Source organism: Equus caballus, chromosome 8 (assembly GCF_041296265.1).
Source record: "Equus caballus isolate H_3958 breed thoroughbred chromosome 8, TB-T2T, whole genome shotgun sequence".
NCBI lineage: Eukaryota > Metazoa > Chordata > Mammalia > Perissodactyla > Equidae > Equus > Equus caballus.
This window is the reverse complement of record NC_091691.1, coordinates 43,642,315-44,219,030: the sequence shown is the minus strand read 5'-3', so window position 1 is coordinate 44,219,030 and position 576,716 is coordinate 43,642,315. Positions and strand designations below refer to the sequence as shown.

Below are 576,716 nucleotides of genomic sequence, written 5' to 3'. Positions count from 1 at the left end.
CAGGAGTGACATCATGTCTTCCAATACGTTAGAATAAACAATACAAAATGAAGATTTCTCTGTGGGCTGGTTCTTCACAGAGAAGCGGCGTCTCAAGGCTCTGACATGTTGCACGGCCGGTTTTCAGCAGCCACGAAATCTATTCTAAGTTTAATGTTCCTGTTTTCACACCCTACCTTGAGCAGGTTTAAAAGCCCTTTATAGATCATAAAGAAAGCTTTTTTTTTTTTAATTTAATGGCTGAACTTAGAGGAGACACTACTATTTTTTGTGTACCGTTGTTGAACACAAGCTTTTGTATTCAACTAACACAACCCAGGGCTCAGCACTGTGGTTAAGAAGTGGGCCTCCGGAGGCAGACTGCCGCAGTTGGACTCCCGGCACGTGGCCCGGTGCTCAGCCCCTCTGACCTCACCTTCCTCCCCTTCGACGTGAAGACAACAGAAGTCCTCACCCTGTGGAACTGTTGTCAGGCCTACATTTAATAAGGCATGTAGAAAGCCTAGATCAATGTTTGGCGCACTGTTAGGATGCAATAAATGTTAGCTATTGATGTATTATGGCTATTGGCATTACTAATATTGACCAGAAGCCTCAATTTTTCATATCCTCGTACCCTCTACTTAGTGTTAGGCCCATATCTCTAACTGGATACCTAGACATTATTATTTTCTTGTCACCTCAGCTCATCAAAAATTAACCTGTCTTTTTTTTTTTTGCACAAACTCCTCTCATTCTCCCATTTCTGTCAGACATAACAAATGTTTCCAGTATTGCAGGCTCACATTGTCAGAGTTATTCTCGACCCACTGTCTCCATGTGTTTCCTTCCCATGCTTCACTCTGTCTTCTCTGCTTCTTGATGCTAAAGCCTTCGGGGCGTCCTCATCTCCCCCGCCAGGGGCATCCTAAGGTCTTGCTACCTGCAGACTCTCTCGCTCCAATCTATTCTTATGAAATAACAAATTAACGCTTCTACTACACTACTTATGATTATCAAGTTTCATTTGAAGTGATAGAATTATTAATTGGCTTGGGCCCTCCAGTCCTTGTGTCTCTGCTGAATTCCAGACACACTTGCCTATTTGTCATTTCCATATGGATGTTTAATCATCACCTCATATTTAGCACAGTCAAATTTGAACTCTTGATCCCTTCCAGACCTGCCCCTCAAATTATTTCCCAACTCACTAAATGGCTCCCCTGGCACCCAGTAGCTCAAGCTCCAAATTTCGAAATCCACCCGCTTCCTCCTACTCCACACACACACCATTTCCAAGTCCACAGCAATTCTCGGCGTCTCGCTTTGCAATGCCCTTTCCCATTGCTCCAGGGCTGCGCTCTGGTCCGGGCCACAGCGTCTGTCAGTGAGAGGTGGAAACTGCCTGCTCAGCCACCTCCCTTCTGGCACTCCCAGTCTCCCGGACACCAGGGTTCACACATTATCCAAAATGATTCTTTTAAAACATAACTCAGATCTTATCACTCCTCTGTTCAAAACCCTCAGCGATTGACCATATCATGGAGAGAGAAATCCCCAGTCTTCACAACAGCCTTTGGGGACCCCCTGGATATGACGCCTGCCCACTTCTCTGACTTCTCTTCCTCTCACTCCCTGCTCCAGTCTTGCTGCCCTCTCTCTTGTTCCCAGGAGCTCTTGAGCCCACCCTTTTCCTCAAAGCCTTTGCTGTTTGTTCCCTCAGATTGAAAATCCCCTCCCCCAGATATGTCCCTGCCTCTCCTACTGGCTTCCCTTGAGTCTCTCTCAGGTGTCGCCTTAGGAGAGAAGCCTTCCAGGATGGCTGCAGGTGACAGTCATTGCCCTGCCCATCCTCCGCCCCTTCCTCTGCCACCCTCTTCTTCAGAGCGCCTTGCATCATCTGTTACACGTTAGGCTTTGAGCTCCTGAGACCAGAGACTTTATTTTATTCACTGCTCTATCCGTAGCAACTAGATTACAGGCTGGCAAATAGCGGGCGCTCTATAAATAGTCATGGAATGGTTGATGAATAGGCCACCCCAACAAGCAAGTGAGTCACTGATTTCAGAACCCAATGCACAAGTTTGTATCCCTTTTATAATAAGTGTTGCCAATTTCAAGTCGTTTGAAAGTAGCAAGGATGCATTCAGGAGACTTAGGACCATGACATATGATCAGAGAAGTGATTGTTTATTATAATTCCATCTTCCCTAAATTTTCTCTCCACCAACACTGTCTGCTGCCCATTCCTTCTTGGGATGGTGGCACAAGAGCGCTGGTCTTCTCGTGTCAGTTCACATAAGGAGTGGTTGTAACACGTGCTATGACAAAAGTCGTTTTATCTCTCCTTGCTCTTCCCAGTTTTGCTCCTGTCTAGTCCACCCATGAAAAACAATGCCTTTCCTTCTCAACAATACGCTTCCTATCTACTCAGCTGTTCAACGCAGCTGACTGGGTTCCCAAACTTCTGCTATTTTAAAAATGATTATTATTTTTTAAACTTACGTAGAATAAAATGTACTCTTTATTCTTATACAATTCTGAGTCTCAACATATGTATGGAGTTTTGTAACCACCACCACAATCAGGGTACAAAATATTTTTCTCACCCCAAGAAACACTCTCGTGCTGTGCCTTTGTAGTCAAATCCGCCCCCAGCCCCAGCCCCTAGCAATCCCACGTCTCCTTTCCCACAGTTTTGTCTTTTCCAGAATGTCGCATAAATGGAGTCACACAGTATGTAACCTTTTGAGTTTTTTTCACTTGCCATAATATCTTTGCGATTCATCCAAGTTCTTTTGTGTATGAAGTTGTATTCCATTATATAGATGTTCCACGGTGTATTTCCCCATTCACCCATTGAAGGATATTTGATTTTTTCCAGTTTTCAACATTTATGAGTAAAGCTACTACAAACATTTGGGTGCAGATCTTGAGAAAGTAATTGTTTATTTCTCTAGGGTAAATAACTAGAAGTGGGATTGCTAAGGTGTATGGTGACTGCATGTCCAACTGTGTAAGAAACTGCCAAGCAGGCTTCCGGAGCGGCTGCGCCATTTGCATTCCCACCAGCGATAGACGAGAGTTCCAGTCGCTTCACATTCTCCACAAGGCTTAGTATTGTCATTTTTTTAAAAAAAATCTTAGCTATTCTAATAGGTGGGTAGTGATACTTATAGATTAATTTCCATTTCCCTGGTGGCTAGTGATGTTTAACATGTTTTTATGTGCTTATTTGCCATTGGTATGTCATCTTTGGCATCTGTTCAAATCTTTTTCCTTTTTTATCAGGTTATTTATTTTCTTATTATTCAGTTTTCAGAATTCTTTGTCTATTCTGGATACAAGTTCTATGTTAGATACGCGATTTGCAAATATTTTCTCCCTGTCTATATTATCTCTTTTCATTCTCTTAGTGCCTTTTAAAGAGCAAAAATTTTTCATTTTAAGGAAGTCCAATTTATTGACTTTTTAATTTTATAGATCATGCTTTTGGTGTTAAATCTAAGAAATCAAGGTCAAATTGATTTTTCTCTGGGTTTTTTCTAAAAGTTGTATTGTTTTATGCTTTACACTTAGATATGTGAATCATTCTGAGTTAATTTTTATACAGGATGTAAGATTTAGGTAGAGGTGAATGATTTTGTGTGTGTGTGTGTGTGAGAAAGATTGGCCCTGAGCTAATATCTATTGCCAATCCTCCTCTTTTTGCTTGAGGAAGATTATCACTGGGCTAACATCTGTGCCCATCTTCCTCTATTTCTTGTGGACCGATGCCATAACATGGCTCAAAGAGCAGTGCTAGGTCCACACCCAGCATCCAAACCCATGATCCCCAGGCCCTGAAGCGGAGAGCACGACCTTAACCACTACGCCACGAGGCTGGCCCCTAGAGGTTAATGATTTTGCATATGGTTGTCCAGTTGTTGGAACACTATTTGTTGAAAACACTATTCTTACTTAGTTGAGTTGCCTTTGTACCTTTGTCAAAAACCAATTAGGGATATTTGGGTGGGTCTATTTCTGAGCTCCTTATTCTATTCCATTGACCTATGTGTCTAAACTTTCTCAAATACCGCACTGTCTTGATTGGTATGAATTTGCCTTGCCTTAAAATGGCAAGCATGAGTTCTCCAAATTTATTGGGTTTTTTCCTAAAATCATTTGGCTATTATAATTGCCTTTCATTTACAAATACATTTTAGGATCTCTTTATATTTTCAAAAACTCCTGTGGAGATTTTGATTGGAATTACATCAAACCTATAGATCAATTTGGGAAGAACTGACATCTTAACTACCTTTAGCCTTCCAATTCACGATGTGTCTCTTGGTTTATTTAGGTCACTGATTTTTTTCATCAGCATTGTGTAGTTTTTAGCGTACAGATCCTGAACATGTTTTGCCAGATGCATGCTGAAGTATTTTTTGAGAATTTTTGTGTGTGATTTTGTTTTTCAAATGTTGGCCTCCAGTTGTTTTTTACTATCATGTAAAAACACTATTGACTTCTCAAAGATGACCTTGTATCCTGTGGTCTTGTTAAATTCTCTTATTAGTTCAAGATTTTTTTGTAGATTCTTTGATATTTTTAGTGTAGACCACCAGTGTAGTCTCTGAACAATGCCAGTTTTCTTTTTTCCTTATCCATCTGTACACTTTCTATTTCTTGCTTCATTACATTGACTAGGACTTTAAGTACAACATTTAATAAAAGTAGTGAGATTAAAAAGACCTGCCTTCTAGAGCTGACCCAGTGGCGCAGTGGTTAAATTTGCATGTTCTGATTCAGGGGCCCTGGGTTCACCGGTTTGGATCCTGGGTGCGGACCTGGCACTGCTTGTCAAGCCGTGCTATGACAGGCATCCCACATACAAAGTAGAGGAAGATGGGCACAGATATTAGCTCAGGTCCATTCTTCCTCAGCAAAAAAAAAGAGTAGGGTTGGTGGCAGATGTTAGTTCAGAGCTAATCTTCCTCAAAAAAAAAAAAAAAAACACGCCTTCTTTCCCATTTTGGGGACAGGCATTCGTTATTTCACCATTAAGCTTATGTTAAATGTGGGTTTTTGTAGATACTTTTTATCAGGTTAAAGAAATTCTTTTCCATCACTGTTTTGCTGAGCATTTTTATCGTGAATAGATGTTGAATGTTTTCAAATGCCTTTTCTACTTTATTTAATATGATCTCATGGGTTTTTCTTCCCTAGACTGTTAATTTGATGAGTTACCCGTGGCTGATCTTGAGTATTGAACCAGGCTTGCATTCTTGGGGAAATTTCTACTTGACTATGGTGGATTATTCTTGTTATAAATTGATGTATTTGATTGGCCAGTATTTTTTGAGAATTTTTCTATGTTCATGAGGGATATAGGTCTGTGGTCTTTTTTACATGGAGTGTCCTTGTCTGGTTTTGGCATCAGGGTAATTTCAGGCTCATAAAATCTATAATATATAAAGAGTTCTGATTCTTTAAATATATGAACACCTAATATTAAAAGAGATGCATGTTAACATCCTTCTCACAGCATCTTTGTTGAGCATTTCAGTTGTTACGTTAAAATTATATGAACTCTAACATAAAGATAACCGGAAAATCTCCAAATACTTGGAAATTAAATAGCATCCTTCTAAAAAATTCGTGGGTCAAAGAGGAAATCTCAAGGGAAATTGGAAAACATTTAAACTGAAGAAAATGTTTTCTTTTTTTTCTGAAAGAAATTGGCACAGAATTGGTGTCGTTACTTCTTTAAATGTTTGAAAGTATTCCTGAAATGATGTCTGCGTAGAGATTTCTTTTTAATAAGGTTTTTAACTACAAATTTGATTTCTTTAATAGATATAGGACTATTCAGGTTACCTTTTTTATTTTGGGTGAGTTTTACTTTGTCGCTTTATACTTTTCTTACTTTCAAGGCGATGGCTCATTTTTTTAAGTTGTTTAATTCTTGTGTGTAGAGATGTTAGTCGTATGTCCTTATTTTTCTTATGTCTGTGCATTTGTATTGATACACCCCCTTTCATTCTTGATATTGGCAATGTGGATCCTCTCTCCTTTTTGTTTGTCAGTCTAGCTAGAAGTGTATCAATTTTAATCATCTTTTCAAGAATCATTGTTTGGTTTCATTGATTTTCTCTGTTTTTTTCCTGTTTTCAATTTCATTTATTTCTGCTCTTATTTATATCATTAAGTTATTTATATTAGTCTTTTCTTCTGCTTGTTTTGGGTTTGGGTTTTTTTTTAAATTATTTCTTGATTTGGAAGCTTAAAATGTTGATTTGAAATCTTTCTTCTTTACGAATGTAAGCACTGAATACTATAAATTTCCCTCTAAGCATTGTTTTAGCTGTATCACACAAGTTTTGATATATCCTATTTTCATTTTATTCCGTTTAAATATTTTCTAATTTCTCTTGAGACTTCCTCCTTGACCCATAGAGCTTCTTTTAGAAGGGTGTTGTAAATTTCCAAGTACTTAGAGATTTTCAGTTATCATTATTTTAGAGTTCGTATAATTTTAACATAACTACTGAAATTCTGAACAAAAACACTGTGGTAAAGTGTACTCATCTTTGTTCAGAACTTCAGTAGCGATGTTACAATTTTTTTAATGTCAGGTATTCAATTACTTAAAGAATTATAACCCTTCGTGCTTTTTGTATATTATTTCTGAACTCAGCCACCCTTGGTCCTTCAATTGCCTTCTGGATAAAGTTTAACTCCTTTACGGGTCACATAATTCCTTCCAGATTGTTCTATATGTCCCACTTCCAATTTATTTTATGCTCTTTCTTACACAAGGCTCTGCCCTATGTGAAGTGTTCATCTCTGTTCTTGGTTCTGCAAGCTCACTAGGCTGGACGTCTGGAGAGACTGTGCCTTTGCCATGCCTCTGCCTTGGCTCTTACACGTACGGACACTTTGGGTACCCTTCTTTATCACCCCTAGACTAAGTCCTACCATTTTTTCAGTTAATATAGTTAATATTTCGTCTTCTCTTTCAAGTCCCTTTGACCATTCAGGACTGTTCCTCAATAAAGCTTTTGGTATATTAAGCCCACAGGAAATTTCCAAACCAGATCACATAATCCTTGGATGCCCGAAGATAACAATCATATATTATACCTCTTGGTGTCAGAAAGCTGAGTTTACTGCAGACAGCAGGTTCTCAATAAAAAGTTTTGTCTGTTTTGCTCTTTTCTATTGTTGATTTGGTGAGTGCTGTCCAGAAAATCAATTCTAGATAATTCTTTAACCACAGAGTCTTTACTCAGTGACACAGGATAACATTTCTCCAAATGAGTGTATGGGGACATGAGACACTAATTCCAACTGGACAGACAAAAGAGTTCTATTTTCTAAAAGTGTAGGGAAACCTTGTATTCCAGTCGCCTCTCATTCACCCCAAAGTGAAGGAGGGGTTTCTCGCCCTGAGGAGGATGAGATGGCTGAACACACAACCGCCGGCGTTGGGCAGAAGAGCCTGACAGCAGTTTATTAGTAACATACACTCACAGCAGGGAGGACGGCACCACACAGCACACAGGGAAGCATGAGAGTTGCACACAAGAGCAGAGGGACCCAGAGGGGGCTTTTGGAGACAGGCTTTGTAGTAATAGGAGGTGGGGTACGCGATGGTTCCCATGGGAGGATGTGACTGTCTTGTTTGAGTAATTTTATGGCTGACAGAGAACTGAAACCCCCTAGAGTGAGGACTGGGTGGGGTGCAATTGACCCATCTGATAAGGAACGAGCCAGGCAGGGAGCCCTTCCTGCTGGATGGGGGCGCGTCTGGTGAGAGCAGGGGAACTCTCGGTTAGGCCTTTGGGGCCCTGTGAGGCTCAAAGATGCTAAGGCAGCCCTTGAAATTTTAGGTTTTACAATACACTGTGTGACAAACAATGCTAAGCAGGTTTATTTATTGCAAGGCTCCTCAGGGCCTTTAATACGCTAACCTAAATGCCATCCCGGGAGAGGACAACACGTGGTGGTCCTTAAACCTGTGGACGTGTAGTATATTTTTTGAAGAGAAGGATTTTGTGGATTAGTGTTTAAGGAACGTATTTCGAAAAATGCTGCTTTAGTACGTGGTGGCTAAAATAGTCATGAATAAAGTGATCATCCATTTAATTAATTTTAATCATAAGAAGTTGTAAGGGGAAATTAAATGCTGCTGGCTGCTTATTAACCAAAGAAAAATATTCCTTTGTGCGTTTGTTGTATTTGAATATTCCCATTCTTATTTTGTGCTCAGGCTGAATGTACGTTTTTAAAAATATGTCTTTTCTGTTAAAATAGTATTCATTACACAAGTATTTTATATACAGTTTTCTAAGATCATGTTTCATGTGTTTCAATTGGATACTATCTGCGAAGAGAACTATAAGCTTATTTAGAGGAACGATGACCCTGAACACAAAGCCTCATAGAAACTTTATGGATTTCCTTTGATACTTTCAGACCAACTGAGGAAAGCAAACTGTCCAACCACCATTCCAGCCGTCGGGTCCAGGATAAAGCAGGAAGTGGCTTCTCGATTCCAATCTCCCCTTACCTCGCTCTTTCTTAGCACACAAGCTGTGCCCCATCCCCACCCCTTCCTTTGTGGGCGGCGGGCAGCTTTATACTATAAAGAAATCTTGTTATAATCCTGAACAGATGGACTCCAAGAAGGGCAGAAACAGTGATTTTTGTCTAACATTGGGACACAGAGATGGTAAAATATTTAACACTACTGGAAAGTCTTCAGTGGCTCCTTTTGTGCAGCTGTGTGTCACCTTGCTTTTCCCATCTCTGTGCCTCAACTTCTCCGTATCGTACACCTTGGGGGACCTTGCTCCCCTTTGAAGAGTGTCTAAATCCTGGCCTTCTTTTTAAGGCATCAATTCATATTTCATTTTCTCCCATGACTTATTTTTTGACAGCTCAAGAACTGTCCTCGATAACACTTAATAGTATAATGATATGCATAGATTATTTGTTTATGCTGAGACCAAACTTTTTCGTATAGAAACCTATCTGTATGACTTAACGGTAGTTAATATTACAATATCCTTGAATACATAAATATTGTATAAATATTTTTGGTGACATTGTTTATGTGTTAAATAATGAGAACATGAGTGATTGGAATTTAAAGTCATTGATATGCTTTAAAATTCAGAAGAACATTTTAATTTATTATGTTTTTTCCGTCATAAGATTGTAGAATTGGCGAGCACTAAAATAAACTGAGACAGTATTCTACTTAAGAATAATGAAGAAACCAAAATTATTTTTCCTTTTTTAAAAAAATCATTTGGTTCCATAAATCCACAAGCAGTAAATTGTTTTATGACGTGTGACATTAGTCAGAACCTAACCTACATTTTAAAGAATTAGGTAGTGCACATCATGGCAAAACATGTAAAAACTACTGGGAGTATATGCATTAGAACCACTTTGTGAGAAATAAGGTCAGGATGGAAGTAACCCCTTGGGTGCTAAGGGACCACTGGGGGAGCAAAGGGCAGAGGAGTTGTGGGAGTAGCTCTGTCTAGTCTCTGGACCTTGGGAGACCCTCACGGTTTCCTGGGCTTTTCCCAGGCATTTGGCATTGAACTTGAAATTAGCCTATGGGAGTCGCCAGTCCCTGACCACAAGGCAGGATAGGACACACCATCCTGAGGAACAGGGCCTGAGGGAGAGCCAGTGATGAGCGCAGAAAAGACTGATGACCCCTCGGAACCTCTAGACACTCCTGTGCACGAAGCTCCACATGAGACGACAATGCAGAGTAAACACCACATTGTCTGGTGGAAACAGACATGAGAGGCAGCATAGGGTGCTGGGGACAGGGTCCAGCTGTGCCAGGCACCCCCTGGCAGAACCTGAGCAAGTGCTTAACCTCTCCGCTTCCCATGCCTCATCTTTAAAAGGGGATGATGCTGCCTGACGTAGATGTGGGAGTGATGTAGATGTAATTACCGGGCACATAGGAGGCATGACTCTCATACCCCTCACCGTATCACTTGGAGCTGCTTATTAACGCTCTGTCATATCTAACCGAAAATAAGCAGCTACTCAGGTTGTCAGATGAGAGGCAATGTCAGGATCAGGAACTGTGTTCATCTAGTTACCTGTTCATCCAGTTCTGGGTGTGTAGTTGGAGTTCAATAATTATTTGTTGAATGATTATAACTTTAGAGTTGGTGGTATCTACAAGTATCGGTGATTAGGACCTCAGTTTTGTGTCTTATCTGACTACACTTTGATATGTTACCCTTTCACTTTCGTATGTTTCAAGATATTTCTTGATTTCCTTTTTGATTTCTTTTTTGACCCACTGGTTGTTTGGGAGTATGTTGTTTAACCTCCACATATTTGTGAATTTTTTAGCTTTCCTCCTGTTATTGATTTCTAGTTTCATACCATTGTGGTCAGGAAAGATACTCGATATGATTTCAACCTTAAATTTGTTAAGACTTGTTTTGTGGCCTGAGAATGATCCATCCTGAAGAATGTTCCAAGTGTCCCTGAAAAGAAAATGTATTCTGCTGGTGATGGATGAAATGTTCTGTATATGTCAGTTAGGTCCACTTGGTCTATAGTATTGTTCAAATCTGATGTTTCCTTATTGAATTTCTATCTGGATGTTCTATCCATTGTTGAAAGTAGGGCATTGAAGTCCCCTAGGAATAACTTTATTGCTGTCTGTTTCTCCCATCAGGTCTGTTAATATTTGCTTTATATATTTAGGTGCTTTGATGTTGGGAGCATAAATATTTACAAACATTATGTCCTCTTGATGATTTGACCCCTTTTCATTATATAATGATCTTCTTTGTCTTTTGTAATAGTTTTTGGCTTAAAGTCTATTTTACCATATATGAGTAGAGTGAGTCTCTTATAGGGAGCATATAGTGTTAGATCTTGTTTTCTTGTTTCGTTTTTAATCAATTCAGACATTGGATGTCTTTTGATTTGAGAATTTAATCCATTCACATTTAAAGTAACTATTGAAGGTTAAGGACTTACTATTGCCATTTGGTTCATTGTTTTCTGGCTGGTTTGTAGATCCTTTGTTTCCTTCTTCCTCTCTGGTCTTTATTTGTGATTTGTTGATATTTTTGTAGTCACGTGCTATGATTCCTTTCTCTATCTTTTGTGTATATCCTACAAGGTTTTCCTTTGTGGTTACCATGAGGCTTACATAAAACATATTATAGTATAACAATCTACTTTAAGCTAATAACAACTTAACTTCAATCTTATACAAAACTCCATAATTTGCCTTCTCCTCCTCCCACGTTTGATGTTATCGTTGTGATAATTCACATCTTTTATATATTGTTTATCTGCTGGAAAATTATTGTAGCTATAGTTATTTTTAATACTTTTGTCTTTTAAATTTTTTACTACAATTAAAAGTGATTAAGTACCATTGCAGTATTAGAGTATTCTGAATTCTTACCTTTACAGTGAGATTTATAGTTTCATGTGTTTTCGTGATGTTAGTTAGCATACTTGCATTTTCTCTTTAGCACTTCTTGCAATGCAAGTCTAGTGGTGATGAAGTCTTATAGCTTTATTTGTCTGAGAAAGTTGTTACCTGTCCTTTATTTCTGAAGGACAGTCCTTCTGTGAACTACATTATGACATGGGGCTGGAGAGTTGAAATACGTCCAAAGTAGGACAGTGAAGGGGTGTTGCTGGCCTTGCCAGCTGAAAGAAAACTGTTTTTGGTGGACCTTATTGACAGGGATAGAGAAAAGAAATTTGCTAGATCAATAGCTGTATACCAGATACCAGAGGATGTATTAATTTGCTCAAACAATAAAAGCACATCTGGTACAGCAGCTGCAGTTGGAGTCACCACACAGTTAAATTTATGGTAATCCACTGTCATTCTCCAAGATCCATCTTTCTTCTGCATAGACCTGCTGCAGGAGATCATAGCAGCATTTTCCCTAGGCTTAAAGCCTAGCAAGAATGCTGCTAACCAAATAGACAAATTGAACGGGGATGTGGTGGGAATCACTACTCTGCATCTTTCAAGTTCTTGATGGTGGCACCCATCTATGCAATCCCTTCAAGAATGTGGTGTTGTTTGTGGTTTAATATTTTCCTAAGTAGAGGCAGTTCTAGCGGCTTCCACCAGACTTTCCCCACCATAATAGCCCTTGCTCCAACGGTTAGGAAGCCACTGTGAAGATTTGGCCAGCTTATAAGTATATCTATTTCAATTATTTATTCCGTAACTGGGGAAGTAACAACAGGACAGGTTTGGGCATTCACTGGGCCCACAGTGAGACTGACCCAAGCTAAAACTCCATTAATCATCTGACTTCCATAAGCCCCTGCTCTGACTGGTGGACTACATACAGTGATGTTTTGGGTCTCCTAGAGTTAATACCATTTTAGAATCAATGTCTAGTAGTCCCCAAAATGTCAGTTATTTCCTTTTCCCCGATGCACAGTTCCAGTGTTAAAAAGCTATATATCCTTTCGGGAAAGGCTGGGAGAAAGATTAATAGCATAAATTTTTGGCAGTGTACTGAGGTGCTTTCTCAAGGGTACCCAGCCTCTCTTTATTCAAGGAGTTCTGAGTCTGGGAATTGCTTGAGGGGTTGTGACTCTTTGTTTTTATAATTCAGGTTAGATTTTTGTTCACTTGATCTAGATCTTTTCTGCTTATATAGATCAAGTCAGAATTTAGTAGGCTTTCTATCTCTTTCACTCCTGGGAACTCCCTAGAACCAGCCAACACTGTAGGTCTGTGTAAGTCAGACTATTCTGACTACTGTTTTGACTCTGTTGTCCATAATGGGGACCACACCCTCTTTGCCTTTGGTAGTTTAGTGATGCTGAAACCGGGTGCCTGAGGGTTACTATAAATATTCAATAAGAACATGATTACCTTTTGACTTTGTTCCCAAAACACACACAGATGAAAAGAAGTTAATCTTGTTAATTTACTGTTTTCTTGTTTAACCTGAGGGGTGACTCAATGGTCACAAGGATTTGTGAGTTTGTTTTGCAGACGAAAAAGAGTTCTTTCAAGGAAGTTAACCAACCCCCAACTGCTGTTTGATGCCCAGAAGTCTGATTGCCCAAGGGCTTATCTAGAGTGAAACAAATAGGGATTTCCCATTTGTTTCTCCAAAATTCCTCCTTCCAAGCCCTTTACCTCTATAAAACCCCTTGCTTTCTTCTCTTGTTAAGGCGGATTTGAGAGAACCTATTCTCCTGCCTTCTCATTTTGGCCAATTCCAATAAACTTTTCTCTACCTCCAAGCACTGGTGTCTCAGTGATTGGCTTACTGCTCATCAGGCATAAAACTTGAGATTAAGAGGTTTGGTATCAATGCCAGTTGGCCTCTGCCACCCTGGGATCCAATTGCTCCCATTACCTTTGGTTTTCCTAATTCAGTGACCACAGCACCCACTGTAAGGTCTGGCCTACAGAGAAGAATGATCCCCAAGCTCTTCAAGGATTCTGGGGCTCCCCTCACAAATTTATTTCTCACAGTAGCAGTGAAAGGTATCTCTTCTGAACCCGTCCAGTGTGGGTGAGTGGGTCTTAAATGATAAATCCACTCCAACATTCCAATCTCCCTAAGCCTGAATCCCTTCCTCTACATTAAACCAAAGCAGGTCTGGCATTTCCAGTTCCCTTACTGTGGGTCACACTTTGGTCTGCGTTTCAGCCAATCAAGCAAACAATCTGTAAGAGCCCCTCCTAACTCCTCAAACTGAAATATTAAATGTGAATCTCTGGAGCCTATATCAATAAATCCAGCCTGATTCGACTTTGTATTCCTTCCACCATTATCTCATAATCTTAATATCCATTCCTGCACATGGTTCCTGGATTTTTGTCTGTATAAATTAGACAACTCAAGTCGCTGTCTTTTGAAGTGTAGCATATCTCATCACAAGCACCCTTTTTACCTCATCTTTCGGGCCCTGTGGAACTTGAGTCTAGTTACAGGTCTAGAAGCAAAGAGGGGTGGTGAGGTGGGTCCTAAGGAGAATCAGCATGGTCTTGCATGGCAATAGCTTCAGGGGAGGCCATTAGAGTTTCCTCAGGCAATGCAGGGTTAATCCCCTCAGATGGGAGCAGAGGGGCCCCTACCACTGGGGCTGGGGAGGCTCTCCCACTGGAGATAGAAAGGTAAAGAAGACTCAGAATTTAGGGCTTGATGTCTCCAGCTTTATCAGGGTCTTCTCTCAGGTCCCCATTCCAATTTATGAGATCCCATTCCTTCCCAATCAATGCCCTCACTTAAACAGCAGACACCCTGTGAGGCTGGGAGTTCAATTTGCTTTGTAATTCAGCCAGTCACAGGATGAGAGTCTGCATTTGATTTTCAGCAATCTAAGCGCTGCAGCTACAGAAGATAAGAGCTCCTTCAGGACATAAATAGAAGCTTTCAGGTCACTTATGCAGAGCTGGAGCTGGGAATTCAAATCCTGAGTTCATTCTTTTCTCCCACCACTTTGGCCAGCAACAATAGAAGCAACCAGCCAATCTCATTTCATTTGTTAGTTTTCCAAAAATATTGAAAAACATTATATACACAGTCACCCAACTCTTTGCCTCTTATAAGTAGTTGATTAAGAGTATTCAGTGCAGATATTTTGCACATTTATATTGCCAGATCACATCATGGACTATCAGTGTTCTCTTTACTTCTGGAAATAGTCATCTTTAGTCAAGGTTTACTGTGTTTAAGTCTAATCATATTAGAGACCAATTTCAGAAATCCCAGAGCCAATTTAGAAAACCCATCCTTAAAATTCTGTTCCTCTAGAATCACTGTTGATACCAAAATCTGTGTTGGCCAGGAATCTACAGAGAAAAAGAACTGAGAGAGAGAGAATTATAAGGAATTGGCTCCTACAATTGTGGAGGCTGAGAAGTCCCAAGATCTGAGTCTGGAAGCCTGAGGACCAGGGGAGCTGATGGTGGAAGCTCTAAGGGCTGGAGAAGACTGATGTCCCAGCTACTCAAAGACAGTCAGCCAGAGAGAACAAACTCTCCCTTATTCTGCCTTTTGTTCTATTCGGGTCTCAGTGAATTGGATAAAGCTCATCCACACTGGGAAGGACAATCTGCTCTAGTCAGTCTACCAATTGAAATGTTAATCTCACCAGAAAGCCCCTCACAGACACACCCAGAATAATGTTTAATCAAATACCTAGGCACCTACAATCCTGTCAAGTTGTCAGATAAAATCAACTATTGCACCAGCCCATATGTGTGGCATCTTCTCAGAGAGGGAAATCATGGCCAATTATGCTTGAATACGAAGAATTATATCCCAGTGTGTCTGTCTTCTCTTCACTGGTTTTCCTGAACTATGCCTTATTCAAGACTGCCTTTGCCTATTCAGATTTTTTCCCCCACGTTTTAATTATCTGTTTCTTTCTACTTGATTCCTTTATTACTTTTTCTTTTAATTTTTAGCAAATATAATCTATCAGTCCTGAACATAATTTGCTAAAACAATATGCTATGATAAGATTTTATTTATACCACCTAGTTTTGTCCTAATATACTGATGGAGACAGGATACTAGTGATACTAGCAGAGTCATACTAGTGATACTAGATAGTGATACTAGTGGAGGTAGTGAGCACACACACACATACACATACACATACACCCACCACCAATTCCTGGAAGAGACACATTCCACATATATAAACTCAGTTTTAGTCTTCCAGCGTCCACCTAACTTCTTTGCCCTCTAACTCTACTCTTTTCTTCCACAAGGTTTTGCTATGCCCTGATCTGGGGAAGAGGAAGATGTAGGAGTCCTCAGGCTGGCACGCAAGATCCCATGGCTACTCGCAATGTCAGAAAACCTCCTCTTGATCCAGCCTTCCAAAGCTGTTTCACAAAGAACGGTTTCCATTACAGCCTGAACCTGTAGGAAGCAGATCAAATATGCCAACCTCCCAAAAAGGATGAGTTATTGGTTTGCCTCTGCTTGAAGGGTCAAAGCTACATGATTGTCAGTGGATATGCTGTCTCTTATTGGGGTCATGGGATAAGAAGAATCGATGTAAACTAGTCCATTTTGCAAACTGTTGTGTAAATTATTTTTAAAAAATACTTTATCAGAGAAGTGTTAGGTTTACGGAGTGGTACAGAGAGTTTCCATATACTTCCTCTCTCTCCTTCCCGCTGTTTCTCCTACTATTAACATGTTGCATGAGTATGATACATTTGTTATAATTGATAAACAAATATTAATATATTACCATTAAATAAAGTCCATAGTTTACATTAGGGTTCACTCTGTATTACACAGCTCTAGGGTTTTGACAAATGTGTATGTGTCCATCTTTACACTATCACACAGGATGACTTCACTGCCCTAAAAATCCAGCTATTCATTCCTCCCTTCCTTCCCCAAATGCTGGCCACCACTGATATTTTTTATTGTCTCTATAGTTTTGCCTTTTCCAGGATGTCCTATAGTAGTGAACATATAGTTAGATCTTCTTTGACTTCTTTTGACCAGAGTTTTTGTAGTTTCCCTCATAGATTTTATATATATTTTATTAAATCTGTACCTATGTATTTCATTTTTTTTGGTGCTAATGTAAATAGTGTTGTGTTTTTTTTAATTTCAAATTCTAGCTAATCATTTCTGGTAGACAGGATAACAGGTGATTTTTGTATAGCACTTGGTCATTGTGTATAACCCTTTTAACATGCTGCTTAATTCAGTTTGCTAGTATTTTGTTGAGGATATTTGCGTCAATATTCATAAAGCATATTGATCTGTAATATTCTTTTCTCGTAATGTCTTTGGCTTTGGTATCAGGGCAGTACTGGCCTCATAGATTGTTAGGAAGTGTTCTCTCGTCTTCAATTTTTGGGGGAAATTTGAGAAAGATTGGTGTTAATTATCCTCTAAATATTTGGTTTAATTCTCCAGTAAAGACATCAGCTCATGGCCTTTTCTTTGCTGGGAGATCTTAATTACTCATTCAATCTCCTTACTAGTTATAGGTCTGTTCAGATGAGTTGTTTAATCTTGTATCCTGCAAACTTGCTATAATCACTTATGAGTTCCAGGCGTATTTTAGTTGATTCATTGAGATTTTCTACTTAGACAATAATGTCATTTGCAAACAGTGTACAGTACTTTTCAATATTTTGTTATACTTGTAGGTAACTGAGAAGCCAGCCCCACTCACCTAAGTGCTACAACTACCTACAATGCTAGCTACCATTGGTTTGGTGTGAGTGATCTGTTAACTTTTTCAGCCATTAACACATTTGGTTAACAGCAGTGAGCTAAGAAAAGATATTTCAGAAAAGGAGGGTTATTTCGAATGTGGTATAGAGTGTTTGTGTGTTTGTATGTGTGTGTGTGAGAGAGAGAGAGAGAGAGAGAAATTGTCATTTCCTGGAAGATGTGTTTAGTGTGAGGCTGGGACTGAGGAAGGGGAGGAAATTATGCCAAGAAAGGGATATAGGAAGAGTACAAGAAAGGCAAGATGAAAGATGATAGAGAGAAACTGTAATATTTCACAGTACCTGGATTTGTGAATAGTAAACTCTTGCATATAGTTTTACAAAATTCTGGATTTTTACTCTTCTTTCATAAAATTAAACTGAATTTCCACTATACCATAGTTCTTTAGTTTCTATGAGTTAAGTCATAAAAATTATCCAAAATTTGAAAATAACATTTTAAAAAGTGAGTGGCATGACTTTCAATGTCATATGCCATAAAAGCTACCCAAGGATTGTCTCCAGTAATGCACATAGTGCAACTCATTGTTTCTTATTGATTAAATGTCCCAGACTTAGTCAAGTGTCATGTTAACTTGCAGATTTTTTGATAAATATACAAATAATTTCTGTCCAGTGGAACACGAAACTCCAAGGTTTTATGGCCCTGTGGAAATTAAATAGTTTTGTATCCAACCAACCAAGCATTCTTGTCCTTCTATAAGCATCCTAGCTTCTAAAATGTTCCTTTAATGGGTCCTAGCATCTTACAGGTTTCCTCATGCCGTAGTCAGGTAGGGCTGCTACAACAAGCATACCAGAGACTGGGTAGTTTAAACAACAAGCATTTATTTCTAACAGTTCTGGAGGCTGGAAGTCTGAGATGAGGTACCAGCATGGTCAGGTTTTAGTGAGGACCCTCTTCCAGGTTTCCTCACCTGAGAGAGAGACAGAGAAAGCTCTCTTTTGTCTCTTTGTATGAGGGCACTAATTGCATCATGAAGACTCCACCCTCATGACCTAATCAACCCCCAAAGGCCCCACCTCCTAACACCATAACACTGGGAGTTAGGATGTCAACACATGAATTTTGGGAGGATGTAAACATTCACTCCAAAACGTCTCATTATTTAATGAGTTAAATAAAATCTTTGATATATATTTCTTATATATTTGCATGAAAGTCATGATTTTACTCTTTCAAAACTTTTTCAAAAACCTTTTGGAGGTCCACCAAGAGGCCCCGGTAGACTAATCCTGACTGACCCACCTAAACTGTGCCTGCAACTTAGGCCAAGTCTGGGAAATGAACCACGTGGCTTGTTTCTCGGCTTCCTGAGTGAATCCCAAGTGGCAACAGAGCTTCAGCTTCACTGGCACACTTTCCGTGAGTTTGGTTTTTACCTTCCTGATGACTTTGTTTTGTTCTTACATCTGGCTCATAGGTAGCTGATAAGTTATCCTCACTGGTGGTAGCAATGTTTGAGAATTCGGTGTTATGGCTTGACCATTTGATGATATCTGTTGGATGGATAATACAGATATACTCTCTGTTGGGCGAGAGATGATGAAAAATGCAGTTAGTCTTTTTTCTTTGTTTGTCTATTTGTGTACCCAAATCATTTAAGAATTTTGGGCTCCTTGGAACTAAGAGCAGCAATTTGAGATTTGCACTAGTGAATCTGGTGTTTCTGTATTTACTTTAGACTTGTGGCTGAAGGTGTAGAAGCAAAACTATAACCTTCCATGTGTCCATGTGTCTGCAATTGACGAAGGTCTTTGACTCTCATTGTGTGAGTGGGAAATATTTTCTTACCCTCAGTTTGTGTTAATACATTAGATTATGATTTTTTTAAGTTAAAGGATCTCTATTCTGATGGGTTTAGAGAGATCATCAAGCACTTACATAAACATAATATCCCCAAATATCACAGGAAATAGAGAAACAGAACTTCCAATCCCTTAATTGTGACATACTCTTAGGTTCATATATATTCTTGCAAAAACCACTAGTTTAGACATGTCTTAAACATCCAATTTTATATAATTAATATGAATATTTGGGGAGAAAAAGACTGGCTTAATTTTTGTTTAAGAAAGAAAAAACAGCTATGAGTCTTTTCCCTGATTTACGTTAAATATACAAATGTACAGTCTTTATAAGATTTAAGTTTGTTTCGTGTTGAATTTCTCAAACTTTTTATATTGGTTTACCGATCAGAAAGCAAGTATTGCCACTACGTCGTGTTTAAGATTATGGAAAAGGTAAACTTGTGTTCAAGTAAATCAAGTCATTATTCTGGCAAACTTTTTGTATCAACAACAATTATGTTTTATAGCACGTCAGCTTAAAGAGTCTAAGATCTTTGAATTACTTAAACACTTGATTTAATATCAAATCAATATACTTACTAAATAATCTGTGTATACCTGGATAGTTTCTAAGTAAAATTGAACACTGAGACCTCATTAAACACAAGTTAGAACTACGTACCTTTGCTTCTGATTTTCATATACTATAATGTCACGTTAATAAAATTGTTGATTTGACCACCTTGAAAAAGAGGAAGAGGATGTGTGTGGCTTTGGAATGTCCCGTTATGTGTATTTGTTAGCTTTGCTCATCTGCTAAAACACTTGCTCATAACAGATAGTTCTCCATTTTCCACTTCCCAGTTTTCTTTTGTAATAGAAGTTAGTTACTTTGATTAAAAATTGTAATAAATACAGGTAAGTGAGATTCTGTTATGAGCAATGGCAACGGAGAGATACCACTGAAAGTAAGGGATGTGCTGTTGCTTATCAAATTAAAAAGAGAGTAAAGGAGTTGCATCTTTGCGTGTCCAGTTGTTCCAGCACACGAGATATGATAGTGAGATATATCTGAACGGATACAGAAAGTTGTAGAAGGTTTGCAGAAAGGGAATTTTTATTTGCTTTGATTTACAATAGAAAGTCTGAAAGATGCAATAAAACGTATTAAAGTTTTGCCAAAGTTGGCTCATTTTGATGGATTTACTCATAAAGGGAAAAAACTTTGTGAAACTTTTATTAAAAATATTGTGCTATATTAAAGCTTGAACTTGTCTTTTTCTCTATTGAGATGATCAATTTATCTTATAAGTCTTAAGAGGTAAGAAAAGGTTACTTTTTACCTTTTCTATGACTTGCTTGAGAGGAGAAATTTTGTATTTCACTAGAGTAATTTTTGCTTTGTTCCTGGGCCTTTTGGGCATTAACCAGTTTTGTGTCTAAGCCAGCAATCTCGTCTCCTGTAAATACCTTCACCTCTAAGATGCTTTTGAACTGGCCATGATCTCTCATTGGTCCCCTCATCAGTTAATGAGTTAAAGAAAATCTTTGACATGTGCTCATTTTATATCTGCTTGAGAGCCATCATTTTACATTTCTGAAAATTATGCTTTAGCCTTTTATTACTAATAAGGAACTAATATATGGACACAGAATTAAATCCCTGATTTTCTATATTAGCAGTGGGTCTCAGACTGAGTCTGCGGTGGGCGTGTCCCGCTGTGGGCGGGGGCTGGTGGGCCTGGCCGCCCCCACCACTCCAGCAGCAGGCTCACTCTGCGGGTACTACAGTTGTCGACATGAGACAAAAGAGGGGAGGCCTGTGGGCTGGCGGCCTTGGCAGAGACATGGGTGCCCCATGGACAGCCATCCCCACAGCAGGTGAAGTCAATGAGGAAAGTCACTTGTCAAGTGAGATCTAAGAGAAGTGTGTGAAAGAACATGTCGCATGTTCCCGAGACTCCCAGACCAGCTGAGATGAATTGTATGGGGGCTGGACTCTTCCAGTTATTGAGGGAGCCCAGAGAAATGCTGTTTTATTGGTGGTGTTGTGACCCTATTTACACCCAGATTGATGTGGCCTGGAAAAGACTAAAGTTATTGATAAGATTTTGTAATCAATTCCTTGTCATGAATTAAAACAAACTCTACTGTAGTTCCTGTGAAGACCAGTGGTTTAAGAATCAGGACCTTGTTTTAGCTGTCCTCAGTGCTTGTAAAGCTTTAAGCAAGACTTCCTGAGACTCAGTTTCTCATCTGTGCAAAATGGAGCAAACTTCCCTGGCGGCATCATAGGATTGTTACAAGGCTTACACAAGTATGCATGTGTATGTTGCATATGTCACATGTGGCATGATGGCCAATATTTACATCTCACCATGAGCTCAGAACTATTCTAAGTGTTTGTATATGTAACTCATTTAATTCCCACAATAACCTTATGAGGATGTAATATTATTTAACAATAGACTCTTGACTACTTGTAGAGGCCTATGCAAATCCAGAAAGCAGTGTTTCTGCTGTTCCCCCTGTCCCCAAGGAACTCATCATTGAATCAGGGTGGTGGGGTGGGGGATACTGACAGCCAAGCAAATGACATCACAAAGAAAGTCAAACTGGCCAATCTTATGAAAATATTCTTGTCAAAGGTTTTAACTTTTATTTTCTGCCACTGGTTTTATGAGAAGAGGCTTTACAATTTTTTCCCAGTGTAAAGTTGCGTAATAATGAATGTGGTTTTTCAAAAGATGCATGCCCCATGGAGATTTTAATGAGCATCTTGAGGAAAGAACCAACTCACGCCTGAACTCATACAAAGAATCAGCCTTTTTAAGAAGTGCTGCTATGTAACTTCAGGCGTGGGCCAAGAAGAAAAGTAAGGAATAATGTGAAATATTTCAGATTAAATAACAGCTTTACATCTGTAAACACACAAGCCCGATTCTACCTATGTCTCTATGCACTAAAACTGGACGTCTTTTTAGAAAGTTAGAGAAATGGTATGCATGCACTTTTGCAAATGGCCCCCAGATGGGAATGTTGGCACTCAAGGACAGCCTTCACACTTTGCAGTAGAGCCATTTCTTTGTGGCTCCAGCAGTGATATTTGGCCAGCTCTTCATCTGGCATACATTTCAGCCCAGTGCCCTTGGAAGAGAGCCAGAAATGTGGAACGCTCCCGTTAGACTGCCACATGCATCGCTGGTAGCTGGCTAGAGACCCGAAAGAGATGAACTGAAAGGCCTTCAACAGTTTCACTGCCAAGAGTTTTGCTTTAAGAACCCTGTTTTATCTGAGGGCTTTTATTTTTACGATTTTAACTTTTTTTTTAGCCAATTTTCTACATCCAACTTTTGTTACACATAAATCATAACTCACTCTTTTTCTCCTTTAGCCAAGTTCAAAAGGCACTCCACGTCCCCTGCTTCTCTCATGAAGCTGGGACTCCTTGCTTTCACCTGCACTCTCAGCTATTCACAACTGTGTACTGGGGCTTTGGGAGGGGAAAAGCAAGAAGATTGGCAACAGATGTTAGCTTAGGATGCATCTTCCCCGAAAAAAAGAAAAAGAAAAAAAGAATTGTTCCTGACAAAAGAAGATCTAATCCCTGCCTCATATGATTGCATAAAGGAAGCTACCATTATTGAGCTTGGAACATTTTCAGCCTTTCATTCTGTTGTTTGGGCTGTAGATGAGGATTTCAGATCCCCTCTTATTGTCTTCCCAGGGCTCTGTTCCCCTAGGAACGCTTCGTGGATGAGGGTAAGACAAACACTGGGGCTCACTTTTCAGATTATATTACATTTTTCCACATGATAGATGTTGCTCTTTTCATGCTTCGTGGAAGCAGGAATATTTTATTCTAAATATTTGCCTTCACAGCGCTGCTGTACGGCAGACAACTCGCCACGTGCCTCCTGTGCCCCCATCCATTTTGAGCTGTGCTGCGGACGGTGAGAGCTGGACCAGAGAGCCGTAATGGCAAGCACAGCAAGTAACAGCCTGTGTGAAGATCAGAAACTCGTGCTTCTCTGTCGGAGGACATTTGGGAAGTGAATATTTTCTCCTGCTGTGCATTGCTGTATCTTTCTACCTCTTGATTTTCTACTTTATTTAAGTAAGATTGTATCCTTGGACAATTTTTAATATTGTCCTTTAGAAACGAGTATTAGTCTTATTTTCAAAAATGAAAATAACAGAAATATCTGAAGGAGAAAGTGAAGATCAACAAAAACCCCACATTCACAGATATTACTGCTCGTAGTTTGATATATATTGATTCAAGGTTTTTTTCTGTATATCCAATATTATATTTTTACATAAATGGCGTGATTCTATACATAACATTTTGTAAACCACCCTTTCACTTAACAATGCATCCTAGACATTTTTATATAGTGATCTATATCATTCCATTGTATAATATATGACATTTTTTTAAAATCACTCCTTTTCGTGGACTTCTATCTTGTATGGAGTTTTCACTTTTACAAGTAATGCTTCAATAAAAAATCTTCTCTATACATCTTTGTACATTTCATTTCTTCAATTATTTCTTTAGAATACAGTACAAGAAGTGAAATTTCTAGTAATTTAAACTTTCAACACCCATTCTAAGTTGCCCTCTGTATAGCTCATACCATTTTACTTAGCTCTGTTACCCATTTTGTTCTATTATTGGATATTATTCAACTTTTGGGATCTTTGCCAGTGTGGTAGGGAAATATATTTGTCTTATTTTTATTTACATTTATTTGACTATGGGAAAATGGGATTGATTTTTTCACATCTTTATTGCCCAGTTGAGTTTTCCTTCTGTCAGTAGCTATTGATCACACATTTGCCAGTGACTTGTTTCGCTCTTTCATTACTGCATTTGTAGAAATTATTTGTTAGGGATAGTAAGCCTTTATTGGTCATGCACGTTTTAAATATTTTCCATCGTTTTTGTTGACCTTTGTTTGTGGTATATTTTGCCTAAAAGAATTTTAGAAGATTTAGATAGTCAAATCTACCACTCATAATTTTTCTGGCTCTGGCTTTTCTGTCATATAAGAAAATCGCTCTCTATCCTAAATATTATGAAAACACTTATAGTGAATTTTTAAGAGTTTTATTGAAGTATAATTCACATAACACACAATTCACCCAATTGAGTGTGCAATCCAGTAGCTTCTGGTATGTTAGCAGAGCTGTGCAGCTATCACCACAGGCTCATTGTAGAACACGTTGATCACTTCAAAACTAAAGCCCAGACCGGCGGGCAGCAATGCCCATTCCTCCACCCTTTCAACCCTAGGCAACCACTAATTTACTTTCTTTCTCTGCAGATGCACTCATTCTGGACATTTAATATAAACGGAAACATACCATATATGATGTTCTGTGACTGACTTCTTCACTTGGTTTTACTTCACGTAGTGTTTTCCAGGTTCCTCCAAGTTGCTTCATGTATCGGTATTTCACTCTCTTTTATTGCCAAATAACTGCGCGTCAGGTGAACATACCACATTTTATGTATGCATTCATCAGCTGATGGACATTTGCTTGATCACTTTTTTTATTATTATGAGTAATGCTACTATGGACATTCATTTACAAGTTTTTATGTGAATATATGTTTTCATTTCTGTTGGGTATATACCTAGGAGTGTAATTGATGGATCATTTGGGTTTTTTTGTTTTTTTCCTTGAGGAAGATTAGCCCTGAGCTAACCGCTGCCAATCCTCCTCTTTTTGCTGAGGAAGACTGGCCCTGAGCTAACATCCATGCCCATCTTCCTCTACTTTATATGTGGGACGCCTACCACAGCATGGCTTGCCAAAGTGGTGCCATGTCCGCACCAGGGATCCGAACCAGCAAAACCTGGGCTGCCAAAGTGGAACATGTGAACTTAACCTCTGCACAACCAGGCTAGCCCCGATGGATCATTTGAAAACTCAATGTTTACCATTTTGAGGAATGGCCAAATTGTTTTCCAAAACAACTGTACCGATTTACATTCCCGACACCAATGTGTGAGGGTTCAAATTTCTCCTCACCGACATTGTTATTGATTATCTTTTTGATTAGTCATCCCAGTGGGTATGAAGTGGTATTTCATGGTTTTGATTTGCTTTTCCCTAATGGCTAATGGTGTTGAATATCTTTTCATGTACTTATTGGCCATTTGTATATCTTCTTTGAGGAAGTGTCTCTTCAGATTCTTTGTCCTTTTTCTGCTTTTATCAGAACGTTGTATAACTGGAATCAAACAGTATATAGCCTTTTCAGATTGGCTTCTGTCACTTTACAATATGCATTTAATGTTCGCCCATGTCTGTTTGTGGCTTGATGGTTCATTTCTTTTTATCACTGAGTAACATGTCGTTGCATGGATGCATCAGTTTGTTTATCCATTCACCTACTAAAAGATATCTTGGCTTCCAGTTTGGGGCAATTATGAATACAGATGCTATATACATTAGCATGCAGGTTTTTATGTGGATATAAATTTTCAATTCATTTGGATGAAGACCCTGCAGTGCAGTTGCTGGATCAGATTGTGCTGTAAGACTGCATTATGTTTGTAAGAAGCTGTTGGTCTGTCTTCCAAAGTAGCTGCACCATTTTGCATTCCTATCAGCAAACGAACAAGAGTTCCTGTTGCTCTGCATTCTCATCAGCATTTAGTGTTGTCAATCTTTTGTGTTTTAGCCTTTCTTAAATGTGTGTAGTAGTATGTAGTAGTATCGCATTTCTTTTTTTTTTTAATTTGCAATTCCCTAATAGCATTTGATGTTGAGCATCTTTTCATATGCTTATTTACCATAGCTATATCTTCTTTGGTGAGGTGTCTGGTCAGATCTTTTTCCATTTTTTAATTGGGTTGTTTGTTTTCTTATTGTTGAGTTTCAAGCATTGTTTGTGTGTTTTGGATACAAATCCTTTATCAGTTTTGTGATTTGCAAATATTTTTCCCAGTTTGTGGCTTGTGTTTTCATTCTCTTAATGGTGTCATTAGTAGAGCAGAAGTTTTTAATTTTAAGGATGTCCAACTTATCATTTTTTTATTTCTTGGATCATACCTTCAGTGTTGTATCTAAAATGTCGTCACCAAGTCCAACATCACCTGGATTTTCTCTTATGTTATCTTCTGGAATTTTTACAGTTTTGTATTTTACATTTAGGTCTCTGATCCATCTTTAGTTAATTTTTGTGAAGGTATAAAGTTGGTTCCTATATTCATTTTTTACATGGATTATCCAGTTGTTCTAGTGCCACTTGTTAAAAGGCGATCTTTTTCTCCCTTGTCTTGGCTTTGCTTCTTCGTTGAAAATCAGCTGACTATATCTGTGTGGGCCTATTTCTTGACTCTGTACTCTGTTCCACAGACATATGTGCGCATTCTTTGGCCAGTACCATGTTGTTGTTTTGATTACTGTAGCTGTGTAATAAATCTTGAAGTCAGGCAACATCATTCTTCTGACTTTGTTCTACTTCGGTATTATGGGGGCTTGTTATTCTTCCATTGACATAACCTTTAAATTCAGTTTATAAATCTCAACAAGATAGCTTGCTGAAATTTTGATTGAGATTGTGTGGAATCTACAGATTCCCTGGGACAGAACTGACACCTTAGCTATATTGAGTCTTCAAATCCATGAACATAGAATATATCTTTATTTAATCAGGTCTTTGATTTCTCTTATCAGAGTTTGTACTTTACTGCATGTAGACTCTGTACACATTTTGTTAGGTTTACACCTAAGTATTTCATTTTTTGAACAGTTGTAACTGGTATTGTGCTCTAATTTCAAATTGCAATTTTTCATTGCTGGTATATAGGAAAACAATTATAATCACTTACTTGTTCCAGGAGGTGTTTTTTCCAATTGTTTTCAATTTTCTACATCGATAATCATGTCATCATTGAACAAAATAGTTTTGTTTCTTCCTTTCCTATCTGTATACCTTTTAGTTCCTTTTCTTGTCATATTGCACTAGCTAGGTCTTCTAGTGTGATATTAAAAGGAATGATGAAAGGGGGAATTCTTGCTTTATTCCTTATCTTAGCAAGAAAACATATAGTTTCTCAACATTAAGTATGATTTTAGCTGTAGGGTTTCTGTAGGCCTTCTTTACCAAGTTGAGGAAGTCCTCTCTATCCCTAGTTTGCTGAGAATTTTTGTCATGAGTGGGTATTGGATTTTGTCAAATGCTTTTTCTGCATCAATTCATTTAATCATATGATTTTTCTTTTTTAGCTTATTGATGTGCTGGATTACATTAATTGACTTTTAAATGTTGAACCAAACTTGCACGCCTATAATAAATCCCACTTTACTGTGGTATGTACTTTTTAAAAATATATTTAATTTTCTAATATTTTATTGGAGATTTTTTCATCTATATTCATGAAAGATATTGTTCTCTAGTTTTCCTTTCTTGTAATGTCTCTATCTGGCTTTGGTATTGGGGTATTGCTGGTTGCCTACAGTGAGTTAAGGAGTATTTGTTCTGGTTCTATTTTCCTAGATAAATTGTAGAGGACTGGTGTTATTTCTTCCTTAAATATTTGGTAGAATTCACCAGTGAAAACATCTGACCCTGGTGCTTTGTTTTGTGGAAGGTAATCAATTATTGATTCCATATCTTTAATAGATATAGGCCTATTGAAATTATCTATTTCTCTTTGTGTGAGTTTTGAAGTTTGTCTCTTAAGGAATTGGTCCATTTTATCTAAGTTATCAAATTTGTGAGCACAGCGTTATTATCATATTTCTTTATTATTCTTTTAATGTGCACGGGATCAGCAGTGATGGTCTCTCATTTCTGATATTAGTAACTTACCTTCTTTAATTTTTCTTGGTTATCCTGGCTTTATCAATTTTATTGATCATTTCAAATAACTAGTTTTTGGTTTTGTTGGTTTTCTCTAATATTTTCAATGTTTTCAATATCTTTGATTTCTGCTCTACTTCTTTTTATTTCTTTTAATTGCTTTAGGTTTAAATTGCTCTTCTCTGTCTAGTTTCCTAAGTAAGAAGCTTAGGTTATTGACTTTAGATACTGCTTCTTTACTAGTATATGCATTTAAAACTGTAAATTTCCCTCTAAGGATTGCTTTCATTGCATCCCACGAATTTTGATGTTATATTTTAATTTTATTTATTCAATATATTTTAAAATTTCTCATTAGCCTTCTTCTTTGATCCATGCGTAAGTTAGAAGTATGTTGATTAATTGCCAATTTTTACATATTTTCCAGCTGTCTTTCTGTTGCTGACTGCTTGTTTAATTTCATTGTGCTCTAAGAAGATACTTTTTTATGATTTCTATTCTTTTAAATTTGTTAAGGGATATCTTACAGCCCAGAATGTGGTCTATCTGGGTGAATGTTCCATGTGAGCTTGAGCAACATGTCTATTCTATTGCTGTTGGATGAAATACTCTACAAATATCAATTAAATCCAGTTGATTGATGGCTGTTCAGTTTATTTATATCATTACTAATTTTCTACCGGATGAATCTGGCAATTTGTGAATGAGCGGTATTGAAGTCTGCAACTATAAGAGTGGATTTGTCTATTTCTCCTTTTGGCTCTATTAGCTTTCATGCTTTGTTGTTAGATGTATACATGTACAAGATTGTTGTGTCCTTTTGGAGAATTGGCCCCCTTATCATTGTATAATGCCCCTTGTTATCTCTGGTACTTTTCTCTGTTCTGAAGTTTATTTTATCAGAAACTAATATAGCTACTCCTTTGGTTAGTGTTAGCATGGTATATTGCTCCATCTTCTTATTTTTAACCCTTCTGGGTTTTTATAATTAACATTGATTTCTTGTAGACAACATATAGTTGGATCTTGTTTTTTTAATCCACTCTCTCTACCCATCTTTTAGTTGGTGTATTTAGAACATTCACCTTTAAAGTGGCTATTGATAAATACGTAATATTTGGAATAATATTTATTACATTTATAACTGTTTTGTACTTTTGTAACTGTTTTGTGACTCTTGTTCCTTGTTTCCCTTTTTTTAAAAAAGATTTTATTTTTTCCTTTTTCTCCCCAAAGCCCCCCAGTACATAGTTGTATATTCTTGTTGTGGGTCCTTCTAGTTGTGGCATATGGGACTCCGCCTCAGTGTGGTTTGACGAGCAGTGCCATGTCCGCGCCCAGGATTCGAACCAAGGAAACACTGGGCCGCCTGCAGCGGAGCGCGTGAACTTAACCACTCGGCCCCGGGGCCAGCCCCAGCTTTGTTTCCTTTTTTTAAAAAATCTTTTCCTGGGGGCTGGCCCCGTGGCCGAGTGGTTAAGTTCACGCGCTCCGCTGCAGGCCGCCCAGTGTTTCCTTGGTTCGAATCCTGGGCGCGGACATGGCACTGCTCATCAGACTATGCTGAGGCAGCGTCCCACATGCCACAACAAGAAGGACCCACAACAAAGAATATACAACTATGTACTGGGGGGCTTTGGGGAGAAAAAGGAAAAAATAAAATAATAAAAAAAATCTTTTCCTGTCTTCTCTGGTTTTAATCAAGCATTTTATATAATTCCCTTTTCTCTCCTCTGTTAGCATATCAATTATACTTATTTTTTTTATTTGTTGCCTTAGAGTTTACAATATACATTTGTAACTAATCTGAGTCCACCTTCAAATAACATTATACTGCTTCATGGAGAGTGCATGTATCTTATACCCCCAATTCCTCTCTGTTTTCCCTTATAATTCTGCTGTCATTCATTTCACTTATCTATACACTATAATCACTCAATATGTTGTTAACAATATATTGTTAGTACTATTACCTTGAACAGAGTTATATATTTGATTGAGAATAAGAAAAATAAAATATTTTACTTTTCTTAAATTAATTTTCCTTTGTGTACTTCTGATCTCCAGAATTTCCATCTTTTTCTTATAAGTTCTATCTCTTTATTGATATTCTCCATTTGATAAAATATAGCCATCACACCTTCCTTTAATTCTTTAAGGATGGTGTACTTTGTTCTGTATGTATCTTTATAATAGCAGTTTTGAAGTCTTTTTCTGCTAAGTCCAACATCTGGACCCTCTCCAAGGCAGTTTCACTAACACCTTTTATGCTAAAAGCACATAATTCCTCTAGCTTCTTCTTAAAAATACTCTCTTTAACGTAATGAGAGTTCTATATACTAGGAAGAAGGATTTAAAATGACTGAAACTACACATCTTCCCTGAAGCAAAAACAGTCAAATAAAGAAAAATGTTCAGTTAGTGTAAATTGGAGGCAGGGAAATTGGCAAGTAAGAGTTAAAAGGTGGCAGACAGGTAAAGTTGTTATTGGATTTGGGATGAAAAAGAAGGAAAAATGAAAATAGAAGGACATCTAAATAGTGCTGGAAAATAGGTAAGAAATTAACGGATGCACTAAATGCTGTTTTCTTAACATTGTGGCACTTTTTTCTTTTCTTTACTTTTTTTTAGTTCCACGCATCTGTCTATATAGGTAAATGGCTAAAATTCATATATTCTAGATTCCACTAGTGTTTATATAATTGTCACAAATCCTAATGCTCTTAATCACACATCCCCTGACGCTTACCTATTCACAGAAGAACAAAGCCCACGCCCCAAATCCCCCCTCCAGTTTAAGGGAATGTCTTATGTGGTGGTATCTCACATGAGCTCACAGAGAATCTCTTCCACTCGTTAGCAGAGTTTTGCCTTTGCCTGCTGCCTTTTGCCTTTGCCTGCTGCCTATGAAGCCACTTCAAGGAGCCTCTTGAGTGTACTCCAGATAGTGCTCCTCCGGAGGACACCAAAGCACATTCCAAAACTTTTTAGTTTTGTGTAATCATGCTCCCAAGCTCTCATTTTGGAATTGCAAGATCAGATTGGTTTCTTTGCAAAGACAGGAAAATGACGCTTTCCAAGACTCTGTCCCAAGTTCTTCCCCTAGATGCCAGAGTAGCTCCACTTGTGTTCAGTCTAAACAGTATCTTCTGGAAACAATTGATGGTCTTCATCTTAAAGGTTTACTGAGTCTGTGTGAGTAGGCAAGGAGGGGTGGCATGCTGTCCCTCCATCGTCCCCATGTCTCAGCTCTGCAAGGTCTCTGATTCTCATGTATGAGCAACACATAAAAATGAGATATTCACATCTCCAATGGGTTTCAAACACTGTGCAATCTCCGTCCTTCTTTAGAAAAAAAAATGTTATTTAAAGCACTATTACTCAGTCGTGTATCCAAAGGCTTATTCTCATGTTCCTAAATATTTGAATGAAAAGATTTTAATTTTTGTTTAAGCTTTGATTATTATCTAAACTCAATGATATAAACTTAATCTAGATGACCACTTTAATAATAAATACAGATATTTGATTTCAGGGTCTGGGTTAGAATTTATGTTGATTGTATATGATCAAATCAAGGTAAGTTGTACAGCAGAAGACTTTACAATATTCCATGAAAGAAAAAGAGTAACCAAAATTGGGTCATCACTGAGGTCACTAGCTTGTTAGTTTATTTAATGCAAAAGCTCTTCTGCTGTCGAGGTCAGCAAGCTAAGCACGTGGCCATGGTGGGAGTGTGTTGATTTGTTTCTTCTTGAATATCCACTTGAAGTTCATTCTCAGCAAGTGTAACTGTAATTATGTAATGAAGAATTTTTCTGTTCACAATTCTAGAAACAATTTAATGCAGAATTTAGTAATTCCATAATGTTATATTTTAAAAACAGCTTTATTGAGAACAAATTTACGTACCATATAATTCATCCAGTTAAGGTGTACAATTCATTGGTTTTTAGTATATTTCACAGATGTGTGCAGCTATCACTACTATTAATTTTAGAACATTTTTATCACCTCAAAATAAACTCTATACCTTTAGCTATCACTCTCCTAATCTACCCCTACCCCAACCCTAAGCAACCACTAATCTACTTTCTGTCTCTATAGATTTTCCTCTTTGGGATATTTCATATCAGTGGAATCATATAATGTATGGTATTTTATGACTGGTTTCTCTAGCTTAACACAATGTTGTCGAGGTTCATCCACGTTGTAGCATGTGTCAATACTTCATTCCTTTTAATGACCAAAAAATATTCCATTGTATGAATCTATCACAGTTTTTTAATTCATTCTTCACTTGATGGACATTTGGGTTGTTTCCACCTTTTCGCTATCATGAGTAATTCTTCTATAAACATCCATGTACTGGTTGTGTGTGTGTGTGTGTGTGTACATGCACCTGTGTTTTTCTTGGGTACATACCTAGGAGTGGAATTGCTGTGTCATATAGCAACTCTATGTTAAACTATTTGAGGAACTGCCAGACTATTTTCCAAAGTGGCTGCACTATTTTTCATTCCCACTAGTAGTGTATGAGGGTTCCAATTTCCCCACATCCTCATCAATACTTTTTATTATCTAATTTTTCATTCTAGTGATCCTAGCCTAGTGTAAAAATGGTGAAGGATCTGAACAGACATTTTTCCAAGGAAGATATACAAATGGCAGATAAGCACATGAAAAAGTGCTTGACATTATTAATCAGGGACATGCAAATCAAAACCACAATGAGCCTGTCTTTTTATTATTTAATTGTTTGACTTCTTTGTTTACTTGTATATGGTGTGAGGTAAGAGTCCAGCTTCATTCTTTTACACGTGGCTGTCCAGTTGTCCCAGCACCATTTGTTGAAAGACTATTCTTTCCTCACCGGATGGTCTTGGCACATAATGGTATCTTTGCCTTCAAGTGAATAAGATGGCTTTACATTATCAACTAAGTATACAGAGACCACATTAAAACTGACATTTAAAAATTGTTACATTTGGGGCCTGGCCTGGTGGCACAGCAGTTAAGTGTGCACGTCCTGCTTTGGTGGCCCGGGGTTTGCCAGTTTGGATCCCAGGTGTGGATGGGGCACTGCTTGGCGAGCCATGCTATGGTAGGCATCCCACATATAAAGAAGAGGAAGATGGGCACGATGTTAGCTCAGGGCGAGTCTTCCTCAGCAAAAAGAGGAGGATGGGCAGCAGATGTTTGCTCAGGGCTGATCTTCCTCAAAAAAATAAATAAAATAAAAAATAAAAATAAATAAAAATTGTTCCCTGAGTTTTAGTCAAGTATGAGAATTGATTATCTGAACTGGAAAGCCAAATCCTGAATTAATGGTCCCATTTCATACCATGTACTTATGCAAGTGGAATTTCTCTGTATTAGTATATTAAGGTCAAAGCATTAAAAAATGTAAATATACATCCAGTCCTGGGTCTACTGGCAAACCTGACATTAGCAATCCAGTTTTAGAAAAACAAAATTACCTGCCACATTAAACTAGCACCAAATAAACGGTAAACATATGGCAGTGGAGATGGTGATGGCTTAATTTTGGGAGAAGTATACGTATTTTATGTTTCATTTGTGTTTATCTTTATCCAGCCTAGATTCCATGGTCCATCAGTTTAGTAACACTCCTATTGATATCCTCAAATTTTTCACCTGCCTTTTCTTCGCTCCCATTGGGTAAAACCCTAGCTCTGGATACGTTTCTCTGTACCTGAACTTCAGCAATAATCTCTTGCTAAAAGATTACAACACAGAATATTGCTGTATGAATTCATGATCTCCAACCTCAAATGGGTCCTCGTACGTCTTGTCAGTCTCCCTGATCAGCTTGGTCTCCAACTCTCCAAAAAATCTATTAAAAGTTTTCTTCGAGCTTCTCAAATTTCCTAGTACTTTTCCCCTCTCATTCTCAGCTGATTTCGATTTTCTTCTACTTCTCAGATAAAATAGTGTTACCAAATGAGCATACCCTCAATCCCTCTACTCAAAACAATAAATCCATCTTCGCCAGATCCCCTCTAGTGTAGCCAGTCTCGGCGAATGACACCACTACCCGCCAGTTGCTCAAGCCAGAAATTTGGGAATCAGTCTTAACTCCTCCTGCCCTCTCATTCCCCATCCCAATCCCTCACCTGGTCAACTCATTTCTGGCATTTTTCCGGTTTTCTTCCCCTTCTCCCCCAACTCTATGATCACCACATATTCTAAGCTCTTATTTTCATTCCTCAAAGGAGTGTCCAAGTGGTCTATTTCTGGACGTCAGCCAGAGAGTCTTCAAAATGCAAATATGATTGTCAACATTCTCCTCTGCTCACAAGCCCCTCCATATAATCCCTTCAGCCTCCCACTTCTATACACATCAGAGACTTTTCATTTCTTTTAAAGTAAAACTTGACATTTTTATTCTGCTGTCCTAGGCCCCATGGTTGAGTCCATCCTACCTCTCCAGCCTCACCTCTCCCCAAGCTCCTCATCCGTCTTCCTTTCATCCACATAGCCCTCCTTTCAGTTCCCCGAACCTGCCATGCTCCCCCTTGCCACAGGCCTTCCATGGACTGTTTGCTTGGGAAGCTCTCATCCTTCTACTTTTATCTCATCAACTGCACTCATCCTTCAACATCACCCTCCACAGGAGCCTGCAGCGCCGCATCTGCCCGGTCACGCGCATGTTTACAGCCCTGCCTGTCTTCCTTTTAGCCCCTCCACAGGTGAAATTTTACATTCATTTGTGTGGCAAGGTGATTGAATTCTTTCTCTTCTCTCCACTGTAAGCATCGCAAGGGCAGAGACCATGATTGTTTCTGTCCTCGGAATCCAGTGTGTCTGTCACATTACAAGGAATCAATAAATACTGGTAAAATGACTCAGTGAATCAATTATAGGGTTTTACAGGGACCTAAGGTGCCCTGGTGCCTCTGCTGTTCCGTTTTTGGTGACTATAATTGGTCCCGTGATAGAGCTGTGGCGCATCTGGGCATCTTCTGCTATCCTGATGTGCCTACACCAGTTTTAAATATGCTTAAGTTAGCTCAGTCTTCCTTCACTCCTCATCAGAAGACGATGGTCATCGTTATAGCATCCTTCCTTTTATGGAATGTCCACTCTACGGCGGCTCCTGGGCTAAGTTCTTTGTATGTACCATTCATTTAATGCCTTTAGAAATACTATGGATTAAGCTCCATTTTTATCCCATTTTTTTCTGCTTAGGGAACTGAGGTGCAGAAAGATTCAATAGTTTTCCGAAGATCACACCATGGCAGAGCTGTGATTTGAAGTCTGTTTTGAGAGCCTGTACACTAGTGTATATATTTTCTTTAGAAAATGATAAGCAATACAAAGATTTTAAAAAAGTAGACTTTTGTGGGGAAAAAAAGAGAAAACACAGTGTGAATAATTTTAAAAATAGCTTTTTTCACAGCTGTATATTTGATAATACCAGGGATTTCCCCAACAATAAGAACTAATCTAAGTACAAATATTTCATTTGATTTTGGCAACAACTTATAAAGTTTTTTTCTCTGAATCAATGGATGAATAAACAGGAGAGTTGCACTCCACGGTCACTGGGAGCGAGGGATCAACGTTCCTAAACCGGCTTTGTCCAGCAAAACAAGTGCTTTCCACACCCCTCATGCTGCCTCCCTACCTTAACAGTAATGACTTATCTTTCACAATTTTCTAAGTATGTTCCCAGTTTTCTTTCATGTACTATTTGCATCAACTTTTACAAGAGATTCTCATGATATATATTTTTTGAATATAATCACTTGTGTTATTAGCCATGGTTTTCATGGCTCATGTCTTGCACTGTGTCTTTCAGCCTCTGCCAACATGAGATTCAGTTGAGAGAGGAGGTCACCCAACTGACCCTCCAGAGACGCAGCCTTTCCAAGACGTTTCTGCTCTGTTCCTTTGAGAAGCTATAAAACAGCACTGGGATGCCAAAGGGATTTTGGCTTCCTTCTCAGTACTTAATCACATGCAGGCTGCCCACCATTCCTTGACTCTTATCACCCCTTCCTGGGAAAGGCTCTGCTGTTTTGCTCACTGATGTGAGGCCATAATTTGGGAGAGGGTGGGAAACACAGTTAACGTATTCTAAAGAAATGTATAAGAATAAAGAATTTTGGTGAGATTTCCCCCATTGACATATATTTTTTTCTATAATACTGTGAACCAAATGGGAAATTTGGAAAGCTCACTCCTTGTTCCATGGATTTGGAAAAACAGTTCTTATTAATTCACATGTTAGCGTGGATTAGTTTTCCCTTGGACTGAACTATGCAGTCTGGTGATCACAAGATGAGCCTAAGGGCCTACCATGTGACTGCCAGGATGTCTGGGTAAGTCCCACAGCACAGAGCACAGGAACACATTCGGATCTGGCGGTGCTAGCCTGGCCAGGATGAGAGTGATGGGTGAAAAGTTGGTTCATGCTTGTTCGCATGCTAATGAACATATTGCGTATTGTATAACTCTGGGATTAATGAAGTGCATCTGGCCCCAGTGAGTCGCCCTTTGGCGTGTAGCCATGTGAGGCTAACCTGGGACGAAAGATGAAGGGGATTATGTCAAGTTTATCAATCAAAGACGTGAGAGGCAAGAGTGATATGGTGGACCTGACCTCAGAAGACCCCAATTCTAATTTAGACTCTGCCAATTATGAGCCATGGGTTATTAATAAAGTTACACAATTGCCCTCAGCCTCATTCTTAACCTGCTTCAAGATTGGGAGTAATAAATTAGATGAGAAATTTGAAAATACCTAATTACTTAAAAAGTATAAGAAAAAAAGATATGCGAGGCAGAAGGTAGAAGGTGCTACCAAGTAGCATTTAACAAATCAGAGTCATTCCATCTCTTCAGGTGCATGCCTAAGCACCAGAAAAAACTTATAACAAGCTTGTCTTTTCAAATTATTCATGATTTACTTACCAAGTACTATATGAACCTGATTATTCTGATATAAGATTTCAGCATTAAAGATCAGACCCAAGTCCCTTTTGACCCCTGCCTTAAATGCCATCCCTCTCCCCATTCACCAAAAATGACCATGGGATCCTGTCACACCTTTTTTCATTCTTTAACAAACAGAAGTGGGTTCCTGCTTTTACAAGCAGATACATGCCCCACAGAAAATATTTAACATTAATTTATAATTTTAACATTATTATTATCAAATTATAAGTTCTATCCTGCTACTTTCCTTTTTTATTCCATCAAATATCTATCTACAAAGGTCATAAAGATGCACCTCATTGTATTTATCTGCTCCGTGGCTTTCCATAACATATATATATCACAATTTATCTTGTATCTTATCAATGTTTTGATTTGATTATTTTGATTATTTTTTGATTTCTCATCCTTAAGAACACTCTTGCAATATATCCTTTATATATATCCTTTTGTAGGAGAATATCTCCAGGTCAGATATGGGCAAGAGGAATTTCTGAGTCAGAAGATGTGGATGTCTTAAATCTAAACAGAGACTGCCAAATCCACTCAAGGGGTGCCAGATTACACGCCCGTCAACAATGTATTAAAACTACCAATTTCTCCACATTCTTAATTACATCAAAGTAGTAAAGTCTTTAGTTTTTCTGATATGATAAGTGAAAAAGAAATTCTTGTTGCTTTGGTAAGTATTTCTCTGTTGACTTGTAAGTTCAACATATCCTGTTCCTTATTTATTTGTTTTCTTAAACTCCCTTCCTCTTCACATACACAGCCCATATTACTACAAGATTATTTATTTTTATTTTAAAGCAGAACTGTAGACGTCCCTTATGTATTTTGACACGAATCGTTGTCTGTTACCCATATTATTTTCACTACTACTCTGCACACTACTTCCTCATCGTGGTGGGCAGAAGTAAGGTTACTTCTTAGCAAAATTGTGAAGCAGGTACACTCATTAAGACCTGGGGCTTTTTTTGTTTAATCTCTTTTCTGGTTTAATAGGCAGAGTGCCTGAAAGGAGCACATGGTTGCCAGTGTACGGCGGTGGTGCTTTGTGGTTCAGACTTTTTCACCTCAAGTCTGTGGTGCGCTGGTACCATTTACCCAAGAGCGTGCAGAATGTGGGCCATGTGAACTTCTCTTCTTCCCTAAAATCTAGGAATGGAAATTGTAATACGTACTCTGTTCAAAACGATTTAAAGAATGTAGTTGAGCTTGACTTGTTTATGACATTTACAGCACACAAATTTCAATAATGTGGTTTTTAAAAGTGCTGAAGTCTTAGAAAAATGATAGGCCTTTAAATTGCTCTCATGTGCTCAATGTATTGAGAGAATGGATTCAGTGCAATGTACTAAATGAACTTTTGACATAAATATATTGAAAAATACAACCCGTATGTGGAGTTGGTAAGATAGAAGTCCCATGCTGCAGAGCTTTATCAATGGAAACTAGATCTGGGTGCTCATCAGCACTTTCTGCACATCGGAATCACACACGATGCTTTGAAAAACGCAGATTCTGTTGTCCGCTCTTGAACATTCTAATTTAGTGGCTCATGTTTGGGACACAGGCACCTACCTGCCTTTGTCAAAGGTGAACATCTATGACTCTAGTGAAGGATCCTCTCCCAACGTTCCAACCAGCTGCCTCTGACTATTACCATACGTCCATTCCATCGGTGAATGAAATCAGCCTCCTCACTTTCCCATCCAGACCTACCTCCTTTCCTATTAAAGGCCCTGTTTTCTTCTAGCCATCCAGACATGAAGTCTTCAGGATTTCTTCAGTTAGAATCACTCCTAACTCTCATGTATACCTTGCCCCCGTAATCACATCAGTTTCCAGGTCCCGCCCATAATACTTTCAATGATATCTGTTACATCTGCTCCTCTCTTTCCACTACTGCTATCATAATTCACATCCTCAAAATCTCGCCTTTAGATCCTCTAACATCAGTCATATTCACTGCAAGATTACTTCTTAAAAGCTCAGCTTCAATCATTTAACTTTTCTGCTCTAAAACTTCCATTGGTTTCACATAACCTACATCTGAACAACAAACTGCATACTCTTTGGTCTCATGCCTGAGGTTTACCGCATCACTCTCAGGCCTTGTATCCCACTACTCATTTATACCTGTTCTACAATTAGGGTGGATCGCGTGCTGTCCTCAAACACAGCCCACGTTCACCATCACTATGATTGTACTCATGCTGTCCTTTCCTCAGGTACTGTCTCAGTCCCATATTTCATGACCGCACCCTGCAATCCTGGAAGGCCCATCTCTCCCATGATCTCCTACGGGAACACGTCCTTCACTCCAGGTCAGACTGTGAGCTCAGCGAGAGCAGGTACTGTGTCTCTTCTCCTGAGCACTTACACAGGTGGACTTTCAGAAGGTGGAGACAAGAGGTTTTCATGCTTCTATCTTAGTCATATGGTTCTTTTACTCTCTTCACAACTGTAACGAAAATATTAATCACACTACTTTATTGTCATCCACCATAGCTCTCTACTCCAGCCCCTCAGAAGAGGAGAAATGGAAAGGCAAAGGGGAGCTCTAGTTTCCAGGGTGGTAGTGAGCATTGCAGTTAGTGTCTAAATCTATTCCACTCTTGCCCTTGTTGAACATTGGTAATGTGGTTTGAATGACACTTCAGCCAGATTGGTAATTCTCTTCTCTTCACCAGTGATTGCATGGGAATAAGCTTATTACCCAATTCTGGTCAATGAGATATGGTTTGATGGAGGCTTCTAGGAGAGGTCTCTCTAGACGCAAGCCAGGCTGCTGGTCCCATTCCACGTCTGGGGCTGTCTGTGAACAGGGAAGCATAAGAACCGATTTGCTATCTTATTGTATGGCCAGGAAAGAGGACAGATCTATGAGGCTGCCAGGCTATAGTTGACAGAGCAGAGGGACAGAAAGCACCTTGGTCCCAGATGTCATAACTGAACTAGTGTATCAACCAGCTCTGAAGTCCAGCTTGCCTCTGGACTTCCGAGTTCAATTTAAGGAAGTTGAAACTGAGTTTCCATCACCTGCTGGAAATGTCCTGTCTGAAACAAAGAGTGCAGATAGTCCTCTAACATTAAGGGTGGGGCAGTGACGGGGCTCTGTACAGTAGGGAAGGTGGACGTTGGACTCCATTCCAGAGACAGACATCTGTGACCCATCCTACAGATCTGTTCAAGCTGACTGCCCCACTTTGCTTGTGTTAACTACCTGTTTCTTATGAGCTGTTTAGAGAGGAGTTTAGGAGACTCACAAGCTGTGAACAGATGATAACGCCATTGCTAAGATGGTACGAATGGAACAAACAATTCAAATACATACTTTTATAACCAATGCAATTTTAATATTTGAAGTAATACCATCAGTTCGTACTTTAAATTGAAATATTGCAAACTCAGCCTCAACAGTTTTTACAACCTCTGTTTTATTTTCCCCCAAATTTGTTACTTGAACATTTTATAAATTTCATCCCGAGTGCATGTTTTCCGTCAGTCTCAGCCAATCCATAGTGATGCTATCAGCTACAAATGCCCCAAGTGCTCACCTGGGCTCAGTCTGCACGAGGCAGCCCCCAGACATTTCCAGGACCAGTACTGATATGGTGGGAGTGGCATTTGTGGTGCTTGTTATGATTGCAAGACGCACCTCAGCAACAGTCATCCGAACTTTGAGAAAGCAAGGCTTATTACTCACAGGTCCTGGAGGGTACACGGCACGCCCAGGCCCCACAGCGAGGTCGCAGGGGGAGAGAGGAGAGAGTGCGGACCTACGGCTCTGCCTTTATTGGGGTTGAGGGTGGGGTGCCTAAGGTGTCACAGGTTCACTCTTGATTGGCGAATTTAAAACATAAGAGCAAGAATTAGGGCATGAGAAGGGAAAAACAGTCACTCAAGTGGGTGGCCTAGGGTTTGCAGTTTCTGCTCCAGGGACACGAACGTAGCACCACTCGTCAGGCCAAGCTGTAGTGGCATCCCACATAAAGTGGAGGAGGACCGGCACAGACGTTAGCACAGCTACAATCTTCCTCAAGCAAGAAGAGAAAGTTTGGCAACAGATGTTAGCTCAGGGCCAATTTTCTTCAAAAAAAAATCTATTGTCAGGTACTTACACTACAGTACATACTGTGTCCAAGTCGATGTTCCCAATGCTGCTTCTCAACACTAACTGAATCTACAGCTTTAGCCCCCTGTCTTGGGGAAGCTCCTAAACATACGATGTCCACGTCTTAGCTCAGACTCTTGACTCAGCATCTCTGAAGGTCGATCTAGTTATCTACTTTTTTCAAAACTCCATGGGTGATTCTGAAGCCTGGATGGGTGAATGGATGAATACATGATTCTCCCCCAAATTCGTTCAACTACAATAGACTCATGTTTCTTAGAGCGCGTGGCTGATTATCCCCACACGGCCAGTTTTGTTGTTGTTGTTACTAATTTCTTTGTTAAATGTTAAAATTTAGAGATACAGTGTTGATCTTTGCAACTTTTACAGTGCCTTCCACACAGTAGGTAAAAAAAGGACATGCACATATACACAAGAACGTGGCACTTCTGCTTAGTATCATCCCAAAGTTTCTCGTCAGCTCAAAACAAAAGGTGCGGGTGGTGCCTCCTGTTCTTGTCTAGCCACCACTGACTCCTCCCATCTTAATGTAACATGTCCTGTCTTCCCAGCCACACACATGGGCATGTGTCCATGTGGCAGGCCAATGAGTGTCCCAACCTGCTAGCCACATGGTTGGGATCGAGAGGTGGATGAGATCTAAGCCACGACAACTGTGAGCTTCTCTGGACTATTTCTAACCAGCGCTGGTGGAGACGGGGAGCAGGGTTTCTCTCTTCCTGGGCCTGGATCAGTTAGCAGAATGTGAGTTTAGAGTTGCTTACGGTGCAGTGGCTGCTGTGTGGAGAAGATCCATCCTCTGCAGGAAGGAGAGGGAAGCGAACCCAGAGAGAGAGGCAGCAGTGGGCGCAGGAGAGACTCTGAGGTGGGCAGAGCACCTTGTGAAATTGTCCTTAAGGTCAGCTCCACCACAGGTATTCTATAGTTTTGTTAAATTTCCTTTTTTCTTAAGCTAGTTCTAACTTACCCACAATGCCTTTTGGCCTACAACACACGAAAGGAAAACAGGGGCCAGATGGCCTTCATCTCAGCTGAGATGTTTTTTTCTTCAAACAGAACACTGAAAGCATCCTGATCTTCCACTAAGGCGAAGGAAGGTGACTATGCTCCAAGCCGCCCAAGCAGGCTCGCTGTTTGACTGTGAATCCTTCATTGTAGCAGTTTTTAAGTCGGAAATCCACGTCAGTATTTGTCCTTTTCCCCGTGGTATCTACCTGGATTCAGGGGTGTAATTTTCACCACAAAATGCATCAAAAATGCGTAATCATATTCAGAAGTTTCTTACAATGGTGTAAACTGTTATATGACCTTTGATTAAGAACATTATTAGCTTATGGCCTATAAGATAAGTTAATATTTCTCTCTTGGTATCAGACTGAATTCAATGTAGATATATTGATGAACACCACCACTGCATCCTTTCCTCTTGGAGGGCCACAAGAATCTATCCCATTCCATGTGGCATGTGGTGGTGTTTTTTATTTACCATCTTGCTGCAGGTGGAAGCTGTTTCAGGGGCTTCAACTGCCAAGAAAGAAGGAAGGAAGGGAGAAAGGAAGAAAGAAAGAGAGAGAGAGAGGTAGAGAGAGAGAGAGAAAGAAAGAAAGAAAAGAAAGAATAGTAACATGGCAGAAGACAGCTATACAACACACATTCGCAGTCCTGCCCAGGGGTTATGTTAATTTTCCTGTTCACTAACATAATGTATCATCATCTGGATGTTTCATAGACCATCCCATTGGCTCACTATCTTGATGCCATCATGTTTATTGCAATGTACTGGAATGCACTGGTAAGATACATGCAGGCTAGAGAGTTGGAGATAAATTCTATAAGGTTTGAAGTAACTGTCACATCAATGAAGTCCAATGATCTGGGAAATGTTGGGACATTCCCTCCAAGAGAAAGAACAAGTTACTGCACCTTGCATCTCCTCCCACTAAGAGAGAAGCATAGTGCTTGGAAGACCTCTTTGGGTTTTGGAGCCAGCGTATATCACACTTTGGAATTTCGCTTCAATTTATATACCAAGTGACATGAAAGCCTGCTGGTTTTAAGAGAGAAGGTTCTATGGCAGATCCATGCTGCGATACAAATAGCCCTGTCCCTTGGACCATAAGACCTGGCAGATCCCACAGACACCAGAGAGATATCTATGGTATACAAAGATGCTTAGAGAGTCTCTGACAAGTCCCAATAGGAGAGTGACAGTGCAGTCCCCTAGGGTTCTGTAGCAAGACCATGCTTCTGCCGAAGAGAATCAGACACCAGTGGAAAGGAGTTCCTGGTGCATTATTGGGCTCTGGTGAAATGGAGCAGGTGACCATGAGTCCTCACCAAGTGACTAGCCCAAACGGCCCGTCATGAGTTGGGTGAACATATCCATCGTTGCCGAACATTTCCTCATGCTCCTTCAAAATCTTCTCACTTGTCCTTCTGCTCTTCAAGGGGCAAATACTGATCTGCTTTCTGTCACTCTAGGGTAATTTGCATTTCCTAGAATTTTATATAAATTGAATCATATAGTAGGACTGTTTTGTCTGGCTCTTAGATTCATCCATGTTGTTGTTGTATGAGGGATTCACTTTTTTTTTATTGCTGGGGTTTCTATTGTATGGAGATACCACAATGTGTTTATTCATTCGTCTGTTAATGGCATTCAGGTTGGTTCCATTGTTCAACCAATCCAAATAAAGCTACTATGAACATTTGTGTACCAGTCTTTGTACAGACTATGCTCTTCTTTTTCTTTTTTTTTTTTCTGGAGGAAGATTAGCCCTGAGCTAACATCTGTGCCAATCTTCTTCCACTTTATAGGTGGGTTGCCACCACAACATGGCTGGCGAGTGGTGTAGGATAGTGCCCAGGATCCAAACCCATGAACCCAGGCCACCAAAGTGAAGCATCTGGAACTTAACCACTATGCCATGAGGCCAAGCCCAGTGCTCTTATTTGGCTTGAACAAATATCTAGAATTGAACTGGCTGGATCATATGGAAAGTGTAGGCTTAACTATTCAAAAAACTGCCAGTTATTTTTCAAAAGCGTTTGCACCACTTTAAAGTTCCACCAGCAGTGCATGAGAATTCCAGTTTCCACATCCTCAGCAACACTCGGTATGGTCATAAGTTACAGCCATTCCAATAGGTGTGAGGTGCTATCTTATTGTGGTTTTAATTTGAATTTCCATAATGACTAACACTGTGGAGCATTTTTTACACGCTATTTGCCATCTTCTTTGGTGAAGTTTGTTCAGATATTTTGTGCATTTGTATTGGGTTGTTTCTTTGTTATTGACTTTAGAATTATTTACAATTCTGGACATAAATCTTTTATCATATACAGGACTTAAAAACATTTTCTTCCAGACTGTGGCTTGGTTTTTTTCTTTTGATAAAGTTGAATTCATCAACTCACTTTTTTATGGGTTATGTTGTGGTGTAATATCTAAGAAATCTTTGCCTAATCCAAGGTCACAATGTTTTTCTCCTGTTTTCTTTTGCATGTTTCATAGATTTAAGTTTTGCATTAAAATCTTAGATCCATTTTGAATTAATTTCAGTAAATGGCATGAGTTACGGATTGAACTTCACTTTTTATTTTTTCTGGGAAAGATTTGCCCTGAGCTAACATCTGTAGCCAATCTTCCTCTCTTCTCCTTCCTCCCGCCCTGAAAGCCCCATACATAGTTGTATATTCTACTTGTAAGTCCCCCTACTTCTTCTATGTGGCCCATTGCCAAAGCATGGCTACCGACAGAGGAGTGGCGTGGTTCTGTGCTCGGGAACCAAACCGAACCTGGGCTGCCAAAGCAGAGCGCACGGAACTTTAACCAGGAGGCCATCAGGGCTGGTTCTGAACTTCACACTTTTGCCTGTGGATGTCTAGTTATTCTGGCACTCTTTATTGAAAAGACTATTCTTTATCCATTAATTGCTTTTGCATCTTTGTCAAAAATCAGTTGTCTATGAACACGTGGGTCTATTTCTGGACTTTCTATTTACTTGATCAAATTGTCTATTGAGACAACAATGTCTCACTGTCTTCAGTACTGTAGCATATAATAAGCCTTGAAATCAGGTATGTTAGTACTCCAGTTTTGTTCTTCTTTGCCACTGTTTGAACTATTCTAAATGATTTGCAATTCTATATGAAATTTGGAATCAGGTTTTCAATTTTTTCAGAAATGCTTGTTGGGATTTTGACTGTGATTGAATTGAATCTAGATATCAATTTGGGAAGAAGTGCTGTCTTAGCAATATTAATTCAGTCTTCCGACCCAAGAACATGGTACATCTTTCCATTTATCAATTTATTTAGGGCTTTTTAAATTTCTATCAGCAATGTTTGGTAATGTAGAGTGCAAAGGTCTTGCACATCTTTTTATCCCTAAGTTTTATCAAATTCAGTGTCCAATTGTTCATTTATAATGCAGAGAAACACAATTAAATTTTATATATTGATCTTGTATTCTGGCACATTGTTAAACACATATATTAATTCCAGCGTATTTTTGTATATTTATCAGATTTTCTAGACAGATATTCATGTTGTCTGAAAATAGAGTTTTTGTACTTCCATCCCAGTCTGGATGCCTCTTATTTCTTTTCCTTAACCGATTGTACTGGCTAGAATCCCCAGTACAACGTTGAATAAAAGTGGTGAGAGCAGACATCCTTCGGGGGAAAGTATTCCGTTTTTCTACTAAGTATGTTGATAGTTCTAGGTTTTTCATGGATTTCTTTTATCAGGTTAAGGTAGTTACTTTCTATTTCTAGTTTGCTGAGAGCTTTTATCGGGAATGGATGTTAGAATTTGTCAAATGCTTTTTCTGTATATATTAAGCAAATAATATGGCTTGTCTTTTTAGTTTGTTAATATGGGCAATTGTATCGCTTAATTTTCAAACATTAGACCAGCCTTGCATTCCTGAGATAAACCGCATTTGGTTACAATGTATTATCATTTTATGTAGATTGGATTTGATTTGCTGGAATTTTGCTTAGAATGTTTACATCTATGCTCCTGAGCGATATTCATCAGTATTTCACTTTTTTGGTAATGTGTTTGTTTGGGTTTGGTATCAGAGCGATGCTGGCTTCATATGACAAGCCAGGGAGTATTCTCTCTTCAATGTTCCGTTTTTGCTTTTCCAACTTTAATTTTTCTTTTGTTGAGATATAAATTATCACCACAACAAGTCTAGTTAAGCTTCATCACCATACATAGTTACAAACTTTTTTCTTGTGGTGAGAACTTTCAAGAACTGCTCTCTTAGCAACTTTCAAAATATGCAATACAGTGTTATTAACCCTAGTCAGCATGCTGCACCTTACATCCCAGGACTTGTTTATCCTATAACTGGAAGTTTGTACCTTTTGACCCCCTTCACCCATTTTACTCACCCCACACTCCTCTACACCCCTCGCCCCCACCACCAATTTGCTCTCTGTATTTGTGAGTTTGGTTTGGGGGAGTTTTTTTTAGATTCTACAGATAAGTGAGATCATACGGTGTTTGTCCTTCTCTGTCTGACTTACTTTACTGAGCATAATGCCCTCAAGCTCCGTTGATGTTGTCACAAATGGCAATATTTGCTTCTGTTATGGTTGAATAATATTCCATTGTATATACAACGCATTTTCTTTATCCCTTCATCCAGTGATGGACACTTAGGTTGCTTCCATGTCTTCGCTATTGTAAATTATGCTGATATGAACATAGGGATGCAGATGTCTTTTTGAGATGGTGTTTTCATTTCCTTCAGATAAATCCCCAAAAGTGGAATTTCTGGATCATATGGTAGCTCTATTTCTACACTCTTCAATTTTCCAGAGTGTTTCTGTAGAATTGGATTATGAATTTTTTAAACAGTTGGTAGAATTTACTAGTGAATACATTTAACTCTACAGATCTCTTGGTGAGCATGTTTTCCATCCAATTTATTTATATACAGGGATCTTCACATTATCTATTTCTTCCTGAACAGGCTATCAGAAGATTGTGTCTTGCAAGGAGTTTTTCCATTTCATATAAATCTTCAAATTTATTGGCATAAACTTGTTTACAGTATTTCCTTACTATTCTTTTGATATCTACAGAATCTTTAGTGATGTCACCTATCTCATTCCAGATATTGGGAGTTTTTGTCTCCTCCTTTTTTTTCTGATTAGTGGGCTGGAGGTTTATCAATATTTTTATTTTCTCACAACATCAGCTTTTTGTTTTTTTGAGGAAGATTAGCCCTGAGCTAACATCTGCTTTCAATCCTCCTCTTTTTGCTGAGGAAGCCTGGCCCTGAGCTAACATCTGTGCCCATCTTCCTCTATTTTATATGTGGGATGCCTGCCACAGCATGGCTTGATGAGTGGTGTGTATGTCCGCACCCGGGATCTGAACCAGCAAGGCCCAGGCGGCCGAAGCAGAACGTGCGACCTTAACCACTGAACCACAGGGCCGGCCCCATCAGCTTTTGATTTCACTAATTTTCTCTATTGTTTTTCTATTTTCTATTTTACTTCTGCTTTGGTTTTTATCTGTATTACTTGTACCTGCCTTTACTGCTGCATAACAAATTACCACGCACTTAGCTTAAAACAACAAATTTCTCGTGTGAGAGTTTCCGTGGGTCAGGAGTCTGGCCGTGGGTAATAGGATGCTCTGCTCAAGGTCTCACAGGCTGCCATCAAGGGATAAGCCGGGGCTGCGGGCTTGTCTGAGGCTGGAGTCCCAGTCCAAGCTCATTCACGTTGTTGACAGAATTCAGTTCCTTGTGGTTGTCACCTCCATTTCCTGTCTAGCTGTTGGCCTAGGGTCACTCAGAAACTACATGCCATTTGTCTCCATAGGCAGTTTGCTTTCTTCTTTAAGGACAGAGAGATCATCTCTCTGATGCTTCATCTTCTTTTAAAAGTTCACCTAATTAGGTCAGGCCCACCCAGGATAATCTTCCCTTTCTTTAACTCACTGTCTGCTGATTAGTAGCCTAATAACACATGCAAAATTCCTTTGCCATATAAAGTAGCATAATCCTGGGACTGATATCTTAATTTATTCACAGATCCTGCCCATACTCAAAAGAACCGTATTATGCAGGAGGCACACACCAAGGGGAAGGAATGTTGGACCTGTCTCAAATTCCACCTATCACATTATCATTTCCTTTTTTTCCTTACTTTGGATTTGGTTGGATTTTCTTTTTCTAGTTCTTAAAATGAAACCTGAGATCATTAATATGAGACTGTGTTCTTTTCAAAACAGTGCTCTAAATATCTCCCGGGTACTGCTCTAACAGCATCCCACAAATCTTAATATCTTGTATTTTTGTTTTTATTCACTTCAAAATAATTGAAGTTATTTAGAAAACTTTCTAATTACTTTTTTACTTTCTTCTTTGATCCGTGGCTTATTTAGAAGTGTTACTTTGTTTCCAAATTTTTGGAGATTTTTCAGATATCTTTCTGTTGTGCATTTTTAATTCAGTTCCATTATGATCACAGATTATATTTTGTATGACTTGGATCTGTTTATTTTAATTTATTGAGACTTGTTTTATGATGCAAAATAATTTTTTTGGTGGTAAATGTTCTGGTGTTCTCTTGCACTTGAAAAGCATATATATTCAACTGTCATTAGATTGAGTGTTCTATAAATGCCCATGAGGTGAGACTGATTAATTCATGCACACCTCAGAGATATTACAGGTTCGGTTCAAGCCAGAACAATAAAACAAATATCCCAATAAAGCAAGTCACGTGAATTTTTTGGTTTCCAAGTGCATATAAAAGTTATGTTCACACTATAGTCTATTAAGTGTGAAGTAGCATTATGTCTAAAATAACAATGTACATACCTTAATTAATAAATGCTTTGTTGCTAAAAAATGCTAACCACCATCAGAACTGTTAGTGAGTCATAATCTTTTTGCCAGTAGAGAGTCATGCCTGGTGGCTTGTCTGGTGGACAGGTCAGCAGCTGTCACCACACTTCCTATGTCCTGAGATTTCCTCCAGCCCCACACCTGACCGCTCTGAAAGTAGGACATCCCAATCCTGGGAGTGCTCGTGCGCACCCTGGACTGTGCTGAGGCTGACGGTTCTGGAGCTCCTGCAGGGTCGTGGCTGCCTCCCCCTCACCCCACCCCATCCCCACCCAGATCATTTGCATTTTACAGAGGAAGGGACTGGGGATTCCAAAGGAATGAGCAGCTCCAGATCACACCCCCAAACTCGGGTCCTGCTCCTCTGGCCTCCAGGAGGCTGCTGTGTCTCAGGACCTGGGATAAGGGTGCGCCGGGTCTGAGCAGCTGAGCAGTGGAGGGTCCCAGCACTGGGACCACACAAGTGCACCCTGTGCCCTCTGACCTCTGCCCCTCAGACCCTGCCCAGTGCAGGAGACCTGGGGTCCCCAGTAGACAGGAAACGAGTGTGAAATGCTGCCTGTGTCTGTGGGAGGGCCGGCCCAGAGGTCCAGGTCCCACAATGCCCACCCCAGGGCACACCTTCACCAAATGTCACTCCTCACACTGCACCTCCTCCGGGTCCTGCCGTCTGACACCACATTTATCCCGTTAACACCAGCGTGAGCCACTTCCCCTCAGCTCCCAGTTACCTGGACTCCGCCACCCTCCCCACTGGCTCCTGAAACCAGCAGCCCTGGAAATGGCTCAGACAGCGTCCCAGTCCCCCTCAAGTTCACCTGCCCCCCAGACCCAGCTTCTGGATGACTCTCCTCCCTTTAGGCCGGGCTGCTATGAGCACGTGGGCCTCCAGCACTGCTCTGGGCCACAGCCCCAGGCTCTCCACCTCCACCTCGGCCTGAGCCTCAGGTGGCCCACTCATGGGGTCCTCACCTCACCTGAGCTCCAGCCACAGTCCCTGGAGCTGAGGGGCCCATCGCCCTGGAGGGCTGAGCCTGGAACCTTGGCTTCCTCCTCCCTCCCTGCCCCCAGCATCCAACTCATCACTATTCTCAGCTCTGCCTCTTGGAGGGGCCCCTCCCTCTGTGTCCACGGACACCCTCCTGTCTCCCTGATGCACCTGTGCCCACCTGTCTCCTACTCAGCCCGGTCTGTCCCTCCACCCCTGCCCCCAGAGCATGAGAGCAAATCCCATGTCTCTCCCCCATCCTGCAGGGCTTCATGGCCCTGAGCACGCAGCCCCCCACCCTGGCCCCCATCTCCAGTCCCTCCCCTGCTGTCCTCACCCCACCCACCTGCCCCAGTGTCAGGACCTGCAGCCCACGCCTCCAGCCTTTCCCCACCCCGGGTTCCCCCCACACATCTGCTCATCAAAGGCCCACAGCAGACAGGGGCCTGCTGGGGAGAAGCACCTGCTGCCAGGCGGGGCTGGAGCTTGGAGCCGTCCCATCGGGGTCCAAGCCCACGTCTGCCACAAACTGGCTGGAAGTTCTCGGCCAGAAGCGGTTGCGGCAGCAACACCCGGGTGCGGACCGGCTCTGCCTCCTTCCCAGCAGGAGGGCGCTCACCTCAGCGCGGCTTTGAGTTTCAGAGGAGTCACCACGTGCGAGAAGCGCTGACGGGACGGGCAGGCTGTGCTCAGTGTCGCCTCCATGTGGTTCCAGGCACCTTCTCAGAGCCGTGGGGACCCCTGCCCCCTCACGGCTCTGCTCTCAGGGTCAAATTAGACACTGGCCCTGTCGGGACCGGCCAGCTGGAGGATGACACAGCTCGTGTGGTGGTACAGTGACTCTGACTCCGGGCTGTACCTCACAACCACCCAGGACACTTCTGCATCTCAACAGTTATTTAAAACCCACAAATATCATGAAGCTTGCGCCACCTCACCCAAGCAGGGACCACATTCCACCCCAGCTCCCTTCTATGTCCTCCTGGGGTGGGCTGGGCGTCCGCGGACACACTCGCCCTCTGCTGAAGCTGGTTGCGGTGGTGGAAGTCTGCGAGGGCCCCCCCCCGCCCCGACACACACACACAGCTGAATGGGGGTCCTCTTTTGTCTGATTCCTGGTGCCACTTGCCCCTGCTGATGGGGAAGGCGGTAGGTGAGGAACGCCGCGGGGCGCGGGTCCATGAGGGGGTCACCAGGTGGGAGCACCGGGGACTTTCGGGACCCCAGGGGGGTGCGAAGATGCACCGAACATGAAGCTGGAGCGTAGGGTGTGGAGAGCGGAGAAGACTGGGAAGAGCAGGAGGGGCTGAAGCGGAAGCACCATCTCTTCCCCAACTAAGGCCTCCGGCAGGTGCCCAGGCTTTTACAACTGCCCCAGCGCGGCCCACTGTCTCCTCCTAAGCACATCCATGACCCCGCCCAATCGCCAGGTGGCTCTCACCTCAGTCTTGCATGTGCGTCCAGTCACCAGGCTGCTCTCACCATGGCCCTCCTGACATCACCACCCAAACGCTCTCCCCCATCCCCTACGCGTGGTCCCGTGCCCTCTCGAGTCTTTCCCTTTGCAGCATCGGGGCTCCCTCTCCCCCTGGCAGAGCCATCATTTCACAAGTAAAGCAACTGGGGGTAGGGTGTGAGCCAGCCACACAGAGCAGTCCCCCTGGTGTTCCTAGGACCCACTGGGATCTAAGAGGCGGCAGGGGGCCGGCTGTTCCTTAAGAGCTGTGGGTCCTCCCTGGAGCCCCGCCCACGCCAAAGCTCCACCCTGGGTTTCCATGGTGACACTAAGCCCACCTGGATCCTGACAGGGCAACTGCTCCCTTTGCGACCAGTTTCTCCCACCTGACAGCGGGTTCTGAGGACAGGACCTCCTGGAAAGTGAGATCGAGTGGAGGCTGGGGGCACTGCAGGTGGCCTGGGGCAACAGAGGATGTGAAGCTCCAAGAAGAGGAAGGATTCTCTCCAACTTGCACCCCGGGCCCAGGACAACGGAGGGAGTAGGCTGCCCATCTGAGAATGTGGAAGTACCTTCCTGGATGGCACCCATCACCCCTCCGATGCAGTTGTCTGCCCCTTCCCCATCGCTGTGGTCCTTAGCGAAGACTTTAGCCCTGCTCGCTGCTGGCACCACCACACCCCTGTCGTCATTTCGGTGACTTCTACATCCACAATGACAATCTATTATCTACACCTGGACGTTTGGTCCTTGACCTCCTTGCCTCCTGTTGCAAACATTATCTGTATTTTCCCCAGCAGTCGTTTCTTTCCTCTACACTGAATAACGGTAATACTAATAAATAAAATGTAAATCGTCTGTTCTCCTGATGCCATGGGCTCAGAGGGAGTGGCCCATTCCCAGGGAATGAATCTTGACTGGAGGGAATCAGTCACGGTCCTCCCCTTCCACTTTGCTAGGAGTGGCTGAGGGCAAAGAGGGCATTTGACCCAGGTCTGGCCAATAGGGCCCCAGAGGACGCCTCTGTAGGAGGCAGGTGGTGTTTGGGAAAGTTTTCTCTCTTTAACTAAAGAAAGGCAGATGGGAGGAATCGGTCATCGCTCTCTGCCTTTGACCTGGTAGGGTGAGTATGTGATGCTGTAGCAGCCACAGTGAGACCCTGAAGAAAGAGGTAGAGAGAATCCCAGAGGAGCTGATGCAAGGCTGCCCCTGATGCATTCATCAGCCCTGGGGCCTCCCGACCCTGGGCTCCTTGTTGGTGAGATCATAGCCACCTTGACTGAAGCCACTTTGGGCCAGAAATTCTGTGACATGAAGCTGAAGGCACCCGAGCTGATCCACTTCATCCCCAGAGTAATCTAAATATCTAAATATTTCTTGTGCTGATTCCACTAACTACCAAAATGTGTGTTTCTCCTGATGAGACATAGACTGCTGTAGGTCAAAGTCGTGTCTCATTCTGTTGTGTCCTCCAGGGTCCTAGCATCTTGCTTCCCTTGTAGTCAGTGCTAAACATGTGTAACGACTACAAGTGTGTAACGAATGGTTTACAGTCGGGGCCATCGACAGAGCACAGCCCTTCACCCAGATCAATATCTTTACTACTGTAAAACAAGACAAAACAAGCAATAAAACAGAGAGAGAGATGGAGAACCTGAACAGCCCAGTGGACTCCTTGGGTCTCTGCTGTGAAAGCAAGTCGGAGGACAAGTCTAGGCCTGGCCCAGAGGAGGGAGGACCCCGAGGATGAAGGGCCTGTGTCCCCCAATCCCTGCGGGAGGGAACCTGCCTCCTGCCCAGGAATTCGTCTTCGGACCATCAGATGAGCTTGTCGGGGACATGCCAGTAGGGGGTTGGCAGTTGTTCAGGCGGCTCCTGTCATCTCAACGCACATACCCTCTTCCTCTTCCTTATGGAGCCACGCACCCATCCCAAGAAGACCAGGCTCTTGGCTCCCTTGAGCCCTGGTGTGGCCACGTGACTAAGTTTTGAGCAGAAGGGCTGTGTGGGATTTCTGAGGAGGATCTGGAAGTGAGGCAGCAGCCCATTCGCTGCCACGTCTCCTTCCTCCTGCAGATATGGAGTGGGCACGTGATGGCTGGTCCCCGTCATGTGGCACCTCGGGGGTGGAAGCCACGGGAGGGTGATGGAGCAGAAAGTCGGAGACAGGGCCCTAATCTTGGCATGGAGAATCCAGACTTCTTTACATGAGAGAGAAGAACACGTTCTTTTTCCCAGTCATTGCTAGGTTGACATTTTGTTATATGCAGATGCGCTGATCCCTGACTATCCAGGGCTCCTCCCCACTCCACAGCTCCCAGGGAAGGGGTCTGCCAGGCCTGCGTCTCCCGATCGGCTGCTGAGGTCCCAGGAACGGGGCTCCTCACCTGCCCATGCCCACAACTCTAAAGACCCCTCCTCTTCGGCAGTTCCCAGAACTGGCCCATCTCCTTCACGCCGCTGGGCCTCTGCGGGTGCTCCTCCCTCACACTGGGTGTCAGCCACCTGGCTATGCCTGCCCATCATCAGCTCAGTCATCTCCTCGAGGGTGCCCTCCCGGCCCCCTGCTTGCTCAGACCCCCCTGGCTTCTTCACTGTCCTATCACCACTGTAATCACAAATGAGTTTGTGGGTCCGTCTGATTGCTGTTTCCCTTCCCCATGACACTAGACAACCTGAAAGCAGGCAGCCCCGTTTCGTTACCCCCTGTATCCCCAGTCCTGAGCACGGTCCTCGCACAACGAAGGTGCTCACACATGCTTAGTCTGAGTCGGGGCCTCATGAGCCTTCGTATTTCTGCTTTTGAGAGGTCACGATGCTCCTGTCAGCACAGGCAGGGCCAGCAAGGGTGTTGGCCTCAGACAGAAGGCCCTGGCATGGATTTTCTGCCCAATCTCTCTCTCACAGTACACTTTCAAGTAGGTGACTGCTGTGACCCTGAAAATGGGCGTGATGGGAGACCCAGCCTCCAGGACATGGGGAGAACCCCATGAAGAGCACATGAAAATGCGGGCTCCCTGCCTGCCACAGGCCACCTCCTGCCCAACACAGTCCCAAGGTGGATACACAAGCAACTCTGGATTCCCTTTACCCAGGTCCTTGCTAGCTTGAGGACACTCTTCCACTTTCCATCCTTGGAGGTGACTGATGAAAGAGGTGACATGGCAGTCCAACCAGCCTGTCTAGTGTCCAGCAATGGCTCAGGAGATGCACAGTGACTGCACCCCACCTTCCTGTCTGCTGGCTGGAGATGCACTTCCCCTCCTCCAGAAGACACAGGCTGGAGATCCTGTGGGGCTGGATGGCGGACAGATGAGGTTATCAGGGGAGGCTGCATGTGGGCCAATTCAGGAAGGTGCTCAGAGCCTGAGGTGGCAGAGATGACTGAAGGCCAACAGGGAAGATGGCATAGCATAGCAAGGAAGAAGTTCCTGAGTGGGACAGAGATGCAGACCCAGGGGCACCACGAGGGCTCTGAGCTCTGCCCCCATTGACTCCACCACAGCTAGGACATGGGTGGGGACACATCAGGGATTGGTAGGTGGTCTGTAGATGCTGCTGGTGTGGGTGGACCCTAGGAAAGAGACTGGGGGGGTCACTGGGCAGCTCTAGAGGGGTTGAGGTGAGGGTCTTGGGGGTCAGCTGGGACTGGCCAAAAGGCAGAAGAGAGGCAGCCTCGAGGGCCAATCACACTGGGGCGTGGGCGGGGCTCTCCTTGGTGTCACAGGCCTTTCTGTGTCTGGCTGGGTAGAGACTCCTGCCGATCTTTCCAGCCTCAGAGCAGACAGCACGCCCCTCTACTCTCCCAATCCTGCACATTCCAAGCAAGTCAATCGGTCCTATTTAGACCCCACCCAGGGCCCTGTAGGCTCAAGTCACCACATAACTCTCTACTACTGCCGCTCCTTGGCCGTGTGGGGAGAGGTGTGGTCATAACCTCCATTTTCCTTCAGCCCCCGTCGTCCTCCCACGCACCCAAGGGGAAAGCATCATAATCTCCATGGTCCACCAAACCTCCATGTGGCGGCGTTGTCATAACCTACATTTTCCATCAACCATTTCACCCTCCCAACCCCCACGGGTAAGAGTTTGTCAGGTTCTCCATTCTCCGTCAACCCACTTTACCCTTCCAACAACCCGTTAACAAGGCACTGTCAAATACATACTGTTGTTCAAATCATCTACATCCATACTGATTTTCTATCTGTTTCATCAATTACTGAAACAGAGATATAGAAATTGCCACTTGTAGTTCTGAATTTGTCTATTTCTCCTTGCAGATCTGAGTTATTTCTTCTTGCATTTTGAAGTTTCACAATTAGATATATAAACATTTAGGATTGTTAGGTCATCTTGATGAATTGGTCTTTTGGTTTTAATTGGTCTTTGGTTTTAATATTTGACATAAAACAGACCCTTTTGCCTCATGCCTCATAGCTTTCAAAGTTCCACCACATGGCTACTCTTTTATACAATTACAGCGGTCAGCGTGCTGGCATTGGTGTCAGCAGAATGAAAGCAGAAGGAACTACGAAGAGCAGAGATCTTGGATTCCAGGACGATCACAGGACGATCGCCCCTGAAAGATCCCCCGGGACATGAAAGCTTAGTGCTTCTGTCCCGTGTATGTAGGAAGACCAAAAATCGGCGTTTAGTAAGCACCCACTGTATTGTAGGAATAGCACTTCTACTATCACACCCCTCCTCCTAATAATAATAATAGTATCTATGATTTATTGATCTTCTTACTGTCTGCCAAGCCACTGTGCTAAGCACTTTGTCTTATTTAATCTTATAACAATTCTGAGAAATATGCCTTAATTAATTCCATTTTACAAAAAAGAAAAGTCAAGGCTCTTTGAATTTAATGCATTAGTCAAGCCCACTGAGTTTGTAAGTGGGAGTCACACCCACATGTGGCCAGCAGAATTCTAAAGATGTCCCTCCAAGCTTTCCTTGATCTTCGGTTGTCCCCTGTTCACTCCATCAAACACGGATCTAGTACCACTGCAAAGAGACCTTGCAGATCTAGTTAAGGTTACTAAATAGTTGACTTTAAGACGAACAATCATGCTGGACTGTCCAGGTGGGACCCATGGGTCACGGGCACCAATGGAATCTCATGATCCTTAAGCGCAGAAGAGCCTGTCAGAGAATGTGGCACGGGGAGGTCAGAGTCCTTCACAGCATGAGAAGAATTCCAACCGCCATTGCTGGCTTTACAGATGAAAGAAGGGGGCCGGGAGCCCAGGAGTTGGTCTCTAGAAGCTGAGAATGACCACTGATTGACAGCCAGCAGGGACCGGGGACCTCAGTCCTACAACAACAGGAACTGAACTGTCCACAACCTGCTGGGCTCAGAAGCAGATTCCTTCCCAGCATCCCTGGAGGGATGGCAGCCCTGCCGACACCTGGATTTGGGGCTGTGAACTGAGAGCAGAGAACCAGCTGAGCCACGCTGTGGCACACCTGACAGACAGACAGACGGTGAGATGATACGTGGGTGTTGTTTTCAGCCACCAAGGCTGTGGTGTCTGTTAGGGCAGCAATAGAAAAGGACTGTGCCATGTCTGCCTTACCCGAAAGTCCACGCTGCCCCAGAGATTCGAAACAATGAGAGTGTTGGAAAATTAATTTAGGTATTCAAGAACAAAACATATTTTAAGTCTGCCTTATAGATGTTAGAAAAGTCAATTCAGACAAGACTCTGTAGTATTTAAACAAATATCCGTATAAATTATAAAGGTGGGCTTTTAACCAACAACCCTAATTTCAAGAGAGCTTCAGTGCTCTTTATCCATTAATGTACAGAAAACAGCACGGGAAGTTTGTTATGCTTACTTTCTGTGGGAAAACTGGAGCCAGTGCAAGAACCCCAGTGTGATAAAGGGACATGTTTCTGTTTTTCAGCTCACTTCGTTTTTATCCCAATCAGTGCTTAGAAGCACGGTCGTAAGTAAAAATAGCCAGGTGAGCACAAACCATCCTCTTCCTTCTCATCTCCCAACGCACAATGCCAGGTGACCCACTCCACGTGCTCCGTCCACACGCTCACCACCACACATGCCGGGCTGAGGAGGCCACCGCAGCCACTACTGAGGATGTCAGAAGTTCACTTTAGAGACTATAAGAGGTCAGCCAGCCCATCAAGGCCTGGCCCTCAGCCCAGGCGCACGTGCCGCACTGCAGAGTGGAGAGGACGTGGGCTTTGGGGACGGAGCGGGTGGCGGGTTTGAATCTTAGCTCCACTTGCTATATAATTCTGAGAATTATTTTATCTCCTTTAGGTTCTATTTCCTAACCTATAAAAAGTATATAATAATAACAACAAAAGTTGTAAAAAGTTACTGTTGATCGCTAAATGCATGCAGTGCCTACTTTGGGCCAGGCACCCATTATATTCTGTGGTTATGCACTTAATGTAAATTCGCTCTTCCAAACTTTTAATTCGGGTCTTCCTGACTGAAGCCCGGGTTCTGACGGCTTTTCCCTGCTGAGAACTCGCGGCTTCGTGCAGAGCATGGGTCACGGAGCCCATCCAGGGCCCACATGCAGAGCCGGCGCTCAAAAAGCCTTGACTGGGCACTCAAAATTGCCAACAAGACTGGCAATTTTGAAAGGCCTGGCAACGCTTAGTGAATGAATACAAGCACTCTACCAGCTGCTGTTCTGACCTGCACGCTACAGAACCCACCTCGTCGTCAAAGCTGGAAGGGAGTTAGCACCTTCCAGGCTCTCTGGGACGGCCAGAGGGGTGGGCTTAGAAGCACCACAGCCAGGGACAGGCCAAACCGCCCCATGCAGATGCCCCGGCTGCTGCTGCCCAGCACAGAGTGCACGGTTCACACCACCCATATTGGGCAACTAAGCACCTCACCACTACAGCCCTCCAGCTCTGGCTGCCTCTGCCACCCCTTCCATCAGAAACGGACCCCGCAGGCTTCCTTGTTCTGCATCGGTGTGTTTAAATGGCAAGCCTGCACCAGGTTCTGCCCGGATCTGCGAGGGAGGCCAGAGGTGAATGTCTGGCTTTATCCTGGGGAGGTGGGACTTATAGGGTAAGAAATTCTTCAAAGATTAGATGGTCATTCCAAAAATACCAAGCAGCCTCAAAATGTGACAGACGTCTACAGTGACATAAACATCCTCATGGTGCATTTCACGCACTATGGAGCAGAGGCTGTCTCATTCCGATCATTTGTATCAGGCAGAAAAAGAGACTGCAAGGTGGTAGATTTCACCGAGCCCAGGGCCGTCTGTGCCGCTGAGGCTGGCCTCCGAGCACCCAAGCTGATTTCCTCGTGTTGGAGTGCCGTTTGCCAGCACGTCCAAAGCTGCATGTTTCCTCCTTGGCACAGACGAGCGACGATGGGCAGCTGGTGCTGGTAGAGTGTGAGGTAACAGTGACACCTTCGCCGTCCAGACAACCAGGCTTTAGTAGGACTAGGAATTTCAGAAATAGCTCTCAAAATATTAACTATAAGACCACATAATTTAAACAAAAATAAGACCAAAATTATTCTTCATGAATCTGCAACTGTATCTTCTATTTCACCTATTTTTTTTCTGTCTTTTCTCTTCACTGTTGGTGAAAGTCTATGTTTCCAGACTCAAGGCAGCTTGTTAGTGCATTAATAACAGTTCTAAGAGGATCTAGAAAAAATAATTTTACCTTCTATTGCTAATAAGAGTGCAAGAGTCATTGCGTTGCCTCTCTCTTCCCATCATCAGCTCTTTCCCTCTATTTCCCTCCAATCGGAAGGAGCAAAGAAAGAATGGTTGAGTTAGCCGTGTTAAACCTTGTGATGTTTTCTTCCACTTAGGAGATTTTCCTGTAGGAGGCCTGCGTCTCCTACCCATTTCTAGGAAACGAATGTTTGATATTTAAGCTGCAATTCATAGCAGTTATCATCACGTGTTTTCTACAAGCTTCCAGCTCTTGACAAACTTGTATATAACTTTTAAGGAAAGCAGAACTTTTTTCTTAAGAAAAATTATTTCAGATCCCTTTAAAATGGGCATGGACTTTTTTTTTAAATAGAGGTATATTATATATGGTGATTTCTCCGCAATTGTTTACATGTTGACTCAAATCAAGTATTAATAAAAATCTGTTTCTCGGGGACTCTCATAAAGCGTTGCTGACAGCACTCTGGAAGTGACGTGAGTGACTCTGGGAACAAGGTACCGTAGATCTTCCGTGCAGGACCTTCCACTCCAAGTTCATTAGCCTTTGCTTGTCTCCCACGTTTCATGATCTTCCTAGGTGACTAGCTAAGGATTTGGGTCTCCTCTTGGGTGTGAAGAGTAATATTCTGGTAATACATGACCTCTCCCAAGTAACATGAAACATGATATTTCATGGAACATCAGTATCTTAACCTAAAATAATAATCATTAAAAAAATCTCAGGGTCAATTATGAGCCCTCAAAATACTTTCAATCGGAAGATGCTAATGTATTGAGCCAGTTCTGTTCGTTGGCCCAAGGTTCCTTTTCTCAATCGAATGCAGACCATCTGGAAAGGGATAGCACTGCAAGCCCGACGGCCTAGCACAGTGAGTTCTGATGGGATGGCCAGGATTTTCCAGCAGGTCATAAACGAGGGGTGCTGGCACGAAAAAACAGCAATGAAAAGGTTAGCCTTCAAATGATTTATTATGTGTGTCTCCTTTGAAATAACTAAATACAATGGATATTCATGCAAATACATTTTCTCAATTGAACTTGTTATTGGTCAATAACTATAACAAGATAATTTCAAAGAAAATACATATCTTCCCTATTAAAAGATATTCCTGCCTTTCCACCCAACCAGACACGAGTGACATAAGACAACTTGAGATGTGGCGATAGTCAGTGGCTGGAAGTCAAATCTCTGGCAAGATGGTGTGTCTGAACATGAAAATTCAGCAGCAACACTAAGCTCCTGGTATGGATGTCTTTTGTTCAAATTTTTTTTATTTCTTTTGCCTCAAGATGAAAAGAAAGAAAACTCTGCCTAAGCCTGCCTTAGCTGGCTTTTGGCAATGAAGTGTCTAATTCTGAAAAAAATAATGCTTTTACCTCTTATAACTCTGCCCTAATGGAATGTAGAATGACATGAAAGCTAATAAGAAAAAGGTAGTAGACGTAAGTCTTGGCTGCAAAGAAAAATCGCATCTGTCTCCTTCGCCTCACACACTTCATAACTGTAGCAAGGAGCAGACATGAGATGTTTGGGATGGAGTGGGGACAAGGGCTGGGAGTCGGTTCTATTCAAAAGAGAATTGATTCAACCAATTGTTATAGAGCGTAATCATATTTAGTGTTCGTAAGTCAGTGACTCTCAGAGTGAGATTTCGAAGTTTGGACTGTTGGAATTTCTATGAAGTTTTCAAGGAATTCTTGAGGTTAAAATTATTTTCATAATAAAACTAAAATGTTATTTGTCTTTTCAACAATATTGACTTTTGTATTTAAAAGATGAGAAGAAATGTTAGCACCTTAGTTTGAATCAAGGCGGTGGCAAAAACTGGAAGTTGTCATTGTACTACTCACTGCCACACACTCACAGTTAGAAAGGAATGTCAGTTTCACTTAAGAACGGCATTGGTGAAACTGTATGATTTATTAATTGTATGAACTTTTGGCCCTGAGTCCGTCTTTTTAATACTTCATGTGGCGAAATGGGAAGTGCATCTGCTGCGCACTCAAGTAGGACGGGTTCCCTACAAGAAAGCACTCCTGCGACGACTACTTTGGGTGCAATCAACACAATTGTTATGGAAAGAACAACAGCCTTCAGTTTCTCAGACTTGAGTTTTGCCAAAAACGGAGTGAGTCTGTCACTTTAAAGAAAACAACAGACGAGACTGATGTTGCCAATAATAAAATTAAAAGTTTTGAGTGAAAATTAGAATACTTGAAAACTGATAATAGCCAATATGAACCTGACCTCTTCCCAATTTTAAAGGATATGTGATGAGATTTTTAATGAAAATAACAATGGTGATTTTTTTATATTGTGTGATGACATGTATCAACATTTATAAAACCCGCACAACTTTGAGTCAATATTTTCCAAATGGTGAATGTATGGCGTAACAAAATCATGTAAAGATAAATGATCCATTCCAGGCAAAAGATAGACTAATGAATTTTGATGTAATAAAAATATTTCATCAATATAATTACAGATTCCTCACTGCAATTAAACTTTAAGAAATTACCATTTGTCAAGTTTTGGTGTACTGTCAATGAAAAATAACCCTAATAGTCTGAAAAAACTATTAAAATAACCCTATACTTTCTAAATACATCATACATCTCTGTAAGGATGGATTTTTGTCATCCTAAACAACCTATTGCAGCATTTTGAATGTGGAAGCACATATGAGAATCCAGCTACTCTCTATTAAGCTAGGTGGCTGCATAAGGAAGGGGGAACCAGGGAGAGTTGGGTGGTCTTGTTGAGTGAAGAAGGGAAGCTATGAATCTGGGGCGGGCAGAGCAGCCAGACTTCACAGAGAGAGGATGCTGGGGAGAAAGAGCTTCACAGAGAAAGGGCTCTGGACATCTTTGCCCTTGAGTCTTCAGCTGAGTATGAATCACTGCATGCATGTAAGGCAAATGCCCAGCACTGAGGAAACACCCCACCCAAAATTAAGAGAGGAAATGAAGCTGGAGCTCACAGCAGGTGGGAATATTTCCTGTTCCTAGCAGCCAAAGTGGAACACCTCATAATTCATGGGGCATTGGGCAGAGTGCTCAGAAGTCCATGTGGAACACTTACCAAGACGGACCATATTCTTGGCCATGAAGCAAATCCCCAAAATTCAAAAGGCTCCAAGTCATACAAAGCATGTTCTTTGCCCACAATGAAAATAATTTAAAGGTCAATAACAGAAAAATATCTGGAAAATCCCCAAATACTTGAAAACTAAGTAGCATACCAAGTAGTTCATGGAAAAAAACCAGGGGGGATGGGGAATAAAAAGTACTTTGAATTTAATGAAAATGAAATTGACAATCATCTATTCAGACCAATAAGGAAAAAAGAGAGAATACAAAAATTACTAAAATCAGAAATGAGATAGGTGACATCACAATAGATCATACAGATATTGAAAGAATAATAAGAGAAACTCATAAACAACTTTATGACAAAAAAAAATCAATTATGTAGATGAAATGGACTATTCCTTGAAAGAGACAACCTAACAAAGCCTGCTCAAGAAGAAAGCGAGAAACTAAATTCCACTATACTTATTAATGTAGTTGAAAAGAAAACTTTAGGCCCAGATGTTTTTATTGGCAAATTCTACCAAGCATTTAAAGAGTAAATAATAGCAATTATAGACAAATTCTTCTAAAAAATTGAAAGAGGTTATTTCCCAATTCATTCTGAGACCAGTATTACTTTAATACTAAAAACAGACAACGATATTGAAGCAAATGAAAGCTACAGATAAATATCCTTCATAAACATAAATGCAAGAAAAATCAAACAAAAATGATAGCAAAATAGAATTCAACCATATATAAAATGATAGTGGATAGCATAAAAAAATGAGATACACAGGACTAAATCTGACAAAAGATGTGCAAGACTTTTACACTAAAAACTATAAGTCATTACTGAGAAAAAGTAAGGCCATAAATATGTGGCGAGATCTACCAGTTTGTAGATGAAGGTTCAATGTGGGTAAGATGTCAGTCTACCCATACCGATCTGTAGAATCAATGCAACCCTGATCAGAATGCCAGCATCCTTTTTTTTGTAGAAATCAAAAAGTTGACTCTAAGATTCATGTGGAGAGGCAAAAGGCCTAAGACAGCCAAACAACTAGGTAAAAGAAGGACAGAATTCAAGTACTTCTATTACCCAACTTGAAATCTTATTGTAAAGCTACAGTAACAAATTCAACACGCTATTGGCTAAAGATAGGAAAATAGATTAATGGAATAGAATACAGAGTGCAGAAACAGACCCACACAAATACGGCCAATTTACTTTTATGGAAGGTACAAAGGCAATTCGGTGAAGAAAGAATAACTTATTCAATAAATAGAGCTGGGATAATTTGATATCTATATGTAAAAAAATGTAATCTAAACTTCACACTTTATATAATTATTAACTTAGGATATAAAACCTGAAACTATAAAGCTTTTAGAAGAAAATGTAAGACTAAATCTTTGTGACACTAGGTTAAGCAGAGATTTGTGCGGACATATGTTGTTATTTTTCCTGGATATTTACCTAGGAGCAGAATTTCTAAGTCACATGGTATGTGTATATTTAATTTTTAAGCAATTACTAGATTATAGAATGCATACATAAATTATACATTTATGGAATTGGTTTATACTGTTGTACTGATAAGTGATTGATAACAACTTTGAGAGTGGCCTTTAATGATGTGCCACAGTACTCTGCTAGAGTCCTGGAGATCTACAAAGGGTCCACTTCAGGTCTTCTGTTCAGCACAATTAATGCATGCACGAGGGGAAACTTCCCTTGACTGAACTAGGACAATCCAAATGAATTAAAGGGCAAAATACATACCCAGAGCTCACAGAGGGTCAGAAATACTTTCTGTTCTGACCAGTCAGAGTGAAAAATTTGAGGAAGAACACGGGGATGGTTTTCCTGGGCTTTCTTTTTATTTCTCAGATATCCCAGACTAGGTGCTGGAGAGGCCTCCAACTCAGAATTACCAACAGGAATAGATTTTTTTTTTTAAAAAAAGCCCAAGTGAAGTATGGTCTCTCTGACCAAAGGACTGGAAATGGGGAAGCCCAGCAGAGACTGCCTTTCCTGGTCTTCCACTCAGCAGAAGAAGGATATCAAGGTTTGGCATCTCTTGTGATGCCAATGGCATAGGGTCACCAAGTTCTGGCTTTTTCCAACACATCACATCAAGCCCCAGTGGCAGGAAGCAGTTCAGATAAGTATTCTCCTCCCAGCAGCACTGGTGGAGACCAAGCAGGCAGCTCCCTGGAACCAAGTCACTTGAAGAACAGGCCTAGTGACCACCCCCTCCCTAGAGGCACTGGGCCTACCAGGGAGGCTTCTTCTGACCCTGAGGGTGGGGCATCAGCAGGGATTGAGCATGAACTCTGCCAGCACCTAGCAGGCTGGCGGGCTGGGAAGTTCTCTCTACTGGTACCTCACGTGTCCTTCCCAATAGCAACAGGCCAAGGGAAATGTATGCTCTTCCTGAAGATAGCACCAGCAGGGATCAAATGGGCACCCAGGTGGGGACAGGTGAATGAAGCAGAGCAGAATAGCATGGCAGGGGCTCTGAGAGCTACATTGTCATGGAATCATAGCCCACGACCCATAAAAGTCAGCCAGAACCTATACACCAAACCTAAACAGAAGATAATGCATGCTAAAACAGAAGAATTATAGGATCCAGACGTTCCTAAAATAATACCTGAAAATATCCAGGATACACTAAAAAAATATTGTCTTAGTAAGAATGAAGAAACTCTTGAGTGATCTAAAGAATAAAGTACTCATTTTTTTAAAAAAAGTCACATTACTATAATCAATCAGATGTTAGAATTATCCAATAAGGATTTTCAAGCGTCTGTCATAAAAAATGTTTCCAAAAGCAATTAGGAAACACAGAATATCAGCAAAAAAATAGTAGTTATAAAAAAGAACCAAATGGAAGTTATAGAAGTGAAAAATACAATAACCAAAATTGAAAACTCCCTGGATGGACTCAAAAGTAGATTGAAGATGAAAGAGGATAGAGTTAGTGAACTTGAGGACAGATCAGTATAATTTGCTCAGTCAAAAGAGAGAAAATAGACTGTAAGAAAGTAAAGATTTTCAGGTACCTGTGGACAATACAAGACCTATTTCAGATCATATGATCTGAAGTCCAAAAGCGGAATAGAAAGAGTGTGTGGCTGAAAAAATAGTCAAATAAATGACCATTGGAAACTTCTAAAAATTCAAAATTTAGCATAAGATATAAACCTACAGATTCAAGAAGTTGAATGAAACAAAATAGGATAAACCCAAAGAAATCTATGCCAAGATATATCATAATTAAACTTCTGAAAACTAAAGACCAAGAAAACGTCTTAAAAGAAGCCAGAGAGAAAGGATGTATTCCCTATATTGGAGCAACCAATGTGAGATAGAGTTGATAACTCATCTGAAACAACCATGGAGGCCAGAAAGAGTGGCAAAACATTTTCAAGTACTGGAATTACCGTCAATGGCAAATTCTAATTCCAGCAGAGCAATTCTTCACGGATGAAAGGAAAATAAAGACATCCACAGACAAAGGAAAAGTAAGGGAATTTTTCACTAGCAGACCTACATTTGAGGAATGCTTAAAAGAAGTTGTCCGTACAGAAAGGATATTATAACATAAAAAGGCTTGGAAACTTAGAAAGGAAAGAACAACAGATAGATAAAAATAGGGAGAAATTGAATAGAATGTAATCATCCTCATGATCTTCTTAAATCTTATTTGATGGCTGAAGCAGAAATTATAACATCATCTGATGGTGGGCTCAATGTTTCTGGAGGACATACTCGAGACAGTTATATTTTAAGAGTAGGGAGGGCAAAGGAATATAAAGGAAAGTAAGGTTTCAATAATTCACTCTCAGTTGTAAAACATCAATACATATATGCTGTGATAAGTTCTATATGTATATTGTAATATCTAGAGAAACCACTAAGAAATTATAAGAAGCAGTATGCTCAAAATCACTATAAACAAAACAAGATGAGTGGCCAGGTCCTTCTTAGTCTGTCTAGTCTGGAAGCGCCGCTGAAACCTGTCCAGCATGGGTGACTCTGCTGGTATTTGAAATACTGATGGCATAGCTTTCAGCATCACAGCAACACGGAGTCACCACAGTATGACAGCCATTAGATCAGTGCTGTGGTTGCCTGACCAGGAAATGAACCCCGGCCTCAGTGGTGAGAGTGCCAGATCTTAACCACTATACCTCCAGGGCTAGTAAAACAAGGTTACTTATTTTTAACACAATCCTCATTTGAAGTGTTTGTGTTTAGGGGGCTGTTACTAAATTAAATTGGGATATAGAATGAACTTTGGCAAAATGATGTTTTAAAAATCCAAATATCCTTTTACCCACCAAAAATCTTCATTATCTGTATATATTAATTATAAAAATATATTTAAAAGTAATCTATATGTAGAGAGATTTACCATGTACATATTCAATGTGGGGATTTCAGATCAATCATATCTACCTTAAAATTAAACTAGCACCGAAACTTACCTTATCTCTGGTGTTCCAGGCCTGATTAGATAAGCAGCCTACAGAAATTTATGGACAAACATTTTGGAGAGGCCAGGTACTGCCAAAGCCTGGGATGTCTACAGTTGCCACGAAATCTTCATTAAACAATTGAGAACACCTGCAATGCATTTTCTTTAGCGCCATGTGGACTTTACAACTGCTGACACAGCTCCAGTTTGGCCCTTCTAATGTGATTGAACTTTAGAGTTCCAGCACTAAAAACCTCTTTCTTTATTTTCTTAATTATCTTAGAACGTAATATTTTTTCTTTCCTAAGAAGATGAGGTATGACTTTCTTCTATAATTATCTTTTCCATGCAAACACTTTAGTAGTAGATGCTGCATAGAAAATAAATCTTCTGCCCATTTTCCTGAATATCCTAGGACTTTTTGCAGAGCCCACAATTATAGTGGTAAGGACGGTGGCTCCTCCCTCGGGTCTTCTCTTCCCTCCCACTGTGCCGGCATCTTGAGCCAGTGCTTTGGCTGCCTGGAGTCCTGTGACAAGAGCTCTGGAGGCCCTCAGACCTAACCCTCGCTGCCTGCACTGCCCAGTGACCTGCTAAGGGGTGTGCACATGGATGCTCAACCAGAGTTAACTCCCTTCTCCTTCTTTTTTTTTTTTTTTTGAGGAAGATTAGCCCTGAGCTAACTGCTGCCAATCCTCCTCTTTTTGCTGAGGAAGACTGGCCCTGAGCTAACATCTGTGTCCATCTTCCTCTCCTTTATATGTGGGATGCCTGCCACAGCATGGCTTTTGCCAAGCAGTGCCATGTCCGCACCCGGGATCCAAACTGGCGAACCCTGGGCCATGGAAGCAGAACTTGCGAACTTAAACCACGGCACCACTGGGCCGGCCCCTCCCTTCTCCTTTTTAATGCTGCCGGCACTGAGGGTCTTTCTCTATAACATATGGTACTTTTTCCAAAAGCAAATCTGAAGTCAGCCATCTTTTCCTTCCCTCTTGCTTGACTTTTTGGGTATCTAGAGCAATTGTGAGGTTTTGTGTATGTGTGTGTGTAAGTGTGTGTGACAGACATTTACGTGTAGAGTATACCGTATAGGTTAATTTCCAGGCGAGAATAGAATAGTAACTATCAAAAACACCTGGTTTTTTTCTTAGGAGGAATAATCCCTTTGAAAGATGAGACCCTGTTGCCTTAGCAAGAGGGAGTATACATTCCTGAAAACATGTTGTATAACCTCAGAGAATAATCGTTAATGTTTATTTTTGAGGAAAGCTCAAAACTTTTTGGTAGAACCTCCCCTCTGGCCCCCGTATAACCAAGATATTTTTTCTCGTTTAAAATACTTAATTGTCTACAGAACTTTGATTACAGCATCACTGCCTAGGGGGAAAAGAATCATCTCCACGGCATTGCCTCATTCCTGGCGTTTGATATGTCTGCCCACTTCATTTGAGTAGTTTATTAAGTGGGAAGGCACTCTTCTTCTTGCCATAGTCAAATCTCTATATTCTAAGACTAATTTACCAAAATATTTTTTTTTAATTTTAATGCTTAGTGCAAATGAATTTCCATTACGGTATTCTGATGTGACACATAGCCGTGCAGGATGAGAAAGAATTCTAACACATTCTTAAAAGATAACCTCTTGTGAAGATTTATGGTGCTTTAGGAAAAAAGATTAAACCCTTCCAGAGAATCTGCTAAAATTATGAATTTAGTGGATTTACTCACCAAATTCTTAAAATCATGACATTTAGCTATCACAAATTATTTTTGGAATAAAAGTTGATACAGATAAATATTGCTGTGTTGTGACATTTTAAGCTTAAAACTTTTTTTCACAAGTGAACTATGATGAAAGGCAGGAACTTGAGAAGCCAAAATTCTCTGTTATCATTGCTAGAACTGTGTAAGAGTAAAGTTAGTGGCTTCGCAATTTAACCTTTGGTGTGATATATGTGGCTTTTCTTCCACTCAATGGAGTCCTTTCCAATTAGAAACTGGGAAGGATTCTAACTACAGTATCTCTACTGTAATTTGAACATTATAATACTACGTAAACTCAGTGTACCTAATATATGTAAGACCTGTTTTTTCTGACACTATTTTCCTTTTCATTCCCAGGTAGCATTAAGGTAAAGTCTTGAAGGCTGCGATGAAATTTAGCAGTTGTCAGATTCATCGTTTGTTGTTTAGTAAAAATAGCCCCTCATAGGTGAACAGGGAACAGAGTCAGTCCATGGGTGACAGGACTGGATGCATCAGACACTGATTCTGGATGAGAGGATTCCAAGATGACAGCCCCGGCCTGTGTTTCTGATGCACATACTAGATTTTGTAGGCTCCAGTATTCAGTAAACTCCTCTCATCATGCCTGGCGTAGAATAAGCCCTTGGTAAATATTTGTTGAATATATCAATTGCTAATGATTGTCAGCTCTTTGAGAGCTTGGCATTATCTTTTTTTGATTGTTGCCATAACCCTGATACCTGAAAACAGTGCCTGTCACATAGTGCGTAGTCAATAAATATTTGTCGGTGGATGAAGTATTTGGTGAACGTAGGAGCCATTGGCCCAGCAGAATCGTGGAGTGGTTGAGAGGGTAGGGTCAATGTGCAGGTGTCAGGGTTCAAACCACAGCTCAGCCACTTAGCAAGTGTACGACCTGGGATGAAGGACGGCCAGTGAGCCTCGGTTTTCCTACAGATAAAGTGGGTATAATATTTATACCCACCTCTTAAGTTCGTTGGGGAGTTGATCATGTGTATGGGAAGGACACTGCAGTGTCTGATGCACAGCAAGGACTCGGCAAAGGTTAATATTATGAGTCTCGCATTCGAGCGTCAGAACGCCGCCCTGACTCTCTAGGTGCCCTGCCATCATCCGCAGTCTTCCTGGCATCTGAAGCCCCACTTTTTCCTCCGGCTCAATGGAAAACGCACGTGACTCTTCTGTTCCATATTTGGTCCTGCCGACTGAAAAGGCTTACCAGGTCTTGGTGTTTCCTGTTTTCAGAACCCTAAGGGCCCTAATGTAACCTGTTTGTTTGACAGATAATAGAACTGGATCTCACAGAGATTTTGTGACTTTTGCCTCTAGAAAGCAGACTTACTTCTTATTTAGCTTTTGATCACTGCTGTAACAAATTACCACAAATGTAGAGGTTTTAGACGACAAAAATGTACTATCCTAGAGCTCTGTCATTCAAAAGTTAACACTGGTCTCTCTGGGCTAGAGTCAAGCCGTCAGCAGGGCTGTTCCTCCTGCAGGCTCCAGGGAAGAATCCATCCGCTTCCTGTTCCGGCTGCTGGAGGCCGCCCGCATCCATCGGCTTGCGGCCCCGCCTCCACCTTCCAAGTCAGCAGTAGCGTCTCTCTTACCCTGCATCTCTCACCACATCTCTTTCTCAGGCTGTCTTCTCTGGCCTCCCTCCTCCACTTTTAAGGATCTTTGTGACTACATTGGGCCCACCCAGATAATCCAATAATCTCTCTCTTTTAAGGTTAGCTCATTAGAAACCCTAATTTCCCCTGTGCCATGTAACCTAACACATTCACCAGCTCTGGGGATTAGGGCCGGGAAGTCTTTGGGGACCATTCTTCTGCCCAGTAATCACGACTTAGGAGCCAAGTGTTCTGACTCTAAATTTAACGATTTTACTGCAGTATTATTTTCAACATAAATATTTGCTTAACAGAAATCAAACAATTGATTTTGAAACGGCCCACAGGTAACCATAGCACATCCACGTCGACTAACAATGAAACCGAAGTTCCAAATCAGACCAGCGCCGGAGAGAGAATAAAGAAGCGTTTCTCACTGGTTTTGGCTTTTGGCAAAACAGGTCTGGAGAAATTTGCAAGCACAGCAGTCCCAATTCTGGCCTCTTGTCCTTCTGTCTCTGCAATGTGGCTGCCTCTCTGTAGGATACTGGGAAAGAAAAACCGTCTTAGAAGATGGAGTTGCAAATGCACGCTCAAAGGCCCAGGCCATTCCACGTGGCCATGCGTTTTCAGCTGAAAGCCCAGCAGTCCCCAGAGTGCAGCGTGGCTGTGGCCCAGCACGTCTGGTTGGGGACAAACAGTTAAGATTTCGGTGCTTCACAAAATGAGGAATAAGCACGAAGAGAACGTGAGTAGGAAGAAAGAATAATTTGACATACTTGAATGTGCTCATCTTTACGTTTATAACTGTAAATTTTTCTCCCCTGATAAAGCTCACAATTCTTATGCTATTTAACTCAGGAGTTCTTATAAATCTCTCAATATAAAATAATTATGGGATTACAGTAATATTGTTTATTAGCACTTTTTTTGGCATAAAGAATGACTAAATATTTTAAGATTATTTTCATTAGGAAAAAACAAACAAGCAAAAAACAAAAAGCAGCCATGTAAAGAATTTCTTACCACGCATCCTTCTCTGTGCTTTCTGCTAAATAAACAAAAAATTTCTTAGATTACTGAAAGTTTAGGCTGTCACATTATCGTTATAATTCCCTTCACTTTCACCCCTAAAAGCAAATTGAAGGCTCCATAGATCTGAATTCCTTGTTGATTTGCTGACTTTGCAGAGGTCTGTGTAAAAAGTTGGCATGGGTTGAGAAAACATCCTTATTGAACAAAAGCAATATATTGTTATGTATTGACTTTTTCATGATTCAATTTGCAGTAAGTATGAGAGTAACCTTCATAAACTGCCCTGTGAACTTAAAAGCAAGTTTGCATTTTGTGGTTAACTTTTCTTTGACTGCATGACTTCCGGACTGATGACCCAGCTTCTCTGAGCCCTTGAAACCTTTTAGCTGAGTGATAGAAATGAATGATTTTCCAAATGCTGAGAGTTCTAATCTAAAAATTGGATAGAGACTTTGGGGAAGGCAAACCTTATTAATTTATAATTGCAATAATTACTTTAGATAAAAGAGAAATTATACTTTGCATAGGAAGGCAATGAATGTTTAACTTTAAATCTGTCATTCTAAATAAAGTCATAATCTCTGTAATGAGTAGATGTTTTTTATTTGAAAAGCCTGTATGAGTAATTCAGGTGTTTTACTTTTCTTTTTGCCTCTTTGGCAATGAGTGAAATTTTACACACTCAACAGATTATTAAGCTTTATTCAGATTGTGTTTTGTGTCTTTATTTCCTCTGTACTTAATCATGAATTATGTTGGGAATAACAAATACTGATTTTATGCTTTTAGTTCTATTATTTTCTTTATGTTTCATCAGTTCATTCTGGCCAATCACAGATTTATTGGGAAATTGTGGGACTTTCCCCATTGAAATTTGTTATTTTTATAGCTGATGAAGCTGGTCTTATTATACAATAGCAATTTCAGCCAAAATTAGACAAATACATCATATCTTATTACTGATTGATTAACTTCCTGATTATATGACACTTCTAAAAGTATTTCCTCATGAAAACAATGGTACATTTTTGCCAACTGCTGTCAAAAGAACTTTTGGTTTGGTAACTTTAAAATGAAAACATGTTCTTTCTACTTTCCATTCAAAATATTTCTGGGAAATTTTAGTATAGTGACTGAATAATTTGTGCTGCTGAAATGTTTTAGCTTTAGGCAGTTTTTAGTGAAAACCACGTCAACAGTATCCTCTCTCATTATTGTCCATATTTTTTATTGTCATTTTAAGACCAAAATTTCTGAAATGAAATCTTCAGGAGTTATTAATTAATTCCTAGTTTTTAAATACCTGTTTGTGCTTTGTTCTGTGGTTGGTGTTAAAGACTATGTATAGAGACCCTACCAATTCAGAATCAAGAGCTCTTTTTAGCTCGCTAACTCTAAAAGATGGAAAGTGTCAAGAAGTTTATTATGAGTATTACTGCTCTTAATTGGAAAGCATAAAGTGAATCTAATAGGTTCATTAGTGGAAATTCACATATCTGCCTCTGAAAATTGGTTTATCAACATTATTTGCCTGAGACTAGACTATGGCAAGAAGCTAAATTAAGCATTTGAGTCAGAGATTAGGAGACAAGACCGGAGTGTCTTCATAAATCCAGTTTACTTCTGGTTTTACATAATCTGAGCCTAAAAAGGCCTACCATGTATTGCATAATGTTTTTTGTCTTTTATTTTAAAGATTGGCATCTGAGCTAACTGTTGCCAATCTTCTTTTTTTTATCCTTGCTTTTTCTCGCCAAAGCCCCCCAGTACATAGTTGCACATTTTTTAGCTGTGGCTCCTTCTAGTTGTGGCATGTGGGACGCTGCCTGAGCACGGCCTGCGGAGCGGTGCCATGTCTGCGCCCAAGATTGGAACCGGTGAAACCCGGGGCTGCAGAAGCGGAGCGTGCGAACTTAACCACTTAGCCACGGGGCCGGCCCCATGCATAATGTATTTTTAAACATCCTTGCTCTTGGAGAAATTTTATAGCCATTCCTGAGGTGTCTGAAAGATACAGTTTTGTGAAGAGAATGGAAAGAAGTGGAGCATGAGTGCTTCTTTATTGCAGTGTGCCAATTTCAAGGAAAGGGAGCATGATGACGTTGAAGTAGAAAATTTCTGAGATCCCTCTAAGCTTTAACATTCAACGATTCACACTGAGGAATAATTTCATTGTTTTAATTATCACCCTTATGCAGTCCCATTTTACTTGTCCTTTTCAACATTCTAAGGCTCAGAGATCTTAGAAATATAAGTAATTGAAGTATATGTATCAAGTATTCTTCCAAATAACCTGATTCGATTATCTTCTATTTTATACGTTGGATTCCTAGCACGACAGGAAACTTACACATCATTCGCATTTCTAGAAGGCTCTACCGGAAAACAATGGAAAGCTAAATGCTTGCCCAAGTGCAAGGAGTCAGGTAGCACAATATTGGCTTGAATGGCACTTGAACAGAAAAATTGGCTGAACAATTTCCCATGATGCTCAGCGGGATTAAACAATGCAGGGAAAGACGTGGTAGTGATGATTACCGTGCATAATCATGAAATCAAGATAGAATAAGTCTGCTCATTAAAATAAACTTCTGAAGTGACCTTAGAAACAGGTTTTACTATCTTCTAAAAGTGTTTATTGAGCTAGAAGTCTGAACCCATGAATGGGTCACAACTAAAACAAAATTTAATGAAATAGAAGAGAATAGCAAATTGGCTACATCACACATGACAAGGATAAACAGTGTTCAGCAAAACTTTGCTCCTGGTTTTGCGTGTATGCCTATGTGGTCTGGAAGTAAGATGTGTTTCTTACAGTGGATTGTGGGTGAAGGGGTGAGTTCCTCTTGAACAGAGCTTCCCAACCATTTCAAAATTGGCCTGAGCTCTTGGTCCACGTACACGTGTGTGAACTCCACTTAGGTTTGTAGAGAGTTTCGTTTTGTCTTTTTAAACAATCTCCTCTGGATGATGCCACATCTTGAACATAACTTGAAGAGACTTCACTCTCCCCGGATTGTTTGGGGACCAGTGGCAGCTGGGGTGTGGGAGTAAGGAAGTGAATGTGCTCCTGGACAGCAGAGGTTTGTGGGGCTCATTCTCTGCAGGGTCCTGACTCTCCAGACCAGTGGTCTTCGGGGCGGGGATTAATCCAGGGGCCGATCCCTTTGGTTGAAACCAGGTGGCCTCCAAAGTGGACTCTCCTTTTGGAAACTCCTTTGTCTAAATGTGAGAACGTGGTTAGTGTAACGAGTTGGATCAAAGCCCAACCTTTGCTAACAAGAATTTGGCTACATCAATAAAAAGAGGAGATTTGGTAAACAGCAAAAGCAAGGTCCTCTGCTGGGCTCTGCCTTCAGAGAACTGCGACGTTTCCCACACAATCACTTTCAAGGAAGGTTATCTTTGAGGCGGGTGGAGGGAGGAAGAACCTGCAACCCAGTGCAGTCTGATACGGAGTAGATATTCCTGGATTCGACAGGTGTCTGGATGTGTGGGATCTTAAGTACACCCTTGGAATCTCCAGCCCTCTCAGCGTCACCCAGGGTTATGCACAGGACTGCTTTGGAGGTCCCTGAGATGTATATGGGAATCTTATTTAGGGATCGCTCCAAGCCTTTGCGAATTCTCTTATTCTTCACATACAATATGACAATAGGCCCTGAGGGTGATTTTTCTAATGCTGGAAGAAAATATATAACAATCAACTAACCCTTCAGAGCCTCCGTTGAGTCACTTCATTCACTCCTTTGATTCACTCCACTGATTCACCTACTTTTTTCATTTGTTTTATTAATACAAATGTGTTAGCACAGGCAAGGCTCTGTGCTGATGGCCAGCAAAGAATGAGACAGATGGGGGCCCTGACATCCTGGAGCTGAAAGTCTAGTGAGAAAAGAAGGCATTAGATAAGTAATTACAAATAATTCATTAACTACTCTGTGCAGTGAGGGGAAAGCACATGCACTTCTCATTTATGGATCAATCTTTCCACTAAATATTTATCAGGCTCCTGCCAGGAGGAGGATGAAGTGGAACAGGAGGAGAGATGCCTCTGCTCCTCAGCACCTCCCAGCCCCTGCTCAGCAACAAGCCCGACCCCCTGAGCCGGGGCTGGCCGCTGGGTCTCCCTTCCGCCGGGTGAGCGGAGTCAGCCCCAGAGGGACTCGGCTCCTGGCACAGATTTCACACCCAGGTTCTCATATACCAGGCGGGGAACTGGGAGGCATGGGGGTTCCTTTTTTCCCTGATATTCTGAATTGGAACCTGAAGCCATTTGCTACAGAATTGTTGTTTTAAATGGCGGTTAGATTTTGAAGTACTGTTATTTAGTGGTGTAATGGATTCAATTGTCCTGAATGAATTGGCTTCTTTATTGATATAATTGTAACCCACTTCCTCCTATCCTGGATTTAAAGCACAAATAACTGAAACTTTTCGAACACGTGTCATTTTGCTAATTCGCATTCTTCTCTTAGATGCTTGAGATGGATTATTCTCAAGAATGTTACTAGTGATGTAATTTGTTATGTGTTAGTAAAATGAGTGGATTTATTGTTGTGATGACACTTAGAATCGTTAAAGACTCTCGCCATCTTTTTTCTCTTCTAAAGCGAAGCATATATTATGAATGTACGTAAATGTAGCAATTTGTCTGTTAAATTACTCCTGCATTTTGAAATGAATTCTTCAATGAAATTGAGAAGGATCGTGACAAAGTCTTGAAAATGAGTTTGTTTTTCTAAAATTGAGTAAGTCTGAATAAAAAACGAGCCAAAAATCATCTTTAAAACATCTGATTTCCTTTCTTTTCTGAGTCAAATTTAAAGTAAACTCAAAAAGGAATGAGAGCTTAAGGGTCTATGGCTGCTGATAACTGCCGGCTCAGCAAAGGACTGTGCGCAGGGAGCGAGAGTGGTCCCCTCCCTGCAGCATTTGGTAGGGATGACTCCTGCGCTCTGAGCGGCTGCGCCCCAGACAAACCCGAAAACTGCTGAGAGTTTGACAGGCCCATAAATCATCGAGCAGGCTCGGTGTTGCCCCCTGTTGAGTCACCAGCCTGAGTTCCAGTATTGGGTTTTGTTGCCCGTTTGGTATGACTAAGCCCAAAATTCCTTCTTATGTTTAGCTGTGATTTTCTTTTCTTTTTTTTTTTGAGGAGGATTAGCCCTGAGCTAACTGCTGCCAATCCTCCTCTTTTTGCTGAGGAAGGCTGGCCTTGAGCTAACATCCACACCCATCTTCATCTACTTTATATGTGGGACGCCTGTCACAGCATGGTGCGCCAAGCAGTGCCAGGTCCCACCCAGGATCTGAACAGGCGAACCCTAGGCCTCCGAAGCAGAACGTGAGCACTTAACCGCTGCGCCACCTGGGCAGCCCCAGCTGTGACTTTCTTGTTCACAAAGCCTGAGGCCAACTCTTGCCTTCATGGTTCCCATCGTGGCTCGAGCGCTCTCTCTCTCATTTGTTCTTTAAGCCACAGGTGTTGTGACACGAAGATTTTATTCTACAGGTGATACAGCCCCTCTCTTCTTGTAACTATTAGCTACAAGGAGAAAAGTGAGGTTTTCAAATGAAAAAAATGCAGAATGGCAAAAAAGGAGCATCTTATCTTTAGCTTGCAGAGCTCTACCTGTTGTTGGTTATGCCCTGCCAGCACACAGTCCGCAAATGCTGGCCTGGATCGTGCACTCACCGGCACCTGCGATATCCTTGCATTCCACGCTCGCACTGCAGGTCTGCGGAGTGCCGGTGTAGGTGAGAGCAGCCATCTGCCTTCTCTGCCCACACCCAGCAGGGCGGGCAATGCTGGAGACATTCCCACCCCCATGTCAGCTGGCTCGACTCCAAAACCACATCTCCTGTCTCAGCTGGTACCTAACTGTGGGCATCACACTGTCGCTGATCCCAAAGGGGAGCTCTACATGCAAAGTGCTGGGGTTCCAGCGGGCTGGAGTGGGTTTTCTTGTGTGCCCTGGCTGACCTGTGCAGGCCCACATGCTGGGGCAGCGAGTCGGTTCTGAAAGGGGGCCAGGTTCTACAGGCACAGAAAAGGCAGCATTGAACCAAGTTTGTATTTTCTTTCCTCTGCTGAAGGCCAGTTTAGCCAAAGCTTGTCCATTTCCCCCATTCCAAAGTCCCAGATAAGCATTTCTATCACGTCCCTTAAATTTAAACCGTCTTCACCAAGACACATTCGGCTACCTCCCTTGCCTTCGCTGGCAAGGGCTGCTGGCCACCTTGCTGTGGTCCTCACTGAACCTAGATCCACATGCCACACGCTCTGCGCCAGGGAGAAACCCCGTGTCAGTTCCTCGTGTTCTCTGGTGACTTCTCCTGGTTAATTCAAGCCAACCGGAACTGTGACAGAATGACACAGTCAGAGGATCAGGAAGCAAGAACTATAGACCAGTTATTTCATCAGGGATTCTCTGCAGCAATGAATGAAATAGGCTGTGACATTGCCTCTTGGGGGCCTTTGACTAATATCTGTCAACAAATAAGGGTCATACACTGTAAGAGAATCAAAAATGCTTCATTCAGGTTTTAGGATTGCAATTCAGGAGACACAGATTTGAGTAGAAACTCAAATGTGCTCCGAGGAGCACAAAAGAGGCAAGGGTTTATCAAAACGAAAAGAGGTAAATTCCCGCAAAGTTACACAGGTTGTTTTGCAAGATTCGTGATGGGTGCTGGCAACAGCTGTCACTTCTTGGCCATAGCTGAGTGGTTACTAAGGCCATCTCTAAGGCAGAAAGTTCTTATCTATGCGAGTGAGCCTGTTTCTTGGAAGAAGGTCAGGATGATAGCGGTGAAGGACCCTTCAAAGGCTTGCACTCCACCTGGCTAGAGATGTGCGCAGGCGCCACCTCCCCAACGGCCTCCGGCTCCATTTTAGGTGCCCTCGGAGGCGTGACTCTTACCGAAATGAGAAGAGTCACAGAGTAAAAACTCAATACATAAGTTACTTCTTCAAAAATTTATTTGACCACATATGTTACTCTATTTACTCATCAAGCGTTTCGAGTCCTTTACGAACAAACTCACCACTTCTTTATGCAACCCTCGGGAATGTGGTAGTCCTTAATTCCTCTCTGCCCTCCACCCCTTGGATTCATCCATCTTTCTTCCCAGTTTTAACTGGAATCTTGTCCATATTGTGTTTCCAGGATCAACCCCACTCCACACTCATGCTAGGAAAATCTTTCTGACCCACGAATGGGATTAAGGGGGAGCATTCTGTGAGCCCTGTCGGCTCCTCCTTCCCGGAGAGAAGAGTCTGGGTCTCTCCCTTGACCTGTGAGGGCTTCCCTAGAAGGCAGCTGGTCTCCATCGACAGGAGTACACGTTTCCCCAGGCATGTAATTTATGTCCTTGCTGGTAATGAACCTGGCCAGAGTCTCTCTCCTTGTCTTTCATGATTTAGCTTAAACCCTTCTTCCCCGCTCTCCCTCCCTCCACGTACCTGTCAGCCTGAGGTCGAATCCCAGTGCAGAGTCATTAGGGGGCTTATCACAGAGCCTTCTTCCTGCTAATCGTCGGCTCCTTGAGGGTACACGATGGCTATGGCACTAGAGAGACTGATGTTCAAATCCTGATTCTTCTGTTGGCTGTGCATGACCTTGGCCATGTTACCTGACCTCTTCCCTCTTCCGTAATCCAGGGAAAATGGCACCTGGCTTGCAGAGCTGGCGTTACAACTAAATGAAACAGTGTAACACATTTCTGAACACACTGCCTCTAACACAGCAAGTGCTCTAAAATCACATTTCTAATGTTCATGTTCCAACAGAGTGCCTGAACATTCATTCCTTCAACCACTCTTCACTGAGCGCCTACTATGTGCCACACCCCCTACTACATTCTGGGCATACAGTGTTGAAGAAGACACAGCCCTTAACCGTTAAGGGGTTTAGATCCAAGTAGTGTGTGGACAGCAAGTAAAGAGGGACTGACCTTTGTGTGTGAAAAGTTACACGATGAAGCTCCTGGTGAGGGCACATTTAATTAATTGCCAGGCCAGGAGAGGGGAGCTGGAGGCTGTCTAGCCAGCAGGGGGTGCTCGGGAAATGTGTCCTGAACACCGTCATTCTCCCTGATGTTTTTAGTAAAGAGAGCAGGGCAGCACGAAGGAGGCATGCTGCTTGCGGCTTTGCAGAGTTGTAATGTGGTGCCCTTTTACTCCCTTCGGGGGCAGTCCAGGTTTCTGTTTTTCAGTCTGAGATGCCTGTTCGATGCTTCCAGGGGGACCTGCCTGACCTGGACACTGAAGAGGTTATTTCAGGACTGACGTTCCAAGGAAAATGTACTATCGCCTGATGGTTCTCTTGAGCTTTGTTCAACTCTGCGCTGACTGCTGATGGCTTTTGCAGGAGGTGTGTGTCCAGGGATGGTCTGAGTCATATGGAATCATTTCAGCTGGCAATCCTGAGAGACTCGTGGAGGGAGGAGGTGCATGGACTCTGCCAAAATATCATGGAATTTACCAAGTGGCATAGCCTGAGAAATACACACAATCCAAGAGACACTTAATATTAGCTCTCCTGGATTAGGGAGCACTTGCCAGGATGTGTCCGGGCCCTAGGTTACAAATCATAAGTTGCTATTACAGGTGTAAGATACTATGAAAAGAGAGTCTGTATTCCAACAGTTATACTCAAAGATTTCCAAAGCTCTACGCGATCGGAACTTAGGCATTGTTCTGGAGCCCTGTGTCTCTCCTTTGTTGCTAACATGAGTATAGTGCAATGTTTGCTTTGCATTTGATAAATTATGTGATTCTAAAGGCAAGAACAGTAACAATGGCAATTATGGGGTTTCCTTTACTTTGCAGATAACTTAAATCCTTTCCCTAAACCTAGTCAATTGACTTACGCACAACTGATCTTATAAAATATCATTTGAAGATAGGGTTAGTGCATCATAGATTTATTTTTGTATTTTGAATAGATTGAGTGTAGCTACATAGCAGGTAGGGCACCCTGAGGGAATTTTTCAGTTTCAAAGAATTCTTCACACCTCTCTTTCTCAGGCTGTCACTCACTATAACTTCTGAGTATATCTAAGGGCCTTCAGGGATGAAAGGAGGGCCAGAGCGCAGATGCACCCAAGAGTCTGATACCGGTGATGTAATATATGGCACATGTGGCTGTCACTGGGCTCATATGGGGCTGCGTATTGAACTGAAAGTGGCAGTGGGGCAGCAAAGGAGGGAAAGCAAGCCGGAGAGAAAAGAAGAGATGGAAATAGAGAAGTGAGAGGTAAGTGAGTGGAGCAAAGGAGTGCTCTCTACGTGAGAAGCAGAAGTGGTCCATGTGGCCAGGGAGACAATGGCAAACAGGCTGTGCTGTCTAGTTTCTGTGTCTCCTGAGCTTTGTCGGTCTTTGATCTCCCAGAAATATTCCCTTCTGTAATCTTTTCATGGAACAATCTCAGCCACTTTTGTCTGCCGCATCTCTGTTTTGGAAGATGCTCCAGAGAAACTGAGTTTGAACTTGACTTTGATAGTAAGAGCTGTGAATTGGGAAGAGGAAGGGAGAGAGAAAATGGGAAGAGGAAAAGAAAAAGTGTGATGGCGAATTCTGTGAACATTTTATAGCAGGGGAATTTCAAAGCTAGGAAAAGCTACTTTTCATATTCATTGAATTTGCAAATTTATGTTAATTTAATAAAATGGTTTTGCTGTTACAGTATTGTTTCTCTTTTCTTTGGGAAAAAGTGGGATGAAAAATGGTTTTCTACTTTTTCTCTTGGCTGCAGAATAGTATGATACACTTACGAAACTGTACAAATGTGACGTTACATACCATAGCCCTATAGCTGCCAAACCAAAATCCTGGTGCCTCCAAGCTACGCAGTCACAGAATCACTGCTCAGCTCTCAGAAACACCATAAAACTCTTAAAACAATTTTAATCTTTTTAACTTTTTAAAGTTTTGAAATTCAGAAGAAGCTTTCCTTTAGTTATAAATAAGACATATGAAAAGTCTTAAATGTTAAAGTCATTTTAAAATTATCCATATGTAAAAAGACCTAAGCTATTTGAAAATTAAAAGACATTTTGCTTTCACAACTTTGTCAGGTCTAAATATCTGTGGGATATATTTTTCTCAGAAAATCTAATTCTATAAGCAGTTTGTCACCTGCACACAACTAAAGTAAAAGGAAACATCCTGAAGTCAACAAAGCTCTGTGGAGCATCTTCTATGTGCTTGATGAAAAAGCATTGTTTCTGTATACATGGAGAGAGAGACAGAGAGATGGTTGTTGTTCTTGTTGCTGTTAACCATTTGAAAATAAATTGCAGATGTGATGAAACTTCACTCCTGAATAGTTCAGGCATCTCCTAAGAATAAGGCCCTTCTTCTACAATATCATTATTATGTATAGTAAGAATCCTATAATTTAAAAATATCACCCAATATCCAATCCATATTCAAATTTTCCCCAAAGCCCTAAAAATGGCTTTTAGAGCTTTTTTTGTTTGCTTTTTGGTTTTTGTGGGGTTTTTTTGCTGAGGAAGTTTCACCCTGAGCTGACGTCTGTGCGAATCTTCCTCTACATTGTATGTGAGTCACCACCACAGCATGGCCATGGATGAGTGGTATGGGTCTGCATCCGGGAACCATACCAGGCCGCCAAAGCAGAGCGTGCCAACACACTTAACCCAGGCCAGCTGCCTGGAGCTTTTTTTTGAACCAGCTTCTGATCAGGTTCATGTGTGGCATTTGATTGTTATCTCTTTCCCTTTGTCTTGTAAAATATCCCACCTATGTTTCTGATGTTCTAGGCTTTTTCTCTGATTGGCTCTTCATGGTGTCATTTAACTCATCCATGCTATTCCTTGAATTTCCTCTAAACTGGAAGTCTAGAGGCTTTTGACTTCAGTTCAAATACTTCACAGGTGATGTTGGGTCCTTCATATAGCATCACACCAAGAGGCACATGATGTCAGGCTATCCCATAGTGAAACTAAATTTGATGATTTGGTTAAAGCAACAACTGCCAGATCTTTCCATTCTCCTTTAGCAATGAGCAGATAATCCGCCTGGTGATATTTTGCAAAATATCCTGCTCTCCAACAACTTCCTTTCCTCCTCTCATCTAACGGCTTTAGATTCCATTAACAATTCTTGCCCGAGTCTGTGTATGTATGTGTGCATGCAAAACAGTGATTTTCAAATTCCATCATTTCTTCTATGTTTATTATATTTACATATAATTATAGATAAAGAAAAGCATTCTCTCTAGCCTTCCATTTTTTCCTTTTTTTATTATTAGTATGGACTCATGTTACTTATTTATTCAGTGTGTTAAAATCCATTATAGTGATTACTTTTACTAATGTTCAGAATTTCCAAAGCTGACCAGGCCAAATCCCTTCACACCATCTCCTGGATCATTTTGGCATGTCCCACCATTCTCTGAGCCTTTGCATTCTGGCACAAGATATCACAAGGTCACTCTGCACTTTACTTGCCTCAGATCTGGATTCAGCCATTTCTTCTCTGAGTCAGGATTCCTTCTAGTGGGAAATGGTTCTTAGAAAGCCAAAGATGGCAATAGTATGCTAAATGCTACTGGGACATCCTTGTTTCCTGAACTTTTCAGTGGACAAAGCTGCAAATATGAATTTTTTTTAAATCATGAGTTAATATTGATGTTTCCAATTCACATTTAGCATTATTATTTTTTCCTAAATCATTATTTTATATTTGAATCTCCTTTTTTCTTGCACTGAAACTCTTGATTCCTACCAACGTTAGTATTCATTCTTATTGTTTTATCCTACCATAAACGTAAAATAGTTTCAAGATTGTAGTACTAATATTGCTATTGACTGGTGGGAGAAATGTGCAGAAAGTATAGTTGGCATATTGTGTTCAAAGATTTCTTAAAATAATTATTTTCTCTCTGTAATTATCAACTTAATATAAAATTAAGTTCACTTGTGTTCAGTTTTAGGATACTCTTTTTATCTCTTTTTTATGTAATTTTACTTTTTTAAATAAAGAAAACATTTACGTGTTCCATTTACACATAAAAATTATCTAAAAATGTACAGAGAAGTCTCACTCCCATCCTCTGCTTTCAGTTTCTGGTTATCCTCCTTCTTTTTTTTTTTCACATAAATAAGCAAACTTAAATATACACACACGTACACAAACATGTACTTCCTCTTTTTTTCAAAAAAGATAGGGCACTAAATTAATTGTTCCACATCTTGTTTTTTTCACTTAACAGTATATATGTTGTCATCCATTGTTAAATTGAGCTATATTGTTTTAGAATTGTTTATTAAGATACAATCAAATATAATTTTAAAATACAAATTTTAACAATTTTTGTTTACTAAAGTTTACTCTATGTAATAAATTCATATAGTTCAAGAATCCAAACAATATGAAATTCACATGTGGAGAATTCTCATTCCCACCCCTGTTCTTTCCGTCTCACCTTGCCACCTCTACCCATTTACAGGCAACAGTTTTATTTGTTTCCTATGAGTCATTTTGGCTATTTTATTGTAAATATGATTATATGTTATTATTTGACCCACTTCTAGCCTCAAACAGGATCATTCTATATGTATATTCTGCCCTTTGTTTTCTCACTTAACTGTGAGTGAGATCTTTCCAGATCAGCATGTAGAAATCTTCCTTATTGTCTTTTCTTACAGCCCCATCGTATTCTTTCCTAATATGAATGGGTGATAACAAAATCAAGGAGCCTGGAGACTGAAAGGGATTGAGGATGCCCTGTTAGTGAAATCACAGGTGGCTTCTGCAGATGCACCACATTACCGTGAACGGGAGGATGAACAGAGTTGACAGGGCAGAGATGGGAACCATGGCAGTTACTCCCCTCTGGAAAGTTAGTCAGCACCAATGGTTTTTGTCTATGGGAGTTCCTCATGCAACCTAAGTAGACTTCTTGCTGTAGGGTACTACAAAGCATCCATTTTGAGTAGAGAAGCAGGCAATAAGTGAGTGTGAAATATCTTTCATCTATTGATGAAGGTACAAGAAACAAATTAATAAGATATCATACTTCATGTATATATGGCGTAGGAGACTCTGAGGAGCCCCTAAAGATGCTCTTTATCAACTGGTGCACCCATTGTCCAGTTGCTCCCCTCACTATTGCACTTCTTCTCCAGAAAATTGCCTTTTGCCCCTTTCCTTACATGAGTCACCTCATCGCCTTTTGCCCCAAAGGGAGACAACTCAGCAATGCAATTTATGTTCCATAGCTGCCTGCCCCAACGTGTATGTTGAATTTTGTAAAACACTTCTTCTGCATCTATTGAGATAAGCAAATGTATTTTTCCTATTTATTCTAATATGGTGAATTACACTAATAGATTTTCAAATTGTAAACCATGCCACAATCCTGAAATAAATTCTATTTGGCTATGAAGTATTATTCTCTTTACACATTTATGGATTTGGTTAAGCATTTTGCTAAAGATTTTTAACCTATGTTCCTTGGGGACACTGATTTGTAGTTTTCTTTCCTTGTAACGTCTTTGATTTTGGTGTCAGGGCCACATCGGCCTCATAAAAAGACTGGGGAAGTGTTCCTTCCTCCACTATTTTTAGGAAGTGATTGTGTAGAATTGATGTTATTTCTTCCTTTAAAGTTTGGTAGATTTTACCAATAATACTATCTGAAACTGAAGTTCTTTTGGTAGAGAGGTTTTAATTACAAATACAATTTCTTTACTATATATGCAGCAATGCAAGTTTTCTATTTCTTCCTGAGTTAGTTTGGACCGTCCCCCAACCCCTGGCAACCACTGACCTTTATACTATCTCTGCGGTTTTGCCTTTTCCAGAACGTCACATAGTCGGAATCATACAGCATGTAGCCTTTTCAGATTGGCTTCTTTCAATATGCATGTAAGTTCCCTCCCTGTCTCCATGGCTTGATAGCTCACTTCTTTTTAGAGCTGATTAATATTCTGCTGTCTGCACCACAGTTTATTTATCCACTCAGCTACTGAAGGACATCTTGGTGGGTTCCAAGTTTTGGCAATTATGAATAGAGCTGCTATAAAACAGCCATGTGCAGGTTTTTGCATAGACATAAATTTTCCGCTCCTTTGGGTAGATACCAAGGAGCATGATTGTTGGATCATATGGTACAAATATGTTTAGTTTTGTAGGAAACTGCCGAACTGTCTTCCAAAGTGGCTGTATCATCTTGCATTCTTACTAGCAATGAAGGAGAGTCCCCAATTCTCCACATCCTTGCCAGCATTTGGTGCTGTCAGTTATTCTGGATTTTGGCCATTCTAATAGGTGTGTAGTGGTATCTCATTGTTTTAATTAGCAATTTTCTGATGACATATAATGTGGAGCATCTTTCCATATATTTATTTGTCATCTGTATATCTTCTTTGGTGAGCTGTCTGTTAAGGTCTTTGGTCCTTTTCTTGATCAGGTTGTTTGTTTTCTTATTGTTGAATTTTAAAAGTTCTTTGTATATTTTGGATAAAGGTCCCTTACAAGATGTATCTTTTGCAAATATTTTCCCCCAGAAAGACACATAGATGGCAAATAAGTGATACTTTTTTTACATTTTTTAGATTGCCCTATAGTTTGCAATATACATTTAGAATTAATGTAAGTCTAGTTTAGAATAACACTATAACACTTCACAATTAGGGTGAGTACCTAATAATAACACAATAATCCTAATTCATTTCTTCTGTTCCTTGTATCATTGCTGTTATTCATTCCACTTATACACAGGCATATGTAAGTATATATATATATGATATATACATAAGCATACATAATTGAATACATTATGTCTATTATTATTTTGAACTATTATCTGTGAGATCAATTAAAAATAAGAAAAATGAAAGTTTTTATTTTATCTTCACTCATTCCTTCTTTGATGCTCTTCCTTTCTTTATGTAGACCCAAGGGTCTAACCTATATTATTTCCCTTCTCTCTCAAGAACTTCTTTCGACATTTCTTGCAAAGCAGGTCTACTGGCAACAAATTCCCTCAATGGTTTTTGTCTGAGGAAATCTTTATTTCTCCTTCACTTTTGAGGGATAATTTTGGAGGCTATAGAATTCTAAGTTGGTGGGGTTTTTCTCTCAACACTTTAAATATTTCCCTCCATTCTCTCTGCTTACATGGGTTCTGAGGGGTAGTTGGGTATGAATGTTATCTTTGTTTCTCTATAGGTAAGGTATTTTTTCCTCTCTGGTTTCCTTCAGGATTTTTTCTTTATCTTTGATTTTCTGTCATTTGAAAATAAACATATATCAAAACAACATAATGTTTTGATATAATATATGTTGTTAAGTGATTACCACAATCAAGCTAATTAACATACTCATCACCTCACATAGTTATCTTTTTCTGTGGCAAAAGCATTTGAGATTTGCACAATTAGCAAATTTCACATATGCAATACGGTATTATTACCTGTAGTCACCTGTACATTACATCCCCAGAGCTTACTGAGCTGGCGTGACTGAACATGTGTGCTCTTTGACCACATCTCCTCGTTCCCCTAACCTCTTCCTAGGCCCTGGCAAACACCATGCTACTCTTTGTTGTTATGCGTTTGACCCTTTTAGATTCCACATATAAGTAAGAATGTGCAGTATTTGTCTTTCCGTGCCTGGTTTATTTCACTTTGGATAATGTCCTCCAGCTTCATCCTCATTGTCATAAATGGCAGGATTTCCTTCTTTTTTAAGGCTGAATACTATTCCATTACATGTATATGATATATATATATATCCATATATATATATATATATATATATATATATATCTCACACATATTCTTTATCCATTCATCCATTGATGGACACTTAGGTTGATTACTTATCTTGGCTATTATGAATAATGCTGCAACGGATGTGGAAGTGTAGACGTCTCTTTGAGATACTTATTTCATTTCCTTTAGATACGTGGCTAGAAGTGGGATTGCTGGATCATATGGTAGTTCTATTTTTCATTCTTTGAGGACTCACCATACTGTTTTTCATGGTGGCTGCACCAATTTACATTCCCACCAACAGTGCACAAGGAGTCCCTTTTCTCCACAACTTCACCAATGCTTGTTATCTTTTGTCTTTTTGGCAATAGCCATCCTTACAGGTGTGAGGTGATATCTCATTGTGGTTTTGATTTGCTTTTACCTGATGATTAGTGATGTTGAACATTTTTTCATATACCTGTTGGCCATTTGTATGTCTTATTTGGAAAAATGCCTATTGAAGTCCTTTGCTCATTTTAAAATCAGGTTATTTATTTCCTTGGTATTGAATTTTTTGAGTTCCCTATATATTTTGGAAATTAACCCCTTCTCAGGTGTATAGTTTGCAAATATTTCTCCCATCCCATAGGTCGTCCCTTCTCTCTACTGATTGTTTCCTTTGCTGTGCAGAAACCTTTTAGTTGGATGCAATCCCACGAGCTAGTTCTTAATCTGCGAGTTTATCCAGGGCAGAGACTGACAGCCTATTGATCTTGGTAGTCTCAACCCCTATTGCAGTGCTGGTATACAGTAGGAACACATAACATGGAACTCTTTGGAGACTCAATTGGTTTAATTTGATCATTTGATTCCATGAAACATTTATTAAGCAATGCCACTAGTATGGCAGAAATGAAAAGATGGAGGAAACACCACCCTGCCTTCAATGCTGTTTTGGTGTAGTACAGGTAACCAGGTAACCATGCTGCAATCAACACCAACCCCTGAGCACAGAGACCAGAGGACTGAGAGCAGGGCTGGCAAACATTGTCTATATAGGGCCAGGTAGCTGTTAGGCTTTTCAGGCCATACAGTCACTGTTGAAACAAATACTCAACTCTGCCATTCTAACAAAAAGCAGCCATAGACAACATGTAAACAAACGAACATGGCTCTGTTCCAATAAAACTTTATTTATAAAAATGGGCAGTGCGCTAGACTCAGCCCACGGGTCTTCTTTTCTGATTCTGATCTGGAGACATGGCTTTTTCTTCTTTTTTTAATAAGGAAGAAAATTTTTAGAAGGAGCATAGAAGAGAAGGTGGAGTGGGGCGTTCTGCACATTAAGAAAGTATCTGAGACAAGGACAAGAGACAGGGGCGGTTTAGAGGGAAAAGGTCAAGAGGTGAGACACTGGAGCTGGAACAGAGACAAGGCCAAGCTTGTGTTTTCCCCAAAGCTCTTTTATTGACCTGTGTGCTGGTGACACTGCTTCAAGTTGCCTGAGGCTCATTCAGGTCTGTTTCCTCAGCTCAAGATAAACTAACTAGCCCCTCAGGTTCAGTGTCTCCCTCCAGGGAGAAAGATGGAATGGCTTTTGTTGTTTTTTTTTTTTTTAAAAAAAGGAGAAATAGAGATAAGAGAGCACCATCTCTCCAGGTGATCTCCCTTCTTCTAGATTAGTACTTGTGAGGGTCTCTGTTCGCCGATTTGCCTTCTCTCCAGGGAAGGCGGGATTGGATTACTCCCCTGCTGTCTGATCTCAGACACTTACGTTTATCACAGCAGTGGAGAGTAAGTGGCCCCTCGTCAAAGGAATTTCATTTAAATTTCACCAGTATTTTTAAAATCCACAGATACTGCCTCTCAAATGAAGAATCTTAACTTTGTTCATACAAAGGCTTTCCCGTACTAGGCCAGTGATTTTCATGATTGTAGTGTGGGCAAATTCTCACATTTTTCTGTTTCTTCCTATGGGCCTAGTTTGAGTTCCTAGATTATAAATATCTTGTGGGCAGGAATATTATTCCTTTTTGTCTCCACAGATGTCATTTCTCTGCGGATTTAAAAAATAAATTCCTCTCCCTTAATCTTTTCTTTTCCCATTTGCAAAGAATTGTTTTCCTTTGCGTCTGTGCCTATGAGGTCCTGTCTTAAGTGCGGTTTATGGTGACAGCAGTGACTATCCTCTTCCATGGAGAGCTCAGTGATGCAGGAGCTTGTCCCTCACCTGCTTTAGTGATTAGCAGCCTGTGTGGTGCCTGGAGTGGTGGCACAGGGACCTGCTTAGCAAAGGCCGGGTGAGTTTCCTGCCTCTGCTTCTCAGCTCCCTGCACTGCGGCCAGCAGGGGGAGCACTTAGGAAAATCCAGTTCGCTTCCCCCTGTCTCACCAGGACTTAACGGATAACCGAAAAGCAAGCAAAGCAAACTTGGAAAGCTTCAGGAAAAATACTCAATAGTGAGTCTGAAGAGCTTTCATTCTTCTGACTCGTTTGCCTCATGCAAATATAGCTGTTAGAATCACACAATTTCAAAGTGCTCTGCACATTTTGCTCTTGACCCTAGCCACAAACTTAGCTTACATTCATTAAGGGCTTAGCGTGCGGCAGGCTCTGACCTAAGCACTTAACGTGAAGTAGTCCATCTAACTAGCAGGATAACACAAACACACAGGTGCTATCAGTATCCTCGTCCCGTGATGAGGAAGCTAGTAAGTGGCAGGCCAGGAGCCACCCAGGCCATCTGACGGCAGGCCCGTGCTCTTGATCGCTGCACTGTACTGTCTCCTCAAATATGCAGCAAGCACGTTTTCTGGGCCAGGCACTCTGCTGGGAATTGGGTATGAAGGATGAAGAAAATGCACATTTGCAGTCCTCATGGGGCTTTCAGTGTAGAGCGAAAGACAGATGTGAATAAACACACGTGCACACACACACATACAATTTCAAATAGCGGGAAGTGTTACAAAGGAAAAGAACAGGGCGCTGAGAAACAGGATAATGGGAGATCAGGGAGAGGGCGCGCAGGTGGCCGATTAGGCGGTCAGGGAAAGATTGTCTCAGGGGGTGAGCTGAAGCCGACACTGAAGAATGAAAAGAAGACCATCACGAGAAGACAGGGAACATGAGCTTTCTGGAGAGAGAAACCAGATGTGTGAAGCCGTAAAAAAAGAACTTGGTCTTTTCATGTAGAAGGAAATCAAAACCATTTTCCAACTATATGTCCAAGGCATTCAGCCAATATCGATGCCCACTTCTAATCATTTTTAATCTGGAAAGTATATTATAAACAATACACGTTGTCCTGGCCTGGATTCATGACTACTCTGTCAAACCACATTTGGGCCACCTTGTGGGACAGGATTGGCCACAACACATTCAATCAGAATGGCCCAACTCCTGGCATCTGTCTGAATCTTGCAGAGCAGCAAAGTAGACCTAACTGGAGACTGTCCACCTGCTCAAGGAGAGAGCTGCCGTGAGGATTCTCAGGGAACGCACCAAGTCAAAGAAGAGAGAACACTGACTTTGTGACCCAACACTTTTTGTGCGGGGCCTGGAAGCAAGCCAGGTGAGGTGAGCTTTTAAAGGTTCACATTGGACTGGACATAGGGACAGAGACTCCATGGTTCACCACTGTGCGCCCAGAGCCAAGGACAGTGCCTGAAATATAGCAAATGCTCAAAAGATGTTGCATAAGTTGATGGATAGGACTTAGACTAGTGGAGAAAAGGAGGGAGAGTTGTTCAGCCATTGTGCTTTGAGAATAGTGGGAATTTTGTAGCTTTTATTGAATACCTTGTTTCCCATGACTGACTGATTTATTACCTTGTTTTCTGAGTTTGTTTATTGGTAGCCTCTTCTTATTAGAAGAGAAGGGAAGAAGTTCTGGTGAGGAAAGAACAAGCCCCCTGAAATGCACGTTCTGAGAGAGACCACCAGTGCCTTCGGTTGCAGGTCACTGGGCAGGGCAAAAGGCAGCACATGGGTGTTCCTGCCACCTCGCCTTTATCCCCTCTGCAGGTGTGCTGTGAATACTGGCTGTTAGTGGTTGCAGCTGCCCCTTCCCACAGCAGGGCCCTGGGCTGAATGAGGGCCACCTCGCCAGGGAGGTTATGATCCCACCACACACCCTGGACAATGCATGGCTGGTGACTGACAGACAAGAAGGTACAAGAGCAGCCCCCTTTCTTAAAGCAGGACCATCTCTGTGTTCTAATTTGCTTTTCTGAGTGCTCCCTGCGACCAGACTGATACTAGTCTCCACCAGAGTTGCCATCTTTCCTTAGCTTTTCTCCCCCGCCCACCTGCTTCCCTCACCCTCTTCTGGTAGCGCCCTTCAATCAAGCACTTGCACCGAAACCCCTGCTCAGGCTCTGCTTCTAGGGAACCTGACTAAGGCAGCCAGGGGTCATCATTCTTCTTGACAAGGCCTTGCTCTCTGCCTGGCCTGACTCCCCCAGCTGGAGGTCCGTCTCCCAAACTCTGTGAGTCTGGGCACCTCATCTTTACCACTTTATCCTTGTGCCAAAAACAGCTGTCAAGGGAAACATCACCTCTAGGAATGGTCTTGCTAATGCGACCAAATATTGGTGGTGTATTGATCAAGTCTCCTTTGCTATTGCAGAGTGTTCATTTTGTCAATGGAAAATATTGCTTCCCGTTCTCCATACTTCTCTATTCTTTTTAACTGGCATATACCCTCTTTAGATATATTAATCTCTGATGGGTAATCAGACCATGTTGTCTTGTGCCTTATTTTGTGTATTTAAGGTGTCTTTGCATATTTCTGACCTCATCAGTTTTGTGTTGATTGTATAGTCAGCTCTTGAAGGGCAATCAGACTCTAATAATTGCCATGTGTTGGGGGAGAAAGCTCACTTTTATGTATATTAAATATGTTATTAGGTTTGAATTTCACTGGTTTCCCATTTCACCTTTGGGAGCAAAACTCCATAAACACTTTCATTTATCAAGAAATCAACGGAGAAGACTTTTGTTACAGTAATGTACCTTCTGAAAGGTATGCGTTATTTTAAAGATAATAAGAACCTGCGAATTGATCCCCCCTGTGTATGATTGGTGTCCTAGTACAGGTACGCACAGAGAAGCTGCCCACTTGCACAGAGAGAATGTTTCAATCTTTGGCTTTTAGTAAGTGGTAAGCTAGAAACTTTCGTTTGGCTTCATTCCTACCTAACTCCCAGGAATGATTTGCAAAGTAATGAGATAATGTCTGAGAAGCACTCTGAGCTCTTAAGAGAAAGGACCCAGATAAATGCAAGGGCTCCTCATTATAGACCCTATATTCTGCCTAACTTTCTCACTTCTGGGAAAATAATTAAGCTGCTTCTTCCTTACCAGCAGTTTTTTTACCCAAGTGGCCAGATCCTGCTTTCTAGGCAGATTGTGAGTTTACTGCTCTCTCTGGCCACAATCCACCTTCATCATTTTAAGGGAAACCAAAATACAAAATTTAAGTAACCTATCCTAGGTCGTGCAGCTTCTAAGTGCACAAGCTAGGATTTGAACATAGATCTGTTTAAGCTCAAATCTCTTCCACCCTCCCCTCTTTTGTTTTTCTACTGTCAAGGATGAGAAATAGCTCCTCGGACTCCCCGAGTTCATTATGAGGAGAAACTGGAAGAAAGCTAATGAGGTTGAATAACACTGGGTAGCGATTCCAGCACGGCCAGCATATTCACCTGGTAGTGAGGGCTGGAGGCAGGGCGTTTCATCTCACAATGTGGGTTCAGTTCTTCTCAATGAATTCTTTAGTCCGTTTAAAGCTCTGTCTTCAAGAACTGCGGTATTTATGGTGATGCCGAGATGTATGCTGTGATGGATGCAAAGATGTATGCTCTGGGGGATTTGGAAACATATGCTGTGGGGGATCGCAAAGGTCAATCCGAGATCATGGGTGCTGAGGCTGGGGCGCACAGCCCATGGCCCCTACAGAATTCAGTCAGTGCCTGCTATCCCAGAGCCACTGTGGGGCAGTGGAAAGAACTCTGGTCCAGTCTGCCGAACTGGCTGCTGGTCCTAACTCTGCCCCATGCTAGTGAGGAAACCTTAAGTAAGTCACAAACCTCTGTGCAGCTCAGGTGCCACATAAGTTGGGAAGGAGGCGAAAGTACAGTTTGGAAGCAAGGGAAAAGAAGATGGAGTCACCACCTCTTAAGCTTTTTCCTCAAAACGCACCTGGAACACACAAAATACTCAGGGAATATTCAGCTTCCTTGTCACTATTCCCTTCTTCCAGCCTGGCAAGGAGACTGGGACCAGAGGTGGAGCTGCCATCTTGCACACATGAAAGTGACCAGGAAGAAGAAAATCAGTGGCTACGATGACAGGAGGGAAGGGCCAAGGTAACCTGAGGTGCTGAGACGCCGGCGCTGCCTTGCCAGCCCGGGACCCCCGTCTCAGGACACCTGGTTTGCAAGAAAATTAGCTCTTGTTTGGTTAAGCCACTCTTGTAGGGTTAAAAGCAATTATCATTTAATCAGATCGAACAAGAATTGGACAAAAACGTTCAACACTGTCGAGAAATGTTTGAATTATGTCTCATTAATGATGACCCTCTACATTTATAGTGTGCCTTGATTTATGAGGTAATAATAGAGATATCTGTATGTATATATATATATATATATACATACACATATTACACATATGCAAATATATATAACATATTACTAAATATAGATACCATATATAATGACTTACATATACTACTACATATAGTTAACACATATAATATTTATATATAATTTATAACTTACAAGTATTTAATTACTTATAGTTGAGGCATATGTACAAACATTTTTCTGATGAGTGTGTGTGATCCAAAAAGCATGGGGACCATTTTTCATAAAGTGTCTAAGCTCTGTGGTGCTAGTTACAGACAGCTTTGTGGTATATAGTGCATTCGACCTTCATAACAACTCTGAGAAATCAGGATTATTAATTGTATTGCTTAGTTTTTGTAGCTGCTGAAGCCCTAATTCAGAACGTTTCTGTGGCTTGTTCCGTGTTTCTTGGCAAGGAAGCTGTGAAGGCAGCCCCGCACCCAGACTTTCTGGGTTTCCAGCTCCGCTCCTGTCCGCTCGGCTGTGCTATTGTTCCATTCTGAATCAGAGCTTCTTCCTGACATTGCTAACAACGCTGAGCTGTCTTGGAGACGGGCTGAGGAAACATGTTGCTCACTGCACAGGGAAAAGAACACCCTAAAGGCTGCTCTTCCACATCTAACCTGGTTCCACCAGCTTGTCGAGTCCCGTAGGATTTGCTCTTCCAGTGCATGTAATAAATGAAATGAAGACTCATGCAGAAAAATATCTTTGATGCATCTTGTTTGTTGGAGAATTCTTCTCAAAGTGGTAACTTAAAGTAAACAACAATTATAGTAATGATGATAATGATATTACATATTGGTTTACATTCCATAGTTTGTAACTTATTAAGTATGTTCAAATGTGTTTCCTCGCTTTATTTTTACAACAACCTTGCATGTTAAGTTGGGCTTGCTTACGCCAAGTCACAAATCAGTGTCACCACATAATTCCTGAGAAAATCAAATGAGGTATCAACTTAATCACAATAAAAAAATTGTGATTGCCCAAGAAACACCACAGAATGTTGCTGCAAACCAAGATAAAGGGGGGAAATGCTACAGTCTGTCATTGAATGAATCAAACTGTGTTAATTTGTTCTGTTGTTTAGCACACTTCATTTTATACACTGAAATCATAGCTTAGCTGGGATTTTGAGTTTTCTAACATAACAGAAATGTCTTGCAACTGATTTTTTTATAATTAAAATATTTCAATACTATTCTATGAATAACCTATAAATGAAATTTATTAATCCATTTCCTTAATGATAGATAATCAGGTTATTTCCAGTCTTTCAACTATTATCAAAGAATACATATATTTTTTCCTTTGTGAGGAAGATTAGCCCAGAGCTAACATCTCCCATCAATCCTCTTTTTGCTGAAGAAGACTGGCTCTGAGCTAACATCTGTGCCCATCTGCCTCTGCTTTATATGTGGGATGCCTGCCACAGCATGGCTTGCCAAGCAGTGCATATGTCCACACCCAGGATCCAAACCAATGAACCCTGGGTTGCCGAAGTGGAACATGCAAACCTAACCACTGTGCCACGGGGCCAGCCCCAAAGAGTATTTTTTTTTATGCATTAAAAAAAATTTTTTTTATGCTTTTTGGTGAGGAAAATTGGCCTGAGCTAACATCTCTTGCTAATCTTCCTCTTCTTTTTTTTTTTTTTTGCTCTCCAAAGCCCCAGCACATAGTTGTATATCCTAGCTGTAAGTCATTTTGGTTCTTCTATGTGGGACGCCACCACAGCATGGCTTGATGAGCAATGTGTAGGTCCACACCCAGGATCCAGGAACCAGTGAACTCTGGGCCACCCAAGCAGAGTGCATGAACTTAACCACTTGGCCATGGGGCCAGCCTCTCAAACGATGTTTTAATGAATATTTTATAATGAAAATTTCTTCCTTGTTTTGGACTAGTCCTTTTGGATAAGTTTATGGGATTTATGTGGGTTATATATTCCCACATTCCTTTATAAAAAGAGTCTTCAAATTTACATTGGATTAAACAAGAAACAAACATTTCCGTTTCACCATAATTTTGCCAACACTGGTTACTACATTTTAAAGTTAATCATTTGTTTCATGGGTGAAAAGTTTTGCTTCGTTTTGGTTTTTATTTCTCTAATCTTAGTTTTAGTGAAGTTGAGTATCTTCCCATGTGTTAGTTTATTTTTCTCCTAGGTGAATTTTGTGAGTGATTGAAACAGTACGGAGAACAACTGCAACTCATTGTCATACACGTGGAGATTCTCCTGAGTCTGTTGTTTTCTTTCAGTTCATATTTTCATGAGGCTAATTCTTATTATATACTCATTTTTGTCATTGAATGGTTAAAGTCTAATAATATGGAAACACTTTGTGAGTAGGTTTCTGCAAGCCTAGCTTCTTGCTGGTGTATGTGGAGGGATAATGCAGAGACTGGAGCTCTTGGGTGAGAACTATGATGGGGAGAGCATTTCCTGGGCCCAGGCATGCTATCAGGGACCCGGTGAAACATACATCTTTATCTTGGCCGGTTCTTTAGAGCAGAACCTGGAACTACGTAGCTGAGCCCTAAGGGGAACAAGCAGGTGGACTCTGAGCAGTTTCCATCATATGAGTGGGTGGAAGTCTCCTTGGAATGGAGTGTGATGTCCAGGTGAACCAACAGCAAGGACCACACATGGGCACACAGCGGGGGAGGAGGAGCTGACTGAGGGGCCAGGGAAGGAGGGCGCCTCCTCACTCATCCAGGGCTGGCTGCATGGCTGTGCCACCTGACAGGTCACACGGCCACTCCCCATCATCCCCCAGGAGGGCCCAGTGCTTGGTTTAATGCTGTTTTTCCTGTCTCAAAATTTTAAATAATTTTATCTTTGAACTTGTGTTTTGTAAGCGACAATGGAGCATGACATGAGCAGAGGAGATACATACTATATGCATGTCCACTGTTCCTTGCCCCTGCATCCGCATTTGACATTCCTGATCCCTTAAGCACAGAACTCCAGTGGTCCCATGATGCGTGGGAGGCCAAGGGAGTATGATACAGATGACTGAGGAAGGCAGGAGCACTGGCAGCCCCCAGAGGCCACCCTTTCTGCTTGAACCAGAATCTGCAGTGGCAGATTGTGAGAACCACCACTGCCCATGAACCCTATGGATCCTGTCCTTGCTCACATCACTCCCGTGTCGGCTATCCACTTATGCTGACAGTGATGACAGAGGGAAGGAGGAAAAAGCCAGCCCCCGGTTCCTTCTCCTTCTAGTCCTTTCTCACTCATCAGCAAACAGAAAGTAGAGAGGGTTGGTAGCATGTGAGTGTACCAAGAAGTGAAATGAAAACAGTTGAGTTAGTTTTGTGCAGCCTGTCAACAGTTTGCTAAGAACAAAAATACGAAAGCATGTACAAGCTACAGAACATGAATTGTATGATTTCATTCGTTCTGCAGGTGAGTTACAAGCTCTTGTATTTGCACTTCAAACTGGCACTGCAGAATATAAAGATTTATGGTTAAATTCATACTGACAATTTAATATTTTAACTTTTCTTTGCATAGAATAACATTAAATGGCAAATAAAAGATGCTGCGGCAGTTTGAGAGAAAGATGCGGAAGAAAGGAAAAAGCTTTATATTTCAGTCCACTTAGCAGCCCTTCTTCCCTGCTTTTCGAACAAGGAGTCCACTTTTAATTCTGCACTTGGGCTCGCAAATTGTGTGGCTGGCTCTGGACTCATCTGAGGAGAGAGCAATTGTCTTGGGGCGTCTCAGAAGGCTGCATTGTTTTGAGATGCACAACATAAGAAACTCATATTTAGGAAAAGACACTTTATACCATTGGTGGTTCATTCATCTTTATTTTGTGGCATGTTTTGTTTTTAAAATGTCTACTTTTCTCAGCTTTTTAAACAGAATACAAAAAGAGGCATGCTCCCCCCACTGGAAAGGGCCGGCAAGTGAGCCCCAGAGCTGGCTGTGTGGCGGTGAGGTGACGGCCCTCTCCATGGAGGCTCTGCCTGGAGCTCTTGCTTCAGACGCGGGGAAAGGGGACTGCTTCTTACGTTTATGTTAGTAAGAGGGCTGTTTCCTCACATCCCAAAACAAATAAGCACAACACTTGTTTGAAGGACCTAAAAGAATCTTGGAAAAGCCCCTGATGTTTACCCCATCTCCAGGCAAGCGGGTGGAAGTGTCACACTGATCTGTGGAGAAAGCTCACAAGACTCTTCAGAGTCAGGACGCTCAGCAGCAGCGTCTGCTTGGCTGGTTTGGCCAGTGAGGTGAGGTATCGCTCAGAACCGCCAATGCCTCCCACCCACTGAAAAGTAAAGGGCAACGTGAATAAGTTGGACCCAAAGAGTAGCATCTCATAGGCTACAGTATTGCCACAGGCCCAGAGAACACATATAAATATGCTCTCTCTGCATAGAGATTTAAAGGAAAGTGGCTTAGACACACACAAACCGCAAAGTGGGGAAAACCCCACAAAATCCAGAAGGATCAACTGACTTATTTGGCATCGTTTCAGCAAGACATTGCTGGAGCCGCAGTGACCCGAGTCTGGAGACTTCCAGCATCGGTCTCTGGCTGAGTCAGGTCTGCGGTGAACAGGAGCAGTGCAGAGACGGGCCGACATGGACTGGTAACCTCCCCAGGTTTCCACGGCGACTGTCCCCATTCCCATAATGTACCTGGCTGTGTCCATTATTCTACTTGTGCCTAATAGGTGTTTATTACTGTTACAATTGAATTAAAAAGGAGATAGAAAGGATATGAAATGGAAACCATATGATCTAGAAAACTGCTTAAGCCACAGAGGACGCTTACTTGTTAGAATGCGGAAATTTACCGTGAGCGTCTCATAATTCCTCTGCCGCATCGTGCTCCCCTCTGCCTCCAGGGCGCCGGCTGTTCTTCCTGCCTCATGACGTTATTCCTTCTCCACTCACCTGGGGGACTCATGGAGCTCGCACTCTGGAGCCTCCATGGTCACCCTTCCAATCGCAATGAACACCACCTTCTGGAGGAATCTGTGCATCTGGGACTCCCCGGGAGTGAGTTAGGGTCACCGTTCACCCTCTCCCACAAGGCCTACTGCTTCTGTTTAGTCCTCTGCACGTGTTTATTGATAATTATTTGATTAACGTCTTTACTGGACGTTGACTTCATGAAGGCAGGCTGTGCTGTATTTCTGAGCCTATCAGCATGTCTTGGCTGCAGGAGGAGACATTTGTTGATTGCGCCTAATTGCTTGCTTTTTACTGTCTTTGTATTTTTTTCAACACACTTTCAGCCAAAAGGTGGCACTGCAGGAGAATAAGTGAAGGAAACTTCAAACTAGCTGACTCAACGGTCATTGGATGGGTCCACAAGCCCCAGTAATAGGCTAATGTTAAAAATCAGAAATAGCCAGTTCAAAACTTCTACACACCCACATGCATACACACATCTGAAATCTCTTAAGACCAATGAAGGAAAATCACTCAGGCTTACTAAGCATATTAAGATGTCCATGGCCATTGAAGAGCCCCTGATGGAGTTACAACAGACACAAGTGAAATCATTCTGAAATGTGCATTTATTAGCTAGTAAATAGCTATTAGGATACAGACAAGGAGGCTTTTCCTATTTTGGTAGCTAGACGTAAAGAAAAAAACTTGTAATTTTTTGCTTAGTAACTTGCTTTGAATTTCTACATTTCACTATTAAATTGTTCCCTCCTTAAAGCTCTTCCCAGAGTTTGATAAGCCTTTCTGGATGAAGTGATGTTAAAACCAGCAGCCTCTTCAAAGGCTCCCAGAGCAAACACACAGCTGTACAACCCCTGAGATAAAAGTCTGCTCATGGTGTTGGCTGTGAATAATGAATGGCGGTTTCCATATTTTAGTGTCAGCCATCTGGGTGCCTGTGCGCCCACGGCAAATCACCAATGTCAACAGCCTCCCGTAAGTTCATCATCTCTTCCTTTATGTGTCAACCTCACCACAAAACAAACAAAATGTGACATGCTGCTTTATTTCCATGTGAGATCTTTCTGTGGTGTAAACCTTATGTCCACCCAGCAGGAAGACTTCGTGGAAGGGCCAGACGTCAGAGACGGTGAGCGGGGCACACAAACAGGGTTTTGTGCCTCCACTGCGGATGACTGTGGAAGCAGGGCAGGGGGCGAACCTCCCTAGCAAGATATTGTCTCCTACAAATTATCAGGAGTCATCTAGATTTTTAGAATTTGGAGAACTAGAAAATATTTCTGCTGGAAACATTAAATTGACAGCTTAAAAAAAGTTGCAGCCACAATATATGAGCAAAAAGAAGAAAGGCTTCCATTCTGTTTCCGAGTTTTCTCAAGTATAAGACCCAAAAGTTATGTGGCTCCTAAGTAAGATAACTTCTAAACAACGATTGTGATTTATAGATGCACATAGAAATGTATATATCTAAACATGTCATTCAGCGCGTGTGTAAGGAGAGCACGTCCCCAAGGCTGGGGACATCCGCAAGCTGGCGAGAGACACCACCTTCTCCACAGGCTGGAGGGCGCCCGCGGGCTTGGCAGATTTCACTGGGAGAAGACACTGCCAGGTTGACAACGTCCATAATCCTCTGGGAAATACTGTTTGGTAAAGTTACCATTTGAGACGAGATCCACCCCTGAGATCTTCCAAAAGAAGCCAACCAAGTATTTGAGGAAATAATAATCGACATAGGACAAAACACGACATGGGACTGAAAAAGGTTATTAACTCTGTGTTTGCATATTAAGCATGGGAGAGAAAATGCACTGGGGACAGAGATGGTGTTTCCGAATGATTTTGTCCATCAGTGTAGCATTAAACCAAGTTCAGAAGAGGTACAAGCTAAACCAGTGGGATGAAGCCCACAGAAGGACAAAGTGACATATGCTTTAGGGCTGAACGCAAACACTTGGGAGAAGACCTATCGCTCGACTCTGCCACGGTTTCGAACAGGTTGCTAAGAGCCAGTGCTTCTTTCTCAGCATCGCAGCAGGCTGCTGTGTCTCAGCGTGACAGTTTCAGAAACGTGGGACCAGCCCTTGTTTTCCAGTAATGACAATAAAACAGTAGTGACAGTGGTAATAATGGCAGCTAATATTCACTGAGTGACGACCACGCACAGGCACTTGTCTAAGCACTCTATAAATTGCCTCTGTCTGCACAGCACTCCGCGTTAGGTCGTTTTATTACTCCCTCAACTCACAGATGAGGAATCCGACGCGCTAAAGTCCCAGTAACGATGGAAAGAAGCCGGCGATTGTCCGTGCAGGTGCAGAGAGGCCAGGGGTCGGGGGGGGGGGGGGGGGTGGGAGCGGGGTGGAGGGCTGGTGCTTAACTCATCACCTGCGCTAAACTTGTGGTCCTCTGCTTTAGGTACTCACCAAATATCGAAATAATATGTTTATGAGTGTTCTAGGTAGTTGATTTTCTCCCCAAAGCATTTTCTATCTCCTGCCAGGCTTTAGGCAAGATCATGCTCACATGGAGAATAAAGCTCTCTAGGCAAGCAGGGCTTCTGACCAATGGGATCAATAACCCGATGGGCTGGAGAGTCCTTAAAAACGAGCCCGTCTAGCTATCAGATACTGCTCCTCAGATTAGGAGAAGCTTAGGGTAAAACAGCCCCTGTAAAGACAAAGTCACTGGCTGCTGATACGCACACACACGTAACCCGGTGTTAAAACACAGCCCCAGAAAGGGGGATTTGTCTCGGCGGCCCTAGTTTTGAAAACTGACAGCACTTTTCCTGAGTTCTGCCATGTGAAGGAGGACAGTGGATCTCCACTGCGGCAGCACACCTGAGAATTCCCCGCGGGCTTTCACAGAACCACAGACATCGGGGTGGGGAGTGGATCATAATCTCTGCGTGTGCAGACCGAGCATTAGATGTTATGAAAGCTCCCCGGGGGTTGCAACATGCAGCCAGGCTGGACAGCACCTTAGAGCTGTAGTCTAGACGACTGAAACGCCTTGAGTGTGTGCTCGGAAGACTAAGAAGTGGGATCCAGGTCTTAAAATCTCTAAGACATGAACAGCCAAACGGGCAAACGATGTAGCAGAGAAAGCAAGAAGCGTACTTGGTAAGACCGCCTGTCTGCTGGGAGTCTTGTGTCTCCTGACTTAAGTGTCCAAGACGGTTATTCTGAAGAAATCTGGGCAGTTGTTAATATGGGCAGCCTACCAAGAACAGGACAAAATATTCATAGAAAACTGAGGCTTCCTGTGGTGACACAATATTATTTAAAATTCAGGAGGGCTTGTGGTCTCTCCAGTAGCTCCCAAGAACAAGTTGTACCAGAGAGAGAGAGAGAGAGGATGCCACCAAGGAATGTCCAAACGCTGGACTTGTAGGAAACGGGTACCGGTTTATGTCAGGCTTCTACAGACACAAAGCATCCCTTGGTAGCAGTCAATGATTTGCAGAAAATTTAAGTTCTGACGGTCTCCTCCACCCTCTAGCCCTACTGTTGGGCTGGTGACTATATTGGGGATTTAGATATCTAGGCTTCTTGAGGGCTCCAGAGCACACAGATGGTCTAAGTTTCAGGGTGTCTTCACACTATTTTGCTGCCTCCAGTTTTCACAAAAAAGCAATGATTCAGAGGCCACCAGTGGCACATATGGCTTAAGTTTGGTGCCCTCCACTTTGGGGCCCTGGGGTTGACGGGTTTGGATTCCTGGGGGGAACCTACACCCTTCATCCAGCCAAGCTGTGGTGGCAACCAGCACACAAAATAGAGGAAGATTACTGCAGATGTTAGCTCATGGCCAGTCTTCCAGACGTTAGCTCAGGGCCAATCTTCCTTACCAAAAAAAAGAAGAAGGAGAAGAAGAAGAAAGAATGGTTCTCAGTTAATTTTTCATTCTTAGAGAACTTGTGAAGGCATCAGAGCTCAAAACACAAACTTACTAACTTACTGTACCTTAAAAAAGGGAAGTTAACAAAGAGAATCAAGGGTTACATAATTTTCCTCAGTAGACTTTTCCGTCTCCAGCCAGTTCAAGCCCAGAATGCTGGTGCAGGATGGAAGGCGGTTCCTCCCTCTCTGTCCTCTTGATGGAAACGCCACTTCTGAATGGTCCTCCCCACAGATGGAAGATCATCTGCCTTCTGGTCAGCGTTCCAGCAGACCTCCCTCACACCTGGATAACCGTGAAATGAGAGACCCAGACACAAGGGCGTCTCCCAGCTAGCATCACATTTCTCTAGATCTTACCTAGAGAACAAGAAAAAAGGAGATTATTAGGAGAAAAGGGGAACAATATACTCTCTTTCCCAGGAGCCATGACAAGCAATAAACTGAAGTAAAAACAAGAGTTCTCCAGAATGCACAAAGTGGATGCATATCTGAAGGAAGATGCTCATTCTTGGAAAGAACCCGGGATTTCCCAGAGCCCATTCGGAGTTGAAACTTCTCACAAGGGTGAATACGGACAGGGTCACTGGTCTGGTTTAATTCCGGTTCTAGTCTTCCTGACCAATGGAAGCGGGTACCTGTGGACCTAGCACTAGTGACGACCCCACAAAGGTGGTCAAGCCCCTGACTCCTCTCATGCTGCGTCTGCGCAGTTTTCCTCGAACAGTAAACGATTCCCTGGGTTTGGGTAAGCTCAGGGGCACGCCATGTGCACAGGATGCCAGGAGGTGTGCATTCTGTGTCTGCGGAATGACAGGACCCAGCAGGGCTGCCGGTCTGCGAGAGCGAGCCGCGGTGGAGGGCGCAGAGCCGGGGCGAACTAATGCGTAAAGCGCACGGGGTTGGAGAGGCCCAGCTTCTCCCTGCGCGCGGGCGCCGCGGGTGGGGGCTCGCGCCCGCGCCGACCCGGAGCCGCCGTCCCATTGGCCCAGAGACACGCCCGTCCCCGAGTGGGGCTTCCAAAGTTTCATTGAAGGTGGAGGAGTGCGCGCCCGCCCGGGAGCCGGGGCTGCGCGCAGGGGCGAGGCTGCACCGCGGCGGGCGGGGGGCGCGCTGGCATCTGCACCGCGTTCGGTTTTCATTTTATTTTTTTAAATTGAGGCCGTGGAGGAGGGAGTTGGAGCCTGACGCACTGCTTGTGCGCTTTCCTCTCGATTTCTGCCCACGCTCGCACGGTTCCTCCTAGTGAGGGAGGGACTCGCAGCGCCACCCGCGGACCAAGAGCGCGAGCCCCGGGCTGTGGGGGATGGTTCTGCGCGCCTGGCCGCTCCCGCCCGGGTCCCTCCGGCCCGAAGCCGGGGGGTGCAGAAGCTGAGCTGCGCCGCCGCTCGGGGACCCGCCGCGGGGCCGCTCGGGGCGCGCGGGTGGCTGCGAGAGCCCGGGCCGAGGGCGGAGGGCCGGGCGGGCAGCCGAGGCACGTCGGCTTCAGAGGGGCTTCCGCGGAGGAAACTCCTTCAGCGCCCGGAGCGACGCCCCAGGAGCCAGGCGAGAGGACAGCACGCCCTTCTCGCCCCCGTTCCTCGCTGCGCCGCCCCGCAGGACCCTCCCGAGTGCCCCCTCCACGGCTCCCGCCCCGGCCGCCCGCGGAAGAAGCCTCCGCCGCGGGACTGGGGATTCTGCGCTGCATGGGCCGGCCGCGGCGGGTCGGGCGCCTGGCGAGGGGACTGCCGAGAGCTTGGTGAGGGGCTGCGGAGAGCTGGGTGAGCGTGCCCTCGGGGCGGACAGCGCGGCGGCCCTTGGCGAGGCGATGCCCCGGCGGCTGCGAGCCGCCGGCCGCAGGAGGCCCTAGGCGGGCATGGGCCTTGCGCCCCAGCCCTAACGACCCTCGAGCCTCGCCCCTCTGCTCGGACTTGTCGGACCGACGCGATGGCCTCGGAAGTGGTGTGCGGACTCATCTTCAGGCTGCTGCTCCCCATCTGCCTGGCAGTAGGTGAGTGTGGTCCTCTCCCCTAGGTTACTTGGGAATGGTGGAGGGGGCTCCTGGCGGGGGAGGGGGGGTCCGAGCAAACCAAAGTTAAGGGCTCTGGGATCGGTTCGGGAAGCCCGCGCCGCGGTCCGGGTGCCAGCGGCGTTAGACGCGCGCTGTCCCAAGCTCCACAGCCTGGCGATCTCACTTCCCGCGCTGGGGCGCACCATGGGGGCTCTCTTAGCCGTCTAGTGGCAGAGTCTGGGTGACCTGGGGGGGGGGGGGGGGGGCGGGGATCGGCATGTGCTGGAGGCTGTGATGAATTTGCTCACACGTGGATTTTCTTTCGTGGAGTATTGACTTGTGCACAATGGATGCAAATCTGCTGCAAGGCGGTTGTAGGTGCAGGGCAGGACCATACTAGAACCACCCCCCCCCTCCCTCGTCGGTCCCCAGACGCACAGCGCGCTGTGCATCCAGAAGGTACTGAAGCCCTCTCTCCCCCTCCCCCTATCCCAGCAAGTGTCATGGAAGAAGTGGGGGACTGGCCGCTGTAAAGAGTAGAGGAGGGAGAGGGTACTGGGAAACAGAGCTTTCAAGTTTGTTTGTTTCTTTCTTTCACCTCCACAAAAGCCCTGCAACCAAAGCGCCGCACGCTGAGGCTCTAGACCACCAAGACCGGTCCCGCCCTCCAGGCGCCGCCCTTCCAGATCTTTAAAGGGCTGGAGAGCGGGACTGGGGCTCCCTGGGACTGGCGAGAGTTAGGGGCGGGCCGGAAGGGAGCCTCTGACAGCTGCTCCAGGATCTCTATTTCTGCAGGGCTGGCAGAGCGGTAGAAGCAACTGGGTGTCAGGTCTGAAGACACTGGCAGCCGCTTGGAGGGAGGGAATTTCTGAGTTCCTCTCTTCAAAATAGGCGGTGCGAGTAGCATTGCATTTAGAAAGAGAGCGTGGTCTTCGAAGAAACCACCTTTTTGCATTTTGCCTGAGGTTGAGGACTCAAGATCACACTTAAGCGGAATGTTTTGAGGTGCGAGTGATCCAAAGGGGGCCCTGGACTGTTTCGTGAGGGTGGATCCCAGCTACCGGGAGGATTTTGTAGTCAGCATGAACACGCAAGAAACTTCCGCGGAAAACCCGAGAAAGCTCTCAGAATGGAAACAGTCTGTACGTCGCAGGGTCCTGGGGCAGCAGGAGGGGCCAGGGCGCGAGTGCTGGCCTCGTCCTCTACGTCACCGTTTGTCTTGAGGCAGGACCACTTTTGCAGGGATCTTTGTCCTTAATATCAGGTAGATGAGGAGCACAGCTTCCACGAAGCTGACGTGGATCTCTCTCCGCTTGTTTAAGTTTGAAAAGAAAAAAGGTTTCGGGAAAGCGATTTGGTTGAAACAGCGCCGGGCTACTTCTGGGGCGTTACCCTTAGGTCGTGTCACGGTCTGGGACCGTCTCAATGCCTGGAGCGCCTGGCATCCTGCCTGGCACATTGGCTATTTGCCGAATGGAAGCTAGTGCTTGCTTAACAAGGGGATTTCAGCGTGAGGACCTGTTTGTGGTTGGCAGTGCTGATGGCGGAGGAGGGCTAGGCAGTGGCACTGGGTCAGGAGGCACTGTTTCCTCTCCCGCAGCCCCTCCACGCCCCACGTCACCTGCCCCCGCAATCCCTTTCTCCCTCCACCTCCACCGCACTTCTTCCCCTCCCTCCCCTCTCCGCGGGGTGGCAGCCTGCGGTGACAGTCGGAAGTTCGGCAGGTGATCGCCTGTGCCAGCTCGGGCCACTCTGTGACTTGCACAGCTGACTGAGCGACAGGCTGACCGCCAGAGACCTCGCCCTGAGCTTCAGCTCTTGCAGGACCCAAGCCCACCTGGGGTTGGGGCCGTGTGGTGCCGACTGGTTAGGGTTGGCGGTGTGCTCCGCAACGCCCTTCCCTGGAGCTGTGGGGCTCTGCCCTGCTGACGGGCGGGACGGGGCTCCCGGACGCGCGATGGCTTCAGAGCGGCCGGGAGGCTCCCAGGGGCTCAGGGCGGGGCAGGGACCACTGTCCCGCGGATGGAGTCCGGACACAGCCTAGCCCCTCTCCCCCCGCCCCCTGCCCCCTGCCCCCTAGCTTCGTCCTCCAAGCCCCGCGGGCCCCATGCAGTGTTCCCCGCCTGCAGGCAGGGGCCCGGGGGTAGGCTCGCTCAGGGTCCAGGACGCGCCTGTCCGCGCCGCAGCCCCGACCTTCCTGGAAGGAGAGCTGCTTCCAGGGACTCAAAGATGTCTGCCCAGCCCGCCCGCCCGCCCGCTCGCGGTCCTGCTTCCTGGCTCCCGGGGCAGCCCGAGTTGGCCTAGAGGAACCTTGGCCGTTTTCCCTTTCCAGCTTATTCCCCTGGATTCCCACATGTCTTCTGGGTACAGGGAGGCCAACCTGGGTGTGAGTGTGAGTGTGTGTGAGTGCATGTGTTTGTGTGCTCGGGGTGGGGTGGTATCATCTGTGATCTGGCCAGAGGGCGGTGGAGGCCCCCAGTTGGGTCTAGAGCCTGTTGCTTCACCTACCCTTGTGGAAGGCTGACCTGGGGGAAGGGGAGGAACATGGCCTTGGACCTACCCCTGCCTGGAAGAGATCCAGAGCTCCTGGGAAGACCAGAGGTCCGACCGCTTAACGGAGCCCCTTACTTGTTGGCCGCTCCTTAGGAAAGGCCACCCGCTTCCAAGGGTTACCGTTGCCGTTGCCTTCTAATCATTGTGATTGTAGGGACAAGAGGGGGCTGAGTAGGTGTCCCTTGATTTGAGCATTCAATTCTCTTCTACAGGAAGTGGATATTTTCAAGGTTATTGGAGGGTTTTCAGATCCGCCTATTCCCAAAGTGCTACTATATCAAATATTAAGGTTTCCTTAACATCCTGGGCATGGGAGTCAATGATCTGGTTGCCATTAGAATCGATTTTTACATTTTAGCCATCTATTTTTATATCTGGGCGAGGCAGCCTTCAAGGCCAGGTCTTTGCAGAAGCTCGTGTGTTCTGTTTAAGCCCATTGCTCTAACATTGATGTGCACATTATTTTTCACAGAGATGCCCCAGCCTTTTCACCTAAAGATGGATGTTAAAAATTAACTGCCATTGTGTTTAATCTGATGCTTAAGGTTTTTCTTTTTCGCTGTAAAAGAAGTTCACAGAGAAGTGATAAGTGAAATCAAGCCTCTTATGTGCAGGTGTTCTGTGGCTCTTGTGTGTTAAAACAAAACCATAATATAATATATTGTTTGCTGTCCAAAGTGAACATCTAGTAACAGATATTCCCACATCAATAGAAACTGGAAATTTTAAGGATCTCCAAAATTGTCCCTGACCACTTGGGTAGTCATTCCGATTTTTTGTTTCATACAAATAATGTGTGAAAAAAGACAAAACCTTCCATAATATTATGCAGTCTTTAATGATTGATTATAAAAATATCTGATAATTGTTGAGCACATTAGAAATATTTGTATATTTATTTTCTTTTAGCATGATTCTACTGTATATAATACAGTATATGGATATGATTGACGTTTATGTTTTGAATTTACTCCTGGCTCGGCAATGGATTGGTGTATTTCTATTCACATGCTCCTGACCCATTCATTCCATCTTGCCTCATGTTGCTTGGAGTTCTAGAAGAGCTGACTTACCCATTTTTCAGGAGGAGAGGAGGGAGCCTGGTGTGGACAGACAGATTGTGGGAGTATCACCGGTTTCTGCTTCTCCCAATAAAGTGAGTGGGGCTTAGGAAAGAACAGAGCAGAACAGGAAGCTGTGTTGCACGCAAAAAGAATCAACCAACCAACTAATGCTCTGAGGGAAATCACCCTAGGGTAATAGTGCACATCCAAGAAGAATCTCTAAAATTCCCTGTAGAAATAGTTGGCTTAAAATCTGAGCAGAAATATGAAGTCACTTTTGAAATATGTTTGGTATCGCTATCTAAACATTATTTTCTATTACATAGTTTCTTTTCCGTGTGTAGCATATGTCATTTTGAAATCACACTTACACACACCCGAGAATTACAAATGAAGCCTAATCAGAGGTCAGAGGCTCCCAGCAGTGGGGCTTTCAGCTGCTGAAGAAGGCGTTGACAGCAGTCACTTCTGTTTCTGTCGCACCTTCTCAGGCTTGTATAGGTAGATCATATTTATCACTTTCAGAAAGGAAAAAAGTAATAGTGAAAAGCATTAGAAATTTAGAGTTTAATTCTAAAATAAAATAGTCTGTAAACACAGATGGGCTTGATCATTTTGTCCCCTGGGCTGTGGAAGCTGGAGTTGGGTGTGTACCCTGTGGGTGGTCAGCGGGCGTGTCACTTTGCAGGCACTGTGCACTTGTTAGTGGCCAGAGATAAGCCAGAGGTATTGGGTTCACCTCTGGGAGAGGAGGCTGATGTGACTTGGCAATTTAAGAGCCCTCCATTCACATCCTCTCTCTGCCCTTGACCGTGTGGTCCTAGTGGGTTCTCTGTGTGTGTGTTTGTGGGGGGGATTTGTTTTTTTGGATAGTTGTGAATAGTGTGCACTACACACCTTGTCACGCCTGCCACACTACAGGTGCTCAGAAAGGGAGGTCTTATTACTGCATTTATGAAGATGATGAGAAGAGCAGAGATGTTTGAGGAGTGTCTTAATAGAAATTAACAGACTAACAGGTAGTAACATGAGTCATAAGGAGACTGAGCAGGTACGTGGGATTCATATGAAAGCATTGTAGTACCTTCCTAGGGCCAAATTATGCAACTGAAATTTGGTATGTGTGTGTGGCAGAAGGATTTTTAATTATCAAGATTTTCCCACCAATTTTACTCAATATTCTATATATCTGCAGCTATATTCCAGTTAAATGATATGTTCTCCCTAGAACTATACTGACAGTGTTTACGTCTGTCTTTCTGACACTACACCATAATTTTCAGAGTCTTTATTAATGTGATTTTATTTATCTATTTTTATGCGGCATTTTCCTTTTAGATTCTATGCTACTTACAGTTAATTGTATATGAAGTTACATAGTATACTTTTTTCCATAAATGTTCAGGAGAACTTGCAATAGTGTAAGCACACCTGGATATTTAAGAGCAATTGATTAAGAACACTATGATGATACAATGTATATAATGTAAAACATTAAGTTTCGTAAGAATTGTAGGTTTAAACAGTTGTTTTGAGGACGTGGAATCCGGTAAACAAAATAAAGCAAATATCCCATTGAATTGAAGGTAAACACAAAGTTGTATTAGAAAAACATTTGAAAAATATTTGGCTGTAAGAGATAAGCCCGGATGAAGCCTATCCCATCCATCAGACCCTCCGAGTGGTCTTTCCGACCCGTTGGGGACATGGCGGCATCACGAAGGATGGGGAGACAGGAAGCCACATATGAAATAGCTGTGAAGAGAGCATCAGACATATAGTTTTTAACATCTTCATGAGTTCTGAAGTGACCAATAATTATCTAATGGGCTTAGAGGTTTTAGCTAAGTCATTTTTAAAATTTAAGAGTGATAAACAATTTTTAATTTTGTTTATTGGTGGGGTTTTTAAAAAAATCTATGTATAATAGCAATTAAAAAAATGTTTTTCCAGGATCCTGCAGAATATACGATTTTTGTTTGCCTTGTTTTATCAGATAGGATGGTGATGTTTTCTGATTAATAGCCTGCTATTTTTGAATTCTCCTTTCTTGCTGTATTGGTAGGCACAATTCTGTATTAAACTAGGATATTATGGATGGATGCATTTAAACTTTTTTGTATATGAACTTCAAATTTTAAATACATTTTATAAAAAAGCATGGATTTGGTGTATCTGTGTGGTTAGTTCTAGCTTTCTGTTGCAATTTCATTAGTCATCTGGGGGTGATGGTTTTGCTAAGACTATAGTTGCTCTCTTAGGGAGTTATTCATTCCATTGCCCAAACTCAAATGATTCTCCCATCAGTATTTTTCCCAACTCTGAGCTCTCCCCCCCCCACCCCCATTTAGACCTGACTCGGTCGACACCAAGCATTTTATCTTTCTCTGCAGCCCTCTCTGGTGTGCTCGGTGCTCCATATCAGTCCACCCCTCCTCTCCTTAACCCACACATGAACAACAATGTTGCCGCTGCCGCTCAGGTGCAGGTGCTGTGCAAATCGAGTGCCTGCTTTTAGATGTTTCTCTAGTTTTGTCTGTGCTTCTTCATCTTGGTCAACAGAAGTGTTGGCTTGGGCTCACATTCTGTGTGTCCTACAGTGCTGGAGAACCTCAAGCCTCCACCTTGGCATCTTGCCCCAGTTCCTCTTTCCCATGTGCTGAGCAGCATGTGCCTTCCACGGCTCAAAGGCCCCCAGAATCTGGTCTGCACTTCAGAGTACTTGGTGCATTTCTCATTCCAGCCTCCCCTCAGTCAGATCAGGCAAACCATCCTTGCCATCCCCACCTTCAGTACCGTGCTTGGCCGTCAGCACAGCACATTTGTATTACTGTCCTGGTAGCAAGTTAATTCTCTTCTCCAGGTGATAGATGGTCCTCTCAGTCAGTTCTAAGCAAAGATGCTTCTGTTCTTCACAAGTCCTCTTTTCAATATAGGTCAGGGTAATGATGCTTAGATACGAAAACTTTCTTTCTCTTACATGATAGTCAAGATGTAGGTGATCCAAAATTGGTATGCGAACTGTGCTCTGTGAGGTTGCCCAGGGATGCTGTCATTGCTCTGCTGTCTTGCATGTATTGCCTTCATCCCTGTGGTTCAACATTGCCTGTTCCCATGTCCCCATCAAGCTGAAGGATGGACGAAGCAAACACAGAAGGGGCACTCCTTCCTCACCCTCTAAAAACACAACCTGGAAGTTGCATGACTCATTTCTGCTCACATCCCATTAGTCTGAATTTAATAATATTATTCACTTACCTAAATGCAAGGGAAACTGGGAAATGTCATCTTTATTTTGGCTGGCTATGTGCTCAGCTAAAAATGGGGGGAGCGGTTCTGTTGCAGTGATAGAGAACAGATACTAGCATACAAATATCAGTCTAGGCCTCGTGTAGATGAAGGTAGCTTAATGTGCCTTGCAGAGACTCTTGACTTTTCTACCCCACGAGCCCCACTTTGCTTCTAGACCTATAACTAGGCTCAAGTCCCAGCAGGCTCCTAAGTATGAGGTACAAAGTGTGGTCCATGAGGAGGTGGGCTACACTTCAAAAGAACGGCTTGATTTTCTCAATTTATACAGAGGGAAATCTGAGAAATGTGTGGGAAGGGGTATTAAGGGTGTGGGATAATGGTGGAAGGAGCGTAAAGTTGGATCTGGCCAAATTTACTGATATGGAACCACTATGCAGAGATTCTGGAGTCAGTGTTGTTACTCCAGGGCTTAGAAAGGGCTCTAACTGGTTGGTTGGCTGGAGCATGGACCAAAAGGTGACCTACGCCAAATGAAGTTGAAGTGTCAGACCTACCTTGCTATACTGTAGAGGAAGGGATCCGAAAGTGGAGGGAGATTGGAATGGCGGAGTGGATTTATCAGGTAAGACCAGCTTGCCCACCTTGGGAGGGTCCACAGGACACACCCTTCTCCACAATCGTGAGATATTGATTTGGGAGGGGAGCCCCAACATCCTTGAAGAACTCTGTAGGTCAGAAATTACAGTGGGAACTCCTGCCACTAAACTGGGGATCCTTAAATATAATGAGGATATTTGGATCCCGTGCACCAAGTGGCCCACTTAATTGCCAAAGGCGAGGTGGGTATAATTACCATCATGGACAGCAGAGTCAAAGCAATACTCAGAATAGTCTGACTCGCAGAGACCTAGGGCATTGGCTTGTTGTTCATGGCGTTATGAGAAGTGAAATAGATCAGCAGTCTACTAAATTCTGACTTGATCTGTGTAAGTGGAAGAGTTCTACGTCAAGTGAACAAAAGTCTGATTTGAATCCCCAACACAGAGAGTCGTGCCCTCTCAATCAACTCCCAGACTTGCTCCAGTTTACAGACTTAGAACCCCTTGAGCGAACGGGAGACTAGGTCCTCCTGAGGAAGGACCTGCTACACTGCCGGTTACACTTTCATTTCACTTTTCCCTCCCCATTTCTGTGAGTAACAAATCTCTTCTTTTAAAGTGTAAATATTTGTGGAAGGGTGACTACCTGTCATCTGTATGCCAGTGTAAGTTAGTTCACATAGCTTATTTTCCTCCTATCACCTGGTTGAGATGGAATAGACATTTTAACTGGGTGGGGACAGAGAGTTGTTCAGTGGTGAATGCAAGTATGGTCTGGATCCCGGGGATATTTTTTAGGGACTCATAACATCACTGGGCATTTAAGGGCTTACCAAGAAGAGTTCCAATACCAAAAGTAACACATCTTTCCTAAGGCTAGCTCTGGACACAGGAAGAAGAACATACAAATTCTTTCTCTTCCTCCTTTTATTTATATTGGGGTGTGTGTGTATGACTTCTGACATCCAAGGGGACACATACTGTTTCAATTAAGAGCCCAAGCTCTAAAACCTGGTTGTTTAAGTACAGATCTTGGCCTGTCATACTAGCTGTGAGACCTCGATTAGGTTGTTTGACCTCTCTGTTCTTCAGTTATTTCACCTGTAAAATGAGTTGATAACAGTACCTAGGTAGGGTTGTCGCAAGGCTTAGATGGCAGTGCTTGTAACATGGTTGGCAAAGTGCCTGACACATGGTAAGTACTCAATAAATCTTAGGTTTAATTATTAATTCTAGACTCAGAATTTAGGCATTATTATTAGTCAAAGGTTAGTTTGAGCACCTGCTCGTCAGGAGCAACAGTTTCCACGGGTGGATAATTCGGAGTCCCAGTCAACTTCCAAGGAAGCTTTGGGACACAGCCTTTTGTTCTAAGTTGTGGACTGTCTGGTCCTTCCCAGCCCCGCCCCCACGCCATTGGCTGTGCTGGAAGGCCTGTGTGCTTTGTTCATTGTTACCTTTGAAACAGCGTGGCATCTTCTCACCTTCTTCATTCTCCTTCCCAGGCAGAATGAATGCTTTCCTCTGTTGTTCTAGGGCACTTGGTTCAGAGTATCACAGGGTTTTGTATTAGTTACATGATCACTCTCTTCCCTTTTATGCATCTGCAAGCTCAGGGACCCTGTGTAATCCCTTTTGATTTCCCCAGCACTAACTTACTGCCTAACATTTAGCAGATGCTTAAGTTATATATATATAGCTGTAGGTTTTCTAACTGCAAAGATTGTGTCCGATTGTTACACTTCAGCTGTCCAGCAAGGGCTATGACACAGTGAACACTGGAGAAGTATTTGCCCGTTGTTTAATTAGCGAATTCATGGACAAAATTTTTTCTCTTGAATAGCACAGAAGTCTGAAAATAGGGAAATAGAGTTAGGTCTAGCTCTTATAGCGATTGGTTTTTCTGTCTTTGAATGTGAAATTCCTAACAGTCTAATTTACGCACTGTGCAACCTTCAGAAATGTGAATTTTACAGTATGGTAATTAATGCCTTTACTTGCTTTGCAGTGAATAGAGAAGGAAAACCCATCTGATGATGGTAAAGCTTGACTGGAGCGTCGTCCTTGAAGTGCATATTATTTTTTAAAATGTTTTCAGCTCTCCTGGAACCACACAAATCGATCTGTTTTCTGTTGTGGTCAAATCTACTAGGTCAGCAGTTTTGCCTACAGGAGTAGAAAAGGAGGAAGAATGTAGAACCTTAAGAACCTGATAATTTTGAACCAAAGTTCCGTAGAAGTGAATTGTATATCTGTGCAGAACTGAGTCGTCCCTGCTTCTGCCATTTCTTCCCTCCTTCTGCGTTCCACAGACTGGACCTGCCTGCCCGCAGTGTTCTGCCTCAGCCTTGCCTCAGGAATATGCGCCCCTGCTAAGAATCTGGGCAGTGAATATTCTGGAAAGGGCCTTGGTCTGAAGGTCTAAGAAACGTCTTGATCCTGTTAATAATGAGCTGTGTGACTTTGCCACATCATGAAACTCTGTATTCCTCAGTTACATCATCTATGAGATGGGGTGTTCAAGGCTAAGAAATATTTTCATGATTCTCCAGGAATATTTCCACATGTACCTTTTTTTCAATATTAGAAGGTATTACTGTAAAGCACTGCGTTTTTGCCAACACACCAGAATTTTTATATCTAAATTGTTCTGGTCTCTTAATAACTATCGTATTTACATTGTTTGACATTTGACCTCAAAGAAATGTTAGCAACTGCTAAGGAAACTAATTTAGTATCACGTTTGGTATTTGACTGAGGATTTTCAGCCCAGTGGTATGAAGGAGAGACAATCTAGTTAGGTTTTATAATCCTCATATTTCGGTGATAATCCCTCACTTGCTCCAAACACAGAACCACACACACCACGCATCATCGGTGGTGATCATAACGAGAACAGCAAAATGCCTGGTCAAATTTCCCTTAGAATTGGCTGTATGTGGCTTTGCAGAAATAAAGGAATTTTACCACCCATAGTTTATGATCAGACATGCCTAAAAGGAAAAGCAAACCACTTAGAATTATTAATTGAAACTAAATGAAATTGTAGGGACATAGAAATATAAGCAAGATTTAATTCAGAAAAAGATGTTTTGAGTAAAATATTCATTTTTATCACAAGGTATAGCATTTCAATGACATTGTCAATCTGATCAGTTCTTAGCTAGACAATTCTATTATCCAGAAAGCGACTAGGAGGAGCACAAAATCTACAGGTGTGTAGGTCAGAGTCACAGCTGAGGGCAGGGGCCAGTTCCCACATGCAGGTGCCGCTGTCACCTGGCTTCAGAGATAGCTATGGGAGTGGGAGCTTCCTGCACTTCCTCGCCTCCACTCACTCCTCCTCCTCCTCCACCCCTTCCTCCTCCACCTCCTCCTCCTCCTCCTCCTCCTCCTCCTCTTCCTCCTCCTCCTTTTTCTTATTTAAACTAAAGACTAGAGCTTGCCCAGCCAGGCTAATCCTGACTCTTGTTGGCCCTGGGGCCTGAAGTCAGTGCAACTGGTAAGCAATGAAGGTTCTTAGCTAGAGCCAGGCCCCCCACCCCTGTGCCAGACAGAGTTGCTATGGTACACGGCCCCTGGTGGGTCATCTTCAGGCAGGAGAGAGGATTAAGGATCAGACAACAGGCTATGGGAAGAGGGATAGTCATAAAATGGGATTTGTTTCTGGGGAGCCAGTATTTTCAGAAACCTCCAGCTCCCTGGAGTTTTTCATGAACAACCACAAACTTCTTTAGCAGTAATTTTCAAAGCATCATCGTTTTTGCTCTTGCATTTCCTTAGAGTCACATTGCATTTTTGATCCATGTTGGCGTTGCCTAACAACTCTACCTCATTCGTGGGGCTCAGCTTATAATTACTTTGGGCTGTGTTCAAGCATTAAAACCACCTTCAACATGCAACAATTTCCCACCATCAAGGTTATTTAAAAGGGATGTGGCACAGGTCCCAAAGCATTTCTTAAATTGGGTATCAAAAAGTTTTGAGCAGGGGCTGGCCTGGTGGTGCAGTGGTTAAGTTCACATGTTCCACTTTGGCGGCCCGGGGTTCACCGGTTCAGATCCCGGGAGCAGACATTGCACCACTTGGCAAGCCATGCTGTGGTAGGCATCCCACATATAAAGTAGAGGAAGATGGACACCAATGTTAGTTCAGGGCCAGTCTTCCTCAGCAAAAAAAAGAGGAGGATTGGCAGCAGATGTTAGTTCAGGGCTAATCTTCCTAAAAAAAAAATTTAAGCAATTATCTTTAGAATAGAATACATCTTCCCACGGTTATTACCTAGAAGGAAACAACTCTCAGATATTATCTTGCCCTTATGACACTGTTGGGTTCCGATATTCCAATATATCCATACTTCAATTTGCATATTAGATCCACTCCTGGAAAGTATATTCTAATGTAGTTCTGGCCGTCAATGAGGGAGCAGAGTACTATGTCAGATAAAATCTGTTTAGAATATAAATTTGAATATGCACATAATGTATTTGCTTGAGAAGAACACATTTCAGGTGTAGTTTTAATTGTCCATTGGTGACTTTGTTTCTTTCAAACACTGTTTTTTTATTATCCTCTGATTTTGAGCAGCTTTTCTTGTTCCCACCCGCCATGAGATCCATATACATTTTCCAGAATTCACTAAAAGAATACTGTAACCCAAGACTGTTCCATAATGTGCCCAGCTTTTCCTATCTTAAAATAGCACTGACTTTTTGTTTACTCCAATGTCAAAGAAAACTCATGTCTGGTTTTTTGTTGATTCACATCTCTTTATCACTTTTGACATTATTGCTTTCTAGGTTTCTTTTTTGGCTATTGTCCAAGAGGAGTCTGACAGTTTTTAAAAATCTCATCTTGAAGTTCTCTATGATCATTTATATCTTCCCATCTGTGTATTTCTGGCTCAATTATTGGCTTTCATCTCCATCTCAATTCTCAATAAAAACATGAGAAGATTTTTTTGGTTACCTAATTTCTTCTGTCTCCTTAAAAATTAAGCAACACGGTGACAATGTCAAGGAGAGACTTAGAAGTTACTCGTGGTGTCTGAGCTCAGTGCTGGCCCCTGGGCACTGGTTTTCCTTGCTTCTTTCCTTACAAGATCACTCTGTACTCCGCACTGCGTGCCATGTGAGGGGTCTCAGCTCTTAGGATTCTTGTTTCCGCACTAACAATAAGCTATTAGATGTTTGTTAAAGGTCTTTGTCATTTATTCATTCATTCTCGTGTGTGTATTTCGAGCAAAAGTAATTCAATTGCATTGCTTCGTAAACACTCATCATTTAGCACCACAGTTCTTCTGTCTTCTTGATGTTGTTCCTTGAATGAGTCCAGAATGAACACGTGTTTTGGTTTGTTGTCAGCAGTTTTCTCTAGAGAGCGCCACAGATGTCTGTCTGATGTGTGGCTATGTAAATACGGGGAATGGCTGTCTTTTATCAGGTGGAGGTTAAGGTTTATAGACGCTCGACCCAGAGCCGATCCTGGGCACAGATGTGACATGCGCACACACAGTTCAGCACTATCCCACCACCCCTTCCTTGCCCTTCAGTAACAGCTGCTTCCCCAGCTCCTCTTTCCTTTCCCTTCCTCCGCAGGCTTCCAGGGCTTTTCCAGGGAGGTTGAGGGGTGAGGGGAAGAACCTAGGCTTTTGGGTTAAGCAGAGAGGGTTTCAAACCTTTTTAGACTGCTCATTAGTGATAAGATCAAGACAAGTTGAAGTTGTAGCTTTTCTGAGCCTCAGTTTCCCCATCTAAAAAATGGCAAAAATTGTATCTATCTCAAAAATAACAGTAAGGAGTAAATGAAATGATGTTCGTCAGGCGCCTAGCACAGTGCTGACAAATTAAGGGCTAACGGAATGTTCTATTGCTTCTCGTCCTTTCTCTTCTGCTGCCTGGGCCCCTCTACCCACCTGTCTTCTGGACACTGTACCCTGGCTGTAGCCTTGGCTCTCTGGTTTGGAGCCTTGGGGATTCATAAGGCAGCGAAGGAATGTGTTACTGGCTCCATATGTTTGCCTCCCAGGAGCACCTGGTGTTTAACAAGGCAACAAGTTGCTACCAGAAAGAGAGTGCTCCTGAGGATGGAGTTCAGTGACTGATGAGGACAAAGAAAGGCCAGTTCTGTTTCCATCCATGGTGGTAAAGTTTTCTGAGGTACTTTAATTCAGTTATAATTCTGTAAAGAGATTAGTTGGTAAAAATATACAAGGATGGGAACTAAGGTGGTTCTGTCTTAAATAGTGGTGGGCTGTGGATGAAGGTTATGGAACAGTATCTCAGGTTTGCTATGTTAGGTCAGTGGTAATACAATATGTAGTAAAGAAAACCTATTTTCATGGCTCATTAAATAACAGAGCTGTATATATAATGCTTGAGTTGTATTTCTTTTTTTTCTTTTAAAGATTGGCACCTGAGCTAACAACTGTTGCCAATCTTTTTTTTTTTTTTTCCTGTTTTTTCTCCGCAAAGCCCCCTAGTACGTAGTTGCATATTTTAGTTGTGGGTCCTTCTAGTTGTGGCATGTGGGACGCCGCCTCAGTGTGGCCAGACAAGCAGTGCCATGTCCTCACCTAGGATCCCAACGGGTGAAACCCTGGGCCGCCGAAGCGGAGTGCGTGAATTCAACCACTCGGCCACGGGGCTGACCCCCTGAGTTATATTTCTTGGTTGATTTTTTTTTTTTCTTATTTTATTTCAGACACTGAACTTAATAGTCATAAAATGTCTTATATTTTAAGTTTTAGAAATCTTATTTTTCCTACCTGATTGTAATTCTTCTGATATTTGAATTTAGTAAACATATTTCCAATTTGAGATTTAAATAACAATCAGGTAATTTCATTAAAAAACTGGGTGAAGTTGAATAGTTTTCTTTGCCTTTTGAACCTGGTTTAAACTGAGTATGTTAGGTGTCAGACTAGCTCCAAAGAGTATTTTTTACAATTCCTTTGAAGATGGCTTGTTTAGTTGGATAGATTTAATAATTATAGTTCTCTGATTTAAGCATTTTTAAAGAACTATTTAAGAATGAATGATTTTATAATAAAGTGAGCCAAATATTGAGAATTCTAAAACAGTATAAAAAACTATTATATTTTGCACAATTAAAAAAAAGGAAAACTTTGAAGACATGATACAAATTTGATTCTCTGTTTATCTATAAATATAAAAATTAATAATTTTGTAATAAGTGGAAAAACATTAAACAGAGTAAATAGTTTTCAGTGTTTAATTATTTAATCTTATTTTCTGAAGATATTTTAAATACTTTGGGGGTTCAAAAACTTTTTCCTCATAATAAGGTCAAAATTCCTGCAAAGAAGAACGTTTTCTGTTATGTGTCAGATTTCTAGTCCCTGTGGGCAGTGGGCTCTGCTTGTCCAGCTCCACTCCTCATACAGTTAGAATGAGCTGTGTAATCAAGACTCCTATGAAGTTCTAATACAGTAATTGCCCCCAAGTTTGAAGCTGCATTTGCAATTCCACTAGGTATCTCGTACAACCTTCTTGTGAATTCCATGGCGGAACCTGCAGGCACATTACAGATGTAGGATCCTGTGAATTTCCAGCAAGGGATGTTAAGGGGTCATAAGTCCCATCACAGATCTCCTGTGAGGTATTAAAATCAGTGGACAGACTCACTGAGTGCACAGGTTGTTCTGAATTTGTTTATTAACATTTGCATATGTAATAGTTATCTACCAGATATTAGCTAATTTCTCTATGTGGGAAAATAATGAGCAAATAAATGAAGCAGAACTTTGAATATTTAATCAGTGTGAACGAAAAGAATTTGTTAATTCAGACTTGATGCCTTAATTACAGTAATTGATTGACACAATCAGGAAATGCGAACATCCTTGCCAAAGTTACCTATTTTTATAAAATCATGGCTATTGATCTAGGTGGTTCCCGAATGGGTCACATCAAGGCAGACTTTGATTCTGCTTAAGAAAGAAAGTGACTCACCTGTGCTTCTCACACTCTACTGCACTATTTTTCTAATTTTTCCTCTTTATTGTCAATTTCATACAATGCCATGGAAAGTCACCACACAGAATTAAATAGTCACCATTTTAATGGCAGTAGAGCATCTGGTATGGGGCCAGCCTGCCTTGATCTGATCCCAGCTCTGCAGCATGGAATCTGTGTGATGTAGGGCGAGCCACTGTCCTCTCTGCAGGTCAGATTTCCCATATGTAAAATGGGGAAAATTATAGGACCTATCTGATAGGATTGTTAAGAGGATAAAACTTAGAAGTGCCTGGCATATTTTAAACCTAAATGTGTAAAATACCCACAATTTATTGTATGCTTATTCTGTGGAAAATTTGAAGAACCTGAAATAGGGAAATTGCTTGGAATAGTTGACTGATTTATTCAATCTTCTAAAAAATTTACTAAGTGACTGCTTTGTGCATATGACTGTGCTAGGACTGTGAGGAATGCCAAGGAAACAAGTGGGCTCAGGTAGAAACCGCCTGGCACACGCCAGGGGGTAACTGCAGTGGAAGGTGGCCACAGTAGTGTTTCCATGGGTTTTGTAGACCAGCTGGATTCCAGGCATCATCCTGTCACATACTAACTTTATGATCTTGGGCAAGTCTGGTCTTGAACTCGTAGCCAATAGAATATGGGGGTTTGGCTGTCGACCCCAACTCTAGTGGCCTGTGACTCAACTGTTCACACGGAGAGTGGGAAATGCCACCCTAGCCATTTCAGGGGTGACCTTGTGGCTCGGAGAGAAGGATGCTCATGAAATCATCTACTGTTTTTCCTTCCCCAAGGGGCTCTTTGAATTTTATGATGTGTTTCCTGTTGGGAAATATTTCCATTTTGCATAGACTTTTAATATTTTAATCCAGCATTTTATGGCAGTGAGATATTAAGAAAGAATTTTACGATTAGATATTTTTGAGAAATGCTGAGCTAAATAAATGTAAATGTTATTTGTGGCACGACTATACAGAGCTTAGTATTTAATGCAAATTGTGACTTTCTAAGAGTTTGGTATAACATGCAGTGTTTCCCAGACCTAGAGGACCCCTGCTTGCTTCCCTCGGCACTGGTGTTCTGGGGAGCGTACACTGGAAAATTCTGTAGGAATTTTGAACTAAGTGGTAGACCAGGGAAAGAGAGTACTTTGGGATAAGGGACCTTTCAGAAGACCCCAAATCTATTTTTAGGTGTGGACATGAAACCAGCCCTGACTGGTGGTCACTGTCAAACCTACTAGGGGATAGAATACACCTGATTATCCTCTTCTTCATATGTTTGCTGACTTATCTTTGTCCCATCATTTATTTTAAAAGCAAAGTGGTCAAAAGGAGAGAAGCTGTTTTAGAGACTAGATATTCCAGTGTTTGTTGAATACCTGCAAATTACAAGGCTATCAACATTTCCAGTCCAGCAGCAGCATAGTGAAACAGCAGTGAGGGCGTTAAGATGAGCAGGACCGCTCTTGCAGCATGCCCGGCGTCCTCTCTGGTCTGCCCACTGCAGCAGCCTCCGAGGGGCTTCCTGCTTCGGAGACCTCTGTGCGGTCCCTCCTCCACAAGCTGTCGCCTTGATATTTTTAACATTTATGTCAGAGGTCATCCCTCTGCTTTAAAACCTCCAGCGCTTTCTCATTGCATATGAAAAGCAGACACTAAATCGCTAAGGTGGCATAGAAGGCCCATGGTGCCTGCACCCTCTAACCACGCTCGAGTTATTCGGGTTCCTCAGAAACAACTATTTTTGCTTTAAGGCCTTTGCCCTTGCTGTTTGCTCTGATGTGCAGTCTTCCTTTAAATGTCACTCGTCAGGGACGTCTTTCCACACCACCTAAACATCCCCCCGCTCACTCACTGCCACATCACACTTGTGTAGTTGTCTCCACGGTGCTTATGACGGTCTGATTCCTTTCATGTGAGTGAGTTTGTTCATCATTATCTGCTTCCTACCCCTTCAGTTCCCTTCCATGCTCCCATTTCAGCATCTTGAACAGGCCCTGCCTGAAGTAAGAACACAGTTCAATACATTACACTGATGTTTACACAACAACCTGGGAAGTGGCGTCACCACCTTCATTCATTCCTTCATTTATGTCCCAGTTTCCTCTCTGTAAAATGGAGATAATAATGGGACCTACCTCAGAGGTGACTTGTAAATTAAAAAAATTAATGTATTTAAAGTGCTGTCAACACAGCATCTGATGTAGTAAAAATTTAATAATTATAAATAATTATTATGATGCTGATCTTTTATTGGTTCATTCAACAGTCATTTATTGGTCAACCAATTTGGCTAGATTCTGCACATACAGAAAATGTACAAGGAATGGTTTCTGTTCTTGAGATTCTCCTTAAACTTTAGGTAGTCCACATTCGCTGTGGTCCCCGGAATGGGAAATTGCTAATGGTGTCCATCTGATTGTGTAATGCCACTGAATATTTTGAATAATGGTGAGAGGTGACCAAGAAACTGAACCAAAGGCAGGAAAAGGAGTTCCTGGTGTGTGAACAGTGGCTCTTTCCTCAGCCTGGCGACACTAAGATGAAAAAGTCAGAGTACTTGCCAGTGGGAGCTCGTAGTCCGGTACGTGCACTGAGATGTGTCCTAGAGTGAGTTAGAGGACAAGGGGAACAGAGGATGGAGGGGAGTATGCTTGACTAATCACCACCAAGACCCACTTTCAGAAAATGATATAATATAATGATATAATAGAACTGTAACTAAAAAGACTTTGTGTTGACGCTTCTGGAAATTTTTACTTTAAAACAGGGGAGTAAAGACTTTAAGCCAGAGTCTCACTCTGGACTTTTACGTCCGGTTATTTTGATGTAGGCCTTCTGTGGGCAGGACAGAGAGGAGGAGGCAGGGTCTCCCAGCTGCTCCTGGTGTCGTAAGGGCTCGGCTGCCCAGCTGTTCCACTTGTAAGGCAGGTCCAGGGGTAAGTACAGACTGAAAGCTGGCATACTTGGGAAAATAACAGAGTTACACATACTTTGATTTGGGGTGAGGACAGCACTCCATGGATAAAACCATTGGCACTTCTTTCCTGTCCATCTTTTGGTAGGCTGTCTCTCTCTTCTAAAGTTGTACAGCAGACCTGCGCTGAGAGTCCCTGCGTTAGGGGATGTAAATTACTCTCTCTCTATTTCTCTTGGCTTATTTTATCTCAGACATGCTTAGCCACTTCATGCAATCAAGTTGATGAAGAGCCAGTGCTGGCAAGGACATCTAAACACTTCAGAAAAATTGGCACTGCTCAAAGAGAGAATCTGAAGTTGCTGTGAGCCAGGGCTAGAAGGTTGTCCTGTCTGGGGCTAGAGTCTCGCTCGCTCTCTCTTTTTTTTTTATTTTGGCATAGAGCTACTTGATACTGGCTTTGAAGTTTCTTTCTTTCTTTCCTTGTGGTTACAACAGGACTTCATAAAACCAGAAGGCTCTTCCCTGAAGGGTAATCTTTTATTTAGAATGAACTGTGTCTTGGTTTCCTCAGAAATGTTGCGGAAACGATGCAACAACTTAATGAAGTGTGCGGGTCTTTTAGCACTAAACACGAGTTTTGTCAACGAAATAGAGTGATGTAGTTGTATGTGTGGTAAGAATGACTTATTTACTTCCTCACGTATTTTAAGATAATGGCAAAAGTTGGATTTTAAAATTGTTGAAAGGCCTCATTCATTATTGCAAGTGCCATAACACTGCTGACGACTCAGTAACAACGTCTTTTACCTGCCGATACATTGCAGTTTATAAAACACGTGGGTGTACTATTTGCAGTATAAGCTCAAGGAGGACAGGGATTGTGGTTTTCCTGTTCATTCCAGTATCCATCCCATTGCCCAGTCTGGATGCCTGGCAGATACAGGGCTTTCTGTGTATGTGTGTGCGCCGAGGTATGTATGCCCAAATACTTAAAGATAGGGGTTCTTTCTCTCATTAAAACTTGCAAATGCTCTGTGAAATAGGTATTACCATCTTGAATTGACACACAAGGAAATAGAAGGAGGAAGTAGGTTTTACATGAGAAAATGAAATGTTTAGCCACAGAAAAAGTGATTCTCAAAAAGTACTGACTCTTGTAAGTGTTCCTAATCTGGATCTTTCCATCTCTCTTCTCCATTCTGCCAGAGTGGTCTGTGTAAGCGCACGTGCAGTCCGATGCATACCATGTCACATTAGCTTTTAGCCTGGCGTGCATGGTTCTTCTGAGGGGCAGGTAGAGGGGCCAGGGCTGCCTGCTGGATCTTTCCTTACTCCACCAACAGGAAGGGCAGTGCTGGTGTCTCTCTGAGGGTCTTTTCCTGGGGCTTGACCCTCCTAGAGTCAGGTTTCTGTCACCGCACTGGCCTTGTGCTGGCCGCTGTCTAGAGGGGCAGATGGTGTGAGGTCATGATACTCCCGCTTTAATAACTGTCAGCATTCAGAACCTTTGGCTTTAACTGCTAAGTTTAAGGTGTTCAGCATTCTGTGCATTTCTTCAGGGGACGTCTGTACACTAACTTGTGTCCTATAGGTGTTTTCAACTAGCATTTTTGGATTGTTTTTGTCTGTTGCACGTTGCTGTTATATTTCTATGGCCTAACACAATAAATGATTACTTGAGTATCACAGCAAAGGCTGGGAGGAACTAGGAGTTAATTTCATTAATTCATTGTCTTCATTCAACTTGGGTCCGTATATGGTAGCTGTTGTGATCCTAGAGGAGTAGAAAGTCGCAGAATGATCTCCTCTCACGTGGCTCAGTCTACTAGGCAAATATTGAGTAACTTTCCCATGTTCACCTGCAGTTAGCCTGAAATGAACCTTATTAGACTGTTGCTCATTCATTGATTCAACAAATACATGTTGAAGATATCTGTCTGCCAGGCACAGTACTGCTCTGCTAGATATATCTACGCTCTGATGGTTTTCCTTTACAGTGAATGAGACTGTGTGGATCTCTGCATTGTGTAGGCCTTAACTTAGATCTGTTTGTATGCTTGAAAATGAAAGGATTTGTTCCTAAGTATTCTGTGGTCAGGCTTTATGCTAATACTGAGTGGTCTCTATTAATTAACCTAATTTAGTGAAGTTTTACTTGTCTACAATATTAGCCAGCTTTAATTTTCAGGGAATTAAATGATTAAGACTTGTTAGCTTTAAAACCCCAATATCGAAGGATTTTATAGAATTAAACTGTCAGCATATTAGAGTGACCATTCTGGCTGATCTTGGATGGATCAAATTTTCTCCAAGTGTCTTGTAGAAAAAATCTTGTTGAATTTAGGGGCAAGGTCTCTGAGACTTTCCCTCCTCATTAATGTAACTAATAAGTTTCCCCTCGTTTTTATTAATAGAAAAATCTATTTGTGAATAATTATTTTAAAAGTTTTATTTCAGAAATTTGGCTTGTTTTCTATACAGTAAAGCTGCTAATTCCCATGATGTTAGAGCTCAGATACAAGGGCTGGCCATATGAGATGGAAGCTATGTGTGAATGTTTGCTCTTAGGCCAGCGTTTCAAGAAAGGAAAATTATGATTTTAGTTTTTCAGATGACATTTGTGAAGTAAAGTCATTAGTGAGGGCATTCATTGCCATTTGCGTCTACTGTAGGAGGCTACCAAGCGATTCTTGGCTAATTGTCTAAATCGAGACTTTTGGAAGGTAAATCTTGACAATATCTGTCAGTGCTACTGGAAAAGTTGAAAAGTTCTAAATGATATTGAAAGAAGTCTTATTAGATGAATGATTGTAGAGTGAAGTTTATACATTCATTTTACATTATAATTGAAATCGGTAATTGAACAGAACAATGAGAACATGTCTACAGATCAATGAGAGGTTCCTTACATCTATATTTTGGTTATGGGAATATGTATAAATATGTCTTCTCATTGCTGGATCTAATACTATAACAGAGATCATTTTCACTGCCTAACCACATTTGGTATCAGAGAAGGCCTTAACTTTTCAGACTGTAAAATCTTTTGGAATTCAAAGGAGAGACTTTCCAAGAGATATTTGAGTATGTTGGGGAGCATGAGCAATTATTGAGCAAGCTGAATTCCTGAGATGTGTGCGAATAACATAATACTCCATCAACTTTATTGATTAATGGAAAAAATAGAGTTGACATCATGTTTTGCTGAATTTTGTGTTTTTTTTGTGCTGAGGAAAATTAGCTCTGAGCTAACATCTGTTTCCAATCTTCCTCTTTTTTTTTTTGTTTGAGGAGGATTTCCCCTGAGCTAATAACTGTGCCAGTCTTCCTCTATTTTGTATGTTGGTCCCTGCCACAGCATGACTGACAGGTCGTGTAGGTCTGTGCCCAGGATCCAAACCCATGAACCTGGGCCACCAAAGCAGAGTGTGCTGAACTTAACCACTATCCAATGGGGCCAGCCCCTGAATTTTGTATTTTTAATATAACTGTATATTTCTTTATAAAGGTGAGTTGTTCAAATTAATATGTGCTTTAATTTGCATATATTCATCATTTTAAAAATATATAAATAAATTATGAACTGAAAAGATATATTTCCTCTCAGACCACAGGTCCCAAGACTATAGATACAGCAGAAATAGGAACGTCGTGGCCTTACAGAGTTAGGTATTTGATTCCTGTTTACATAAACATCCTCCAAGCCCTGTAGTTAGGATTATAGAGAAGTTTCCTTAGATTCAGATTTCATTTGGGTAACTACAGTTTCCATAAATTGCTGCCTCTTTTTTGAAGTCTTCTTTTTGTATTTTATCCTTTTCTGGGTTTGGAGTTACAGACTGCTTAGCAGTCTTCCAAGCCGCTGGCGGGTGGAGTCAGCAGCCTACTTTCCTACCTGGTGGCCTGCCTGGCCCCCTGGCCCCCTGGCCCTGAGCACTTACACGGTAGGTGTTCAGTACAACCTGTTGCATTGTTTTCTTTCTGCCAGGTTCCTAGTTGGGAACCAGAAAGCGGGCGAGCATTTGTCCTGTTAAATGCTGCGGTGCCTAACTCTCCTCAGGATGTGAAGAATGCACCCAAGAAAATTTAGCTAACAATGTCAAGCAACAAAGCATGTCTTTTTGAGGAGAAGCTATTTTGTGGTAAATATCCTTCATTAAAAAGATGCCCCTGAATGTTCGCCCGCTCGGGTCCCGGTGATGGGGTCTTGCTGGTGCTTTGGAAGAGATGTGAAGTTAACCACAAGGGACTTGGTGCGCTCTGGATTGCTAGTGACTGTGGCTGGTGGTCGTTTTCAGCACAGAAGGTCTGGAACACCGATGGGCAGCGGGACTGCAGCACGGCCGTGTGGATGGGAGGCTCGTGCCCCAGGCAGTCCTGACTGGTTCTCTTGGACGTAGTCTGACTGTCTTAAAATAATTACAAATTAGAATACGGAGCAAACCCCACCCCTAAACTCGCATGTTGATTATCAAAACCACCACAATTTTAAGAAATACCAACTCGTTAGTAATTCCAGGCTGTGCTTGATCTTTCCTTGCAGTCACATTCATGCAATTGTTTATTTACTGTAAGAAACTGATGGTTTAGTGTATTTTAAGCCGCAGAAAGGAAAGTTGTTTTGAAACAGTCCCTCCTACATTCATTCCCTGGCATGATCGTTCTCTGTGTTTGTATCAGGGAGCTAGACTCAGTGCCTGCAGGGGTCCGGATGCTGCATTTACGTCTGAGAACCACGCTTCTTTGCCTTCTCCCTACTCTGCAACTCTGCTACCTTCGTACTTCGTTGTTAATGTAAACCAGAGAGACCAAATTAGCTTTTAGCAGAGAAAGCCGCAAATACAGTTCTTTTAAAACATAATTAGGCAAAGAGTTATCAGTTATCAGTTGATGAGTTTTTAATTGAGCCATAATAACTTGGTTTTATTTGTAATCAAATGCTAGTGTTTGTTCTATTGCTTTTTCCCACATCCACCCAAAGAACTATTCTTTTTATATTTTCCATATTGTTATAATCCATGAGAGTGTGGATTGGACTGGCCTAGCTTCCTCTTCACTCCCAAATCATGGCACTTTAGAGGTTTTACAAGAAACTGCAGTTATGCCGGGCTGGCCCTGGTCGCCTAGTTTTTAAGTTCAGCGTGCTCTGCTTTGGTGGCCCAGGTTTGATTGCTGGGTGCGGACCTATACCACTCATCTGTCAGTGGCCATGCTGTCTGTAATGGAAGCTCACAAACAAAAAGAGGAAGATTGGCAGTGGATGTTAGCTCAGGGCAAATCTTCTTCAGCAAAAGAAAAAAAAAAGAAAAAGAAAAGGAAAGAAAGAAACTGGACTTATGTATATATGACTACATGACAGGATGCAAGTTTCCCTAGCCATAGATTTATGTGCTTCAGTTGTTCTCAAGGTGAAGAATTTAAAACTCTCCTGTGGATTAGTATTGATAAAATTTCTTGCTCTGAGTCTTACTCTTGTCTGTAATCACATCTAAGATGTTTACTTGAACTACAGATTCTTCTAACAGGGGTAGGTGCTTAAGTCTCTTTTTGGTATAACTAACCTCATCTGATGGATGAGTGATTTTTATTTGACTAGTTCTTTAAGTTGAAAACTCACTGTGAAACAGTATACCCAACCAGAATTTGTATCAGTGCTTTTTCCTTAGGAAACTATTTTAACATAAAATGAGAGCATGTAAGGCATTTCTCCTACTTCTCATTCCACTTCTTGGTGGTATTTTTTTCTTTTTATGTTATTTCTATTATGAAACATTCTGGCATTGTTTGGCGTTTGAATGAGATCCAAAGGTTAGGTGCAATCGATCGTGCCTGACTGCTTTGTCTAATGTTCTAACGCTGTTTGGAATAGTTTGTTCTCATCTTAGGCCAGTTGGAAATGAATGATGCTAACACAACTCGGAGTTCTCACTCCAGGCATCTCAACCAGTTGTGAAATGAAATAAAAAGGAAACAGATATGAAAGAGGACAAGCCTTGGACAGTACCTGTGGCCCAGAGCCCCTCCTGGGCACAACCTCAGAGTCGCATGGTGCAGTAGTTAGGATCATGCACTGTGAAAAGAGAGCACTCGAGTCACGTCTGGCTGTCGGTTGTGGGCACTTTGTCTGGCTGTGCCTCAGATGTGCCCATTTGTAGTGACTACAGTACCCCAGGAAATAATTTACACAAGTAGAATGAGTAGATGGTGTACTTAACAGGGGTAAAAGTAAATGTCAGTTCTGTGGAATGTGTCAAGAATTTTATGGGGATTGGAGGAAATATAAAAGCTGTTACATGTGTGCTGACAACATAAACTTTTAGCCATCCAACTAGTAAATAAACAGAGAGCTTAGTATTCTGGGTCAAAGGAAGCGAAGCAGAGGTGTACCTCTTCGGACTGTCCTTGAATGCAGCCTCTGTATCCACTGGCATTGGAGCGGCTGTCTTTGAGCAGGAAGATCCTTATGGAATTCAGTCTTGGAAGCAGAGGGCACTGACTTCATGTCCCTCTCTTGGTCCTGGTGATGCTCCTAGTGAAGACTGACACCTAAAGAAGAACCCCATTGATTCCACAGCCTCTTCCCACTCAATCTTTTTTTGAGGATTAATTGGGTCTTTCAAGTAGTTGCCACATTTTGATCTCATAGACAAACATCCAAGGTAAATTTTCTGTCTCAACTACAAATATTTAAATTCTTAGACTTTGGAAAAAATTTTAAGACTTACTAATGTAGGTGGAGAGTAAAATGTAGGGAAAACATTCTAAACAAACTTGCATTATTTGAGGGTTCTGAAAGACTAAAACATATGCTCGCCAACCAGTCAGACAAGTCCTTTGTGTTGGCTCTTTACAAATCAACTTGTGAAATCTGTATCCTGGAATAATTTTTTATAGTGTCCTTAGATGGTAATGTAAACATTTTTTTCTAAGTGCTCAATAAAATAATGTAACTTCAGCCATATCGAATCTTTCAATCCATTTAGCTTATCAGCATCTGTTTCTTCTTGAATTCTGAAGATTTTCAGGTTTGAAGACTTCCTTGGGATTTAACCAGAGCTCTCTTAACTCTGGGTATCATATTTTCTTCCACACAGGAAGTAATTTTCAACTCAGTACCATGGGGCAGGAAAATAAGTTTGCAAATTTTATTCATTCACACCCAAGGGACGAATCAACCAGCATTATGGGAGTGTATTTTCATGCCTTCTGGAAGCCACCTTCTCAAAGTTCCTGTGTACGTCTTCCATCAGTATCTCTGGGGCTCAGAGAAATTCTGCCCGTCTTGGGAGCCCCACACTCTTCGAAGTTTCCAGAGTCCAATCCCAAACAGGATATGTACGGCCAGATGTGGAAGCATCGGCACACTTTGAACATTGGTCATTTTTTCACTTTTATAATCTTTTAAAATCTGTTATGCTAAATGTTGGAAAATAGCAATTATTACAGCTACTGTATTTTTACAGGGTACTTTCTCAAGCTTATTCTTATGTTTATTATTCAGCTCTAAACATGGTGAAAATACTTTTTCTTTCAAGTCCTTATCCTTGTTCCTAAGATAACTCTGAGAAGATCTTCCCAAATGAATGACAAAGTAAAAATATCTATTGATATTTAAATTTTCTTTTCAAAATGTCCATAGATGTTTGTATTTCGTCATTTTGAGGAATAAAGCTTCTTTTTATAGGCTATGATGCTCTTCTTTACCCTTACCCTCTCCACTAGGACACAAACTGGTTTAAATATAGCACTTAAAATAATTAGATTGCTTGTAATTTAGTGCAAGCATTTTGTCTAGTATTAGAGCTGCCAAATAAAATACAAGATTCTCAATTAAATTTGAATTTCAGATAAGCAATGCGTATTTTTTTTAGTATAGTAGGCTCCTTGTTTTTCTCCATATTCGTATATTTTGTGCATATTTGTTACATTATATATATGTAAATTTTACATTCTTCTCTTAGTCTTATGTCATAATATTTCTATTTTGTTGCATAGTTTTTATAGTTAGTATTTGGATGGCTGTAAACTGTTAACCTGAGTGAAATCACATGCCTGTTTATCAGTTCCCTATTTTGGACAATTAGGATGTCTCAGCTGTTTTCACTTGGAGCAGTAATTGAAACTTTCTTGACCTCAAAGAGGTTTAAAAAGTGCGGCATGGGCAGGAATAAACACAAACATGGATTTTCATTCTTTTTTTGGTGACATTTTCTTAAGTTACTTTGTAGACTCTTTTAAACTTAACTATTCATAAAAGTTGCTTTTCAGTTACCAAGTGTGTGATAAGTGAACATACTTTTTAAAACAATCTCAAGCACTTAAAATATGAGCATTTCTTTCTGAGTTCTGTGTCTCCAAGAGCAGACATTTAACTGTCCGTAACGAAACCATCAGTCCTAAGAAGGCGAGTCTGTATGTACCCCAAAGTTCAGAACTCGTAAATGTTATGTAGAAAGCAATTGAGTAACCTGTAAGACATTATTTTTGGGGAAAGATAGAAGAGTAAAAGGAAAATAAAAGACCTTAGTAGTTATGAGTTTTTGTGTTTGCCCTTATCTATAGCTAGATTACGTGATATCAAATCTCCTGACCTGTTTAGTTCTGAGTCAAACTAATTGCTCCTCTGTTGTTGACTAAATAGCTAAATTGATCAAAGCTTTGACAGGTTTAGAAATGGTCTGTGAACTTCTTTGGGTTTCTTTGATTGCTTTGAAATCCACCAACCTTACTTGGTGATAATTTACGATAATTCATTACATTTTTCAAGTTCAGGAGGGAACAGGATAGCCTAGCTAGCGTTGGCTGCCAGCTGCCTCTTTCAGTTAAGTGGGGAAGAAAAAAACAACTCCGTCCAGACTGACATTTGACAAAAAACCTGACAAAGCCTTAAGTGGAATGGATGTTTACCTATTGTAAGCAACAGGAAATACCATGATGACTTGTAACAGGATTTTATCTTATATAATTATATTTATATAAAATATATGTTCCATACATATGTATGAGTATATACATAAATAAAATATAGATACATATATGTGCGCATATATATTCAGAATTTTGCTGAAGTATGTGTTTCAGAATTTTGCTGTCCATATATTAAAAAAAACTCCTGGAGTTTCCTGATATCTATGAAGACAGAGGGTCTCAACTTCTGAACCAGCAGCATCAGCATCACCTCAAATTAGATAGAAATGCAAATTCCCAGGCTCCACCCCGGACCCACTGACTCAGACACCTGAGAGTAGGGTCAGGTGCCTGTGTTTTGCCAGGTGCCCCAGGTGATTTGAGAAGCATTGCACTAAGGTAAGCTTTGCCAAATTTTTCTTATCTCAGTTGAGAACTTTTAGGACAAGAAAAACACTTTTTTTTTTAATTGAGGGATAACTGACATGGAACATTATATTAGTTTCAGGTGTACAACATAACGATTCAATGTTTCTATATATTGCAAAATGATCACCATAATAAGTCTAGTTAATATCCATCACCACACATAGTTACGATTTTTTTCTTGTGATGAGAACTATTAAGATCTACTCTTTTAGCAGCTTCCAAATATACAATACTGTATTGTTAACTACAGTCACCGTGCTGTCCATTCCATCCCAGGACTTATGTATTTTATACCTGGAAGGTTGTACCTTTTGACCCCCTTCACCCATTTTGCCTACCTCTCATCCCCGGCCTCTGGGCCACCAGTCTGTTCTCTGTTTCTGTGAGTTTGGTTTTTTTCTTTGTTTAGATTCCACATACAAGTGAGATCATACGAGGTTTGAGAAAAACGCTTCTAAACTCATTGTTACATCTTAGCTTTGCAGGATTTAATCCATGTCAGGGCGTTCAAACTGTTACTCAACTTTCCGACTAGAGGAGGAAGGAATTTGGGGGAGGAATTCGCGTAGCTGAGGTAGAATAACTTTAGGCAGGCACTTTTTGCCCCGAATTTAGGATTTGGGGCTGTAATTGGCACAAAAAGATACTGGAAGATGATTTAATATCTGCTCAGATACCTGTTTTTCATAATAGTACATCAAAAATTTGTTTCCTTTTCAGTAGACTTTAGTTTTTAGAGCAGTTTTAGGTTCACAGCAAAAGGGAGCAGAAAGTAGAGAGTTCCCGCATCCACCTCACCCTCACAGCTGCCAGCCCGGCTATCCACATCTCCACCAGATGGGACATTTGTTGCAGTTGATGACCCTACAATGACACATCGTTATCACCTAACTCGCCCACCACAGCGGGCCGTTTGTTACAATTGATGACTCTACATTGACACATTGTTATCACTTAAAGTCCACAGTTTACATTAGGTCAAATTTTAAGAAATTGTAAATAATATATTAACTATTAGAATGAATCTTTCTTTATTGTTACTGTATAATATGGTTTTTTATATAAACTATATGTATTTTCCCCTAGGGAAAACATTTAATCAAGTTTTTGTAAAATTATTTAGAAAGTAAATCTCCTGAGACCGTATAAAAGTTTGATAAATTTACCCTCCACAACTAGAGTTTTAAAACATCTTTATACCAGATAGAAAATTTTTAGGTCTGAAATATGACTCAGATTTCAATTTGTTAGGGAAGAATCTGAAGATTTGAAGTTGTCATGAATCAAGATTTAGATTTATTTGCCTAAACTTTATAAGCAAAAGGTTTGAGTTGTCTCTTATTCAGACGCATAAACTTTGTCTTAATTTGAAATGGTGTTCTGATATATTTTTGTGCCCTATATTTAGAAGGATTAAGTTCTTTGAAATACATTTCAACCATATATTAAATATTTTCTGTGCTTCTATGAAAATTAATTTTAACAATGAATTTTATAATGTCATCTTATTCCTAATTTAACTTAGTTCTTTCAATATTGAATGTCCTTTAGTCATTTCGTTTTCTTCTCATGGAATTTATGAAGAATAATTAGAACTGAGCCTTCATTCAACACAGGACATCATAACTTGATAGCATTTCATACTGTATGAGTGGGTAACTGCAAATTTACTAAAATGCTTTTTTCTTTCCAGAGTGTTGTTACAGCACGTTTCTCTCCATTCCAGAATTACTTCAACAGTACAAAATATTTCTATCGTGATGTGCTTTTTTCCCCAACAGCCTTCCCTTTGCATTAATTATACTAAAATGATTGATGAACATGTAGATCCGGCGGTGGTCTAGTGGTTAAGATTCGGCACTCTCCCCACCACAGCCCAGGTTCATTTCCTGGTCAGGGAACTACACCCCCATCTATCCGTTGTCATACTATGGTGGCTGCATGTAGCTGTGATGCTGAAAGCTATGCCACCGGTGTTTCAAATACCAGCAAGATCAGCCATGGTGGACAGGTTTCAGCAGAGCTTCCAGACTAAGACAGACTGGGAAGAAGGACACAGCCACCCACTTCTGAAATAATTGGCCATCAAAACCCTACGAATAGCATCAGAGTATTATCTGAGGTCGCACCAGAAAGTGAGAGAGTGGCAGAAAAAGATGAGGCAGGGTTCCACTTTGCTGCACACAGAGGCACTAGGTCGGAATCGACTCGACTGTGCTAATGACAACAAAACTACCTGCAGTGTTTTCTTCTTCATTTCTGGCCATTCTTGTATATAATGTTGAAAATATGCTCCTATATTGCTCCCTTGAATCTTTTCAGGAGAAAGGCAAGATGTATATAAAGAAGCAAGCAATTAAAAGATAGTTGGTGAAGTGAGAGAGCTCCATAACTGAAGGATGATACACACGAGGCGGCACCAGCTGGTGTCCACAGCGTGCCGCAGGGGTTGGGGAAGTCGCGGGGCTCGAGGCGGCAGAGAAGCAGACCCTGGCTCCTCTGGCATCGGGGCTGGGTTTAGGGGTGGAAAGCAAGGCAGGCACAGGAGGCAGGACTTCTCCCTGAATCCATCGTCTGTTCAGGAAGTTTCTCCCCGAGGTCAGTCTGTTTCAGGAGGCTGCTTGGCGAGGGCAGCTCTGCTCACGGTGAGTCAAGTCTAGGCCTGTGTGGGGAGGTCTGACTAAAGTTTGGTCAAGTAAATTAAGTAAGTGGGTGTTTTGCCTGGTTGGTTAATGGGGACAAACAGTTCAGCTAATAATTTATGAGGTAAAGAATGGGAATGTGGAGGGTCTGTGCCTGGCCTTGGCATAGGTAGGCGGGGGCCCTCCGTGAGTCTCGTCTAAGTTATAGGGAGAAGGGTCCTTCTTTCCAGTGAGCCGTTTCCTGGAACACAAAAGGGTGGGGGGAATTCTTCTTCTTTTGGATAATAAATCTATTTTAATAACAGCACTTTGACTACTATTTGTACATGTCTTTAAAGGTAGCTGGCTCCGTTTCCAATGAGGTATTGAAACGTCTTTGCCAAGGAGTGAGAAAAGCTGTTCGCATCAAACTTTGCAAATCCCACTGTCAGAGAAGGGCTGTTTTACAGTGTGTTGCGAAAAATAAGCATTTAAAATTTTCATTGTATACTTCTGCATTGGCATACATTGAATGGCTCAAATTAAATAAATACAGAGCGATTTCGTATATACAAAGATTATATCATGTATGGGTATATCATGTCTATTGTAAAAGGATAAAATTTTGAAGTTTGATTTTGCATGCATGACCCAAATTTTCATCTCACCCCGTTAATCCCAAAGTGTGAGTAGGCTCCCAGTGCCCTCCCGGATGGAGGGTTTCTTAACTGTTGCTGGTTTCCAGGAGCACAGGGCTCGGGTGAGGTGCAACACTGTCACTTTGTTTATACCACAGGTGTACTTCGGCATGTCATGGGTCAGCCAGTTCAAGCCAGCAGTTCTTGAGCGCCTCGACTGTGTGGGGGCACCGGGTAAGGTGCAAAAATGAGTAAACAAACCATGGTCTCTATGTCCAGTCTAAACCTGGAGACGAGACTGACTCTGAGGAGGCCCTGGGGAGGTGGTTGTAGGTGCATGGGCCCAGCATCTGAGATTGAGAGTCTCCAAGGATCAGGATACTTGAGCTCTGGGCAGCCTGGCCTGTTCCTCCTCCTCTGTCCTGCCCCTTTCTTCCTTTATAGGCTCTGTCTAAAGAAGACGAGACAGAGTCACATTTCCAGTCCAACCCTGGGCATGATGCATTTTCACAATAGATAGTAGAATACGATATGCCCTTTGCAAAATTCTCGGAAATTTGTTTAGGTTTTTTTCGGTACCTAATTTGGAAAATGTTGGCTTACGACTAAATGTGTAACCCATGTTCACAACCTTAGGAAGACCCTGACTGGTATGAAATATTTATGTGGTTTCAGTCGCCACGGCGAGGCTGAGCTGTGAGAACTTTGTCCATGGACAGTGGACTCTGATCGGTGGGTGATTTGGAGACTCGAATCCCAGTAATACCATGTAAATAAGTGATGGCGCTGGGGGCCTGTTTGGATCGTGACACGTAGATGCTGAGTTTGCAGGCCTCTTTCAGTCTCGTGGTGTTGAGGACTTGCCGTCAGTATCGACATGCTTGTGCCCTTAGTTGGGTGGACGGATCAGGAAGTCTCAAATCGCCCAAACCAGTCCTTTCAAATAACTGTTTTAACCTATTTTAAACTCAAAGGATCTTCCTGATACCAAAAAAAAAAAAAACCCGTTTATTTAGAGTTTAAAAAGTCAACTTTATCTTTACAAATATTCAAATATCTGATCCTGTAGATGCTAAGATCCTGTAGAACATAAATATAAATATGTACATAAATATGAATATCTGGATATTCATAGGAATTCATCATAATCCCAGAAATCCTATATCCAGAGTTGAATTCCTTTTAGTCTGTTTTAATCCTTTCGGTTGTGAAGAGCTCTGTATTCACACAGCTACTGCCAGGAGTGTAAAGCGTTCAGCCTGGCTTCTCAGACTCAGTGAACAGCTTCACCCTTCAGTGACAACCGCTGAGGGCAGCTTGTGAGGATCCATGAAGCGGCCAGCCTAAGATAAAAATTTCCCTCACATATGGTGTTTTATCCTAAAAGAAATATACTTTTAATTCTACTGTATAATTTATCCATAGTTGTTTTGATGTAAAAATATTCTTTTAAGTTACTTCTCATCAAGAATAATAAAATAGTCCAGAAGCCTCAGGCTTGGTGGCCACGCTTACCCTGTGGCTTTGAGTGCACAGTGGGACCCGGTTCAAGACGCTGTGTGAACTTCCAGTCTAAGTAGGGATTTGACGTCATCTGAGAACAGGAGCGAGGAAGTGGGGCTGGCAGAAGAACTGGATGAGGACTCTCAAGTTCAGGTGGCTGTAGGGACCAGGCAGGTGAAGGTGGTGCCGAACGTGGCCTCAGTGTCACAGATTTGGGGGATGCTGGCCCCTGGAGGATGGGTGCTTCTCCAAAAGGGCAAGTGCTGGAGACATGACTGCCATGTGGCATATGAGCCTAGTTCTGCCAGATGATATAATTAAAAAAAAAGAAATTGGAAAACTAAGTTTTTATAAGAAATCTTCTTATGTCAGCTCAGATTTGCCAGGAAAACAGAAGCCACTGTATCTGTTTAATTAAGAGAATTGCAGGTTTATACCACTTGGGAAGGATGTGAATGCAGGAAGTTCTCACAGACACGGCAGGTCTCTCTCTGTGGTACCAAGATGCAGCCAGGCATCCTCAGCTGATCTCAGAACCCTCTGGGCACCTCTGGGTTGGCAGCCCCAACACTTCATGAGCCTGAAGAAGCATTTGTAGGCCATCTCAATGCCTACAGCACTGAAGTGGTCATTCCCTGGGTCCCCAGGGTGGCTGCCAAGTCCTTCATGTTTGTCCTCTGACCTGTCTGCCCACGTATCTGTTTGCAGCTGCTCTGGAAGCATCTAAGCTTCTCCTCCCTTCCAAATTCGTGCAGGGCCTCTCATGGCAAACTCCAACAGGAAACCACATGGAGTGGAGGGTTCTGGGCAGAGCAGTCCTGGACTCACCTCGGTGGGCAGAGAGGGCCTTAGAAGGGGGTGGTACTGACGGCAACTGGACCACAGACAGTCCAGCCCACTCCCAGACTTTGTGTTTGGCAAATAGTTTGAATTTAAAACACTGTACTGGACAGCACTGTGTGTTCCAAAGAAAATGCATGTGTGGGCCAGAACTGCCTGTGGTCAGCTAGACAGGAGGAATGGCAGGAGCACAGGACCCAGGACCGGGCAAGAAGGCATTAGGAGGCAGGCCAGTTCAGAAGAGATGGCAAGGCTCCAAGTCAACTTGATTGATTTAGGACTGGGCCATGGGCTGTCCTTTTGAATCCATTTTGCTCCCCTCTCCCCAACTCCCAGTATCTCTGAGAAATTGTGGAGCAACTGTCATTTTTCCCACATCTGTGATTTGTTTTATTTGAAGAAAGGCCCAGACACTTAATAGGTCCAATGTGTGTTTTTTCCATCACCACCAAGCAATTAACTCAATTCTGACACTATCTACCTGGAGTAGTGTGCCAGAAACAGGAACAAAGACCAATATACATTTCTTATTATAAATCACAATATCACCATAGGGTAAGTGATTGGACTAAAGTCGCATGGGAAACCATTAAATTTGTGAGGATTCGAGTCTTCAGTGCCCATCAGAAAGGCCTCTCAACTAGAATGTGGCAAAAGGCAAGCTCTTAGCACAGAATGATGGCTTTCCTATTTTCTTCTTAAGTAAAATAATTTCTTTTGTAGAGGAAGAAACAGAATTGAGATTTACCTTTGAAGACATTTCATGTGTACATTTATTAGAAGAGTGGGGATGGAAGGCAGAAATTCTGGAGCTGTAGTCTCAGGAAAATGAGGAGCTTCCAGTGACTCCCACACTTGCTGTGCTCCACCCACGGCAGTGCCAATGCACGGAGAAGGAGCACAGTTTCAGGACTTACGTTGTAAAAGGGGTAATTTTCTCTCAATTCTAGCCATCTACTTTTCTTTCCAACTTCTGATTTTAAGAAAAAATTGCTTTGTTCCAATTTAGATGCCTATAAAGTCAAACCTAACTAGAAGTTTTAGCAAAAGAAATACAAGAAAGGAAGAATCTGTAAACCAAGATTTCAGCATCTCACTTGTATCAAGAATTGACAAATGCACACAACTTTTTACTTCTTGGCATTAAATTTGCTGTCTCTAGCTCCGTATTAAACTAGAGATAGCCTCCCTCCCTCATAAACCTGCCAAATAAATAGCCAAAGGAGCAAGGCCATTAAAATACATGCTGAGAACAGTGATTTTCATCTCACACAGACTTGCTAACACTGATTAATTCAGCAATACTGTTACCCTACCAGGTTCGTTTTTGCCTATCGCCCAGAAAGGCAAACACTGAGACAATGAGATTGCAGCAGAGGGAGGGTTTAATCACAAGGCAGCCATGTGAAGGAGCAAGAGCGTGAGTCTCAAGTCTGCTTCCCCGAAAACGGGCTCAGGGATGTTTATGGGATGGGGGCAAGGTGGTCTGAAATGTGGAGAGAGGTGATTGGAGGTGAGGAGAGGTGAGGTAATTGATGATCTGCATAAGCGCAGTCAGACTCCACGCCTCCTCATAGGACCCATGTTCACAAAATGGTGGAGCATGATCTGAGGGTGGAGCTTTCAGCCTCTTGACGTCAAAAGGTCACTTATCAGACATCTGCATGGGACCAGTTGATGAGTTGGGATCTCACCCAGCCTAAAGTGGACAAGGGGTTCTAATTCCTGAAAAACAGTTCAAACATCCACTACCATGATGACCCAGGCTCCAGAGAGATGTTGTCTATAGGAGTCTAGTGGGAGTCAGATAGCATATTGCCTGAACAGCACAGTTAACAATGGGGAGGGAACAACTAAAAGCTATGATCACTAATTGTAAAAAGGAAAAAGACCTTTAGTTCCTAGCTAGTTAGTCTTCAATGGTTGACTGTTTGCCAGTTTCAATCCCTCCTATTCTTTGGTATTCCTCATTCCTGAGTGATTCGGGCCAACAACTGATCTCGCTACTTCCTGCTGAGTTGGGGCATAGATCTGGGTTAGAGGAATGAAACTGTTTAGTACTCTTTTGGAAATATTCCCTTGTTCCCAGCTTCAGGTTGATATTTTGCATTATTAGAATTCTTGTCTCTTGCTCAACAGTTTTGGAACAACATCTAAAGGCACATTTTATAATCAAGTATTGGACTGGAAGGATAAGAATTTTATAGACAACCTGAATTTTAACAGTCCCTGAAAAATAGACCTAATCCCAGTGGGGCCTCCATCTGATCTCCAGGTGGGGGCAGACATCTGATCTTAGTTCCTGATGGTCTTCTATCGCACTGGATGTACATCAGAGACGGGAGTGATGCCCTATACCCTGATCTTTCATTTGTCATTGATGATGGCTATCAACATAGACTCTCTGCTTGGGGGTCATCACATTCCCAAGGAGCTCAAGAGAACAAAGTTATCAATTTATAGCAGCTGGGAACATCCATAAAATCTACAGAGCATGTCTGGGTTAATTAGAGTTCATTCAAAGTTACAGTATGGTTTCTTTTCTACAATATGGCTTCCCTTATGTCAACCTTGTGTTGAGCCGGTATCAATAGCTCTGGCCAAAGAAGACTTTGACCCTCCTTAAAGGATTGTGTGGACCATAAGATGCTAATGAAACCTCCAGCTGCTCTGGTGTGAGGTTGTTGCCTCAGTGGAGTGGGGAGAGGTGGTTTGTGAGCCCCGCAGACTGTTTATTCAGTGTCATTACTGTTCCCTTACATGATGTCACCTTTCCTAGAGTTCCTGGTGCCAGGATGCCTGTGGCAGCTGCAGATGTGGTGGGCTGGTGGGTCACCCCACATTGGTGCCGGCCATGCTCTGTCCAAGGGAGGGCACCTTGTTCTGTTGAAAATCTCTTGGAAAGAGTTCCTGTGCAGGATGAGATCCACATGACGCTGTAACACTTCTGCAGGTGGTATTTATCTTTTTGCCAATGTGTTGGAGGGCAGTGTGGTACAGTAGAGAGAGCTGGTCTTTAGCTGGTCTTCAGCTTCCTGGCCTTGTGTTGCACTGAGCCCCTGGGATGTGGACGTTAACCCTTGATGCCTGACAAACCTGCCTAAAACAGGACAGACAAGACCGACCCCACAGGGCTGTTGTGAGAATAAAATCAGGTGATATATATGAAAATATGTTATAAACTGTAAAACTAAATGTCACCTGTTACTCTCGCTGTTTTCGTTTAACGACTTTTCCTGGTCAGCACTTTGTACTGTGATGTTTTTCCCTTCTGAAATTCTGCGGGTAGAATCTGGCTATTTTTTAGAATCAAAATATCGTGATTTTTATTTGAGGCCACAGATCTTAATGTATATGTTGAATATGCAATATTCTGTTCTGTATTTCCCTTGAACAAATGCAGAGCATGCTGAAACAGTGGGCATGGAGTTTGAATGAGAACTTTACATAAGTAATTTCAGTGGCAGAGAAGTGGCCCCAAGTGTTTTATTAATAGTATAATAGAATAAATACCAGTAGATGTGAATACTTATGGCTTCTTTGTTTTTGTGGAACCCAGTTGACTTAGATTTTCTCCCAAATCTACTCTAATTGTAGGTTAAGACAGAGTAGGTAATGTAACAGATATAGTTTCAGTGATGTATTTTGTGTACTTGAAGCTACTGTCAGACGAAAGGTGTGTCTTCTGGATTTACACCATTTGAAGAAACTCAGAGGGAGAGGGGTTTGTTTTCTGTTGCTGCTGGCTTCAGTGTTAACTCTCATAATTAAACAACGCTTCTAGCTTCCCTCATCCAAACAAAAAATTACCTTATGATTTATCTAACTATAACATGAAATTGAAGGGACTTTGAGTGACGTCCTCAAAACTTAGGCAGGCCAAGCTTTCAGACTTACTAGTGTTTGGCGTCCGAGGTTTTGATTGCTCTCTAATGCCACAGTGCAGAAGGATGTCTGTGAAAAGACTCCACCAACTATTGCCCAGTAAACCACATACTATTGCACATAAAATTTTAGAGATTTCTAACTGGACAGCCACATGTAAAAGAATGAAAATCAACCATTCTTTTTCACCATTTATTAAAATAAACTCAAAATGGATCAAAGACCTAAAGATTAGGCCTGAAACAATAAGTCTTCTAGAAGAGAATATCGGCAGGACACTCTTTGACATCAGCTTCAAAAGAATCTTTTCGGACACCATAACCCCTCACATGAGGGAAACAATAGAAAGAAGAAACAAATGGGACTTCATCAGACTAAAGAGCTTCTTCAAGGCAAGGGAAAACAGGATTCAAACGAAAAAACAGCCCACTAATTGGGAAAAAATATTTACAAATTATTTATCCGACAAAGGGTTAATCTCCATAATATACAAAGAACTCACACAACTCAACAATAAAAAATCAAACAACCCAATTACAAAATGGCCAGGGGACATTAACAGACATTTCTCCAAAGAAGATATACAGATGGCCAAAAGACACATGAAAAGATGCTCATCATCACTAATCATCAGGGAAATGCAAATCAAAACTATACTAAGATATCACCTTACACCTGTTAGAATGGCAAAAATGTCCAAAACCAAGAGTGACAAATGTTGGAGAGGCTGTGGAGAAAAAGGAACCCTCATACACTGTTGGTGGGAATGCAAACTGGTGCAGCCACTATGGAAAACAGTATGGAGATTCCTCAAAAAGTTAAGAATAGAAATACCTTATGACCCAGCCATCCCACTACTGGGTATCTATCCTAAGAACCTGAAATCAGCAATTCCAAAAGTTCCATGCACCCCTATGTTCATCGCAGCATTATTCACAATAGCCAAGTCATGGAACCAACCTAAGTGCCCAGCAACTGATGATTGGATAAAGAAGATATGGTAGATATATACAATGGAATACTACTCAGCCATAAAAAAGGACAAAGTTGTCCCGTTCACAACAACATGGATAGACCTTGAGGGTATTATGTTGAGTGAAATAAGCCAGACAGAGAAAGACGAACTCTGTATGACTCCACTCATAGGTGGTAGTTAACATATGGACAAAGAGAACTGATCGGTGGTTGCCAGGGGAAAGGGGGGTGGGGAGAGGGCACTAGGGGTGAAGTGGTGTACCTACAACATGACTAATAATGATGTACAACTGTAATTTCACAAGGATGTTAACTATCATAACCTTAATAAAAAAAATTTAGAGATTTCTTTTGAAAAACTGACTCAACTGAGTTTTTGAATGTTTTACTTTGGAGAAACAGAAAAATCCTCTCTTACCCACTAGATTCTTATATATTATTTCATTCAAATACTTAAATTTTATGTTTATTTTCCATTGATTGTTCCCCCCCAGAATTCCTGATGGTTGATAATCTAATAAGGTTTCCTGGTGTAATTTCTCACACTTTGAGAACAAAGTAAGCTTCTAACGATATGTTGAAGTCTGATGATAGCAGACACCTCTGCTGTGCGTGTTGTGGGCTAGCTCTGTTCTAAGCCCTTCCATGCGCTTAAGCCTCACGACAGCCCATGGGGCGCATCCTATTGACGCACCTCTCCTCTCCCCTAGAAATGGGATCTATCTTTAAAATAATTCAGATGGCATTTTTATCCACCCCCTGCTCAAAAACAAAAAACGTGCACGGAGTTACAGCAGTTGAGTTCAGAGGCCAGTCCACTGGGAAGTCAGCCAAAAATGGTTTGTGCAGCTTTCCTTGGTTCCTAGACCGCTCCCCAGTGCCCCGTCTTTCAGAGTCCATTTCTGAGCAGCGTTGCGTGAACCATTCCCAGCCCCAGGACGCACAGCCAGCCCCGAACAGTGTGGAGAAGAGCCCACTCTGGAAGCTGTTTCTTCCCTGGCCTCTCGGGGAAGGCTGCTTTGACGTCACCTCCCAACCTACTTGTGAAGGCGTCCTCTGCGTGTCACCCCTCCTGACAGCTTACTTCCCAGAGACAGGAAGGCTGAGTGGGGCCCCCTGGTTGAAGGGTCATGAGGAGATGGCCTGTTGATAAAAACAGCTGCCACGTGAGTTTGGGTCTAAAGCGGCATTTTCAGATTTTAGGCATGATGACCAAAAGATATTTTTAACATTTATTCATGAATGATTTTTCCTCCTGCGTGTCAAAAAATGAAGCTTAGACTTTTCAAGTAAACAGAAGGGTTTGGTGCTGTTGAGAAGCCCTTGGGATGACCTCTTCAGTCCGATAAGCCTATAGCAGAGGCATAGACGTTCGGGAATGCGTGTGGTCCATTAGGCCGCTGATACTTCCGGGTGAGTCTTGCCCGGAGGGAAGATCAATCTAAATGTGTTGCTGGTTGTTGTCCAACATAATTTTGATTATATTTTATAGCACAATTTTTATGCAGTTGTGGAGCTTTTGTAGTCAAACCTCAAGAAGCACTGGCATTTGATGACATATTCCCCAGTTCGGGCTGTCGCAGGATGCTCAATGCTGTAATACTGTTTTGTGGCTGCTTTCAGACTTCTGTGGGAGCGTGTGAGTCAGATGCAAGCACTGTGCGAATGACTATGTCTATTTTGTTGAAGCTGCTCACCTAAGGCTTCCTAAGCTTATAAGAAGCTGAAGAAACTGTGATCAACCAGGCTAGAGCCACTTGCCGGGTGGTGGTTCTAAGTGTGGGGCACGTTGCGATGATGACATGAAGTGCGGGAATGAGTTTCTGAGTCAAGCTCTTTATTATCTATCTCTAGAAACACTTTACAAATGGGGCATAGTCTTATCAATTTAGAATAGCTTAGTCCCTGTCTGGTCCACAGGCTAGAGGAGGAAGTCTGGTTTGCAAGTTCCCTTCCACCTAGACACTGATTGTCAGACAGGGTATGTGAGTCTGTTTTGGTTTGCAATGTTTTGGCTCAGAACTATAGTTTTGGGTTGCGAGTTTCAGAAACAAACAAAATCTTGATTAAAGAAAGTGAGTGATTTATTGGCACTTCCTCAGTCATGGCAAGGCCTGGGGTCCGAATCTCTCTTCCTTTTCTCCATTTCTTGGCCTCGCTTTCTTCAGTATTGGTGTTATTCTTAGGCTGTTTCTTGCTGAATGATGGCAAGTGGCAGGTCTAACTCTAATAGACTTGGAACTGACGATTCCCATGAAAAGGAAGTATCTCTTTTCCACTAGCTCTAAAGAAAGTTCAGAGCTGATGCTTAATGGTCCTGCTGGGATCCCGGTATGGATCATTGTGTCCGGGTGGCCCTCCTCTCTCATACAGCTGGTTAAGCAGGTCACAAGGTCAAGCTTGGTGTCAGTGAAATGGGTCATGTGATCCTCCTGCAGTGGGACACTTTGTGGCTGCAGCTACGACTGTGAACAATAATACAGTCTACTAGAAAGGCCGTCAAAAACTGGCACCTAGAAGTGCCCAGACATCTGAGAGAAGCTCCCCAACACGCCCTGGGGTGATGGGCTGAATGGCACAGATATACAGCAGGCTCTGCTGCAGTGGACTCTCCTGCCACAGTCGGTCCTGAGGCCCACTCTTGAAGAGCTTGTAGACCAAGTGAGGTGCGGGGAGCCAGGAAGAGTGAGAGTACCTGGGGTCTTGTAAGGTAAGTTGTAGCCTCCGGAAGGGCATATCTAGCCATGGAAAAGACCGTGAGCATTGCTTCTCAACATCTGAAGGGCTCTCATAATGAGACGGAGTGGACGTGCCTTCTGAGACGTGTGGGTTAGAATTAGGACCAGGTGATTGGAAAGAGGCTCCAAAGGGATTTTGGCTCAATGCAAGGAGGAGCTTCTTACCATTTAAAGCTATTTGAGATGGACTGTTATCTGGGCAGATCTGAAGTTCCCTCTTCCTAGAGAAGTCTGGTAGAGGGGAAGGATCCAACCAGAGGCCAGGAAGTTAAGCTCGATGCATTTTTTTTTTTTAAAGATTTTATTTTTTTTCCTTTTTCTCCCCAAAGCCCCCAGGTACATAGTTGTATATTCTTCGTTGTGGGTCCTTCTAGTTGTGGCACGTGGGACGCTGCCTCAGCATGGCTTGATGAGCAGTACCATGTCCGCGCCCAGGATTCGAACCAACGAAACACTGGGCTGCCTGCAGCGGAGCTCGTGAACTTAACCACTCGGCCACGGGGCCAGCCCCAAAGCTGGATGCATTTTAGGGTCAGTTCCATACTGAGAACTTTGTTTCAGGTCCGTGGCGTTGGATTAGTTTTTAAACTTCATGCGTACTTGGCCAGTACTTTGAAAGGCTGAAAAAAGAATTTTTGTAACGCGTTTCAGGTACTGTGAAGGCTATCTCCTGTGACTTTGGCAACTTATCTCCCCAATGCGCTCACTTGCCTTTCCCCAAGACTGTTCTTCCTGAAGCTACTCTGCTGTGAGTCCCCAGAGCCTCCTGCCGTGGAAGGACAGGTGGGAGAAGGGAGGAAATGGCATTTTCTGTGTGGCGTTTCCCGGATTCAGAGCAGGTACATGGCTCCCTCTAAGTCACACAGCCAGCATGAATGTTTGGTTTACTTAGACTCTTCTTTTTAATATCCAGAACTCCTGTCAGTCATTGTTCTCAGAAAATGACTGTTTGAGGAAAGAGAATTCTCTAAATAGGTGTTGTGGGAGCTAAAAAGAACTGGCAGAATGGGAGATTGCCCATTCAGGTTTGCATATTATAGATGAGGACACAGAGGTTCTCAGAGGTGAGCAGGCCTGCAGAGTTCCTCCCAGCTGGCCAGTTCGGGGGTGAAACTGGATCCTTGGCTGACTGACATAGCTGTTGCTGTTCTAACCATCATCTGTGAGTAACCACTCAGAGATGTTAGGTCTGGATCTGGTGTGTGAGTGACCACATCAAGAGTGACCTCTTTTCACTGGTTGCTTTCATGAGTCTTAATTACTTTTATAGTTCAGTGGGAATGTTCTAGATGTCAATATAGTGGTGTGGTAACTAGACATAATTTGAACTCAATCCCGCCTTACTATTTAGAACAAGAAGAATGTGCAGTTCAGTTTTGCCACACAGAAGTCCATAAATCCTCTTGGTTCCAAGTCACAGCTGTATAACCCAGGCTACTTTAGACAAAGAGAAGAGAATTCTGGAATATGTGTGTGATTGCAGGGAGATCAGGAATACAGTTGGCATGGGGGAAATTGGGGCCAGGAATTCCACTGCCGCCAGGATTCTCCTTTTACTTTTTGCATCTCTCCTTCCCTCTCTGGGTAAACTCTGCTATCTCAGATTGTTTGTAAATCCAGAAACTTGGCTGATCCCGCCCCAGGGCACTGCACTTCCCAGTTTTTCCCCTGGAAAGGGATTGAACCTGTTTTCCCAGCGATAATTAAAAAGAGAAAAACCCAGGGAAAGACTCACTGGTGTTCTGTGGGTCAGGGCTCTGCCCCTGGACTAATCATCCTTGGCCAGAGCCAGAGTGTACGAGGATTGAGGCCAGCACTAGGAATAAATGTTTGGGGAGGGGTCTCAGGGGATGTGCCCCCAATAAAAGGTGCTGATTCTAGAAGATGAGAAGGGAGATGTAGAAGCAAACTATGGATTTCTACTACATGACGTCATGGGATTGTTCAACTCTGTGATTTTGGAAATAGAGGTTATATGTTCTGTAAGCTTTAAATTTAGTAATTGATGCTTAAATTAATTCAACATACAACCCATAAAATTCACTTACTTTTGATGGCTTTTTATATATGATTCATGCCCTTGAAAACAATTTTATTTTAATTATCAGAGAGGTTTTCATTTGTCAAGAGTGATGGAGACATGACTTGCAAGGTCCATTCACGCAGAATCCACCGAACAGGCTCAACCGTGGGCTTCTGCTGCTAAGCCGTTTAGAATGTGAAACTTTAAAAAGTCTGTTTTATAAAGAACATTGTTCTGGGTGAGCTAGGCCTAAACCAAATGGAGAATACATGCTGTAAAATGAAAAGCTTAACTCTTTTATGTTTATTCCTTTATAGCAACTGATAAAACTTCACTTTTTACTGAAAATTTCCAGTGTGACAATGATCAGGACAGGTCATAAGACAACCACAATCCCTCCCTCACTTTTGTGCCATGGGTCTAGAACACATACTGAACAGAAGTAAGGAAAGCAAAGGATGAGTGTCAAAGAATTGTAAAAAGATGTGGCTTTCATTGAAAAAGACAGGTGCTTGACATATGTTTTCCTCACTTTCAAAACATTGATGTATGGTTTTACATTTGATAGCCTATAATTAGGATACTAAGTATGAGAGTTTGTGTGTCCTAGAGAATTAGCTCTGGAGTACCAGAGGCCTTCTGTCCCATGGGTATCTGCATGGAGGGTTCCTCAGGGTAGTATCAATGTAGCATTTTTTACAGCGACCTAAGAGGAAAATGACCAACACAACTTACCTTAAATAATTTAGGAAATTCTTTGTGAGGATATGAACACTGAACATCGTCATCATTTTTTTTTTTTGGTGCCAAATTGACAGATGAGAAATATAATTTTGTGGGGAAAATATCACATATTTTTCGTTTAAAAGATTTCAACTCTAGTTATAATGTGTTTTTTAAATTATTGATATGTTAACATTTTTGGCAGCTTTTCTGTTTTCTTACTGGTACATAAAAATGATATTGTGCTTTACAGTTGATGGTTTCTTGTATAAAATGGTCTAAGAAAGTGAGAATTTGCTGAAGACAGGCATTTTTACATTTTCTTAGAATTTCAACAGAACCACTTCCATTTCTATTATCAGGGCCCTCTGAGAGAGGTCCTGGGGCCAGCAACGGGTGCATGGAGAGGTGCACGCCGCTGCTCCCAGAGCCACTGGATTGACTCGGTCAAGTCCCTGGACTCCAGAGGGGATTTAGAGGTCTCGAGGGATTTTTTTTGAGAATTAGGGAAGGTCAGTAGAGGGCTTGAGTTGGCTCAGTTGGGAGGAACCCAGTTGGGCTTGAGTAGGACAAAGCAAGAGTGGGGACTCCACTTGGCCTTGGGGAAGTTTGTGAAAAGTGTGAACCAAACCCAGACCCTAAAGAACTCCTAGACTCTTGGGGAGGCCACTATCATTAAATACTCTCTAAAGTGTGTCATAGGCCATCCCATCCCATCCCAAATAAACTCTTGAGTTCACCGTGGCCACTTGAAATTAAGTTGGTCCTCTCTGCCCACCTTCATATGACCCAGGATTCCCATGCCACTTGTTGGAGCATTACAAAAGTGAAAATGTGGCGAGCATGACCCCGGAAAGAATCAAAGGGGATGTTATATAGAGTATAAGGAAACACCTTTTGACACGATGCAAGTTGAAATTCTCAGTGGGCGGGACGGACTTTTAAAATGCTGTTGTCCTTGGCATTTATGATGGAAGCCAGCTAAGTTCCAGCCAGCTGATCATCTAAATCATCACTTTAGTTTCCATGACATTTGACTCTATTACATGAGTATTTGTGTGATAATTAATTCTATTTCTTTTTAAAAAGCATTCAAATGGGAGGAAAAATCAAAGGGAGCAATCATTTGAAATATCCGTTGTTTTAGCAAGACAATCAAGTGATTGTAGATTTAGGGCAATGGGTGTATTCAATTAAAAACCTCATTCTTTTTCAATAAATACGGAAATCTCTTTCAAGTCTAAACTTTTAAATCTTGCCTGCAGAGCAAGAAGCAAGTTAATACATAGATCAGTGAGGAAAAAAATTTTTGGTCCACGTATTGATGTTTCAACTTTCCATTTTATGTATCTCTATTGAAAGCCTTATTTACATTGATCCATTTTAAAATACCCTTAATTTTCTTAAAGTAAGAATAATAATTAAGCAGTTTTTTTAATAATGAAAGACCTCATAAAGAAAGTATAAAGGCAAATGATAAACTAGGAGAAAACATTTGTAATGTATATAATTACGAAGTTTGGCTGTCTATAATATATGAGAGGATGTAACAGTTTAGCTGGAATAAAACAAATAGCCTACAAAAAATGGAAAATGATATTTATCTACAACTTATGAAAGGAGTACAAATTATGAATGTCATACAAATATAAAATCAAACTCATAAATAATAAAAATGTATATTAAAATGATAAGATCTCACAGCTCACCTATTGAAAAAATAAATGGACTGATTTGGTATTTCTGAGGGTACGTTTAACAAGGACCTTCTATATGAACCATATGTTTTTCATCTGTTTTTGGAGGAAATTTTGGTATGATGTATTGAAATTTAAAATATGCCCATTTTATCTTCCAATAGTTTGTTAACCTACGGAAATACTGGCACAAATGAGCAGAAATAGGTTTCTAAGATTGTTGAATGCAGGACGGAAACCTAAAGTCTAGTCATAGGGGATTGATTCCATAAATCATGGGAACTGTGGAACTATGCAGTCTTAAAAAAGGAATACAGTACATATATATGTACTGACGTAGTAGATTGTTTATTTATAAAGGCAAGTTATAGAACATTGTTAATAATCTAGTCTTGCTTTTGTAAAAAAGAAATTGGTTTGGAACAATACACATTGAAAGTTAATAATGAGTTCTTGTGAGGAAAAGAATTCAAAATAGGCAGTGGGGAGCTTTCTTTTTATTTTACGAGCTTTTTAATGTTGGAAAATTTTATAAAGAGCACATTACTTTGTAAGAAAAACTAGAAAATAAGGAAACATAGGAAGAGAAAAAGATCACCCATAGTTTCACTACCTACATGTAACCATTATTAACGTTTGGAATAATAACTCTCATGTTTGCATTTCCACACATGTGTGTGCAAGTATCTTGTTTTCTAATTTTCCCATGGATCAATAGTTTTGGAAAATCATGTTTGATAGTGGTTTCATGATGTCCTCAAGAGCAATGTCATAATTAATTTAGTTATTCCACATTGTTGGATATTGACTTGTTTCTAATTTTTAAATTTTGCAAATAATACTAGAATTACCATCATGACACATAAATTTCTGCCTGCAGCTCTGATTATTTCCTTAAAATAAATTCCTGGAAGTAAGCCTACTGGATTAAACTATATGAGTGAGCATTTGTTTAATTACTAATTCATTTTATAATATAATTAGTGTATTTTAATTTTAAAAATCATAGAACAGAGGACTAGGAGGTGAAAAATAAAAGGCTCACATTTTTCCTCTGTTGCCAACATGTAGCATTTTAAATAAGGGCAAAACGGAGAAGTCCACAGATATCTTTAGAAAACAGCTGAGTGGACAGACTATTTCGGACCAAGAAGTATTCTTCTAATGTGCAACAGTATTTCCAAACATTTAATAACAAAATAATCTTTCTAATGGGTAGACAAAGCTGTTGAAAATAGAGCTAACACATTTATGTTTCAATGAGCTGAAGTGGACTTGGAATGAAAGTAACAGGCAGGGAGGAGAGGTCAGGCGAAGACCGACTTTGGTGGTGGGTGGGCTGTTTTCCTCTTGTATATCTCCTGCTCTCCTCAGACTGTAAAGCAGTTCTGGCTGAGCCTGTGTTTCCTTGTCAGAGGGCCCCCCAGCTCAGTGCTTGCTCTGTACTAAATTCTGGACTTGATCCCTCCACGTCTGGGATCGACACACCTTTTCTGTGAAGGGCTGGGCAGTAAATATTTCAGCTTTGCCCACCACACAGGCTCTATTGCAACCACTCTCTTCTGCCATCGTAGCAGAAAAGCTGCTGTGGGCAGTATTGAAAAGAATGAGCGTGGCTGTGTTGCCCTCAAGGTTTATTTATGGACGCTGAAATTTGAATTTCATATAATTTTCACATTTCATGAAATACTCTTCTTTTGACTTTTTTCCAATCATTAAAAAATATAAAAACCATTCTCCGCTCTCGGGGCGGGGTTTGGCCCCAGGGATGTAGTTTGCTGACACCTGTTTGCAGAAAATGAAGTGGAGCTGGAGCGGGAACCATTTCCAAGGAAGGGATGAAATTGCCTCATATACAGAAGAAATGTCCTGCCCTGTGACAGACTTAACTCATTAGCTATTTTTGTCTGACAGTTTCCTAGAGGAAAAATCTTGTTGACTTTAGATGTTAAATCTTTCTTAGACAAAAGCAAGTGAAAATCTGCCAGCAGCTCTCATCTCCAGGGCTGGGGATTGGAAGGAGGGCAGAAGCAAGTCTCCAGTTTTGCCGGCAATGGGCAGCCTGACACAGGAGAATGAACGCTCCTTATGTCACTTTGTTGTTCCTGAGATGTGTAGGTGACTGTCCTTGCTTCTCTTCTAATGTCTTCCTCTTCACTTTTCAGTCAGACTTTGTTGGAGTGACAAGAGGTAGCCGTGAGGGGATGCGGGTAAAGGGAAGGAAAGAAGGCGTCCATTTGAGAAGTTACCTGTAAAGATATTCTGCTTTCTGTTCTGCTTGGAAATCTTGCTGACGAGAACTGGAAATGACCACATGGATGCTTAGGAGAGCTTCTGCATTTTATCGATGAGGAAATGGAAACAGCGGGGTGTGTGTCTCAGGCTGCCCCTCTCTCTGGTGGCAGAAGCAGGGCTTGAACTCAGAATTCAGGCCCCTGCATTCCTGCTCTGCGCCTCCACCCCTTTGGACCGGGTTCAGCATTAAAAACCAAGCAAATATCACAGAAGCCAGTGAAATGGTGTTTGGTAGCAGACCTGGAACCTAGTGCCTGGAGCCCACAGGGGCTGTCTGGTGGACAGGCTTGGTTGGACAGAGGGCGCCGTGGCCCCTCTCCCGCGGCTGCTTCACTCAGGCCGTGCCCATGTCCAAGAAGGCCAGGAGCCTGGGGGCGCCTCAGCCGCTGAGCTGCTTCTCAGATCTGCCGCTGCCCGGGTACCTTGGGGATTCAAACAAGGGACCGAGCCGGCTTGCTGGCTCAGAGAATGCGAGCCATTTTAGGACAGCTCCACTTTTCCTGGCCTCTTCATGCCTGGAGTCAGTGGGGCGCTGGGTCAAAGCTCTGTTGCTCGCATGGTCTTCCATTCAGCGCAAAAACAAGAGAGGCTTTTCAGTGTTGCATTTGGAAGGACTGACATTTCTCCCTCATGGCATCTGAGTTTAATTTATAGTCTTCTACTTCAACTAACTACAAATAAACCAAAGGCCTTACCGAACAGCTGGACCAGAGTATTATTTTTGGAAGTCATGGGGACTAGTGAAAGGAAAAGGAGACCGATTCATTTCTCTCTCCCTAATCTGCTGCAGGGGATTTCAGGGCTATTTAGCCCAAATCTTCCAGATTGGTTGACGTCCTGATTTAGGATCCAGGAATCACATGAAAGGGGTTCATGTTGAGGTTATTAACTTTTTTTAACCACAAAACAGGATATGCCTATTCCTTTCCCACTCCCATTTGATTCTCGCTCGGTATGAATAAAATAATTTTCACTAGTGTTATATGAGTTTGTTATGTTTTCCGTATTGTTCAGAAATGTCTTTGACCACATACTGAATTTTTTAAAAATGGAAGGAGGCGCGCAGGGGTGGGTGGAGTCAGTGGGCGCTGGGTGATATTGACCTGGGTTCTGGTTTAGTTCTGACCTGGGGCAAGTCACTTCCCTCACTGCGCCTCAGTTTCCTCGCTTTTAAAGTGAAAGCCACCTCTTAGTTCAAAGACGCCTTGATTCCAAAGTGCAGAGTCAGGGCATTTTCCTTTGTAAGTAGCCTGTATCTTCTGTCATGGCAAGGAGGGAGAATATTGTTTTTTCCTCTTTGGGCCCCAGGAGAAAAGGGAAGGAGGCCAGCGTCTAGACTCCCGCTCCAAGGGCTGATTAGGTTTATATTTTTCCTATTGATCTACAGGTGGGAGAAGAATGGCTACTCGTCCATGAGTCTCTGCAGTTAACAGCCTTGTCAACTTACCACGTAGCAAACTTTGGAGTCTCTCTCCCAGTCTGAAGTCCCTTTGTGGAGGTGGGGGCATGGGCAGTGGCTGGGGAGTGGAGCAGTCTCCCCTGCAGCCCGAGTGTGAGGCCACACAGCTGCGTGTCCAGTTGGTCCAGGTGGGCCTTGGACTCCGTTTCAGTGGATGTTTTTCAGGTTGCTAGGAAGAGCTGATGAAGCCGATGAGAAAGCTTTCAGTCAAGCCATCCCTGTGACGATTCACTTGACATTTTATTAAGTGCTTCTAAATTTGCAGACTAACGTTTACAAAGGGACTTTTTATGAGAACTGGAAAAAGATCCCAAGCGATGTTTAAAGATATTTTATAATTTATGCATAATAATCAGCTCTTCCTCCCGTTCCTATTTTTCTTTCCTGTTTAGAATCTGTAGAGAAAAATTGAGAAGGAATGTCTTCACTTTATGAAGAGAAGCAAAGGACCAGCTGGAGTTAGGTAGGGGCGGGCTGGGGTGCCCGCGGCAGTGGCTGATTGTGTCTGTTTTGCGAAAGTGAACGGCAGGGCTCCCGAGCACCTGCAGAAGTTAATTGATTTTGGAGAGTTGCTGGAATGCTGCTGCTACCCCAGCACCTGTGGCTGTGCGGGGCTCCTGGGGTGGGGCTCTGGGTCTTTAAGAGAACGAAGTTGCTTTGCCGACTGAGGCAGCTGAAAATGGTGGAAAAGTCATCAGTTTGGAGTCAAAGGCCTGGGTTTGCCGCTTACTGACGCTACTTTTTCTTTGTGTGACTTTACAAAAGTCACTTGCCCACAGATTCCTCAGTTGTAAAATTTTAATGGTAAATGGATACGCTGGTGGTTTGGGAGGGTTAAATGTTACATGCCTGTGAACAGCTGAACACAAAAGATCTGATCAAATTATTAGAGTGGAAAAGTTGAATTATTTCAGCCATCCAATCCACTAAACAGCTGTACATTTAGCATTCCGTCACTTAATACCCATTTATTGAGTGTTTACAATGCACTAGGCTCTGTGCCAGGTGCTGAGTGTATGGGGGGGACAAAAAAGGTGTATTACATACCGTCATGGTACTTAGAGGCAGAGAGAAGCCTTTTATTTAGCCCACTAATGCTAAGGATTTAAAACTTTTTAAGTTTCTTTTAAGGTGGTTCAAGATGTTGAGTGAACAGATGTTATACCAAAGAGAAATCCATCTTTTGGCACCTACCCAGAATCTGTAAAGGGAGAATCTTGCAGAAGAGAATATCTGGTGCCCCAAAATTAAGTTGACTGTAGTCATCTGGTTACATCATCAGAACAAGCCTGTTTTCTTCTTGGTAAATTTGTATGAAGTCTTAGAAAGTTAAATATAAAAACAACCCATATTCAGTTATCATTTGTTTATTAAATTGTATACATTAAAATGAAGTGATTTTAGAACTGTTTCAGGATCTTCAAATTGGATTAACAGTGTTGCCATGGAGGGTGTTGGTTGAAAACCAGCTTGATTGGTGAGGTTGGGCCACTGTCACGAAATGGCAGCTCTGCTTAATTCAGGCTACATAGTACTTCTGGAGATGGCGTCTTCTTATAGACCAGAGAGAAAAGATGTTTTCCTCTAGGATACCTAACAATCTAGTCCATATTATTTTTTCTATCTATCACTAGTAAGCAAAGCTACTGAAGTTAGAATGTTTCCAGAAATCATTCTTTGATTTGCAATCTTCGGAACCAAATGGTCCTGACCTCAAACACATTCAATAACGTAAGCGCTTGGGCTTGTCAGGCCTTAGGGTAAATGAGAATGATGTGGGTTTAAAGAACACCTCAGACACATATTAAGCCAATTTTTCTGAGAACAAGTTTTGACAGGGAAAGGCAATAGAAAATGTGACATCTGCTACTTACTCCGAAGATAGGTATGGGGATATTGTGGGGTTGGAACAGGTGGGCCGAGGAGCTCTACACGTGTGATTTTCTCAGTTCCAACCTTGATGACGCAGGCTCAGCTGGTAAAAGGCAAAGACTGAACCTCATCCGTGAGTCTCTCTCCTGGTTTTACAAAACGCTTTTTGTTCAAATCTCTTCAAGATCCAAAGTTGAATCCCGATTGCCCTGCCCAGTCAAGTTTATTCTTGGTTGTATAAAAATTGTGTCTAGGATTTTTCCATTGGAATTAAAAAAACTTTAAAATTAATAACTTCTTGGTCACAAGAATAATCTATATTAATTCTAGAAAATGTAAAAACAGACTGAAATCTGTAAATACAGAATGCAAATCAATTGTGATTGTCCTACTGAGTGATGATGACCGCTGCTCTTCTTCATGTCCCCTCACCCCAGCTTTGATCAAGTGAATATTTAGATGTCGCTTCATATGATGTCTTCATAAAATTGAATCATATGCTGTATATTTTTGATAATTTGCTCTAATTATTTAACAGTCTCTTGGTAAATATTCACTGTCAACATGATTTCAAGTGGATGAGCAGTATTCCACAATATGACTTTCCTGAGTATTTTTAACCATTTTACTATTGTTAATTCCAGTTCTTTGCTTTTGTCAGTAGGGCTTGAGATGATGTGTTTTTGATCTTGGACCAGAATATATTCCATTAATCTTCATTCTCAAATCTCTTTCTCTAGTCAAGGTATCAGACAACCTCTTGGAAGCTGACTTTTTAGCCACCTCTCTGAGTGAAATTAAGCCTGTGTCAAAGACCGTATTTGCTACACACTCCAAAGGGTCCTTTATTGAAATAATGTTTCACTCATAGCATGGGGAAACCCACTGGTCTACCCTTTATAGAGCTGGACAGCAGAACACGCTCTGTTTTAGGAGGTTGTTCAAGTGGAAGAAGGACTTCTGACTCTGTCTGAGCAGTGACTGACGAGCGAGACCTGCTTTGTGTTTGAGTTGGGTCTGCTGCCATTGGGAGCTGCGTTCAGTTACTAATCCCTGATTCTGGGAGCTGAATCAAGGATTGGCAGTTAACAAATCTTTATCCCAGTGACCAGCTTGAGTGTTGGGAGGAGATTTCCAATAACAACCAGGGCATTATGAAAAAGAGCTAACACTTTCGTAGTGCTCACGGTGGGCCAGCCCTTTCTAGGCGTGCTCATGTCTTATTCAGCCCCTCCGTTGTCATCCATGAAATAGGGAGTCTTCTTATCCCAGTATTTTAGATGAGATAGCAGAACCAAAGGTTCATGCCACAAGAGCTGTTAGTTACTAAATTACTTGTTAGTTAAACCATGTTTGTCTTGGAATAAGTTTTCAGTAGGAGCATCCCTTATTAATGCCAGTGCTCCAAACCTGCCGTTCTTGTAATTTTTCTCCACTATACCTAAAAATTTATTAGGGGATATTTCTTGTTTAATTTTAACCAGAGGTTAGAAAGTTGACATTTCACGTACGCTAACACAGGGATCCCTCATGTTAACAAATTTAACTTAACAAATTTATCTTCTCCATGCAAGTGTACTGTCTTTTGAAGTGCTGTCTCTTGAAGAGAAATGTGCCCTGTGCAGACTCCTAAAGAAAGTAGGGGATGTGGTTGTGAAACTCTGATTGGAAAGATAAAATGATTGTGAGTCTATTTTTACCTTGTATTTATACTTTAAGCTTCTTGGGCAGTTTGCCTAGAGGTAATTGACTTCCCCTGCCCTCTCCCTCTGCTCTGACCTCCCCCCACACCCTTCAGGTCCAACGTAGGTTTCCACAGTGTTTGGTCCAGCCAGTCAGTGGATACTGTGACGCCATTAGACTGTGTCAGATTCGGTGCGTCCCTCATTGAGTGGTTTCACATTCACTTCCATTTCTAAGCTTAAAGCCATATATAAATGCTTATTTTTCAGTTTGTTTTTTGTAGGGCAGTTTGTGTTTCTCCCTCTCCTCTCTCTCTCTCTCTCCCTCATACCTCCCACTCTCTTCTTCCTTCCTTGCCATTTAATCTGGTAGGCCAAATTTGGCAGCCAGCTTATCAAAGGTCAGAGGGGACTTCTGCAGTCTGTTCCAGGAAAAGGGCACCGTTACAGATGCCCTGTAATGGAGAATCGATAGAACAGAAAAACCTTGGCAAGCTGAACTGAACACGAGGCACAACGGACAGAATCTCAGCATCAGGACTTCAGGTTTCCTGCTTGTCTTCCCATCCTTCTTCTCTCAGAAGAGCTCTGCCTGGCTGCTCAATACCTCGAGGCCCATCTTAGGACTTCAAACTACACTCTTTTGTACACTTCCCTTCCCTGTGATAAGAAGAGGAATTGGAGAATTTTTGTCACCTTTTGTCATGATTTTACGATTCCTTTTGAGACCCTAGCTCATGAGATCAGTAAGTTCTCTTCATAGGACTTGACATTGTCTGGGTTTCTATCAGAGCTTTCTTGGTGGCTGCAGTGAACAGCTAGGACAGGAAGTGCTCCTTGCACAGAGCTTGGAGAGATCCGTGTTTGGAACACTGCTCACCTCCTGAGGCCCTGTAGACATAGAAAGGAAAGTCTCCCCCTCCCATTGAGGACCTCTGTGGTCAGATCCCATGGTCAGATGGGCTATTTGAGGAGATAGATGTACCTTCCACCTGTCAATATTCATGTGCTGTCAGGTCAATAAACCATGTGCCAGTTAGAAAGTTCTGTGAGGAAGTTTATAGGGACTTGACAGGGCACCTAGGGCACAGCTGGTGTTCCAAAACACTAGATGTGGCTATTATTCCTTGGAAGAGGAATGGTTCTCCCACCCCCATCATTTGACCTGAAATTCGCTTACACAAGCTTGTCTCTTAAAAGGAATTTCAAGAGTTTAGGGAATCAAACTATTGTACATACATTCTTTCCTTCTTGTTTTCAGAGTCCTGGGATGAAGGCATTTTGTAGCTTTTAGAGACCATCAGTAGTTGCATACAGAGTCACCTGTCATCCCTGCTTTGGATTCTTATCTCTTGACGAAGTAATTGATTTCTTGAACTCAATTATGTCTTTTCTATTGAAAATACTCGATTACACGTTGTGTTCTCCTGTTTTTGCTCAATTCAACAACAGGTTTTAAGTCTTAGTAGGTAGGTCCTCAGTGTATCCTATTAAGCATTCTATTGTCAAGATAAGTTAAGATGAATTAAGCTCTGAGAGCTTAGAGGGGTGGTTATCAACCATTATGTGCATTTAAATTGCCTGGAATGCTTTGGAAAAATGTAGTTATTGAGGGACTACTCCTGAGGATTTGGACTCAGAGAGTATGGATGGGACTGCCCAGAAGATTCTGCCATGTAGCCAGTTGTAAGAACCACTGACCAGTGAAGAGGATACACACCTGTCATTAACACTAGACATACTGATAATTGCTATAATTGATTCATAAACAGTACACTAGGAAAGCAGTTTCTATGATAACTCAGTAAAACTAAATGTTATTTGTGTAGTCACCTGCTAATTCTCATGCACTGTGCATTTCTCTGCACTTGCTGGTCTCTGTGGAGATTAGTCACAGTGTTGGATGTTTTCCATTTGCTCCTCCAGACCAGTGGCCCCCTTATGTGCACTGGGAGGCTGCCCTGCATTAAGAAGCTTTTCTGCCCTTGCACTTCTGGATGATTTGGCCAGTGAGAGGTGCTGGCAAGAGATCGAAGGGCAGGAGGAGAGAGGTCAGGTGCAAGTGGCTCCCCACTGTTGATAGCCCTCTGGTTCTGTGCTATGCCTTCTTGTACCTTTGTGTAACCCAGACTATACCCTTGCATATAGTGCCTTCATTACACTCTCTTCAGTTACCTAGTTTGAGTGGACTACCTGCGTTCTGCTAGGACCCTGGTTGACATGGTTTTCTTTATCTGTAGCTAAGAAATGGTACATATGGTAAAGAAAGCAATTATTAAATTGATTATGCTAGGGCTCAAAGAAGATAAAAATCAGAACATGGCAAAACCTATCAATATAATTCACTCAGAGTCTGCCAGAACCTTGAAGGGTTCTCAGCTGAACATTCCTTATTTCTGCACTGTAGAAATGAAGAAGTGTTGGCTAATGTAGGAATCCAATAAATAGAAAGTCAAAGAATTTTCCGGACTTCTCATTTAAGGAAATGTGTTGTAGTACTTCCAGGTTTCCTCAACCAAGCAGTTATTAGCAGAATGTCAAGATGGGAGTTCGTTATTCTGACTGACATGGAATTCTGTTCTGTGTGTTCATTTCAGGACCTTCTCTGTGTTAAGTTCCTGGGGATGCAGGAATGAATAGGACACAGTTGATGCCTCCAGGCACTTACACTTTTGTGGGGGAAAAGACTTGTAACTAGAAAGTCCCAGTGTTGTGAATACACATAGAGGTCTGTACAGGGCCTGGTGGGAACACAGCCAAGGAAGTGCCTCACTCAGCATCAGGCGTTCAAGAGATGACTTCCTGAAGGCCGCTCTTGAGCCGATCACGGAGGAAACACAGGAAGCAGTATGTTCTAGTTCAAAGGCAAAGAGAACCAGAAAAGAAGCCACAGCAATGGGGGCTGCCAGCAGCAGTTGTGCCAGAGGTTCTGAGTGCGCTCAGAAGGCGGTTGGGTGGAGAGGCAGGAGGGACCAGCGCACAAGTCTCGGGGCTGCATGCGAAGCCCTCATACTGCCACATCTGCTTCAGACCCGGAGTAGCTCACCTCAGAGGAAGATGGAAGCTTGATGTAGGTGGCAGAAGCACAAATGAAAACCTGATGTGGGGTTTTATGTGCTCTTGATGAAAAGTTGTGGAAAGAGTGAGGAAGAGAAGGTGAGCATAGTATGATTAGGGGATATGAAGAGGTACATGGACAAAATGTGGAATAAAATTACCTGTGCCCATAGAAAGCACCAGAGCATAAAGCTGGTCTCTTCTCACTGTACATTGAGGTCATAAATTCCTTGAGCGGCAGCACCATGTTCTTATTAATTTGCAGAGGAAAAACACTTTTGTTATCTAGAGTCAGATAAATATGTTTAGATTAAAATGAAGAAAGAACAAGTGTATTGCTTGGGAGGGAGAGTGCTTGTGTCCTCAGGACTCTGCCCACGGAGAAGGTGGATTGGCCCTGTGCTAATGTAATCCCAACTCTGACGCTGCCCAGGGCTGAAAGTGACACTGAAGGTGGATTTGGCCAATGTCCTGACATGCCACAGACAGGAGTGGCCATCTTTATTCAAAACATACAAGACTTACTTTATTCCCTGAAAAAAACCTTGGGGTTTGAGGTACAATTTTAAATTAAAAATCTTATTTCGCTGAGATATGACATTTTCAGCTCTTTCACCTCTTCCCATTAAAAAAAAAAACTTGAATTATTTATTTGCCTCATTTTTTTGATTATAAGAAAGTTTGGCTGGAGAAGCAAGGATCCATTATCACCACATAATTGTGTTTTTTGTATCTATCACTTCCTTTAGAATAGTTACTGGCAAATTTGTAGATTTGTTCATATTGTTTGGATATCCTATAATAACATCATTTTCCTCCTATTTATTTTTTCCACTTACTTATTGGTCTCATTAACTTGTTATTAAGACTTCCGTGTTGAATTTTCGTATCATTAGAATAAGCAAGATGATGCTTTTAAAAGTCAGCTTCACATTAATTAGTTTTTATGGCAACTGATAATTTTAATATTTCCCACTATTGACATTTTATCAATTTTTAAAATCTGTGTATATCATAATGAATATTATTTTCTTGCGTGTGATGTCAGTCCAGTTCGGTACAACATACCTTTTTTGACACCTCCTTCCACGCCAGGACGATGTACTGGATGCTGGGAATGCACGGGGATACTTGATGGTCTCTGTCCGGGGTAGTTCACAGGGCTTCAGAGCACCACATACACCACTGGGGTTTTCATGATGGGAGGTATGCCTCTTCCTCCCTCCCTTTCTCCTTTCCTTTCTTCCTTCCTTCCCAAAACAGTATTTTTTGTGTGCCAGAAAGCATTAAAATTCAAGTAAGTTTTTAAAAAACATTTTCCTTTATTTTCATAGTGATATCTGCTGTTCCATATTTAGCCTCCTGTTAATGTCTAGGAAATTACAGCCTTAATAGAGACGGGAGGAGAGGACTCAGGAAGAAGGAGGGGTAAGAGATTCATTTCATAATTTATCAAGATAGGAGTACTGGCTCATAGTTTACGACCAATAAACAGTTTAAAAGCAAAACCTGCATGCACTAAGAGCCCCCAAGTCATGGGGGCAGGGGGGAAGTGGGAGGGAGGCTGGGCTGGAGAAGCTTAGTCAGCAAATGGGCTTGGAGCTGGACCCATTGAAGGGGCAGGATGAGGAGGGGCATTCCAGGAAATTGGACAGCACGTCAAAAGGAAAGGAAGAGTGAAAAGTCGTGGAGTATTTTGAGGAAGCAAGTGAGTGTCTGGAGTTTGTGGTGTGGTGAGGCCTGAGGCTGTGAGATGGGTTGTCCAGATTTTAAAGGGTGTGGAATGTGGATGAGAGTTGGTGTGAGGAAGTGGAAGGAGTCTGAAATTGAGAGCTTGATCTAGTTTGATTCTTGTCCTCTTGTCTTCCAGCTACTGACATGACTTAGGGCAAAATATTTATCCTTTCAGAGTCTCATTATGTTCATCTTCAAAATACAAATGACAATACCTCGTGAAGATGAAAAAATATTTTCATGTGTTAGTTCATTCTGTCTTCCACTCTTTTACTTAACAACTGCTATGTGGCAGCCTCATCTAGAGGAAGGAGATAAAGCAGATAAACTAAAGAGCCAGAAAATGTGAAGTCTCTAACATAAGGGCAACTAATAGATGATGCACTGTGTATGCTAATAATTTTGATTACTGTTACTGTCCCATAACTAGTTGAAGGCAAAGGAGAGACGTGATCACATTTGTATTCTAGAAAGATGATTCTGGGAGCATCTAATTCCATTCCACCTCAAACCTGAGTTCTTGAAACTCAGAATCGAGAAGCTTAAATTTGCCAGTGGCGTGATGTCTAGTGGAGTTTCCACCATCTCAGATTATTAGAATGGAATTCTTGGTAGAGAAAATAGCCAACAAAAGTAGAGTCAGATTTGCTAAGGGGAAGTAAAATTAAATCACTCGAAGACCAAAACTCAAGCCAACTATGTGCACTTAAGAGCAAGGGATGAGAAAGGAGGAAGCCAGCAGGACCAGGTCGCTGTGGTTGGGTCTCCATGGCAATGGGCAACCAGTGTGAGAGAAGGAAAGCTTCTGGAATCCAAGGTTTGAGTTCTGGCTTTCCATCCTAATCTTTGTATGATCCTGGGCCCTGTGAAAGGGGAGTGATGACAACTCCTACTTCACAGGACTGTAGCATATCAGTGAGATAAAGGCTCTGTAGCCTGAACAGTGCTAGCAAGTTATTTTTCCTAGCACCTGGCATGTGCTCTGTAAGATTTGATTGATTCAACAAAGGATTATGAAGAGAAAAGTAACTCTATCAGATATCAAATAAGGGTTCCCTTTCCAACCTCTCCTTTCTTCTCATTAAATTGACTTTTTAATCAAAATGGACTACATAGACTGCTTGTTTCGGTGTCAAACACATATACAATGGCTGTCCTACCGAGCTTTCCTCTTCCCCTCCCCTCAGTCCCAGTTGCACGGCCTGTGAGAGCCCAGAGCCCTCTAAGGATAATTTCTGTAAATTCCCCAAGTCTTCCTGCCTTGGAGCTTCCTACATCTGTGTCCAGCTTCGGTTCTGCCTCACATCACCTTGGACGCAAAGTGCAGCCCTTTCAGGCACTTGCACCAAACCTCCCATGAGTCCTGTGTGTCCCAGGAAGAGGCCTCGGCATGTCCTACGGGACCTGCACGTCTGAGTGGCTTCGCCTCCATGCTCAGTCTTCTCTGTTTCCTCTCCGCTTTGAAGCCCAGACAGCATTACCCTGTCTGGCAGAGCATTGCCCTTAGCTGGACTCCTCGGATCTCTCATTCTACCCCAAGAATTGATCATGGAAAATGTCCAAACAAATATAGTTCTCTTACTAAGAGAAATTCTGTTCCTCGCTACTAAATGAATCAAAATATTTCCATCTTGTAATAAAACACAACAAATCAGCTTTCTAGAGTAGCTGGACATGGAATAAAGTTAAACGTGTAAGTCATTCTGCCTTAGAGTCTTCATCTGTGGAGTGAACGTATTCACACTTACCTAAGTGAAAAGACTGACCTTATACCAGCTGCTGGTTCAGAATGAGAAGGAAGGAAAAAGATGATGTGGGCTCGATGTCAGACGGTGAATCTTGTGGGCTGGCAGGAGGAGTGGGCGACCGGGCCAACCCTGAGTGAATCTACAGAATAAAGGAGGTAATGGCCACTGAAGGTAACTTCTATGACAGACAGGGTCACCTCTGCTTCATAGGGAGCTACAGCTCGATTCAGTCCAGCGTGTTTGACATTCCTCCATCCTAGTACATGTGTTTCATAGAATTTTCTAGGACCACATTGTGGTCTTCTTTCCTTTGATGTGCCCTCCGTTATTGCAGCCTCAAAGAGGCCTGAGGGAGGAGCTTTGGGCCCCAAATGTATTTCTAAAGAAAAGGAGGAAGAAGAAGAAGAAGAAGCCTGGAGTTTGCTTTCCTTTACCCTCCGGGCTGTCTTTCTAGGCAATCTGCTACAAAAATTAACAGGTTCCAGATGATCGCTGAGAAAAAACAACTTTAGTTCTTTTTCTTAGAAAAAAAAAAGGCAATGAATTGTTTGCTCTTCAGGATTCATTTGTGCCAAGGAAGGGCATAGAAAACTACCTCAAGTGGTGTCCATCCAAATAGAAGATGATTTGTGATCTCTCTTTCCCTCCCTCGCCCTCAGGAATTCAGTTATTCCTGTGAAGTTTTAACTGGATTTACTTCATTAGTTCTTACTGGTGAAGGGGTTGGATGTTACCAGTGGATTGTTGGCCATTGTGTGATTTGCCCCCATCGTTTAAGTTTGGTTTGGAGAGGCTCCTCTCCATTTTCACCTGAAGGGGTCACCTCTGGCTCCCGGCACTCCCACTCCGGCCTTCCTCTCCTCAAGAGCAGTTCAACTCCAACCCTTAAGTTGGGCTCTGAGCCTCGCTCCTGGATCACCCCGGCTGGCACTGTCCCAGCTGGGAACTTAGTCCCGCCAGCAGAGAAGTGGTCCGAGGACGGCTCAGGGAGGTCTGTAAAGTCCTTGCAACTCATCTCATGTGTAATTTAAGCACTTCCGATTGAACTAGCCTCCAGTGGCATTAAAAAATTACTCCTGGCATAATTCCATTTTGCAAAGGGAAGTGGAGACTTGGAGTTTTCATGGCTTTGCTTCTCACAGCTCTCCTGGGCTGAATGTTTTGGTTTCCTCTTCTAATTGCCACAAATTAGGAGTCATACTGTGGCATTCAGTGTGCTCAAGATGGACAGTGGAAGACATATTTCCCCGCTTTCTTTGTGTAGCATGTAAGCTTAATAAATGTCGCATCACTCCTGAAAGCTGACCAAAGCCTTATAGAATCTCTTGTGATAAAGTAAAATTTTGCCTTGACTCCATTTATAAGAAAAAAGTGGTTAAGATTTGGAGTTTCACTTTATACACCTTTTTCTTCCAAGAGGAGCTCCCTGGAGCTTAACTTCTTTGTGACAGAAAAGGTTCATGATTCAAGAGGCTGTCTTGTTTCTTGTCTCTTCCTGGATGCCTAAGTGGAAATTATTACCCAAATATTACTTTTCCAACAGACTCTTTCATCTCATTCCTTTTTAATGTTGCTGTAGCCGTGTCATTGTGTTAGCCAGACGGAGTATTGCAGAATAATCTATTTGGTGAAAGTTATTGAACATTTACACCACTAGTCAGATATGAAAGCTTTCCTATGACTCTTCTGTTTTTAAGGGCAGTGGGAGTTCAACTTTCATTCCTTTATTCATTCTGCACAGTCATCACATGCTTCTGATGTGTGAGGTATTATACCGGGTTCCTGAAGACACAGCGATGGCAAAGCCCTACTCTTAAGGGGCTTATAGTCTAATCAAGACAGGAACATGTTTGCATGGTGAAATGCTACACAGCCATACGTTGTCAAGTCATAAGAATGATAAAGCCAAAATGTTATGGGTATTCAGAAATGGAAGAGACTACTTTTCCTTAGATTTAATTTTATTTTAAAATGCAAACTATACACATATACATTATGAGAAACTTTAACATTGTAAGATAAAAAGCCACTTTCTCCCTCCTTCAATACCTCTTCCCAAAGGTGACTGCTGTTAATAGTCTGATACATTCTTAAAGATGTTTCCTGTGTGCAGAAGAAGGTAGCAGAGGGGAGTGGTTAAGAGTAAGACTCTGGAGACAGCCTGACTGGGATCAAATTCCAGTTTCACCTTCACCTGGGACAGGTTTATCCTTTCTTTTTTTTTTTGAGGAAGATTAGCCCTGAGCTAACATCTGCCGCCCATCCTCTTCTTTTTGCTGAGGAAGACTGGCCCTGAGCTAACATCCATGCCCCTCTTCCTCTACTTTATATGAGGGATGCCTGGCACAGCATGGTTTGACAAGTGGTGTGTAGGTCAACACCCTGGATCCAAACTGACTAACCCCAGGCCACCAAAGCAGAACATGCAAACTTAACTACTGCGCCACTGGCCCGGCCCTCCAGGTTTATCCTTTCTGAACCTTAGTTTCCTGAAAATGTAGAATACTATCTCATAGACCTGTCATATACTATACAGTTTTTTAAACTAGTTTTTTTTTTTAACCTTTTGTATTGTGCATATCTGTCAGTGTTCATTCACATGTGCACCAGTCATTCTTTGTGGCTCTTGCATAGAGTTCCACGGTGTGGCAATCTTTATTGAATTATTCCCTTATTGCTAGACATATATGCTTCTTTATTCAGAAAAGATACTTTTTATGGAATGGTGAGGGCATTCTCTGGGAGGAGACGAACATTTGAGCCAGGTTGAAGGATGCTTAGGAATCTGGAATACACTGTTGGGCAGAGGGCATTACAGGTTGGCAAAGAAAGAGGCAGGAATTTATTTACTCTTTTAGTAAATATTTACTGAATGCTTACTATGTTTAGAAATAGAAACTAGAAATAGAGTGAGGAACAGGAAGAAGCCCCTGTTCCAGAGTGGCCTCGGCCTGGTGATACTCATGTTTGATGAACTGGCTAAGAGGAGAGTTTGGTTGGAATGGAGTGTATTTAAGGAAGTGCATTGTTGCTTGAACCTTTTCAGGGGATGGGCCAAGAGTGGCAGGCTTCTGCAACCTCCCTGTCCCCAACGAAAATTTACAATGTGACCTAGCAAGGACATTTGTGGAGGTAACCCAGCTGCTACAGAATTTTGATATGAACCATCCAGCTTAGCCTCATAAGCTTCATAAATCATATCTACTTTTTGGAGATAGACTAGGATGCCAAAACAGTCTCACTTTTGGGGAGTTTGGGGAAAGTTCTGACACATTAGGCATCATGTGGTAAATACAGGGTAGAGCAACAGGTCGGGAAAAGTGAAACATCAGCTATGCCTGGAAATCCAAGACTTCTTTATCTGTTCACCAAAAGTCAGATGCCCTCTCAGTCGAGGCCGTGAACTGATGAAAAAACCTATAGTAAGCTCAAACGTGTTCCTGGAGTTGTTACTCTAATGCTCCGAACAGAGCATCCCACCAGCAATTTTGAAACTTCCTTAATTTTATAAGGCAGGAGGATGTGGTATTGAAAAGAAGCGCAGTGAGAGGGCACAGAAGGCTGAGGCAGCCTGGGGAGGGCATGAGGTGGGTGCGCAAGCCTGAAAGCCTCTTTAGTTTGCTCACTGCGAGGATTCTTTTGTGCCTGCTCCATGCTAGTAACACAGACTCTGTGTGTGAGTAGCATTCGCAGTGGGGAGAAAAAGAGTGAACACAAGGTCGAAGACTGAGTAGTTAGAGACCAAGCAGAGAGATCTGCGGAAGAGCTAATTTGGGGGCATTAGTCCAATTCATTGCTATTTTGGATGCTGTTCTGGGAGCAAGGATTTCACACTGTGGTTGGAGGCTGTTCCTCATTAGTGTGGTATCATAAGCATAAACCCCAGACACAGTCGAGGGCTGAATTCATGCCATAAAAGGTGTGTCTACTTCTCTAGCAACTGAAATATTTGAAAGCAATAGGATAGCTCCATAGATGCTGGGGAGGAGGGTGTTCCCAGGAAGAAGCAGGCAGGATGTAAATTAATCAGGACCAAAAACATCATTTTTAATCAACCTTCAGCCGTGTTAGTTGTTAAACAAGATGCAGTGTTGGGCAGCATCGTGTGCTGAAGACAGAAGGTATATGCCCTCATCATAGTTAGCTGAACTGATTTCTTTTCATGCTAATGTGCGCATCAGTCCAGGGAGGATGTGCTGCCAAGAATAATGTAGAATATTCTAAAGCCTACAAAAAAAGTCTCATCTTACTAAGTTCTTGAAAGAAGGAAACTGTGGCAGGCGGTAAATTAATCCTGTTGTTAAAAAGCCACTGCCTCTACACAAAGCCCACAGACCTACCTGCATGCACATATATATTCCAGCCCTGCCGCCCCGCCTCCCCATAACTGCCTCAGCTGCTTAGGGATGAGGATGGGGGAGGCACTTGAACATCAGGGGATAGAACAGCATTGCAGCTGATTTCTCTCATTTCTGAAATGGAAGTGACGTTTATTCTCCACTTGTAACAGTCCTGTAAGCCAGTCCCAATTTATTTCAGGTTGAATCATATGGACTTGCTCATATTTAACCAGTTTGGCATATGAAGCTGTCAATTTCAATGGTCCAACCTAATACTTTAGAGATACTGATATCAACATGATGGAGGGTAACTTTCCAAATTTGAAATCTTGTTGAGTCTCTACATACTGTGGCCTTAACACATTTAAGGAAGCAGAAGTCCAGGAAGCAAATCTGCTGTATTACTGGGGTCTGAAGCACTTCTCTTAGGTTTCTCAGAAGACCAGTGATGTAAAAATCAAACCACAGTGAATGTGTAATATAGTAGAATTCATATATATTAAGAAGACAACCTCTGGGAAAATTACAGAAAAGTAACATTAATTAAAAATAAGATAGAGTTAATAAAGAAAGTTAAAAATAAAAAACTGGAATTAAAAAGTTAGTAGAAAATTAAATGTGAGTGATAATCAGCTCTGCTACTTTAAAAATAATGTTTTTACTGAGGAAAATGTTTTAAATTCTTAAAGATTAATAGCTCTTTACAGATTAAGGCTTAATTGTAATGAATAATTAAAGACCTAACAGATGACCTGCATTCTGCTAATAATAGACTACTAGCGAGTTTTGTAAGTTGTTGAATTATGTACAAGTGAGTGAAGACTGAGTTAAAGGTGCCTTCGTCACATGAGCATAAATGTGTGTATGAAGGATGACGCGCAATTTCTCAGTCAGTCAACACCGTGACACAAGCCCAAGGAGCCAGCGAGGTCTTAACTTTCAGTCTCCCAGTCTACAAATACTGACTTCCCTCTTCAGTGGATACAACAGCTCCTACTTTGGTGGGTGCATAGACGATTTTCCTGCTTGACTTTTCTCAGCATTCGCTCACCCTCCCTCATTGCTTCTTGATCTCAGTGGTGAGAGAGCAAGTTTCATGTTGGGCAGGCTTAGGAACTGTGGATTTCAATGCAGGGCTGTTCCTATTCGTAATGAAATAGATCTCATTTCTAATAGAATTTTTCGGATAGCTTAAGGAATTATCTGTTAGTATAAAAGCTTCATTTCCTCATTTGCAATCAGGAGAGAGAATCCGTGCTGTTATTCTCTCAGATCATGTAGCATGAGTGTGGTCAAGCTGGAGCAGAAGGATTTGCAGTTTTAATATGACAGCTTTGTATAGGCAAACTTGTAAAATGGTGAATACATATTAAAAGATTCTTTTTTTGAGGAAGATTAGCCCTAAGCTAACATCTGCCACCAATCCTCTTTTTGCTGAGGAAAGCTGGCCCTAAACTAACATCCCTGCCCATCTTTCTCTACTTTATATGTGGGACTCCTGCCACAGCATGGCATGCCAAGCGGTGCCATGTCCGCACCCGGGATCTGAACCAGCGAACCCAAGGCCGCTGAAGCCGAATGTGCATACTTAACTGCTGTGCCACCAGGCCGGCCCTTAAAAGATATTTTTAAAGGAGGAAAAAGTTAGCGCTGTATTCTTTCTTTAAAGTTTATTTTATGCAAACTGTACAATCAGTCAGGATAAGTTTAGAGGACTCAGTTAAACTTTTAATACTGTTAGTAGTATTCAATTTGATAGATATTAAATAAATTAAAATTAAAGGCAGAATCATACCTTTTTATAATAATTAAAAAGGCAATGAATTTTTAGAATCACAGGCCGAAAAATCGAACTAAGATTTTAGTGATCACCTGGGTCAACTCGTATTGTACAGACAACCCCCAGGTTGTTTGGGAAAAGTGGGAAACTCAGACCAAAGGCTTTTGTCCTTTATGATAAAGAGATGCTTTCACCCAATTTTTCCTTAGATTGGCTTAAAAGTTTTAGTAAACTGAGTGGTAGTTATGATTTTCTGCTAATATAATTTGATTCTAAGTCTTTTTAAGCTCTTACCCTGTAAAAGTCTTGTTTTCCTTGAGGCTTTACTCTAAAAGTACATTCTTTTAACCAACTTAATAAAATTAACATATTATATAATATTTCTCTTTCTTTTTTTCCCAGCTTTATTGAGATGTAGTTGACATACCATTGGGTAAGTTTAATGGGTACACATGTTGATTTGATACAATTACATGTTGCAAAATGAGCCCATTGTCATTAACACTCCATCACGTCACATAATTACCATTTCTTTTCTATGGTGAGATCTTTCTATGTCTTGAAGTGTGAGAAATACATGACTGATGGATTCAGTTTGTGTTGACAAACTTCCTGGAACCAAGTCGGCTTTCATACATCTCTGGATAAAAATGTAATGTTAAAATATAGGGACTGTCCCTAAATGTGTAGCATATTTTCTTTCGTGTCACAAATGTGTGGAATCCATGTGGGATGCATGAAGAATACAGTGCAGGTGCTACATGATAAGAGTAAGTGTGCAAGCTTGTGTCTTGCCTTTCTGAACTGTAGTGGGAGAGACTTTCTGGTATCATCTTTCTTGCAGAAATAATTACTGTAACTTTCTGAAGGAAGCACATGGCGCAAGACCTCAGGGGCATGTGGAGGTCAAAGGTAAAGGAAAAGGGAAGAGAGCACCTTTGTCTTGACTGTCAGCTGTTCTGAAGCACCACCACTTGAGACATTTATAGCTTTAACCGGATGTAAAACACAGGAGTATATAATGAGGGAAAGAATTCTACACAAATAGACAGTGAATCAGTGACATAGCAGCCTTTTTCCTGTCTCTCTCTTCTTTGATGGTTTTACTTCCTTAGGAAAAATCTGCGATTGTTTAATTTTTTTCTGCTCCATTGTACTTTGCAGCTTTTTATTTTGTTATTTTTTTTAATATAAAATAATCAGAATTTTGAGAGGGCATCCTTTCAAAAGCAGTTGATTGCTTCAGAGTACATAAGGAAAATATTAAAAGTAGAAACCAACCCAAAATTTCCAGAATCACTGAATAGACACAATCATTTTGTCACTTGGTATTGAAGTGGCTTACTTTGAATAATGTGTATCTACTGCTCTGGCAACTGTTAAAATAAACAAAGCTCCTTGAGGCTATAAAGAGCATTTAGAATGTACTTAGTTGAAATTTCTAAACATCTCGGGCACTGTCTCCCCGGCGATTAACAGCGAGATGTTGCTTGGCCTTGCTAAAGGGTAGGAAGGAAGTAGGAGGCCACATCTTGCTAAAAATTCAGCTCTAAAAGCACTTACCTTTAATAATATAATCTAAAATTATTACCTTCAACTAACATGGAAGGGTAAATTAAAGTGTGCATAAACCTCTCCATGATCGCCTTGTAGTAATAGGGAAATTTTTATACATGTATTGCAACTTAAGTATTCTTATAAATGTTATGTGGCCATCCTAACAATTTCATACTTGCAAAAGACTTTCTCCCTTTCTGTATTGATAAACTCTAAGCTGTCAAGGTCAAATCTTATCATTTTTCCTGCTTGGAGAGTTTTTCCAAAACTTCGTGCCAACTTTCATCTTTAGAAAATGAAATGCGTTAATGAAAAGAGTCCAATTGTTACAATTCAAATGGCAGTATTAATGTGTACAGACCTCTTCTCTTGATGACTTGTTATCTCAGAGTTTGTAATTGTGAGCTCTCTGGGCCTGGCAGGATCTTTTGTTTGGGAAATTCCTGTCAACTGTTGTCATCCTTTTGGGGAAATTACCATATAATTTTAGATGACTAAAACCAGGTAGGAATAGTGGAAACTACCGTGCATTCTTAGCTGAAGGAAAGAATCTTTTTCCTTTGAATACCTTGATCTGTATTTTGGAAACTGCTCTGTCAACAGCAAAGTTCTTGAGGCAGAGGACAGACAGCAGTCCAGGTTACTGATGGTCCGTGAGAGATGTGGGGTGTCAGGGGAACATGGTGCAGCCAGAGTGTGGCAACTCATAATGGAGAGTAGTGAGTGTGCTCTGAGTGTCTCCAGGTCCTGAGCACAGGCAATGCCACTCTTGACAAAGGAGCATTTGCAGTGTGCCTTCTGGGCTTTTCTAGCTTGAATGTGCCTTATTGATAAGTTCAAAGGCAGATTCTGCCCTAGATGGGGATAAATCACTTAGATATGGCTTTCAAAGTCCCCATAAGGTGGGTGATTCCTGGGTAGCAGCTTCACACATGTAAAGGAAAAGCAGAGAATTCAGCAATCTGGCTACTGTCATCAGTCAAGTGGGATAATTTCAGACAAAAATAAATGAAGTTGGATTTTTAGAGGTTGCTTGATGTTGTTTAAAGTTTGGGTATTACTCATGTGTTGCTGCATACAAATTACCCAAACATTTAGCAGCTTAAAGCAACAAACACTATCTCAGAGTTTCTGGGAGTCAGGAATCCAGGTGGCTCAGCGGGTGCCTCTGGCTCAGGCCCGCTCACAAGGCTGCAGTTGAGGAGTCATTCAGGGGATGCAGTCTTAGGAGGACCTGCTTCTGAGCTAACTCGTGTGGCTGTTGGCTGGTGAGGGCTGGCTGCTGGCTGCAGACCTCAGTTCCTTGCCACGTGGGTCTCTCCATGGGACAATTCACAGCCTGGCAGCTGGCTTCCTTCAGAGTGAGAGCGAGACAGGAGGCAGAGGGGCCCCCATGATGGAAGCCATCCGGTGGTATCCTGATACTTTTACTCTCTCTGTTCACTGGAAGAGAGTCACCACGTCCAGGCCACACTCAAGAGCAGTGGATTACACACGAGCGTGACAACCAGGAGGCAGCCTTTACTAGGGACCATTTAGAGGCTGCCTACCAACCCGGATTGTCCTTATCCTCCTCTTAAGCTCTTTGGACTTTACTATAAATAATGGTAACTCAAGGTTGTGATGTGGGAAACCGAGACCAGGCCCCTCTCTCCCTCCTCCAGAGTTCATCTTCGGGAATTTCCTCAGTGTATGCATTTCCGCTGTGCATTGTACAAAACCTTACAGAACAAGGTGATAAAAATGAAGCAGCCGAACATGTGCAGAGTGTTTCGCCACCCTGTGGAAGGAAGGCTCTGGTCCGCTAGCCCTTGGCAGTTAACTGGGGGGCAGGCAGACAGGTTAGGATGTGGAGCAGCGCTCAGGCCTCGGAGCTTCCTGGCAGCGGCACAGACTCAGGAACTGGAGTCCCAGCTCAAACCGCAGCAGAGCTACTTAGCTGTGCTTCCTGCTCGTGCCTGCTTTTTCATGGGTAGAAAGAAAATAATGACAGTATCTGTAGAAGGGGCTAGTAATAGTATGAGTTAATATGTGTGATGTGCATAGTCAGGGCCTGACACATAGTAAGCATACCAGTGTAAGCTATTACTGATGTAAATTAACAGTGGATAAGTACACTGTGGAGGCTCAGTAAAGTGATACAGTCATACAAATGAGCTCTGTTTTTCTCTTTACCCAGAAATATACAGAATTAGATAATTTTACTGCACAATACACATTAACGTTAAAAAAAAAAAAAAAAAAAAACCTAAGGCTGAAAACAAAGAAACATTCCAGGTTACTAAATGTTTATCTTGGACAGTGTCAATTGTGATGTTTCTGTGCTACCAGAAATGCTGTACACCTCTGAGACCCTGATTTCCTTTTCAGATGCCCTCACGTCTTGTTTGTTCCATTTCATTTGTTCACTCACGGTTCATTCCTTTTGTGAGCATGAACACCTCCTGTGCACTGGCCACTGGAGACAACAGAGATGGTCACAGACGCGTAAACAGATGCATGTGACATGAATGAGAAGTGCTCTGGAGGAGGCACCAGGAGTGAGTGCACCTCCATCTGTGGGAGGTCGTGGTCATGGACAGCTTCCCAGAGGAGGAAACGTGTAAACTGTGTGGGAATATGTCTGATGTAGAAAGTACAGGAGGGTGTTCTAGCCGGGGGAATGGTGCTTGTGAGGCTAGAGGCAGGAAGCAGAGAGCATGTGGAAGGTGCTGGCTGTTTAGTTGGGCGGCAGTGGCACAGAAGGCAGGGTGCATATTGGGAAATGGAGCTGCAAGCAAAGGCAGGAGCCAGGCCTGCAACCTTGATCCAGCTGTCGGTGACAGACCTCTCACAGTGAAATCCAAGTCCTCTGATCTCTTGCAAGGCCCCCATGATCCGGCCCCCTCCTGGACTCTGCTGGTGTGCTGGGCTCCCCGTGGGGTGGCCTGGGGCAGGTCAGACAGGCCCGGCCTGCTTCTGCTTCTGCTTCTGCTTTCGCGCCTCAGCATGAGCCACTGACCCGCTGGGACGCTCTTCCACGGGATGCCTGGGTCAGCTCGCTCACCTCCTGGCTCACATCTCCCCTTCTCTTTGAGGTCTACCTTCAGTGCTCTGCATGAATGCTGCAGCTGGCCTTCCCTGTCGCAGGGGCCCCTTTCCTGCTGACTTCTTGTTTATACAGCACTTACCTTCCAACATACCTTGTATTTGAGCTTCTACTACAGTTTGTTGTTCCTCGTACACCTCCCCACCAAAATGTATGCTCCCAGAGTCAAGAAGGGCTCTTTGTCAGTCCCAGCACATAGTACATGCTCAATAAATATTTATCGAATGGATGAATAAACAAATGCCTTTGGATTGTTTTTAAGGAACTTCAGTTCTGGATGAGAAATAAGAAGCAGAAGGAAAAATGTACTACAAAGACAATTTAAGCCTCTGTTCTTGTTCTTTGATATTGCCTCGTTCATATGTTTTCCTGCTGATCCAATTGATAGTGTGAAAGTTTCTTCCTGCTTTGGATCTTTCATAAAGGAGATTGGGAATGTTGGTGGTGTTGTAAAAAGCTACAATTATGTGTACAACCCTTTGGGATAAAGAAAGACTTTTTGTCAATTCCTTCCTCCCTACCACACCATCCTTACTTGCCCCATCTTACCTCTTTCACTGCTGGTTTCTGGAGTAAGCCACCGAAGCTGGGCACCCTGCGCTTGCATGTGCCATATGCCTGTTGTTCAAATTCTATCTAGGGATTAGCGCTTCTTGATCTGGTCTCCCTGTCTGGGTACCCTGTCTCTTATTCCTGATTGCGTCCCACACTGGACCATGCCCAGGTCCCAGACCCTCCACACTGTGCGACCAGGAGCAGCCAGGCTTTGCCCATGCCACGTCTTCCCTGCTCAGCCCTCTCCGTGGGCTCTGGACCCCTCGGAACCCCCTGGACTCTTGCTTCCTGCTCCTGGTTATGATAGCGCCTCCCTTCTGTTTCCATCCCTTGACTTCCATCCTTCCTCTGGGCTGAACCCTTGCCTTGAGGCCCTTGAGGACATCCTTACTGACAATGACAGACAAGTGCCGCTCTCTGTTATAGTGAACTTCTCTCATGAAAACTTTTCCTCTTGTGAAACTGCGCTTCCCTGCTTTTTCTCATGTGAGTACCTAAATTTTCAGCTGCCTTTTTCTTTCGTGCCTGCCAGCTTTTCCTCCCCACCCTACCCCCCCGCCTCATATGTGGGCAACAGCCAAGGCAGATGCTTCCATCTTTCTGCTTCTCTTTATTGCTCCTGCCTTTGGAGAGTTCATCCCTTGTTGTCCTCTCAGCTAACTCCTCTGCTCAGGACTCGTCTCCATTCCCTCTAGAGTCACGGAGCACAGGCACTGTCCTCACTCTCTACTCACTGTTTTCTCAGACCTGAGGCCCATGATTTGGTTCCATGAATGTGTCTAAACTTACCACTTTCTTCTTAAGTGTCTTTATTCCATCTACTTCTGTTTAAAGTTACCGTCATTAACGCGCCATCTCCAGTCCTCATTTATACCCCAACTACTCGGACATTTAAGCTTCACTTCCCGCCGGTCCAGCTCATGCACGAGCACCAGGTTCATCTTTCTGAGGTGTTTTCTCCTGATCAGAATTGTCAGTGACTAGTTATTTTTTAACATGTTGACTCCATATTCCCTGCCCTCCATTTTCTCTCCTACTAACTAACTTTTATTCTAGCCTTTCTCCATCCTGTGACATCCATCAAATTGATCTCCTCACCCAGCAAACTCATACTTACTCCCTCTCATCTTTGGTCTTTCTTTATTCATCCAGTGAATTTATTTTTAATAGCTGTATGTGCTCATTTTCTTTCTACGTGGAGTACTGCACACTTTCGCCTCCCTGTCTAAGAATGAGGATGCTTATGATAATTGCTATGTTTTTGAGGGCTTCCTGTGTATAAGGACTCTGAGCCAAGTGTTTTAAGCATATTATTACAGTTATTCCTCAAGTTAAGTCTATGAGGTAGAGCCAATTATTATACCCATTTCAGAGGAGGAGATGGGAACCTGGAGAGGTAAGGCATCTCTGGGTTCTGTGCTACCCATAAGATGCCTGATACAGAGGAAGGAACGTGGCCTTGGGAGCTGGCAGAATGAGTTCCACTCTGACTGGGTCAGATCCTAGCTGGGGGAATTCAGGAAGTGATTGAGTCTCTCTGAGCCTGAGTGTCCTTACTTATAAAATAAAGATTAAACGAGATGATTAGTGGAAAGCCCTGTCATAGAGCATTTAGCAAATATTTTTCTTCTCTTGACTTTCTCTTCAGTCTCATTTCTCCCACTGACTGCCTTACCTGACTATCTCAAACCTCTCCAGTCCCATTGCCCTTTGTATTTCTGTAGTAATTTTCATCTGCTCAGCTTAATTTAGGGCTAAATTATGGCCTGCCTTCATTCAGATATATTGGTGTTGCCTTCCTGGTTGGATTTTAAGAGGAGGAACCATGTGTTTTAACTCTCTGTTTCTCATCATGCTCAATATAGTGATGAACACAGAATAAGTGTTCAGTTTTTACTTTGTAAATTGCCATGTCTACTTAGGCAGTGATACCATTTGATCCAGCAATCCCTGATGCTGTCACCCACGCAGCCGTGTGCACCCTCCCAGTCAGCCTGCCATTATTAATGATTGTCCCTCTCTTCTCTCTTCCCAACCACAGCGTGTGCATTCCGATACAATGGGCTCTCCTTTGTCTACCTCATCTACCTCTTGCTCATCCCTCTGTTCTCAGAACCAACAAAAGCGACGATGCAAGGTAAGAGACGTTTACACTTCTGTACCAAGTCTGAATGCGTTTCGTTGGGCTCCCTGGATTTGTCTTTATCTGATAGGAGAGATGCTGTCTGTGCAGTATGCTGGTTGGTGGGGAGCGAGTGTCAAACATTGGAACAGCTGCATCAGGCAGAGCAGTGTGCAACCTGTTGGTGACTCGTGTTCTTGTCAGTTACACAGCTGTTCTCTTCATACAAGTTCCCGGTGGGTCATTCTCAGTGGGCTTGCCATGTCTCTGGAATGTTTTGGCTAGTTAAGATGAATCAGTGTGATTGCCAATGAAATAAGGCAGACGGTTGACAACATTGACAGCTGATCTGCATGTTGGATTTCTGGGGAGAACTTGGTGACAAGTGGTAACAATACAGAGCAGTGTCTTACATTTATTAGCCACATAGCAGGAGAACTAAGTCGGAAGCCGGGTCCCAGTCACGGCTTGTTCAAACATCAGTTGAGAAACCTTACATATGCCTTAATCAGGTCCTGAAAGAGAGGAGTCTGAGTGAGGGTGGTTGCTGCAGGGCATTACTGCAGAACTTGAGATCTTTTTCCCGTTGCTCTACAAGAAGCTGGGGGCCTAGAGAGGAATGGTGACTCCATTTTCTGAGGCTCTAATTAGGAAGCATGGTCTGGTTTGTTAATTTATCTACTTGACGTTCTCCTACAAGTATAAAAATTAAACCACACTGAGATAATTTAATAAATTCTTTTTCAAAACAGTACCATTACAAGAAATAAGCACCGTGCCAAATGTGTCAGGTGAGCGTGATGGCTGTATGTTTACACGAAGGGGGCAGGGAGCTGTGTTTGACGCAACCCAAGGAGAGATACGGGAAAGGCCGTTGGTGCATGCTGCCGACTCACGGTGGTGACTCTTCAGGAAAAGAAGTAAAGATCCAGTGTATACAGAGCAGCAAATAATGACTCTACCTTTCCCGTTCTCGGCCTCGACTACTAAATTCGTAGTGCGGTTATGATCATTCATCCTAAGGGTTGTGACTGCAGATGCCATGTTGGTTTTCCTCCCTCAGGAAGAATCCACATATAGCTCTTCTAAGTCTCTTAGATCTTTAACGTAACGTTAAGAAGGGTTAGAGAAATGTGAATTTATGCAAATCCTCATCAAACCAACAATAGGCCTTTTATGGGACCCCACCCACCCTATCCTCATTCCTAGAGTTCAACATGAACAAAACCATTTAAACAGAATAGCTTCTGGCCTCAGAACCAAGATCATAACATACAGGCAGCCCGTATTTCATAGCTCGGAGCTCATGTTTCACAGAAAGACCATTTCATGCACATTCAGAATAAAGTGCTTTGAAAGTGAGTACTTGTGTATATTCAATTAACTTATCTATTGCTTTTATATCAAAGTATCCTCTTATTGCTTTATCTGGAAATTAGGTAACTGGGATTTCCTTTTTCATACTCATGTGACAATGGCTGGCTTTGCCTTCTTCCGAGACTAACCAGCCCGGCTCTCTCTCAGGTTGCCTCAGTCCTGTATGGGTGGCACGTGCAGCTCTGTCAGAAGGGCATGCTAATGGGCCCATCATTTCGGCCCAGGTGCACCAGGGACCGACACCGTCAGGAAGCTCACTGGGGAAGCATAAAATCAAAAGCAAAGAACGTCTCCTCTCCATGTAAAGGAATATCCTGAATTAACAAAATGTGCAAGGTGAGAATGTGGGAAGCGCACAGATGCCTGCTGGTGCTGCTGCTGACGGGAGAGGACGGAAGGGGCCCACGGACGTCTTTCCGGTTACTCTCTGGAAGCAGCCTTGTGATTATGTGTCTTCCTCTTTCCTGCGTTTCAGTGCCAACAAGCGGGACTGACATTCAGCATAACTCATTTATTTGTTTATGGAAATGCAGAGGGACTCTAGGAAACAACGACCCACGTATTTTTTCTGAACGTGTAGGATTCACAGTCTAGGTGTTTCTAAAGTCTGCATTTTGAGATATCCTGTGTTACGCATTTCTGGCGGTGTGTGGTCCCGAGACGTGCCCCCCATGTTGGGTAGATGCACACGGGTCTGGAGGAGTGACTGCACGGGGCCGTTCAGGGACACTCAGGCTCAGACACACTTAGACTTTCAAATTTGTCTTCACACACGTTTCTCAGAAGTCAATGAGAAAGTACACTGGCAAACTGAAGGAAACTCAGCGCCCTCTGCACCTCCTGCTCACAGGCAGTCTCCCGAAACAGCACGTGAATCCGAATGGCCTCGGCACCAGTGAGGCCTCTGTGTGTGCTGCCGAGACCAGGTTATGGTGTGGACTCCCCCTGAACCGGGAGTGTGGTGCACACATCTGAGAGCTGCTCCACGACCCTCTGCCCTCCATTTGGTCTGTTGGATTTTCTTTTCTCGGTTGATTCTGTTTCCTAGGAGTGTACCTGTAGAGGGGCCCGGTACGTGGAGAATTTCGTGTCGTCACTTACAGGATGGTTCTGTGGTGTGGTTCTGGGATAGCGCTCAGTGTAAAATCCCACTGTCTCCACCGTACTTGTAGGACAAGGATAGCCACTTATTTTGGTCACAGTGCCATCAGCAGGACACAGAACATCTGGGTGTCATTGAGGCTTTCCCCCTGCCTGTGATAAACAAAACTGTGCTGTGAGGCCAGGAACGACTGTGTTGTAGAGGAAGGAAGATGGGCAGCAGTTAGTGATATGCTGAAACGTCATCAAGTTAAAAAGAAAGAGAATTAGAGGGAGGGCAATTGCTTGGGGGCTCAATGCACTTCACTTAGGTGTGGGGTCATCTGATGGCAGGAGTTGGAGGAGCTCTGGGAGTTATCTAGCATATTCCAGCAACCAGTGGTGGAGTCCCTTCTACAACGTCCATGTGGTCTCTTCTTAAGTACTAATGGTGCCGGGGAGCTCCCCATCTCTCCAGGAAGTCCTAGGCAGTTCTTTCCCAAATAGACTTGAAGTCCACCTCCCTGCAAACCCAAACCATTGTTTCCAACCCAGAGCGCTGACGGAAGATGAACAGAGACGAGAGGATTGCTTTACAATAATATCGTGGAGGGATTCATCAAAGATAGGGGACTTGACTAAATGACTTTGTAAGTCTTTTATAAGTCTAGGATTTTAGAATTCTCATTTTTTCTATTAAAGAACTTCAAATGTAGTAGGATTGTATCAATCAGGATCCAACCAGAAATCAAGAGCCACTCCAGGTGTTTTAAAAGGAGGAGATACAGTAGAGGGGATTGGTTACTAGAGGTGATGGAAGAGTTATGTTGAGGTGACCTCAATACCACCAAAGGAAGAAGGCTGGGGAGGAGCGGGAGGTGTCATGAGCAAAACTCAGAAACAAGGGCCATCTGTGAGTTTCTGGAACCACGGGAGGAAGTCAGGGAATGGATCTGTGCAGACAGGCATTGACTGGCACTCTTAACTGCTAGTTATGTCCACCAGTGACACAGTTTCACGTTCATTGTCCATAAACTACCCATTGCTTTTCAAATGTCAGTGGGGAGGAGGTGGTCATCTTTCCCTTCACGCTGTTTTTCACCAGATAGAACATCCCTACTTACTCAATGGTGTGATTTTTCAACGGTTGCATCCAGACAGACTTCCTCTGGAGGCACTTCAGTCTGTCAGAACGTCTTCTACAATGCTGTATGCAGGATGCTGAGGTGTAAATTTGGAATCTGCTTCCACGACTGAGGCTCCATTCCCCAGCTGTCAGGGGGCTTTGTCTGTGACAGCTTACAGCTGTATCCCCCCCCGACAGGAGCTCCCACACACAAACACACACACACACACACACACACTCTCTCTCTCTCTGGAGGAAGCTGGTACCCAGTGATTATTCAGCATGGGGTGCAGAGGCCTCCAGTCTGGAAAGTCTCTGCAGGGCCATGCAAACTCCAGAGCACCCATCGGCTGAGGCTCCCATTGTGAGCACGTCACAATTTTCTCTCTCCCTCCGAGGAGTTCTGCTGCCCTCACTCCCTGACAGGCGTTGCTGCTCAGAGCACTACCCACAGAACCTCCTGCTGGGCGTATCCACCTCAGCATCTGCTTCTAGGGAACCAGACCTGGAATGGTCCCTGAAAAACAGCTGGGACCACTGCCTCAGACGTCTGATCAGTTGGGAGAACATGTGTTTGTGGAAGGCTAGGAGCTCAGGAGGCGGAGGAGTTGAGCACGGGAGATGAGACTGCCATCCAGAAACAGAGTTCACACTCCTGTGTGAGGGTATGAATACCCTGCCCAGGGCCACTGCCAAGGCCAGTGTGGCTGCGAGTCCTAGCCTGCAACTAACTTGACCCGGATGTCACTTCTTTTGGCCAGGTTTCCTCTTTTACAAATGGGGACTCATCTTCTGCACAGTTCCTAGACCGAGTGGAAGTCACAGGAGCAGCTATGAGTTTTAAACACGACATAAGATTATTGCACAAGCAGTAGCTGTTATTGGTTGTAGAATTAACATAGTTTGAATTGGCATGTGTGTCCCTCCACGGTTCCCTCTGCCTGGAGTGCTCTCCCCAGATTTCGAATGCGTGGCCTTTCCTCAGAATTCAGATTTCTCTCAAATGGCACCTCTGTAGAGGCGACCTCCCCAACTAAAGCTGTCCTACCCCATTCCCACCTTATTTTTCATACTATGAACCAGTTTTGTTTTTCTCCATATTGATAGCTACCCGAAATTATGTGTGTAGCTAATGTGTAGCAAGACTCTGAGGTCCCAGCCGTGCAGCTCTCCTGTTTCTTCCGTGTGACATTCCTGCAATCTGCTTTGGGGGGCGGATCCTCCCCGCCCCTGGGTGAGATTCTGAGCAGGCCACAGAGCTCATCTGCTAACTCTTAGGTGGTAAATTGTCTTCTGTCACTCACGTGCCCCAGGCAGTCTTTGTTCAGTAATTATGTCCCCAGGCCAGTGTAAAATTAAAGCCATAAAACATTATATAAAATGTTATTGAAAACTCTGCCAGTGTGTGCCCACTGCCTGCAGAAGCCTGGAGAGGGAACAGGGGTCCTGGAGGCTCCTCTCTGGACCGCAGCTTGGGCCTCTGGCCCTCCCCACCGTGGCTGCCCCCCCCCCCCCCCCGAGCTGGGCTGAATCTCCCTGGCGTGTGCTCACCAGAAGGTCCCAGACAGGTGGGGCGCTCTCCCCACAGGTTCGGACTCCCTTGGGTCTCCTGGGTCTTGACCACTTTTTCCTTTCCCATTGTCCTTTGGGGACAAAGTGACTTTGAGTTGGCTCCAAGAGGGTCAATTCTCTGTGTCTCTCTCTTTCCTGTGTCTGTCTGCCTCTCTGTCTCTGTCTCTGTTTCTCTCTCTCTCACACACACACACTGGCGTGTGCACTCAGGGCATGGACCATAGGCACCTTTTACCTCCCATTTCTCAGTCTGCAATGACTTCTTCAGTGGGACCCTCACCTCAGCTGTTAGAGCCGCTTCGGCCAACCTCTCCTGTTCCTCCTTCAGTTTCCCAGGCCAGAGTCATATTTCAGTCTGGTATGTCCCCCAAGCTCACAGCGTGGTCTCATTGAAGCCTCTCTCACTAGGCTTGGATTCTCTCTACAATATCCAACTCTCTCAGCTTCTCCAACGTTCTCTTTCATATCCTCCATAGGGCAAGAAACCATGGGTTGAAAACAAACATCCTTTGCCACAGTGCTCACTGGAGAGTGAAGGAGTGTTTGGCACTAAGGTTTGGTCCCTCAGTCTCTTAGAGTCTCACCTCAAACTGACCCAGAGCCCCCTTTTTTTGCTGAGGAAGATTAGCCTTGAGCTAACATCTGTTGCCAATCCTCCTCTTTTTCTGTTTAAGGAAGATTAGCCCTTACCTACCATCTGTGCCAATCTTCCTCTGTTTTTTTGTACGTGGGACACCTCCACAGCATGGCTGGTGAGTGGAGTAGGTCCACAGCTGGGATCTGAACCCACAAACCTGGGCCACCAAAGTGGAGTGTGAGGAACTTTAACCATTCAGCCACAGGGCTGGGCCCCAGGGCCCCATTTTAATCCATTTATTTATTGAGTCTCTTTCTCTTCTGATATGTAAACTTCAGGATGGCAAGGATTTTGCTGTTTTGTTTACTGCTGTGTTTCCAAGACCCAGAACAATGTCTGGTGTATAGCAGGCATTCAGTAAATATTTATGGAATGAATGAATTAATGTATTTCCAGAGCCTGCAGTTCTAGAAGCATTTATGAACACGGCTTCAGTCCTGTGCTTACTGCGGTCTCCATAGCAGCGAACAGCATACGATAGTTTATTGCGTATGCCCGGCTTCTGGAGACAGAAGCTTGGGGTATAATAGGCCATGGGCTTTTGCTATTTTTGATTTAATTGGCAACAGAGGATCATGATTAATTGAAGAAATCAAAATGTCTTGTTCTTTTACTTACAATGATAGGCATTTTATTTCAGCATATAATTCTACAGGAAGAAAATAAATCTTTTCTTGCTGTTCGCTTAACAGTGTGCTTTGCAGTCTGGCCGAGACCGCACTCCGTTAAATTCATTAACTAATATATAATTAACTTTAGGTGGCCCAAATGTTCCCAAGTGATGAGAGAAGAGGGCCACATCCTCGGGTCCCTATACCTGATGGTGTACGGAGTACAGCACACTGCTCAATATGGTGGAAGACTTTGTATTTTGTTTGGATGGAATATAAGTAACAAAATGGATGTGATGTGGAGGAAAGCTGCACCAAGCGCTCAGGATATATTGGTTGATAATAATATTATTATTATTTGGAAGTACAGCGTTATTAGTTTGAAAACCGGAGTGAGCTAGATTTAGAAATCTCCGTCTCCTGTGTATGACCATAGCCAGCCTTCCCCTCAGGACTTTTCCTAGAGCTCTCTAAATATCAGCTCAGAATTATGTGGTTTCCAGGGTTTCTTGTTAAGTAATATTTAGGTTAAGTAACCTATTAATAGAGAGCCAGTGGCACTGCCTACTAAGTACATATTATTATTTACATGCATCAACATATATTAATTCTTACAATGACCTTTTGAGGGAGCTCCCATCATTATTAAAAACTATTATCAAAATCCTCATTTTCCAGTTGGAGACTGAGTTCCAGCTGGATTAAGAACACACCCTAGGATGCACATGTGGTGGTGCTGTGTGCGTGGGCCACATGCTTAGCTACTGTGTTGTTCTGACTCATGACGAGGACAGAACAAAGTTCTCTGGGGATTTGCTAGGGAGGAGAGAAACCTAGGCACTTGTTGGCTGATCGATTACCAGGCCCCCGGTCACAAGGGTCTGGAGAGAGAATTTGAGTATAAAGAAAAGAGATATTTTAATTTGCATTGGTGCAGATTGACGACATGTGTATGCTACGTGGAAAACACATCCTGTTAAGTGTGACTGGTTATTTCTTTCAACAAATATTAATTGAAAGACTACCCTTCGCAAAGCACTGTGTTTGGATTTGCGGAGAATAAAAAGGAGAAAACATAGTTCTTCACAGAAGGGCCTCTCAAATACGTCAATCTTACGTATCCCCTTGAGTGGTAAGCTCTCTCCAAGAGGTTGCCTTTTGGGAGCCACATGCTTATTCCAGCGATGCCGTCATTTCTCTGAACTGACCTCAGATTCCTCCTTTACGGTCACCTTAAGAGCTTGCCTTGAAGAGGCCCAGTGGTGGCAAATCATTATCCTTCTAAGGTGGGTCTGATTTGTGTAGAATCTGGAGTCAAACTCAATGAGGAAAAAAAACAACCTGGCGATGAAATTACTCGTATCAATTTTAGAAAAGAAAAAAGACAAAACCTAGAGTATTTAGTATAAGACAAAGTGTCTGAAGGTCACTCCTCACTATAAATGATGAGGTTTAAAGTTTGTTTGAGTGAGAACACCATAGTTGGCACACATGAATGACAAATACACATGGAACATCTTTCCATGGTGGAGATATATACACCCATATGGGTATAAGTGATCTAGGATGTTATGAAATGAAATACCCAGATGAGAGGGCAGCATCCTGAAGGAAGTATTGATTAACTAGATTTACCCTGGAGTCTTGACTATAATAGTCAGGCAGTGCCTACTTGACCCACCAGAGATCCAGATGTAATATCTGAAGGGGCTTGAGCTGAGGATGTTGATGATAATAAAAGTTGCCAGCTTTGATGTCCCATTTCCTGTTGGAAGCGCTCCCTCTGCACTAACTCATTTAATTAGAGGACAGAAAAAGGATTTATTGAAAAGACAGAACCTCCGTTCTGGAATGAAAAAAACCACATTTATTATAAAGTTAACTGGGTTATAAATCCATTTAATAAACTAGGAATACTCCATAGAGAGGTACTGATTTTCATGCTCTCTCCTCCTCTTAAGGAATTGGTGAGAAATCTATGTTAGTGAGACTTAGTTGCATTTTGGCCAGTCTGGACTCCCGTTCTCCTTTTGTCATCCCACTTCACCAGGCCTTTCCATGCGTCCATGGAGCTCCTTCCCCATAAAGCTGGGATAGACTGCCTCCTATCATGTACCTGATCGTAAATTCTTAGCTTTTGATTCTGTAATTGTTCAGAATCCAGTCTTTTTCAGTCGGTTTCAACAGAAAGTTTTACATCGTTCCATGTACTCCTGATAAATGATAGTTCTAATATTATCAGTAAAGTGCCCGTGGTTTGGGATGAGAGAGACACACATTTAGCTACAGTGTGAAATTTGCTATTTGCTGAAAATTGCTTCCGTCAGCTTGCTTGGTCCCGCCAGCAAATATCTTTGTTAATGTGTTCTCTTACAGGCTAGGGTGCATCAGAGGGTGTTATCCGTTCTTTTGTGGGTAGAGTCGTTTACTTATTGGGGGCTTCTTGAAAAGGAATTCTCCAAATTACAAGACTACAACACTTCCTGGCAACATTGGCCGTTGAACTATGCAAGAATATCTTAGAATCATCATCATCCAATCAGTTCACCTGTGAAGTGTTTATGTTACACGCACATGCTCAGGGATACAGAGAGAATTGTCAAAATGTGTGATTATTTCCAATGACAAAATTGTCTTCTTGTCCAAGGAGCCATACTCATTCTGAGAGCCTTCATTCCAAATGTTCTCTAAGATTGGACGACACTGTAGGGGATGAGAACAAGCTCCCAGTGGGAGAGGGGAAGGAAGGGCTTTGGGTGCCTGTGTGAGTCTTTCTGAAGTCTTCTCTTTGCGGTTATGACAGCAGCTCCTCCTAGAGTAGGGGAAACGCAGACGGCAGGCCAGTCAGATCGCCAAAGGAGTATCAGCAGAACCGCACACTGCCACTCCTTTCAGCCTTTGCCCTCAAAATATTTTTCAACACGTGGTTTTGTGGAGAAAATTTTCTCCTTCCTGTTATGAAAGGAGTGGGTCTCGGGAATATCTTCATTTTTTTCCTAATCAACTTCACTTTGATATTTTGAGCAAGGTAGAAATTCCTCCAATATGTTTGCTTGTGTTTACATTTTAAAGTTACTAAGAATTTATTTTTTCTGGCTATTGGGATTCTTGCAACATTTGAAGGGGTTTAGAATTAGAAAGGGGTAGTAAACGAGAGGCTTAATTGTGCTTCGGTGTCAATAGTGAGCAAGTGAAATTTTTGGCAGGCCAAGTTAACTTTGTGAATTGTTGTCAAAATTATTGTAAATGATAGGGATAAAAAAGATGCTTTACTCTCTCCAGCTCTGAACAAGGGTCCTAGTTTAAGAAGAAGTTGTACTTATGTAACCATAAGTAATCGTAGCGTGTGGTGTGTGTGTGCGAAATAATCACCAAAAGGGCCTTGTCCGGAGGTTGTGACCCGGGCTACCCTGTACCAGAATCACTGAAGGCACCCTGAGAAAAGCAAAAACGTGTTCAATTTGCTCCATCAAGAGGCAAGGAGGTCTGTAACTTGTAAAGGTGTGTTTAGACATCAGGGAGGAAATAGTAGCAGACGTTTAAAACTGCTTACATCTGGTTTTTGTTAAAAACACTGTTAGCTTTTATACCATTAAGCTTATTATTACTGTGTTTTATTATGTCATAATAAAGCAAAAAGCAAGAAAATATTTAATTGAGTAAATTATTAGGTAAGTGTTTTATTATCAATATCAGCTTACCACCAAAAGAAATGCTAGCGATAATAATTACATGCTTGTTTCCTGAACTTTTGAATAAATTAATTATAGGTCTTTTAGGTTATTTTATCTGTCCCTTTTTTGGGGTGGTACAGATGTAATGTTCTATTGTTTGAAATTTGGTAAACAGTATTCAGTCAGACAGAGGGGGTTTCAGGCAACATATATAATTCTCAGCTGAGGAAATATTGAGTCATATTGTATGACGAAGGAAAGGTTTTCAGAAGTCCTTAACTGTTTGCTTTATTTGGCTGTGATAAACCAAATCTTCAGTGTGACCTCACCTGTTATTTAAATGCTGCCTTGTCATTAGAGTGAGGTAGTGCACCTAAACTGATATTAGTTTGTTGATCTGCTCTTCAAATTACTATTCTTTTGTTTATTCATTTGACAAACATTTACGGTGCCTGCCCTGTCGGACATCCTGAGGTGAATGGGACAGGCTCTCTGTCCTCAGGATGGGAGCCCAGCTCTGCTGTTGATTGGCTGCACGGTCTTGGGCAAGTTCCTCAGATGCTCAGAGTCCTGGTTTCCTCATGTGTCAGTCCTTGGCCCTGGTCCTGGGCAGAGCATTAAGAAATCTGCGTGTGGGCGTCCATCACGGGTACCTCGTCGTGTGATACATGCTGAACAGATGGAGAAAGGGCTCCAGAGGAGATCACAGCTCCTCTCTTCCTTTCTGTATTCATTTTCCCTTTGAAAGTATTCGACTGACTTGTGCCTATGTGTGTATTTTGAGTCAATTTATTTCAGTTTTGAAACTGGCTTACTTCAAAGGCTGGACAAGACTAATTTCTAATCAATTCATTTGTTAGAGTCTGGGCTTTATTTCATGTGTGACTGTTTCTCTTAAATAGATCCATATGTATTTGTACAGATTCCTACAAAACAGCCTTTGAATGAAAACTTACATTCAACTTTCAAACAGTGTTAATTATTGATTATAAGAAAGGTAAGTAGGTAACACATACCTTGCTTGTGATATATATGCCAGCCCAATCTCTCAAGCCTTCTGCACGGTAACTCATTTAATCCTTACACCACCCCTTTGAGATAGCTATTACTATTATTTATGTTTCATAGATGAGGGAACTGAGAAACACACAGAGGTTAATGAATAATTCCTGAAACAAATAATTTTTAGAATTGATTCAACGAGTAAAAGCTTCTAATACAACTGATTCAGTTATTTACATAAACATTTCCCTCATTTGACTGTGTTTTATTATAAAATTAATATAGAGTGAAAATAAGTGTAGAAATTATGCATGTTGTCCAAGTGCCTTATGATCATAGAAGTAGACAATCATTGTACTTTCAACCACTTTTTAGTATATTTCTTCAGCTTGAAGAGGAAAGAGAAATAGTGAGTACACTGAGGATATTGACACGAAATTTGCATTCATTTTCTCCTGTTCACTGAATAAGCGTTGCTGAGTGGCTGAGGTACACCAGGCAATCCACTTGGTGCTACAAGTAACCATGACTTGTCCTCTCAGTCTTGGAGCCCACCATTTAGTCCTCCTTCCCTCCTCCCTCCCTCTCTCCTTCCTTCTTCCTTTCTATACTCATTCTGTTTATTTTTCTTAATTAATTCTGCGTTTCAACTTCTCAATACGATGTCCACTTAAGGACTATTTGGGGAAAGTCATTAACAGCCTCTTCAGGCAGCTGGGGCCAGAGGCACTGAGCTGTGAGAGGTGGCACATGATGCTGGTGATGTGGCCTCTGCAGTTGGCACAGGGTGGGCTGGCCTGGTGCCCCGTCCAGAGCCCCAGCCTGGCAGGAGGAAGGCCTGGAGTCTGTGGACATGTATGTGTCAAGGATTGCATATGTATGTTCTGAGTGGTTTCAAGTCATCAGGATAGCTTCTTTCTTCTTCCCCTGCAACCTGGCTAGCCATGATCTGCGTTAGAGGATCCCTTTGCATTTGGGTACAAAGGAATGTCACCCTCAGTATTAGCCCTTCATGATTATAGCACGTTCCTTTGGATTTAATGGAATCTGCAAAATGAAAATTTCTCTTTTAAAATGCAAGGAGGCCTGGCAAGGTAGTCCTCCAGTAGTCAGTGGGAAATGCCTTAACTCTCCTTGTAGTGGATCTGTAGTGCTCTGTGCAGATTCTGCACCCCCAAGCATACATACCTCTGTGGGACCAAGGCATTGATTCCCACTATTGACTGGTGTGGTGGTGGCCAAGGGCTCACAGCCATGTCTGTCCATCTCTGAGAACTGTCTTAAGCTGAAAGGATCTGATCCAAGGTTTGCCCCCTCCTGGTGGTGGGTGTGGCCCTGATTTCTGTGAGTGGTCATTGTTGGGGTGTAAAGGCCCTGCCCCCTTATCTTGCTCTTGGCAACTCTGCAGTGCTGTCTCAGCTCCAAAGCTTCCCATGGGGAGCCTGGAACCTGTGCTGTAACTGCATGGCACCCCGACGGGCCCTCTATCCACCCTGCCGCCTGCACTCCCTCACACCCCGCTCTTGAAGGCACTCCCGGGTGGAGTCTCCTCCAGTAACCTCTGACCCGTTTGTGTCGCCCACCCTCGGAGGCCAAGGATGGTAATCATGAGAGGCCCCACAGAGCATGGCGGAACCCCCAGATAGGCCTGCTGAGGGGACACGTGCTGGGAAATGGGGCAGCTCAGAGAGCTCCGACAGGCCACATTCCTCACGGGGCCCTGGCTGAGAGGGTACGTGAAGGCTAAATTCTGGCCTCTGTTTTGCTGACCCAGAAAACAATATTCCGGGGGGCCAGCCTGGTGGCATAGCAGTTAAGTTCATGCTCTCCACTTCGGCAGCCTGGGGTTCACCAGTTCGGATCCCAGGCATGGCCCTACATGCCCGCTCATCAAGCCATGCTGTGGTGGCATCCCACATACAAAATAGAGGAAGATTGGCACAGATGTTAGCTCAGGGCCAATCTTTTTCACCAAAAAAAAAAAAAAAAAAAAACCCAAAATATCACTCCAGCACAGAATCACATGCTTCCAGAGGAAGGAGGGAAGGAGTCCCCTGGGTGGTCTAGCAGTGGCCCTGCAGGAAAAAATAGCGGAGAGCACGCCAAGGACACATTTTGGAGCAATATACAATTTTCCTGAAGACGAGTAGTCCTATCTTACTCAAAATGACCCTGTGAATTCCCCTCCTAACTTCCTCAACATTCGTGAGAAATGCCATGCGTTCATTATAGGGCAGAACGTTGCGCAGCCATCAGTCAGTCTGTAAGATTCCTGCCTGAGGCTCCTTAGAGCGATCTTGCCACGCACAGCTAAATGGTTGAAATGACCCCTCCCTGCTTCTCACGTGTTGAGCGTTAAAAAGCAGTCAGGTTGTTAAGAGCATGACAGCGAGCAGAGGAGTGGCTAATGGTACAGCAAGGTCCTTGAGGAGCTGAGAAATGGCCACAAAGCTGCAGAGGAGGCCTTCCAGGTCATATGATGTGTTACGACCGTCCCCTCTTTCTTTGTTCCACAATTACTTGCTAGGGGACCCTGCCATAGATGAGGCTTAATTACCTGTTTACTTCCAGGATCATTCAACACGCAGGTTATAAAGGCCTGATCATGGACCCTGCTGGCTACTTTTTCATAAAAACGAATGTTTATCAAACACTTGTCTATCTGAGTGAGTTGACAGCTGTGACAAGGTGCTGACTGGGCTGCATCTGTCTTTGAATAGCAGTAACTGGTTCTATCGTTCAGCCACATGTTGCTCATCAAATATGCAGCACTGAGAGCTTTTACGAAGGCTTTTTGTGGGCTTGTGCACATGCTGCAGGGAAGAGGGAGACCCAGCTTCTGAAAGCTGTGTTTGGCTGGCTTTTTTGTTTGGAGATGGGACACAAGCTAGCTGAAAGGAAGGAGAAGACTGGGGAATTGTTACTTGGGAAATTTAAAAACATTTGTGGTCCAGAGTTTTGCAGATTTTGTCAATCTGGGTCTAACTCCCTAACAGAACCTGAATGAACAAGTCTCCTACATTTATTCATGGGACAACATATCATAAGAAGATGTAACTACTTTGAGTGACAGGACTGCCTGAAGTGTTGATTCATTCATTCATTCATTCATCTGAGAAATATGTATGAGGTATTTACTCTTGCAAATAATATGTTAAGAACTGATAATACAACAGTAAGCAAAATTAAACATAGCCCTACAATCCAGAAATTTACTAACTGGTTGGTAATACGAAAGTGTAAGTTTAATTCTTTAGAATACTTTCTAAAGTCAAGTCTAATTAAAGTAGGTCCTCATTATTTGCAGATTCTGCGTTTGTGAATTCACCTACCTGCTGAGATTTATTTGTAACTCCAAACTAATGCTCACGGTGCTTTCGGGGTCGTTTGCAAACACGTGCCGAGTGGCAAACGTTGGAGTTCCCAGTTGAGGAAGAACAAGATGACACCCTGCCTTCCTGTTTCAGCTCTCAGGCTGTAAACAAGTGTCCTTTCCACAGTCTCTTTAGTGCCACCTTCTCCACATTTTTGTTCTCTTTTTTGGTGATTTTGCTGTTTAAAATGGCCCCCAGTGTAGTGCGCCCTTCGGAGAAGACACACGTATCAGAGAAGTGTCGTCTGTGTGTGGTCACGGTGCTGTGGCCCTGACGTCTTTGTTAATGAATCAACAACACCTGTTGAATAAGGTGTCTAACAGACGTGCACATAAAACAAGCTTGAGTATTGATCTGTTGAAGAAAATATTGTAACCAGAGGCTCCCAGGAACCTAACCCTGTGTTCCTGTAGGAGCATCCGCAGGAGCAGCGGCTCCGTGTTCACTCATCTGTGTTCACAGCAATGTTACAGAACGTAACTGCCTCGAGGAACGAGAACTAACTGCCTACATTTCGCACTAGCCTGTGAGGGTTGGGATCACAGTGGCATGGAGCTTGAAGCGGGAGAGCGTGACTGTCGTCTTGTGTGGAAGGGACTCCTTCGACATTGCACTGAGCATTTTCTTTGAGGGGAGTTGTGTTGTGACAGTGGAGGAGAGCCTCTATGAAGTTGTTACAACTTTCTCTTTGGTGATGCCTTCTCCGTGTTTGCTTTGCAATTAGCAGTGTCTTTTCTGAATTGTTTTCTTACAGGCCTGGAATTTTAAGCTTGAGACAGAGATCTACCTCTGGGAGTGCCACGCGATGTTAGATGTGTGTCATCCTTACGGGTGTGGTGTACAGGGATGTGAAAGAAGCTTGCACTTTTAAAGTGTTCCATGTTTAAATTACCCATTAATTTAATAATGATGATATTTTCACATTTCACAAAGACTTTTTACTTTCATTATTTCTAACAGTACTCGCCACAATATCCTAAGAGATAGGCATTATTTTCCCACCTTACAAATCAGGAATAGGCTCAGTTTAACTTGCCAGATGTTTGTCAGATTTTGTTTGTATATATATGTAGATATAATTATATATTTAATATAAATATAATATATTAACATAATATAATATGTATAATTTTCTTCTAAATTTTGGTATCCCAGTTATGGATCTAATGTATCGTAATTATGAAGTGTGTGAAAGGAATTTTAGCAGAAATCTTGGATACTGTCAGTACTAACATATGGTAGTCCCCCCTTATCCGAGGTTTTGCTTTCTATGGTTTCAGGTACCCGGGGTCTAATGTAGTCCAAAAATATTACATGGAAAATTCCAGAAATAAACAATTCATAAGTTTTAAATTGCATGCGCCATTCTGAGTACCCGGGATGAAATCTCTCAGTATTCCACTCTGTCCTGCCTGGGACGTGACTCATCCCTCACTTCAGTGGATCCGCGTAGATGCCACTCGCCGTTAGTCGCTTAGTAGTTGCCTTGGTTACCAGACTGACTGTCAAGGTATCGCAGTGCTTGTGTTCAAGTCACGCTCATTTTACTTAATAATGGCCTCAAAGTGTAGGAGTAGTGATGCTGGCAATTCGGCTATGCCAAAGGAAACCCATAAAGTGCTTCCTTTAAGTGAAAAGGTAAAGTTCTCAACTTAAGAAGGAAAGAAAAACATCATATGCTGAGGTTGCTAAGATTCGTGGTAACTTTGATTACAATATATTGTTATAACTGTTCTATTGTATTATTAGTTATTGTTGTTAATCTCTTACCGTGCCTAATTTATAAATTAATCTTTATCACAGGTATGTATGTATAGGAAAAAACATAGTATATACAGGATTCGATACTGTCATGGTTTCAGGCATCCTCTGGGGGTCTTGGACTGGATCCCCCAGATAAGGGGGACTGCTGTATTGATGAGACAATTTTCTCTTCCATTAGTATTATTTTAAAAAGTGTCAGTAAGCTCTCTGTTTATTTCAGGAAGTATATACGGTTAGGGAGAAAATGGATACTTTTTTCCATGCATTTTGTGAATTTTTCTTATTCTCAGTTGTTCTTTAACCTATAGATTTCTTCTGTCTCCCACCCTCTCTTCCTCCTACACAGACACAGAATCTCCAAAAATAACACGCAAATTATATATAGTCTGTACATACATATGCATATATAATAATCATGATTACTAAATAAAATAGAATATACCCAGTTAAATTTGAATTTGAGATAAGCAACTAATAATTTTTTAGTATAATTTTGTCCAAAATTGCATGGAAACGTACTAAAAAATTAAATTGTTCATTTTTTATTTGAAATTCAAATTGAGCTGGATTTTGATTTGCTAAATTTATTCTGGAAACCCTAATGATACTTGTACATGCATGTGTGTGTGTGAAGGGAGGAGATATCCCCTCCTTTTTCACATCACCATTTGCTTGGCTCAGTGTGGGCTTCATAATCTCTGCTTTTCAATGTAATGTGAAAGGTGGATCTATTCTGTCAGCTCCTCATTTATACGGATTTAATATGTTAACAGCAAAACACATTGGAAATTTGATCAGGCTGAGGTTATAGTTACCTGATTAAACTTGTATCTGGAATACCACCCCCCTTTATCTGCCAAAAACAATTTTTTGGTTAGAGCCAGTTTACTGATAAAACTAAAAGTTATCAGCAGAAGGATGCTCGAAAGAAGTATTTTCTGTATCTCATTTGATTCTAAATTTGATTCAACTTAGAAGGTTGGTTAGGGTCCCTGTTGAGGTACCTACTGACTTTTTACAATGTACACCAATGCGGTGGGTTTTATTTCTGGCATTCCTTTTCCTGCCTCCTGCAGGTGTGTGACATCTGAGTGAAGCCTGCATCACACACACCTGTCCTGCTGATGGTGACAACTGGCTTCCTGATAGATAGCCTCCTCTCGGTTCTCAGAAGGTCCACATCTGCTGGACACAGGTCATTCCTGCCCCTACCCTCCAGACTTTTCTCTTAGTAAATCTCAGGCAGCTTTACCTCCAGGGCATCATTGTTTTGCCGGCAAGCCTCTGACTAACCGTTGGTGGTGTTTATTCACTCTCAGGCGAGTCTTGGAATGCTTTTATTGGTGAAGCAGCAGAACTTCCTTTTCCCACACTGGCTATCTGACACTTGGCCACACAAAGGTCAGCGGGGGCTGTGTGTACAAAGTGCACAAAGTCAGTCCCCCAGCCAGGATCCATGCGTGGTGCGTGAGTGGGATGCTGCCCCTGTGTGACTGAGCTGTGAAGGCTGCGAATCCTCCTGAGATTGGAGGGGATGATGGACAGCTGGGGCTGACACCCAGGGTCTGTCCTCTTGGAAATGGTCTCTACAGTACACATTTCTTAGCATCTTGCTTTCACAGGAACGGGTTTTTTCCAGATTGACCTGAATGAAAACACATGTTATAACTCTCAAGGGAGATGGTTACAGAACGCTCCGTATTGCCTTCCCTCAAAACACTGCCGAAGGACAGTATCTTTCTGAGAACATTTGGCTTTTAACAAGTAGTGTGAAATAGATGTAATGGATAGAAGATGCTAGCCAACCAGGAGCACAGATGAAATGGCCATCCAGACAGAGACAGGTAATGGGTGAACACGCACTCCTGCTTGGTTCCTCGCATAGTTTTTGATGTAGCTGGATTTTGCACTAAGTGGTAATAAAGATATTGAGAGAACTGACGTTACTCTGTTGGAAAATTAGAAGTAAAAAGTAGATTAGTTTCTTACAGCATTTTTTACTCAATTTTCCAAATTATATAGTGTTTACGTTTTTATAAGTTGTATTAAAGCAACAACAATTTGCAATGTTTTCTCACATCCAGAAGACCCATACATTTGACATAGCAGAAAAATGATGAACAAATTTAGTCTAAACACAAAAAGACCACAGATGTGGGAAGATAATATGGTAAAATAAACAATGACTAATATCATGATTTCCTCCAGTTCCAACTATTTAGTTTAAAACCCCCTGACCTTTAGAAACAATGAGAGTAGCTGTCTGGAACACAAGATGGATTCTATAATGCTGTTTTTGCTCTGAAATCTGTCTTTGTCCATTCATGCCCTAGGGCCAGGCTGCCCAGCCCCTTCCTCCTCCGATCTGCACAGACCTTTCACGGCTGCTGAGCTTGGTATTTACTTGTTCTTTGTCTTCACTCCTAGAGCTCTGTGATTAAGTTTGGGGAACTTGTGAGTCACGTCATACCATCTGCTTAGTGGCTGGGAACAGCTTCTCTGAACCCCGTGTGTGTCTATTTTTGCCTGCGCATCACTGTTCAGGGTGTCCCTGGCCAGTTACTCCAGAGGGGGGTGGCAGTGATTAGAGCAGTTTAATTGAAGGCAGACCATTTAATGATTCAGGTTTTAGAATTTTTTGTTTTCTCACCTGCCACGGAGTCTCAAAATGCCAACAGCACACTCTTCCTACTTGCTCTGAGATCTTCAGAAGACATCCCAATGTTCTAGGTTGTGGAACAAGTCCCTTCCAGAGCAACGGTTCTGTTTCCACCAGAGGGAGCCACTCCGTCCAAAATAGTTCACCAATTGTACTTGAAGGCCTTTCAGACAATTCCCACTAACCCCATTTAATTAGCCTCGTTCATACTTCTTTCTAGAAAAATAAACATAATTTTAAATAATGCGTTACTGTGAGTATTATTTGAATTTAAATTGTGAAAACACAAGAATATTTTTGGAAAGAGGACTAATGGACTCCAATTTCGTGAAAATGAAACTTACTGGAAAGTAAAATAGCGTTAATACAAAAACTGACTTAATGATAAACCAAAATATATGTTTTTTTCTTCCCACATTGAGGTTAATTATGGGGATGAGGATCAAAGGATGGAAGAAAAGATTTCAGAAAGGGAAGTACACTCCTATAAGTATAGAGTTAAAAGTAACCCTTGTATGTTGGTACATAGATAAGATTAGATCATGTATTTTCAATATGAAAGATATAATCCTGAACATTAGAGAGCATTCCAGACCAAATCCTTTATGCTGTCATTCAAGAGCAGCAGCAAAACACTCACTTATGTAACTAATTTTATTATATCACAGACATGTGACATGATTATTTTATCAATAGTGGCAATGACAGTTATGTGCTCATCAACATACCCATTACTTCTGGAGTCTTTATTGGAGATTTTCTAAGTTAAGACTTAGGAGACAAAGAAATATAAATAAACCAATGTCTTTAAACTCAAGGAATTCACAATCTAATTCTGAGCTTATACTTGGAAATAATGGTAAATAACTAAGTGCAACGTCATGTCGGTAATAGGAATAATAGCACGATAACTAAAGTTTGCCGTCATGTAACTAAAGAGGGTGGCCTGGTTCTGGACGGTGGGAGCATCTACAGAGGCTCTTGTGTTAGTCTGCCCTTGTTAGTGCTGAGCCCTCTTCCAGGTAGCGTTTTGCCGACAACAACTCTATGTGTTTTTGAGGCTTCTCCTGAGAAATGGAAGCAGGTCCACACCGTCTGTGTGGAGACGTACATATGACTTTCCAGCTGCAGTTTACCCAAAGACTGTTCCAGCTTGTCTAGCTCTCAGGTAAAAAGTGCGAGTCTGTTTGGGCGTCTCTCAAGGGGAGGGAGGATTGGGGAGGTTAATGCAGTTGTATTTCCTGTTCCTAATAAAGCCTCAGGAAGAGAAATCCTTGGGGGATCTTAATATATCAAGTGTTTTAGGTTGTTTTTGCTAATTTTTAATCCTGAAGGTGGTGCTGGAGAGAGGAAGAAAGTGTGTGTGTGAGTGTGTATGTGTGGGAGTATATATATAGATCCAACTTTAGAAGATGCTTATTTAGGTCAAGGGAATGAGAAGAAAGGGGAGAATGAGAAAGCTAAGAGAATTCAGAACAACTGCCTGAATATTTGGAAGGAGAGAAGTACTGTTCTGTAGTAAAAGCCAGAAAGTGGAGCATAGCCAATGTCCCCCAAAGCAGACTGGTTTTAGAAGAAATCTGTTAAAATAATGTCTCTAACATATTCTAGAACTTGGCACAGCTTTTTTTTCCTTCCTGCCTATAGAACGTTCCATTTGTCTGAAAAAAGTGTAGTCGGTGCGTGGGTGTTACTTTCTGCACAGAGCGTGCTACTGTCGCCTAATCATCGGTGGAGGATAGCGCTGCTCCTGGGCTCTCGGCGTGCAGACCATGCCGATGGATTTCCCTTCATTACTCTAAGCTCTAGACTCTCCTTGCTTCCTCCGCTTCCTTTCCTCTCCCTCCTCTCCTCCTTTCTTTTCATTCTCAGCATGGAATCTCACTGACAGCATGAGTTTTGTTAAGACTAATTCTGTAAGTTAGACATGCTTCTTATAAACAATGTCCCTCGGTCGCTTATTTGTGTAAGGACGCATCCAGCACCCGTCCACCTACTTCCAGTCAAGGCTGCAGTGGTTTCAAAGTCATGATCCTTCCTGTCTTCTCTGTTATCTTGAAGAAATGGAAAAGCTAAGCACAGCCTTTTATAGTTTTTAAAAGTTTCATATGGTATCTAATTTGTCCTTCACAACTATACTTATGGGTTGCATGGAGCTAATTTCATTTCATTTCTTTCCTTTTCGTTTGCATTTTACCAACAAAGAGATGGAAATGTAGAGAAGTTACATAATTTATCTAAAGCCACAAAGTAAGCAAGTGGTAGAACCAATATAGGAGCCCACATTTTTGAATTCTAATACAGTGCTCTTTCCTGACTACCGTGCTGCTTTGTAACTGCGATGTGGTACCTCTACCCCACAGGGCATCCAGTGTTCACGCAGGAGGTTTGCATAAGGAGCACTCTATCTCACGTCTCCACGCACGTTGAAAAACAGCGGGCGAGGAGGAAACTGAATTGGACCTAAAACTTTTGGAATGGATAGAGACTCTTAAATAAGAGCTTAAACTTACACTTGGCATGGAATGGTTACTTTTTAATTTCCTGACATTGAGAAAGTATGGATTAAAAATTAGAGAAACAAAATAGAACAGAATATTGCTCAGCTAAGTAGTTTGAAGGCTTGCGGCTTTTCCTTGCAAGTGATTTACATTATCCAAATATAGTATGATGAATTCTACGTGAATAGGTGGTATGATTTTTCTGGCTGTGTTAGTGTATAGTGATTCTGGTGCCTGGGATGTGGAGAAGAAGAGAAAAGTTATACAGATTCTAACATTGCAAAAGCACTGTTGAGGCGTGCTGAGCATCGTACAGTGTTTGAGCCAGTGAAAAACAAGTGTGATATTGTTCATCTTGTTTTATGTCTCACCCAATTTTATTTAATTTAGAAGTCCAGGTGTATGTGAATGTATGCGTGTGTGTGCTAAAGGGACATTCAGATTCTTATTAAGAGTCTTATTTGGATCAGAAGTGTTTTTATTTGGACAAAGTCAAACTTGGAAAGGAAATTAGTTTGCAAAAATTATTTAAATGTTTTACAAGCCTATTTGGATAGAAGAGTCAGAAAACTTTGCACGTTATATGGCCTTCGAGAAGGTGCTGATTACCCGGGTGTTCCCAAAGCCTCTGGTGCTTCAGCACAGAATTATAAACCCGGAAGTAACCCAAAACAGGTGATGAGGCTTTACTCACTTCTTCATCTTTCTTCAGGTAGGACACCAGGTGGAACAGAGTGCCGGAGGAACTGGCCTGTTGTCTGCCTGCATTTGTGAGCCATGAGGTCTGGAGGGAAGGGCTGGAAACACAGAGGGTCTTTTCAGAAACAGAAGAAAAGATGTTACCTTCTATGTGTGTGTGAAATTCCCTGTCCCCGATACACAATCAACTCTCTCTTCCGAACCCCTAAGGGACATAAAGTCCGACCCTCACAATTGAGGACTCCTAATCTGTCTCTAACTGTTCGGAATATTTTGATGAATGTAAATTGTGTCTCCAGCTAGACTATGTTTTCCCTTGATTCTAACCTCTTCCATAGGACGGAGTGAGAGCTCGGTGATTTTTTCCGTTTAGCTTGTTTGCAAACTGATAAGTTATCATTACAAGTTTTCATTTCTGCTTCCTAATCTCCCTTGTCATAGGTTTTCTAGGATACATTCTTTCAAGCTGAAATGATGAATTGTTGTGGTAAATATGTAACTTATCTCTGCTGAGTGTTACAAAAAGATTCTGTATTAGACTTTGCTGTTGTATAAGTTAGATATAGGCCAAGGATGTTTTTAAATGTTCCATCTGCAAACATGAAGTGCCTGGAGTTGAGTAAAGTCTCTATCTGCTGCAGGCTAATGCAGTATTTCGAGTCATCATTCTCATGGTAGGATGGAACAGTGATTAGTGAGTAACCTGGTCTGGTATGCAGATACCCACTGTTAGAATAATTCAGCATCAAGAAGATATCAACGTAACTAATTTTGTCATGATTTTAATGATACTTTCTCCCAATTTATCCCATAGGACAAACTTAATTGGACCATACTGGTTATACTGGTGGAACCAACCTTCAGTAATTCAGTGCCTTCAAGGCTGTCAAGAGTTTTGTATAAATCGCTTATATATTTCTTATCAAATGTAAATAATTGATTGTTTCTTTATATCTCAGTTTATTCCAAATAGGATGTAACATGGCTTACAAAAATATATATAGCATCATACGTAGTATGGGAAAAAGATTAATCCAGGGATAAAATTAATACCCAAAGTTCTACAGACTTTAGCAGAGGTGGGCTCATAGGAAACTCCAAGCATTTTAGCAGGCAAGTCACAGAGGGAAATAGTTATGTGAAGAATTCAGGGTCTCTAATGAAAACTCTTGGTTTCTCAGAAGTATAGCAATTCTTATTGCTCCGGCTTGGAGTCAATGCTGCTTCTTCCTCCTTAGGAAGGGGACACCCTGAGATGCTCTGAACCCCATGCTTACAATCTCTTCCGTAAATAAAATAACCACAGTTGTCTCCTTGCTTATCTTATGCATAAAATAAAACTAGTAATCTCCAAGGGAACAGAGGATTGCATTTGCTCAGGCTGAGATTCTCCATGCTGCAGTCACCTTAGACCCACCTGGGGAGCCTGTGCCTGGGCCTCGCATCAGACCCAGCGTCTGGGTGAGGGAGCCTGTGCCTGGGCCTCAGGTTAGACCCAGTGTCTGGATGGGGGAGCCTGTGCCTGGGCCTCCAGTTAGACCCAGTGTCTGGATTGGGGAGCCTGTGCCTGGGCCTCAGGTTAGACCCAGTGTCTGGATTGGGGAGCCTGTGCCTGGGCCTCAGGTTAGACCCAGAGTCTGGATTGGGGAGCCTGTGCCTGGGCCTCAGGTTAGACCCAGCATCTGGATGAGGGAGCAAGTACCTGGGCCTCCAGTTAGACCCAGTGTCTGGATGGGGGAGCTGGGTCTCCCAGGTCCAGAGCTCAGCTGGGCTGTGCCTTTGCCTGCAGGCCGACCCCCAGACATGGGCTCTAAGGGGCACTGGGAGGAAGCCACAGAGAAGGTGAGTTTCTGCCCTCTGACACGTATCTGGAGTACAGATAGTATTGCTGCTCGTAGGAGAGAACCCAATGGGCTTTCAGAGTCAGGGGCTCATGTTCTTTAGAAGTTAGCTTATTTATAAGTATGTGCTGCGTGTGTTCAGTACATCCTCCCACAGGTGAGTGGTTTTGTGAACTATTGATTTCCTCATTATTGCCTTACTTTCTAACCCTCCGTGGACATTTTTCAGGGGTAAAAATGACTTCCTACTCATATTGGAAGTCTTGGGTATTTTTTTCTGCTCCCTGATAATGACCCCGTACCTGCCCGCTCTGTGCACCTGCGGTGTATGGCCTCTGTGACCACTTCTAGCGGGACGGCTCGTCAGCAGCCTGGGCCTCATCCCCATCCATGCGCTCTCTAGTAGATGATTTGTTCTCTCAAATGGACTGGCTTGCTATGCACTTGAGAACAAGGGTCACTTCTGCTTTTGCTCCACAGGGTAAAGAAGGTCTTGAATTACCTCCTGACTCCTCAGCTCTCTTTTCTAGTGTTGGTGAAAAAGGGATCTACCTGGCAAGTCAGGACGTTGCAATTTGGTGAACACACTATACACGATTTCATAATGATTGTGCCTGCCAGATACTTGATACTGGCAGAGGTTTTTAAGCTCACAAACGCCTGTATGTTTGTTTCAGTTTCACTAACAGGTGGTGGTAAGACGATCGGTACAACCGAGTTGGGGCAATCCTAAAAAGATGGCATATTTAGTTTAATGAATAGACTTTACTCCTCCTCACTCCTTTTGTAATAGAGAAAATAATATTGCTCCTGTTTGAGTCAGAAGACAATAAAGTAAAACTTTGAGTCAGATATTTCAGGAGTGAGTTGCAGGACAATAACAACTTATGCAGAACTAAAAAGTGGGCATCAGCTCCAATGCCCTCGGAAATTTGCACGTACGCCCTGGGTGAGGAGAGGCCGCTGAGGAAGCCTGGTCAAAGTGTTGAGACTTATAAAAAAGCATCAAAATTAAATGTGTGAGTTTTTTTTTCTCCCTTCAATATCAATACAACACAATGTTAGGTTGTCTTTCAAGCATTGAGTTCTAACTCAACCCAGTAAAATCTGCAGATAATATTTTTGGTAGGATGTTGGGAAAAAATGTTACTTTGTTGGCTTTGCACATCTTAGCAGTCAGTGATTATGTGCCTAATTATGTTGAGCATCCCAAGCCTGGTCAGTTGTGTGCCAATTTTAAATCAAATTTTGAGTGCCTCTGAGAGCTTGTGTGAGCAATGCTTATTCTCTTGGTATGGCTGGTTCACATGACAGAAAGCGTTTCGTTTCTGGCATGCACTATACACGTCTGACTCTTGTTATGTTGTTTATATTTTGAGGCTGACTTTTTCAGTGAAATTCAGTTATTTTGACATTAGCCATCAGAGACAGTTTCCAGGAGTCAAACATTTGTGATGGAATGTGCTCCTCCAACATCTTGTAGGTAGTGCTGGCAAAAGCCATGGCGAAATATGCCTTTCTCTGAGTGAACATCATGCTAACTTTGACATTAATCACTGTAAATACAATGACGCGACAGATGGAACGCGTGCACAGAGCCAGTGTGCCCTGTCTGCGATGGATGGGCAGGAATGCGCAGAGGGCCTCCAGTGGGAGCCAGAGTAAGCCCTAAAATTGCTGGCAGTCTTGGTCTAGACTCAGGAGTTACATGGACTTAGAATCAAACCCTGCCTCCTGCACTGACTGGCCTTAGGGCTTTTGGTAAACCACTTTGTGCCGCCCCTAAACCTTAGTTTGCCCATTTGTGAAATGAAGGTAAGAACAGTGCCCACTCAGGGTGGTAGAGAGCATTCAGTGACAGAATGTCAGGCTCACAGTGGATGCTCACTAGGTGTTGGCTGTTATCATTCCCCACCTGTGCGTGTCTGACAGCTGGAAGAGGAGCAGCCAGGTGCCACTGGCCACTTGTCCCATTATTCCTTATGCTCCTTGACTGAGTTGAGCACTATCTTGGCCTGGAAGGGTCTCAGGCATTCTCCCCTCTCTCTAGTGAACCCCCTGAATAATCCATTCCCAAGGCCTGTTATGTGCTTAGGGTGGGTTCCTTAAAGAGGCAGGGTCTGAAAGAGTTCTTAGATATCTGACTTCAGAAGCATTTAGGGTGAGTGGTTTGGAAGAACATTCTTTCTCTAGATAACTCTAGGTCTGTGGGTGTGCATACACACTCACACACACAAGGGTATACACTGTGCTTCTGTGTACAGGAGCATTTTAAAAAAAGCATTTGCCTTGTTGCTTAGATCATACTGCCTTTTTGAATGAACATAAATCCATCCTGTATATTTTAAAATCATTTCAGCAGCATTGGTGTTTGCCCCTGGTGTTCTTAAGACCAGGGTAGCTGGAATTCGCAGAGTAGCTAAAGGATTTATGCTTGTTCTAGGGAAGTCCAAGAATAGCTCTCTATACTAAGAGATATGGGCTGGAATTCAGCAAGTCTTTATTCCCAGGTGAGGTAAGGATATAATGGGCAGATGCTGTTAACTTCTGTCTGCAGACACGGAAATGAATGACAAGTGGCAGTGTAAATATCGTTTATTCCTTTGCAGAAATCTGTGTGGCCTAGTTAAGACACCCCTGAGCTTCATTTGTTTCAAAGGCAGTCTTCTGTCCTTTACACCATGCTCGAGACTTGAAAATCAATGTTGGGACAGAAGTCTCTGCTGCTGCATTCATTTGGGTTTTAAATTCCTGCCATTCACAAAAGCTTTTCACTTCATAGGTTTGTTGCTCAAGTTAAATAACATGATTAATGTCAAGTATGCCTCGCACATGACAGGTCCTCAGAAATGTTAGTTCTCTTTATTATTGGTAGTGTTATTGTCATCATCTTTAGAATCAGCTATAAATATCTACATGGGAGAGACACAGAGAGAGAGTTTTGTCTTATGTCTTGGATGTATGATGGTGAAAATAAAGGGTTGGGTTGATATTAGCTGGCATACACCTGTGCAGCCAAATGGACGATAGAATACTCAAATATGCCCAATAGGTCAATCAAGAGACACTTCCCTGAGCTTGCCGGCCCCCATTCCTCTCTGCCTTAATGTCCCAGCCCCCGTCTCTTCCCTGAGGACTACAGGATCACCTTACGATACAGCAACTAGAGGGTTACACCTGACTTATGTGGAGGCCTCCAGGACCTACCCCAGTGGTCAGCTAGCATTAGTTCTGAGCAGTTGGTACCTGAAAGTCAGACTGATGATTCAATAGTTTGAATATTATTCCTGGAAAGATTATAAAAATAAATAGTACAGTTTGAATATCACCTCTGTGAAGACTATTAAAATGTCAAAATAGTAGAAATCCTAGAGTTGTAAATTTCAGTTGTTTTTGAAAGAAATGACTGGGACAATTAAAAAATTCTAGTATTTTTGAATTGGTATTTAGAATTGATGTTCACTAATTTTTTTTTCCTCATGTAAAATCTAAGAATTAAGAGTGGAATATAGGGGCCAGCCCGGTGGAGCAGCGGTTAAGTTCGCACATTCTGCTTCTTGGGTGCGGACATGGCACCGCTTGGCAAAAGCCATGCTGCGGTAGGGGTCCCACGTATAAAGTAGAGGAGGATGGGCATGGATGTTAGCTCAGGGCCAGTCTTCCTCAGCAAAAAGAGGAGGATTGGCAGTAGTTAGCTCAGGGCTAATCTTCCTCCAAAAATAAATTAAAAAGAGTGGAATATAATTTTAAAAGTCACCGTGTATGAAATCTATTGTTTTGTTTTTTTTTGCCGGGGAAGTTTTGTCCTAAGCTAACATCTTAACATCTGTTGCAATCTTCCTCCTTTTTTCTCCCTCCTCCTGCCCCCTCCCCCGCTCAGTCCCAGTACATAGTTTTATATTCTAGCTGTAGGTCCCTTTAGTTCTTCTGTGTGAGCCACAGCATGGCCACTGACACATGAGTGGTTTGGTTCCGCACCTGGGAACCGAACCCGGGCTGCCGAAGCGCGGTGCAGGGAACTTTAACCACTAGGCCATCAGAGCTGGCTTGAAAGGTGTTTTACTGGAGACAGAAAGGAAGCTTACTCAGGATCCTATGGGCCAAGTAAAAAAAATTACAGGAGTGAGATTTCATCAGAGTGAAGTGGTCTGTTTGAGATTTCTTCTCAGATCCTGCTAAACGAATAAATGCATTTTGCAGCGTGACTAGAGCTAAACCCAACTTAATAAAAAATGTGATTATTTGGTGAAATACCTTTTTTCTAGATGTGCATCTTTATGGGCCTACTTTATCATCTGGATCAATGAGTCATCTTGAATGTGCCCAGCCCTGGACTAGGTGTTGCCAGTAATCCTCGAGTGGACGGTGCCCCCCTGCCTGGGCAGCCTGGGTCCTCGCCCTGGACCCAGAGGAGACCAGGGTTTCTAACTCTTCAATGGGTGGGAGCCAAGCTGACATTGTGTTTGGCTTTTAGAAACCAGGACGGAAGTGAAACTTAACAGAGATGCTGGGTGAATAAATGCTAGAGCTTCCTAACTGGTATCAGGTCCTCCCAATAACCGTTGAAAGGTTGTCTGACCTCGGGCAAGCCACTTATTTGGGCCTCTGTTTTCTCATATTTGAAATGCAGCCCCAAAGCTTAAGGAGGTTTTATAGAGAATAATAAAACAAGTACTGTATTTTCTTGATTCCTGGATACTTTTTCCCTCATTTTGGAACTTTTGAAATTACAGAACATCTGATAATTGAGAATTAAATTGCCATGTGGTTCTCGTGTCCATCACACATGTGTACTTGGCCCTGGGCACTCAGCGTCTCTTCAGACGCTCGGCTCCTTGGCGGAATTTGTTTACGTTAGTAGCACTACCAGCGGTTGGTTTCTTGACTGAAGCTTCAATGGTAATTTGTCATTTAAAATTCCTCAGAAATATCATAGTATGAGAAGCATTGAAATTAAAAACTGTGTATGCAGAACACTTCCTTCTCATGCTACTTACAGGGAGTAAAAATTGCCAATTTTTCAGAAGAGATAAAAATATTTTCACGCTGGTTGAGGTTGTTCAGATCAATTCACAGAGCTTGCCACTTAATGAGGGAGACAGATGATAAACAAGGAGAGTGGCAAGGATATAATTACAAACTGGGCTAAGTGCTGTGAAGAAAATAAAGGTGCTGGAAGAGAGGAGACGGGTGACGGAGGCACCTGCCTTTCCTGGGGCGTCGGCTTAGGGCTCCCTGAAGAAGGAAGAAAAGCTAGCCTATGAAGAATGGGGCAGAGTGAGAGAAAGGGAATCCTCAAGGTGAGAGAGTTGTCAACGCCCTGCTGGCCTGTTGAGGAGCTGAAGGAGGGCAGAATGGCTGGAGCGGACAGAACGAGTGAGATCCTGAGAGTTGAGGTCTGAGGGGAAAGCAGTGTCTTGTAGTCCTGGCAAGGGGTTTCCCTTTTATTCTAAGTGCGGTGGAGAACCATAAGCGGTTTTAAGTGGGAGAATGGCATGCTCTTATCTGTTGTTTAAAAGCTCCGTCTGAGGCCAGAGTGGGAGGGGAGGGGAGCTGGGAGCCTGCTGAAATGAGATAGGGGCTGGGGCTGGTGGAGAGGAAGAGCATGCGTTCAAATCTGTTTTGGAGGAAAAATCAGCAAGACTTGCAGATGGATTTGATGTGGAAGGTGGGAGGGAGGGAGCGGGGAGGAATTCAAGAAAAGTCCTTGGTTTCAACCTGGTTTTTAAAAACTTGGTTTTCAGTAACTGGCTGGGTGGTGGTGCACATTTACTGAAATGGAGGGTAGAGCAGAGCTGATGGAGGAAAAACCGGAGTTCCCTTTAGGACGGGATGTGTTTGAGTTGGCAAGCAGTCCGCCAAACAGAGCTGTCACGTGAGCCAAATTCAGATATATTTTCAAATTGAATATGAAGAAGGCCTAGATTAAATTTTAACCGTGATTGTGAAAGTTTAATGTAACATCTTGGTAATCTTACACTGTTGTAAGTTAGCAAACTGTTACAGCTCACATGATGTTCCCCCACTTATTGTTAAGTCATTGGTGGTGCAGCTGGCAATTGGTGGTGCTTTAGATGCGAGGTAAAATGTTCTACTCCGGCATAGCTACAAGTTTTGTAAAGTTTTTCCCTATGACTCTGAACATGGCCTTTGGCACGGAGGTGCTCGATGAATATTTGCTGAAGAAATGAAGTGATGGATGTGCTGACAATGTGCCAAGCCCATGAGAGACCAGCACTGATCGTCTTCTCAGCCCTGCGGCCAGCTCCAAGTGGCCACGTGTTAGTCAGAACTGATTAGACTGTCGGTTCTTCTCCCTCCAGACTCTGTGAGGACCCACCCAAGGAAACGCGTATCCCTAAAACTGCAGACTGTCAGTGTGTGCACTGCACTTTGTCACACACTCACAGGAAACGTGGAGGCAACCCTCAAGGGCAGTGTCAGTGACTGTGCGATCAGACGTGCCTGATGCTCCTTCCGTCCATGACATGCCCAAATGCAGCAAAGCCTAATTTCTTTACTGGCATTTGGTTCTGGAAGCAGAATACCGACTAGAGTTTCTCAGACTTACAGCTCATGGCACCCCTGCACGTAAATATGAACATGAGCATGGGGTCTGTGAACGTAACTCACTCCTGCTCGTCCTTCTGTGACAGCGCATGTGTAACCACAGGGACCCAGCGGGTCACCCTGAACTAATCATGACTATCAGGTCTCCCTGTTCTGTGGTGGCCTTCTCAGGTACAGTTTCTGAAGAATTTATCAAAAAAGACCTTACTTTAGGGGCTGGCCTCGTGGCCTAGTGGTTAAGTTCACATGCTCTGCTTCAGTGGCCCGGGGTTTGCTGGTTCGGATCCTGGGTACAGACCTATGAACCCTTCATTAAGGCACACTGTGGCAGGCATCCCACGTATAAAATAGAGAAAGATGGGCACAGATGTTAGCCCAGGGCCAGTCTTCCTCAGCAAAAAGGGAAGATTGGTGGCGGATGTTAGCTCAGGGCCAATCTTCTTCAGCAAAAAGAGGAGGATTGGCAGTAGATGTTAGCTCAGGGCTAATCTTCCTAAAGAAAAAAAACCCTTACTTTAGTAAAACTCTTTTAGTCTACTTAACAGTTATATTTGTCTATTCTCCTCGTAATAAAAGAAAATCTTTCAAATGGAAAAACCACTTACTAAGTCACAAATTGAAATTTCAGTATTGAACTGAAACTCTAAATGATATATCAAGATCATGGTCAGTCCTGGAGTTACAGTGAATGGCTATTTTCAGTTAATGTTAATGATTTTTACATTTATTTGTACAGCATAATTGTGAAAGAATACCCCAGAGGGAACTTGAACCCCACTGAACTCCCATCTGTCCATCAACCAGTTACCTGAGACAGATGTTTAAATTAAATTTTCTCTAGTAAAAAAAAACAAACAAAAAAAGACAACAACAATGGTTTCTGAAAAAAACCATACAAATAAAATGTGAAGTTGAAGATTATTTTAGATGACTTGTAGGTATAGCTCTCGTGCAAAGCCTGTATTATCTTGAAAATTAAATTTTAAATGAGATTTCCTGTTTCACTGTCAACTTGATGCCCCCTTTTTTTCTACCTCTTGAGCCTTCTTACCAGAGCTCCCAGTGTGGGCGTTTGCCCTGGCCCCGTGGTCGCTGCGCCGTCTGACTGGTTGCCTGTTGGCACAGGTCTTTCCTGTGTTCCTACCACACTCAGCAGAGCTCAGGGTTCAGTTTGCTCCTTCTGTTCCTCAGTCTCAAATGTTGTTTGCTTCCATCTCTCCAAGTTTTACCTACACTTTGAAGCCTGTTCAGATTCCATCCCCACCGCCCGTGAATTCTGGCACCCTCTTCAGTTTGTCTGAATCTCTCTCTATGATTAAAGTGCGCTGGAGCTCACACTCCTTCTCACACAGCTGAGCAGTTGGCTGCTCTGCGAAGTTTCATGTTGTTGGTCTTGTGTCACCAAACGGTTTGTGAAATAGTCTCTGGCAGAGTCAAGTTTCATAACCGTGAATCCTGTGCAGAGCTTGGAGGGGCTCGCCTCAGCTCAAGCGCTGCCGTAGACACTTACGGCTGGTCGTTTCCAGGGCAGAGGTCTTTCCTTTCTCTGTTCTATCCTCGTGCATGATTCAGTTCCACATGCATTCACCAAATGCCTCTTTTCCCCTCATCCTGTCTGAGAGCGGAAAATACGGAGCTGAATGTGATGTGGTCCATGTTCTAAGCCACTTAGGAGCTAGTTGGGGAGACAGACACACTAACAGATAATTTAATGCATAAGTAAAGCAATAGAATTTTGGAGATGGTGTTGGGGAAACAGCAGTTGGGCATTGAGCCTTTGGGAATTTGGGGACACGATGAGCAGGGTTGAGCAGGTAAGGGGCAGCACAAGGTTGTTCCAGGCAGAGGAACAGCCTGCGAGGCCGAGCAGTAGTTTGGTGTACAGAGGTCAGCCCACATCGAGCGCAGGCCAGTGAGCTGAGAACAAAATGTGTACGTGTCAGCGCCTGGCCCTTGGTTCGCTTTTGCCATTTGCTCATGGATGCAAGACAAGGAGTCCTGAAAGATGGAGCTGTTGGGAGATCAGGTCGTTCTCTCAGAAACACCTAGACCACATGGATCGCCAGCTGTCTGATACCTTTGTTGAAGGGAAAAGAAAATATTTTCTCCAGAGTAGAGGAGACGAGGAAATGAGGCCTGAGAGCCTCACACTGCCATTGCTCTGTGAAAAGCCAGTTTGAACTCTTTGAGGGGGGCGGTTAGCCATCGCCTTGACACCTGCGACCAGCACCTTTCAGTTAGGCTGGGACTTTTGAGCTGGTGGAGATGATTAGAGTTTCCTTTATTATGAACTGGAAGGTAGTCATAGACCACTGGAGGGGTTTGGATTTGTCACCTACCCCAGACACGCTGTTTCCTAAGGTGTAGCCACACGTGTCGGTGCTTCTCTGCTAAGCAAGTATTTCCACTCCAGGTAATGAAATAGTTTTTAACCCCCATCTGCTTTCTTACCTTTTCACCTCCTGTACTTCTTTGATTTTTTTAGCATTTATGTTTGTTTCTTTTGTTTTTCAGTTTGAAAGATAACAAGAAATCACTTGAAGTGTAAGATAGAATACAGCAGCAGGATAGTAACTTTATTATAAAACAATGAATTTCATGTATTCTTTTTTTTTTTCCTGAGGAAGATTAGCCCCGAGCTAACATGTGCTGCCAATCTTCCTTTTTTCTTGCTGAGGAAGCCTGGCCCTGAGCTAACATCCGTGCCCATCTTCCTCTACTTTATGTGTGGGACGCCTACCATAGCATGGCTTGCCAAGAGGTGCCACATCCACACCCAGGATCCTAACTGGCGAACCCCGGGCTGCCAAAGCGGAACGAGCGCACTTAACCGCTGCGCCGCTGGGCCGGCCCCAAATTTCATGTATTCTTAAAGCTTCCTGCCAGGCCTCAGTCTTCAAGAAAGGATTCTATTAGTGAGACCAGTTAATTGTTTAAGAAGAGCGAGCTCACTTCGTAAAATATAAGGTATCGTTTGTCCCTTCTTCCTAACTTCTACTTAGTGGTTGGCAAACTGCTGGAGAGCTGTGATTCTAATATTTTCAAAACACCACTCTGCAATTATGGGGCAGTGTGGACAACGGTTGTCTGCCACGAGCTTGTCCACAATCCCAAGAGTTGTGAGAGTTTATTTTTCTAGAAAAATACAGTAATTCCTCAGTGCCAGGCATAGACAGGAAAACAACTGGTCTGCAAATGTGCAAATCAGAAAGACCCAATTTTGCATTTTGACTTGAACTAATGATGGGAAATAATTGTACCCCAAGTGCCAGTTCAGTTCAAGTCAAGCAGAAATGTTATTGCAGGAAGCTGTTTGGTGAAGACTGTTGAATCATTAGGAGCCCTGGAGCCTTTGCGCTCTGATGGCGATTCCAAGATGTGAATGGAGCCCGCCAGATGAGAAGGACTGGGGTCAAGTGTTACAAACTATGGCGTTGCATAAAACACAATTAAGAGTCACAGCTGATCTTTTTAAAAGTGATCTCTTCTGTGTTGTTGCAGAATTGTTTCTTTTTTATCTTAAACCAGTCCCTAAATCTGAAACTAGGAAACTGAAGTTGAAGTTTCTAATATGCTTCATAGACAGCATTCTTTAAAAAGAGTGCATATTGGGTCAGATGAAGACTAGCTTAGATCAGCCCCCACAGGAGTTCCTGCCTCTATCACACAAGCCCCTCTCGTGCTCACTCCAGGCTCGGGGTTAGGTCCTGAGATATGGTGCTGAGATGCTCCTGTCTTCATGGAATTACTCTCTAGTGAGAGCTACCACATGAGGAGAGAATCAAGTAAATAATTCCATTACAAATTGCAATTAGTGCTGTGAAAAAGTAAACAGGGAGGTGAGATAGAAAGTGTATCAGTCACCTTTTGCTGCATAACAACCAATCATAATACCTCAGTGACATACAGAAATCAGCATTTCTTGCTCACTCATGTGCCTGGGGGTGGGGACATCAGTGCACCTCCCATCGTGAGGCACAGCAAGGATATTGATATCAAACACTGCCACGAGGGAGCCAAGAATGGGACAGTTCAAGACCATGAGAGAAACTAGAAAAAGGTTTTAAATGATGTGATCTTGGAAGGCCTCTCTGAGGAGGAGACATTTAAACTGACACTTGAGGGAGGAAAAACAGCCAGTCATGCTGAGAATCGGGATGAATTTACCACCCAGGAAGTGCGACAGCTCTCGGGGGTAAAAAGGCGTACCTGTTCCAGCAGTGTGAAAGGCAGCCCGTGGCGGGTATGACAGCAAGTCGGGAAGGTCAGCACTGGGGGCCTCAGGGCCTTGGGGCCTTGGTAAGGAGTTTTAATTTCATTCTTAGTGCTGTGCGAAGCCTTGAAGGGTTCTAATTAGGAGAGTATATGAGAAGATCTGGGTCTTTAAAAGATCTCTAGGGGAAATGCCTGGTGAGGGAGCAGAAGGGGCAACAGGGAGAGGCTCAGAAGGCTGCGTTCGGCGGGCCGGCCGAGCGGTGCGGGCTCGGCTGGCTGTCGGTGGACGTGGGGAGGACATGGATTCCCGTGCGGCGTGGAGGGCAGTCAGCAGGTTTTGCTGATGGATTAGATGTGGACTGTGGAGGGCCAAGAACAATCACAGATTTCTCCTGAGTTTTTGCCTTGATCAACTGAATGGACTGTGGCGACATTTACTGAAATGGAGAAAAATGGGTAAGTGTTTTGGGATAGAATTAAGAGGCTCATTTTAGATATGTTATGCTTAAGATTCCTGTTACAGGTTGAACTGTGTCTCTGAAAGAGATATGTTGAAATTCTAGCCCTGGGTACCTCAGAATGTGACCCTATTTGGAAGTCAAGTCATTGCATATGTGATTAGTTCAGATGAGGTCATACTGGAGTAGGGTGGCCCTAACCCAATATGACTGGTGTCCTCACAAGAAGAGAGAAGAGACATGGAGACACAGACACGTACACATAGGGAGAGCAGGGTGAATGGTTGAGGCAGAGACCGCAGTGATGCAGGTGTAAGCCCGGGAACACCGGCCAGCCCCAGGAGCTGGAAGAGGCCAGGAATGATTCCACCCTCGAGCCTCCAGGGGGAGCACCGCCTGCTGACAGCCTGGTTCTGGACTTCCAGCGTCCAGAACTGTGAGGCAAGACGTTTCTGTTGTTTTAAGCCAGCCGGTTTGTAATGCTTTGTTATGGCACCACAAGAAACGAATACAACGCCTAGAGAGGGGGTTTGACATGAGTCTCTCTGCACTCAGAGAAGGAAGTCTAAGTCTGAGGATGAAAAGAATCCATCAGTGCAGAGACCCGAGGGGAGAGTGTTCCAGGCAGAGGGAAGAGACTCCTGTTTGTAGCATGATGCTATCTCATTTATACTTGAGTCATTCTGCAATGCAACTTGCATAAACACTGAGAAAACAAATAGGTATGAAATCTTATAGCATGCTTTCCATCCCTGGAATGATCAAAATAGATATTATATGATTATATTATATTACATTATGTTATACATACCCAGTGAATGTAAGTGAAAAGCATTCATGGGGCCCACCCTGTGGCCAAGTGGTTAAGTCTGCGTGCTCCGCTCCGGCAGCCCAGGGTTTCGCCGGTTCGGATCCTGGGCGCGGACATGGCATCACTCATCAGGCCACGTTGAGGCAATGTCCCACGTACTACAACTAGAAGGACCCACAACTAAAATATATACAACTGTATATTGGGGGGATTTGGGGAGAAAAAGCAGAAAGAAAAAAAAGATTGGCAACAGTTGTTATCTGCCAATCTTTGAAAAAAAAAGAAAAAAGCATTCATACTTTACTAATGATTGTGCTCGCATGTAATGAAATGTGTTATGGTGAGAGTCATCTGCGCTTGTTCAGAGTATTAAAAATACCGTACATTTTCAGAATTGTAAGGGACGTCAGAGGTTATCTCTAGAAGACCTCTCTTAATGCTTAAGTTTCCGACATGACCAAGAACACATCATGCAGTTCCTGCGTAGACACGTCCAGTAAGATAAGGAACTCACTGACTTCCAGGGCAGCCCATCCACTTGACATTTAGAAATTTTGACCCTACACAGCAGAAAACCGTTTCTCAGTGACTTGAGCAACTTCCCTGAGTGACATTCCCTGAGAAATCTCAAATTCCATGCGTCATCGCCTTGAAAGGTGTTCAGATGCGTGGGTGCTGTCGGCCGCTTTCTGGTGAGCCATTTCTCTGGACTTCCATCTGAGATTGTTTGTAGCTCCTACCAACTCGGTGGTGTCCCCTGGCCCTCCCTTCTCCTTGCCCCTGTCTCTCCCAGCTCCATATTTAAACATCAGCTGGTCAGAGTGTCCACGTTAACAATCAATAACGAGGGGAGAAGGAAATGACAAAAGGCTTTGGGCATGAAAAGATGAACATCTCCCAACTATACATTAAGAAGAAAAAGCGAAATGAAGATATAAAATCTGCATGCATGTGGACTAAACCTGGACAGGAATATGTTCCAGTGAAAACACAGGACATTCTTTGATGTTGTTTTGAGAAGTAAAAGTGAGTTCTTCAGTCCCATGCATCTGTTTTCTGTGCTTCTGTGTCCCTTTCCTCTTCACCAGATCACGTGTCAGCATAGATGCCTTGTGCCCTCTGTTTGAGGACTGACTGCATTCCTCTGGCTCTCCTCTGTGCAAAGCGCTCTGGCCCCCAAGTTCTTGCAGAGGCCCCAGCATTCATTTTCTCTCCTGGCCTTGAATCATCTGGGCTTTGGTTGGTTTGTTCATTTAATACCCCCAGTCTACTTTGTGCATCTGGATCTCGTCCTTTATCTGTCTGTGCCTATTTCTTTGTTCTTACTTCCTACAGCTTCACCATTCACATCTATCCTGTTACTATGATGCTATCCACTGCCATTCTGTCCAGCCTCTCGGCCACTCTCCCTCTGTTTCTTTCCCATGTGAGTACAGCTCCCTGAAGAGTCATCCACGGCTCATTCCCTTCCTCTTGCCATGGCACTCGTTATATTTGCCACACTGATGCATAAACATAAGCTAATAGAAAGTTTCTGTTGTCCTCGTTGCTTTTGGTATGCAAGAGTGATGGGGAAAGAGGGAAAGGTACTGAAGGAGGCAGGGTGGAAAGGAAGAGCAGGGCAAGGAGAAGAGGGGGACTCGCCAGGATCGCCCCACGCATGGCTGTGTCTCACTCGTGCGGAGTCGGCTTTCAGTTACTGAAGTTGTATCACAAGATAGTTGGAAAGGTTTCCGTTTTCAAAATAATATGTAAAACATGAAGTTTAACATGCATGCTCCTGTGATCAGTTGTGATTTAAACTGTTTGTCTTCAAGGGTTTGTGTGTGGGTGTGTGTCTGGGTTTTAATTTTCTGTAAGAAATTCGAGTCTGCCGTAGAGGGCCATGCACATAGACAGAAATGAAGTATACTTCCCAGGGCTGTAAGCTTTTTCTCTTCTGTAGCTCAGGGCACATAGGAATTGTGCCCACTTCCCCTCGGGGTCACACAACCAAGTGAATAAGGGAGGAAGCTGGGACATCTTTATTGCTGGAGAATATTCTTTTTGGATTTCTCAGTGAAATCAGGAAGGTGTGGTGATGCTTGGCCTCTGAGGTATGAGGAGGGGCCCAGATTTCTGTCACTTGGATTTACAGCAGCACCTAGAGCAGGTGATGGTGCCTCTGGGCTGCTAATGCCAGCAGATGCTGTGATTTCATTAGGAACTGTAAGTAGATGGTCTCTGTATTCATAACTCAGTAAACCGTCGTCTGCCTTTTTGTGCCTCTGGGTTTCTCAGCCCACTTACAACATTCTTAAAGTCACATTAGCTCTCTTGTATCACTTCTAATTGTAATTGATAGTAATTGATGTAATTGATGATCTGTGCAAGCGTAATCATGCCTCTTCATAGGACGTGTGTTCACAAAATGGCTGTGTTAGCATGATCTGAGGGTGGAGTTTTTAGCCTCTTGAGGTCAAAAGGTTGCCTATTGAGGCTGGCCCCATGGCACAACAGTTAAGTTCACATGTTCTGCTTCAGCAGCCTGGGATTCACCGGTTCAGATCCTGGGTGCGGACGTACACATCACTTGGCAAGCCATGCTGTGGTAGGCGTCCCACATATAAAGTAGAGGAAGATGAGCACGGATGTTAGCTCAGGACCAGTCTTCCTCAGCAAAAAAGAAGAGGATTGGCAGCAGATGTTAGCTCAGGGCTAATCTTCCTCAAAAGAAAAAGGTCACCTATCTGACATCTGTATGGGCCCAGTTGATGAGTTGGTGGTCTCAACCAGCCTGGAGTAGACAAGGGGTTCTAATTCCCAAAGAACAGCTCACACACCCATTACCATGGTGACCCAGGCTCCAGGGAGATGTTGTCTATAGAAGCCTAGTGGGAGTCAGATAGCATGTTGCCTGAACAGCACAGTTCACGATGGGTGGGTTAAACAGCTAAAAGCTATAATCAATAATTGCAAAAAGGAAAAAAACCTTTAGTTCCTATCTACTTAATCACCAATGACTGACTCTCTGCTGCTTTCAATCCTTCCTATTCTTTGGTAGTCTTCATTCTTGAGGGTTTCACGGTGATGACCGATCTAGCTACTTCCTGCTGAGTTGGGGCGTAGATCTGGGTTAAAGGAATGAAACTGTTTAGCTCTCATTTGGAAATATTCTCTTGTTCCCGGCTTCATGTTGACATTTTTGTATTATTAGGATTTTGTATCTTGATCAATATTTTTGGAACATTTAAAGCACATTTTATAATCAAATGTCCAACCAGAAGGATAAGAAGTATGGACAACCCAAATTTTAACAGTCCCTGAAAAATAGAACTCATCCCAGTGGGTCCTCCATCTGATCTCCAGGTGGGGGCAGACATCTGGTCTCAGTTCCTGACAGTCTTTTTGTTTTACTGGATATGCAGAGACCAGAGCAATGCCCTATACCTTGATCTTTCAGTTGTCATTGATGATGGCCATCAGCACAGACTCTCTGCCTGGAGGTCATCACATTCCTAAGGAACTCAGAAGAACAAAATTATCAATTTATAGCAGCTGGGATCATCCATAAAATCTACAGAGCATGTCTGGGTTAGTTAATCAGAAGTCATTCAAAGTTACAATATGGTTTTTTTTTCTACAATATGGCTTCCCTTATGTCAACCTTGTGTTGACTGGTATCGTAGTCTTGGGCACCATTCAGCTGTTCGAAGCCTCTTTGACATGTTCTATCTTAGTATTGGGTTTCCCATACCACCACTTTAAAAGGATCATTTAGTTTCTGATTTGGTCCCACATCAGACCACCCACATGGACTGTAACATTCTTGATGAATCAGAATGTTGCATCCCTCTGTTTACTCTTAGGTGATTAGCTCTGGAAAATAGGTAGGGGCAGCCACTAGTCCATCTGCTCTATTCACAACCTCCAAAATTGCTTAAAAATGCAGATTTTTTGGTATGTGGATGACCTTGAATTAGTGACTAAAGTGCAATAGAATGGTAAAATCAGTATCAACTGTTGATGAATCTTTACATATTAATTTCCTATTGCTGCTATAACAAATTACCACAAATTTGTCTTAAAACAACACAGATGTATTATCTTATGGCTCTGAATGTCAGAAGTCTGAAATGGGCTAAAATCAAGGGCTGTAGTCCTTACTGGAGGCTTGGGGGAGAATCCATTTTCTTGTCATTTCTAGCTTCTAGAGGCTTCCGGGACATTCCTTGCCTCATGGCCCCTTCCATCTTCAAAGCCAGCAATGGCTACTCCAGTCTTCTCACAATGCCATTTCTTTCCTGCTCCCATCTGCCCCTTGTACGGACCCTTGTGATGACATTGGGCCCACTCGCATAATCCAAGATCGGCTCCCTGTCTCAAGATCCTTAATTAAATCACATCTGCAAAGTTCTTTTTGCCACGTAAGGAAACGTATTCTCAGATTCTGGGGATTAGGGCGTGGACATCTTTGGGAGCCATTATTTTGGTAAATAACCTTACAAATGGATAATGAAAAAATAAAATATTTAATCAGAAAATTTTATAATATATGAGTAACAATGTTTTGAAAGAATGTATTGATAATCAGTTCCAGTGTAGGGTAAAATCAAATAATACACTGGTTTGTAGGCTAATGGATAGAAAAGGATGGTTGCCTATATTCTGGATTAAAGATGTTTTTATTTGCATAGTGTTGTATAATGAGGAATGGAAAACATCAACCTAAATCACCACCTAAGTGGGCATCCTAGAGTGCACAGCGAACATCAGAAATTTACATTTAAATTGCCCACACAAGTGTCTACATCTATTTAATTATTAAATAGAAATTAAGCTTAGGTAAAAGTTATAAGAATCTAGAGCAGTATAATAGGCTTTTCACAGTGTCTCTGGAGATTAGATATGTGATCAACAAGGACTGAACGGCCGTCAGTGTCCTGGGTGCTAGGAATACAGACGATTCCTGGACCTTTAGTTTATAGACGTGCTGCACTTGAGAACAGCTTGCTCATTAAACAGTGTGGGGAAGTGCTTCAGCTGACATTTAGATGGTTTAATGGAGCTCTTAAAGAAGTTAAAGAGGATGCTGAAATGGTCTTCCAAAGCTATAAGTAACAACCATTCAGTTTATGCACCCTTGAAAATATTTTACATTCAAGAATAGAGTACAACCTACTAAATTCTTCCCTAAAGCTTCTTTTTTTCCTTTTGCAAAGAGACAAGAGCAATAAACCCCATTGATGATGTACCTGTATTCAATTATATGCATGTTTATATTTAATTATTTTAGTAAACCTACATGTATCAAGGATTGTGGATTTAATTTCCCTTGGAAATTAAGTCAGAGAGCAGCTACCTGCTTTTTTGGTGGTTGTTTCTCCTAAGGCAATGGCATGGGCTGTCTGGGCTGTGAATCTTTCTTAGGAAGTTATAGCAGTTGAGTGATAGAAAATGTGTGATAGACAAGAAATATGAATGCCCATTGCAAAGTTTTATATTTTATTTAAAATAGAATTCTATTATATGAGTATTAAAGTAAAATTACCTAGCATATCTTAAAATATAAACATTGTCCTAATATATGCAGTAATACGGTCTTTCTTAGGTATGGGAAGGAAATACTTAAATGTATTTAGGTTTAAATATACTACAAAAGGAAAAGGATTAGCATGCATTCATGCTCCAACTTACATGAGAAAAGAAAGTCGAACTCTGGTGTTGTAGATTCCAACCGCCAGGAGAGACTGGTGTGATACTGGTATTTACAACCTTAACCCCGTTACATTTTTCAGTTGTTGGTAACATAATTGAATTAAGATTCTTTTAAAGTATGGTTTTAGGAAAAAGGATCAAATGTAAACAAATCCTTGTCAAATAGATGAATGAATAAAGAAATAAAAGATTTAATTTGAAAATTAAATGTCAAAGAGAGACAAAAATGTGTTTTGAAAGTTCCATGTCCTGCGTCCTTGCAGTACGCAGGAAGCTCCTTGCAAGTTATGACTGAAGGACTGAATGTGACAGCTTGTGGGCAGGGGCCGTGCCTTCTCTGTTTGTTCACACTACGTGGCATAGTGTCTTGTCTTTTATAAATGTACAACGAATACATGTTGCGTGAACAAAGAAATTCAGTGCATTTAAAAACGAATCTAACGTTTCAGCTCATTGTTGATTCAATTAGAAAGACGTTCATAAATACTTATTCTTTAAAAAAATATTGACTAGGTTTCCCCTTTGGGCCAAGTACTTCTTTAGACCAAGTATGTAGATACACAGAAAACCAGACATGAGCCCCACCCTCACGGAAGTTACCATGAAGGCAAAATAATGGTCAGTATACTCAGATTCTTATATTGTTTAATGACCCACAGACGTCCATTTACAGTTTTGTTTTTCCCCGTTTTTTCAGAGCCACCCATTCCAAGTTGGTGAGTTCTTCAGAGAAAACAGAGTTAGAAAATAAATGAGGGTTAGTGAGTAGAGACCCTTTGACTCTTGACTTGATTCAGGTGCCCTTTGAGTGAAGGTGCGGTTCGTTGGTGTGCTTCTGTTCCCAGAGGTTTTGGGGATGTGTGGGAAGTGTGTGGAGCCGGGTTCTGGCTTCCAGAGGATTGCATGATAAGGTGTCTGACATTCCTGGTTTTTGTACAGTGGGTTATCCTGTTCAGAGCATTTTATGAGCATTAAATTACAATTAAATTAATTAAATCAATTAATTGAATTAAGCGCAATTGCAAGGACCCTGGCAAGCAGACAGGCAGCATTTTGAATGGCTCGATTTTACTACTTTGTAAACCAAAGCATAGAGGAAGGATCTCTTTAAGGGCCTTTATTTCCCTCTGGTTTATATGTTGCTCAAAGCAGGTGTTATCCATAGCACTGACACAGCGCTGACACCTGGGAAGTATTCTGTACCTATTTATTGAAATAAAGCTACACAGCACTTTGAAATGTGTCCTTTGGTTAGAGATCTACTGATCAAGAAAATCTTGAAGTTCCTTCATAATCTTTCTTTTCTGCTCACGCAGGGCCCACCTGTGTCCATTTGCTAGGGCTGCCCTAACAGAGTCCCACAGAGTAGGGGGCTTAAACAGCAGGAATTTGTTTCCCCAGTTCTTGCACTGTTCCCTGTCACGTCCGAATGGCCCCTGTCAAGTGAAGCAGTTAGAGCCAGCGGGGCAGGGCAGTGGACTCGTCTATCTCCTCATATATTTACCGTTTCTGTATTCTTCATTCCTTCCTGCAGGTCTGAGTTGCCATTTAGTGTGATTTTCCTTACCTGAAGAGCTTCTCTGAGCATTTCTTATCGCGCAGGCCTCTTGGTTGTGAATCCTCTTGGTTTTTGCCCAAAAATGTCTTTATGTTTGCCCTCTTTTTTGATATAGAATTTTTGGTTGGAAAATTTGTGTCTCTGTTTCAGTACTCTGAATATGTCCTTCCAGTATCTTCTGGCTTCTGTCGTTTTGATGGTGTTAGTCATCAGTCTTGTCACTGTTGACCTTTACTTAATGTGTTATTTTTCTCTGGCTCCTTAAAATGTTTTCTTTTTATCTTAGACTTAGTTTGACTGTGATGGATCACAAAGTGATTTCTCTTCGAGCTTGTTATGCTTGGGGTTTGTTGAGTCTCTTAAATCTCTAGAAGGAGTGAGAATTGACTGGAAAGGAGCATGGAGAACATTCTGGGTGAGGTAGCTGTTCCAGATCTTGTCATGGTGCTTTCACAGATGCAAACATTTGCCAAAACTCATTGAATTTTATACTTAATATCTATGTGTTTAATTTTATTCAGCCTAGACAAGTGACTTAAAGCTTTATTATATGAAGAAAAAGTGTTCCCTATGGAAGTAGATGTATTAATTTTCTCTAATAATAAGTCTGTTATGACTAAGTCTGGGAATCAGTTTGCCATTTTGTTTCTGAGGACACTTTTTAAATCTCTGCGCATATTTTTGTCTTCTAAATGATATAAGTCCTGGTTAAAAAATGAAAAAGGACCCATAGGTAATGTAATAAAAAAGGAAGATACTTTAAGATCATTTTTAGACCATTACAGAAGGCTATTCATACTAAGAATACACTCAAGCATCAATAATAGATAAAACTGAAAGAGAAGCATCTCAAGATATGTGTGTGTGAGAGAGAGAGTGAGAGAGCATGGGGAAAAGGAAGGGAGGAAGGAAGGGAGGACGAGAGGAAGGGAGGGAGGAAGAGAGTAAAGGAGGGAGGAAGGGAGAGAGGGAGGGAGGAATGAACCTGAAGGTGCTGGGAAGGTGGGATTTTTGAGTTTGGCCGCTCTGTGTCATAGCAGCTGTAGGAGTGTGAAGGCAAAGCTAATAGGCTAACAGTAGGTGAATTTCTGAGCTCAGTGAACTTAACTCTGAGGAGACGAGTGCAGTGTATTCCCTTCCGTGCCTTACACTAATGCCCTGCTTCCCTCAACCTTTTGCCCTGGTGAAAGTTAAAGATTTTACATCGTGTAGCCCAAGATTGTAATCCACATGGCTGTGTTAACAGGTGTAAATTAACATATGACTTATTAGTTCGCCTGTTACATTTCATTCGTTTGTTCATTCATTCACCAATATTTCTTGTGTGCTAACTATCTGCTAAGCACGTTTCTGTGCATTGGTAATATAGTGGTAACTAAGCAGGACAAATGGGAGCCTTGTTCTTTGTGAACCTTACATTTGAGAGAGAGAGAGAGAGAGACAGGCAATAAAAAAAAAGAAATGCATCAAATAAGGTAATTACAAGCAGGGAGGTGTGTACAGCAGGGTGGTGTGGTAAGGAGCACCTGGTGGCCCATTTTAGCTTGTGTCCATTTGGGACAGTGTCTGTTGTAGCTTGAATGACCAGAGAGGGTCTGAGAAGTTAATATCTGATCTGAGACCTGAGCAGAAGGAAGGAGGTAGGTATATATAATCTAAAAAGGGAAATTGCATTGTCTTCTTGCCAGTTTCATAGATAAATGAAAATATACCATTATAGCAATGAAGAAAAATTGATTAAATGTTGGTGTTTGAAAATGTGCTAGGCTTTTGCTGGGGAGAGAAGTTGAGGATAATATATGCCTGTTCCTGGAGACCCTCTTTGCAGATGAGTCACTCCCGTGTTGCTTGTGAGGGCAAACAGCAAACAAAAGGCTGTGCTGGCTGACAGCCTCCCGGCCTGGCTCACACAACATGGGAGGGAAGCTCGGGGTTAGAATAAACACTGCAGGTCACGAGGAAGTTAGTCACAGTAACCTGGTACGTGTTCCCTGTGGGAAAAACAAGAAGATAACGGCACAAAACATCTCTCCTGATGAGCCAGCCAGGACAGAAAGACTCCCGGCCAACTGAGTTGGGCATCTCAAGCCAATAAAAAAGCAGATGTGAGAAAAGCTTGCTGCAGGCGATGAGCACCGGAAAGCAGGTTGCCAGTCACTAATCTACACCTGCCTCTGTTGTGGTGATGCTCCCCACACTCCTGAGGTTCTGAATCTCCCTCAGTGTGAAGCTGGAGGCGCTAACTCCTCCTCTGTGCAGTATTCACACCTGAGGCTCAGTACCTGTGGAACTAAACTAGAGTTCTTGAAAAGAGAAGTGAAAGAAAAAGAAGACAAAGGCAAAATTAGATGAGGCATAAGAGAATGGAGTGTAGCAGGGCACACTTTTTCTCAGAGTCAAATTCATTGTTTTCCTAAAGGAATTGCAGGATAGTTCCTTACAGGAGACGTGAGAGCTAATTGCTGGAAGAATGCTCCACAGGGAATAAGCCTCCGTGGAGGGGATGGACTCAATAACCTGATTGTTTTGCCCCATTCGTTGCCATTTCTAGGTCCCTTGGTACAGAGTTTGGCAAACTGGCCTAATAAAATAACAAGTCTGAAGACTCTTGTTGGCTTGATGCGAAGTTTTCTTGCCAACGTATACTGAGACCAGTCCACAAGGACCACCTTTTCTCATTTATGTGATTTTCATTCTTACGTCCTTTCAGTACCCATTTAACGGGGTCTCTTATGTGCAGAGTGCTGTGCCAGACACTTGGGAGTGTCTAGAAAGGTGTAATGTTTGGCTCCTACCTTCAAGAAGCCTACAGTCTGGTCAACATTGGGAAATGCAGGGTCAGTGACCTGGAGCGTGTGTGGGAGTGGACTTCTCCTCTGACCCAGCTGCGCCGCGTTGAAGGCAGCGAGAGCTCAGGGAAGGGCACATTTTAGAAGGGCACTTTTTCTTCCCTTGAATGACGAGTTATTAAGATAACTGAAGTTTTCAGAAATGAGACCCATTAACCTCCAAATTTCTTCAAAAAAGATTCTCTCTTCTGATTTTGACAGTTTGATCAGCAGAGCAGATTTTTCTTTGTGTTCTTGATTCTGTATTTTCTCCTTTCCATATCCTTTGTAACTCAGCTCCCTAAGGCAACTAGGCTGAAAATAAATGTATAGACATCAAACCATACTTCTCATATTTTGAATCGTCTAAAAACTGACCAAGGCTTTTTATTCCCAAATGGCTACTTCCTGATCCAGATGAGTTGCTGTGCAGTCTCTTTGGGAGTAAATGTGAGGGGCGACTCAGTCTGAGAAATCTCCAAAATCCCAGAACCAGAGGAGGACTGGGGCAGTGTCTCCAGTCAGGACATTTCAAAGCTGTACCTGGTAAACATCTAAGTTGCTCTCTTTTCGCTTCCCTCTGAAGTTGGCAGGATTTCCATCTAGAGGGAACCAGGGAGCAGTATGGCTGTCCCCCGCCCCAGTCCCCCAGCACTCAAGGCTGTGACTGCTGACAGCTCCTCGCCCTGTGCCCAGTGCAGATGCCTGGGAACTTGCAGGGGTGCGGGTGGGCGGGCGCGTCTGCAGTCAGGGAGTTTCTGCACTGGGCAGGCCCACACTCCCACCCTGCTCCTCTCAGGCCTTGGCAGAAAAACATGGAAACCATCGGTTGATTAGGGTCAGAGTTGCAGAAGTCATAACATGGTTTAAAAAAAAAAGTAAAAGCAACAAAAAATAGTGACTAACTCTCTTCCCTTAGTTCTATAGTTTGTTTACTGAATTGGCAAAAAGCCCCAATTCAGAGGTTTCACTTTACATGAAAACTTTTCTCAATGTTCTGGTAAATACCATCCACAGTCTCCAACCTCACTGTATCGTTCAGCCTCCAAGTGCCCAGCTGCCCTCCAGAAGGAAGACCTGGAAGAAGGACAGGGCTCGTGGCGGTGCTGGCTCTGCAGAGGCTGAGCAACTTGCCGTCTCCGGGGCTTGGGTCTTTGCTTAAGCCTGCCCTTGACCTCACGCAAAGCACTGGCCCTTCAGCGAGGAAGCCTCCGTGCTCACTGTGCTTGGAAATGCCTCCCTCTGGCTGAGTGGGCCTGGTTAATCAATCGACCCTGCTCAGGAACGTTCTTCATATCCACATTGGATGTTTGTATTGGCCTGTTCTCTGCCAAACCCACCCACGGAGAGCCATGAGAATGTGCAACGAAAGCCATTTTATTTGGGTGCTTGAACTTGAGTTATTCAGTTCAGTCTCCTTTCCATAGTTTAGCTTTTCAGACTTTAGCAGGGAATTTTAAGTGTGCTTATGCAAGGTTCTGGGTGTATTCATACATTTCTACCTGAACATCTTTTTTTCCCCACAATAAAACATCACAACAGAACAATACCTCATGATATTAAGAATTAAGCATAACTTTGCAACTTGAGTTCTGATTTTTGGCTGATTTCCTTTTGGAAATGGTGAAATCAGAGAAAGTGAAAGTGTGTGTGGGGTCTTCTCCAGGGAACTGAGCCACGTGAATGCAAACAGTGAGCGCCAGTGTTTGTGAGCTGGTGCGGAGGCGTCAACACCTGCCCGTTTATTCCCCATGGATGGGGAATGACTCTCAGACATCATGCAATGCCTACTAGGAGATTTCTTAAAAACCGAAACACAGTCCTTTTCGTTTCTCTGTTCTTAGGAACATTTTGCTTTCAAGTGTGCTTTCCTCAACTAAGGCAGGAGTCAGCCAGCTGCAGCCCAGAGGCCAAGTCTGCCTCTGCCCACCACTGTTTCTGTATGGCCCGGGAGCTCATTTAAATGGTTGAAAAAAAATATTTTATGACATATGAAAATTACCTAAAATTCAAAGTTCAGTGTCCATAAATAAAGTTTTACTGGAACACAGCCATTGCTAACTTGTTCATGCATTGTCGGTGACTGCTTTTTACTACAAAGGTAGAATTGTGTCCTCGCCTAAAATATTTATTCTCTGGTTCTTGGGGCTAGAGGACCTAAAATTTCCAGTTCTGCTGAAAGCTTTGGCTCCTTCTAGCCTTTCCATGCTTATGTGCATGTCTATTTTACACATATTGTTTCTAAATAATTTAAATAAAAATTTCGCTTCCAATTTCTTTCTAATTTTTACCACCTTTATGATGCATCTAGCATTTTCTCTGCTTCTCAATAGGACGCATGATCTCAGGAGAACGATCTGTTCTTGTTTTGTGCTTGAGACTGTGAAGTCTTTACTAAGATGTCTCTCACATAGTAGCTGTGAAGCAAGTGTTTGCTTCATGAATAAATTAAATAAATGAACAGAAGACAATGCATCAAGTATTTCTTCCACCATTTATGCTCCTCTTCTGGAATTCCTAATGATATGTATTGAATTCTTTCAGTCTCTCCTCCGTGTCTCCCAGCCACTGTTTTGTATCTTCTTTGTTCCTTGGTGCTGAGTTCTGGGTGAACTCCTCAGTACTGTCACTAAATTTATCTTTGTCTCTATCCAATCTAGGGTTTACCTTATCTATTGGTTTACTTAATTAATTAAATGACTATATTTTTAATTTCTAAGACATATAGTTGCTTTTTTTGAGTGTCATCTGTTTTACTTCATTTCTGTCTATTTTTAAAAACTATTTTTGGGTCACTTTTCAAGACTTCATTTATTTATCATTTTGAGGATCCCAGGCAACTTAGTTTAAAGTCGTTTTTAGTATGTTTCAAAATTTTTCGTTTTACCTTCAGTGAATTCATATGCTCATTGTTTTTTCTAGCTTTATGTTTCTCCCTGCGTTTTGAATTATAGTTGTTTTATTCATATTGAACAGGAGATTGTCCTTTGTCTCAGTCTCTCCCTCTCGCTCTCTGTCTCCACGTCCCTGCGCCCATCTCGCTTCCTAAGGCATTGTCAGTTCTTTCCACCTGACCCATGGGACCCCCCTTGGATATTAGAGATATGTCCTTTGATGATGTTGGGCATTTGGACTTGCTCTGTCTGACATATCTGTGTTCTCCCCCTCCCTTAGCACACAGCTCCTTGTAAACCATGAATCATAATGTGGTCAGGAGCAGATTCTTTTCTAGCATCCTTTCAAAATCTGTAACCCAAACCCTTGTTCTAATCAGTGTTCCTAATGATGGCTTTCTTATGTACCCTGAGCATGTGATTAAGTGCTCACCAGGAAACCAACTTCCGTTGTCGTTGCCTGCTTCAAGGCCAACCTGCACACAGCTTTGCATCTCACGTTTATTTCTGGCCCTTAGAGATGTTTATCTCATGCTATTAACTGGTTGTGTCTTTTGGGTGATCTGCTTCACATTTTACCTATTATTTCCATGTGTTTAGAGCAAAAGAGGTACCTCAAACCAAGAACTACACTCTTACCTGGAAGTCCCAGGTCCCCAGTGTATTCTGGATGTGGAAGGCCTTGCTGTGTCACGCCCTCAGACCTGCTTCTTGCCCCACAGATATCTCCACAGGATCTACTGAGGGTCACCTGCAACTGCGTCGCAGTCCAGCTTCATCCTGGGCTCGGTCTTGCGTCCCTGAGTCCCCTGTCAGTATTGTTGCCAAGAGCCGCCCCCAATAACTTCCTGCACACCAGTCTCAATCTCAGAGTCTGTTTGCTGCTAACCCAACCTAGGACAGCAACTAACATTATAAGATGTATATTTCCCAAGAGTCAGATACACATTATGCGACGTAGGAGTCAGAAAGAGGTCCCTTTGGGTCAGAGTGGTAAGGGAAGATGTTGTAGAAGCAGTGAGACCTGGTCGTGAACGATCAGTTGAGAAGGAAGGATGCAGTGGACACTTGTGATGCTGGCATCTTCAAGTCCTCTTCCCTTGTTCCTCAGCTGCCATTCCCCTCCATGCCCAGAGCACCATTTTTCTCTCTCATTATATCAACTGCATTGTGGGGAACCTTTTAGAAGAAATTACAACACTTTAAAAGTTATTAAATAATAGCACATAAAGCCAAGGTAATAAATGATAGATCCAAATGGGAAGGGAGAGGGAAAAAAAAAAACACCGAACTGTTTTTTTTTTTTTGGCTCCAATCATATACAGCAATAAAAAAATTGGAAGTAAAAAGTTGAGCTTTTGCAAGGGAGGGTTACGAGGTGGGTCCTGGTGGAGAATCGCACATCCCACTGGAGACGTGCACAGGAAGCTTTACTCCAGTTTGGGAATGTGGGAGGAGCTGTGGGAGATCATCTGTCATTTATTCTTCCACGAGCCTTTGTCGTGTTCCCAGAAAGGCTCTCTGTGATTCATTCTTTTTCGCAAAAAAGGGTTTTGAGAAGTGCTGAATGATAACCTCAATTTGATTTCAATAGAATATATAGTAGATGTGTATCTTTTCTCTCCATTTGTATTAGTTTAATATTAATAAAATGGCCATTCCTGTAAGTCAAAATGGTTAGTAATAGCAGCTTCATATACTCATCCTAAAAGCTTGATCACTTGGTTGATTCTGAAGTCTCCATGTACTCTTTCCAACAAATAGGTGTCTATATTTGACCTCATTTTGAATTGAAAAGAAAACTCCCAGTTTTATACCAACTTGGTTTTCATTTTTTCCATCTGGAGATTAAAATTGTAGGAAATGCTTTAAATATAAATACTTGCTTTCCCAGGTATTTTTTTCTAAATGCCACATTCATTGGCTACATGTTTCTTCCACTAGATCTTTCTAATCAAGTTTTAAATAAGTAATAAAACTATCTTGGAGGTAGGCAGAAGGAAACTTTGAAACATAGGTAAAACTCTTCTTTATAGAGAATTTGCATTTGATTCATTAACTTATCTATAAACAAGTATCAATGAAACTTTTTGTGGTTTCATTTCCAACAAAAAGAAGATTACCACAAGGCTCAGAGCTCTCCTTTAAGAATTGATTAGATTTTAGAATGGATTGCTTCTTAAGTGGCAAAGTTCAGAATTAGCTTACAAATATTGGTACAATCGTGAGAACCATGGATCTTCCACATTTGCATGTCACATTTAAAATCGCTTGACAGCTAGAGAATTAGAAATGTTGGCTAAATTAGTAGGCTCTGAATTACTTTCAAAAGTATAATAAATGAAGAGTTAGATTTATACCTATGTTGAAATCCCAATTCCTGGATGGAATCTATGAAGCAGCAGTGGTCTTTTTTTTTTAAAGCTCTACTTAAGGAAGTATATTAGAAATAAAATTGATCAATAAAATCCAAGTTAAAATTCATTTTAAAAATTCTACTTCTTTTTCTTATTTATTCCTTCTGTTAATATTGATTTTCTTCTGCTTTGGCATTCTAACAATCAGAGAAAAATAGTTTATTAATATACGGTTTGGTACCATGTCCTTCTGTCCATAAATGACCTATATTGTGAATCTGCTATCTAGGTTACTTTTGGAAATCATCTTGAAGCTATCATATGTATTTTTTATCCTTTTTAATATATGCCCCATTTTCTTATGTTTCTAATTACGAGTGATATTTATTAGGTGACATATCTTTGGGTAATTCATATTTCTTGTATAAATAAGAGTGACTATTCAAAACACATGGGCACCATAATACCCTCAATTATTTCTCTACACACACACACAATACTTCCAAAACCAGAAAAACACAGATCATTTCTAGAAATGCCATGAATCAAGTGGAGCATGGCTGTAATTAGGGGTGTGTATGTGTGTGTGTTGGAGTTTGTGTGTGAAAACAAATATCTTTTTATCCATTTCTGTCACTCTCCTTTATGACTGAAGTTTCAAGTTTTCCTTTGGTACCATTTTCCTTGAGCCTGAAGAACCTACTTTTAGGGGTAATCTGCTGGTGACAAATACTCTTCGTATTCTACCATCTGAGAATGTCTTCTTTTTGCCTTTTTTCCTGAAGGATATTTTCACAGGACATAGAATTCTGGGTTCATAGTTCTTTTCTTGCATAACTTTAAAGATGTTGTTCCACTGTATTCTGTCTTCGTGATTTGTGATGAAAAATATGTGAGCATTCAAATAGTTGTCCCTCTGTATGTAATGTGGCATTTTTCTCTTGCTGTTTTCAGGAATATTTCTCTACCTTAGATTTCCAGCAGGCTGGTTATTAAGTGTCTCAGAGTGGTTTCTTTGAGTTCCTCCTATTTTGGGTTTGCTGAGCTTATTGAATGTGTAAATTATGTCTTCACCAAATTTGGGGAATTTTTAGTTATTTCCCAGTTTTTTCTACATCAGTCTTTTCTTCCTCTCCTTTGATAACTCTAATGACAAAAGTAACACAAACAATAGACCTTTGATCCTCAGATCCTAGAGGGCCCATTAATTTTTCCAGTCTTTTGTTCTCTCTTATTCATATTGGATAATTTCAATTAATCTCTTTGAGTTTACTGACTCATTCCTTTGTCATCTCCATTCTACTATTGAGCCAATTAAGTGAATTTTAAATTTTAGATATTGTATTTTTTCAGTTCTAAAATTTTTGGGTTTTTTTTTTTTTTGGTACTTTCTATTTCTCTGCTGACAACTTTGATCTTTTAATTCAAGATTGTTTCACTTTGCCTCATGGAGTGTGGTTGTAATGGATATTTTAAAATCATTTTCTAATAATTCCAACATCTAGGAAGTTTTAAGATTGTCTTTTTTTCTGGAGAATTGGTCAAATTTTCCTGGTGCTTTGTATGTCAAGTAATTTGTGAGTGTATCCTGGTCACTTTGCATATTATGTTATGAGACACTGAAGCATGTTAAAATCCTCTGGAGAATGTTGGGTCTTTGTTCTTTGTTTTCGCAAGCAGTCAGTCTGGTTGGTTTTAGGTCACAAACTTTGTCCCACTTTCTGTGGTTCCAATGTCAGTTCAGTTCTCGAAACCTTTGCTTTTTTATTTAGGTCTGCCCTGCGTGTGCACCACTCAGGGATCAGTCTGGGACTTGAGTGGTTCTTTATATCATAGTTCAGTTCTCAAAGCTCTTTGGGTCTGTTCCACACATGTGTCGTCTGAGGGTGAGACCAGGACTTGTGTTGGTTTATAGCATAATTAGAGGACCCCCCCAGCTCTCTTCTTGCCAGGATTTCCCCTTTAATCTTTAGCTCTTGGGATCCCTTTCCCCGGTTCCTCTGATCAAAGAGGTAGAATTGGGGGGGCAGGGACTTTAGATGCCTTCAAGGCAGCAGCAGCAATGCAGCCTTGCAGCTGGGACAATCTTTGGAGCAGGATCAGAAGAAATAAAAGGTTTTGAAAGAGTGTATATATTTGATGATGTTACATTTAATTAATTCAATCTTCTTATTGATTAGCAGAAAGTTATGGGAATGGGGTAAGACATTACTGATGGCCTTTGGTGTTATTACTTAAGTTGGATTTAGTTTTTGTGTTTCGTTTTATTTAGTTAAATACATAATCATCTCCTATTCAATTAGTTTAAATGAATATATACACACACAATAAATGAAAACCAGAAGTTGGAATAAAAAATGCTTTGAAACCAAACGAGGACATCAGTGAAAATGGCAGAGTAGGTAGCTCCAATGGCCTCCCCTCCATAGAAACATCTAAAAATCAAGCAAAAACAGAATAAATTTTTCAGAACTCTAGAAAACAGTCACAGATTTACAACAACAGAAGAAATGCTGAATCAAGAAAGAGGAAGCTTAATAATGGCAGGATAGTGTTTGGCCATTTTTATTTGCCTTTTCTCCACGCCCATATCCATCATGTTGGTGATCTTGAAGACAGCAGCCAGCATTTCCAGTGTGAGACCCTAGTTCCTGGTTCCAGAGGGAAGAAAGCAGACTTTATTCTCAAAGAATTGTGTTTGTCTATTCTACCATGTCTGGGGACTGCCTGAAAGGTTGATACAAGGCACTTGACTTGTTTCACCTGAATGGGAACTTACTCAGGGCAGATAGGGGCAGACATTCCTTAGAAACATTGTAAGGAAAATTAACAACTCATAGCTGCCTGTTACAAAAGATTACAGTTAAGGTAAAAGGTAGAGTACTGAAAGCCTTAGAGAGTTTGTTTGGGAAATTATGGCATCCCAAAGTGCCCATGTATACTGGGGAATTTACAAAGTCATATAAGGATGCATACTCTGAAAAGACCTGAGAAGACTCCAAGCTTTCATCTCTATATGATCTCTAGGCTCAGTGCAAGTAGGAAGTGCAGGCTAAGGCAGAGTTGTAAACAGCCTGCTCTCTCTCTCTGTCAGCCCCTGGCATTCAAAGAAATCTCTAATGGACTTCAGAGACCACACGTGAAAAAAGATATAGATTTCCTAAGAATAGTTTAGAAAAGTCACTAAACAAACAAACAGCTACAGCCTACAGAAATGCACAAAAACAAATTTTGAGGGGGCAGAATCTGATTTTGAGAGCTACCATATGATAATATGCAAAATGTCTAGTTTTAAGCATAAAATGCAAAGAAACAAGAAAACATGGGGGCTGGCCCCATGGGGTAGTGGTTAATTTGGCATCTTCCACTTTGGTGGCCCGAGTTCACAGGTTTAGATTCCAGGTGCCGACCCACACCACTCATCAGCCCTGCTGTGGCAGCAACCCACATATAAAATGGAGGAAGACTGGCACAGATATTAGCTCAGGGCTAATATTCTGAACCAAAAAAATAAATAAATAAAAGGAAAAGAAAACACGGCCTGTTGAAGAAATTAACAGAAACTCTCCTTGAGGAAATACAGGCATTGAATTTATTAGACAAAGACTTTAAATTGCCCGTCCAGGCAGCTTAGAGTCTGCCTGACCTCAAAGAGCTAAAGAAAGCCATGGAAAAAGAGAAAAAGGAAATGAGAACAACATCTCAACAAATAGAGAAAGTCAATAAAGAGATGAAAATTATAAAAGACAACCAAACAGAAATTCTGGAACTGAAGAATATAATAACTTAAATGCAAGACTCACTGGAGGGTTTTAGTGGCAGATTTGAGCAGGCAGAAGAAGGAAGGAATGAACTTGAAGATAGGTTGATTGAAATTATCCAATCTGAGAACAAATAAAAAAGAAGGAAAATTGACAGAGCTTAAGAGAATTCTGGGATGCTGTCAACACACTTATAATGGGAGTCCAAGAAAGAGAGGAGAGAATGAAAGGTCTAGAAAGAATATTTAAAGAATTAGTGACCAAAACTGGATAAGTTTGAAAAAAGACATGAATCTACACATTTGAGAAGCTCAATGACTTCCAAGAGGGTAATACAAATAGATCCACAGTGAGACTCATTGTAATCAAATTGTCAAAAGACAAATACAAAGAGAAAATGTTGAAAACAACAAGAAAGAAATGACTCATCACAATTGAGGGATCTTCAACAACATTAGGAGCAGATTCTCAGGAGAAACCATGAAAACAAGAAGGGACTGAGATGATACTTCTAAAATGCTGACAGAAAAATTTTAAAAAAAAGAAACTGTTAACCAAGAATCTTGTATCAGGCAAATTTATCCTTCAAAAACAAAGGATAATTTCAGAAAATCCCAGATAAACAGAAGCTAATTGGTCACTAGTAGGCCTAAGGGGAAACCTTCAGGCTGAAATAAGTGGATGTTAGACAATAACTCAAAGACATTCAAAGAAATAAAGACCTCCCAAAAACATAACTGGAGGATAAATATAAAACTCAGTATTACTGTATCTTTGGTTCATTACTTCTCTTTTTATATCCTGTATAATTTAAAAGACAAATGCACAAAGCAATAATTATAAATCTGTACTAATGGACATGCAGTGTAAAAATATGGAAATTGTGATAATAACTACATAAAGAAGGGGGATGAAGCTGTATGGAAACAGAGTTTTTGTATGATATTGAAGCTAAGTTGTTATCAATTCAAACTAGATGGTTATAAATTTAGTATATTAGTTATAATCCCTATGGTAATTGCTAAGAAAATATCTAAAAAGTACATATGGGGCTGGCCTGGTGGTGTAGTGGTTAAGTTCACACACACCACTTTGGTGGCCCAGGGTTCGCTGGTTCAGATCCCAGGTCTGGACAAATGTACTGCTTATCAAGCCATGCTGTAACAGACATCTCACATATAAAGTAGAGGAAGATGGGCATGGATGTTAGCTCAGGGCAAATCTTCCTCAGCCAAAAGAGGAGGACTGGTGGTGAAGGTTAGCTCAGGGCTAATCTTCCTCAAAATAAATAAATAAAGTACATACAGAAGAAAATGAGCAGGAAATGAAAATGTACACTACAAAAAAATAAACGCAAAAGAAGGAAATAGCAGAAGAAACGAGGAACAATAAACGTATAAGACATATAGGGAAAAATAGGAAAATGACAGAAGTGTATCCTTATCAGTAATTATTTTGATATACATGGATTAAATTCTCCAATGAAAGACAAAGATCATAAAATGGATAAGAAAAGATAATCCAATTATATCTCGTCTACAGGAGACTCACTTAAAATCCAAAGACAAAGTTAGTTGAAAGTAAAAGAATGGAAAAATATTCTATGCAAATAACAACAAAAAAGTGCTGAGGAGGCTACATTAATTTTAGACAAAGTATACATTAAGTCAAAAACTGTTACAAAGAAGGACATTGTATATTGATAAAAGAGTAATTCATCAAGAAGATATAACAATTATAACATGTATTCACCAAACAACAGGGCCCCAAAATAGATGAATCAAACATTGGCAGACTTGAAGAGAGAAATTGATGAGTCTATAATAATAATTGAATACTTCAGTAGTCCATCGTTAATACTGCAAAGAACATCTAGAATGTAGATTAATAAGGAAAAAACTGACTTAAGCCAATACTATAAGCCAGCTAAACCTAAGAGATATATATGGAACACTCTACTCAACAATATCAGAATTCATATTCTTTTCAAGTTTATGTGGAATATGCTCCAGGATAGACCTTATGTTAGGCCATAAAAAATTCTTAAGCAGTTTTGGAAGATTTAAATCATAAAAAGGGTCTTCTCAAACTACAATGGAATGAAGCTAGAAATTAATAATGGAAAGAAAAGTGAAAAATTCATAGATAGATGGAAATTAAACAATGCATTCTTTTTTTTCTAGAAGGTGTATAGTTTTAGCTTTTATATTTAAGTATATTATCCACCTTACATTAATTTTTGAGTATGGTGTAATATAGTGATTGGTATTCTTTATTATATGTGGATAGCCAGTTGTTCTAACAATATGTGTGGGAAAGATTTTGAAATGAAAATCAATTGACTATGGAAGTGTTGACTTACTTCTAGATGATCTATTCAGTCCATTTATCCATTTATATTTCCTTATCTATGCCACATTGCCTTGGTAACTGTAGCTTTAAAGTAAGTCTTGAAGTCTGATAGATATATTTTCCAATTAAAACTATGCGTTCTTAAACACCAGTGGGTCAAAGAGATAATTACAAGAGAAGTTAGAGAATACAGATAGACAAATGGAAACAAAACACAACATATAAAACCTTATTGGATGCAGTGAAAGCAGTTCTCAAAGGGAAATTTATACCCGTAACAACTACATTAAAAAAGAAGAAGGATTTCAAAGCAATAAACTAGATTTACACCTTCAGGAATTAGAAAAAGAAGGCCAAACTAAACCCAAAGCTAAGCAGAAAAAGGAAGTTTTAAAGATCAGAGCAGGAGCTCCGGGTCAAGATGGTGGTGTAGGCGGACTCTGACCTCTCCTCCTCCCATGAACATAACCAAGATACAACTATTTTTGGAACAATGACCCCTAAGAGAGAACTGAAAACTTGATAAAAAGAACCCCTGTAACAAGGGACAGTCCTGACTGAGGAAGAAGAGGCAGAAATTCCAATCTGGAGAGAAAAAAGTTACCTTCACCTGCTGCAGAGCTTCACAGCTGGGTGGGAGCAATCTGATGGCTCACAGCCTTCCCTGGAAGAGTGGGGGACCTGAGCTGGGGAACATTACCATTATAAGCATCTTTTGAACTCAGCACAAATGGGATAAGTGTCTTAATATGTGGCTTTTCTGGCTACTAACAACAATGGGGAATACCCCCAGAAAAGCTATCAGACATATGCAGAAAAAAGCCAGCCCTTAAAGGGCCCATGCACAAACTCACCCATTTTGGAAAGCAACCTAAAATCACCAGAAAGAAAGGTGCACAGTCCTTTGGTGAAAAAAGATTCACCTGATAGGCTCTGGGTGCATCTTGGTGAGAGGTAACACCTCTTCAGGGACTGAGATATTGGTGGCAGGCATTATTGTGACCTAGTCCAGGCATGCTGACACAGATGCTGGCAGACGTCATTGGAGTTCTTCCCCTGGCCTGTTAACCTAGGGTCTGCCCCACACACTAGAGCACCAATTTGATTTAATCCAGCTCAGCCAGGGCAGAGAGCCCGCCCTAGAGATTGGCCCCACCCAACAGCAAGCCCTCGGGCAACTTTTCGGCCTGCATAGACTGTGTGCCTGGATCTTCTGCAGGTAGGTGAGTGGTTCTGTCTCTGAGGGACAGGGTGGGCATGAGGAATGGGTGGCATGTGTAGGGCATTGGTGGAGTGTGTGGGGGCCTATGCATTGGGGCAACTGGGTCTGATCTAGGAGGTCATGATTTGTGTGTGGGCTAGGACTGTGTTGATGGTGGGTGTGGACTTGTGGGCTATGGGGCTTATCAAAGGTAGAAGACCCATGTGCTTCTCAAACAGCCACATAGGGGATTGGCCCTACCTTCCAAAGCCTGAAGCAATTGGGCACTCCCAAGCCTGGGGCCAGCCCCACTCAGCTGCTGTAGCCAGAGGCCTACAGCAGTTGTAAGCCCCTGAGCCTAGCAACCAGCCATGCTGGGGGCCTACCCACTTAACAGAAAAACTACAACAGGAATGTGCTACTAGACCTTGTAGCCAACTGTACTAGGGCTCCCCACACCTGATAAAGTGACTGAAGGGTCCATAGCAGCCACACGCAGCTGAGAATTAGAACCAGCCAGCAAGGGGGACAGCCTAGCCTCCCCAGGCACCTGCAGCTAAAGCAACCCTGCCATAACGTAGAAGGACACACGTAGCCTACACAGGGGTCACTCCTGGAACATTTGGAACTGGTGACAAGAGGGAAGCACACTGCTAGGCCTCAAAAATTATCTCCTATATATGGCCACTTCTCCAAGATCAGGAGATGTAGCTGACCCACCTAATATGTAGGTATAAGCATGGAGAAAGAGGCAGAATGAGGAGGCAAAGGAATACATTCCAAGCAAGGTAACAGGACAAAACTCCAGAAAAAAACTAAGTGAAACAGAAATAAATAATCTATCTGACAGAGTTCCAACAAAAAGTAGTAAGGATGCTCACTGATCTTGGGGGAAGTATGGATGAACACAGTGAGAATGTCAACAAAGAACTGGAAACTATAAAAATGAAGCAATCAGAAATGAAGAATACAATACTGGAAAGGAAAACTCACTAAAGGGACTCAATAGCAGAGTAGATGATACAGAAGAACGGATGAGCAAACTGGACGAAAGGCTAGAGGAAATCACCCAAGCTGAACAAATCAAAGAAAAAAGAATTAAAAAGAACGAGAACAGTGCAAGGGACCTCTGGGACAACATCAAGTGCAGTAACATTTAGATTATAGGTGTCCCAGAAGGAGAACAGAGAGAGAAAGGGGCAGAGAATCTATTTGAAGAAACAATAGCTGAAAACTTTCTTAACATAATGAAGGAAACAGATATCCAACTACAGGAAGCACAGAGAGCATCAAACAAGATATACTCTAAAAGGCTCACACCAAGACACATTATAATTAAAATTTCCAAAATTAAATATAAAGAGAGAATTCTAAAAGCGACAAGAGACAGGCAAGGGAAATATAAAGAAAACCCCATAAGGCTATCAGCTGACTTCTTAGCTGAAACCTTAAAGGCTGGAAGGAAGTGGCATGATATATTTAAAGTACCAAAAGGAAAAAACCTACAGCCAAAAATACTCTACCCGGCAAGGTTATCTTTCAGAATGAAAGGAGAGATAGAGTTTCCAAGATAAGGAAAAATTAAATTTTATCACCAAGAAACCAGTTTTACAGGACATGCTAAAGGGACTTATTTAATTGGGAAAGAGAAGACCACAAAGAGGAATAAGAAAACTATCAAAACAAAACAAAAAGGCAATAAAACCCCTGGTATAGGCAAAAATACAGCAAAGGTAGCAGATGAACCTCCTATGAAGATAATATGGAGGTAAAAAGACAAAAGTACTAAAATTAACTATTTCAATGATAAGGAAGTAATGGGTACACACACAAAATTAGAGGTTGGATATGATATCAAAAACATAAAGTGTGGGAGGAGGGGAGCAAAAAAGTAGAGCTTTTAGAAAGAAGTCAAACTAAAGGACCGTCAACTCAATATACATTGCTATACACGTAGATTATTATATATGAACCTCATGGTAATCACAAAACTGAAACCTATAATAAATACACAAATAATTAACAGAAAGGAACCCAAACATAATACTAAAGAAAGTCATCAAACCACAAGGGAAGAGAGGAAGAGAAGAAGAAAGGAACAGAGAAGAGCTACTAAAACGCCCAGAAAAAAAGTAACAAAATGGCAATATTTATCAATAGCTACTTTAAATGTCAGTGCACTATATGTTCCAATCAAAAGGCATAAGGTGGCCAATTGGATAAAAAAACAAAGCCTCATATATATGTTGTGTACCAGAGACACACTTCAGACCTAAAGACACTCACAAACTGGAAGCGAAAGGATGGAAAAAGATACTCCATGTAAATGGCAATTAAAAGAAAGCTGGGGTAGCAGTACTTATATCAGACAAAATAGACTTTAAAACAAAAGCTATAAAAGAGACAAGGGCACTATATAATGATAAAGGGGAGAATCCAGTAAGAGGATATAACACCTGTAAATATCTATGTACCCAACATAGGAGCACCTAAATATATAAAGCAATTATTAAGAGACGTAAAAGGAGAATAGACAGTAACACAGTAATAGTAGGGGACTTTAACCCTCTACTTACACCAATGGATAGGTCATCCAAACAGAAGATCAATAAGGAAACACTGGCCTTAAAAAATACATTAGACCAGAGGGACTTAGTGGATATATATAGAACATTCCATCCAAAAACTGCAGAGTACACGTTCTTTTCAAATGCACATGAAACATTCTGCAGGAGTGATCACATATTTGGCCACAACGTAAGTCTTAATAAACTTAAGAAGAGTGAAATAATACCAGCATCTTTTCTGACCAGAAAGGTATGAAACTAGAAGTCAACTATAGGGAGAAAATCAGAAAAGCCAAAAAAATGTGGGGATTAAACAAAATTCTACTGAACAACAGTTGGGTCAATGAAGAAATCAAAAGCAAAATCAAAAAATACCTGGAGACAAATGAAAACGAAAATACGACATGCCAGAATCTGTGTGATACAGGAAATGTGGTTCTAAGAGGGAAGTTTATAGCAATACAGGTCTACCTCAACAAACAAGACAAATCCCAAATAAACAATCTAACAGTGTGCCTAAAGGAACTGGAAAAAGAAGAACAGACAAAGCCCAAAATCGGTAGAAGGAAGGAAATAATAAAAATCAGAGCAGAAATAGATGAAATAGAGACTAAAAAAAAAAATAGAAAAAAATCAATGAAACCAAGAGCTGATTCTTTGAAAAGATAAACAAAATTGAAAAACCTTTACCTATACTCACCAAGAAAAGATATGGAAGACTCAAGTAAATAAAATCAGAAATGAAACAGGAGAAATTACAATAGACACCTCAGAAATACAAAAGATTATAGGAGAATACTATGAAAAGCTATATGCCAACAAATTGGATAATCTAGAAGAAATGGACAAATTCTTAGAATCATACAACCTTCCAAAACTGAACCAAGAAGAAATAGAGAATTTGAATAGACCAATCACCAGCAAGGAGATCGAAACGGTAATCAAAAACCTCCCCAAAAATAAAAGTCCAGGACCAGATAACTTCCCTGGTGAATTCTACCAAACCATTCAAAGAAGACTTAATACCTATCCTCAAACTCTCCCAAAATATTTAAGAGGAGGGGAAGCTTCCTAACTCATACTATGAAGTCAACATTACACTGATACCAAAACCAGACAAGGACAACACAAAAAAAGAAAATTACAGGCCAATATCACTGATGAACATCAATGTAAAAATCCTCAACAAAATACTAACAAATTGAACATAACAATACATTAAAAAGATCATACACCATGACCAAGTGGGATTTATTCCAGAGATGCAGGGATGGTTCAACATCCGCAAATCAATCAACGTGATACACCACATTAACAAAATGAAGAATAGAAATCACATGATCATCTCAATAGATGCAGAGAAAGCATTTGACAAGATACAGCATCCATATATGATAAAATCTCTGATTAAAATGGGTATAGAAAGAAAGCACCTCAACATAATAAAGGTCATATATGACAAACCCACAGCAAATATCATTCTCAATGGAGAAAAACTGAAAGCTATCCCTCTAAGAACAGGAACCAGACAAAGATGCCCACTTTCAACACTCTTATTTAACATAATATTGGAAGTCTTAGCCAGAGAAATTAGGCAAGAAAAAGGGATCCCAATTGGAAAGGAAGAAGTGAAACTGTCACTATTTGCAGATGACATTATTTTATATATAGAAAACCCTAAAGAACCCACTAAAATTACACTTTTAGTAATCATAAATGAATATGGTCAAGTTTCAGCATAGAAAATCAACATACAAAAATCAGTTGCTTTTCTATACACTAACAACGAAGTAGCAGGAAGAAATTAAGAATGCAATCTCATTTACAATTGCAGCAAAAAGAATAAAACACTTAGGAATAAACTTAACTAAAAAGGTGAATGATCTGTACACTGAAAGCTATAAAACATTGTTGAAAGAAATTGAAGAAGACACAGAGAATTGGAAAGATATTCTGTACTCCTGTATTGGAAGAATTAACATAGGTAAAATGTCCATACTTCCTAGAGCAATCCATAGATTCAGTGCAATCCCTATCAAAGTTCCAACATTTTTCACACAAATAGAACAGAGAATCCTAAAATTTATGTGGAACAACAAAAGACTCCTAATAGCCAAAGGACTCTTGAGAAAAAAGAACAGAGCTGGAAGTATCACACTTCCTGATTTCAAAATATACTACAAAGCTATCATAACCAAAACAGTATGGTACTGGCACAAAAACAGACACACAGATCAATGCAACAGAATCGAGATCCGAGAAATAAACCCACACCTCTATGGACAGCTAATTTTCCAGAAGGGAGGCAGGAACATACAATGGAGAAAGGAAAGTCTCTTCAATAAATGGTGTTGGGAAAACTGGACAGCCACATGCAAAAGAATGAAAGTAGACCACTATCTTACACCATACACGAAAATCAACTCAAAATGCATTAAAGACTTGAATGTAAGACCTGGAACCATTAAACGTCTAGAAGAAAATCTAGGTAGCACACTCTTCGACATCAGTTTATTTACAAGTACCACATCTGACCAGGCAAGGGAAACAACAGAAGAAATAAACAAATGGGACTACATCAAAGTAAAAATGTTCTGCACAGCAAAGGAAACCATCAACAAAACAAAAAGACAACCTACAAACTGGGAGAAGATATTTTCAAATCATATATCTGATAATGGGTTAATATCCAAAATATATAAAGAACTCATACATCTCAACATCAAAAAAACTTCACAACCCAATTAAAAAATGGGCAAAAGATCTGAACAGAGATTTCTCCAAAGAAGATATACAGATGGCCAACAGGTACATGAAAACATGTTCAACATCATTAACTATCAGGGAAATTTTTAATCAAAACTACAATGAGGTACCACCTCAGTCCTCTCAGAATGGCTGTAATTAACAAGATAGGAAACAACAAGTGTTGGAAAGGATGTGGAGAGACAGGAACCCTCATACACTGCTGGTGGGAGTGCCAACTGGTGCAGCCACTATGGAAAACAGTATGGAGATTTCTCGAAAAATTAAAAATAGATCTACCATATGATCCAGCTATTCCACTGCTGGGTATTTATCTGGAGAACTTGAAAACACAAATGCATAAAGATACATGCACCCCTATGTTCATTGCAGCATTAGTCACAATAACCAAGGCTTGGAAGCAACCGAGGTGCCCGTGAAGGGATGAATGGATAAAGAAGATGTGGTATATATACATAATGGAATACTACTCAGCCATAAGAAATGATGAAATCTGGCCATTTGTGAGAACATGGATGGACCTTGAGGGTATTATGCTAAGTGAAATAAGCCAGAAGGAGAAAGTCAGATACCTATGATCTCACTCATAAGTGGAAGATAAAAACAATGACGAACAAACGCATAGAAACAGAGATTGGATTGGTGGTTACCAGAGGGGAAGGTGGGAGGGAGGAGGGTGAAAGGGGAGTTTAAGCACATGTGTGTGGTGATGGATTGTAATTAGTCTTTGGGTAGTGAACATGACGTAATCTACACAGAAATTGAAATATATAATGATGTACACCTGAAATTTATATAATTTTATAAACAAATGTTACCACAATAAAAAAAAAGATCAGAGCAGAGCTAAATGAAACAGAGAATAGAAAGACAACAGAGAGAATCAGGGGCCAACCTGGTGGTGCAGTGGTTAAGTTTGCACGTTCCACTTCTCTGCGGCCCAGGGTTTGCCAATTTGGATCCCGGGTGTGGACATGGCACCACTTGGCACACCATGCTGTGGTAGGCCTCCCATGTATAAAGCAGAGAAAGATGGGCACGGATGTTAGCTCAGGGCCAGTCTTCCTCAGCAAAAAGAGGAGGATTGGCAGTAGTTAGCTCAGGGCTAATCTTCCTCAAAAAAAAAGAAAAAAAAGAGAGAGAATCAAAAAAACCAAAAGTTGGTTCTTTGAATAGATCAACAGAATTGACAGTACTTTAGTTAAACTCACAAATCAAAAAAGAGATGACATAAATGGTAAAATGGGAAATGAAAGTGGGGACAGTATTGCCAACATTACAGAATTAAAATAATTATATGCGAGTACTAGGAACAAGGATTCACCAACAAATTAGATAACCTAAATGAAATGAAGAGATTTCTAGAAACACACATTATCAAAATTGACACAAAAGTAATTAGAAAATATGAACAGATTTGTAAGAGTAAAGGATTGAATCAATAACCAAAAACCTTTCAACAAAGACAAGTCCTGTACCAGATAACTTCACTGACATAGTCTATCAAATAATTAAATAAAAGTTAATACCAATACTTCTCAAAGTTTTCAAAAAATAGAATGAGAAGAAACACTTCCTTAACTTCCTTATTCATTCTGTGAGACCAGTATTACCCTGATAACAAAGCCAAAGACAACACAAGAAAAAGTAAAACCAACTGCAGACCAGGATCCCTTATGAATATAGATGCAAAAGTTCTCAATGAAATACTAGCAAACCTAATCTAACAGCACATTAAAAGGATTAAACACTGTGACCAAGTGGGATTTTTCCTAGCATAAAAGGGTGGTTCAACATAAGAAAATCAATTAATGTAAACAAACCATCTGAATAGAACAAAAGGGAAAAAAAAACCATGATTGTCTCAATTGACCCAGAAATAGCATTTGATAAAATTCACCTTACTTTCTTGATAAAAGCACTCAGAAATCGAGGAAAAGAAGGAAACTTTCTCAACCTGATAAAAGCCACATATGGAAAACCCACAGCTAGCATCCTTCTCAATGGTGAGAGACTGAGAACTTTCTCCTACTATCGGGAGCAAGATTAGGATGTCTGCTGTTATGGGGTGAATTGTGGTCCCCCAAAATGCATATGTTGAAGCCTTAACCCTAAATGTCACAGAATGCATTTGTAGATAGAGCCTTTAAAGAAGTAATTAAGTTAAAATGAGGCCATTAGGGTAGGTACTAATCCAATCTGCCTGGTGTTATAAAAAGAGGATGTCCGGATGCACTCCAGGGATGCCCTCACAGAGAGAAAGGACCATGTGAGGACACAGCTAGAAGGCAGCCATCCCCAAGCCAGGGAGAGAGGCCTCAGAAGAAATCAGACGTGCTGACATCTTGATCTTGGATGTCTGGCCTCCGGAACTGTGAGGGAATAAATTTGTGTTGTTTCAACCACCTGGCTACGGTTGGTACTTGGTTACAGCAGCCCTGGCAAACTAATCAATCTGCCTTCACCACTGCCACTCAGTATTGCACAGCAAGTTCTGGCCAGAGAAATTAGGCAAGAAAACAAATAAAAGACCGCCAAATTGGAAAGGAAAAACTCTCTCTATTTGCAGATGGCATGTTTCTATATATAAGAAGCCCAGAGAATCCAGAGTATTGCTACTAGAGCTAATAAACAAATTCAGCAAAGTTGCAGGGTACCAGATTAACACAAGAAAATCTGTTGTGTTTCTGTACACAGGCAATGAAAAATCTGTAGCAGAAATTAGGAAGACAGTTCAATTTATACTAGCACTCAAAAGATAAAAATACCTAGGAATAAATTTAACCAGGGAACTGAGAGACTTGTGTGCTGAAAATATTAAACATGCTGACAGAAAGAAGATCTAAAAAAATGACAAGACACCGTGTGCTTATGGAATGGAAGATTTAATATTGTTAAGATGTCATTACTATTCAAAATGATTTATGGATGCAATGCAATCTCAATTAAAATTCCAATTGCCCTTTTTGCAGAAATAAAAAAGCTAATCTTCAAGTTTATATGAAATTGCAAGGGATCCCAAATAGCCAAAACAGTATTGAAAAACAAGAACAAAGTTGTAGCACTCACATTTCCTGGTTTTAATACCTACTACAAAGCTACAGTGATGAAAACATTGTGGTAGTTCCATGAGGATAGAAATATAGACCAATAAAATAGAGTTGAGCGTCATTTCCAAAGAAGATATGCTTATGGCCAAGAAGCATATGAAAAGATGCCCAATGCCGTTAGTCCTTGGGGAAATGCAAATCAAAACCACAAAGAGATACCCTTTGACATTCACTAGGATGACTATTATGATAATAAATAGTAATTTTAAAAAACGAAAAAGTAACAAGTGTTGGCAGAGATGTGGAGACATTAGAATCCTTGTACATAGATGATATGAATGTAAAATGGTACATCTGCTATGGGAAATAGTTTGCTCCTCAAAAGGCTAAACATATAATTACCATATGATCCAGCAATTCCATTCCTGGGTATGTACATAAAGTAATTGAAAAAAGGTACTCTAACAAATACATGTACGCACATGTTCAAACAGTACAATTTACAGTAGCCAAAAGGTGTGCACAACCTAAATCTCCATCAGCAAGTGAATAGATGAACACAGGTTAATGCATACAATGGAATAGTATTCAGTCATAAAAAGGAATGAAGTACTGACACGTGCTACAACATGGATGAACCTTGAGAACATTATGCTGAGTGAAAGGAAGTCAGACACTAAGGGTCACATATTGTATGATAACATTTATATGAAATTTCCATAGAGACAGAAAGCTGACATGGTTGCCAGGGGTGAGGAGGAGGAGGAATGGAGAATAACTGCTTAACTGGTGCTTTTGGAGTGAGGAAATGTTTCAAAAGTAGATAGAGGCAAGAGTCGTGCACCATTGTAAATGTACTAAATGACACTGAAATTTTCACTTTAAAACAGTTCATTTTATGTTATCTGAATTTTACTTCAATTAAATGTGTATATATATAAATACATATTAGAATATCTCCAATGTATATCCATCCTTTTGCAATCAGGAAATGTTACTGTAAGGGAATACTTGACAAGCAAAACCTAATTGTTTATACAGCATTATTATACATTATTTGACTATCTTGAAAAAATTTTATTTCTGTATGTTAATCCTTAGTTGTCCCCAATGGAAGCAATAAAAACTACGGTAGGATTGAGAACAAATCAACAGACTAATTCCCTTGCTTTCTGCTTCCATTTATTTTAAACTTTTCATTTTCTTAAAAGACTAATAAAGTTTAATTTCATTAAGCTATGTTTTTATTTAAGTAACTGACTACAAGCCAAAACTATATTATGTCAAAAGGTAGAAAAATATAAAGAAATGCATTTTAGAATGAAATATGCATTTTAATTATATTTTTCTTTCTGTTTATGACATTTTAGATCTCTAAGCTTCATTTTTTACGGCAATTACATGTTTTTCCTGAGAGCATTTTATGGGCTCCTCTGCTCTTGGTCCGTGTGAGCAGCGCTCACTGAAGCTTTTGAGTCAACATTAGAAACACAAAGATAAATATCCTGAGCTCAGAGCCTGGGGAGAGCCAGGGCAGCAGGAGCAATTACCATGGCGATAGACGAGCGTGGCTTACATCGTTGTCGAAAAGAATTAGAAATGAGCTGTGTGGTTCCTCGTGATACGGCACAGGTTGTAACGGAAACTCCCCTTGGGCTACTGAGAAATCACTCTCTCCAGCACGGGTTTGTTGAATGTACGCCCAAGAGACATTCAGCTTATGTTCTCTCAATATTTTGGGTGAAGTTTTCAGTTTTCTTTCCTGACATGAGATTAGTAATACAGTCATTCAGAGTATACAAAGCAGTTTTCTTACCCCTAAACTGGGATTTTATGTGGAAATGAGATAACGTAACTTCTGATTAGATCTTAAAGATCTATGGGTGTGTTTACACATGTATTTTAAATATAAAATTATATCTATATCATATGTGTATAGTTAGCTTATATGTTTATTATGTAAATATAAATATAAAATGTATTTATAAACATATAAATTCATAAGTATACCATATATTTATCATGTATATATTTGTCATATAAATAAATCTTATTTATATATAAAATTTTAGGGTTTCAAAGGCCTGGAGACTCTAATTAGGTCCCCAAAATTGCATGGCCAGTGGCAGACCAAGGACCAGAGTGTTGGTCATCTAGTCCAATATTTGTCTAGTCCTTTCCATCTCTGGGTGAAGAGAGTTGAAACAATTTAGTCTTCAATTCACAGAAGGGTTTTATTATAGGATCAGCCAAAGTGCTTCTCTTGCTTTATTGATTTACTCTTGTTCATATCATATTCGATTCTCATTCCTATTTTCTACCTTCCCATATGAAACTACTCAGATACGCTTGACACATATGTTGAATACACCAAAACATATTTGTGTGAAACATACATGTTATTTTATCCATGTCTGTGTTCATAATTTATCTGAATTATTTTGTGCTACGTGTCTCATCTTGTTTCTCGTTATTTTTAGCGAGTGTTTTTAAGACCCAGCTATGTTGTTCAATGTTCTTCTGCCTTAATGCACCTAATGGTGCAAATATTTCAGACACATTCACTGCATTGTTACATAGCCATCGCTTCAGTGGTGGAAAATTAGAATATCTCCGATTGCCTGCTACTACAGACAATGACATGAATGTCATTATTCGAGTCCCCATGTAGGCCTGTCGCAAACCTTCCTCTGGAGTGTGATGACTAAGTCACAGAATTTTGGCCTCCTTCAGAACTCACATCCAGAAAGGCTCCACCAGTTCTGGCCTACTGTGAAAACATCGTTTCCCTTCAGAAAAACTCAATATTTTGAATTTTTATAATTTTTGCTAATATGATGGGTCTAAAATGTTAGCTCATTTCTGTTTTCATGATAATTTCTCTGCTAACAGCTTTAGCTTTTCTGTGTAAACATATCACCCACCCGGGTTCCCTGTAATCTGCTTGTTTAGACATTCTGCCCCCTTCTCTCTCAGTTGACCTGCCTTCTTCTTGTTGATATGTAGTCATTCTTTATCTGTTCTAAATATTAATCTCATGTATATCTTAAATGTCCCAACTAATCATCTGTCTGTGAATTTTATTTATGGTGGCATTTGTTTAATCTTTGATTTTAATACAGTCAAATTCGTCTTTTTTTTTCCTTATAGCTTATGTTTTGGGGCCTAGTTTTAGAAGGCAAGCCTCCTAGCAAAGGCACAAGGTTGTTATCCCATATTTTCATGTGTTAACTTTAGAATTTTATCTTCCGCATTTAGGTCTTTATTCATCTAGAGGTCACCTTGGTGGCAGGAATCCAGGGTTATTTTTGTCTGTATTTATTGAGCCAGTTTTCTTCTGCTAGATAGCTTATCTTTTTCCTCCTGACTTGTGGGGTAAAATTTGACATTTATCAAGTTTATATAAATAAATTTGTTTCTTCTGAGCTCTGTATGATATTCCATTTGACTTTTTTTTTTTCCCTCTCCATAAGGAATCTAAGTTTCTGATTGTTTTGTCTTAACTTATGGGTGTATAGTATATCTTAATGTCTGCTAGGACAAACAACCACGCCCACTCTTGATCTAATTTCTCAAAACTTCAAAATTGACCTGGAAATTCATAGACTTCTTTCTTCCAAATATATTTCTAAAATAAGTTTCTTGAGTTCCTCAAAAAATCTTTTTGTATATATTTTGAAATATGTTTGTCAAAGGTCTAAAGTTTCTCCTGGTATTTTATTTGAAGTTACATTGAATTTGTAGACTAAATTTGGGGAAAATTGTCATTTTTATCATATTAAGTCATTTCATTCACCAGTGTGGCATATCTCTTCATTTATTCATGTCTTCTTGTTTTTCTATTGAATTTTATAATTTTGTCCATAAAGATCTTGCACATTCTTAGTTAAGGTTAGTTCATAGATACTGTAATCAGTCAGGGTTCAACCTGTAGGAGATTATATATATATTATATATTTGTCTATATACGATTTATTATAAAGAATTGGCTTATACTGTTGATTATGCAAGCTGGCTAAGAAAGCCAAAATCTGTAGGGTAGGCTGTCCAGAAGGGAAAGTCATGGTCATGGACAAGCCTAAATTCATAGGCACAGGCTGAAGCTAATGTCAACAGGGGACAGAATTTCCTCATTGTTTCTTTCTTCCTCCTGGTTTCCAGGCCTTCCAACTGATTGAATCAGGCCTGCCCAGATTATCACAGATAACATCCTTACTTAATGTCAGTTGATAATAGACTTTAGTCACTTCTATAAATTCACAAAAACATTTAGTTTAGTGTTTGATTGAATAATCAGGGACTGTAGCCTAGCCAAACTGACTAAAACCAAAGCACTAAAACACTGGCAAAACCATTACAATACAGTTTTGGTTGCTAATTTAAGTGATGTCTTGTTTTCTATTTGGTTATTGCTAATGCATAGGTGCTGTATTGACTTTCGTAAGATGATATTGTATCTGAATCATTTTCTTGTATTTGCTCTAATAGTTGGTCTGTGGTTTCAGTTTGACATTCTACATTGATAATATCATCTGTGAGTAATTCCATTTGATCATATTGTCTGCAAATAATTCTAGTTATTACAACTCTTTATTCTTTTTTCTTGTCTTATAACATTGGCCAGCACACCTATTGATATGTTAAGTGGCAAGAGTGTCAAGTGTCCTTGATCAATCTCTGACATTAATGGGACTATGTCTAAAATTCCACCATAAACAGATTGTTTGCTTTAGTTATGGTGTAAATCTGTTATCATCTTAAGAACATTTCCTTCTATTCCTAGTTTTCTGAGTGTTGTTTTCTTTGATGATAAATAGATTTTGAAGTTTATGAAATGCTTCTTCTGTATCTATTGAGAAAATCATACTATCAGCCCTCTAGGGTATGACTTACACTTATAGATTTATTAATGGTAAAAGACACTTGTTTTTCTGCAATAAACCCTAGCTTATTATATGTTATAATTTTACTATGCTATTTCAGTTGATTAGCAATTATATCTGTAAATAATTTGTGTCTGTGTTCATAAGTAAAATGGGCTTATAATTTCTTTTCCTCTTCTAGCCTTATTTAACTTTGAATTTAAAGTTACTCTAACTTCATGAAATGTTTTAGGCAACTTTCCTTCGTTTTTTACTCTCTGGAACTACTCTTATAAGATAGGGATTATCTGCCTTCAAAATTGGCAGAAGTCCCTTATAAAATTTTCTGGGCCAAGGACTTTTTGTGGTTTCATTTTGTGGTAACATGTCATATGATGAAGAGGGAAGCATCTTTCTTTTACATCGAGTTTTTAATCAATGTTATTTGTATAATTTTACAAAGGGAATAAGATAGCTTTTAGGTTTAGACTAGTAATTAAGAGAGTAATTGTTACGTGTCATATGCTTTGGAGTCAGTCTACAGAGTAGATTACATAGAAACATGTTCCATGTGGAACTGTAGGAAGATCAGAATGGGTGTGTTTCATCCTAAGTTCTCTCACAGTCTCTGTTCTTTTCTCCCCTAGGACATACGGGACGGTTGTTGAAGTCTCTGTGCTTCACCAGTCTGTCCTTCCTGTTGCTGCACGTCATCTTTCACATCACATTGGCCAGCCTGGAAGCTCAGCACCGTATCGCGCCTGGTTACAACTGTGAGTATTATGGTGGTTTTGTTTCATATTAGGTATGTTCATAATAAAGTTATGTGTCATAACACTCATAGAAATCTATGTAATAATTACATTGTAAAATTCATGGCAAGTTTTGGTCATTTGGCAATCCAGTATACTATAAATACATATCAAGGAAGTCTGCCATGGAGAATTGGGTAGTGCAAACAACTTAATGAATGAATTTTCAACATATATTAGATCTTAGGCCCCTATCTGTAGGTAGGACATTATCATTGGGCTTAATCTAAAATATCAAGATTTGTGTATAGTTCCTGGAGCTTACAGTACAGCTAGTGAGACAGGACGTGCACAATTTCTAATATGACAAATACGGGGACAAAAGTTGAATAACATTATATGACAGTGACTCAATCCTATTCTGAAGCATAAAGTAAGATTTCATATGTCTTTATGGGAAAAATGTAATGACACGTATATTTGTTTTTCAAATTGGGAGTTCTTTATTGCTATTTTTAAAGAAATATTATGTCTTATACATATTATATTTTGAAGTTTTAATCTGAAAAAGTCAACATGTGTGTGCTTTAGTATTAGCTTTCTAAATTAACCCGCCATCAGATAAATTCTACTTAAGTTTTTGTAGAACGTGCGATTGTCATTTGAAAAACAGAAGCATTTCAAACAGAGAGAATAAAATCCATGTTTTAAGTTAAACCTAAAGAAACCCTGAGATGCTTGAAATAGACCATAATAGCAGTTTTAAATTGTCAGTTTTTCTTTGAGGAATCCATTTGTGGTTTTCAAATTTCCTGATCGTTCATAAGTGCCAGTACAAGTAATAACCTACCCCTCCCTGTAAACTAAAAAGGAGATCAAAACTCTCCATGAATCAAAGAGTATTAACATTAATATAGTGAGAGATTCTTTGGTAAAATCCATACTCATAAATTATTCAGTATCCCTTGCTGCCTGACTTTTAGAGAGTTAAACTTTACAGAGCTCGACTTTGTATTCATTTTGGCCACTTAATTGAGTTCAGACGTCCTTGGACAATAATGCCTATCAAAATGATTTTTAATTTGAGATCTGTGATTTAAGATATTTGAGATATAATTTGTGTGCTATAACATGTGCCCGTTTAAGGAATACGATTCACTGGTTTTCGTGTTGTGCACCCCCCGCTGCCATCTAATTCCAGAACACTTTCATCGCCTCAATAAGAAACCCAGCACCCACGAAGATTACTCCCCGTCCCCTCACCACCCATCCCTAGGCAACCATTAATTTACTTTCTGCCTGTTCTGGAGATTTCATCTAAACAGAATCATACAGTATGTGGCCTTTTGTGTCTGGTTTCTTTCAGTTAATGTGTTTTCAAGGTCCATCCATGTTGTAGCATATATCAGTACTTCATTCCTTTTCATGGCTGAATAATATTCCATTGTTAAGATGTGGTTTTAATGTTTGGTAAAAGTCACTTTATTATTAAAAATTTGATAAAATATAGTGTTTAAATAATAGTGCTTTAGTTATGTTATAATGATAAAGAGGATTTACTACATTTGGCCAGGTTCAAATCTTTTTGGACTTAGAAATGTTAGCAGTGATATTTTATAGTGCTTCACAATAAAAAAATCCTTGGGTATTTCTTGAGAAGGCATTTCCAGGACCATAAGGAAGGATTTTTGAGCCGTAAGTGTTATCTGAATGAAAGGCTATTTCATGAATAATAAGTTCTCCATCACGGGAAATATTTAATCACAGGATATGTTACAACTCATCAAATTTTTAAAATTTGAGTTTATAAATTTCTGTCATGCCTGTTTCTACGGATAATTTAAGGTGCTGAGTGATACCGTAAAGAGGACTGTTCTGGAGGGTGTCTGGGTGAAGAAGTGAAATTCATCGTTTCTTCTGACCCAGAGAGTCTAGGCATCCCTATTTTTATTAAAAAATATGATTTTACACAGTTTTACAAAAGTCAAAATAAAAATGTAATATGAACTGTTAAAACAATATTCCCATTTCCACATTTATAAATATATTTACTCTATGTATAGTCTCCCCTATAAAGTATAGATAGAGATAGACAGACAGAAAGAGACACAAACTTAACATACACCCCCCCACACACACACGCACACGCCTGCACACAGGCACACACACATACACACATACAGAGGTTTGTTCTTGCTTTGTCTCCTCTTTCCCAGGCAAGGATCCAAATTGCCTAGATCCCTTGGATGGTCCTACATGAGTACCGTGAAGAAGCCTGTGCTTCTCAGTGGTGAAGGGTGGAGGCCATCTCAGGTGCAGGCGGAGCTGCCCTCCTGACCTGCCTCTTCCTGAGCATTCCTTGCAGCCCAACCTTGGGAGTTAGAACTGCCTCTCGTCGCCTCACAGCCTGGATAGTTGGGCGTCTCGATACCAAGATATTTCCGTGTCTGTCTCCGGGATATTTTCATTCATGCACAATTGCCCTCTACTGTTATTCTCCACTGCAGTATAACTGGAACATGTCCAAATCTGATGTCCCCATGTAAAAACTCTATTCTATTCCACAAAGAGCCAATCTAATAAAGTCATAATAGTAAATGTTATTTCTACTAAGTTGAATTCTACTTTGAAGTTTATTTCTGCAAAAGTTAACATTCCAATTTGAAGTTCCAATACTTTTGACGAAGTAACCAACAGAGAAGGGATATGCTGAAGACTGAGTTAGAAAAGAACTTTGAGCTCTTTGCTTCCAACCATAGGCGCCTTGAAAGTGAGTTTATAGAAATCATAAATTTTGTCTGAAAAATGAGTGATGCATGCAACAGGATTGGCTCATCAGGTGTTAGAGATTTGTTTGGTTCAGTTTCATGTGTAGCATTTAAAGTAATACATTCCTGAAAAGGGATAAAAGAGAAGGGCAAACAAACTTCAGAGCTTTGCAAACTGGTTTAGTCCAAGATTGACACAGACCAGGTTTTCAGCCTAGAGCATTTTTTAATGATCAAGTTATATAAACTCCTGCAAACACTGTTAGAGTGGGTAATGGAAACACTGACTTTTAATTTAGAGTTGGCTTCACCTCACTAATGTTATTGTTTCTGCAGCATTTGAAGTTTCAATTACACCGTCAGAGTTGTAAACACACTCAGCTCTTTTGATATCCCCTAGTGGAAGTTTAGGCGTTTTTGGTATCTACAGATGCTAAGTAGCAAAATTTCAAATAAAAAGACAAAAAGTATCTTCCTGTGCATTTTGAATGTTTTCCCCACGTTCAAGATATTGGTAAATTAGAGTGGAATAAGCCAGACAGGTGAGGTCTTGGCCATTGTCAGTGGTCTCGAGTCCAGGACCTCCAGGCGCTCCCTTCTGCGTGTTTGGCTTTGTTTCCCAGCTCCTCCTCTCCCCGTTTAAACTCCTGCTCCGCACCCTCATCATGGCAGAAGCTCCCAGTGCCCCTCAGGAACCTGAGACACGTGTCTGGGGGCAACAGTAGCATTTATAAATTGGAGTCACTGCGAGCTCTCGTTCCCCCAGAGCCCTGTGCTTATTAACTGCCAGTAGTAAAGGCTTTTCAAACCACCCTGTTTGGCTTTTGAGGAGCTGGCAGGTTTGTTAAAGGTGCCATTATGCAGAACTGAAACTCAACACCCCTCCCTCTTTCTCCCTCTCCTTTTTCATTTCCAAATGGCTCTCTTACAGGTAAGTGAGGAAGTCGGTGGGGCAGGGGGAACCTCTGTAAATTTTCCTCAAACATGTGTTGTGCCGCTTACTAAAATATTTTCATTCCATCAAAACTATACTATTTAAATAAATGTGAACCCGGTTTCAATTATGTCATTACAGATTCCATAGAAGTAGTCTGTTTGACTCGGTGGTGGATGTGTGGCAGTGTTAGTGAAATTTCAAGGCCAGTCTGGATTCTTGGGCTGTGCTAAAGCGTGCTATTGATTGAAAGGAACCTTTGAGTTCAAAACTCTGAAGGAAGGATTTGTGGTGATAATAGCTGCTAGTTATAGAGTGCCTACTAGCTATCGGACCCCAGGGGTCATCATATCCCTTTTCCAATTAATGACTCCCTTTTTCTTGTTGCAGATTGGCTCCATGATTCTTTAAGTAGAGGACTCCAGCCTCAGGGTCCCATCCCATTTCCTAAGCAAGTCTTTAGGGTGGGTCGGGCTGTGCAGACGGCTGGGCATGGCCTGCAGGAGTGGCCTGAGGGGGTGAGTGGGAGCTGTGCTCCAGCCGAGGCTCCGATCACCCGGCTAGACGCCCTCTGCTAGGCTGGATCCAGCTGGAGACGGGAATCATTTTATTCCTACAAAGAGGCTAGTCTACTGGCCAAACCTTGCCCCTCTAGGGCTGTGCCTTTTCATGATCTCTCTTCTCCAAGGAGGTGCCTTTCTTTTGTATAAATACAGCACCCAGTCTGCACGTCTTGTTGAGGTAGGGATGAGAGTGTGATGGAGGAGGTAGGGATGAGGGCTATGATGGAGGAGGTAGGGATGCGGGTTATGATGGAGGAGGTAGGGATAAGGATTATGATGGAGGAGGTAAGGATGAGGGCAGTGTTGAGGGTGATGATGGAGAAACAGGCTCTGGGAGAGCAAGTGAGTTGCACAAAGCCACCGTGTGTCTGAGCTGGGATCTGAGCACTCATCTGTCTGACTTTCCACTCTTTGTAGAAGTCCTTATTTGTCATCTGTTTAGGATTGTTTCTTCCATTACACTTTGTAGGGTTACCACACAAAACTGGGATTCTCTTGCCTGATGTGCATTAAAAAACCCTCAATTATTATGGCATCAGCTTTTGGGAAAAGAAATCAACTTTATTCTGTGAGATCAATCTGTGGGGGGTGGGGGGATGTGTGCCTTCAGACCTGGCTCCCCGATTCAGGATTTGGGGCAAAATTTAAGAGGTTAGGGAGAACAGGCTGGCACACGGAAACCTGGCAGGACAGTTTTGATGGGTGGGCTTTAAACGTTTATAGTAAGGTTCTAAACATTTATGGTAAGACGGGGAAGGAATTTTAACACTGGATCATCCTGAATGACAGAGGCCTCACTTCTGATAAGAGTCTAACTTCTAAGTTCCACTCACGTCTTGGTCCTTTGGTTCCATGGGGAGGAGAATCTTTCGTTCTGCAATCATTTCAGGTCAAGATTTCTTCTTTTGTGCACACTCCGGCTACGTGACTTTGCAAATTTTCTGAAAGACAATTCTAAATCAGTCTGTTGATAGGAGATGGGGTATCTAGAGTTCCAACTCCTCTCATTCTAAGAGTACGGGACACTCAGACCAGAAGTCCATTGACTGAAATGTTGTTCTAGGCCTTAATCCTTTATCCTGGTGCACTTCTGTCCTCCAAACAAATGAGGCTCACGATGCTGAGACTTAAGATTTGAAGCATCAGCACGTGACAAGAAGTCTAAGGGACAGCCATGAGCCTAGGCATTCAGCCCCCAGTCCCCATGTCCCCATGACTGTGGGCTGGACACCTGGAGTGAGCCACTCCTGTGGCTCTGCTTTCTGGGGCCATTGCTGACTTGTCCCTTGGCATGTAGCCAGAAACTTGGTCCCATGCTTTGCTTATCATGGATCGTGATAACTGGAGAGGAACCCCTAGATTTGCAGTCATGGCAGGTCCATCCTCATAAAAATAATTCCACAGCCTAAGAACATTTTTTATTTTTATTTTTTATATTTGACACAGTACTATGGAAGAAAGAATTAATATTTATGAAATGGGAGACAAAATATGTAAAAGGCAGCTAGCCCCATGCTTGCCTGAGGAGTCATTCCCAGGATCACTGTCTGCTGCCTGCTTTCTTAGGAAGGGTGGCCCCAAGGCTCCATGAGGCGGCGTCTGGGAGGGTCTTGATTCTTCTCATCCCTCTCTTCTGCTCTCCCCTGGGAGCCTCCTGGAAGCAGGTGCTGCTCCTCAGGGCAACAGTTAAAAATAAACCAACAAACAAACCTGGACCACCTTGTAATTCTTCTTCTGGCCATCTGTGCCAGGATGAGGACACCAGTCTCATTTTCTCTGAACTAAAATAGTCTAAAACCATCTGGATTGAATATACACCTTCTGATCACATTTATAATAAGAGAAATTAGCCTTAGGTGTTATTTCCCTCAGCCCCTGGTAAGTGAGGCAGATTGCTTTTCCCATCCACTGACACACTTAGGCACATGCCAGTCTGCGATGGAGCCTGATGTTTGGTGCTGTGGGCAAGGCTGTTCCAGTCTAAGATGAATTTATGATCAGTAGACTCTGGATGGAAAGCGTTGCTAAAAGAGAACTCTGGTAACCTGATATTTCATGGAGTTGACTTTCTTGGAATAATGAATACATTCAGTTTTTACCGCCAAAAGCTGGACACAGCCAAGAAGGAGGATTGAGAGGGTGGCACCCTGTGAAGAGAAACCCCATCAGGGTGAAAATCTCTTAGGCCGGTGCCTTGTTGATATCTCGACTTTGCTTAGAGTGATAGTCATACAGTGTTGTTCAGTTTACATAGCATTTTTCAAATAGAATATCTCATTTTATTGTGAGAAATAGTGTTCATGAGAATTGTTTATATTATGCAATATATGTGTAAATTTAGGATCTTACATGGCTGTGGGCAAATTACTCATCCCTGTGCTTCAGTTTCCTTAACTTTAAAATGTAGGTAATAACAGTCCACCATCTCAAAGCATTGTTGTGGGGGTTGCATTAATATAGTCCGCATACTTAGAACAATGCCAGACCCCTAGTAAGTGCTCAATAAGTACAAGCTATTATTATTGTTGTTGTTATTGTTATAATTATTATTATGAGAGGAGTCATATTTCTTGCCCAAGGTCACATACAACTACAAGGTAGCAAAAACAACTTGGAATCAAATCCCGTCTCCAAATTATACACAATCACGTGGGAAAAACTTGGAAATTATGAGACATATGAAACTTACATGGTACCAAATAATTCTCTATTACAGCCTTTATCTCAGTTTCTTATTAATTCTGTTATATTTGGGTTTATACCTACTCTATGCTGTGTGTTTGAAATGCTAGGTAACAGGGTGAAATGGTGCTGGCTGGAAGGTGGTGTCAGTGAATGGATCTTTAGTGACCCTCTACTCTCCTTCCAGTCCTTTTTTCTCTTCTTCAGCAACTTCCCCACCCGGGCACTCTCATCCCCCTGCTCCATGGCTGCAGTGTTGGGTCTGGCCTGGACTTGTGAATACATTATGGTCCTCTCCTCATTCCTTCATCTACCCCAAAGCTTGTTATCCATCCCATGCCCTCCAGCACAGAGGAATATATAATATATGTATGATTCACTATGTATTACCCTTTCTATATTATAGAATTTTAGAAGAAGGAGACAAAGGATGAAAATGTTAGGGAGAGGAGGAGCTAACATGTCTTTTGTAAAGTAAACTAATGGTTTGCTCTCATTATCTCCCTTTTCCTTACTATGTCTCTTAAAAAGGAGGGGCTCTCCCTACCATATTATTCACAGGGAAGTGAGGACCAGAGGCCATTAAGGGTCTTGACTTACATCATTCAATTGGGGGCAGAGCCAGGATTCAAATTGAGGTCTCCTGGACGCCATTGTCCATATTCTTTCCAGTACATCATACAGCCTTGTAAGTTTGCTGGGGAAAACTTTATGGAGAAATTGGGCTTTGGTTAATTAGATGTTGAGGAATAGGTAAGATTATGATATGCAAAATTTGAAGGATGTGTTGGGTGAGAGGATAATTAATCTGATTACTAACACTAGGTAAAGTGTTAATGGTTGATGAGGACTTAGTATGCTTTACTTGGTAAGTATTGATCTTTAAGAATATCTTCACCCCAAGGCAGTTCAAGATGGTGGAGTAGGAAGAACCTGAACTCACCTCCTCTCACAGACACAACAAATCTACAGCTCATACAGAACAATTCTCTCTGAAAAGAACCTGAGAACTAGCTGAACAGCTACTCCACAACACAGGACAAAAGGGCCACATCCAGACATGTAGCAGAGGCAGAAACACAGTCTCACAAAAAAACCCACCCCCAGTGTGACAACCCACAATCAGGAGGGATCTCAAAAGAACCACAGAGCGACTCCCTGAGAAGCAAGGCGTTTGTGCCTCACATCAGGTGCCCCAGCCTTTTGGAATCTGCATCAGAGCGATTAGCCTACAAAGCATCTGGTTTTAAAGATCAGCAAAGCGCACAGCCAGGACCCATAGGGCTGTAGGGAATGGAGGTTCTGCTCTTCAAGAGCTTGTGTGCACACTTGCTTGCCCCAAGACCCAGCTCAAAAGCAGCAGTTTGAAAAGAGCCTAGACCATAGGTGACCATAGGTGAAGGGGATTCATTTGCTAATCTTAAAGCATCTGCCAGAGGGGCAGAAGTCTGTTAGGACTCCTTCTGGGGATGGAGGCACTGGTGGGTGCCATTTTTGTGTTCTCCCTCTACCTTGCTAGTGCTGGCACTGGTGGGCACCATTGTTTCATTCTCACCCTAACCTGCTAGCTGAGGTGGTCAAGCAACCCTGAACCCCCAACACTGCTCCCAGGAGCAGCCGTACCTCCCCACACCACTTCTGTGAGCAGCCCCAACAGAGGTGTTGGGCAAGCATCTCTGCCCTCTCACACTGCTCCCATGAGTAGCACTGACAGACAGCAGGTGAGCAGGCTGGTCCACCCAATGCCGCTCCCATGAGCAGCCCTGACTGAGGCAGTGGACAAGCAGCCCCTCCCCACACTGCTTCTACGACCCCACCAAAGCCCTTGGGTGCATGCAGCCCACACAGGTTGTGCCCCTGGAGCACCAGGCTCTGGTGGCCAGATGGGATTGCATTTGAGGCTCCACAGATCTAAAACCATCAGAGAGACAGTTCAAGAGTCAATGAAGAACTAGGGCAAGGTTAAACAATTAGGTTCATCTCCTACACAGGGCCACTCCGTCACAACTGGGAAAGAGCTGTTTCATCTAACACACAGAAATAAATACAGAGTCAAGCAAAATGAAGAAACAAAGGAATATGTTCCAAATGAAAGAACAAGCTAAAACTCCAGAGGGAAAAAACACCTTGATGAAATGGAGATAAGTAATTTACCAGATAAAGAGTTCAAAGTAATGGTCATAAAGATGCTTACTGAACTCAGGAGAAGAATGGATGAACACAGAACTTCAACAAAGAGATGGAAAATATAAGTACCAAACAGAAGTCACAGAGCTGAAGAATACAGTAACTGAACTGAAAAATACACTAGAGGGGTTCAGTAGCAGACTAAATGAAGGAGAAGAAATAACTAATGAGCTGGAAGACAGGGCAATGGAACTATCCAATCAGAGCAGCAAAAAGCAAAAAGAATTTTAAAACGTAAAGGTAGCTTAAGAGACCTATTGGACAACATCAAGCAGAATAGCATTCACATTATAGGGGTCCCAGAAGGGGAAGAGAAGGAGAAAGGGGCAGAAAACTTATTTGAAGAAGTATTGGTTGAAAACTTCCCTAACCTGAGGAAGGAAGAAGACATCCAGTTCCAGGAATCCCAGCAAGTTCCAAACAAGATGAAGCCAAAGAGACCCACAGCAAGACACATTAGAAAATGTGAAAAGTTAGAGAGAAAGAAAGGTTCTTAAAAACAGGAAGAGAAAAACACTTTGTTACATATAAGGGAACTCCCATGAGACTATCAGCAGATTTCTCAGCAGAAACTTTGAAGGCCAGGAGAGGGTGGAAGGATATGTTCAAAGTGATGAAAGGAAAAAACTTCTAACCAAGAATACTCTACACAGTAAAGTTATCATTCAGAACTGAAGGAAAGATAAAGAGTTTTCCAGACAAGCAAAGGCTGAAGGAGTTCATCACCACTAAACCAGACTTACAAGAAAAGTTAAAGTGACTTCTTTAAGTTGAAAAGAAAGGGCACTAACTAGTAACAAGAAAGCATACGAAAGTAAAAATCTCACTAGTAAAGGTAAATATATAGTACAAGAAGTGGATTAATCATCTATAAAGCTAGTAGGAAGGTTAAAAGACAAAAGTAGTGAGAATAACTATAAATATAATAATTAGTTAAGGAATGCACAAAATAAAAAGATATGAAATGTAACATCAAAAACATAAAATGGTGGGCCAGCTCAGTGGCATAGTGAAGTGCGTGTGCTTTGCTTTGGCAGCCCGAGGTTCACAGGTTTGGATCTGGTTGTGGACATATACACCGCTCATGAAGCCATGCTGTGGCGGTGTCCCACACACAAAATAGAGGAAGATGGGCACAGATGTTAGCTCAGGGACAATCTTCCTCAAGCAAAAAGAGCAAGGTTGGCAATGGCTGTTAGCTCAGGGCCAATCTTCCTCACCAAAAAACCCAAAAAACATAAAATGGGGGAGGGAGTAAAAGTGCGGAGTTTTAGGATGCGTTAAAACATGACATGCTATCAACTAAAAATAGACTGTTATATATATAGACAGTTATACATGAGCATCATGGCAACCACAAAGCAAAACCCTATAATACATACACAAAAAATAGTGAGAAATGAATCTAAGCATAACATTACAGAAAGCCATGAAATCACAAGGGAAGAAACCGAGAGAAGAAGAAAGGAACAGAGAGGAACTACAAAAATCCGGAAAACAATTAACAAAGTAGCAATAAATACATACCTGTAAATAATTGGTTTAATTGTAAATGAACTAAATTCTCTAATCAAAAGACAGAGAGTTGCTGAATGGATAAAAAAAAACAAGACCCATCTATATGCTGCCTATAGGAGACTCGCCTCGGATATAAGGACACACACAGCCTGAAAGTGAGGGATGGAAAAAGATGTTTCCTGCAAATGGAAACCAAAAGAAAGCTGGAGTAGCTATACTTATATCAGACAAAATAAACTTTAAAAAAAAAGACTGTGATAATAGGCAAAGATGGACATTACATAATGACAAAGGGATAAATCCAACAAGGAGAGAAAACATTTGTAAATATTTATGCACCCAACATAGAATCACCTAAATATATAAAGCAAATATTAACAGATCTAAAGGGAGCAATTGACACCAACACATTAATAGTAGGGAACTTTAATACTCCACTTACATCAATGGATTGATCATACAGACAGAAAATAAGGAAACACTGGCCTTTAAAGACACGTTAGATCAGATGTACTTAATAGATATATACAGAACATTCTATCCAAAAGCAGCAGAATACACATTCTTCTCAAGTGCACATGAAACATTCTCCAGGATAGATCATATGCTAGGCACAAAACGTGTCTTAATAAATTTAAGAAGATTTAAATTATATCAAATGTCTTTTCTGACCACAATGGCATGAAAGTAGAAATCAACTACAACAAGAAAAGTTACAAAATCACAGATATATGGAGATTAAACAAGATGCCACTGAACAAACAGTGAGTCAATGAAGAAATAAAAAAATACCTTCAGACAAATGAAAATGGAAATATGACATACCAAGATCTATGGGCGCAGCAAAAGCTGTTCTAAGAAGGAAGTTTGTAGCAATACAGGCCTACCGCAAGAAAAAAGAAAAGCCTCAAATAAACAATCTAACTTTACACCTAAAGGAACTAGAAAAAGATCCAAAGAAGCCCAAAGTTAGTAGAAGGAAGGAAATAATAAAGATCAGAGCAGAATAAATGAAACAGAGACTAAAAAGACAACAGAAAATATCAATGAAACTAAGAGCTGGTTCTTTCAAAAGACGAATAAAATTGACAAACCTTTAGTTAGACTCACCAAGAAAAAAAAGCAGGGAGTTCAAATAAATAAAATCAGAAATGAAAGGAGAAATCACAACTGATACCAAAGAAATATAAAGGATTGTAAGAGACTACTATAAACAGTTATTCATCAACAAGTTGGACATCCTCAAAGAAATGGATAAATTCCTAGAAACATGCAATCTTCCAAGACTAAATGATGAAGAAAGAGAAAATCTGAATAGACCAATTACTAGTAAGGAGATTGAATCAATAATCAAAAAACTCTCAACAGGGTCTGGCCCAGTGGTGTGGTGGTTGGGTTTGCACACTCCACTTTGGTGGCCAGGAGCTCCTGGGTTTGGATCCCAGGTGTAGACATACACACTGCTCATCAAGCTCATCATGCTGTGGTGGCATCCCACGTACAAAACAGAGGAAAATTGGCACAGATGTTAGCTCAGGGACAATCTTCCTCACCAAAAACAAACAAACCTCCCAACAAGCAAAAGTCCAGGACCAGACAGCTGCTCTAGTGAATTCTACCAAGCATTCAAAAAGATTTAATATCTATCTTGCTCAAACTCTTCCAAAAAACTGAAGAGGAGGGAATGCTCCCAAACTCATTTTATGAGGCCAGCATTACCCTGATATCAAAAACAAAGATACCACAAAAAAGAAAATTATAGGTCAATATCCCTGATGAACACAGGTGCAAACATCCTCAACAAAATATTAGCAAACCAAATTCAACACACAATACATTAAAAGGATCATACTCCATGATTAAATGGGATTTATCCCAGGGATGCAAGGATCGTTGAACATCTGCAAATCAATCAACATGGTACATCACATTAGGAACATGAAGACTAAAAATCATATGATCATCTCAAGAGATGCAGAAAAAGCATTTGACAAAATTCAACATCCATTTAAGATAAAAATTCTCAACAAAGTGAGCACAGACAGAAGATATCTCACCATAATAAAGGCCTTACGTGACAAGCCCATAGCTAACAATCATATTCACTGGTGAAAAGCTGAGAGCTTTTCTCCTAAGATCAAGAACAAGAGAAAGATGCCCACTGTGCTGCTTTTATTGAACATAGTATTGGAAGGCCTAGCCAGAGCAATTAGGCAGGAAAAAGAAATAAAGCACATCCAAAGTGGAAAGAAAGAAGTAAAACTGTCACTATTTGCAGATAGCATGAGTTTATATATAGAAAACCCTAAAGACTCCACCAGAAAACTGTTAGAACTAATAATCAAATTGAGTAAAGTTGCAGGATACAAAATCAGTATACAAAAATCTGTTACATTTTTATACACTAACAGCAAACTTTCAGAAAGAGAAATTAAGAAAACAATCCCATTTACAACTGCATAAAAAAGAATACAATGCCTAGGAATAAATTTAACCAAGGAGGTGAAAGACACATATGCTGAAAACTATATGACTTTGATGAAAGAAATTAAGAAGGTGCAAATAAATGGAAAGCTATTCGGTGCTGAAGGATTGGAAGAATTAATGTTGTTAAAATGTCCATAGTACCCAAAGCGATCTACAGATTCAATGCAGTCCCTATTGTAAATCCAATGGCATTTTTCACAGAACTAGAACAAATAATTCTAAAATTTGTATGGAACCACAAAAGATCCGGAATAGTCAAAGCAGTCTTGAGGAAGAAGAACAAAGCTGGAGGTATCATGCTTTCTGATTTCAAACTATACTGCAAATCTATAGGCATAAGAAGAGTATGGTATTGGCATAAAAAGACACACAGATCAATGGAACAGAATAAAGAGCCCAGAACTAAAGCCACGCATATATGGGCAATTAATTTACAACACAGGAGCCAAGAATATACAAATGGGGAAAGGACAGTCTCTTCAGTAAATGGTGTGGGGAAACTGGACAGCCACATGCAAAAGAATGAAAGTAGACCAGTACCTTACACCATGCACAAAAACCAACTCAAAATGGATTAAAAAGTTGCGTGTAAGACCTGAAACCATAAAATTCCTAGAAGAAAACATCAGTGATAAGCTCCTTGACATTGATCTTAGCAATGTTTTTCTGGATCTGACTCCAAAGGCAAGGGAAACAAAAGCAAAAATAAACAAACGGGACTGCATCAAACTAAAAAGGTTTTGCACAGTGAAGGAAACCATCAACAAAAAGAAAAGACAATCTACTAAATGGGAGAAGATATTTGCAAATCATATATCTAATAAGGAGTTAATATCCAAGATGTATAAGGAACTCATACAACTCAACAACAAAAAGACAAACAACCCAATTAAAAAATGGTCAGAGGATATGAGCAGACGTTTTTCCAAAGAAGACATACAGATGGGCAATAGATGTTCAGGGCAGATGTTCAAAAGATGTTCAACATCACTAATTATTAGGGAAATGCAAATCAAAACCACAATGAGATATCACCTCACACCTGTCAGAATGGCTGTTATTAAAAACACAATAAATAAATGTTGGTGAAGATGTGAAGAAAAGGGAACCCTTGTGTGCTGTTGGTGGGAATGTAAATTGGTGCAGCCGCTGTTTCCATAGAAAACAATGTGGAGTTTCCTCAAAAAATTAAGAACAGAACTACCATATGATCCAGCATTTCCACTTCTGGGTATTTATCCAAAGAACATGAAAATGCAAATTCGAAAAAATATGTGTACCCCTATGTTTATTGTAGCATTATTCATAATAGCCAAGATATGGAAACAACCTAAGTGTCCATCAATGGCTGAATGGAGAAAGAAGATCTGGTGTATATAACAGTGGAATATTATTCAGCCATAAAAAGAGTGAGATCCTGCCATTTTTGACAACTTGGGTTGACCTAAGGACATTATGCTAAGTGAAATGGGTCAAATGGAGAAAGACAAATACTGGATGATCTCACTTATATGTGAAATCTAAAAACCAAAACAAATGAACAAAAAAAGAAGACAAACTCATAGAGAACAGATTAGTGGTTACCGGAGGGGAAGGGGCTTGGAGGGTGCGTGAACTAGGTGAGGGGGTCAGTTGTGTGGTGATGGATGGGAACTAGACTTATGCTGGTGATCACTTTGTAGTGTATACAAATATCAAATTACAGTATCATACACCTGAAACTAATAGAATGTTACATACCAATTCTACCTTAATAATAATGATAAAAAGAATGTCTTCACCTCTCAGAGTGAGCAATGTGGACACTGCAGGAGCTGCATGGCTGTGTGCATGGGTCCATATGTGTCGTTGGGGATGTGTATTTCCTAGTCCTGCCTGATCCCACTTCCCTCGCCTACCTCTCTTCAGGTGGGTCCATAGGCGCTGTGTCAACTTGATAACAACCAAGGCCTTCTGGTCTGTGAGTGATTTTAATCTGTATTTTAAAATCTGAGAAAATTGGAAACTTTCTTCTGAAGATGTGAGACAGTCAATAAACCAACAAGAATGTATGTGATGGCTTTTGGTGTGCTGAAGTCTACTTCCCTGAAATGTGAACCCCTGAGATCCGAGATCCTGAGGCCGTTTCCAAAACTACATGTACAGCATCTAATCCTTTCCCTACACAATAGTCTTTCAAATATTTGGAGACAGCTGTGATGTCACATCTAAGTGTTTTTTCGGATACATCTTGAGTTCCTGTCCTCTGCTATCTGCTCAGCCCATCAGTGTCTTATGTGGATAATCAGGTGAGAGTGTGTAAGTGTCTTATCAGGTGGGGTAGCTGTGGCCTCACTAATGCCCAAAGTCACGGGGCTGCAACTTTCCTTTTCTGGTAACTGTCTTTCTTCCCGTCAGCTAAAATTGTGGGTCTGTCACATATTGTATGTTTGTCATGTAGATTTGTTCTTACCTAAAATATCAGATTTGTTTCTGTGAGATCTTGCTTCTGATTCTCTCATCCTTGATTTGGGATTTTGATTCTCCCTATGCGTGGAGCCTCCTTCCTTACCACCTGTCATCTTAATCTCAGCCCTGAGTGCAGTGAACATTTTACAGCTCCTGGCACAGATCAAGCACTCTGCACGTCTTAGTTTCTGTCATTCTTGCTCCTGCCTCACCATGTCTCAGACTTAGCTTCTTCTTGGTTGTTTTTTTTATATATATAACACCTTTTTGGTTCTAAATTTTTCTCTAAGTCAGCAATGATAATAGCTTGAATGTGCAATTACCCATCACAGGCCAGGCACAGTTTAGTTATAATATCACAGTTCTGTAAGGTACTTGATGTTTTACTCACGTGCAGATAAAGAAACTGAGCAGCACCAGCGTTAAATTCTGCTTAGATAAAAAGTGAGAAAAGTGACAATAGCATGCAGCATCCCCAGGGTGGGTGATGGGTCCTTGCTGGCCCGGGTGCCTACAGGTCAGTGGGCCCATCTAGAGGGGAAAGAAGTGCAGAGAAGAGGGAAGACGACCTCCCAGCTTAATCTCTCTCCCTCCATGGCTGTTTTCACCTCCCCCTCCCAACCCCTCAGCCTTCCTATTCCCAGTCCGTACATTCGCCCTGGTTGTTCCCCTGGGAGAGTGTTTCACCCACACCCTGGTCTCTCGCTCCCTCATCACACCCATCCCTCAGTGCTGACCACCTCCTCCAGGAGCCCAGGGCTGGCTGGGTCAGGTGCCTTTGGGCTCTTCAAATACTCTAAGCATCCGTCATTGAACTTCTCATGCTGATTTATGATCACTGATTTTATGTATTCTCCCATTAGAATATGATCAGATTGAAGGTGGGACTGTCATGTCTTGTTTATTTTTATTACTGAACACCTACCACAGTGGCCCGCGTAGAGTATACCGCCCAATAATTGTTTGAAGAAAGAATAAGTGAATTAATAACAGTGAAAAAGGAAATGAAAGTGTGATGGAGATGAATTGGCTGTCTCTCTCGTTTTATGACCAGTTTTCAGTGGATCCTCACTCTCTGGTCTGTAGCTAAGCCTTGCTCTGCCCTCAAGTGCAAACTGAAACCTTACTCTGACAGTTGTCCCCATCCCCGTCTTCTCACTTCATGAGGAAATACGAGAATGACATGGTAACTGGAGGGCTTCTATTTCTCTTTCAAAAGTATATATCAAGTAAAGTGACTTGGTATTGATTTCCTTTGCCAAAAGAAACTTGGATTTCCATTTCGATTTGGGGAAATTAGGAGTGAACAAAGCTGGAAGCAGCAAGGAGGGAAGAGAGGGGCGCTGTGAGGGTAGCTGTGCTGCGTTGATAATCAGGGAGGGAGAGAAGCTCCAGTTGGAGAATGGTCATGCCGTTCTCCTCCAGCAGGTCTGCTCCCACCGCATGCCCACAGTCCTTGCTGTAGGAGAAATCACAGTGCAGGAAATTTAAAATGATTTGGGATCGATTGTGTTTGCTTAAGTAACAGTTTCCCTAACCTTGGTTTCAAGAGGCAGCATTTCTAGTGCTATTTACCGTAAAAGCACTAAGGCAAGTCCATGTGGTATAGGAGTAAACTTAACCTCAACATTATAGACGGGCAACACAAAGCTAGAACTCCAGGTTCGAATTCGTGGCATCATGGAAGGGTATTTCAAGGGCATAACGGAAGCAGCAAAGTTGGGCCAAGTATAGTCATGACATTCCAGGAAATATTAATTGTATGATACAAGTTTAGTTATTCTTCAGACTTGCAAAACTGGTGTATGTTTTAGGACTTAGGTATCTAGACTCATAAATGAAACCCATTTCTTCCTATAAATAGAAGTTTGGACTTAGAAAATTCCTTGTGATTTCATGTGTTATAATTATATTTCAGGGATATAGAAGATTGGCAAAAACATTGCTAATATAATTTATCTCTTACACTCATTTTTAGAAACATTTAAACATTTCCTGAGATTCCCATTGCAGGATATGTGTATATATAGGATATTAATATTAAAGATATTACTATAAAATATTATAATACATTTATAGACAAATGTTTTGCATATTGCTTTATCATTTATTTTCTGAAAAAGAAAAGTATTTGCTTTGCAAACTTGTGTGTCATGTTGATGATTATGGTTTCAAATACTTTTCTTCTACTACCTTGCATTGTTATTTAGTTTATGTTCTCAAGTTTTTAAATGAGTGATCATTCTTGAAGAGCCCAAGGCCATTGTTAAGAAGCAATGCAGTGGAATATGATCTGGTGGATGATTTCCAAAAGTTTTCATGTGGTGGGTGTATCTTCTCCATCGCAAATGGATAATAATAAAAACCAAGCATCCATGACACATAAGCCACATTACACTAATCAGGGTAGAGCACGCACAGATTTCCTTTTCTTTAGTTTTGCAGAATCAGGAGGATGATATTTTCACTACAATCTCATGTTTATTTTTGTATGTACTCCTCAAAAAATACTACCCTGAATTTCCTAAATTGAAAAATGTGAAAGAATGTTATATTTAGATTATAACAATGATAATTATGATATCTTGGATTGTTAATTTTGAAAATGTTTTTCCATAAAGCAGATATACAACCACCACAAAGGAAATTAGTTTTAAAGAATTCGGGTTACTTATAATCCCCTAGTCCTGTCATATATTAATTTATTTGATAACTAATTATTAAATGCCTGCTGTGTGCATTCACTCTGTTAGGTGCTTAACATGCTGTGGCCAACAGAGATCACAGGGCCTGCCCACAGGCTCTGCAGTCTACTGGTGGAAGGCTGAAGCAGACAAATAAATGCACAGCAATAATAGAGTCTGACATAGCGCCGTTACTGAGGATGCACAAAGAACGAGGGAATATCCATCACAGGTACCTACTCTGGTCTGGGGTAGAAGACCCCTGGAGGAAGTGATGTTGAAGCAGAAACTCAAAGGATGACTGTGTGTAACCTTGCCAAAGAGAGTGGGGAGACTATTCCCCACCGAAAGCAAAGCAAGTACAAAGACTCCGAAGCCAGAGAGATCGCAGCGCAGTTGAAGACTTGGGAGAAGTACAGCATGGCTGGGGCAGGGCAGTGACCAAAGATGCCGCGGAGACTTAAGGAGGAGCCACAGCCCAAAGGGCCGGATAAACCTGTGGGCTCTAACCTGATTGTGTACTAGTCTCACCTGCCACATTGCTTTTTAAATACCCACGCCTGGGCTTCACCCCAGATCAGTTCAAACTCAGTCTCTAGGATGGGGCCTGGGCATTAGCATCTTTTACAAGCTCCCTTGGTGATTTACTCTGCAGTCAATATTGAGGACTTCTAATGCAAACCATATTAAGAACTATGGGTTTTTCTTATGGGCAATGAGATGCTTTGGCAACTTTTAAGCAGGGGAGAGAATTGTTAGGGTTTATGCTTTAGAAAAATGCACACTGGCCGTTTAAGTGGAGAATGGGTTAAAAGTGGCAGAACAGAGGCGGGAAACCATTGTGTAGGCTGTAGCAGCAATCCATGCAGAAGACAGTGGTGGCTCCAGCTAGGGTGGTGATGATGGAGCAGAGAAGTGAAGATGGTGGAGGGATAGTGAGGAGGTGAAATCAACGATTTGGTGAATGAAGGGCTTAGGAGTGGTGTGTTAGGGAACAAGGAAGGGATCCCCAGGTTTCTGGCTTGGGGCACTGGAGAACAGGGAATAATGAATTCCAGTGGGAAGAACAGCATTTGGGTTGAATTCCAGATGTTGATGAGAGACCTGGTTGGATATTTTCATTTTTTCATGTTATTTTTCATGTGCCATTTACATTTTGATTTACATTCTGTATTTGTTGGTTCATTCCTTAACATCCATTCAGTAGAAGTTTATTGAGAACGTGCTATATACTAGGTGCTGTTTTAGATTTGGAACACTTTAGTGAGCAAATCAAAGATCCTGCCCTCATGGACCTTACGTTCCCTTAAATCGGTGTCCCTATGACTGGCGTCGGACCTGGGTCACCTGGATGAAAACCAGAACTCTTTATTGCTATATGTTATGATTCTCCATTTCAATACAGTCTTTATAAATACTTCATTTCTTGCATAATCTTCCTTCATGTTGATAGACAAGAATGTTTCACATTTTTCCTTAGGTGGTTTTAATTTTTGCTGTTCAGTATTGTTGTGAGCATTTAGACATGTGCATCTATTGTTTATTTCATCAGGATAAACTTCCAAGAGTGGATTTACTAGGGCAAAGAATTTGAATATTGTTTTCTCTCTTCCTCTACTGTACCATATTGCTCATCAACATGCTTGTACCTCTTGGAATGCCACCTGTAAAAATAAATGAATAGTTGATGGATGGATGGTAGGATAGATAGATGGATAGATGATAGATAAAGAGATAGATAGATAGATAGGCAGACAGGCAGACAAATGCACACAGATTTATAAAGTGTATCCTAGGCTCCAAAGCCTTGGGGCTCCTCTAGGCCTCAGAGAAATCTTCACTCACAGCCTCCTTCTAATATACAAATTGCCAATGAGCACATAAAAATGCTCAACCTCATTAGTCATTAGGGTCATGCAGGTCAAACCTGCACTGAGCCACCACCTCACGCTCACTAGAGTAGCTACAGTAAAAAGGAGACAATAACAAGTGTTGGGGAGCAAACGTAGAAATTGGAGCCCTCGTACTGCTGGTGGGAATGTGGAATGGAGGAGCTGCTCTGCAACACGGTCTGGGGGTTCTTCAACATATTAAACACAGAGCTACCACATGACCCAGCAATTCTGCTCCTAGGTATATACTCAAAAGAACTGAAAACAGGTGTCGTGACAGATACTTGCTCATGAATATTGATAGCAGTATTATTCACAGTAGCCTAAAGGTGGAAACAACCTAAATATCCAGAAAGGATGAATGGATAAACAAAAGGTGGTATAGACATACAATGGAGTATTAAGTCATAAGAAAGAATGAAGTTGTTGCAGGCTACAACATGGGTTAACCTCAAAAACATCGTGCTAAGTGAAAAAGCCAGACACAAAAGTCTGAATATTGTATGATTCCGTTTATATGAAGTATCCAGAATAGGCAAATCCATGGAGACAGAAAGCAGATTTGTGGTTGCCAGGGGTGTGAGAGGGGCAAATGGGGAGTGATTATTTAATGAGTGTGGGGTGTTCTTCCGGGGTGATGAAAATGTTTGGGAACTAGGTAGAGGTGGTGGTTGCATACCACTTTGATTACACTAACTGCGCTGAATTGCTCATTTGCACATGGTGAATCGGATGGTGTATGAATTTCATCTCAACAAAGGAAAAACAGAGTAAGAAAGTGTACCATAATCACTGAAATTTCATTGGCATTTGGATAGCAAAAAAACATTTTTGCCACTTGGGTACATGTTAAATAACCCAGTGCTTTTTCTAAACATAATTGTTAATGAAAACATTTTTCCATATGTTTGCTATTTACATTGATTTTTGTGGAAGACTTGCGCATATTATTGCTCATGTTATTCTCTGTAAATATATTTTGCAAGGTTGATTTTTAAAATTGACTTTCATTAATTTTTATTGCATTGAGTTTCATTTTTATTATTATATCCATCATTCCTTTTTTTCTTATTGCTTCAATGCTGTAAATTTACAAGTTGGATATGTATTTACTCTATTTTTTGCTTTTTTTAGTAATTTAAAATATGTGCGACTCTTTAATTCATCTGGAGTTTATTTTGCATAGAGACTTTGGAGAGTGGATTTTTTTTTTCCAAAATGGCTGCTAAGTTTTCCCATCACCAATGACTAAATAATCCTTCCTTTGGTACCAGTAGGTGAGCTTTTCTCGATTCCCTGAGGTCTGGCAGAAAGTTGGTTTCTTAGGTATCTTGTAGAGTCTGTTTCGTTACTATATATATTCCTCCCCCTTCTCTTTCTCCTGCTTTGTGCTCCCCCCTCCCAATTTTTTTCATTGTGAAATTGAGGTTCTATTTGGAGAAGATTCTGAATAGTCTGAAAAACTGAAATGCAAGTAGAAAATGTAGTTCTTGGAGGACTTCACGATGTAGATGGTGACAGCCCGAACCGGCATTATTGACACGCGCAGTCAGCTTCATTTCAGAGTAAGACAGAAACTGTGTGTGTCTCAATCCCAAACCATGAAATCGATAAATAGCTTCTGGTAAAGGTAATATTATATCATAGATTTTCAGACTCAGTTTACTGTTAATTTGTAGGTGTTTTTATCTATCATTCTTCCTTAAATTATGTCAGTACAAGCAAGTACTGCTGTCCATTTGGGGAACAGAAAATAAATGTAGGAAACCAATTAAATTTTTTCTTTCTTTTTTCCCCACTCTTTTTTTTTTTCAAGATTGGCACTTGAGCTAACTGTTGCCAATCTTTTTTTTTTTTCTCCCCAAATCCCCCCAGCACATAGTTGTATATTTTAGTTGTGGGTCCTTCTAGTTGTGGCATGTGGGATGCCACCTCAGCATGGCCTGACGAGCGGTGCCATGTCTGCACCAGGATCCAAACCATTGAAATCCTGGGCCGCTGAAGCAGAATGCATGAACTTAACCACTTGGCCATGAGGCCGGCCCCTTAAATTTTTTCTTCTTGTTATATCTAGTGTAACCGACTAACATGGACAGCGTCTTTGACTTTTTCCAGATGTTATGCATCTGGTCAATATCTTGACTTTGAATTTGATATGTATTTGGTGGAATTCTTCAATTAGACACTAGGTAGAGATACAGAAATGTTGCTTTTAGTCCATAGAGTAAATGCTCCTATTGTAAGGGCCGTCTAGTATCTCATAGTAAACTGATTCTAAGGATATTTCTATTTAATCTTTATTGGAGGAATGTTTCTGAGTATGTTTATAGCCGCAGAGCGAATTCTAATCTTTAGAGTTCATGAGATGATAGAGGTGTTTGCATTTCATGATAGAATGGAGTTTTCATGGTTGTTTCAACAGATATCTCTCACGTTATAGCTCAGTGGGAAAAGTAATCCCTTATATTTCTAAGATATGCTCATAGAATGTGATTGCTCGAGGGGCCCTTCCGTTTAAACAGGCTCAGTGACTGACGTAATTGGGGATGGAATTACTAGTCCAAAAATTGAGATGGTATTGCATCTCAGGTAACTGCTGGAAGTGCATCTATGGAGAAAGGACAGTAGAAGAAGGGCGGGAAATGTAGCACAGCTGAACGAAGCAGAAAAGTCTGGTTCCGGAACAACATAAAATAAGGTCACCTGAGCTGGTGGAAAGATTGACAGAGAAACCATCATAACTGCAGAAACTGGGTGAAAATTAACCATGAATCCTGAACCTAGGAGCAAGGGGTGAATCATGTGTGCAGCTCCTGGACTCCCAGTCTTTACGTTGCCCCGCTCACAGCGCGCTGTGGGAAAATTGGGAATGCATGGGAAGAAAACACCAGTCGTCAGTATGAAGCTGTGGGAGAAGGAAGGCAGTGAGTCCCAAGGAAAAGCTGTGGGCGAGCAGAGGGAAGACGCCAAACAGACGAGCAGGGGGCAGTGGTTGCCCGTTACCTACTGCAGGCAGCCTGGGATGCCGTTCTTTTAAGCCTATTGAGACTCTTTCATTGAACAGAGCATCTGGAAAGAATTCTAATTCAGTTGCAATTAGGGGGATCAGTATAGGCCCCTAACATAAAGAGTTTGTTGTCCTGTTAATGTTGTTGATTATAGTCTTTGGTTGTAGGTTCTTGGACAAAGTGTGGCTGTTGTGAGATTCAGGAGTGTGTTTCTGGAAGGCTTTGCACCTGGATTTGTGCACGTCCTCAGGGAAAGCCAGCACACTCCCAGGCAGGTGTTTCGTTGTGAGATGTTTTCAATAACAATCTCTAGGGAACGTCCTTATGTCTATTTCTTTGTTAGTTGTTTAAATTTATTTCCTCTCAGACATAACAGCCATCTAGCCATATTGACTTTCACATTTAAGGTTGGCTGAGCGTGGCCTTATATGACTCATGAAAAAATCCTTTTCTACTGAACTCAAATTCCATCTCTGGAGTTGGACCCCCAGCACATGAGTGCACAACTGCCGTATTCATTGTTAATTTAAGAGGATACTGGAAGCAGCATTCTAAACAGGAACCTCTTAGGAGTTATATTATATATACGCTGACTCGTTTTTAAATGTCTATACCCACTCAATCATGGGCTCTTCTACCAAATGGGATGTTAGCAGTCATCCAGTCCAACCTTTTCACTTCAGGGATAGACAAACGGAGACAGTAGTTGTGTGCCTTTCCCAAGGTCATTGAGAGAGCTGATTGCAAAGATTGCTCCAGGACGCCTAGCCCAATGCTCATCTAATAATATTTTTGAGAAAATCTAGAGTACAATTTTAAAATTAGGGTTAGATTTTTTTCTAGTCTGGGTCATCAACTCAGGAAAAAAATTAGTAACACACAGCTGATCCATAAAAATCTATCAAGTAAAAACAGATGCTCACCATGGAGTCAGAAAATTCATTTTCTATGGCCATGGCAGTGTAACTGCTATGATTTTATTGCTTCATGATGTTGCTGAAGGTCTTACCATATACTGTGTCTATAAATGAATTTTTTTTTTTTTTTAGTGAAGCAGATTGGCCCTGAGCTAACATCAGTTGCCAATCCTCCTCTTTTTGCTTAAGGATGATTGTCACTGAGCTAACATCTGTGCCAATCTTCTTCTATTTTGTATGTGGGACGCCACCAGAGCATGGCTTGATGAGTGGTGTGTAGGTCTGTGCCTGGGATCTGAACCCTTGAACCCTGGTCCACTGAAGCAGAGCATGCAAACTTAACAACTACACCAATGGGCCAGACCCTATAATTTTTTAGGGCTGAAAATGCCACTCTTTATGTTTTTAGTTACTTTTTAGAGTTTGAATAAGGATAACCAATAGTATAAAAACAATAGTATTTAGGCTAGAGAATTCCTACTTATAGAGTCTGGCTTTAGTGTTTCTTGAAAAGATCTTAAAAATTGGACATATAAGAAGTTTTGCTTCTTGCTATCATACAGCAAAATCTTTTAAATCTATATTTAACATATTTTAAATGAGTTCTAGAACATTTGGTTGAATAAAACAATGTTAATATTTAAAGTACATACTCTATTGGTTGGGCAGTTTTAGGATTTTCTAACTTCGATAAAAAGATAAAAAGCAGTAACCACATTTCTGTAAGATCAAGCTCAGAGTCTTATGATCTCGAATATTCCAAAGTTGCTAGAAAGCTTCATTTACTTCAATTTGATAATTTTTGGAGTTTTACAAATATTAAAAAGTATTTATTTATAAAATAAATTTAAGATTCTCTTAAACTAGAAATATGGTAGCTTTAACCATTATTCAGGAAACAACAGTATTTGTGACATGAGAGTCATCTCTTTATTTCTTTATTATTTCTACCTGAGATATAATAAAGACTTATTAATATAAAATACATTGTGATGAGATTAAAGTTTATGTTATTTACTTGACTTTATTGAAGATGTAACGAATGAATATTTTACTTAAAAGAAATGTAGATGCTTGTTATATTAGAGCTATAATTTAAAGCAGAGGCTCTTGTCTAAGTCTGAAAATCTTCTGACTCTCTGCCTTTGGATGAGTCACTGTCCCCAGCAGACTTTGTCATTTCATGAAATAAACAGGTGGCAGTGGAAGCATATGAACTGATTGGATTTCTCAAAGCAGGTGTTGGTACGCACAGGTGGTATTGAGAGGCGGACAGAGTGAGATGCAGAGTCTTAATAATAAATTTTAAGAATTAATTCTTTGTTTCTGCATGGATGTATCACAGGACGTCTCGTGTCAACCGTACCTGCAGTGGCTTACCTATGTGTGATCTTCTGACAGACTGGTAATGAACTTGTGTGTGACATTTCCCTCGATCCGAACAATTAATTAATCAAAAACTTAAATTACTATTTAAGAATCTGCCTTTAGATCATTGCAAGCTTAAAATGAAGACAGGAAGTCAAGTTTCTGGTGAAATCTCTATAAGGTGACTTACCTTTCCGTTACCTCAGATGCAGGTGAGCACACTCTTCTGTGAAGACTTTGAAAATAAAACAAAACAAATACATGTTCCATTTAAAACAGCTCTTTGGTGCATTACTTCATGCTTTAAAACTTGAATCAATAGGCTAGTGAAATGCAGCAGCAGGCATATCGCTAATAAAATTGAATACTTAACATATCTTTTTTGTTGACAAAATATAGTCAGTATCTTCTCTCTGTGCTTCAGTTATAGATAGAGCTTATTGTCAACAGTAACTGGCATTTATTTTACTCTAGGAATTATTTATTCTTGGGTTTGAGTCATAGCAGTAAACATTCTCAATAATGATGTAATTTTAAAATTTATTATGTTTCAGTAACTATACCAGTAAACTTTATACTCAGTAATAAACAATTCTCATAAGAGTTGGTATTTTTATTTATGTTTTAAAGTCAGAGTGACCAAATTTATGCCCTAGAATATGTCTACATTTTTATGGCCTTAACACTTATTTTAAATGATAGGCTGTCTGAAGTACATGAATGCACATTTGGGGAAAGTAGGCTTTTTGTTTTTATTATAGTGAAACCAAGGGATATTATTATAAGGATGCTGGGGTTGGTTGAGAATCATGCACCTGGATCCTGATAAAACTCATCAGTCAAAAACTCATTCTCAGGTAACTCAGTCACTCAAGGTCTATATATTAATCCTGTGAAATAATGATGGACTCTTAATAAACAGAGAGAGGATGCACCCCCCGCCCCAAGGATGTCAGAGAATCATGGAAAGCACAGCTCAAGTTCCTTCATTCATCCAAAACATATTTACCAGCCATCCACTGTGTGTCAGGCACTGTTCTAGATGCTGGGGATATATAGTAGCTTAAAAACAACAATGAAAACTTAAATCTTTGCTCTTGAGGAGCTGATGTTCTGGAATGTGGAAGGCATATAAATAAGTAAGCTTTATATTGTTCTAATGGTAATAATAGCTAAGAAAAAAATGAATCCAGGAAGGTAGGAATGAAATGTGGAAGTCAGCCATGCTTGAAATTTTAGGTAGGGAGGCTGTGGAAAAACAAAGAGGAAACATGAAAAACTGTGGCAGCAAAGTCTTCCTCATGGGTCTATTTTAGTTTGTTTCCAAAGTGCGCACTCTATGTAGTTGTTTATGGAGCCAAAGTGTTAAGTAGATTGAAGGAAAACACTAAAATACGAGCCCTTCTATTCCAGTGATTGGATTAGTGATTTTCCCTCTCACCTCAGGATCCCCAGATAACAGGTAACGGAGAGGAAAACTCAGACAGAATTAAACAACTTGCACCAGGCATCCCGGCAGGGGCCTGGGCTCCCTCCACCCTCTCCCCTCCTACTACAGCCCGCCTGGCTCTTCTCCTCCCCCAGGACCTTTTGTCTGTGAGGATTAAGGCTAATCTTGTTCTGAATGTAATTTGGACCGAACTGCTGGAAAATCGTTTCTGTTTAAACCTGCACGTTTCAGTTCTACCACGAAAGACAGTGTCAGGGGACGTGTCCTAGAGCTTTTGAAGTACAGCCAGCTCACGCCCCTGTCAGCTCTCCCTCTGCTCCTCTTTCCTCTTTTTGCGCTTCCTCCTCCTTTCTCTTTCTTTCTGTTCTTTGCTCCTTGTCCCTTCTCTCGTCTCTTTCCATCCTTCTTCTCTTCTGTTGAATAGTTACGATGTTTGAAGTCATATCTAACACACTAGGAGAACTTTAATGAACATAGCAAATATCCTTCTCGTGAAGTCTGCACTCCTCATGGAGATAAAGGAAAACGTCACTGACAGGGACTCATAAGGAAGGACAAAGGCAACAGCACCCTGAGGGTCTCTAATGTTAGGTATCGCTCCTTCTGTGTTGCTTCAGGTCCTCTCTGGGTCAGCCACAGCTATCACCATGGCAACGAGTTCTGAGTGGGCTGCTGGCGCAGTCGCTCTGGCTGGGACCGTGCTCTTCTGCCGGAAGGGGAAGGTTTTCTGTTGATGTTGAGGCACGAGATGCTGGGAAGCCTCTGGGAGATGAGGTGTGTCACCCACGAAGGGTGTGGGGATTGATACCTCAGGAGATGCACCTTCCATCGGGATAGTCAGGAGCTGGAGGGTAGATTTGTGCCCCTTGCTCAAAGGTGGCTGGTCCTGAGAAGCAGTAACTTGCATGACCTCTTGGAAGACAGTCCTGTGAGGTGGAGCAATTGGTGGCACCAGGAGGCGGCCAGTTGCTAGCGCATCCCCGTTTTCCTGCTTCACCTCCCTCCTGCTCACTCTTGCTCCTCGAGCTTGCACTTCCGAGTGAAGTCCCTCTGGGTCTGCTCTCTGGGGAATGCAGGCTGAGACAGCCATGCCCTAACTTGCTGTTCGTAGTTCTGAAGCTGCTGGTCATGACCTCTCTCCTGTATGTCCCCAGGTTCAAGCACTTACAGCCAAACATTTTTCTCAACAATCAATCTTATATATCCATTTATGGATGTAAGACATCTCTAGACATTCTATAGACAGCGTTCATGTTTGGTTACTTAAGTAAACCAAACAGAGATGTGTTTCTGCCAGCCTCCCTGTGCAGAGCATGGACTGGAAGGGTGAAACATAGCTTTCTGGACTATTTCATATCGCCCTGATTGCTCTGCCAGATAATCCACAGAGAAGGGGCTCTATTAGACGCTTTAGTAGCTCTCATGACTCACCCACCTGTTCTAGTTTGCTTCAGCTTTAGAGAAAAGCTAGTGTCACAAATTCTTGAAAGTTTTTGAAGATTTGGAAAACAGCCATAAATTATTTTTATTTCTTGACAATAAATAAGTAGAGAGTAAGATGAAAAGGTGCTTCTCCTTCTTCTTCTTGTTTAGTGACTGAGTCTCCGGAGGGAATTCTCTCTATAGATGGCTAGAGTCCTGGATTCCCCTCACCCCGTCAAGCACTAGGTACCTGCAGAGCAAGGTGTGGACCAGGATATGTGAGCAATTGGCTCAGCCTCCCTGGCATCTAATACGCGCTTCTAAACTGCCAGATGGGCTTTTGTCCAGGATGTGAGAAACGGAACCACTTGATTCCAGGCTGTTCCCGCTCTCTCACGGGCTTTTCAGTTGGCTCCAGTCTACCTGCTGTCATGCCTCAGTCGTCACTAGTCCCCAAGCTCTGAATACACCATAGGTGTGTATGGATGGGGCCAACAGGCCCAGCAGATTCCCATTCTCTCTACTGAAGACAGAACAAAACCTGACTTCAAGTAGCAGTTGGGGAACCTGATGAAACTCCTTCATGTCACTCTGTCACTGTTTTCCCACTGTTTGTTTTCGTTTTCTGATTAAGCAGCACCGTTGCTGTGCAGTACGTGGATAAATGCCTCTCATACCCGTGTAGACATGAACACAGTCAGGGTCCGCATCCGTAGACAATTCCAAAAAATGCAGGATACAAGGTCAACATACAAAAATCAGTTGTATTTCTACATGCTAGCAATCAACAATTGGAAAAAGAATTTTTTTTTAAAAAAAGTATTATTTACAATTGCACAAAAAAATGGGAAATACTTTAATGTAAATCTAACAAAATATATGCAAGATCTTTATGTTGCTGAAATAAACAAATGGAGAGGTATATTGTGTTCATAGACTGGAAAACTCACTATTGTTAAGATGTCATTTCTCTCCAAATTGGTCTATAGATTCAACACGATGCCAGTCAGAATCCCAGCAGAGCATTTTTGTAGAAATCAACCAGCTGATTCTAACATATATGTGGAAAACAAAGGAAGTAGAAAAGCCAAAATAGTTTTGAAAAAGGAAAATGAAAGTTTAGGGCTGGACCAGAGGCGTAGTGGTTGGGTTCGTGTGCTCTGCTTCAGCAGCCCAGGGTTCACAGGTTCAGCTCCCGGGCATGGACATACACCACTCACTATGCTGTGGCAGCATCCCACATGCAAGATAGAAGAAGATGGGCACAGACATTAGCTCAGGGCCACTCTTCCTCAAGCAAAAAGAGGAAGATTGGCAACAGGTGTTAGCTCAGGGCCAATCTTCCTCACTGCCCTCCACAAAAAAAAGAAAAATAAAAATGAAAGTTTGAACATTTACACTATATGATTTCAAGACTTACTTGGGTAGTGTAAGGCTTAAAATTTCATGTGCTGCCTTGACATCTCTGAGCCTCACAGGATCCCCCAAGGCCAAACTGTGAACCCCCCTGCTCTACCAGACACTCACCCACCAGCCAGAAGGGCTCCCCACCTGGATAGTTCTGTCAGCTGGACCAGCAGTCCACTTGTCTTCAACTTAACAGGCTTCATTCCATGCTAGCCTACAAAATCATTCAAACAAGCCAATCACACTTCCCGTGGTAACCAGGGCTGACATTATGCTCTTATGTTCCAAAGCCTGCCTCCCACGGCCCTGCTCATTCACTCTGCTCCTGAGTGCAGCCCTGTGTGGCCCTGCGTGGCGTGCAGTGTCCTCCTTCCTGGGGTTGTGATTGTGTGTGACTAAGAGACGGCTGCCAATCTGCCCTGCCTAGCGTCCTATGCTGTGTGTTCAGCAACCTTATACTATTTGGGGCAGGGCATCCCACCGTCAGCAGCGGGGTGAATAGGACATGCTCAGAACCCTATAAAACTACCATAATCAAGCCAGTTTGCTGTTGGTGAAAAGACAGACATATACATTAATGGAACAGAATAAGGGAGTCCAGAAATTGACCCACGTGTGCATGGTCAATTGATTTTCAGCAGAGATGCCAAAGCAGTTTTGTGGAGAAAGAAAAGACTTGTCAACAAATGGTGCTGGAACAGTTGGGTATCCATATCGAAAGAAAAAGGACTTCAATCCTTACGTTGTACCATATACAAAAATTAACTCTAAGTGGACCAGAGACCTAAATGTGAAAGTTAAAACCATACAACTCTTCAGAAATATAGGATCTTTGTGATTTTAGGTTAGACAAAGAAAAAGGTTTCTTAAATATGACACCAAAAGCATGATTCATATGAAGAAAATTGATAAATTGGACTTCATCATAATTAAGAACTTCTCCTCAAAATCCACTAAGACAATAAAAAGGCAAACCACAGTTTGGAAGACAATAATTGCAAATCACATATCTGATAAAGGACTTGTATCTAGAATATATGAAGAACTCTCAAAACTCAATACTAAGAAAACATACATCTCAATAAAAAAAGAAAATGGGCAAAAAATTTGAGCAGACGCTTCACCAAAGAAGATGTACAGATGGCAAATAAACAGATGAAAATATACTTAACATCATTAGTTATTGGAGAAATGCAAATTAAAAACACAGATTACCGTTATACCCTTTTAGAATGGCCAAAAAAAAAAAAAAAGAAATGGATAATTCTAAGTTCTGATGAAGGTGTGGAACAACTGGAATTCAAATACATCGCCATAGGGAATGCAAAATGTTACAGCCATTTTGAAAAACAGTTTGGCAATATATTAAACAATTAACCATATACTTCCTAGTCAACTCAGCAATCCCACTATTGGATATTTGCTCAAGTGAAACGAAAATTTAGATTCACACAAAAATCTTGAAGCAAATATTCATAGCACCTTTATTTGTAATTGTCCCAAACTGGAAAAAGACCAAATTATCTTTCAGCTGGTGAATAGATAGCACATGGTGGTCCCTGGACGGAATACTAGTCAGCAATAAAAGGTAACAAACTACTGATAGACACAATAACATTGTTGAATCTCAAATGCATTCTGCTCAGTAAAAGAAGCCAGTCTCAGAATGCTATGTACTATATGACTGCATAAGTGATGTTCTGGAAAAGGTCAAAGTCTAAGGACTGGAAATAAATCGGTGGTGACCAGTGTGGGAAATCAGGGCAGTGGTTGACTACAAAGGCCATGGGGATTTTGGAGGCTGATGGAACTGCTCTGTATCTTGACAGAGCATACCATATTTGTCAGAACTTGAAAAATTATACACAAAAAAGCAGTGAATTTTAATTTATGTAAATTATACCTTAATAAGAAAAATGTTTCTTAAAAAGTCAGTGACAATAGTTCGAACAAATTGAATTTTTATTTTTGGTGAGGAAGATTTGCCCTGAGCTAACACCTGTTGCCAATCTTCCTCTTTTTGCTTGAAGAAGAGTGGCCCTGAGCTAATGCCTGTGCCCGTCTTCTTCTATTTTGTATGTGGGGTGCTGCCACAGCATAGCTTGATGAGTAGTGTATGTCCATGCCTGGGTGCCAAACCTGTGAACACCAGGCTGCCCAGCAGAGCACGCTGAACTTAAGCACTGTGCCACTGGGCCGGCCCCAGTGGAATTCTTCCTCACTGTTTGTTTTGGGACTTTAATGAAGAGTGGAGGGATCAGAGCAGTGGATTCTGGTTCTAACTACAGGTTCTCAAGGTCATGATTACTTGTTTCAAGGGCTGTTGTGAAGACCAAATTAGATAATGTTTTTGAAACAGTTTTGTATCTTACATTTTCTTCATTCATTTATTCAACAAATACTTGTTGAATTTATGGGCGTACCGTGTCCCAAGAAGTGTGCCAGCCTCAGGGAATCACAGGTAAGTAGCTACAGCGCCCTGCCCTGGGGAGTTCCACATCTTAAGATAAGAGGCAGGCATATACATAAATAAATTTACATAAATAAATCCCTGCGGGAACATGTGATGAAGCTGTCCTGGAGATAATTGTGATTTAAAGTGGTCCTCAAAAGAATGAGTGAAGAACTCCTCCTGCATGGGGCCGTGGGAGTTCAGAATGTAGCCTATAGGTAGCGGGAACCACTGAGCGTTTTAAGGAATGGTAGAAACATGAGTAAGTAATGTTTTATATCATTCTGGCCACAAAACATTCGAATGAATGTTTTATATCATTCGAGTGGGTGTGTGTGTATGTGATGACAGATGGGGGCAATGGAAGCGGAAAGGTCAGTCGGGACTGTTGGGTGAAGTGATAAGGATCTGAACTAAGGGGATTGCAGAGGAATTTTAGAAGAAGAGATGCTTCAAGAATATGATTTATTGTCTAATTCAGTGTGGAGAAAAGAGAAAGAGAGGCTGAGCCAGTGGATAGAGGCACCATTTAAACACTGTGAGGACCGCTTGAGGAAGCTCAGATTGGATTTAGGGGAGGGAAGACGTGTGTCAGTTTAGTGTTTGAAACCCTGAGATCGATGTGTCTGTGGCATGATAAGTGGAAATGACCAATAGGTCATTGTGTAAATGGGTCTATGGTTCAGAAAATACATCTTCTTGGAAACAGAAGTGGTTGTTCTCAGGGTACTGGGAATAGATAAAGCCACATTTACAGTAACTTACATTTCCTGCTCCCTAGTTGAAAAAAATAGCTGAAGACATAAGCAATATTCAGTTGGCGATCAGAGATCTCAGCTGAAGTGACAAAATATCACAAGTTAGTTTTCAGTGTCTTTCATTCAGTCCTCCTTTTCCGTTCTATTGTTCAAGCACCTGTTTTATGTGTCTTTGTGTCTGCCTCTTCCATTAGGCTGAGAACTCCTTCAGAGCAGCTTACTTCTCTCTTACCTTCAGCTTTAAGCAAGGTGTCTGGCACACAGTAGACAAACTTTTTAAGTGACACAATGACGGGTATACTATCTATTAACCTTTCTTCAGTCTCATCATCTAGAGCACACTAATTTGCAGCAGAAAAAAAGTGGTTTTATCTGTGCTAACCCCCTGGCTGGGGTTACACTGTAACTCATCATTTATTCTCAATATTACCCTCATTAAAATATATAGGGCGAAGCCAACATTTTTAGAAACTCTTAACAGTATAAATTGAGTTCAATTCCTGGTTCCTCAATTTAAAAAATTAATGTTTGTTTTCCTAAGATTTAATGAAACCGTTACTCCTGCTTCAGTGTTACTCACCCAATATCTTTTTTGTGAAAGCTTTGAAAAGTCACCTCTGTCCTTCGAGAACACTGTTGGAAACCATTTGGTCCAGAGAAGCTGCCTCCTTCGGCTTCTGGGTTCCCTTATCATTCATTCATTTTGGAGGATGTAAGCACTTGACCACATCAGTCCCTCGGTCACCTGAATGATTTTCCCTTTCTGTTTTAAGTATGTGACGATGTCTTCTTTGGGTCCCTGGGGAGAGAAGCCCCTCTCTGCATGCCTCTTGGGTGCCCTGCGTGCACTGGCCTTGCTAGCCGCATGGAGGCGGGAATTCTCCTGCCAACTGTGGCTGCTCTCAGGGCCAGTTTCAGCACTTTCCTGGAATGTTTCTTCCAGACGGAATAGAAAAGCTTCATGCAGGGCTGGTGTGTGGGTCCTGGGGACTGGGATGGCCTCTTGTTCTCCCTGAAGCCCCCTGAACTCCTGCACGTGGGGGGTGTGAAGAGGGCCTCTTGGAGCTCTGCTCTCACCCCTGGGCTGGAGGAGATGGCCCTTGGACGGTCTCTAGGAGGAGTATTTGAGAAACGGGACATCTTTAGCCCCATACAGTTCTTGTTCTGCCTCCTTTCTTTAAACAGCATTTGAGCATATTCAGGTTGCTATTGATGTGATTTGTTTGATTTTTCTTATTCTTGGAGGGCTGCTTCTATCTCTTAAGTGAAGGGCAAATGTACATAGACTTTTCACTCATATCCTGCATTAGTATTGATTTAGGCTGCTACGAAGCAGCAGGAAATGAGAAAACAATGTTTCCTATTTCTCAGTCAAGAGCCAATTAAAAAATTCAAAGCTTAGGTTATTGCTTCCTGGGAAATTTTATCTTAAAATAGATATAACTACCATTTCTACTAACCAATAAATGATCATCTCTATGTTAATACTCAGTGTTCTGTTATGCAGCCTTCTTTCAAGGACTTTTGGCCTTGCATTGAGATGAGCTATTCCCTCTGTTTTCTGGGGCAGATAGTAGTAGGTACCTCCATAACATCAACATGGGTGCAAGAGCCTGGCTTTTACAACAGGCCATCACCCCTGCACGCATATCATCATGAGAGTGAGTGCTTGCATCCATGAGCATCTATACAGAACACACCGTTTAACTTATTTGTATACTTTGTATTTCTGTAACACACACACAAGCATGCTATGTGCAAACACTTATATGTTATAAAATAAAATCTAAGGTCAATTCTCTGTAAGTTAAAGTTGGCAGAGAGGATGACATCTTTGTGAATTACTATTATGAATTGAGACGACAGTTTGGAAAAAGAATTGACTGGGCTTTTTAAGCTGCTTCAGATATTTTCCCCCTTGGGAGTGTAAATCTTCATACAGTCCCACCACACCCTCGGTATTTCTGGTCTGCACCACACTGAGTCTTGTCATTTCTCACCCTCTCAGTACCCATTCCAATCAGGAAACAAAAAATGTATCAATCTTAAAACATCAATGCAACAATTTGAGAACCAGATCAGATCTTATTAGGATTATTTAATATTTGCTGGCATTCAAAGATTGCATTAATCAAAAATAATGCGTCATAGTATTTTTGACTACCTCTCATATAGAAAAATCTTCTAGTTTAATAAAATTAATTATATCTCATAAAGAATCTTTGATAAATAAAGAGCTACGGGTCAGAATATAAAAGTAGTTCAATTGTATATGCATGAATATTGTTACAGTAATTTTTAGTATGAGATTCTATGAACATTTCTATGTATATTTTAATTTTAATATATATTTAAATCATGTTTAAGATATAAAGATCAGCAATACAACTAAAACATTCCTGTATCTTGGAAGTCTCAAGCGGGCCCCCTCCGCAGGCTTGTGACCATTTACATTTAATGTGTTTATTGGTATATTTAAGCTTATGTCTGTCATCCACTATTTTTTTTCTATTTGTATTATCTCTTCTCTTCCTCCCTTTTTGTTTTCTACCTTCTTTTGGATTGAGGACTTTTGAAATTTTATGCCATTTTGACTTATTAGCTAAAATTCTGTTTCATTCTTTTAATGGTTTTCTTTTTCTCCCAGTTTTATTGAGATATTTTTGGCATGTAACATTGTATTCGTTTTAGGTGCACAGCATAATGATTTGATGTCTTTATACATTGCAAAATGATCATCACAATAAGTTTAGTTAACATCCATCACAACATAGCTAAAAATTTTTTTCTTGTGATGAGAACTTTTGAGATCTACCCTCTCAGCAACTGTCAAATATATAATACAGTATTGTTAACTATAGTTGCTTTGCTGTAAATTACATGTACACGGTTTTTTTGGGTTTATAATATTCACCCTTAACTTGTCACAGTCTACCTTCATGTGATGTTATACCATTTCACTTATTAGGAACTTGCTGTAGTATGCTAGAATTTATTTCCTCCTAGCATTTGTGCTGTTCTTGTCGTATATTTCACTGATATAGGTTATAAGGCCCACAATACATTGTTATTCCTTTTGTTTATACAGTCACTTTCAATGAAATATATATGCTACATAAAATGTCTTATATATGTACTCATGTTGTCACTATTTCCAGTGTTCTTCATCCTTGTGATAATCCACATTTTCACCTGATATTGTTTCCTTCCACCTGAAGGACTTCCTTTCATATTTACTATAGGGAAAGTCTGCTAGTGAATTTTAGCTTTTGCATGTCTGCAGAAGTTTATTTCACCTTCGTTTCTGGTTGACGTTTGCATGGCATATCTTTGTCCATCCTCATATTTTCAACCTCCCTGTGCTGTGTTTAAAGTGAGATTCTGTAGATAGTATGTTGTTGGATCATGTTTGCCTTTTTTAAAAATTTATTTATTCACTCTGCCAATCTCTTTTAATGAATGTCTTTCAATCATTTATATTTATGGTAATTACTGAGATACTAGGGCTTAAGTATGCCACCTTGTTACTTGTTTTCTGGGTTTTTTTTTCTTACCTTCCTGTGGGTTACTTGTGCATCTTGATTTATTTATATATATATATCACTTAATATAGTTTTCTTATTGGTTGCTCTAGGTATTACAATATACATATATAACATATCATAACCTACTGGTATTGATGTTTTAACATTTAAAATAAAGTGTAGAAAGATTCCTTCCATTTAGTTCTCTTAATTTCCTCATTTAAAAATATAATTGTCTTAATTACTTCCTTTACAATATATTGAGCACCATATCAAATGGTGTTATTGATTTTACTTCAGTCATCAAATATGATTTAAGAAACTCATTAGAAGGATAGTATATTCTATTTTAGCCCTATTTTTACCCATTCCATGTTCTTTTCTTTCTGAAGTTCCAAGCCTTCTTCTGTTAACATTTCATTTCTGTTTAAAGAATATTGTTTAGTCATTCTTCAAAGGTAGATTTGCTATAAATAAATTCTCTTAGTTTTCCTTCATCTGAGAATACCTTTATTTCCCCTTCATTCTTGGAATAAATTTTTGCCAGGCATAGAATTCACGATTGACAGTTTTTTTCTTTTAGTACTTGAAAGACTTTGTGCCACTTCCTTCTGGCCTCCATGGTTTCAGCTGAGAAATCTGTTCTAATTTGAATTGATCTTCCCCCACAGGTAACGCATCATTTCTCTCTGGCTGTTTTCAGAGTTTTTTCTTTATCTTTAGTTTTCAGAAGCTTAATCGTGGTGTGTTTTGGAGTGGATTTCTTTGGATTGAACCTACTGGGAATTTGCTCAGCTTCTGGAATCTATAGGGTTGTCTTTTGCCAGCTTTAGAAAGTTTTCATCCATTATTTCTTTGAATACTTTTTCAGGCTCACTTTCTCTCCTTTTCATTTGAGACTCCATGATATGAACGTTAGCTCTTTTGTTCTTGATCCAAAAATCCCTGAGATCTTATTATGCTTTTTTTAAATTCTATTTTCTCTCTTTTTCAGATTAGGTGAATTCTATGGATTCTTTTCCTCAAATTCATCATATTGGTTCTATACTCCAACATCTCCACTCTACTACTTAGCCCATCTGGAGAGTTTTTAAGTTTTGGGTTTGTATTTGGTTCTATAATTTCCATTTAGTTCTTCATTTCTATTTCTTTGTTGAGATTTTCTGTTTTTCATCTTTTTCAAAGTAATTCAGAATTTTTTATTAAAGCATATTTTTGATTGCTGATTTAAAATTCTTGCCAAATGATTCCAAAGTCTGATTCATCTTGGTATTATTCTGTGTCAATATATTTTTCTCATTTGAATTGCAGTTTTTCTGGTTCTGACTAGAATGATTGATTTTCAGTTGTATCTTGGACATGTTAGATATTATAGATGAGATTCTGGATTCTACTTAATCTTTTTGTTTCAGTTGTACCACAAGGGCCAGGTGAGTGTGTATGTTCATCTTCCCATCCAGCACTGCCAAAACCAACCCAGAAAAGTGGAATGCTGACTTGTTAGAGATGTGTGAGGTTGGAGATGATGATGCTAGAGAGATGTTAGAGAAGTTCAGCTCCCCGCTCACCCCACTGACACCTTCCTGGTGAAAATGGAAGATAGCCTTATACCACCTTATCACCTCGAGGTGTAAACTCAGCTGCACGTGCCAATGGAGGAGGGAATGGAGAAGCAGAGGCCTGACATGCACTGCTTTGTTGCTGCTGCGTGGGAGTGAAATCACAGTTCCTCACTAGGCATCCCCATAATTCTTGAAAGGTAATTTGCAGGGTATAAAATTATTAATTGATAGGGTTTTTTCCTCTAGTTCTTTAAATACACTACTGCCTTCTCACTTCATTGCCTCTGATAAGAAATCTTCTGTCCTTCTTATCTTTGTTTTTCTATCCGTAGCATGTCTTTTGTCTCTGGTTGCTTTTAAGATTTTCCTTTTTCATTGATTTTGAGCATTTAAATTATGATAGGTCATAGGGTGATTTTCTTCATCTCTCTTGTTCCTGGAGTTCATTGAGCTTCTTGAATCTATACATTTAGGATTTTCATCAAGTTTGGAAAATGTTTGCCATTATTTCAGGGTCCAGTTATATGTATACTATGCCACTTGAGGTTGCCCATAGCTCAATGATGCTCTTTTCATTTTTGTTGATAATTTTTCCTTTCTGTGTTTCATTTTGGTTAGTTTCTGATGCTGTATCCTCATGCTCATGAACTTTTTTTTTTTTGCAATGTCCAATCTGCTGTTAATCACATTCAGAGTATTTTTCATCTCAGACATTATCGTTTTCATCTCAAGAAGTACAATTTTTGTTTTTTTAATATCTTCTATGTATCTACTTAACTTTTTGAACATATAGAATGCAATCATAATAACTTTTAATTTTATTGTCTGCTAATTTGAACATCTGTGTCAGTTCTGGGAGGATTTTGATTGAATTTTTGGCTTGGTATGGGTCATATTTTTCTGCTTCTTTACATCCCTGGTAATTTTTGTTTGGATGCTTACCTTGTGGACTTTATCTTTTTGGGTGCTGGATTTTTTTGTATTCCTATAGATATTCTTAAGCTCTGTTCCAGAATGAAGTTAAGTTATTTGGAAACATCTTGATCCTGTTGGGTCTTGTTTTCAGTATTTGTTAGGCAGGACCACAACAGCATTCCGTTTCTGGCCAATTTTTCCCCACCACTAAGGCAAGACCCTTTTGATTATTCTACTCGGTGCTGGCTGGCAGGACCTGGCAGTATTGCTGGCCTTGTGAGAAAGGTGGGTACTGTCCCCTTTAATCCTTTCAGGTGGTTCTTCCTCAGGTTCAGGTAGTTTCCTCACATACATGTGCAGGCCACCCCTTGGCTGAGTACTCAGGTGGAACACTCTGCAGGTGTCCAGGCTCCTTCTTCTGTGCTGCTCTACACTTTCTGGGACTCTTCCCTGTGGACTGCAGCATCCTTGGACTCCCTGGACTCAGCTCTGTCTCCTCCACTTGGGGAGACCACTGGACTCCACCCGGCTCACCCTCCCCTCTCTGTGCCGCGTGTGGACACACTCTATGGCAGTAATCTGGGAGCAATTGTTGGGTTCACATAGTTTGTTTTCTTTTCCTCAAGCTTCACTGTCTATTGTTGCCTGAGATTCAATATCTTAAAAATTGTTGTTTCATAAATTTGCCTTTGGTATATTTTTTGTTTTGTTTCGTTTTTTGTTGTCTCAGACGGAAGAATAAATCTGGCTCCTGTAACTCCATCTTGGCTGGAAGCAGAAAATCTCATTACTTTGAAGATATTACTTCACCCACTCTTGCCTCTAATTGTTCCTCCTTTGTAGATAATCCTCCTTTGCTCTTAGGCTGATTTTAAGATACTGTCTTTGTCTTTGGTGATCTGTACTTTCATTAAGATGTTTATCTGTGTAAATTTCTTTTAAGTCATTCTGATTTGTGTTTCATTGGATTGTCATAACATGATTCAAGAACTGATATCTTCATTCAAATCTGGAAAATTTGTACACATTATCTCTTTGAATATTGTTTCTTTCTTGTTCCTTTTAGAACTCTGATTAGGTGGAACTTTGTCCTTTGTGTTGTATTTATGGGTAATTTTTTTTTTAATCTTTCATTCTTTGATCCCCTCTTCACTTGTGCCTAAACTGATGATTACCTCATCCATTGATTGTTTTTGATATTTATGTTTTCATTTCTTTTCTAGTTTTTGGTTCTTTTTTAAACCCTCTTGTTTTTATTTTAGTCTTTTCCTACCTACTTCATTTTCAACCTTTAGTTTGTTTATTTAAATATATTAAACAAATTTATTTTACATTCTGCGTCTTGTCTTATAATTCCAGTATTTCAACTCTCAATGGTTACTTTTGGTTTCAATCATCATGCTTTGGATTCTTGACTTTTCTATTATTTTTCTTTTCATCTCTTATTCATGGGAAATTTGTCTTAGAGGAATACCTAGGGGCTTAGGTTGAAAGTGTGTGCCTTTCCAAGAGAATTTGTTTGCTTCTACCAGGCACCTGGGGGCCCTACCTACCTGACATCACCTTAACATAATTCTCAGTTAGTAGCTTTGCAGACCACACAGGTCATATGAATGCAGGCAGCAAACCTATGTGTAGGCCAGTGTGTAGGAGTGAATTCTCAGGAAAAATGTTTTTCTCTTTCGCCTTAATAGAGACAGGCAAATTACCTTGCCATTTCCTTCTGTGTTGGGTTATTTCCAGTTAAAATTCACACCAAGGTGTAAGCATTTAGGGTCCAACTTTATTCAGAGATCTCCACTGGGCTCCCTAGAGTGGGTGGGACCTGGGGTTGAGAGCCTTTTCACAGTGCTCTCCATGATCGTCCAGTGTCACAGGGTAAGGCAGACACTTCTAGAATGCAGGCTGACTTTTCACTTATTTTTTGCCTTCCGAAGATTCTTTACTTTTTTTTCAGGTCAGTGATGTATTTAAATGTCCTTTAAAGTGTTTAACTCAATATTTTTTTTGTCTTTTTAATTTTTCAATTGGAAGAATTGTTTAGGGTACCAAGTTGGCCCTTATGCCAAAGATGAAAGTCTCTTAAGTTTAGAAATTTAAATTTTGAGACACTTGGTATTTTTAAGTCAGTGTGTCAATGTTGTAAATGGACCCAAGTAAATTTGGTCTTGCTTAACCATTAAGTTATTTTCAGTAAACAGCAGTAGCCCCTGATATTTAGAAAAAATTTAGGACCATTCTCTTTATACCCTTGCTACTAGGTTACAAGTACCCAGACTGAATCTTACAGTATCTTGGACGGAATTCTTTGAGAGATGTAAATGTTCATTATCAGCAGGCACAAAAGCAGTAATATCCTGTCCTGTCCCATTCTTCACAGAGTCCCAGTCCCTAGTCCTAGAAGGAACTTTGAGCACACCTTGCTTGAAGTGTTACTAGGGGAGAACGTGACAATATTCTCCAGGTAGGATTCAGTTATACTTGTTGCTGTAGACCCAGCACTGTGGCAAAATCAATTCTCCCAACTGAAACTGTCCTAGGCTGGGAGGAGGTCACGGGGAAGAGCTCCTAGGTTCGTATTACCCGTTCCTGCTGGGGCTCTGCCATGCGCTCGCCGGTCCGCAGAGCCTGACCCCACTGATTTCACCAGTGAACACTCCTTAACGTTTATTGTAAGAAATGACAAATCCCTGTGTTAATCAGAGATAAAGACGTCCAAAGAACCGGTAGCCTCCTCTGGAGAGTGGCTTGTTGTAGGAAATGCTGAGTAACGACCCCTAGAGATTGTGTCTCTGTCGAGGGCGGCTGACTGTCCCCAGGTATATAAATGAAAATAACCTCACACATGTACCTCACCCAGCTGACACCAAAGTATGTTTAGCATAAACTACAGAGCCCTTACCAGCTACACACTTTCTGTTAGTCACCGCTTTTGTGGTGTATGATGACTGTTCTGCCCGGATCCTCACTGGCAGTCCCAGCTCTTCCACTGGCATAAATGTGCATGCGTCCAAGACCTGAAAAGTGCCCGGGAATGAAATTTTCGGCACAATCTAAAATATGATATTCACTAAGACTCCCACTTTTTCAAGAGACTCCTCTTGAAATTATGTTGGAGTGTAAACCCACTTTTGAAATGTGAATAATTGTTACCTAGTTATCTTTTGTGTGTGTTGAGAATTTGCTTTTTGGAAAATCTTCGTTTATAAAATGCATTAAGCATTCTCTTTTCTACTGTCATGAAGAATCTTTGAGTATGTTTTTTGTCATCTATTAGAACAATATGTTTTATTCATGGCATGTGAAGCCTAAATAATTAATTTTTAGTATTTTTCTGGAGTTGTTCAATGCTAATTAAAGTGAAAGCTAAAAATGTTGAAATCTTTGCTGACTTCCTAAGGAGGCTGCTTAAGGAGACTGTTTTATTTATGGGCCTTTCCTCCTCCATCTGGCCCTGGATTTTTGGCACGAGTCAGAGCTTAAAATAGGTGTTTGCCTGTGGTCAGACTTTGCTGCTATTAATACCTATTAGATTCCCAGTATATTAACTTTTATTCAATATTTTGCATTTCTGTAGCACTGAGCTCTTTGCAAAGCGCCCTTGACACTATTTCAATTTAATGCTAAGAACCACATTAAGCAATGTTATTAACCCCATCTTACAGATGAGAATGCAGAGACCAATAGCCATAGACATGTAATTAGTCCATGGGTTGAATTAAGATTTGACCACGGGTCTTCTGATCCCAAGTTTGCTCTTTCTATTACTCCATAGATGCTGTACTTCCCATTTTTGTGAATTATAAAGTGGAATTAAATATAAAATGAGAACTTTACATGCCCTTTCAGATGGGCTAAGTTACTTGCATATTAAAAGCAAAACATGCCTTACATATATAAGGCTTATTTGACATTTATCTGCATGAATTCTTCTTGGAAGTCATTTCTTTCACCTCTGCTCTGCTCTCTGAAATGCACTATTTGTGTCACAACCAATTTAATTAAATCAGTTTTTTAACAGAACACTCTAATGTGACTTAATTTACCATATTCTTAGATAACCACCACCAAGGCAGAGCCTTTGAGAAAATGTCAGGGAAGGAGAAAAAGAGATGCACATCCTGAAGATGGTAAATCGCATTGGAAGTTTAGGTACTTGGAAGGAAATTCCCAAAATTTGGGAAGTAGAGCACTAGTAAAATGATAGGAATAAAGAAAAAACCCAATTTTGTGGAAATCTGAGTTTGACTCTAATATGGGGCTATTTTTAAATTGCTTTCATCTATCACGTGGAGCATAAAGACAACATTATAATGCACTAGCTCTGTACATAGGGGAGATAAGATATAGACATTTAGGGAAATCTGCCAGAATTCCCCAAATCTGCCCAGTGCCAGGCACAGGGTGGATAAAGGTTGACCTTTTCCTCCCTGTGTGAAACTTGCCTCCAGCCTTATAGGCTCAGGACATCTGGAGATGCTCGCAGGCACAAGCTGGTCCCAAGAGCATCTCTCCAAAAGGATGCCTCAGTTAAGATGCCAAACTCAAAGTGAGAAAGGAATTAATGAAACCTTCTTGCGTGTGTTACGAAAGAACGCTGAAGTCCGTAAAGTACTAAACAAATGGGAGATTGCCTTTCATTCATTCATGTAGTAGCTCCTGGCATTATTGGTTCCATTCAGCTATTTGGAGGAGCTGTGTTTAATTTTGTGCCATCTCCTGGCCATTACATGTAATTTTCTAGCAAATAGTTTATTCTTCATAAACTAAATATTCATTTCTCTTGATGACAGTAAGCTGGATTGTCTGTTTCAGGAGTTGTCATTGTGGAGAAACCAGAATAGACTAAAATGAACATTCCAAACATTTAAAAAACTGCCCATCTTGTATAAAGTAGAGGAAGATGGGCATGGATGTTAGCTCAGGGCCAGTCTTCCTCAGCAGAAAGAGGAGGATTGGCAGTAGTTAGCTCAGGGCTAATCTTCCTCAAAGAACAAAAAAACAAAAACACTGCCCAGCTCTCCAGGGGTGGAAAGGAGAAGACCTGGGGGCGTTTGCAAGAAGAGAGCTCTGAGTAGCCTGTGGCTCTCATGCTGTCACGCAAAGCTGGAGCAAAGCTGGAGGGGAGACCTTGTTCTTTACGGGATTTCCTGGCAGAGCAGCCGCACCACTTACAGGAGTGCTGTTGGCTGTGTCCACACAGCCCTCAGACAGAACCCAGTATAAGCCAGCTTGCAACGTTTTGTTTTTCTTATCTCTAGCAAAGGTATATTCAATCGGGTTAAGTTTTTGAATGCCTGGCCTGTAGCGATGACATCTGACTGTTTCCTTCCTACCTTCAGGGACTGACATTCTAGCCTCAGGTATTTTAGTCTTGGCAAAACTTCTACAATTTAGCTGTCAAGCCTTGAACGTGCGCTGGCAGCACAGCTAGCCTCCCAGCACGTCGGCAGAAATGAAGGGATGGCGGGGCAAGCTTCTTTGCTCCATGGCCCTGCGCCGAGGGCTTGCCACAGCCTGGTTGCTCAGGAAGCCTCCCTACCATGCTCCTAAGACTTTCTTCTTCTTTCTTTCTTTTTTGAGGAGTGTGTTAAAAAGAATCTCAATGAGGATAGACTCCAAGAGACATTCCAAAGCAAGCTCCAACTTTATAAATCCAATGAAGGTTTATGAGCCGGAAAGTTTGCATTACGTAAAAAAAAAAAGATTGAATGGAGACATTGCAATTTCAGAACTCTGATCTTAAAACTAGTCCAACAGAAAGTAAGGCAAGGCCTTAAGGAGGATTCATGCTTTAAGAAAGAAAGCATCATTTTTAGCTCAAGAAAATTACTGGGAAGGCAAATGCCAGCTTATAGCACTAAAAGTCACCTCAACAGAGCCTTGCTTCTCTTGCTCTGAAAAAGTAATTGGGATTTGGCCCCTGTGCAAAGACTTCCCTGGATGTCTCCAAAGATGCCACCTAGGGATGATGCGTAGAAGAGAAAGTTTTGAAGGGTACCGTTTTAAATGAATCACTTCCGATTAGGACACACTGCTAAATCTTTCCTCAAAAGTCATCAAAACAGGAGAGGACTGAGCGTGACACTCTCCTTCAAAGCAGACGTGGAGTGCAAGCCTCAGGATCCACGGGCACTGTTACCGTGGACTGCTGGGGGGGCCGGGAGGCTGGGGGGTGGGGCTGCGGCTGTAGGGTGATAGACAGTGGCTACAACTGTGTTGGAGGTGAGAGAAGGCTCAGTAAACAATGGGGGGTGCTTTACCAGCAACAGAATTAAGAGTCCTGGCTCTTGAATAATCAACCCGAGTTTCTTTTTTTTTTTTTCCTTTATTTTTTTGAGGAAGATTAACCCTGAGCTAACATTTGCCTCCAATCCTCCTCTTTTTGCTGAGGAAGACTGGCACTGAGCTGATGTCCGTGCCCATCTTCCTCTATTTTTTATATGTGGGATGCCGGCCACAGCATGGCTGGACAAGCAGTGTGTAGGTCCGCACCCAGGATCTGAACCGGTGAACCCTGGGTCCCCAGAGTGGAACGTGCAAACTTAGCTACTGAACCACCAGATTGCCCCCTCCCCTCCAGTTTCTCTTTTTGAACAAAGTTTGCTTTAATCGAAGCCAAGATTTGTTAGTAGTTCTAATTCAGCAGGTTTCTTTTATGTGTACTAAATCTCTTTTTCATAACATCATAGCTTCTGAAGACTTGAAGGAGTACTGTGCATTGTTCCCTCTACCCTTACCATGGATTTTTTCTCCATCACCATTAGCAGAGTCCTTTCTCAAATAACTGAGAACTGTTGTCCTATTAGAGGGAGCCAAATCAACCTCTGTTGTTTTCATCCACAACTTCTAATGCTGTCCTCTGGGTAGCACTCACCAGCCTAACTTCTCATCTGATAGCAGCATTGGAATATTTGAAAGCAGTTATCAAGCCTTCCATCCTTTGGGTCCACTACAGGCTAAAGAATCCAGGCTTCCTCCAGCCAAGCAAATATTCTTAGTCATAAGCATGAGCCATCACGGTGAACATTTTCTGAGAGTCCCACGATGAACTGTCTCAAAAAAAAAAAAAATACCCCGAGGGATTCTACCATGATATTCTCCTCAGTTATAAAAAAAAAAAAAAAAATGGCATACTTTTTCTTCATGAGAACAGCTATGTATAGCTTATTGGAACTGGGTAAGGACCAAAACATAAACTGCTTGATAAGGGAGGCAGCATCCTTGGATAGTGGTTAGGGCACAGACCCTTAGAGCCAGATGGCCTGCCTTGGAATCCTGGCTCTTCCACTTAAGGGCTGTGTGACCCAAGGCAAGTTAGTTACCCTCTCTGTGGCCTCAGTTCCCACATCTGTAAAATGTACATAATAATAGTCCCTAGCTCACAGAGTAGATATGAGGATTAAATAAAATGAGTTAATGTTTACAAGGCTTACAGTAATGCCTGGTACATGGTAAGTGCTATATAATTACTTATGCAATAAAAAGAAAGAAAGAAGGAAGGAAGTCATTTAAGAAGAAGGAGTTTTGTTTCTTTGGACGCTGATAGGTAACAGTTAAAGAATGGGCTCGTAAGACAGACGCAGGGTGAAATTGTCCTGTTACCTCAGGTCTCAGATGAGTGAAGAGTGGGCATGACGTTAAGCCCTTGGTTCTGGTGTTTGGGCTTAGGCACTTTGGCTCTGCCCGACAGACCTAACACATACTTAAAAAAATTCATCAGTGGAGGCATTGTATGTTTGCCAAAAGTAATACATGGTCTGTAAATATGTGTAATGCATATTCATATAGACTGACAGCTCCTATCACTGCTTATTTCTAATTCTTTTCATAAGACTGAAGCTTCCCCCTGAATCAGTCAGAGTTCCTTAGCTCATCAACAAATGCTTTCTGTAACTGAACAGCAGGAACTAAGGCGGATTTTCTGCCTGATTTGGGTGGAAGTGGGATCACAGAAGCCCCTTTTCTCACTGAAATACGTTCACCATGAGAGCTGCATGGAGTTTGCGTGCATGAGGGCCGCAGTGCTTGACTACTTTTGACCCGAGTCCGCTCCCTGGGGGCCAGCTCAGTGGGGGCTGAGCCTCTCCCCGTGACATGGAGACGTCAGTGCCGCGGTCCCTCACGCAGGTATTGGGAAATTACATCAGTTGATCCTGCTGGAGGACTTTGAACGTGACAGGCTTTCAGTGAACGCTCAATAGTTTTCTTTATGAAAACACTTTAATGGCACCTTGATGGCAGCGTATAACAGCTAATGAAGTCCTGAATGACCTGAATAGGCTGACTTTTTCAGACTTTGAAAAATACTTCTACTTTTCATGCCATCAGTTCACCTTAACGAGAATTCAGGAAAGGATCCTTATACGACATGTCTGCATGACGAATGGCGGTCAGCTGCAGGTTCTCAGGTTCCTCAGAAGGGTGTTCGGTGGATAGAGAGAAGTTAAAATTCCATCATCTCAAGTGAATGACAGGTGACATGTCCGATGTGGCTTGTTCCCCGACAGCAGGGATCTTTGTGGCATGTAGCACCATACTTTGCACAAGGTACGCACGAATTAGCTACATGTTGGAGGGCAGGTAACAAGTGGAGAAAAAAATTGCAACATAAATGAAAAATTGTTAATATTCTTAATATGTAATCTTAGAAATTAACAAGAAGATGATTACACCAATAGAAAAATGGAGAAAAGACAAACATAGGCAATTGAAAAGAATTTTAAATGGTTAAGGTAATGTAAAAAAAGTTCAGTATCATTAGGATTAAAAAAATGTGAGGTAAAGGAAAAATTAGATCTTGTTTTTTTTACCTATAAAATCAGTTAAGTTGTAAAAAGCGAATGGCCTCTCCTCTCTCCGACTTGTAGCCTGCAGCCTTGTGCCTGGAGTACCACGTCCCCCTACCTGTGTTCGGTGGGCTCTCACATGTGTTCATGAGCACCTTTGCCTCCAGGTCCTCTCCTGCCCTTTCCTCAGTCTGGAAGGTCTTTCCCCTACTTTTCGTCCTTTCTGCTTAAGCGCCCCTTCCCCTCCGGATTTAAAATGTTCCCCCTCTGTCTTCTCCTTATTAAAGCTTGCTGTAATTTTTAATCATATAAGTGTCTCTATTGCTTCTCTTCTCTACACTAAACTGCAAATGGGATGGTGTACACAAGGATTTATACGTAGGGCCCAGTAGGATGATGTTTAGCAGGCAGTGGCTGCTCCACTCGTGTCATCCAAATGAACAAGTAAATTAATGAAGTGGGGTTATTAAGACTCCTGGAAAAAAAGGTCATATTTATGGTATGTTGAGTCATATGAAATTATTTTCATAGGCAAAATTGGTCAACTATCACCAATTTCATAAGGTTCAACTTATAAATTAACATGATTTTCAGAGGACATTTTTAGTTACAAGTATTAAAAGACACAAACATATCCATACTCTTGCTACTTCTTTATCTAAGGATGTGTGTCCCCCTGAGGACGTGCAGAGGGGCAGCCACACCCACAGGCTTATCCATAATTTAGCAAGACAAAAAAGAAGGAAACAGTCTAAATGCCCAGTCCTGAATAATTAGCTAATTAAATTAGAATACATCCATGCACTAGAATGCTTCGTCACTGTTAAAAATTGTGCTTTTGAAGAATCTGTATTGAAAGAACACATTTTACCGCATGAAGTTGAGAGAAGTCCATTATGTAACAGTGTATATGATTTCCCTCTCTCTCTCTCTCTCCCTCTCACAAACACACACACACAACAAAAGGAAATCAGAAGGATATATACCAATGTATTAACAGTGGTTAATTTCTGGATGGTGGAATTACTCATTATTTAAATGAATATACATTATTTGTGTAATAAGGAAAAATCCTTTGAAAATATTCAGTTCTAGAGCCTATTACAATTGTAGATAGATATATGTTTAGATAGATGACAGATAAATAGGGAAGAGAGAGAATGATGATTCCATTGAGATCTACCCCTCAGACCAAATCACAAGCAACTTGTATGTCATCCAGTTACATAGCAGAGTCCCTAATTTTATAATTGAAATCTAAGGGAGTAACTGTGAAGTTCTACGATTTAAAGTGAGCTATTCTGTAGATATTTTAAACTAAACAGGCTAAGAAAAGTCACGTGAAGCGTGCTGACCCCTCCACCCGGTGCTTTGGGGCACACAGTGGAGCTGACCTGCAGGGACGTCTTGTCCCTCTTTCTCTGAACTGAAGGCCATTTGCTCTTTGTGACAGAATTATCAACCCCTTATCTTTAATAGCTCCCTGGACATTTGTTTTTGAAAAAGATATTTTAGAGTGATAATTTTATTCTCTTTAAAGTATAGAGAGAACCTGAAAAAGCAACTGTGATCAGACAGCACAGGTCCCCAGGTGGCAGCAGAATGGGGCTCCAGAAATGTCAGTGCCCTCCGTTGCCCCAGCTGGGAAACACCAGGCCCCCTGTAAAGGGAGCTTCCAGGGCCAGTGTATACACTCTAACATTCTGTCCATTTACCAAATTATCTCAAACTCCATTACACACTCTGGAAGAGTTTTAAAAACCTGTGGACCAGAACGGGAGCCTCTGTCGAAGGGCTGGCAGGGAATGCTCTCACAGCCTCGAGGATGGCGTTCTGCCCGCCCCTCAAAGGGGAGAATTATAGTTTACAGTAAGCAATTAGTAAGAGCTTTTTCTGCTTTTGTTCAACCTTCCAATCTTAACTTGAAGATAAAGGAAAAGGTGTAGAAAACCAATCAAACTAATTCAGAACTTCTTTGCCCCTGTGGCGATTCTGCACCATTCTGAATTACTTCAGTAAAGACAGCATGATGGGGGGCGTCCCCAGGTCCCCATTCACACCGCCCCGGGATGTCTTGGGGTCGCCCGTGAGCTGTGAGCCTGCGCAGTTCGCTCCACACCTTTCCCTGCTTTCCTTTTCAGAGCTCCAAACTTCAGCAGGGCGTCAGTTGAGGTGCTCCAGCTCCTCACATAAACAAGACCACTTTCTGTGGCTCTAATTGACGCTGCAGCTGCGGTTAATGCTGCGCGTGTTTACATAAAGACTGATGCATGGATACCTTTTCAACAGCAGCTGGGAGCCTGCACTCAGCCAAAACCTCAGCAAAGTACTGTAAATCTTTTTGAGTCAGCACTAAGACAAACCAGGAATCTTTTTTTCTCTTCCCGTTAATGCATCCGAATTAAAGCATTAAGCAGGGATGAAAGTGAAGTGCTGTTAAAGTTCCACACAAATAGGAAAGGGCAGTGTTTAGCTTTGAAACACTGTGACCAAACTTGTGTTACTCTGTGCCTTTCATCCCGAAAGCTTCCCAGGCTGTTTCCAAATGTTTCTCCACTTTGAGTTACAGCCTGGAAGAGACATTCGGCCAGAGAATGGGAGACAAATGGATGCGCTAAGAAAAGCGGCCACAAATCTCTTTAGGTCACTAATAAATAAGGGGAGCTTTTGGCTATTGTAATGCTGGCTCCAGAAGAACCTCCTGGTTTTGCTCTGTACCTGTGGACTAGAATGTGATGGCATTAGGGCCAAGGACTTGACTTGGGAAACCAGTTTTTCCTTGTTTATCACATTTATTCATTTACGATACCCCTTTTTCATATTTTTATTTAAAGCATGCATGTGCTGTTTAAGAACTGGGGATTAAATAAATAGAATAAAGCTCTGCCTCCTTCCTCTCCAAAGGGAGGTCAGGGGCACTTGTGGAGCAGCGAAATCACAGCGTAGGAAATCGAGCGGCGCAGTGATCGCCTCGTGCAAGTGCCCGCCGTGACTGTTGGGGCGGCCCCTCTGCGTGGAGGTGCTGCGCCTCTGTTCCTCTTTCCTTAAGACTGCTGTCTGCCGGGCTCGCTTTATGAGAAGCTTTCCTATGTTACACTGCACCCTGGATCAGAACTCACAGATCTTTGCGTTGAAGACTTTTGGGTTGACTTCATAGGCCCCTTTCCCTTCCTGTAACGTGGAAACATTGCCATTGGTCTCAAAGCCAAAGGCCTGGGAGGTTTCGTGCTCTCTCCTGCTGTCTGTGAGTCTGCCCTGTTACTTCCACGTGGCCTCACCTCAGAAAGGCTGCTGGAGGAACCGTGGGTCGCCCTGGGAAGGTCTGGTATTGCTATTAAGAAGTGAATGCTTATGAAATCTTGAATCCTCCCTAGACTAAAGACGTTAATCCACGTCTAAGTTCTTTGGGGTTTGGTCTCCTGCCCTCGTCATACACATTTTATCCCCCTAAAAATGCAGTTTTTGTATCTCCAGTTTGACCTGAGCATAGAGAGTGCACAAGAAAATAAAGGCAGCCTGCTGTAGTTATCAGCTCCCAGAAAAGCTTGTGTCTACAGCAGGGTCGTCTGGCTTGGCTTGAGCTGGGCTACTGGAAAACCACAAAGAGGGAGGGAAGTTCTGCAGTTTGTCCAAGAAAGCTTTACCCTTCGTTTTAGGTACTACTGAATACCTCAAATTTGAAAATACTGTATGTACATAAACTTTTAAAAAGTCAGATATTTGCTTCGTACTTTAAATGTGTATTGATTGCCTTTCAACTGGTTCAAATTTAAAACTCAGGGATTCTGCCCTGTGCCAAGAGATTAGTCAGACATTCTTATATGTGAATGTAATGTTCGCAATATTTATCAGTAAAAAGCATGATTCTGAAGAAAAGTCTTGGCCATTGCAGAGCAGTGTTACCTCAGCCGCTCTCCACAGCCTGGGGGGGGGGGGGGGGGGGGCCGAAGAGCCCTCCCCAATTTGTGGCCTGGAAACTCCCCATCTAACCAATTTCAAGTTTTGTGTGGAAAGCAAAGTCCCCCATGGATGCTTTTTTGGGCCAAGAACTCAAGCTCCAAAAGGGATCTCTGTCAAAAAAGTAAAGAAAAGAAAGGAAAATCCTGACGTCTGAGGGAGTTGAAAGGCGAAGCAGATAACAATGCTTGGAAAAGTGGCCTCGGTCTCTAGAGAGAGCAGAGATGCAGAGGAAGACATTCAGGAAGTGTGCAGCTTGCCTCCTTCTACTGGATGTGACCTCGAGGACAGACGCACAGCTGCCCCTTGTTCCTTGTGGCTGCTAAGTGAAACTAGCAATGAGTACAACATTTTCGTTCTTTGTTTCACAGAAGCAGATTGGATGAGGGCTGTGTATGTTTGGCTCTCGGACTGCATAGTTACTCAGTCATTTCCAATAAAACCTCAGGAAAAATGAGGACTAGTTCAGTAGGGGCTTCAGTTTGTGTTTTCTAGTCAACAGACGGTTAGCTTTGTAGATCCCTGCTGCCGCACATCTTTGTACGATGCCCTCACCTTCTTGCTCCAGCAACAACTTCTCAGAGTCTCGATGGCTGTTCATCTTTGCAGACCGGACCTGGAGAGAGGATGTGGTTATTTACTGAATGTGCAGAAGTAGCCTGGACACCGTCTTTTTCATTAAATCTTTCTTTCAGTTTGTTTCATTTTCAATTATTCCTTTTTCCCTAAAAGCAGAGAACTAGAGGGAAAAAAAAATGCCTAGCTTCCTATCAAATGAAAGTCTGATTACTGAAGCTTCTACCTAGTTGAGTTCACTGTAAACCTGCTTTTCTCTTTAGTTGATTTATTGGGTCCAGATTTTCAAAGCCTCCAATTTTAGCCTGTTTCATCTGCCTGATAGAGTTGAGCCTTTTCACTTGCTAAAACAGTCACTAGAAAATATATCCCACCCAGTGGTACACTGGGAAACAACCAGATAGTTAAAGGAAAACCTCCTGGTTTGTAGTATTTGCCAATTTCCGTGGCATGAATGCCCCGGCTGGGGTGGTTCCCGGCTGTCGATGTGATGCTACCGACCATGGAGTTGGGAAGACGTCTTGATCAGGTGCCTCCATCACACCCCTGCTCTCTAGGCTGTGGTCAGCCACAGATGCCCCTGAGGGTCCAACCCTCACCTTCTGCATCCTCCCTCGGCTGGCATTGGAAGCCACTCATCTTCTGTACCTTTCCCAGTACGGGTCTTCACCCCGGAACGCAAACTGAAGCAGAGGGGGAAGCCCAGGGAGGCACTTCCTAATATCTGAAATTTAAAAATTACTATTTCTCTAAGTGATGGCAGCCAGTTAAAGAGGGCGTGTTAGCTTCGGATGAGTGAAGGACGCCATGTAAGTCAAACCTCAGATTGTAGTTCACCACCCACCTTGAATGTGGCTCAAAAAAAACCCAAACAAACTTAAAAACTGAAAAAGTTTCACTTCATTTTAACTATCTCCCTCACCCCACTCTCTTCTTTGTTTTCTCCATAGTATGTATGTGTATGTATATATATAGCCTGATTGTTTTTGCTCCTTCTCTCCCGGTAAACTGTAAGATCCATGTGTACTGCTATATTCCCACTGCCTAGCATATATTAGGGCTTAATAAGTATTCATTGAAATAATATCTTACTTTTACCTGTTTTCATGGATGTTATTAAATTACAAGTCCATTTATTTTCACAATATTAACCCAAAGATAATATCTGACGTTTAAGTGCAAAGATAATTACAATAATTATAGAATTGAGTATTTAGACATATGTGGTATTTATTTCCAGGAATAAAGTAATCTTGAAATCAAAATTCTAAAATGTGTGACAGGTGGTGAGATGAGATTTTCCTACATACATTTAATATTTTATGATATGTCACAGTATATATTTTTCTCAATTATATTACAAATGAAGAATGACAAAGCACTGGGCCCTCTATGTAATAAAGAAGTATTGCAGCCTTTTGTCTGAACTTTATAGGTGACCCACATTCAGGGAAAACACAAACTAAGCTGCTATTGTAAGTTTAAACTAAATATGCTTCACGAGTTTTTCTTTTTCATAAAATTTCCGTCAATCAGAACGTCCGCCAGTGTTTCTTTATTTGATTTGTACAAGTGAGCATCACTATTTGGCACACACTTCTGGCAATGGGGAGTTTGTAGTTCATGTAAAGAGAGCCACAAACCGTATGAAGGGGCTGTAATGCCATAGAAGATGCACAGAGGAGCATGAGCGGGACCCTCATCCTGTGAAACAAAGCACCCTCCCCTGAATACCCGGCAGCGTTCTATAAATACTGGCAAATAGGAAAACGGAAGCTACGTTTTCTTCTTCCTCCTCTCAAAAGAATGTAAGTGCATTTTTATTGGAGAAAATGCAGTTGTTTTTTTAAGACAGCTTGCTGGTCATCTTTGCGCTGCATCACTCTGGCTCCTTTCTTGTGGTCCACACCTGGGACTGGCAGCGTAGGAGCTCTGCTCTTTTTGTTCCTGCAGAAATGACAGGATCCCTGATATGCAGTTCACGTTCTCATGTGTACTTTTAAGGGACAGCCTCATAAACACCAATCTGAATAATTTTATGAGCTTGGTAAGCTCTTTATGAAGGACTTAAGTTTAAATGAATGAAGTTATTTGTGGGTTTAACCTAACTACACACTCTATGCCTTTCCCGTAAGATAATTTTAGGAGTTTTGGCAAACACACAGTAAAAGCAAAAGTGTATATACAACATAGATTAACTGAAACAAACCACAAAACATAACGATGTGCCAAATTAGAAAGAGAAACGATGCCAAAGCTTATTCTCTATACATTTTAATGCATGCCTTTGTTGAAGTGTGTGTGAGTGAGTGTGAGAGAGTGTGTGTGTGTGTGTGTGGGGGGACAGGGGATGGAGAGGGAAATTGGGCTGTGGCTATTGTACGTAGTTAATGTTCTCAGGCCTCCCAGTACTGCCTACATGGCAGCATTATTCATTTCAAATGCTAGTTGAGAGCCTTATATTAGTAGCGGCTACCAGTTATCCACCACCTACTTCGTGCCACACGCTGCGTAAGGGCCTCAAATACGTGTCCGCACGGTATTTGTGTGAAGGTGCTGTTGATGCTCGTTTCAGAGATGCCTTGACCAGCTCAGAGACCTAGAGCGTGTGTCCGCCATCATAGCTAACGACAGCAAGGAGTGAGGAGCGGTGCAGGCCAAAGCTGTTCTGGTGCAAGAGCTGACTTATTGCCATCTGCCCTGCTGAAATTTCGGGTACTTTATTTTCGGTCTTGAGAGAAGCCTGACAGCCTGAAATAAAGGGAAACTAGCATCTTTGGTGTCATCTACTCAAAGTATATGAAATGGCAAGCTAGTTTAAGAAAGGATAAAAGCTGTGCACCATTAAGTGTAAAATTTTGTACGTGAGGCCTAGAAAATAAGTGGACATGAATTAAATATGACCTTATAGAGAAGTGGTGACATAGGGATCAAGATTTCCAGGCTCCTGGTGCCTCAGTGAGGGGATTCTCTAGCTTGGTCTCCTGCTAAAACTCAGGCCTTGCTTCTGACGGGCTGTTCATGGATCATCAGAATGTTGTATCCCCCTGTATTCCCAAAAGCTGAACACCACCAGAAGTGGATCCTAGACTGAATTTTAACAATTAGCACTTTCAGATGACTTTCCACTTGTTAAGTGATTTTCCTATAGGTCTTTATCTCATTAAATTTTTATCTCAAGCCATATCATGAAGTTCATATGAGAATGAGCAGGATGGGATCTTATGCGAGCATCTTAGAGTTTCAAGTAAACAGCATTGATGCATTATAGAAGTATAGCATTTTAAAAGTCTCAAGTTGAGTTTAAGCAGTTTTCTGGGCAAATGTAATAATTACGAGACTGCAGGAAACTCCCATTCATCTGGCTTCGAAACAGCTGAAATTACAGTTCCTGGAAATGGCTTCTGTAGTCAACTTTCTATGAGAAGGAGACAGAAAACAAATAAACAAATGGATATCAGAGGTTTATTTTTTAAAGTAGATTTCAGAGCACGTCATGGGGTCAATTCAGAGGCAGCCTAGCTTTCCAAACTTCTGCAATAAAAATTTATTCTTCCTAGTGAAGAACGTGGCCGGTATCCTTAAATACCTTCTAAACAGTCTAAAACAGATGGCTTTATTTTGCATAATTTTGTTGTGCTATATTTTATAATTTCTTGAAAGGAGTCATCTGTATCTAGATTGTGTAGTAACTGCATTTATCCAAATAGGCAATGAACCAGGATGCTTTTTCATGTACCCGTTGTTTACATTCCTCACTTTCCCTCCCTCTTGAAAGAGCACTGCTTGGACCAGCTGAGTGGTGTAGTGGTTAAGTTCACATGGTCCACTTGGGTGGCCTGGGTTCATGGATTTTGATCCCTAGTGCGGACCTACTCCACTCATCAAGCCACGCTGTGGTGGCATCCCACATATGAAATAGAGGAAGATTGGCATGGATGTTAGCTCAGGACCAATCTTCCTCACCAAAAAAAAAAGAGAGAGAGAGAAAGAGAACTGCTTGAAGTGCCCAACCCCTGCTGCAAATGTGGTTGCATGGCTTCCTCCCTGGTCTGTCTCCTCTGGTCTCAGAGTCCTCTGCCTGCTCCGTCTTCTCCTCTCTGAGCTACTAAGGAACCTTGGAGTATCCTTCCTCTTGTGTCTTCCGGCTCATGAAGACGCCTTGTGTCTCAGCCTGAAAGAGCCACAGTCCTCTTGGCTGGCCTTGTTTTCCAGCTCTCCTCTCAACCCGCACCTCCATCCACAGCCCTCCCTGTGTCAGTATGGCCTGGCTTTTACAAAGAGGAGTCTGCCTTGCTGTCTCCACTTCCCAACCTTCCGTTTAGTTCTCACCTCACTGCCCTTTCACACTGTGTTGTCTCTAATTCCACTGAAGCTTTGCTGACACACATTACCAGTCTTCCCCCCTCTTGTGGACATTGGCCTCTCTACTGTATTTGGCTCCCTCATTGCTAGAGTTCCTCCTTTCACATCGCTATGCTTTCTTTTTATTTCTTAACTGGAATCTTTCTTAACCTGCTCTTTAAATTTTGTTAGTTTTCCCTAGATTCTATTCTTGACCATCTTGTGTCTCTAAACATTCTTGCTGAAGAAACAGCAAAAATAATCTGGAGTCATGGAAACCTGGATTTTAATGAGTGTGACATCATGTCAACTATAACTTCAATTAAGTTATATAAAGGTTCCAAGTCTCTCAGTTATCTTATTACTTTTTATCAAAAATCTAACTTTATCGTGCATACTATCCCATTGTATTTTATCTAAATAGCGTATGTGTGTAATTACTGCATATTTAGGCTGTTTCCAGTGCTCAGGGTGGGGAGCTACCAGGCATTTTGAGAGCCTGACTAATCCTCTAACTGTTCACTGATGAGCACCATGTGTCCCCAAAACACGGGGCAGTGGGGAGTTGGTGCCCTTACCTCCTGCCCATCACTCTACACAAACATACACACAAATGTGCATACACAGAAGACACAAATACATGCACAAACACAAATATACACACGTGCAGAGGCAAACATAAATACATACACACACAAACTTTATTGTCAATTGTTTCTGAGTGTTGCACTAGATATGGAAAGATAACTGAAGGCAGGGAGGATAGGAGAGGGGAGGGTGATGATGATGATGATGATGATGGGAGCAAAGTCTGGCTTCCTCAGAAAGAGGCATCCTGTCCAGAGAAGGCACAATTGTCCACTTTCTGTTTAGTGTGGACCTTGTGTTTATGAACCAGGAGGCACACAGTGGGGACAGAATGAAACATACTCTTGTCTTCTTTAAGACTGGCTGGCTGTTTGCTTTCCATGGGAAACATAAGCACAAAACACTACGAGTTGAGTTTCATAATTCAGTTCAGTTGACCTCCTAGTGCAAGTTCCTCCCAGATTCTTGAAGATAGATTTACTGTGTGTGTGTTTCTCTTTTCCAGTGTGTCCACAGCTATCTTCATGGGAATTTGCTAGAACAAGCATCACAGACTGCCAATCAGATCCAATCTCAAAGCAGAAATTTTATAATCAAGGATTATCTTTAAAAATCCATTATTTGATGAAGAAATTAACTATTTTGGGTTTACATTTCATTTTAGAGTAATTTGAAAGTAATTTTCATAGGAAGATCTTTTAAAATGGTGTAGTATCCCCCACTCATGGACGAGTGTGGCATGTTTGTGAGCAGACTTGGTGATCTGTGAATAGCTCGTCTTGGTCTCTGCAAAGGGTGAATAGAGCTGATGGGTGTTTGCAGACTGACCAGTCAACTCAGAATGAGAGTAAAACATGCGTTATGCTCATTCAAGAACTCCTGGAGTTGAGATGTTTGGATATTAGGGGATTCATGAGAATCAAAGAAACCAGTGTAACATTTGTTCCCACCTGCTCGGGCAACAAACATATAAACCTGAAAACTGAAAATGATAGAAATTAATTTATAGTGTAAATATTCATCAGTTCTATTCAGGAAAATAAAATAATTAGATATTGAAATTTTGAACCTAGAAGACAAATGTATTTGCTGAAGACATGCCATATTTGAGATTAGTGACCCTGATATATAAAGCATTCTTAAAAATCAATAGGGTAAAAGACAAACCTCTAATAGACAAATGGACAATGAGTATGAAGAGGCAAGTCATGAAAGAAAATGTTAAAATTGCTTATATACCTAAGAAAACTTGTTCAACTTCATTACTATTTATGAAAATATGTTGAAATAAAATGTAAAAGATAAAAAGAATTCAGAAAAGTGAGTTCAATCAAATACATGTATTTGAATAAAATTTTGATAGTCAAATTTTTACATATACATATATAATGATGCAGTAATTCTACTTTTAGGAATTTATCCTAAAGTAATTGAACAAATGTTCGAAGATATATGTAAAATGTGTTCAACACATTGTTATGTATGATAGCAAGATGTAGATATAATTTATATATTAATGAATAAGGACTTGCATTTTGTTAAATTATGGAATACTGTATGGGCATTAAAATGATTATATGCCTATGTTTATTGACGTGGAAAGAGTTATATATTATTAAGTGATTAAAGCAGGTTTCAAAACAGGATGAGCCCTATTTTATATGTACAAGCATGGATGTGAGAGTCTTACTGTGTGGAGACATTTTTGCAAAAATAAAAGATTATAAGTATTCTTATGTTTTGTGATGATCTATATTATTTTACAAATAAGGAAAAACGTAAAAGTTGCTCATTTTGAAAAGCACACCGTGATCTGTATATTCTGCCATGTTGTTGGTGAGACTGGTGAATCTGACCTTCATCTTTTATGAAGTGATCAGCCTTAGATGATGGAAAATTAAGACATATTATGAAAAGAATTGACAAAGGATAAGTGGGATGAAATCCAAAGTGTGCAACTTAATGCCAATTATTATATACATAAATGGGTGTCATCTAGATGTTAATGATCAGAACAGGAGATAATTGACATTACAAAAGCAGAGGATTAGGTAGAGGTGAAATGATGCTTTTAAAAATATTTGGTCCTTTAATATGAAAATTATTAATTAAGGGATGGTAAAGAATGTTTTTTCTCTCTCTTTTACAGTTACTTTTGACCATTAATGACAAATCTCATCTTGGAATTATGCCACAACTTCCAAAATTTTGTAGATCTCACCATTTAAGCCAAAATGCTGAAATTGCTCATTGGCTGGGAAAATTACAGTACTTGGGTATATCTCATCCATTAGAGCAAGTATTTCTGGGGTTAAATGGATTTCAGCTATAATTTAACACAAGAGCATCTTAATTTTGCAAAATGTAACTATAAGTCAATTGAAAGGAATTTATTTTTCCCTTAGAATTTCACATTATGTTCCATGTTCAAGGCGAGGTAAAATCTTGACTCTTTGGGGGTTGGCCCCATGGCGGAGTGGTTGGGTTTGCACGCTCTGCTGCGGCGGCCCAGTGTTTCATCGGTTCGAATCCTGGGCGCAGACATGGCACCACTCATTGAGCTATGCTGAGGCGGTGTCCCACATGCCACAACTAGAAGAACCCACAACTAAGAATATACAACTATGTACTGGGGAGATTTGAGGAGAAAAAGGAAACAAATTGAATCTTTAAAAAAAAATCTTGAATCTTTGCTTGGATGTGGAAATCTGATCCTTTCAAGAGTTTGAAATAATGTAAAGGAACATCCACCAGAAAACTTATATGTGGTATAATTTCCTGATATTTGAGTGTTTCATCACCAATTTCTGTGCCAGTTTGCATGTTCAGCCACTTAGCAGCCCCTATGATATATGAAAAACTTCCATTTTTATGGGAATATACTGGCAAAAGTCCACCACTTCTCTGAATTATTAGTCCTTTTCTGCTAGTTATTTTGAAAAAAGCAGAGATGCAGGTCCAAGTTCAAGTGGCTCTCAATGTCTGAGACATACTTGGTGTAAAACTGTTGAGTTAGAAGAAAATCTACGCCTCATTTGACCACTCATTATGAAACCTATAGGAAAAACTGTTACTTTTTTTGTATTAGAAATTGAGCAACAAGTTGATTGAAAGAACGATTGTGTAGGGGAGGAAGAGATTTCCTCTACCCGCTCTGGGTCCTTCTGGCGGGATATGGAATTAAATTCACATGAGACAGAATAACAGGAGAAAATTAAACACAGCTTTATAACATGTATACATGGGAGAGGCTCAGGCAACCTGAGCAACTCACCAAAATGGCTGAAGCCACCACCTTAAATATCATCTTCAGCTAAAGACAAAGGAGGATGTTGGGGGTGGGGGGAGTCAGTTACGGGAGGTTACCAGGAAAGCACCGTAAACAAGAGTCAGGTTATTATGCAAACTTGAGTCCTTGCCTTCCACATTGATGAGAGTTTCTAGAGATAAGGTCATCCCCCCTTCTTCCTGGTACAGAGAGGGAGACGCATGTACAGATGGAGATTTCCTTTACAATGTAAATCTCTCTTAACAAAGGGTAAGTAAATTCTACTTTTCAGATTTTCTTTCCTGTCTGCAATTTTTAAAAGTAACCAGCCCAAAATAATCCTCCCTCATGGCAAAGAGACATATCTTGGGGTGGCCAATTCAAGTCCCCCACAATTGATAAAAGTAATCAGTGAGGAAACATGATAATAGAGCGAGTAACCAATTTACAACATAAAGATGGAGATTTTTGCATTTTCAGTAACATTTCTGAAAACATAGAATGACAAACTAAAAGGGACCTGACAAACACTTTTTAACATGATGCCAAGGAAAGAGAGCCCCATGAGCACCTTGTCTAAGGAAATATGATGACTAGAGGCAGAGCCATTAGAACTCAGATGTCTGCTTTCAAGCAACAGGCAAAGCTGTTGTTTTAAACCACTGCCACAGAAAGATGAGAAGACATAAGAAATAATCAACCCTGTTTTGTCATCTACAGGTTACATGTTGGCAATGGCCTTCTGTCTGCATGTATTTGTACACACTGAACCCCTGCCAAGAGTACTGAGTGTTGAACACAATTAATGCAGGAAAATTTGTAGGTCCTGGATGAAAGGTGGTGTGAGAAGCGCTGTCGTGACAGATAACCTCTGCTGTAGGCATGCCCATGCTTCTAAAAGTAATCATCAGACACACAAAACTTTGGGGAATTTAAAAGAATTTTGAATTCCATATAATAGTCAGATAGGGGCGAGAGGCAATTGATAAGAAGGAGAAGAATGAAAGGAGGACGGGAACATAGCCCCCTGTGTGACAGCGCGGTGAGGGAGGAAGTTGAGACCCTTGGCTCTGGAGTCCTGAATCTCTCCAGCCCTCACTTTTCTCACCTGAAATGGGGATATGATAATAGTACTGATTTGATGGAGTATTTGCGAGGATTAAATTAGCTAATACATAGAAAGTTAGGATCTGGTAAGGGTCTAAGTGTAAGCTGTTTTTATTGCTATGTTAAGTTGGGGGAGAACGTCCACTCTCTTGATTTAAAATATGGCAAAAAATGGCTAGAATTTATTTAACATGCTTTCATTCCCACCTAAAATTTGGATCCTCAAAGCATGGTTAAAATCTTATTTTCATTGTTCCTATTCGGTGCTCTTTGAGATGCAAATGTCAAAGTTAAAGCTAGAGGTAAGACTAGAGTAAACAACACAGATTATGTTTGCCCTCTTGTAACTGGAGTGGTGGGGGAGGCTAGGGCATCAGGAACAACTGCGCACAGAGACAGGGATGCCTTCAGGAGCCCTCTCTCTTTCTCCCGGCTTACCTCTGCTCCTGGATCCCTCTTTCCTCTCACACAGCCTTTCTCTGTGTGGCGGGACCATGGCCACAGAGTGAACATCATCAAGGCCGGGCTGGCATGATTCCTGGTTCTCTGACAGGCGAGCAGTATAGCCAGCCCAGGAAGGGTTCCATGTTGGCCTGACCTAGCTGGTCACGTGCCCGTCCTTATCACCTGTGGCGAGGGAGACAGGGTGCTGCGGGGACTGGCCACATCTCCCCGCCTCCCCAGCCAGGGAGGGAGAGGCAGTGAGACTGGAGCCCCAGCAGAACAACTCATTGGCCTGGGGAAAGCAGCTCCCAAAGAAAGGAAGAGCCCGTGACTTCTTTCTGTCATGGAAAGAGGAGGGAATGTGGAACCGGCAGAGGCTGATAGGTAGATGGGGTGTAAGAGGGAGGGTGATGAGAATGGACAGACAGAGCTTTGTGTATTTTGTAAAGGGGCAATTGTTGATTGATTTATCCCAGGAGGACGTGTCCTACACTTCCACGTGGTGGTTCCCCCTGGAGTCATGGGAGTGTCAGCGCTGAAGGATAGTAAAAGGTAGTTTGTCATAGGGGCTTATATCCTGAAACTTAACTCTGCAGACCAAATGACATTCAGAGGGTTTGTTTCCAGCCCCTGGTCTTTGGGATCCTTCACTCTAGATTTCAGTTCTGTTCTTAGGATGCCTGTGCTATAGGGCAATTTTTTAAAGTGAAGAATCACAATTCATTATTTCTAACTACTTCATCTAACGTTGGAAAGGAAAAATCTGTCTTATGAATTATGTCTGTTTCTCTATGCTGCGTATTTTTCTTTTTGTTGTTGCTGTTTGCTTTTTTCTGAAGAGTGTAACATGTTTTAGACTTGTCCATATTATAAATCTCATTTAAAAAGTGTTGAATCAAAGAAGTCTGCCAGCCACTTTTGTTTTCTCTGCTTTTCTCCACTTGTTGGACAGCCCTGGCAGAGGAGAATAGTATTACCTTACCGTGTAAAGCATGGTTAATGGCTTTAAAACAATTCCCCAGCAACTGAATAATGGGCTGCTGAAAATATCCTTGGTGCCAAAGGACCTGAATATGTCTGTTCCATTTATTGTGTGTTTCTCGTTTCATCATGACTAAGTGCTCACAAAAGACATAAAAACCCAAACCTCTAGGGTATGTGGTGTTTGAGGGCAGAAACCATATTTTAATCTAGTCAGTCCTCCACCTAACATTTCAGATGGTTAGTAGGGGATCAACAGCAAATACTGACGGATGCCTATGGTATGGAAGACATTCAGTTTATTAAGTTGATTTCTCGTGGCTAGAAGAAAGTCGTTGTTCCACCAGCTCTATTGTGCTTGGTTGGTTGGCTTAGTAATATTTATCTTAAGGAGTACTGGAAGTTCTGCACCAAAAAATTTTAACTTTTCCTGCCTGTTTGAATAAGCTTACTTTTCTCAGAAATAAGAAGATGGAACCTATTTCTTATTTCCTAATAAAAGCTCCATCTTCTAAAAGCTTTTCGGTGCAGTTTAGCAAAGTCGTTTATTTTAATTTTACCTTGATAATAAATTGAATCTATTAAAAAAGGGGGTTAATCTTAAAAATTTATATAAAAAATCAATTTAGGAATATACTGAGAAGATCTAGGGGAAAAAAGGTAGACAAATTTTAAAGATGCTTTATCACTGGAAGCAAGGGATGGCAAGAACAGTGGCATCTACACCCCCTCAGCACCCACCCCCACCTTCCCCAGACCCTGCCCACTTGGCCTGCCCCAGACTGTCTGGTTCTCGCTTGGCGGGGCACTCAGTCTCTCCACTTCTCACCTTGGGCCAGCAGTTGGCAGCTGTCCTTGAACACAGCGTGGTTTCTGACTCAGGTTGTGTATTCTTTGCCAGTGTCTTAATTACTAGGATCTCAGAGGCAGGATAATTGTCTTCAAAGAATTCCTGAGATGGAGATTCTCAATTGTTTCACATGTGACTCGCAGCACAGATGGAATTCATATGGGGCCCCCTCCCCTGGGCCAGGGGCCATGAGAAATTCCTGGGCTGTGACTGAAATTCCGTGTCTTTCACTCCTACTCAGCAAAGCATTTTGGAATTCACTTGGATCAGAAGTGACTTCATCAATGAGATAAGCCTGAATCTGCTTTAAATTTGTATGTGCATATATATGTGATTCATATCTGACATTTAGTCCTTGATTATTTATAAAAATTATTTAAAATGCTAGATCGTAGCCAAATAGTATGAACCCAAACCCTGTGGTCAAACACCATGCTTGTGCTCTCTTGAGACTGGTTCAGGCCTCTGAGGGGGCCCAGGAAGCTAGTCTTGTATAATCTCCTGCCTTTCCAGAAAGTCTGCCTAGTGTTGAGGAGACACTGAGTGGCCACCTAAAGATTAAGCATGTGAGGCAGAGTTCTCAAGAAGGCACCGTTAGCGCCATCCTGGTTTATCGTGACTTTAGGAAAAGAAGCTGGGTAGGTTTTTAGCTGCCTCTGGAGACCATTGCTGAATCCACTGCTTCCTGTTTGCAGAACTAAATTGCACAAAAAGGCAGTAATTATCTGCTGTGATTATCAAGCGACTCGTGCACAGCACAATTTAGGACTAGGTGGGTGTGTCTTGAAATAGTTAACTGACATCAAAATATTTTTGCCACTGACTGAGCATCAGGAAAACGTAAAACTATGGGTTAAACACAAACTTGTAAATGTGGAATTTTTATTAGAATGGTCTTTGATAAAAATTAGCACTTTTCTTTATATTGAGTACTCAGAATGTTATGATGTCTATAATGTAGGGAAGAATTATTGCATGGAAAAATGATAGAAAATCCTTTTTATACCCAGCTGTACTTTTGTGGATTGGGTCGACTACTCTTCAAATCCTGTCACTTGAAACAGAATTTCTGCCTTCAAGAGACTTCTGATTAAAATGTTTAGCTTTAAAAAAGGGGGAAATGTCCACCCTGTGCTTCCACCTTGGTGAGATAAAGACATGGTGTCTCAGTGAGTTGTAACTTCAGTGTGTCGTTTAGCTTTCCATGTGCTGCACAAAACTAAAAGTAGAATTTTAGAGAGTACAGCGTACAGTATGCCTTTTCATTATTTTTGACAGCAAAGTGTTGCTCCCCTTATTCTGAAACAGACACACTTGGCTTTTCGAGAGTGACTTAGTGGCCTACTGCTTTCCCAGAGGAACGTGGAGCACAGCTTTGTGGCCTTGCAGGAGCTATGCGCTTAAATCCTTATGTGGAATGTTCTCTAAAAGGCTGTTTGGGGGCTGGAGGTGAGGAGTAATCCATTTGAGGAAGAACAAAGTCTTCCACTTAAATGTAAAACCAAATACCTAGCAGGAGGTGCAAAATCAGGACAAAGCTACCTGGACAGTTGATGTGTGCTGACCATGTTTCTTCCTTCATTACAGGCTCGACGTGGGAAAAGACGCTTCGGCAGATTGGCTTTGAAAGGTAAGCAGGGGTTAGTGTGTTTCCACTTTTATCTACTAATGTCCTGTTTTATTCTAAGGAATTTATTGATGATAAATCAGTGATCTTGCTGCCACTACTTCAGGAATGTGTGCCCTTGAATAGGCCATCATTTTGCCCCCTGAGACTCAATTTCTTGGTAAAGTAGAGCTTTACTTTCTTTATGAAATGCTTGCCTGCACACAGAGTGGACAGAAGATTAAATGGAGCGATTTATTTGAAAGTGCTTCTTAAACTGTGTAACAGTATAAAAGGTAAGTTGTGTAAGGAGAGATTTACAGGAACTAGAGTTTACTCTCTCCTAGCTTACTCAGCTCATATGTTGTGTTCAGTTCTATAGTTTTAGTACAGAGACATTTATATTTATATTGATATCTTCTCAATTATTAAAATTATTAGGTCTTATTAGCTCTAAGTGAAAGGCTGAGATCGTGTTGCGCTTAGCTAAAAGCATTTCTATACCAGCATCTCCCCAAAAGAAAAGAAAATGGACTCATCATAACGTGAGAAAATGTGGAGGAAGGGTCAGTAAAGTTCCCAAGCTGTCTGCTCTTGGAACCGAATCGCAGCGTATCAGATCGATCTCTCCCAGTGGCATTTAGCATCTTATATTGAACTTGCAATGTAGATACAGCTATTGAAAGGGAGAAAGGTAATTTTAATTTTTTTTTCTTAGTCCAAAAGTAGACTTTGACTAGTTCTTTTCATCATATTGGAAATACGTTTTTATGTGCATTGATCAAGCTGGCAGACTGCTTAGAGCATGTAAAAGAAATAATAAAATACTTTAAGATGCATTATTTCTCCAATAGCAAGTGAGAATAGCTCATCACCAGGTGGACTGTGATAGCATTTCCTGTACCATTTTTTAATTGCTTCAAAGATTCATTTATTTCTCTGCATACATTTCCGGTCAGTACCATCTCTGTTAGGTCCCACAGTAAGTTCTCATACTTAGTTCTTAAAGTTACTGGCAGAGGCTGGCTTGGACAGGCAGATCCCACAGGCCAACTTAAAACAAGGCGTGCAAAATCAGGTGCAGCTTCACTTCACGTGAAAGAGAAAGAGCGTCTTTCGCTTGATTCTTCTTCCATATTATGAAAAATGTCAAAATACACAAACGGAGAGAGACCAGCAAATTGAACATTTCCCAGCTTCAGTAAGATTTTGCCATACTTGCTTTAGCTATTTTTTTTTTTTGGCTGAAATATTTCAAAGAAAATCTCATATATTATGTCATTTTGTCCCTACATAGGTCACTATACATCTCTGAAAAATATGGGTGTTTTCTTCCAGAATCATAATGCCACTATCATACCAAACACAAAAAGTCCTTAGCATCCTTTAATACCCAATTGGTGTTAAATTTCCTGATCATCTCAGAAATGTCTTTGCAGATACTGGTTTGAATCAGTATGCTACTAAAGCCCATACATTCCATCTTGATCTGTTTAGGCCTCTTTATTTAGATGGTTCCCCTCAATTCCCTCCCAGCTTCATTTCTCTTTCTTCACGTATTGATGTCTGAAGAAGCCAGGTCACTTGTCTTGTAGAAAGTCTTACATTCTGGATTTGTCTGTGGTATCATTTAACTTGTTATTCTGTCCTTCTATTCTGTGTGAACTCAGATTGCTCCCTTTGGGTCGTGGGGAGCACGTCATGTTGACTTCTTGTCTGTTTGACACAGGCACTGGTCTTTTATAGTTTCCATGTTTCTAGCACAACTCGATGTACCCCACCCATCCAGGATTCGGGCCTGGAGTCAGCCAGTCCTCCAGGGCGCCCGTCCTCCTTTGTGGAGAATGGTGTTTGGGAACCACAATCTATAAATCTGTAAATACTAGAGATGCTCATCAATTCTGGAGCGGAGTGGTTTCTGGGCTGAAACTTTTCAATAGATGGAGCTAGGAAATACTTTTTTTAAGAAAAATAAATCCTGAACTCATAAATATTTCCAATTCAAATATAACCTTATAGAATTTTTAACTTCTCTGATATTACATTTGTATCTCTTTTCTTTTTTACTGAAAATTTTGGTTCTTAACAGAACTTGTTTCACTTTAATATATTTATAATATTTTAAAAATAACAATAATACCAATGTTACCACTAATAATAAGACTACTGAAAGAAGTTTTAAAAATTTTCATGAAATTAAAAATTTTATATTCCATTAAGGACGTACAATCAAAAGACTGAAAACTAAAGTTGCTTGAAATTTTTTTTCTTTATGTGGCCATATCCTAAATTTTACATACAATTTGGCTCATTTGTTTCAGAATCCTTTTCATTTCAACAAATTTTTTTTCCTTTTGATTTCATTTCATTTTTGAATATATAACATTTATATGTCTCTAAGCACAAATTACATGACGAAGTTTTTTCAGAGAAATGTCACCTTCGTCCCTTTCCCTTGTGCTCGATTCCTTCTTTCTTCCACAGTTACCATGTTTATCAGCTTTTGGTTTAACCTTCTGATGTATATTTCTGCGTATGCAATCTACTACTTATGTATATCTACGGCCTTGCCCTGTTGTTGCATGAAGAGTTGCATATTATATACAGTATTCTGCACTTAGATTTTTCACTGAGAGTGTATCCTGGAGATGATTTCCATCAGTGTATGCAAATGTTTGTCACTTCTCTCACCTGCAGATGGCATCCTTTGTGTGGCTAAGCTAACACAAAGAATGAGATGAGTCAGATCCAAGGTATTGTCCAGTATGGAACTCTCTAATAATTTCAAGGATCCAAGAGACTGAGGGACACTGGTAACACAGGGAGAAATCCAGGCTATCCCATGTGGCTCCCCAGGTCCTTCTTTTTCACCCCAGATCCATGCTCTCTGGTCCAGTGATCGATGAGGTTTCTAATGAGGTTGGCAGCTTCCTCACATCGCAAGGAGCATTTAATTTTGCAGCATCTCCAGTTAATGCCTAAGAAAGTTGAATAGCTCCTGTGACACTGTCCAGGCAGTCGTGCCTCATAAATCTGTGGGTTGAAGATTTGTTTACCATAACATCTTAAACCAGGGATTTCCTGCTTGAAGCACTCCATTGATCAGGACTCTCTCCAGAGCAAAAACGCTCATTAATCTATTTGCCCTGTCATCTAGTCCACGTGTTTCCAAGGAGCGTAAACCAGGTCACCTACCTTCTTGCCCCACCCCAGTGTCTCCTTGGTAACTGGGGATGGATCGCAGGCTGCTCGCTCTAACACTTTCTCCCCCAGTACCCTACTGGTGGACACTGAGGCTCCTTCCAGTTTTTTGCTCTTACAGAAAAATACTGTAGTGAATAACCTTGTGCCCCTGTGTAGTTTTGCTGGCTGTCTTGGGGATAGACACCCAAGTACAGGCAAAGATTCACAAGTACAATTCATACGGAACTTTGCTAAATATTGCTAAGTTTCTCTCCCTAGAATTTCAGCAACTTGCACTCCCACTAACAATGCATGAGAGTAACCATTTCCCCAGAGCCACGCCAACAGAATATGCTGTCACCTGAAGCTTTGCCAGTCTGATAGCTGAGAAATGGTCTCTCGGTGTCCTTTGAATGGGCATTTATCCTGGGTCATTTTTCCGTAAAGAGCAGGTAGGGTCTTTGCTGTCCCCTAAGTGAAGCACCTTGGGGAAGAGTTTCTTCTAAGATGGTTAAGAATTCATCTGTCAACAGGATTTGGTGACTAAAACATTTTCTTCCTAGCTTACATGACCTTAACCTTCGCTGACTTGAATAATGATTTCATACAAACACTGACCATGTGCTGAGCACTGTGTTAAATAATTTCTAGTCCACATGACAACTCTATAGACCAAGGATTGGCACACTTTTCCTGTAAAGGACAGATAGTAAATATTTCAGGTTTTACAGGCCATGCAGTTTCTGTTGCAGCTTCTCAGTTTTGCCACTGTAACAGAAAGCAGCCATAGACAATGAGTATGTCTGCGTTCCAGTAAAACTTTATTTACAAAAATAGGCACCTAGCAGGCCTTGAGTACTGGCTATCATTTGTTGACTCCCACTGTAGACTGGTCGCCATCTCGCAGGTACAGAAATTCAGATCAAGTAGTCTGCCCACTCTAATTGACCTGTGTTCAGTTCCGGGTTTGCCTGGCTCCAAAGACTAAGATTTTTACACCAAAACACACTGAAGTCTTTAATTTTAGGCCTCTTTTGTTTTGTATTGTTTTATTTTTCCTATCCTTGTGGCTCTGGGGACATAGTCTCAGGTCACAAGTCTTTTTGACTGTTCTCATTTTATGAATATTTTGAATAAAGCTGGACATTATAAACTCCATATTACAATGCCTTGTTATGCTTCCAAGTAGATGTACACATAAAAATATTCTTAAGGGATATATCCAGTGATACGCTTTATTTTTGCACAGTGCTCTCAGTTTGGTGGTCAACCTGATTTTTAGAGGTCATCTTAAAATAATGTCATCCTGTGTTTTCCCATACCATCCCATGTTTTCTCATTTAAGGGCGGAGAATATTCTCTGCATTGCATCAAGTGTCTTAAATATAGAAGTTATTGATCTTTGAGTTTATGGTGCATTTACAGTTGCAAAGACTGTGTCAAGCAGAGCTGTTAAATATGGCTTTGCTTTTTATTCTTCTCAAGTTTACCTTCTTCTTTCTCCTAAAGGAAATTCCGATTATCTCTTAAATGAAGCTGTCTGGTTCTTTAGAGCAATTGTAAGGATATTGATCCTTTCAACACTCTGTCCTTTGAAGTTTGCCTGTCAGTCTGTTTGCTACCAGGTAATTTTTAAGTGGTCACATCTAAAGGAAAAGAAGCGACTGTGTCAGCTAAAGCTGCAAAGCTTTCTCCAAGAATAAGAAAGCAGAGATGTCCTCTGTTGTACATTTTGTAACTGAAAGGCCTAGGGGTTTCTTCTGCCGACCCCCCCTGCAGGAACACTTGCCATGAGATGATGTTCAGCCATTTCCTCTCTGGAAACTGTGATCGTATGCATTGTCTCAGAATAAATGCACATTGTCCCAGTTTATATGACTGAACTCCTGATGATATGGTATAGTCACCTCACAAACAATCCCATTGCCCTCGGTGGGGGATGTTAGGAGTTTGTTTTAGGACTTCACTCTAGGAGTGTGTTGTCACACAGGAAGGATCTAGGTTCATATATCTCGCCTGCCACCTCCAAGGCTCTCTTCCCACTCCTGGTTCTACAGTATTGCTATGTACAGAACACAAGAAGACTCAGTTGTGTTGTGTTGTTTTGTTTTGCTTTTGTTTTGATTATAGAGAAAAAATATTATGCCTCACATGTTTTCATTTCAATCAGAAAGCTCAACTTTCTGTGCAGATTTTTATGCTTATGACTGTAACTATTTTGAAGTCACAGTCATTCATTAATCCAGGTTGAGATGACGCAGGTGGGCGTGGCTGCATAAATTCATTGATCCTCTGCATGTTCTAAACAAGTGGATCAGCTAGGGAATGGCCCAAATTCTCATGCGCTTACTACAACAAAGGTTTCTTTCTCACTGGTGCAAAATCTGATGAGGAGGCAAAATCTACAGGGCACCTTGCCTCTACACGTTGTGTTACTGTCTGGCTTCAACCTGTGACACTTCTGTCTCAACATGGTGTGTCTGAGTTTGCTTAAACGTGGAAGGAGACCTTGGAGGAATGCACACTGGATCTTAAGTGTTTCCACTTGGAAGGAGCATTTGTCACTGCAGCTCACGATGCAGGGCCCAGAGGGAGTCGTCTTGTTAATTTGGGGGAAGGAGAGGTGTCACTCTGCAGTGTATGCAGGAAGGGGACAAAAAGTGGAAATATCAGAAAGCTCTAGTAATGTCTACCACAATCACCTCTGAGCTAGCTCTGAACGTGGCTTTCGCTTTCCAAAGCTACATTTTTCATCCGAGAAAAAATATTTCAGCAAGTAAATAGGCTCATGCATAGTAACCTGCCAACAGAAATAAAAGTTCCTGCTTTCTGGGAAATCTTACTGCTGCCTATTTAAAAATAACAATCCTTTACTGATCTCTCATCCCTTTTTACTCAAAAAGCAAAGAAGTTATTCTTAACAAATCTATATAATCAGCGCAGTACCTCAGATTACATTATTATTAACAAAATTGTACTTGATTTTATTTCATGCTCTACTTGGATCGTGGAATGAAATATCTTGCCCTTTCAAAGGATATTTTAAAATATAAGTCACCCAGAAAACAGTCTGCTGTGATGAAACACACATATTCCTAGGCTTTTTCCCTGTGTAGACATAATTCAGCCGGCACAACTTTGTCTCTGGGAGGCTCTGCAGCCCCCACTGCCTGGCTGTTGTCAGGCCCATTCCCCTGCATCTGTTCCATGGAGAGCTTCCCCCATCCTTCAAGTTTTAGACATAATGGCTTTTGTGAAACCTTTCTGGATGGATTACTCCCAGGACTCCCACCTCTTCTTGTAACACTTTTTACATTCTTCCATTATGGCTCTGGACATACTGTATTAAAAAACTTTCCCCCTGTGTTTCTCCTTTGGGATATGAAGGATGAGGCTGCCTTGATATTCTGGTGCCCAGGGCATGCTAGCTGATCAGGTGTTTGGTGAACGCTTGATTGAATCCTTGATGGGGAAGCGCGCGGGGGTCTGGTTGGAGAGTGCTTGTTAAAGTGTGGGCTCCTGAGAAAGTCAAGAGCCCAGACCCCCAACATCTTTTTGTCACTACATTGTGGCAGCTTGTAGGAGGGGAGGGATCTGCTGGCTCACCCGAGAATAGGGAGGAAGACGTGGCTTTCTTCTGTGTGCTGGTGTGAACAATTGCTTAATTCACTGACCTTCATTTCAACAATGGAATATTTCCAGATCTCAAGACTCAAGCTGCTGACTCTGATGTTCTGAGTTGGGCACTGGCTGCTCCCATGACAGGATCCCTGTATTGAGATGGAGAGCTCTGCCAGGGCAGGGGCCGTGTCTGTCTTGTTAACTGAGGCACCTTGCACCTAACCCGCTCAGGGAGCAAAGTGAAATGACTGGATAAAGGAAGACGTGAGTGAGGCTGAGCAAGTGTCTTCTTGCCGTGTTTCATGGCTGCCCCATTCCTGCCTATGGTTCCCTTCAGGACACGTCTGTTGTTCCAACCCCCACCTCCTTCCAGAACCACCACCCCTCTGGGTCCCTCTTCTGCCTTCCCATCACCTCCTATCTTCTTGTAGAATAAAGCCACTTGCTGTGGTCATATTCTTGTACGTACCTGGCAGTGTCTACACTAGACCTGTGCTTCCAAGGGCAGGACATATGTCTCCCATCTTACAACCTGTACTGCCGGCCCAGGTATTGGCAAATAATAGGCCTTTAATAAATGTTTGATAAATAATTGGCCTTTAAAATAAATATTATTGTGTCATCTCTCTGGGGGACCAGGCCCCACTTTCATGAAATCTGTGCTTGATAAATTCTAGTCTTTGTTGGCCTTTTCCTTTGGAGAATGAACAGATTCCATGGGACATTTAAGGCCAATTTTAAATTCTTTTTTATCCTCTAGCTTTATGTATAACTCACTAGCTGTGTACTTGAAATCAATGCTGTTTCTTTAGGTATTGTTGTGTAAAATGTTGAGAAATAATGAAAAGGTAGATTTCAACAATGGTTTTATGATGGGCTTCTCTATAAGAAAACTTACCTTCAAGAAATGAGATCGTTAAGTGAAATCAATTGTGATGGAAACAAAGACTTTAATTTCTGTAGTTACTGCTATATTTTTCTGAAGTTTTTAAGTTAAGGTCATAAGTCTATAGGATAAAATGGATAATTTGAATACCCATTCATTTGGATCAGACGAGCATTTCTTTATATTGCCTCTTTGAGAAGCATACAGAAAGGAAGAAACATTACATTCAAATCACACCGTCCCTCCAGGGCTGTGGACTGTGGAGTTAAACAAAGGAGGTCTCAGATGGGGCTTGGTGCTGTGTTGTCAATCTTGTAGTTGTAGCCGTAAGCCAGCAGGATTTTTGCACATAGAGCCACACAATGCATGTTTCTTAATTAAATGATTTAACCTGTTCTTTTGCTGGCTTCCTGAAAAATGAGCTTCTACATTCTTTAATTCTTTCCGACTGTATATAAATATTCCTGGAAACTTTAGAAAGCTATTTTGAAACAATGATATAAAATTTTTGTCAAAGTAATTTATATTCAGGAAATGGCTAGAGGAAAAGAATGCTTCTGTATTTTGGTGTTTAAAATTAAGCCCAACTTATTTGTTTATTTGAACATTTAAACACCTCCACTTTGTGCCCACTCTTGGGCTAGATTTGGGTTTTCACATGAATATGATGGGTGAAAGGAACTTAGATTTGCTAAAAACCTATCATGTGCTGGCCTCTCTGTTGAGCACTTTGCTCATCTGATTTATTGAATTTTCACAACATTCTAGAGTTGGATTCTGCTGACTTATGCTGGGCTAACTGACAGCCTCATATCTCAGCGACTTACAGGACCAGAGTTCTGTTTCCTCCTCATGTTAAATGAGAGCTGCAGAGGCTTTGGATCGACCACGGCTCTTCTCCAAATGCCTTCTTCATTTTGGGATCCAGGCTGAAACAGAGCCTTCATTTGGTATATGCCTTCCTTGTGGGTGGGGAAAAATTGCTGTGGCCAAGACAAGCAATGGCTCTTAAAGCATTTGCTCGGGTGGGACGGAACCTCTATCTGCTTACTTCCAGTTGCCTAAGCAGGTCACATGGCTGATCCCAAGTCCATGGTCAGAGAAGCACAGTCTTCCGATATGAGTGCACTGTAAGTCCCGTGGGAAGGGGCAGGGATGTATACTATTGTCACAGGGAAGGAAAGTGTCTAGTTAGCAGAAGTAATATAATCAACTACAGTATACCATGCTCATTTTACAAATGAGCAAAGTAAAATCAGAGTGGCCAAGTATTTTACTCAAGATCACACAGCTAGTGAATGCCAAAGACAAGATGTAAACTTAGTTTTATGTGACTCTACCTTGCATTCGTTCACAGTCCACCATACCAGCGTGTGTGATGCTTCATGTTGACAAGATTTGTTGAGCAAAAGTTATTATAACTATGCTGGGGGCTGGGGGTAGGGGGATGGTCTTATAGAAGATACCAATATGTAAACATAAAATAGAGTAAGCTATGTGCTACCATTTAGTGCAGTCATTTGAAAATGTTTCTTCAATAGCTACTATGTACCAGGTACCATTACAGTGATCTATGTAGTACAGAAGTGGAAGAAAGAAAGGCTGGGTGAGTGTGTGTGTGTGTTGGGCAGATTGAGATAAGGCCTGGCTGCCTGGCTGGAGGAGAGGGGGTTTGTTTGTGAAAGCTTGACTTCATGGGCTGCCTGGGCAGGGTTTTGAAAGATGGTTACATTGGAGTCCATCCATCTGATGTCAGACATGGAACATGAGGGTTCAAATTAGAATGGAAATGAAACAGAGAACAAGGTAAGGAAAACGTCAGCAAGTACCTTACAGACAATGCCAAGAAGTTTGGATCTTATCGGATAGTACTGAGGAGCCACTGAAGGTATAAACCCAAAACCAAAGATATTGTTAGATGTGCTTCTAGAAATGCCACAAGGGCAGCAGTATACACCAGAGAATGGCGTAGACAGGCAAGGAGACCAGCTGGAAAGCTATTGCAGTAGTTCAGGAGAATGACTACAAATGTCTGAATCGAGGCAGTGACAATTGATGGGTATGGTAGAGAGGATGTATTCCAAATGTGCTTTACGAAGTAAAATTTGAAGTTACACCTTGGTGAATAGTCGGATGTGGGTGTGTGGGAGAAGGATTCCGGAGTGGGCCACAGCCAGCTGGTTGATTCCACCCTGTAGCTGCTATCTCCTCATCTAGTGCCTGCAGCTCTTTCCCTCTCTGCCTAAGGGCTTCCTCCAGTGCTTTGGAAACTTGCTTCTCCCACTTGCAAGGCATCCTGGAAGGGCCTGAGATGAAAGCCCCAGATGCATCAGTGAGCAACAGAAGTAAGTGGAGAGCTGCTCCAGCCTCCCTGTTCAATCCCTTGGGCAATCCACGGCATGTTCTCTACGGGATTCTGCAAAGGCTTCCTAGGAAGCTCTTATAGCATTGACCCACTAACAATGCACCTTAGTGAGCCTCTCTCTCTGCTCCATCCCTTGCTGTCACATTCTCTGCTTGTACTTTCCGGGAAGGCTTCCCAAATAAACTACCTGCACCCAAGGCCTCTGCTCAGGGTCCACACTTTGGAGGACCTGGACTAAGACACCAGTACTAAACTATCTTAACTAGTAGTAAACCAAAGAGCTTGGATTCCAATTTTAGTTTTGTCATGGATTTATTTTATGAAAGTTCAAAGACATTATTAGTACTTATAATATTATTTTAATCAAAATTATGAACCTTTAGAAATCTTTGGTTCATAACCTTTTTCGGGGGCGTGGGTGTCATGTGGCAGATCCCTAGAGAATTTGATGAAAGTAATAAACTCACTTTCCAGAAAAATACACATATGCACATAAACAAAGCATTTTACCTGCAGTTTCAGAGGATTCAAAGACTTCAGAAACACAGCACAGTCCATGAACCTCAGTTCAAATGCCCTGTTTCAGACGAAGACACCCTTGTGTTTCTTTCTCAAATTATGACGTCTACAAATGTTTGTCTCCCTCCTTCAATTACCTGGGAGCAGATGGGAAAGAGGAGTTAAACTTGGGCCACCGAGTCATGTGATTTGAGAGCTCCAGAGACCCCAGAGAGAACCTCTCCCTTCTTTTGCATGTGGTTACGCCGAGGCACAGAGAAATTAAGCAGGAGAGCTGGAAATGGGAGTTTTTTAAATCAAGATTGGTTAAAATCCAGATCTGAATTTGCGTTTAGTAAATTCAATGAGATGGAATTTTATTACTAATGAATTTGTTTTGCCAACATTTAATAAGAATAATTATATCAATAATGACAATAATAATATTGAACTGAGAACTGTAGACAAGATTGTGCATGCCTCATCTCTATGAAGCTTCCCAGCCCTCTGAAGCGGCTGTAACGCCATACCAGTTTCCGGATATAGAAACCAAGGCTCAAAGCCCCTTCACCCAGTGATCACGAGGGTTACAAGTTGTAGACAACGGATTTCAACTCTGAACACCACCATTCAACCTGCTGTTTTGCCTTGATCAGAGTGACAGTTGTCAGAAATAACTCTGTTTTCCTTTACTCTTAATGCCCCCTGCTGTGTGTGTGTTTGTGTGTGTGCGCACATGCCTATATGTGTGTGTGTAAGCATGCATGTATTAACAAAAGTAGAGATTTACATTCCCTGCTCCACACCTTTCTGCAGCTCATTCACAGTACAGAGTCCTTGCTTATAACACCACTAGAAAGACCAGACAGAAGCCCGAGGGTCGGAGAGTGTCCTTCATGGTAGAAACAATTCTAGTGCTTTACTCCTTATAAAATAGAACCAGCACCGTCACTGCTACGTTGGCACAATGAGGCCAGCTTGGACACACAGCAGAGAGTCAGATGGGGTGATTGTTCCTGCATCCCACCATCGTTCTTTGGCATTTGCTGAGCTTTTATTAAAGTCACAGAATTTATTCTCTCAGACAAGGATAGGGTACATATATCAAATATTCTTTGGCACTTGTAGCCTTTTTTTTAATAAATCTTTTCTTCCTCTCCCTGTCCTCTTTCCTTTCAAAATTTCTCATTATATAAAGATCAAGCACAGTACTAAGCAGTAATATTGTTTTCCACAAGCATTTATCCAGGGAGCTCAGATTCATTGCTAGTGGCTGACTGGAATACTCAATTAAAAGGATTTTAGGCAAAAATGAATGCTGTGGTCAGGCAGGAGGGATCCTCATATCCTAGCCTAGCCTGGCAGCATGTCAGGGTTTGGGATCGAAATGTGTGCATCACAGATTTGCAAGGACATGGTGACTAGCTGTCCCCTTAGGCACCATTAGAGAAAACTACTGTGTTACAACTGAGAACAAAGTACTGGCTGCCGAAGCACACCTGTCAGATGACCAGAATTCTTCAGATTTAATTTAAACCCGCTGTCCTGAGAGTGGCATGTTTCATCATAAGAGAGTAGACAGAAGTCTCATTCCTTGTTGCTATAAGCACTTACTAAGTGCTGACTTAATCGTTCAGGCTACTATAACAGAATACCACAGACTGTGTGGCTTAAACAGCAAACATTTATTTCTCACAGTTCTGGAGGCTGGGAAGTCCAAGTTCAGCGTGCTGGCAGATTCAGTGTCTGGTGAGGAATTGCTTCCTGGTTCATGGATGGCCATATTTTCACTGTGTCCTCACATAGCAGAAAGAAAGCAGGAGAGCTCTCTGGGGTCTTTCTTATAAGGGCACTTATCCCATTTATGGGGGCTCCACCCTCCTGACCTAATCTCCTCCCAAAGGCCCCACCCCCAAAGCCGTTACAATAGGGGTTAAGATTTCAACATGTGAATTTTGAGGGGACACATTCAGTCCATAGCAAGAGCCTGTAACTCCCACCAAGCAGAAGAAAAGCTAGAAGATCTTACATCTGAGGCTCTTAGATCTATGTGGTGTCATTTAATCAGTCTCATTAAACTTTTCTAAGGAGGTGATTTACATTTCTTAGGGTGTTGAGAGCTTTACCTAAGGCTTTCACTTCCAACTTGAAAAGTACATAGCTTCACCTTTTTTCATTCAAGCATAGTGACATCATTCAAGAAGTATTTGGTGAACAGGTCCATTTTTCCTCTAGAAAAATAAAAGACGTAATCCTTCATTAATACTTCACTTTCTTTGAAGACATGGCTGGAAGAAAAGATTTTCTGATTTGTAATCTCCATCTTTGCTAAATCGAGTCATTATGACTAATATAAACAGTGATCGGGTTAATGAGCGATAAAGTCCCGGTCCTACAGAGAACATGCATGCTTGAACTGAAAACTGAATCCCTGGGGGCTACCTTGGCACTGTGTTCCATACACAGTCAGGGTACCAGCAGGAACGTTTAGATTTCATTAGTGACATGAACAAATGAACTGTATAATATGTCACTTAAAGATTTCAAGTCTTGGTGTAGACAGTGTGATGAATGATGGACAGGAAATTCATGCTGTTTGATGTGGAGGTAAAATTTGGATGTTGAGTCTATAAAATGGAATGTTTTGGAGAATTGTGCTAATAGTCAGATACAAGCATAGGTTTCAGATTTCTTATTTGTTCTGCATCTTACTTTTAAGTCTGAAATTAGGTCTCTCGTAGCTCTAACTGCAGTAAAATGTCTTTTCCATAGCTCAGCCACGTAAACACCTTAGCTAGGGAGCAAGACATTATTGCTTGGATAAAGTGACAGTTTATATTAGGCATATCTCAGGGACTGTTTGAGTGTCCCATTAGGATCCTTGGAAATGCATCATCCTAGATGAACACAGTGGAAGCAATTCCTCTGGCTCTTCTTTTTCCTGATCTATCTCTATGCATGCACACGGCCACACAAACCTCTTTAAATTTACACAAAATATTTGAAGTAGCACACATTTACAGTATTGCACCATTTTTGTAGGTAACATGTAATGAAGATTCAAAGAGGCTAAGTAACTTCTTTACACACAAGCGAGTGACAGTTAGGTCTTTCTGTTTGCAAAGCCTGTGCTCCTTCCCTTTGCTACCCTCTGTGGAGGTGGAGAAGGTCTTCTTAGTCGTCGGGTACCATCCTGATGCCTGAGTGGTGCTTCTGTGTAAATATCACTGGCTGTGTTCTCTCCTCCCTCCTTTTTTGGCGCAGTTTATTGCACCCCTGGTTGTTAAGGGGATTCAGGGAAACTTCAATCAGGCATGACTCCCAAGCTTCCTATGCCCATGTGCTCCTTCCTCTGGCCCTCCTCTTGGCTCACTCCCCTGCCACACTGATTTCCACATAGGGGAGAAACTCTTTACTTCCTCTGCAAGGCTCTGATGTCCACTTGCTCCTAGCTGCACACTTCTTACCATCTTCACTTAGGTTTAGACCCACCTTACTCTTCCCTGGGAATATGAACCTTCCACCTTATTTTACTGCCCTATTCCAATTTTTCCACAATCCCTTCCTGCTAGACTGGAAAACTAAGTTGTTTTTACTAAAACAGAGATATAATGAAATTATTCACTTGCCTACTGAATTAATTTCTAAGTCCCCAACCTAATTTTCAAAACTCTCCCGAATTAACCCCCCCACACACATTTCCAGTCAAATTGTCTCTCGTTAGTTCCTTCTACACACATCTTAAGTTTCCTGATGATTGAAGTCTGAATTCTTCCCAATCCTCTATTTCTGTCTAAAACACTCTTCTTTGCTTCCTGCCTTATTGTCATAATCTTGCCATCTTATAGGCATCCCCTTATATCACTTCACCCCTTTCTGACACCTCTCTGTCCTGATTTTCCATATTATACATAGTTTGCCTTAGGTAAAGCTTATACCTTTCAGATAGCATCCATGCCAAAACAGAGGATTATAGTCATGACTGAGCATTTAGCACAGTGCCTTAGGCAGAGCAGATACAAAATAATGTTGGTTGCACTAAATTTCATAGATGATTTGTAAGCTAGAACTTTATCTAGAAGGATTTCATCTACATGACTAAGAAGGGCTTGCAGAGTTTGCATCAAGCTACCTAAATATCCTTCTATAGCAGAGAAAGCTTTACAGATGGAATATTTTATGAAGACTGAGTAAGGAAGAGGAAGAGGACTTTAGAAATACATACAAGAGTTGTGGCCCTTGTTTCAGAAGGAGCATATAAAATAATTACAATTTGTTGGTAACAGATGGTATTTTCCTTTGACCCTAAGAGAACAATTGTAGAAGTCATCCATGTACATTGAACATGTCTTTAAAGTTGGTGGAAATGAAGAAAATTCATGAGTATTATTCAGGTAGCAAACACTTATCAGTAGGCATGGCCAGAGGAGAAAGCAATGGTATTTAGTATTCCTAGTTTTCCACAAGAGAATCTTGGGACTTGGGAATCTATGCGGCGTCCTTCCATTGCTGCAGTGAATTAGGAGTGGCTCACCTCATCCTGAGAGGCTGAGAGATTTTTTTCCTGCAGAAATTGTGTTGGAGACCATAGCAGAGAAGCAAATAATTCTGGACCCCATCCCACAACAAGTCTTGCGGCACAGTAGGTGGTGAGCAGAACAAACCACAGGAACCTGCTCTTCAGACCAGGTGGAGACAGGTGGTGACAACAGCCCCGGCAGAGCAGTGAACTAACATCTCATAGTTCTGTCCTCATCTCCTAACTTGTGAGCAATAAAAACCTGAGAGCATGTCATTCACAGAGCAAACAGAAAATGCCGATCAATTTACAAGTCAATAGCACAGGGAAGTATAAACATTAAGGAAAGAAGTCAGAGAAGCCACAGAGGTCGCTTCAGATGGCTTGTACCGGATGCCATTCATTGACCTGCTTGCCGTAAACAGAGAAAATTGTTTTCACTTGATCATCATGAGAAATGTTTGGGTTTGAAATCTTCTCTGCACTATGCTCTGACCGGCAAAATATATTTGCTTAGAAATCTACACAGATAATCGAATTCCATAGGGGAAGGAATGTAATTTCTGTGAATTTGCTTGTGTGTTGTATTAGAACACTAATGGATGTAGACCGCGTTGTGCAGGGGGTAAGGAGGGGCTTGTCCTTAGAAATCTGAAGCTGAATGCTTAGGCTTTGCCCCTAGCTGTCAGATGGTCATCAGCACTTTCCAGAAAACAGGTATTTAACTTTGTGAAGGAAAATGGTGGGAAGAAATGAATGTTGTTCTTTTTTTTTTTAAAGATTTTATTTCATTTTTTTTTTCCTTTTTCTCCCCAAAGCCCCCCAGTACATAGTTGTATATTCCTCATTGTGAGTCCTTCTAGTTGTGGCATGTGGGATGCTGCCTCAGTGTGGTTTGATGAGCAGTGCTGTGTCCACGCCCAGGATCCAAACCAACCAAACACTAGGCCGCCCGCAGCGGAGCACGCCAACTTAACCACTCGGCCACGGGGCCAGCCCCCCTTTTTTTTTCTTTTTTAAATTCCCCAGGCTGAAAGTGAAATCCTTCCTTTCTTTTTTAAAGATTGGCCCTGAGCTAACATCTGTTGCCAATCTTCTTTTTTAGTTTTCTTCTTCTTCTTCTCCCCAAATGCCCCCAATACATAGTTGTATATTTAGTTGTGGGTCCTTCTAGTTGTGCTGTGCGGGACGCTGCCTCAGCATGGCCTCATGAGTGGTGCCATGTCTGCGCCCAGGATCCGAACCCACGAAACCCTGGGCCGCTGAAGCAGAGTGCACGAACTTAACCACTTGGCCATGGGGCTGCTCCTGAATGTTGTTCTGTTTGACTCATTCAGTATTACTAGGATGCATCAGCTGAGTGGTTGGTGTTTGTCCCCAACTCCATCCCCCCAGGAATGCTGATACGTTTTACCAGTCTTCCATACATTGCCCTGAGTTACTTTTAGCTAATAACCCCCGCAAAACAAACAAACAAACCAAAACCCAAAAACCCACTCCATCTGCCACTGAGAGGCACTGGGTAGGGATTAAACCTAGGGGTCAGAGGAGTGGACCCCTTCCAGTGGCTAACACTGGGGTGGTTTCCTAATCTTCCTACCCTTGTTGTCTGAGTTAGGCACACCATAGTCACCAGTCCACTTGGGCCCTGACCCTGCACATGTATTTGACCAACCGCGCCATCCCCCCCGGCACCCTGTTCTGTCAGCAGCTCTGGCGTGGGAGCCAAGCAACCTCACAAGAGATTGGCTTTCTCTACCAAACAAGCGGGAGTAGCCCAGCTGGGGCTTGCAAGTGCCTGGAGGACACGTGACAATCTCTCTGGGCATACAAAAGCCAACTGAGGCTTCAAGGGGAGGAGAAACCAGGTAGAAGCATAGGCCAAACTCTTTTCTCTATTAGAGAATTTCCTCTCAGGAAGGAAGGGGAGGGACTGTGGAATCTACAGACATGCGACTTTAAAATACCCATGTCCCAGGAGGAAGCCCCAGAGCCGTGACAGGTGACAGTGCCTTGTACTTCCTGGGCACTCAAAGAATATTTAATTGAAGTGCTTGTTATAAATTGCATGGTAAGTTGAGAACTTCAGGACAGCATAAACAGCCATTATGGAACCTTCAGTCTCACCAGATTTATCAACTATGAAAAATGATGATTTCTTTACAATCCAATAAAGAGATATTTATTAAGTAAATAACTTATACCCAGCTTCAAGGTAGACAAGAAGAGGCTGAGAAAGAAGCATAAGAAATGATATCCTGAATTGCCCCCCTATTCTCAGATAGACACCTGAAAAGCTCAGTGTCAACATGGACAGCATTTGTGTTAGTGATCAAGGCACCCAAATCGAGACCATGGTTCTGGACTGGAAGGGAGAGACCTAATGTGGGAAGCTGGTTTCATCTTGGTGGATCAAAGGGAGAGGGGAGAGTTTGTGAGGGACAGTGACAGGAATAAGGATGCGAGTGAGTGTGCCCTGCGTGAGTATCTTTGAGAAATCCGGCCAGGCTAGAACAGAAGTTTCGTATCCTGAAAATAGGAGAGAAACACGCACTGTTCAAATCTGTAGGCATTCAAATCTCAATGGCCACAGCTCACTCTAGGAGTGTTTATTTTATTTGTTTATTTATAAAAGTAATGAATCTTTGTTTAGGAGTAAGTCTCCCAATAACTTAGCCATAATCCCATAAGTCAGTGATTTTGTAATAGGTCTTAAACTGTTAAAACATAATTTCCCAGAATTTCAAGCAGAGGGATTCACGACAGAAACTGTTTCCTCTGCATCCAGCAATGTTGATTTTGTCCTTGCCATAAATTTTTCTCTTAGGGAAATCCCCTGGTAAGAGAAGCCAGTGAGGCAGCTTCTGTGGAAATACCGCAGTGAAACGCTCAAGGACGTGCGGGACCATCTTTCTTTCTGAATGTTAAGAGTCACACGACAGTTTCTGCCGTTTGGTACACTTTCTGTGTTATTTTCAATAGTTGCGTATTTACAGATGCAGCTTGTTTACAGCATGACGTTTGTATCAGGTGATGGGTAGGTTTGGTTGCTGTTGTTTTTCATTTACGTTGTCTCAGATCTGGCTTCCCCTCTAGCCCTGCTCCATCACTCTAGACTGCCTTTGCCACTTCATGCTGGATTCCTCCAGAGGATGTGCTCTGTCTCTCTCTCTCTGTTTCATCGGGTTTATTGAGGTATAATTTACGTTCAGTAAAATTCTCCCCTTTCTAGCGCTGTAGTTCTTTGAGTCTGACAAACATATACAGCCGTGTAACCACCACCACAAGTAAGATATGGAATATTTCCGTCGTCACAGAAAGTCTCCTTCTGGCCCTTTGTAGTCAATCTCCCCTCTCTCTCAGGCCCAGGCAGCCGCTGGTCCAGTTTTCGTTTCTGAGGTTTTATCTTTTCCAGATTGTCATTTGAACAGAGCATGTGACCTTTTGTGCCTGGCTTCGTAGGCTTAGCATAATGCTTTTTAGGTTCATCCATAGAGTAGAAAGTATCTGTGCTTTAATGCCCCTTTATTGCTACTATGATTCAATTGTCTAGACCACCACAATTATCTATTGCCCACTTGGTGGATGTTTGGGTCATTTTACAGTTTTTGATGATGGTGACTAAAGCTGCTGTAAACATTTGCATACAGTTCTTTGTGTGGACATATATTTTTCTTTCTCTTACTCCAGGAGGCTCTTAATTGTCAGTTCTGCCTTCAGTCTGCCTGCCAGTCAAACAATCCTGTGTTACTCAAAATGCTTCCTGGACAAACTTTTGAAAATTAAATCACATTTTAACTGCTTGAGGAGGTATATTTAGAGATATTCTTTGGCAATTCTATTTGCAGTGTAGTCCATCACGTTATAATTTTTGCTTTACAGATTTGTATCTTCATTTCTTGGGTTTACTTAACATAGGGTACATCTTTTGACAGTTAAAAATTCAGAGATGCTTTCCACTCATGTGATTAATATTTCATTCCTGGGACAATTTTAATTTATTTTACCGCTTAGTACTTCTAATTTGTTATGATAAGCTTGCATACATATCCACTTCCTTCACCTTTCATCTCAAAATCGATAATGTCTGAAAACTGAACATTGAGCCTAATTTTTTGATGGCAGAACCTCTCCTGACCTGAACTCACCTGGTAGCTCAGGGAAGACCACGGCAGTTCGTGTGAACTGTCCCAGGCATGTGTACCTGGTGGGGGCACTGCCCTATGCCTGCTGCCCGTGTTACATCATATAGTAGAGGTACCTTTCTGAAATCTGGAAGAATAAGCATTTTGAAATGCATTGACTTTGAGAGATTTGGAGAAAGGGTTTGTGCTATCTTTGTCTGTGCCCTGCACAACTGCCCTGCCTGTTTGATAGAACAGAGTTGTGCTAGAGGATGATTTTCAGATTCTTTTCTGTGACCACACTAAGAAATCTATTTTATGTCATGATCCAGTATAGTGAAAATTTGTAAAATTTCAAAAAGCAATAGCTACTCTTACCACATGCAATGCACACCTATATTTTTCATTCCGTTTTGTTCCACTGCTTCATGTAAAAGAAAATGCTGGTTGATGGCCACTGAACTTATTTTATTTTGTTTATTTATTTTTGGTGAGGAAGATGTCCCTGAGCTAACATCTATACCAGTCTTTCTCTATTTTGTATGTGGGATACCACGACAGCATGGCTTATTGAGTGGTATGTAGGTCCACACCTGGAATCTGAACCCATGAACCCTGGGCCTCCAAATCTAACCATGATGCCACCAGGCTGGCCCCCTAAATTTATTTTGTAGTAAACGAGTAGTCATGACCTGCAGTGAGAAAACACTGGGCTGGAGAGTAATGTCCAACATGATATACGGTAAGCAGATATACTTGGAAGCAGATGAGAAGTTTCTTCCCGTTTTAGCTGCTTACTGTGAGCCATTCCCTGCAATGATGGCAAATGCTTATATTTCATGACATTTGCAGACTGTCCCATTGACAAATGATAACCACTCGGCCTCAGAAATATGTTGGGGGGTAAGATTCATAATCCTCACATTTCAGGTCAAGCACACGGAGACCCCAAGACTATGTATCTGCCAATAACCTGGCATAAATCACTCACCTCCAGAGTGTGGACTATAGTTTAGACAGAGTAGATTTTTCTTGCTTCCCAATTTGCAATAATTTACAAGAGCTTTGCAAGCCAATTAAAGAATTACAATCGGAGTGTGTCAGTCAGGGTTCTGTGGGGGAGCAGAGCCACGCTGTTATGAGATAAAGAATTTATTCTAGGAAGTAGATTGTACATGGTTGTGGGCAGTGCTGGGGAGGTGAAGGTCCAAGAGGAAAGTGGAGGTGAGCCAGTCCATCTGAGAAGTCAGGTGCGTCAGCAGGTGGAGGGGGTGCTGCTGGGGTGCTCGTGGACAGGTGCTCAGGGAGCTCTGTCCTCTGGGCAGCTATTGCTTCTCTGGATCTGCAACCCAGCATCAGGTGCTGGGCCGGGTCTGCTGGGCCTGGCAGCCAGCTCTTGGGAAGAAGGGCTGGGCATCAAGTGGAGGAGAAGCAGGACAAGCAGAACGTAGCCCATGCCTCTTTGTCAGCCCCTCACTGCTTCCAGCTCTGAAGAGATCAGAAAGAATGGTCCTCCTTCACCTGCACGTTCCAGATCATGCACAGGTGTCTCTGGCCATTTCTAATTCAGAACCATGCAGGGTCAAGATTCTGGAAACAGCCCTCACCTTAACCAAACTGATGCAGCATAAGCCAGCACCTCAGAGGTTACTGCAAACTGCACATTATTGTTCTGCGTACTTGTAACTGTTGCCTTCAAAAAATGTATTTTAACTGCACATGATTAATTTCTCTGGTTAGCAAAGACGTTATAGTCACATAAATAATTCATATCAAAACAAAAAGATTTCTCAATCTGAGCTCATCAAAATACTCTGAGTTCTGTCAAATAGGGTGTGGTTCAGATTAATTCGCTGCTATTTTCCTTAAACATTTGCTCAGTGGTATTTTATTCCCAAGACAAGTCACAGACAGAGGAAGAACAAACACTGAGAGTACTTGGGAGGAATGCAAAGCTGGATTTGGAACTTGGAACGTTGCAGGTGACAGAAGTACCTGTGCGCATATGGGCTGACTCGAGCGTGTTCTCGTCTTTCCTTACCATCTCCTCTTTTTAAATCTCCCTGCTATCAAGAATCAGTGAGGTCCTTTCCCATCTTCCCTTGCCTCTGCATTTTTCTTTCCTTCCCTTTCCAATTAAGCGTTTAGATATTGGTGTCCACAAACCACACAAGTTAGGAGACTCGGTGCCACCTTGAAGTCCCGGCCGCAGCTGCACACCAGGCGTCTGAGGAAGCAGGGTGATGGGTGGGGGCTGCAGGGAGATGTTGGTGAGAGCACCCCCAGTATGAGAAAGAGACCCTGTACCAGGGGTTGCAGAAGTGGCAGGTAGATGAGGTAGCTGGAATGATTTGGAAATCAGTTACATTAAACAAAAAATTGGGCGTATAACTAAATATATTAAGGATAACAGCAGCCAGGTTTCTCACTATCTGAGCAAAGATTTGTAAGTATGGCAAGCGGAGACAAGTAAGAATTGTGAGGTGTTAAATTGAAACAGGAAGTATCAGAATGAACTCATGGGTTTTTAAAATTTGTATGCGCAGAAAGACATAGACATAGTTATAAATGTATATTTGTGTGTAATAAAATAAACACAAATATCTATTTCTTACCTCTGTCAAGGGAGAGGGCCGAGAAGCAATGAGCATGCCAAGCGTCAGACCTCTGAGCGCCCAGTTCTGAATACCATCTCCACTACAAATGAACAGGGCTCTTTGGAGAAATGGAACCCAGAGGAGAGAAGGGCTGGGGGCAGAGGGAATAGACCATGGGCATGAAAAGCTTACTGTATCAGAGAGCAGGGGAACACCTCATTAGTGATAGGGGCATGTCACAGGGGCCAGCTTCCAGGGGCTCTTCCAACTCAAGAGCAATCTGAGCTTCAAAATAAATAATGGTTTCAAAGTACAACCCATCCAGTAAAACAGGACTTTATGAATCCACACCGATATTAGTTAGCTAAGAATTAATTAATTGAAGATAAGGGGAAGTGCTTGCTTGCAGTAGAACACCAATTAATAATGATGGACATAGCTAATCACCTTTGGCAGCTGTCCTAATGGTAGTTGGTCCAGGCAGGAGTTGTTGATGACGGCTAAGGGTGGTGGCTGGACATGGTCGAGGTGGGACACGTGGGGATCTTGTGCCCCTAGTTGGTGCACTGAGAAGAGCACAGCATCGTTTCTGTGGTACTTTGGCAAGAAGCATGAGCAAGGTTGAGGATCATCCTACGGAATGAAAGACTGCACTCACACAGACTGTCAAGGGCATGAAAGATGAAGAAAGAAAGACTGAGGAGCTGTCCCAGATGGAAGGAGACTGAGCAGCCATGACAGCCACATGCACTGCTGCTCCTGGGGGGCTCCAGGCCCAAAGGAGGACGAGACATTGTCAGCACATCTGGTGAAATAGGAGTGCGTCCGTTATTGGGTGGTAGCGTTGTGTCAACACTGGTTTCTTGATTGGGAAGAGTGCAGGGCATGGTGGTAATGCAGGAGAGGGTCCTTTTTGGGGCGAGTACACACTGGTGTTGAGAGAAGGGGTGAGAAGAGATGGAGATATCTTGTCTAGACTCTTTGTACACAAATGCACAAAACACATCAGCACATGCCTTCTGCACCTGGACTGAGCTCCCGCTCACTTGATTTAGCTCATTTGCAGAGTGTGTGTGCATGTGTGTGCACATTTGTGTGCTCGCATGTGCGCTCTGATCATTTTGTCAGTCTCTGGGCTGCCTGTTCTGTTTACCCTTCCCTCTTGCTTTGAGTTCTCTTCAGATCCTGCATTTGTTCTCCACTGGATTCCTTGGAGCTGACATTGTGAGTTTCTAAACTCACACACTTGAATAGGAACAAACACTGGTTCTTTTTTCATCCCAGCACACCCCACTGTCCTCTCCCAAGTCCAGCTTCTGCCACTCACTCAAAATTTGCCCAACAGCAGGGGGCGGGGGAGGGGCACAATAAACATCTCCATTTATTGTCACACCCTGATGGGGGAAGTAATATTTTCTTCTTTTTATAACTTAGGAAACTGAGACGTTAACTTGCCATTTGTTCAGATAAAAGCAAGTGGCTCATAAATATTGACCAATACCTCTCTGAATGCCTTGGCATTGACCTTTAAATGTTCAAATGACATTCAAAGTCCTCCTTGGCCTGGACCCTGGTACCTTTCAAACCTACCTCCTACCGTTTGTTCTCATCTTTTATATCACAGCAAAATCAATTTTCTTACAATTCCCTGGACACACCATGCTGTTTCAGACATCCTTCAAAACCTATCTCAGACTTCTCTGAGGTTACTGTCCCTATTATCCACTTGACAAATAGAGTTAATTATTCCCTCTTTTGTGCTGAGCCTTCAACACGCATGCAACGTTGCCTTCATCTGTCTGGGGAAATTGAGTTGCCCTGTATCATGCACTCCTACTATACAAAGACCTTGTTACGAATGGTCCCCGTGTCTCTCTCAGCACTGCCTGCCTAGGACCTGGCAAAATGCCTGTGATCTGATACTCATACATATTTGTTGAATTAAATTAGCAGAAATAGGGTTCAATTTGAGGTCTTTGAAGTCCAAAGTTCAGGCTATTTTCTTTACTCCATGCAATCTTCCAGTGGTGACACATAATGCCTCGCTTTTTTCTGGTCCAGTGTTTATGAAGAGGATAAATGTGCTACTCCATTGCAACCACCCATTGCATGTCTTGTTTTCTTTTTAACAAAATTAAATTTTATTCATTTTCCCCAAGCTATTCAACTCAGTAATTTAAGCAGGAAGGAACATCTGATATGACACGTTGTGTTTATTGCCAGTGTCGTTTAAGAATGGAAATTTCTGGTTGTTTTCAATGTTGTCCTTATAACCCCGCCACCAACAGAACCTGGTAGCTCACCAGCTGGACAGTGTGACCAATGCTTTGTTTTTGACTTGGAAGGCAGACCACTTCAGGATGCGCGCCGGGTGGGGCAACTGTTTTTATAAATGTTATGACAGAGTTTTCTCTTTTGTTATGAATAAATGACTTGGGGACTCCAAACAATGATCTATAGGAATTAGTGTGTTGAAGGAGGACAGAATATCCTTTGCAAACTCGGAGAAAGTAAGTAAGAAAAAGCCAAATGCAAGAGGCAGGGCATAAGCAGTTCCCCAGCATGGAGTAGAGGACAACCAGAGAAAGTCCTTGGGTCACCACATTTGCATTTTTATCATTATTTTTGACAAGCAATAAGAAAGCTTTTCTGAGGGGGTTTCACCAGAGCCTTTCCTTGGTGGTAGCCTTGTTGTGGCCGCAAAATAAGTAAAAGTGAAGCAAGTGAGGAGCTCTCAACTGCCTGCAGAAGTTGACAAGAGGTGAGACTGGCGGACAGAATGTATGACCTTTTACACGAATGTTACTATCAACAAGTTCAAAAGAGCACACGTGTTATTTTTTATTGGGACAGTGTGGAAGAGAAGGGTGAAAACTCAAAGTGATTGAAACTGCGTCTGTAAAGATCCAGAAGTTGGAAGGAATCTGTCACTGTCATAGGATGGGGAGGAGCCTGGAAGAAGGGGTACAAGTTTACAAGGAACAATAACTAAGGTTGAGGATGGGGAGCCTTGAACTCCAGGTGGAAGACTGTGGATTTGATGCTATCAGATTTAGGGTATTTTTTAGAATCTTTCCCAGGAGAGTCACGTGGCAGAGGGAGTGAGTTTTATTGTTACTGTTTTAGGGTTTTGTTTTATTTTGTTTTTTGTTTGTTTTGATATTTTGATAGCAACAGTGGTATGCTAGTACATGTTGAACAACCAGCTCTCTGGGGTGAAAGTACCTGATTTGCAACTTTTGCCAATTTCCAGGACATAAATACTCCCGATGTGGTCAATTTCAAGCTAGTAATATATTGTTCCTGAACACAGAGCTGGAACCCACCAGCTCCAGCACGCTTCTCAACAGCCGAGCGCAAGGGGGCGAAGACGAGACAGTCCCCTTAGCCCTCGCTTCCCTTCTCTTCTCTTCCCTTCTGGGAATGTCCTACCTCAAAGCCAGGACCTTCAGGCTCTCCAGACTGACCCTCTGCCTCATAAATTACAGAAGTGAAAAGCCTGCAACACACTGGTATGGGAATGAAGTGTGTGTGCTCCAAATGGAAAGTAGCAACTTTATATCACATTGAGATAAGTGGGTTAAAATATTCCAGCAGTGTCGGAGCTTTAAAGTACTTGACACAAATCCAGCCACTAATGTAAAAAAAGAAATTATCAAGAAAATCCTGCACCAACTCATGCCTTTAGATACTTAGAAATTGGCATTTAATTGCTATTTTAGAATTTCATCTAAATTCACAGAACTGAGTTAATTCTTTCACTTCTCTAATGCATCATCAACTGGGGAACCCCTTGATTTGAATACTGAAAGTAATTCTCTACAAATGTTGCCTTTCTTTCCAGAGTTTCTAATCTAAACCTTTTTCCATTTACATCAAACATATTAGTCTTGCTATACATAACTTGCTATATGAGGTAGATTTTAAATAAAAAGAAAGCCTTGGTATGTATTTTTAAGACATATGTGGGAAGCAGTTGAAATCAGAGTCCTATCTCTTTCATTGTTTTTGCTATTAGATACACATTCACTTTGTCTGCTCTTAAAGTGATTTATTAAATCTGAGTGACCAATGGACCTGAATTAGATAGAGTCATATTTAGGAAACTTAAGATAAACAAAAGTAAACTCCTAGTTCGTGAACTTCAGAGGCCGCCAGAGAACTAGGTACAACCATTTCAATAGTTCATATTCATTTACATAATGCTCATTTGATATTTTAATCATTTTATTGGAATTCAATTGAAATTTACCTTCCTACCAACTCTAAACCTAAGGACTTGCTCCCCAAAAGAGTGGCCTGAATGGAATTGTTTGTTTTGGGTTTTGTTTTAAAGATTGGCACCTGAGCTAACAACTTGCCAATCTTCTTTTTTTTTCTGCTTTTTTTCTCCCCAAATCTCCCCCATACATAGTTACATACTTTTTAGTTTTGGATCCTTCTAGTTGTGGCATGTAGGATGTAGGACGCCGCCTCAGCATGGCCTGATGAGCGGTGCCGTGTCTGCGCCCAGGATTCGAACCGGTGAAAACCTGGGCCACCGGAGTGGAACACGCGAACTTAACCACTTGGCCATGGGGCTGGCCCCTAGAATTGTTTGTTTTTGAACTTCTGAAGATGACTGTGGTTGTGTTCATACCTGGATACTCCTTGTTGGCAATACCTGAAATGCCTGTTTCTTCTTTCCTGGTCTCATCTCAATTTCACTGCCTCCTTATTTTGGATTTTTCTAGTCAAAATAAAATTTTAGAGTTGGGAAGACACTTAGAAGTCATTTTGTCAGTGAGAAACCAAAACTTAAGAAAAATAAAGTGGTTTTCCCATGAATATACACACCTGTCTCACTTCTTCTCTGGACTTTGACAGAAGGCTAGTAATTGAATTTGATCAATGAGTAAATCAGACCAAATATAATCATGGCCATTATGGCATCAGTTGGTCATTACCTTTCCCAGGCAAGGTAAGTGACTTAGTGTTTTTAACATATGTTCTACACGAGGAATTCCAAGCAGTATGACTGTTCCAGCTTTTAAAAATAGTATGAAACATTAAAGAGATACTTTTGTACCACTAATCAGCTTAAGAACTTGAACATTACCGACACAGGCGATTGCATCCCCCTCCCTGGGCCCGGAAGTAGGTATTTGTCATTTTCATGTAGTTCTTTGTGGACAAATTCCTAAGCAATCTATATTCTGCACATTTGCTACTTTTTTTCTTACTCAACATTGTAGGATATCCCATATTTATAGATGTAGATCTAGGTCACATGTATTCGCACTAATTTATTGATTCGTAGTATTTATTTTATTTTATGGATATATCCTAATTTAACCTATTCATTCTCCTCCTGATGGATGTATAGGTTATTCCCAATCTCTAGCTTCCTCAGCTCCCTTTCAAGAGGTGTAATCGCTCTGAACAAATAAGGTCAACGTGACTGTAACAAGATTGGAACAGGAATGTTTGTCTATTTAAGAGAACATGATGTGCTGAGCAGCTTAGCACATGCTTTTACATATGAGAAATGTAATTGTTACATGTCTCAAGAGCAGCACTATCTAGGATAACATTTTATGGGAAAATGTATACATCGATCTGATTAATTTATTAAAACAGGACTTCTACACAAAACCTGGTTAGCCTGATTCCAAATGCAGAATTTACTCCAAATAAAATTTAATTTATTGTTAAAAGCCCTTTAATGTATACTTATAATTAGTTTAGAGAGCCTTACACATATATTTACTCTATGCCATGCACTGTCCCTGGACAGTCTAATTTGCTGTATTGACTTTAGCCAACATATGTGAGAAGAAAGCTCTCCAATCTACCCCTTCAGCTGGGACTCCACTCCCAGACACAATCCAGTGTGGCTTCCAGCATGAACTATTACCTGTGCACCTAAATGTCCTAACCACACCTCACACTTAGCATGAAAGCACCACTTCCACACCTCACTTCACGAAACCAAATCACCATCTCTTCCTCAGTCCCAAGTTTCCTTCATGATTATGTTCCTCCTTTACTCCAAATCCCTTAGTTCTGGTTATATTAATTCTTTGCCAAAAGTTCAAGCCAAGTAGGACCTGACTGTAACCCATCTTTCTGCCTTTATCTCCCTTGCACACCTTTGTAACCAATGTTCAGTGCCCAGAGACAGTGCCTGGCACATAGTAGATGCTTAATAAATACTTTGTAAATGAATGAATAAAAAATTCTGCCAAATCAAGTGATTTAATCTTCAAAAGATACACTTCATATCTCTTGTTCTTGAAATGTTTTCTCCAATGTATATATTTAATAAAACTGAATATATATTTTTTAAATTATTTATAATTTCCCACTTTGACAATTAAATCTTCCTGTCCAAATAACTGAGATGTTACTCATGACTTCCCCCGATCTCCAGCCATTCACTGGACAACAGCAATGTGTCTTCCCATTTGTGTTTGCACTTGATCTTCCCTGAACTAAACTACAGGGCCCTTTGTAGCAGACATCTTGTCTGATTCTTCAACAGTACTTTACACAAACTAATGTCGTGAGAAACAAAGAGTAAATATTTGGAGATAGCATTCATTCCACCACCCTTTACTCAGAGCACACCCTGCTACACACACACACACACACACACACACACACACATATAGTGTATGTATATACATGCATACATAGTCCTCATGGATACAGAGAGGAAACAGACAGGAGGCTCTGTCAGGAAGATTTGTAAATAAGTGAGTGACGTAAAGTGCTCCACATTTTATGATCGAATGTGTGCAAATATGGCAGACATCTAAAGGAGGAAGTGGCCAATTCTGTTACAGGAAGGGTGGCGAAAGAGCTTCACAGTGGAGATGTGGGAGGTGAGTCTTGAGAGATGAGGAGAATGTAAAAATGTTGTGGGAGAAGGGCATCGTTAGCCAAGGGAAAAGATTGCACACTAGCCTGGAGGGAAAACACTTGCATATTCTGGGTATATGCATTCAGGATGGCTGGCCTTTGAGGTACACGGAAATCACAGCAACAGATAAGGCCAACAGGGCCTGGAACACAGAGGGCCTCGTAGGCTGTGCTCAGGAAAATGGACCTTGCCTGTAGGCGGTGCAGTTAACATGCTCAACCTTATGCTTCTAAAAATTAAACTCTTACAGTAATGTGGAAGCCTGATTGGCAGAAGGGACAATCTAAGACAAAATAATAAAGATGCTGTTGCAGTAATCCAGCAGCCAGAACTGAGCTGTAGAGATAAGAGGAGGCGAGGTAAGAGAAATGTTTTTCAGTAAGAGAATGGCAGGGTCAAGATTCTGTCTTTATTGCTAGATAGACATCAGCACCATTTTTCGAGGTTAGGAATACAGGAGGCAGATCAGATTTTGGAATAAAGGTAACATTTGGTTTTGAAAAGCTATGGAAAACTGAAGTGAAGACATCTGCTAATGTGTCTCGGGGACACAATGGACTGCGTATGTAAATCTGTAAGTCATCAGATAGATGCTGATTGGAGTCTGGGGGGTGGACATATCATTCAGGTTTCCATGTAGAGTTAGAAGAGAAATAAGTGGGGAGCAGAACCTTGCAGACTCATCAACATTTAAGGAGGAGGTGGGGAAGTGTCTGTTGGGTACAACACAGCCCAGCATTTCTTAGGGGAATTTCCTGGCAATGTGAGATTTCAGGGATACTCACAGGTAGGAAAAGAACCAGAAGACAGAGGTGAGAAAACCAAAGAGAGTAGATCTGAGAGCAGAAGCGATTGATCTTGCTTGCTAAATGCCGCACAGGGGTGGACCATGATGAGAACTAGCATGAGTTATTTGGGCCTTGCATCTGGGAGATCACTGGTAACCCCTAACAGTGCATTTTCTGAACAGTGTGGGTGAGGAAGCCTATTGCAGTAGGTAGGAGATGGACAAGGTGGGGACAGGTACAGTGAGTGCTGGCTATACTCAGAAGACAGCTCGGAGAAGAAGGTGCTCTCCCCCTAACTGTGCAGTTGAGCCAACCCTTTAACCTTTCTGCTGGTTGATTCATACAACCTGTGAGATGAGGAGATAGACTAGACTATTTCTGGTTCTCTTCCATCTCCGTAATTGCGATGAGTTACCGAGTGAATGTATGGATAGTCAGGTGATTGGATGAGGGAACGGAATGAGATGTCACTGACTTCTAAAATTGTTAAAGGCCTATTGAAAACCAAGTTTATAGGAATTGGCTACATATTAGTATAGTTTCCAAATTGTCCATTTATTTCCATCAAAAATCTAGACCAGTGAGCAGACTGTAATGCATCATTTCCTAAAACTGTGCTGTGAGCACTCGCTCAGCAGACTGTATTAGGCATTGGATAAAATGTTTAAGAATGGTTTGTGATCAAATAAATCTGGGAAACAGAAGCTTAAACAAACTCAAATTTATTGTTTTACTATAGAACTTCTCAAGTCCTTTACTGTAAGCAATATGCATTGTGGTTTTTCTAACACTTAGTTGACTAAGATCTTTTTCTTTTATTTTGTCTTGTTTTGTTTTAATTCACACCATTTCTGAAGACTAGTGTTCTGATTACTGTACTTTAGTAGACACTGGTCAAAACAATGAAGAAGGAAGCTTTATCGATAAGATGGTCCCTAAGTGACATATCAATTAGACTATGACGTGTTCATCATACATGCTCTTCATTATATTCTTCAAAGGTCTCCTTGTTTCTGCAAGGGCAGTATTATGAATACATTGCTTTGTTAACTCAGCAAGCCAAGAGTAGTGGTTATAGATTAGCACCTCTGTGGCTGAAGGATTCTATTCTAAATTGGATCGCAGCCCAATCCTGGATCCAGTAGCTGAATTCTATTGGGTGAAGTGATTGCTTTTGCAAACTGCATTCATTTACTCCCTTAATATAGGCATGCTGGGAAATGTCTCTTTGGGGACCAAGAAGCACAAAGCTGAGACTGTTGCCTCAAAGCGACTGTTTGCAAATCGGGAGCTTAATGGAGTCCGCAGGTTGGAGAGACTCTACTCTGGTTTCCTGAGTCTCTGTTGTGGTGCAAGAAGCTGCTGAGGCCACAGCTAGAGCTCTGGTGACCTTTCCTTTAAGAACTGTTTTCCCCTCTGCCCCGCTTGGTTGGTGCTTTTCATAAAATGCCACAGTCAGTTCGTTTTCTGTGAAAGAGCTCTAAGAGTCTATTCCCCGAAATCCACCCAAGGAGGACCAGCAGGCTTTCCTGACCTCAGCCCCACACAGGAAACACCCACCCACACCTGGCTTTTGTTTGCTGGTCTCCCTCCTTGATCCCCCTTTCCTTCTCATTCTCGTGACATCACTTCTCGTTTGCTCTGTGATCATGCTAGCCATGCTTAAAAAGCATGCAACGAACCTCAACATTCTTCCTGTGACCAAATCAATCATCAGATGTCCTTATTATAAATTTAGTTTGGATGAAGCTTTCTTGATTGAATTCTCTTACTCTTACCCCAAATGAAAGGAATTGTCCGTTTCTTAAAACCTTTCACACAACCATGTTTGTCTTATTTATGGAGGTAAGGGGATCTGTCATTACTTTCATGCTTCTCTGTTCAGAGAAGTTTAGAGCCGTTTGTAAAAACAGAGCTTGTGCAGGGCACGCACTGTTCCAGATCATCGTTTTAGAAAGCCAATTAGACTGGTCTGAGGAATTTTTCCTATAACATTCTAGATTAGAAGACTTTTTACTTGAGATTTAACTTTTATTTATATTATAGTAAGAAATAGATGGAAATATTCTAAGTGTACAGCAGTAGTGGACTAGTTAAATAAATACCGCTATCTGACCATGAGCATGCTGATGTCTAAACATCAGCAATAAGTTGTGGAAATTTTAGTGATATATTAAATGATCAAATCCGTTTCAAAACAATAGGTGAGGTATGAGCTTAGTTTTATTAACTCTAAATATGGGTGTCGATGCAGAAAGGGAGACTGAGGGGAAGGCCGTGTGGATGCAGCCATGAGAATGCCGTGGTTGACAGCATAAAATTTGGACTTAAAGGGAGCTGGAGGGTAATTCTGTTCTCACTCTGTCTGCGTGACTCTAGGGGAGTAAGTTTATATTTTGAAGCCTTGGCTTTCATATGTAAAAGGAGGATAAATATTAATGCCTAACTCTATGGTGGTTGGTTGGATTAAATAATGTATGCCAAGCTCTTAGCACACAGCAATTGCTCTGTAAGTGGTAGACATTACTAATAATTTTTTTAATTGACCAAAATGTTAACAATGATTATTTCTAGGTGATGGGGGTCTTGCTATTTATGATATTTTTATGTTTTTACTGAAATATATAATCTATACAGTATAAATGATTATAGTATGTATTTAATCACATAAAGTATATATAAAAAATATATCTTTATATGATATATATTCCTATCTTTTGCTTCCTGTCCCTAAACAAGTTTCATCTCTAATAAACAGTGACTCACTTTCATTTGACTCAAATGAGATGAAGAAGGCATAGTGTTATCTCTTTGGCACAGAGGAAGACCATGTGACCCTGAGAAGTCCTCCAGTGGAACTCAGCCAGGCAGTGTCATACTTGCCCTTGACCCCAAATCTAAGTTCATGGTTAATTCTCCAAGATTCAAGGAAGAAACGTACTAGATCTACCTTTCTTGAACAGTAGGGAAAACAATCAACCAAATACTTAAAATAATGACGAGTTCCTGGCATCAAAGATTACTTTAACGTCTCATTTTTCCCTTCCAGCTTTGATGTACATCGAAGGTAAAATATCTCCTAGCTGCTAGTAATGTCTAGTTTTTAACGGCTTTAGCTAGATTGCAGACACCTGTATCTGTACTCGACATGTGATTTATTTAATAACAATATAGTTCACTAGCCTATTTTAGGAGTGAGAATTGGTTTGGGATTCTTCATAATATTTCTGAAACTCCAGTGAAACCCTGGAACCCTCCTGAATCTTAGATTCCATGAGATTCTGAGGTCAATGCAAAGCTTTCTGGTACCATCGAGGCAGAAACTGACATCTCTTATTCTAAATATTAAGAAGATGCAAACGCATTTTAAGACAGTTTAACCACAGAAATGTAACAGCAACTAAATTTCCTCCGCCTTCCTTTTCCCTCCATAGCTTAAAGGGAGCCGACGCTGGCAATGGGATCAGAGTGTTTGTACCTGACATCGGGATGTTCATTGCTAGTCTGACCATCTGGCTCGTCTGTAGGAACATTGTTCAGAAACCGGTGACAGAAGAAGCCGCACAGTGTAACCCGGAGTTTCAAAATGAAGAAGTGGTAAATCAGACTTCATGTATCTTCTTTCTTTGAGTTCTGAGGGCCTTGACCCTTAGTAGCTTACAGAAGTGTAATGGTAATAATGAAGTGTGCATAGCGCTTTACGCTTTACCATGCTTGGCTCAAATGTTGGCACTTACTTCGCACAGCCCCCTCGTGTAGTCCTGATGGGCAGACATTCTCCTCCACACCTTGGCCACGAGGAGACAAGTCCAGGGAACGCGAGTGCTGCCCTCCTCCGGGGGGCCTTCATCCCGAGGGCCAGGACTTGACTCAGTGTTCTTTTCACTCTCCCAGATATCATCTAGTATCATCTCAGATGGTTAGCCTTTGAAATTCACAGTATTATGGTCCATTGGTCTAGATACCTTAGTTATTGCAAAATATTTAGAGAACAAGTAATACCAGGTAGTTTTAGGAGAGAAAAATTAATTCTACTTTGAAGGGAAGCTTTCCTCTGTGCACCTTGCTCTTCAGAGTACAGTGTGTTAACCCAGCGTGCTTTGATCAAGCTACTTTAAAGCGCTCCAGAGAAAAAAATTCATACACTTGGAGAAGTGTAAGATTTGGAAAAAGTAAAAATAATGAGTAAAATGTATGTTCATTTTTAGCTATGTTTTCTATTGGGAGGGTTTCAGAAGTAGCTGTTGGATCAGAGACTGAGTCAGACTTCACTCCTTGGTGTATGGGAGCATGTCAGACAACTCATCACCCTGTCCCCCAACCAGCCTCAGAACACTGCTTTGTTCTAATAACTGTACTTTCTTGTGTAAGTTTAGGTGATATTGATTTAAAAAGTAATTGATTTAGTAATTGAAGGATGACATTTACAAAGAAAACAGTTACTAAAAAGACTTACTTTGAATATTTGACACAAGACACAACTACCAAATGTTTTCATTCATAAGCTTTGGCAAGAAATTAAACTTTTAAAACTGGAGTTAATTGAAATTACTTATTTTAAGAATGGTAACCACGAAGGTGTCAAAGGAAGAAAATTCAGAGTTACGGCAAATGACTTGGGTGCTTCACATGTATACTTATTAAAAACAAAACAATAAAGAAAGAGAGGATATAATTCAATAAGCCTATGCAAACTAGAAATGATATTATTACCTAAAATCCTTATGGGTAAAAAATATGCAATCACATTGTGTATCAATATTCTGCTATTTTTAAGGTAAACGTTAAAAAGGTACCTGGTCTAAAAAATATATCAAGTTAGTAACTAACCACATCATGCATTCCAGTCTACGAACTGTACAAGGCTTGTCAGTGTCCCAAAACAGATAAAACCTATGAAAGCGCTTTTCTCTTCTTGTTGACTTTACAATTTTGACAGAAAATTAAAAATTTTAATATCCATTTTTACATTTGAATTTTATTTTATAATATTTACAGCTTTGAAAATAATCTGGTTTAAATAATCCTTACCATAAACTGTCCGAGTTCAGTGAAAGTAAACCTATTAACTCAAACTCTCCAGACTTAGGATTTGTCATTATTATTATTCATTGAGGCAAGATTGTTTTTCAATATCCTCGTATTATAGATGGAGGGTAAAGGATATTTACTGGAAATTGAGTGGACTCTGAAGGCAGACTTGGAAGCTACCTAATAGTTGCTGTGTGATGTTGAGAAAAGTGATTTCTCTTTCTTCTTCTGCAAAGTGGAGATAATAAGAACCCCACGTCGCAGAGCTGTTGTGAGTACGAAATGAAATGTCAAATAAAATCCCAGGCACAGTGCCTGCTCATTTGGATTGCTTGATAAAATGCTACTTGCTCTCCTCATGTTGTCTTCTCCAATTTGAGAGCAGTAGAGCAATTTCAAATGGAAGGTCCTCTTAGGATGCCAGAAAGTTCAGTTGGATGGTGTGTTTGAGGCCGACCCACTCAGAAAAGCATCCCTTCTGTGCCATTCGTAACAGACAACCACGAGTGCATTACAAAGCTTCTTATAGAAAGGACTTGTCTCCACGGACTAGGATAACCTACATTGACCGATGGAAGGTAACGGATGTTAGGTTACCGTTAGGGTTACACATCTGGTGAAGAAGAGACACAAAGCCATTACACGGGTTAGTTCTGAAATCATGTTGCCTTCCTGACTTCACTCAGTTCTTAAAGATCAACTTGTAGTACCTCTCTCCCACTTGAAATTTGGTTAAATATCTGTGCCCCATATTTTATTAATCACATTATTTATTGATAACAATAAGGGGGATAGCACTCTAAATATTATTTATTTGGGGCTTTGAAAATAAATACATAAATATCGTATTCTGAGGTTGATTTTCCTCTCAGTTAAATTTGTTTTGGCCTAATTTAGCTATTAATTTCCATTCTCTTGGCACATTCCCACCCTCCAGGTGGCCCGTGAGGAGCAGGCTGGTGTGACTCTTCTGAGATGAATCCACAAGGAAATATTTCTCACATGTGGATAATCTGGCTTGAGTCTGAAAATAATAGAAGCACGCGGCCAAGAGAAGCAGGGGAACTTATTTTATTTTTGAAGGCCCAACATGCTTCCTGCCGCTTATAAATCTTAGTGTTGGCTCTGTAGATTGTTTGGTTTCTGAGGATCCTTTGTAAGAAGAGTGTTTGCTGGCATCGTTTCTTCCTTCATTTATCTCAGTGGAGAAATGGCAAGATTAATCCACTGGTGCCTGGGAGAATTCCTTTTCCAATCCAGCCTGGTTTTAAAGTAGCAACTAATCCCTGGGGAAGACTCGGAGTCTTCCCTAATCTTCATTGACTCAGTAATGAGGCTTCAGTTTGCTGTTTTAAAGGGCACCACAAATCCAAGGACTGCCCCTGAGCGCCCCGGGCTGGGAGACGAGCCGGCGGTGAGAGTCTGCCTGGCTCCTGCATCGTACAGAGAACAGTCGACTCCTCAGGGACTATAAAAGGTTCTTTTTCGACTGACACATCTCTGGCCTTATCTTTCTATTAATTTTAATTCAGAAGCAGATCTACAAATCATAACTGGGAGAAAGATTCCTATTCTCAAATCTTAAAAACATATATTGTTAAAATGTATACATATTACTAAACCAAATTTATGATAAATGTTTGTTCAACCAGGAATTATAGTCATTACTTGCTCTGCTTAAAGAGGCATCTTCTAAAGAGTCTGACAAATCGAATGTGAAGGGTAAAAAGAATATTCCAGTGTAAGTCATCACCTGTCTGTTAAAAATTCAGGGATGCAAAATTTAGGTCCTGCTAACGTTATTTGGAAATTCATTCTGAACTTTAAAACCTGCCCCTCCTTTCTAATGTCTCATATCCGTTAGGCTGCTGGGGCATCCGCCTGCTGGGCCAAAAAGTGACCAACTGGGCTGTGCTTCAGATTTCAGCTCTGAGGTTCAAGTTACTAGTTTTTTTAGAAGAACAGGGAACAAGGAGTGGAAGAAGCCCCTCTTTTTATTGTCGCCTGCTGAGCAGGCATCCGGCATCTGCTCAGTTCTCACCTGAGACTTAGTCGGCAGTCACCTGCTTTACACCCCCCAGATCCTGTTTTTTCAAGCACGCAGACACGATCCTCTGAAACACAGAGTCATTCAGAAGGGGAAGAAGCTGGATGGCTGCCCCCTGCAAACCTGGCCCTTCATGACTTTTGCTTCCTCTCAAGGTCACTTTCGGAAACTGGGCAAGAACTTACTGTTGCATGTCCCGCAAAGCACAGCATACTTGGCCTGCCTTCTCTGGGCTAAACACATTCACAATTTGAGCACAGCTTTTAATTCAAGTGATTTCAGATGCCATTAGTTTAAATAAAGAAAGTTTTTACTTGGAGGAAATCATTAGCCTATTATCTTCCAGAAAGCTTCAGGCAAGCTTCAGTGTTACAGTATGAGCCTCAGCATAACTGTTTATCGTGGAGACTAGTTAACTTGGGACCCATGACTAACTTTCTCCCCGCAGTGTCTTCCTGTTAATCTCACTGGACTCCCACCAGTCCTTTCCTCTGATAAAGATCCTCTGGGGGGGCGACTGCAACAGTCGTTCAGAGGCAGCATCATCACAGAGGAAGGCAGGGATGTCGTGATGGGCAGTGTGTTAACTGAATGAACTTGGCCTTGGCTGGACTTGCAGATGTGCCTGATAGTAAAAATACCTTAAAGAATGAGCAATTAGGAAGTCAGTTCAAATATCTTTAAACTATTAAAATGAACCTATTACAAATTAAATATGCCTTCATTTCTGTCTAACCCATTTGTTAATTCACTTAACAACATTGAACAGTGTGTACCAATTCTCTGATTTTTTTTAAGGGATCAAAGCTCCAAAGTAGCCTTTTGCCTTTAACAATATTTCTAGATCATGATTTTAGAAATTCTCAGAGCATTTTGTTCTGTCCTTGGAATATTCGATAGGCAATTTTGTTCATTTGAACTGCAAATAACGACAAAACACCCACATGGAAATCATGTTGGGGAATCAGAGAGCCCGTGTCCCTTCGGTGGAGGTGGAATAGTCAGGCAGGTGCTGAGATGAGAGGCACAGGGTGCCCACTGCTGCCACCAGCTCCAACACCAGAGGGTCTGTGTCACCGCAGGAATCCCCGTCACTCCTCTGAGGGCGGTCATGACTTCCGTCCCTCTTTGAACTGTGGAAATATTACCAACTTAAAGCCGGGCAGTTCCCATGTTTCTTTCCAAATCTTGGCTTTGCGTTTGGGGACAGGAGACACAGCTCCCGCCCTCCCTCGCCCAGCCTTCCTCCTGACTTCCCGTCCAAGTTCAGAGGCGCAGTCCCCACCCGTGGCTGGAGCCAGGAACCTGGTGTGACGCTTGATTCCTTGGACCCCTTCTCCATTACCATCAGCAAGTCCTATGGGTGCTACCTTCAAATTTTGTCTGAAATCAGCCTACTTTTCTCCATCTCCACTGCCGTGATCCCTGTCCCGGCAACCACCGCCTCTCAGCTAGATCCTGAAATAAGTCTCCCTTCCAGCTTCCGTTCTCACCCTGTCCCACTCATGGGACACTAAGACTGGATTCTGCCTGTAAAATTATCAATCCAGTTATACCCCTCCCCTAGATAAAACACTTTGTTGGATTCCCATTAAGTAAGACGAAAATTCAAGCTCCTCACCCTGAGGGCCACGGCTCTGCAGGGTCTGGCCACTTCCTGCCTTTACGCCCTCACCTGTGCTCCTTCCCACCCGCTTTGTGCTCAGAAGTGTCAGGCTTTTCCTTCTGCCCTGCCGTTCACTCCCTGCTCACTGCGTGGCTGGTTCCTCCTCCATCATCAGGTCACGTCCTTGCCACGGAGGACTCCGCTGACCACCCTCCCAAAGTGAGCCCCCCAGATTCTCTCTCTCACTGTGCCCGCTCTGTGGTGTTGACAACACTTAACACAACCTGTAATTAATCTGTTCTGTAATTCTGCTTTGCTTCCTTGTTGACTGTCTGTCTCCCTCCCTAGACTAGAAGCTGCACGAGGGAAAGGATCACGTCTGTCTTCTCTGTTGCAGCAAATCTTAAATTAGCAAATTAACTTAAGATTGTACACATAGTAATACTCATGTACTTGTCGAGTTAACTGAATGAGCACGATTGAAATAGAGGCTTGCGCAAAGCAATCCCAAGTGTGAAACTAACGTAAGAAGGCAGAAGGGTCAGCCTTGGGCCAGGCTTGTCAGCAGCCCTGTGTCTCCCCAGACTGCCAGAGGATTTAGCAGGCCCGGGGCGGCCCCCACCTGCCTTGACCGATCTTGCTGCGACAGCAGAGGGGTAGTCTGCTTATCTGGGGCCAGGCTTATTTACTCAGCACCTACTGTGTGCCAGGATGGGCAAAACTACCCATCATGTTTTATCTTCTGACTTTGCTTTCCAAGACCTTTGTCCTTTTTTCCATTACATTTGCTTTGGGAATACTTGGAACCGGGCCTTCCAAATCCCTGTAGTCAGATGCAATCCCTTTTTCCTCTCAATGTTCTAAAGCTCTGATATACTCATTTCATAAACAGTTGTGTATTGCTGGTTTCTTTCCTCTGAGTGACTGCAGACCTCTGGGTCCCACGGTGGATCCACATTTGTGTCCCACCCTAGACCTGGCTCAGTGTTCAGAGACAGAGCTCAGGCTCCATAAAGAGGTTCCCGATGGGAGGGAGGAACAGGAAAGGATGGACGGGGAAAGAATTCTGTGGATTTCAGAGGAGCTACAGCACTGCCCAAACTTTTGACATTTTAATAACAAAGATATGCATTTTCTTTGCATCTTAGTCCATCGCAGGCAATTATTTGGGTCCTTATATGGGATTCGGGGCCCATCCCAGACCTATAAATAAATCAGACTCTCTGGCAGGCAGGGGAATGCGTGAGGTGGACCTAGGACTGTTTTTCCTAAAGCCCCGCGGATCCTGCTGTCCTGGCTGAAACCCACTAACCCAGTTGGTCACTGTCTGCCTGTTCAGATTGTCTTCACCTGCCCTTTATTGACCTTTCATCACTCTGTAGAAGGTGGTTGAAAGCATACATCTATCTATATGCTCACTTTTCCAAATGAAACAGGGCTCTTATTTTGGAAAATTAATCTTCGTAAAACAAGTGTAGAAACAGAATGCAACATTTGGTGTGTCTGTACAATGCTATCACGTTAGGTTTGCACAACATACATGACACCATGCAAGCAAGTCCCTCCTCCGCCTCTGCCTGCCGCCTGCCGCCCGCCGGGGAGCGCTGTGAGGCCGTTTATCTTCAGCTGTGACTCACAACACTTGCCTTTTCCTTCCTTGGGCTCTTCTGTTGAGATGAACCCATTCTGTTAAGATAAATTGTTAACTTTTAATAATAAACAATGAATAAACAACTAGTGACACTTTAGAAAAATGCTCCCTCTGCCTCCCAGATCTTTTGGCTCCTGATTTGTGACTGTGATACACTCCCATTGAAATGTTTTAATAGCTTGGTTTTAACCATGAAGAAGAGGAAAATGGATTCAGTGCATACAAAGCTCTGGTCTAATGTCTAAAGGTTGACTGAAACCTGAAGGAGGTTCTACAGATGAATTACTTCAATGTATTTTCCAATTAAAGAGTCAGCCTAGGATATGATTCAAACAAAATATGGCAAATTTTGCCTAGTCACCTGAATGTAGAATTATGACCAGGGGTTGCAGGTGTCAGCCAGCGCATGGGTTCTAGGCTGGCTGCTTCTCACTCACACAGCACCGCTCTTCAGTCATTCATACTCCCAGGATTCGCTCCTCCAATTTCTGGTTTAGGAAGTTTGAAGTGGAGTTCGGTAATCTGTCCTCCTAAAGACTCCAGGCCATCCTTAGGATTTCTTCCAGCCCACATCGAATCTTTTAGTGCTTGGGGGTAAAGAAAAGTGGACGTTTGGGTTCTACAAAAGTAGCTTATTGCATCTTCTCATTTCAAAATTGAGCGGAAACTGCTAATTCAGTGCCTTATGGGGATGGGGCCTATGGGTGACAGGCAGTTGTGGGAAGACATGAGAGGTAGCCTTGCCTCTCGGCCTGATCCAAGATCCGAGAATAGTAGGACCTTGCGCATGGATGATTCCAGCGCACTTGGAGCTTCCTCATGTGAAATGAGAGATGCTCCCGTAGTACATGTTGGTGCATTTTGAAGTCGGGAACTTTTAAAGAAGGTGAGTTAAAGTGCTTATGTTTCTTCAAATAAGTTTTAGATTTTGACATGGACAATAATGATATGGAATATTTTGTTTGTTTTTTTCAAAACTGTAAAGGGTTCTCTTTGTCCTCAATTTCTAAGATAGCTCAGAAACCAGGGGAATTCAGTCTTTATTCACAGCTCCTCCTCCTTAGCTTGGCTCCCAGAGTCCAGCTGCGTTCCAGTGCAGGGGCTGATCACCACTCCAGCAACAAGGCTGCTTGTTAGTAAATATGTTAAGTGAGTCGAGGCTCTTCCAGAGCGTCGGTGTTTATGCTTCACCAGACAAATCGTTTAGGGGGAGAGAGCCCGCCCGTTCATAAGCCAGCCGGCCGTGACTAATGGCAGTTCTGGCCCCAGCCTGGACTGAGGGGCTCACAGAGGCAAACCCCGTCTCACTTTTGGCTCTCTCTCAGCTTGGCAGGTTTAGAAAGCATTTCCAACTCAGGGCGTCAGGGATTCTGGTACAAAAATGCTCAAAACTTCAAGTGCATTGGAATGTTTATAAAAATCACCAGGGCACCAGTCCTGCCTAAGAGAGGTCAGGGAAATGCATTTGTCTAACCTCACAAAGGTTGTTGACCAGAGATTTCTATTTGATTTAATCTACATCCGTAGCAATTCTATAATTGAATAATAAGTCATTTATTATGAAAGTTACACGTGTTTCTGACAGTGACCCAAACAGCTCTAGCTGTGTTCTCTCTCCCTATCTCCTTTTTTAAGTACGGTGATTGAAGGTTTTGGCCAAACTTCCTTCCTCAAGGAGGATTATTAATGTGTCAGTCACCCATTGTGAGGGGGATATTAAGCAACAGATGCTCCATGAGCAGATTGTTCGTATGTGGATGGCATGTGAGTGCCAAAGCAGGGGCTTCACTGGATCAGCCACCACAGTGACACTGCTGGGGGAAATGAAGCTGCCTGTAAGCCGGGCCTAAGCCTGGGGAAGGGATCCCCAAGGGTGAGAACAGAACCTGTGGACTCTGGGTAAGTTTGGGGAGATGGACTGGTCCCAGGGTGTGGCAGCACCTGAGAGGTGGCAATCTCTGTATTTTCTCCAGGTAATCTCGTTAGACCCCCAACTTTTAAAACCATCCATATGCCCGTGGACCTCAAATAGACCTCCAGGGGGTCAGCCCAGTGGCACAGAGGTTAAATTCACATATTCTGCTTCAGTAACCTGGAGTTCACCCATTCAGATCCTGGGTGTGGACCTATGCACTGCTTGTCAAGCCATGCTGTGGCAAGCGTCCCACATATAAAGTAGAGGAAGACGGGCACAGATGTCAGCTCAGGGCCAGTCTTCCTTAGTAAAAAGAGGAGGATTGGTGAAAGATGTTAGCTCAGGGCTAATCTTCCTCAAAAAATAAAAAATTAAATTAAATTTTAAAAAAAATAGACCTCCAGTTCCCACCTCTCTCCAACACTCTAGATTCCTATGCTAGCTGCCCTCATGATGCCTCCCGCAAGAATGCCGGAAAGCATCTCAGAATTGAATTTCCCAACCCGCTCCACTTCTGGGTGTCCCCATCTCATCAATAAAAACAAAAATACAGGAACTGTCTTTGGTTCTCCTCTATCCCTCCTCCATCCACAATAAATTTACCAGCTAGTCCTGCTGACTCGACCTCCAAGATAGACTACAAAGGCAGGAACCTCCTTCAGCGTCACCAGCTCCCCTCTCCTCAACCATAGCTCTGCTCTCTGGTCTCCCTGGGAGTCACTTTGTGAAACAGATCATGTCGTATCCCTCACTCGGTGGAGTGGTTGGCAGTCAAAGTCCTATTAGAGTGGGTTCAAGAGAAATTAAGTGTAGGGGGAATGGCGCCATGCATCCAGCCAAGTCTTGGAGAGTTTCTCTTTGAGAGGCAAACGTGGGTTGGGAGGGTTGTGTTTTCCTAAGGTGAGATGGTGAGACGCGTTTGTTTGTTGATGGGGTGATCCGGGAGAAAGGGAGCATGAGATGATACAGGAGAGAGGGAAGGATGACCAGAGCCATCCTTCTCCCTGGCGTCCCAGCACGTGCAGCTCATCCACAGTCACAGGAGGGGGGACCCAAGTGCCTGCTCCACAAGTGGGCTTTAGGTAGATGGACTGATGTACTGGTCAGAGCTCGCCCCTCTTCTCTCAATGTAGTAGGAAGAGGGTCATCAGCTGACAAGGAGAAAGATGACTTTGCGGAAGAAGCAGGTTTGGGGACACATGTCTTCTTTCTGAACGTACCATAGAGCCTTTGACCAGCTCTTCCCTCAGTCTCACATGCTCTTGCCTGGGATTTTCACATGGCCTAGGATTTTCCATTGCCTAGGATTTTCACTGGTGACTGTGACATTCAAGTCTTAGCTTAAATGTCACCTCCACGGAGAGGCTCTCCCTGACCTCAGGATCTAAAATAGCAACCCTGTCACTACGCTCACATGACCCTATTTTAATTCTCTGAGTAGCATTCATTACTCTGAGATATTTAGCTTGTTAATCTTTTGCTTGTTTACATGTTTATTGCTGTATCTCTTGCTAGAGATACTAGCACACACTAGGCTCTAAACAGATAGAAAAATCTTTATGAATAAGCTTGAGGCATTCCTTTTCCTTCAGGGAGGAAAAAGAAAAATGTGTCATGATGGAATACAATAGAACCCAATTTGGATGTATCAACTTGAATAAGCCTGGAATTAAATCCCTGAGAGAGAGAGAGAGAGAGTGGGAGTGTGTGCATGTGTGGAGGGTGGGGGTACACCCTGTAGCCTTGGCTTCATCATTAGCCAACTTAAGTCACACGTGGTCTGTACCCTCCTGGGCAACAGAAGATCTCTGCGTCCCCAAGGCCACTCAGCATGTGTGGGACTTGCCTGCCTCCTCCAGTGAACTTGGCATAGTTAGAGATGAATATTATGTAAATATCTGAACTAAGTGTATCAGGAAAGAACCTTTAAAGTGGGAGCATGGAGAGGCAGAGCTCCACTCTGAACCCTTAAATAGCGTCTGAACTGCGCTGAAAGACCCTCTGGCTCTGCCGCCAGCTGCAGGCCTTTCGGTGGGGCTGGAGATTCGAAGTTTGTTGGCCTAGGGACAAATGCCAGCAAAGTGTCATGCATCTAAAGCAGCCTCCTTTTGTCTTAAGGTTTATATTTGTAGTTCTTTTAAAAAACTCCTAACCTTTCTAGGGAAAGATTCTAAGTAGTCCAAAAAAATTCCTGTGTATTGTTTAAAAACAAAAACACCTTAGTATACCCATTTTGAAACAATCTGCGGAAATATGTGTATGTTCTGTACGTGTGTTTCTTCCCTAAATCTCTAAGGATGGCACATAGCTGCTGAATGGTCCAGATTGAAGCAGTATATCATTCTCTGAAAGGAAAGGCAGGAAGCGACTGTATGTTTAGCCATTACCCCGGGACCACTCATCCTCCCAAGGTCAGGAAACACTAAGATAGTGAGCAAAGATAAACTTCAGGAAGACAAGGGATTTCCTAAGCACTGACTTGGCCCACCTTTTCAGTTAAAAGCCATGGATTCTGTAATCAAATCTTGGTGCAAACTCTGGAAATTTGAGGAACCAAATCCACACTGATGAAAGCTAACATTATTAATAGATGTTTCTGACAGTTTCTTCCTCTGCCTGTAAAGAGTGAGCTCTCGCAGGTAAGATGCCATGCTGTTAGGGACCCTGTGATTAGTGATGTTTGCTGTTTACTCCTTCAGGAAAGATCAAAGTTACCTAGGCTTTATAGGAACTGTCAGAGACCTGGAGGGCCTTTGGTGGTTGTCTGCATTTTTTTTCCTGATTTGTGAAATTCACCTCATTGACGGACCCATAAATTACAAACCATATAATCTGCCAGGCTGATGGGCAGAGTTCTGGACTGCAGTGTTTTCTGTTTTTCATTTATTTAGGCTGGAGGAGAAAAAATAGATCCAGAAGAGGCACTGATCTACGAAGAGGATTTAGATGAAGGAGATGGTGTTGAAGGAGAGTTGGAAGACAGCACAAAATTAAAAATGTTCCGCAGGCTTGCCTCTGTGGCTTCCAAGCTTAAGGAGTTTATTGGCAACATGATAACCACCGCTGGAAAAGTTGTTGTGACAATTTTACTGGGGTCATCAGGTGAGAGTTTCTGCGTGGAACACACGTAGCACTTTGGTGAATAATGACTCCAAAATAATAACTATAGCTTTTGTAAAACTAGCCACGTGTACAACCCACACACACACAAATAGTTTTCTCTGTTTTGTTCTAGTTTTTATGTTTTTAGATGATTTCTGTTAACCTCTGTAAAACAAGCTTTCTCCATATCTGTTAAGTGACCTCATTTTCTATGTGTAAATTACAAACACAACTATCCTTCTCCCGTGGAGCCTACGAATGGCGATTGGCTGCCGTGGACAAGCTGAATGTGCCCATCGCGAGCGGCACATGTGTGTTCTGAAAGCACGTCTGTTTGCACTGAGTCGTTAGTGATCTTAATTTAACTCTCCAGGATATACTATTTTTCTTACTAAGTTAGATTGTAATCTTCCAGCACAGACACTCACTTCCTTTAAATTTTGGCTACAGACTGCTTATTCCATAATAATGTTATCTTGGTTTTCCCCCTCCTTCCATTCCACTCCTGAGCTACTGTGAGGTTTACTCCATGCTGTTTACTTGAAATGTCACGAGATGAAACCACTTAACTGCTTTTTAATAGGAAAATAAAAAAGTGCAAAAGAGAATAGAATTTCTCAAGGAATATAACCCAATATTTTAACAAGGAGTCATTTCAAAATGCCACGCAAAAATGTTTCTAAATGCCTATAAGGAATCATGTCATTGTACGTTTCCCTTGTTGGTGATAGTGCAGATCAGAGTTTGTTGGCAGGACAAAGTCTCAGTGAGACTTCAGCTGCCACACAATGGAATGTTCTTACAAATCCTGCTTAGCCAAAAGAATCATTTTTAATGATTTTATGTCATATAATGTCATTTTATAATGATTTTTATAAGTTGTTATAAAATATGGTATCAGGGAAAGTTGGAGTGGACGTACAGCTATCCCTGAAAAATGTGGGGGCAAAATAGAAAGGTGGAAACAGGCCAGTAAATGTGCCAAGTCCTACTGGTATGAAAAGTAGATGTTTACTTGACTCAAACGCCACAGGGAGACTTTCTTCCTCACCTGGTTATTTGTCCATCTTTACAAATATCATTTTGTGTGTGACTATTTTTTACAATAAAAATAGTATTCTGAATTTTATAAATAAAATGTAATTAATGTTTTAAAAACCTGATCAATACCTAAAGCATATGAAGGAAATTTGCATAATCTCCAATAGTTACATTTGCTGAGTGGTAAATGATTTTCCAGTCCTGTGCAGGTGTTCATGATCGCGTTTCTTCTTCTTTAGGTATGATGCTGCCGTCTCTGACCTCGTCTGTGTACTTCTTTGTATTTTTGGGTCTGTGCACCTGGTGGTCCTGGTGCCGGACGTTCGACCCATTGCTGTTCAGCTGTCTCTGTGTTCTGCTGGCTATTTTCACAGCAGGGCACTTAATTGGACTTTATTTATATCAGTTCCAATTCTTTCAAGAAGCGGTTCCACCCAATGACTACTATGCAAGGTAAGAGAAATGGTTCGGACATTTCAGGGGGAATGCCCCCTCCATGACCTTGTCTGAATGTTCAGGGGTTAATCCTCTTGTGGGTTAAGCAGAGATTTGGTGGGGGAGGGGGGGAAGCAGTCTAGTGCTTTAAATTTATTGAATGACACAGTCTAGAAGGAGGTAGACAGTCTCTTCAGATGGGGCTGCTGCTCGGACTCAGAAAGAGGAGAAGCTGCTGTCTTAGCAAGTGGAACAGACACATGGTCTCAGCTGTGGAAAGAGATCCAGGAAGAACATTTTACATCAAAGAATAATAGCAATGGGTTAAAGCCTCCAGCTACAAGGAGCTCTCATAGGACAGAGGACAAATTGAGTACCAAACATAATAACTGATTGTAAAAATTTAAAAGTAAAAATATATGAGTCCATGTTGTGAAAGAGAGAGAGGAAAAGAAATATCTAATTTGCTTCAATAGGAGATGACCATTACACCAACTCCTTACTATGAAAATGGGAATTAAAGGCAAAGATTCCAGCATTTACTTTGATTTTTTAGCAGGAACTCTAGGCCATTCTCCATTAATGAGGGAAATTCCTTGCTACAGGATCACAACAGCTAATGAAAGGGAAAGAAATAATAGAATTAGGAAATTACTATTTATCAATTCTTAATGAAATGCTTGATTCTAGTCACAAACTGTGACCGTTAGTTAAAAAGGTTGTTGGGATGAGGGATGTTTGCAACAATGACAAAGTTTAACCTCACTGATTATTTGCTAATTGTAAAGGGAAAAAATCAAACTTTACTGTGGTGGTCAACACCTTAACTAATTGATCAAACTAACATTACCAAAAATGGGCTAGCTCAAGAATGTGCACTTGAAGATGTGATGCCATACGAGGTCTGGGGCATCATCCTGTGAAGTCTTTACACCCAACCTCCAATTCACAGGAAATATAAAGGAAAAAAAATAATTTCAGTGACTCCAGAGGATCAGAAAAATTCAGAATGTAGATTCTATATCAAAGGGTCTGGTCTCTTGAAAAATCAGCATCATGACAAGGAAGTGCCTGGGGTGGGGGTGGGGGCAGGGCTGTTCTACTTTAAAGGAGAGCTGAGGAAACCTTGCAAACACATGTGAAGCGTGACTCTAGGTTACATTCTGTTCAACGGCAAATCTCGAGAAGACATTTTGAGGTTAAATGGGGAAGTTTCAACATTCATTGGTTATTAGCTACTATGATAGAATTATTGCTAATTCTTAGGTGCATGAATGTATTATGGATATACAGGAAAATGTCATTATTTTAGGAGACACAGGGTAAATTAGTTAGGGATGAAGTGTCATGATATCTGCAACTTTCTACTGTTTGCCAGTAAAGATAAATAAAATTATTTAAGCTAGGTGATTGGCATTAAGTTATCTTTGTCCTATTTTAACTTCTCTTTTTCTGTGGAAAAGTTCATAATTGAAAGTTATAGAGAAAAGAAAGGTGACAGAAATGGTAGGAGAGAATGTGAGGTCAAGGAGAAAACTGTGCCAGAATTCCCCTCTCTAATGTGTCTCTGGGAAGTGGTGTTGGTGCTTCTTGTCTTCTTGTTGAAAAATGAGGAATCTGTGTTTGATAAGAACATGAATAACATTGTCATGCTGACAATATAGGTTTGCCTCCTTCTTTCAAGAGGTGCCAATGCAGTTCATAAGTGACAGTAAATATGAAGAAGCTATGTGTGCTGACCCACCCTTCTCACTTTTATTCATTCGTGTGTAAATTTGTCCATAATAAAAGCTAGTTTATGACTGTGTCTTACAATGCTTTAAAAAAGTGAATCGAGTCCTAAAACCACTTATATTCAGTTAAAATAAGTTAGTACTCAACACACACATACAACCTACCTAATTCTAAATCCAGTTGGCTTGACGTGGAGGCTTAACAAGTGTAATTCTGTCTGCAAAGAGAGGAATGTTACATAGACTCATTAAAACTGAGAAGCCAAGACATGGAAACAAATGAAGTGTCTGCTGATGGGTGAATGGATAAAGAAAATATGTTATATATACACAGTGGAGTATTATTCAGCCATGAGAAAGAAAATTCTGCTATTTGTGACAACACATATGGACCTGGAGGGTATTATGCTAAGTGACGTAAGTCAGAGAGAGACAAATGCTGTATGATGCCACTTGTATGTGGAATCTAAACAAAAAAGTCAAACTTGTAGAACCAAAGAATAGAATGGTGGTTGCAGGGGGCTGGGAGATGGGGGAAATGGACAGAGGCTGGTAAAAGGCTACAAATTCAGTTGTAAGATGAGCAAGTTCTGGGGATCTAATGCACAGCAGGGTCACTATAGCTAAGAATGCTGTATTGTATACTTGAAAGTTGCTGAAAGAGTAAATCTTAAGCATTCTCACCAAAACAAAAAAAAGTAATCGTGTGAGCCGATTGATGTGTTAATTAGTTTGATTGATGTAATCGTTTCACAATGTATACTTGTATCATCACATTGTACACTTTAAATATATCACAACTTCATGTGTCAGTTGTACCTCAGTCAAGTTGCAAGGGAAACTGAGAAGCCCCTTTAATGGTACAGATTTATGTAAGATTTATTTTAGGCAGGAGTGAGTAGATACTAAATTTCAGTACAGATGCTAGTTCCAGACTAAATGAATCCTTTGGTATTTTCTAGACATTTGATTTTTGGTTATCGAACACATGTAGAGAAAAGGTTCTGTGCTGTTGGAAGGACTGACTTAGGAGACGGTCTGATTGGAAATGTAAATAGCTTCTCCTCTGGGGTAGTAGTTGACACCCCTCCCCAGTTTAAGGATATTTTCTGCCATCTAGAGACTGATGATAGAAAATACAAAGAATGTTCAGAACCACCTTGCAAACACTTTTTCTGTAAAAGATGAGTGAGTGAATATTTTAGACATGCTGGCCTATTCTGTCGCAATTCTTTCAAGAAGCTGTCATCGTGCGAAAGCAGCCATGGGCAAGATGTAAAAGAACGAATGTGGCTGTGTTCCAGTAAAACTTTGTTTGTGGACACCAACGTTTAGATTTCATATTATTTTCACATTTCATGAAATTTTTTCTTTTGATTTTTTTGAACCAATTAAAAATGTGAAAACCATGCTATTAGCTCACAAGCTGTACCCAAACAGGTGGTGAACCAAGCTTGCCAACCTCTGGTATAGACAATAACGATCCTAATCATATAATAATGTATATGTAGTTTTCATTTAAATTGTTCCAAACTTAAAATTATAATTAATTATAATTTATTATAGACGTTTTGCAGATAATCCCTTTAAACAGTTTAAAAGGTCCGTTACTATAATCTCATAGAGTAAGTCATTAAAAGTTGAGTTGCTTATCAGGGTATAGACACTTTGAGCTAAACAGTGCAGTATAGACATATAAACTGCCTTGTAGATTCCTCCCCAGTAACTTGGTGATGATAGGACATTGCATCTTAGTCCTGGAAAGCTTGGAAATTTACATCTTTAAAGCTATTAAAACAATCGCTTTTTCATAAGGAATTTCAGTGCACGGTTATTAACCCGAAATTCTGAGTTGGAGGAAAACAAACTGGAAACTAGCAAAAAAAAAAGAAAAAAAGAAAAAATCATCTTGCATGGAAATTTGCCACTAATTTTATAACCGCAGAACCTCCAGCTTTGGATGTGGCTTTCTTCCGAAAATGACGCAAAACCGTTTTTGTCTTGTTGTAAGTTTTCAGGTAGGCTCTCTGGTGAAAATTACCTTTCTTTTTAGAAAAATTGTTTTGTTTATCATTAGTATAACATGTTTGTTGGTGATTATTTGGGAAAATATAATAAAGAATAAGGAAAAACACTTTTTAAAAATGTAATCCTAACTCCCAGAAATAAATACTATTTATTTTTTGGTCTATATTCTTCCAGTATTTTTCCTATGCACAAATGTACTTTTGTCTTTTTAAAAAAGATTTTATTTTTCCTTTTTCTCTCCAAAGCCCCCCGGTACATAGTTGTATAATTTTAGTTGTGGGTCCTTCTAGTTGTGGCATGTGGGATGCCACCTCAGCGTAAGTGTCACATGAGCATACAAAACAAAACAAAATTCAGGGCTCATTATTTGATAGTTACAAGTATACTTAGGGGAAGATTAAGACACTGTGCCTGAAAGTAGGATTATTCTTCCCAAATATGAAATGCTGTGGTATATTATGATCAAAAAAAAATTAGCGATCACTCTTCTGAAGTTGATCCCGCAAGATAAAGCTTCAAAAGGAATCCACATAACTAAATGCAAGACAGGTAATACATCATTCGCCGTAGTTTGTTCACTAGAATGAGCCCCGTTACAGCTGTCATTCTGGAGGTCTCCCTGAGGATGACCGTGAGCTACACAAAATTTGCCTTAGCTAATCCAAAGTGTAGTCTCTTCCGAAGGTTTTGTATTTTCATAGGGAATTTCTGTAGACAGGCAAACACCTTAAATTTTGAAAGACATGAAGCAAGAATTAGAGGCGGTGGGTCAGCGTTCAGGCGCCTCCAGTTACACATGCGCGCACCTTGGCCGTTTCCTCCTTGTAAGGCTGGCGGCGTTCCTGAAGCTTCGAGTCTTGGACGGCTTGTGTCCCGTGCGTCTTCTGTGTTGAAAGTACAGCAGGTGCGTTGGGCAGAGGATGGGGACAAAGGCAGTGACCTGATTTGTTCTTCATTATCATGAAGGTGAGACGCCTTGAAGGCTCCCCAATGTATGGGAATGCTATAAAATTCTCCTTATTGGTGGCGTGAACTAAAAGAAATTTTAATAGTTTGGCAGCACACCGCTGACTGTGTTTCCTTGTGAAGAGGATACCCAAAGTAATTCTGAGGTGAACTCATCTGAAAGCAATCTCAACAAAAAGTGGGTTCTTTGTAGAAGTTCTGACATGGGCGGGGTGGCGGGCATGGCAGGAGTCGGAAGTGCCTCTTGTTTTCTTAAGCACGATGTGGACACTAGGAGCCACGCATTTGTCTCTCAACCCTCTCAGTGAGCATTTGTGTACATTAAGCATTGCGATGACTATGTGACTGAATAATTCTTTAAGTTGGCTTTTCTAATCTTCAACTGGCTTCCATTCCAACTCCTGAACTTTCTCTAGAACATTCGAGGAGTTACTGCAGGGATTGGATTTGTTTGCTCAAATTCGACTTGTTGTTTTGCTGCTTTTTTCACCTTAAATTGTAAAGTTTGAAGATGAAAGAGTAGGAAGGAGTGAGAGAGAGTCTCGGGCCATTCTCTATGAAAGTGGTATTCTCTATTAAATAATAGACAACGACTTGTCCTCTGTTACCCTTTCTATGTCCTATTTCAATAAATCATGATCATAAGGAAATACATTATATTTAGTGAAGGAAAAGCTGATATTTATTTCAGTGTTAAAACAATGTAAAAAAGAAAAAGCAAAGCCTAGAACTCCAGCATCACGAGTGAACTATTTTATGACAAATGAGAAAAATGTTAAAAAAAACAAACAATATCATTTATTGTATTTATGCTCTTTTTATACTAGTGATAGCAATGTCAGTAAAATGTAAGGGGTGATAAAGGTCTCAAGGCAGCCTGTCTTTTTCTTCTAGTTCGGAGAAGCCAGTGGGTCCTTTAGAAAATGAAACAGTGCCGCCGACTCTTCCGTTAGGGCTGCGCGGTTTGCTATGCACGCGATTATATAATCCAGGTTATTTATACGCATGCCCTTCTGCAGCGTCGCCCAGGATTGCTATCTCTGCCTGTCTTGTCACACGGTGATCTGAGGTTTAGTAACAGAAACAGTGCAGAAAGACTAAATTGTTTTTAATGGAGACCAGTTGGCAAGAACTTCCCTGAAAGCAGTCCAGTGTGTGGGGAAAAATAGATGGAGAGCAGGTCATTTTAATGTGAAGGAATGTAAATTAACCCAACCAAGTTAAAGCTCCCTTTACCTTTTTCCTAAAAGATGTCACTGGCTGTTGTTAATCCATCGAGTTGTCTAATTTGTAGATTTGGTAGATGATCTAACAATGACCAAAACTTTCGTTTCATTTTGAAAAGATTCTTAATGATTAAGTGACTTGTAGATCTCAGACAGACATCATTGGTGCTCATCTGAAAGGTGGGAAACAGGAGCCAAGAGATAAATTAATTGATGTTCCACAGATAAATGAAAAATCAATAGAACTGAAATACTTGAACCCTGAGTCCATTTGGGCAATTTGCTGCAACTTGTGGCCACTTGGGGCCGTAAGTGGATGTGTTATGGACCAGGATCCCTGGGAAGTGGTGTGTGCTACCCTGCTGTGGCACCTAGCATTGTGTGCAAAAGCAGCTGCTGCTTCCGACCAGGCCGCCATGCCTTTGCACAGGATGCCTATCTAACCCAGAGACCTAAAACTTCCCAACACACCTTCCAGAATTCCAGCCTTGATTAAATGTTGTGGACCAGATAGCTCATTTTTTGCCTATTGAAGGCATCTCCCCTGAGGGGGTCTCCCTTTCAGTTTTGATGGAGAATCTGCCATATGCTCTGCGGGGACCTAGAATGCTCTTGGTTGACCTGACAGTGCAGATTCATTCTTAGAGGGTTCATATTTACAAGAGCAGCTCCCCTGCATACATGTTGCAAGAGGTCAGGACCTTGCTGCCGGCTGCTTTCCCAGCTATCAAGGATGAAGTGGGGGCCGCTCTCTTAGAGTGTGATACTGAGGGGATTATACTAATGCTTGCAAGCTCCTTCTCTGCAGTCTGACAGCTCAGGACTGAGTCTTGACCCTGCTACTTTCTAGACAGAGCGCCTGGATGCAACCTTACCTGATGCTGTACTTGTGTTTCCTTATCTGCAAAATAGTGGTGAAAACAGTGCCTGTCTCAGAGCAGAGTGTGGTATTAAATATGAGAGTGCATGTCAGGTGCCTGGCCACGTGGGGCTCTTATTGAAAAGGAACTGTTCTTACTGTTGCAGTCATCATATTAACACACATAAAATACTTTTCTGATTCAGACCAACTTCCCCATGTCTAACAATTGTAGCCTCATCTGGCATTGCATGTGTAGTTCCCCGAGCTCATTAAACTCCTCCACACTTATGCTGTCTCCTTCCCTAGAAATATCCTTTCTTGGCTTCCTCATCTCACTTATTCCTACTCTTCTCTCAAAACCTAGCAAGAGCAGCTCCTTCTGGAACCTTCCATGTTTCCTTCTATGAGGAACAAGAATTATCTTCTGGGCAATTATCCTATGCAAACTCACTTCCTAGCACTTGTTGCATTGGACCATAATAATCTCTGTGTGTGTGTGTCTGTCTAGGCTCTGGTTTGGGGCCCTCGGCTCTCTCAGGGTCTAAAACTGCTGCTCACACAGCAGAGTTTCAGGAAATCCCTGGCCGAGCTAGTTTTCTCTCTCTGTCTCCTAAAACCCTTGAATTTTTGTCTCCTTGTGTATCAAAATAATGTAAACTTATTTAGGTTTTCCTGAACTCCCAGTCCCAGCTGTGTCCTTGGCTATAAGATGTATGAGAACATTATTTCCCAGAAAGATCAGCATCAATTTTAATGCACCCACTGCAGTCCCACTGTCATGCTCTGTGCTACGTGTCCTCCAGTTATTGAATGTTAAGTTCAGCAGGAAACTAAGCAGGCTATAGTGTACTTGGTTTCTTAAGTGTGGTGTGCACAAATATTTAGTTTTTGCTTGAGAAAAATGATGGTTTTCAATTTATTTATACAGAAAACTCAAGAATAGCTTTCTCCCTGGTGGTTAAAATAAACACGTTTAAAGCAGTACGTAGCTTTCACTTTTGAAGAAATTAGAGATGTCAGTTCACATTCAGTGTTTCTTGGGGACCCGGTTTACCTCTTCTTGTTGAGAGACCTTGGGTAGTGTTTTTGGATTTCTTTGGCCTTGCCTTCAAGATGAGCCCACTTCGCCTGTGCCAGAGTGCCGCGGTGACTGTGGAAATGATGCGCACCGCCTCTGCCGGGCCTGGTAATCGGAAGGCGATTAAGCAGTTAGTTCTACTTTCCTTCTGCAGTTTTTTTGTGTAGAAACCATACACAGTGTGATTTAATTTTTATTAAATAAACTGTTCTATGTGGAGGTTAGTAATGATGTTTTTCTGTATCTGCTGATTTACAATTGATACGGCATCCTGTAGTTTAGTAAAATCCATTCCAATAAAATAACTCCTCTTTTGCCTTCCCTTAAAAGTCTCACCGCCATCATCGTATTACTGGTTAAAAAATTTGTCCCAGCTCTGGGAGGATTTACTGCTATTTAATTCTTCCTATAAAACAAAACATATTCCTTAAGCAAACCTAATTTGAAATTTTACGTATCTATGTGTGTCTATATATATAAAATGGGGATAATTATAATTATAATAATATCTTCCCTATAGGTTTTCCCATGAATATTAAATGAGTTAATATTTGTAAAAACGCAGTTCCTAGCACATGGTAAGAACTGTGAAGAGGTGTTTATTAAATAAATTTGTTAAATAAGTTGTCCTAATACTTAATTAGGTATTCAAGCCTTTGATTAGAACTTTAATCATTAAGATATAAATATTATTAGTCTTATTATGATTACTACTAGCCATATGATTAGTTTTATTATTATTACTATTAGCCATACTGAGCATGAGCACCTTCATAAAAGCAGAGCCTGCAGTCATTTTTCCACCACCTTCCTAGAATGTTTACGAATAATCCCATCATACTACCAGGTTCCAAAATGACTTTTTGGTGCCCCAGCCTTGACCCTTTTTTCTCCCTCAGAGGTCCAGGGACTTTGTAATTGGAGCGCTATGAGGGACGTCTGTAGCCATAGCAACATGGTGAGGCAGCCCTCTGGTGTGGACCTACTTGGGTGCACTGAGCTGGGCCTTCTGGATCCACAGCATTTGGCCCCGGCAAGGAGCAGTGTGAGAGGACTGACTAGCACCATAAAGGCAGGAAGCACATCTAATTTATCTTTGTGTTCCCTCAGTATCTGGAGCCCTGCCGAGCATGCCGCAGCCTCCAGTGAACGCTCTCTAGTGAAAAAATGACTCCGCGTTCGTTTAATCTTTCAAAATATGAAGAAGAATAAAGATTAGGCATAGTTCACAGTTTCATTTTTCCTAAATTTGCTCCAAATGACTGGTATTAATGAACATATCGCAAACTACGCCTGGATGGTACATTTAGGTTCTTTCAACTTTAAAAATTAATAGCAAATTAATGGTGGTAGAATTTCTTGTGGTAGAAAGACGGATTGTTCCTTCAAGTTAGGATAACAGCTTATGAAAAATTAAATCTAAAGCGATCTTTTCAGAAAGGGAATTTTGGAACAAAACAGTTATTTAGCTATCAAACTTTTTATTGGAAAGTGTGACCATCTTGTTTATTAGAGTTAAGATTCTCATGCATGATCTCATCTGGACTTTAATTGATTGCAACAACATCTCATTAATTTTTTAGTTTGATTGTAGATAAGCCAACTTGGCTGACTGATGAAGTATTTTGAGAATAAATATACTGAACGGTATTGCCTCCTAACAGCTTGGCTTACTGAAGTGCAGAATATGGCTTATGCACTGACCTCTGCTATTGTATCTCCGTTTTAGTTCTGAGCAACTCTGACTCCAGGATAAGAGATTAGCTCTGAAAAAGAGAACCAAGATGCTTTGATTTTCTCTTCAGAATTTCTCTAAAGAAGCTTTTTGCTGAGAAAATTTGACAAAGGTTTTCTCTCAAAGTTGCTAGTTACTCATTATTGGTGTACATAGTGTAACTGTTCTTCTTAACTGCTTCCTTGAGGTATAAATAAACTGCATATATTTAAAATGTAAAAATGATAAGTTTTGACATAAACAGGCATGAAACCATCGCCACCACCAAGATGGTGAACATACCCACCAAACCCAAATTTCCTCGTACCCTTGTCATCTCTCTCTCCTGCCTTTCATCCTCTTCCCATCCCACCCCCAGTTAATCACCGATGTGCTTTCTATAACTAGATTAGTTTACATTTTCTAAGATTTTGAATAAATGGGGTCACACAGTGTGTACTCTTTATTATTATTGTTATTATCAGCCTGGGGTGTGGGGGCAGGGGGCAGATCTGGCTTCCTTCACAACCCTAGTTGTTTTGAGATGTAGCCGTGCTGTGGTGTGAGACTCAGTTTTTCCGCATCCTCACTAACACTTAGCGTGACCCATCTTTTTTAGTCTTGGGCATTCTAATAGGTGTATACTGGCAATTCACTGTGGTTTTAATTTAGTCTGCATTGCCCGGATGACAGTTGAGGCTGAGAACCTTTTCATGAGATGATTTTACATTCATATATCTTTCTGATGAAGCATCTGTTAAAACGTTTTACCCATTTTTTAAAAAATCAGAACTTTTTGTTTTCTTGGTATCGATTTCTGAGTTGTTTAGAAAATCAGTATACAAGTCATTTATCAGATATGTTTTTGCAAATATTTCCCCAGTCTGTGAATTACCATCTCTTAATAGATTGTCTTTGCAAGAGCAGAGTTTTTAATTTTGATGAAGTCTACTTAATTGTTGTTCTTTTATGAGTTATGCTTTTGGTGTGGTAGTTAAGAAATACTTGCCAGACCCAAATTCACAAATGTTTTTTCTGCATCATTTTTTATTTTTTTCTAGTCTGTTAATATGGTGAATTGATTTTTGAATATTAAACCACCCTGGTGTTCCTGGGATAAACCTCACTTGGTCACGTGGTATTGTCCTTTTATATATTGGTGAATTTGAATTGATAAAATTTTGTTTATAATTTTCACATCCATGGTCTTAATAGATAATGGCCAGTAGTTTTGTTTTATTGGGTTGTCTTTGGTTTTGGTATTGGGTAATGATAGCTCGTAGAATGACTTTGGAAGTATTTCCAGTTTTTCAAGGATCTGAAAGGACCGGTTTAGAATTTGTGTTATTTCTTCTTTAAGCATTTGGTAGAATTCGCCAGTCAAACCATATGTACTTGAAGTTTTTTTTTTCTTTTTTATGGGAAGGTTTTTTAACCACAAATTCAATTTCTTTTATAGATATAAGACTACTCAAGTTCTTTTTTCTTGAATGAGTTTTGGTAGTTTGTGTCTTTCAAGGAATTTGCATGTAAGATGTCAAATTTATTGGCATAAAGTTGTTAACAATATTTACTTAATTTATCTGTATCGATCTTTGAATATCTGTAGAATATGTAATGATATTTAATTTATTCCAGAGATTAGTAATTTGTGGCTTCTTTCTTTTTTTCCTGTTCAATCCAGCTAAAGGTTATCAAGTTATCACCTTCTTAAAGAACTAGCCCTTGTTTTTTCTATTGCTTTTCTATTTACTATTCATTGATTTCAACTCAGATATTTTTAATTTCTTCTACTTCTTTTGTGTTTAATTGACTTAATTAAACTAAACTTCAGGTTTAATTTACTCTTCTTTTTATTTCTCTTCCCTGTTGCTATTCCAAAGGTGGAAATTGAAGTCATTGATTTGAGATCTTTCTTCTTTTCTAATATGAATGTTCAGAAACACTTTAATTAAATTTAAACATAAATTTCCACCTAAATACTCCATTAGTGGCATCCTACAGATTTTGATATAGTATGTTTTATTTTTCACTCAGTTCAAAATACTTTTTAGTTTCCATTGGAATTTCCTCCTTGATCTATTAGCTATTTATATATGTATTTAGTTTTTCTGGAGATATTTTCTTTTTATTTTAATTTCATTCCATTGTTATCAGAGAAAATAATTTGTTTTGTGGTCCAGAATATGGTCTATTTTGGAAAATGTTCCATGTGGACTTGAAAGGATAATTTTTTTAATGAATTTGTCTTTTAAATCATGTAGAACATTTAAAAAGTGGAGTTCCAAACCAAAATTACAATACTACTGGATTTTATAATTGCCGTGTATTTACCTTTACTGGAGAGCTTTCTTTCCTCATATGGCTCCCAGGTACTGGAGCCCTTTCACCCTGCAGGCCCCCTTTAGCACTATCTCAGGGCGGGTCCAGTGGTAATGAACATATTCAGCTTTTGTTAGTCTGGGAGTCTTCATTTCTCCCTCATCTTTGAAAGACAGTTTTGTCAGATATAGAATTCTTGGCTGACAGTTGTTTTTCTTTTGAATATATCAATCCACTGCCTTCTGGACTCCAAGATTTCTGGTGAAAAATTAGCTGATAATCTTGCTGAGAGTTGCATGTATCTGACGAGTTGCTTCTCTCTTGCTGTTTTCAAGATTCTCTCTTTGGCTTTGGACAGTTTGATTATAATTTGTCTCAGTGTGTGTCTTTTTGAGTTTATAAGCTTCTTGAAGATTCACGTCATTCATCACATTTAGGAAATTTTCATCCATTATTTCTTGAATTATTCTCTCTGCCCCTTTCTCTCTTTCTTTTCCTTCTGGGACTCCTGCAATGTACTTCTTGGTCCACTTGATGGTGTCCCACAGGTCCCTTAGGCTCTGTTCACTTTACTTCATTCTTTTTTCTTTTTGTTCCTCAGACTTGATAATTTCACTTGTCCTATTTTTTTTTTCTTTTGAGGAAGATTAGCCCTGAGCTAACTGCTGCCAATCCTCTTCGTTTTGCTGAGGAAGACTGGCCCTGAGCTAACATCTGCTGCCAATCCTCTTTTTGCTGAGGAAGACTGGCCCTGAGCTAACACCCATGCCCATCTTCCTCTACTTTATATGTGGGACGCCTGCCACAACATGGCTTGCCAAGTGGTGCCATGTCTGCACCCGGGATCCGAACTGGCAAACTGCAGGCTGCCGAAGTGAAATGTGCGAACTCAACCACTGCACCACCAAGCCAACCCCCCTCTAGTGTATTTTTCATTTCAGTTATTAAACTTTTCAGCTCCAGAATTTTTTTTTATGGTTTCCATCTCTTTATTGATATTCTCATTTTGTTCATACATAATTTTTTTGCTTTTATCCATGTATTTGTTTAGTTCTTTGATAAACTGTAAGATAGTTGTTTTTGTTTGTTTTTTGGTGAGGAAGATTGTCACTGAGCTAACATCTGTGCCAGTCTTCCTCTATTTTGTATGTGGGATGCTGCCACAGTGTGGCTTGATGAGCAGTGTGTGGGTCCACACCTGGGATGTGAACCTCAGAACCCCGGGCCGCCAAAGCAGAGTGCCCAAACTTAACCACTACACCACTGGGCCAGCCCCTAAGATATTTTTTTTAAAAGTCTTTGCCTAGTAAGTACAGTGTCTGTGCGTCTTCAGGTGTGGTTTCTGTCAGTTTACTTTGTTCCTTTGAATAGGCCCTACTTTCCTGTTTCTTTGTATGACTTGTGATATTTTATTGAAAACTGGACATTTGAATCTTATAATGAGTTAACTCTGGAAATCAGATCCAAAGTTTGCTGAGTATTTTTTTTTTTTTTTTTTTTTGACTGTTGTAGAGAATCTTGGCTGGGGATCAGCTGAAGGTGAAAGCTTAAGATCTTACCTGGTCTTTTCTGAGTCTGCCTCTATCCCTGAGCATGTATGGTAGCTTTCTAAATTTTTCCACATACATGGTTGTTCTTGAATGTCCAAAAACAAAAAAAAAAATACACGAAGTAGCTCCTTTAAATCACCTGAAGCTGTTTCCGTTGGTGGAGGTTGAAACAACAGTGGCCAGCCTCTGTACCTGCACGTCAATGACCTTAAGTGACAACCTGCTATTCAAATATGAACCCTGATATTTGGAGGACAAAGTCCTTATTGCCCACCCTGGCTCATGTAAGCCACACCAGGAATGCAGGTTGCCATTTCCACTGCTGCCTGCCATGGGCCTGGAGTGTGGTGGATGGGTAGCTACTAACACACTAAACGTTGAATTTGACCAGTATTAATGTCATTTCCATCCAAGTTTTCCTGTGGAAGCTTCAAGCCTTCAAGTACACTCCAGAGTTCCAACATAGTTACTTCAGACAGTTTCTGCTAGTACAATTGTTGTCTAGATCAAGAGACGGACTTCTGGTGCTTTCTGCTCCATCGTTGTCCCTGACATCCAGAATCTGCCTTTTAGTTGGAGGTATTTAGACTCATTACATTTAATATGACTATTAGTATTTTCAAGTTATCTATCACCTCTCCAGTATTTTTCTTTCTCATTTATTATTTCTTTCTCTCTTCTTCTTTTGCTGTATAAATTAAAATTTCTTATGATTCCATTTTATTTCTTTTGTTAACTTATTAGCCAACTCTTTGTTTTGGGAAATTGGTGGTTGCTTTAGGGCATCATTAATTCAAATTTAAGTGGTATTATACCATTTCGTGTAGTATAAGAACTGTTGAATGATAAACTACAATTCCTCCCTTCCCAACCCTAGTGCTCTTTTTGTCATACATTTTATTTTCATATACATTATAAATCCTGTACTACACTGTTTAAGTGGGTCAATTATATTTTAAAGATTTTTAATTAATAAAAACACATATTTACTCACGTAGTGTCATGTCTCATGCTTTTTATTCCTTTATGTATATATCCACATTTCCATGTCTTATTATTTTCCTTCTTTATGAAAGAATTTCTTTCACATTTTTTACAGTGCAAGTCCACTGGTGTTAGATACTTTTGCTGGGTATAGAATTCTAGAGTGATGGTTTTGCCTTCACTGCTTTAAAGCTGTTGCCTCACTGTCTTCTCACTTGTGTTGCATCCGACAAGAATTCTGCAGCTCCTGTTATGGTTCCTCTGTATGTAACATGTCTTTTTCTTCTGGCTGCTTTTAAGATTTTCTCCCTATCACTGGTTTTGACTGTGGTGCAGTTTTTCTTTATTTTTCTTGTTCTTGGAGTTCATTGAGTTTCTTGAAATTTTCATCAAATCTGGAAATTTTTTAGCCATTATTTATTCAAATATGCATCCACTTTTGAGAAATCCCTTAACACATCTGTTAGACCAATTGAAATTGCCCCTCAGCTCACTTGTTCACTTTTTTGTTATTCTCTTTTCTGTTTGTGTTGCATTTTATATACTTTCTGCTCCTGTGTCTTCAACTTTGCTAATATTTTTCCTGCGATATCTAATCTATTCTTAATCTTATCCACTGTATTTTTCTTCTCACGCATTATAGTTTTTATCAATAGAAGTTTAGTTTGGGTCTTTTGTCTTTATATCTTCTATGTCTCTACTTAGCTTTTTGTATATATGGAATATATCTATCTGACTTTGGTTGCTGATTTAACACCTCGGTCAAATCTGGGTAAGTTTCGATATTAATTTTTCTCTCCTTTATTAGGTCATAATTGCTTACGGTCTCCTATGCATAGTAGTTTTTGTTTGGATGCCAGACATTGTTATTTTTACCTTTCTGTGTGCTGAATATTTTTATTCCTAAAATTGTTCATGAGGGGTGTTCTGAGAAGCATTTAAATTGCATGGAAATACTTTGAGCCTTTCAGGTCTTATTGTTAATATTTGTTGGAAGGGACAAAAGCAGTGGTCAGTGTAGGATGAATGGTTCCTCACTATGGAGGCAAGGTTCTTCTGTGTACTCTACTCAATGCTCCGTGATCCTACAGGTTTTTATTCTGTGTGAGCACCAGGTTCTGTTACTGCTAATCCGCTAATCCTTTGGGTGGTTCTTTTGCCAGTCTAGAGGAGTTTCCTCACATGCATGCACCCAACTGTACTCTGCAGAATGTTCAGGGATGACCCTCTTTTGGCCTCTGGAGTTCTCTCTACGTACAGTTCCCTCCTCTCAAGTGACTCTGTCCTCTGGAATTTAGCTCCTGTGTCCTCCTTGAACATTCCTCAGGTACCAGCTACGTCTCTTCAACTTAGGGAACTGGCCAGACTCTGCCTGGGTTCCCCTCCCAGCACCAGGGGAGAAAATTTCAATGCTGGAAACTCTCTCAGTGCAGTGAGCTTAGGCAATTTTAGGGATTATTGTGTTTCCTCTTATTCCTCAGAGGTTACTTTCCTTCATTCCCGGTGTACCGTGTATACAGTATATAAAACAAATCATTGTTTTACTTATTTTTGGTTGTTCCAATTAAGAAGGTAAATCCAATCCGTGTCACTTACCTTGACGGGAAACACATTATTGGTGCTAATGACAGAAGTTCAGAATGCTGTTTATCTCTTCCCCTACCGTCATCCCAGACCTTGATGCTGGCAAACACATGAAGGAGCCTTTCTCTATCAGCCACGTGCAGGCTGTCCTCACATCCCCAATTTAACTAGTGTAAATGCATCATCACTGATGGGAAGGAGTTGGATAATAATGTGAACATCCAGTGAAAGTTCACTGGGCAAGAGAAAGGTATGTCTGTCACATTTCCTGGCTGCTCTGGAGGATCTGGTCTCCAGCCCCCAAATGTAGCTGTCAGGAAGATCTGGCCACTGTGACAGCTGTGAGCCTGCTTCAGATAGCAGAGCTAAACCGTTTGTGTAGCGTAACTTTTAAAGTGACTTAATGGATTCAGTGCCAGCACTTTCCCATCATACCTTTTATGAGAAAGGGGCCTTTCATTGTCAAAATCGGATATATGGGGTGCTTGTTTACAAACTATACATAGTTTACTTTTATTGAGCTAGATTTTTCCCACCAGTTATTGAAAGGACTGGTTTGACTTCAAGTTGTGGAAGAAGTCACCCCTGAAGTTAATGTTGACGAGAACTTGCTATAGCCAGGTGCCTTCCTGATCACTGCTGCCCTGAAAGAAAAGGAAGCGGCTCTGACTCTGTTCCCAGGGTTCCTTCAGTTTAGAACTCTGATGTGACCACTGGGCCAGTATTTCACTCTTCCTAACCTTTTAATCCCGTCTGACACTAATACGCATGAGGTGAAAGAGTGAGCTGCATATTAATTTTATTTCTATGACAGCAAACATAAATAAAAAGTTATCTTAGAACAAATTGATAATTTACTTATAAGGCGTTTATTGATGGAAGAAGATTTTTTTCATAAAGATGACTTTTGTCTTTCTTTAAAGTTACTTCGAGCTATATTTCATGATATATGTTGTACATTAAAATATGTTTATGTGTACCTAAAAAGGGAATGCCCAAGAGTGGCCCATTCAGTGTGTACTTTTTGTTGGATCACGTTACAAGGATATTTCATTGAAAGTTATGGCCATTTCTTCCTTAGAAACTTAGAACTTTATCCCAGAAAACAGAACCATTTTACCTGGACTTGCAGCGAGAAGATGAGGTTTTGGTTAGACTTCAGCCAGTTGTTTCCTTTCCTAGATAGGTTTGTTTCTTCCTTGAGTAGCTTCAGTTTAGCTACAACTTTTCTTACAGATTTATTGCTTTCCACTACTAGAGCAGGCCTCCATAAATGGACTATTCAGTCTTTTTCCTGATATTTCTCTGACTTTTCTGGCACTAAATGAAACTCCTTGGTCATTAATTGGCAGGTTTCTCCTTTGTGCCCTTCCTATAAAATAAAACGCAGGAGCAGACAAGCAGCTCCACTCCTGGGGAGCGAGATCCCCTCCTGTGGAGTCGGCGAGGAGCCCCTGTGCCCTTCAGAGCCAGCTCCTGTTGCTTTGCTGCTCTGAAAGAGGCGGGGCCCATCAGTGATGCTCCCAGCCGCCTCCCAGGGAAAGCAGTTCTATGGTGAACAGCCAAGGTGAACAGGTCAGAGCCAGTTTCCACCATATTTGAGTAACATGCCCTTCAGAGCATGGTGCTCTTTGGTGACAGGAATGGGATCTTATTGAATGGGGCTCCCCAGCAGTGGCCAGAGCACCTAACACAAAGCTGAGACTCAGAATAGAAAAGGATGGGCCAGGAAGTGAGTGCTTTAGTGAAACTTCCTGTGACTAATGCCCTTCCTTTAGGGTCTCCCGATACTCTTAGGTTTCTTGTGTTAGCATCTAAGAAATGTGATTTGAACTGTGATTTGAAGCCAGCAGACACAGACTTCTAAGCCTCACCACTCACTACCTTCAGGCCTTTCTGCCTGAGATCCCATGTATAATGGACACACTAGCAGAAACCCTGCAGAGCTGGTGTGAGACACTTCACACAGCACCTGATTCATTGGAGGAGCCCCTTACCGGGCGTGGGTCTCCTTCCCTCCCATTTTGTAACTTTATTGGTTATTAACTATGTAGGATAACACTTTAAAAAGAAGTGTTTAAATCCGTGTTTGTATTATAGGTACTTAGGGAAAGTTATGTTTGTGTGTAATAGTAGTGCCTACATTTACTTCTTATCTTGTGCTCCCGACTATTGAAGGTCGCACGGTGTATGTGTCGGGCTTGGTCTTGTTGTCATAGAAGCAGTACAGGAAGGAGCCTGGACAAGCAGCTGGTCCTGGAGGTCCTGGTCCTGACTCATTTCTCACATTTGTCTCAGAGGTGAAAATGTGTTCAGACGAGGGAAATAGACCATAAATTTAAAACACTCCTAGAATATAAACGTTCTCTTATGAACCCTAGATGTGACATCAGAGAGGGATAGAGTGCCTTTAATAGTTAAATGGAAAGGAACTTGCAAATAGCCTCAACTTGTCCGTCAACAGTCACAGTTCTGAAGACAGCACACCTTCTACCTGGGGCAAAATTGTCGTTTGAACAGAATGCTTGTCTTATAAGGCAGCGTTCGGCACACGTAGCACAGAGCCCCATTACGGCAAATTGGCAAACGGTTAAGACACATATGTGCCACAAAAGACTTCAAAGCCACGATGCAGAGCCCGGGGGACTCAATGAAAAGTTTTTCCAAGCTTAAGAAAACAAGGTAGTGTGAAACCTGTCAGATTTCAATTTTCCCACACACACAAAAGTGTCTACGGGTTTGGCATGGAAACGTGTTTAAAGCCTAAGTAAGAAACTAATGAATAAAGATGCTTAAACATTGGCCGTGTTTTTCCTATGATGCAACGCGGAGGGGAAGGGGCATTGGAAGCCAGAGGAGCAGAAGCTCGTGTGTGAAAAGCAGTATTATACTCCCAGGGCCGGATGCCATCAGAAAGAGGGCGTCTCGCTGGAAAGATCACTTCAAGATCGATGCAGGCTTGTTCCAGCAAAGACGTTTGTCTGACATTGAGGATGGTTTGTAAAAGGGTTGGAGACACAAGCCTCCCTTTCTGGGGACAGCCGATCTCCCCTGCCTTTTTGAAGGTGTGTCCCTGCTTTCATTTGTACATAAAAGTGAATTCTGTTTCCCTCGCCAGCAGTTAGATTTTAGGCCTTTACTTGTACTGATTGCACCAGAAAATTTTGGATTGAGAAGAGATTCTGACAGCATCTACTGGTGGTTCTCAAGCCACCTTGCTGGCCCCAGCATTCTCAAGCATCGTCCTCCCTCGATACCCACTGCACCACCCATCCCAGAAATTCAGGACTGCAGGACATTCTGCAGGCAAATGTGTTCCAGTGATGGGGGTGGAGGATGGGAGCAGGTAAGGTGGGTGACGTTTAAAAGTGGACCCCAGAAGATTTGGTTTTGTCCCTTTAGAGGGGACTTCTTTTTCTCCTTGAGGATAACTGAATCCACAGAGATTCCAAATTTTAGACTTGGAAAATCGTAAAAAGTAAGTTAGCGAACACTTGAAATCAAGCCCACGAGAGGCCTCAATTCCCCCATCTGTCGGTTGTCATACTGTGGTGGCTCGTGTTGCTGTGATGCTGAAAGCTATGCCACCAGTATGTCAAATACCAGCAGGATCAGCCATGGTGGACAGGTTTCAGTGGAGCTTCCAGACTAGACAGACTAGGAAGAAGGACCTGGCCACCCACTTCCGAAAAAATTGGCCATGAAAACCCTGTGAATAGCAGCAAAGCGCTGTCTGATGTAGAGCAGGAAGGTGAGAGGATGGTGTGAAAAGACGGGGCAGGGGCTGCTGTGCCCAGAGTCGCTAGGAGTTGGAATCGACTGGATGGCACTGATGCCAGCAAAGGAGTGGAGGGGGAGAGGTCAGGGACTGCTAAGGTCCTTTTCAGCTCAAAAATATTTGTGATTTGAAATAGATCTCCAGGCCCTAAAATAAGTGAGTCGGTGGACTTCGGATCGCTCACTGACGGGGGAGAGGTTTTATTGCCCGCTGAGATTTAGCTTTATAAATTCCAGGAATAATCAGTCACAGGGAAAAAAATAGCATAACTCAGGACTCTTAAATTTGGAGATGAGGGGAGTGATTCCAGAGAGTAATTAAGTCTGGCTGAGAGTTATTTTTTTCCATTTTGTGGGAATTTGTTGGTGTAATCCAGTAACCGGGAAAATCTCACAAAGTGTTTACACAACCAGAAGTTTCCTTTTACATTCTAATAGGAAGAAAATTGAAGCGTAAGTGACCTTGGTTTATTTTGACTCATTTATATCCGTTTCTGACAATGACATTAATTACACTATCAGAGTAAGCAAATGTTTTTTATGAAGGAAATTGATATAAAAGCTTCCGTCGGGTCTTTGTGATGGAGTACTTGCTAAGATACTGCTCGTCAGAATTACGATTTAGTGAGAATTACTAGGAATGTGAATGATCAAAGGACAAACTTGGTTAGGAGTTTTACTGTGTGGTTAAGTTTTGTCAGAGGCATTTTATACATATATGTGTATATATACATACATTATTTACGTTTTAAAATGAAATGATGGTGTGAAGAATGCTGGAAAAATATAGAGCAGATATCTGGAAAGTTTCTCTGTCTTTATAGAAAGATCTGTTTTATATTTGACAATAAACACTCTTCAGTGGCTTCTTGCTCAATATTCTAAATTTGGAACATCCATTTCTCATCCTGTGTCTTCCATCTCCGTCCCAAATAGACTGAGGTCATTTGTGCGGCCTTCAGCCCAGGAGAGCCTACAATGTAAAAGCCAAAGAGGTGGAGGCAGGTGTGAGAAAAGGAAACTGGGGCCTTCTTGCTCAAGTGAGAAGAAAAGTCGTTCTCGTGCAACTGTTCCAGCGACCCTGCCTTTTACTGGCAGCTTGGCTTCATGCGCGGGAGGACTTGGGAATTCACACAGGCCTGGGTTCCCAGTGACCTGGCTCTCTCACGGGCAGACTGTCGGTCATTTAACCTCTCGGAGTTTTGACTTCTTCATCCTGTAATTGGTAGAACAATGCCCACATCATGGCATCAGTGAAGTGTTGGAACAGGTTATGGACGTACAGTGCCTGGCATCGGATAGGACTCAGTCACTCTCTTGCATTTTCCCAAGAAGCTTCCGTGACTCTGTGAAAAATTATGAGAGGAAAACCAGGCCCCTCCCTTGTAGAGTGGGGCTGGGCTCGTAATTAGAACAGTTAAGGTTTAGTGAACACTTACTGTTGTCAGGTTCCGATTTGTCCATTGAATCCTCCCGACGACTCTCTGAAGTAGGTTCTATTATCCCCATTTTAGAGATAAGGAAACTGACGAGTAGATAAGTGATTTCCCCAAGTCACACGATAGGCATGGTGAAGCCGGAGCTTGAACCCAGACCTCGCTCTGAAGCCTGTCGTCTCAGTCACCCCTTCCACTGCTGTCCTGCTGCACAGAAAGGCTCTGAGTTCTTAGAGAAGCAGTAAAGACACGGATGAGAGGGGAGCATCGGCTAGGGTGTGTTTACCAGGGAACCTTCAGTGAGGGAAGGAGAGTCTAAGGTGTTCTCCAAACACAGGACTTGCAGATAGGTTTTAGTAAGCAGAGTCCTGAGGCTCCAACCGGAGGAGCGAAAGCAAACTTGACCTGAAGCTGAGGGGAAAGAAGGAGGGGTCTCTCCAGAGACCTGGGCAGCTTGAGGAGCTTGCTCTAAGGCGGAGGCTGGAAAGAGACTGAGACAGTAAGCCTGGTTCTCGAAGCCTCTGTGAGGTGATGTCTTCACAACTTACTTCGTTTGTGTACAATTCGTGCTGTAGAGTCGCTCATCCTTGGAGTAAACACAGTCACAGATGAATTATTCTCAACTCAGATTGCAAATAAGAACTCACAGGGGAGTTTGGTAAATGTTCTGCCACCTTCAGCTCTACCCGAACAGATTCTAGGTGGTCCAAGGTAGGGCCAGGTACAAGCGCCCCTTGTGGCTCTAACTGGAGTGGGGAGAGGCTGCAGGTGTTTACAGTGGGTTCGAAGTACCGAAGGAGAGGAGTGTGCAGGAAAAGTGACTGCCGGAGCCTCAGGACCCTGGCCCACCCCTCAAGCACAGTGGGCTTATTACCCTGGACCAGTGTTCTCCGAGCTCTCAGCATGTCCCCAGTGCTGCCTTCACAATTCCTGCCACCTACTCAGGCCACTGCACCCCTCGGGTGTTGCCACGTCCCAGGCAAGCAGAGCCACAGTTGTCCATTCTGGGCTGAAATTTCTCTCTAAGGTAAGTCTGCCAACAGTTGCCAGCAAGACAGTTCTAAAGAAGATGCCTCCCCCTCCCTCCGCCTCTCTGGGGTTGTGAATGGGCTCATCAGGGCCGGCAGTGGGCTGAGCTACATGCACACCTGGTGGGCCGGGCAGCTCCCAGGAGGAGACGTCAGGTCCTCCAGTGTGGGGAGCCGCCCATCAGGGGCTTTCATGCTTTGGTGCACATGGGGATTACCTGACATACTGATCTGAAAAATCTGCTTATCCCTGGGCCCCACCTGACTTGAGAATCCAGAATTTTCAGAGCAGGGGTCTGGGAATTCGCATTTTAGCAAGTTCTCCAGGTGTATGAGAAACCACAGAGAGAAGCATTTTGCATCGTATTACCATGGGCAGGAGAGCCCACCACGTGGCCCACGTTGAGGGAATTGATAGAAATACAGAGCTTTAAGTTCCTCAGGTCCTTCCTTCCTGCTTTTGTTCAGTCATTCAACAAATATTACTATTAAGCATCTACCATCTCTGTTCTTACTGAAGAAAACAAAACACCTCTCCCCTCTTCATAGGCCGATTTGGTCTGTATTCAAGTGCTACTCAGCCAGTTACTAGGAACTACGTACATTGGGTACATTATCCTCTCTATGCGTGATTATCCTTATCTCTAAAATTAGTGCAACAACAGTACCCGCCTCGTGGGGCGCAGACAGCAGCTCTCTGAGAGCCTCAATAGAATAAAATAAAACATCCGTGTTGCTTCTCCAACACCTTGTGTGCACGTAGGAATCCTTTCCTCCACACATGTTCTCCCTTTCTTTCAACTCTGATGAGGAATTAGAAGTTGGAAATGTCCTAGATCTAATGAGAATGTTTCCACCTCCATTTACGTTGTATCTGTTCAGCATTGTTTTAGATGAGCGCTGAGCTGACCCATGCTTTTCAAACTTTGGTGGTGTATGACTTACTGGGGTCGCGGACTGAGGATAAGTGCTTACCCCTGGCTTCCCCCAGACATAGGAACACAGGATACCTAGAGCTGGGATATGGGACCCGGCATTTTAACAGCTTCTCTAGGCGATCAGAAAACATCCCCCTTGGAGAACCATGGAGTTAAATGCTGTGTGATGCAAAGAAGCATAAATTCTTGGGAGAAGTTCCGCTATCACTGAGAAGACAGCTCCGGCCGTCCCCAGGCAAGTGCAAAATTAACACCCACCAAGTAAGATAAGGCCTGTGAAGTAACTTAGGGTGCAAATCACAAATGACCATAAAAGTAAAGAAGGGCTCACCACTTGAGTCAAGTAAGGGGTGCACAATTGAAAGAAGAGAGACTAAGGTGGACACCACGTGCTGTGGGAAAGCCTCTTGGAGGAGGCGAGCAACCTGAACCAGGGTTAGGGTTTGTTAGGGAGAAAGGAGGAAATTCCAAGGAAGAGGGACAGGTCGGAGTGCAGCTGTGAGAAGGCTCTGAACTTGAGCTGTTTGGGGCAGTGAGCATGCTTCCAGCCCAGGACGTGGGTTCATTTTGGGGAAGCAGCGGGGAGACGGTGGGACTGAACCATGAGCTATGGAAGGCCGATGGAAAACAAACTCTCGATAGTTCACCCGTGCACTTCTGCCTGCCCTTCTGGTGTTTATTGCGGTGTATGCTGAACTCATGGAAGCATCAAGGAGCATCCTCCATAACACCAAGGGGACAACTCTTGGGCACTGATAGGAATGACACGGAACTTCCAGCTTTAGCTATTAAAGGAGGGAATGAATTGTAAGGCTCTGATACATTTATGGATGATCAGATTCCAGATGATGGCATTTCTGTGCACACATGACCCAAAGTTGTCCCCTACATGGTGATGAGATATAAGATGTGTAAGTTGTTGGTAGTGCGAAGAACCAGAGTTCACAGGTCACCACATGAGCCCCGGGATCCTGCCTGGGCATCAGCATCTCTCACACTCTGCAACAATCTTATAATCCACCTGGAACTCCTTCTGTCTGTATATGTGTTACCTTCACTTCACAGTTCCTCCAGCAGCATGGAGGAAACAGCAGAAAGGTAATTTGACTCTTTTAATCAAAAAGAGCAGTCACAATGCACCCAAACCGCCAACCATTTATTAAAATGGGGATTCCTACAGGGCAGAACCCCAGTTTCTCATTTTGATGAATTTTATTGTCCAATACCCAGTTTAGTTAGTGGGTATCCAAACTCTAAGAACTTTACATTGTAAAGGCTTGGGAAAATTTTCCATTTTTAGTGAGCTTTTAAGAAGGTGGGAAAAGTTTATATCAAGTAATACTTTAACATCCTGTCTCAGACTAGTCTATTAAAGTTTGAAGTTCAGTGGCATCATGACTATCTACAAGATTGGTTTTACTTTAATTAAAAATATGCTATTTCGAGTTTTCTCAGGTTTATTCACTGTTAAGCTTGCCTTGAGGTAGCAATATTTTATACTTTTATTCTATCTTTTGCTTATAAAATCTGTTTACATAATAACCTGTCCATGAGAGTTAATTGTTTATATTTTAATTTTTTACATAGGAGAGTTTTTTTTTTTACCAGAAACTAGTTTTTCTTTAGACATTGTCAAACAAACAAACAAAAAAGTTAAAATTCTCAAATAGAGGTTAAAGTCTTTATTCAATTCACGTGCATGAAGAAGCCCCTCAAAATCTCAGCCCCCTAAGCGATGTAGGTTTAGAGTTTTTATGGGGCAGAGAGAAGAGAGGGGCACGTGACTGGGTCTTGTCCGAGGCTGCAGTAGTCTTTATCTGTAACTGCTGCAAAACTTGTAGTTGAAATTGTTAGAAGATGACACCAGTTTTCCATGTCCTTTTCTCAAATGGTTGATGCAGTCACATTTTGGGAGTTCTCAGAGTTGTTCTTTTGAAAACTATCTTTGTAAGGCTTATGTGTTGCCTGTTAACTGTCTAATACCAGTCAAGTTTCAGGGGATGGGTGATACAAAAGGAGAAAAAGGGGAAAAGATCAGACAGAGGAAAGAAGGAAAGGAGGCAAATGTTGGTCTATGTAAGGAAAACTGGGGTCAGTTTTAATTTTTTTAAACATCAAAACATAGGCAAAGGGTATGATAGCAGTTCTAGGTGTGTTCTGTATATATTGTAAACGTTTTTAATAAAAAAATCATTGTATCAATTATAGAAATAAAAATCTAAAAGAATGCAAGGACATGAACAAAGAAGGAAAACAAAGGTGGCAGAAAATAGAATATTTTGTAATAATCTTTAAATTACAGTGGTAATGCATGCTCACTGGAAAAAGTATAAGTCATCGAGAATATATATAAGAATAAAATTGAAAGCTTCCTCCCTCTAACTTGTTCCTACCCCTAATTCAACTCCTTTCCACCAGAGATAGCCGAGGCCCATAATAAGGATCCTTCCAAACACTTTTCCTGTATATTTACGCACACATAGGAACATACACATATGTCAGAGTAAGCTTGGGAGGAAGAACCTTAAATGCATATGGCTCAGTGAAAAAGCCAGTCTCAAATGGCCACATACTATGTGATTCCATTTATATGACATTTTGGAAAAGGCAAAACTACAGAGATGTTAAATATATCAGTGGTTTCCAGAAGTTTGGGGGGTGGGGTGGGGTGTTAGAAGTTTCAATAGGTGAAGCATGGGAAATATTTTAAGGTGGAAAATTATTCTGTATGATACTGTAGTGATGGATACGTGGCACTATACATTTGTCAAAACCCGTTAAACTTTGTCGCATAAAGAGTAAACCTTGAAGTCTGCAAAGTAAAAAATAATCAGTTAGGAGATTGAAAGATCCCAGCATGGAACGCAGACTGTGACAAAAGAATCTAACTGTGTTACAAGTGTTTGCTCTAACCTCACTGAGGGCAACAGGGAGAAAGGTGCTGACTTAAGTAACTTTGGAAATGAGTGGAGATTATAAGACTAAAGACAAAAGGAACTGTATGTAAGCCCTATACTCTAGAGGATAAAAGTTGTTTCCCATGGAGTATAGGTTAATAGGTACGTACGTAATAGGTTACATACAGAAATATGTACAGACATATGTATATGCATGGATAAGGATGCACACATATATTTCCTTGCTCTGACAGCAGAGAGGGCATAGAAGCAGTGACACCCCGGTAGCAACAAGCACACCGAGTGCCCGGATCTTGGTTTCTAATACCATTCTCCAATAAAAGGAATCAGCACTCCTTGGAGAAATGGCTGACTCTAAGCTTGGTTAGACAATATACAAAATAAGACTGGAGTATCTTTTAGTGCCAGAAAATAACAAAATGATGGGATTTGTCAAAGGAACACAAGAGCTAACTGAAAGAGCTTCGAATGATCTGAACTGGAATAATATGAGCAACAAAATTAATAAAGCAGTATTGGATTAAAATCCAAGGTATAAAAATACATAATACATACTTCTTTGACTGTGGGCTATGCATGGTAACTTCCTTCCAAACTGTAGAAAATGGAAGGGAGGAAAAGAGTAAGTTTATAGTAGAGAAACCTAACAGCCCACCAGGTGATCAAAATCAGCGTCATCAGTAATAAGTCATGTTGATAGCTGTACCTTTGATATGATGTGATGAGAATGGCACTTTACCTCTGTGATCTTCCTCCCCAAAATCCATAACTCCCATTAACATGAGTAAATAAACAAACGAACAAACCAAAATTAAGGGACATTCTACAGAATACTAGATCAGCACTCAAAATTGTCAAGGTCATCAAAACAAGAAAAGTCTGAGAAGATGTCACAGTCTAGAGGAGCTTAAGGAGACAGGATGATTAATTGTGATGCTATACTCTGGATGGGATTCTAGAACAGAAAAAAGGACATTAGGTAGAAACTAAGGAAATCTGAATAAAGGGTGTACTTTGGTTAAAAACAGTGTATCAGTATTGGTTCAGTGGTGACAAATGAACTATAGTAATGTAAGATGTTAGCAAGAGAGGAAACTGGGTGTGGGAAATTCTCTGTACAATCTTTGCAACTTTCCTGTGAATCTAAAATTATTCTAAAATTTAAAACTTATTTTAAAATATGCCTTGGAAAGGTTTTCTATGTCAACTATATGTAGATATTCTTTATTATTGTTAGTGGCTGCATAGTATTCCCTAATATATATGGATATGCCATAACTTATTTAGACATCCCCATCATTGTCATTTAGAATTTTATCAGCTTTGTACTATTACTGTCCATGCCTGGTAAACATCCTTAAATATACATGTGTGCACATATACAAGAATTTGTCTGTATCTAAAACATAAACCCTAAAGAAGCTTGAAAAGCTCCAGTAGAGGAAGCCACATATGGGAAATAAAGGCTCTGAAATATGAAGGTCTTGAAGGCCTTTATGTCAGCTTCATGTTGCCTTTATATTTAATACATTTTTTTCCCACAAATTAATGATCTTGCATCTTTCTATAGCTGCAAATTATTCTCCGTTTCTGGATTTCTAGAGTAGTTGGTTTATTTATGCAATGAAATACTACCTAGAAATTAAAATGGACTCTATTATGTATGTGCATAAGAATAAACACAAATATGACCATTTATATAAAGGCAAATTCGTATAACAATAGTATGCATTATTTCTGGGTGCATACATATGCAGCAAAAGTGAGTAAATGTTCATGGACGTGAAAGACACTATCCTAGGGTGTTTGGTGAGGAATGGGGAGGAGGGGGTCTTTAGCTATGCCACTAACTTTTTATTTCTTTTTAAGTGTGAGAGCAGAGGCAAATGTGGCAGAATGCTAATATCATTTTAATCTGGGCAATGAGTATCTGCATGTATGCTTTATGAGTCATATCTTTACATCCAACTTTTAAAATTTAAAATCGCTTTTCTTATATGTGATTCAGTTCAGTCCCTTGCATTGTTGACAAATTATTTTTGGGTTCTTTATCCTACTGATACCTCAAAGACGATCTTTATCTTTCCTGGATCTGCACCTGTTCATTGCACCTAAATTTATTTCCCTCTCTTTCTCTTTTCTCTAGACACTTTGTTCTTTTCCATTTAAGCACGGCCATACCAGAGAATGAAAACTAATTCAAGGAAAAAGTTTTATTCCCTCAAGCATTCACCAAAAGAGCCCCCAGCTCTGGGTCTTTCATTTCCCACATGTCCTGGGTGATAGACAGTGCTTTAGTGCCATCAACAGTGTATGTGAAGAAACAATTCAGGGCTATATGTCGTATTTCTCTTAAATACTTTTATTGTTGAGTGGACAATTTAAAAATGTATCATAGTTATGAAAGGGTTAAAAGAGAAGCTGCAGGTAGTTTTTATTAGAAGGAGTTTCCAAAATGTACAATAATAATTCAAAGTCACTATGCAACAGAAAAGTTCCTACTTATTCGAAATTAAATAATCTGAAAGCTCAAAATAATTGTTTTTCATAAAAAAGACAAAAATGCAAGATGTAAATTAACAGGAACTTTTCTGTCTAAGTAGAGAACTTCTCAGATATCTCAGAGGGCCAGTGCAAAGCCTTACAACCTCTGTACCTCTACCAGTGCAGTACCATATAATGGAATTGATGGCCCTAACATTGGCTGCAAGGTCGTGAAATATCATAAATTACTTCTGAATCATGAAAAACAGTTATACCATATTCAAAAACATCCTAACATTAAGATGTACTCTATTTATTTAAAAATAGTGACCTGTGTAACATATAAGAGGTCCACAGATTTCAATCTAGCTGAATTCCAAAAGTTTGCTGAGCTCTGATTTATTTGGGTTAGAGATAAGTGTTAGCTTCCAAGTTTAATCTGTGAAAGCTGGTTTAATCCAAAGCATTGGGCTTCTATTTTTTGGCTGTGTTTTGGTTTTTAGTCTCTTCTAGAAGCTTGGGAAGTAAACGTTAATGAGCAGCTTAGTGCTTTCCAACCTATACACATGAAATACAAAATTGCAAAGAGAAATGCTGATAATGCCCAACAGGAAGTGTGGCAAGCTGGCTTCAGTTAGCATGTTCCTTAGTCACCAGGTCCACTCTTTCTTCTTTCCCCTTGACAGCTGATTCCATAGGGTGACTAGAGGCCAGAAGATGCTGGCCTGGTTCCTTCCATACTTTCCAGGGTCTGGGACTTACTAGGAAGTGCTTTTCTGTGCCAGCCAGCATTCCTTTTGAAGTGCCAGATCAGGAAGCTTCTCTTCCAGCTAGCTGTCAGACACCCTTAAGGCATGGAGCACAATAGAAATATGTATTGTTGTTTCCTCAAAGATATTTTTAAGCACCTCCCCCTAGACATACATACATAAGGAAATTTTAATCACCATCATTGATTATACTGCTAGTTTCAAGAACATCAATTATATTAGGAAGAAAATTTTTAAGTGTTTATTTTAAATGATGCACCTGGAGAAAAAGGTTAATTAGAGATGGTCAAGCCATTAGTAAGAGACTATTGACAACATTCTGACAGGGACTTCTGGAGACTCCACGTCACTGCTACGCCAAATAGCAGATCAGTGCTGGTCCATGAATTATTTGAAACAGGTTTTCAACAAGTTAAATACAGAAATTGAGAGAAAGCATGTAAAACCCATATAGCAGTTTGACATAGCTGTGACATTCAGGCATGTGATCATTTTTCTACTAATTACTTTTTATTGTATTTTAGAAATGTATCAGTTCACAATGGATAGGGGTTTTTTAAACGGTCCTCAGAGATCGCTTGGGAAACACATTTTAGAAAGTGATGAGATTTGTTATTCAATCTGTTTTCATTACAAACGTGTAACTTTTGATTTTCCTTGACACTCACTCATCACCAGCACTACTGCACTTAGAATTTATAACTTAAGTCACTCTTGGATTTACAAATAATGTGAAGAGAGAGTAAGGGGAAAAGAAGAAATTTTCCTACAATTCTTTGGTAAGAGTTGAAGACAGATGAGAATGTAGAAGGAGATGAAAGAGCATGTGTGTTTTCATGGAGCACGTGTTGTGAATGGTAGGAGACAGAAAAGAAGCAGGAATGCGCTGTGGGTAAATATCTGATGAAGAAGATGGTGGTGGTTATACATGATTACTGTTTCCTGATGATAACAACCTGGAAAACTTTTGGGTTGTTTCTGAAATGAGTTAAGAAGAGAAAAAATGAGGCAAGATAGAATCATTCACTTTTATATATTGGCTGTTTGCAAATAGGTGCTTATTATTCAGGTTGTGTTTATATGCAGCAAATCTATCATACAAATTTTCTGTTAACTAGAACACCCAACTTCTAAGAAGATGGGTAGATAAACGATTATACAAGAACATATGTGTATTAGTAAGGCAGATGTTAAAAAAATATATAAAGTGTACTGGACTAGCTTTCCTCCCATAATCAAGGAGAAGACTAGATAACATATGTTAAACAGCTGTTTTCAGACATTGGAATATTGGAAGTGTAGGATTATGATACTTGAGAAAAGGGAAACAGGCAAGCTAAGCTCAGTGGTTACTCCAGCTTTCTACCTGCTAGCATTTACTGCATGTTGTAGAGGAAAGGGAACCCAAGCAGAGCATGGAGTTCTTGCTGGGCTGTAGAAACAGCGATCAGTTTGGAGAGGCTGAGTGGGCTGGAATTTGTGGCACAGACTAATGGAGAGGAGGAAAAACTAGGCAGAGAAAGAGCTCCAGAAATGTGCATGGGGTTGCCCAGATACTTTAGCTGAGTTCTAAGCTGTGCGTGCAGAGGGTGAGACACCATGAATTCAGGCAAGGCAAAACTCCAGGGCAAAGAACAAATATTGAGGAACTGTAAACTTAATAACTCTCAAAACTCACGTAGAGTTGGGAAAACATTTTAGTTCTGGCCAATCATAGTGGCCAGAGTAGATTACTCTACTCAGGCTAAACTAGTTGAACAGTAAAGGCCCACTCTAGGCCCACCACAATAAAACTTGCAAACAAGCCTTCTAGGAAGAACTGATATGCAAATAACTGCCTGTCCAAACAAAACTCCACGTTCTAAATGAGGACATCAAAATCCAGACACTCAGTAATGTGAAAATTACAATGTCTAGCATCTAGTTGAAAATTATTAGATATATGCAGAATCAAGAAAAAAAATCAATGAAAATTGACCTAGAAATAACAAACTCTTTGAAACAGCTCTTTTAATTATTTTCAAGATTAAAGAATAGGAACATAATGAAGACAGAAGTAGAATCTATAAAAAAGAACTGATGAACAAAAAGAACAAATGGAACTGGGAGAGGTAAAAAGAAATACCATAGGTGGAATAAAACATTCACTGAATGGGCTTAAGAGCAAATTAGACACCACAGAAGAAAAGACCAGTGAACTTAGGAAGGGTGATAGAAGCTATCCAAATTGAAGCGCAAAGAGAAAGGAGATTGAGGAATAATAATAATAAACGGACCACAATGACCTGTAGGATAATTTCAAGAGGTTTAACACAACTATAATTGGAATCTTAGAAAGGTGTGTGTACAGAAAAGTAAAATATATACATATATATTTGTGTGTGTGTGAGGAAGATTGGCCCTGAGCTAACATCTATTGCCAATCTTCCTCTCTTTTTGCTCGAGGAAGATTGTCACTGAGCTAACATCTGTTCCAATCTTCCTCTGTTTTATGTGGAACACCACCACAGCACGGCTTGATGACCTGTGCTAGGTCTGCGCCTGGGATCCAAACCTGCAAGCCCTGGGCCACTAAAGCAGAACATGCGACCTTAACCATTATGCCACTGGACCAGCCCCAGAAAAAAAAGTTTTAAGAAATAATGGCCAAATGTTTCCCAAATTTGATGAAAAATATAAATCCATAAGTCCAAGGAGTTCAACAAACTCCAATCTAAACAAACACTAAGAAGATCTCACCAAGGCACAATGTAATTAAATGTTTGAATACCAACAGCAGAGAAAAATATTAAAAGCAGCTCAATAAAAAATACATTATAGGCAAGGGAATAATGATAAGAATTATCACAGACTTCTCACTAGAGATGATACAAGACAGAAGGCAATAGGACAACATTTTTAATGTTCTGCTGAAAGAAAGAAAAAAAAACCTCTCAAGGTATAACTTTATATCCAAGGAGGTAGGTGGAAAAAATAAAGGTCAAATAAAGACATTCTTAGACAAACAAAAACTGAAAGTATTTGGCACCAGCCAACCTGCACTACACAAAATATTACAGAATGTTCTTCAGACTAAAGGAAGTGGTTCTACGTAGAAACTTGGAGCTACAAATAAAGATCTCTTGAAATAAAATTCCCCTTTTCTCTGCTCTCAGTGAAGCTTTCTGAAGATACTATGTCTGAAGTGCAGCACTTATCTTGCAACATTCAGAGAAAACGTGAAGGTGAATGTTGACAGGGCATTGAGAACAGAAGGGAAAGGAGAAAGCACTGGGACCTTTGTCGTTGGGCTTTCTGTTAAGTGAAACATTAAACATTGATGGAGCAGTCAAGGTCAAAATATAATCAAACAAACAGGCAGTTTCAAGACCTTCATACCTGAGTCCTTGGAATAATTTACAATGTTTATGTCTGCAGCATTATTTTTGCATTGATTATATGAATGAAATCTAAAATCTTTCATTATTGATTGGTATTTGCAATGAATCCTGACAAATTATTATGAAGACTACTCCTAGGGCCACCCTTGTAATAATTCTGAGTATAGGCTATGTTTAGAAAACTATTGTAAGTGCTATAGAGGCTGCTAAGAAATACATGATTTTGACTCTTAAGGAGTTAACGGTCTATTTCAGGATACAGCACACAGACATAAGAGAAGACTAGTAATATAAGACATTGTGATCTGTATATAAATGACGACTATAGACATTACACAAAAATGTCAACCACACACGACGGTTGAGGTGGTTCTGGGGCATGGATGGGATTCATATTTGCAGAGATCCATGGGTCATGAGAGACTATGGACAGCAAAGTCCCTCCCAGCAAGAAGAACCAAGAGCTGCCAGCAAGAGACTTACTTGTCTGTCTTCCCACTTCCTGTCTAGCAGGATTTGATGGTAACTACAGCCTGGTGGTGAGGTGTGTTTCCCATACTCCCTATTTCCAAGTGGGAGTTTTGCTGCAATTATTATGTTACTACTCCACTGAAGCATATTGGGTGCAAATTTGTGGAACTCTAAGGAGCTATATCCTGAACTGTAAGAAAGGACCAAGCATCAGCTAGGAATCCAGCAAATGAGTCAGGTAACTGTGTAGAATTTTGGAATGGTTTTCCTTAGGGAGGAAAGAGTATGTTCTATGTGTGACAAGAAAGTATATGTGAATGTTTAGATTATAACCTGAATGTACCATCGAGAGATGCTCCATGTATTCGCCATTAGCAACACCAAATCCAAATATTAGCTATGCACACTGCTGTCCAAACGACAGCTATATCATTCCAGCTTGAACTATCTACATCTATACTTTTATATGATGGACATTAATATCCACCTATTTTGAAAAGAAATTTCATGACCATCTCGCTTGCAATCCCAAACTGTTTTACACAAGATATTTCCAAATCCCATTTCAACAGCTCTAAGTTGAACTGGCATGATGAGAAGGATTTCCAAAAATTTATGCCTATTATTTCTAATCTTCAGAGTATCTCTTCAAGATATAGTATTTACTAGTCTCATTTTCCAAGTGAGGAAATTAAGGCTCAGAAAAGCTAAATGCCGCATGCAAGGTCACGTAGCTAATCATACAGGCGGGATCTGAATCCCTGTCTGGAATCCTGTTCTTTCCATTGAGCCCTACAGCCTCTGATTTTTTTCAAGTTTATTATGAGTTCATGCTAAGGCCATTTGATTCAAGAGATGCATTTTAAAATCAAAATATTAAATAGAATATGTGCCATCTGAATCTCTGTTATTTTTTTAACCTTTAAAAATAAAACATGTTTTGCTATGCTTCAACTTCTGGCCATCGAGGTAGGGAAAGAGTGGGCAAGGATGGAAGAAAAAGCAAAGGCAGTTATGTTTAGGTGGTTGGTGATTTTCCCTCACAGTTGCTTTCACAAACTTCTTCAGGGAACCCATGTCTGCTCTGGGTTAGATCCCGGGACCTTCTGTGGGCACGGGCAGTTATTGCTGGCTTACGCCGTCAAACAGTCAATCCAAAGGTTCTGTCCTTCCCCCTGAACCCCCAGTTGATTACAGAAATGAGGCCTCACTGCTTTCCTCTGAAGGCCACTCGCTGTTTTTTCCTGCATCCTTAGCTGAGTCAAATGAGTGCGTGTAACTGGCCAATGATTGCAACCACTGAGTCATTTGGCTCCGTCTATTTCATGAACCTCCTGAATACTCAGCATGGGAATCCTCCATAGGGAGCCTTGGGACCGTTGGGGTCTGTCACCAAACCCCTTTGCAGGGAAAATGGTCTGAGATAGAAAGGACTAAGCACCCTGGAGGTCTGACAATGTGAGAATCTCCCGTTGATGGAGCCATGCCCAGCATCAGCAAGGCTGCTCCCTCTGAGCCTGGTCTTGACCTAGAGCCCACACTTTGCACTCGGACTCTCTGAGAAGCGTCTGCCTCTCCCGTGCTTCTGCCCTTTCCCTTTCTTCCCTCCATTCAGTCCCTCATTGGTTTTATCTGAAGGATCTAAGATTAAAATGAGAAGATTATTAAAAGATGTTTTCTCTAGGGGATTCTTTGCCCCAAAATAATCATTTTACCCTAGTTGGAAAGAATATATTTCCTGGCTTCATAAGAGAATTTAAAACCTGCCTAGAGTTTTATCAACCTAACTGCATACTCATCCATTCTGGTTAGTGAATGCTTATTTAGTTGAAGAATGTGCCTCTCTGTATCATTATGAGAGGCCTGGATCAGAAAGAGCTCTGAGCTCTTGAGAAGAAAAGGCTAAATTAAAAGTGTGGTGTCCAACTTTACACCTATTAGGATGGCTACTGTCAAAAAACAGGAAGTAAGTTTTGGTGATGATGTGGAGAAATTGGAATGCTTATGCACTGTTGGTGGAAATATGAAATGGTGCAGCCAGTATGAAAAACAATATGGTGGTTCTTCAAAAAATTAGAACTAGAATTACCACATGATCCAACAATTCTTCTTCTGTCTGGATATATGGGCAAAAGAATTGAAAGAAGGATCTTGAAGAGATATTTGTACACTCGTGTTCATAGCAGCATTATTCACAACTGTCAAAAGGTGAAAGTGGCCATCTGTGGAAAAAGGGATGAACAAAAGGAGTCTATACGTACAATGGAATATTATTCAGCCTTAAAAATGGAAGGAAATTCTGACACATGCTACAGCATGGATGAACCTGGAGGACATTTTTATAAGTGAAATAAGCCAGACACAAAAGGACAAATACTGTATGATTCCACTTATGTGAGATCCCTACAGTAGTCAAATTGATAGAGACAGGAAGTAGAATGGTGGGCACCAGAAGCTGAGGGGAGGGAGGAATGGGGAGTTATTGTTTACCGGGTACAGACTCAGTTTTGCAAGATGACATAGTTCTGGAGATTGGTTGCACAGCAATGTAAATGTTGTTAATATCCCTGCACCATACACTTAAAAATTTAAGATGATAAACTTTATGTGTATTTTACCACAATTAACATTTTTTAAAGTGTGGTGTTATTTTCAGTATTACGTACTTCTTGCAAATGGCTGGGTTTCTGTATTACTAGAGACTGAGCAGATGTGGTCTCGAGCGAACCTGAAAACAGGTGGAAGTTCTATAAATCTGCCAACATGTGCAAGTAGAAACAAGTACCCTGCCAATTCATAGTCACCATATGTTGTCAGATGTTACAGTGCTTTGGAGGGAGAGAGGAATACAAAGCAAGTGCTCCATGCGAGGTGGAGAGCCGTGTATACTGAGCCCGTGGAGCGCCAGAAGAGCTGAGAGGGTCAGCTGTTTGCTTGGGCCTGTGGAGGAGGAGGAACCAAAGTGATGTGTTGGAGGAGATGCTTCCTGAGGCTGTGACATCCTCGTCTATCAGAAAGCACAGGATGCGTTTGTGTGCATAATACTCAGAGGAAGGTGCAGTTGGAGGATCTTGAAGAAGCCACCCAGGCTGCCCCATAGTTTGTTCCTCTTCGATGCTTGTGTCTCTTATTGTTTCTTAGTTTTTTATATATAACTTTGTATATATGTATATATAAACCTGGATTCTCAGGTTTGAAAGAGGAGTGTTATTTCTTAACTATGTATATTGATTGATTGATCCATCCAGAAGGTAAAGTTCAAGATTCTTATTGACAGCCTATGGAGAACATGGACAATTACCTGCTATCTGTGACCTAAATCGACTGTAGATAAGTTAAAGTGTTGTCATGGTGCCTCTGTTACGGTCTTGCTCTGTGTTCTGATTTCCCAGACCAAAAGCACTAAAATCGTGGATGTCAGGGTTCAGGCCACAGTGATGTTTCTCTAAAAATTCTAGAATGCTCTTGTGTATCTACAGTTCCTTTCCATCCTTCTTTCACTGTTTCTATTTCAAAGCAGGACCTTTGCCATCCCTTAGTAGAAACTAACTCCTGCTGTAACCAGGATCACCTACTATAACTTAATGGCATAACTTAGTCTCAGTGCTTTTAATTCAATTAAGTAAGCTTACATTTAAAGCCTGCTATATACTAGCCACTGCCATTCAGGCAAGATGATGAGACACATATCCTTTTTTGAAGGAATTAGAATCAAACTGAGCAAAGAAACAAGCACATAAACTAACAATAATAGAACTACAAACTATGACTACAAGTATAATTGTTGTGGATGCATAGAGCAGGACAAGTCGATTCCTATTAGGAGAAATCATAGGAGGTTTCCCAGAGATGGTGGCATGGGAGCTCTAGGCCTTGATGATGGCAAGAATGTCCAATGACAACAGCAGAAAGGAATAGGAAGAAGCAGCCTGATGAAGAGTGTCAGAAATTGGTTTTAAGAGCATCAGTGGACATCAGCTATAAGGCATATCTGGACAGAAAGAAGGAGTGAATGCTTATGGCAAAGACCAGTTGTCATAAATTAGCACAAGGTTGTGACGATAGGCCATGGGAGAAATATAATTGTGTGTTCCTGAACCACTGGTGACCTGGGTGACTGCTGCAGTAATTTGGGATGGTTGAGTGTTCCTAAGAGGAATACAGTGATATGTATATATTATTGGATGCAGTTGGGGGTGGGGCTGGAGTTGTCCTGTGAGATGTGAAGCCCTGCCGGCCCTTGGTTTGCACTGCCAAGGAGTGGACACAGCTTACCTGGTACCTACACCCCTAATCCTTGATTTGGCAACCCCAGAAAAGTCACAACCTCCTGGAAAGAACCCTGGTAAACAATGAGTAGCAAGACCAAAGGAACTGAGATTTTATGGTGAACCCTAGAGAGTCCAGTGTAGCTTGAATTCAGTGTCTGGGAGAAAGAAGAGGAGCCCAGCTTGTTAAAGGCCTGGAGGATGCTTTGCTTGGACTTGGGGTGATGACCCAGGCGGTAGGCGAATAGGAAATAGGAAGAGGAAGGTGACATGCTGAGCCTGAGTTTCCTGAAGGTGACTCTAGCAAAGGTCACAGTCCAGGGGCGAGAGAAACTAGAGACTGCCCTTTACATTGTAATTGTCCAGGAAGAGAAGTTGAGGACCTGTTCTGTGGACAGTGACGTTGGCCATGAAATAGAAAGTAGAGCAAGACAGCCAGGTACCAAAGCAGAAGCGTGTGCTCCAAGGGTCTCGACTGGGAACTGACCATCACTTGAGGACCTGTCTTCAGCCATCCTCTAAGAAATAGAAGAGTTTTTGAGATCTTAAGCATTTATCATAAGATCTTCTGAAAAATGTTCTTTCTTTGTCCACATACTTAGACTTCCTGCCCACTCCCAATTCTATTAGATTTCATAAGGAATTGAACATTCAGAGACAGTGAGCCACCTACCAAATGCACCTATGTCCACTATCCATAGAACTGGGCCTCGGGTCCAAGATAAACAAAAGATGTTCCAAATACGTAGAAGAGAAAGTTTTATCTTTCTGGTTCTAAATAAGTGATAAATGGAAATGCACTACTCCGTTAGTTGTGTCGCCTGTACTTCTCAGGCAAACAGATGTTTCTAGGGAAAGGTGTAAGGTAGTCATTTTTAAGGGCTTTTAATGACTCATAAAATTTAATTTAAATTTAATTTTTATTCCAGTTATTTTGAGTGCTAGACTAGGACCACTGTAAAGACACTAGCAGTTATGTGGGAATCTTTAAAACAGAATGAAGTTTACAAATATCCAATAGTGCATAAATAACAAAATAGAGTTTTTGCTCTCCTTGTACCCAATTTCTGACCCTTTCTTCCCAGCCCAACCTCACAACCTGGCACTCTCTCACCAATCCTTCAGGATTTCTCTTTCCTCTTATTTACTTATCTACCCTTTTTGGACCGTCCCAACATGCAGCATTCTTCTTCGTAACTACACTGTCCAGCACAAATCCCAAACACCCACAGACAGAAAGGTTTTCCGTAACAGCTTGCTCTCACCAAACTGACACATCACATCATTATGCTGGATGGAGAGTGGGTTCCTGGAGGGCAGGTGCTATGAGATCACTTTTCCGTGTGTTATCAATATTGAGAAACAATCCTGGATTATGGGAGATCCACAATAAAAAGTTAAGTAAATTGAATAATAGTTGGATATTACATAGTACCTTAGATTGTAGTGCCAAAAAGGCTGTGAAACTTCAAGTACAAACTTTCCATCTTACATAGGAATTTTTTCTATGGTATCCAGCTTCTTAAAAAAAGGAGAGAGGGAAGTCTTAGGTCTGACAATATTTGCGTATCCCTGTTAGGAAAAAATTCCCTGCCATTACAACAATCCGCCGTTCTGTAGCTTCTGCCCTTGTTTGTTAGTCCAGACACTGGTTAGCACAAAACGCGGGACCGAGTCCTCAGTGTTCTGGTGGAGATGTGCGAAATCAGTGGGGAATAAGCTGTGATCTCAAGGATAAGGTGTGGAGTGTCGATGCCACACAGTCTGTTAGGAGGCACACAGTTCAGTTTACAGACAGCTGCAGAAGTTACCACTAACCTTCTGATGAGGCAAAACAGGTATTTTTAAGCTGACGATTGATGAGTTTATTTCTAGCCAATGTGCCAGGCATCGGTGAGAAAAAGGAGGACTTGGGAGCGGAAACCTTCTGCTCAGATCCATCCAAAGACACCCGGCTCGTCTGATTCTAAATCTAAAAGCTTTCCGTCCATGTTCTTTATACAAGAAATTTGCATTTCAGTCTAGGACTGCAAAATAAAACAATGTTCAGAATGTCCCACCCTTCTAAGGGGGATGTAACTCTTTTGTTATCAGGAAGTTTTTCTCTCTAACGCTAACTACAAAAAAATCTGCCTGGACCCAGAAGGAAAGACCCATATGTAGTAAGAGCAAGTTCTAGTGTAATGTTTTTTTCCTGATAAAATTGAAGAAAGTCTCATTTCTATTTCACTTACTTTAACATCTGTGCTCAGCAGTTCACCAGTAGTCTACTTGCCTTCTGATGGGAAACAGTGCTAGGCCTGAGAGGTTTACGAGGGAGGCCGTGTCTTCTTGGAAAGCCTCATAACTGAATGAAGCCCGTAACTGCAAATTAAAGGAAGTTCACACAAAGATGGGAACAATAGAAAGATATGCGATGCCTTAACATGTAAAAGTTGTATTCACTTAGTAGATTCCTTTCTTAGAAAAAATCCATATAAAAGTGAATTTCAGTGAATCGTATTTTACGCAATTTCCCATTATATAATCAGATACAGAAATCAACATAAAAAAACCATTTCAGAATTTAACAAGTCTCATAAATTATATTTCAAAGTAAATAATCAATTGTAAGGCTCTGAAAAAATTAAATTGTCTATAAATAAAATTGGACAGCAATATATCTTACAGAAACTCTAGTTTACAATATCTGGCTTTTATGGCTGAATTGTAGAACTGTGTCCAGTTTCAATATTTGCCCAATAATATCAACACTAACTGAATATCTAATGTTAAATCCTGCCGGAAACAAAACATGTACTTATTTGGCTGGACTTAGTAACACATTACTACATAACTCACATTTTGATAATGAAGGGTTTTAATAGGACTGATTGACAATTAAAACATAATTTTCTGTCTTTCTTTCTTTTATTTTTTTGTTTTTGCTGAAGAAGATTCACCCTGAGTTAACATCTGTGCCAATCTTCCTCTATTTTTTAGTATGTGGGCCACCAGCACAGCATGGCCATTAACAGTGGTGTAGGTCTGCACCCTGGAACCAAACCCTGGCTGCAGAAGTGGAGCACACTGAACTTAACCACTAGGCCACCGGGGCCGGCCCAAAACATAATTTTCTAAAAGGTGTGCAAAGATTTAGTATTAGCTAGATTTTTGAGCCAATGTAAAAGATCATCTGGCTAGTGTTGACATCAGTTTTATACACACACACACACACACACACATATATATAATTTAAGGATATATATATTATATATGTATTATATATATACATACATATATTATTTAGAGATGCAGCTATATATACGGAAAAGTAATGAAATACCTAGGATAGGATGAATTAACCAGGACTAGCTCATGAATGCAATAAAAACAAGATGTTTTTATTTTGTGTTAGAGACACAGATCTTTGTTGCATCTTTTTAATATTTTTCTTTGTTTTTAAACAGGTTGTTTGGTATCAAATCAGTCATTCAAACAGACTGTTCCAGCACGTGGAAGATCATAGCGAACCCAGACCTGTCCTGGTATCACCACGCCAACCCCATCCTCCTGCTGGTGATGTACTACACGCTGGCCACTCTCATCCGCATCTGGCTACAGGAGCCGCTTGTAAGGATAAAGATTTTCACAATCTTGTCTGCAAAGTAACCTGGAAACTCCAGGTGAAATCGTTCACTCTTATTAACTGCTGACTAACTAGTACTATAGTCCAAAACAACTGTAGTATCCTGGTTATGGTGTTCTGATTCTGCAGAGACTGAGTGAATACAAATAGTATCAGAACAAAGACTAGCTTCCCTTGGGAAGACCCCACGTGCCACAAAGAATGGTAGGTGGGCAGGAGAACGGAGACTCACTTTGCTGATCACTTCGTAGGTGGCGGGCCATATGCTAGGCTGCTGACGCACCCTGTCTCATTCAGTCCCCTGCATAACTCTGAAGAGGAGGTGTAGTACCCATCTCAGAGACGAGGACATTGAGGTTACAGAAGTAAACTGGTCTGAAGTCACACCCTTCTGGAACGGTAGAAATCAGATCAAACCCGTGTTTGACAACAAAGCCAGGGCCTCAGGAACTACACACCCTCTTATCCTGGTGACTGGAGTTTGCCAAAGCTTCTCAGACCTCTGACTTCTGATGATGCGATAGGGCCCTCCCAGCTCTCAGGGGTGCCTATAGCCCCCTGAATATCCCACTGCGAGGCAGGGGGTGAGGACATCTCCTCAGGCACATGCGAGGACTGGTTTCTTTCCCTTGGGAATATTAAGAAGGACATGGCACTTTTGAGCTCAGGACCAGAGAGGGTGTGTGACTTCTCTCTTTTCCCTTTCAGTGATAGAAAACCTCAGTCCACGTTGTTTCCTCCTCTAAAGGACTGTAAGAAGCTCCGTTGTAAGGTAGCTTATTGGCATGTGAGGGAGGCAAGTAATGTACACAAAGGTTGTTATACCATCCGTCATCCGCCAGTGGAGGAGCCCAAGCTAGAAGCCAACTCTAATGAGCACGCTGGGTTGAGGTCTCTGGGATCCCATCATGCCTTCTCCTGCGTCACTTCTAGCCTGGGCCCTGGTGCAATTGTATACTTTTCCTTTTCTGTCTTCACACCCACAAACTATATCCACACATTCAGTCAGTCGGTCAGTCAGCAAACGTTTGTTGAAGGCCAAACGTCTCAGACACTAACCTAGGGGCTGGGGATAGAGCATTGACACAATAGGCAAGGCCCCCACTCAGAGGAGCTGTACATTCTTCAGAGAAAAAGCATCCGAAAGATGTAAGCAGGATCTGAATCCAAGTCAGATAGTACGGTGAAACTGGGTAAGATGCATGTCTCTGCCCGTCCCTGGTGGAAGTGCCACTTGCAGAAGGGGCTCTGTCTGTCCCCCTCCTGTGCGAACCCTCCTGCCCATTGCGCGGACAGGCCCGGTGATGAGGGCCACAGAGGCCATCCTCATCACAGGGTTCTCCTATATCGCCTGTCTTTTGGGCCCACTGATGGCAGTTGCATAAAACAAAAATGCCCTATGGGGTCACACAGAATCCAAATCATCTTGTGTTACATTTTCTCCAATTCTCTTCCAAACTTTGAATGTGTCAGTAAAATCCTTTAAAATTTTTATTGTGTTCTCTTCCTCCACAAACACACATAGAGATATGTATATACAGACAAATAAAAATGTGTGCAAAGGAAGTTAAAATGTATGATGAGAACTATTTCTGAACAATGTCTTCCCAGCGATGGAAATTGCTTTGAGGCGCCCTGGGCAGTAAGTGTTCCACGTGCCCTGAGCTTTCTCTGTGATGTCTCGGGCGGTGTGCGGACCGGGAGGAGCTTGTGTCCGCATGCGCTCATGCTGTCATGAGGGGCGAAGGCTGTGATAGCCCGCAGGCTCAGGAGGCACACAGCTGCCTTGGCCAAGGGCCGTCTGGGGACAAAGGGAGGTGGAGCGCTGGGAAGACATCGAAGTTGGAGGCAGCACAGTCAGTAGCAGGGCTACAGATCACTGCGTCCGAGGTGGGTGCGGAGAACAGGCCCAAGTCATCCACGAGTCAGGTGGTCTGCATTTTAAATGGCTGGAACGCAGGACTTTCTCACTGAGGCAATGATGGAAGACAGCTGGCTGATTATATCATAGTTCCAGATGCCCAGGCATATTTCATGAAAAGTGTCTGCCAGCAAATATCAGTTCTGAGGTAAAAAATACAAGTTTGAGAAACAGAGAGGGAGAGCAGCAGGCATCAAGAGTTAAGTGTAATATGTGGGCTCCCACCTGGCGAGTATGAATTCCCACCCGGGGCGTCAGGGTGCTCCCCATGGGTGCTCTACGCTGGCCCACCAGAACCCAGGAGCTGGGCAGTACGCTAAGTCCCCTCCCTCGCTCCAATATCGCTGGTGCATTAATGCCCTTTTACTGGGCTGTCATTGCTGGGAAACCATAGGAGGTCCACCCAGGTGCCTTCTGCTCCTTATCCTGTCTCCCAAGACCAGTCGTCTGATTGAGGCCAGTGTCTCATTAGGCAAGGCAACAGTTTTGTGCATTAGATATTTTCCTGCTTAATAGTGTGTGTAAGCTCTGGAGGATTCTGCCTCTAATGAATTTCTTCTTAATTAAAGATTGCCCGTGGCTGGCTTACACAGTAACTGTGCACTTTCGGAAAGCTCTTCCTCTAAGAACCATTTGCACAACTTCTTTCCAGGGCAGTGGAGAACACATGTTGAGAAGCAGCGGATATTTACCATTAGAGCATATTCCTGTAATTTACGGGGCTTAGTAGGAGTCAGGAAACATTTAATATTGATGTGCTGAGCATTTACAGGCAGCATTTTTGTCATCTTTTTAAAGTGTCTTGATAAAAGCCCATATATTTTATACATTAACTTTAAAAACTAATCATATTGAGGCAAAGATGAAAGCTTTCTCCAGGGGTCACTCAGGCCACTGAGGGAACTGCTCTGGGAAGTAAAGCTGGTCCTGTGGTTATTCTGTGTCTCAGGTGCAGGATGAGAGGACCAAGGAAGAGGACAGAGCCCTGGCTTGTAGCCCCATCCAAATAACGGCCGAGAGGAGGCGGAGCCTGTGGTACGCGACCCATTACCCAACTGACGAGAGAAAAGTAAGCCACGAAGAAAGGAATTTTCATCTCCTAATTTATTTTGCTATTTTTATATTATATTGCTGAATATGAGTCATGTAGTATCATGTGCAAAGTCAGATTGTGCATAGTTTATAGAAATGGTTTGGTTTTGAACTCTTAGTACCAGAGTGCTCTCTTCAGAGAGGGGAGCCCAGTGCTTCTGAAGGAAATACTGTGGTTCCATTCTACCCTACCATTTTACATTCCAGTGCTTTCTGCTGAAATCTTAATCCGAAAAAGAAAGAGTGTTCTCAATTTTTAAAAGTAATTTTGTATTTAAAACAAACAAGAAATACCAAAGCGATCTGTTAGCCCTGGGTGGTGAAGTCTCAGTGTTGAAATACATTGCAGACAATCATTTCACTCTTTTATTAACTCAAGGAACCACTTAGAGAGGTCAGAACTGTCCATATGAATATGATTAAGTGTCTCTTACTACTTTGAACAACAATACGAATTGACAAGGAGATGTAAGTGAGTTACAATTGGGCAATTCATATAACCTTCTGATCTTTTACTGATCATTTTGAATTCAACTCAGTCAGGCTATATTAACTTATTTAAAGGGCTTATTTGCAATATTGTAAAGACAAATACTCTTATGATTCTTGGATGGGGTCAGCATCTTGCTCTTCAGCATGTTAGAGAACTGAGGGGTAGACTATCTGATTTATTTGGTGGCAGGTGAGTTTCTCTGGGACACATAGTCTTATCCTAGGCATGACTGTCCTGTATGGAGAGAGGGTGACACAGTAAATGAGCTGGCTTAGGGATGACAGCATGTGGAGCTCATGTGGTGCCCTAAGAGGGCCGAGGATTCCCTGGGGCCCTTTCTCTCTCTCATTACACCATGTTTCAGATTATGCTGCCCATTTCACTGCATGGTCGATATCAACAGAGGGTAGCACAGCAATTTTCAAAGTGAGGCCTTAGAACTCTCAGGATTTCTGAGGCCCTTACATGGAGCCACAAGCTCAATCTATTTTTGTATTAATATTTAAAATATTTACCTTTTTCTCTGTGCTAAAGTTTGCTGCTATGGCACGAAAGCACAAACCCCCATGGGTGTGGCCGTGCCCTTGATGGCTATGCACTCACAGAAGGCAAAGCAGACAGGATGGTTCCACTGAAGAATATCCTTGATAAACCAGAAATGGCTATTAATTTTCTTAAATCTCAACCTTGGAGCACAAGTCTTTAATATTCTGTGTGACAAAATGGGAAGTCTGCATCAAGTGTCACCTACTGAAGAATGACGATCATCGTGATGGACAGCACTTGAGTGATGGTTCTAAGTGTGAGCTGAACTAGCTGTTTCCACTACACACCAGATTTATTTGAAAGGACAGCTGATGGACAAATTATAATTATTCCAGTGTGGGTATTTGGCAGACAATTACTGGAAAATAAATGAAGTGAGGTCGTCGCTTCAGGACATAGGCATTTGTTGCCACTGATAAAATTTGAACTTTTTTTTCCTTCCCCAAAGCCCCAGTGCATAATTGTACATCCTAGTCGTAAGTCCTTCTAGTTCTTCTATGTGGGACGCCAGCACAGCATGGCTTGATGAGCGGTACTAGGTCTGCACCCAGGATCTGAACAGGCAAACCCCAGGTCACTGAAGCAGAGTGCACGAACTTAACCACTATGCCACCTGGCCAGCCCCGAAATTTGAACTTTTGTGTGAAAATTAGAATACTGGAAAACTTGCATCCACCACTGAGAGCTTGAAAACGTCCCAATACTTAAAGACTTTTCTGATGAGATCAGTGGTGATATTAAGAAATATACTTTTTAAATATTATACAATGAAATGTGGCAATATTTGGCAGAGCTGTATAACTCACTGAAGCAAATCACCAACACATGATACTACCATGCGTGGGTGAAGCTTCCAGTCAAGGTACAGGATGCATCAGTGGGTTTTACTGTAAGTGTGAAAAGTTCAGTGAGACGGTTTCAGTGTCCACATTGCGACTAACCTTTGAGTTACCACACTTGCTGAGTGTGGTGTAGTATCAAAGAAGACTATCCACGATTATCTGGATCGACTCAAGAAATACTCCTTCCTTCTCCACCTGCGTAGCTCGGTGAAGCCAGATTTTCTTCACGTGCCTCAACCAAAACAACATATCGCAACAGACTGAATGCAGAAACAGATATGAGAACCAGCTGTCTTCTTTTAAGCCAGATGTTTAAAAGATGTGCAAAAGTGTAAAACAACACCACTTTTTTCAGTTTGTTTTTTTAAATATAGCTATTTGGATAAAATTATTTGTGTTAACATGTAATGCTTTTTAATTTTTAGTAAATTAATAAAAAAAATTTAAATGCTTCAATTTTAAATTCTAGTATGGTAAATATTGATAGACAGAACCCACATAAATAAATCTCTTTGGGACACTCAGTGATTTTTAAGAATGTAAATGAGTCCCGATCCAAAAAAGTTGGAGAACAGTTGGCACAGCAAATGTTTACTGATTGAGGGGAGTCCAAACCACCTGGCACCAATGTAGTTAAAAAGCAGAGTCACAGCATAATTATTTTCTTGTACAACATGCAAATCTTAAAATAATCTCAAACCACACTACAAATCAATTTTTCTTTATTATGAAACCTCTATTTCCTGAAAAGTAAATACTTTCATATTTCTGCAGATGTCTTGAAGGGTTCTAGGAGTGTAAAACTAAGCAGCTTATTCTATGAGAACAAAACATGTGGAAACATAATCACCTTTTGTGTCATGTAGTACATGGCTGCTAAGATTTGCTGTTCTAATGAAAAGTTAACATGAGAAGCTGGAAAACAATTATAATAAACAGCAACGTCCAGTTCAATTATTTGTCATTTTACATTTTGCATGGCAGTTTTAACATACTAGCATCCATCTAGTTTAGGAGAATGCGTATGTGTATAGTGAAAATTTATAGATACATGTAAAGGTTCCAGTGCTTTCTGCTTGCATATTAACACTGTCCTGCTTTGCTTTTTGCAGCTTCTATCCATGACTCAAGATGACTACAAACCATCTGATGTTAGTATATCCTTAGAATTTTATCATTTATGCTCGTGTAAGTGATGTAAAAGTGACAGAATGGAATTAGCTCCTTTGAGTGTATTTTAATGATCTATAAAATTGCCACGAGTTTTCAAATAACTTTTTTTGCAGAAATTATATCTGGTTTATTGCTGTTAAAACACTGACTCATATAATATGAGCTCGTGTAATCCTGCAAAATGTATTTAAACTTTTAAAAAGCCATGTTAGAGGGTTTTTTGAAAGCACTTGGCCTAGCAGATAGGCCTGTTACAGAGTTTGAATAGGAAGTCTTGCGTGTCCATCGACACACACACACACACCTATATGTGCACGTGTGTATGCTTGTATGTATATGTACACCTCAGAAATTGTAAAACCGAAGAGACAGGGGGGAAAAAACAAGACGTTGCCCTCAGTGTATGAAGCGCTGCAGTAAGGGAATTGCAAGCTGGCAGCATCAGGCAGAGATCCTCAGAGGAGGTGCGAGCTAACCTAAGACTTTGGTTAGTTCTGGGTGGAGCTGCACTAGCTGTGGGACAGGACAGGGAGGGGGCAGCAGTGCTCCCAGCCAGGGTCCCAGGGTCCGGGAAAGGTCTGGAGTTCTGTGTAGCTGGAGGGATGGCCGGGAGGAGGACATCCCTGAGGCTGAGGCTGAAGAGGCCATCACACCAGATCTGAAGGCTCAGTCAGCCTCTTATGGGGCTCACGCTGAGAAGAGAGGCTGCGTTGCATGGTGTTCAGCAGAGGTGGATTGGGACCGCTCTGGGGAGAACAGATTTGGAGAGGGAATGTACGTGATTCATCTTGCTAAAGTGGATGGTTGACTGAGTTGCTCAGCTTCACTGTTTCTTCCCTGCTGAGTTCCGCTTACCTAGCGTGAGGGAGGGAGGCGGGATGTGCATGTTGCAAACCGCGGCTGCTGTCACAGGTGTGCCTTGCCCCGCACTCCCCCGGCAGGGTCTGCTGGTGACTGTGAACGGCAATCCTGTGGATTACCACACCATCCACCCCAGTCTTCCCATGGAGAACGGCCCCGCCAAAGCCGACCTGTACTCCACCCCGCAGTACCGGTGGGAGCCCTCCGACGACTCCTCGGGTAAGGAGCCCACTCCAGGGCACGGGGCGCACCCGGCCTTTCATTTCCTCTCATGCGTTTGCTGAGCATCTTTCTGTCTTTTGTTCATTGTTTATTGAATTTGGTTCTTTTTTCCTTTTTTTTCTAACAGAAGTGTTGTCTTCCACAGTCAGTATAATTAGGCTTATTTCCTTAAGTTCTGCCTATATTTTGCACCAATAAATTGTTTTGTGTATTCTATCCTTATATACAAAGTAAGCGGCATAATTGGGGTGAACTTTGAAAAATAAAAGGTAAAAACATTATTTTAAACATGTCAATTTATGTAGGAATAGTATTAAACCAACATGTGTATATGTGTTTTAGTCTTTCTATAATTTGATATTATAATCATGGTCAATAGTTTTGCTGGTTAATGGATGAATGTTTTCAGAAAGAGTTCTTTTTGTCTATTTAAAAAAAGAGAGGGTCAAAACTTGTACTAGACGTTTTTCCCTTTTCTCCCAGTGTCTTATGTTAAAGGAAAGCAGGCTTACTGGAGATGACAAATTGGTGGCTTGGGGTGGAGATGTGGCCCTCAGACTTGTTTTTTTTTTGGCCTATACGGTGTCTTCTTTAAAAAGTTAAATAGTAACCAACATTTAAAAAGCTGCAGCTCTGACCTAGAAGTGGAAATTTCTGGAATCCCTTGAAGAATGTGAGTATCTGGCACCACTAGCCCCCTGTTTCTGCAAGGCAGCAGTCAGCTCAGCCTGTGTGTCCTTGCTCCATCAGAGGCCACGCCAGTCACCATGCCATGAAGACAGAATTCGCTCAGTTTACTGTTGAGAGAAAAAGAGCAGAGTACATGCAGGTGGCAGCAAAGCGGCTGCAAAACCGTAGTGGGTTTCCTCTCTGTTTGTGTGGAACTGAAGCTTGTGTTGTTACACATATCCTGCCTTTAGGAAACAGCCAGCAGCTATTCCATCTGCTTTATTGGCACATTCAGCTTACTCTAATGCCCTTTTTCGTATAATTCTTTATCAGGCTTATCCTAATGTGCTGTTCTCCGTAGTTCTTTATCAGTGTGTCCTGCAATTGCCCCTGACAGTGCATCTACTCAGCAGTGCACATGCTTAACCACGTTTCCCAACGTTCCTCAGTGAGGTCAGACCAAGTTCAGCGCCCTCCTTCCCATCCTCCCAGCTACGCCAGCCCCAGATGGCAGCTGTGACGTCCGCAGAGCACCACACTCTACAGGGTCGTTGCCTGTTTCTGCTTCCGCCATGCATGTGTCTTAGTTTGCAACTCGGACTTAAAGGCAGGTTTTCTCTCACTGAGCATCTCAGGGAAATACAGTCTTTTCTAAAGTGTGGCTTCTGGAGCTTCCACGCTGGAATCACAAAGGGCGGCCCTGACAAGCAGCATTGTGACTTCCAAGGCTTGAGATGTTCAGGTCCCTGCCAGATAGCCTCTGTGTACACCCTGCTTACGTGGGAAGGAACGAATAGAATTGTGACTGCTGAGAAGGTGGACCCTAAAGGAAAACAAAAGCCGGAAAATTGCTTTTTATTTGAATCTATATATGCAAAAAATGTCACGACCAGAGAAGTTGCGTGCCCGTAACTGCAGAATCCATCGGATTCAATTTGTTCATCACTGAGTCTGATCCATGGGCTTCCCCATCTGAACCCCAGGCTTGTCCGACCCACACGCTGGAGGAGTGACGGCTTCTGCACGAGGAGTTGCTGCAGCCTCTCGTAGAGGCTGCCTTCCCAGCCTGCTTGGGGTGAAGCTCAGGGTCGCTGACTTTCCGGTAGTTTATACGTCCTCCTCATGGTGCTGAACAACTCCCTAAATGGGATGCACCCCATTTATGTGGCACCCATTTAATTTAAACAGGAAAGGCAGAAAGGGCATTTTACTTAGGTGTGTCACTAGTTACTTCATCTGTGCAGTCAAAGTAGCTTCCCTGAGCACTGCAGGAGGGTCCCTCCTGCACCCACGCCAGCACTTTCCTCGTGCTGGTCTCCGCTTCCTCTCAGCCCTCCGCACTTTCTCTCTCTTACTTCTACCTGATCTTTCCAACCTCGCTATGACTTTCCTGCCTCAGCATGACCTAAAGGGAAACCGTGGGACACGGAGCTCACTCTGGCAGAGTGGTTGGTTGGTTGGTTATCTGCACCTTCATTCTATCCATACTCTATATCCTCATTGTATAAGTTACCTATTACTGAGTGACAAATGTAGCAGCTTACCCCCAAACTTAGCAGCTTAAAACAACATTTAGTGTCACACAGGTTCTGGGGGCCAGGAATCGAGTGTGACTAGGCTGGGTTCCTCTGGCTCAAGGTCTCTCATGAGGTTGCAGTCAAGCTGCGGGCTGGGGCTGTGGTCTCATCTGAGGTCTTGCCGCTGGAGAATCTGCTTCCATACCCACTCACATGGCTATTCGCTGGCCTCCAGCTCTTGCTGACTGTTGGCCAGAGACATCAGTTCCTTGCCACGTGGGCCCCTCCACAGGGCAGTTTACAACATGGCAGCTGGCTTCTCTCAGAACGAGTGAAGAAAGGAGAGAAAGCGAAAGCCACTGTCTTTTTTTACTTAATCTTGGAAGTGATATTCCATCCCTTCTTAAATATTCTGTTTGTTAAAAGCCCATCAAAGGTCCTACCCACACTCAAGGAGAGAGGGTTTCACAAGGGCGTGAATACCAGATGGTGGGAATAATTGGAGACCATCTTAGAAACTTTCTTCCTAAGGTTTCTGAGTGCTGAGTTCCATTACACTTACGAGGCAGAACTTATCGATGCTGTTTGAATTCTTAGGGCTTTGTTAATTGGAAATAATCTCTGAAGTCTTAAGTAAAAGGCTATGCTAAAACCATTCAAGTATTGCACTGCTTGGGACATCTATATAAAATTCACATAGTTGCATAAAATATTTGTCCATCTAGAAAAGAAAGAGGAAGAAGAAGATGAGAAAGAAGAATTTGAAGAGGAAAGGAGCCATGAGGAGAAAAGAAGTGTTAAAGTTCACGCCATGGTCTCTGTGTTCCAGTTTATTATGAAACAAAGTTACATCTGTGCCCTTATTGCTATGATGGTATGTATGGGCGGCGGCAGCGTGTGCTGGAGAAATGGTGAATGGAGCTCCAGAGGCTCCAAGCTCCATCATCCTCTCATGGCCAACACAGATATCTTCATGTTCCCAACATCTTGGCAGAGAATGGTTGGTTATGTTAATTTTTCCTGGGATCTTTATGATATGGATTTCAAAATCCCGTCTTCTACTCTATTTAGCCTCCTTTTAAATCTCAATACATTTCTCTCAAATTGGCCTATCAAGTCAGACCGTCCCCTATTTTGCCAATTTAAAAGGCCGCTTTGGATAGTTTTTCTATGTGGTATTGAAGGTATTCAAGATTCACATAGACTGCTTTTATTTCTTTCAGATGGTGAGAGTTGTATTCACCTTATCTTAGATTTGAGGGAGACTTTATTCCATCTTAACTGCAATAAATTTTTACCAGTATGAACATCAAGCAATCAGAGCTCCCAAGAGCTTTTCCGATGTGAATGCTCGGTTTATGTATGTTTCTGCTCACCTCTCGGTACATCCTCCATCTGTAACATCGCAGCTTCAAAAATAGTCCTTGGGCCTATAGATAGACGATAAAAATTTTAATTGCTACCCTTCCTAAAAACAAATTTTCTTGGGAATTCTGATTTACTTTTTAGAAACCTAACACTTATTTAACACAAAACTCTTCCAAATTTTGTGGCCAATAGTGAGATACCATGGACACCTTTGATGATAAAAATGAAAATATTGTATAACTTTAGGGGAAACAATACCTAAACAAGATTTCCCCAGGTGCTCAGTCAAGATGCCTCCTAAATGAACCTGTGTGTAACTCACCTTCAGTTTCTAGTAAGGACTACTGCCAGATCTGAGAGAGAGTTGGGAAAGAGAAAGTTCCTTGAAATTAAAGATGGGTGATTTAGGGATTGCAAACTCTGTTCTCTAAATAATATTAATTCTGTGCTCTTTGGGTACTTTTGGACATTTTCTAGGTATCAACCTCTAATTTAAACTACAGCAAAACTCTGATTTTAAAATATCAAACATATTATAAATGCAATTTATAGTTTTGATTATGAACTCAAAAAATTATACACTTTTTCTCTCTCCTGCTCGCTCTTTCTTAAAATAAGCCAGACAAATTTTGACTTTTTTTGTAAAGAAGTAGAGCTTTAAGAAAAACTTTGAATACACATTTTGTTACTTAGGAAAAAATCTATTGTGAAAACAACATAAGTGAGTAGATCCTTCATGAAAGACGTGCCCCTGTCTGGTGCCACTTCTGTTGTTTTAATGGAGCCACAATATTAGTGTTTTAAAGCTGCCCGCCTTCCATGGATGCACCCTCCCTGCAGCAGACTTGAATCCCAGACAGAAAGAGAAGTCCTGAGGAGCCAAGTCTGGGAGAGTGATGAGTGTATTTATGCAAAAGGACAAAGTGCTAAACTGTCAGACAGTCCGGAAACTGAACATCGGAAGCAACATAATGCAGAGCTGGCTTCCCAGCCCCGCAGCTGAAGGCGTGGGTGACATAGGCACTAAAAAAGAAAGAAGGTTTTATAAAATCCTCATAAGTTTTCTCCCTCCTCCACCCTCACCCTCCCAAACAAGAATTGTGTGCAGGGGAAAAAAACCTGGAATTATAATCTCTGGGAGGATTATTTTCCTGGGTCTCACACACACAAAATGGCAGTCCTGTGTGCATTTCATTCTGGGATAAATGCGTTAAATATGTTATTTAGTGCAAATACATTAAATGGTACCTAATCTTTGCTAACCACTATTTCCAAGAAATAATATTTTCATGAAAATAATTCAGCTTGATAATAGTTGTCAGTCACTAACAATTTTAATAGAAGCAATTTTAATTTCCAGTTTGTACTTACCATGTTTTAATCAACAGTTTTAAATAATTCGCCACTTAAAAAGCTAGCTGTGCTTTGGGACAAATTTGCAAATTGCTGAGAGTAAATATTTGTTACCTGTTGACTTCATTTATCTTATCTACTTAGCAAAAGCAAAACAGACTTGTAAAATATTTCAAACTTGACAACTAATTCTTGATGATTTATGATATTTAGGAATATGGTTGATTTCAGTTAGCCCCAAACATATTTAAAAAGTGTTTTTAAAGGTCTTTTCAAAAAAATTTGGTATCAGAGATTATGGTAAGAGATGATAGATTTCCTGAAGCTAATAATATTCATGAACCTAATTTACAGATGGTTCTGGTAGCTGCCCTTTGAGGTACCTTTCTGATTCTTTGGAAGTTTAATGAGAATGGAAAAAGATGTATTGTTTGTTCCAAGGGTTCAATGGCTCTTTAGGCCTAGCCCTTACAGGACAGAAGTATTACCGAACAAAGGGCACAATCTGCTCGCTGCAGGACAAAAGCCAATCATCAAGGGGCAAGATGCTGGCAGAGAAAGGGCATTTTATTACAGCTTGCTAGCAAGAGGGAAGATGGCCGACTAATGTCCAAAAGAACCATCTTAAGGAGGGCACAGAATCTTGAAGCAGTGATGTAGGCCAATGACTTACAGGGGAGGGGGATAGGAATGTTGAACCAGGAGTCGCCACACCAGACCTTTCAGTTGTCATTGATGATGGCTATCAGCATAGACTCTCTGTTTGTGGGTCATCACATTCCTAATGAACTCAAAAGAAGAAAGTTATCATCTTATTGCAGCTGGGAGGTACATGCACAAGAAGTGGTCATAAAATCTACAAAGCAGGTGCATCTCCTGGAGGGTACATATCCAGCTGGGATAGTTAGGCAGAGGTCATTCAAAGTTACAGTATGGTCTCTTTTCTACAATATGGCTTCCCTTATGTCAACCTTGTGTTGAGCTGGTTTCAGAAGCTGAAGCTACCCTTTAAATTAACTTGGCTTTATTGTTTGGGGTGACCCACAGCTACCTTGTGTGAATTTTCCAATTTCTATCATGTGTGTCTTCTGGGATAGTCGACTGAGAGTGGTCTCTGCAGCCCAGCTGGTCTGCCTGGCCTAGTGCTTCCCGCAGCCTCCACTCCTGAGCTCAGCCAGGGCCCACACGCACTCCACGCTGCATTGCTGACTTCAGGCTAGTTTGGGAAAAGAAGGGAGAAAGCACTTATGGTCGCTTTTAACCCTGCAAAGTAGGGTAGAGATGAGGCATAGAACTTGGAATGAAGACCCCCTTGCCTTAGGCTCTGTTCCCCTAGGAGCTTCAAAAGCAATGTGATTCTCAGCAGAATCAGTCTTTCTCTTCTATTCCCTCCCTATGCCTCAGGTTGGGATCTCTCTCCGTGATTTCACCACAAGTCTCTCCTCTCTCTAGTTTGACCCTAGTTTGAATATCATTGACTTTTTCCTTTTAGATAACTTACTAGAGCGGGGACAATACGTTGAATTGACGCTGATTGTTTTTCTCTCCCTCTCTCCCTGAGGCTTGGAGCATCACCTATCACAGCTGGTTGACCTTCGTGCTGTTGATTTGGTCGTGCACTCTTTGGATGATTCGCAACAGGAGAAAATATGCCATGATCAGCTCTCCTTTCATGGTTGTTTATGGAAATCTACTGCTGATATTACAGTATATATGGAGTTTTGAACTTCCTGAAATTAAAAAGGTCCCAGGATTTTTAGAAAAGAAAGAGCCAGGAGAACTTGCCTCAAAGGTAAGTGAACAGGGAAACAAGGAAACAAAACCACGTGATCATAATAATCATCTCTAAGCAAAAACTTACACAGATAGCTTCCAAATATTCACTGCTTCACAGAAATGAATAGATATGAAACTATAAGAAATCATTTATATTGCTTAGAGATCTCTATAATTTAAACACGAACAAATATTACACCATGCTTTTAGATTTTATTTTAAAATGACCATGCTTTCCACTCAATTATAGTCTAAGTTATATTTTAGCATAAATTACAGTACAGCGGACGTGGAGGAATAGGTGAACACAGCGTCAAATACGTCAAGGGGGGAGAGGACTTTCTGGGATAGGTAGCAGTTTGCAAAACAGGCCAAACACATTGCTGCTGCAGAGAATCATTGATTATTAATGAAAACATTTTTTTCTCCACTTATGTCCTAAAGAAAATTTTAGCAGCAAAAATTAAGTATGACCCTTGCTTTTGTTTCTTCTACTGACTTTATGATATGCTTTCATCTGTAGTTAGAAAGTTCCTCATCTTTCACTGCTCATTTATTTTCATGGTCCATTTTAATAGTTACTATTTCAGAAGATGAGGTGCTCCAACTTTTCTGTCTGTTTTGTGAACAGAATGGCAGACTCTAAGCACACGTTCTCTTTGTGTCGATGGCTTTGTGTTAAGACAGTAAAAGCAACATCATGCGTAAATACTGAATGAGCCTTGAAAATCTTTCTCCTCTGTGCAGAGAGGAAATTTAGTATCTCTGAAAGAGACATTCATTTACGTCACATGAAAGCCACCTTTCTTGGGAGCAACCCCCTTTTTTACAGGTTACCAGACACCCATTTGCAAGGGAATCAGGTGTAAGTGGGGGTGCTGAACAGACTTGACCAAGGGCTGGTCCCTATAGCAGGTTTTTGGTGAAGGCTCTTGGGGTAAAGGAGAAAGTCCTAACAGACAAGTGCTAATGACAGAAATTAGATCATCATCCCCTGTGTTCATAGACCAGGGCAACTTCATTCACTCATTTATTCACTCATTTGTACAAAACTCCCATGCCTACCCCACTCCCAAACCTTACTCCGTGCTGAAGTCCCACATGAGACTCTCACTCGCAAGTCACCTTTATCTGACGCTCTTCCTTTTCATTCTCTCCCTCGTCTTTTCTCTTAAACACACACACAAGACTGGTAAGTTGGTCTTGTTTATGAGAGAAGTCAGAATCTTATCCTTTGACTGTGTAAATCCATTACAAACTGGCTCAGCATATCAGTGAGATATCTAAAAATGCATGCCAGCTAGCTAGTTGAATTCCCATTCCTGTCTCATTCAAAATTAAGAGCTCTTTGCGGGGAGGGGCCATTTGGGGGGAAATAAATTTATTAATTGTAGAAAGAAAAGAACAGTATTATTCTGGGGAAACTAGAGTCTGCACTTAAATTTTAATATATGCAAGAGTGCAAAAAAAGAAAAAAAGCGAGGGTTTGTTAGATGATAACAACAGACCTGCAGGATCATAGCATCTCTATCACAGTAACATTCGTCACAGCACGTGATTAAACACACACTGCAGAGTACTGCATGGCTCACTGTGATGGAAATGGGAGGAAGAAAGCGTGGGGCCTGGGTCCTCAAAGTTCAGAACCCTCTGGTGGGGCCAGACTGAACTACTTTGCAACATTCTTCATCCCCTGGAGCATCTCCTTCCCGGCTCCATCAGACCACATCAACTGCACTCTTCCAAACCTGGCTTTTGACTCTCCCTCGCCTGGGAAGGATGGCTGCTGTGCCCCCAGGGATTCCTCGGCTCTCTACATAGGCGTTAGAGATACACGTTTCTTTCCCAAATGGCAGCTATAGTTCAATTTGCTGTGACTTCCAGAAGTTTAATGCCAGGTTTTCAGAAGTGTAGACACTCTGGTTCTTATTTCCTTAGGTCCTAAGCATGTTTACCAGGACTTATTGGCACCGGTTTATGTTGAAGGTAAATGATAAGTGAATATTTACGGATAGTTAAATGGGCAATTATTCAAAGTGAAAATGACCCATTCATTGCTTATTTATTCAATGCCTATTTATTTTTTCATTTCTTTGGCAAATGTTTATTAAAATCCTATTATAAACCACAATGAGATACCACTTCACACCCACTAGGATGGCTAGAATAAAAAAACAGATAATAACAAGTATTAATGAGGAAGTAGAGAATTTGGAACTGTCATACACTGCTGGTGGGAATGTAAAATGGTGCAGCCACTTTCAAAAACAGTCGGTTCCTCAAAATGTTAGACATAGAATTACTTAAGAGCCAGCAATTCCACTCCTAGGTATATATATCCCAGAGAACTGAAGACCTGTGTCCACACAAAAACTTGTGCATGAATCCTCATAACAATGTTCTGTACACAAAAGAATAGTAACAACCTAAATGCCCATCACCTGATGAATGGATACATAAAATGTTGTCTGTCCATCCACTGGAGTATTATTTGGTAATAAAAAGGAAAGAAGTACATGCTACAACATGGATAACCTTTGAGAACATTATGCTAACTAAAAGAAGCCACTTATGAAAGAATGCTATGTAATTCCATTTATATAAAATGTCCAGATTAGACAATCTGTAGGGACAGAAAGTACATCAGTGGTTGGCTAGAGCTGAGTGGGGACAACAGGGGGTGACTGCTATGGGGCTTCTTTTTTGGGTGATGAAAATATTCTAAAATCAATCGCAGTGGTATTTACACAACTCTATAAATATACTAAAATCCATTGAATTGTACACTAAATGGGTAGATTGTATGGCATATGAATTATATCTCAATGAAGCTGGTATGAAAAACTACCGAGTGCCGGGTGCCATCTTCCCTGGAGAACAGAGCTCCCCGAAATCATAAGCTTTTTTTCCCCAGTCCTCAGGAAAATGTTAATATACAAATGTGGGCACTTAGAACAATTCTTCCTTCAGCTTTGGGAGATGAATGCAATATTAAGGGGTCCTATTTTCTGGGACGAAATGTTCTTTTTCCCATCTGTGGAATTCTTCAAAATAAGGAACATTGCAGAGGCAATGAGTGTTAGAGAAGAAGTATGTCTTCCCCTCCAGCTATGTTGATGTCACCGTCAGAGCAGGAAATGAAGGACTAGCACCTTGAGAGAGACCAATTGCCAAAACTGATTTCCGGCCCAGATGGAAGTAGTTTGGCCTTTCCACTGCCTCCTCCCCTGGGCCTCGCAGGGTCCCCACGTGTGCTCGTGTCCTCAGGAAACAGGGTTTAAAGCCAGTGACTTTCAGTTGAAATCCAGTGGGTGCCTGACTCTGTCTCAAATGGGAAGGTTTGTTTATTGTGCTCCCACTGAAATGTGGAGCAAATCTTCTATTTGTTGAAATGTGTTTACACTTCAAATGGCAGCTTAATTCTTGTTTTGCAAATTCTCTGCTTTCAGATACTTTTCACCATTACTTTTTGGCTACTGCTGAGGCAGCACCTCACAGAGCAGAAAGCTCTTCGGGAAAAGGAAGCTCTTTTATCTGAGGTCAAAATTGGGAGTCAGGAAAATGAAGAAAAAGGTAAATTAGTGTAAACAGTGTGTGACTGGAGGTTTTTGTGCTCAGCAAAATTATGGGGAAAAAGCCCCCAAAATACATCAGAAAGTCTCTATGCTTCAGACTAGATGGAAGACAAACATTAACTGGGAGTGACAGATAACAGCATTATAGTGCACAAGATTGGTAGTACACAAGATTTAGAGCGGTAAGTAACAGTATTACGGGACACAAGGTTTAGCGCACATGTGGGGGTTCAAAGGAGCTTTTGAAAGTGTGTCATTTGATTCTCACAGAAGTGATTCCCACTTAAGAGAAGAAGAAACTGAGGCTCAGAGAAGTTAAATGACTCTTCAAGGTCACACTTTTAGAGCAACAAAGCAACCAGAATTTGAAACCAATATAGTAGTTTTGATTTGTGTTATTGCTGCCTGTTTATTTTTCTATATCCTGCAGTACTTAAAGTTATCATTGGATGTTGGAAATGAAATAAGTGTTATAAGAAGATTAGTATAAAATATTACCAAATTTATTTCTTTTAAACTATATTTTAGGAAGGTTATAAAAGCTGACTATGGTTAGTTATAAATGCTGCTTGTTTACTAGAAGAGTCTAAAATTATTCAAATCATGTAGTGACATATAAAATGCATGCTCTGTGTCCCACCTGCAATACCTGGTCACTTGTGGCTCTGGTCAGGGAACGAGCTCAGTACAACAGCACAGTTTTCTGTTTTGAAGCTGATGAGCAAGATATACAGGTGGAAGGAGAGGCGGAAGAGAAGGAGGAAGGAGAGGAAGCAAAGCGAGAGAAGCAGGAGATAAAGAAGGAAGAGGAAGAGGAAGAGGAAGTGGAGGAAGGTGACGATCAGGACATCATGACGGTGCTGGGCAATCTGGTGGTGGCCATGTTCATTAAGTACTGGATCTACGTCTGTGGAGGGATGTTCTTCTTCGTCAGCTTCGAGGGTAAAATTGTGATGTACAAAATCATCTACATGGTGCTGTTTCTATTCTGTGTGGCCTTGTATCAGGTAGGTAAACGATTGTCCTCGATCTTTTTATCCTCACACCTGGCCCAGGAGTCTATGTGGGCTTCCTTTGATGAGAGGCTGAGTTACTATAATCCCATGAACGTACCAGATAAAGTGATTGATGCAGTTCAGACATCCCGTATTCAGAACCCTAGAATGGGAAATGACTATCTCCAGCTTGTTCGTTACTTTGAAATTGTAGGTTCTGAAAAAGTCAGAAAAGCGCCTGGCCCTGTGACCAAGTGGTTAAAGTTCCGTGTGCTCCAACTCAGTGGCCTGCGTTCTCGGGTTCAGATCCTGGGCACGGACATACTCCAGTCACCAGCCATGCTGTGGCAGTGTCCCACATACAAAAAAATAGAGGAAGATGGGCACAGATGTTAGCTCAGGGCTACTCTTCCTCAAGCCAAAAAGGAGGAAGGTGGGCAATGGATGTTAGCTCAGGGTGAATCTTCCTCAGCAAAAAGAAGAAGAAAGTCAAAAAAATTTCATAAGTTTTCCAAAAGTTCTTGATAAAAAAAGACACCCGTAAAATTAGATTAATTTTTGAGTAGTGATTTAAGAACAGTGGCTGGATAATCTAAAATACTGGATGACACCTAGTTCCCTCGTATTTCAGACTGTGGAATCAGAAAACTGTGTGTGTGTACGTATATATGTATAATGCATCAACTGCTATAATTAGAATTTTTATAACAGATTATAGTAAAGTGAGTTAGCCTCTCCACAGATTCAGTTTTAACTGGTGATAGAAGTTTTAACCCACAATAGAAACAAGGACGACAGTGAAATATTTGTGCAGCCACCAACAGCACAAATGAACCACCCCAGTGAACGAGAGCATGAGGAGAGAAAAATGTCTCAACATTTTGAAAGCTTTGAAAAATTCAAGGTAGATGTCCTCTTGAATATCCGCAGGCGCATAGTAAAGAGAGAGGTCTCCTCTCTGTGGTGGTTTCGCATTTTTATTCACATGGCACCACTTTGAATTTCAACCTGGGGCAGTTTCTCCCAGCAGTAACCCAAGGACAGCAGCCTCCACCATGCTATTCCTTGAATGCCGTCTACTGACTAGATATCGTGCAGAGAGCCTTATAAAGATTATCATTTCATCCTCTTAACAACTCTCAAAGTAGGCGCTTAATGGAGGAGGAAACAAGCTCCGTAGGGTCCAGCGACTTGCCCAAAGACACAGTTAGCAACTTCTGGTAGACGTGGGATCCTGGTCCAGATCCATCCAACTGTGTGAGGAGCAGAGCCTCAAACACTAAAAATGAAACAGACTTTATTTTCAAGTATTTTCAAATGTCATCACCTGTCTTAGTTAAATAAACTAGATATTTTTGTGTTTTTCTGTAACTGATTTTTCTCTTGTTTTTCAATGTCTGATTCACAGGTGCACTATGAATGGTGGAGGCGAATTCTAAAATATTTTTGGATGTCAGTGGTTATTTATACTATGCTGGTGCTCATCTTTATATACACATATCAGTTTGAAAACTTCCCAGGCCTATGGCAAAATATGACTGGATTAAAAAGAGAAAAGTAAGTAATTTTGGTGTACGATGGGGTGTGAAAGAGACGCCAGGATGGAGATTTGAATGCATGTTGTTCAAAACATGTTTATGGAAGATTTTATGGAAGATTAAAAAGTCAGAAAAGTGCCTGGCCTCGATCTTTTTATCCTCACACCTGGCCCAGGAGTCTATGTGGGCTTCCTTTGATGAGAGGCTGAGTTACTATAATCCCATGAACGTACGGAATGAACGGAAGATTTTAGTAAAACACGATATCATCAATGTCTGTCGACCCTTGAGAACAGCATTCGTGTCTTAGTCATTTTGTGTTCTCTCTGCCTAGCCCTGAGATTGGCACAGAGTAGGTACTCAATGAGTATTGACCAAAAAGTGAATTTTCAGCCCCATTTTAATGGAATAACTTTTTAATGTTAGTTTCATGTGAAACACACCTGCCTAGTATTTGGCCATTCACCCTTTCTGTGTTCCAAACCAGAGCTCACTTCAGTCCATCAGAGTTCGTGGACTCACGATACAGCAGCAGCCTCTCCTCGTTCATGCAGCTGGTGCTCAGAGGCTGAGGAGGAGGTGGTGCCGTAGACGTTTCTGCCGGTGTTCCTAGAGGAGTGATGATGAAATGACGTTTCCTGTGCATGTGACTGAGAGTAGTCTATCTTTTTCTCATTTGCTTCTGTAAACATCTGAAATTAGTTTAGAAATCCAACCAGAATTGGGCATAGAGCTGAATATACTGAGGTGGCTAAGAGAAAAGCTTAAAAAGAAAGGATTGCCATGTAGCTGGACTAACACGTTCAACAAATATTTATTAGATGTCTCGCCTGTGCCGAACACTGGCTGGGCCTGGAGACATAACAGGAAGCAAGTCAGCAGAGCCCAAGCCCTGTGGAGTCTATATTCTAGTGGATGAGACCAATAAGAATCCTGCTTAATGTGCAAATAAATTAATTACAAATTGTGACAAGTCTGTGAAGGAAACAAACGACAGGCTGAAGTAGTGACCAGTGGGGGATACTAACTATAAATGGAGTGATCAGGGCAGGCTTCGCTGAGGAGGCGTCATTTAAACTCACCTGGAGGATAAGAAGGAGCTTGTCTTTAGAAAAGTGTGTGAGTTGGGAGCTGGGGTGCAGAAGAGCATCCCAGGCAAAGAGAACAGCAAATGCAAAGGCCCTAAGGCAGGGCAGAATTTGGCACATATGAAGGACTGAAGGAAGGCTGCCCTGCCGGGAGCAAGGGTCGGAGTGGAGAGGAGAGAAGAGATGGGAGTGTTCAGCCAGGCATCCGGGACATACATGGCTTGTAGGTAGTGGTGGTTGGTATTTAATTCTTGGTGAAGTTTTTAGAAGTCTTTAAAGAACCCTGGACTGGCTGAGAAAAAGTGATGTATGGGAAGGCAAGAGTAGAAACAAGACAATTAGCAAGCAATAGCAGTGGTCTTGTGAGAAATGATGGTGACTTCACCTCGAATAGGTGGCCATAGAGATGGATAGCAGCAGTGGACAGAGTCAAGAGATGTTTAGGAGGTTGAAGGCAACATGGATGAAAAGATGTGAAGGCAAAGAAAAAATCGAGAAAGACTTCCTGGTTTCGGAGTTGTGCACCGGGTCAGTGGTTATACCAGGGAAAACTAGCGTGGGGAGAAGGAGATGAAGAACAGCTTGGCTAAGGGAAATTGGGAAATCAAGAATAGTGTTTTGACAGGGCTGGCCCCGTGGCCGAGTGGTTAAGTTCGCGCACTCCGCTGCAGGCGGCTCAATGTTTCGTTGGTTCGAATCCTGGGCACGGACATGGCACTGCTCATCAAACCACGCTGAGGCGGCGTCCCACATGCCACAACTAGAAGGACCCACAACTAAGAATATACAACTATGTACCGGGGGGCTTTGGGGAGAAAAAGGAAAAAATAAAATCAAAAAAAATATATTGTTTTGAAAACACTAACATGTAATAACTGTGAAACAACCCATTTCCAGTGGACCTTGGGGTATGAGAGTCCACAGGAGAAGGCTGAGCTGTAAATGCACATTTGAGTCGTTGGCGTGGAGATGGTATATGAATGCACGGGACAAGGTGAGATGACCTAGGGAGAAAGTAAGCTAGAGGAGAGACTCAGCACAGAGTCCTGAGGATCTTTCAGCATCTGGAGTCCAATAGACAAGGAGGAGACAGTGACAGAAGAGGAAAACCAGGACAGTGTGGCGGCCTCCAGACCATGGTCCTTTCAGGAAGGACCAGAGGCAGAACTGAACAAAGATAGAGAACAGCCCCTGGATTTGGCAGTATCGAGGTCGTTACTGACCACTGTCAGAGCAGGTTGGCTGGATTGGTGGAAACCAAAGCCAAACTGCAGTGTATGGGAGAAAGGGGTGCAATAAACAGTGTGACCGACAAAAGTGAAAGACTGTCACATAATTCATAGTGGAGAGTGTGTCTTCATTGCCTAAGAAATGTTCTTGCTTGCCGTTTTGTCTTGTTTTACAGGCTTGAGGATCTTGGCTTAAAGCAGTTTACCGTGGCTGAACTATTCACTCGCATATTCATCCCAACCTCCTTTCTCCTGGTGTGCATTTTGCACCTTCACTATTTCCATGACCGGTTCCTGGAGCTCACAGACCTGAAGTCCATTCCCTGCAAGGAAGACAGCGCCATCTACAGGTGAGCGAGTGCCTGCAGCACATGCCTCTTGCTGTCAGAAGGCAGCCTTGATTCTCCACCTGCCCACGGTCACCTTGCCGGAAAGCCTATTGTCTAACTTAGAATTTCAACCTTGAACTTCCCATGAGTATCGACCTGTGAATGAAAAAAAAAGTGAGAAATAATTGTGAGGTATTTGATGGCACTTTCTGAAGCAACTGGTAGTGACTTATGACTGGTTAATAGAAAGTGATCTTGTCATCTGAGTAGTAGATGCAGGGCAACTCTGCAGACTCAGATACTTTAGAGCTGGCAATGTGTGTTTTGTGTCTAGGCTGGTTATGTGTTTTTAGAACATTTACAGAATCTGGCTAATTCAAAGGATGAGTTTTCTGTTGTGCTAACAACCAGTACAGAAGTCACTGTAAGTGAGAGCATACCAAAAAATGGTGGGCAGAATTTTCCCTTCCATTTTGGAAATGAAGAACCATAGCTAAAAGGCCAGAGTCTGCAATGTAATGCCCGGAATAACATTTGAGAAGAGAAAGTGAAGACAACATCAGCTCCCTGTTGTTGTCTTCTCATCAATAAGTATAAATTGTTTACAGGTAACAGACGAGCTCTCGCTCTCCCCGCCCGTGTGTGTGGAAACCACAGTGGATTATCGCACACCCCTCAGTGTGCTCCATCACAGGGAAATTACAAGCATTCTTCCACTGAATGTTAATAGTGATTTTCCTCTCTGCTTCATATTTAGCCTATGATTCAGTTCTTGGAAAAACACTTGTGAAGCAACTAAGGGAGCAAAGTGCTCTGTTAAAAGGAGTGCAGATGCCGCAGCTGAAAATCCCTCCTAGCTTTTTTGACTTCCCCTTAACGCTTTTTCAAGGGAAACAAAATGAGTACATCAAAAGAAGATGAAGTAGTATTTCATCGTGCACAGTTTGTGAAATACTAAATTTGCCATTTTCTGCTGTAGTAGGGGCAGGGAGTATGGATAATTCTAAAATACTTTTATTTGGTGATGAGAAACATTTTATAATCTTTATGTATTTATGTGTGACCGGCAGATTCATTTCCCTTGTCACATTTTGTTGAAGCTAAGATTACATTTCCTTTTCATTCTGGGTGTATTCTGGAGAACTGTAGCGTGTCCATGGCTCCCAACCAATAGAACCAAGAGGTATCAGCCAGTCATTACTTCTTATCCTATCTCGCCACCGTAAATATCAGGCTCAGCTAAAACCTATGTTCTCCCAACACCCCAGCAGGGAGAAGGGCACAGATGGGGTCAGTGGCTGCCTTCAGCGCTGATCAAACATTGGGAAAAGTAGTTATTAGAAGTTTGGGGACCCCCTAGGAGAGAAGATTCATAGGACTTGTCGGCAGGAGAAATAATCCTAACATTAAAAGGTACAAAAGCAATGCCTGCATAGAAAAGTGATAGTTGTCAATAATTTAAAAAATTATTATTTCATGGTTCTTTTGACATTGCTCATGATCCCTGTGGCTAAAACTAGTATTTGATATTTAACTCTGGCAATGTAATATGCGTTATTTAATTGCAAACCCTCATCAGTTTTTCAAAAAGTTATGTTCAATAACCAAAAAGACCTTTTAGTTGGCAGAGTAGATTTGTATGTTTGTGAAGAGAATGTAATTATTACTAATTGCTAATGGTGCCTTTTAAAAATTCTTTCTTCTAAATGCCTTTCTTCCCTTGCATCTTCATTTTCTTCTCATGAAAATTTCCCTTAGTATGTACGAGCTTTTCCTTGCCATTATTCTTATTATCGTATGTCTGAGTCTTCTGTCACACAATCACAAAGAGATATAGGTCACAATTTTTCCAGAAAAATAGAGATTTTTCAGAATAGTTCTGTAGAAGATAATACAGCTCAGCAAAGATTTTACCAGCCTAAAGAATCACAGTTTTTGAGACAGAAGATATGTGAAAACTGAATTTGTTCCACAGAGTCCCTTCTAAGTATATAGAAGATTGTGGAATTATGTGGGTTCCGGGGAAGGGCTGTAGCCTCCTGTCAAGGGGTTTCCTCCCTGTGTCCTCAGCCCCCACCCTCCCGCCAGGAGGGAGAGGAACGTGGAAAGGATCCGTGGCCATGGGAGGGCGTTGCTCGCCTTTCTCCCCCCGTGGCTTCACCCTCAGCACTCCCTGAACAGTTGATTTCCCCATCAAATTTAAAGGGTGAGGAGAGAGCGTAGGAATAGAAAACTACGCTCATGGCACATGGGATTTCATTTTCAGTTCTGTGAAAAAAAGTCTTTGGAACCTTAAGGAATTTGAAGGACTCACTCCAGTTTGGTATTTTGGGATTTCATGCGAGAGTTTAATATAAAGTGCCAACATTTTAACTTTGAACATATGATATATAGCCCATCTTTTTAGCGACCCTTCCTCATTGTCATATTTTCCTTACTAATAATGGCCGCCTCACAGGATTTTTTGTCTCTGGAGTCCTAAGGAATGACTACATTAAACTCAAAATGATGAAGAGAAAGAAACATTTTCTGAGTTGAGATTGACTGCCATCCTTTGCTCTCTCTGCTGCTCCCTCCTTAGTAGACGCTTGACAAACATTGGCCCACAAACTGGGAATAATCGAGGCATTGTATTCCTTCCATTGATTCCAGCTGTTGCTTCTGTAAATATCCAGCTGTTCTCCTGTTTTGTCCATTGTTTGTGTGCGTGTCCACATACGCAGTGTAGGGAAATGTCCACTCTGTTGGCGCAGAAGTGATTGTGTTTAGCCTTACAGAATTTATAAAGTTAACATTATGAAAAAGTTTTATGCTACACATAATAAGACACTATTATTATTTTTACGTAGGCATTCTCAGGAGTAGCATTTCACTTTTATATTGATAAAATATGTAACATTATAACATAATTATAATTATATAATATATACTTAATAATAATGATGTACTAAATATGCATTACTTATTTAAATATCCATCACTGCAATTTGTCCATAGTTTGTTTTAGAAAGTATTGTGATGCATACAGCAATAAAATGACTTTTTTTGCCTCAGTTTTAGAAAAGCTTAGAGAAAATATATTGAATATGGTTACTTAGTAGTAGTTTACTTTTTTAACTCTGGGAAAGGAGTAAGAATTCATCATTCACACTGTATTTTATTTGATAAATGTACTCTGAAAATTTAAACATTACAAATTTTTAATAAAGTATGTGAGATGGGGAGGGATGAGAAGAATGGAGAGACCTGTTATCTTCAAGCATTTTTCCTGAATATGTCTAATTTCATGTTGCTGCTGAATCTTGCTGCCTAGACTCTTCTTCAGTGCATGAAACGTGTCAATGAGGACCCACCTGATGACGTAAAGCTTACAAGACACGTCTACTTCATTCGTCTCTGTCTAACAATCTCTTCTTTCTCTCTCCAACCTGTCTGCCCGTTGCCACCGCATGCAACCTTGTGCTTCCATCTCTCACCTCATAGCCATGCCAAAGTCAATGGGCGCGTGTATCTAATAATAAATAGGTGGGTACTTCAATGTTTTCTCTCTTGTTTTTGTTAAAAATGGTCTCTTGGTGTGTTAAACACTTTACTGTTTTGTAAATGAAAAATTCTGACATCAGATAGTGGATGACGGTCTTCAGCTATGCTCATAAATGTATTCTGCAAACCAAACCATTTGGTGTTCATACTGGATGGTCCCGCCAAGTGGATTCGGAGGTTGCCAAGGGTCTTCAGCTGGTGCTCAGCCTTTGGTCTTGGTTCAAACATATGCCCCATTAATTTCATTCTTGGCTAGAATTAGTTCAAGGCTTGCCTGAGAGCTCATCTCCCTCTTGAACACCTAATTGAGAGCTCAGCTCAAGAACCACCTCCTCCACAAGCCTGCCCATAATTGCCAACTTCCCGCCAGCAGTCATCTGTCCTTCCTCTGAATTCCCATAGCACTTTATCATCGCTGCCTCCTGACATTTGCCTTCCAGCCCTCAATCTGCCTGCTTGTCTTATCTCCCTTGTCAGAGGCATCAGCTCCTCGGGCCTGGAGTCCCTGTATAATTCATCAGTGTGACCCCATATCACTTACCTCAGGGCCTTACCCATTCGTGGACCCTCAGTAGATATTTCCTGAATGAAGTGATGATAGTCACAACAATATATGGTTAAAAGAAAATTAAAACGTCAATTTCTTCAAATATACCTCTACTTGAAAAGTCAACATATCGAAGAAGGATATTTTGGATCACCAGATTTCACTATATATTTGCTTACCGCAAAAGCTGCAAAGATAGGCACTGAGAGCTTAGATGCATGTCGCCTGGCTGGGGAGATAAAACATGTGAATGACCACACATAATAAAGAGTAAGCTTTGATAGTGTTGTGTGTAGAGTTATCCTCAAGCGCTCTAAGAGTACAGAGAAAAGATCCTTTGGGATCTAATTCGCTAAATCTATTCTTCCTTTATTAATCAGGTGAATTAAAATACCGACTCCTATAACTTCTTGTCTTTAGTAATAAAGCCAATAATTTAGGTAATAGAAACGTATTTTGCAACAAATTCAATTAACAAAATAATCTTTGAAGGATTTGTTGGTTTTCTATTCCATTATTCTTATTCCAGTAGGGTTAAGTAAAATCCTAAGGCCGACAACCAAATAGCAAATCAGGAGGCAAGACTTCTAGAAGGAAGTGTGAAAAATTGGTGCAACACTGTGCAAATCGCTGAAGAGGGAGCTTCTCTCTCTCCCTCTCTCTGTCTCTCTTTTCCTCTCTCTCTCTATGCTTCTTATAAAGTGTTTGCCATTTGCTTTATGAAGAGATGGCTGGGACACCGGAGAGGGCAGGAGTTGCTTTGATGGGCTCCAATGGTAGAGGCTGATACAAATTTTGGTCTCGATTGTCCCAGACTTCTCTCTTGAAAGAAAGCCTATGCCTGTTCACCCAAGTCACAAGGCCAGTAAATTCACTCAGGATTTCTTAGAATGATCAAGATTTAAAGTCATCTCAAACTGAAAGCATTCTACCATTAGTATTGTCTTCTTTCCAGTAGAATCTCTCATTTTTGCCTGAAAGTTAACATGCTAAGAAGGGCCAGAGCTAGGCCCCAGGGAAAATGTTACCCAACAAACTCATCCCTCGCTTGACAACATGTGCTTCTGAAAGGCTGTATGTAAAGTGTGTCCAATTTTTAATAGGATCTTCTCTTGATTAGAACGATAGGCTGAATCCTTTTGTTACGTAACTAAGCTTTCTTTGTCCCATAATTTATTTCTTTATGCTCAGTATTGTTTCATAGGGAGAATAATGTATTTGTAAATGTGAGTTCTGGATGAAGGAGAGGACATGCCTACATTCAGCTTCTGAGTTGATTAAAATTTAGACACGACCTTACAGGCGTGAGGTCGGGGGCGGTGTTGAGGATGGTGGTGACTGATAAAATTTGATGAGGTGAATAACTGTGGGGAAGTTCCACACCCCATCACACCCAATCCTCCCTAGTAGATTTTTTATAGGAATTACTACCACTCACATTTAAGATGTGCTATTCAATTTACGAACGAATTGCTCATCAGAGAATGCAGTCTTCTAAAAGTCTTCTAAAAGTGCTTATCAGTTCTAGAAAATAATCTTAAACAGTGTAAATATTCTACTTTAAATGTTACTTATGAACCCTACAAATTTGAAAAACATCTCCTTTTTTTCTAATAGTCTAACGAATGGATAAGTGCAGTTTATATTACCACGTAATCCAAATTAGAATAGTTATGAATAAATGGTATTTAGACTAAGGAGATTTTACAATTGTACAATTTCCATTTTCTTTAATGGAAATTAGCTTAATATGTGGCTTTTCAAAGTCAAATTCTAGTACAGAATTAAACCTCTTCAACTCTCAATGTAACATAATTTGTTTCTTCTGTTTCAAATAAGAAGGCCTCTCCAGTGCATAGAAGTCACAAACATTCGGTGAATCATAGTGTATACCAAGCACAATGCTTCCTTTTGCAAGGGGAATGAGTGGAGTAAGACTGGATTTCTGCCCTGAAGGGGAGAGTGCCCAGGGCAATAATTAGAATGAAATTGTACAGAAATTCACATATAGAGAACTGTACAAAGCCCTGGCAGCATGAAGGAAGGAGTGGGCGGATAAACAAACCGAAGAATGTTATCTGCTTTGTTACGATGCAGCAGGAGAGGGCCGTTTTGTTTAAGAAGGAGTGAGAGCCTGGGTCATAGGAAACGAAGTTACAGGGATGGTTAGAGAAAATGCAAAGAGAAGAAAATTAACTCCCGGAGGGAAAGGCTTCCAAAAAAGTGGGATTTGGAGGGGGCCCTGGGGGCTTGTGCTCTGAGAATCCAGTTTGTCACCAGGTCTGTTTGGAGTCCCAAAATAAACCCCTTCATAAGATGATTAGATAATTTGCACATGATGGTCACTCAAGAATTACAAGTATTATAAATTGCATAGCCTGAAGTTTCAGGGGACCCTTTTTTTTTTACTAGAATGTGGTTTTTCATTTAGTTTTTGCAAAATCGGGATCCCTTTTTTGAAATTTGCTAGAGGAAAGAAGCTAAATGAAGGTACCCAGGCTCTCCTGGAGAACTGGCACAGTTTTTTGTTAGAGCAAACTGGAGGCTGGTTCCGCCAGTGAAGTCTGCATCGCAGCCAGCCCGCCTCTGCAGCAGGCACCCGCTCAGAGAAGGCAGTGGGGGGACTGATCTGCAGGCAGCAGAGTGCTTAGAACGTTGAGAGTATTGGAGATAGATTCTCAAGGAAGAAACCTTCGCTCTTTTTCTTCTGAATGGTCATTTCAGTACTCAAGTTCTGCTACAGAATGTGCTGATGACAGAATTATGCTCCAAGTGGAGCGCCTTGTTGCTGCGTGCCCCTTGCAAGGCAGGTTTCCAATTCCTCTTCTTCATTAGCATGGATTTATGGCACGTTGATCCACACAGTCTATGGAAATCTGCCATTAGCGGAGGGCTCCTTACTCTAAGAATATTCCTGTGTACCTTATAATCACTGTGGGACGTGCTTAACAGAAATCACCTGAATTTTCACAACATCCTATGAAATGGGCATTGTTATTCCATTTTACAGATCAGCAAACTGAGACTTAAAAGACAGGGTGAGGAGTTTTGCCAAGTCACCAAGGGAGTAAGTTATCTAGTTGAGGCTTGACTCTAAGTCTTTCTGATTCCAAAGAGCATGCTTTTAACATTATTCTGTATTGCCTCCAAAAAAATGCTATGATAAAAATGAAAGGATTCGCACGTGTCTTTTTCAAATAGTATACTCCAATCATGCATTGAAAATATTTTTGTCTATACACATTTTATGCCTGCAGATTTTCTCAGTGAAATTTCTCAGAGAGTTAACAAACTCCTGGATTAGTAAATGACACCCTGATACGTGTTTTCCCTTTTTTCTTTGTTGTCATCCATTGGAAGCTCGTGAGGTTAGACTGCTCCAGAGGGCATGCACCCAGCTGTTACATGCCCTGCTCCCCCATAAGGATTATGTCAGAGGGCAACGAGCAGTGTCAGACACAGCGACTCGCTTCTCTTCTCTGTCAGCATCATCAAGTCCCAGATCTCTTGTGGACTGTTACAAGCTTCCAAAAGTAGAGCTTCTGCACATACTTCCAAAAGGCCTCCTCTGGAGTTTTTCTTTGATGCCTTATGCCGTGACCTCCCCTCCGTATGCCCTGGCTGTATCCCCTGGCACTGGGGGCCTCCTTGCTTGAGGACTTTTTGTTGTGTAGCCATAGTGGCAGCTGCAGAAAGAGCCACTTCTCTGTAAGTTTCCCTCCATAAATAACACTAATTATTGGAAAGCTATTTTCTTGTCAATGTGAAGTCGTGGCAGTGTTGAGGTAGACATTAGAAATGCACTCTGAGATGGTCATACTTCCACACTAAAAACTACCAAATTCCTGGCACAATGAAAAGTGTCTTCTCACTTATAGCACGCAATCCCCTGGCAGTGCTGAGGAGAACACATAAATACTGACAGCCGTGTGACACCTGACTGCCTTTGCACTCAGTACCATGTAATGTGTGGTGTCCTGACGAAGCAGGTGCAGCAGATGTGGGCCCCGAGGTGTGGCGTGCAGTGCTGTCTATAAGATGGGGCATTGCAGCTTCAAGCCTGCGGCACTTGCCCAGAGACGGGAGGGTGAATGGACCAACTTTAGAAAATGAGAAAGTAGTAGGTCAGCATAATTCCTTCCACCAATGTTGAACCATCCTGGGAACATTCTTTCTTCATTCAATCAGCAATTTGTTTCTGGCATTCTATAATTTACCTACTTGACACCCTGTTAAAAGGAATTTGTTTTGAATGACAATGTCTCTAAAAGTTTAAGGACGATACAAATTCGTTAAGCAGTTAGCCAACCTCATAGGTATGTCTCAAATATAAAGCCAATGATTTGCAAGGAAGCTTAGATTTTTATCTAGATGAACTTCCTCATTTTATAGAAAATTAATTCCAGAAAGGTTAAATAATTTACTCAGAGCCCATAATTATGTAGAAAGAATAACATTATTAACTGTCCATCCTGCTATAAGCAGGCTGAAATGTGTAGATGAATTATTGCAAACGGAGAAGACCACATGTGTTTCCAGTAGACCTTTTCCTAATATCCACTTTATTGCCCACGGATGTTCCTTCAAACATTTGTTTGGCTGTGAATGCAAAGGTACGATTTTAGAAATTCGGGAGAAAGGTCGTACTTGTTCTTGTCCACTCTGAAACGGGCTGTAACTCTCTGGTTGCGTCCCCTCCCTCGGCCTCGCCCACACCATTCTCTCCTGACGACTGGTCCGGCGGTTCACAGCGGTGCCCACGGACAGGGCTGGCACGCTGACTTCTTCCCCTGAAGGCGTTCGGCTTCCCCTGCATATGCTTTAGATGGCGGCAGAGAGGGATGAGTCTAGGCAAAGGTTGACTGAAACACACATTAGTTAAGAATTTAAATAAAAACCTATTTAAAATGTGGATGACTTGATTCTTGTGGGGTAGTTTGCTGCATAACTAAAAGAAGCATGACATAATTTGCCTCAGTAGTCTATGTGTCCTCTCCTTTACAACCTGCAATCCTGTCCACTCTCAAATCAGCTGCCAAGCCTAGGTCCCCAGCAGAAGCACGCTGTTGACGCCCTGCTGGAATGCGTTTGGCATTAGGACTTCCTGCAGCCGGCCTACAGGAATGCACTAGTGGATGATGTGTAGCATGATGTGTGATCTCTGACATTCCTTATAATTCTTCTGTTCTCATCTCCTTTTTTTCCTCTCTATTTCAATTACTTTGAGCAGCATCAAGAAAAAATTACCAATCCACCAAAATGAGTAAGTCCCCCTGTGAAGCCATGAAATGCTTGCTCTACATGGTGCCATTTCATGCTTCTGCATCCTAAACTCTGGCCATTTTCTCCTCTGGGAAAAATGTCAAGTTTAGGTGTCGATAGCTCTCATTACTGACTAATCACTAGCATATGAATTGGAAAAGCTAACAAAACCTGAGTTGACAGTTTGTTTATAGAAAGAGCTTTAAAAAAAAGTGACAAGACGCTAACAACCCCACATTGCAAGGCCTGCGTACATGCACTGATTCTCATTTCCGTTTACCCCCCTTTTCCTTGCCCCTCACTCACGTCTCTCCTGGCCCCTTCCCGTTCTGACTCGGCTGCTCTGCCAACAGACTGGCGCACCCTGAGGGAAGCCTGCCGGACCTCACCATGATGAACCTGACCGCCAGCCTGCAGGCGCCGGAGATGGGGAAGCCGGCAGAGCCTGGTGCGGAGAAGCTGGAGGGGTGCCCTGAGAAAGCCGAGAAGGCTGAGCTTGGGAAAGACAGTGAGGAGGAGGAGGAGGAGGAAGAGGAAGAGGAGGAGGCAGGGACGTCAGGTAATCTGCTCACTACCAGAAAATGCTGGGCTGAGACTGAGCGAATGCAACACTGACTTACTCCAAATGGATATATATTTGACCAAGTTGTGAAATAAAAATTGGGGTGTGTTTTATTTATTTCGGTTGCTGGAGTCATAACACTCCTGTTCCAACAATTTTCTTTTACTTCTGACTTAGAAGAAGAGAGCAGATGGCTGGTTATAACTATGGATCCACCAGTGGTGATCCTGGCGAGATGCCGGAGGGCTGGCAGTTACCCAATACCCAGTCAGAAAGCTGAGGCCGGGCAGAGCAGAAACAGGCAGCTGTGTAGAATTTCTGAAAGTTCTAGACGTGGCCTTTTCAAACACATCCTTGAAGAAATCATTCTGAGGCTTTCCAGGAAACTGATCATTAAGAATATATTTCTAGTTCTGTTCTTGTGTTTTAGGACATAGGAACCAGAGGAGAAAATGAGCAATTGGATAATGATCATTTCTAGCCAACTCCTAGAGATTTTTTGTTGTAATTGTTATTTTAGGTTTTCCCCTCTTTGTTCTTTAGGCTCTTCTTTCCTATCTTTATTCACAGGCTTGAAATTAATGTTTTAAGAGGGCCTGATGAGAATTAGATGTCCTCGGTGATCAGGACACATTATCTGACAGAGAGTATAAAAGGTGAAGAGTTTCATCTGTTTGGCAATTCCCAGAAAGTCGGGGAGGAACCAGAGAGCATGGCCTTTGGGGGCGTTGTCCTGGGGCTGCCACAGTGAGAGGCTGTGCTTGTCTTTGCTGGTGCTCTGTGCTTTACAAAGTGGACAATAAAAGAGCAGCGTGAGGTGGAAGATCCCTGCCAAAGGCAAGCTCCCCAAAGCTGGCCTCCTTTGCCATCATTTCAGAAGACCTCAGGAGAGGCCCAGAAGTGCTCTCTCCGTGTCTGAGCATCATGGTTCCTCAGTGAGATGGGAGAACCCAGCTCTGCAGGACTGAGGACTCAGGCCTGGGACTTTGCTACACTCCTTGAAGACAGGTTTGGAGCTGTACTAATAGGATCTCATGGAAAACTGGACTGCACCTTCTCCTTGCACTCCCTCTTGTACCTGCCACCCACACCTCCAAAGTGTGCTCAGTTATGAACTGAATCTTTGTACAGATATCTGAGCCATTTTGTAAATAAGCATTTTTCACAATAACTAAAACCTTACTTAAACTTTCAGAACCAAGCACAGTGACTGTTCCAACCACCCAGCCATGTAAAGAAGCTACTGAGAGACACTGGGGTCCTATCTGCCTGGGCTTCTGAGCCTTTGTTGACAGATGTGGTGATGTGCTGATTCCACAAAACAGCCCTCTCATGACTGTCCTTCAGATTAACCAGGACGGTCCTTCCAGACAGAAGCATGAGGCTAGTCTACAAAATAAGACTCCCTAGCACAAGGGGGGAAGAAGAAAATTATTAACTCAATTAAAAGTTATGATTAAGAGGCAGCCCTGATGGCCTAGTAGTTAAAGTTCCACGCTCACTGGTTCAGCGGCCCTGGTTCGCTTCCTGGGTGTGGAACCACACCACCCATCTGTCAGGAGCCACGCTGTGGTGGCAGCTCACACAGTAGAACTAGAACAACTTACAACTAGGACACACAACCATGCACTGGAGCTTTGGGGAGGAAAAAAAGAGTTATGATTAAAATGAGTGTGATCATATTTCGTGAACTGAGACAAGTCGTTCAGATCCTCAGTGTTCATTTTCAGTTGCAACAAGGAGCCAGCCCTTCCTGCCTGGCTTGCTCTTCCAAGGTGACTGGTGAGCTTGATCCTCCCCCTAGTTAAAGAAAACTGACACTTCTGCAAGCACTGTTTTGGCAAGAAAAATGTCATTTAGAGGGAGCTCAGTTACTTAATCTTCTCAGGAAATTAGGGCAGTATAGCTCAGCCTTCAGAGTAAATAAGATCAAAATTATTCTTCACACTAATTTAATTAAAAGGTGGATAAAAGTAACCTTGTTCCTCAGAGTCTGAGTGTGTGATGTCCAAGTCATCATCATGCTGTGGGCTTCTTAGACTCCCCTGCCTCCAAATGTTGGTATTCTTAGAATTCATCCACTACTGTTATTTTGCAGCATCTCATTCCAATCCAAATGCTATGAGATATGCTTTAAATAATAATAATTAAAAAAAACACCTTTTGATGCTCTTTGGTGAATTTCCTATTTTGCAGATTTAAGGAACAAATGGCACCTGGTGATTGACCGCCTTACTGTGCTCTTCTTAAAATTCCTGGAGTATTTTCACAAGCTGCAGGTGTTCATGTGGTGGATTTTGGAGTTGCATATCATCAAAATCGTTTCATCATACATTATCTGGGTTTCTGTGAAAGAGGCAAGTGCACGTTTGCTGTATCATCAGGCCAAACAGAGCCACAGTAGGTCATCATTTTCCTTTTCCCACTGTCCATGTTTTTTTTTTAAATGTAATTCCCATTACATTAGAACACCCAGGTCCTAGGATAGGTGCATACACTTTGTCATACAGAAAACCAAAGGGCGGGTGTCCTGAGAAGAGGGGAGCATAGTGGAGAAGGGGGCTCCTGGCTCGCTTGCTGACTGGCTTGGTCACAGTGCACGGGTTCTTTCTTTTCATCCAGCCTTTATTGAAGTGCGTGAGAGCAGGTGCCGGTCTGACTGCACATGGGAGTCTGTCTCCGCAAATTCTTCTGAGGAAATCAGTAACATTCCAGTGTGTGTTACCAAGGAAACTCAGGTTCCAAAATTTAGGAAAATCTTTAGTGGAGCTCACTCTGTTTATTACTGGTTTTTTTCAGACAAGACACACAGTCTTTCAACATTGTAATTGCACTTCTGCTTTCTCATCTGGAAAGAGGAGAGTCATCATTCAGCCAGTAATTATTTGATGTTTACTGTGGAGAGATTAGCGTTCTTTCAATTTATCAGCAAATAATTTTCACATACTTCTAATGTCCCTGGACTATTTTTGAGTTGGTGACAATTCAGAGAGTCTGTGCCCACTAAAAATTAAGTCAGGGAACCACTGCCAATAATTTTCAAAAAGTTAAATAACAACATAATGTTACAACTATAATACTATAAACCCCAAAAGTTTCACAAGTAGGTAACTAAGGGATAAACCTTAATTTAAATGCTCCAGTCTAAACCGGAGCTTTCTCCCATTTCGTACAAATCATCTGAAATGGATGGGAGACCATTGCCAGGTGGGAACAAAGCAGAAACCACTCTCCCTGTGGGACTGGTGGCAGAAAATGACATATGCTCCACTGTTAAGTAACCACGTCCATACCTTAATTAGAACTGCAATCTAGCCTAATATGTATATTAGTTGAAAACGAAAGAGCGTAAGCATTTTAACTGTACAGGAGAACTGACCAATTCGGACAGAATCTGAGGGTCAGAATATTAAGGAGCAATGAAATTAAGATTAAGAACAAGAGAAGGCATTTGGCTAAAAATGAGCAAATGCCGTTTGTAAATTAACCAAATCTGAGGTCCAGATGACTTGTGATGGCATGAGAAGTTGTGTTGCAGAGTTGTGGAGGCGTATTGAGACAATTTGATGATGGGAGTGTTAAATGAAAGAGAAATGAGTGCTATTAGGGCACAGAAAGTCCACTCTCAGTGATCCATCCTAAAGAGTTCAGAAAGACAAAGAGGTGTTCAGTGACACCACTCTCTTACAAATCCTAAACAAAAGGCAGACATAGTTTTTTAAAAATCATCTTTAATGAGCCTCGAGCATATCTTGTTAATAGGCTGTCAAGACAGTAAAGTCTCATGACCTATTCATCCTATTACACTATTAGAAAAATGGCTTTTGATCGCATATGAGCAATTCCTTCTCTATGATCCACACGTTGTGCAGACTTCTGGAATTTTCATTCCTAATTCCAACTCTCTCCTCTATAACTTTAAAGCATGTCAGAGACTCATGAATCAGAGCAATTGTGCTCCTGCTGCTACTTGCATCTGCCGGAATCCCATTGTTGTATGATGGTTTCACCCCCACGTGTATCCCCCGAGTTCCATATGATGTCATCCCACGCACCGAAAAGGTTTCCTCACCCAAGTGGGAGTTACTGCAGGATCCTCGGATCCTGTCACCACTGAGGTCTCTCCCCTCCCTACACTGACTTTGGACTCTGGACTCCAGTCAACATGTTCACAGCTAATTCTTATTAACGTCCTTGGAGCACTGAGTGATCGGAACATGCGGGGCGTAATTATAAAAACAACTTTATTTCAGGTCTCTACTGTCGCTGTAAAATGTATTCCAGAGGGAAACTTTTCTCCATGCTCCGGAGTGCAAAACACTTTCTTATCATTCCTAGGACATGGAAAGTCCTCTAGTTACCTTAAATAGCAAGCAAAAGCTCACTTCATTAATTAAAATTGTCCAGCCACAGGAAAGAATCAAAACTCTGCTCTCTTACCCAGCTAGAACCATGTCCTCTTCTGGCTGCTTCTTTCTTTCTCCCATTTCTCTCCCTTCCCTGCCTCCCCTGCTCCAGTGAACTAACGTCTGTTACCAGACTCCCGGCGAGTGGGCCAGGTGAGAATGGGGGATATTCTGATTTGACTTTTGCTATCATAGGATGGCCTCACACTCTGGTCTGGCAGCCGATTAAACCTACCTTTGTCTCATGGAGGCTCCTCTTCAGGGGCCCCAGCAGCACCTCTGGGGCTGTGACCCATCAGGCAGCCCTGGGTTCCCAGCGTCCGCTCCTCCTGGACCCTTTCTGGTGAAGCCCCATCATCCTGGCAGGCAGTCCCCTTGAGCAGTACTCAGAAGAGCTTCTGAGGCTCTCTGCCTCCCACATCAGGTCCAAGGGCAACATTTACACAGCCTCTGTCCTACTGGAGCTCCTGGATCCCAGTGAAGCCGCCCACTGTGTTCTGCCACCACAGCGGCCGATGTCTCCTTGCCAGCTGGATTTTCTGGGTAGAAGTTGCACACCAGTACACAAACTCTGTGCCCAAACTCCAGGATGCACACGCTGAGATCTCTGAGTGGTCCTGCTTGAAGCTCCTCACTTGGGGCTTTGGGTGGAGAATGTCGCATCCCTTTCTCCCCACCCCATTGTCTTGTGGTGGGGATAGACAGAAGCACCTCTCTATGAAGAAATCACTTCGCGCTCCCTCCTGTCATCCTCACTGTCTTGACTCATTTGTATCCTCCTGGAGGACTTTAAAGACCCCTAAATGGTTTCTGATGAACTGTTTTGAACTTTCCACATGGGTGGCTAGCACCTCGTTGTGGAAGCTTCTGTCTCCGTCTCTTCTAACCTGGTGCCTCACGGCACTTCGATTTGACCCCTTTGTCTACCCAGTACAGCAGGGGAAGAGAGACAAGCACTGACTCTTGTGTTTGGTTCCTGGAAGGAGCCATATGCCAATCCAGCGTGTAATGTGTCTGAATTTTATCTGATTGTAACAAAGGCGCACGTGCCGCCGTTCGCATCAGGGTGCCTGTGTTGCACAGTTCCGGGGACACTGTTCACCCATGACCAGCAGCCCCCAAGGTTGTGCACCTCTCAGCTGCTGATTTATACCTGCAGGGGCCTCTGTGCTTTGGAGGCTTGACTCATCCCCAGCTGGAGAAGCCTGTCAGCAAGGGCAGGTGCTACATATATTTGCCATTAATAGCTTCTTAATTTTGATTAACACAAGAAATATCCTTTCTCAAAAATTGCTGATCAATAAAGGGCAAAATGAGAACAAAGTAATATCCGCAGTTAAATCTTCAAGAGGTGTGGCCACCTGCTTTGGGTTCAAACCATCCCCATCCAAGGCCCTCAGGAAGGGTGCTTGTTTTCACAAACATTCAGGGTGATTTCTTCCGAAAATATTAAACCTTTCAAAGTTATCGTCCTGGGCATCTGAGGAAGAGGAGCCTACTGGGGAAGAATTTGTCACAGAAACCTTTCTCTTATGTCAGCATGTGTTACTCAGAGCAACGCCACTTTGGAATGACCTAGATTTAAAAGTATATGTAACATTCTCTTCTCCTTTTTTATATGCAGCTATGTTTCTAATTTCAAAAGCTTCCTAGAGAGCTCTGTGAGATCACGTTATTCCTTGAGGAAGGAGGTCATGCCTCATTTCTTTCAGTATCCTCAGAAACTCCCAGAGGGCTGGCCAATTGTGGAAGCCCAATAAATACTTACTGACTGAGGGAAGGAAGTAAACAGAAGAACTCTGCGAGCTTGAGATTTCTCCTAGAAATCAGTTGCTGTTTCATTATTATTACAACTTTCTCTCTCGCTGAGCATTCATTTAGCCTTTATCATGTACTTGCCATAAATTACAGTCAACTGAATGCTTCCACTGTGCTTGGTGCCAGCGTGAGAGCATGACAGACACAGGTCCTGTCTCAGCTCGCAGTCTGATGGCCATGGCTGGTAAATAAAAGCAAAAGACACTTGAAGAGCTGGGTTAGAGGTGTCCCCAGGAAGCTCTGGGTGCACAAGGAGGGGGCACTCCTGTGAGTGGTTGCACTGGGTGGGTGAGCATTGAAGCTGTGGGTGCTCTGAGGGAGAGAGGGAGGCCGGGGAGCCACAGTGCCCAGAGGCTCCTCTCTTAAGATAGTAACCTCAAGAATAATAAGAATCACCTGGTCACTTGTTATATACGTGGACGACCAGGTATTTCCCTAGAAATCCCCAAACATCAGGTATTGGTTGGGGCCCAGGTATTTGTCTCTTTGATTTTCATGTGCATTCCACAAGATTTCTGTCGTCAGTGAAATGATGAGACCCTCATGAGCCATGTTTGCATGGAACGAAGTGTCACACTTGTCTGAGTGCCAGTTTTCCTATTTGTAGAATGATGAAAGTAAGAATGCCCACTTCACGGAGGTTTTTCAGTCCTTATCTTACTTGAGTCTCTCCGACGTTGGATGTCGGTGATGTGAGCATTTGTTCCCAGGTCAGCACGCGCTTCTGGCCCTCTGCTGCCAGGGTCCTCGCTTTTCTTCTCATTCCTGGGCTGCTGCTCCTCCACCAGCTCCTCTCCAGGGTTCTCCAGTTCTATCCACAGCCCCTTTTGTGATTCCAGACCCTCCATGGGTGCCCTCCTCCTCTCCTGTGGTTTACTTGCGGTCCACACGCTGTGGGTCAGAAGTCTGTATCATCGGTCCAGTCCTCTCTTTGAGCTGCAGACCTGGGCATCTGAACATGACCTCACTTCTTGCATGTCCGCAAAGCACCTTTACCTAAATATCTCTAAAACTAAGCTCCCACCTCTACTTCACTTCCTTTTAGAGCACTCTAACAGATTCCCAGGTCTGCTGGAAGGAGAAAATTTTTTCTTCTTCCAATATGTATTCCATCATGTGGCCAGAATCATCTTCCCAGAGTGTAAATATGATCATGGTAATCCTCCACTTGAAAACTTTCAACAGCTCTCTCTCATCCTCACAATCCCATGATATAAGACCCTTATCATCTGGCCCTGGACCACTTCGCCATTTCCTTCCCAGACACCCTGACCACTTGGTGGATTTCAGAGTCCTCCAAATGGACTCAGATCATAGTGCTCTCATGTTGGCCTCTAGCTGCTCCAAGGATGTCCACACCATGCTGTCCCTTGCCTGTAGGGCCTTGGACCTGCAGTCCCTCTGCCTGGCTCACTCCTGTCTGCACGGCAGGTACTCTGGGCAACCTTCCCTGACCCTGGCTGAGAGGACAAGCTGTGCGGCCCCGTGCGCCTTGGCCCAGCCCAGGCCGGCAGGGCTCGTCCTCCATCATATGGCCAGGCTCTTCATGCAGCTCTCACCAGCGCTGCCCCAGTATTTCTGGAGGGGAAGGATCCACTTGGGATACGTCATCTTGAACCTAGTTTGGACTTGATAAAAGATATTATCTTTTCTTCTCTTTCTCTATCACTCAAAAAACTGAAAGTTCTATGTAAATTTATTGTACTGTTTTTATACTCACTGCCTTACATACATAATAAAAGACATAACAAAGAGACTTAATTTCAGAATATCTTTAATGGGAGTTGCTTTTTAACATGCCAATTAGCATGACACTTGCCAATGACTGAGGAGGAGAATTCACCCAGCTAACCAAAATATGTGCTTGTGAGTGCTTTATAGTTTACAGGGTACTTCCATGTACAGTATTTCTTTCATCCTCAATTAATTCCATAAGGCAGCTCTTACTACCCTAATATTTCAGCACTTAATTCTCAGAGAGGTTCCTTGCCTTGGACAGTGACAAGCAATTAAGTAGAAGAGTAGAAAGGTAACAAATGGCAGAACAAAATCCTGCCCTGGAGTGTCCACGTTTTGTGTTTATAGTTTTGTAGGCCAAACAGGCACCTGTGCCTCTTACAGCCCACAGTGTGTAGCACGTGCTACATGTTCAATTTTATCAGTTGAGTGCATGCTGTTATTTGCACCTGATAATATTAAATCTTCCTAGGATATTCTTTTAACACTATGTAGAATAAATGGACATTTTCCATGGCTGAAGAAGATGGTGGTGCTTCTATACCGTTCAATGAACTGTTAGCTATGGAGAACTGTCAGAAGTGACTGGACACTTCATCTGATCAACAAACACACACAGTCTAAACCCAGTTGAAGTCACTGCCTTCCCTCTGGGCACCTGCCCTGAATCCAGATCCTATCGCAGTAGTGGCCCTGTCATCCGCTCAAGGCTCTGGCTCCCAAGCCAGAAACCTGGGAGGCATTCCTTACACTGTCTCCCTTACCACTCCCCACCTCCAAGCCAGTCACCAAATCCTGCTATTTTTGCTTCCCATCTCCAATCCACGGCTCCCCCTGATCTCTGCCCTACTGCCCGAGCTTGGGCCCTTGTCATTGAGCTGCTAGGCCATTGCAGCACCTAGGAACTGGCCCCCTGACCTCTGCTCTAACCCCCATTGGTGCACCTCCATTCTTCATGACACTTACCTAAATAAAATGCCAATCTTTCTTTAAGATTTCCCAGTGTAAATCCCTTCAGTGGCTCTCAATTTTCTGCAGAAGGGACTCATGGGCCATAGCATGATTTAAAGGGGTCCACCACATTGTGGCTCCCAGCTGCATCTCCAGCCACACTTGCTGGTGCAGTTCACTGCTTTCAACTCTAGAATTGCTAATTCTTGGGGGTCACCTCTTCCCACCACTCTACTTCCTCCTTTCCTGTCTTTTCTCGTATCCTTTACCTGGAATGCACTTTTCACCTTTCTTGGCCTGGATAACTTTATGCATCCTTCAAGCCTCAGACCAGACAATGTGTCTTCCAGGAACTGCTGCTGGAAGCTCCAGATTGGGACAAGCACCCTTCTGGATAATCTCACAGCAGCCTGTTCACATCTCTAGTTTAGCCAATGCTACGTTATATTGACATCATCTGGTTATACATCTGTCCGCCACCCAAGACCTATCTTAGTACCCCTGCACTAGAGCAATGCCTTGCACATGCGAGGAACTCAGTCAGCCTTTGCCGAACTGAGCTGCACTGAATAAACCAAGTTGCCACATTTTGTGGGTGTTATGCTGTGTTATGTATTCTTGTCCCCATTTCTCATTTTATGTTTTCAGGTGTCTCTGTTCAACTATGTATTTTTGATTTCTTGGGCTTTTGCTCTGCCATATGCCAAGCTACGCCGTCTGGCTTCAAGTGTCTGCACTGTCTGGACGTGTGTGATCATCGTCTGCAAAATGTTGTACCAGCTGCAAACCATTAAGCCTGAGAACTTTTCTGTTAACTGTTCCTTGGTGAGCCTCAGATGGGGAAGCTCCTTGACTGGCCTTTAGCCAAGTGAGGCAGATAGGGGGGATCCTGCCTCTGCAAGCATGTTCTCTCTGGCCTTTAAGTCACTAGTCTCACCCTTAAGTCACGAGTCTCTTCTCATGCTGAGATTCCACCTTCCCATCCCCTCCCATGTCCATTTGCTCAAAGCTCAAGGAGAATAATCTGAACTCTTCTAATCCATGGAGCCATTTTTTACTCCCTTTTCTCTTCTTTTCAGCCAAATGAAAACCAAACGAATGTCCCCCTCCAGCAGTTGAACAAGTCACTGCTCTACAACGCTCCTATTGACCCGACAGAGTGGGTCGGCCTGAGGAAGTCCTCCCCTTTGCTGGTCTACCTGAGGGTAAAGTCTTCATCAAGCTTAGTTTGTGCCCCTGCACAGTTGCTGTCTGGAATCCATTCCTTGAGACCCCTAATATCACGTTGGAGGGAACCTCAGCTTCTTACGTGACATTTGGAATCACCTTCGAAACAAATGACTAAATCAGTATTGCATTGTGCTGAAAAGAAACTGATCAAGTAGTTTGAGATTAATTGAATAAAGTATGACAAATATATTAACTGGAACATTATAGACCCACTAAAAGATTGACGTAGATTGATAATATCAGACATTGAAAGATGCCCTAAATGTATTATTTTATTTTGAAAAAAGCAAATTTCAAATGCCGTGCATAGTATGATCTCTTTTAGACACAGAGGAAAAAAATTGAGTAAAATACTCCAAATGGTCAGTAGTGATTATTTCTGAGAAGTAGGTTTAGCATTACAAGAAATTTTTGCTGTCTAAATTTTGTTTCTCTACAAATTTTAATAAAGAGCATACGTTACATTTAGAGGTAATCAAATAAAAAGAGCATATCTTTGAAGAAGGAACTCTGCAAACAGTTGTAACAAACATAATGAAAGCAATATACTTCAGGTATTCCACACTGTACTTTGATGGATAATCTGAGCAGTCTTAATAATATTATTCTGACAATGCACTTAAAAATAAAAGATTTATGCTCAACACCAGGAATTTTTAAATATATTAAGTGTCTCATTTTTCTTTGGCCGTGTAGCTTTCTAGTTTTTCCTCATATGGCAGATATCATTTGTAATGTACAAATAGTATCTAGCATAAAGAGCTGTTATAAGGATGAAACAAACTTATATTTGAAAAGGGTGATTAGAATAGTGTCTGGTCCATATGGTTCCATAAATGTTAACTAGTTTATTATCCTCACTATTACTATTATTATTTTATTGTCCTCAGCATGCCCTCTAGCCAGATTTTGGAGGTGTACAAAAATTTCCCCTCTAACGTGGATCCCACACTTCCAGCTTAGTCTCTTTGCACGGGTGTCCTTGTAGAATGCTGTAGAAGTGTTTTGTGCTTCTAGTTGCACATAGGCTGGCCCATTCTCCCAAAGTCACTGGACACAGCTGCCCAGTACAGAAATAGGAACATGCATCACCAGTCTTTTGTCTGGAGATTCCAGACCCTGTAATCATAGAAATGAGCCAGACTTGCATAGTGGAGATAACTCTACCCTTGTTATCTTAGAACAGAGAAAGTGAACAAGGAAGTGAATTCAAGGCTCATATTTTATAGAGGAGGGATTTTTATAAAGCATTGTCCTTTTAGACATCAAGAATGGAATAAAATGATTTATTATGAGGATTGCTTAAAATTACCATGTCCTAAAGCTTTTGGCTTCACACAACTGTGTTCTCTTGCTTCGTAGAATAACCTCCTGATGCTGGCCATCCTGGCCTTCGAGGTTACAATTTACCGCCATCAGGAATACTATCGAGGTCGGAACAATCTCACGGCCCCCGTGTCTAAAACCATCTTTCACGACATTACGAGGCTCCATCTAGATGATGGACTTATTAATTGTGCCAAGTATTTCATAAATTACTTCTTCTACAAGTTTGGCCTAGAGGTAAGTTTCCTTGTTGATGTGTTTTCTTTCTCATTTCTGTGAAAATTCCAGTAGCTGCTTTTGGCCAGTTGGCCACGGGAGCTTCACTGTGCATCTCCATGCCGTGATTTCTGTCTTCTCGGGATCAGCGGGAGGAGATCCCTGAAGGGTTAACCTGGCCTGGTTGAGAGTCTTCCAAGACCAGGTGCCATCGCCCCCGCTCTGCAGTGGTGAACTGGGCCACTCTGCATCTCTGTGATCTTACGGATGCGTGGTTATTACTTGACATTTTAACTGGTTTCCTATTAAGAATAAAATGTTGCTAATCTTCTTTCTGTTTTATGCATTCCGAAAGTGTAACCTTAGCCAAATGGACTGTTAGGACGTGCAATGGCGTGGTGGAGCCCGCCCTTTAATAGAGTATATTTGGAACACTGATGTTTCATGAAGAGATCGTAGCTGGAGTTCTCATCACCATCTGAAGTGGTTCTTAGTGACCTAGTCATTTGTACAGTATTGCTGTCCTCACAATGAAAGACACCCGAAAGAGGCAAGACTTGGCAAACATAAGCAGAGACCTGCCCTCAGGGCTGACAGCTGACGCCACTCCCCTTCCCTGAAACCCAATTTTTGTGCCTCTTTTCCTCCTCACGCAGACCTGTTTCCTAATGTCAGTGAACGTCATTGGGCAGCGAATGGACTTCTATGCCATGATTCACGCCTGCTGGTTGATCGCTGTCTTATATCGACGCAGAAGAAAAGCCATTGCGGAGATCTGGCCCAAGTACTGCTGCTTCCTGGCCTGCATCATCACGTTCCAGTACTTCATCTGCATCGGCATTCCTCCTGCTCCTTGCAGAGGTGAGCGGCTTCACACACCGCCCCCCCCACCCCCCGCCGGAGCCAGCTGCTCTTACCACCAGCCCCTCCAGCGTGGGCGGGTGAGAGAAGGGCCGTGAACAAGGGTATTGATCTTGCTCTCCACCACTCCCCTCCCTGCAGATTACCCGTGGAGATTCAAGGGTGCCAGCTTCAACGACAACATCATTAAGTGGCTGTACTTCCCAGACTTCATTGTGCGGCCCAACCCCGTGTTTCTCGTCTGTAAGTGCTGCGGCCCCAGGGCCGCGGGGCGCTGCTGGTGCTGCTGCATTTGCTAATTCGTCTTCGTGTGCTGTGCTTTAGCCCCTCTGCTTCCTCACCGCACTTTCTAACCATGCGAAGGCTTATCTCGATGCGTTAGCATCACAAGTCGTTAATGGCTTCTTCTTGCTCTATTACATTTGCCAAATTAATAAATAAACAATGGAAATACCGTATTCACTTTCATAATTTCACCTCCCAACACACACCCACCCTCCACTCCCCACACATACCTCTACTCACCCACCTTCTAGAAGGCAGACTGGAGAGGCAGGCCTTGTATTCTGTGAAGCAGTTGTTTCTGGTTGCCACCATAGACAGACCGAACCTACAGATAAGCCTGTGTCGGTGAAGAAGATACTGCCTAAACCGCAGATGCTCTAGAGCTGAGCTGCAGCCCCCAGCCCTGCCGAGGGTAGGCTGATGATCCACCGGTTGCAGCAGCCCCACCTATAGAGTGTGCTGGGTGCTCTGAAAACCAGGGAGTGATTGTGCTGAATTCAGGTTTAATTTAAAAAACAATGAAGCCACCTGGTGCTGGAGGCTGCCAGCTCGGCTGGCTGGTGGACGACAGCCTGTTCTGGGTAGTCGGACGCGAGGACAGCTCCACCAGACTCTCTGCTCCCACGATCACCCCACCATCTCCCCCTGCCCTCACCAAGCCTTCACTGCGGTGTCTGCTCTGAGAAGAGGCTTTAGTGGGGAAAGTGCTCAAAGGGCCTCCTCAGAACTTTGGTGGGAGGTAAATGCAAATAAACATTATCATATAAGCGAGTCCTGGAGACTGGTAATTGCACCTGATACTTTCAGTCACCACTGTGCAGACAGAATCCACGGGCTCTTGCACTAGGAGCACCAGGATGTCTGTGGTCCCTCCTGCATCACCCATGGTGGGGAAGGTGGACTTGGCCCCGACATAGGAATCCGGGAAGAATTGCCCTATGAACTTTGGGAACACGACTCCCTTAGGAGCTCATACCATGTGAGGACTCTTTCTTACATTGTGTAAACCCAGAAGATGAGAAGGTGGTTTAATTCTCTCTCTGTCTTGCCAGATGACTTCATGCTGCTTCTGTGTGCCTCCTTACAAAGGCAAATTTTTGAGGATGAAAATAAGGCTGCAGTGCGAATCATGGCGGGAGACAATGTCGAGATTTGCATGAACCTTGATGCAGCCTCTTTCAGCCAGCATAACCCTGTACCAGACTTCATTCACTGCAGGTAACGGTTGCACAGGTTTCAAAGCCACTTTGGTGTGTGTATCTCACTTAGAGTATCGACCTCTACTTCCAGTTTCTCTCTGCTAGTCTTGGGAAACTGATCAGCTGGTTGTACACACTAAGCAATAAATGCAGACAGGCGGCTCAGTAGTCTAGAAGCCGAGACTCTGAATGATAGTTCTGCTTCTGTATTTTCCAGCATTAACCAATTTTTTTGGCCTCAGTTTCCCTCCTCTTCTTCATACACAACTGACTTCATGCCCATAATACTGCTTCCCGGCAATCCAGCAGAGATACCTCATCTTTACCCTCTGTCTCTCCTCCCGTCCTCATCCCTCCTCCTCGTCCCCTCATCCTCCGTCCTTCCTCCTTATCCCCATATTCAGTGGACACCGAGGAGGACTGGTCCCCACAGCCCACCCTGTGCTGGCGCTCTCTCGAGCGGTCCCCTCCGTGGCTGTGTGTGGGCTCCCTTCCTAGCACCATTTCTGCCCTCCACTGCCCTCTGCAGTCTGGTGACAGCTGATCTTGGCAGTCTGCTCATCCCCTCCTCAGAGTTCATGTTTAAACCAAACTACATTTCTTGCTGTGCTTCCTTCTGCCTGCTCTGGGTTCCTAAGTCCTCATCGTTTATTCGTCTGACGCCCACTTTGTGGAGGGCACTGCCATCTGCCTCTCCAGCCAGCTCTGCAGTCCTGTAGCGCCTTTAAGACTCAATTCAACCACCAGCAGTAAGAGTCTGACAAATGGGTCTGATTTTTTTATGCCTCCTTTACCAGCTGTTTGTCTTTGGAGTAATTACTGAACCTCTCTGATCCTCCCTAGTTAGCATCCATCTTCTAGTACTGCTGTGAGGATCCGGTGAGTGGCTGCACATTCATGCGCATTCATGCACACTGTAGAGATGGCTGTTTTGTACAAGCCAGTGGGACTCCCCACTGAAATTAGCTCTCTGATTCTGACCTCCTAGAGCATGGTATTTGCACGGTATTATTTTAAGAACCTATCTTACCCCCTCAGTCTAAGGGATAGGCAACTTAGGGCAGAGTCCACTTCTCACTTATTTTTGTACTTGTCGCCATTCCCCAGCCATATGAACTGTTGGCCTCCAGTGCACATCACAGGGTTAACAGCCGGCGGCCACTGGGGGCTTCCTCTGTGCAGGCTGTGTTTCGGGCGCTCTGCGTGGATGCAGCATTTCACCCCAGTGACTGCCCTCTGAGTGGGAATATTATCCTCCCTCCTTCGTGGATGAGGAAACTGAGCAAGGGTTTGAACCCGGTCACTGCAGCTGCAAAGACTGCGTGGTGTGGAAGCATCCGCGCCTCTCGGCAGCGTAGGAGGCTCCATATACACTGAGTAAATAGTCCATGAGTTTGCTTTGATGCTGTGCTATGTAGACTGGAAGATTCTTTCATGAATTGAGGACCATACTAAACACAGCAAGATTTCTGTTTTTACCTCTTCTCTGTGGTCCTAAGAGAAAAATCAGTCCAGCTCGCCCTTTTCCCTAAAGCAAAGGGAGAAAAATACATACTCAACCCTACACTGTATGAAGGGAAAACCACATACCCACTGGAAAGCTTTTTTGCACCACTGATTTTTAAAGCTGTATCTTTTTTAAATAGAATTATTTCAGGATTTTAGATCTGTTTCTCAATTAGGACTGTCAGAAAAGCTACCCCTCAGGGGTCACCTGGGAACTACCACAGCCGAGAGCAGGAAGCGGGTGACGGCTCTGCTGTGACACCGCCCGTTGTTCCACAGGCCCTCTCTGCGGCTGCACGCTTCCAGCGGCTCTGGGGAGCAGCCAGGGCGCCCGCGGGCTGTTCAGGGGCCTCCAGTCCTAGGGACAAGCCCCGAGGGCCCGCTCACCTGCCCAGGGGGCCTTGAGGCTGGTGTTACTAGTGTTTCCCATGCTATTCTCACAAGTTTAGGTTTATGATTTTCAAACCTACACAGGTTAAGTGCTGAGCAGTGGGGCGGGGGCTCCAGAGCAGGAATTAACAACTGCAGGCAAGGAAGGGAAATTTATAGAAAGCACATGGTGCACTAACACGCACATGTGCTTGCACACACATAGACACACACACTCAAAAATGCCAGCAGCCCAATTCTACTGACTTCAGACCACACACGTGTTCCCATATTATGGCTACACTGAATCACTAACTCTGGTGATCCTGGGAGACTGAGAAATACTGACGTTTTATTCACTCTCCTTTGCGTACGAAGTCAAGGAAGGGTGTGATATATTTTAGAAAAGTATTCTGTAAAAACATTTAAAAGTATTGAGTATTTTACTCTAGAAAGAGTAAAGTTCGAAGGTTCACTTATCTGACAATGTACCTTTAAGGCACAACTCACCTCCCAACCATGCTGGATACCGTAGTGCATATTTTATCAAGAGATACTTATTAACTCTTACAAAGTAACTCCTTAGTCAAATAACTCACCCAGAATCGGTTCTCCTGTACTTCTCCCCAAACCTGGGACGAGGAACAGTCAAAGCAAAATCTCCAAAACAAAGAAGCTCTAATTAAGCAAATACAGATGGGACTTGGCCTGAGGGTACCGCTGCCCCGGGGTCTCCGTGACCCCAGAGGGAGACTCCAGCAGCTGCAGTTTATGGACTGAGCCTGAATGCGGTCTCGCCTTCCATCAGGAAGGTCATAGGGGAGGAGTGGCTCCCAAATAGGCATCCTGACTCCACCCAGGGACATGCAAAGACAGGGTATTGGAAAGATCCTCCAAGCCCCCCACGCCCCCCTCCCCCCACACTGTCACTGCGACGAGTTACTTCTCATCCCCAGGGAGACATTTCATCTCCAGTCTGTAACGTGGGTTTGTTTGAACCTATTCATTTCTAGTTCCTCGAAAGGGAGCCGTTCTTCCCCGTTCCCTTGCTCCAGGAGGCATCTGCATCTTAGAACCCCTGCCGCACCGGGATCCGTGCCTCTGTAGCAATGTGGGGACAGCTTTTGAGTACTCAGGTAGTAGGCAGAAAATCTTGCTGTTTGTGGGAAATTTGGCCCAAATACGCTGATGATAAACGTGCACACAGTGTTTTCACAAACTTACCTGCTGGCCCGTGACTGACTAGGTTAGGATTTCCTATAGACCAGGCAGTGTTAGATGAAGGATGAACACAGCGCTCACAGTGTGACTTGCGTAGCGCTGTCAGAGAGAGTCACAAGTGGAGTATGAATTTTTCCCCTGTTAAAGGAGGATCTCCTGACTCGATATTTTTGTATGTGTGTGCCGTTGCCCTCTGATGGTTCCGTTTTGTCTTCCAGGTCGTACTTAGACATGTCCAAAGTAATCATCTTCAGCTACCTCTTCTGGTTCGTCCTCACGATCATCTTCATCACTGGGACCACCAGGATCAGCATCTTTTGCATGGGTTACTTGGTGGCCTGCTTCTATTTCCTGCTTTTTGGGGGCAATTTGCTGTTGAAACCCATCAAGAGCATCCTGCGCTATTGGGACTGGCTGATTGCATACAACGTTTTTGTGATTACAATGAAAAACATACTGTCAGTAAGTGGCTCCCACCATATAACACATTTGTGGTTTGAGTGCGAGAGTAAACAGTCCATTCAGTGGTTATTAAAAGCCCATTGCTCATCACACTGCTCTCTTAAAAGCCCCAAATAAGATGCTGCAAACTCAGAATTCAAATGACCATTTATTACTCTTTGTCTTGCCATCTTAAGCAGAATCCTTTTTGCTCATTTCCACCATCTCAAGGTCACATGACAAGAAGATGTGTATTCATAGGAATAAATTCTAAAATGTAGTTATTTATTAAAATCCTATCCCTTCTGAGGAATAATTTGTCATCACTCATAGTTTGTCCTACCAAATGGCCCTTTTACAAGTTGAGTCAGTCATTGAAGCTCTTCAGAGTCATATCACATTGGGTTAAAGCAACCCTCTTACCTGGAAAGAGCTGTGGAAGTATGAAATAAAATGAGCACGCTTCTCTATAACACTGGGGGGGGGAGAAGGCATGAGATGGTATACGCTGTTGAATGCATGGATGTTTTAAGTACCCATGAGGTGTGGTAAACACAGAGAAAATAGCTTCCCAGTTGCCTCTGAGCACAGATGCCCTGACCGGGGCAGAGCTAAGATAGCAGAGGGCTGAGGCAAAGCCACCTCCCTCCGCTAGAGTTCGGCTGCCCCGCTCTTAGATTCCCATGTTCCAGGACACAGCTTTTTCCCTGACCTGGTAGGTAACTCAAACTCCCTACTATCATCTCAGAGTCATAGAAGATCTTTTGGGCCACAAGGACAGCATTTAAGTTATTTATTGTTTCAGGATATTAAGCAACAACTTTTCCTGAGCTGAAGGAGTTAATCCATCTGTAGCTGGCCCTGACTTAAAGTTAGTCCTTGTGCCCACTACTCACAGGCTATAAGTGATAGTGCATTAGGAGCACAGAGATGTAAGGATTTCCTGCCTCTGCCCTTCCTAGCTACTTAAAGATGAGCTCACCAGGCAATTCAACTGTGAAAGCATTTGGTTTTTTTTTTTTCCTTGGCACATCCATTGCTCTGTTTAGAGGCCTTGGAAAGTCAAGTCTATGTAACCATGAATGTGTATTTGGATAATTTATTTTGTCTACACTCCGTTGAAATGTTAATTTTCTAGTTGATAGTAAAAGTGACTTTTATTCATCAATTTTACCCCACTAATATTTATTTACATTTGGGATAGTATAGAGAATTGTTGGAGAGGGTATGAGACAGCACAACAGAATGGCATTTCATTCTAAAGTCAGTCTGATGGTGAAAAATCCGTTCCCAGAAGCTGATCCCTACAGCCATTCCTGGAAAATGTATGGCTACAAAGTCCATTCATTCATTCATTCCCTGTGTAAAACTATATTGCAGAACTGTTCTTTGCAGTTTCATGTCTCAAAGAGCTAGCTAGTACCCAGGTTTTACTCTCAAGGAACTCTTCATCCTAAAAGGGAAGATAAACCTACCTATAAATAATCATAATATGATCTGTTAATGCTAATTATCACAAATTTTAGAAAAACAAAAGGGTTACCGAATATGTAATATCTTGCCTAATGAGTTGGGAACAGGCTTCTTGGAGGTGATGCCCTTTGAACCCATCAGAGACTTGAGAGATAGACTCAGAGGTGTCCTGGGAGACAAAGCGGGAAGGATATTCCCAACCAAGAGAAGCTGAGCCAAAGCCTGGCTCCATAGGACTGAAATATTAGTTCAGAAAGCATGTTCTGATGGTCAGGTACTCGTGCTGGCTAACTGCTGATTTAGGAGCAAATCCTAATTATATCCTCCTACCTCACATGTTCCCAGGAAATAAACACGACTCAGCCATCACCTTTATGTGTTAGCTTGCAATGATTAATGTTTGTTTAAACCTATTCCCTCTCAGGTTGTGAACTTAACAGAACTGTGACAAGAAATCGTTATTATCAGACAACCACATGCAAATCAAAAAGAAGATTTCTTTACCCAGAGAATTGGCCAAAAAAAGCCTCAAAGCACATACTCTGTTCCTATTCTAAGGACTATATATCATGCTGCTTATGTTTGTGATGATCTCCTGGCAAATAGCATAGGTTTAATATATGTGACTTGTGAGAAAGCAGCTCTATCAAAATCAAAGTCCTGGGATTCAGTGCTCACCCATTTGCTATCACAGAGTTGAGCTGGTTCCTACAATAGTCCAGATTTCCTCTTAGAAAAAAAGGGTACTCCGAGTGCAGGAAATTTCACGCTAAAGCTCCTCCTTTGCTCATTGGGTTTCATTTCCCTCAGGAAATGATGGTTCTCCTGAAGCATCAGTTGCACTGCCCCATGGTGACTGAACTTTTAGGTTCTGTTGGCACTTTCCACAGTCATTGGCACTGAGACTTTGTGAATTCTTGCACATGTTGGGATCACAAGCCATCAACCTCTTTCTCTGGGTGCAGAGTTTCAGAATTTGCCTTCCCCATTTGTTTTTTCAGATAGGAGCATGTGGATACATTGAAAAATTGGTTCAAAATAGTTGCTGGTTGATCCAAGCTTTCAGCCTGGCCTGCACCGTCAAAGGCTATAAAATGCGTAAGTATGAAAAGCAAATTTGAGAGTAGATGGACAGAGAAGGAAGGACAGTTGTATTGCTCTAATTTAAAAATTGGGCCAAAGCATGTAAAGAAAAGAGAAAAAAGTGGAGCTCAGTTCTGTCTCTGCTTGGAGGCTATCAGATTGTATTGCTCTGTGAATCTGTTGTCCGTAACATGACGTGTCCTTACTCAAAGCATCTTTGATTGTCCTCTAGAAACTTCCCAAGCCCTGGCAGTCCTGGGGATGGGGTTGTGGCCTACGAACTTTTTTGAGCTACAATTAGAAAGCGTTAGAGAAACCCACTCAAACCTGTGGTTGTTGCAGTTAGAATCTTGGGTCATCAAAGTAATTCTGCCTTCCAGGCTGTTCTTTCCTCAGGAATCTCAGAGAACTTCAAACTCAGGAAGACAGTCAGGAGGAGCACCAGGGTCTCTGTAGTTAGGCTCTCTCCGGGCCCGAGGCAGAAGTCCCATTCCCATCCCTCTGCTTCTTGCACTGGAACCCAGGACAACACCACACAGCGTTCTCCGTGGTGCCCAGAATGGGGGCAACTTGAACATGACGCTTTCTTCACTGTGGCTTCCAGTGCAGGCCATGCTTTGCTGAGGCTGAAGAGTCACTGGGAGTTGTCTTGCCTTAGGATCAGATGTGCTTCCTCGAGTAGACCATACTGCCTTAACGGCTCTGAGGCTCACCCTTGGGAGAGCCCGTTCCCAGAAGGGGTGCTCTTTTTGTACCAGAGTATTTCCTCTGACCCTGGGACATACCAACATTATTTCTCCATGGCCCTTATTAGGAGAAAGGGTCTTTTCTCCCTAAGAGAAAGAAATACTCAGGAGCCCTCCTTGGCAAAGAGGCCCCCCTGTGCCTTACATTTTCAAGAGTTCCCTTTGTGGTCAGCCTTATGAATCAGTGTCAATAGTGGATTTGAAGTGTGTGGCCTCCATTGTAAATAAATCCACTCATGAATGAATTGACGCATCAGAATGTTATTTTATGCCTGTGTGATCTCCCAAGTCTGATCATACCGCAGATTTTATAAAATAACAATGAAAATGGATGTTATTTTTAATTTTTTCCCACTTTTTTTGCCCCAGCTGATAACGATTCCTCATGTAAACTGCCCAGTGGTGAAGCAGGAATTATCTGGGACAGCATCTGTTTTGCCTTCCTCCTGCTGCAGAGGAGAGTTTTCATGAGTTACTATTTTCTACATGTCGTGGCAGATATAAAAGCTTCACAGATCCTGGCATCAAGGTGGGTCTGGCTTGGGAATCAAGTGGATCCTCTTAAGAAACCTGTCTGGAAGGAATACTGCACTGTGCTCTCTGTCTGAGCTTACTTGTAGAACCCACAAAAAATTAAGAAATTCCTTCCAGGAAAATCAGTCCAAGATGGCTTTAACCTAAAGCCTTTAAGATCTAAAATAGGAGCGTAACCAGAAAGTCTGTGGAGCCGAGGCATGCTTCACAGGAATGGGACAGGCTGCAAGGTCAGAGTGCCTGGCGGTCCAGAGCCCTCAGTACAGACCCCTCACAAGGAGGCGCTCCTTCCGGCCTCAGTCAAAGCAGCAACATGGGCCGTGTCAGGCTACAGTCTGGCCCATCTTGCCCCTCCCTGCCTCTATTTCAAGAAGAAACTCCTGAAAATAGAGGAAACATAATCACCTCTTATTCCTCAGGTCTTAGACGAGGAGTGTGTCCCTGAAGCCTGGTTCTAAATGCTTCTTCCTTGTCTTTCCTTCTCCTTCCCTCATTTCGCTCTCTTTTTCCCCAACAACCTGATTTTCTCTGCTCTGGGACGCTGGAACTACTGGGTTACTGCCTTTCTCTGGTTTCTGTCCCCAGCCTTGTGGGTTTACGGGAAAAAACCGGGAAGAAGACTAGACGTTAAAGGGAATGCCATTGAGATGGGGGCGGTCAGTGGCCAGGTGCGCGATCCCCTGGACTGCGGGGCACCTCTCAGAGACGCTGACCCTGCCTAGATCCCAGCCTGGGTCCCATCAGATCCACGGCGCTAACTAGCCTGATAAACAATGGGTTGTATCATATGAAATTGCCAATATCTATCATTTTGATTTGTAGTTTAAACGAATACATCTGTGTTTATACCACCAGTGTTCCTGGAGTTCTCTTTCCCTGCCAGGATGAACAAAATGTTTATTTCAAAAGTCTATTTATATGGAGGCAATTCCAAGCCCTTGTAATTAACTTGTAGCCAAATACAAAGAGGACCTAGGAGAGGACCTATGTTTAATCCAAGGAGCCCTGTGGCACCCTTGGCCCTCACTATGTAGATGAACAGTGATTTCATTTAATGTACAATATTGGCCCTGGAATTTACCATTGTAATTATTTTACCAGTATCCAGGACATCATCTTCCGAGCAGAGCACAATGTCTCATCCTGTGCCGGCAGTAACCTTGTTTACTTATGTATATCAGCTGGTATTTTTGCTGGTAAATGCATCTTTTATGCTTCCCATACACATTTGGTACTTAGGGGTCCTGGGCAAAATAGGAAGCTGGTGTCTTTTCCTCAAAGTTGTCACAGTTATTTAGACAGCATATTCTTCATGTTACAGAAAGTGATGGCTTTGGTTCGGAGTAGAGCTCATGTCTAATAAGCAGTGAACTCACAATGGACTTTCTGAAGAATAGACATTCATTCATTCATCCATTTACTCACCGCCTACTCTGTTACAAGGACATGGATGCTTGCCCTGCCCTCACAGAGCCTGCAGACTGGTGGGGGGAGAGACACCCCAATAAGCAGTCACAATCCAGCGTGGCTGGTGTGATGGGAGGAGACGTTCAGGAAGCTGTGGGATTGTATCAAGGACATATAGCCAACCGCAGGGGCAGGGACCAGGGCAGCCTTCCACTGTGAGCTGCTGTCTGAGGGGTGACCAGGAGTTAGAGGAGGAAGGTAGGGAGGCAGCCTGAGTGAAGGTACCGAGAGGAGTTTTGACTGAGGAATTGTAAGAAGCTCCGAGTGGCTGAAACATAGAAGTCTGAAGATGAAGATTGTGAGTGGTGAGAAATAAACTGGAGATGTAAGGAGAGGCCAGATTATCAGGGGCCTCATAAACCGTGTTTATGACTTTAGAAGTAATCTCACAGACAATAGGAAGGCAGGCTGTATTTGCATTTCAGAAGCTCACTCTGGTTGTGGTGTGGAGAATATATTAGGTATAAGCAGGACTGTAGACAGCGGGACCGGCTAGGTGGCTGCTCTGATGATCCAAGATAGAGATGATGGCTAGGACCAAGATGGGATAAAATAGAAAGGTATTGAGAGGTAAAATTGGCACGACCATAAAGTTGACTGGAAAGGAGGGAGATGGTGATAGAAAGGGAAGACTAGAGGATGACATGCCTAGGATTCTGGCTTAAGCAAATGGCGGTTCCAATCCCAAATGTAGACAACCTAAGGAGCTGCACACTGGCAGAGAAGGCTGCCTGCCGTGGGGGGTTGTAGGTCTCGTGGGCATGTGAAATTCACCCGGTCGGGAAGTGCAGCCGGCAGCTGAGTGGACAGGGGTGGAGATGTGAATAGACTTGAGTGTCATCATTACACAGATGGTATTGCAGCAGATGAGTGGTTGGAGCTGCCTGGGGAGGATGTGGAGAATGAGAAGAGGGCCCTGGGGAGTGTTCACATTGAAGAGATGGGCAGAGAAGACCAGGAACTCTGAGCCAGAAAGGAAGAAGGAAAACCAAAAGAGCAGGTGCCGAAGGAGCCTGAGGAAGGCTATTTGAAAGCTGAAGTTCAGCAGACGGGACACAGAAAGACGAGATGAAGGTTGAACAGCACAGTCAGTGACCTCACAGGTAGGGGGCAGAGCCAAACACCGATGAGCTGAGGTTGAAGTTACAGGCTTGCAGACGTGATGGCAAGATATTTGCCTATGCAGGGACAGGGATGTAAGGGCATGCATAGAAAACTGTCGGGTGTACACAGGTTCTTTTTCTAAGGTTAGTAAGACCTGAGCATGTTTGCCTCTTGTAAGCGGGATTCAGTAGCAGTGCAAAGGTTGGAATTCAGGCAGAGAGGATGGAGTTCCTCAGGCTGAGGGTGGGGAGGGACCTGAGCACAGGCAGGCGTTGGCAGGAGAACGTCACCTCTTCCCTGTCACTGCGGTAAAGGCTGTCCGCAGGATAGGTGGCAGGAAGCTGAGCAAATTATTGCTTCATGACTTAGGTTCTCTGGGAAGTAGGAAGCTGGGTCACTTAGCAGGAGAGAAAAGCCCTTGACAGATTTCGAGACTTGAGAAATGTGTGGGCAGTTTGAAATAGCGCTGTAGAGGAGCAGAAGAATCTCCTGTGAGTGTAGGGGCACAGCGGATAACCTGCCCGGTCCTGCGTTTTCTGCACCGCTGACACAGCCCATCCGAGCACAGGACTGGTGCGCACCATTGGGTTCCTACCGACTTGGGATTTGCCAAGCGGATGTGACGGGATGACAATGGGACAGGCTTGAAGATATTAAGAGAGGTTGATGAGATCTATGGAGACCCTTGAGTTGGCCTGAAAAGTGAGGAAGAACAGAAGGGCGTGAAAGGATAGGAAGAAGAGAATCCCACTGATGGGCTTGCCCTCCACCTTTGCATGTTCCCTCAAGGAAGCCCCAGCTCAGTGCACACCCTTTCCTGCTTACTGAGTAGAAAACCAGTCTGAATTCACTCCTCCTTTCGAATGTCCCCTCACAGGACAACCATAAAAAGGTCAAGTTAGTGACCCTTCACTGAGGTGTACGCTTCTATGGGATGTGTTGAAGAGGTTGAAGAAGTGTGTGGCCTTTAATGCCATAGAAAACACAAAGCATTTTCTTTGTGCTGACCTCCCAGGGTCGTGAGCAGCCCACTCCCTGCCAGGGGGAGGCTTGCCTTGTTGGTCCCCTGGAGGGGGCTTTGAGGCAGGACCTTGCAACACCCGCTACCAGCCAGGAGACTCCATGTTTTCTCTCCCTTTGTAATCATGCTCGAGGGACGGTGAATAACAATGATAAAACTAATTTGTTCTATTTCTGGTTTTCCTTTAGAGGGGCAGAACTTTTCCAGGCCACAATTGTGAAGGCTGTAAAGGCCAGAATTGAGGAGGAGAAGAAGTCAATGGATCAGTTGAAGAGGCAGTAAGGATGCTTTGTGTTATTCTGCTTCTCCTTTCCTTTTATTTTTGGTTTGTGTGATCCCATTAAGCCGGCTCCCAGCTGCTGGGGAGCCTCAACTCCCTGAAAATCCCATTCAAGTTAACTTTCCCAAGTATTTGCCCTTGTGTTGGGGCAGTGGCTTATGCCCGCTAGACTGAAAATGGAAGTCTTTGGAAGAAAGATAGCTGCAAAATTGTGGAAAAGGAGCCTTTGGGATAAGACGAGTCAAGTCTTAGTTCAGCTGCTTACTTTGGAAACTTGAGCAAGTCATTCAAATTCTCTGAATTTTAATTTCCTGTTTTAAATCGGAGTTCACAATCCTGTCTGGGTTTTTATGAAGATTAAACAAGTTGATGAATGAGGCAGGGTCTTGCCCAGTGCCGGGCACTTGGAGTGGATGTGCATTACATCTGTGCGTTAAGGGAATCAATGCAGAGTCCTCGCTTTGGAAGGAGCTGTAGAGATGCTCGAATCCAGTCTCTTCAGGAAGAAGCTGATGACCCATAATATTCAATGACTTAAAATCCACAACTAACTAGAGGCAACACTAGAAATACAACCCGTATCTCCCTATAATCAATTTGAAGCCTTTGCCAGCACACCTTTCCGGAGAAGTCAAGTAAAGGACTGACTCCACCCAGGAGATTTGAGAATTCCTTTTTTTTTTTTAATTAGCCCATTGAAAAAGAATTTTCCTGGAGTAAAATTTCCAGCAGTGAATGGAACTTTTGAGGATTAGTAGTGCTGTATATGTTTGGGGCCAGGTTTAAGAGCTGATGGCCATAGAATCAGAACCTAGCTACTTTCCCCAAGAAAATGCAGACACCAGGAAATTTCCCCAACTTTGCAAAGACAGCTTCATCCCTCTCTGACCTCATTTCCCAGCTTTGTTCCCCATGCAAAAATATTTGCCGGTACAAATTTCACTATCCCTCAGCATGGGTATTTTCACAAAGCTACGCATTATATAAAAAACACATATATAATTCAAATACAGTGTGGTATAACTGTTGCTCTTGTTGCTTCTAGCTAAATTGGGTCTAGAGAAATAACAAATTTATACCCACATTTAAAGTGTGTTCCTGATTTCCCATTAGTGAGGCCTGTTACTGTAATTTTCACTGAATTTTTCCATTTGTTTAAGAATGCAAAAGCTGGGAGAATGAAGGACTTATATTTCATAATATGCTGTGTTCAGAATGGCTGCAGTACAAGATATAAATGAACGTAAAGTACTGTGTGTCACCTTAGCATAATTATTATTGATCATATTATTGAGTAACATCTATGTAGTGCAAAATAACATGGGTATTTTTAAAAAAGCAAGGAGATACTCATTGCTAGTAAGCAACTATTCACAATTTTCAAATATTGATCACTTTGTCCATGATTTTGGCTTTATACATAAAAACAGAAACCCGACGTGCTGACCATGTGATGACTGTGGGTGTGTTCCTGGCATTGCTGCTGCTGCTTTATTTTGCAGGATGGATCGCATCAAGGCCAGACAACAGAAATACAAAAAGGGTAAGGAGAGGATGCTGAGCTTGACTCAGGAGTCAGGGGAAGGCCAAGACATCCAAAAGCTCTCTGAAGAGGATGATGAAAGTATGTGGAGACATTTCCCTCCTGTTCGAGCACCTTGACGTTGAATCATAGCATGATATTGGGCAGGGCTGTAAAATAACGTTACTTTTCATTCCGCCAATATTTTCAAAGTATTTTTTTAACTTAGAAAGTTTTACCTTCCCGTTGTGAGTGGGATAAGTTTGTTCCGTAAAGTACATAGTTAATGAATCCATGATTTTACAAGTATCGACCCTTCAGCAAGACAACTTTAATCAGCATATAAGCTAGCTTCTGTGTCACAGACATGTGTTTTTGAAGAAAATGGGCATGAATTTGCTTAATTTGTTCCTTTACGGAATATTTCAGATATGCCGTCTACTGTTGTCTTTGATTTCTAAAATTTTATATGAAAATGAAATATGCATGCATACTTTATGTGACATCTGAATGTAGTAGTTAGGATATTATTCATTATTGTCTGTTCCAATGAAGTTAAGATGAAATATATATTTATTATATCTAATTATAGATTTATTATATCCAATTAAGTTTAGAGGTCTTCTTATAGATGTTTACATGCTTTTCTATTTGAAAAGAATGAAGAAATAGTGCCTTATATTTTTCCAGTACATAGTACGTATTAATCACCAGTAAATTTATATTTTTCCAAGAATGCATTAAAATAATCACAGGAAAAATTTCTGGTTATTGGAATGTATGCATTTTAACAAATTATTTGCCACTAAATTGTTCTATAAAATGTGGATGATGCTTCTTTTCTGTTAACTCAATGGAAAATTCAATGTGAGATCTATTTTTTACAGAGAATCCCTTCTTTTTTATATTTCTTTATATGCCTCAGTTACTAAAAAGAAAGTGAAAATGTGGCATAATGTTGCTATAACACTTAGTATTTACCTTGTGAACCCGCCTGCTAATTCATGTAAACTTTTCAGAGTCAGTGTAATTCCTTTTCCTGATCCCTAATGTACTTTTGCAACTTAGCTAGATTTTGACAATTGCGTTGTTGAAGCGTGGTTTTCAAAATTTGTTTTCTTGCTTTATAAGAATTAATATTTGGACGTATTTTATTTTAGGAGAAGCAGACAAACAGAAAGCCAAAGGCAAAAAAAAGCAGTGGTGGCGGCCTTGGGTCGATCATGCTTCCAGTAGGTTTCCTCAATCCTCTTACAGTTTCATCGATTCTAACCCTTATATCCTTGACCAGAATTCGGGTGTCCCCGTGACCCGTGTGTTCCATGCATGGTTTGATCCTTGTGACTTGATAGGGGGTCAGAGTGTAGGAAAATTGTGATGTAGAGGCTCTCTGAGCCCTGCGGATCAAATCTGCCAGAGGAGACAGCAGATTATCCTGCTGGCCGAAGAAAGCCAGACATGTGTCTTGCATCTTCTGAGCACCATCTCTGGGCTCAGAAAGGCAAGAAGAATGGACTGCCGTGTGATCCAGTTCTGAGGTCTAGAGCTCTGCTGATACAGTCACATTTTGTGGCTGCAAACTCTTACTAAAACTGAGTTTGGGCTCCTCCCGGGCCTCTGATTTCAGGAGAAGCGTATGTCCAAAGTGTCTGTGACCCTTTTTGTGAGGCACTCGGCGTGGATGCCAGGAAGCCTTCCTCCCCTCACTCCCAGAGCTTTGATTGATTTGCGTGTAAGATTTTTTGGCAATTTATTGAATATAAAAGTGAGGATAACTTAAAATGCCTTCAGTTTCTCACTCTGCCCCCTCCCCAGTTTCAAAAAGCCTCAAAAACTACACTACAGATCCAATCCCCAGCATGTGGCGTGGCCTCGGCACCACGTGCAGCTCAGCTATGACCAACACAGAGCAAATCAGAAAACAGTTTTTGAAAAGCAGAGCTTCATAGCCACATAGAATTAGTGCGTTTCTCTCCTGATCATAAAAAAAAAAGAGGAATTAGGGAATTTCATGGCTAAATTTGTTCTGCTTAGCAAAGTAAATATCACTCATTATTGGCCAATGTTATTATAATGGAATGATCCCTTTCAATTTAACCGTTCTTAATTTTTTTAGAATATGAATAATCATTAATTATTTTGCAAATTTAATTGTAATGTCTTCAGTCTTTTATGTCTTATACTATGTCTTGATAACTATAGCTAATGCAATCAGATAAAGGTTGGCACCAAGGCCCATAACACCACACGATGATGCGAGCGCCTCTACTAATAGGATATTCAGAATCACTAGAAAGTCAAATCAGTCAGGGTCTTTTCTCCTATCTAGTTCTTAATGTCACCTAGATCTGGCATTGGCCTCTCTCACCCAATAAATAATTTTCTAAAATCAGCAAGCCAACTGAGTAAAGCAATATTCAAAATTTGCTCAATATACCTGGATGTAATTAAATTTATCCCAAATATTGAATTTTGGCATTATGGCCAAAAAAAATCCATGAGTTATGAAGAGTTTCATTTCATTTGATGTTCATGTCAAAAGACAAGAATTCAAGTGGAAATTTTGCGTGACTCTAATTTGTTGTCCATTGGCGTGTTGGTCATGCTAATGATCTGATAATGCAGTGCGCTAGCTGTCTATTTCTATCAAGTCACAAGTAAACTATGCCTGTCTTTCTGTTTTAAAGGGCCCTTTGCTGGTTTAGAGAGACCTATCCATTTTCAAAATTATGTTACTGAATGTTTTGTACCTTCACCTGGAGTAAATTCCCATCACAATTGTTGTGGTTGTCTTTCCTTTTCTCACCTGAACGTTGCATTTTGGAAGGAATTGGATATGGTCTTTGATAATCATCTTACAAGTTGGTAATACTTTAGAGAACTTCCTATAAGGGTTATTGACTTTAGATTTTCTGATTCATTTCACCCTCATTATATCAAGTTCTTGAAGACTGATACCAGACTAAATGTGCCTTGTTATAATACCTTATGGGGCAATAATGCAGGAATGTGTGTAATTCATAGCTTGGAATCAGATTCTGACAGTGGTGTTAAAATTTTTCTACAAAATGTATTTCCTTTCATAAGTTTGTGAGGAAAGGAAAGGAATGAATATGTGGTTTATTTTCTAGACTATGACAAGTTCCAAAACTTATCATTAGATCTGGAAGCACTTTATTAAAAGCCCTTATCCTGATCTCTTGAGTCACTGGGCTTTTAAATAGATATTTCTTAGAGGTGCTGAGCATAAGAGTAAGTGTAGTTGGAATACCCTTGAGTAAGTCAATTGACAATATAACGATGTTGCTATGTTGTTCATGTTATTAGTAAGCATTCAAGATCTTATCGTCATCTGTAGGTGACAGATCTCCCACTTCCATCCCTATGTGCACACATGCGATTGCATTATTGCTGTTCAATGATACCTTCCACTCCAGAGCCGTTCGTCTCCAGGTCAATTCAGTTCTGCCTAAATCAACACCAAGTCTTACTTTTCTGTTAAATATCTGAAAAAAAAGGGCCAAGTTTCTGTGCATACAGGTGGTGGGACTTTGAAAGTTGTTTTCACACTCGGTTCTCAGCAACAGCATCAACATCCATGACATATGTATGGACACAGGCTGGAGGCAGGATCTCTGTCTGAACTAACAAATGTATATGTAAGAGCTTCTGTACTTATTATTAGCAGACAGCACTAAAGAAAATATTGTCTATTACTTTCTTGGTCTCATTTCAATAACATTTTATAAAGGAATAGGAGACTTTTATCATCTTTTTTTTAATGTGTTAATTCAATTTCTCACATACAAATTGCTAAAGTTTTTTAAATGATAAAATCAATGTTATACTACTTGAGATGAAAACTGGGCTTACAGTGTCCGCATGAAGAAAGTTACAGAAGGTATGATTGAACACATTTAAGCTATTGTTGATTTTAGAGCCTATAATGAGGGTAAAATGCTCAATCTTGTAACACTCTGTTTTTACCAAATGACCATGTGACGTAGAGTCCATGTGACTTTCCTGCAAATCTCTGAGCTTATGTGAAGGCGTTACTTTAACGGGCTTCCTCACTGTCAAACGTAATGCTGTGACTTTGGTTTGTTCTCGCTTATTCTTACCTTATGTTGTATTGCATTTATTTCCTCAGGCCTGGGTTCAGTACTCTGAGCCCGGTTCTTTCTTCAAAGTAAAAATGACAGACGACAGTGCTTCTGTTCAAGGATATAAGGCCCAATTCATTCACTCTGCCTCTTCAGGGATGGAGGCTGCACATATGTCTGAAGTCGTGGGCGAAATTCCTGACCTTTTGACCATGTTTAGTGATATTGAAGCGACTAACTTTAAACAAGCCGAGGTTTTCCATTACTTTACAATGTATAGGTCCAACCTGACAACTGAAGACACCCTGTTAGTCATCCAAAAGATACCTCAGCATTTGAAAACTTGAATGTAACTTGAAAATATGAGTATGTTTTCATGCAATAGTGGTACAGTTCTTATAGCATCAGAAATGTATATGCTGGGTCTCTTTTCTCTGGCAACTTAAAGTAATGATCAAAATGATAAATATTTGATTTTCAAAATTCTTTAAATCTCTGGACATTTCAGCTCTCTCTGTTTCCAACTCTTAACACAGCAGTATGTTCTGCAGGGAAAATGTCAGGCAAGGCAAGGTGGTCCATACTGTTTGTGCTCTGTGTCTTATGGTCAGTACAGTTCTCCTCAAATTTTAGAAGCAACTGGGGAGCTCCTGGTTGACCAGAAGCCCAACAGTGGTAAAGAGTATGGACGCTGTCGGCCGTGCCTCAGTCTGTCCCATGCTACGCGTAGAAACAGCCAGAGTGGTGGTGGTGGTGGTGTTTTTGTGGTTGTATTTTTTTTATGTTACCTACCCATTTCCTCTTCATGGAAATGTGTGATTTTTAAAAAACTCTTTCAAATATCTTGCCATGTGTGTTATGTCCCTTGTGTCACATGTGGAGAAGCGAGGTCTGCACAGTATAAAGTGAAGTAGAAAGTTGGTGACACTGATTCTTGGTCCTGAATCATCCAGATTGGCTTTTCTACAACATTTTGGACCCACTCAGACAACACCAAATTCTCCTATTCACTTTGGCCTTGTCTAAAGGACCAAAATTTCTGAATTGTGAAACAATAATAGTTTTCAGTTATTTTGGCTGTCTTGGTAACAAAACTGGTTGCTGCAGAGTTGATCTGATGCATCTGTGTAAAATTTACAATGAAGAAGGATGAAAATGCCAGATGAGCCTGGTAGTAGCCAGTTCTCTTACGTGGCATAGACAAGGCCTCGTGCTGTGTAGACCCAGTCATGCCGATACCACATAGTGTTAGCCAGAATGAGTTCTCTTCATCTCTTGTTTTTTCCTCCCTGCCAACATTTCTTGCTATGGTCCCTTTGTGGACAATTTGTGTATCTTTGGGGGGGGCATTTCATTAATAAGCCCCCAATTATCTCATATCGCTTTCAAGAAATAAGAAAATATTTTGTTTTGCTCAGTGGTCAGGAGTGGAGATTATTATTTGTTTGAAACGGATAGTGAAGAAGAGGAAGAGGAAGAATTTAAAAAGGAAGAAGAAGAGCCTCCAAGAAGGTCGGCCTTCCAGGTAATGACAGGGTTGGGGAAATCACGTGCTTTGCTCGTTGGAAGACTTTTTCTCTGTGACAAACCTTAATTGCAGGCCTAGACTTCTTCTGCCATGTTCGTAGGTGGTATAGCTCCCAGAAGCGTCTAATTTACATCTGAAATTGTTTATTTCTCCTTAAAGTGTAATGCTGCTTGCTCTCAGCATTGTCATACTTACCGCCGTGCAAGTACAATGTTCCAGTCAGGTCTTCATTCACTGGCATCACAACATTTTCTGATGCTATAAACAAAAAATAAAGCTTCCTTGGGCGAACTTTATTTTTCTGTTGCAAGTAAGAGTGAAGAAGACTTCTGTGGCATTGCTTTGGATTGCTTGAGTGGACTTAGATTTTGATAAGTGAAATTGCTGGTCATGAAAAAAAAATGCTTGCTTCATTTTGAAATAAATGGTCATTTAAATGTTGCCTCAAATTTTCAAAATCAGTTTCATTTGTATTTCTAAAGATTTGAGAATTTATGGGAATAATGAAAATATCTAGCACAGTTCAGATCTTTCCAGCTTAACTGCCTTTCTTTTTCAGAATCTGCCGTATCATTTTCAGCTGTATGACTCACCAGTCTAATATAATGTAGCCGGTGAATATGTAATTAACACTTGTTAAAGAGGAGGCTTTGTCAGTAGAGTTACGTATGGCATGAAAGCATGGTATATATTTCTCTTATCAAGGAGCCCCCTCCTAGGACTGGTGTTTCCCATTAGTTGTACTACAAGGCACATAGAATGATGTCTATCAGCTACATGATGTGTCCATGCTAAGCCACTGTCACTTGCTGGCCAGGTCTTCTCAAGCTGGCAGGTTACATCCACCCCATCTTCCCAGTGAAATGGAAGAACTTAATTATCCACGGGGACACCTCGCTCTGGTGCTTTCTCACTGGCTCCATTGCTACCTGTGTGTGTTTCTTGATGACTGTGTCTGTGTGCATGTGTGTGGCTGGCTTGTCAAATACTAATGAGTTAACTTGTTTATTTTTATTCTAATGAATTTTTTTCTAACCATCACTCATCATGCAGCAAAGGAGAGAACATGATCATCTTCACCATATGGATTACAAGCAATGATTGACTGTATTCTTTATTCCTAACTTACAAGCAGAGCACAATTTATTCTAGCTTTCAATGATTGGCACATTTTAACCTAGTTGATGTAACTGTAGAGACAAACTCATACTGACGTCATATATTAAATTATTAGTTTTTGGTTTTTTTCTACTAATCCCTCTTGCTTTGTCCTTCTTTTAGAGAGCTATTGGGAAGTTTGCGTCAGCCATTTTAGCCTTGCCAAAGTCTGTCATTAAACTTCCCAAAACTATTCTTCAGTATTTAATCAGAGCTGCAAAGGTATTTGATGTTTTACTGGTGTGTGGTGTGTGGCCCTCCGCTCCTTAGAACGTTAGACAAGCAGATCCCCATTGCCCTGTGTCTGCATTTTCCCTGTTCTATAGATCGCTCAGTGAAGGAATTATAAGAATTTACAATATTAGGCAAACCGTTCCAAAATGAGTTCTGAAAAGCCAAATTTCTTATTTGATTCTAGTTTTTCGGTTGACACCAGAGCCTATCAAAAAATAGAAAGAGAAAATGCAGATACACATACTTTCTGTCCGTCTCATAGTTTTGCCTAAATCACGTCTCATTTTAAAAGGGTCACATCTGGTTGCATGCATCAGTTATGATGTGTAAAAAGTGTGATAAATTTTCTCAGAAAGCTGGTAAAATTACGAATACACGAACGAAAGACTCGTTTCTCTCCAGAGATCTTTTTGGCTTCCATTTACCATTCTGAATTCACCCAATGCCTTACGGGCCGTGCTGCTGTGCACAATCTGTGTGCCCCTCCCCGCACGCCCTCGGTTATAGTGCTGAGGAAACTGTTGAAAGATTATTTCTTAATGAATCTAATGCCCAAAAGAAATTATCTAGCTACCTATGTGTAATCTCTTCATTACTGAAAATCATAAATAATGAATTACTATTCTTGTGCTTTGTGGAAAGCTGCTTCTTCTGACTTAATCTGGGGCAGACACTGAAACTCTGAGGTCTTCACGCTCCTCAAGTGTTAAGCAGGTGGTTTGGATAGTGAGGGGGACCAGGGCTTCTCACAGTTTACCTGAGGTTTTATTTAAATGCAGGTTATTTAAATTCAGCAGCTCCAGTGGGACCAGAAATTCTGTCTCTCTCTCTGGCTCCCAGGTCCACCCTGAGCAGCGGGGTCCAGACCGCTAGCTTCCTTCCTTCTTGAAATGCCAGGCTTCTGGTGTTCACTGTGATATTCACTGTTACCACTGCCCCAGAACCCTTTTTCTTTTTCCTTTTATGACTACCATATGAGTCTCTCCATTCATCTTTGATAATTCGTGTGAAAGACTGCAGTGGAATTATCCTCCATCTTACTTTTAAAAAAGTCTTCCAGACAACATGAAGAAAGTCCTGGATTACACCTGAATCAAAGGACAGTTTATAAAACTTAACCATTTTCAGTTAAGGATCACCACTTCAATAAAGTTCTCTCCTGTTTTAAAAATTAAGTACTTTTTGCATAATAAGTTTTCAGTAAAATGAATCCCATTTTTCCCTAATATATATGATAGCATTTAAGATAAAGGTGGGAATACATGATAGTGGCAGTTTGGAGAAGCCAAAGGTCATTTATGTACATTTTCATGCATTTTTCTACTTATTCTTAGTAGTGCATGTGTTTAATTCCCAGAGAAACTCATAAAATTAGATGATAGTTACAGTTGCAATCTAAGAACTGAAAAGTTTCAGTAAAGATCTTCCATTTCTTAACTCTGTAAGAATTGGGATATTTACTCTTATTCCTTCATTATCAACGTTTTCCTGAAACAGTCAGACTGACCCTGGAACTATAAAATGTTTGTATTTCCAAACATCAACATTAAGATAATTTGCCTACAAATAAGGACTTGTCATAAGAGTCCCTTGCCCCCCCCCACCAACCCCTTTACTCCTCTTACTTGCGTCATCTGAATTCTCATCTCAACAAGAAAGCACGGATGGACTTAATCATTTCGGGATCATATATAGAACCAGGAGCTCCCTTTCAATAAGACAAATTTTTCTGGCACTCACCCTTTCTACAAGACCTCTTCATTTCTATCCTAAACATCCTCTTCTCTCTCTCTTTCTCACCCTCCCTCCCAGTGATTTCATTTTTCTTCAGAGCAAAATAATTCCTCCAATTTGCACTCCTGTTATATTCACAAATGCTGAATTACACTTTTATTTTCTATTTTTGGCATTCTTGCGTTATCTAAAAGCAAGAGTATAATAACACTTTTTTTTAAAGAAAATGTCATTGTATGTTGCTCTTAAGCCTGAAAATTTATGTTTAGCCATTCAGTTTTTTTAAAGAATCAATATTTTGCTAAAGTGAATTTGCTTATTAGTGTGCTAAACCTCAGAGATATTCTTGATAGAATTCCCGATTAACATGCTCAATGTCTAGACATTTACCATGAATTCCCTGATTTGGTATTTGTCCTTCAAATTCCAGTTCATCTTCACATTTTTCAAAGTATGTTTTTGGCATAAAATAGGATAATTTTTTTGCCTCGTGGGTTTGTTATTCAGAAATAATACAAGTGTTACATGGTTAATTGCCCATAAGATTCAGATTTCAACCAGTGAGAAAAAAAAAGGAATGTTCTTTCTGGGTAACCTATGACCTTTGCATTTCCCTCTATGCAAAAGTTGAATCCCTCTTTATTCTTACTGACATCCCACTGCCAGTGGTTTGCTTACACTGTGTTTTTCAAAGATTTCAGAAATCTGAAAATAATATAGAATCTGGGTTTACAAGCACCCCCACGAAACATTCCTTTCACTTTATCATCATAGTAGAAAACCCAGCTTCCCTGAGACGCAGGTGTGTTTGTGGGTGCATGAGGAGCATGTCTGCTTGGCTTCGTGATCACAGATGGCTGACTTTGTACATCCAGGTTTTCTTTGCGTTCATCCTGCATGACTTGGGAGGCTGTTGGTGGGGGGCTGTTCAAAATTGCTCTGTCGTGGTTATTGGTTGTAATATACTAATGCAACTATGTTTCAGCTCTTGAATGAAAATGACAAAAGGCAACCAAAAGCACCATAGTTTTCCTTCCATACCATTCTGGAATAACTCTTTAACCTTAAAATCACATTTTTTTCCTTTCCAAATCTAATCAATCTACAAAGCCCTTTCTCAAGTTACTGGTAATAGCTGTTATTCACAAGAGAGAGTGTCAAATATACAAAACTGTTTTCCCAAAGTAAATGAGTAAAACATGTTATTGTGTTTTTGACTCAAAGTTTATTCGCGATGAGAGAAAACTATTCAATTTTTACTTAGCGAGGCTTCCCGTTTATTCCTATTGTGTGTGATGCAAGAGAATCAGTAACTAAGTCTCACAAAGGGTGGTGCCTTCGAGGACATTTGTTATTCTCAGAGCATCTCATGATTACCTGTGATAGTGAATGAAACCTATTCCTACAACACTATTTGCATATTTTATTTCATGATAATGGAAATAGCACAGGCCACCTCAGAATACTGAGGATGTGGGAGAGGGGTATCTAGTTTGTACTGGGGGAAAAAAAAAATATTTCTGAAAGTCAGGAAGCTTGGTGTTGGTTCCTTTTCTTTTAATTCAAACTATTAAAAAACCAGAAAATAATTGAACTTTACCCCTTCAGTTTGTTTATCAAGCCTGGATTACTGACCCTAAAACAGCACTCCGTCAGAGGCGCAAAGAGAAAAAGAGATCTTCAAGAGAAGGCCAGAAACGAAGGAGAAAGGGATCTGGGGAGGGTGAGTGTCACGTGGTGCAGCAGCCGCTCGCCAGCACCCACATTTCATTTCTGTGGCCCTCGACTACAAAAGAGGAACTGCAAAGACAGAAGCTTTGGAGGAATGAAATTCCTAACTTCTAAAGAGCGCAGAGGGTTTTACCTGTACTTGATTGCTCGTGTCCCACACTTAGAATACATTAAAACCTGAAATGAAGATGCATTTCATGAAATGGGAAGAGAGGGGGCAAAATAAACCCAAAGAAAGTAGAAGGAAAAAATTAATTTTTTAGGTAAATACTGTCATAGAAAAGAAATACAAGACCAAATCATTAAGTGAAAAGCTGTTCTTGGAAAAAGCTACTAAGAAAGATGAACCTTTGAAACTTTGATCAAGAAAAAAAGGGAAGGCACACTTAGACAGTGATCAGGAACCAGAAATGGAACACAACTACCAATGCCACATGCAACATGATACCGAAACACTGGAAAACATACAATTGGGACACATTTCTCAGGGTGAAATCATTTCAAACCACAACGAAACACAGCAAAAGCAAAGTGTAAGTACAAGTGGGGCACTAAAGAAAAATATTTTCATTATATATATCAGACTAAAGGTTAATAATCTGGATATACTACAAACTCCCAAAAATCAGTAAAAGAAGAATTGTACCCAATAGATGAATGGATATGAAAAACAATTCGCAGATCAGAAAATAGAAATGGCCAAAAAGTGGTCACCTTCACTAGTAATACAAGAAACATAAACTAAATATTTTGACATATTATTTTTTTACCTATCAGATTGGCAAGAACCTAAACATTTGATAATATCGCTGTTTAGAGCTAGTAGGAAGATAGCTGTTTGCAAAAACTGTGTGCAGTGTTATAAAGTAGTACATCCACTTTGAAGGGGAATGAGTCAGTATCTCGAACATTTTAAATGTACGTGTCCTACTACAGATCAGTCCCACTTTTAGGTATGTGGCTTAACCTCAAGCAGTGTTTGCACATGTGCACAAGAATCTATGTCCCAGAACATTCACCAAACATTATTTGTTAATAACAAAAATTTGGAAACATCCTAAACGCTCACATAAAGAAGAGTAAGTAAATTATGTTACCAATATATTATAGAGTGCTACTCTAGTTTAAAAAGTGAGATGGGTTACTTTGAACTGACTTGGAGGAGAATTCCTGATGTATTGTTGAAGGAAAAGCATTATGTTGCAAAATGGCATGCACATTATGAAACCATTTAGGAAACAAAGGAAACCAAAGTATCTCATGACAATATTTTGCATTTTTAATGGGTTCATGTAATAGTGTATAAGTGGGAGAGAAATATGAGGAAGAATACTTAGCAAATTAGTAACAGTGGTTACTTCTTGGGGTAGGGGTAGAGAGACTGAGATTAAGTGGTATGCTTAAAGGGAATTTTAGGCTTATCTGCTATATTTTGGATCTTTACAAGGAAGACATACAGATAGATGCCTTGTGAAATTAAAAATCTATTCCAAAAGTAAAAGAAAAGGAAAATATAATTTCTAATGGAGCTCTAATTGCAAAACCTCTCTCCTTTTTGACCATTCTGCTCCCTGCTATCTCCTGGTAACTTTAATTTTATTCTAGCTTATTGGCTTGAAAAGACAAAATTAAGACACAGCTGAGGTAACAAGTCAAGCAGTAAAGAAGTAGATGCGCAAGCTGCCTTGGAAACACAGCCCTGAAGGCGCCAAGTCCTCACACCATGTGGTGCTCACTTCCGTTCCTTACTGGCGTGCATACGTATGTGTGTGCAGGCATGGTGTCCTTTGTTTGTCTTTCAGAAATGAGTTCATGCTGTACAAAGTACTATTGCATGTTCATTAGCAGTGTATCGTGAACGTTTCTCCAATTAAGTATTCATAAAACTGGATCATTCTTTTTTAATAGCTGCAAAATATTCTATACTATGGATATGAATAAGTGCATAATTTACTCAACTATTCCATCACAATGGACATAAAGTTTGCTGGCAGATTTTTGCCAGTGAACAATGCTAGCATAGATATCCTTGCACAAAAATTTGTAAATAGTCCTACGTGTGTGTGTATTTAAATGCATAGCAAAATGACAAGAAGAACATGCATTTTCCACAGAATAGATGATCAAAAGTGAGATTACTGGGTTAAAGGGTCTGCCTTTTTTTACTTTAATAGATAGTTTCCTACAGGTTTTAGTAATTTACTCTCCAATATGTAAGGTACAGGAGTGTCCATTTCCCTGTAGCTTTATCCCAAAGGGTCTTATTACTGTGTTTATAGTTTGTCTTTCTTGGGGATGATAAATGGCTTTTATTTTCATTTGAATTTTTCTAATGAGACTTAACATTTTTTATTCTCTTGATAATTTGTACTTCTAAATCTAAGATTTAAACACTTTTATCATTTTCTGTAATATCGTTTTGTTGGGTTGTTTGTCCTTATTAATCTAAGGAATAGTTATATGTTAGGGATATTATCCTTTTTTCATGTCTTACAATTACGTTTAACAACCCAATGCTTATCTTTTGATTTGGTTTATGGAGTATGTTATCTAAAGAATCCTTAATTTTTTCTGATGTCAAGTAGGCTACATTTCTCTTGCGGTTTCCAGGTTTCCGTCTTGCTTAAGAAAGTCCTCCCTCCAGATATTATGCTAATGTTTTCCTATATTTCCTCCTAATTTTACTTACATTTTGAATCTTGTATATGTCATGAAGTGGAGACCTAGTTTGTTTACTTTTAGATGGCTAGACGATTATGCTATCCTTGTTTATTAAATGATTCTTCCTTTTTCTATTGCATTTAAATGCTGCCTTTGTCAATATTAGGCTCACATTTATTCTCATGTATGTTTCTGGACTCTGTGTTCTGATCCACTGTCCTATTACTGCTCTGGGTGTGTCATCTGTATTTGAGTCCAGTAGCTATAGAGTTAGTTTTAAAATTTAGTTCCAAACTCCCCTCACTAACCATTTTTCTTTCCAAAATTGTGTTTGCTATTCTCAGACATTTGTTCTTCCAAAATTATTTGACCAGTTCTAAAACTGTCCTCTAGTCATCTTATAAATATCTCATTCCTCTGTATCATGAAAACTATTTCATGTGCAGGTGCACCACTGTTTACCTACAGATCAAAGGCAGCAATAATTCAGTGATATTGGGACTGAAATAAATGTTTATTTACTCCTTTAATAAATATTTATTCAGCACCTTCTTGGTACAAGGCATCAGCTCTTCTCCGTCTCTTGTGGACAGATGAAGCTCGTAGATTCTGTCCTTCCCAGGAGCCAGGCGCTGATGTAAGCGCTCTCTCTATGGGAACTCATTTGATCCTCACAACAGCATAGGGGCATTTTATTCTCCCCGCCCTACAGGGATGAGGAAAGGAGGTTCCCGAGGGGGAAGCCACTGCCTCAGGTCACACAGCCATTCAGGGAGCCGTGGGCCTCAAATTCATACCAGGCGTCCTGGCTCTCGACCCTTCTATCTTAACCAGTAGGGAACACAAGTATAAGGAAAAAAGTCTCTAATGAAGGAAACTACAAAGTTCCACTTGAAAAGTAAGATGAAATAGTGTGGGACCAGAGAGAGAAAAGATTACTGGTAGCCAGGAGTGTAAAGGAGTGCAATTCTCCATGAAAAAGATAGCATTTGAATAGAGCCTGGCCCAGGAAAGCAAGACCAGGTATGAAAAACAAAGAGTCGCTCAGCTTAGCTGGTGAAGACAGATGAGAGACAGAGTAGAAAATAGCACAGCAGGAAATAAGTCTGGGAAGATTAACTGGAATCAGATTGTGAATGGTTTTAGATAGTGTTACCAGATAACTTCAAGAAGCCCAGTTAAATTTGACTTTTTTAGATAAACAACAAATAATTTTTTAGCTTAAGTATAATGTGGGCATATTGCATGGAACTTACTTATACTAAAAAATTATTTGTTGTTTATCTTTAATTCAAATTTAATTGGGTGTCCTGAATTTTTCTTTGCTAGATATGACAACCTTAGCCTCAAATAAGAAGCTAAAAAATAAAATGAAACTTTATGATGCCATTTTAGGGAGTGACAAACTAAAATCTGTAACGTTATCCCAAGTTATTCAAAATTAAAATTTCATAGTTTGTATCAGGAGTTGGCACACTTTTTCTGTAAAGGGCCAGATAGTAAATATTTTAAGTTTTGCAGGCCATAAGTCTGTGTTGCAACTCAACTCTGCCATCGTTGGGTGAAAGCAGTCACTGACAATATGTAAACAAATGGTGTGGCTCTGCTCCCCCATTAAAATTTGAATTCGTATGATTTTCACAAGTACAAAGCATTATTCTTTTTTAGATTTTTTTAACTGTTAAAAATATAAAAACCATTCTGAACTCACGGTCCCTTTAACAACAGGAAAGTGACAAGATCTGACCAGCGGATTATAGCTTATCACCCCAGTGTACATGATTCTTGTTCAAGAATAGAGTAAAGATAATCTGAAAGCTATGAATTCTTACAACTTTCCCCCAGGAACTCCTAAATAGGCAGAATGCCCTAGATTAATTATGAAATCTCTTTTAATCCAGGAGAGTAGTGTTGGTGTTCAGTTTACCTTAAAAGGATCTAACTCATGTTTGTTGAACACATTTGGCAGGTCCTGTGGAGTGGGAAGATCGAGAGGATGAACCAGTCAAAAAGAAATCTGATGGCCCAGGTAACAAATGAGGACAAATACGACTGGGGCTGTTTAACAATGACACTTGCCCGATGGCATGTAGTGGAAAGGTGCCTAAGAATGATCAAATACCGTTTCTGGACCACCGCGAAATAATCAGTGTCCCTTGAAATCTCCTCTCTAGGGGGGTTGCAGGTGACTCCCCCAAGTAGATCTGACCTTCACTGTGGGATTAGAGTTGGTTTGTAAATTCCTTTATCCAAGTACCTATGAAAAGGGGTTTTTGGGCGAAAATCAGAAATGTCTCATGGAAGCCATCAGAAGAGAGGCGGAAAAAATATTGACAATTAATTTTAAAGAGCAGAAAGAAGGAGTTAAATGAGAGCTAAGTACAGTTGGGGAAGTGAGAGGTCCTTTAGAAACTAGAGCCAACCTCCTCATTTTATGAGGGGAAAACCAAATCCCAGTGAGTTTGCTCAGGATCCCACAGCGGCTAAGTGACGGAGCCGGGGACAGAATCACTGTCTTCTCACTCTCAGCCCTGGCCCTTTGGGCTTCATGCAGTATGTGTTGGGAGGAAGACTTATCCATGCAGGAAAAAACAAAGGCAAAACAAAAGCTTCCAAATGGAATGAACCTAAATGCCTCTCTAGTTGCACAGATACGCTGGCTCCTCTGTCTCCTGGGGTCCGAACGCCTGTGACCATCATCTATCAGCAGGCAAGATGTTTGGGTTCTTTGCTCTGGACACAGTGCTTCCGAGGAAGCCATCTGCTGGCACAAAATGACACTTCCCGCAGGCTATCTAACACCATGTGTGGCACAATTCTTAAACCTGGCCTCCATTTCCAGATAATTTGACTCACATGTATGCAGAGCCAGATATTCTGTTATTGCTGCAAAGTTTTATACAATAATAGTGGCTAACGCTTTAAATGACACATCTTCTTGGCCAGTTACTTTTCCAAGAGCTTTAGGCTCATTAACTTGTTTAACACCCTCAAAAACCTCCTCCCCATTTAACAGATAAGAAACTGAGGCCGAGGAATATTAGCTGACTTTCCCAAGTCTACACAACCACTAAGGGGTAGAGTTGGGATTTGAACCCAAGGAGTCTGAATCCACAGTCTATGCTGTTAACCACTAGGCCCAACTGCCTCTATGGTTAAAAAATAAATAAAAATAAAATCCTAATTTCACCTGTGAGTTTGTGATCATCCAAGTTAGCAAAGTGCATCTTATGTGTGTCTCCAACACGGCGATTTTAGTTTTACCATCAAGACCACCATAAGCAAAACTGTGAGATAAGTGTTTATCTTTACCACCTATAAGAAAATAATTGTGAATATGAGAAAAACAATTAAGTTGTCAAAAATACAAGATGCCGCTAAAATTTGTTAATAGGTGTAACTCCAAGTCCTCCAGCCTCCAGGGGCCAGACTTTCCTTTTATGTCTGCACAAAACAGCTAGAGGGTCTATCCAGACTCCTGTGGGAAATGCATACCTTACACAAGATTGAAGCGAGAACAGCGGTGTGGGGTCAAAAGAGAAGTTCAGGTGGTCCTCCCTTGCTCAGAGTTGCTCTTCTGTGGGACCTGCAGCTCCTCACTCCATCCAGCTTCGTGTAGCAGCTGTTGCCTTCCCGGGCTTCTTTGCTCAACAAAGGATACTCTTTCGTCTCCCTACTTCCTGAAGTACACCTCATGTGTGACTGTTAGGTGTGACACAGTTTTACAGAGGTTTGGGGGACAATGGGGTAGTGACAGCACAGCCAGGAAACAACTTCACAGGGAAAGTCAGCCATCACTCTCCCACCTGAGCAGATCTCTCACCAGCTGCTTCCCCGGGGGCCTGGGGTCACCGCCGGGAGGCTCAGGGACCCTTCTCACTAGATGGTTCCCTCATCTCCTTTTGCAGATTCTCATCTTTCTTCTCCAGGTACCAGCTGGCAACTCCAAGATTCCTGTTCCTTCAGTAGGTGAACTGTTCAACTCTTCTTTGTCTGTACCTTACCCATCTGGACTCTGTTTGGAGGCCATCCCATTCATAGCTAAACTTCCCTTTAATGATTTTCCTTTTGAAAAGAGCAAACCTTTAACTTGAGAGACATTCTGCCTTCCTTGTAGGCCCCTCAATTCACAAATAATTTTTTTTTCCCCATTACGAAGTCAAACTCTGATTCACACTGTGGTGTCTAAGGTAGAGAAAGAAGGAGGGTTAGCAAAGAGCAGGGGAGAATCAGTCAATGGTCTATCTGATTACACCAGATCAGAGGTCAGGAAGCTGTACCATGCTGGGCCTAATCCCGTCTGCCACCTGTTATTTATAAGGCTTGTTATCTAAGGATGGCTTTTATATTTCTTAATGGCTGAAAAAAAGGCAAAAGAAGAAGAGTATTTCACGATATATGAAAATTATGAGATTCGAATTTCAGTGTCCATAAATAAAGTTTTATTGGAAACCCAGCCATGCCCATTCATAGACAATTCATTCATTGTCTCGGGCTGTTTTCAACCACAACAGCAAACATGAGTAGTTGTAACAAAGACAGTGTGGCCTGCATAGCTGAAAATATTTACTGTCGGGCCCTGCTCACAATCGTAAATGCTTATGCCAGTGAATTTTGCCCTTTTCTCCATGGTATATTAATGATTTTAAATGATTCCAAACGATAATCATTAATCAGAAATTCATTAAGATTTTACTATAACACTTGAATCTGGTTTTCTTTTGCTTTTTTGGTGAGGGGAAGAGTGAAGGATACGAGCTGTCTTTCTTGGTGGTGTTGGTGGTGATTTGTTTCTCTTTTTTAATAAACAGTAAGGCAATTCTTAATTCATTGTCATGTTCAATAAGTATTCACTGTATTGCAGTCAATCTTTGAAATAGTTAATAAAACTGAAATTTTTAAGTGCCAAATAAGAAAATTACACATTGATTGAAATTTGGTGGCACATCTTGAAGGATTCCTTGTGTAGCAGTTGAGAAACCAATGGTTACACAAATGAATGACTAGGTCAGACAATTAATATGGGATCTTCCCTCTTTTATTTTGATTCTGACTTAAAATAAATTAGGCCATAGCTATGGAGCCTCCTCAGATCTCATCAGTGATCGAGGAGCTTGTGGTGAATTTTCTGTGGGCACCAGAGAGGAGCGTGCTGTGTGGAGACGATGTTGTGGACGTGGTGGCAGTCTGGGCTGAGCAGCTTTCCTGGGCTCCCCAAGTCATAGCCACAGATAAGGAAGAGAACCCCAGGACATCAGGAATCTCATGGCTTCTGCTGGAGAGGACTGATCCCATGTGTAGAATTTTGTCCTTAGCACAGCTCAGTACAATTAAATAAGAATGATGAAGATAACACAGTGGTTTAGATACGCTCTTCATCCGTGTACTTTACAAAATAGCTTTAAGGTGATTTAACTGAAACACAGCTGCAGTGGGAAACAGTGAAGGCCTCCTGAATCAGCAGAACTGTTTCCAACAACAATTATTAAAGAAACTTACAGAAAAAGCACTAAAGGACCCGGTTACCTGGATAGATGCAGACTGTTTCTATCCCTGTGTCAATAACAGAAACATCCATGAATACAATCTCTGCTTTTAATCAAACCTGTTGTGTGTATGTGGACCTGTTCTGACTGATGTTTTGACCAAAGGGTAAAAATGCTACCCTAGTTTGGTTTTGATGCTGCCAGTGCGTGTGTGGGAATACCCGCCGACAGCCTCCCGTCCTGCAGCTGTCCTCCATGGCCTATCTTGCTGAGTGTCATGTGCCCTACCTGTAGCAGGTCACAGCCAGGTCTGCCTTTGGTAAAACATCACTGTGTCACTCAGCAGCAAAATGATTGATGGTACTTTGTTCCTTTGAAATCTTGTTGCTTTTCTTCCTCCTAGATAATATCATCAAGAGGATATTTAATATTTTGAAATTTACCTGGGTCCTGTTTCTGGCAACGGTGGATAGTTTCACAACTTGGCTTAATTCCATTTCAAGGGAGCATATTGATATATCCACAGTTCTGAGAATTGAAAGATGCATGCTGACCAGAGAAATTAAAAAGGTAACGATCTTGGTATAATTTTTTTTTGCTTCTTTCCACATTATAAAGGTTTTAAAAGTCAGTATCCAGAACTCCAGGTTGGATAAAACAAACCCTTTTCTTTCCAGAGTCTTTGCATAACCCCATTGCTCTTCTGTATAGTTAAATCTGTTCCATGCTTAGAATTAAAATAATCAGAAACTACACGCACACACAGAGTTTAGGGATAATGTCCAGTTTATTCATTCTATCCCCTCCCTTCCCCAGAGTTTACAGGTGCACACACTGTCATGTCTCATAAAGGATGGTGTTGTTTGGTCTGGAAGTTTGATTTGAATCTTCTCATAAGAAAAATTAAGATATATGGAGAACAAAAAAATATAGTTATATGTAGTTTATAGATTGTACTTTAATGGTTCATTTCTGGAAAAGTTGCTATGACTTAGCAAAATCATCTACATATAAGAGGGGATTTCTTGTTTAGCATGACCCAGTAATATTGGGTACCATTAATTCAATGAGGTGACAGCAATCCCCGACTTCACTAGCTTTGTTTTAATCCTTATTCAAGGTGTGCATGACGGCTGAGAGTTCTCGGCCTTGAGAAACGCCAGGTGGCTGCACGGGCAAGTAAGCACTGTGGCACTGTCTCCCTCTCCGCAGGGCAACGTTCCCACTCGGGAGAGCATCCACATGTACTATCAGAACCACATCATGAACCTTTCCCGAGAGTCTGGACTGGACACCATCGACGACCGTCCTGGTGCTGCTTCAGGTGCACAGACAGCCCACAGGATGGATAGCTTAGATTCTCATGACAGTATCTCCAGGTATTTCACGTTCTAAACCATGGGTTTGCTTTTGACAAAAGTAAAAGCGGTGGACTTCATCAACATGAGCAATGAATGGACGAGGTGCAAGTTAGTCAAAAACTTCCATGGATGCCCACCCTCCTCAGGCTGTCTCCATGTGTACAACAAAGCAATAGGAATATGTCCTCTCCTCGATCCTAAATCAGGAATTAATAGTAAACTCTTAGAAATGCCCACATGATTCACAGGCACAGGATAGAGATTTCCAAGCTGGAGGCAAGTAAGAATGAGCCTTCCCTTTCACAAAATTACTATTTGTATCAGAGCGGCATCTGTAATGCCTTTTAAAAATGCTCCTTCACAAGTATCTTCTCTACCAGAATCATCTACCATCTGTTGCTATCCTTGATCTTTTCCTTTCAGAATTGTTACTTTACGGTTCATGATAAACATTGGAGAAGTGATTTTGTCAGCTTCCATCTTCCCTGAGTTGTGTGACCAGTTGCATTGTTTTACAACAGGCACCGTGCATTGATCATTCATCATGGGCCAGCACTAAGCACCGTACAAGGGTTATCTCACTTTATCTTTATAAGACCCCCTGAGAGACATACTATTATCACCCCCGTTTTACAGAAGACTAAGTTCAGTTACAGAGAGGTTAAGTAACTCTCCCAAAGTCTCACAGCAAAGAAGTATATAAAAGCGGACCCAAGACTCAAAACCACATAGTTCAGCTCAGAGTCCAAGCTCTCAACCAGCGCGGTATGCTGCCTCTCATTGCCTCTGCCTGCACTCCAGGCCAGCTTTGAGAATTGACCTGTTTTTCTTACCGCCTATCCCAGAAAACCTTCCGAATTCTTTGCTCACAGTGTTGTAGAAAGCTACTGTCGATTGCACAGAGCTAGCTTCTGAGTAAAGCAGAAGTCCCATCTTACGGAGATTAGCTAGGCTGGATGAATGACACCTTGTTTCCATCTTTATAGATAAAGAATTTTATCACTGAGGGCAGTCATGCGTTTCTGTTTTCATTAAACATGTTAAAAAGCATCTATTCCATGCCAGGCCCTGGGCTCAATTCCGGGATAGACACATAAAGATGAGTCATCTCTAAGTGGTTTGAGCCTGGGAAGAACCTCTGGGCTAGGATTCCCACTGGAGAAAGACAGCAGAGATGGGCTGCATCTTGACTGCTGGTGTGGAAGCTCTGGATTACTCTGTCACACTTCATACGCAGAGCAAAGCACCAAAGGCCTAGGGGACAGTCACCCTTCACAAATACTGAATGTGTCCCAAGATGAAATAGGGAGGGAACTGAGACTACTTTATCAATACCAAACCCAAAATAGATAACTAGAAGTTCAAATTGCAGTCTGAACGGGGAGATGTGGGTAAAAAAATGTTTTACCTTGAAGTGCTATTTTTAGCTATTGGCTGAATTGCTGTATTTGAGCTTCTCCAATTGTGCCTTTCTTTTGCTACTCAATAATTATTTATTGATGCAGATCTATATTTATTGGTAGGAAAGATATTCATTGTATACATATATATATTTTAGAAAAATTCAAGTTTTAAAATAGAATGGATGCTAAAACCTCATTTTTATTTTTAAAAAGTATATGTATTCATGCATACATAGATTTAAATATGATTTTTGTACAGATAAAATTCTGCATGGATATATCCCCTCCAGCCCCCCAAAATAGATATTGATTCTTTTAAAGTCTTTTGAGGGATAATAAAAGACATTATATTTTCCCTTAAATTTGGGAATAGTTTTTGCTTATTTATAAGTTCTAAAGAATTAGATATATTATAGCTATTATATATTTTTATGAGCAGAAGAAACACTTAGGACAAAAGTCTTAAGCATTTCAAGGTCAAAGCATTTGTTTGCTAATTGACATCCTGTTCAAGAAGCTTTTAATCCCCAGAATAAAATAATTACTAGAACAATGGGCATGGTAATAACTCTTTCTTTCTCATTCTCCTTCTGCCCAACATATGCACATTTCTCAAATATTAATTTCTGAAACCATCAGTAATATCAAAGTTACAAAGTGACAATTTAATATTACGTCCTTTGATTGGCAGGTACCAATGACACCTCCTTGTGTGCCTTCCTGAAAAGTCTCACAGTCCACAGTTTTGAAAGGGGAGCTTCAGTCTCCTTTGACAGACTCCACTGAGACAAAACGTCGTTATTGTGTACATTTCATTTTCATTTTTTGCAAACCATAGCAAGTGTCCTATTTGGACACTTATTGGAAGCTCCCAATCTTCTTAAATTTGTTCTTATTGCAACAATTCCCTCTATATCTATAGATCGATGTATTTAAACTGAATTAATTTCTCTTTAATTCATATTCATGCTAAAATTGAAAATCCATGTGCACCACATTCTACCCAGGCTCTTACATATTCCAGGTTATTTCATGGTAGCTATTCCCTTCCCAAGACACAGAGACCACACGGGCGTATGTGCAGAAGTCACAGGGGGGTCGGGGATGGGCAGGCGAGGCAAGATTTGTCTGAATGTAGTGAGTATTCAGGATGCTGACTAATGCTGCTTCCTGGTTACAGGGTGAATGAACGTGAACCGGGGAATCTAAAAGTTTCCAATCCATCCACTTTATAACCTATTCATGACCAAACAACCATTTTTCAAAACAGAGAAGAATGGTAGGATGAGAAAAATACTGAGATACTCTAGATGTACATTTTCCAAGATATATTTATTTATTTTAATAAATAACTATCTTTTTGTAAGTAATGTCTTTATAAATATCTTTTATTGATGTGTTGGTTTTGGCGTGGCGTGGACCAGTGTCCCACGGCACTCAGCTTTGGACAGCGCTGCTCTGCGTTTATTCAATGTGAACAGGGTGTAAGGCAAACTGTGTTTTCCTCTTTCTGAACTCCAAAATAAAAGCTTCCGGACAGTTCTGGTTGACTGAAAGTCATGTTTGTATTCAATTGGAATTATTTCCTCTCACATACTGAAGAATGCAATTATATACATGCGTAATGTATAATTTCATTATCACATGTATGCATCTGTTCTCCAAAAAAATATGCTGCCCTATAATGTCATTTATATTTTTTCAAATGAATTTTTTCACCTCTCTTTTTGCCTTGTTTCATAATACAGAGATTTTTTTTATTAGCTGGGTCCCTCAGCTTGGCAAGTAAAAAGGAGAATGGATGGAATAACTTTCTTCATTAATTAGCAATAACACTAACAGTGGTTGGTAAATTTTTTTCATGAACTTTTGAGATTTCATAAAGCTATATACTATCTCCCAAAGGGGAAAAGTTCACATAAATACAGATTTTTCCCATAACATTTCAAGGGTTTCACAGGCCTCCTGGATATTATCCATGGGCCTGGCTTGAGAATAGCAGCTGCGGATCCAAACTCTGAATCAGACGAATCCAAGAGAATAGGAGAAAGTGAATTGAAAATAAATTTTCCACAAAATAAACTTACATGATTCCTATATTAGTAACTTTTAACTGCATAACAATTGAAAATATGTCCAATTAAGAAACTAACTAAATATTATAAATCACAGTTTAGGAGGAAAAAAAATAAGAAGAAAGACTAGTTAAAATAAAATCAAGTAACTCCTTTAAATCTGACCCAAGACGGCAAATATAAAACCGTTCCCATGGTCACGAATTGTGAGGGAGAGGCGTTAAACCCACTGACTGCTTTTTAACAAAGACTGTCGAAATTTAAAAACGGTCAATCAGTAAATTTGCTAGTAGAAAACTAGTACCTTTAAAATTAGTTTTTAATATATTTTTACTTTTTATTTTCAACCTAAAGAAAGTGGGGGCACAATAAGGTCCATCATGTTGTTAGTAAATGAGCTCACATTTGCCGTTTTCTTAATGGCTGAGCTGCATTCCTGTTTTCTTTGCTTTAGGAAACTTTCAAATCTGCAATTATTTGTCTACACTGCAGTCTAAGGAAGCCAGGCTGATGGCTGCAAAGACAGTTATCTTCCTAGAAGGGATTCCGAGTGTGGAAGCTCTCTCTCAGACACCTGTGTCATTGGGCAGGGTCTAGTGTCCTCTTCCAGTGGGGACTCTCATGCTCAGTGTAGCCCCACTCCCGTCGCCAAGGACCCACCCTGGGTGGAGCCATCCCACCTGCCACAGCTCCTGCTCTGGCATCCATGTCACCCATTTTTACCTTTGGGCATACAGTAGACAAGGTTGGCGTGGGAGCCTACCAAGTGAATTTGTCTTCACTTTAACCTTTTGGAATAGTCACAATTTCCTTCAAATCCAGATGCAAAATAGCACTTTGTTTTTTAATGGTTGTTTTATGAAATCAGATATCATCTATCTTCCCAGAAAATAAATTAGTTTGCTGCAAGAAACATTGGTGACATTCTAAGGAGCATTCCTACATGAGAAGGGAGTGATTATCATTTGAGAAATGTCACCTGCAGGTTGCTCTTTGCCCCTGTGGTAGCTCCAAGTGCAGACCTGGTTAGTGAGGTGACACCCACTGTCCATCCCTTTAGGCTTGGCACCTGGGCCTGTTCTTGTAAAGTTCCTCCTTGTCCCTTTCACTTTTAAAACTGTCCTGGCTTGGCTGACAAATGGGTCACACTGTAAATAACCCAATTGTGTGGGACTGTCTGGGGTCTAAAGGTGGACTGATGCGACAGGAGAACTCTCCCCAAGAATTAGCAAGATAAATAGAACATCAGGATTAGAACCAGGGTTCCCTTGAGAAAACCTGAGCAGTGAGGCAGGAGAGGGCGCATAGTATCTTTCTGCCTGCACACTCCTAAAAGGCCACGGGGTCGCACCTCGAAAAATAGGAAATTAATACAGAAACTCAAAGATCCAGTTCCCTTATCTCAAAGATGATAAAATTGGGACTCTTCCTTGGGTCCTATCCAAAGGAGTTAGGGCCTTCTTACAAAGTCAGTCTCCATGCCCTTATTAGAAACCATCTGATTGCTTACATGCTCACTTTCCTCATTGCCCTGCCCTTGACATGCACAGCAGTATGGCCCTCCTAGCACACGGTGCGGGGCGGGGGGGGGGGGGGGGGGGCTTTGAGCTAAATCCCTTGGAAGCTGAAGAGCCCTTTAACTGGTTCTATGAGTGAGTGACTCAGAGTCCCTACTCCCCACCCCAAGAGGATGTTACCTCCTGAATGGTTCCCATTCCATCCGGGCCTCACAGCTACTGCCTGAGGGCATCTGGCCGTGCAGGTTAGCATGCAGTAGGCCTCCTAGTGTGGTCGCTTGATGATGATGTTCAGCCAACAGTGTCACCAGGAATCTGTTCTGTATCCCAAGAGCCTGTTCCCCTGGGTCAGCCAGGTCACTAGCACTCAGGTTGGAAGATTAGTATTCCAGTAGCTGCCCTCAGAGGCTCTTTGGGGTTAGACTAGATGTCTGAACTGAAATCACGCCCATGCCATAATTCTCTTTGCTTCTTCTCGTTAGTAGCCTCACGCAGTAGCATCTCAGTCCTGATTTGGCCATCTTTCCCTCCCCAGCTGTTGCTCCATTGGGTAACAGGAGCTGGGGATCTTAGCCAATGGGTTCTCGCCCAAATGACATCTGCCAAGACCTAAAGCATGATCCAGAAGAAAAAATGCGTTAGGCAAAATGAAGAGTTAACAGACAAAACGTCCCTGCCATTGCTAGACATCCTTTGTTGTTTTCTTTGTGCCATTTTATTTCTTTTTTTTGATGTTGGTTTATATCCAGTTGCATATCAAACCGGCATCTCTTCTACATGCAAGGCATCTAGTTTGGCTTAACTGAATATCACTCAGAAAATGGGGTGGAAAATTCAGTTTGCTGTGGTCATTCCTGAGCTTCCCTCTCTCATTTTGGAGATTGTGTTTAAAAAAAAACCGCAAAATTGAAATCTTTTATATGAGTTTTACATGGGCAGAGATTTCCGCTTAACAATTTGGTTACAAAATGCTCTCAGTGAACTCAGGATTGGAAAGTCCATATAAGATATATCATCTCTAATTAAAAAAACACCTCAGTTGCAAAGTTATAAAGATATGCATTCTGCTCTGTGGGAGAAATGTTGGGACTTATAATTATTCTATGTCCCTGTCCCACCCATAGAGTGACACTTCATAATTTACCACTAGCCAATATATTTTTAAAAATCCAGTACTGTTGTGTTTCATTGTCCTGCCAAACAGGTCCTTTCCTGTCCTTGAGCCCCGCTGTGGTGGTCATCGTCAGTGGTGTTGGTGTCGTGTGTGGTCTGCTGCATGGCAGTGTGTTGGTCAGTCGATCCATGTGTAAACTGATGTACCACTGGCATTTAACACTGTGTCTCTGTAACTGTTTGCGCTGCTAGCTGCTACACCGAAGCAACCATGCTGTTCTCAAGGCAGTCTACCCTTGATGATTTAGATGGACCAGACACTGTTCCTAAAACAAGTGAGCGTGCTCGACCTAGGCTCCGTAAAATGTTCAGCATGGATGTGTCCTCCTCATCAGCTGACAGTGGCAGTTTAGCGTCCAGGTGCTTAACTTGTGCATGCTTTGTTCTGTAATTTTATCACCTTTTCCCCCTTCATGTCATTGCAAATATAAGTTCTTGTGATGTTTTTGGTTTTTGTTTTAAGAATTTGCATGACTAATGAAAGCATAACCACCGCTCCTTCTGGGACATAACTGGTCAGTCCCAAGATGGCATTCCATTAAACTAACTGCTCTCTAGTCTTTGTCTGTTAAGAGTTTCTTAAAACTCCTTGCTACAAACATTGTCCTCCATTTTGTAAGTATTTCACACGTTCTGCTTTCAGAGAGATGAGCACGATTCCTCCTTGATGGGGAGCTCCTGCGGGCAGTCCTCAGAGGGGGAAATGTGTCAGGAAAGGTGGAAACCTTTTTCTCGGGAGTTCATCAGAAGAGACATGCAGTAGGAAAAATCCGAAAATCTGCCCTATGTAGTCATTTTTAGTTGATACAGAATAAATCTGTCCACATTTTAAGTGCATAACTGACATAAAAATCAGAATATGTTTTACCATTGGTTTTTCTAAAGAATATTATCATGCAGTAAATGCGTCACCTTTGGAGACCATAACTTGTTTTGTTTGGAAAAGATTACTTTGGCTTAAGTTTTCTCATTGAATCCTACCATAAAACAGTAATCATTGAGAAATGAAATTATTTGCATAATATCCAAAAGCTCTTTTTTGAATTGCCTTTGAATGGTCAGCAGAGGCACAGAGCATCGACTACATTGTGCTTATCCTGACGCCAAAATAACCCGATCCAAAGCTGATTTCAATTTTGGCAAATTAGCAAGGTGTCAACTTCTTTTTGCTGGCGGATATATATGTTAATACAGTGCTGCAGGACACTGCAGCCTGGCATTGATGGGAGTGCCTTGGCCATCGAAGATGTCCTCTGGCAGGCACATGCTGTGCCATTCCACTTTGTTGATTCCTGAAAGTACCAGGATTTGTTGAATGCCTTCAGGGCCAGACCAAATCCAAAGCCATAGAGAGCATGCCTGTCATTGGCTATAGTCCAACTGGACATAAGACTTGGTATGGGGTTGGCTCCAGTGGTCTGAAAATTCCCTGGGGTGACCCGTCAATTTCGTGGCCTTCTTAGGAGGCTGTGTCTGATTGAGGTAAGTCTTGGCAAAGAGCCAGATTGGCTTGGCATTCCAGGAACCTTCCATGTGATGTGCTCAGTTAGGGCTAAAGCCCTGGGAGTATTACATCGCAGAGCAGGGGCCAAGGGCTCATGCAAATCTAGTTCTTTAGTCACAGGGTTCAGCCAAGGCCCTTTTATTCATTCATGCCTTCACTGATATGTTTACACCAGTGTCCCTGACAAGAAAAACAGGTACAATCTGCATTTGAGAATCTCACTGTTCAAGGACCCTAGCTGCTCAGTCTATGTCATTCAGATAAAAGTACAAATTTCAGAATCTAACCAATTATGGCCCTACATCCACCAGATTCCCTCTCCCCTTCAGGCTGGATGTCTCTGGGGTGGGCAGTCATAAGAGGAATGCCGTGAATTTCACTGCTGTGGCTGCTGTGTTTTCATTTCTAACTTTTCCTGCACAGACCTGGCAGGAGATGTTAGAAGATGAGGACTAAAAGAAGGAGAGGAGAGATGCAGGAGAAAAGAACAGGACACCCAACACAGTGAAGATAAGTAGAGAAGCTGATGGAAAATGAACGCTAGGAGGGGTTCAGTGAGGAGAAAGTAACTGAAGGCGTTGGGAGGAGAGAGCGCAGGCGTGCACCCTGAGGGTGGAGCAAGCAGCCCCAGAAGAGGCACATGGGGAGGAAAAAATGGCAGGTGTTCCCACATGTAGAGCAAAGGACTCAGTGGGAGTTGTTTGGGGGAGAGATGGTGAAAATTCAGTCACATGTCATAGCAGCAGTAAGGAAAAGGCAGAGGATGGAAGAACAGGGAGGAGGGCCAGATAGTGAAGAAGGATGCCATTTCTTCATACAGCACACAGCTGTTTAGCTTAGCCAATATCCTGTCATTCCTGTCATCCTTTTACGGGTCTGGGCGGGTCCACTGTGTAGAGTTGAAAGTAGAATACATCTTGGCCAACACCTGCAGACCCATATGCGCCCTTCTTTACAATGTATAGAAAACGGTAGGTATGCTATGCTGTGTCTTGATTTGGAAATAAACCCTACAACCTATGGCTGTGAATCTTGATACGATTTTCAAATCCTCTCTGCATAGGTGGGTTTAGCAACTTGTGAGCCATGTGACTTGCTCTGGTTTTCAACCGTGTATGTGCCCTGTCAGCTTTTGCGTTTGCGGTTTCTGCAGACCACACGTGAATATCCTGAAGGATCAAAGCAGATGGAATGCAGTGGGGGAAATGGGGTATTTCGTTTTCTCACGTGCCTTGATGTTTTTATTTGGGAGTGCTGAGAAGGTGTCTTGGGAATCTGGGAGGATTCGAGGAGCTGATGCTAAGACGAGGGTCTGTGCCCGCCTCTTTTTTCTGACAGCGAGCCCACCCAGTGCACCATTCTGTCCTCGCGCCAGGGGACCACGGAAACCATCGAGGAGGTGGAGACTGAGCAGGACGAGGAGGCCGAGGGGGACGAGGAGGCCGGGGAGGCTGAGGAGGCGGGGGTCGGCGACCCTGACGAGGCGGGTTTGGAGGCCCCAGAGGATGGCGAGGATGGCGTCGAGGAGGCCCCGCCGTCGTACAGCAAGGCCGTCAGCCTGGAGCGCCTGTCCTTGGACTCGCCGGACGGCTCCGCAGGCCGGAACCACATGGCGGTCAGCCCCGACGACAGCCGCTCCGACAGGCTGGAGTCCAGCATCTTACCCCCGCTGACTCACGAGCTGACGGCCAGCGAGCTGCTGCTGAACAAGTGAGCGAGCGGGGCGCGCTGGCGCGGGAGGGAGCCCTGGAGGCAGCGCCTCAGTGGCACGCGGTGCTGCTGCGCAGGGACCTCCCCCGAGAAAGCCTCCTGCACGCTAAGGCGCTCAGACACGATTCCCGGGACGCCTCGACTGCAGGGGCAAAACCGATCTCACTGCTTCCATCACTGCATGCTAGAACTAGCAAAACCTGTCACTAAAAGGGTGTGCTCTCGTTTCTTTCTATACGCGTGTGATGTGAGGTTGTCGCCACAGGAAATCTGGAGACCTTGGAAGAGGGGGCAGGACAGGAAGGATAATGCAAAATGGATATCAGTCTTTTGGAGAAATTAAAGATAAAGTTAATATCATGTTGTTTATTCTAACAGGATGTTCCATGACGATGAGCTGGAGGAGTCGGAGAAATTCTACGTTGGCCAGCCGCGGTTCTTGCTGCTCTTCTACGCCATGTACAACACCCTGGTGGCCCGCTCGGAAATGGTGTGCTATTTCGTCATCATCCTCAACCACATGGTCTCTGCCTCCATGATCACCCTCGTGCTTCCCATCCTGATCTTCCTCTGGGCCATGCTGTCTGTCCCCAGGCCCAGCAAGCGGTTCTGGATGATGGCCATTGTCTACACAGAGGTAGGCTTCACCCTGAACCTTCCTGCAAATCGCCTTGGGAAGTCTGTCTAGGTGGGCCTGCCCATCTCCCACTTTCACACAGAGCAGTCAGCTGGATGGCTACTCTCAGACAAATGAGTATAACTGATGGTTATCTCGTGCTGGTAAATGTATATGTCTTTTCACGTTTCATACCTCACACAAGATAGGTGCTAATATTCTGTTTAACAGATGAGGAAATGGCTTTAGTGAGATTAATTAATTGGCCCAAAGTTACCCAACGGGCGAGTGATAAAGGTAGGCTTTTGAAGCCCTATAACATTAACCACTAAGATAACAAGTGTTACACAGAAACAAGCTCATGCCTGGTGCCAGTGGGTGTTCAGTGAATGGATGCTGACTTAAACAATACAGGAAGCACTTAGAATACAGTTTGATGCAATACGTGTATTTTCCATTTTTAAACCTAAGAGCCAGTTTCCACACCTCAAAACCCAGTCATGTAAGCACCCACTTAACAACCTGAATGACAGAAAGGGGAAGTTGCCAGCCCATTTTCATCATGTGTGAGGGGACAAGAGGCACTCCACCCAACGATGTGGACCTGCTTTTCTCCCCTGCCCTGTTAAATGCATGGAAGATCACGAATTCCCACCATAGCCATCAACTGGGACTAACAGAGAGCTCTGAGACTTGGCGTCCTGGCTTATCATGGTGCTTTGTGTTCTCAGGTTTGTGAAGATGGTGAATCTTTTTACCGGGCTCATAAGGGAAAATGGTCCCTTCCAGTGGTACTGTAATTGCTTCTTAAAGGATAGTATTCGTGGTGGATGTGCAGCCAGAGTGTAGAAATTTTGTAAAAAATAAATCTTTATAAAGAATTCAACAGTGAAATTAAAATAAAGTTATATGTTAAATCATCTTAAAAGTACTCAGTTTAAAGTACTAATATTGTGTCGTATTTGCATAATAAAAATAAAAGATGTAGGGACCAGCCCGGTGGCATAGTGGTTAAGTTCACACACTCCGTTTTGGTGGTCCAGGGTTTGCAGGTTCAGATCCCAGGGACAGACCTAGCCCCACTCATCAAGCCACATTGTGGCAGCGTCCCACATAAAATAGAGGAAGACTGACACAGATGTTAGCTCAGCAACAATCTTCCTCTAGCAAAAAGAGGAAGATTAGCAACAGATGTTAGCTCAGGGCCAATATTCCTCACTAAAAGAAAAAAAAGACGTAAGCCAAAAGTATATCTATTACTTTAATTAGCCTGTCCATCACAATCTTGCCAAATTACTTGATCTTCAATATTACTTCTATTACATCACTTCGTGACCCAGGACACATGACTCCTATTTTGGTACATTCTCTACCACCTCTGTATGAGGGAGTGTCTTCCTAGGAGGGAAGGAGGAGCAAAAAGGAAACAAGAGCTGCTTATGTACAGCTTTCATCTTAAAAGTAAAACCTTCCTGGTTAAGTTAAATTGGGGCTCTCCATTTTCTCTGTCACACTGAGGAGGGAAGGAGTGGGAAATTAAGTTGACATTAATTCACTCTACAACTTGGATGATGTGCCAAAACCCGAGAACTAAGCTAGGCAAGAGAATCCAAAGATAAGTTAAAAAAAGATGTTTCTATTTCACAATGGCTCACAGACTAATGTGGCAAACAGATACGATGTAAACAAAGAATTGTCGTCGGTACAATATAAAACTGCATTAGAGACAGTACGAGAGTTACGACGGATGCTGTGCCCCACGCAGCCTGGGTGGGGTGGAGAGGTTATCACAGTGACTTCTCAGTGGAAGCACTTAGAACTGAGTCTTGAAGGATGAGTGTAAGTTCACCAAAGGACAAAGAGCAGTGACTCCAGTCATTGCAAAGAAACAAAGGCGCAAGACAACCTGGCATGTGCCAAGAATGACAGGCGGCTCATGATGGCTGGAAGGCAGGCTGTGTGTGGCGAGCGTAGCAGGAGGAGCTCGGGACTGTCCACAGGGCTTCTGTCAGCACGTTATCCCCTGGTGTTGAAAGATTGGAACAGGGGCGTGACTCCATCAGGTTTGTGCTTTACCAAGTTTTATACAGAATGAAAGTGGAGGCACGGAGACCAGCCAGGACGCTATTTTAACCATCTGGGTGAGAAATGATAAGGTCTGAACTTGAAGGCAGTGAGGTTGAAGAGGAGTGAGTAGATGAGAAGAGTTTTAGTAACTGACTAAAACCAGCTGGGGTGTGATAGAGTGGGGAGAGGCGAGGACCATCTCCAGGTGTCTGCTCTGGCCTCCCTCATGTGGGGATGCCCTTCACCAAGATAAGAAACACGGCGATGTTCTTTGCAGAAGCTTGGTCAAGAAAAAGAGAAGAGAGAGAAGAGCTAAAGGGAGCCCACAGTTCAAGAGAGGACTTTTGAAAGTGTTCTTGTTGATGAATTGTGTATATTGCAGTTAACTCCTGATGATCTCGCCGTCAGAGGTGTGCTTCAGTGAGACTCACCAATTCTCCCACGTTCCCTCTGTCTCGGCGTACCACCGCTCTACAACACTTAAACCCTGAACCAGCTACCGGCACAGCTGGCCAGTGTGTTTCATTTACCTTTATTTCTTCTTGAGGAGAACTTCCAGTGAGCAATAAAGTGGTGAGAAGAAAGAGACTGGAGGAAAGAGAAAACTCTGTACATCAAAACTGTGTGATATGCTTATAAAGATTACAAATTAAAGCACTGTGGAAAATAGAAGCATCCTTCTGTTCCAGGTTGTCCTAAATACCATATTTTCATAGCTGAATAATTATACAAATATCTAATTAAATCAATATAAGTTAGCCGACTCCTCAAGAATAGAGGAAATCATTTGAGCAGAGTCCTGAGTGGCCCGCTGGCCCTGATCCCCCCCAGTGGAAGGCTCCTGTGAGAGGAGGATGAGGCGCTCGTGCTGAAGTCAGTGGTCTGTGCGAATGATAACGTTATTACTCCACATAATTGTGTATGTTCCTATCATCAAAACTGTGAAATGATTTTTTTCTTAATTTTCTATATCATTGTTTCTCATATATAACTATTCTTAAAAGGAGTAATTTTCTTTTTAATTTCTATCTTCCATGTGAAGGTGGCAATTGTGGTCAAGTATTTCTTCCAGTTTGGGTTCTTTCCCTGGAACAAGCACGTGGAATTGAACAAAGACAAACCTTACCACCCGCCTAATATCATAGGAGTGGAAAAGAAAGAAGGTTATGTCCTTTACGACCTCATTCAGCTCCTGGCTCTGTTCTTCCATCGATCGATTCTGAAGGTACTGCACGTTAGCATTAGGCAGCACACGGTGACCCCTGCGGCCCCTGGCTGGTCCCTGGAGAGCCTGCACACCAGGATTGGTGATGGCTGTGCAGCCAGTGTATGGCGTCCACTTTTGTGCTGTTTCTTTTTTTAACAGACAGTTCTGTGGACATTTTCTCATACACTGTGTGCTCAATAATAAAACTTGTAATAAATCTGGGAGAAAATTTCCCCGTATCTCTACCCGAGTTAAACATATCATAATTAATCCACATTTATGGAATTACCTGGATGGTGTGCAGTATATTAATGCCTGACATGCCAAATTCTACTCCTGGTTTAAGCCAGAGCATCAGAGAGCTGCAGTGTGGGGTGAATTATAGTGTCTTTCATCTCCATTCCACCCTCTCCTCATCTTCGTTTGGTAGAATTGCTTTGATTGGTATTTCTTGTCATGAAACCATTAGCTTTACTGAGGGACCATACATTGAGTGGTCCGGGGAGGCCAGGGCTGTGCTCCTGCAAGCTTACTGTTGACAAAGCCGTTCATTACATGCTCTGGAAACACCTGTCTGCAGGATGACCCGTCTCAGGCTCAGGAGCCCTCGTCATCCTCCTGAGCAGTGGGGGGGGGGGGGGGGGGGGGGGGTTTCTTCTCCTGCACTGTGAGTTATAAGCTAAGCTTGTAAATATGCCACTCAGCTCTAAAAGTGAGAACTCACTGCACAGCATACATTGTATAGACTGATGTGCCTATTGTCACCACCTTCCTTTCCTTCTCTTATTTCAACCTTGTCTCCTTTTATAAAATATTTTCAATTCGTGTGATCAAGTAGTATCTTTATTAGTTCTTTTTACATCAAGTTTGGCCTGGTTTAATGCACACACACATGCATGCATGTCTATGTAACTGTGTGTACAACTTCAGTCCTGCTCAGGGGCTATTTCAAAGTGGGTTTCATCTGTGTATACCTTTGTCAAGATCTTCACTGTGCCTCTTGTATCACCTTGCAAAATGCCCATTCAGGGGGAGCCTTGCCTGGGTCACTGGGCTGTGGTAAGTTTGCAAAGGTATGTTATGCAAGGAAACCAGTTAGCCAAAATTGAACTTGCCTACATTTTCCAGTTCTTCTGATAAATTACTGAATTTATCCAGTTTACTAATTCTCATTATAAGTATGTTAATAAATGTATTAACCTTATGTTTTTAGTTCTAGAAATTAAACTTTTAAATTTCAGCACTTAAGACATGACAGTATAATAGTAATGAGGTATTACTGAGGTATCAATTATACCTCCATAAAAATAGAAAAGGGCATGATGGTATAATTTGGCCACTTCAAAACTTCTCTTGCATGTCGTTTAAAAAATTTGTATAAACCTTTAGGCATTTTGCTATTTTTTCATTAACATTTAAATGGTTTAACAGCTATAATTTTATATTGAAAGCATACGATAAACAAAATTTTCATGTTTCGTATTAAAATACTTACTCTTATTTCTTCTTTGAAAATTTCATATATATGGTGAATATATTTGAGGTACCATTATGCTGAAATTTTGACTGATGATATGAAAAATACTTTTTGGGATGATAAATCTTTTCATAAGAAGACAAAACCACTCTACAGCTCTTGAAAAAATAACCCTATTAAACAATGCTGCTCTGAAAACCAAACAATTAAAACTATGAGGAAATTTCAAAAGTGGTTAAAGCTTTCTTATTTAGTATGAATTGCTATAAATTTTATAAATAATTGGAAGAATTCACAAACAAATAACATGCTACTAAGCAGTAAAAGAATCTAAGTATGTTCAAATGTTGGCAAAAGAGAAAACTTTTAAAATGATTTGAAAGAAATCAATATAAATTGAAAAATCCCATTATGAAAATCTAAAATGTTTGTTATAAGAATATGTTCATTGAATGTTTAAAAATAATATATCTGTAAATTAATATTGAAGGATAATCTGTAAATTAGGTGACTTTGTCTTTTGATGAATTGATTATTCTATGAGTTGGTTTTTGACCAACTAACTTTTGGCAAATTGGCCTGGAGCTCTCATCCTCTGAAGTAGGCGTCAGAGGGCAGACTGGCTGAGGTCCTGGGGAGGAAACGCATAGCCTCGCGGTCTGAGCACTCAGGAGGCAGCGAGCTCTTTGGGGAGCCTCGTGCAACAGCAGCAAGGTCATCATAAAGGTGACTTGTGGTCCAGGTAGCATCTCACCCCAGCAAGGTCCCTGGTTCTCAGCCTCCTCTTCTACTGTCACTCCTCCCCTCTTTATCGGCCCCTTTTACCCCATTTCCCTGAAGCAAACTCCAGGCTCTGCAGAGTGCATCATAATCTGTCTAATGTGGGGGCCAACTCTTTTTGAGTAAAGTATTTGCAGCTTTGCTTCTGAGTCAGCCATGGATGATTCAAGGACCCCCATCTTGCTTTACAGCCTGGGGGAGGGATAGCACCATTACTCCAGTAGGTATTTGACTAACACGGGGTGGTGGGGCTAAATTCACTTATTGAGACTTCAACTTGATACTTCAAATGCTGGTTGTAAGCACAGAGAGATGTGTTCTGGAAGGTGCTTTGGCTCAAGGAAGAAACATCATCTGTCTCCATCTCAGTTAATGAGTTAAACTCTTGTCATCTGTACCCACCTGTCTGCACTCTCCTGGGACATCATAAAATTATGGATAATAAGCTGTTTTAGAATCCCTTCCCGTGCCCTGGTTTCTAATATATTTTTTTTCAATTTCAGCTTTATTGAGGTGTAATTGACAAATTGTAAGATATCTATGATGTGCATCACGGGGATTTGATAAACATTTTCATTTGAAAGGATTCCCCCCAGCTAGTTAATTAACACATCCATTAGCTCACCCGTGTATCTTATTTTTTCCTTTGGTGAGAAGATTTAAGTTCTGCTCTCTTAGCACATTTCAGTTATACAATACAGTGTTATCAGCTATCCTGTTTTACATTTGGTTCTCCAACCTTGGGGGACAGTGTCTTGGGTGAGATATTGGAGGGTGGAATACCGCTCCCTCACCTGAAACGCAGTCTGAGCTGTCCCTTCCCACTTTCTCAGTGCCACGGTTTATGGGATGAAGATGACGTCACCGACAGTGGCTTAGACAAGGAAGAGTCAGATGACGAGCTCTCCCTCAGTCACCGCAGAAGAGCTTCCTCCGATTCTCTGAAATCCATCAACCTGGCCGCATCGGCGGAGTCCGTGCACGTGTCCTTCCCCGAGCAGCCGGCAGCCGTCCGCAGGAAGCGCTCCGCCAGCAGCTCCCAGATATCCCAGAGATCCAGCTTTTCTTCAAACAGGTCCAAAAGAGGTACCATCATGTGGTCCCTGGGCTGGAATAACCCCCCACACTGTCTCCTTTTGCTGGTGCCAGTGAGCCTGAGCAGGGGAGTTTGTTGGGTGCTACAAAGAGAAAGAGATTGTGATGTGAAAAAAAGAGCTTTGAAATCAAACAGACCCAATTTCAAATCCTGGCTCAGCTGTGCGTGTGACCTCGCGCAGTCACATCATTGCTCAAAATGCCTGATTCCTCCCCAGGACGAGGATTTCAGACAATTGTGAAACTGGCCAGTACACTGACTTGTTCCTAGTAAGTGTTGGGCGCATGATAGATTTAGAATCATATCCGGAGATTCTGCTGGGCATGTCCAGAGTGCTGTAAATCACAATTTGTTTCAAAAATCGATTTTGATTTAGTTGATGGGAACTTTTAGCCAAACTCTCTAGTCAATTCCTCAGCTAGTGACTAATTTCTTACTAAACAGTGAGTACAATCAGAAAGCAGACATGCCTTACAGTTTCCACCGTGGAGTAAGTGTCTTTTGCATTTATAGTGCTCCTGTCTGAACCTTTCCAATGCTTGCGTATTCATCTTCAGAATACACTTTCCAGGCAGACACCAGCAGGTCATCTCATATTTGTTTCACAGTTAGAGAATTTAGGACATGACAAAAGTGATCGTGGACCCAATCTGGAAAACCTGCGACCTAGGACCCTGTGTAGCGCTATAAAAGCTGTTCTTGTAATGTCTTTCTTCCTGGGACAAAGATTACGTAACCCAGGAAAGAGCCAGCATGGCGTGTACAAACCCACAGATGAGTTTTACTATGGCCGTAGAGACAAGATGATAGGTTCCGAATCCTCAGTGTCCATCTTCAGCATCTGTGCACGCTCACCCGCTAAAACACTTTCAAGCCGTCCCTCTGCTTTGTGGGCTCCAGGGGCTTCTGCGATATTCGTGTCAACAAACCCATAACTCACAGCCCATGTTGGTTTCTTTTTATTTCTAGGCAGCACAAGCACCCGAAACAGCAGTCAAAAAGGAAGCAGTGTTTTGAGCATTAAGCAAAAAAGCAAAAGGGAGCTTTATATGGAAAAGCTTCAAGAACATTTAATCAAAGCAAAAGCATTTACTATAAAGAAGTGAGTGTGTGAAAACACTTGGGTCCTGTATTTTACTTTAGGGCTGGGGAATTGGTGTAATTATTTCACGTAAACCAGAGGCAAAGAGCATAGAAGTGACTCCTCATATCACAGATATCATCTGCTAAGGCAGAATAAAATGACCCATTATTATATTGTTTTTAAAAATCACTTTTCAGTAAGTATGATTCATTTTTACATCCATTGCATTTATAAATACACTTTTTTGTTTGAACAAGATAAATAATTTCAAGGGCTCACATTGTGTAATTCCAGGCATTATCATGGTAAAGCCTAACTGGACAGAGAGGAATTCGATGTCAAAGTCGGAAGGGCCTTAGAAATAAACTCTCATCCTAGAGAGGGGAAATTGAGGCCCATGGCAGGGAATTGGTTTGTCCAATGTCACACAGCCAGTCTCCAGAAAAATGCACAGGTTACCCCAGGCGTCAGGGACGCAGACAGGCAGCAGACAAAGAATGGGAATGGAAGGTACTGGCTGGCAGTATCTGTCATTCCTCCCATCCTGCCCCCGCCGAAGCAAGTGAGTGGGGGTGTCTGTTTTGCAGGACTCTGCAAATATATGTGCCCATCAGACAGTTCTTCTACAACCTCATCCACCCCGACTACAGCGCCGTGACCGATGTGTATGTGCTCATGTTCCTGGCCGACACTGTCGACTTTGTCATCATTGTCTTTGGCTTCTGGGCCTTTGGGGTAGGTTGGGGGTGAAGGCCACCACACATCCAAGAGTGATGCTGGGCTGTGAAATGCCACTCGGGCCTGAACCTGTTGTCTCCTTCCAGAAACACTCAGCAGCTGCAGACATCACCTCTTCGCTGTCCGAGGACCAGGTCCCTGGGCCGTTTTTGGTGATGGTCCTCATCCAGTTTGGAACCATGGTGGTGGACCGAGCACTGTACCTCAGGAAGACTGTATTGGGAAAGGTCATTTTCCAGGTCATTCTTGTGTTTGGGATTCACTTCTGGATGTTCTTCATCTTGCCTGGCGTGACGGAGAGGTAAGATCTTCAGCGCCGGAGGCAGGGGCCCACTCTGATGCAAATCTGTTTCATAAGGTAATCACCCCAGGTGCTTTGGCACAGCGAAATCGCCAGTCCAGGCAGGGGTGCGGCAGAGCAGCACTGCAGGTAGGAAAAGGGAGAGGTTCCAATTCATATTAAATTCACTGTGAATCCAAAATGTGAACTGAGTCCTCAAAAATATTTTCATTGCATTCTGATATGCATTTTTAGAAGTAGGGTTTTCAGAATAAGAGAGGTGACAGCCCTGATGATCAGAGCAGACCTAGGTGTGTATGTTGGACTGTCTCCACATCTTAGGAGATTCAGAGATGAATTGGAGCATGGCCTTAGGAGCATTATTAAGAGGATTAGATGTCGTGAAACTATGTCATATGAGAAGTGGATGAAAACATGGAGACTGTTTAACTGGTAGAAGAAAATATAGAGGGATGGTGGGGGACAAATGATAATAGTGTGTGCCACAGAAGGTGGCTCTGAGGGTTACATTTAACAGCATTTGGCAAGCTCCGGGCCTGGTCTGGTCTCGACACACAGGGAGGGAAGTCCGTGACTCCAGGACTCTGCTGCCGTTAACACAGCTATCGCTGCCGGTTCAAATGGGTTGGGGGGTGAAAGGAGGGAGGATTTAAAAAGAGCAGCCTGCAGCCTGAAGTTCAGAAGGGAAATCGCTGGTAAGATCCTTGAGGTGGCTGCCATCTTTCTCTCCGTGACCTTGAGCCTCTTCAGTTCCGAATGGGCCGTGTCCTCCTGCACCTCAAAGCCAGACTGTTCCCTCCCCTCCTCTCCTCTCCAAACCATAGTGCTTCTTCCTCCTCACTCTTTAGAGCTCAGGCCAGATGGCATTTCTTCCCACCCCGTGCCTCCCCCCAAGACGGTACTTGGGACCAAGTTTGTGTTAATGCAGGAGCCAATGAAAGGGACAGTTGATAGCAGAGAAACAAGGGAGACTGCAGAGACCAGAGATCGCTGTTATGTGTGAGGGTAAGGTCTGCACAGGGGAGGGTGGAAGTACCCATATGATGTCAGGGGAATGGTCATTGTAATAAACATGTTATTAAAAACTCTTCATGTTTAACATTAATCTGATCCTTTTACCATACCTCGAGTCGTTCATAGACAAGCTTTATGAATAACATGTCGATCAGGCTGGCTAACACCATTTTTGGAAGTGTGAATAGAAAGTAGGGAAAATAGATTTTACTTATGTGGCTCATAAACCAACTCAAATGTAATTCCTAACGAGGAAATCCACATCTTTTCTAACAATGGCTGGAGCTAAATGTCTGTTCTCACCTGACTGTTGAGGCTCCAACTTTCTGATTTTAGTATAAGAATTGCTTTGAAATAATCAATGGTGGCAATGCAAGATATTTTAAAAGGAAAAATCGAATTAGGAGAATTTTTCCTGAGTCTAAAGTAGAACCAACTAAATAAAGGATTGTTACTCAGAAGATCCCTAAGAGCCCAGTAGTCTGCTGTTTTACACTGTATATTGGGAGAGTAAACATACCTCAGACGATAAAAATAATTCAGATTAAGACAAGCTGTTTGTTAAAATATTAAAATTTGTTCATGAGAGTGTTATTTGTTAGTCTTTAAAATAGAGTAAGTATAATTTTCTTTATAGTTATGTAATTATAGCTACGTCTCAACTCAGAGAAATAAACCAAGTTCAACACCCTTGGTAGCTGGATGATGAAAGTTGATTATTTAAAAGCATCAAATAGCCATTCTCCACCAGCCTTCGTAGAAACTCTTAATTTCAGAGAAGAAAGAGACCTTAAAAAGCTTTCTCAACCTACTGTCTAATTGTACAGATTGAGATAGGTGAAACCCATAAAGAAGAGTGATCTTTCCAAAGTCACTCAGCTAATTATTGGTGAGGCCAGATCCCAATCCCAGGCCTCTTGGCCCTACTGTATACTACACATACTGTATACTACACCTACTGTATACTACCCCCTCACCAATGGGAAGTGTCTCGCACTTGTTTCCAAGCAGGTTTTTTTAAAGTGACAGAGCCTGCAATTTCATTGTGCAGTGTGAAAAGGGTGTGATTACTCCAATCGCAGAAGAGGACTCCCAGCCCCAGAGCATGGATCTTTGCCATGTCCTGACAAGGGAGCCCCACAGAGACCAGTGCTTCCAGAAATATGGTGATAGCGAAGCCACGGAGAGTCACTCTAGTAAGGTCAAATCACCAGATAGCTTTGCTTTTCCTGCTTGTGTCAGTTTCCTATTGCTTCTATGACAAATTACCACAAACCTAGGGCTTAAAACAATGCAAATTTATCATTTTACAATCCGGTGGGTCAGGAGTCTGCCACGGGTCTCACTGGACTAAAATCAAGGTGCTGAGAGGGCGGGTCCTGTCAGGAGGCTCTGGGGAGAATCCGCTCCCTTGCCTGTTCCAGCTCCTAGAGGTGCCCATGTTCCTTGGCTGGTGGCCCCTTCCTCCATCTTCAAACCCAGCAAGAGGGGTTGAGTCCTTTTCGCGTTGTGTCTCTCTAACCCTTCTTCCATGGTCACGTCTCCCGCTGACCACAGTGAGAAAGATTGTCTCCTTTAAGGATCTGATTAGCCTGGGCCCACCTGGATAACCCGGGCGATGTCCCCATCTCAAGTCCCTTAACCTTAGCCACATCTGTAGGGTCCTCTCTGCCCGGTAAGGATGACGCGTTCACAGGTTCTGGAGATTAGCACGTGCACGTCTTTGGGTGGGTGCATTTTTCTGTCTGCCATACTGTTTTGCCAGGCTTTTGAAGAGATTAACCACGTAAGAAAACACCTGCCAAAGCAAATCCTGCTGAAATGTTTGTTATGACTGATTGCATGAAAGCTTCTCCTGTAGTGACTTATAAAAGCGTATATTCAGTTCAGTTTCACGTTTTCAGTAAACGCACAGCACCTCCTGTGTCCAGGGCAGTAGACCAATGTGAATGAGGCACGGACCCGGCCCCATTTGGGAAGGCCCACAGAGTGTTCCCCAGGGCTCATGTCACTATGACAGTCACTAAAGCTGTGGCCACAGCTACCATGTCTGCCTTGCTGGATTTCACCAGTGAGCCTCACCTAATGGCCACTCCTAGTGCAATACATTATCCTATCTTTATTTTGAGATATTTAACACGAGATATATTAGCACCAGCAAGCCTTCTGTCTTCATTGCCAGCATGTCAGTGGCAACATAATTTACTGACATTTCAAACCCTGCTGCCATTACTTAACATTCAAAGTTCATTTTTCCTCCTTCAAATATTGTTACTGAAAATTTAATTCATTATTGTTCATATTAATTTAGGTCATATTGTCTAAATCCTTTTCAAAACAAGAAAAGAAGAAATAAACAGTCTTTTTAAGCTATACAGAAGAAAATTATGGCTACTGGTCAGAATACTGAGCATCAGGAAGCTCCAATATCTTGAATAATTAATCTGATAAATGGTTCTTGCTGTGTTCGTGCACGTCGTTTGGTCCACAAACATTCAGTAGTTGCCTACAGGCTACAAAGCACCGTGTAAGTAGGTGCCGTGGGAGACCCAGGGAGGAGTAAGGCGTGACTCCCACCTGCACTGAAACACGCAGAGACGCCAAGGAGAAACTCTTGCAGCACAGGACTCCCTCACCGCCCCTCGTTAGGTTAACATGACCACTTCAGGAACTACAGATTAGCTGTTCCTTATTCCAAGGTGACACATTTTAAGGTTGTAGGAGAGCAAATGTCTACTTTTCTTAATGAGTAAAACATGGATTGGTCCTTTTATAAAGAACAGAAGGTAACACAGTTTTGTGTCTTTGACTATAATTTTGATAGATGCCGAATAATTTTTTCCCGTGCAGTTTTCATATTAAGTCTCTGTAAAATCAAAGGACATTTTCCTGGAGAGCTAAAATAATGTTCTTCTTAATGTTCTACTGATACAGACAGTTCCTGGAAAGAGCAGGAGGATGGATAGTTGACATGGGCTGTCTGTAAAATATCTCATATATTTGTTCCTAGCTTGTCAAGTTCTAGGTCATGGTCAAATATAGTTGAATTAATTCATTAGGTCCTGAGGTACCAAAGCTGGATTTCTCTACAGGGGAGACATTCATAAGCAATATTTTTGAGATTTAGTTGTTGAGATCTACGTAAAGATGCCTGGGCTCCCCAGACGTGTAGGCCCACACGTTCCTGGCTTATTCTTAGATCTTGTCAACTAAAGAATAGCTATTTGAATTTTAAAATAACACGTTTTCTTCTAATAACAAAATTAAAAGTTAATAAGACAAATCCAAAATACAACATAAAGAGTAAAACACGGCTTGTGTAAAAAACTTCCAGTATTGCTCTTGAGTTTAAACACAGGGGAGATTATACTAGGTCTTGCTGAGTCACAAGTCTTATTTTTTTATTTCCTTTTTAAAATGTGTACTGGCCATGTTTAAGACTCTTGCAGAATGCTGCATTTATCCAAACTGAAAAATGGCCCTATAGCTCATCATTCTTTAAAAATGGTGTTCCAAATTTTTTTCTATTGTGAAATTTAGTTCCATTAAGTTTTTGCTCTGACTTACGCTAGCATTCATGAACTGCACGACACATTGGGTCTCTTCACGAGTTATTCACCAGGAGAAGGGACTACCGTCTCTATTTTTGAGGACATCATTTTAAAAAGGAAGGTTAGATCATGGAGTCATCGATTTTCAGAGTTAGGGAAAATTTTCAAATAAAGACATTGCTGTCTTGAGAAATGATGGCTTGAGGAACAAACCCCATATCTTGTGAACAGAACTGGAACCAAAATCCAGGTGTCAAAATTTTGTTAATCCATTACCCATCTTTATAGTTGTGTAGCAAAAAAGAATTGGGAGTTCACATTGCAGAATTCTTTCTCTTACATCTTCCAAATTATGTTGTCCTTTTAAGTAAGAAATCCATTTTGTTTTTTCTGTGTCAGGCTTTAATTTGGACCATGGTAGCAGCAGCATTGATATTGGAAGAAATGTTTATAAGTAAATTCACCTAGTAATTTCTTGTAATCATGGCCTAAACAGTGAAGTAATACACTTCATAGTTGTAGATGTACTTGTTAGTTGGGAGCATCAATCACAGGAATTTTTTTAATTATTAGATTTTCTTACCCTACATTTTAGCCTTTGAAGTTATGCACTATGTGTAGAGAATTCCCTACGGTTGACTGAATTGACTTTGAGTGCCAGAGGGGCAATTAGGCTTTTTTTAATACTATGCTGGTGTCCTTTTGCACCAGGAGAGTATTCCATTGCTTCACTTTTCTGATCTTTTACATTTTAGGAAATTCAGCCAGAACCTGGTTGCTCAGCTTTGGTACTTTGTGAAGTGTGTTTACTTCGGGCTGTCTGCCTACCAAATCCGTTGTGGCTACCCAACTCGTGTCCTTGGAAACTTCCTCACAAAGAGCTACAATTATGTCAACCTCTTCTTGTTTCAAGGGTAAGGACTCTCGGCATGCACGTCGCTCCCAGAGGGGAGGCTGGGGCTGAAGGGAGAATGCTGATGGGCAGCAGTGTAGATCCGCATGGACTCTTACAGTGCTTCACAAAAGAACAGTTACACCTCTTCAAACCCCTTTCCATGTGTAGTTGCCACACACCCAGCCACGATATTGTTCTAGGTCATCCACGAGGATTAATTTTCTATTTCTGTATCCTACATACTTACTGTGATAATATTGCAGGAGGAAAATAGATATACATGATCCTTAAGTATTAATACTTCTGCAAAAATGGAACAGGATAATTGGAATCTGGACTATTCCAAATACCTTGGGCATTTTAGGAATACAATAAGTTCACCCATTGAAGAGGGGCATTTATTCCACCTGACACCAACCTGAATGCCACACAACTTGCTTGTTGCTGGTTGGAAGTTAACTACTCAGATGAAGCATATTGGCTCTTCCACGTGAGGATTTCACTTGTAGTATCTCTCCTCTGTTCCCTCAGAAGTTATACCATGATATAGAGGGTCAGGCTACTCATGGCACTGCTCACTCCCTGGTGGCACCAGACCTGGGGACTGGTGACTTAGTCACAAAAGGGTGTTGAACATTCTCAGATGTTGTGAACTGTCATGAGTGGAACGATGTTTCACTTAGTGCCATCCTGGGTGGGGGCCTGACATTTCTTCTAGGGGTTGGGTTAGTGTTCCTCCAACAGAGCTGAGTAGCACGGGGCGCTTTCTGAGTGGTAACTCCGCCACTGTGAGGACCCAGGGATGAACCCCGGTTCTCCAGCTTGGGAGAAGCTCTGTGTCACTTAGCAAATAAGGATAAGTCCCCAGACCTGAGAGGAGCCCAGGCCAACCCATTCCCAGCTGAAACACAAGAGGCTAACCAGAGTCCCATCAGCCTTAGTCATCTAGTAAGTCCGCCAGCTGTGGGCCCTCCTGCCTCCGCTGGTGAGGACTTCCTCTTACTTCTCTCATTTGCCCTCATCTTCCACTTACCTGGTGAATAGTCTTTCCCAGCTCATTCAACAACAAAGCCCCAATAATTGACCAACAGATTCTCATAACATAAACAGATAAATGTTTAAAAAAGTGAAATTGTGGTTATTTGTAGATGATATGATCTTGTATAGAGAAAATTCTAAAGACTCACCCAAAAAACTGTTGGAACTAACCAACAAATTCAGTAAAGTTGTAGGATATAAAATGAACATACAGAAATCAGTTGTGTTTCCATATACTAACAATGAAATCTGAAAAAGAAATAAAGAAAACTCTCTCATTCACAATAGCAGCAAAAACAATAAAATACTTTGAAATAAATTTAACCAAAGAAGAGAAAGATTTATACAATGAAAACTACAAGACTTTGATGAGAAAAATTGCAGAAGACACCTTCAAACTTCTTTAAAAAAGGAATCCAAATTTGTTAAGACCATCTGCCCAAAAGAAAGGAATGGAAAATACCAAACCCTATATTGGACTTACAATGAAAATCAGTTGTATTCCAAGTTGGATTTTACCATAAAGATCACCTTGAGAATTTTTTCTGTCACAAGAGCTAAAACAATAAGGAACTACATGAGCTGCCAGCGTTGGCCCGGTGATAGGGACCATCCCACAACCGTGTCTCTAACAATACGTGGTTTCTGCCAGGTTCCGCCTTGTTCCGTTTTTGACTGAGCTGAGGGCCGTGATGGACTGGGTGTGGACAGACACGACCTTGAGCCTCTCCAGCTGGATCTGTGTAGAGGACATCTATGCTCACATATTCATCCTGAAGTGTTGGCGGGAGTCAGAAAAAGTAAGTCAATAAAAATGCCTTATCCTTGTTTGTTTCTCTTAGATATATGCTGGTTATAAGATTAATGTGAATTTCTGCAAGTATTATGGTCAAATAAATGGAGACGGGGCAAAAACTACCAGGCCCTATAAAAAAAAGTCCCATTGCTTTCCACCCTGCTGGAGTTGGGAATTGGGGACTTGCTGCTGCCTTAGCCAGCAAGAGCATCCAGATGTGCTCTTCCTTTGGCAACTGTACATTATAGTTATTTTAAAAGGAAGAAATGATATATTGGTGGATGACCCAGTAATTTTTAAATGGCTCACCTGGGAGCAGGAGGGAGTGTGGTATGTAGAGAACTGTGGGGGCAGGTGACTTGGACTCTGGCTCACCTTCTCATTTACTCTGCGATGAGGGACAATTTAACTTCTGTGCAAAGGAAATTGAAATGCAAATATTTGCTTATTCTAAGGTTCAATTATGGGTAAAATTACTATTGTTTATTGGATTTTTCAAAACTTTGAGATGTGAAACAGGAGTTTTTGCATAATAGCAATAGAAATACCCAAAAAACATTAGCCAAGGTGGTATGAAATGTCTTTTTTCCTCATCTTGAGAATACCCTCTTTGGAAAATTCCTCCCTACTCCATATAATTTCTGGTGTGTTCTGCAGCTTCTTCTGCGAGTTTCAGCTTTGAAGTCATGGGACCCATTGTAGTGTGGCCTCTGTGTTAATGGGGTTTGTGGGAGTGCAGAGGATGGGGAGTGGCAGTATACTTAAAATCATACTAGCTCATCCTGATTTTTAAGGAGCAAAAGGGTTGAGACGATGACAGAACATGAGAGCCAGTCTACCAAAGGGACATTGAGGGTAGCAGTCAAGGTGACAGTGGGTCTGGAAATCATGACATATGAGGAAAAGTAGGAAGAACCAAGAGTTATTCAGTATGAAGTAGAAAAAAGTGGGGGGAGGCAAAAATAGTAGCTGTTTTTAACTATTTGAAATATTGGAAAACAGATGAAAAATTCAAATTAGGTTGTAAGACTCATGAAAACAGAATTAAGACAAGTAGGCAAAAGCTCCAGTAAGTCTCAATGGAACATGAAGAACTTTCTAATAATCAAAGCTACCTCATCACAGACAGGCCACCTCTGGAGGTCTCCCTCCAGTTCCTGGAGCCATTCATTCAACAGGGGTTGTATCAGTTGTCAATTGCTGCTAACAAGTATCTCAAAACTTAGTGGTTTAAAGATAACCATTTTTTCTGCTCACAGTTCTGGGGGTCAGCATTTTGGGCTGGGTACCACTGGGCAGCCTTGCCTGGCATCACTCCTGTAGCTGCCATTTTGGAGGGAGCAATCATAGGCAAGGGAAAGGCAAGAGAGAGAATCAGTTCAAGAGAGGCAAGTCAAGAGGATGATTTCAGAACAAGAGGATCTGAACCTTTCTGAGATGGTAAGCAAAAGACCAGAAGAAAAAAGAAAAGTAAAAGTTCTTAGGATCAGAGGCAAAGGAGGAAGATCCAGATGGGGATCCGGAAAGCGTAGAATGAGAGGCAGGGAAATGGGTCAGCAGTGACAAAGAGGAACTGCCGTCCCACGAAGTTGAGGGGTGGAGGGCGGCAGCAGTGAACAAACTCATGCCAGATAGCCTGTCTTCTCCACAAGTAGACAAGTTCATCTGTTGAGAGCAAGAGTGAGAAAAGGCATTCTGAGTCCCCAAGCCTGCCCACAGGGTGCCAGAAACGATGAGGCGTCGCTTCCCCTGGATGAACGGGAGCGGGCTCTTTACAGGTGGGTTTCTGAATCCGAACTCCTGTAACTCTCCCACACAGAGGCAGGGCCATCTTTCATGTGAGCATCTGTGGCTGCCCTGTTCCTTGGCTCATACATGATTTTCACCGCCTTTGAGCCAACAGATGACAACAGTCTTTTTCTTTTCTCCCCCTCAAAGCCCCCAAGTACATAGTTGTATACTCTACTTGTGGACAACATTCTTCATACTGTAGTGAGGCGGTCACACCCAATGCCCGTTCTCCTTATGAAGGACAGGGTCGTTCTGGCCCAGAACACTAGGCATTCTCGCCCAATCGAAGACTTGCAATTATCCTTTTTATTTTATCTTTAAGAAGTAAAAAGCCTCATTTTAATGCATCACATCTACTTAAATATATACTTCTGTCTTAGGCTAAGTTGATGGCTGTTTCAGAACATCTGCTTTTTAAGTCAAGCATGGTAAAACTTCCTGAAAAAGGTACATATTAAGGGAGTCTATGGGCATCTGGCACTAGTTTCTACTCTACGCCATCAGAGACGAAACATTACCAGTGACAATCACTTGTCTAGTACGAAGTGGAAGAGTCAGCTTCTTTTAAAGTTAGTTTTGGGGGATTATTCCATGTCGACTGTAATATGCTCCTGGGACTTTATGAATATACTTTCTGAAGCAAGGACAATTTCCTGAAAGGCAAATTGCTCGCATGAGCACACACAATGCAGGCCGCTCGCTCCTAGTCACATTTTACAATCACTCCATGTAGCCATCTCCTGAAACATTGCAGGAAGCTGGCTGGAAGTGTAGCCCGACAGAGACGCAGGAGAGAGCTGACTGTCCCAGGAAGGGGAGGACGGAGCAGTGCAGGACGTGAAGGGGCAGTCTCTTTGGAAAGTGAGGGGAAAAGTGGCCTCATAGTTAGAGACAGATCTGAAGGCCTTGGCCCTGTTCTCTCCTGGGAAATGCAAGGAGGGTTGAGCAGGAGGAGGGACGAGATGGGTGGGGGTTCTGGGGACTTGGAGATGAGCCTTCAGGAAAGCAACTGTGTGGTCCCACTTGAGGCAGAAGAGGAGACCCGAGCTGCTCTTGGCAGAGATAAGATAAATCTCCTTTAATTCACACGACTCTTCGCTATGGAATGCAGGGGTGCTGTCGGAGTGGGAGGAGTGGCCTATTGTCTAAACTTGCCTCACCGAGAAAATCATGAAAGAGCAAACCTACATGTGTGTGTATGCATATAGGCGTGTGCGTGTGTGCATTATGTGTATGAATATATATTTCAAATATTTAAATAGTAGACTCTAGTTTTTCTTTCAAAATAGAAAATTATAACCAACAGTATCAAATTCCAGAGCAAAAATATCGAAACACACTGCCGTGATCTGAACTTCACACAGCTTCCACAGAGCAGCGTCATCTAGAAGCATTATCTTATGTGCACTCGGTGTATTCTGTTCCCCATCCTGGCTCTCCTCTGCCCTCCACTGCAGCCCCCTGTCCTCATGTTTCCAGACCCATCTCCCACAATCACTAAGTGTCGAGGCTCGTAGAGCCTTTGTAGCAAGGTCCTTTAAAGTTCTTGAGAACATCTATACTGACTCCCAGGCCTCTCTCTGAGTTTGTGACCTAGCGCTCAGTGTCTACAAGTAGAATGTGGATTCTCTTTCCTTACCTTAACCTATTGAAACGAACCGATGTCCCTGAGGGAGTGTGAGCCCCAGGGTAACAGGCCGGGTTGGGGAGTGGGGATGGCCACCATGCAATGTATATAGCCTAACCTCCAGGGTAACCCTGGAAGAAAACTGGTCACTGCAAAGCCACAAAGAACTAGGAATGCACGTATAGATCTGAAGTAGCTTTAATACCAGACAGCAAGCTAGCTCCTTCCACCTTGTGCAGAGTCTCTAAGCTCAGTGCTTGGTGAGTCCTTAATAAAAACAATAGAAGTGATTCCAGCCCTACCGGCACACTGCTCTTGTATGAGAGAGCAAATCCCTCGTGTGACACACACACCTACCCCCATCAATACACACCTACCCTCCCTCCAACACCACCCCCAGAAGAGCACCCAGCGAGGGCCTGTGCAGAGTCACGGTGGCCCAGAGAAGGCGCTTCTGATCCTACACATCTTATTGTAGGATGTGAAAAACAACATCTTGGACAACCTGTGTCATGAGTAAAATTAAAAATGTTTTTCCACCCACCAAGGGCAGGAAGAGATCAGTTGAAAGGCATAGCTTTTGAATATTCAGAAATTTAAAGTCAAATGTCTTTCTCCTGCATGATCCCTTCAAAGCAGAACCACCGTTCAGCAGAGTCCTTGACCTGTGGGCCACCGGCATGACCCACACGGCCATTTTAAGGAGAAAGGCACTTAGGCTGTGGCGGTCCCTAGTGGTACTTCCTGGTACAGCGAGCTCATTACAGCCTCACGTCACTACCTAACTTCCTACCAGGTGGGGACAAGGCTGCTCTCCCCAGTTCAGAGCAGGCAGAGCAGAATCGGGACTGAATCCAGTCGCCCCCCTTCTCCCCCTGGGATGGCACTGAGCCTTTGGGAACTCTTCCGTTGCAGAGATACCCTCAGCCTCGGGGGCAGAAAAAGAAGAAGGTGGTAAAGTATGGCATGGGGGGCATGATCATCGTGCTGCTCATCTGCATCGTCTGGTTTCCTCTTCTCTTCATGTCCCTGATCAAGTCTGTCGCTGGAGTGATCAACCAGCCCCTGGATGTCTCCGTCACAATCACCCTGGGAGGGTACCAGGTAATGGCTGTGCACTTCTCCCGGTCTCACCTACCTGCTGGCACCTCACCTGCCACAGGTGTCTTTCCTGATAACCACCCACAGGACGTGTGGTTAGGTTTTGCAAGTCCGTATTTCCTATTTCAATTTTGACTATGTGATGTTTGAAATAAGGTGCACGAGACAGTGAAAGAATAGCTCTGTTTTGTTTTTGAGCACATGCATAGTTCCTTCCAAAAGAGATCTCTGAGACCAGTTGCCGTTGGGTACTCAATGGGTGATATACGTGTAAATGTTTTTCTTTATCCCAGGATGCAGAGAACAGCTTTGGAATATTGACAACACTGTATACCTTTGTTTTCCAGCCTATTTTCACGATGAGTGCCCAGCAAAGCCAGTTGAAAGTTATGGACCAGCCAAAGTTTAATAAATTTATAAAAGCTTTTTCTAGGGACACTGTAAGTAAATGCATATAATAGATCTCTATGAAGATCTTTCACCTGGGTGAGCGTCCTGGTTGTCATATTTGTCACTGTTTGCTATGCCTGTGGTGGTGGGAAGGACTTTTCAGAGATTATCAATTATACCCAGCAGCTTCCTGGCCACTGGCCACTTTGATAATCTGAGACCTTATATCTATATTATTGAACAGAGTGTTAACAAACATAATTTTAATTCAGAACATTTTGATGTAAGCACAACAGATGTTGATTCTTTTTAAATTGTGAGAGATATGGATCCCTTTGACTGGTAGATCTGCCCTGGAAATCTATCTTAATGAAAGAATTCAAAATATGGGGAAAGCTCTGTGCGGGCACCTGCTCCTGAGAGCATTCTCTGCAGTAGTGAAAACCAGCAGCAACTTGAGGGTCCAACAAGGAGGAGCTGGTTGAATAAATAACGGCAGGTGTACTTCGTGGATTTGTTTGGCACTGGCTTCTGGGGTGTTCGGTGGGGGAGAAGGGGTAGCACTTTTTATTTTATTTACATGCCATGCTGTCTGAATATTTGCCAAGCAACCTGTCTTGTAATGAAAAATAATCATTACAAAGACTACACATGGCAGGAAAATTTGTCAAGATAAAACGTAAATGAAAAGGTTATACAATATTATTTTTTAAATGATAAAAAAATCAGATACTCATCTCTTGCTGCATAAAACAGTGATAAGATTCTGGTGGCAGAGTTGTGCCTGATGTAATTCTTTTCTCTACATCCCAAACTTCTAATAATATGCTAACATGATTTTTCATAATTAAAATTTACTTTACAAATAATGCTTTTTATTTAAAGAAAGTGATTAGGCAAACTTTTCTCTTTTGTAAAATTATCCGCCTATAATGCACACTGTCAAAACTAATCTTGAAGAATGAGCAGCTATGGGGCCAGGGCCAGGATGTCCTGGGTGTGTTAAATTTGACTCTCTCACAAGAGACGTTCCCCAGTAGTTGATAGATTTCCTTCTTAGTGGGGAGGAAAAGTGACACTCAAGCATCTGACTTTTCTTTACTGTTTAATTAGAATGACTCCACAGCTGCATTGCTGTGGCAACACCACCCCTGGGTTTGGCGACGTGACTGCCCGTACCTGTGGGAGCACAGTTAGTACAATGGAACGCCGAGACAGTCCATTATAGAGATTTTCCTTTCATAGGAAGAAATCCTCTCTATGCAGTCAGTTACAAGGAAGAGTGATCACTTTCCTTATGTATCATCACGTATGTGATCTATTTATGCATGTATATTTGTGCGCATACAGGGTGCTATGCAATTTCTGGAAAATTATGAAAAAGAAGACATAACAGTAGCAGAACTGGAAGGAAACTCAAATTCTTTGTGGACCATCAGCCCTCCCAGTAAGCAGAAAATGATACACGAACTCACGGACCCCAATAGTAGCTTCTCTGTTGTTTTTTCCTGGAGTATTCAGAGGTAGTTACTGTGCTTCCATGCATGATTTCCCCCTTTCCCCCATCTAAACTCAGGGCGGGGGTGGGGTAGAAGGATAGAAGAATTCCGGTAATGTGGATCTTGGTTGACACTGCATCTTGGGAATACCCATTTGATGCTAAAACTAACATTTTTATTTATTAAGTAATGACTTGCTTGGGAATCATTGACAAAACTAAGAACTTCTTCAGTTTCCCTTTTTTCTGCTAACTTCAGTTTTTAAAGAGAGGCTGGCAATGAGTTCTGCAAACAAGAGAGAGAGGTAGAAAGAAAAGAAAGAGGTGATGATTATAAAATGAAGCAGAGTCTGGGTGAATTCTAAGATTTCTCTGAAAGGTTGAAGTTTTGTCTTAATAATAAAGAACTTGCAGCCTCTGGAGCCTCGGCTGCTCACTCCACGCCTCCGACACCAAGGAAGCCCTGGGGGATCTGTCCTCCAAGCGTGACTGTGAGAGCAGCCTGGCAGCCCCAGGATGGAGAGCTGAGGAGCTTCCTTTCCACCTAAGCTGAGCCCATGGCAGCATGCAGCCACTGCTTCACTTCTTTAGACAGAGCGTGTCTTAGGAAAAGTTCTTGCAGCCAAAAGCTGGACACGTTAACTGTGTCGCTTGGGGGCCTCGAGGCAGGACAGGAGCCAATGAGTTTTCTTTCTGTAATCACACTCCTGTGACAGGGACTCTGGGCAAGCTTATTTGGTCAGGGAAGTGATAGGTCCATTTGGGTCCACAATACCAGCTTCTTGGAATTCAGAAAGAATCACGATAGATAGAGAAGCAGGCTTTTCCAATCTACAGGGAATTTACAAGGAAACGGTAAAGAATATTTCAAAGTGAGCTGTTCAGAATTTAAAGAACTCCTTCTTTAATCTTATTTTCTCCTTTCAAATGTCCCCAATTCCTCACACGGAATTCTGTACTGCCAAAAATTTACTTCCTAGCCTTTTCTTTGAAGAGCTACCAAAACAAGAACAATAACAATGAAAATTAAAAATCACCCTGATTGAACAATCTTTTTAAAACATGTGGAGACTAGCTTGATGGGGTTACTGTAAACAGTGTTGGGAAACCCCTGTCAGAGGTCAAGATGGTTTCTCTGTGAGTCAGCGGACTCTGTCCTCGCCCGCCTCTGTTCTGGAGGGGTTTGTGGCCTCCTGGGGTTGTACTAACTTGGTTGTCTAAGAGGCTGGACATAAAGGTGAGGCAGACACACAGGGTTGGGTTGACACTTGTGAACCCAGTGAAAACTTGGTGAGATTAATAAAATGAAGAATCACGTGAATTTTTAAATCTCTCTTCCCGACTTCTGAATAATCACTGACATTGAACTCTTTTTTTTTTTTTTTTTCACAGAAACATGAGTCTGGGTGCAAAAGCAGAAATAGCAACAGATAAGCTTTCCTTTCCTCTTAAAAATACTACCCGAGAGAATATAGCTAAAATGATAGCTGGCAACAACACAGAAAGTTCCAAAACACCTGTGTAAGTTGACTGTTGCTATTAACACAGCTTCAATAGATGTGTCTATCTGGTACCTAAGCTCCATCTACAAATGCTTGTGTTCAAGAACCTCAGTAACTGAGCAAATTTCTGTTTGGAAGCCTCATTGTGCTGGATTAAAGCAACCCCATTTCTTCCTTCCTGCTCTCCGTCCACTCACACAGGGAGGGTTGATCGCATCTCTGGGTAGCAGGCCTTGCTGAATCTGACCATAAGCACCAGAAGCCAGGGAAAGACCCTGTGGGACCCTCTGCTACTGCTACTCCTGCCCCAGGGTCACTGGATGCCTGGCCAATGAATGGGGGATGAGGAAGCCAAGGGGGAAAAGGAAATTCGGGGGGAAAAACTACATTTTAACATATTATCCTGCCGTACAAGTACTCCACTTCAAACAATCCAAACCGTGATGTATAGATTCTGACATGAGAACTAGCAAGAGAAAAAGATGCTATTGGCGTAAAACTGCCAAGTGGAATATTCCCGACGTCCCCCAGGCTTGCCCAGGCTGCCCTCCAGTCTGCCCGGCCCTGTTTTAATGCAGTGACGATAGGAAGCGCCCTGATGCAGTCCTCAGATGTGTCCCCAAGACAGCCCTTGTCAATCGTTAAAGTGGAGGGGCCCTTGAAGATCGTCCAGTCCCTGCATCATTTCCTGGTGAGAACACGGGTCTAGAGAGGCAAAACGGCCTCAGGCCAGCTCGCCCACCGCAGAAGCAGGGCCGGGCTGGGGTCAGCAGGTCTCTCCTCAGCCCTCACTCTGCGTGAGCAACTCATGCAGGCCACTTGATTATAGATATTTTTGAAATCCTAAAACTTAAAATTAGAAGAGTGCTCAATGCGATTGAAGAGAGTTACAGGATCCTAGCAAGAAAGAGCCCCGAGCTTCAGGAACAGTCACAGACAGGGGAAAATGTCTGTAGCAGGTTTTAAGCCATTAACTAGCTGGTGTACAGAGTTCACATGAGGATCTGGAGAGAACCTGGTGAACTCGCTCAGCCTCAGAGAAGTCTGATTATAATGGAAACGCATAAATTATGATGACTACATGTTGCGTAGATGTATGAAGACTCTCGCCATTATTTGTTTGATACGAGGTCAAAAATAACAACAAAAAATCAACTTTATGTGGGTAAACCAACTAAAACTTAATTACCTCCTTTTTTTTCTTAATGCACAGGACTATAGAAAAGATCTACCCGTATTACGTGAAAGCACCCAGTGATTCCAACTCAAAACCTATAAAGCAACTGTTATCTGGTAAGAATGAGAAGGAATTGTTTCAGAAATTTTTTTAGTCCTTCTTTCATTCAACTTCTACAGTTTGCATTTTCAGCCTTTATCAAGCTCCTTTCTGGTTTATTTCCCTGTGTGACACGGCTTGCAAGAAACCTAAGACTGCCAGCTGCCTTCGCCAGCCAGAAGGAGTCATGTGCTCATCCAGGAGCCATATTCTTCATTTTCATTGATATAGAACACTCTGTCTTTCATTGATATACAACAGGATTGACTTAGATCCACGTTTAGTGACTTTTACTACTGATTAATCTGTCTGTTTACTTGTTTCTGTTAGCAGCCATACTTTTGGCAGAAAACTGTCTCATACAGTGTTAAATATGAAGGCTCCCTCCCTCCCCCCAGCCAATAAGAACAATAAAAAGACAGCTGGAATGTACTTGATTCAGCCTAAGGGTGATTAAATTCAATAGTCCTACTCTGAGGACTATATCTTCCCAATATAACAGTGATGGTAGCGAATTGGTATTTTTGGACTCTTAATTATCGAGCACTGTGTGACTTAATCAATTACCTGGACCAGAGTAGATGTATACACCTGGGAAAGGTAGAAGGACAATGCAGTTATCCAGTTCATGTGCATTCATTGCCGACATGGATCACTTACTGTCACCAGGCAGTGTGCTGGGCACTGGAGACCAGGCTCTGCATGGCTCGCGTTTAGCTGGAAAGACAGAGATGTAAGTAAACAGTCAGAATCCCCATGGAGATTGCCAGAAATAGAGGCAGGAAAGAAGGCCGGCGGAGGACAGCACTGGCTGGCCCCCACATCTGTATGCTCTTCTTCCTCGACGGTAAAAACATATGTCTCGCAAGGTAATTGCAAGATGCATTGAGAACCTGGTACAGTCCTCCCTTGGTATCTGTGGGGGATTGGTTCCAGGACCCCCGAGGACACCAAAATCCAGATGCTCGAGTCCCTTATGTAAAATGGGGCAGTATTTGCATATAACCTACCCACATCCTCTTGTTTACTTTAAATCATCTCTGGATTACTTACAGAGCCCACTACAAGGTAAATGCTGTGTAAATAGTAGTTATACTGTATTGTTTAGGGAATAATGACAAGAAAAAAAGCCTGTACACGTTCAGGACAGATGCAACCATCATAGGCCGTTTCGATCAACCGTTGGTTGACTCCGCAGTTGCAGAAGCCAGGGATACAGAGGGTCAACTGTATTTCCCTTTCAATCTGGAATAGTTCTAGAAATGTTTGGTCTGACATTACAGACTGCCCCACAATCAGTCATTACCCCTGAAACGTTTCTGTCCCTCAGCAGGCTCTGCCCTGCCGCGTTACCTCAGCAGGTCATCTCCTCCTGCCTTCCCAGTGGGTCCCAGCCGGCCAGGGGCCACTCCTTCAGCCTCCTTTCTCTTCTTGGCAAAACATCTTGTATTTTCACAGACCCCTTCTTTCTTCCCTTCAGCCTCAAATAAAGATGTGTCCTCTCTCCCTTGCAAGGTCAGCCTTTCCCTGTGCCCTGGGTCCCATCCCCTTCCTGCCTTCATCCGTGCAGCATCCTTTATCCACCTCCTCTTTGACCTGTGCTGTGCCTCTCCCCACACTGGCTTGTCTGCCTGTGAATGATCTAAACTCCAACCTACAAAGTCCCTGTTCCCCAGACCACGTGGCTTTGGTGTTCTCAGATCCTGCCTACAGCTTATCTGATGAGCTTTACTGAGGTATTTCTGATCTTGACCACAAGGTATATTTAGCAGAGGCTAATGGTTATCACCAGTTTATGGGTGAGGAAACTGAGGCTCCAAGTGTGAAGGTTATACAACCGGTATGTGCAAGAACCAGATCCAAACTTGGCCTATCTGGGCCCGGGGCCAAATTTCCCCTCAGAACTGTCTCTGGACATCAGAACCAACATTATTCCTGTCCCTAAGTATTCCGAGTGGTTCACATTCTTCCTGGGTGAGGACTTTATCTTTCTCAGTTTCCTGCCTTTCTTCACTCTCCATCATCCATCCATCTATCCATCCATCCATCTAACAAACAGGTGTTTATTGCCAGGCACTGTCCTAGACTCCTCTGATCTAGGAATTTGGCGTGAGATAATGCAGACTTGGTTCCTGCCTTCATGGAGTTTGCAACCCACCGCCATGTTTCTCAGTGGAAGCCCTATTATCATTGGTAGGGGTGGCTCTTCTTAGAAAGACCTATATAGTGTAGTTCTAAGCTGTTTGTTTGCCTTATCTTCTACTATTCTTTCACAATCACCTTATGCTTCAACAAAAGCAATCATTGATCATACATTATGGGTTTTCAGAACTTTGCAGAACTTCATGCCATCAGTCTTCACTGAAAGGGTCTCCTCTCCCCACTCCATCTCCACCTATTGAAGTTCTCACTCAGCAAAACTCAGCTCAGAAGGCATCTCCTCTGGGAAGCCCTCATGGGTCATACCAACCAGGAACGATCTCTCCAAGCTAACAGACCTTGTCAGTGCGGGCCCTTGGGTGGTTGCCACATGCCCTTAAATTGTGCTCATGTCCATGGTCTTTCCCACTGAGATAAGGAACCATGCTGTATGCAACTTTGTAACCTCTAGCACCTAGCCTTTCTCCTAGAAGACACTCAGTAAATCCTAGTAATATGTATGAATCAGTCAATTCAATCAAGAGTCAATGATTTGGGTTTTTAAATGTCTAAGTAGTTATTTGGAATAATTAGCACAGGGGATCTTTCACTCCCCCCTGTGATTTGGCTGCCATGCACATGTAGCAACAGTGACTAACCTCATTAGTGAACAAGAGAAACCCCGTTCACCCCTAGTGCACGCTCTTCCTTTTCCTCTTGCATTGCTAGCATGTCCATATGTCCTTCTTGTCCTGGAACCATGTGCTTTGAATGGTAACCAGGTTTTGGCATCTGAGAACTGTTGATGTGCATTAAATCCTAAACTTCTCAAACTAACTTGCTTTTATTTTTCTCCTCTTCCAGAAAATAATTTCATGAACATCACCATCATTTTGTCAAGAGATACTTCAACTAAATCTAACAGTGAGTGGTGGGTTCTCAACCTGACTGGAAACAGAATATACAACCAGCATGCTCAGGCCTTGGAGCTGGTGGTCTTCAATGACAAAGTCAGCCCCCCTAGCCTGGGGTTCCTGGCTGGCTACGGGTAAGAACTCTTTTAATGGTTAATAGTTACAAGAGTCTACCTCTGTGTCCTATCAAGTTGAGGACGGTAGGCCTTTTATCTTCTTAGAGTTCTCGAATTTTATAGTTGGAATATTAAAATTCACATCTCTTTGGGCCTTCATTTTAAAAAATAAGGAAACAGTGTCCCAAAGAAGTCAAAATGCCTTGTGTGAGTCACACCATTAATGACAGTACTAGAAGCCACATTTCCAGCTTCTTAACTCTACACCTTTCCTATTGTAGCATAGTTTGATGCATTCAGGGTTTAAACTTAGAATTTGGCATAGATTTCTGCTTAGATTTCCTTCTGACCTTAGCAGATATAGGATCAACTAGAAATCACACTTTTGGACATAACCAATGTTACCATTTCACCACGTTCTGAGGCTTAAATCTTAGGACACACACATTCCCTACAAGACACAAGTGGAAAGTTTTCTGTTTCCCAGAACAAGCCTCTTAATAAATCATTGTCTATCCAGGATTTTATCATACAAATGAACCTCCATACAGTGGTGGATGGCAATTAGACTTTGAGTGGTGAACACAACTTAGTCTTCACAGAAATTGAAACATAAACCTGTTAAAGTGAAAAGTGCTAGGTACAAAAAGTGTATGGTGCAACTGCATTTCTACCAAATACAGCATGTGGTCTATGCATACAATATATGCAGAAAACCAGTTGAAGTTCATACGTGAAACCGTTAGCATTGATTATTTCCAGGAAGTGAGATTTCAAAGGACTTTCATTTTTCATGCCTACAGTTCTATAATAGGTCAATGCTTTTTTACGAAGAACATAAATTACCTTTTTAATCAGAAAAAAAATAAATGTTTTCACCAAAGGGAAGAAATTTAAGCTTTCATAAGTTTATCACATCTTCTGTGAAGTTTGAGGAAAATGTTATTTTTTCTTTTAGACACGTCCAATAGTACACGTTTAACTGCTAAGTACAATTTCTACTTAATTTTTTTTCAGTATCATGGGACTATATGCTTCGGTTGTCCTCGTGATTGGGAAGTTTGTCCGTGAATTCTTCAGCGGGATTTCTCACTCCATCATGTTTGAGGAGCTTCCAAATGTCGATCGAATTTTGAAGTTATGCACGGATATTTTTTTGGTTCGAGAGACAGGGGAACTGGAACTAGAGGAAGATCTCTATGCCAAATTAATATTCCTGTATCGTTCACCAGAAACCATGATCAAATGGACCAGGGAAAAAACAAATTGATACCTTAGGACACAGACTGCAAGTCAAGTTAACATTTGAATTTTCAGAAAAAAACAAAGCACAATATTCTCCTAAGAGCTAAACATTTCTAGTCTGATGGAAATGGTTTCTCTTCTGGCAGGTGGCCAAAAGGAGTCGACTTCCTTTTGCAGTCCAAGCTACCTTGCAAGTTAAGGCGCTATTGAAAACGTTATTTGTAATTCCATTTCTCTGCAGTCAGGGCTACTTGCTTTATGTTTAGTCAACGGTGTCTTGCGTTCTGATTGACTATGTGAAGGAATCATTTATGGCTCTGCTCCCTCAGAGAAACAGAAGAGAAGAAGGAAGAGGAGAGACTCTCATGTTCTCCCGTGTGGGCTCGCACCCCTCCTGCAGAGATGCCGTCAGGCGGTGTACAGGGCTCTGTCGCCCAAGGGGGATCTGCTGGGAGGAGAACAGATGGGCCTTGGCGCACCCAAAAGGCCACAGCAATAGGAGGCTGAGAACTCCTGAGCAATTCTGAAGGGAGAGAGGGAGGGAGCCGATGGCCGTGAAGATGCCCTTGGAAGGACAAGCCTCATTCTAAGCAAAAAGATAACATTAGTGACACTCTTACTGCCTTATCTTAACTGAAGACTCATAAGACATCTTTCCATTAAACACCAGTGACGTCTCAGGAAAAAAAAAAAAAAAGCAGCAAAACAAGTATGTGGACACCGGCTTTGCTGAGGCCCAGCTGGTGACGCCCGGCAGTGGTGGTGGCTGTTCTGCCTCAGAGAGTGGCCGCTCCTCTGCAACACGGACACAGGTAGACAGATACGCGTGCTGCCCCGCTGGACCTGGAACCCTGCGACTTTGTAGGTTTGCTCCCTGAGGTCCTGAGCTCTCCTACCTTTCCCCAGCCCTCAACACGCTTTTCCCCATTTCAATGATTTAAGGCAATGGTTTTTCCAATATGTGACATTTTCCTCCCTGTTTTTCAGGTATATCAAAGAGTTTACATATTCCAAATCACATTTTTACATCTGAGACGGGTTTTTTAAGTTCATAATTATGAAAGAAATATGTATATTGAGCTTGGGGAAATAAAAAATGGCCTTTTCTTAAATTATTATTATTATTGATAATACAACCTCTTCATTAAATAGCAATGTAGCATGAAAACTTATGATTGAAATGTAGTTTTCATTCCATATTAAAATACAGTTTCTGAGAGGAATCATTGAATGGACTAGAATATGTCAAAGAAAGGATCTTATGTAGTTTGGGTTCAGGACTGACTTAAAATAAAGCACATCTTGCAAAGTCCTTTTAAGAATACCCCTCCTTCTGCCTTTTTTTGCATGAAATAGGAAAAGTAATTGTTTTCAATATTGTGTGCAAGGAGTTAAAAAAATTAACTGAGATAAGAATCCACTTCTTGTTGTTGTTATTGATTTTCACATGTGGGTGCTCTATATGAACAGCATGAAGAGGAAATGACCGGTAACAAATTGATTTCCAAACAGGAAGCTATTACAGTGAACGTGGAGCTTTAAAAAAGTAGCAGAGTACAAATGGTGCCAGTGTCTTCTAGAGAATTGGCGCGTATTTGTTCTCAACCGTGAAAGCCGGAGCCCTTCCACCCTGCCTGCAATAAACGCTTCACTCATTTTAACAACAAATCAGACCACTTGGGGAACGCGTTCCGGTTTCCGGACAGCAGGAAGCATCACTGTGCATATTTCTGGTTGTGAATTCTTTCTTTTAAAAACGTCAACAGGGAATTTCCAGAGAGCGTGTTACCACACATTTAGGAAAGAGGCAAGTGGGAGGGTGCTGCTGAGAAGGAATCTGAAGGTCAACGGACAGCAGAACGGGCACACTCCTCAAGAAAATGCTTTCCAGGGCTCAAGACAAAAGCTTCCTGGCATGTACAAGGGGAAAATATAGAAGATGGAAATATAGACACGTAGAAGGAGAGCGCTGCTTCCGGGGAGGCAGGGGCTCGAGTGGAATCACAGAGAACGAGGTGGCGGCTTCCGGTCCTGCTCGGCCACCATCTGGTTGGGAACCTGGGCCAGCAGGTCGCTTCCCCTCTCAGCCTCATTTATCTGACAACATGAAGGAACCATCCACCTTCTAAGCCTCAAATGAGTGCCTGTCCTGGCCCAATGGATGCCCCTTATGAGGGAGGCCTGCCACCTTAGATGGGGATCTCTAGAGAGAGTCTCTGGGGGGGACAGTCACCAGAGGACATTTGGGCAAGTGGACCTGGGGTTACAGCAGTCGGTGAGGAAGGCAGGATGAGGCAGAGGGACAGGCTGCCTCGCCATGCAGCTGCAACTGAGCTTCACCCCACCCTGTGGGGCGCTTGGGAGCTGGGGTGGCCTGTCCTTGTCCCGAGTGAAGGCATTGTGTCTGGATGCAAGTCACTGCCACAGCCACTCCCTGAGCGGGCTGTCCCCTTTGACAAGGCAGTTCCCTGCAGCAGGAGCTTACTGCCTTTGAGGGGCACAGTCGTGACCCATGGGCACCGATATGTGGGTGTGCAGAAGGCATCGGAGGAGATCACAGTGTCCATCACCATACACCCTTGGGCCTCTCAGACCCATTGGCTTCTTATAATCACAGAGTAAGGTCTATTGCCCTTACAAGAGAGGAGTCAGATGAAGGAGCTGCCGTCTCCACTGCTGCGGCTGTTTCAAGTCCATTTGTAATTCCCACCATCCATGCCCTCCACATACATCATTTGTCCCCCTCAACCTCACCTAGGACCTCTGCGGATAGGACGGCGAGCCTGGGGCTGTGAGCCAGACCCTCAGCCCTAGGACTCCGGTATCCTGAGCACCAACAGTTTCTTCCCACCCAGCTGAATGACCACAGCCCTCTTTCTGACGGCCCAGGTCAGTCACCCCGTCTGTAAGGTGGCCCCGTTCCTTGCCAGAACTGTTGTGTTGTCCTTGTTTAGTCATCCTTTCTGAAATAATTATTTTCCTTTTTTCACTAGTTTTCAAATTCTGATTTCTATTGTTCTTTAATGTTCTCTGCTATTTTCTTAATTTATTATAGTTCATTTTGAAATATTGGATTATAGTTTTTGCCCATTTTGTGGGCGTATCTCGCTGGTAAACTTTTCCCATCTCTAAAGACCTGAGCCTGCCCCTTATTCTTTTTTTACTGATAAGAACTCGGTATTGGGTTGAAGCACAGTCCTCTTCTGCGGCTCCTGTGTGTGTGACAGTTTCCCTAACTTGGGGGTGGAGGGATGGCTCCTCTGGCTCTGTGGCTCTAGAGCCCCACTCCTGTGGTTCTGAAGTGTTCACAAAGGCGCCCTTCCCTTCTCAGGCCCCACTCTGTTCTCCTTAGCTATCTTCATATTAGCCCCGTCTTCCCAATAGGAGCTGCTCTGCTCCATCTCTATTCCCAGCAGATTCTCCTCAACACGGAGCCTGGGCCTGGAGGGAGTGTCAGCTGGTTATACGAGTTCAGCCCGTGCCCCTGACACCCTGCCCTCCCTGAGTGGGATGGGCAAAATCCCCTCTGAGCGTGTCCAGGGGTCGATGTGGCCTGGATGGGCTCCTGATCCCAGCTCTGCTAGAATATTCATTGCTTCACTCTTCTTTCTCCTGCATAAGGGGCGCCCCCATCCACCTTGGTGCTATCACAGACTCTGTGGGGCTTGTCCCTGCTGGCCTACTTCTTACTTGGGGTTTTGGGGAGGCAAAGAGAGGATAGAGAGTGATGGAGGAAGCTGCCAGTGCCTTGACCTGCCCTGATTCTTCTAAACACAGTGTTCAATGAGGAAGAACACATGTAATTCCACAGAGGTACCAGTCTTAAATTTGATCGGCTTAGTAAATTGGTTAAGGATGTGGCATGACAGCGCTTTGGTGTAACCCGTGTGCGCAGACGATTGGCTCTTAGAGCCTACATTGTTTAGAATAAAAGGTATTTCTTAAACATAGAATATTTTTAATTAAAGCATCATTTTAAGTCATAAGTATCTGTGGTTATGCTCTTACATCTTTGTATTGATCACATTTGCCTATTATTCATCTATCTTAGTATTTGCAAGGAGTGGTGGGTAATCTTCCCTATTGTTTGTCTGCTCTCTAGTTTATAAATCTCTGTTCCTGCCTTTCTTATTTCTTCTTTGCCTTCTTCGTGTTATTCTTTATTCTTTTTCTGATTTCCTGGGTTGGGTCCAGAGCTCCTTATTTTTCTTTTCTAATATGAACATTTGAGGCTATGTTCAGACTGTTCCAAATCAGAAGTGTAAAATTCTCCGAACTTACAGAAATCATCCTTTGAAGGCTGAATTATATAAATATTGTACACTTACCGAGCTTTGTGAATTCTAAATATTGCACATATTGGTTTGTGTTCCACATGTGACAGTGTCAGGTTGGCCTCTCCCAGACCGGAGGCTCCTGGAGGAGGCTTCCTAGCTCCCTCTGGCCTCCATCTGACCTGTGGCCGTGGGGTCACGGCAGACAGTTCTGTAGATTCTTATTCTTGAATGATCTGCAAATGCAATCTTTTCACTTGCTGCTGCTCAGTTTTTGCAATTTGAAGATTGACTAGAAACACTAGCAGTAGAAAGTGGCTATTTTAAATGCAATGAGGAAGATATTAGTATCTTAAAATATTAAATTGGCCTCCAGTGTTGGCTTTTCTAAGTTGTAGCCTTCATACTTCTAAAACACTTCAAGGTTAGATCCGCAGTACGACTTTGGGAGCCTGCGTTTCTTCTGTGGAAAACTAAGCTCTGTGCTAGACACTTTCACAAGTGGGGATTCACAGCATTCCAGAAGAAAGGCATGGATCGACAGCAGAAGTGGGACCAGAGAGGGCAAGGAGAGGGGAGGGAGACACTGAGGGGTCCATAGGAAGCTGCTGAAAGAGAGGGACTTCTGAGACCGTCCTGGGACTCTGGCCCGGCAGCTGGCTCTGTGTACAGTGCTCAAGGAAAGCCTGAGGAAGGGGTCATTGGCCTCCCTGCCCGCCCCTCACTGCATCCGGGGAGCCCGGACAAGACGGCTGGAGTCAGATGCAGGAGCGGCTGGGATAGTGACGATAACAGGAGTAATCCGTCAGAACTGGCTCTCATGCTGTGCCAAACCCTGTGCTGAAAGCGTGAGGAACCAGAGGCATGAAGAAGCTTAGAGACCTGCCATGGCTCAGGTGGAGCCAGGAATTGACTCATGTCCCTCAAAACTGCTTGCCCTGCTGGCACCCCAGCCTCCTGCTGGCACAGCCTCTCCACTGAAGTCTCCTTGTCTTCAGCCTCTGCCTCTGCCCAACCTAGCCCTGGTCAGCCCTCCACTATGTCACCCACGTGAGCACTCTCACTGGTCAGACCTGCTGGACCCCAAGATTCCCAAACAGCTTTTTGGTATATTTAGTGTCAGGTTAGGTAGTACTGAGCAATTTGTAATTAAGCCCATCTCTCTGTCTTCAAGAATATTTTCTCCCCAGGCTACCCAGTTTCTGGCAGGGAAATGTACCATGAGACGCACCCTTTTCCACATGGAGGCATCGCTGAATTTCTCGAGTAACGGGAGAAAGAGGCCATGGCGGTGCCCCCACACTGCACCTCACCTGGCTTTCTCTGGAGCCACTGGCTCTGAGGGCAGAGGGCCAGATGGCTGCAAAACCTCGGACTGTTCAAATAAGCAGAGAGTGTGAGAGAACACCAGGCTAAAGTGCCACCCAGGTCAAACATGGGTGGCTGGACAGCCCTCCAAGGAGTTTTAGGATCTCTCAGTTTCCGTTTTAACCTAAGAATCTGGTTTTTGTGTTTGATGGCCTGGTCTTTCCATATTCCTTGATAATCTCATAAATTAGCTCAGATAAACAGGATAATATTACAGATATGGGCAATCTAGAAGAATATTACTGCTATAGGATCAATGACTTAATTTACTACATTCTGATGTTCTGACTTCTGGTAGGATCAGTGATTTGATGGGCTACATTCTGATGTTAGGACTTTTCTATCACCATCAAAATGAGACTGGGGAAACGTGTTTGATGTTGACAGTCGGCTAAATCTTATATTGTCCTTCACCAGTGACCCTATTTCACTGGCACTAACAGTGAGCATACACGCTCCAAAGCCAGTGGTGTCAAAGGAAAGACAACTTCACTCTGCTCCTGTCCCAGGAGACACTCTTGTCCTATGCTCACCTGGGTAAGCCAAGCCCAGGGTCCTTCATGCTTAGGTCACTTCCTCTCGACCACACATAGGAGACATGCTTTCCTAAGCCACTGAGATGGTTGGCCACGCCTTGGGAAAATCTGCTCCTTGGATCAGCCAAAAGGCAAGGAGGAAAAGCAATCTATCACTTTCCAGAATGGGGGTTGTCTCTCTGTTCCAGACTGTGAGGGACTTTCCAGAAGAACATTTTTGTTTGAAAATGAGGGTGAAGTTCTCTTACAAGTGGCTTTCTGGTCCTTCCCTCCTTTACCGTGTCTTCTAGAGAAACAATCACCATGTGTTGACATTTTCGTGGGGGCAGTCCCCTTCATATGGGCTGCACATGGATTATGGCTTCTAGTTCTTGGAGCAAACCAATGGGGAGGGATTCTTTTTCTCATGTTATGGATGAGGAAACTGAGGCACCAAGAATTTAAATACTTTCCCCAGTGTGGCCTAGTCAGTGCTCATAGCCATCCATGCTTCCCTCTGTACTCAGAACCACCTTACTTGGAACCAAATCCCCCAAATCAACTTTCTAGTTACAAAGAAAATTATCATGAAGATAGAGAATGGACAATATCGGAAAACCTGGAAGAAGATCATTTGCAAGTCACTTTTTTGCACCAGGAATAAAGTACTAGCCTTAATCTCATGATAAATTATAAAATATTCATCTCGTTCTTAATCGATTCTTGTATCCCAGACTATTTTTCCTTTTGTGTTTGCATGTTTTTAACAAAGGAGTTAGCTGATCAAGATGGGAATGTAAATTTACTTGAGAAATGTGGGTATCTGAACAACAAGCTGTCATGATTTCTACAGGTGTCTGTTATTGAATAAAAGCCACGGGTGAAATAAACAAATGTCGCTCATCTGAATCAAAGCCCTTCCATCCAGGTATGGGAGAAAGTAACTATGTGGCATATCTGGACCTCCCACCATCAGCCAGCCTCCTTTCGGAGCTGGTAAACCACAGACTGGAGAATGGGGTCGGTCCGTCTATCATGATGGACTTGGCCATGGTCACCACACTCCCTGATTAGGCAGCAAGCTTCCTGGATATGCTTCTCAGCCCGCCAAACCTCTACCACTTCTGTCGTGCTCTTATATCCAGGCTTCTCTCCTTGCTACCCTTGCAAAAGCCTTAAATCTTTTTTTTTGTTGTTTTTTTGAGGTCATAATAGTTTATAACATTGTAAAATTTCAGTTGTACGTTATTATTTGTCAGTCACCATATAAATGTGCCCTCACTCCTTGTACCCACCCCCAACGCCCTTCCCCCAGTAACCATTAAACTATTCTCTTTGTCCGTGTGTTTCTCTTCCACACATGAGTGAAATCATGTGGTCTTTATCTAGCCTTAAATCTTTTACTGCTTTAGTCTAGTGATAGACTGCTAGTCTCCAGTCTAGTAATTAGAACCCCATGAGATCATACAGGTTGTGTGCTCTGGAGTTGGTCTTATCAAAGGGTGAAACCACTAGAATTTGTAAGTCAAGAGTTTTAGTATCTTTCAAATGATTAGGCTTTTAGTTTCTTCCTATTTTTTCTAAAATCAGAAAGTCTGAGACTCATAATGGATGTGTGATTGAATAAATAAAACAGGAGTTGTGGTCCTAATAAAGCATGGATATCAACTGTGATCAGGGTTTCGACCTCTAACGTCAGGCCCCACCAATTCCTGAATTTATTACATAGTGCAACCTTAGCAGCCCGTCAGATAATCAAGTGGAGTTTACAAAAATGAAATGCCCAGGTTTGCGTTCACCTCAGGACTTGTCAACCCAAGTCTGAGCATGTGGGGCCTGAGCACACAGAGTCTTAAAAGCCCAAAGGGTGACTGATTTTTCCATAAGGTTGAAATTACTGGCTCTGGAGAACCCTGCTCTCATGGAGGTGACTTCTTAATGAAAAACAAAAAACAGCAAAAATATGTGCCACATGTGGAGGATTTAGGAATGCCCACTAAAGAGCCTGTGTTGTGCCTTCTTGGGCTACACAAACAACTCTGAACCAAGAGGAAAGGGAGGGGAAGACGAGAGACTAAAATGTCACCTGTCTCCTTCACAAAAATGAACTCAACATGGACCTAAATATAAAACACAAAACTATAAAAGTCCTAGAAGATATCTCAGGAGAAAACCTAGATGACCTGGGGTATGGTGATTGAGTTTTTCAATACAGCACCAAAATCACAATCCATGAAAGACAGGATTGATAAGCTGGACTTCATTAAAATTAAAAACTGCTCTGTGAAAGACACTGTCAAGAGAATGGAAAGACAAGCCACAGACTGGCAGAAAATATTTACAAAAGACACTTCTGATAAAGGGCTATTTCTAAAATACACAAAGAACTGTTAAAACTCAACAATAAGAAAATAAGTAACTTGATTTAAAAATGTGCCAAAGACCTTAACAGACACCACACCAAAGAAGATATACAGATGGCAAATAAACATATGGAAAGATGCTCCACATCATATGTCATCAGGGAAATGCAAATCAAAACAGCAACAAGATGCCATCACACACCTATTAGAATGGCCAATATCTGGGACACTGACAACACAAGTGCTGAGGGGGATGTGGAGCAACAGGAACTCTCATTCCTTGTTGGTGAGGGTGCAAAATGGTACAGCCACTTTGGAAGACAGTTTGGCAGTCTCTCACAAAACTAAACGTCCTCCTATCATATGATCTATCACTCGAACTCCTTGGTATTTACCCAAAAGAATTAAAAACTTACGTTCACACAAAAATCTGCACATGGATGTTTATAGCAGCTTTATTCGTAATTGCCAAAACCAGGAAGCAACCAGGATGTCCTTCGGTAGGTGAATGGTGCAACCAGACAGTGGAATATTTTAATTCAGCGCTAAAAAGAAATGAGCTATCAAGCCATGAAGAAAGCAAGAAAGAACCTAAATACTATTGCTGAGTGAAAGAAACCAGCCTGGAAAGGCTACATACTGTATGATTCCAACTATATGACATTCTAGAGAAAGCAAAACTATAGAGACAGTAAAAAGATCAGTGGTTGCCAACGGTTAGAGGAGAGGGAGGGACAAATAAGGAAAGCGTAGAGGATCTTTAGGGCAGTGAAAACACTGTGTATGATACTATAATAGGGGACACATGTCATTATACATCTGCCCAAACCCACAGAATGTACAACACCAAGAGTGAACCGTAACGTAAACGACGACTCTGAGTGATTATGATGTGTCAGTGAAGGTCATCATGTGTAACAAATGGACCACCCTAGTGGGGGATGTTGACCATAGGGGCGGCTGTGCATGTATGGGGCAAGGAGTATACAGGAAATCTCTGTACTTTCTGCCCAACTTTGCTGTGAATCTAAAATTGCATTAAAAAAATAAAGTCTTAACTTGAAAAATGTCACCTGTAATATTGATAAAAGCTCAGCTGGGGGAATGAATCTGAAAGTGAAGAGGCCAGGAATGCTATGGTGATGATAATCCTCCCAGTAGATAAAACCATACAGAATAGGGGGAAAAAGTCCTCCGAGTTTTTTGTTCTTTAAACCCCTTGGCCTAGTCAGCAGCCCCTCGTGAGCCCAGAGTGTGGCCACCCCACCAGAGGGAGGAAGCCAGCCCAGGGACCCCAGCAGCCCTCCTGTACCCACATTAGTGACTCCATCCTTCAACACCAACCACACCCCTCCTTGGGATTCCTCATGGGACCTCATGGTCAGTCTAGATTTTGTCCCCAGAAGGTTCCGAAATAGCTTAGAATACTCTGTTAATTAGTAATTTCTACACCATTCTATACCTAAGACCAAAATTTCAGCCTCTATTCAATCTCACCAACTATGTCCAGGCACTTTGTCCAATGTCACCTATGTGAGGCTCTGCAGTAAAGTGAAATGACAATATTAAGATACTTCAAAAACTAACTGCTAACATGGAAATGTTCCAAGTTTAAATATAAACCTCCTCTCATTATTTTTCAGGGAGAAATGAAAGTTAAAATATTAAATCAAGATAATGTCCAAGAACCAAAGAACATTAATTAAATCCTCTTACCTCCATGAGTAAAAGTCAAAGAGATTAAAGGCCTCCCCCAATTTATGACTCTGGTCAGTCTGCACGGGAGGCGTTCTCACCACCTTAGAGGACCTGAAGTCACCGCAGGAAAGCGGCCTGTGCTGTGTTGACAGAGTCCTTCAGTCCTTCAGACGTTAATTCAATTCAACACCAAGTTTCTGATTGTGCTTCAGTTTTTAAAGAATCTAATATCAGTAGGACTGCCCATAGGGACCCAATTCCAAAAGCGAGACAAGTCCCTGCCTCCACGCTCATCCCAGGCAGAGCTGTGTTCTCAGAACTGTCAGGAGTGTTGCCAAAACCCAGAGCAGGGCTCACCGGTGCTTGAGCGAAGAGAAAAGAGAGAATCCTCTCGGTCCGAGATTTTCTGCTAAGCCAGCCAGGCCAGGCCCAGCACACAGCATCCATGACCGTGACCTTAACTCGGGAGACACATCCCAGGGGGTGCTTAACTTTGGCTTGGTGCATTGGCCAAATTGATGAGAAATCCACATTTGCATCCTGTCCCCTCTCTCAGAGACGTGGCTGGCAGGGGCCCGGGGCTGCCTTCCTACGGAGTGCAGAGATCTGCCACGATGGCAGCTCCAGCCACAGGATCTGATTGGGGATGTTCCTTCCCACCCAATATCTCAGGAACTTCTTAATTTCCGTTCCCACTTTCTGCCTCATGTTTCTACATACTAAAATGCAATTGGGTGTACTTTCTATTTAATCACAAAACAGCAGTGTTAGTCCTGAGCCATAGTAACTGTTTTCAGTGTCCTTTGTCATAGAGTTGTTTGGACCTCCAAAACTGGCCTCCTAGGAAAGGACTCTTCCTTATGTGCTATTAATTATCCAGACTATAAGGAGGGGGTTGACTCTTGAGTGTGTGGACCAGCTACTTGAATACAAGGTTAGCCTCTCCACAACCTCCTTCCTGGGTGCAAATGCAGACTGGAATTTGGTGGCAGCTGATGTAGTGCCACCACTGTATGGCTATGTGTCCCTAGCATTCAGTGGTGCCCAGAGAACACAGCTGTCTCGCAGTTCTAAAGCAGCGCATACTGCTCCCCGGTGTCTCAAGACCGTAAAGATTCTGCCTTTGCAGCACTCCTTGGCTGAGAGTGTGATGCCCACGGGGTCTACCAAGGTCCTGGGCAGCCCCTCACGTGGGCTAAGGTCAGCACTACCAGCCTGCCCTGAAGATGCTACACTGACCAAGGCCGCCCATATGACCTACCCTGTGCTGAGGCCTGCACACGCATCTGAAGGCAGGCTCAGGCCAGCCCATGGAAGATGAAACCCCTGAGCTGAACTTGTAACCCCAGACTGAGCAGCAGCAGCCACATCCTGGGACCACATGTGCTCATGAACAAGCCCACCTTGCTGAGGCTAAAGAGGCCGGCCTCTGTGGGGCCTGCATGGCCTGCATCTTAACCAAGCCCCCCGGAGCTGAGGCCTTTCTGAGGCCTTCACCCCATCCCATCGCCTTAACTTCTAAGGCAGACACGTGGAGCCCTGCTTCCACAGAAGCACAGAGCAACTAGAGCTAGAGGGTCCCACCGAAGTTAAACACTGCGTGTGCCACTCATGGATTAAGACTCTGGCCTCTTTGCACAACCCTCTGAATCTATCTGGTGCCCTGGGAGGGCCACCGAGATGCGAGACAAGCTGGTAACGCCAGCGAAGAAGCTGAACTTTCTTCAGAGGCTGAGCCTGCACTTTGTCATCCTGCCCGTTCCTGCAGTTCAGACAGTACAAGAGGATGGCAAGAGATGGGTGTGGCCCAGAGGTCGCACATTAGGGACCTACCCCTTGGTCTCATCACCCGGACTGGCCTCACCAGGCCCTCCGGAGGACTGACCGTAAGGCTTCTGCTTCCCTGGGTGAGGACGTGGGGTTTTATTTTGTTTGTTTTTAAGAAATTTTGTTGCTCAGAACTTTCCCCCCTTGGGTAACAGCAAGAGCTTTGGAAACCAGCCTTTGGGGACAGAGCCAGAAGTACCAGGGCAGAGTGTAGCACATTCGGTCCACTATCCTGTGTGGAATATGGCGGGGGTGGGTTGCAGAGTCTTCTAAGGACAAGATGTGGACCCCTTGGGCAAGGATCACATGCCAAAGCAGAGTAAATGAAGTTGGCCTGGCTTGGGGTGAGGGCTTAGTGCCCCTTGGTCTTGCCCTGGGGTCGCTGGACCTCCAGGAGGCTGAGCACCATCAGGCCCACTTTGATGGCATGCATGGTGACGCAAACAATGCAGAAAGCATAGAGCATTAAGGACAGACCCAGAACAGACCCCGGCAGGATGTCTGGACTGCTCGAAGAGGAAGCCGGCCCCCTGTGGAGAGACCCTGCTGACCCACAGGCCACGGACCAGGGGCACTCAGCAAGCAGAGGGCAGGCTGCCCAGGCCACACTCAGCGACTGGACTGTGTTCCAAGAGGGACTGAGGACCACCGGGCCTAACACTCATGCTCTCCCAAAGTTGTCACCGATTGAATCTTCTCATTGGAAGGAAATGAGGATTTGTTCAACTTCAGAGACAAAAGTCTGTACTCTGGTTTTCCAAGACACAAAAGCACAGCCCTTCAAGGCTCTACTTCCAGATGCCTGTGTTTTTTTCCAAATATTCCTTGCGTTCCTTTTGAGGATGGCAGTCTGAAGTCAGACAGTATTTGTTCACCAGGAAAGCAGAAGCCCAGGGGTTGGTCCTCCCGAGGGCTTGATGAGGCCAGTGGGAGTGATGATACCAAGAGGGCAGGCCAGGGCAGGTCAGGCTGTGCCCCAAGGCATGACCCCTTGGCCAAGATGTCAGCTTTTGCTCAGAACTGTCCTCAGGACTTCACTGAACACTCGTGAGTGATGTGACATGTGCAGGAAGGTTGAAGCCACCCATGGTCATGTTGGTTGAAATATCTAAGTTGGCGTGTGTGTGTGGGGGGGGGGGGTCCATACCTATTTTAATGATCCATTACAACTCCACAACTCCATCTCAGATTATTAATTGATGTGTTCAGAAGATTTTTGATAAGCATTTAAATATTTGAAGACAACAGCAAGAGAGAAATACAACTTAAAATACCTGTGAGGTCATATTGGCAAGGAATACAGAGACTTCCAGTTCCTGGCGTTTCAGAGAGATGTAGAGAAATGTCTGTTCTCTCACCCTGCCTGTGGAGGAAGTCGGCGTGTCCTTTCGTGAGGGCCATTTGGCACGGCGTGTCAGCTCTCATAGCCCTGCCTTCTCGTAGGTCCAACAACTCTACCTCTGAGATTTCGCCAAAGGAAATAAGCAGATAAGCTTACACACAGACATCTCCAAAGATGTTCACCTCAGTACTGTTTACGATATTTAAACACTGGAGAAAAAAACGTCCAAAAGCAAGGATTAGAACACAACATATCCACAAAAATTATGATATACACCTATAATTATTGTGTAGAAAGATGTTCTTCAATATATTGTTAAATACAAAAAATAGGTTATAAAGCAATAGTCACAGTGCGATTTTTTTGTCAATACATATAAATAACAATAACACCATATTTGTTAAGTGCCTGCTATGTGCCAGCCACTACAGAGCTTCGCAGAATATTTATTTATGTAAACCTCCCAAAAATTCTATCCTAGATGAAGAAACTGAGGCACGAAGGAAATCAAGTAATTTGTGCAGTGTTGACGCTGCTGGCAAATCACGCAGCTTGGTGGGTTCCTTTCAGTGAGCTGAGCAGGTGTGGTGGCTGGAACCCAGGCTCATGTCAGCAACCATGTGGATTCTAGAGGAGCATTTAGTCAGTTTACTACCTCCAGCAATGTGATGCACAGAGACAGAGGCCCAGAGGGCTTGAGATTTGGAAGAGGCCACCTATTCTGTCCCACAGATCCACGGGCTTGGTGCGTGGCTGGGGTCTCAGACACCTGAAGCCCCCGATGGCCTGGCCCACTCATGTGAGCACCTGGGATCATCTCCTGCACACGCTCCACCCCCTCCCCACAGCCTCTCAGCCCTGTCAGCATCTTTGCTCCTCACCGGGTCCTGTCTCACAGGTTCTTCCCCACCTTTGGTGTGTGTGGCCTTCATCCTCTGCTAGATCCAGTTTCAGTTGCTGTTTGGGAGAGAGAGAAGCAGGCCTGGAAAGAGGCTGAGGAAGCAGGCTTCAGCTTTTCAGAATGGAAGGGAAAAGAGGCCCTCGACGCGATCTGAGCTCGAGGCAGAACCCTAAGAGATCACGGGACTTTCCCCGCCATGGGGATTCACATCTCACTGGCATATCTCCTGTGTCACCTTATACTAAAAGAGTTTCTGTTTCCTTCCCAGTTGAGTTAATTTTTAAAAAGACGTTTTTCCATTACTCAGAGGTATCAGGCTCTAGGCTTATGAAAGGCATTGTTGCCTTGGGCGTGAAGCGGGTACTGCCTAGTCTGCATATCTGAGAGATGAGCCTGTTAGCTCAGAACAGTCCAGGAGCCTCAGGGTCACGGAAGAAATGTAAGGGCCTGGCTCTCAGTCGAGAATCAACCCTGTGAGCTCTTCCTCATCAGTAACGCAGTCAGCCAGCAGAGCGGACCTGCGCTCACATACTCCCACGCACCCAAGATACGGTCAACCTTTGAAAAGCACTTAAAATCAGCCCCGAAAGCCTTCCTAAGGACCCATCTTTCTTCTGATGGCTCTGTCTCTCTTACCAAGCTCACTTTGGGGAAGATGAATGTCACCATCGGTGACAAATGTCATTCATGCCCGTGGTTTTACTGCCCCTGTCAGGCAGGCAGCTCTAGGTCTCTAGTCTGACTTCTTTCCTTACTGTCACTCCTGCTCCTTTCAACTGCTCAGAGGGATTCCAGATTAATAATCCACTGGCCCTTCAAATTCAATATTCAAACCGAAACCGTGATTTCCACCTCCAGAGCCCTCTTTCTCTCTCCTGCCTTCAGTTTGTTAATAATGCTCACTCCCTTGGGCTGAGGACCTCAGGCAGTCTGAGACTCACTCAGCCCATGGAGTCAAGCAGCTGCCTGTCAGGTCTAGTGCCTGAACTTCTGCCCCTCGTCCCATGGCCCTGCCCCGGCCTAGTGCAGGCCATGCTTGCTGTTTACGCAGCTGCTGCCACCTGGGCTTTCAGCTTTCTCCTCTCCATTCATCTGTTCCAGGAGTTTCCGTACCTGCCTGGTCATCAGAATCAACAGAAGAGCTTTGAAAAACTATTGATTTGAGAACCCTACAAGACTCACTTGTTGGGTCATCTAGCTCTAGGGCCCAGAAATCTCTCTTTTTCTCACAGTCCCCGCTAATTCTAAAGTACAGGTCATTGATTTGTGTTTGTGGACACTATGTCTAACCCCCCAGCCAATCACCAGAACCACCTCTGGCTCTTGTTACCAAAGACAGACTGGTGAACTTCAGGCTGCCCAAGACTCTGACTTAGGGGCCAGCATCCAAGAATCTATATGCATTCAAACCCCTCCAGGTGATTCTGCCTTTCAGCCAGGTTTGAAGACACTCCCTTCCCATCCTGTTTCTAAGGGGGCCTTGCGGGTTACCTCTATACCTAAAGTATCATGACACCGGATGGAAGGTGTTCAGTCAATGTTGGTTCTGCCTTCCTTCTGGCCAAGCTGGCCATCTGCCCTGCCCAGCTCCACAGCTGTGTCCTCAGCACCCCCATGAAGGGAACGTCTAAAGCAGTTGAGAAACTAAGGTTCCAGAGATGGAAGGTACAATCCATTTCCCCTGCATTCACTTCCTAGTCATTTATACTTTCTCAGGTGTTGGTCAAATGTCTAATGGGGAAATTAGGTCAATTTTATTGAGAAAAGTGAAAAATTCCTGCAGCTTTATAAAAATGATGGCTGGCAAGGGAAGTCTCTAGGCTCAGAACCAAGTAGCCAATCATTGCAAATGTCTGGTCAGCCTCATTAATAAATGATAATAAATGATGTATGACTAGCAGCCTCAAGCCTGGTCTCTAAGCTAACTGGAGAAGGCAGTGAGTCACTCACTTGGTATGGGTTCAGGAACACTAAGAAGGCTCTCATACCTCATGTGGAATCATTCCCCTCCCATCAGATTATACTAGAAATGATTTTGAACAGAAAAAATAAATTTGCTATCTTTAGCTGGAGAGAATGCCTAAATGTAAGCACACTGGGAAAAGTTGCACATTGCCTTGAAGTTATGCTAAGGGGTAGACCTTTGAGAGTATGTTCTGACATACGGATGGCAGGTGAGTAATAAATATGAGAGAGTGAGGGTAGAGGGACTGGAGTTACCCAGGGAAGGACACTGCCGGGGACGACGTGCAGAGCACCTGGATGAGGGCAGAGCATGTGCCTTCTGACTAGTCTACAGGATGCGGTATTCAACAAAAGACACAAAAGTTAGGGACTACGACAGCTTTTTATCAAGCCTGAAACAAAGCCAAATCTGAAGTACATATGCTTCCAAGTGTGGAAATATGGACATTTAAAATCTCACTAAGTAAAACTGGTTTTCATCTCCCAGCTCTTTTTCATAACTCATTCATCTGTTGATATTTTTGGTACAATCTCAATCTCAGCAAGGTTCGTTCTGGGAAAATTTTACGTCCACGAATGTTGTTCCATCTCCGTGTAGGAAGGCTTCATGCAAAACAGAGGCCAATTAAGCCATGGAAAGTTCTAGGGTAAACTCTCTGGACTCCCGGCGCCTCTGGCTCGCTGACGTGCAGCCTGCTCTCCCCACCCCAGCCCAGAGGGGCTGCCCAGAGCCTGACCTCTGAGGCTGCCAGCACATATGCAGAGCGCTCCCGGGCCAGACCTTCCTCAAGCACTAACGACGCATTGGGGAACTGCGCGCCAGCAGGATTAGACTATGAAGTATGCTGCTTCATGGCACCCAGACTGGTGCAGGCAGCGAAAAATTAATGAAGCTTGCAGACGGCTGAGTCTCGCATTGTTCAGCACTGCCCCGAGCCCACAGCAGTTAATAACAAGCAGCTTTTGTCCTGCAATATTGCACTTGGGACAAGAAACCCAGAAAATATTTAATAAATAAAACAAAAAACCCCACAACAGATAAAAGAAAAAAAAAACCCAGAAAACATAATAAAGCCAGAAGACAGAGAAAAAAGTCTCTGGTGTCAGTTAACATACTGAAAATAAAGGCTTTCTGCAGAACGGGGAGCAGGGGTCCTTGCAGACAGCAGGCACTTTGGGAGCCTACATACCCCACCAGGCCACCAGACCGCCTCCCCAAGCTGGGGTCTGACCAGAGACAGAACCCCAGAGTTCGGCTGGCTCCACAGAAACACCAAAGGGGAACTGGGCCAAAAGGTTCACAAGAGAGAGCTATGAGCATGAATGAGCAGACCCAGGACTGCTTTATGGGCTCCTTCATGAGGATGACCAGGACGTGGGGTACAGAAAAGGGAAGGAATTAGAAGGAGGTAGGTTTACTAAAGAGCTAAACAGCTGATACTCCATTCCCCTCCCTGTCCCAGTGTTGCTAAGCTCCACGCTGTGCCAGGCACTAATGGTGTACCGGGAAGTGAAAGACACGTCACCTGCCTCCAGGGAGCTGCCCTTCAACGTGGTAGAATGGTAAGACTTGGCGCTTGAACAGCGAATTCTTAGTACAAAGTGTTTGCACCACAGAGATCTGCCAAAACAGCTTCTGGGGAGAACGGGTCTTTCAAAATTGTTTTGGCCTTAAATGTTGGCTTGCCTTTTCTGAAAGCATGGACTGAGGAAACAGCCTGGCCTTTGAGGTTCTAGTCTGGGACCCATGTGCTCAGGAGTAAATCAGGAACGACAATACTGCAATGACCTTACAATGATGCTGTAAGGATAAATATGATCATGTACGTCTGCTCTGAATAACTACCAGTGCCACGTCCTGTCAGTTAGTGAAAATGGCAAGTGTCGGAAAATTACGTACCCTTTTGGCTAACATTTTTCATCACTTTTGCAGAGAGAGAGAGATACAGAGCAAAAGTAGCTAGTAATAAATCAGACCCAACCGCATCACCTTCAAAATATATAAACATCATTGTAAGGAGAAAACGACAAAACCAAAGTCACAGCCATAGTGGGAAATTATAATATAGCTCTTGTACAAGCTCATAGACCAAGTGCATAAAAATAAGGTCTGAACAAATCAGCTAGAAGGTTGATGTGTCAGTTATGTATAGAACACAACCTTCTAAAATAGAGAATATATGAACTCTCCAAGGATATATTCACAAAAGTTGGCCAGGTAGAAAAATGGTATCAATAAATTGTTAACAATTGTCATCATACTGTGCTGTCCGCCCAACACAGTTCTCAACTGCATTTCCTATCACGGCCTCCCTTGTGAATGCGTGTGACTGTGTGATGAGTTCTGGCCAATGAGTTGTGAGCAGAAGAGAAACGTATGACTTATGTCCTGGATCATTCGATTACCCAGGGGAAACCCTTCAAAGCTTTCTGTCTTCCTCTCCCTCAACCTTTGACGCAGCAAACGGCAACATTCGAAATGGTGGCTGCTCCATTGACCTGGGTGTCTAAGTAACCACAATGAGCAGATCCTACCTGCCGAACTTTGATGGTCACGTGACCCAGGTAAGACACAAATGTTACTTTAAGCCACAGGGACTTGGGGGTTATTTATCACGGCAGTGTATCAAGCCTATCCTGACTAACATGTTCTTAAACCAAAATTAAATTAAATGACAATGACTAACCAAAAACAATTCTTAAATTATGGCAGGAAAATATAAATTCCTATATAATTTATGAGTTTAAAAAAATGAAATGCAAAACATTTAAACTTTTAAAAATAAAACTGCTACAAATCAAACCTTGTAAAATGTAAGAAAGGTGCATGAATCAATGAGACTGAAAATAAAAGGATTAAGCATTTTATAAATTAAATGATAATTTATTGAATTAAATGAAATTAAGCACTCAATTCAAGATAGACTAGAGAATAGATAGAAAGGAAACCAAATAACCAAAGGAAGTAAGATGTAAAAAGTAACGTCAGAGAGACAATACATGAAAAGAAAAGCAAAAATGCAAGAGAGTAAACTAAAATCAAGTTTTTTCTAAAGAAAATAAAATCATAAATAAAGCTGGCTGATAAGGAAAAAAAGAAAGGCAAAGCATAAATAAAAATAAGTAATCATAAGGAAATGTTATAAGCAACTATGTACTAACGTACTTGAAAACTTAGATCCAATAGAAAATTATCTTAAAATGAATGTATAAACTATAAAATTGAACGCAATAAGAAATAGACATAGAATAAAGCAATAAACATTGATTTCATGGTGAAAACCCCCTCCCACCCTGCAAAAATAAGAAACATGCCAATTTTGTGAAACTTTACAAGAGAATTTTGCCAAACTTTCAAAGAACAAATAATTCATATTTTACACAAAATATTATAATGTCAAGAAAAAGAAGGTAAATTCTGTAAACAATATTATAAGGCTAACATAATCTTGATTTCAAAAAAACTACAAAGACAGTTTAAGAAAAGAAAATCATGAAATATCATTTATAATAAATGTAAAAATAATGAGAATCAATTTTAGTACTATATATGTTTTAAAAAGAGATAGTATATCATGATGAAGTATATTGTGACTACTTCGGGTAAATACCATGAATTCAAGGATGATCCAACATCAGTTAAAGTGAGAAAAGCAGTTAAAATCATCACAATAGATACAGAAAATGTGTTTAATAAAAGTCAATACCAATTCATCATTTATAAAAATCTCTTCGTGAACCAGGAACGAAAAACAAATTCCCTTAAGAGGATAAAGGTTATCTAACAAATGTAAGAGCAAAGCTTTAGGGAATTCTCATTAAAGTTATGAACACAAGAACACCCATTATTAGTGATTCCAACAAATATTGCATTTGATGCCCTAGAGAGAGCAAAGATAATAAAAGAAATGAGAAGTACAAAACGTTCAGGGATTAAAAAAACAAACTGTCCTTATTGGTATGATTGTCTATCTAGGAAATCCGAGAGAATCCACCCCAAAACCAATAAAACTAATAAGAGAATCTGGCAAGGCTACTGAATAACAGATTCACCCACAGAAATCAATAGTATTCCCATCAAACAGAAATAACCAATCATGAAATGTAACAGAAAAAAAGGATAACACTCAAATCATGCAAAACAGGAAAGAAACCTTGAAGGTACCGGGCAGTACATCTAGGAGATGGTGTGTGAAACTGCAGTGAAGAGAGTCTAAAATGTGCTCGAAGATATGAAAGAAAACTAACAGAGAGGTACAGCCTGTTTGTAGATAATACCACAGACCAACAACATAATGGGAAGGTAGAATTTTAAAATGAGTGAATTTGAAGATAGATAAATAGAAATTATCCAATCAGAAAAAAAAGAGGGAACAAAATGATTTGAGAAACATGGAGAAAACATAGAAATCTGTGGACAAAAATCAAGCAGCCCATATACGTGTAATAAGAGTTCCAGAAGAATAAAACAGAGAGAAAGGGGCAGGAAAAAAATATTCGAAGAAATGCTAGCTGAAAGCTTACCAAATTTATTTAAAAAAAAAAAACAAAAACAGTAACTTACAGATCCAAGAAGATCAAAATCTCTGAAATAAGATAAACACACAGAAAACTACACCGAGGCACATTATAATGAAAGTTCTGGAGCCAATTATAAAAAGAAAATCATCTAAGGAGCCATTAAAAAAATACAATATATTCAGGGGAATTAATGATACGGTTAACAGTTGACTTCATATGAGAAACAAGAAAGGCCAGAAAAAATTGAAATGACAAGTTCAAAATGCTGAAAGAAAAACCTGTCAAGCAGGAATTTCACATCAAGCAAAACTACACATCCACAATGAAAAGACATTTTTCAGATAAATAAAAATAGAGAATTTGTTGCCGGTAGACCTGTACTACCAAAAATATTTTTTAAAAAGTCCTTCAGGCTGAATTGAAAGGACACCAGAAAGTAACCTGGCTGTGCAAGAGGGTCAAGAGTGCCCACAGCGGAAAACGTACAGGATAAACAGGAAAGACTGTATCTTTGCTTTTATTTTCTAAACGTTCACAGTAAAATTTATAATACTGTATGTTTGTTTTTTTGTATTTATAATTTATATAGGTATATACCATTGGAAGATTGCTATATTTTAACAGAAGTAATTCAGTATTAACTTTCAAAATATTTGGATAAGTTAAAGAAGCTCATTTAATCCCTAGAGAAACCTCCAAAAATAATGCAAAGAAATAAAGCTAAAAAGCCAATAAGATAATTTGTTTAACACAAAAACAACGACAGCAAAGGAAAAGGAGATGCACAGAAAATATATGAGACAAATAGAAAACAACAAAATGGCAGACCTAAATTTATATATATGTGATTAACTATATAGTTCAATTAAATAAATATAAAATTACATAAACACATGATCAAATATAAATGAACTAAACATTCCAATCAAAATCCAGAACCTTTTGGACTGGATTTAAAAGCAAGACCCAACTATATATGCTCCATAGAAGAGATGAGCTTTCAAAAATAGACACGAAGGGGTTAAAAGTAAAAACATACAAAAATATACACCATGTAAGCAGGTAACATGAGAAAGCTCAGAAGGTAATCTTAATATCAGACATAATAGACAATAAGAAAACAAGAATTACCAGAAACACAGAGAGACATTACATAAAGATGAAAAGGCTAAGACAGCAGTACACTATTGTCATTATAAACGTGATATATACATATATGTGTCTAATGACACAGCCCCAAGACACAGGAAACAAACGCTGACAAACCGAGAGGAAAAACAATCCACAAGTTATAAACACTTTTTTTTTTGGTATTTCAATACTCCTCTTTCAGTAATTGACAGAATAAGTAGAAAAAAATCAGTAAGGATCTAGAAGAACTGAACAACACTCCCAACCAACTGAACCTAACTGAGCTGGAGAGAACGCCACCCAACAACAAAATACACCTTCTTCAAGTAGAACATTCACCAAGATAGACATGACATCAAGCCATAAAACAAGACTGAATTCATTTACAAGGAACGAAAGCATGCAGAGTATGTTTTATGATCACAGCATGATCAACTAAGAAATCAGTAATTGAAATATATCTGAAAATCCCCCCCAAAACTAATAGATCAAGGAGGAAATCACAAGATAAATTACAAAATAACTAGAAGTGGATGTTAATGAAAACACAACGTGTCAAAATTTGTGCAACACAGTTAAGCCAGTACCTAGGGGACAACTTTAACTGTCTCTATTAGAAAATAAGAAAGGCGTAAAATTTACAATCTGAGCTTCTATCTTTAAAAATGGAAAAAGAAGAGCAAATTCAACCAAAATAAAATGTGAGAAAAGAAATAATAATGTTAGGAACAGAAAGCAATGAAATAGAAAACAAATAACTTTCTAAAACACCACCACCAAAAGCTGATTTTTTGTTTTGTTTTGTTTTGAGGAAGATTAGCCCTGAGCTAACATCTGCCGCCAATCCTCCTCTTTGTGCTGAGGAAGACTGGCCCTGAGCTAACATCCAGGCACATCTTCCTCTATTTTATATGTGGATGCCTGGCACAGCATGGCTTGACAAGTGGTGCATAGGTCCGCACCTGGAATCTGAACCAGCAAACCCGGGGCCACCAAACCAGAAGGTGCAAATGTAACTGCTGCACCACCGGGCTGGCCCCCAAAAGCTGATTTTTTAAAAAGACCAATAAAACTGATACTAGTAATTGAAAAAAAAGAAAAGATACAGTAACAACATCAGGAAGGAAAGAGGAACGTCACTCTAGCCTCTACAGACTATTAAAAAGACAATAAGGTTATAAATATCAGGAATACATGTAGGTCAATAAATTTTACAACTTAAATAAATTGGAAAAATTCCATGAAAGACATATATTGAAAAAATTGACTCAAATGAATTCTTTTAAAATGGAATAGCCCTATAGCAATTAAGGAAATTGAATTGATAATTGAAAAATTTCCCGCAAAGAAAACTCTAGGCCAGATGGATTCACAGAAGATTTCTGGCCAAAATGTAGGAACAAACACCAATTCTTGCACATATTCTCTCAGAAAATAGAGGAGAAAGAAATATTTTCCCACTTATTTGATAAAACCAGTGTTACCCTGATTCCAAAATCATCAAGGACATCAAAAGGAAAGAAAAATACTCCTCATAAGCATAGACACAGAAATTCTTAACAAAACATTAGCAAACAGAATTCAGCAGCATACCAAAAAAAAAAAAAAATCTGTCATGTTCAAGTGGCTTCTATCCCAAAATGCAAGGTTGGTTTAACATCAGAAAACATAGCATCATAATTCATCATATTAAGAGAGTAAATGATGAAAATCTTATGATCATCTCGAAAGATGCAGAAAAAATTTGAATGTATTCAACATCTTTTCATGATAAAAATTCTCAGCACACTAGGAAGGGAAGGGCATTTCCTCCACTCGTAAAGAATACCTAAAAAAACAAAACAAGCAAAATCCTTCAGCAGACAGCCTACTTAGTGGTAAAAGACTGTATGCTTGGCCCCTGAGATCAGGAACAAGTCAAGGGTGCCTATCTTAACCACTTCTATTCAACATTGCACTTGGATCTCTAGCTACTGGAATGAGGCAAAGGGGAAAAGACATACAGATTAGGAAGGAAGAAGTTAACTGTCTTTATCTGCAGGCAAAGTCATTTTGGCATAGAAAAATCCTAAGGACTTTGAAGTGAATATTCATACCATCATTGTTCTTGATAGTCCTAAACTGGAAACAACCTAATGTCCATCAACTGGTAAGTGAACAAACAAATTGCGGTGTATCGGTGCTATGGAATACAACTTAACAACGACAAGGAACACTATTGCTTGCATCTGGACCTTCACCATGAACTTCCTTGTGTGGCTGCTTGAGGCATGTGTATGTTCTATCCCCTCCACTAGATTGGAAACCTCTAGAACAGAGATTGGCAAATTTCTTCTGTTAAGGGGCATATAGTAAATATTTTTGGCTTTACAGGCCATACTATTTCTGTCACAACTATTTAACTCTGCCATTGCAGCCCAAAAACAGCCAGAGACAGTACTTGCATGAATGATCATGGCAGTGTTTCAATAAAACTTTATTTTCAAGAACAGTGTTAGCCTCCCATTCGGTATGATGGCTGCTATCAAATAAAAAACAAAACCAATAGAAAATAACAAGTGTTGGTGAGGATGTGGAGAAATTGGAACCCTTGTGCACTGACGGTGGGAGTGTAAAATGGTGCAGCCACTATGGAAAATAGTATGGAGGTCCTTCAAACATTAAAAATAGAATTACCAAGTGATCCAGCAATCCTACTTCTGGGTATATACCCAAAAGAACTGAAAGCAGGAACTAAAACAGATATTTGCACACCCATGTTCATATTCATAGCAGCATTCTTCACAATAGCCAAAAGGTGGAAGCAACGCCAGCGTCCATCAATATGACACTTGCATAAAGAAAACGGGGTATACACATACAACAGAATATTATTTAGCTTAAAAAGGAAGGAAATTTTGACACATCCTACAATATGATGAACTTTGAGATTATGTTAAGTGAAATAAGCCGATCCCAAAAGGACAATTACTATGTGATCCCACTTATATGAGGTTCCCCGGAGTAACCCAATTCATAGAAGAGCAAGTAGGATGGTGGGCGCCAGGGGCTGACGGCAGCGGGGTCTGGGGAGCTGTTGCTTAATAGGGACAGAGTCTCAGTTTTACAAGATGAGAAAGTTCTGGAGATGGTTGCATAACTGTGTGAGCATACTTAACACTACTGAATTGTGCACTTGAGAATGGCTGATGTGTCTTTGCCACAATCAAAACTAAATAACATGTGCGTGTATTGAAATTTTTAGGACTTTTTTTGGACCAAAAAAAGGGAGGGGGAGCAATGCAGTCCATAAATATATTTAAAGAGTGGTTTCTTTATCCAGAAGGTCAGAATATTAATGCTTTAGAAAAGAAAAAATAGCCAACATACATAAGCTTTATGAAGAAATTACTACTTTCATACACTGCTGGTATAAAGATTAAAATTGCATGCATTAACTTCTATAAAAAGAGAATAATTCAAAACATGGAATGACACACGTACGATGATGTTCAGTGTAGCATTAGTTACAATGAAAAAGCATTGGAAATGAACAAAATAAATGTCCAATAACACTAAAATGATTAATGGTAGTACACAGGGCCCAAGGCTGTAGTTCAGGGACCCCAGCTCTGGAAGACAGGGATGGTGTCATCTTTGGTCCCCACGGGCCATAGTGCTGGACACACACTGATGGAGCTCTTGAAGGACTGCCAGGACGCTGGGACAAAGGCCAGAAATACTAGAAGTGAAATTGCTTGATATACGCACTGTGACCCCAGCAGATGTGTGAGGGGCTAACAGAACGACAGGATCTTCCCGACTTTTCCATGCTTTCCTCCAGGGAAACCCAACTGAAGCCAGTTGACAATATGTCAGGGAAGCTGACGGCAGGCTTTTTGCTCTGTTTGTTTTTCAAAGTAACTTGCACGCCTCAGCTACTTACATCCATCTAGGCGCCTAATAAGTCAACCTGGCTGTTCCTGCCGCCACGGAGGTGCATTATTGATGAAGTGGGGACCCTGGATGAACACCCAGGGTGGGCGGCAGTGCCGTGAGAAGGGAGATGTTGTGAAACACCCAGCGTGTGGGCAGTGAGAGCCGGAAAGCAGGCAACAGCAATAAGCACTGGAACTTTCCCCCTGCAGGAAGAAGGAGAAAAAATAACTGCTTAGGGACGGGAAAGCTTGGCAGTCAGAGATGAGAGGGAAAGGATTGCATTTTCAACATTTCCATGGTGCTAAGTCCAGAGAGCATTACTTCCAAAATGAAATTCACTACAAATCTGCCTGCTCTGCAGCCATCAGAGCTGCAGGAGATTTATCATAACTTTGTTGACAAACTTAGTTTGACTTTTACAGCGAACACATCACAAACGCTGGTGGATCTGCTTGGTTCCTGACAATGCTCTTCTCACAGTTTGAAAGGTATGGGCTGTGAGATAAAGGAAATTTCTGTGGGCCAGATGCCCCCTTAAAGATGAGTCAGGGCTCCGGCCAGGACCAGGAGAGGTGGAGTTGACATGGTGAGGATTTCTGCAGGTCCCACGCCTGCAGCGTGCTCCGTGGCCCACTCCAAGGGTAAAGCTGAACTTCGACTCGGTTTTCCTTCTCAGTGGCCAAGTTTCTATCGATAAAGCAGATGCCTCTCTTCAGGATTCTTCAGCCTTTCCAGGGTAATGGGTGTCAGTCCTCCCATCTCTCCCCACCCCCATGATGGATCACACAGCCTGGTTTACGAGGGAACATCTCCCTAAGTGCCCACTGCTTCTCCAGGCCATCAGTCCCTCCCTGAGCCTCGCTCAGTCACCACCCACACGTCCTAGCTGCGGCCTGCACCACAGGAACTGCAGTCCCCTGGGGGTCCTCTCTGCAGCAGCTTCTGCAGTAGGGGGTGGGAGGTGGCAGTGGCAGCAGCTTGGGGAGAGCTTCACACACGGCACAGGTCTTCACTCCTGCAATGGCCTTCAGGATGTGTCCACGTGGCTAGGCTGCAAGCCCAGTTATCCAATCAAACCTTCCTGCAGGACGTCACTGTGGAGGGACTTTGTAGACGCGACCAAAGCCCATAATGAATTAACTTCCAGGAAGGGGAACTGGCACGAGTCAACCAGCTGGAAGGCCTTCAAAGAAGAGCCAAGCTTCCCTGAAGACGACGAAATTCCGAGTGTGGACAGCCTCGGTGCCCAGACTCCCAGCTGCCCTTCCTCACCTGCTACCGAGCAGTCCTGGCCAGCCCCACAGTGCTGTAAGCTGACGCCTCGGAGTACATCTCCTCACAGCGCCTCCTACTGGCTCTGCTTCTCCGCGTGAACCCTGCCTGACTCACCAGCACTTCCTCCCTTCTCTCCTTACTACCTGACACAGAAGTCCTTACTGAACTGGGGCAAATCTCAAGAAAATTAGAGCATAACTTGTGAAAGGAGAGCGTGAATCCTTACATTTATGCGGTCCAAGGGAAAGTTACACAGAGTTCAACCTTTCTCGCACGTCCCCAACTCTTCCCTTCTCCTCAATGGAGCTCTTTCTTCAAACGTCCACCATCTGTACCTCTACCCACTTTTGAAAAAAATTAAGCACATATACACACACATTCCTAAAGACAAGCATTAATTCTCTAAGACAGCACAGCCCAAACTCAGAGAAAGGAAAACATAATCCTAGTTGCCTCATAATTCACAGGGTCATCTCAGCCCACAGGGTAACAGGTACTAATATGCATTTTGGGTTTAGTTTCTTTCCTGCATCCCCACCACTTCCAGGCGCCTTTCAGACTGTGTACCCTTTCACCTGTAAGGCATAAAATGAGCCATGTACCTCTCACGGGCTATTTCCCTAGCTGTCACAAGACTGACCAATGTTTCAATCACAGGGACAAAGGCCTCATGAAGTGTCCAGCAGAGGGCTGGGCTTTCTCAGAGCCTGCTTCTGCTGGGCACCTGACACAGTGCTGTACTGCAGACTTTGTTCATATGCCTGACGTGCAATTTCAATTTCTTTACTCCCACACTAAAAAAAAATGTGGTCACCTTGACAGCAATGAACAGGTCTCTCCTTTCTCTTGCTCTCCCAGCCTGAACTCTTGCCCCACCACAAAGTCACACTCAAGCAGTTAGCTCTAGGACTCCCACAAAGGCGACTTCATGCGCTTGCAAATTAGTCCTTTATGGGTCCCCTTGGCATCCACCAGTGTCCTCTCCTCCGTGAGGGAAGTCTGTGGGGCTCCAAGGGAGCCCTGCACTCCTTGGAGGCTGTGATGCCCGAGGCCTGGGTTCTGGTGGGTGTGCAGGGAAGCCCGTCGGCCCCGGGAGTCTTCCTTTGCCCGTGGGAACCGCTGTGGTGCTGTTGGAGACCAGCGTCCACACAAAAGCCCCAGAGCAGACTCCTCGGGTCTGTTTTGTGTGCCAGCTTGTCTGAGTTTCTCTCCCTGGCACTCAGCTATACAGCCAGGAAAGGCCAGGCAGTGAACACACGTGCGAGAGCTGCTCTGTGCCACCAGAACTGCCCTCCCGTCTTCTGATACGGCCGGGTAGCCCCGCCAGGAAAGCCCTTCCGCAGGCGCCAGCTGTGAACCACTGGACAGAACATGAGGATGAGGGGGAGCAGGGAGAACAGAAACCCAGCCTGAAGGAGGGACCAGCAGGGGAACAAAAGCAGGCCTGCACCTGGGAGATGGGGCGGCAACGGCAAGCGCCAGTGTTAACGAGCTCCAGCTGAGGTCGGAGCAGTGACCACGGTGATTCCAAACCTGTCCTCCAGCCTGAAGAAACTGGCCGGGTCTCAGGGCACCAGTGAGAGGAGATCCCAGAAAGAAGAGAGCCAGAAAAGGTGAGTCTCGAACTCTCTGGCCACTTGGAACTAAGCATGGGTGGAGAGGCGGCAAGCAGCCCAGTTAAGAGGGAAAGAACTACACTGAGACTGGGGCTGCTGCTCGAGACAGAGTTTGAAGTCTGAGACCAACCAAATTAATTTCGATAAAACAAAACATCACACTCATTGGACGAATGTGCCAGAATCTAAGTCTCCATAGCAGAACATTCACAATGATCAGGACACAAACTAAGATGACCTGAAACACAAAGAAACTAGAAAATGTGACACATTCTGAAGAGAAAAGGCAACAACGGAGACCACGCTGATATGACCCAGATGTTAAAATTAGCAGACAGGGATTTTAACACAGCTGTGGGAACTCTGTTCCATGAATAGCAAGCTCCTAATGAATAAAAAGATAGGAACTCTCAGTAGAGGAATAGAAAATATTTTTTAAAACCATCAAAATTTAAAAAATGGAAATATTTGTCAACTTAATGGAAATAACAGAGGAAACAGTCAGTGAATTTGAAGAAGGATTAGTTGAAACCATCCAATCTGCAGAGGAGAGAAAATGAAAGACTGACAAATTAGATAAAATGGACAATAGAATAAAACTTGAAAAATAAAACTTGGCAAAGCTGGCACAAGATGAAATAGAAAATTTGAATAGCCATAGCTATATTAAAGAAATTGAATTTATTATCAGAATTTTTCCACAAAGGAAGATCCAGGCATAGACGATTTGACTGGATAATTCTATCAAACAGTTAAAGAAGAAATAACACTAATCTTACACAAATTCTCTCAGAAAAGAGAGAAGGAAAAAAAATTTCCTAAACTCGTTTTGTGAGGCCAGCATAACCCTAATATGAAAATGTGACAACACATCACAGGAAAAGAAAAACATATATCAATATCCCCCATGCGAATAGACACAAAATTCCTTAAGAAAATACTAACAAATTGAATCCAGCAATATATTAAAAGGGTAATACATTACAACCAAATAGGTTTTATCCCAGGGTTGCAAGGTTGAAATTACATTCAAAAATCAATTACTGTAATCTAACAATTAAAGAAAATAAAAGAGAAAACTGAGATTATCATTTCAGCAGAAGCAGTAAAGTTATTTGACAAAATTCAGCATAATAAAAACTCTCAGCAAAACAGGAATAAATGGACATATCCTTGATATAATAAAGGGCATCTATGAAAACCCTATAGTACCAAACTGTGAACAAGAAAATGCCTTCCACCTGAGCCAGGAACAAGGTAAGGACGTCTATTCTCTGCACACCTCTTCAACACCATACCAGAAGTCTAAACAATGCAATAAGACAAGAAAAAGAAATAAAAGTCATGAAAATAAGAAAGGAAGAAGAAAACTGTCTCCAACAGCCCAGGTGATCACCAGTAAGAGGTTGGGTGGATAAGATGTGGTGCAATCATGCAATGGACACTGCTCAGCAATAAAAAGTGGCGAATTACTGATATACACAGCAGCATAGTTGAACCTCAAGAACATTGTGCTGTGTGGGAAAAAAGCCTCATGTAAAACAGCACATACTGTGTGCTCCCATTTATACAAAATTCTAAAACAGGCAAAATTAATCTACGGAGCCTCTGGGTGGGTACAAATGGGAAGCTGAGGGAATTTTCTTGGGAGATGGTAATAATGTTCTACATCTTCATAGATTCATGAATTTTATTTCATATTCAAAAAAACAAAAACAACTCTAAACAAATATTGAAGTTTAGTTACTAATGCCTGCAATTTACTTTGGAATGCATCCCCCAAAATAAAATGAATTGTAGATGGAGAGAGAAATGGATATATGACAAAGCATGTGTGGTAAATGTTAATGATCGACTCTAGATAGTGTGCATATGGTGTTCAGTGTAAAATTCTTTCAACTTTGCTATCTGTTTGAAATTTTTCATAATTAAATACTGGAAAATATAAGAATTGTTCCTCCCTTCTGACAGTCTTATTATTGAGATAAGCTTGCCTCCTTCTCCCCCTCTTCCTCAATATTCATTCATTCAAATGATATTCAGCACCGACTGTGCATCAGGCACTATGACACAGGTTGCAGACGTAAGAGTGAGCGGGTCAGCCAAGATCCTCGCCCTCTGAAATTTAAATTCTAGTGCGGCTGACAGGCGATCTCAAAAAACTGGAAATAACCTTAATGTAAACAATAAGGTCATTTTAAAAGACAGGTTATGGTATAGTCATATGAAGAAATACTGTGCAGGCATTAAATTTTATGTTTTCTAAATGTTTTTACTGACATGGTAAAATGTTCACATATGTAAGATTTTTACGTTGGTTACAAAGCAAAATGTTGGCAGATTCCCCTTTATATAAGGGAGAAACATATTACAAATACACAAAATATATAAATTCCCAATCAACCATGGAAATCATCGCCTTAAGAGTTGTGTGATTAAGCCATGATTGACAAAGTCGGGGGTTCCTCCCCCCAGAGAACTAGCACACACTTTCACAGGCGCTTGCACAAGAAAGGTGAAGTAGCTTGTTCAAGGAAGAACCAAAGCGTGATTTAAGCAGAAGGCCACAGATAAGGGCCAAGTTGGGTGAAGAGATTACAACATGAAATGCAGTGGAAAGGGCTTGGGTCACCGATAAGAGACAAAAGCTGAGGTTGGCCGAGGGTTTCCTCCGAGCCTCTTAGAGCAGGTCGGGAGGCGGCGCAGAGTCCTGCCTGCCTTTCCTGGCGGGGACGGGAAGCGCAGCCCTGTGGGTGAGCTGGCTTTGAAGACTCAGGCTGGAGCACATCCACGGGAACTTTCCCTGATTCCTACGCCAAAATTCCCTCGCCCTCTGGGCTCCTCACCAAATACCCTGGCTCCCCAGCGCGTGTGTAATCCTCTCCAGGCTCTGAGATAGCTCCCCTCCAGTGTTTTCTCTTCTGCCGGGTCCAGCGGGTTGCAGCGGGGGCGGGGCGGGGATGGGGGCCTTCAAGGGCGGAGATGCGGCCACCTTGGGGTGGTCGGGTCCCCCAGATGCCGCCCCCCACCGAGAACGTACCGGGGACCCTGGACCACAGGGACTGCGTCGTCCCCTAGGCCCTGCGGGACCAATAAATGGAGTGAAATGTTAACGCTGGAGGAACGAACCTGGTTGGAGGCCATACAGGGATTCTGTTCTATTCTTGAAGCCTTGTCTAAGTCTGGAATTTTGTCAAAATGAAAAGTTAAAGAAAAAAGAAATTGATAATAAAATACGTTCCTCTGATCTCTCCAGCCTGTGGTGAGGATTCATTAGGGTGATATGGGTATCAGTGCTCTGAATGCTGTGGTGTCCCAACAAACTCTAGGTGTCGTATTCCGTGTCAGGGTAATGGTCCAGCGGGAGCACACTGTGATCGCCCCCGCAGTGGAAGGGTGCTTACCCACAGCTACATCAGTACAGAGTGTGCAGCGAATGGAAATATTTTTAGCTGTATAGGAGAAAATAGCCTAGGGAATCTAAGCCCTCTGTGGGGACCTTTTCCTCTCTACAGCCCCTAAGACCCAGTTTTATATCTCCTACCTACAGAAAGCCCTCAGTAAAGGGGTGCTGCCATACGTACTCTTTCCTGGATTCACCTGGCACTGCTCTCCCTACCCTTGCATTCATTCATTTTGCAAACATACATGGAATGCCAACTATATGCCAAGCATGATATTAGGTGAACTCCTAGTAAAATAGGGCGGTGGAGGGCAGACAGATAAACAGATGTGTTATAACGTGTGTGTCAGAAATAGGGCAGAAGGATGTAGGGAAGAGCGGGGGTTCAGCACTAGGGCCATTTCTCCCACTTGAATCCCCTCCTGCAGTTGCCTCACTGTCGCCCGAACCTTTTCTGTTCCCGTCCTCTTCGTTCTTAAGGTTCAGTCCAAATGATTCTTGAGGCACGAGGCTTCTTAATCTTCTGTTTTATTTTCTTTTGAACTCTGTGCTTTCTTTCCCTAACTAATGGTGCTCAAAATATTTGTAAATGAATGAGGGATGGGTGAATGGAAACCAACCATCCTTCAACTCAGTACAAGCTTCAAAATAAAAAGCAGAGCCTTCTAGAAAAATCACATTAAACTCTCCCTGTAACTCTTCTTTATACCTCTTTATAATCCACCTAACTAACTCGGTAGGTTGTGATGGTAATGCTGCAGGTTGTGCTGGTAACTGTAAGTTGTGACGGTAACTCTATGGTTGTGATGGTAACTCTGTAGGTTGTAAAGGTAACTCTGTAAGTTGTGATGGTAACTCTGTAGGTTGTGATGGGAACTATGTAAGTTGTGACGGTAAGTTGTGTAGGTTGTTCTGGTAACTCTGTAGGTTGTGACAGTAATGCTGTAGGTTGTGACGGTAGACCACATGAAGGAAAGGGAGACCATGGCGACCAGACCTCTCCGTTCATGACTCCACACTTTCTCTTCAGCAGACATGCAAAAACTCTGCGCTTCTGGGTTCCCACAGTGCCTCGTTCACTCTTGCTCCGAGGAAAGGAGCTAATGAAGACTTGTCCACAGCCTCATGGCTGCCAAACCACACAATGACTATCTCCTCACTTCCACAAGGAGTGCCAATGACTTAACAGATTGGCTTCAGGTTATCAAATACTCTATTCTAAGAGATGGAGCTGCATTCCCAGAATTTGGGGAGCACATGCCCCTCTCTGATAAAATGCAAATGTAATTAATGCTTTGCCCTTTAGTCTGAGGCTGTACAGGTGTATATTTTTCTGTCTTGGTTGATTTGTTTTTGTTAGTTTGACAGTTTTCTTGCCATACACCAGAGGGTTAGTTGCCAAGGCAAAGAGAGAGAGAGAAGGGGAGAAAGGGAGAGAGAGGAGGGGAAGAATTGAAAAGGGGGGGAAGAAAGGAAGCAAAGAAGGGAAGACAGAAAGAAAGAGGGAATAAGGGAGGGAAAAGAAGTCAGGGAGGGAGAGGGAGAGAAGGGAAGGAAAGAAAAGAAAAGGAGCAAGGAAACCTAGGAAGAAAGAAGCTGGAAGGAAGGAGGGAGAGATGGAGAAAAGACAAAAACCTGGATTGATTTTCATGGTCCCAGGCCTCTTATCTGCAACCTAGTCCCATTCTCATCCCATGTCCGCCATGCAGCTCAGACATCAGCAGCCTGCAGCGGGTCGGATCCCCACTGGGGAGATGAAAGCTCTGAGGAGTAATGTGCAATTTGTTAAGGCTAGTGTCTTCTGTCACCTTCACGTGACTTCCCCATGTGTAAGTCTTTGGGTTCATATATAATTCACAACCCTCTTCCAGCTATTCATCATGATTTTTAAGCCAAACACAGGATTTACTATCAAAAAGCTTTTTAGATGTGAAAGAAAAGTCCATTAACTTGTTCTGGGGTTAGTCCAAACTGCATTTGCCAGACAGCACAACTTGAGTTATTTTCCCTTGAGTTTGAAAAAAAAAAATGAACTTGTATTTTCCCAAATAAAGCAAAGGAAATTATCTGTGGTTAAGTGATAGGCTAGGGACCTACATCTTGGTCGTGGGGTTCATTTTCCCGAGATGTTCAGGTAAGCCCCAAAGTGATGGCCAGAGATGAGAAAGACCTTCCACAGGAGAGTTCATCGATTCCCAGCATTTATCCAGAGTAAACTACATTAGTTTTCAGTGTTTATATAGCTGATGACATGGGTGGCAGGGGAGTGTTCCAGTCAGAGAGAAAAGTCAAAGGAATCTTTTCATCATTTGCTTTCCTAGTGAGGAGACTCAGCATAAAACTGAAGCCATGAAAATGTTGGACCACACAGAGCCATCCTGCGGTGCTGAGGCACAAAACGGCCACCTCTGGGTCCCTCCTGTGCCCACCACTGCCCTACCCTCTCTACATCTGCTTTTCCCACAAGCCCACAGCCAGGCTTGATGACCTCCTTTGCCCCGGGGCTGGCAAACCAACCCTGAAGTGAGACCAAAAACACTTACCCCACCAGCCGGCCATCAGGTGAGGCTTTCTATTAAGACCCTGTGGAGGAGGGAGGGGAGACAGGAACTTTCCTGGCTTCTTAGTGCAGCACTGTCACTTCTCAGCTGAGTGGTCTTAAGCATTACTTAGCCTCAGTTTCCTCATCTGTCAAAGTAGAAATAGTATTTCTTGTTTTGAAAATTGTGTTAGATGAGGCAATGTACACAAAGTGATGATCTCTTCTCCCCTTTGCATCTTCCTAAAGTAAGTACCCTGAAGAATATTGATGTGACTACGTAGGATGGTATGTGGGAGTGTGCCCTGGAGGAGTCACCATCAAGGTTCTTCTCCGTGTCCACGGGGCAGGATATTCAAGGAAGCATACGCTGATCTTGGAGGGCCGAGGGATAATGATCCTTCCCCAGGCTACCCACCTCATTCATGTCTAGCCCGATTCATTTCTGCAGTGCAGTTGCCAGCAGGAAAGCTGTAAGGAGTGGTCTGGCTGTCCTCTCCCTACTAGAGGAGGGGGTAGGAGGTGGTGCTGACCTTAGCTTTTCTTATTGCCTTCTCACTTCACCCTGTGGCAGCCACATGCTCTTCTGCAAGCTGACCCAGCCATTCCTCCATCGAAAAGTGGGATCTAATTCCCCTCTCCTTAAATCTGGGCCGGGCTCCATAATTTGCTTGATCAATGGAATGAGGAGGAAATGACATTTTGGGACTTTTGAGCTTAGGTCATAACAAGCTTTGCAGCTCCCACCTGAGTCCCCTGGAAGGGTGTCCTTGGACACTCCCTCTCAGAACACAGATGTCATGATGTAGAAAGCCCAACCACACCGAGAGGCCATGTGTATGTGTTCCAGTTGATAACTGCATCTGAGCCTCAAGCCAACAGCCAGCATCAAGTGCCAGCTGTGGAGGGAGAGTGCCAACTTTGCTATTCAGCCAGCCAAGCCTTTATCTGAATCTACCCTTGGCCTCCTTCCAGCTGCAACCCAGGAGACCCCAAGTGAGACTGTCTCATTGAATCTAGTCAATCCACAGAACCAGGAAAGATGGTAAAGTACTGGATTAAGCCTCTAAATTTTTGGGTGGCTTGTTATGCAGAAGTAGATAATCAAAACATACGTTTACCCCCAAGTCTGTGGCCTTCTTGAGTCTGACTGGCTCAGAGGGAGCACATCCTAACCCACAGAGGTGCTCTTCCTGCCACAATGCCCCCTTTCTGTTGACCTCCAGATAGGAGAGTCTGACTTCTCTCTCAATTCTATTCCGTAGACTAGAACTGTTAATAGGAGCAAATCTCCCCGGGTCAGCTAGGTGACTAAAGCAAGCTTCCACAGAGATCATGCATTTGCTCTCTCCTGTAAGCCTCTCTCTGGTTTCCGTTTCTTTGGAAAAGGCCCCACCTGACGAAGGAAGGGATGAGGCTCCGGGCTCGGGGCTACCGGCAGGTCAGCCAGTCCGCTTCAATCACACTGCCTCCTCTTACTGACATTGCACATATGGTACTTTGTAGGATTTTCTCACCAGAGTCGAAGGATGATGAATCAAATCCCGGAGACAGCTCTGGAAATATTGACAGTCAAGTAATACTGAGCCAATGGAATAAATCACCCGCAGGGTTCAAGGATGCAGCTGGCAGAGCTCGGAGAGCAGAAGCTGGATGCTTGCACACCTTAGAGATGAGAGAAACACTAGCTGCTCTCCTTTGCACACACAGAAGCCACGCTCGGGGCAAACAACAGGTCTCGAAGGCGATACTCCCTCCCCACATAAGTCTTGAGTAAGACTTAAAGATGAGTAATGATCAGGAAGGACCCCACATCGGACCTAAATATTTTTTAAGTGGGACACATGTGTACAAGACATACCGCGTAAGAAAAAGAGGCAGAATTGAGACGAAGAGGTCTCCGCAGTCTTAAAGAAATTACACATACATGAGCTGTGACACGGAAAGAAAAAGATATTAGGGTTCAAACAATCTTCTCAAGGAAGAAATAGAAGACAAAAACAGATTTTTAAATGATGAAAATGGCATTGGAAGTAACACACACACAAGCAGTGGAGACGAGGTAGGCGGGACCAGGAGCCTAAGAGGCCAGTTAGCAGATTATCATACAGTGTTATGGATGGCCTGAAAGGAAACCCAACACACTCACAGTGGAGGAAATGTAAAATGTAACATTGGAATCCAGCATGTTCCCAAAGAAGAAGGAAAAGCAGATGGAATAGAAAAGAATCAAAATTATAAAACAGCTAATGATCAATCATGGCAGATGTAACGTGTGCCTGTAGCGCTGCTCCCTTGCAGAACGGTACCCAGAGGAGAGTGAAGGAAGAAAGCAGGCTAAAACTCCAAACAAAGGAGAATGCTGAAGGGACTGAACGTGGTGAGTGAGAGAGATTAACAAATTCTGCAGGTTGTAAAGTCAGTAGAAGAGAAGCACAGAGAACACCGAACCTTAAGTAGCTGTAGAAAGCGATGGCAGCAAGAAGGGAGCCAGTCCACCCTGCAGCCCGGGAAAGTCTAGCCGTACCAGGAATCAGAGAGACGAGGTAAGAGGTGGAAAACAGGGAAACAGGCCCAAATCCCAGCTAAGGAGCAATTTGATCCACATCTTCCCTGGCCTGCTGTGCTCCATTGGTGAAAATCTCTCCCCTCCACAGGGGCTCAGGATCCATGGAGGCAGGCGTGAAGGGCTCTCTTGGAAGGCCCAGTGAAAGTGCATGGGCTGCCCCTTTTCCCGCTGGCGCAGAGAACACTGGAGGTGTCTCCTCTGGGCAGACCGAGGGACCCAGAGAAAAGACCTTCAGGTCCTGAACATCTGGAGATCCCCCAAAGAAGCTTCTGGATGCCTGTCTAAACACCCTACAGCACAGCCAGTCCATCAGAAAGCCCAGCCCAGCAACAGCTCCTCTCATTAGCTTTGGTGTCTCCCTTTCAAATTTAAGGAGTCACAAAGTCTCACCAGACATTTGGGGAGTGCCCTCACCATGAAAGACAAGGCCAAACGTACACACAGATGGAACTGAACACACAGATGGCAGCATTTGAAAAGCACAATAACTAACATCTTCCGAAAGATAGTATCCAATAGTACATTCAAGAAATAAAAACAGTTTATGTTGGGGGGAAAAAAGAAACAATTAGAAAACTAGTTAAGAAGAAAGGGTTCAGCGGAAATTAAAAGTATGAGAGCTTAAATGAAAAATGCATGAAAGATTGGAAAGATAAAATTGAGAAAATCTTCAATTATGTAAAGCAATAAGATGAAAAATAGGAGCCAACAGGTAATAAAACTAGAGGATTAAATCGGGAAGTGCAATAGGAAATCCAAGAAGAAAAACAGAAGAGCGGAAGTTATTTTTAAAAATTAAAAAAAATGAAGAGCTTGCTTTTCCCGGCACAATCAATGACAGGAACCTCGCCAAGGCTCAGCGTGGCGAAATTTCAGAATGCCAGAGTTGAAGAGAGCATCCTAAGTAATTTCAGAGAGAGGGGAAAACTATCAGAATGGCTATGGACTTCTCAAAGGCAACATGGGCACTGGAAGATAATGGAGCAATGCCTTCAAATTTCCGAGAGAAGAGGATTTCCAACCTAAAATGTTTGTCCCAGTCAAGTCACAAACTTTAGAGTGAAACGGTTCAGACATGCAATAGCTCGAACAGCACCTCTCCCTCCATTTTTCAGGAAATTATGGGCAGATATGCTCCACGAAAATGAAGGCATAAGCCAAGAAGAAGAAGACTGGGCACCAGGAAGCAGGGCTAGTGGGGGAGGGGCACAGAGATGTCTATGTGAGAGGGGCGTCCCCCCGCAGCTGTTCTCAGTCCTGGACGCGGACACCGGGGAGGCTGTGCAGCAGGGGTGAGACCACCTGGTGTGTCATTACAACAGGTAGAGACAGTATTCAGAGGGGGTTACAATGCCTTTGGAGGTTTTGGGAAGGGCCAATTATAATTACATAGAAATGTAAGCGAGTAAAAAAATGAGGCAATGATTAATTCCAGGAAATTATTAATTGGGGGAAAAACAGAAAGATGCACAAGAAAGAATCTATAATCACAGCAGTCTATTTTCTCAGCATTTGCTTATTTATTTTTAGATTTAATGAGTAACCACTTCAAGGCAAGTCTGGTTCTAGGCCATGGGCACGAAGCAAGAACAAAACAGATCAAGCCCCTGGATGGTGTTCTCCAGGGGAGGAGAAACGAGAGAAGGTTATGAAAAGACAGTGGGAGTCAGGAAGCTGGGGATCCTTCGGGTGTTCAGGGGAGGCCTCTGAGTTAGGAGGGGCACGTGAGATAGGCAGGAGACATTATTGATGGACTTAGAAGAATGAAAACACAAGGCACCAGTCAGTCACAATTGTTAGCTGAGGGGCGTACAAAGAGCAAGAGGAGAAACCTCAACTTTGACCAAAGGACGTTAGTCAATAATTTCTAAAATCTAAAAATCAAGAAAGAGTGTTATAAGCCCATTATTTAGAAATATGAAAGTACACATATAAAGAAACAGAAAATTTGAATTTGGTCATCTCTGGTAAATAGGATTCAGGCTTGGGGAAGTGTGGGGCAGAGGATATTTGACTCAAGTATGTGCACGTATTTGATGAAAATAATAAATTCATTTAGTAGAGTTAAATATTCCTGAAATAATGACAAACTTGATTCTACAGCTTAAAAGAACACAACATGCACTATAAATATATATATATAAATATACGTATTTATATAGATAGATTGATGTAGAAATATCAACATCCAGAGTGATTACTGAACTCCAAGGGTACAGAAAGATTCTTATGTTCATCCAGGCAGAAATCCACATGAGATGCGTGGGAAAGACTGGTGTGGGCTCAGCTTTCATCGATGTAGTATTCAATGCCAGAAGTCAGGGAAGTAATATTTACAAGGTTCTGAGTGCAGTAATTGTCGCCCAGGAGTTTCCTTCTTAGCCAAGTAATACATGAAGTGAAAAGACAAAAAGCAGATGCTGTCCAGTTGGCAATAATTCAAAAAATCCATGAGCATTTCTTGAGAAAAGAAAGATGAAGAAACTTAGCCATTCAAGGGATGAATCAAAATCATTTTTTTAAAAAAAGAAAAATGATAGTCAAAAACTGGTGGTGAACTCTAAACTCATTTAAATACAAAACAGACTAAAAAACTGAGGAAATTACAATTAAAGAACAGAATGTAAATGTTACAAACCTTGAAAATGGAAAACAAATAACATAAACTTTAAAAAACAGGACACATTAGGGAAAACGATGCAAGGGCATGAGGTTGTGCTAATCTCCCTGGAGGTCAGAGCAGGCAATCAACAGAAAATGTCTAACGTTGAAATAGGGGTACAAGCGGAGGAATCCGATGGATTTTGAATTTGAAAGGAATCTTATGGAAATGGATCCGTTTTGTGAAGAAACATTTATCTGAATTTCAACAATTCCTTTGGTTTTTCTTCTCTTTCGCTAAATTCCATGAAGATTACGTGTGACCATTTTATTTTAAAATGGCAAATAGGACCCCAGACTGTCAATCATTGTACGTCTGTTGGTCCATGTATCAGTTCACACAGAGGACTCAGCGATCATCACCGAGGAAGAGTTCCTTTCTGAATGAGGAGATTTGAGAGAATTTTTTTCCTTTGTCCTCTTTGAGTTGCTTGCTGTGATTCGTTTTTTAAATAAACCAAAAATTGTAAAATTTCCATAAAACAAGAACCAAAAAGAAATGTTTACTGACTAGCCGTCTAGCCGTTATTTTGTGTGTGATGCTGCTGACTGCTTGAGCTCTACAGAAGTCAGCTGTGGGTGGGGTCCTCCTGTGTGGTCTCGATGGACAGAGACAACTGCTGGTGGTGAGGGTGATGAAATTACTACATAGAGATAAATACGTGATAAATAATATGGGTCCATAATGCACAGAAAGATAGTCAGCCAAATAGATAGAGAAGTACATAGCACAGTAATTCATAACCAGAACACCTTGCAATTGCATCTGAGTTTACCATCAATTTGTCCAGTAAGGAAAATAAAAGCAAAAATATTTTCTGCATATTGTGATGTTATCTAGCTCAGTTAGGGAGAGATGAAAGATCCCTACATGGGAGCTGTTACCTATTAAGATATTTCTCTAATCCCTTCATCCATAATAGCATGTCTTATTTGAATAGAATGTTATGCTAATTTTCAAATGGGATATACTGGACAGTTTTGATAAAGACTTTTGAAAGATTGTCATATCCATCAATCAAAGGAGATATGGCCATTTTTCTTTTCAGTTTAGTTACACATGCACGAAGGGCGCATAGCTTTTCACACCAAGAGGCCATTATCGCCAGTCGCCACCATTACCTGTGACAGGAAGAGGGAGCCCAGGAGAAGGGTCTGCGTGGCCGGCACAGAGGAGGGCGCCCTCGGCAACACAGCTCTCCACTGTCCTCTGCCACGATGCGCTCAGAAGCCAAAGACATAAAATTTGCATTTGTCTGTTTTACATCTCACCTCGTCTGCATTCGTCTTTGTCCCTTGTTCACAATGAAGGTCTTCCCTCCTCGTACCCGGGAGAAAACATTCTCCACAGCGCAGGCGCGAGCTCACTCGCCTCGTCCCCAAGAGAGAGCTCCAAGCCATGCAGAACTGAAAAGCTCCTTCGTGTCTGCCCCGCAGTTATGCTGCTCTGCTCAGAGAAGTGAGCGGCCACGTGCCTGTGACAAAGCGCTGTCCTGCGGAGAGTGTCATTAAAGCCTCCTGCACACTGGCCATGTCTCATTACCTTATGAACACAAGAAATGACATGAATCTGGTTACGGGGCAGGACACATCACCAGTCGGAATAGAAATAAAGTGGGTGAATTACTGAAATGCCCACATGCAGATAGCTCGTTCAGGACTGCTGGTTTGAAAGCACATTTGTCTTTTCTTTCTGACTGTGACAGTTTCATGTGGAATTTTACAAAGGACAAAGTACTTTCCTAGAAAGTAGCACAACCGTCTGTCCATCCGAGGAGTGATTGCTAATTCCTAAAGACGTAGGTCAGATTCCTCCTCCCCTGTGAGGTCCTCCCTGATGCCCAGGAAGAGGCCCCTTCTTCTGGTCCTATCACATGGCACTTTCCAGACTATTTGCTAAATGCTTATGCAGCAGGATGTCCCAGATGAGCATGTGCTGGAACTCAAACCAGGGTTGCTGGAAGGTGGAAGCAGGCAGCTCCTTGGCAGGTCTGTTTGCATGAGCTTTATTTTGGCCTAGGGAAGAAGGACAGGCAGAATTGTCTGAAAGACGAGGCAAGGCAAGTTGCACTGGTGCTGCAAACAAATCGGTTAGCTTGTCTTGTCCATGTAACAGGAAGTCTGGGCAGAGTTGGAACGCAGTGATGCAGTAGCTTAAAAATATCACCAAGGGTTTGGGGACCCTCTGCTTTCTGCTCACACATTCTTAGAGTGTTGACATGCTGCCCGTGAGAGCTAGACGGGTGCTAGTCCTTCAGACAGTGCTTCCACATTCAAGGCTGGAAGAAGGTTGCAAGGGAAGGGAGCCAAGAGCTTTCTCCTAGAAGACTTTGTGTTTCCTTTGGTAAGGGCGGCCGCTCCGGCACACCTCCATGACGCGGCATTGCCTGTAACTAGGTAACAGTCCTGCCTTGGGTGAAAAGAGATGAGCTGACCACGCCTTCCTGAGACCAACCATGACTCACGTCCTGGGGCCGAGGCAGGGCCTGCCTTCCCCGAGATGAAGTACTGCTAACTGGACAAGTGCCTGTGGTCTGGGCAGTGGACAGGATAACGCCTGGCTTCTGACCCCTCGGGTTTTGTGCCTTAATGCCTTAATGGAGACAGCGAGGGTAGAGAAAGAGGCAGAAGAAACTGTTGTTATTAGATCGTTTGTGGGAAGCTGAGTCCCACGTGGTGCTGCTTTGAGGCCCCAAATGAGACACAATGCGTGGCAGCAGATCTCCCACACAGAATGTGTAGTAGTTATCTAACGCTGTGTAACAAATCACCCTGAGACCTAGTGGCTTACAACACAATACCCCTTATTTCTCATGGTTTCCACGGTCAGGAATTTGGGAAGAGCCTGACAGTGGTTCTGGCTCAGGATTCCTGATGAGTCTAGGGTTAAAACACGGGCTGGGGCTGCAGAGCTGAAGGTCTCACTGAGACTGGAAGAACGCTGCCAAGATGGCCCATCGCCGAATGGGAAAGCTGGTGCTGGCTGTGGGTGGCAGGCCTCGGTTCCTCTCACATGAACCTCTCTACAAAGCTGCTGGAGCGTCCTCAGAGCGTGGCAGCTGGTCTGCCCCAGAACGAGCGATCCCACAGACCAGGGGGAGGCCCCAGTGCCTTTTAGGACCTTGCCTCGGAAGGCGGATGCCATACTTCTGTGGTCTTCGGTTGGTCCCCTGGTAAGCCCTACTTCTGTGGGAGAGGACTGTGCAAAGGACGTGAAGACCCAATGGCAAGGGTCCCCGTGAGTTGGCCTGGAGGCTGGCTCCCCCAGCATGAGCGCCAGTTCACTCTGGCAGCTTTGAGACGGCAGGAAGCTGCTCTCTGGGGACTCCCAGGAATAACGGTGGGCGGGTACTAGCTGGAGGAAGGCCTAAGAGTTTGCAGTTTGCAGGTGCCGTCTAAGAAGTCATGGTGGACGTTAGTGTTAACGTGGTGTCATTTGTGCCCCAAAGTGGACAGGGCTGGGGACCATGCATTTGCATTGTTTACAAGGCGGTGTCCTGTGAAAGAGCACAACTTCCTCAGGGCAAAGGCCTGTTCATTCGTCTCCGTATTCCCTTCACAGAGCACGCGGATGTGGAGAGTGCTTCCCATGTGTTTGTTAAATGAAGGGCTGAATGAGTTGATGGGATCATTCGTAGACCACATTTTACAATGACCCTTGACTAGAGAGCACTAAGGAAGATGGGACTGGCACTGGGCAGAAGAGGAAAGATTGCAGCCCCAAGTCCCCCCCACATCGTGGGGAGCAGTGCAGGAGGGAGCAGGAATGGGCAGAACCTCGAGGGGCCGCCTTGCCCTGGCCCGTGCGCTGCCAGCCACCCAGAGCCAACCGCCACTTCACCATCACTTCTTGGGGGCCCTGACACTTGTTCCTGAACTTGCCATCCCAGAAAGTGAAGAGTCGGGCAAGGAGACTGTGCTGGAGTAAACGCCACGAGCAACAGTGCCTACACCTAGTGATGTGCATGTGCGAGGTCTCCCTTGTTTCAGCTGTATCATTGTGCAGCCAACCTGCAGTGACTGGCAGCCACATGGAGATCACCTGCTGCCGGAGAGGGCCTGTCAGCGGCTCCTGTACACACCACAGGAGGAAGGGAGACAGCCGTCAAAGCGAATCTGTGCACCTCTGACCGAGAATGAGAAAGCTTCATATTATTTTTTAAAGTTACCTAATAGCAGAATGAAGTGTGAAGTAGCTTCAATAAGCAAAGGGGATTTAGAAGAGCTAAGCCGTCGAGCTCTGTTTGCCTGGCATGCTGTTTGTTCTCCAGCCCCCTGAGCATCTGGAGCAGCACTGTTGGCTTGCAAGGTACAGCCAGCAGCACATCCCTTCCACCCCAACTGAAGGACCCTTAGCATCCGTGCCTGCATTCCCGCTCCCAGCTGCAGACAAGCGCAGACAGACAATGGGTGCTGCCCGTTTGTGGATCCCGTTGGTTTATAGAAGTGACCAGTCCTGAGGCAGGCGCGGGCTGTGTCAGAAATTTGTTCAATAAACAATTCCTCTCACATCCAGGTCTGCTGGGTATGTCCATGGGAAGATCCCTCCGTCCCTGGTGCCACAGCTTCGGTTTTAATATGTGGCGCCTTAGAGCCAGGAAGGGGAACACGGCTTCTGCCAAGCGTGTCTGGGGGTCTGCACTCGATGAGATGCCCTGGGTCATTATTAGCCCTACTGCTGATGGTGAGTCTACCAGAGGCGGGTCACATGGCGCAGATGAGGGCAGGGCCAGCGGGGACAGAGGAAGAACTGAGACGCCACTCTGAACCTGCATAAATTTCCCCTCTAGCCTCCGAATACTAGCTTCCCGGGCACTCTGTGCAGAGCACTGTGAGCTCCGAGGCAGGGCACGGCAGGTTCTCTTGTCCCCAGTGGGACATACATTCTCCGGGACGTGAAGATGTCTACCAGCCCCCTGAGTCCCCGTGGCCAGTTTCAACAAAAAGCTTACATCCTGTTCTCCAATCAAATTGATTTTGACCCAATGAAACTGAATTCCTAAGCACAGAGGTGAGACTGGCCCAGATTTTCCTGGTTGTTGAGGGCGCCCCCGTGTGCTGGGCCTGCGCAGTCACAGCTGGACGTCCAGTCACCATTGCTTTCCCGCCACACCAGGCTAACCCCATGGCACTAAATGATTGCTTCCACCGTGATAGATGAACCAGAGAAATAATGCATTTGGAGCTTAACTCACTCCTGTATGACACAGCTTTAAAGGTGACGTCGGAAGCAGGATCTCCACACTCAAGCAACGTGGCAGTTGAATCCACACAAGAACCTTTTTTAAAAAAATAAGGTAGAAAACTAATCAATTACTTCAAATCAGTGTAGTTGAAGTACTCTCATATAGAACAGCTATTTTGGCATCCTAAAAACACAGTCTGAATGCTATTAATTTCACTGATTGAGCTGAAATCCAAATATTTTCCCTAAATTCTGCAGTCATTTGCCTAAACTAAAGGACCTTGCTCGTTTGTGGGGATCAGGACTGCTCGACTTCACTGCCGGGCCTGGACAAGGGGGCGCTGGGGTGGGGACTGCACTGGCAGGATGCTGAAGCAACTAAGATGGAGAAAAAGAGAAAAAAACGGTCTCCACGGCAGTGGGTCTTTATCTGCTCAGATGGGCTGCCCTCGCTTTATGTGCCTGCCACTGGGGCATCTTTGCCTGTTTCTTAAGCAGCTGACACGTGGGGAGGAGAGACTGCCGGAGAGCAGATTCGGAGCCACTGCGGGAAGGGGCAGCCTCAGAGCTAACACTCACTCTGCATCTTAGTGGTCACTTTTCCTGGCCCCTTTTGAGCAACTAAAAAAAGCTCTATTTCTAGAAAAACAGCTAATTAAACTGTGTTCACATAGGTTTCATGCATGTGATCAGACCTAAAGTGGAAAATTAAAGCCGTGAAACTGAGGTTACAAGAAGATAAAGAGAAATGGAGCCCAAAGGTGGGAACTCATGGGAGGGAAGTCAGGTCAGGGCTGCTGGAATCGTGTCCAGATCCCTGAGGACAATCACTTCAACTCCTGTTCCTCCAGTGCAGGCACGCGGGCACCAGGGTGACGAATCTCAAACATCTCTGACCCCATTTCCCACTCACAACCAGCGCGCAGCCGTGGGGGCCGGCTGATGGCAGAGGTCTCCCTAGGGCACAGACGGGCTGGAAGGGGGGCTGCTGTTGGTGAAAATACGTGAAAGAAGCTGCCACCCAGTGCCCAGCCCAGTCCCCCCCCCCCCCAAGACCACCCCCAAGACAGGCTACACCTGCTACCTGGAAGAGGGTGATAGCCGGGGAAGCAGGAGAGCCTGGAACTGGGCTGCACGGGTCTCGCCCATCCTGCTCCTGCTGGGCCAGATGGCGGGTGCAGGAGCCCCATAGACCCTGGTCCTGGCCTTGCGTGCCCATCCTGACCCCTGGTGTCAGGAGCTTTGCCACAAAGGCGAGATAGCTGTGAGAAGTTCAGGGGCAAGGCAAGTGCCTGAGGGCAGCCTCCAGTCTCCTGGGGGTGTCAGGAAGGGGCTCCAATCAGGGAAGCTGGCGATCCTAAGAAGGGCCATGGTCAGCGCTGGGAACCACACAGAGTGATCTGTGAGCCTGACTCCAGGGCCTGGGGTGAGATCCTAGAGGGCTCACTGGAGACTGCAGCGCCAAGGGCAGACACCTGAATCCTCGGGCCTTCGGGAGTGGACCGAGGACACGCCCTAGGACAGCGAGAACAAGTTATACCCAGAGCAGCATATATTGGGCTAAGGAAAACATTTTATTAAAGTTGATTTCACCTGTTTCTTTTTACTTTTTAATATGACCACTAGCACAGTTAAAATTACATATGTGACTCACGTTGCTTTCTATCAGACAGTGCTGGTCTCAACCGTTTTCTTCACCACACTGAATGGGACAGCAAAGTTAGAAATTACTGCACGTTCCATATGAAATACAGAAAACGTCAGTTCTGCGCCCTGGAAGCGAGGCCTGTGGAGTTCCCAACTCGACACACGCCCGTTCAGCTCCCCTGGCGAGCCTGCCTCCCCCAGTCCACGCGGACTTGATTCCTGCAAGCGGTTGGCACGAACCGAGCCTGGAGACATGGATGACCCTTGCAAACCAGATGAAGAAGCTGAGTCTTTTCCAAGTGCGAGGACAGGCTATCAAAAGGCTTTAAGGAAGAGCAGGGCGGGACTTCACTTGCACTTCCAGAAACCTGTTCTTGCTGCTGGTTGGAAAATGGATTGAATATGTACAGGTAAAAGACGGTAGCTGCCCTAGTCGCGTTCTGGTAAAATGTTTAACATCAGCTTTTCGGAGAAAAGAAAAAAGAAAAAACCCTGATTGGTAGCCTTTGTCAATTCCCTTGGTGGAAATACTCCCACCGTGCTGATTTCAAGGTATGAAGGTGAAGTTACGGAGGACAAAGTTGGGAAGAGGCACTCATAATGAGCTCTTGGGAGCAACAACGAGCTATCTGCAACACACCACGGCCTGGACAGGGCGGGAGCCGTCAAAATGGAAGGGTGTGGATGGCTGGATTTTGAAGACAGAGTTGACAGGACTTGCTAATGGACTAGACACGGGCAAAGGAGGATTCAGGGAGAATTCCCCGGTTTATGACACTGGTGACTGGACACAGCTATTTGCTAAATGGGGCAGTGGAGGTGGGGACTCCAGATTTCTCTTATAAACGATGAGTTTGAAGCATCGAAATGAGAGGGATCAAGTAGGATGTAAAAGACTAGAACTCAGAAGAAAGGTCAGGCCTGAGTGAAATTCAGGAATCATCAGAAAAACAAGGTCTTTTAATCCATTGGAAAAGATGTGCTTCCAATGAGGAAGGAAGGAGGAGGGAGGAGCCAGCCTGCCTTAGAGAGAAGGGGCCAGGGCGGCGGGGTCGGGCGTCCTCCTCTGCACCTGTGCCCTCTGGAAGGGACAACCTCCCCGGAGACGTGACCCTGATCGGCCCATCCAGCTCCCTGAGGGAAGCTCAGCTCCTTCTTCCTCGCTGTGGAAATGCAATTACTCTCTGGGCCCGGGGCCAGGGTACTCTGGAGGGCCCTCGGTGCGCGCAGATGCTCGGCCCAAGCATGGAAAGAGGGCAACGTTTCAGCCCAGGGAACGCCAAGCTGGGACCAGCAGAAAAAATAAGATTCCTGGGCAGAGGACGGGCCTGCAGAGTCTGCCCGGAGTCAGCCCTCAGCTCTGCTCTCCTGCCACGCTCACTGGGGTCAACACCAGATGTTTCTTCATCATCTGTTCCTTTGAGGGCTACATGTTTTCCTTTGGAAATTAGGAATCTCAAAGAGCAGTCTTAGCGTCTCCATAAACTTTCGGATCCTGCTGTTCCATACTTGCCAGACCACCACCACGCTCCTCCTGGCCAAGTGATTTGGAACTGCCAAGGTCTGATTCGCAGCCAATGCCCTTCCCAAAACTGCCCCCTCATCCCACTACTTCAGCTCACTGAAACATGCCAGGCATCATTCTAAATGGTTCACACATAATGCCTCCTTCAGTCCTGCTGACAACTCGGATGTGGGCACTTATACGAGCCCCATTTACGGATGAGGAAATGGAGGCCCAGAGAGGTGGGGTTACATGCCCAATGGAGCTGGGATTTGACCCCCAGCAGAGTAGCTCCAGGGTACTCTGTCTGCCTGTTGAGGGTGTATGTCTCATTCCCTCTTGGGCTTCTAAGTTCCTCGAAGTGTGGACTGTGTCACCCCCTCTTCCATGTTAGCACATCCTTACCATGACCGTCTAAAGTAGGAAGTTTGACCAATGAGGGAGTAGAGGCTCAGAAGGGTTTAGTAACTTTTCAAAGATCACACAGCTCTAAGTGAGAGATTTTGAATTTATTTATTTGTTTGTTTTTTAAAGATTTTATTTTTTTCCTTTTTCTCCCCAAAGCCCCCCGGGACACAGTTGTATATTCTTCGTTGTGGGTCCTTCTAGTTGTAGCATGTGGGACGCTGCCTCAGCGTGGTTTGACGAGCAGTGCCATGTCCGCGCCCAGGATTCGAACCAACGAAACACTGGGCCACCTGCAGTGGAGCGCGTGAACTTAACCACTCGGCCACGGGGCCAGCCCCAGAAATTTTGAATTTAAATCCTCATCTCTTTAATTCCAAAGGCTGTGCTCTTAACCACAGCAACAGAAATAGACTTTTACCTTGTGAATCTGGAGGGGAGAGCTAGAACTTATGAGCAGAAGAAACAGGAGGGCAAATGCCGTTCCCGTGAGCGGTCTGGCGGAGAGGAGAGTGCCGAGGACCTGGAACACGAGAACTTCTGCTTCACCAGCTCCGTGATCAGGGCAAATCACTGAACTTTTTTGGACTCCCTTTCCCCTAGTGACAAAACGTCCTCCTCCCCTCAGGATTGCTAGACCTGCAGACACGGGTGACACCCTTTGTGGGTGTGAGCTGCTGTGCTGCTGCCCTGAGCTTGTCAGTGACAGGAGAAGCCTTTTCTGCCGAGGCTGGGAGGTGATAAAGTGGCCAGTTCACTCTGGCAGAGCGTGTTTCCTGGGTTCCTTGAGGCAGGCTCCTGCTCAGGCTGCCCTCCAGAGGGGAAGCCTGAGGTCAGAGCTGCGTCACAGGGGCCTTGGGGCCGGGGCTGGGCGGGACCACATGGGGATAATCTTGCATGTCACAGCTGTGTCTTCGAGGGACCTCATCTGCAGGATGTGGATGGTGTTCAACAAGAGAAGGTCATTAGGGTCAAGCGCATCAGGAAAATGGGGAGTTCCACAACATGCAACTGTTTTCTTGTTGGGAACTCCTCAGAATGTTTAATATGCTATAGGGCACCGTGAAGTTCCAGAAAACGTTACGTTGAGTTTCTTAAACATTTTGAGTTGTTTTCTTGGAACTGTTTTGTCAGGGAGCATCTCATGGGACTAAGGGCCTGTGACACACCCTGGGACGTGCTACATGCTGGAAAGGTTTAAGAAACAAGGAGCTGAGGAGGAAGAAGTATTGGGTGGGCCCTCAGCTCCCCAGCAGGCTCACATCTCCCCGCAGGCCGCCTGGAGCTTCGCCTTGCCTCCGGGAGATGTTGGTCTGATTTGAGGCATGCCTCTCTCTTGGCTGACAGTTCCTGCATCAGTGTCGCTTGCTGAAGCGACTTCGAGGCCCCCGCACAGGCAGGTACTCTGGAGCCCTGCCACAGTAGCTCACTGAGGACTGTGCCTGCTGCGGCTCCCCAGCGCCCGCCCACCGCCTGATGCTTTCTGTGCCGCGAGTCCCCGTGTTCTCCGTGGGGGAGAGGGTATTTCTAAAGCTTTCCATGTCTCTGGGTTGCTAAACTAGGAAACCCTCCTCTAATCTCATAATTCAGTCTGAAAGGAAAAAGAGAAAGAGCCAAGGACTTTGCATTTAGGTGACTTTGTGAATTCTCAGGAGAGAATAAATCCAGTGAGGTAAGACAGAGAAAACAGAAGTTTCTTGGAGACCCAGACAGTATGTCTCCTGCACCAGGCAAACCTTAGACTCCAGGGTCAGATGGAGGGAGCCAAATGGAGGGCACCAGTAAGCCGGGCTCCAGAGCTTCAGAAACAGACACTCTGAATCTGCTCTACCTGTGCCTGTGCCCGTGCCCTGGCCACGCTGTCACCCCACACACTGCCAGGGCCGAGCAGGAGCCACTGCACCCACCCTGGATCCTCTGAGGCCGTCTGTGGCCCTGGCTAAGACAGTGCTCAGCTGCACTTCAGAGGGACCACCTGGACTGGCACTGTCCCACGGCAGGTTCTGCCAACGACAGAAAGCTCTACGTGTGCTCTGCCCAGCACGGTAGCCAAGAGAGCATTTGAGATGTGCCATGTGACCCTATGAGTTTTTATTTTACTTCGTTTTAATCAAACTTTCAAAGCTCCCTGTGGCTATTGTGTAGGACAGCAAGGTCCCGATGGCGCCGCTGTTGTTCTGACGTCATGCAGTGTGTAGGGGGGCACAGAGGGACAGTGTGTTCTCAGAGCTGTCCTGGTTCCCAACAGGGACAACACCCCCCCACTGGGGGGCACCTGCGTGCGTGCGAGGACGTTGCTGGTTTGTCACAATGCTTAGGGGACATACTAGCATTTACTGGGCAAGAGCCGTGGAGGCGAAGCGATCTGCGCGGGTGGAGCGGGCTCGCACAGAGGACGCCCAAAGCGCCACCAGCAGCAGGACAGAGTGCAGCAAAGGCCTGGGCCGGCCTGGTCCGCTACAGAAGTTTATGTTTATACGGCCGGGAGAGTGACGACAGGTAAATACAATCAAGTGTTTGCACAAAGGCACCTGGTGCGTGCGTGCACGTGATTCCGAGAGAGAAGACCCCACGGCGGCAGGCTTCCATTTGACTGGGGAGTTTCGGGCCTGCTCGCCCATCCTATGGCTGGTCCGCTGTCAGCAGTAACTTCAGGGCGGGTCGCAGACAGCATCCCCCGCCAGCCGTCTCCGCCTGGCCAGCTCTAGGCTTGCTCTGCAGCACCACCTGGTGGCTGGAAAAATTCTGACACTGGAGCCCCGAAGAAGCTGACTCTCCCTGATAAACCTAATGATTATGCCAAAAAAGGGGAGGAGAGGAATAAACAACAAATAAAGGTGGCTGCATTCCAAAAACGTTTTCTGGTGCAGAACATCAGGAGGTGGTTTCGCAGCTCTGTTCCAAGCTGAGATCTGGGGAAGAAGGTCTCAGAGGAGCGTCTGTCTCCACGAGAGAGCTGACCCGGAGGGTGCCAGCCTCCTGTCGCCCCGGGAAAGCCCGGACAAGGCCGACTGGATCCACCCGCTTCCCGTCTCCACGAGGGCTTCCTCAGCCTTCCTCCGTGGCCTTCCTCACTGACTGCCCTTCCGCCCGTCCTCTGAGTTCCTAACCTGGTAGCCACGCGGCTCCTTCCAGATGGCCGTGCGGCGGCTCCTTGGTCTGCCTTGCCCCCGCCGTCTCATCTCTGAAGCGGGGATGGCTCCTGGGCGGGCGTCAGACGGTTTGTGCGCACAGACCCAGGTCGGGGCAGGGCGGCCGGCGGCCGAGGGGGACATCTCCAGAGGGCACCCCAGAGGGCCCGAGGCGTCATCGCCAAGCCAGCGTGCTCTGCCCTTCAGAAAGCACAGCAGACAGAACGCGAACGACGAGGAAGGCTGTGCAGACCGCCGAGCCAGACTCGCGGCGGCTGAGAGCGGCGCCGGGCCTGCCGGGGGCGCCAGCAGCTCGCCTGGGGGCCCGGGTTTCCTGAGACCCCTCCGCTCCCCTCCCCGCCGCGGCGCCTCGGAGCTTCACGATTCCAGGAAGCGGGGTGATGAGAAGGGGTCAATGTTCGCCTGAGAAATGCGATTGGCGTTTGTTTACTCGCAGTCCTGAGCCCGAAAGGCTTCGGCCCACCCCTGCTAGTCAGTGTGCGGGCGTCTGCACCTTAGGGGTCCATCGTCACCGCCTGCGGGGACAAGAACTGAGGCGCCCGGGCCGGGGAGCTCCTCCGGGGCTGTAAGAGACAGGCGGTCCAGGGACTCCCAGGTGCACATGCCCACGGGGAAGCCACGCCTGCCTGCTGCCCCCTGCCCGGCTGCCCCGGGTCAGGGTATGGCTCCGACGCTTTCGGCTTTTGGCCGGCGACCAGCGCAACTGCACGAGGCCCGCACTCAGAGGGCTCACGCCTGGGGTCAGCTTGAATTTCTCAGTCATCTTATCTTTGCATTTGTGTTTTGTAAGCAAAGTCCGATGGGACAGTGGAGGATGTGCCCCGGGCTTGGAGCCTGGCTCGTGGGGGGCCCACCCCCATCTCCCCAGGACGGCTCTCCGCAGCCGGGGCCCAGCTCCTGCCCAGCAACCCGCTGCTGCCGTCTGCCCGGTGGTGACCTGAGTATGGGGAGGGTCTGTGTCAGGCGTGCACCTCTGTGCCAAGTTGCACGGCAGGGCCCAAGCCCCCAGGAGCGTTTGCTCCCGAAGGACAGACATTAACTAGCAAATGCAAACACCGTGACAGGCGGAGAGAGACGCAGAGGAGAGAAACGAGTATTTTCTTCCAATTTTTGAACGAAGGGTGCTGCATTTTCATTTTGTACTGGGCCGGGAAAATCAGGCAGCCAGCCCTGGCTGGCAAGCACCTTCGAACTCTGAACTCACTGCTGGCCAGAGCCGGGGATGAGTCATGAGGACCAGGTGGGATGTCCAGTTGCAGCGAGGAAAAACTTGGCAGTCCGGAAGTTCTAGGTCATTCAGGAAATGGCGTCTGTGTATATCCCAGACCAGGATGCTCTGCAGCTCAGAGATGACACACAGCTTCCTCCAGGTGCTCAGGTCAGTCTGACTTCCACTAGGTCAAGTATTTTTTTCTTCCTTTCCCTACTCTCACTTGAATTTGGTGACCATCAGGGCAATCCACGCCCAGGAATTTTCTGTCTCTTCTGCAGCTGTCCACAGGCACACAGCTGATGCAAGAGGATGCAGGAAATGGGGAGGAGGGCCAGAGTCTGCTAGATGATGGTGAGCTCCCACCGGGGCCACAGTTCACCATTCTTTGTAGCCACACAGTAACATCTCAACCCACATTCACTGGATAAGTAAGGAGCGCTGGTGTCAGAAGCCTTCAGTGTCCCAGTGGCAGTCAGGTCTTGATAAATCATCACACTTCCATCCCATTCATTTCCACTTTTGTGCCTTCTACACTCTTCTCTGATAACACAGCTATATGAATTCACTGTTTTTGCCAGGAGAATCAGTGGGATTATGGCAATAATTTATTTAAGCCAATGTTCAGCTCTGAAAATAAAAGTCTGGATATCCCTCTTACAGGTATGTGCAAGATGACAGGGTCGTCTGGCTTCCTGTGGGGCGTTCGTGTGTCTCCAGGCACACATACACCATGGCTATGGACCTGGAGCTAAGCGGCTTAGGTAGAAGTGGGGGTGGGCAGTCAAGGAAATGAAGAGACCGAGGAGCCTGTTGAAGAAGTCAGAAATGCCGCTCAGCTACGAAACCACTTCCCAAAGCTAGGAAGGTATCAAAACATGTGTTGCTAATTCTACGATGTTCTAAACATCACAGTTTAATTGTGAGCTCACTTCGTATGCTTGACTTTAGCCCTCAAGTTAAAAATAGTCCTCAGCATGGTTCTGTGAGGGCGTCACTCTGCCCAGTGACATTCCTGAAGCATCCTTAATTAAAATCATATTCAATCAAATCCCACGTAACATTTGCTAAAACCACAGTTAAAAGAAGGAGTTATTGGCAGCAGGATTGTACCTAGCCACACTAAACAGGTGAAACACTAGTTTAATTTTGAACAGAAATCTTCTGAAAGGGGAATTCCATAGGCTATCGCTGCAACGAGCTACCGCCATGTTGACTGTTCTCCTGGTCTTCAGTGTAGAGAATGGAGGCTGTAGAATGGTCCACTTCTTGACCTGGGAAGCCCAAAATCCAGAAAGGGATTAAGAAGTGCTTTCAGTGAAGAGGAAAGGCAAGTCTTCTGTGTAATATTTGAACAGGGCCATTCAAACCAATTTTGTTTCACCTTTCTTTTTCTCTCCCCATCACCACCCCTCCGATGTATTGCCCCTATGAAATTACAGCCAAATCGCATCTAAGCTTCAAGCAATAAACAACTTTATGGTTTGGCTCTGAAATTTGAAAACCTGGGACCCAAGAATCACCCCAGGATACCCTCGCTGGGCCCTGGGAGGCAGGTGGCTGAACGTATTTCCATGAACTCACGTATTTCTCAGAGCACGTTGTTAGATCCTAACTGCCTTGGGCTAATAATATCTAGCAGTGCATGTTCAGTACCTCTAAATTACGCATGGAGAGCAGGGCAAAAACAAAGCATCCCATAAGTTAAAGAATATTTTCATGGACTTATTAATGCTATATCTATTTGGTTTGAAAAGTGTTGGATGAATACTGGTTAACAGAAATTAAGAATGACAAAGAGCATGGCTAGAGACCAGCCAATTCCAGTAAAAACAAACAGAATAACATTTGTTGAGTGCTTTTGTTCATGTATTTATGAATATTTATTCCATGCCTACTGTGTGCCAAACACTGTTCCAGAAGGTTCACTGCTGGGGAAGAGAATCAAGGCCCTCCTCTCATGGAGGTCACATTTTAATTTAGTGAAGTTCACATTTTATTCCACACTTCAGATAATACACACATAAATCCATAGCATAATTTCAAGTACTGTGAATGCTAGGAAGTAAAACAAAACAGGATGAAGAGAGGGAGCACTCTGGACAGTGAGAGGAAATTCTAGCATCTCTGGAAGGGACCCCAACTTGCTCTGCTTGAGTGAGAAGCCTGTTTTGGAATCAAACGGCTGTGGCCAGGACCGTGGGGACACTGGGTCTAAACGTGACGGCGGGCCTGGCAGGTTGAGAGGTAATGCAGCCTCCGAGTACAGGAGGGGGCCCTCACCGCCAGCACCCGCAGGGGCAGAGCTCGCTCCTGGTCTACAGGCAGGCAGATGTCGGCCTCCAGGAGATAACAGAGCAGAGAAGGATCCAGACAAAAACCTGGAATGGGAGGATGGGCAGTGATCTGGATGCCAATCCTGAGGGCTAAGGCCCATCAGTCACAGGCATCTCACTGGG

General features: G+C 42.2%; 1 protein-coding gene across 12 annotated transcripts; it reads left to right on the top strand.

Moving 5' to 3' along the window:
• Positions 1–103,610: 103,610 nt before the first annotated feature.
• Positions 103,611–522,580, top strand: PIEZO2 (piezo type mechanosensitive ion channel component 2). 12 transcript variants are annotated; one of them, XR_011420921.1, is made up of 56 exons: positions 103,611–104,149; positions 176,724–176,819; positions 249,316–249,441; positions 314,858–314,900; positions 347,796–347,958; positions 359,503–359,713; positions 360,994–361,207; positions 402,156–402,318; positions 405,205–405,324; positions 408,341–408,379; positions 409,343–409,481; positions 412,396–412,544; positions 415,953–416,183; positions 419,617–419,740; positions 420,457–420,749; positions 422,146–422,294; positions 424,769–424,942; positions 428,405–428,446; positions 434,242–434,274; positions 434,627–434,832; positions 437,032–437,192; positions 444,396–444,572; positions 444,827–444,952; positions 446,340–446,540; positions 447,176–447,380; positions 447,522–447,623; positions 448,718–448,883; positions 452,179–452,422; positions 454,876–454,972; positions 456,073–456,232; positions 460,018–460,107; positions 461,612–461,733; positions 462,792–462,863; positions 467,153–467,259; positions 468,544–468,642; positions 471,997–472,111; positions 476,750–476,809; positions 480,670–480,836; positions 481,479–481,645; positions 487,988–488,155; positions 490,638–491,009; positions 491,388–491,646; positions 494,735–494,917; positions 497,990–498,242; positions 499,222–499,354; positions 499,924–500,071; positions 500,161–500,375; positions 505,696–505,854; positions 507,526–507,673; positions 512,003–512,191; positions 512,536–512,628; positions 513,929–514,025; positions 515,469–515,597; positions 516,792–516,871; positions 519,858–520,041; positions 521,041–522,380. XR_011420921.1 is itself a non-coding variant. In XM_070220587.1 (56 exons), the coding sequence occupies exons 1-56, from the start codon at positions 104,086–104,088 to the stop codon at positions 521,291–521,293; spliced, it is 8,556 nt and encodes a 2,851-aa protein (XP_070076688.1). In that variant the 5' UTR covers positions 103,611–104,085; the 3' UTR covers positions 521,294–522,580. The 12 variants fall into 12 exon arrangements, 10 of the variants coding, with proteins under 10 accessions (XP_070076688.1, XP_070076690.1, XP_070076689.1 ...); XM_070220587.1 differs by having other exon boundaries at positions 513,929–514,101; positions 521,041–522,580; XR_011420922.1 differs by lacking the exon at positions 487,988–488,155.
• The last annotated feature ends 54,136 nt before the right edge of the window (positions 522,581–576,716 follow it).

What these genes read in the sequence shown, in the direction of transcription:
- PIEZO2 (XM_070220587.1), top strand. Translation starts at nt 104,086, where the DNA reads ATGGCCTCGGAAGTGGTGTGCGGACTCATCTTCAGGCTGCTGCTCCCC. An exon ending in CGTCAAAGGCTATAAAATGC is followed by an intron (nt 454,973 to 456,072) that starts GTAAGTATGAAA and finishes TTTTTGCCCCAG; the next exon opens with CTGATAACGATTCCTCATGT. An exon ending in AGCGAGCTGCTGCTGAACAA is followed by an intron (nt 491,010 to 491,387) that starts GTGAGCGAGCGG and finishes TTATTCTAACAG; the next exon opens with GATGTTCCATGACGATGAGC.